A 576,716-nucleotide genomic window follows, 5' to 3' on the forward strand; every position below is an offset into this window, starting at 1 on the left:
GTGCAAACGATCGACAAGCGCCAGACAGACTGAACCACAGATTAACTGGATGGCTGCTTTATACGCAATTCTCGACTTCACGAATGATAGATTGTACATCAGATGACGAGTAACCTTTCGATGTGCACAGATGCAATTATTAAAATTGAGTTGGATCTTTCTGGCGAGTTTAATAAGGCAAAATTCGGAACTAAAGTATCAGAAGCACAGAACGTATACAGGGTAGGTGTATGTCGGGTAGATTTCGCTTAGTGTAAGTGCGAGCAGTGCGCACGCATAAGTTATTATTATTATCGTTAATCTCTGGTTCAGTCTGTCTGGCGCTTGTCGATCGTTTGCACCGCATCGTTTTTTATATTATATTTAATCAGGCACAACACTAGTTATGCATAAAAATGCGAAATAAAATCAAATGCAATTACACACTACATCAGCAGGAATAAATTCAATTACTTGATTAATTTCTTTAATAACTAATATTGCAACGGATTTTCTTTGTTCGTATCATTAACGATTATCTTAATATATTATTTCTTTGAAGTGCATAGATAAATCTTCAGGAAACGGTGCACTTTGAAGTTAGCCTCTGAGTAACAAAGGGCAATTTGCTAATCTTCGAATTATAGCACTTACATATATGATATCGCTATTTATCGTATCGAATCTGATACTCAAAACACCGGAAACGATATCTCTGAAAGTTTATTGTTTTGGATGTATGATTTATTTTCGATTGTAGAAGTGGTGTACGTAAACATATTACTCGGAAACGTAATTACAGAGGATTTGCAGATAAAATTTAATCCCACTGAAGAACAGATAAGAACATTAGAGGGCAACATATCATACTCAAAACAAAATACATATATCATGTATAATATAAATTTTGCACTATTCATAGTGTTTGAAAATGGCAAGCTTCAAGAGAAGGTTTTTCTCATGGGGAATTACTGTCGTTAGGAAAAATGTTAAGTTATAATTGATTTGAGCAAATCGTCTTAGTAATAGTTTCACTTAAGTATTTTTCGGTGAAAATTTAATAAAAAAATATCAACGAGATACATCTTAATTGGTTTAGTGTTTGTTAATAGTTTACAACAAGATATAATTAGTTTTTATCACCTGCGAGAATTTCATCATTAGAAATTCCATAACGTCATAAAAATCCCAAATATATTTCAATCTTATTAATTAATTAACATTTGTCATAAGAAGACAAAACAAAGGAATATAAATTAATAAGCTAACCTTTGTTAAATATTTGTTATTAAATATAATCATTTATTTAAATTTTAATTAGATTAATTTCCAAATTAATGGGTCATTCGGAATAAATAGTTACTGGATAATTTTGAGTACTCAGGAGTTGAGTAAGAATTGATGTGTTTGAATGTCTATAGGAATTGTTTTTTCTATGGTAGTTTTTTTTTATGTTTTCTGGAAAAAATATATAGGAAGATAATTTATGTGGGTAAAATTGATGTTTTGGTATGGAAAAATCTCAAATACAGTGTTGAGAAGATTGATCTAAATTTAATAAATAATTTCAATCAAATTTACAATAGTAAATAGTGAATATATATTAATAACATCGAGCAACAAAAAAATCACGTTTTTGAATTAGATTAGCAATCTTTACTAAGTTTCACCCATTGAATCCAAATGTGATAATGATTTTTGTTATAATATACTAGCTGAACCCGGCATGCGTTGCAATACCATAATAACGCATGCAATTCCCGTTCCCATTTGTCGTAAAAACGCAGACAGGGAACACATTTGAAATTATTGCGTTGCAATGACACTCATTCCCGTTTTTCACGCTTCTATTTTTACAGATTTTTTACTTTTACGGTCTTTAACTCAAAATCTAGTACTGCTGTGCTCAAAACGAGTATTGGAATCAATAGTCAGATTTATTTCTATTGATTTAGATTTTTTATTGGTTTAAGATTACACTGAGCAAAAAAATTACCAGAGCGGAGACTAATCAATCTTTACTAAGTTTGGCCCACTAAATTCGAATATGATAATGATTTTTGTTGGTTCGCTCTAGCTTACGAGATATGAGCGTTTAAAAAAGTGCACAATTTTTACAGTTTTTTAACTTTTGCGGTCTTTAACTCAAAATCTAGTATTGCTGTGCTCAAAGTGAGTATTGGAATCCATAGTCAGATATTTTTCCTATTGATTGTGATATTTCATTGCGTTAAAATACTTATAATTAATTATCTAGCGAATTTTAAAAGATTGATTAGTCCCCGCTCTGGTGTTTTCTTTTTTGTTACTCAGTGTGATTGATTTGATTAATACTGTGCAAAATTTTAAAAATGATTATCAATAATAGAATTTAAAAGGCAATTATATGTATACCTATGTATAGTATAAATTTGGTATGAAAGTAAATGAAGACAAAGTTTGAAAGGACATTAGAAAAAGTTTTGACCTTCTAGTCGCCTTGAATTGTTTATTATGATTATTATTAACGACAAACATTTACTTATGATTCCAACCATGACCAATCAAACCCAAACTTTCGTTCTAACAAAATTTTTGTATAAATTATGCATAATACTCCACAGTAAGAAATACGGATTGGATTTCAAAACCATTTTCAATATGTAAGTAAGGAGGCAGGTGAAAGAAAGATTGGAAACTTAAGCATATGCTTATGATAGTGTATCAAGAAAAGGAAGAAAATAGATGATATATTATCAGTGTGATGAGAGTCGATCACGGCCAACGACTATGTAGGTTGTCTGGCCAACGATCGGTCTACTTTCTAACGCGGAACACACTAGCGATTACGACACCCACCCACAACAACAACTACCGGTTTTAAATAAACATTTGCCACGACTACTGTCGCCTTATCTTTCATCGGCATAATGAAGCCTTAACTTCAAGAGAAGACACATGCACATTTACATACAACTCTGCAACATCATATGCATATTAACGTCTCTGAGACGCTGCAAGATCTATTTTAGTATGAAAAACAGCATTAAGATACTGTGTACACAGTGCCGGCCTTACACCCAATGGCGCCCCCGGGCAATTTTTTCTAAACACCCTTAGAAAAAAATTTCGCCTTTAAATCTAAAATTTTGTATGGCTTTTGGCGCTCTAATTTTAAAATTTAAAGCGCCTTTGACGCATCGAGCGGCGCCCTAACTTATTTGGCGCCCTCGGGCGCCGCCCGACCCAGCCCCCCCCTAAAACCGGCACTGTGTGTACACCATAATAGATTTTAACATATATGAATTGAATCGACATCACATTAGTAAAGTAAATGTGTAAACTAATGAGATAATTAAAAATTTGTTAACTGCCTCATTTATTCATATGTACATATGTAGGTTGCGAAAGTAACAAAGTAAGTTTTGATTGGTATTCATATTATATACATATTTTAAATTGTGTAAAAATCAATTACATAATAAATTGAACTGAAAAATATAATACAAATCATATTATGATTTAAAACCATGTCGCCGATGTATATACATACATATTGTTACGTACGCCGCGGATTGAGCGAATTGCACTTAGACCAACGGATATCTGTTATCGGATTAACTAAGTGCATGCACTTACTTCCAAGGATTATATCTGGACTCTAAGTGCATTTAGGCTAAACAATGACCGTTATTAGTTATTTCTCAGAATCGGCACGGGGAGACCCAATGTCGTGGAAATACATATCCGAATACGTGACTATACAACAGGTAAACATATTAGGCGTCCTGAGAGATCTACCCTTTATAAGGTGGTACGTAGGCGATATCAGGGCATTCTGGACTTAGCAGTGACACTGCGTGTATCTCCTTAATCATCAATAAATGCTGTGAAACGACTGTTGGCCTTTTACTTGGATCCTCCACCCACCCCTACGCAACAATATGTATGTCACAGTGAAATTATATATCAAGTGCAAATGGGTTTGGTGCAAACAATCGACAAGCGCCAGACAGACTGAACCACAGATTAACTGGATGGCTGCTTTAAGCCCAATTCTCGACTTCACGAATGATAGATTGCACATCAGATGACGAGAAACTTTTCGATGTGTACAGATGCAATTATTAAAATGGTAATTATTAACATTCTGGCGAGTTTAATAAGGCAAAATTTGGAACTACAGTATCAGAAGCACAGAACGTATACAGGGTAGATATGTCGGGACTTCGGGTATATTTCGCTTAGTGTAAGTGCGAGCAGTGCGCACGCATTAGGTACACGTACAGTTAATCTGTGGTTCAGTCTGTCTGGTGCTTGTCGATCGTTTGCACCGCAACGAGTGCAAATATATTTTCAGTGACGTTTCAGTTAAGTCATAACCAGCTAAATTTTCAGGGTTGGTTTTATTCATTTAAGATTAGATTGTTAGGGTTGGTATTATTTAAGGGTTAGGATAGGTTAAGATCAGTAGGGGTTGGTTCTATTCATTGAAGATTGGGTTGTTAGGGTTAAATTTATACAGTTAAACGTTGTAAATTCATTGTTCGATACATTTTCACTTGAAATATGCTTTCACTGTAACATATACATACATAATCACACGTTTTAAAGGACATGGAATAAAAATACTTTCAATTGTATACGTCTGTACCCAAGAGATTTATAGGTCTGTTTCTATTTTAGAAACCTTGCAAGAAATATAAAAACAATTATAAAAATGTTTTATTAGTTTATTACATTATTTTAAAAGACTTGTATACCTTATTTTAAGCCTATTCTATGTTTTTATAACCAGAAGATTGTAATAATTGAGATAGTAATCATAATAGTAGTATATTTTTTAAATCAACTTGCTTAACTTAACACCGAGAGGCGCCGGGTTCGATCCCATGAGCTGAACTCAATTGAAAAGAATTTTTCTGAGTACATCTGTAGTGCTGCTGGTCAGACTTGGATATTTGTGCTCCTGGTCGATCGTTTTCTATCAAAGTTTGCCAATTTTCTCTGATTTCATTGTTGAAACGGTTCCCGTTTAAAAATTGGCTAAAAATCCTTCCTACCTACTATGTCACCACTATTTGAGTATGATTAATGTACAATAAAATTTATGTACAATTCATAGATGTCTCGTTAATTTGCGAGTTTTTCAGTGTCTCGTAATTCAACGACTTGTAATAAAAATGCTGCATTGTAATTGTAATTTTAATTTGTAATTGGCCAGGAAGGCGCATTGGGGTTTGTTTACCTGTAAGGCTTTCCTGGTATATATGTAAAATAAATAAATAAATTAGAGAGTCTAAACACACCTTTACAAAACTCGAAATCCTCGGCGGTAGTTATCTAGAGTAGTGATCTAGGGTTTGTTTGGATTAGCTACAGTTTTTATACCTGCTTTCTATTGGATTTCTAAATAATTCTAGTTTGAAATGTTGGCGAAATTTTTAGCGTGGCGGGCTTTCAACAGAAAAGACATCAGCACTCAAAGGGTTAAGATATACATACATACATATTATATGCGTATAGAATATAATGTTATTTTATTTTCAATAGATCTTAAGATTTCAAGCGGAATCTTAATCTATTGAAAATATTATCAGGATGTACTTATTCCAGAATTTCCATTCATTAACTCCAAAAACGTCCAGAGATGATGCTGAAGAAAATGATATATTATGTTGTCTGATGACAATGCGTTTGCTTTTTGTTGATGTAAATCTGATTTTAGTAATACTGTCTTCGAAAACGTACCATTTAATATACTAATACCTTATTAATTTGATTTCATTTAGTATGTTAATATCTATTTTCAAAACAAAGCTTGTTTTCAAGTTACCAATCAGCTAATTATTTCCAAACCCATTTTGTATATTAAAACTTAGTCATTCAGAAATCGTGACTAATCCATAGACATACAATATGTCTGAGTTGAAATGCAATACATAAAACCTTTAATAAACACTTATTATTTAGGTTGTGGCTATTTGCAGGTACTATATCTATATATTATTGGCTATTTGCAAGTACTATATCTGCGAATTATTGGCTATTTGCAGGTACTATATCTGCGACAGGCACAAAGTCTTCTGCGCATGAGCGAGAACTGTCACTTTCAGCGTGTTTACTGTTAAAATTTTGTTTTAAACCTCTTAAAATTAGTTCGAACTCGTAAAGTGACGTAGAGTAAAAAATATAATCCAAATTAGTTAATATTATTAATTGTTAGAAAATTATTATCATATACAACGTATAATACCTACATACAAGTACAAGCCGCGAACTAGCTAAATGATATAAATCTATTACAATAACGTGCGAAATTTATTTGCCTCATGTATAATAAACGATTGATTAAACAAATCTAGCATACATTAAATGTAAGAAATTATAATCGGAATATAAGAAATTATAAGTTCACGCGCATGCGCAGAAGGCTTTGCGCCTGTCCCATATATAGTACCTGCAAATAGCCACAACCTATTATTTATAGTCATATCTTCGTCTATGTGAGAAGTTGATGAAACAATTTTGTCATATGTACATAAATAATGATCGAACGAATCGTTTGCTTGTTCAGTTGGGCACGTTTTGAAAATAATAATCACACAAGTCGGATCTCTGGGATTATTTGTGACGGCGATGATTAATTTTACCAGTGGGCGATTTTCATCAGTTAGAACCGTGCATTTATCGATTGAAGCGGACATTACATACGATTAATTCGACGATATCAATTGATTACGATAATTCTCGATTCGTACATTCACAACATGACACGCTGTGCGAAAATTGTCGACTCGTATCGTTATGGACATATGTACATAGATGTACGCAGAAGCGTATGAGATATTTCATCATGATGATGAATGCAGTCATCGCTGCCATAATCTGAGAGCTAATCTATCGTAATATGGGATTATTTGATTTGATTCATACTGGAATATTTTTATTGAATCGAACGGAAAAACACTAATGAGGTGCCACGAACGCCACATGTGCTATGTACAACACTTTTAATCTATTACGGAAATACATTGTATTTGCTATCAAATTTATTGCTTTTTTTTCCCAAAATTGTACAAGTTTAAATACAGTAAATACTGCTTTGGTTAAAGCTGATAGTGAGACAAATTCTATTGTAACTTTAACTGAAAATGTATATTATATATTATAATATTTTGTTTAAAATTTTTAGATCTATTCAGTGGTGTCGTCCCAATTTCGGAACAACGGGTTTCCGATATATATAATATGGTTGCGTAGGGGTGGGTGGAGGATCCAAGTAAAAGGCCAAAGTCGTTTCACAGCATTTATTGGTGATTAAGGAGATACACTCACTGGCAGTGCTCCGTCCAGAATGTCTTGATATCGCCTAAGCACCGCCATATAATGGATCGGTCGCTCTATTCCCTATTTTTCAGGCATGTACTCGGATATGTATTCCCACGACACTCAGTCCCACGGTATCGGTCACTTCTGAGAAGGGACTAATAGCGGCCAATTTGGTGGCCTACATGCACTTAGTCTAGAGATAATCCTTGAAACCAATTATAACGGTCACACAGTCTCTGGGATGCTACTCGGCCTAATCCGATTGCACTTACTCGGCGGTGTACGTAACAATATATTAGAATTAAATTAAGTCAGAAAATGAACAAACTAATTCGAGAGTTACCATCAAAAGAGTTGTCGAGTTTTCGGGTTCCTTTGGATATTTCAAGTTTTAGGCAATAAAGTTTGTGACTATTTATTTACTCAGAAGGATTTCGAGTGCAGCTGTGCATATTGAATGGCTAACAGTTAATTTTGCTGGTGCATAACGGAAAAGAAGGTCCTTCCTTATATCTGCTATGTATTCGACTTACGAATAAAACAATATTTTCGAAGTTTTTTAAATATTTGTATCATTTTCAACAAAAATGACATGGATTTTTGATTCCAAGCAACGGTTTCCGGAAACCTGTTGTTCAAAATCAATAGAATGACACCACTGGATCTATTGAAAGATAAGTACTTGCTAAGTGAGTTGGTAATAGAGAAACAAACTGTTATTATAAATCACATTTCATTTGGAGGTACGCATATAAATATATTATAATTAACATTTGGAGTTAAAACCGTCTGATAAATGTTTTTTAAGAGGTAATAAAATAATAATTATTAGTAAATATTTTAATAATTGTTTTTTTGGTTTCCTGTAGTTATTAAATGGAAATATGTAGATCTTTCAGATACAAATAGATATGTATCTATATACATACATATGATCTTAGCAATGTATTTATTAACACCTGGGCGACGCCGAGTATTACTTTTTAATACAAACTTTTTCACTGCATATCAAATTCATCTCATCTGAGATTCGCGAAGAGCTACGTCTGGAAATTGTTACTACATGGATGTGAAACGTGGACTGTGAAGACCAGGATTATCAGCCGCATCGAAGCTTTTGAGATGTGGTTCTACAGGCGTATACTGAAGATCCCGTGGACCAGAAAAAAATCAAATGAAGCTGTCCTCGGCATGATAGGGAGAGGCAGAGAACTTGTTTCCGTCATCAAGCGGAAAAAGATGGAGTACCTCGGACACATGATACGGGGTCCAAAATACGAATTTCTCCGTTTGATAACCAAGGGCATTGAGAAGAAGAAGATCAAATTCAGTTTTGTTTGTACTTTTACAATGTTTGAATGTGTATGAGGTTTATATTACCATCCTTTTCCATTTAACACACTCTATTTGGTTTGTGCATCTTGTCTAAGGCCTGTCTGTACAATAACGTTATTCTATATATGTATATGGTTTATACTGACCTTTTAGACTCATATACAAGAATAGTCGAAATATGATTTTTCTAAGTGGAATTTTATTTAGTTCTCATGTAAAGACAATTTAATATATTATACCCATTAATTCAATTCAGATTCGTGTAAATACGGGTAAATACTAGTACGAGCTTTTAGCTCGAAATTTTACCGATTTAAAATTCAGCACACTTCCAATTAACCCTTTTAAACGAAAACAAAAAATAGTGTGGCCAGAACACTATCCCAATAAACATGTTTCAATAGAAAATACTCAATATAAAATAGTATTAACAGTGGGAAAAAATCCCAAGTGAAAATACGTACTTTTGACTTTTGATTTGAACTGGACGACTACTTAAGAGAGATTTGAAAGCTGAAAAGTACTAAAAATGAAAGATAAAATACCCGACTATAGATTCAAATATTGATTTTGAACAGGAAATTGTCAGTCATTTCTCGTCTCTGAACCATTTTTCGTGTCGAACAGTGTTATTAAAGTCTATCTATCATTTCTAATAATTGGGGAGAGGTGTGTCGTATGTTTTTCTTAGTTGTTTAATATTGACGTCTATTGCACATTACCAACGTCTTTTGACTTGTAACGGTAATGTTACGCAAACGATAACTGGTTTGGCATCGCTGAAACTGTGACATCAATAGCGCCCAAACAAGAGAAAGTGAACAATAGGCAACGGTGAATTCTCACATACGTCGTACATATGTTTTAGGTGGATTGAAAAAGACTTAATTACATTTTATATCAAAAATTTATTTATATTTTTTGATTATAGAGCCAACAGCGAATCACAAAATCAGTGGGTAAACAACATACATCGGAAAGGTTCGACTATGTACAAAAATAAAAATAAAAACATTGCAACACTGAACGAATGTTCTTATAAAAAGATTTCTTACAAAATATATGTAGAATTTCAAACAACTGTTGAAATATTAAAGGTAAACATTTTTTTCTAATATTCAAACACTCTCCGATGTACGAAAAAAGTAAAATTTAGCACATAAACTATTAAAAATAAAAGTAACAAATACTTAAAAATTTTGTCTATACATTTCCAATAAATAAAATTAAAAAAAAAAAAATTAACCACCGTAGGATTGTCAATTAATTACATAAACATTGTCGTACAAAAACGTTGCAAAATTTTAAACTCGTTAGTTGTGTACAAAGTTGATAACATTGCAAATATATAAAATAGATAGGACAAATGACCCCCGCAACATTTAAAGCGGCACATATCAAGTACAGGTTGCGAAATCAATTCGGAACACATAATAATAGACAGACGATTAAGACTTATTTCAAAAGTGTCCACTTTTGCACACAAACAGACAATGCGTTATTGCGGAATGCTAAAAACACAAATTGCAACTCAAATCTTGGTCAAAAGTTCACACGTACGGCTCTTTATCTGAAATTCGTCAACTTAACAACACTAATGTATAGAAAATAATATGTAAGAAATATATATGTATATAAAATCGAATGTTACACAAAAAATAGCTTATCTGCAGTTTAGTACTGACTTTAAAATTTTTGATAGATTGCGAGGAAAACGAATCAGTGAATATTTACATTTTTCCTCTTGATGATATTGTGTTTTTGAAGTTTGGTAATGCACAACAAAGCGATCGTATAAATTTTGAGAAGATAATATAATATATTCACAGCGCGAGTGCAATTTTGAAGAAAAAAAAATAGATATACACTGTCTATCACACATTCACGTTCAAAACTATTGTGATCAGATATAAGGTACAGCTCGGTAATTTATTGTCTCTCTTTTTACTAAATATATATATTAAATATTATATATATACTTTCTTTTTATACATATAAAATATAAAATGATGTAACACTAAATAAATATTACATACAATCCCAGAAAAATGTAGGCAAACCTGTAACGATATATATTTTTTATTATAATTTGTTTTATATACATTTTTTTTGTATAATGTAAAACTATAATGAAGAAGTTTACAATGTTTGAGTAGTCGTAATGAATAAGCATGTTATTTCAACTGATAATATAGTCTAGATGATAGATATAATAGAATACATAATGGATTACAAAAAAAAAAAATGAAAAACTAATCAATATAATGTTGTATGTGATTGTATGTAAAACAATTTACAATTTCACATGGTAAAATGTACAGGTTGCTTAAATTTTTTTAAATGATTATATATATTACATAAATTTTTATTTAATTTTCAATTCAAAATAATTGTAATACACTACCGAGTATTTTGGACAGGTGATTAGAACAGTATTTAAGTAACTATCTTCTTTACGTCGTCCTCCCAAATATCACTAATCCGGAACAAAAGCGAAAAGCATAATTTTCCCGACCCTACTCATCGACGATTCATCATTCGACGGTGACGGACTTGGCGAGGTTTCTCGGACAGTCGACGTTGCAGCCACGGAGCACGGCCAAATGGTACGACAGCAGCTGCATCGGGATGACTGTCAGGATTCCCTGGAGACAGTCGACGGTGCGCGGAACTTCCAAAGTCTTGCATGACATCTCGCTAGTTTCCTTATCGTCCTTCTCGCATATCACGATAGGTCTTCCCTGACGGGCTACGACTTGCTGCAGTGCGTTCATGCACTTTGAGTATACAGGATCGCGCATTATGATCATCATCACTGGCATGGAATCGTCGACGAGAGCCAACGGTCCGTGCTTCAACTCACCAGCCATAATGCCTTCGCTGTGCATGTACGTCAATTCCTTGACTTTCAACGCACCTTCTAGACACGTTGCGAAGTTGTAGCCGCGGCCCATTATAAGCAAAGATTTCTGCTGGTACAGATCTTGAGCTAGCACTTTGACTTCTTCGTCCAATGCGAGCACTTCTTTGATCTGATCGGCTAGATTTTTCAAAGCTTCTATGATATCGTGACGGCGTTTCTGGAATGATATACGATCCTCGCTCAGGACGAGGGCGAACATTACTAAAGATATGAACTGAGACGTGTAGGCTTTCGTCGATGCGACACCGATTTCCGGACCGGCGTTGATGTGGATTCCGCAATGTGATTCTCTGCAGATGGAACTTCCGACTGTGTTGGTGACGCCGACGATCAGAGCGCCGTGTTGTTTACAATAGCGGAGAGCCATCAGAGTATCGGCCGTCTCTCCCGATTGGGAAATGAAGAAGCACACGTCGTCTCTGAACACGGGAGTATTTCTGTCGAGGAAGTCCGAAGCTAATTCTACCATCACGGGCAGCTCGGTAAGTTCTTCTAGCAGTTGTCTTGTAGCTACAGCGCTATGGTAACTAGTACCGCATCCGATTAACATGAGTCGACGGCACCGTTTGATCTCTGGAATGTAATCTTTGATACCTCCTAGTGTCACAGTGTGGTTTTGGAAATTGAGACGACCTCTCATCGTGTTGACAACGGACTCGGGTTGTTCGAAAATTTCCTTTTGCATGAAATATTTATAGTTGCCTTTCATGATTTGCTGAATTTCCATCTTGAGCGTGGTGATTTCACGAGCGTGAGGGTCGTTGGAGCTGCACGATAAGCGATGAATGCTCAGGGTACCATTCTTGACGGCGGCAACGTCGTCGTCTTCAAAATACAATACTTTGTTAGTATGTTCGATGACGGCGGAAGCGTCCGATGCGAAGAAATATTCAATCTCTTTATCTTCTTCGGGTTGGAATTCGGAGTGGCTTTCAGAACGAGGCAAAGACGGCAGTACAGTGCGGGCTGCTTTGTTGTTATTGTACATGATAGGAATATGATCGACTGAAAGATGATTCTTGGTCTTGATTCCGACCAATAAGGGAGATCCTCGACGGGCGGCTACACACTCTCCGGGGAAGTGGCGCGATTTGAAGCACAAAGCGAACGCTCCTTCCAATTGTTGGATGGCTTGTTCGACCAACTCCTGGAAAGAATAGGTCGGGTGTTGGTTGTATAAGTGGTGTACGAGTTTGACGATGATTTCAGTGTCGGTCTGGGATTCGAAATGGTATCCTTTCTTTTCCAGGAACATTTTCAATTCCTTGTAGTTGGTAATGATGCCGTTGTGGATGACGACGAACGCGTGGCTCTCGTCCGAGCGTTGGGGATGAGAATTGGTGGCGTTGGGCTCTCCGTGGGTTGCCCAACGGGTATGTGCAATTCCACAATGGTTTGAAACGATTTCGTCTACTTTGAGCTCGTCGTTCTTCAGGGTGATCTCGTCTTCGAGGGCTTGGACTTTGCCACTCTTCTTGACGATGTTCATGTCCTTGCCGTCGGGAGAGTCGATAGCCACCCCGGCGGAATCATATCCGCGGTATTCGAGTCGCTTCAAGCCATTGACGAGGAAGGCGAGGATCTCCTTGCGCGCCTTAGGCGTCAGGTGGTTGATGTAGGCGAAAATGCCACACATGATTGCGAAGACGTGAGACGAGAGACGAGAGACGAGAGACGCGAGCCGCGAGCCGCGATCGACGAGAGACGATGAGAGCAGGTGGAGATGTGATGCTGCCTCCACGTCCACACACTGACTGACTGACTGCCGAGTGTTAGTGTTATGTGCTGAGTGTCGGGTGTGTTGTGTCGAATGTCGAGTGCGAAGCCGTCACACCGACATTACGATAAAGCATGCCAAACAGCGGCGCTGAACCCAAACTGGTTTACTTTCACTTCCCGTTCGGCACACGTCACCATGTTCTGTTATCTCGCGATACTCCCGTCGGAGGCGAGGCGGGGGCGCGAACAGGTGAGGGGGCGAAGCCCTACCGCTAAACCCACCTGTCCTGGCTGCAAACTGTGGGAGCGTAGGGTTCAACGGCTTTCGGTGACACGCGGCGCCGCTCCCCTCTGTCACATTTGACAGATATTTCGTGCGCTCTGTGCGACAGACTTCACACTCTAGTGCTATCTCTTTTACTCGCATTGAACTGCGCCAAAGAAAAAACGAAACGACACTATAGTGTCATCGCACTAGTAAAATATTATATTGTTTGAAAATTGCGCGAAAATCTGAAACCCATCGAAAAAATGAAAAATAACAATCGTTTTTATGACCACTGTTTTTTTTTTTTCTATAATACTGACAACTTTGATATTTAACTAAAAATTATAATAATACTAGCTGAACCCCGGCATGCGTTGCAATGCCATAATAACGCAAGCAATTCCCGTTCCCGTTCCCGTTCCCATTTGTCGTAAAAACGCAGGAAGTGAACACATTTTAAATTATTGCGTTGCAATGACACTCATTCCTGTTTTTTTTTTCACAGTAATCTTCCCGGACATGCATACAACAAATCCTGAAAGTTCCATCGTAATCGCTTCTGTGGCTTAGGAGCCTATTCGAGACACACAAAGAGATTCATTTTTATATATATACATAGATTAAGAGACTGTTAAATTATTATAATATTTAAAACAGAGATGTAAACTGTATTTGAACCGAACCAAAATAAAATCTTAATAAATATATATAAAATTAAAAGGTTGCTTTTTTGAATTATTTTAATCGATAAAGATTCTAAGATTACATACATATGCCGCAATAAAATATAATAAGCAGTTTCTAGACATCTAGCGATTTTTAATGAATAAAATGTTGCTGTTTAAAACTGGTATATTGTATTATTAACCACTAGCATCGTAGACTAGTGGTTAGCATGGTAATTGGATTATTAGTCACATTGCGATCGCCCAAAAGACAATTTTTGCCATGAAAATCACGAATACGGAATATTTTGCACTCGAGTTCTCGTTAGTATGATAGTTATCGTTAGTATGATAGACTTTTCGGCTGTCAGATGTTCCGTTATAGAGATTTTGGTGACTTTTGGGCGAATAATCACCGAACCGGTTAGCATATATGCTTTTCAAATAGAGTGGTCACGGATTCGAGTCCCACTGGTCGCTGTTGTCCAGAGCTTGGTTTGTGTCTCCAGGTCGATCGTTTCCTATCAGAGTTTGTCAATTTATCTGATTTTCATTGAAACGATTCCAACAAATTGGCAACCTTTGCCCATTTCTCGCAATTTTCGAGTTTTCGGCATCTCGAATATAAGTTTATCGAAAATTTATCCATAAATGTTTCTATATATGATCCTTTGTTAAAATTATTCTAAAAATTGTATATCGATGTTTGTAATTGGCCAGGAAGGCACATTGGGGTGGACCTGTTAGGCCTTTCTTGTATATATGTATGTAAAAATACATAAATTAAATAAATTAGACAGGCCATAGAAATGAATAAATATAACTAATAGCAAGATTTATTAATTTTTAAGTCAATATATTCTAGATTGAATTATTCAGTCCCTTTCTTAATTTATGTATCATATTTATGCTGCCTGTTATGGTTTATCTGTAGTTTACAGATAATCAATTTTCCTTTGTTAGCTGAAATATTGCACATTTGATAAAGTTCCTGAATGTTCGATACATTTACAACACCGTACATACGTACTAATAAATTCATTTAAACTGATAATATCAATCACGATTTCGCCTTTTATTGCCGTATATATATATATATATGTACATTATCATTATTGTTAAAATTATCTATCATCTACCGCGCGAGTGATTAGAAATTTCAAGGTAGTTCACATTCGGTTAACGGAATCGATTTAGTAATATACACTATAAAGATTTTAGCTTCATATGTATGATATATTAGCGTTGTACAATCTTCCATTGTGCGATCATATTCACGTTTAACGTGTTTCACAATGTCCATTGCATTCACAGTATCAAATTTGCATTGGATTGCAGATTCCGTTCACCTTAAGAACCATACCTTTGCAATTCAAGGTTGCATTCTAACAATCTAACTGGAAATATACTTTGGAGAAAGTTAAATTTAATAATAAGGCCCCATTAAAAACCAACAGAATAGCTAGTGATTAGCATATAATGCTTTGAATAAAGTAGTCACGGGTTCTAATCCCACTGGTTTCTGCTGGCCAGACCTTGAATTTGTGACTCCAGGTCGATCGTTTCTTATCAGAATTTGCCAATTTATCCGATTTTCATTGAAACGGTTCCAAAAAATTAGAAAAATGACCTATTTTCTTGCAAATTTCAAGTTTTCAGCAATCTAGAATTTCGCTGAATTATATAAAATGCTGCAAATTTACAAATTTGACTATAGATATATCTGTGGATGTTAATTGATATGTATTTACTTTGTATTATAATACTTGTATCAAATGTACATTCTTTCTGGCCAGGAAGGCGCATTAGAGCCACCTGTTAGGCCTTCCTGGTATAAATAAAAAATATGAAAATATGGGTGGGTGAAGGATCCAAGTAAAAGTCCAAAGGCGTGTCACAGCATTTATTGATGATTAAGGAGATACACGCACTGGCAGTGCTCCGTCCAGAATGTCTTGATATCGCCTAAGTACCGCCTTATATCGAGTCGGTCGCTCAAGGCATTCGGTTACTTCCCTATTGTTTAGGCATGTACCCGGATATGTATTCCCACGACACCCAGTCCCACGGTATCACGGTATCGGTCACTTCTGAGAAGGGACCAATAACGGCCAACTCGGTGGCCATTGTTTAGCTTACTTGCATTTAGTTTGCAGATAATCCTCGAAACCAATTATAACGGTCGCACAGTGTCAGGGATGCGCCTCGGCCTAATCCGATTGCACTTAACCGGCGGCTCTTTTTAGTATACGTAACAATATTATATTTAAATCAGAGTGAAAGTTGTATAATATAATGGAAAAAATCTAATTATTTTTAATGTGATATCTGTTTCATACATAGTTGAATGAACAAAGAAAAAACAAAGTAGTAGTTATGGATTTAATATCGAAATAATTGATGGTTTTTAACAATTATAATTTAGATTCATTTCGGACTATCTTTAGGTAACATTTTGAGAACAATTTGTAATATTCCTCCACAATGTCCAAAAGCACAGTAAAGTAAAATCTCACATATCTGAACGATGAAAGAGGTAGCGGAGATTGATGTCAAAGTATTTACATCTGCCATTGAGGTAGGAACTCTATAATCATACAAAAATCGTATAAAAAATATATCAAGGCTAAATATTTGTAAATAAAATGAATTGCTTACACGTGTTGAACATGTTTGAAATAAAATTGATATAGTTTTGTGTCGCATACGTAATTTGCCGGTATCAAAGCGAAAGCAAAACACAAAGTCAAATGTACAAAATCTTCTTGCTCTTGAAACACTTCCAGTAGACCTTTTATGCTATTTTGTTCAGTGCCGTTGCAGGTTGCCTGGAATTTCACAGTAATCATATATTGTTGTGTTTTAAAATGTCTTACTTCGAATTAAAAATAAAATCTGACCATTTTCAACATTTGTTTGATTGTCCATTTGAGAACTTTAATGCTAAAAAGCCAAGTTCTTACAGTGAAAATGAAAAGTCCTAATAAAAGCAGCATCTATGAAATAGTTTTAGTTTTTAATCATACAATTTTAAATGTTAATAAAATATGTGTGTATTACAAATACTTGTAAAAACTGTTGTTGACTGTCTTCAAAAGAATTTTGATATCCATCTTTATAAAGTATCGCCCCGATAGATGTCATGAAGATTACCGTTGGAAGAAGACCCAAAATATCATCGTTACAACTGAAATATTGCAATCTCTGAAAAGAATAATATGTATATCCTCTTTTTTTACATACATATACATATTAGTAATTCGAAAAAGTTCATGGAATACTACTTTATAAATAGAGTCCCAAGTGCTTTCAAATTTTTCTGGAAATGTCATTTTTATTTATCTGTCGTAATTTACTATCTTCATGAAAATTTTAGATACATTTAACAGTTTTTACAAAAATTTTGAATTTCTGTAAAAATATTAGCCCATTACTAGTAATTTTCTTTGAAGATTTTCACTAAAATAAATGAATTTATTTTTATTTAATATTTAAACATTATATTGAGAATATTGTTTAATTTAATAAGATAATATATTTTTTGTTATTAATCAGTCGACATTGTGTGTATGTATTTGATACCATTTTTTAATAATACTCAAATAATTAAAAATAAAATATGTAGGCATGTTTAATATATATGTATATATTGAAATCTTTATTTGTAAATATTAAAAATATATATAAATATAATAATATAATATAAGTATAAAAAGTTGTTAATGAAAGTCTTCATTTTTATATTAATAAGTATCAAAATTGGTAGAGATAAACATAAATGAATTTTGTCACTGTGGATGCGTTATTTATAAATTTTTAAATGTTGCACTTTGTTTCCAACACTTGTTTTCCTCATTGAAGAATACTTTTGGTACGGCTTGCTCTGACATTAGAGATGTTTCAGCTGAAGTGAAAGCAATGGACATGCATACATCCTCTTTCAATCCTTTGAGCATTGAATATATGAAACCACCGGCTAAACAATCGCCAGCTCCTGATACATTTTTAACATTTACTTCACGTGGTATCGGATACAGTCTCCGATTTAAGTCATCGTTTGAACATACACCATAAACTAATTTATTATTATTTAAAGAAAAAAATGGATTTTTGATATTATTTTTTGTGACTATCAATACGCCACTTTTCCCAAGTGTGATTAATAAATTATCTATATGGTTGGCTACATAGGATGACAACTCTAAAGCGAGTTGCATGTTGTCTTTGGATAAATGATTTTTATTGTATCCTAGTGAAAATGCAATAGCTTTCAATTCGTTCATATTAGGCGTTGCAAATTTTACTGCTTTCCAATGTTCAGTTTTGAATGGTTTAATGGCTTTACGTTGATCCGTCGGTTCGAAGAACACTGAAACAATTAAACAATTTGAGATTTAGTATTTTTCAAGCATATTTTTATTTATTTATTTATTTATTTATTTAATATACTTGGGGGAGGCGGCAAAGCCGATAGGCCCAAGGGGTTTGAATAAACATTATTTTACAAATTATACATATATGCAATAAAAAAATGAGAAAAATTAAAATACATTAAAAAAAAAACAATATTAAAATAAAATAAAATAAGAGAAGAAAAAAAAATATAAAATAAATAAACAAAAAAAGATAAAAATACAGAAATATGATTATGGGAAAGAAGAATCACAAAAATCCTTTGGTTTTAAAAAAAGTATCAAGTTTATTCTTAAAAATATTAATATTAATAGAGGTTACTAAATCGTTGGGAAGACTATTCCAAACTGAAACCACTCTGTTAGAAAAGAATGTATCTCTGATCAATTTATTAGATTTATCTTTTTGGAGTCTAAGCGTGTGACCTCTGAGGTGAGTGTTTATGTTGAATGAAATAACATTAGACATATGACAATTATAGTGATTATTAAGAATTTTATAGACTTCGATTAAGTCACCTCTAGATCTTCTCGTCTCCAATGTAGTGAGATTCATTATTTTCAATCTTTCATTATAAGAAAGTGATTTGAGTTCAGAAGGAATCTTTGAAATTCTCCTTTGAACCCTTTCAATACATGTAATATCCTTTTTAAAATGAGGATTCCATATGCAAAAAGCGTATTCAAGTCTAGGTCTGATGAAAGTTTTATATATTTTTGTTAAAATAGTTAAATTTAGAAAATTGAATACCCGCTTTATAACATACAAAAATGAGTAAGTTTTGTTGACAATATGATTTATAATATATATTTACACTAAAAATTATAAACACATTACATAAGTATACAAATATAATATTAATAAGATAAATTTTACACCTTCTAGCCGATGGAAAGTTATTAGCTGTTTGAATTAAAATGCTAATAACAAAATAATACATAGTTAGGTTTCTAATAAGCAGGGCATCATTGAAAATATAAGTAAAAGATTCTCAATAATATTACAGAATTATTATTTTAAAACTTTTCATTAATTACAAGTGGTAAATGAAAATATTCTAACCAACAGCTATAGTGTTTTCCCCTAACTAGATTCTAACTTGAATCTATTTATGCAAAATATTTGTTTTTGCTTTTGGCGTGAAGTGAATAATAATAATTTAATCTATGATTATTAATATTATCAGTAATAATGTACTTTTAAAGGATATTTAGTACTGCTGTTGAATATTCTTCGTCCTAATGCGTTTCCCGCATCTGAACGTTGGCGACCATGCGCCGATTATTTGCAAATATCCGCATCGGTCTTCAGCGGTTCGGTGATTATTGGTCAAAAAGCGCTCGCCCAAAAGTCACTAAAATCTCTATAACGGATCATACTAACAATAACTATCATACTAACGAGAACTCGAGTGGCAAATATTCCGTATTGTATGTATATGCAAATAATGTCTTTTGGGCAATCGTGATGTGACTAATAATCCAATTGCCTTCGGAACAGCTTTTCCCAAATTTATGATTAATGATTCATAACTATTAAAAATTATAAATCTTCTAAATTTATTTTTAGTAATTCATAACTACATATTCAAATTAGAATATAAGATAATAAAATAAAAACCATAAAACTATATGGCTGTCACTTTTAAACTGCTAATGTAAATAATATTTGAATTTTATTCGCTGAAATAAGCGCATACAATAAATTGGTAATTGGACTATTCGTCACATTGCGGTGATCACAAAGACAATTTTTGCCATGAAAATCGCGAATACACAATATTTGACACTCAAGTTCTCGTTAGTATGATATTTATCGGTAGTATGATGGACTTTTCGGTTGCCAGATGTTCCGTTATAGAGATTTTAGTGACTTTGTGACCAGTAATCACCGAACCCAATAAATTAAATTGCAAGACAATACATGGTCGGGTATTGCGGTGTTATGAAAGAGGCGTGCCGTGTTTGACAGTTGGGCGTGCGTCAGTGTGACAGTGTTTAGTGTTTTTTCGTAATAAATATGGCTAGCCGATCGTTAACGGTTCGATGGGCCGCGGGACTCCTAACTCTTGGTTTCCTGCTGGTGCTGGTGGCCTTTGTCGCCCCCACGTGGCTGGTCACAGATGGACGCCTACGCAATCCCACCTTCATAAGACTAGGTATGCATCATTCATGTATGAAAAACTAATATAACATCAACAATGTCATACTTAAATTATCCTATTTCAGGACTGTGGGAAGTATGCTTTCAAGAGTTCAAACATCCGAGGCATTGGTACGACACAGTATTCAGCAATTGCTGGTGGATCTTTGAAGAAGAATACTATATCATTCATGACATATTGTTGCCGGGATTTTTCGTAGCCACTCAGTTCTTTTTCACCGTTGCCTTCACTCTGTGCCTTATCGCTATCATTCTAATAATTCTATTCTTCAAAGTCAAGAAAAATGATGATAAATATATCATGTTATTACTTACACTCGGTACTCTAATCGTAGGAGCAGGTATAATTTATATTTAAATTTATTTCATAAAAATTCTTAATTTATTTTATGTATATAGTATAATTCTAATTGTTTGTTTTTAGGTTTTAGCGGATTGATATCTGTTATTACGTTTGGTGCGAGGGGAGATGGAAGAGATTGGATGCCGAATTGGGAACACAATGATCACGGTTGGGGTTTCGCTCTCGGCGTTATCGGTGTTTTATTGCTCTTCCCCTCGGGTATTCTGTTCCTCGTCGAAGCGAGGGTTAATAGGTATAAGAAGCTGAACGAAATTCATAGCCGGGAACAGTCAGCTTACACTTTGGAAGAGAGGAAAGTTCATTATGTCAGCGGTCACACTGAAATATAGGTGTAGAGTCATAGAATTATACGTTCTCTGTTATGTAGAGATGATTTTTTTTATATGTTACTTGACTATACATAGTATTGACTGTATTTTGAAATGTACAAATTGCTTTTATTGATTATTTTATATAATGCGTGTACGTATTTCAATGTTTCTGTAATGTTTTAATTCGAATTTTGCGTAAAAATGTTGAATCTCTTATTGATGATATTATATTATTTAGTCATATCATTAACGAATATGTGAGAAAATAATCATTGCCTTGATATTTATATTCTTCCGTCCAGAGAAATACATATAAATATATATTTTATACATGTAAGTATATTATATTATTGTATTGATGTTAATGATGTTTATATGCTTATGTATTTTATATTACTTGGAAGAATTTACTATCCATAATGAATTTGATACCTTTTGGATTATATTTGTCATATAAGAATAAAAACGATTATTTTATTGAGGCATTGAAGTCCCGATTATATTGCGAGTGAATTTAGGGGTGGCTTTCATGTAAAAAATTGATATATTATAGTATTTTAGGATTAAGTTTCTCATATTTGATTTTGTCACATTTATTTTTCTCCGTCCATTTTTATATTTGTATGTTTTTAACCATATAATAAACTATTGTTTATAATCTAATCTATTTCAATTTCTGTCTTATTTACATATATCCAAAGAGGAATCATTTTGGATAGTATCTAATGCTGCCTCTTGACGTGATCCGAGTCGCGACAGAAGATCATCACAAATATATACATAGGTGGTGTGCATCTTTCTTCCATGCACGCAATTATACTGCCTCTACTAACGCATCTGTATTTATACTTCATTTCAGATAACATGGTAGTAGGGAGAAAACTCTGATATTCTGATCTAGTCGCGCATTTGGAGGTTTATGAATAAATTTGTCAATCAATAAGAATCGAGATTCAGAATTTTCTTATATCTAGCTTAAGTTTATTTGAGCGAGTCATACATAGTTTCGTGTTTCATGAGTAAACGGGTCGCCTTTTCCATGCTCTTCACATCGATCGTGACGAAAAATCTTGCTCTCACGCAATCTAGCTCCCACATATGCATTTATTTTCCGAGAAATGAGACTAACGTAACATTTTTTTCAAATTGAAAACCAAGACATGCCTCCACTTCAGTGGCGGCTCGTGAGAATTCATAGGGGCGGGCTGCAGAGATTAATCGGGCTCTAGTAGCTCGTTGACCATACCGGTGATCAAATGTAAACAAAAATAGCATGCATGTGTTCTATACTGGGAGGTCTGCAGCCTATATGGACGGCAAAAATAACATGCATTTCTGTTATCCTGGGAGGACTGTTGCCCTGGAGCCATATAGACGAGCCGCCACTGCTCCAATTGCTCCCCGACACAAATTTAGCTCAACGTTAAAAGAAGGCACACAGGGAAATGGGTAATTGGATTATTAGTCACATTGCGGTTGTTACAAAGACAATTTTTGCTATGAAAACCGCGAATGCGGAATATTTGGAACTCGAGTTTTCGTTAGTATGATAGTTGTCGTTAGTATGATGGACTTTTCGGCTGCCAGATTGGAGATTTTAGTGACTTTTGTGACCAATGATCACCGAACCAGGGAAATGCTACTGCTTTGAAAATTTTCCCATTTTCAAAGCTGTAGTATTCCCCTACCTCCACATTCCCATTTATCATATTTAATCTAACAATGGGATAATTCTAACTTAATATTCGCTCATCACGCAAGTCTAAGGTAACCATTCGTACTGTTTTATCCAGTACTGGTTTTTTGAGTATATGTTCTTGTAAGTCGTAAAATAAAACCAGTACACTTTTTTTATCTCATAGATGAATTTAAGGTAAATGGATTATATACGTACATATGTAGTCCGCTTACCAAAAATATGAATGCAGTAATATGCGTACCACCTACATACATTTTTGCGATGCGGATTTTTATTGTAGCGACTCGGTCAATGAATAAATAAAGCATAGAGGTCTGACCGCACTATACGACAACCGAACGATCCTTCACTTCACAATAGTACGCGACTTAATATTGTTTGTATGAAATTGTATGAGACATATCGCACTGCATGACGTAGAACGATACCTTGCGTCAAAGTTGACTTTTCGACCAACTTTGACGCAGGTGTCGTTGAGTGGGGGGGGTTTCCTTGCGACAATTATTCTCCTTCATATGGTGACTTTGAAATAGCATGTAGCCATAATCTTTTGGGTTTTCTCGATTGTTCTTCTTCCTCGCATATCAAAGATACTATAATAACATCCGTTTCGTCCATTTTGCTGAATGATTGACATAATCTGTCGTTCAAGTGCGGTTTACCTAATATTGTCGCACACTGTTGTGAAGTGAAGGATCGTTCGGTTGTCGTATAGTGCGGTCAGACCTTAAAGCCCGTTCTTCACGCCAAGACAAAAACTTTGTACATAAAAATATTTTATTTTATTTTATTTTTACAACATCAATTAATCAAGCACATTCGTCTTAACAGATTTCTCCAAAGCAACGAGTGTGCTAAAAATATTAAGAAGTACAAAAGGAAAAAATACAAGTTAAATAAACAAATTATATATACAAATATACAAATTAAATAAAGAATAGATAACTAAATAAAACATGAAATCATAATTAAATACATTAACTCAACCATTCTAAATGGTCGCGACCTCCATAACTTAGGAAGTGGTGCAGAGAATGAAGAGAGACGTGACAAATGTCAATGGCACCATCCAGTGAATTTAAGAAACGGAGGCCGCGAGGAATGGGGGAATAACTGAATGCCACAGTTCTAGCCAAAGGAGTGTGAAAAAGGGGACGATGGCGGGTCCATATCACACTCTATGGAGCATGAAGGCCCAACTCAGTCAGGATAAACGGACAGGAGATATAGCCTCTAAATATGGAAAACAAGGACTTGATGAGGGCAACACTCCTCCTGTGGTCAAGAGAAGTGTAGCCGACCATACCCATGACGAATTTTGAAGGAAATAAGTATGGGTAAATCCCATATTGCTCCTTATAAAGCAGTCTGAGAAATCGTCTTTAGATAAGTTCAAGTTTCATAGATAGAGATTTTGTGTAAGGATTCCAGATCATAGAGGAGTATTCCAAGATACTCCTAACTAGAGCATTGTACAGCAATCTCAAAACAGCGGGATTATGGTAGTGTCGAAAATTACGAAAGACAAACCCAAGCATTCGTGAGGCAGAGCAACACACAGAGTCGATATGAACAGAGAAATTTAGGTCACTCTGGAATGCAACCCCAAGATCAACAGTTGAATCGATCCAGTTCAATAAAGAGTTAATATGCACGTGTAAGAGCAGGATGCGCACCACTTATATATTTACGACGGAGGTTTTTTATTATCACGACACGGCCAACGTGAAAAAGAGGCATAAGAATATGGAACGGATTGTAAAAACACATGCACATGCTGGCAGCCATGGTGAGTTGTTTGGCACGTGAGTTGGCAGCAGTGAGTGGGCGTTGGTGTACCGATGACAGACCGAGACGCTGTCGCATCGTTGCAGTTGCCCGATCGTTTGCGTAGGTGAGTGTCGCTCTCTTTCCACACATGTCTCTCGATCACTCCATCATTCAACACTCCTCATCGCGACTCTTCGTCCTGTCATCGTTCTCCAAATCGTGGCGAGCAACGCCCCATTCGACCCAACGGTCACACGGCATGATTCATCATTGTCAAACGTTCGCCCACAACACTCCCATTTTTACGTCAAATTCACACTACACTTCGTTCGAATGTCATATGCAAAACTTCGCCATGTTGAGTCGTGGTTTAAACTTTGCGTATTTCGTTTCAACTGACTAGTGCGTACAAAATTTAACTTGCAGTAAACAAAGTGTTTATTTAGCCTTATTATTTTTTTAGTCGGTTGTTACGATCGAAATGCATATGAGTGTATATATGTAGTCAGTGTGTCCATATGGCAATTGGCTCTTTTTCAGATTTTAAACTTCAAAATTAGCATTGCTATGAGCCTAATGCCCATGCTGTAATTTCTTCAAATTTGAGTGGTCACATTTTAATTATTATCCATTAGTTGAATCTGTATCTAAATATTGAATTGTATGTATGCTGCTTGAAGAAAAACGCAAAAAGCACAAAATTTTAATTCAATATGAAGTTTTATTAAAGACTCAACGTTTCAATCAAAAAGTTAATGAAATCTGTTAATCATTTTGTATGATCAATTAAACTGTAGATCCACAAATTATAATATATATTCATAATTTCTATGTACTATTACAATTTTAAGTATTTTTCTTAAAATTAAAACCGATCTTTTCACTCATAGTATAAAAGTATTGTAAAAAGATCACAATTTTAATATAATACCGATCGCATGACTACCGTTCATGAATTCATGTTTTATTTTCATCATACAAATTACACATTTCTCTATATTATTGTACAATTGTGGCAATTTCGAAATCGGTGTATACTTAAATTTTTTGTTGTTTTCTTCACAGCTAATATGTAGCATTTTTTTCTTTCAAATTACAAACTAAAACCTAATCGTCGCACCAATTTGAATCACCGGCTACAAATTGTAATAATTAAAAAGAAATACCTGATGTTTTAAATCACATCTGGTAAGATTCTAATAAGAAATACATATATATTTGATAATAGAATAATCTATTGACTAATTTCCACTATTGAAATTATCTATGCAAATTCTAACTGGTAGTCGAAACTATTCCATTATCACTTGTACCACTTTTCCTTATCTTTCACTCGGCGAATACAATTAAACTCTACAATACATAGTCGACGGTGAATCGTATTCATTTCAATAAGAAAAATGTGCAATTCTCACATGCGTTCTATCGCATGATTGTGTCAAATGCATTGTTTGCATCTATTGTGGGAACGTACATTAGATCTGCATACGATCTAATACTTCGAAGGTTACTCGGGTATTAGAAGATATCAGCAGTCGTGACGGAAATTACTATAATTGTATCATATATGTAATTGACTATGTAATGGATGAATCAGTTGAATTGTTATTACACGATTATTTAACCACAATGTGGATCATGATGATAGTTCTAGAGTGAGTCAGTCGTTCATGAATGTACTAGACGTAGTAAACGGATGAGTGTTGACTTTTTGCGGTTCAAATTGAACCGCAAAACTCGAAACGCTCGGTTAGGAATTAATATGTCGCATAGTGAATAGTCGTATTGTTAGTTTACTTGGAGATTTTCTCGACAACGCACCGACCGAGTCAAGGTTGGATAATTGCTGGGAAAGCGTCGTTGTTTCGTATGTATGTATGTAGTGATAATAACAACGTTGACCGTTGTTGAGTAATCTCAGCTTTACCCGTAAATGACAACCATTATTGGTCCCGAGGGCCTTTGTGTGTGGGTGTGTGACGAGTTGCGTTTTTTTACTTGAAAATGAAAACAATGGTGTTTTTTGTCCGTCGTGTGTGTATTAAAAATTTTCCCTTTCGTTTTCGCTTTTGTGATGTTTGTAATGATTGTGTTGAAAAATCACAGTTTACGTGTTGCTTGGATTAGCGTTGAGGTGTTAGTAGTTTAGTTCCCGATAGTATATACATATATTGTGAATTAGTTCATTGACTTTTTTAATTACAAAAAATGAATAAGAGATTGCATATTGAAGAGTTTACTTTGATTAAATGGTTTTTGTTTTAAAGTTTCTCATATTGAATATGTATATTTATTTATTTACATATTATCCACAGTGACGCTACATTTATAATTGTTAAAAACAATTATTGGTGTTGTTCAACAACCACTCAACCAGACTAGCATAGTATATATTGAAGAAGTCAATTTCACCAGCAATCTGGTTGAGCAGGTTTATCGCCCTATACAGTCGCGGTTTCGGAAACCGGAACACCATAGAAAAATGTGATTTTGCGTGAAATTTCAGTGATCTTAAATAAAATAAACACCCAAAGTCATTAAAATGGTAGATTATATCATGGTGCTTGATTTTAACGACAATCGTTAAGAAAAGGAACAACAAAAAAAAAGGTAGAGAGAATTTTAGTCCGAGCCGGATTTTATGACCAAACGCAGTCTCCACAGTTGAATGAAATTTTGAATGAAAAAACATAGTTGAGTGTAAACTTTTAATTTTATTAGACACATGGTATTATTTACAAATTATAAAAACTTAATTAATATTTTGTTGCGGCTTTTTTTGCATTTATGACGGCTTTAATACGGCTAGACATAGAATCTATTAAGTTTCTTAAAATGTCGATGGGGAAGTCTTCATACCATACTTTTTCAATGGTCTCTTTTAATGATTAATGGCTAGACAAATTTGTTTTACTAATCCTATATTTAATAGCCATCCATAAATTTTCAATTGGGTTTAAATCTGGACTATTCCCAGGCCATGTTAATGTCTTTACACCCAATTCCTGCAAATAAACCTGAACCTAAAAAAAAGTAACAAAAATATTTCAGTTTTTTGATCGAAATATTATTAATTACATTCAATACCATTAAATAAAATTAATACTCACTAATTTAACTGTATTCGACCAATTCCATAATACGAAAAACATCCCCAAACCATGTGGATTGGGGGATGCTTCACTGTCTTCAGGGTACACTTTTGGTCGAATCTTTCTCCAACTTTTCTTCGAACATACGGAAAACCATCGGAGCTGAAGAGGTTGAATTTCGACTCATCAGAAAATATCACTTATCGCCAATCCGATGTCGTCCAATTTTTGTGATATTTCGACCACTCTAATCGGTTTTTCATCATTTTCTTCGTAAGTAATGGTTTTTTCGCAGGTTTACGAGCGAACAGTCTAGCTTCTCTGAGTCGTATTCTTAAGGTTACATCACTAATTTCAATTGAAAATTGATCCGAGATCTCTTTTCTTATCTCTACAGCAGTTTTGAACCGTGTCTGTAAAGATAATTGAGTTATCAGGCGATCTTGTCTCTCGGATGTGCATCTTTTCGGTCCCTTCCCCTTCTTACGGCAAAAGTTCCAGAATCCTTCTTATTTTTCATTATTCTTGACACAGTAGATACAGAACGTCCCATTTGTTGAGAAATTCATCGCAATAAATGTCCAGAGTCTGCCAAAGCCGCGATCTTTATATTCTCCTCTAATGATAGTTGAGTGTATTTTTGCATGATATTTTTATTTTCAACGATTTCGATCCTTAAACCTCGACAGCTCACACTAAACTGAGCTCAAATCGTAGAAAACAATCATATTTAAAAGACCCGATCGTTAAAAACCACACACCTAAAGGGACAATATTTTTATTGCCCAAAAATCGTAAAATCACAAGTGTTCCGGTTTCCGAAACCGCGACGGTATATAGGAGCCGTTGCGATTATATTTGTGCGAGCCACAGGAGGAACAAACAAACGACGATTCCTCAGGTCCCTGAATTTACTTAAATTTATTAAGAACCTGAGGATTGTGTATTATCCCATTGAACAGCTTAAAAAAGTGCCTTCCCAGTAACATTTGCCGACGAGACTCCAATGAGTTGAAACCCAATGCCCCTAATAGAAATGCACTAGGATATAGCCAAGGATAATAACCATACCGTTTCATATAAAGATATGTATCTGAGAAACCGTTTTTGGATTCTCTCAATCTTCAATGAATGAGTTTTCTATATGAATATATTTATGTACATGTATGCATGTATAAAAAAACGCAACCTATATTACTAAATACAAACTAGACAAACTTTTTAGTCGGAAAATTCATCCCCCCTCCTATTTCTGAACAAAAAATTCTAATGAAATGGATTTCGGTTTAAAAAAAACTCAAATCAGTTGGTGAAATTACCTAATTTATCATTCATAGGGTTGTTCGATTTCTTGCAAGTCAAACCAGAACCCCCGCCCCCCCCCCCCAAAAAACCAACACGAGAATACATCTAGATATTGTAGATTAGAAAGACTTTTTGCCAAAAAGTTCTAATGAAATAGGTCTCGGCTTTAAGAAAATTCAATCAGGAGGTGAAATTACCCAATTCATCATTCATAGGGTTGTTACATTTCTTTAAAAAGTCAAACCAGAACCTCCCCCTCGCCCCCCCCCCTAAAAAATCAACACGAGAATACATCTAGATATAGTCTAGAAAGACTTTTGCGAATAAATTCTAATGAAATGGGTCTCGGCTTTAAGAAAAATCAAATCAGGAGGTGAAATTACCCAATTCATCATTCACACCAAAAAAAAAATTCAACAATATTGGACCACTTATATTTTTAATTTGTTTTAAAAAATCAAATTGGCAAACCTCAAGACGGCGGATAACTTGAGATTAGCACGAGAGTTAGGAAAGGAGATGCCAGTTTACAGGAACCGCTCCAAGGCAAATTCTGATAAGAAATGATCGACCTGGAGTCATAAACCAAGGTTTGGCCAGCAACGGGACTCTAGTGGGACTCGAACCCATGACCATCTGCTCGAAAGCATAATATGCCAACCACTAGTACAGGCCACAATTGATGCCCAGTGCATACTTTTTGTCCTAATAAGTTGTAAACTGGGACTTTGGGGCGTCCCGAAAGTTTTGTTTGGGCACTGGGACACGAGACTGAAACGCGGTGACAATCCCGATCGACACTATGGTGGCCGCTGACTCATATTTGTAACATGTTGGGTGCACAACGCTAACTGGCCGCTGATACATATATGATTCACGACTGCGCGAACTGTTTCAGTCCGCTGATATATTTTTGTATCACGTTTTCGTCAATCGTTCGTGGCCGATGATATATGTATCAGCGGCCAGTAAGCGTTGTGCAACCAACACGATACAAGTATGAGTCAGCGGCCACCATAGTGCTAATCAGGACATCCGATTCAATCAGTCTTCCAGATATTCTTCGATAGTTTGCATATAAACTATCCCATTATTTTCGAATCAACCGTGAAAATCTCTGTCAATACTTATTGTATTCGATTGTTTGTTTCAGAACTGACGTCATTATGAAGAAAAGAAGCCTTGCCGGGAATTGCGCTATAGGCGTGTTCGTGATAGCTCTGGTAACCGTATGCTTGGCGTTTGCCACGCCGAGTTGGCTCGTCAGCGATTACAGAATCACGGGAGCTAAGCTCGACAGGTATTTTGATATGTTGGATGTGTGTATTGAAGCATTATGAAGAGTAATACTAAACGGAGCTTGCATTACAGGTTAGGATTGTGGACGCATTGCTTCCGATCTTTACCCGATCCACTCGACGTGTACCAGGGGAGGTTCTTCGTCGGCTGCAGATGGGTCTACGATCCCTTCACGGCCGGATATGATAGGATTAGAGGATTTTTATTGCCTCGTATGTATATTTCAATCGTACTTTTCAATGTTTCTAATTGAAATTTTGTTAATGTTTTCATTAGCCAGCAGTATAGCTCGGTCGTTAAGCTTCTGCCTAACACGGAGAGGCGCCGGGTTCGATCCCATGAGCTGACCTCGATTGAAAAGAATTTTTCTGAGTATATATGTAGTGCTGCTGGTCAGAGCTGGATATTTGTGACTCCAGGTTGATCGTTTCCTATCAGACATTGCCAATTTTCTCTGATTTCATTGTTGAAACGGTTCCCGATTAAAAATCTACTATGTCACCACTATTTGAGTATGATTAATGTACAATAAAATTTATGTATAATTCATAGATGTCTCGTTACTTTGCGAACTTTCAGTGTCTCGTAATTCAGCGACTTGTATAATAAAAATGCTGTATTGTTTGTAATTGGCCAGGAAGGCGCATTGGGGTTAACCTGTAAAGCCTTCCTGGTATAAAATGTATGTAATAAAATAAAAATAAAAATTTTATTATGCTTGCTTTTCAGCGTTCATGATCGCCACTCAATTTTTCTTCACGCTGTGTACAATAGGTGTCGTCATTTCGGGTATTCTCGTTTTGCTCTTCTTCTTATGTTGCGGCCCCGATCAAGAGAAATTCATTCTGTTGATTAAATCCATCGGATTCATCCTAGTCGGAGCTGGTTCGTTTCGTATACGATGTTTATTTTAAATGTGTGCTTTTATTTGAATTGATTTTATTTGTTAATTTTTTTTTATTGCAGGAGGATGTGGAGGTCTCGCTGTTATTATTTTTGCATTCTTCGGAAACTCCGACGGCTGGATGCCCGATCATGCCAATAATTATTTAGGTATTTGAGTGTTTTGATTGCTTTATAAAGAAATTCAGATGTGACCAACCAATGACTTTATCTATGTATTTGAGGAATATAAGAAGGTCACAAAATAAAATTCGATAATTAAACATATATGTATACACGTTCACACATAACGGTTATGAGAGCATTTTCGTTACAAAATGTAGGGAGACTTACACAAGACAAAAGTTCTACTTCCGGTTGTCGGAATTTCGGAATTTTTTTTATTACTTAAAATCAATATAATTATTATACACATTAAATATCAAGAAAATAAAAATAATTTAAAAGGTCAAAATAAAATAATGAAATATGGTTAAAAAAAAAAATACTACTTCCGGTTTACGAATTTTGACCAAAACCTTATCAGATCTAAGTTAGTACATAAAGAATACAAATTAAATTTTCAGTTTGATACGTTCAGGGGTGTGGAATGAATAGGGGTCACAAAATTTTTGACCTTTCTAAGAGGGAAAAATCCCACTTTGGGTTTATTAAATTTAGTGATTATTTGTTATTTTCATCACATTGATACAAGATTTGTACTTGAATTTTTTCGTGAAGAGCACACACGTTTATGGGGTCGAAAAAAATAGTGGAAGAAAAATCGAACAAGAGTAAACTGCCACTTTCGGTCGACGGATGCTTTCCAAATTTTATACATAACTTGGTATTAAGCTTAAACTTCTAGATGTGAAATTTCAGTTCAATAAACAAAAAGCTTTCTGGGAAAAACATAAAAACCCTCGATTCCCTGGGGTAAAAGTACTACTTCCGGTTCAGGTAATAATATTAAAAAAATATTAGGGTATGAAATTTATAATTTCTATTACATGTAAAACAAATTCAGTCTGATTCGGTTAGAAGTTTGGGAGATAATTGAATTCAAAAACTTAAAAAAGAGGACACCTATAAGGGGAGGTATCATTTCCGGACAACTTAAAAATTTACGTCGTATTGATAAGAATTTCAGTAACCGATACTAAGGTTCAGTTCAATAGGACTAACGGTGTTCAAAATATCCCCAAAATACACAGACACACACATTTTTTCTAGATCTTGATTACGTGATCAGTCAAAATCTCGAGTTCGAATTTTCGCATGATCGCAAAACTTTATCTATTGTTACTACGTGCATAGATAAAGTAAAAATGTACAACTTTAGAGTGAAATAATCAATGTTTTGCAGGTTGGTCGTTTGGTCTCGGAGTGGTCGGAGCTGCTACGTGTATCATAGCTTCAATCCTCTTCTTGACTGAGGCAAATATTCAACAGAAGAAACGGGAGAGACTGAAGGAGTCTCAGACGAGGTTCGAACTGGCGCAAGAGACCAAGGCGTAATATAAATATATATAGCCTTATATACCGATTACCGTATTTCTATGCAAAAGTGCATTCCGTATCACGTTATATATGGATATATTATATAATACTTTTGAGTACCGAGCTTTTCAAAGTGCCTAATCACTCGTATGTGGGTTTTTTATATACATAAATGAATTTAAATTAAGATACCCGTCGGTTTATATTGTATTGTAAACGACTGATTTTTTATATTTGTTTTTGAAGCCATAAAATAATCTATGGGTTGATCGTTAGAATATTTCATTCGTAAGGTTTGATGATTATATTTGATGGATATTATTGCCGAAAGGAAACGTTACAGTATAATAATTAGACTAGTCTTGTTTATTTTAATATGTCGGTTATTATATTTGTGTGAATGTGACAGTCGAGTGTGTTTTATCGATAGGTTTTAAATTGTAAGTGTTGCCTATGGTGCAGTCTATTACAATGAAATTAATTTTAAAATACTAAATAAGTATTAATTTACTTGTTTAAATTTTTTTTCGTATTCATGTATGAAAGCCCTTCAATCGCTTGCTAAATTGACATTCGAAATACAGTACAATATTCCGATTTTTATAGCAAAAATATACATAGATATTTTCATATACTATCACAACATATTTTTCAAACGTGTGCCTTTTCTATTTAATAGTGAATAAATAAATAAAAAATAATGTGAATTAGTCTACAATTACCTGATATTGTATGTATATTGTTAAAAAAAAAAAAAATGTATACATATTGTGTTCATATATCTTTAATGTATTATTGAACAGAATCTCAAATTGACGCACTTTCTACAATATATTATTATTGTATACCAATTGTTAGCGAATTTGTATTATTATTATTATTGAATATTAAAAATGTATTGACGAGGATATAAAAAATCATTCCATTGTTAATGTGACACTTAGTTGTAGTTCAAAATATCATTACTTATACATAAACATACATGGAAGTGTTTTTTATTTTATAATTTTAATACGACATTGTACAAGTTAGTTATATACATATATATATTTCCGTCCATTTTCTTATTTTTATTGTATTATTTTTGATAAGTCTGTCTACTTATAAATTTTTAATCTGACATTATTATTTTTTAAATACATATATGTATTCCGTCCATTTATTATTATGAATTATATATTATATAATAAGTTTATTTTATTGATTTTTCTTTTTTTTGTATGTAATTATTCTGTTCATTTTTAGAATTCATGTATAAATTTTTTGCTTTGTATGAGACAATATTTTTCATATATACATATGTTACTGAAATGATCTGCACAAATTTATCATATTGAATAAAAAACTTTTTATGAAGAACTTTTGTATCATTTTTGACTTAATTCCAATATAATTATTCAAAATGTTGTAAGAGGAAACAATTCGTCAAATACCTAGAAATTTTTCTTTAGGGTAGACGAACAATTTCATACATGGCGATCTCATACACAACAATCGTCACCACGAAAATTACGAATACGGAATATTTAGCACTCCAATTCTCTTGAGTGTGATAGTTCGCGTTGATCACTCTCGATGGGTGGAAGTTTTGAGTACTAGATGTCCCATGATCGATATTTTAGTGACCGTGTGCGAGATCGCCATGTGCGAAATAGTCACCGAACTCATTTTTGACTTAATTCCAATACAATCATTTAAAATGTAAGAGGACATAATTATTTGTAGTCAAATACTTCGTTTTTTTCTTTAGAAACAGTTAAAAAAATTGTTTACTTAAAACAAATGTGTGGTTTTAATTCTGATTGAATTTACATCTCATACTCGTAATCAAATTTGCCAAAATATGAATGAAACATTACAATAATTGTACAGTAATAAGACCCATGATATATTGCTAAGCACATTTTACACCTTCGATGATGCTCCAGTTCATTATTGACAAATTTGTCGTTCACTATCGACTTCTATTATGGCTAATTAGCGTTAGTGCATTGTTTTAATCGAGTGGTCAATAAATTGTATCACTCTTTACTTCAATTATTTTGTATTAAGAACCTCAATTATTAAAGTATGGCTAAATAAACAAAGAAATCTTCAGTGTGGGTTACAAACCAATCACTATACATGTCTGTTACTGAAAGTTGGCGCGTTCTCATACTCACACAGAAGCGCCCGAAAGGGACAGAGCGTCTTTTAATATTGAATGCAGTATGACAGCATGCTATATACCTTTTCACCGAAACAACACAAGCGCATTTGTTCGCGCCAACTCTCGGTAACATACCTGTAGCTATTCCATCAAATATAATACTATCACCTGGCCGTAAAGTAAACAATTGAAGCTAATAAACTTATGAAAAGTACTTAACGACAGATTTTTAATGGATTTAATTATTATTAATGTGCATGAGCTATTGCCACGATATCACTCTGCTACGAATTTGAAGGTTCGGTGATTACTGGTCACAAAGTCACTAAAATCTCTATAACGGAACATCTAGCAGCCGAAAAGCCCATCATACTAACGAGAACTTGATTGCCAAATATTGCGTATTCGCGATTTTCATGGCAAAAAATGGGGTTTGCTGCAAATGATTGCAAACCACCCGGCTGCATGTACATTTCGATTGCATTTTAACTGTTTGAATTTCAGCATGTACGAAAGACGAGATATTATTGGCAATCATAGAAGTAGAATGCATAGAATGGCTCTCAGCCTCCAAAAATATTGCTACAAAAACTCTGCGCGGCAGAGTTTGTTCATTGTTTGCTAAACTTCGTCTCTCTCTCTCTTCTGACTTTCCGTCTCTCTCTCTTCGATGGCTCGCTTTTAGACGGTACTTTTGTTAACAATGACCATTCTATGCATTCTACTTCTATGTTGGCAATTCTTAAAATTGAGTTGGATCTTTCTGGAAAGTTTAAAATGGCAAAAGCCGAGACAAAAGTATGAAATGAGCATGCACCCGCTTGGTTTGCAATCGTTTGCAGCGCAGGGCAAAAAATGTCTTTGTGCCCACCGCAATGTGACTAATAATCCAATTACCGAATTTGAATGTTTGGAAAATCAAATATCACAGTTTAGACTATTTTTAAGACTGGCAACACTTACAAGGTGTGTCACAAAGTGCTGCAAGCGGAGCGGCACTGAAACTGTCAGATTTGAGGGGCGTTGGTTGACAGTTTCGGGGGCGAGAAAGTACTCCAGCTCCAGCATCAGCTCCGTTGCAGCCATGTCGGCCACCGACAACGAATATCCTCGAGCCACCAGTTAGTATTCGTCATTCACCGTTTCCATGTTGACACACCAGACACGCCCATAATCCTCAACCGACAAACGTGACAACTTAAGCAAAATGGACCTTATGCACGACGCCATACGGCTCATTTTCGACTGGCACACATTCACCCCAAATAGAGAAATGCATTTCACATTGTTATTTGTGTTCGATTTCAGATGCTACCGTCATCGGGGCTATATTGACTTATATAGCCGGATTGTTTTTGTTGATGTCATTCGCCAGTCCGTACTGGATAGAGTCCTATCCTGAGATGTTCTCGTCATTCAAGCACATGGGATTGTGGGAGTATTGCTTCGATCAGTTCCGCTACCCCTACTATCAATTCCCGAAGCTGTTCAACGGATGTCACTATATATTCAGTCAGGTATTAAAATCAATTTTTAACTCATATTACTTGAATATTGTATCTATTTATTAGAACATTTGAATTGTTTACTTATTGGATTCTAATAGGTTATATGTATATACATTGAGTGTGGGATTTTCCTTTTCCCATGTTTAAGCCGAAATTTGACGAAACATTCATGTATATTAGTTTGTATGCTAGTTTACATGCTGGTTGAATTTACAGGAATACTATGTGATAAGAGAGTGGCTGCTTCCCGGTTGGATGATGGTCGTTCAAGCCCTGGTGACATTGGCTCTGATGCTCTCACTCTTCGCTCAGATCATCCTGGCTTTAGTGTGCATACGTTGGCCCCTCCAATCGATACTTCGCTACGAATGGATGTGCACGGGAATCAGCTTCATTGCTACGGCTTGTGCCAGTGAGTTTTAACGGACACCGCTTACATTATATGCTGACTGTCTCATGTCTCAACTGATATTGCAATATTTTTGTAGGTTTCTTCTTGTTTTTGGCCGTAGCTGTGTTCGGTGGAAATTGTTATCGTCGCGATTGGCTCTTGTACCCGTCTTTCAACGTTTTGTCTTGGTCGTACGCTTTCGCCGTCATAGCGTTCATGATCTTCGGTGAGTTTGGTTGTACCTATATGTAGAGCTGATTGAATTTGATGTTATGTGTTAATGTTGTTTTGTTTGTTGTAGGTATGGCTTCGTTGTTGTTGTACTTGGAGACGAAACGGTCGTATCAAAGTCGGCGAGAGGCTAAAAATCTAGTTATGCAGATGCAGCTGCAAGAAGCTCAACCGCCGCCGCTAGGATTCAACATTCCTCAACGTTCCGGCTACATATAAAATACATACGAATGATCCAATATACGTATATCACTCTCGTGCAATCAAAGATTTTTCATTATTAGACGTATTTGCAGTACGGTTTCGAGATTTTTTTTAGGTCTCGAAACTGTTGCACTCTTTCTATACACCATTTTTCACTGTCGTCGTAAGTTATTTGTATTCAATGTTAATTGTTAGGTGAAAAAAGTTTATTTTCTATTGTGATGAGTATACATATGTATGTACGTAGTACGTATATAGTGTCGATTGTGCCTGAAATTAACTCTGACAATGTATCGATCTGATTGATTTGATCTTAATCGACATGGTAATGTACAAATGATTGTTGTTATGAATGAACTCCGTGTCGATTTCGAAGCCGAAATGTAAATACGGCGTAATTAATTTTCGATTACTATCGTTCAGGCTGTATTATGTAGATGGAAATTTTGATGAAAAAAATTGATACTTGCGTGTTTTTATAGATAGCTTCGTATTCGACACGGGTTAGTTGTGAATGTTGAGAAATATTGTTGCGTTGAATTGTAAATGTTGGAATCCTTTTAATGAAATTGTCAAAACAAGCTCAGTTCGTGAACGGTGCAAGCTATTTGCTTTGTTCGTTCATTAACTAAGTATTTTTTTTTGTGTTTTTAATGAAATGACTGTAACATACATATTTATGTATGAATTGTTTAGTATTTAAGTTGTTTTATTATTTTTATTACTATTGTATCACGAAATATTCTAAATGTCACGCATTTAATATCTCTATACTTAAACGTAACGTCAGGGCCGCGTCTATTATACGTACAAATGTGTGTTTTTAAAATGCGTCTTGTTGTATACTTGTGAACCCGAACTATAATTCGGAGAAATAACGGGATAGCAGGTATAGCTTTGGTCCTTCTTTTAACTTCTAGGCGCGGCCCTGCCTAATGTAACATGAATTTATTCATGGAAAATGCACTCAAGCTGTAATGTGTCAAATTCAGTAATATTTTTATAGTATTGTTTTACTATCGGATGTATTTATATATACATATTTGAACCGCAGATATTATTCATGAATACTCGTTGTCGAAAATTTGACGTATACATATATTGGTTTTACATTCCGTCCATATTTTAGACTAAGTGTTGTAAAATGTGTCCGTCCTTATTTTTGAAATCATGCACAGGGTCTCTTTGCGCCTCTGCTTGTTATTATCGCTGAAAAAATATTTATAGTAATATGATTACTATTTAATGTGTATGTATGTATGTTCACTTTTGCACACTGATGAGTCGGTTCCGAATCGGTTATTCTCCGGATGAAAGTGCTGACTGCAGCGGCGAGTCTTCGTTGAAAAAGTGCCATTGGTTGCCTTTCCTTGTTATCGGTGTATCTTTCTGTTCAAATTTACACTTTTCTCTAGTAATTGGCACTTTAGAATGTGTTAATGTTTAAATTATATTTATAAGTTTGACAATTTATAAACTCTCCATTATTTTTATATGTAAATATATGAGACTGGTTTATTTTTTTATTATTGTAATCTCAGTATTTTATTCTTATATTATGACATTGTGCCTTTTTTGTACAATATTTCAATCGAAATAAAACGCATACACTTAATTTTTATGACTTCTTATTATCTGCTGTATATCTAAATTTAAACGTATATTTGTCTGCTATGTAAATCTGCATTTTAAATTTGGAAATACCAAATATTGTATACTATTTCAAATTAGATCTGGCTTAAAAATAGTTTCGGCCTATTGAGTACGAATAAAGGTCTATTCATACTAGCACAGCACATAACCAGCAAGTATTCTCTGGTACATTTTATATGGGTACATTAATATCTAACATGGCGTAGATGTAACAGCAGTAGCTGACAAAATCTACTCATGCTATACAGCAGTACATGTCATCGTAACGTATCAAGAAAAACTAGTTTTCTTTAGCCAATGTGGAAATATTCACGCACGAAGTGCACGTACATATGAATATTTTCGGACACGTCATATTGTGACAATATTGACTCGATCGCAAGCAATATTGCACCATATCGCCGCGCTCTATGATGTATATTTAAGCCGATTTTGCCTTGCACTCGGCCAAAAATTGTCTGAAAGTGCCGATACGTGCGTTTCTGTATAGTATGAATAGAAGCTGTGGTTTACGTGAGCTGTTGTGCTGTCACTCCTGCTACGCGTCTCATCCGATTGGATTCTATTATATATTTTTGGGACGCGGGAAGGTGTGTTGACCAGTGTCCCGGAATTTTTAAGAGGATTGTTTACATATTATTGTATAAGTTAATTAAGTATAGAATATTCGCGGGGAAGTGGACTAGCTGCCTACTTCAGCGGAAGGGTTGGCTGAACTGTCATATGAGTCTGCTGCTACGGATTATATACTGGTTGAGTGATGTCATCTGGATTTCGGGAGCTTGAGGTTATCCTTTGTCTCTGGGTGACGAGATCATACTTCTGGAAGTTTCCACGGGTAAGGAGGTCGGGTCAGTGTGCAGCTGTGCTTCAGGGTTTCTCAGTGTACGATCGAGTGATGAAACCATCCTTCTGGAAGCTTTCACGGGCTCGCGATTGGAATTATAAAGCGAGTCGATTTGGGTTGAAGTAGCGAAGATAATTCCAGGCGAGGTTAGCTCTGCGTGTTTGTACAGGAGCACGATGATGGCATCGTACGACTCGTGCATTGTTGTGAAATAGATGAGATCACTGATTTTGATTCGGGATAGCACAAGTTGTGCTATATTCCTACATATTTATTTTACATCATTTTATATACATACATCCTCGAATATCCAATAATATATGTGAGTTTTACATAAAATTAAATTTGAAATGTATTCTTAGAATAGCGATAAGCTGTCGAAAGTGGAGAAAATAGGTGAGGTGCGACAAAATTTCGGACGTAACGATGTGAGTGACGTGAGTGCCTGTGAGTTTTTGTCTTAAACGTTCGAATGGTACCCAAGTGAATGTAGAAGAGAGCAGAAGCCTTCATAAATAAGAGTTAGTAAAAGGTTTATCTAAATCTGCAAATTTATCGACTTGGATACTTATCGTTAGGATAGATAGTGCAGCGGGTACGAGGCGTTTGTACAACCATTCAAATACGTGTGTGGGTTTTCGAGATTGATGCGAATTTTGAACCAGACAACATGCAATGGCTAGATTATAAAGTCAGCCATCGGTGCCAAGTCACGCGAATCGCATACCTACTATAGAAATGCAAGGTATTATTATATGTACATACATAGATATGCATTGTATTATAGTCGATACAAAAGTCTATTGTCTGCAGGTGACCGTTTGCCATTTCATTTCGAATACACTCTCCTATTACACGCTTCGTTGAACCCAAATATGTATTAAACTGCCATCATAGAAACTGAAACATCGTATTCGAAGATGCCTACGACAGCGATTCGCAACTTTTTCAAGTTAGACGATTTCATTTAATTTTCAATAGATAAAAAAGGACGATAAGGGCGAAAACACACAGCGATGCACGTGGCACGTGGTTTTTTTTTTAGATACTTTAAAACATGTGAAAAAAATGGGCCGTGCCTTGCACATATTCATGGAACGCCCAGCACACCCCGCCCCAAAATGACACCCTGGAGTGTTTTCGATAAAGTTGTATCCTTGTATTTATCCTTACTTGGCTGTGATCGATAACGGTGTATCTCATATTTGAAGAAATGTAGGAGAACTTGCAGTGGCGTAACTACCGCGCCCGCAGACCCCGCAATGCGGGGGGACGCCGATGCTTGGGGGGCGCCGCAAAGCGGCGTGCCTTTTTTGCAGATTTTTTAATTTGTTCTTTTATTTCTTTGCAATAATTTTTTTAAAAACCTGAGTTATTTTTTAACCTATTTGCATCTCGTTTTATTGTATTTACATATAGCTGACAATTCTCTCTTATTATTGTATATATTTTTGTTAAAACAACGTGTTAAAACAATAAAATAAAATTATATGAGGCGTAAAAACGTAAAAATTTATAAATTTATAAATTTTTAGCTGTCAACATTAACAGGTGGGAAGTTTTTAAGGAAAATTCATCATCAGTTACTTTAAACAGATTATGCACTGCTTGTTGGTCGTCCAGATTAGACTCTATTAATGCACTTCGATATATATGTAGGTACATATATGTATATATGTACAGATGTTTTAAAATTTCTTACAGAAATAATTTTAAAAAGTAAAAGAAATGATGAACAATCAAAAGAAAATTGACTAAAAAAGAAAATGGAATGTTTCGAATTTATTCTCCTACTCGTGCTTCTTGAAAAATTCTTCGGTTTCTCAACTTTGTTTCAAAGTTCCTTCAATCAAAAAACGCTGATGATATCAGTGCTCAGTCTATGATTAGACTGAGCACTGATGCATATTGAGAGATCAGTAATTTTAGAAATAAATTTGAAGGATTCGTAACAATTTCAACAATATTAGGGTTGAAGCCAAAATTGAATCTAAAAGCATTTCGATGAACTTAGTCATCAGTCATGATATACGATTCCAGGATCCATTAAAAGAAATTTTGAACAATTTTTAATGCGGCACTAAACGTAACCTAAGTGCAAATGAAGGTTCGTATCACGTTATTTAAACATTGTTTCAAAGTTCGCATTCCTGCAAAACAATTATCAGATGACGATTTACATATATGTATGCAGTGGCGGACTGGCCATACAAGCGAACATGCCCGATGGCATGTGGGCCCCACTATCTGTTAGAAAATATGGGCCCTCAGTAAAATTAAACAACTTTTTAACTATTTCACGTGTGTAAAAATTTATAGGATATTGCACTTTGGGGCCTAAAATTTTGGCTATTTCAACAAAAAAAAATTTTTTACGATATACACAAACAACTAATACCTGCTTTAACAGCCTAAGGATCGATTAACTTTTTTTATTAGGCTCGAAATGTAAGTTTCAACATTTGCGTGGGCCCTTTTGCTGGGCCGATTTCTAACCTCAATATTATGTATATACCAATATCTATGTAACAACTACCTACTGAAATAAAAATGGGAATATTAAACTGAATTGCTTAAAACAATTTTGATAGGACGATTCATCATCAACCAGCGATTTAAATTTACTTCATACTTTCAAAATAACATTTGATTATACTTCGACGATATAGTAAGATTTAAATACACAATTTTAAAGTTTCCGAATATAAAATCTATTCGTAATCTAGACACATCCATGTATATAGAAATATAGGATAGGGGCCCCCTCCCCAAAATCCTGATTTTCGCATGATCACAAAACTTTATCTATTGTTATTACGTACATATGTATGTATGTATGTATATACATAGATAAAGTGTCGGTAGAAATTAAGTTAATTGATAGTTTTTTTAGTGACTCAGTTTGATGGTCGATTTTTGTTGACCATGTGAAGATGTTTAGAAAAAAAATTTCGCCTGCGGCGCTTTTTTCGCTTTTTTCATAATATTTTTTTAAAATTCTTTTATCAAAAATAAGCTTATTTTTTTCATATTTTATAACTCAATAAGGTGTATGCAAAGAATATTTTCCATTTTTATTCCGATATAAAAAAGATTTTTTGAAAAAAAAACAATTTGACCAATCTTTGCCTGCGCCCCTCAAGAAAAAGCTGAAATGACGTCCCTGATTGTTTTCTACCGAAAGTAAAAGCCGCTTTTATGTCGCATTCTTTTATGATGCATTCTATTTACCTAGGACAAGGGTTAAAAAGAAATATACAATGTAATTTATGGATCTATTTTGCTTTTGCCATTTTTCTTGTACTTAAATTTGTTTATTCCCATTTTAGAAATTTTTTTTTTTACCCTTGATTTTTAGCGTGATGGAAAGAAGAAAATTTTGTTATATGGGGGGGGGGGGGACAAATTTTTTTAACCCTGGGTGGGCCCCCTTTGACTCCTGGCATGCACTAATTTCAGTCCCAGTCCGCCACTGTATGTATGTACATACATATGTATATCATGAAGCTATGTCTCTACCCAACTAATATGTCAATGATTTTGACAAATCATTGCCTGATCAGATACTTGATTTCCGTTCGTGCTTAAAAGAAAATAAACCTTTATAAATAAATAAAAATAAAAAAGATTAACGTGTTCATAATTTGGCAAAGCCCTTCATTTGTAATTTTTATAATTTAAATTCGTCATTTAAATCATCTTTTCCTCACGCTTCCGGTAACTGTAGCCACTACGGAGCGCTCGTTCACAAGTTGAAACTTATTAAAAATTACTTAAGGTCAACTATGTCACAACATCGTATTAAAATATTAGCAATGATTAGTATTAAATTTTAACAAAATAGTCGTGTTTGCCAATGAGTCCAGAAAAAAGTTTTTCTACGTAAAAAAGGTATGAATTATTAATTTGGAAAGTTATTTTGCTGTAAGGAAATAATATGAATATATGGGGGGGGGGGGGGGGGGCGCCTTAAAATATTTTGCGGGGTGTGCCTGGAATTCACGCTACGCCACTGAGAACTTGTCGACGTTCCACGTGCTACGTTCCGTGCTGTGTGTTTTCACCCTAAAGCTCACGAAATTCAGTCATGGCTTAATCAGATCATAGTAGTATATTTGATCAGTTCTGAAAATGAGAGCAGTAGGTAGAATGGTTTTATTCTTAACCAGCAGCATATATCAATGGTTAGTGTGTAATGCTTTAAATTGTGTGGTCACGGACTCAATCCCTGGTTGACTCCAGGTCGATCGTTTCTTATCAGAGTTTGCCAAATTATCTGATTTCATTGAAACAGTTCCTAAAAATTGGCATCCCTGTCCTATTTTTACGCCAAATTTAAGTTTTCCTACTTTGACCAGGAATGTTGCAGAGAGTCTTGAGAGGCTGGTAGTCACCGGACAGTCTCCCAAGAGATGGTCAGACCAAATCAAAGAACTGAAGGGATCGTTCGTTAACGCTGGCTTCAATTTGGCACCGGGACGAGTCCATCTAATTCCAGACTACATCAATGATCACGACGCTCAACATTGAGCAAAAGAGGAAGAAGAAGAATATAAATATATACATATAAATTTAAGACAGGTTAAAAATATCACTTATGTGAGGAAAATTTTTACCAGACGCGAACCGTCCATAGAATGTGCGGTACTGCAGCACCTCAACCAAATATATTTTTTAAAATAAAAACTGTATTGTTGCGTAGGGGTGAGTTTAAGGATCCAAATTATAGGCCAAAGTAACATTTATTTAGTCTAGACGGAACCATTGCTCGCTCGAGAATATCCCTCCTTTTAAAAGCAGGTAGCTAGGCAGTCGAGTATTCGTACACGCAGTAGTCCGAACAGCCCCGAAATTCCTTATTAATATTTAAACGTTATTTTCCACACATGATGTCCCCTACAAACTCAGAATTCTCCACTTTACATTGTCCTGGAATGCCTACGTTACAGTATACATAAATGGGCATATGCACTAGGTACTCGCCAAAAATTTTTTTAATGAGATGCTAATGACTTTAAACCCAATTTGGGTAAGATTTTTGTGACGAAAGTAAAGTATCAGATTTTATGCTGAAATAATTAGTCAATCCTGTTAGCATAGTATATCTTATTATGACCATAAGTTGGGTTGGTTTTCATTAGAAGCGAACTATATATTATATTACGATGTTTTTAGTTTGAATGTTGGCTTCTACGTAATAGTATGCTAGTTTATTTTAAATGTTCTTTCTATCCATACATTGATTTTCAAAAATATATTCCACAAAACTTTAATGCTTTAAGGATGTATGCACATATATATTATATTAAGAATCGAAACTGCACATACTAAATAAAGTTGTAGAACATTGAAGTTGCAGGACATTAAAGTTGCAAGATACGAAAACTGCACCGACACTAGTTGCAAGACACCAAGTTTACAGGACATTGAGGTTATCAGACAGTTCTGGAAATCTTCTGGAAAATCTTACCTGGTATATTGAGCTCGCAAGCCAACTCCAACACACAGGACATAGTCTGAATAGGAACGTTGCCATCGAGCACAATGAGAGGTGCTTTTTCTATGACATCACGATTTTGCAAAATCTAAAACATTTAAAAATGAGTCATGAGAATTGATTTCCTCGCATATTGTAAAAGTAAAAATACACCTGGCGAAATTTTCCAAATGAAACTATGCAGAGATTTTTCGTTGATATTAATGCATGATTTACACGCTATATTTTGCATGATATACACACACACACACGCGTGCAAATGAAGGTTTTCAAAACTTGAACGATAAAATTTAAATGCTATCGTTTTGCGGCACCCTGGGAAACCGCACAGAAATACAACTCGCAGTAGTAAATTGATCTAAATCGCAGTTTCTAAGTATTTCTGCATACTATGTGGCATGACACACAACAGTAAATAATACGAGTCGATAATTAACGTAATAAATAACGTATTTGATGAAATTTATTACGAAAAAACACGAGACTTTAAAATTACGCGACTTTCAAATATGAGGATTGCGGAATCATTTGCAAAAAATAGTACATATGTAGTAGTAAATGCGGAGTGAATAGTATTTAAAAATATTACAACTCTTTTTCTTTCATATTTGTTAAACATATTCATGTTAAACAATCAGTGGAATATTTTGTTACAAAAAATAAAAAATATATAGTTCAAATGTCAAATGTCTATATGTATGTACATATTGTATAGGCTCTTAAACCACTCAATCGATTACGATGGAACTTTCAGGATTTGTTGTATGCATGTCCAGGAAGCGTACTGTGAAAAAAAAACTTCTTAATAATAATATTCGTGATTACTATTTTACCGACGCGAAATTTTGAAGCGCCATCGTGTAGTCAAGGAAATGTGTTCGTTGGTAACTACGTTACCAGTTGTTTTATGACGACAAGGCTTTGAAGAGACAAGAGTTGAGCTCCAACCATCACTTAAAACGGAAACGGGAATTTTATGCCTTATTCTGGCATTGCAACACATGTCGGGTTCAGCTAGTATATTTATAAAATTAAAAATATTGTTTAAGAAAATATTTTATATTACAAAATAATAATTTTTTTTAGAGACATCTATGGACAAATTCGATACTACTTACTATTATTTCGAGAAATACATACATTTTACAGAGTGGGTAGCATATTTTTTTATCAGCGAATTCAAGATGCTATAAATTCGAATTTTATGAGAGACAGGAAAGGTTGCCAATTTGGCGGAACCCTCTAATTGAAATCAGATAAATTAGCAAACTCTGATTGGAAACGATCGACCTGAAACCACATATCCATGATCTGGCCAGCAACACAGGCCAACACCGACAGGGATTGAACCTACCACTTAGTTGAAAGCACTGAGCTACATATAATGTACATAAATATTTCGCTGGTTATAAATTTTAATAAACTTATTTGATTCTTCGGTTTATAATGTGTTTTTAAATTTAATCTTGTTATGATTTTCTCAAGAATCAAGTCTTTCAAATAGCGAAGGCCTCGGGAAAATGTCCATATTTTCCCCTCCCCTTCTCATCCGTCTTTAATCGAACATTTTTCCTGATAAAACAATGATAGCTGGGACTATAAAAATACACGTACAAATCAATACATTGCAACATTCATTCATTATTTTCGTTCGATTTTGCCAAACATTGCACGTGACGGCTTCCTATACTTGTTTTATGATTTCTTAAAATCTTTCTCCATTAACCCTTTGAATGCTGACCAACGCCGATCGGAATTTGACCAACAAGTCAACGGAACTGAAAAACGCCGATAGGCGTACAACGCCTTGTACATTTTGAGCATGTACAAAGTAAACAAGAATACTACCCGCTAAGCCTTTCCAGGTAGCATTGAAAAAAAAATGCATTGAACATATGTTGTGTAATGCGTGTCATTAATTTGTCAACGTTTATTAAGACTGGTCTACACCGGAATTTCTGAATTTATAATCATAGCAGAATTTTCCGATGGAAATCCCTAACGGTTGAGTATTTTAGATTGTGGCTTGACGTTTAGATTGTGAGCATTGCATTTTAACAACAATAAAGAAGATGAAACTAGTTTTGTAAAAATACGTTCATTAAGAGGGCTGGACAGCAGTGCCTTGTCCATACAAACGTACTATACTTCTCCCTTCCTCAATTATGGCACTAGAGAAATTATTTTTTAATATGCTATGGATATCCACCATTGGGGTGCATCTATCGTTTTATTTTTTTTGATTAGTTATTTTTTATAGGAGCTAGGAGCCGCCAAACATCTATAAAATCGCCTCTTTTTTACACCCACGAAACGAGTCCAGCGTGCTTATTTAACGGTCGATTTAAAAAAAAAATACGCCAATAGATGCACAGAAAGTATCTTTCTCATACCGATGATGATTTTTTTTTAAAAATTGGTCCAGTTTTGGAGGAGAAAATAGGAGAATACGAAACCTCGATTTTGTCAATTTAAAATACGTTTAATCTGGTCGAAGCGCAACTGTCGCATTCACTCAATATATATATTGATATATATTGTCGCATTCACTCAATATATACATACACTCAATATATATATCGAAGAAAGTAACGGTAATAAAATTAAGGTTTCGGGTGTACAGCCCTCTTAATAGACTTCCATTGTTTATTTTCGGTCTCCGTGACGAGCTAGAATGTTAAATTACAGAAAACGCAAATATCGGAAGGCAAAGATCGAAAAAAAAGGTGCATGGTAAACGGTAGATACTCACTTAATTTGCGCGAGCAGGATACAACAGGAACAAGAGGAACAGGCTTTTCCTCCCGTATTAATGTGCGCGCGCAGTGTACCATGCACCATTTTTTTATCTTTTGACTTAAGATCTTTCGATTTTCGATCTTTGCCTTCCGATATTTGTGTTTTCTGTAATATAACATTCTGGCTCGCCACGTACACCCGTTTATTTTATATCGTTGCAAGATATATTTGAGGGTCTAAACACATCTTTACAAAACTCGAAATCCTCGGCGGTAGTTATCTAGGGTTTGTTTGAATTAGCTACAATTTTTATACCTGCTTTCTATTGGATTTCTAAATAATAATTCTAGTTGGACATGTTGGCGAAATTTTCAGCGTGGCAGGTTTTTAACCGAAAATACGTCAGCACTCAAAGGGTTAAAGGAAAAATACATTAAATTTATTTATAAAACGCTATTAAAAAAGTTCTGGAACCACTGCAGTATAATATATATAATTTCGAAGATGTATGGTCTTAGTTTATATGTATGTATGTATGTACATACCCACTGTGGAGTTATGGTATCGTGAATGGCCATATCCCCAAAGCCGATCAGGCACTCTCCTCGATTGTCCAAGACGGCCGTATAGTTTGCCGTATTAGACCCTACTTCGGGTTTAGGGCTTCTGCATTCGAAGTCGTAAAGTCCCACCTGGAGACTATCCTCGCCCAAAGCCGTGAGCAAGACGGGTCTTCCTCCAAGTCCATGAAGGCAGTCTGCAATATTCCTGGCAACCCCACCCCAACTCTTGACCACGTTACATCGATGCGTGGATCCGTCGAGCTGGGGAAGAAAAAAAAATTGTGAAAATATTGTTAAGTTGGGTTTAATGACTTTGTGGCGGGTTGTCGTTGCATGGCGAATGCACGCGATATCGCGTGCTTAGGCCACAAAGGCAACAACTCAACAATTAGCTTATTACTTCAAACTTATTTGCCAACGTAAGTTGAAACCATTACAATTAATAGACAGATTTGTTTTATACAATAAAATGTCATTTAGCTTAGTTTAAAAAAAAAATCACAACCACTTTGCCCGATTCTTGAACCGAATGAGCTTTTGCGTATTTCATGAAATCGGCAGTTATTTTTGTCAAATTCATGAAATGAGCAATTTCACAAATCTTTAAAACATATTACTCAACAATTAGGTTTTGGCAAGTTAACACCTTTGCTCTCTAAAGGCGAAATATGTCGGCAATAAAACACGGTAGAGGCTGACATTAATTTCATGGGGTGGTGATGATGGGGTTGGCGTGACGTTAAAAGAGAACACGCCAAGCTGCAAATGCGGTGGGGTAAAGTTTCGCTAACTTTTTAAGCTAAATTCGAATGGGACTTATGTACATGCATACTAAGTTTTGGTCTTTAAAGATATATATACATATATATATATATATATATATATATATATATATATATATATATATATATATATATATATATATATATATATATATATAGCTATTCGTGTATTCAAGCTTTTCTGGTGGCGATTACTTTAGATATAATGTGTACATCCAAACACTTTATATAATGTAGGGATACATATATTTACAAATCGCAAACATACGTATGTATATATTGGATGGTACTCATAAAATTGAACACATTTTTCGATTTCACCGGGATTTTAACCCAAGACCTATCTACTAGTAAACAATTGTTTAGCGTCACTAAGACTCACTGGTAAAAGCTAAATAGGGTAAATCTAAAAGACTAAATTAGACGTCAAACAACCCGAAAAATCGTAAACTTGGGACGCGTTGTATACGATATTTTATCTCCAACGTAATGGCAGACAATACATCAACGTATATTGATGACCAAAATGAGCAATATGGCAAAGTATGAAAACGATCGGATAAGAGATAAGAGATATAAAACATGACTACTTAAACGAAAACCATGTGAAACGTATAAGAGGTTAGTAAAAAAGAGGCACACTGTTCGTAAACGAGAAGAGTGGTTTTCAGGTCGAAGTGATACTAGTAAGTGATTTATTAGTTAAGTTTTATCCAGTAAGTAGCAGTTTATTATTTACATCACGGGTAGACTTTTAAATTCAACGGAGTAAATAAATGCTGCTTATTGGCTGTTGAGCGCTGCTCGCTCATAGGCCGATGTGTCCCGCTCGCTGATTGGACGATGAGAGATGTTCGCCCATTGGTCGACGTCTGATCTTCACATTAGAGCTGCGTTACAATCGTCACATCTTTTCAGGTATTATCACATTTAATTTATATAATATACACGCTGCTTTAGACCATCGACTTTAGAGAGTCTTTAGTTAATATTATGTATAAGATGTATTATGAGTATTTATATAAATTTTCAATAGGTTTTTGAGCTCTTTTTCCTATTATGCTGTACATTAACATTAGAATAATTTAATACTATAATTAGAATAAAATCGAAAATAGATATAAGATGCATTTAAGTAATAATAAAAAGCATTTAAAAATCAAAATATATTATAGATACATACATATATAGTGAAGCGGTCTCCGTGACGAGACAGAATGTTAAATGACAGAAAACGTAAATATCGGAAGGCAAAGATCAAAAATCGAAAGATCTTAAGTCGAAAGATCAAAAAAAAAATGGTGCATGGTAAACGGTACATACTCATGTACATACTCACTTAATTTGCGCGAGCAGGATACAACAGGAACAAGAGGAACAGGCTTTTCCTCCCGTATTAATGTGCGCGCGCAGAATACGGGAGGAAAAGCATGTTCCTCTTGTTTCTGTTGTATCCTGCTCGCGCAAATTAAATGAGTATGTACCGTTTACCATGCACCATTTTTTGTTGATCTTTCGACTTAAGATCTTTCGATTTTCGATCTTTGCCTTCCGATATTTGTGTTTTCTGTAATTTAACATTCTGTCTCGTCACGTAGACCCATAGTGAAGACCTTAAGTTCATCAAATTTAAACTCATTTTATAACTTTCAAAGTTAATTTGAACCCAAACCCAATTTTTGTATCTAAATTCAAAAATCACACTGAACTTTTCACCACTTGAATGAATGTCTCAATTACAATATAACGAAACATCTAATGTAGCTTTCGTAATAATACATACTATCGATTAGTAGCAAACGAATTTTAATCCAAACAGAGCTAGATACTCGGCCGTATCTAATTTTATACTATGTAGGTGTCATTTTCATTTGAAGCTTTTCACAAACTCAACGAAAGTCTCAATTAATAAACGCACGAAGCAAATTGAGAAGTTTGACCTAAATTCGACGGCCATATTGTGCCTTCAAGTGGCGTCAATAGCCAATCAGCTTTTGTCTCCATTCGCAAGATTATCTTTTGAAACTTTTGGCAATTTTTGAAGGAAAAAACCCAATTATGTACTATAAGCGAACCATCCAGAAGTGGAGAGCATCTGGCATAGATGGCCACAGTTTGATAAGTACATGTGTATGAATCGAGTGTGGTTGTGTAATCTTGGCAAATTCGAAACGTTTACCAAGATGAGGGTAGGGCTAAGGTCTGTTTATCCACGATAACGCGAGATCTGATGATATAATAAAGATGGAGTCGATATGATAAGTGCGCTTGGCAAACATCGCCGACTTGGTAATGGAGGATGAAAGGAGTTTTGGATCGCTAACCTGCCATTTCAACATCCCTCTTCCCCATGAGGAGGCTCAGACAAGCAGTTATGCCTATCTAGATTACGTATATGTTAATTCGACTCGGCTTAATGTAGTCTCGAATACGAAGTGTGTATGTTATATTATGTGCATGTATACTTCGAAACGATTGATGTTATTTGTATTCAGATATGTGTTTATATGCAGTGATGTTATCCAGTTTCAGTAACAATGGGTTTTCAGCTAAAAATCCAATACATTCAAACGAATTATAATACTATTTAAAGATCCCTGGTAACTTGATATTTTAAGGATGATGCTTGTCAGGTTTCTCATTGGATCCAATTTATCTATGGAAATAATCATTTTAAATGAAGGGTTTGTATGTATGTGTATATGTGTGTATGAAGTGGTGTGTGATGATTTTTTAAATATTAAAATAAAAACGATATTAGAACTTATGTACATAGTTATAATTGTAAGATATCAAATGTATTGTATAACATCAGCCAAAATCAGTAGAAGCGAAAATTTTGAATTTATTATAGACATTTTTTTATTTATTTATTTTTAATCTATACCAGGAAGGTCTAACAGGTAACCCCAATGCGCTTTCCTGGCCAAAAACATTGTACATTTTATACAAGTATTATTACAAGAAATTCGGTAAATACATATCAATTAACATCCACAGAGACATTTATCGTCAAATTTGTAAATTTGCAGCATTTTATGTGGAAGCAGCTGAAAACTCGAGATTTTGCGTGAAAATCAGGGCTGTGGAGTCGTTAAAAAAAATCACGACTCCGACTCCGACTCCGATTTCGATATTTACCAACAACACGACTCCAACTCCGACTCCGACTCCGACTCAAAAATGTTAAATTTTATCAGGTTGTTTTCCTATCTTTGCAAATATTTTTAATGTTATAGGCATAAAAATAAATCAAACAAACTTTATTAATTATTTATTTGAATTTATTCTTAAAAACAACATTGCTTCTAATAAATCTGTATTTATAGAAGCTCTCAAATCAGAATTAAGGATTTTAAGAGCGGAAAACAACCGCTCTACGGACACGGCAATGTTCTAACGATCAACGCTGATTTTTTTTATGATTTCTGGATACTGCTGTATTGCCATTTTAACATTTAAATTATTAGCTCGGTCAATTTTTTCCACCATTTTCAATGCATCGTAAAATTCATTTTTAAATTTTGAAATGGAGTCTTCTTTATTTGCTATAATATAGCAAACAAAGTTTGGTCGGAGTCGCTCATTTTTCACGACTCCGACTCCAACTCTGACTCTGGCCAAAACAGCGCGACTCCACGACTCTGACTCCGACTCCACAGCCCTGGTGAAAGTGGGTTAGGTTGCCAATTTTTTGGAACTGTTTCAATGAAAATCAGATAAATTGACAAATTTTAAATAGGAAATGATCGACTTGGAGTCACAAATCCAAGGTCTGGCCAGTAGAAACCAGTGAGATTTGAACCCGTAACCACTCTGTTCTAAACATTATATGCTAACCACTAGACTAATCTGCTGGTTATATATTCGAATATCGAATAATGTAAGTTTGCAGTATTTTATACAATTCAGCGAAATTTGAGATTGATGAAAACTCGAGATTTGCGAGAAAATGGGTAAGGTTACCAATTTGTTGGAACCGTTTCAATGAAAATCAGATAAATTGGTAAACCCTGATAGGAAATGATCGACCTGGAGTCACAAATCCAAGGTCTGGCCAGCAGAAACTATTGGGATTTGAACCCGTGACCGCTCTGTTCAAAGCATTATATGCTAACTACTAGTCTATACTGCTGGTATTAATTATAAAAAAATAAATTACTACAATACAAAATCTTATATATAAAATCGAAACGATTATGATTGGCTGTCGTCAAAGTCGCTTCTGATTGGCTGGATTGGTCAAAGACGCTTGTGATTGGTCCGTTGTTAAATAATATTATTTTTTTCGATGCAAATAATAAATTTAATATAAAAACAAATTAAGGTTTTTTTCACAGTTCAACGGTATTCTTACACTGCATTTCAATTTCAAGTTACAATTATTATATCCGTACTAAAACGGAAGACATCGTCAAAATTGGAATCGAGCGAAGCTGGGTAGCACCACTAGTTATTTATAAAAATATTTTATTAATATCACAAAACCACAAGCCATATCTATCAGTCTGTGTCCAATAAATCATAAAAGATAAATTTTTTTTTTGAATTTACCGTTTTAAGTGAATTTTGTGAGTAAACTGCAATTTATGATACATTTTATATTGGTTTATGCATACAAATTTTAAAGAGGTTTGCGATAAATACGCAATAAATCAAAAGAATGTTTTCACTTGATTAAATTAAGTTATTTTTATGAAGCAATAACAATTGAAAGCGTTCAACGAATTTTCGGCATCGTTCATATATATTATGCCTACATATAATATTAGCTGCGGAAAAAATAATGTAAGAAGTTGGCGAAATCGTATAACTTTCGAAGGCTTTCATTCATTAAATGTACAAATATACGTATATTTGTATGTATATATGTATATGAAACTGTAAAAGTCAGGGTCAAATTGGACGCCCAGTCATAAAAAAAAAACATGTTTTACGATTATCATTCGTAATGCACGATAGTAATAAATAAATCTGAACTTTCGCAGATATTTATAGAAGGAAAAGATAAACATTGTACATTACAGTTACATTTGTATTTTTAGCATTCCATTTAATTTATTTTCAAAAGTAGATATTATCATAAGTCTTGGACTTTTCTTCGAAATGGAATTATTATGTTTGTCGACGAAAATAACAAAGAAACATTTTGATTTCGTTTTATTTATGAATTCACTGATAAATCTATGGATGTATCTACTGATGAATCTTTTGAAAATACACAAACACTTCGTACTAATATAATTATACGTCACCATTATTAAATATATGTGCAAGGAGGAAATGGATCTAAGAAGACTAGGATAATGAAATCGATAAAAACTTGGCTAACAAAAGGCAGTTAGTTGTTAATTATCAACATTCTTTCCTTTTTCATGCACGTATAATCGAGAGTGTGCTTTATTTTGAGATATACAAACGGCATAAATGTATTTTTACCAAAGGATGCAATAAAATAGATTTTGATGAAAATAGCAGATTCTGATAGAAAACGATCGACTTGGAGTCACGAATATCCAAGTATGACCAGCAGAATCTAAGGTTATACTCGGAATAAATTCTTTTCAATCAAGGTCAGCTCACGGGATCGAACTCAATGGCTCTCGGTGCTTAGTATTAACAAACCACCGAGCCATGCTACTGGCTAAGCATTTATACAAATTGTGAATTCATACAAAAATCCACAGTGACATCTATGGAGAAATTATTTCAGCGTTTTTATTATCAAATTGGCGAACCTCAATAATAGCTTGAGATTAGCAAGAGAGATGCCAAAGGGAATGCCAATTTTGGTAATTGGATTATTCGTCACATTGCGGTGGTCACAAAGACAATTTTTGCCATGAAAATCGCTAATAAACAATAATTGGAACTCAAGTTCTCGTTAGTATGATGGACTTTTCGGCTGCCAGATGTTCCGTTATAGAGATATTAGTGACTTTGTGACGAGTCCTTTGTGACCAGTAATCACCGAGCCCCAACTTTACAGGAAACGTTTCAATGAAAATCAGAAAAATTATTATTTTGAATAAAATACCAATAATTTTATTTTACTACCGCCATCTATGTATAAAACTAAAGACTACATAGTCGTCACCCAGATTTCAAATTTGCAAACTTCAAACGCGTCTTAAACGATATTTCATCTTTATCGTAATGGCGGAGGATCCATTTACTTATATTGATGACCAAAATGAGCAATATGGCAAAGTATGAAAATGATCGGATAAGAGGTAAATTGTTCTCTGAATTGTAATTGTAAGTGAAACGTAAAGGAGGTTTGTAAAAAAATTGGCAAACTCTGTTAAGAAACGATCGAACTGGAGTCAAAAACCAAGGTCTGACCAGCAACGGGACTCTAGTGGTGTTAGAACCTGTAACCACTATGTTCGAACTACTATTCCACGCTGCTGATTTCAATATGGATCAGAATAAATTCATAAAGATTTTGTAGTGGACATATGTATGTATTTATATCACTGTCAAACTTCTCGAATGTATGTATGTATGTTCCTTATATTTGAGAGTATTATAATATCACTATGGTGCACCAAATAAACTTGCATACACAATGGTGAAGGTACAGAAAGTACAGCACAGCAGAAAACTTGCACGTGTTTAGCATTCGCCGCAGCAAAAGGAGTGTCAGAGATAACATTTGCATGCGAATCGTAGCAATTGCACTTGGCGGGAAGATTTTTCAAAAACGGTCCAATTTTACGACCTCGGTCAAATCTCGGCAACTGCTCGTGTCGGGGCTTTTATTGCGATACCATCGAAGAGGCCTTCAATTCGGACACTCGTGTCGATATCGGAATTGGGGGGTGGGAGGGTTGGGAGATGGAAGGGTCGTCTCGTAATTGACTATCGATTTCAAAGTGACATTCGAGGGTGAGACGACAATGAAACAGTTCGCAAGGTAAACACGAGAGGGGCGTGAGGGGGGGGGGGAGTGAAAGGGGCGCAGCCCCGATGGCGCCCCTTTTGCGGCCCAGTTGCCTATTATTTCGTTTTCCCTTTTCTTTATTATTATTTTTTGGCTTTGGCTGTTTTTTTCTTCGCTTTCTTGTCATGGTGTGGTTTGGAATGGCAGCCATGGCAATTGTGACGATATCTTTAGATCAGGGGCTCTTAAACAGTGGTCCTAGGACCCTATTGGGGTTCGAGAGTTCTTTGTCATAGTTTTGTGATCATTTTTTTACTAATATAAACTATTGATAACTAGTGTTCTGCCCGTTGATTTCAACGGGTGGTTTCGGAAAGGAATTGATACACGAATTAAAATAAAGTTATATGTTATATTATAAATATTTAGTACGGTAATTTATAGGCACGCGGGCGCACAAAATATTATTTATTTATTTATTTTTTACATATATGTATACCAGGAAGGCCTTACGGGTAACCCCAATGCGCCTTCCTGGCCAATTACAAATATTGCATCATTTTTTTATTATACATACAAGTCGCTGAATTACGAGACACTGAAAAACCCGCAAATTAACGAGACATCTATGAATTGTACACAGATTTTATTGTTCATAAATCAATCTCAAATAGTGGTGACGTAGTAGGCAGGAAGGATATTTAGCCGATTTTACTGGGAACCGTTTCAACAATGACATCAGAGAAAATTGGCAAACTCTGATAGGAAACAATCGACCTGGAGTCACAATTATCCAGATCTGACCAGCAGCACTACAGATATACTCAGAAAAATTCTTTTCAATCGAGATCAGCTCATGGGATTGAACCCGGCGTCACTCGACGCTTAGCAGAAACTTAACGACCGAGCTATGCTGCTGGCTATATTAATCGTAATAAAAAGTGTGTGTGTATGTGTCACCGGTGACTCGGCCCAACGTCGCACATGCCTGTTGTCAAATGTCAAATGACGCTCCACACCCCCCTGTCCCCCACTTCCCCGGTACCACGCTCCCTCGCGTCTTGAATACTTTGCTCTGATTGGGTGTGTCCACGCGTCTGCCACACACATAGTGACATATCTACATCAGTCAAGTCTCTTTTTATATATAGTATTATTATTATACATATAATTGAAGATATTGACCTAATCAAGTATGAATACATTTATTTTAGAACTTATCTTAGACGTATTGCAATTGGAGTTTAGCTCGGAGTTTATATTAATGTTTGAGCAAAAGAAGTTTGGATTCCGTTTGCAACAATACGTCTTTTGAACCAGGATTTTCAGAACAAAACGTCTAAATCGATTAGATTAGAATATGTCGCATTGTTGGCTTGTCGAATACTTCACTACAGTTTAATGTTCTGTTTGGTTTTTTAGATGTTTCTTGAAGAGGGAAAAGGGTGCTTTTATAAATTTGTGTACTTTATCTAAATTTATAACATTATTATAAATTTGAAATGGTATTCAAATAATAGTGACACATGAGGATAGGTTGCCAATTTTTATGGAACCATTTCTACAATGACATCAGATAAATGGGCAAACTTTGATAGAAAACGATCAACCTTTAGTCACATACATATAATATATATATAAAGTAGGGCTTGCAACCAGGCCAGGGATTGAACCCATTACTAAATGAAAAGCATTATATGCTAACTACTGAGCTATGTTGTTGGTTATATAGGTATATGTATATTTTTATCTTCATTTCAAAAGTCCTGGATTCCATCGTATGTAATTTTATTTTATTTCATTAAAAATGTTTCAGTGGCTTATATCTGACAGACAAATAAGTCTACATATATAAGAAATGAAAATATATTATCTGTATAATAAAAAAAAGGCTTAGAAACCCTGCTTTAGGTGAAAAATACGAATTTATTTTTATTCGAAAAGAGAGCGGCACTTAGATTTCGCTTTGGTAAACATAATTTCTTGAGAAATTTGTGAACACAATGAAATAAAAATTGATGCTGTTATAGTTCTCAAGACGCTGTTCGGCGATTAAAGGTTTATTTACCCTTTAGAATGATGAATATGACTTTTGTGTGCATTTATTTCTTGGGTTGAAGATAGTTAATCATTATTGGCAGCAATTACAGCTGTTCATCATTCATTGTTGGATGAAAGCCTCTCCAATGCGCTCCTGTTCCAAGCAAAATTCATCCATCTATGTCAGCAGCAACTTTTTTCAAATCAAAGACTGGAATTTATGTGATTAGTTTAATTGCACTTTAAGCCATCATTCGTAAATAATCTTATACATATGTAGACTAAGCATACATATTTTCAAAATGCATTGCACTATTTTACCTTTTAGGATATAAAAATGTGTCCCAAAGAGCAAAAGTTGATCAAAAAGAATTTTTCTACCTATAAAGTACTGTAGTTTTAGCTGTTACAAAGGACGAACCGGAAAATGCATTAAAAAATGAATGGGAAAAATTTCCAACAATTTTTTTTTACCATTTTTATCCCTTTTCAGATAAAATTCAATATTAATTACAATAAAATACAACGGAAATAATTCATTTTTATTGTTAACATCAAAGGCAATGTTCTGATGGATGCTCGTGATTAAATGAGCCCAGAAAGCCATTCTGGAGATTTTGAAAGGCTTTGCTCTTGTAGCTTTGACAGTCGTCCTTTGAGAGCTTAACAAATTGACAACGTCATATTGTTTTATACTACATACATACAATACGCTAATTAATGACACCCAATAGATATGATCCTTCTTATAATATTATATTATACTGTTTTCGCATGAACAGTTCCATCGAAATTGAATACATATTAATATTTATTTTTATTTATACGGAAAAAATATATGAACGAGGATTTATACCAGCGTATTAGTATTATTTAGCCGAAAAAAAAAGAAATGGAAGTGTATTCACACCCGAGGAAATCCACTGTGATGAATATTAATGGTTGGGTTGGTTTTGTACTGACGGGTGCGTTTATTAATGTTAGCGAGTTTCTAATAAGAAAATTATCTTGGATTATTTGTAGGATTGATTTGTATTATTAATCGAAATAGTTTTTTCAGAAAAAGTGTATTAAAAACCGTTGCGTAAGAATCATCAGTTGAATTTTTCGTGAATTTCTGATTTTATTTTAGATTGCGAAAATACTATTCCTATTATATTTATGATATTCTTCTGTGGTGGGAATGTTGTAAAGTTTCCTCGGAGTGGTTCGAGTTTTATAATTTGATTTTTCTCTTATATAAAAGCGTCACTCTGCTAGAATACTTTTACTGCAATACATTATTGGTTTAGTAGTTGGAGATCGAAACAGCGGATGATGTAAATATAGATACTTTCTATAATGAAGCTACTTATGGACAACGGTTGCTCGGTCGTAGAGGTGTATCTATGATAATTTTATTATTAGTAAATTCAAAATTGAAGAATTGCCTGTCATACATGTTCAATACAATCCCTAATGTATAAACACTAGGGATTGTAATTCATCGTCGTATCTCCCATTACCTGTTTACTGTTTTTTACCAGTAATTAAAAAAATAACGTGGATAAGCTGTATATGGTAACTTTTCCTGAAAAAGTTAAACTACATATATACAATAAATAAAATACTAAATAATAAAAAATGGTTTGCAGGTACTATATCTGCGAATTATTGGCTATTTGCAGGTACTGTATCTGCGACAGGCGAAAAGCCTTCTGCGCATGCGCGTGAACTTATAATCCGATTATAATTTCTTACATTTAATGTATGCTAGACTTTTTTAATCAATCGTTCATTATACATGAGGCAAATAAATTTCGCACGTTATTATAATAGATTTATATCATTTAGCTAGTTCGCGGCATGTACTCGTATGTAGGTATTATACGTTGTATATGATAATAATTTTCTAACAATTAATAATATTAACTAATTCGGATTATATTTTTTACTCTACGTCACTTTACGAGTTCGAACTAAATTTTAAGAGGTTTAAAACAACAGTTCACGCGCATGCGCAGAAGGCTTTGCGCCTGTCGCAGATATAGTAGCTGCAAATAGCCACAACCATAAAAATAAATCTCAGTTAAATAATTTCATATAAATACATAAAGTTCATTCTTAAGAATAAATAATCATAATTGAAACAACCACCTTGTTCAGACTAATTGTCTGATGGTCGGTTTTCGTGGCGTTACGACCCACGAAAGAATTTTTTTTGTCCTGTTGCCGGTCTCCTTGAACGAGATCGTTTTTGTTCGTTCCGCACTCCTGAGCCAGCATCAGTTCGAACTTGATGGTGTAGCCGATACTTGGAGACGAGCTCCAGTATTCGCCGGGTACAAAATGTACAAAGCCTGGTCTTTCTCCGTCTTGAAGTTAGACCACGTAACCATGTGTTTGGGTGAGGTTATTTACATAACCTCAACCATAAGGCTCCTCTATTTTCGCCCCATCACGTCCCGTCTGTATAAATCCCCCGTCTTTATTTTCTCTCTATATAAACCGACGTAAATATAATCATAAATAGACGAGCAGCCTTTGTTATTGTATGCATAACTTTCCCGCCATACACAATACGCATATACACGCACACACACGCTGCATTGGAGAGAGATGCGAGCATCATCATCATCAGAGACCATCGAAGACGACGATCAGAAGGCACCTTGAGGGAATTCCATATTGTAGCCTTCTACCTCTGAGGTTCGAGGGCGCCTGGCGTTCGTACACATCTTATCACATTTATTACGACTTGGTTGGTCTGTGTTGCCACACTTAAGCATGCATCAGTGTAGCCACTCTTACGAATGCATCAAAAGAACTGTCAAATTGACGGAAAGCTCGCTAATCACCACAACCTATTACAATGAGTTATTATTACTATGTTACCACTGTTCAAAACTTTGAGACCTATAAAAAAAGAAAAATATGATGAGTTTACTGTCTTGTATACCTCCTGTTCATCCAGCTCAAAATTTTATTAAAATAAATAAATTAGAGACTATAAATCGGTATTTCAGTCCCTAGTATACACGTGTCATCGGAACAATATGACTTTACACATTCGTCCGAATTTAGCACCACGTAAAAAATGACAGGGGTATTAAAATAACACGTTGTTCGACATGTGTGTCCACTTTGTGTCGCACAATTACCGTTCGGTATCGATGGCTATATTTTCCCTGGTTGTTTTCGTTTTCACGCTTTGGAAAATTCGGTTTGTTCGTTAATTGACGCGGGGAAAAAAAAGAAAACAGGCGTGTCGGTCTGTTATGCGCGCGAAAATTTCCACCGGGAAAATCATTTGGAGGGAAAACAGAGTGACGATCTGCAGCCGAAAGTGGGAGTGCAGTGGTGTGGGGTGCTATTTTTGGTCTCGAATGTATTTTCCTTTCGCGTTAGTATCGTTTAGATTGTGGGTCGATGCTTTGTGCCGTAGCCGTAGCTGTCAATGTACGACGCCTGCTTTTTTTCGGCATTCGAGGCGAATAAATATCGAAACGAAAATAGCCCTTATGTATTATTTTATCTGCGTACGTAGAACTGTGCTTTTTAATCTGGCACTGAATTGCATCCCTCAATAAAATATAGTTTTAAAAAGTCGACTCGATTCATTATTCTATTATGGTCATAGTTGTTGGCCAGCGCAGGTACACTTATTGGCCACTTGGGTTTCGAATTAATAGTCAAGTGTATATAAGTGTATCAAATAGCATGACAAAAAGTGTAAAATGGAATGCGTGTACATTACCTTCGAAGAATGTAAATTCATAAAATTTTCCATGTAACGTTCACCTACCTACCTATGTACATATATACATATGTAACTGTAATTGACACATGTTATAGTAATAGCCAGCAGCAATGCTCGGTGGTTGCGTTGATACTAAGCACCTAGTGGTCACCGGGTTCGATTTCGTGAGCTGACCTCGATTGAAAATAATTTATTCCGAGTATAATCTTAATGCTGCTGGTCAGACTCGGATATTTGTGACTCCAATTCGATCGTTTCCTATCAGAGTTTTCCAATTTATCTGATGTCATTGTTGAAGCGGTGCCTTCATCAAATTGACAAAAATCATCCTACCCACTATGTCACCACTATTTAAATATTTTCAAAAAATTATTATCTATAACAGATGCTTCGTTAATTTTCTTAAATATATGTATGTGTAGTATATGTGTTCTGCTTATTTGTCTGGTCACAGTGACGCGTATTCTATAATAAGTCACTGTGACCAATATTTATTTTATTTTTACACACCAGAAAGGCCTGATATTTGAACAGAAAGGCAGAATTTTTATTACATAAATCACTGTATTTCTAGAGACTGAAAAACACGAAATTAATTAATTAATTAATCCGTTGAGACATCTATGGATTTCAACTTATACATAATTGTTTACATATTGTACATAAATCAAATTTAGATATTTGTGACAGCAGATAGGATGATTTTTGCCAATTTGAGGAACTGTTTCCACAATGCAAATGAGACAAATTGGCAAACTCTGATAAGAAACGATCGACTTGGATCACAAATATCTAAGTCTAACCAGCAGTATTAAAGATTAGCATCGGATCGAACCTAGTAATCTCTTGGTGTTAAGCATAAACGCAACCACCGAACCATACTGCTGGCTAATATGTTAATAAAATAAAAAATAAAATGTGCTTTTTGCGTCCTTCAATTAAACTTAAATTAGAAAATTAGATTATTGTCCATCTGGTGTAGATGTTTAATGTACAATCTTCTATTGTCTGCACGAAATGCTATGAAATGCTGCACAGGTGGTGAAAAAGATAGCATGTACATTATAAGTATAAGTAAGGGCGAAAACACACAGCGATGCACGTGGTTTTTTTAGATACTTGTTTTTTTAAACATGTGAATTACACGAAAACCATGTGAAATGCATAAGACAAAAATGGACCGTGCCTTGAACATATTCAGGGAATGCCCAGCACGCCCCACCCCAAAATGATTCTCGGGAGTGTTTTTGGTTAAATTTTATCCTTGTATTTATCATTGCTTGATAGTGATCGATAACGGTGTATCCCATATTTGAAAAAATGTAGGAGACCACCCACAGCGGGGAGTGATGCACACGAAGTGCCATTGATCGCTGTGTGTTTTCGGGTAATTGGACTATTCGTCACATTGCGGTGGTCACAAAGACAATTTTTGGCATTAAAATCGCGAATACACAATATTTGGCACTCAAGTTCTCGTTAGTATGATAGTTATCGTTAGTATGATGGACTTTTCGGCTGCCAGATGTTCCGTTATAGAGATTTTAGTGACTTTGTGACGAGTAAAGGTCTGTTCATACCTAGTCAGCACGTACCGACTTCAGCAGGTATCCGGCCGTACGAAAAGTATTCTTTGGTACATTTTGTATGGGTATATTCATACCAACCGTCTCGTTTACGCCACGGCAGGCTTACAGCAGTACCCGACATTTCCTGTTCATACCTTACAGGAACATCCGTCAACGCATCGTATCCGTTTTTTTGGCCATCGTGGAAATATACACGCGAATTACGTGCCATGAGTCTGCCGCTTTACTGTTTTGGACCAATTATCGATAGTGACGGTTGACAGCTGTTCAATCTTTCGACATGGTTTTGGCGCAAATATTAAAACAAAATTAAAATTTTTTACGGAAATATTTAAAAAAAATTTGTCCATCATCCACAAGCTCCTTATACAGTGTCCAAAACTCTCCTTCGGTTTTTCTATTTTTTAACATGGGATGCACATCAAAACGCCTCCGTGCTTTTTTATTGCCTTCTTGAGCTTCTTCTTCCAACAAAAACGCGATTATACATAATTTTTCGTTCGATTAACGCCGAAGCATTTTTGCTGACTTGTATTCTGACGCGTAGCTACGAATGCACGTGTATGCATTCATATTGTTAGTACTCGACAATACGACGTAAGCAATATTGCGCCGTATCGTCATGGCCAGTAATGTATAAGTAAGCCGATTTTGCCTTGCACTCGGCCAAATTGCTGTAAGCGTGACGTGACCGCGACGTGTAGGTAGATATGAATAGAAATGTAATAAAATGACATATTTGAAACGCAGTCGTGCAGTGCTGAAGCCGTGCAGTGCTGTTAGATATGAACAGACATTAATTTGTGACTAATAATCACCGAACCGTGTTTTCGCCCTAAGCCGTTGGAATATATTTCATGTTCACCACTGAAGGCACAAAAGGTTCCTAATAACATCAAAAGATTGTTATTTTAATTTGAACTTTAAGATCCAAGTAGTTAATGAGTGCACGCCGGCCAACAAATGTGTCGTGTTTCTCATGTAATGACACTTACAAAGTCGGTGCAAGTGTCGACAAGTGGCGCGTTACGGCCAAAACAGTAGCGTTGCACAAACCGCTGGCGCGTTGTCAAAACGAACTGAACGCACCATTTAATTGATCGATGACCACCGTACGAATCAAAACATTGTAGTGCGAGGCACCTGGAACGAGGCGACAACCCTGAACTACATATTTAACCATATTGACGCAGAACACGTGAGTGATTTCATTTGAATCTTCCGTTTCCTTCCAGATAATGTTGGCTGTTTTGTGACGTCACACTTGACTGATTTTATTTTTACTTATTGTATATGGACTGTTTGCTATTGAATTACATACGCATTTTAACTGTTTTCTCTTGTTATATTTCTTGTGCGATAGATAATCTATAACACGGTAAATACATAGTTGATCTGCTATAACAGGGGTTCCTAAATTTTTTTTACTCGTGTATAGGGCTGCCAGATTTATTGATATCCAAACCGGGACATTTCCTATTGCTACCCTACCCCCCCCAGGCACAGATATTACAAGCGTTAACTTTTTTTTAAATTACATTTAAAACCTTCCTTTTATAAACTAGTATTTCCTTTATTTTTTCCAGTTTATTTAGTTATTTTAATATTAAATGAAATTAATTAATTACATATTGCCAAAGAAATTGAAAAAAAATGTCTCAATCTCGCTTTTCTTGCTTTTTAAGACTCCCTGACCGAAGTGGAGTATGCAAGTGCTCCAATTTTTACGTTTTTCGTAATAGCCATGTAGTTTTCAAAGCTATACACCCTATATATCTTGTATTCCTAGAATGAACTACAAGAAATTTATTTTAATAGATTTTGTATGATTTAGAAAAGGGGTACATCGTAAAAAAAAAAAACATTTATACATTTCTACGTTCCAAAGTATGATTTAAAGGTGGTAGCGATTCATTATGTTTTTGACTGTTCGCTTGCATATTCTTGTTGATCGATGAATCAATGCGAGAGAAAGAGACAGATATATTTTCGTAATATATCGTTTTCGTCGCTTTTGGTGCATGGCTATTGAGTCAAGCAGTCGCCTGTTGGCCTTACCTATGTGCGTTTGCGTGTTGATGCTTGTTTTTTGACAAAAATAGTCAAAAACATGCTATAGGACTAAAACTTTTTATGTTGATGTATAAAATGATTAAAAAGACATATATTGAACCCATTTGTATTGAGAAAAGCTGTATTTTTATTAAAAGATACTGGGGTCTTTCTCGACCCCGGTTCGGGACAAACTTCAAAAGTTAATGAAAACACATAACTGCAAAGTACATATGTATAATATATTTTTTATTCTTAATTAAATCTCCGTACGAAATAAATTTAATGAGATCCTAGTGCTTGTTTCGGAGAACATTAAAGTATATAGTATAAGGGGGAGATATACCCTTAAGTCCTATGCATCTAATTAATTTCTATATTGGTCTTATATAAAAAATATATGAAGAGAAAGTACTCTCAACCAGTTCAGTGCTTAAGGTTTTTAGGAACCCGTAGTTTTTAATAATTCAAGTGTTTAGAAATATTTTTTATTAAAAAAGTAATAACCTAAAAACATGTAAAATGGTCACCTTACTACATATAATGGCCAACGATTGAAGGACGCGAAACTGGCGCCATCTTGCGTGTTTTAAAGTGCAATACTTATAATGTAATTGTTACAACAATTGAATGGGACAGCGTTTTTAAAACGTCTATAAAATTTTTACCTACTAGGAAAAATACGAGCTGCCGATAAAAGCATTTTAATGGAAAACTGTAAAACAACAGAACGTATTACACGTAACATTTGTATGTACATACATGTTTATATACACGTGTGCATACACGCACAATCTCTAGATATACAATTTTATATTGAAAATGTTATTTTCTGAAACTTCCTAAGTTGAAAATAGTTAAATAGATTTTTAATACAGTCTTCCTTCCAAATTTCAAAGCTTTAAAACTTGTCCGTATATATTTTTCCAGTTGAGTGGCATTATTAAAACATAATTAGAGGAGGGGGGGGGGGCAGGTTATGGTATTTTTTTAAAATTAAGTATATAATAAAACACCACTAAAATTAACCGAACTTTATAAGCAATGCCAAGCTTTATTTATTTCCTAATTTGACAAGCTTTATTTATTTCATAATTATTATTATTTTATTAAGGTAAGCCTGGGTGGGTACGGATTAAAAACATATTTTTTAATTTGTAATTTATTTATTATAAATACGGTCTTGGAACAAAATCCGTTCATAATTTATGGCTGATAAAGCAATGCCGTTTCCTACCTTGTCGCGTCGTATCGGTTCACTATACACGCTGCAGTTAGAAAGCAATGCAAGCAAAATGCAATTCTCAACTAACACAAAGCTTTTCAGTGATTGCGTTTATAAAATAAATGAGGGATTTCAATTCAATAAATCGAATGTCAAATTTCATAAATCGGTAAACGGTTAATGATTTTTTTTACCGGTATACCGGTTTTTACCGGTAAATGAAAAAATAAGTTTTTTTCGTTGATGAGATAACTGTATGTGGTTACTTTTACTAAAAACGCTAATTTATATTGAATCGTAAATAATTAATAATAAATTTCAGCTGAATAATGTCATATATAAATGAATTTAAGTAAATTCGTAACAATAAATAAATTTTATTTTTTTATTTTTAACCAATCATATTTATAAAGTTTGGAATTATATTCTTTGGATTTTGAATTACATATAAAGTTTGGTTATATTTTAAAGTTTCGATCATAATTTATCGCGATATTTTATCATAATTTATCGCGTATTTATTACGATTTGGTTGTTTTGTGTGCCAGTGAACTTATCAATTTAAAATTGTCAATTTTAATACTGAAAATGAACAAATTCTAGACAACCTAATCCACAATAAACCACTTGAATCGATATCTAATGTAATATGTACCTAATTTGCGACAAAATAGTTTCCGGCAATTGCCGGTTAATTTCAAAATTTACCGGTATTTACCGTCGCTGAAAGTTTGACGAATTACCGGTAAACCGGTATACCGGTATTGCAATCCCTCACATACATACATAGATATGTACATACATACATACACATGTACATATGTACATCAAAGATGTAAATAAAAATCTGGACGTGTGTGTGAGACCGCGCATGATAAAAGTGAAACTTCTATGTATTATTTAGTATGGTTTTTTCGAAAGCAGTGTTTGAATTTGAGGTAGGTTAAGCTTCTCGTTGTGAAATAGGCCCGGGAAAAGCTCGGTATGATTGCTAGTGTGATAGTATGAACAGGTGTTGTTCAGATTAATCGTGATTCGATCGGTGCATTCGCTTTGGCATACGTTGCATTAATTATGTTGGCCAGGTCGATGGCGATGTTTACGTCCGTTTTAAACTGCAGACACATCGGACGGATTATTCTTGGCAACAATCTCGTCCAATGTGTGTGTATGTAATTCGCCGGGCGAACGAACGTCCGTTGGTTTGTTTGTTCGAAAAGTTACGACCCCCCCCCTTTCCCCCCACTACAACCACGCCTTGGATGGCTTTTGTGCAGATACTTTTGGATTCAAGTCGGGACGAATAATATTTACTTTGAACGGTGTCAGCAAATTGCATTTAATCCGATTTGATTGTGTATTTTTCAATTTTTGACTTGGGAAGAGCTGGGCTCTTTGAGAAAAATTGTGTCAAAAATTGATCAAATAATTTTACTTCCTGGGAAAACGTTTGTGGAAAAATTTGTTTATATGGCGAGAATTGGAATTTCTACACAGGAAATTAAAAGAATTGACTGTTTTGGAGAATATAATAAAAAATATTATCATACTCAAGTTCAGCAATAAAAAATGTATATTTAAGTATTTAGGTACAGCATAAACCGGCAACTGCACTTAAACAGCTGTATGATAAATATGTTTTAGTACATTATACATATATATATATATATATATATATATATATATATATATATATATATATATATATATATATATATATATATATAAACACATTCATATGTTCCGCAATATGTAAACGAAACACCAGTAACCAACACAACCTATTCGTATTATACAGCAGTACATGTCACCGTAACATATCCGTAACAAAACCGGTTTCCTTTGGCCACTGTGGAAATATTCACGCCTGATGTTACGTCATAATAGCGAGTGCACACGTACTAATGAAAGTGCGAATGCGCATATGCATATGAATTTTGTGACAATATTGACTCAACTATTTGACGCAAGCAATATTGCGCTGTATCGTCTCGCCCTGTTATGTATATGTAAGCTGATTTTGCTTTGCACTCGGCCAAAACAAGTCTGAACGTGCTGAAACGTACGCTGCTATATAGTTTTAATATAAGTAGTATTTTAAGTGCATTGCTGTGCCGATCTGTTGCCATGTAATGCTGGATATTGTAAATAGACCTTTATGTTTGTTTACTTTGACTCAAACAAAATTAATTAAATATTTTTATTGTTTAGGGTTTATTGAACGTAAGTAATTTTATTGGAAAAAACATTATGAGAAAATTTATATATTGATGTTAGTATGTTAAATATTTATTTATTTGAATATAACTGAAACAAAATATATAAAAAATAAAATTAATTATTTTTTTTTATTATTTATTTATTTAATTAATAGTTTTGGACCATTGTGGCATTTCAGGAAGAACCTAATGTGCCACAATGGCCTACATTTGAAAAATATATAAAAACATGATATAAAAACAAGTAAACTGTAAATAAAGGAAAAAAGCAAAAGCAGAAAACATTATTTTGGGCCCATTGAGAATGAATTCCATATTTCTATACGATTTACGTCCACTGAGTTTGAACTTTGTAGTCCTTGTCAACGGACAATGCTTGTCAAAGAAAATCTTACAGAAATGATTTATAGAAAATGCACTCCAATTTTCCAGCTCGCCGCACAGAAAATCGACTTTCATACACGAGTGAAAAACCAAAGAAGTTTCCTAGCTACATTGTATTTGACCGACGATTTTTCAATTTGCGACTTTACGAGCTCTAAAGGGTAAGCGATAATCGAAATTTTATACAATAAACAATCCGCTTCGATCCTTGAAATTTCATTTGGTCGCGAAGCGAACACAAACGACCATAACGCAATTAGGCCGTCTCGGATAATCTCCGCTCGTGCGCGGCTTTTCAGGATCAGACGAAACATATTTCCAGATTATATCATATCATATCATACCATATAGATATACATATACTGTCGCAGAAGCAGTCATTTCTGATATTTTGATTTGAAAGTCTGGATAATACATTCTTTGACCTTGAACTGTGCCATTTAAATGTGGCCAAATTAATTGGTGCAAGCCACCTCCCCCTCCCACCCTTGGTCGAAGGGCTGACCTTTTGCGCCATCATTTTATCGCATGAGTACCCACTGACCTATACGTTGAAAAGCCCTGCATCGGCCTATTTTTACGCGGTGTTATATGGGCGCCCTTTGACTTTTAGCGTGAAATTCGGTTAGCGTTTAATTTATATCTTTCTCTCTCTCCGTCTATTCCCAACGTTTCGGGTTTGCTCAAATTTAATTCTAATTACGAATTTAATTTTGAAGAAGGGGTTGGTAGTGGAGAGAGTGGGTGAGAAACGTGATTCAAGATGGCGGATGTCCATAATTGTGGTTAAAATTTTGATGAAAGTGCAGTAGGGCTCGATTGACAATGTTGTTGCGTGGGGGTGGGTTCAGAATCATCCAAATGAAAAGTCAAAGTCGCTTCACAGCATTTATTCAATAATTCGGGAGGTCCACACGAAACCACCGATAGCTCCAGAATAATCTGATCCACCGCGTGTACCACTTTATATGGAACTAGTTGTACACCACAGCTTCCCCGATCCATTTATGTATCTATTATCTTGGCACGTAGAGGTCAATTGTGGTGAGTCTATTGTTTTATTTTTATTTTATTTTATTTTATTAATTGAAAAATCAACAGACAGGATGTACAGAGATAGGTATAAAAAACACAAAAAGTAAATAAATAATATATGTAACACCCGAGTCCAATAATAGATTTTTACAAAAATGAAAAAGATAAATATAAGGAAAACAAATTAAAAAGTAAAGAATAAAGGCATGACAAAATATGTAGTACATTGCATAATTAAACTATAGTATTAAAATATTTGGAAAAGGTTATAAGATAGAATATATTGTTCTGTGAGAACTCCAGCGTATCCTTTTTTCGGGCACTTAGTGAGTCCCGTTCGCCTAATCCGGGGTATATTACTAGACGGTGGATATTCTCTGTCTCTCTCTCATTTATTTATTTTTAATCAATACCAGGAAGGCCTAACAGGTAACCCCAATGCGCTTTCCTGGCCAAAAACAATGTACATTTGAAACAAGTATTATACAAAGTTAATACATATCAATTAACACCCACCGAGACATCTACGGTCAAATTTGTAAATTTCCAACATTTTTAAACAATTCAGCGAAATTCAGTAAATACATATCAATTAACATTCACAAATACATCTATGGTCAAATTTGTCAATTTGCAGCATTTTATACAATTTAGCGAAATTTGAGTAAGGTTGCCAATTTGTTGGAACCGTTTCAATGAAAATCAGATAAATTGGTAAACTCTGAAATGAAACGATCGACCTGGAGTCACAAATCCAAGGTCTGGCCAGCAGAAACCAGTGGGATTTGAGCCCGTGACTACTCTCTTCAAAAGATTATATGCTAACCACTATTTCACTCTAACCTCTATTCTGCTGGTTTATTCAATGATTCGGGAGGTCCACACAAAACCACCGTTAACTCCAGAATAATCTAAAAAAATCTACCGTGTGTACCTCCTTGTAAATGACAATTTGTACATCACAGCTTCCCCGATCCAGTTATGTATATATGTATGCGGTGAGTGTATTGTTCTGTGAGAACTTCAGCGTATCCTTTGTTCGGGCACCTACTGAGTCCCATTAGCTCTATTGTTCAACCACGAATGCACTCAGACAGTGGATACTCTCTCTCATGTTCCCACGTAACATTATTTCATCAACGTTGCATTTAAAATGTCATGAAATACATATTTACTTTATCTGTATACGTAGTAACAATAGATGAAGTTTTGTGATCATACGAAAATTTGAACTCGATATTTTTACTGATTCGAACTCAGAATCGATCTCTCATCACGTTTTCATGATGTATGTAGAAAAAATGTGTGTGTATTGTGTGTCTGTGTATTTTGGGTATTTGAACACCGTTTTAGTCCTATCGTACTGAAACTTAGTATCGGTTACTGAAATTCTTATCAATACGACGTTTATTTTTTTTTAATTTTTAATTTGACCGGAAATGGTACCTCCCCTTATAGGTGTCCTCTTTTTTTTTAAGTTTTTGAATTCAATTACGTATCTTCCAAGCCGCTTACTGAGTCGGACGGAATTTTTTTTACATGTAATAGAAATTATAAATTTTATAATTTAATATTTTTTTAATTTTTGTACATGAACCGGAAGTAGTACATTTACTCTAGAGAATTGAGGTTTTTTATGTTTTTCTCAGTAACCTTTTGGTTTAATGAACTGAAATTTCATATCTAAAAGTTTAAGCTTAATACGCAGTTATTTATTTATTTATTTTATTCTAAACAGACCATTGTGGCATAACAGGAATTCCTAAAGCGCCACAATGGTCAAAAACATAACACAAAAAAAAACAAAATAACAATTAAACACAAATCAATACACAACGAAAATAATACACCCATCAATTATACATAAAAAAAATACATTTGAACATAAACATAAATACATCCATACATAACATAAAAAACAGCATTTAATAATAACAGATAAAGTAAAAATATCAAATAAAAAAAAAAAATATAGCATAAGGAATGCCTTGCACCTACAGGCAGTTTCAATAAATATGTAAGAAACAACTACAAATACAAAACATCCCTGTAAGTTATGTAAGCATCTGTCAACCGGAAGTGGCAGTTTACTCCTGTTCAATTTTTCTTCCACTATTTTTTTCGACCCCTTTAACATGTGTGCTGTTCACAAAAAAATCAAGTGTTATTCTTGTATCAATGTGATGAAAATGAAAAAAAATCACTAAATTTTATAAACCGGAAGTGGGATTTTTTCCTCTTAGAAAGGTCAAAAATGTTTTGACCACGATTCTGTCCACACCCCTGAAAGTAACAAGCTGAAAATTTATATTTGAATTATTTATGTACTAACTTTTTTTTTAAAACAACATTTGATTTTTAGAGCTTGCAAAAATCTGATGTTATAGCTGTTGGGCATTTGAACTAAAACAATGCTCAGACGCTATCCATTGCTGATGCACAATATGTCACAGGGTTTATATTTTTTTTAGTGGCCAATAACTGTAGCGTTGCTCGTGCAGTCTTTGGCGTGCACTGTAGTGTGTAATGCGGGGTCGACTGTAAACAAAGATCCTCGACAAGATTGCACACGATCCGATTTAGCCGGACGGTTTTAATACCGACTGCGAAAAACCTTCGAGTGTGACATTATTGCCAACCCGATTTATGGTCGGGAAACGAGACGGGAAGTGTCCCGAAATTTGTGAAATTTGCGCGTCGAACTCGACGCATATAAATCGTCGCGTCGTTAACACATCCAAGGCGGGCGGGTCACAATCGGTGAACTTTCCATGTTCGACGCCAATTAATAGCGAAAATGTTTGGTCACCGCAATTTGTCTTGGGGCCATGGCCGGCTGCGCGACGTTTCGTTGTCTGTCCTCACTCAACGCTAATTTATGGCGAACGGAGCCGCACACGGACGCATATAAGTAAGCGGTCTCCCTTTAATAAACTCAACGGATCAAGGTCGTCGTCCAAAATGGCTATTTTTCACGGCCGCCTCGCTGAAAGATGGCTTTTCGATCACACGACGGCCTAAAGTCGAAAGCGATTTTTGAGCTTTTTCGCAACGTCAAAACCGCACACGTCAAAAACCGTACACGTCAAAACCACACGCAAGTAAGTTGAACAAAAAAAAAAACAACAGAAAATGTACCACACAAAAAATTGCATAAGCAAAAGCATAAGCCAAGTTCAGATCTGAAAATCCCCTCTGGAGAAAGTCTGAAATGGCAGTCAGTAATAAAATATTTAGGAGTAACGTTTGATAAAAGAATGAGATGGGCACCTCACATTGAGGCAGCGAAATGCAAGGCGATGCGGGGTATATCCTCAATATATCCAATATTTAATCGCCATAGTTCTTTATCAACGCTAAATAAAATAAAATTATATCGCGCGCTCATATTACCATTATTAACCTATGCTTCACCTGTATAGAATAACGCCTCGAATACTAACCTTTCTAAGCTCCAAGTAATACAAAATAAATCCCTAAAAATAATTTATAATACACCCATATATACTAACCTGAAAAAACTGCATGCCATATATAATATTCCGTTTGTTACAGACATTACTAACAAACTAACCAGTAGATTCTATGACAGAATCACTAACAACCATACTAATACACTTGTGAAGAGTCTCGGTGATTTCAACAAAATGTCTATACCCTTCAGGTATAACACACAGATTACCTAAACACAATCTGCTTTAGGTCATCGACTTTAGAGAGTCTTTAATTAATATTATGTATTATGAACATTTATAAGGATTGTAAATAGGTTTTTGAGCTCTTTTTCCTATTATGCTTTAGATTAACATTAGAATAATATAATACTGTGATTACTAACCAAATTAAATTAAATTGTAAAATAGAAAATGATCAGTAGATCAGTAGCTATTAAAATAGATATAAGATGTATTGTGAACATAATTTCGTAATAATAAAAAGCATTTAAAAATCAAAAAATTTGCAAAGCGCATTGAAAACCGTACACCTAAAGTGGACACATGAAAAACAGCAATCAAAATGCGTAAACGGATAACGACTAGATTGAAAACGTTTGCATGAAAAAGCGCACATTGAATAACATTAAAAAATTACCAGAGCGGAGACTAATCAATCTATACTAAGTTTGACCCACTGAATTCGAATATGATAGTGATTTTTGTTGGTTCACGATCGTTTAAGAGATATGAGCGTTTAAAAAATGCGCAGTTATTACAATTTTTTGGCTTTTGCGGTCTTTAACTCAAAATCTAGTATTGCTATGCTCAAAGTGAGTATTAGAATCAATAGTAAGATGTTTTTTCTATTGATTGTGATTTTTTATTATTTTAAAATACTTACAATTAGTTTTCTAGCGAATTTTAAAAGTAAAAAATATATATTATTTTATGGATTTTTTCTCCGTGCTATTTTGCGCTTATTTAGCCAGTTTTTTATTTCACCACGTTTATAAGGATTGGTTTTCTATGCCAATATTTTTTTTTATCTAAACGTACTAACTCAAGTGGTAATTGCGTTAGAAATACTTTCGTTGTCTACACATACACATTGTGACGCTGATAGCGTTGGTGCAAGCGAGATGGCATGTAGTCCACCGGGACACGGTCGATTGGGCGCCCAGGACGATTGGGCGATCAGTGTTACTCGCCACTGCGACAATTGGACGACGAGACTGGCGGACACTGCGTCAATTGGGCCCTGCGTCAATTGGGCGCCCATCGCACTGGGCGATCATCGACTGGCCGACGGCGACCGGGCGACCAGGGCGCGTGGGCGACCACCGACACGGCCCGCTGGTGAAGTGGTCGCCAAGCTTACGTAAACTCTGCGTTTTGCAAGGAACGACCGCGAACGGAGCGTTATAGGAATTTCCGATGCACTGACAAATATTCTACCTACATACATATGCTTTATACCGCTTTATTTTTCGTTTCAGTTTTACCAATTTTTCGTAACAACACGAATCATACTATTAATTTTTTTCGCTATATTATATTACATTTGCTGGAATTTTATATTAAACGTACTTTTATAAATACATGTGTAGCACCTTTTCACAAAAAATAATTGTAAGATGACAAATCATATGTACCTACATATTCTCCAAAATAATATAAAAGAAAAATGATCGATTGAATCTTTCGCGCAGTGCTTTTAGTTTTTTTTCAAATGGACACACTTTTTTTTCTTTTAAATGTTATATTTCAGTTTTATCAATTGGATAAATTCACACTCTATTCTCAATTTTCTCAACACTGTATTAGTTATACATAATAACAAAATATTTTCTAATAGCGATTCTCAAAGTTTTCAAGATTATATTTTTTTTCAATGATGAAATACGTTTACGAAAAAAAAGCGCATACTTAAATTCGTTCGCGGAGCTCGAATAATTTTTTTCGGCTTTTCCCATAATTAAATTATTACATCGTTTACGATTCGCAGAGGCAATTCTCGAAAAAAATAGCTTTTTAAAGTAATTTTAAACATCTCCCGTTCTATGGTTATTGTTGAAAATTACATTGAGCCACAAAAAATCACGTTTTTTAGTTACCAGAGCGGAGACTAACCAATCTTTACTAACTTTGACCCACTGAATTCGAATATGATATTGATTTTTGCTGGTTGGTGATCGTTTACGTGATATGAGCGTTTAAAAAAATGCGCGATTTTTACAGTTTTTTGGCTTTTGCGGTCTTTAACTCAAAACCTAGTATTGCTGTGCTCAAAGTGAGTATTGGAATCAATAGTCAGATGTTTTTCCTATTGATTGTGATATTGCATTGCTTTAAAATACTTATAAATAATTGTCTAGCGAATTTTAAAAGTCAAAAAAATATTTTTTTTACGGATTTTTTCTCCGCGCTATTTTGCATTTATTTGGCAATTTTTTTATTTCACCTCGTTTATAAGGATTGGTTTTCTATTTCAATATTTTTTATTTTTATCTAAACGTACTAACTCGAGCGGTAATTGCAATTTAAATGCTTTCGTTTTTGTTGCTCAGTGTTATTATAGTCACATTAAAATCTATATGATAGTTTATAGTAATTAAGGCTCATTTCGTTTATCAATAATTTAATAAGGTTTATTTTTACTAATTAATATCTTTCGCTTTTGTAAATTCGAAACATACATACATATGTATAACGAATTATGTTTACATCTATAACTGTCATCCAGCGCTCATCTGTTCATCTAATGTATAATTTCTTTAATAATATTTTATGCGTATAAAATATTACAAAGACCTTACAAGAAATTATATATTTTCAAATATTTGGACCGAATGAACGAACTCATTCAAAACGTTTTTTTTTACTATGAGTTCGTTTTGATAAAAGAGTTCTCAAAACGACTTTTGACAACTGTTTCTCGAACTACTTTTTTTCTTGATTGTTTTACATGACATGTTATACATACATATGTAAGGTTTTTCAACGGGTTTTTGCGGTATCATAAATTCATGGCCCTCAAATTTGGTTTAAAATAATGCAATGACGTAAATGATTTTATACCCTTTATCCTTTTATTAAATTCAAATTATTCTGAAATGGTTTTCATCGTTTTTTCAAAACCTCTCCGATAAAATAAACGTTTTTTATTCCAAAAAAAATGGCAAAGTTTCAAAGCGATCGGAAAAGTTTTAGGAGGTTTTTCCAAAACTTAGATAAACCTTGTAATTTTCAAATGTTATAATTAGCATGGAAATAATTTTTTCAATGTATGTATGTGTTGTATGAATGCATGTACATACATACATATGTACATATGTTATTTTGAAAATTTTCAATTTAATATTTATTTTCATTATTCATCAATGAAAAGTAAATCAAAAAACTTTATTAATACTATGATTTGATGAATATACTAAATACTGGCGATTCTAGAATTGATTTAATGTTGAGAGTTACAAATTTTACAAGTTTTTGATTTTCGTAAGATTAAAAATAAGCACCAATCACACGGTTGATCCCATATTTTTTAAGATCATCGAAAGCCGATGCAATTCGCGCTATTATATAAGTATTTATATTTTTATTTTTGAACATTTAATTTGTACGAATATTTTTTACGTAAATTTGTACGAATATCGACACAAATTAAAAATCATGCGATATTTCTTCTATTTGAATTTCATCATTGAATATCAAAGAAAAATACTACTTATAGATATATATACAAAACGTGTTATTGTCTAGCATTCAGGAGTTTTTTATAACTTTCTATTGTAGGAGATATTTCGAGTCTTAAATGGTCAGTCTATTGTTCCGAAAACCGAGCGAGAATGAATCTGACCCAGGTACCTACCCTTTTTCATCCTACATCCAAAAATTATTTTAATTTGATTGATATTTCTTCTATTTGTATTTCATCATTGAATGGGAATGACATGAATAATATTATATCCTCTATTTTTGAAAAATCTTTAAATCTATCAAACACATTTCGTAACTTATTAGCATATTGATCATATTCATGTGAGCTTCTATCGTAGATATGGCAGCCATATTTTCGAATTTGCATATTTGAGCTGGGCTCGTAAAAACTGACTTTCGACATTGTATTTTTGGTGATCAATTTAATATTCTCTATTTCTTCACCTTAATTTTTTCATTATAATCATCTGCTTCCTTTTTTTACCATTCATTTGACTAAAAAAATAACTGAACTTAAATAAATTATACAGTTAACATTAAAAAAGGAAAATATATACAAAACGTGTTTAAAGTATTGTCTAACATTCGAGAGTTTTTTTTTATAACTTTCTATTGTAGGGAGATATTTTCGTATCACATTTGAGCATTGAAGTAGATACTTCAATGAATTTGAGTCTTAAATGGTCAGTTTATTGTTCTCAAAAACATACCCAACTAACACCAAACATTCGAGCGAGAATTAACCTACGTAATTATTTTTTTCCTGTATAACTGTAATCAATTCGGCTGCGATTTGTGTTTTTTAATTATTATTTAGTCGATCAATAGAGCGACTATCATCGGTTTGTTTGTTAAAAAATGTGGATCAACCGTAATAAATGCTTATTCCTAATCTTACGAAATTCCAAAATATGTAAAATTTGTATTCAAAGACATTTATTTATTTACATTAAATTAATTTTAGAATTGCTGGTATGTAGTCAATTCTAGAAACTCATAAATCGACCCGTTTTATTCGACCTTTTTTAATTTATTCCAATATTATTTTTTCAATATCGTATTCAAATTATTATTAATATTATTAATATATCACTGATCAAGTGATTTACTTTTACAATTTCTTGCTGGAAATTTGAAATCTGAACCGCTGTATTAGATAAACAGATGAGTGCTGGATGACCGTTATACATATGTACATATGTAGATGTAAACATGATTCGTTATACACGTACATATGTACATATGTATGTATGTATGTTGCTACTTTACAAAAGCAATAGATATTAAAAACCATGTGAACTGTATAATAGGTAAGTAAATACGAAATGAGCCTTAAATAATTTTGCAATCAATCCGTCGATTTTCATTCAGTATTTTTTTTTCTTCTCGAAGCAGGTTTTACGATTACCTACCAAAACAATGAAATAAATGGTCGGTCCCAAAATTGCAAACATTTTTCAAATGGACACACTTTTTTCTCTTTTAAATGTTATATTTCAGTTTTATCAATTGGATAAATTCACACCCTATTCTCAATTTTGTACTACACTGTAATAGTTATACATAATTACAAAATATTTTCTAACAGTGATTCATTCAACATTAGATGATATTTTGGACCGATCCCTTCAGGTACCGATCCCTTCGACAAAAAAAAGGGGAAGAACATAATATTTGATATTTTTACGATACAATCGTCTTAATGCAATACAATGCCTCTTTGGCCCTTCTGCGAACAAATTCTCTCATTGCCCCGAAAATATAAAAATCGATATTCGTACAAATTTACGTAAAAAATATTCGTACAAATTAAATGTTCAAAAATAAAAATATAAATACTTATATAATAGCGCGAATTGCATCGGCTTTCGATGATCATAAAAAATATGGGATCAACCGTGTGATTGGTGCTTATTTTTAATCTTACGAAAATCCAAAACGTGTAAAATTTGTAACTCTCAACATTAGATCAATTCTAGAATCGCCAGTATTTAGTATATTCATCAAATCATAGTATTAATAAAGTTTTTTGATTTACTTTTCATTGATGAATAATGAAAATAAATATTAAATTGAAAATTTTCAAAATAACATATGTACATATGTATGTACATTCATTCAACACACACATACATACATTGAAAAAATTATTTCCATGCTAATTATAACATTTGAAAATTACAAGGTTTATCTTAGTTTTGGACAAACCTCCTAAAACTTTTCCGATCGCTTTGAAACTTTGCCATTTTTTTTGGAATAAAAAACGTTTATTTTATCGGAGAGGTTTTGAAAAAACGATGAAAACCATTTCAGAATAATTTGAATTTAATAAAAGGATAAAGGGTATAAAATCATTTACGTCATTGCATTATTTTAAACCAAATTTGAGGGCCATGAATTTATGATACCGCAAAAACCCGTTGAAAAACCTTACATATGTATGTATGTATAACATGTCATGTAAAACAATCAAGAAAAAAAGTAGTTCGAGAAACAGTTGTCAAAAGTCGTTTTGAGAACTCTTTTATCAAAATGACTTGCAGAGCATCTCTAGCCTAGCCTATGAGACGCGGTATTATTTATCTTTAGGCAATAAAACTGCCACTCATAGTAAAAAAAAAACGTTTTGAATGAGTTCGTTCATTCGGTCCAAATATTTGAAAATATATAATTTCTTGTAAGGTCTTTGTAATATTTTATACGCATAAAATATTATTAAAGAAATTATACATTAGATGAACAGATGAGCGCTGGATGACAGTTATAGATGTAAACATAATTCGTTATACATATGTATGTATGTTTCGAATTTACAAAAGCGAAAGATATTAATTAGTAAAAATATACCTTATTAAATTATTGATAAAGGAAATGAGCCTTAATTACTATAAACTATCATATAGATTTTAATGTGACTATAATAACACTGAGCAACAAAAACGAAAGCATTTAAATTGCAATTACCGCTCGAGTAAGTACGTTTAGATAAAAATAAAAAATATTGAAATAGAAAACCAATCCTTATAAACGAGGTGAAATAAAAAAATTGCCAAATAAATGCAAAATAGCGCGGAGAAAAAATCCGTAAAAAAAATATTTTTTTGACTTTTAAAATTCGCTAGACAATTATTTATAAGTATTTTAAAGCAATGCAATATCACAATCAATAGAAAAAACATCTGACTATTGATTCCAATACTCACTTTGAGCACAGCAATACTAGGTTTTGAGTTAAAGACCGCAAAAGCCAAAAAACTGTAAAAATCGCGCATTTTTTTAAACGCTCATATCACGTAAACGATCACCAACCAGCAAAAATCAATATCATATTCGAATTCAGTGGGTCAAAGTTAGTAAAGATTGGTTAGTCTCCGCTCTGGTAACTAAAAAACGTGATTTTTTGTGGCTCAATGTAATTTTCAACAATAACCATAGAACGGGAGATGTTTAAAATTACTTTAAAAAGCTATTTTTTTCGAGAATTGCCTCTGCGAATCGTAAACGATGTAATAATTTAATTATGGGAAAAGCCGAAAAAAATTATTCGAGCTCCGCGAACGAATTTAAGTATGCGCTTTTTTTTCGTAAACGTATTTCATCATTGAAAAAAAATATAATCTTGAAAACTTTGAGAATCGCTATTAGAAAATATTTTGTTATTATGTATAACTAATACAGTGTTGAGAAAATTGAGAATAGAGTGTGAATTTATCCAATTGATAAAACTGAAATATAACATTTAAAAGAAAAAAAAGTGTGTCCATTTGAAAAAAAACTAAAAGCACTGCGCGAAAGATTCAATCGATCATTTTTCTTTTATATTATTTTGGAGAATATGTAGGTACATATGATTTGTCATCTTACAATTATTTTTTGTGAAAAGGTGCTACACATGTATTTATAAAAGTACGTTTAATATAAAATTCCAGCAAATGTAATATAATATAGCGAAAAAAATTAATAGTATGATTCGTGTTGTTACGAAAAATTGGTAAAACTGAAACGAAAAATAAAGCGGTATAAAGCATATGTATGTAGGTAGAATATTTGTCAGTGCATCGGAAATTCCTATAACGCTCCGTTCGCGGTCGTTCCTTGCAAAACGCAGAGTTTACGTAAGCTTGGCGACCACTTCACCAGCGGGCCGTGTCGGTGGTCGCCCACGCGCCCTGGTCGCCCGGTCGCCGTCGGCCAGTCGATGATCGCCCAGTGCGATGGGCGCCCAATTGACGCAGGGCCCAATTGACGCAGTGTCCGCCAGTCTCGTCGTCCAATTGTCGCAGTGGCGAGTAACACTGATCGCCCAATCGTCCTGGGCGCCCAATCGTCACGTACCGAGTCCACCTCACAGCGTGGACTAGTAACTTGGTAAAGATCGATGTCTCCGCTCTGGTAACTCAAAAACGTGATTTTTTGTTGCTCAGTGTAAATCAAACACCGAAAATTACTGTATTAAAAATCCGCACATGATTTTTTTTTATTTATATCAAACGGGTAACCCCAATGCGCCTTCCTGGCCAGAAACATTGTACATTTGATATATATGAGTATTATTATACAAAGTAAATGCATATAAATTACATCCATAGAGATTTCTATGGTCAAATATGTAAATTTCCAGTAAATACATATCAATTAACATCCGCAGAAACATTTATGGTTATATTTGTAAATTAACGCTAACTGATAACGAGAACATTAATAACCGTACACCTAAAATAGGCACATAGAAAAACCACAAATAAAAAACCGTACATGGAAAGTGACTGCATTGAAAACGTATGGATGAAAATGCGCACATTAAAAAGCCGCATATGACCGTACACCAAAAACTATTACAGTAAAATCCGGACATGAAAATGAGCACGTTAATAACCGTACACCGGAAATGTACAAATTGAAAAATTGCACATAATAGCCGTACACGGATAGTGACTGCATTGAAAAATGCGCACATTTAAAAGCCGCATATAACCGTACACTAACAATGATTATAATAAAAATCCGAACATGAAAATGAGAAATTAAAAACCGTAAACCAGAAATAGATACATTGAAAAATCACACATAAAAAACCGTACACGGGTAGTGACTGCATTGACATCATATGCGAAAAAATGCGCACATTGAAAAAACGCATATATGTATGTATGTAACTGTACACCGATAATTATTACAGCAAAAATCGGCATACGAAAATGAGCACATAAATAAGCGTACACTGGAAATTTACACATTGAAAAATTGCACATAAAAAACCGTACACGTACTGCATTGAAAATATGTGCACGAAAATGGGCACATTGAAAAAACCACATAAAACCGTACACCGATAATTATTACATTAAAAATCCGCACATTGGAAAACCACCGATAGAAATGCGCATATTTAATGCTGCATGGCAAAATGCACACAAGACAGAAGAAAATTGAAAAACCGTACCCCAAAAATGGGCAAATTGAAAAAAGCATGCACTTAATTATTGCGCACACAAAAATATGCACATTGAAAAACCCTACATAGAAATGTGACTTTTTAAACACGGAAAAATACAAAAATTAAAGAAGCACACATCAAAATTATGCGAATAAAAACGCACACTGAATACCTATAGAGAAAACTGTTTATATACATATAAAATTTTATTCTGTTTTTTATCACAATTTTTAGTTTCGTGCAATATTTCAGCGTTGCAAATTATGGTGACACATCAAACCGTTTAAAAAATAGTTACCATACTTTCTTAAAGATGTTTTAATTTAAGTTTAAATGATATAAATAAAATTTACAAATGATAATTGATATAAATAACATTTACAAAATTACAAGAAATATGTCGTCGGTTATGTGTTCGATTTTTTTCAAATACCTTTTAAATATATTTAATTTAATTTTTTAGTATGATTAAAACACCGATAGAAGAATTAATTAATTATTTAAATTAATTTTCAATAGATAAATAAAATAAATTCTCTGCCAAGCGGAAACATTAGTAGCGATCAGTATATATAGAAGTTTTTTTCTGTTTTTAACGTATTCTATATTTTTAACGTATATACTTTTTGGCAGTGGTTTAGCTGTAACGTACATATGTATGTCGAATCGAAACAACTATTATAGTACGGCGAGCGTTATATCAGACAGACACACAGACGGAATACCGATATTATATATAATATATATATTATACATGTTGATACATTTTTAAAATCGAAAAAAAAACTAACAAAACGGAAAGAGCAAGTAGTTTCCGATTGAAACGTGCCCGTATCTGCGACATCTTGTTTTGTACCACTCGTGGAGTCCACGAAAGTTTCCCGAAACGTTATCCAATTTGGCAACTTACGAAACGGATCGCTTTTGACCGGATTTTACAATATAAAGTCGTCCAATCAAATTCCGCACAGAATTATAAAAGTTGTTTCCCCGTTTCTTGTAATTTTTATACATACATATATGTGATTATGAGAGGCGAGATCGATTGTTCCAGTAATTTGAATGGGCTTTTGTAACGAGGGCGTTCATATTATATAAAATGAAATAATATTATATAACGAGGCGTCTTCATTTATTCGTTTAAAAACATTAATGTGTCGAGATGAAGAATGTCGCTTTGATAAATCCGATGATTAATAATTTTCATTATGTCTGCACTCATTCATAATTCTTGTCTGTTTTTGATTCATTATTTTAGTCACAAGATATTTATATATATAATACATAGTTTGGATTTGATGTAATAGTAAATTCTGTACAAAATTCGTTTTAGCACATTTTTATCATTTTTTTTTTCATTTTATGTATTTACATATGCAAAGGTAAATTCAAATATATGTATATGTTTAATTCGTAATAAGTCGAAAATAATCCTTTGCTTTTTTTTTGTATATTGTATATTACTTTTTTTTAAATAAAAATAAATACAGTAAACACGTCACATTTCATCGTTTAATAAATTTCAGCCAATAATCGATGTATTATATTTATTAGGTGGGCTGAAAAGTTCATAGGCTGACACATAGATAGCGCTACTAGTATTAAATCCATATGATTTTTGGTTAGCCCTAATCATAAAAAGACACGTGTATAAATTTGACAGCTGTCGTACTATTAGTTTGTGAGTTATAGCATTTTGAGTGAAGCAACTTTTATTAGTTTGAAAAAATGGATAAAAAGGAATTTCGTGTGTTAATAAAGCATTGTTTTTCGGCGAAAAAAAATACTATTGAAGCCAAGGTTTGGCTTGATAAACATTATTCGGACCTTGCACCAGGAAAAAAAACCGTTGAGAAGTGGTTTGCTAAGTTTAAACGAGGCGAAATGAGAACCGAGGACGATGCACGCAGTGGACGCCCCAAAGAGGCTGTTACCGACGAAAACTCCACAAAATAATTTTGGATAACCGTAAAGTGAAATTGATTGAGATAGCTGAGACCCTAAAGATATCAAAGGAACGTGTTGGACATATCGTGAATGAATATTTGGGTATGCGAAAGCTCTGTTCAAAGTGGGTGCCGCGCGAGCTCACAATCGACCAAAAACAACAACGAATTGATGATTCTGAGCAGTGTTTGGAGCAGTTCAATTGTAATAAACCCGAATTTTTGCGTCGATATGAGACAATGGATGAAACATGGCTCCATCATTTCACACCGGAGTCCAATCGACAGTCAGCCGAGTGGACTGCACGTGATGAAGTGACTCCAAAGCGTGGAAAGACGCAAAAGTCGGCTGGCAAGGTTATGGCATCAGTATTTTGGGATGCGCATGGTATAATATTCATCGACTATCTTAAAAAGGGAAAAACCATAAACAGCGACTATTACGTAGCGTTATTGGAGCGTTTGAAGGACGAAATCGTGGAAAAACGGCCCCATTTGAAGAAGAAGAAAGTGCTGTTTCATCAAGACAATGCACCGTGTCACAAATCAATGAAAACGATGGCAAAATTGCATGAATTGGGCTTCGAATTGCTTCTGCATCCACCGTATTCTCCAGATCTGGGTCCCAGCGACTTTTTCCTGTTCTCAGACCTCAAGAGAATGCTCGCTGGACAGAAATTTTGCGCCGATGAAGAGGTAATCGCCGAAACTGAAGCCTATTTTGAGGCTAAAGACAAATCGTACTATAAAAATGGTATCGAAAAATTGTATGACCGTTATAATCGTTGTATCGCCCTCGAAGGCAACTATATTGAATAATAAAATCAAATTCTAACAAAAAAAATATTTTTTCTATGCTAGCCTACGAACTTTTCAGCCCAACTGTTATGTATGTATAGTCCAAAATTTAGCGAGTTCTAAATTTTATGTTTAGAATTTTATTTATTTTTAGAATTTCGCATAGTGAAGTGTCAAAAGACTGAAAGATTCATGTAAAAGAATTTTCCAACATCAGTCATTTATTTAAATATTTTTACATGAAAAAGTGAATCATGAAAAATTGTACAGAAAAATTTGAACATGTAAAACTGCAAACTAAAATTGCACTCAAAAACCGGATAATAATTTTCGGATTTTTCTACACGGCTTTTTCGTGTACGCTTTCATTAAATGTGGAACCGATTCTTTTTGGTTTTTAAAATATATATTTACCATAGTTTCATATAGGATTGCCTCCAAGGCGACACATATGGCCAACTTTGTACATACATACATATGTATTACATATAAATTATAATATTATTATATTAATTTGAATTTAAATTCAAATAATGGTAACAAATGAGGAAAGGTGGTCCATTTGGTAGGAACCGTTTCAACAATTAAATCAGATAAATTTGAAATATTTGATAGGAAACGATCGACATATGTATATCCAAGGTCTTACCAGCAACAGCAGGGATCGAACTCGTGACCCCTCAGTTGTTAGCATTATACGCTAACCACTGAGCTATGTTGCTGGTTACAAACATATGTACATATTTATTTACGTCCATGGAGTAAAATTACGGTATATATCAAATATATTTAAAATAAAAATAAAAAAATGTGAAAGATTCAAAATCATAAAAGAGTATTTTATTTTACTTCATGTAATTAATTAGTCCAAAATTATTCCCTCCCCCCACCATAAAACAAAAAATATTATAAATTATTAAAGCCATCACCGTAAGAGACGACATAATTTAAGCGACATAACACAGACATAACGAGGAGAAAATTTCGTCACAAAAATATATTACACGTCAGTTCAGTATAATTTGCAAATTTATTTAACCCTTTGCGGCCTACACTCGCAGTAAAAATATTACATTACATACCAACTGAATTTATCTTTTACATATGTACGTGTACGCTGTACGTGTTACATTTATCACATATGTAAGTGGGTAGATACAGATACGTATAGAACATACATACAGGGGAGAATTCCGCGCAACGTGTAGGGCCTACTTTATTAGACACCCTCGTCTAATTTATGTGTGTACGGGGTGCACGCCATTTGCCGTTTTCGTAGGTCAGCCACTTTGCACACGGAAAAGGGGGAAATTTTAAATTTTCTCTCGATTCCGACCGATTTTCCGGATCTGTCCGATTTTCCGCGTAAGGTTGGATTAAAATTTCAACCTTGAAATTGCATGCTTTTGTTCAAATATTTATTTCACAACGCTCTACTTCTTGTATACATATACATATGTATGTATGTCTTTTAATATATGTAAATTTCGCACAAATATGTTTGAAACTTTATATGCTCGGTATAATGAAGAGGAATAGGGAAGAGAATACATAAGTGTGAAGTACGACCTAGTGGAGAGAATAAAAAGATTAAAAAAGTAATTAGTAATAGAGTAGATAGTGACATACTCCTTATTAAACTCGCCAAATTTGGATTCACGAAGAGTATTCTATCGCTATTTGAGTCTTATGTTGACGTTAGAAGTCAGTATGTAGGTATTGAGGGACATGAATCAACATATTTCACAACAAACTCTGGTGTACCCCAAGGATCCAACCTTGGTCCTTTATTATTAAACATATTTATTAATGACATTGCATCTGTTGTGAAAAACTCCCAAATACTTCTTTTTGCAGATGACATAAAAATATATAAGGAAATCATATCCTATGATGATCATTTTTCCTTCCAAAAATTGGGATGCCTTTTTACAGTGGTCACAAAACAATCGCATTTCATTTTCCTTAAGCAAATGTAAAGCAATCATTTTCACTAGATCGCAAAACTTCTCAAGTTTCCAATATTCAATGGACGAGATTTTTCTGAATCGAGTGTATATGATTCGCGATCTTGGTGTACCTTTTGACAGTAATTTGACATTTAATAACCATATTTTAAATTTTGTCAATAAGTCTAACCAATCATTAGCCTTTTGTAATCAGACAATCTTATTTGTTGTCTAACTCCAATTCTATGATTTGCCTCTGAAATTCTTTTGTCAGGTCTATTTTGGAGTTTAACTGCATAATTTGGTCACCCAACAAAAAAATGTATATTAATTTATTAGAAAAAGTTCACAAAAATTCTGTCGGTTTATCTATTATAAAATGTATGGATACTACCTTTGGTTATATCTCAGCAAATTTATTTTGGGACTGACGAGCTTAGTCCGTCTTGAATCTCGTCGTCGTATTTTATTATTACGACACATGTCCATTGTTCTACGTGGAGATATTTATAATCCACCAATTCTTAGCGAATTCACTTTATATGCACCAGAAAATTATTTTAGAATACGCAAACGTGTTCTGTTTTCGCCAATTATAGCCAATTATAGAACTAACATTCTTTTAAATACTACTATATGCACAGCCATCTATGGCTTTTTAACCATTTAGCTGATTAGACGGACATTGACATATTTAGTATTACTTTTGGTCAGTTTATAGGATCCATTCAGAATATTGTTTTGCTTTAATTTTTACTATCTATTCTGATTTTCTTTTATTGTTTATTTTATATTATAAGATTCCATTATGTAGTTTACTTAAATGGGTTTTTACCTGTATAAATCAATAAATAAATATATAAATTGATGGGTCGGTAAGTTAGCTAGATGAATAGACGAAATAAGTGCTTAAATAGACTTACTTAATCAAGAATAAATATTGAACAAATATAGGTAAATATAAGCATTTACATATGAATACTAAACTCAATATGCATTCATGGGAGTAGTTTTACTATGATGTATGTAGTACTAAACAGAAAAAAAACAAATATGTAGTACAAAGTGAAGTCACGTCAGTACATTACTGTTGAAACGTTCTGGGAATACTAATATCGCGGTGTGGCTACAAGAGTGACATCTGTCTGTCTGTCTGTCTGTCTGTCTATCTGTATGTCTGTCCGTCGTTAGAAACCGGGTAAGACTCCAAAGCCGCACATTAGGGGTGGATTTGAGCCACGAATTTGCATGACAATATCATTGCTCTCTCCTAATGAAGCCTAATCAACATTATTATACACCGATTTACGTAACGGCATATAACGAAAATACAATTAATAACATTGGAGGATACAAATAATTATTTAAAATTAACCCTATGAAATCGTGGATACGATTTTTGAATGCAATATAATCAATTGGGAAGAAAAAGGTTGATTTTTCAGACTGCACGTTGTATGCCTAGAAATCTGCCTGTCGTTAAGTTTTCGTATGGGAGTCCTTTAATTCAGAACTCTTCTTCGGAGTCCTTTGAAAACCGGTCTGGAATCTAAGATTATACCTTAGATAAAACCGATAATTATGGCTGTGCATATGCATAGACACATCCATATTTTATATATATATATACCAGGAAGGCCTAACAGGTAAACCCCAATGCGCCTTCCTGGTCAATTACAAATATTGCAGCATTTTTTTTTATTATTATACAAGTCGCTGAATTACGAAACAGTTAAAAACTCGCAAATTAACGAGACATCTATGAATTGTAAATAAATTTTATTGTAATATAATCAATCTCTAATAGTGGTGATATAGTAGGTAGGAAGGATATTTAGCCAATTTTACCGGGAACCGTTTCAACAATTAAATCAGAAAAAATTGGCAAATTCTGATAGGAAACGATTGACCTGGAGTCACAAATATCCAGGTCTGACCAGCAGCACTACAGATATACTCGGAAAAATTCTTTTCAATCGAGGTCTGCTCATGGGATCGAACCCGGCGCCTCTCGATGCTAAGCAGAAGGTTAACGACCGATCTATGTATGCTGCTGGCATAAATAATAATAATGCATGTAAAAAATGCAAAGCTACTCATATTTTTATGTATTTTATTATTTTGTCTAGGTTTAATTAAGTTAAGATCTGATTTTCGATAAATCCACAACGCCAATTGCATACATTTCAAATGGACGATTTGCGAATTGACTATATCACATACATAGACCCTTTTTTTTCATTATGCAAGAAATGCATCAACTGTATCATCAAAACAGTGTTCGAGCGTCGGCTGAAGAAAACACATCTACATTGTTTTAACGCGAAATCAATTGCCGATTTTAGTGATTTTATATCACTCAGTGTTGTCTTTGAATATTTCTGGTGCGTTAAATTTATTTTATCAAATTTCTCATTCTGTGTTTATTAAATAAAAAATCGATTTTCAAGAAAAAATGTGTGGTTCAGATATCTCAGATGATAAAAAAGCGGCCATTAAGGGACTTTTGGATTCTGGGAAGCTATCCAAACGAGAAATTTCTCAAATAATTGGAGTATTCGTCAATTTTGTGAGGCGAATAGCGAAAAAAGTTGCATTTATGGCACCTCTTGAATCAAGAAGGGTCAAAAAATGTGGCCGCAAAAGAAAAACAACCCCCAGAATTTATCGTCAAATTGTAGCTGAGGTTCGGGAGGATAGGAAAACAACCACTAACAAAATTAAAAAAAAAAATTGTGACCGGGAGTCGACATATCTGGACATATCGACAATGCACGTTTGTGCGAGCGTATTTTAAATTGACAAAATCGAGGTTTCGTTTTCTCCTATTTTCTTCTCCAAAACTGGACCAATTTTTAAAAAAATTTCATCATCGGTATGAGAAAGATACTTTCTGTGCATCTATCGGCGTATTTTTTTTTAAATCGACCGTTAAATAAGCACGCTGGACTCGTTTCGTGGGTGTAAAAAAGAGGCGATTTTATAGATGTTTGGCGGCTCCTAGCTCCTATAGAAAATAATTAATCAAAAAAAATAAAACGATAGATGCACCCCAATGGTGAATATCCATAGCATATTAAAAAATAATTTCTCTAGTGCCATAATTGAGGAAGGGAGAAGTATAGTACGTTTGTATGGACAAGGCGCTGCTGTCCAGCCCTCTTAAGTACACGTGTCGTTTTGGAGCGATCTGTAAAAACCTCTGTACATGTACGATTGAAATAAAATAAAATATATGGGAGTTGGTTTTCTAGCCAAGAAGAATGCATGTATGAATGATTACGTTAAAGAACGATTAAAATTGCTGAACGAGTATTGCTTTCTGTACCACCTGTGTCTCTTGAATACCAGATCCTACATTTTGGGAGCTCGTCTGGGATTGAAAGTGCAAGGATCAAATCGATCAAAAAATAAATTAATAAAAAAAAAGTTTTTTAAAATCATACCTCTTCTATATTTTAAATAAAAATACCAATAATTTTATTTTACTACCACCATGTATGTTTAAAACTAAAAACTGGATAAACGTCAAGCACTTTTCAGAAATTCTAAATTCCAAAGCGTCTAAAACGATATTTTTTCTCGATCGCAATGGCGGAGGATACATTTACTTATATTGATGACCAAAATGTGCAATATGGCAAAGAATGGAAACGATCGGATAAGAGGTAAATTTTTTCCTGAATTATAATCGTAAGTGAAACGTAAAGGAGGTTTGTAAAAATTGGCCCATTTTCTCGCAAATCTTGAGTTTTCAGGTATATAGCATATACATAATGCTGTGACTAGCATATATGTATGTATATAATGCTTTGAACAAAGTGGTCAAGGATTCAAATCCCACTGGTATAAAAGAGGTATGTAAAAAAAAGACATGGAGGTTCATAAAAGAGTTCATTCATTTCAAAGTTCGTAAAAAAAAAATGACACATAAATAATGATTAAATAAAATCAATCATCACACAGTTCAAGGGTTGAGCTGTTAACCTTCTACACTCGACTCGGCCACCAACAATTGAATTACACTTCGAGCTTACGTTCGAAATCCAAAAGGTTAATCGAATATACGATCTCGATCCAGATATGTGCCCATATGCAATATATCGTGGATATATCTGAGTCGTACTTATACTAAAAGCCGAACGACCTAACCTAACCCAACCACGGACGATTAAACCCCCTTCCCCCCCCTCCTGCTGGTAGTTTCGGTCTAATTAAATTAAGTCCACACGTGGCATTGTCCACCGGCTCATATCCATTACTGGGGTGGACACTCTCTGGCCTCGATTTGGACGCATGCGATACTAATTGTATCTGTTGCTCGTTAGCAAAAGGTTAAAAATTAATGGTTTCCATTTGAAATTATGAAACCCGTGCTTTAATAATGTAATTCAAGGAAAGCTCGGCGTGTCTATTCCCTGTTGTAATCTAAATGTATATATAATAAAGAACAGTATACGTATAATCGGCCGGCATGCGTCAAAACTGCTGCATGCATCATGCATGGAACATTCATTTTGTATTATGGCTAAGCGTATATTATTATATTTGTCCGGAAATATTGTCTATTATATCCGCATACTTTGATATCATGGTTTTAGCATATCATGCATTTACATATGTATACTGTAGAATTATGTGATTATATTAAAGGCTTAGTTGTATAATACTAGTGGCACGCGATTATTGCGATACCTACCTGTATATATTTACGGTACTCAATCACACCTGTAGTGTATTAGTTAGATTATGATTATGTACATATACATATAAATGATTCTGTATTTACAGGTTTGATATTTAAATTCAAAATGCGTATTAATACATAAATAATAGATACATGCACTTTATCAATGCAAAAGTTTTCATCAATAAAGCGTTTTAAAAGTTTGTGAATATATAAAATGACTAATAAAGAATTAAAAATAAGTTATTTGGAATAATTTTACGAATATGTATGTATTTGCATTTTTTCAGATACTGTGTATTTATACTTAAACTTTGGTTCAAAAAAGAAAAAAATATGTAAACAGTTAATTATCCAAAATTATCATATACTTTAGCATTAATGTTCCCAGCCAAATCAGGTAGTTGCCACAGTTTGTTCCCTTCTCTTGTGGCACGTACCAATATGATGGCTTGGAAATACAGTGATTTATGTAATAAATGCTGCAATGTTTGTAAATAATTGTCTAGGAAGGTGCATTGAGGTTTACCTGTTAGGCCTTCCTGGTATATACATACATATATGTAAAATAAATAAATAAAAAAAAAACCGATTTAGATGCGAAATCGGAATTGGAGTCGCTCGATTTTTAAACAATTAATCGCCATAATCGCACCGGTGCGCGCTCCTTCATATTTAAGGCTATGACTCGAAATTAATTTTCCTTTTCAGTAACATCTAAAAATATCCTGTGATACTAATGAAATTGAAAAAAGTCAATATTTTTCGTTAGTTTGTCATATATTTGTAGGTAGTGTCAAGGGTTGGCACTTAACACATATAATAAAATAATTGAATCAGTTTCTAAAAACGCCTGGTGATTAATTGATTAACGACTCTAATTACGACTTCGATCAAAAAGTCAAAATTCCCTAGCCATAATTTTTGACGTGCCATCGTAACATTGGTTGAAATCCAGAAATTACTTTACTGGGCAACGCCGGCTATTTTATTATGTTTCTTATGCCCTTCGATCTTCCAGTTATTTGAAAACTCAAACGCGTAATTTTCCCTTTGTCCATTTTGCATATAAAATAAAATATGAAGTTTGTCTTTGTCAGAGAGAAAAAGAGCAGTGTATGCACATTCTGTGAAATGATAGTCCTTTTGTGTGTGCGATTTTTGCGCGAAAATTCAAAAGTGAAAAGTCACACACGTATTGCATTCAGTATGTCGTGTCGTGTGTGAAAAAGTGGAGCCATGTCTGAAAACTAGAGCTCAGTTGTAAAAGCGTTGTCATGGTGAAGTTTCCATTGGCCTGATTTTCATATTCGCACTCGTTTCAGAGACGACAGAATTCATGGAAAATGGTCTCATAAACCGACCAAAATACTGAGACTTCGTTGGAATTACATCGTTCTATTTATAAAGAAAAATCAATAGAATATACTCCGTATAATATGTGTGCTACAATATTCAAAAGAGCAATTTTCGTTCATATCTTTTACTGTATCAAGATTAATGATTGTTTGTATACTATGAAAATTTTCAATTTTTAATTTACGCATACAAAATTTGTCATAATATCTAATCGTATTATGACTTTTTCATTATATAATATAACTTTTGTTGTGTCCGTTAATATTTAGACCGGTGGTTTTGGAAAGGAATTGATGCATAGCCAGCAGCGTGGCTCGCCGGTTGCGGTAATACTAAGCACCGAGAGGCCGTCGGGTTCTATCCCGTGAGCTGACCGCGATTGAAAAGCATTTATTCCGAGTATAATCTCTAATGCTGCTGGTCAGACTTGGATATTTATGACACCAAGTCGATCGTTTCCTATCAGAGTTTGCCGTTTTATCTGATTTCATTGTTGAAGCGCCTCCTCTTCTACACCCCTTTCGTTCTTATTTACTTACTAGTGTTGGGCCCGTTGATTTCAACGGGTGGTTTCGAAAAGGAATTGAAACTCGAATAAAAATAATGTTAAAGATATTGAATCGACTGGTTTCAAATTACGAATTACGTTTTGCACATCGAATTACGAATTACGTTTTGCGCATCGCCGACGCCCCAACGCCTTTGCCCCCAGCACCCCCGATACCTTCGGCACCCCGGGACCTTCGCCCCCGGCACTTCCGACGCTCCGGGGCCTTCGCCCCCAGCACCGCCGACGCCTCCGGCGCCCTTAGCGCCCCGGATGCCTTCGACACCCCGGGGCCTTCGCCCCCGGCGCCGCTGGCTGCGTGGTGTTTATTTTAAGTACATTTTTACGATGTGCCTCATATAATTATTTCCTCTTAGCCCGTATTTTCTAAGGTTTGTTACACCCTCTTCCCAGGCTTAACTCAAAAGTTTCACTTCGACCAATATTATTCAAAAGAGCCGATCTAGCAAAAAAATTCGACCAATTGGAAAGCAGAACATTTGCACGCAAATAATTAATTTTTTCAAAATGTTTGCAAAAGATATGGTAATAAAAATTTCACACTTTTACGACAAGCCAAAAAGAGTAATAAAAAGAAAACACGAATCGAAAGGTTCAGAAGTGCATAGCAGGGACCGTAAAAAGTGTAGACGTATAATAAAATAAAAGGTATCTTATACTCGGTCATAAAGATAACGAAAAATTATGAACCCGAGTTCGAATTGGATGCTTAGACACAATAAATCAGACATTCCCAACTGTGTGTGAATTTGACAGTGAATGAGTCGATAAGATCTGAGGCGAACGCACTAAGCCGAGTCCACACGAACCGAAATTTCATTTAATTGAAAATTAAAATTTACCATTTGGCGTGCATCACTCGAAGGGTTATCGTTTTATTTTATTGTGCGCCACGGATCGCTTAGCATTATGCAATAATACGCCGGAAGTCGTATAAATGATGGAAAACGTGTGAAAATCGGATCGATACATCGACAGATGAAAGGAAAAGCACGTACTGCCTAGTAACGCTTATGATATGATATATATGTATTGATGTAATACTATCTCGATTATATTGCGACTTGCATTTTATACAAAATAAAGTGATTGTGGTGATTTATATTGAGAACTTGCTGGAAACCAGTTGGAAAAGGGGCTGCAAAGAGCTTTTCCAAAACCGGTCTAATTTAAGATAGCGTAGGTAGTACAATACGGAGACAGAAATAAAAAGTTTACGAACATCCTTTCCAGGAAAAACAAACAGCACGTACTTTTAGTTACCACTTCCGTAACGTTTTTGCTCAGAAGTGGGCTCAAAGCAGCTTGGGCTTTAATAATATTTCGTTTATTTTACCAATAGGCACTTTCGTTCATTTATTTTTGTACTTTTAATTGGCTATTGATTGCAATACCGGCTTACCGGTAAATCGACAAAATTTTGATGTTGGTAAATTTTAAAATCTACCAGTAATTACCGGAAACCATTTTATCGCTAATTGAATACATATATAGGCATAATATTACCTTAAAATCAGTGCAAATGGCGTATTATCTATTGGGTTGTCCGGCATTTGTTTATTTTCAGTATTAAATGTGGCAATTTTAAATTGATAAATTCACTGGCAACACATTTCAACCAAATTAATTAAATAATAATTGCGATTAGACGGTTGTTTCAATTACTATTGAAATTTACAAATGTTCCAAACTTTAAATAAATAAATATGAAGTTAAAAATAAAAAAAATAATTTAACTTAAAGAATTTATGTACTTTAATGCATTTATATGGCATTATTCATCTGAGATTAATTTTTAATTATTTACGATTTAATCTAGGTTAACATATTTAGAAAAAGTAACCAAATACCGTTATCTAAGTCACAAAAAAAACTTTTTTCATTTACCGGTAAATACCGGTATACTGCTAGTTGGAAAAATGATTTACCTTTTACCGATTTATGAAATTTGACGGTGGTTAATTGCAATCCCTAATTTGGACTGATACTGGTGGGTCACAATTTCAAAACAATAGTTTGGTATTATAAACAAATATATTTTGTTTGTGTTAAATATAATATTAATTCGGTTTTCAACAAAATAAGCCCATAAGGCATATATGTACCTATATGTATGTATATACCAAAATGCTAAGAAACAAAATAAGCAGTATGAATCCGGTCAAATTGAAATGCACATGCTCGATGAAAAGAAAACTTATAGTAACCCTATTATTATTGAGTGGGGTATAAATAAGAGGAGAGTTTCAGCGGTGAAATAGTGCTTGAATACTAATTTCATCGAAGAAAATGTAGAGTAAGCGTTCGGTTTCCGAGCGGTTGGTTAACCCTCTGAAGTCCGTCAACATTCTGGTAAATATTTATACCGAATTGGCCGCTTCTGGACGGACGCCTATCAATCCTAATCAACATTAAGTTCGGTGTACAGTTTTAGATATGCGGATGTTTTGTTGAATGTTGGAAGAAATTAGCAGGCATTCTGTTTAGAGTCGATTTTAATTTATCGAGTTGAAAACATCGGTGGGGTATTTTTAAACTTTTCGCATTTGATCATTTATACATGTGTAGAAAATATCTATAGCACATCTATAATATAAGTAAATGTATATATTTTTAAAAGAAGAGAATGAAATGAAAAGGAGAGAATTCATAACAGATCAGAATGGTTTATTTGAAACGAATTGTACGTATTCATAGAAAGATCTCGGTAAATCATGCAAGAACAGTTCGTGGAAAACTTTGATTTTTCCGAACTGAGAGTTGTCAGAATTGAATGTCGTTTATTTTAGAGTTTATTTCTATATGTGAGTGCAAAAAAAAATCACCGTTACTCGTTGTTTGTTTTTTTTCTAGATTTTATTGGTTTTCCACTATAAATAAATTTTAGTCATTTTAAATATCTCATGTTTTCTTATTTTATGTTCACATTCGAGACGCAGTGTCTTTTTTATCATTATTCACATTAGATTGATTTAGAAAGTGTTAAGAAACCATTTAATGAAAGTGATGAAGTAATTGGCCTGACAAGTAGAAGTAAGAATCGTGGTATTCTTTAACGATTTTTGCGGTATTCGCGGTAACAATTAATATGTTTTTTTTCCACGAATGTAATAAATATGTAGATATTGATACTATATAAGTTTAATTAAAAGTTAATAATTTACACCGGCTCACTTTATGAATTAGTTCGTAAAAAATTAGCCCAAAATTACTTCAATGGATATTCTGATTGACGTTCTAACACGAAAAACACTAATGAAAATAGACTTAAAAAAATGTAAAGATATACAATAGGTTTTGGTACTATAATTAGCCTATTTTGTATTACGGATAAAACCGGAATAATCAGTATCGGTAGTACCGGTATTGGAATCTCTGGAAAATCTACGGAAATTTTTGAAAGTATCGCTTGAAGATTTTATCAGTAATTCGAAATAAACTACCGAAAGTACCGATAAACCCGGTATCGGTACTATCACTATTGGAATATCTATGTACAATTTCTCTGTGGATATTTCCGCAAGAAGATATGTACCGTAGAGAGCTTTCGAAGGCTTAATGGGTACTATCGGGAGTTTGAAATAGACTACCGACAATACCGATAAAACCGGTATTGGAATATTTATATTCAATTTAATTGGGAATTTTCTATGGGGCTATGTAGGTATGGACCGTTGGAAGCTTTGGAAAGTTTAATCGGTTCTATTAGTACCACAAGGTGGACTATCGGATGTATCGGTATTGGAATAAGATCAGGAAAATTTCAATGGAGGAGAAAATGGGGATTTCCTTGTAAGACTTTGTATCGTTGGAAGATTCTGAAGTTTTCTTTCAAGAAGACGTCTGGAAAACGCGAAAGCACATCTTCGACGATCGTTCGACACGTTCAGCGCGCACGTGCCTCCAATTAGGTGAAAAATTTCCGTGTTTTTTTATTAAGCAAAAGGAAAAACTCTGGAAAATCCATATATAGGCGACGAGGAGTTGTTGCCGAGGAAGGGGCGCACTGAGGGGGTGAAGAGGGGCTAGGAGGGGAGAGCAGGGAGGGATGAAGGGCGGCTCGCGGGGAGGGGATGAAAGGGTGGTCTTGGAGGGGATAGTGAGGGTGGGAGAGCCGTCGTAGGCCGACAGTGGCCCGTCGGGCATCAGCGGGTGTGGACGTCGTGCTTCGGTATGTTTCCGGCCCGAGCCGGTACAACACCGCCGGTGCACCCTGTACCGCGCTAAGCGGGACGCGCGCTAATTGGATTGTCGCTAGGTATACACACACACACACACATACACAATCACTCACATGGTAAATTGCACTGAGGCTCTATATACATATGAACATACATATGTATGTTCATATGTGGCCTGTGTCCCTCGCATACACACACCTGTGGATAATGATAAATATGCGTGGTTGTTCGAAATCTTCAACCGGTTTTTGGAACTCGCACGTGCGGTGGATCTTCGCGCAGCGTGGAAATCCGTCAGGGGAAAATCTCCGGGAAATTTTCTATTGAATGGTCGTGTCTTGGGTGTCAAATGGGAGATAATGCAATTCTTTTTGTAGGTGATTTGGGTTGGTAAATTTTTTTCTAGGTTAAGGATTCGACCTTGAGAATTTGAGTATGGTTTTTTTAACGATTATCTATTTGGGAAATGTTTTCTAAATGACTTTTTTTATTGTATTTGTGATAACTTGAGATCTTATTTTGTGTTGTTGTATAGATACAAATCTTCGAAAATTTTAAAATTTGTTCATGCAAGTGAGCAAATATGAAAAAAAAAAATTGAAAAATTCATGTTAGTGTATGAATATGTATATAAATTATAAAATTAAAAATCATTCAAATATATATTAATTTTAAAATATAATAAAATTTTCAAATCTTTTTGATTTATTTTATGAAGAAATAATTTTATAATGATACTATTTCAAAACTTTTATTTGATATTATCAACTATTGAATAACTATGAAACTACTAAAATAGTTTATTTCTATATAAAACAGTTTTTTATATTATTTTCCAATATAAATACATAGTATGTTTGAAAAACGTTGCTGTAATTTTCTGTGAGTATTTTTGGATTTGATTAGTAACAGAAATAAATTTCTAACGTTCAATTTCAAATATATCAATAGTTTGAAAATAAGCTTAACCATTTAAAAAATAATTATATTCCGATTGAATATTGTATTTGAATATGCATACGAACAACAAAACATAAAGATAATACTTCAACTGCTCTAAATAGTCCGTTTATCTGTTTTTGAAATGACGCATCTTCAATTCATTATTGTTATTAATTGCAGATGACAGATTTTACTTCAATTAAAATCTAAGCGAATACCATTTGAATAGTTTGGATATATATTCAGAAATTTAACAATTGAATTGGAAACTAAAGCGTTGCCAAGTGAATACAAATTTTCCAAAGCGCTCAATTTCATTTAAATACATTTCATTCTTAAATAATTTATATATAAATTTTACTATATATATTTACCAGCTCAAAGATTTCGGCATATTTTTACGAAAAATATTCAACCGGAAGTGACAGATTCTTCGACTTTGCACAAGCTTCATAATATTCAATTTAAATTCAAATCATCCTTATTATACCTTACGTAATAGATTTTTTTCATAGCCTAGTCAACATTTTTCGTATAAATTACAATACATTTGAATTTTCCAATCAAATCGAATTACAGCACACACACGAGGATCCACCGCAAATATTTATTTATTATTTTGCACTTGTATGAATAAAAAATAAGTAATAATACGCTTTTAATCAAACAGCAATCGTGCACAAGCTGTGCGCGCAAATGGCGATTTAATAATTTTCGCAAATTTAAGCTTTGCAAACTGATCGAATTAGAGCCTTTTATATTAGACTATAGTACATTTTATGTATATATAAATTGTTATGTATTTATCTTACGCACAATGAAACTCGCACACAAACAGTAAGCGGCTTATGTAGAATTCTGGCCGAAATTTCCAGTTAATAAATACACAGTGTAAATATCGTGCTCGATGTTCAAACACAGCTCGGTCTGCGATTATTGTTGTGGTGAAACTTTGTGTCGACGATAGTTTGATTCTTAGTATTGACTCATTGTACTCGAGCCGTTTTCAATAAATTGATTAATCTGACTGACGAACGCGTCCTATATTAGCCTTCGTGCCAAGTCATGTGAAAGGAGCTATATACGTATGTATTTTGCTACAATACACCCAATCAATTTCGATTGACTTTGCGTGTCTAGTTAAGGCCCGAAAAATAGCCCTTAAATATGATATTGAAGTCCTCCTTGACATGTCGACATATAAATCCTTAATTCTACATTTTATTATTATTTATGTATATCCCAATTTTAGTAACAATACATCTACAAATGATCGATTGATTGCCTAAGCTGGAAAACAGGTCATTCAATAATTACACTGTTCTACACGAAAAATGGTTCAGAGACAAGATATGACTTTTCATATAGATCTAGGCCCAGTGAACACGAATCTGGTAATAAAAAATTTTGATAAGCTCGAGATTCGGAGATATATGTGTTTTTTAAATCGCGCGATTTTTCTATATCTTGGTGTTGTTCGGTCGATGTCTCAAAATCTGTCAATTTCCTGTTCAAAATGAATATTGGAATCTATAGTCGGGTATTTTATCTTTCATTTGTAGTACTTTTCAGCTTTCAAATCTCTCCAAGTAGTTGTCCAGTTCAAATCAAAAGTCAAAAATACGTATTTTCACTTGAGATTTTTTCCCAATGTTAATACTATTTTATATTGAGTATTTTGTATTGAAACATGTTTATTGGGATAGTGTTCTGGCCACACTATTTTTTTGTTTTTGTTTAAAAGGGTTAATTGGAAGTGTGCCAAATTTTAAATCGGTAAAATTGCAAGCTAAAAGCTCGTACTAGTATTTACTCGTATTTACACGAATCTGAATTGAATCAATAGGGATAATATATTAAATTGTCTTTATATGAGAATTAAAGACAATTTAAATTTGCCAACAAGCCAAATATACAATTTGCATTATATTCAAATGCAATATATAGATATATTGGGGAGAAATTTTGATTTAATAGTAAAATTGCGATCCAAAACAATGTAAATATGTGAAATATTTTAAAAATAGGACACGTTCATGGAAAATAGCATTTACATGGAATTAAAATTAATATTGCTAAAAATTTAATTAAAAATTTCAATATGAATGACGCAATGAAGTCAACGCATGATTGTCATGTTGGAAAATTCTGTGGAAAACTGCAATTTTTCCAATCGATGAGTAATAAAATTGAAATGTTTAATAATGATTTTTCTTTTAAAGCATATATAACTACATATAAACCTCAAAAAAAGTTGTTCATGCAGCTTAGGGGTGATCAGTTATATTTCGAAACGGGTCACAAATTTTCAACGATTAATATCGAATGAAGTCAACGAACAAAAATACAGCTATGTATATTAATATTTGTGGTTATTCGTTTGAAAATTTGATTTAAATTTGAAGTAGTGTTATTACATAAATTGAATTGAAGTGGCCGTAATAAATTGGCCATTTAAATATCGAGTCACTGATTTATATAACAGATAATAGAGTGTGATTATGAGTCCAGCTTTTTGCGGTGAAATTTATATATTAAAAATAACACACAGGTATAGGTAGAGTGGTATTTTTGCGGTGAGATCAAAGTCATACACACATTGGTATGACACACAATGAACAATATCTATATATGTAATATAATAGGGTAGAATAACCTATCGGGAATACGTATTCCGAAATCAGAATAGGCCATCGCGTATAAATAGATAAAATTTGAGTGGATTTACGTAACGGAACGAAGGGGTCACAAACCAGACGCTAATAAGTCACGAACCGTTCCCGTGGGATGATCGGATAAGGGATAGAAGCTCTCCCGTTACTGTTTATTCATTATTACTTTTGTCGATTATTATTACGCTTTTATCTAATCGTGTGCTGTATGTATTGGAAAAACTTTGTGTGTGTGAATTTGGGTCTTTTTATTATAAAAAGTGGGAGAAATATTACAGTAACAGTAAAAAATTAAGTGTTTGAGTATGGTAGGAGTGAAATTACTTGTGATAGAAAGAGAAACAAGTCGACGTGTTGAAAGAAACGAAATGGAAATGTTGTTTGATGAAATTGCCCATTATTTTTCGTCAAAGTTTTATAACGAATTGTTTCCAAAAAAGTTTTCATTCAAAAATGTCCTATTATAGAATCCTGTGACATTCCTGACTATTCATAGAATATTGAATGAGACAAAAAAATCAGTCTTATTAGATTTATTGATTAACGATTCTTGAAACATTAAATGGTTTAGTTATCTATGTAGTTTATAAAATTATTAAGCAATATTAAGTTTTAAGGTTCCATGAAAACTGAAAGCATTATAAGAGAACACAAGACTATTGAAGTCACAACCAGCAGCATGGACTTACATATTATGCTTTCGAGTGGTAAGCATATTATGCTTTCACGGGTTCGAGTTCCATTAGAGTTTCGCTGCTGGCGAGACCTTGGTTTGTGAATACAGGTCGATAGTTTCTTAGCAGAGTTTGCCAATTTTTTTGATTTTCATTGAAATGGTTACTGTGAAAATTGGCATCTCCTTTCCTAACTCTCTTGCTAAGCTCAGTTAGTTATTCAGCGTCTTGAGGTTCGCCAATTTGATTATAAAAATGCTGCAAAAATTTCTCCATAGATGTCACCGTGAATGTTTCTTTGAATTCGCAATGTATTAAATTCTAATAAAAATTGTATTGTATATGTATGAGTGCCCTCATCGCTTTGGAGCGATCTTTAATGGCGAGTGTTCATGTTATATGAAATAAAAGGATAAAAAGACTGAATAGATGACTGTTAAAGACGGCGACAAAATCACACAGTGATATGTGAACTTTATGAATAAAAAATTGAAATATTAATACAAATTAAATCAATTATAAAATAATTTATAAAATACTTAAGTCTTGTATGTTAGTAGCCTTAAGTGTATGAGCGACAAATCATCGCGATAAATTTTACAACAAACACTTTTTTTCAAAGAGGGAAAAACTAGTAAAATGTTAGACTTTCGGGTCATTTCAACTTTTATAAACGTCAAACTTTCCACTGTAAATTGTAAATTCTCATTCTAAAAATGGCCCAACTGTTTAAATGTGATTTCAAATTTTCAATTGGCGATAGAATCTTTTGTCAAAAATAAATTTTCCGCAACAAATGGTCCAACTGAAGTTGGACGATTTGTCTTCCGATTTAGGGTATTATTAGCACTACAAATATGGTCGACAGTGACCTCTACAATCGACAAATAGCACAGACTGTAGGTTTCTGATAATATTGTAAAAAATAAGCACGTCTATTGATCCTCTGAAACCTTTTTAAATGGATTTTCCGAATGAGAGTCCCTGTCCCACGAACCAATCTAGGCTGCGTGAAACGTATTGTATGTCTCAATCAAATACGTGACAATATAAATCTATATATACATATTATACATACACGTTAAGTCAACAACAAAGTCCATGTTATGGCATATTTATTCCCACGGAATCGATATTGTGGTAACAATCGAAACGATCGTGTTGTAAAATGTTGCTTTGATCAGCGGTGTAAATTTTTTATGGTGAAATGTTCGCCTCTTGTAATTTGTTTCGTCACGAAACGTATTATATTATATGATATTTCGTATCAAATTAAGGATGTGTATATACGATATTAAATTTTTGTTTTACTTAACTTTTATGGCATCACATGTAGTGCGTTACAAGATACACGATTGCTTATTATGAGACATTACATTTTTGGAGATAATATTTCAGCCCTTTTTTAAAAACATTTCGTATGAATTCTACTTAAATCTCATATATGTATGTATATTGATTTTATAACTACTATAACAAATTTAATTTAATAATGATATATTAATAATCTAATATATGTACATATGTATGTATACATCGAACAATAACACGCATATCTTTACATTTCAACACACCCAAAACTATTTAAAATTAAACCTCCAACGTGTTATTGTTTTCAGACAAATTGTATAAATGTTTAGACTCCAAACATTAGAAGAACAGATATTTTAATAGTATATGTTAGCATATTTTGTAAGATTTATAATAATTAACGCTAAAATTTACCGTAAAACTTCATAAATTGGTAAACGGTAAATGATTTTTCCTACTACCAGTATACCGGTTTTTACCGGTAAGTTAAAAAAGTTTTTTTTTTCGTGAATTTAGATAACTGTATGTGGTGTCTTTTCTTAAAAACATTAACCGAGATTGAATCGTAAATAATTAAAAATGAATCTCAGGTGAATAATGTTATATAGGAAAAATTTTACTACTGGTATATCGGTTTTTACCGGTAAGTGAAAAAAGGTTTTTTTTTCGTGAATTTAGATAACTGTATGTGGTATCTTTTCCTAAAAAACATTAACCGAGATTGAATCATAAATAATTAAAAATAAATATCAGGTGAATATTGTCATATAATGTAAATGCATTAAGTAAATTCGTAACAATAATTAAATTTATTTTTTTATTTTTAACCAATCATATTTATTTACTAAAAGTTTAGAACATTTGAAAGTTTCAATCATAATTTATCGCATTTATTACGATTTGGTTGTTCTGTATTGCCAGTGATTTTATTTATCAATTGAAAATTTCCACATTTAATACTGAAAATAAACAAATTACACACAACCTAATAATCCACAATATGTCATTTGAATCCATTTTTAATGTAATTATATGCCTGTCAATGTATACTTAATTCGCAATAAAATAGTTTCCGGTAAATTTTAAAACTTACCGGTAAATTTTAAAACTTACCGGTAAATTTTAAAACTTACCGGTATAATCACAATTTAATCAGGGTCATCACATATTCACTATAGAAATTAAAGTTTTATTTTAATATAGATTTATTTTTAATTTGAGTATATGGTGGTGTTCGGCATGAGTGGCAAATCCGTTTCTTTTCTCAGTTGGCGGAATATTTTTATTCACTTTTTTGAATTTGTCTGTCCTTGGAAACTCTTAAATTAACATGTAATATATAGTTTCAACAAAAACATGTTTAATATAAAATGAACGATGCTTATATTATTTAAACTTAAATAATTGGTTATTAATGTAATTGAGTATTCGGCACCACCAAGAGAAATGTTTTTACATTAATTTAAAAATAATTTTTACATTTCTATGGTGCCATCCCTGAAATTTTATGTAGAATGCGGGCGATCGCCATGACACTTTTAAAAACTGTCAAACTACGATGCTAATTGAATAATATGTTACTTAAATTATCAATTCACTTATAAAAATGCATCTAATGTTGTTTATTGTGTGTTTTTTAATGCATTGTGCAATTTTTAACGTTGCACTTGCCCATTGCCCTTGTCCTTGTCCTTGAGAAGTTTTTTTCGGACATATGTCGACCACCAAGCATCAAATACTACTGATGCTGAAATTATTTAAAAATGTTTGTGGAAACTCCGAGTATGTACCGTTTACCATGCATCCTTTTTTTTTTGATCTTTCGACTTAAGATCTTTCGATTTTCGATCTTTGCCTTCCGATATTTGCATTTTCGGGCGTTTCACATTCGGGCCCGTGAGGTAGACCCATTTATTTCACATAAAAAATTATGCCACTAGTTATAACAAAAATTCAACGTTACCCAGACTTCATAAACTGGGAAACGAATTTAGCCAAATTGATTTTTTAAATATTAGTAAACATAGTATAAAAAAATTGTTGCATCATCATTTTTCCGATTTATACAAATGCTAAATGCATTTTATTTTATTGTTTTAATTCATTCATTTACTTATTCAATTAGTTTGAAAACTCATATTTTTCTTTTCTTTTCTTATATTAATATTGTGGTTTTTTTTTGTTCTATTTATAATATTATTGTTCAATGGTCCTTGCGGCCGTACATGTAAAGTAAATAAATAAATAACATTTCTCTGTGTATGTATGTATGTAGGTGGAAAATTAAAATGAAACGGACCGCGTGTTGAGGTTCGTAAACAGAGCCTCGTTACAGTGTGGGTAGTTAACTTTTAAAAATTAATTAAAAACATTTCAAACAACGCGACGGCCAAATAAATGTAAATTTAAATGAACGTGTCGGAACATCTCCGGCGGCCGAGCAAAGGGTTAAAATGCGAGTCGTGTCATCGCGCAGTGTATGATCGTTAAAGAAAATTACGCATTCATTCGGTGTCGTGATTCTGGGGTCGTCGTGATGATGGATTCGGGTCCAGGGACGGCCCGTCGCGCCACTTTATTCACCAACGAAATATTCAAAAATATTCAAATGCCCTCTCAGTGGCGTGCCGTGCCGAAGACCCACGGACGATTTGCGGCCATTCGCCAATTATGCTGATTTTATTACTGCGAAAAGTTTTCCGAACGAACTCGTGATGCACTGGAATATCACGGAGTGACAGTGACAGCCAAGACAGGCCCGCTCCGAGAGACGTCACTTTTCGAAACATATGGCTAATTGGACTCAATTTTTCAGATTGATATACCGAACTTGCAAGTTAGCATACTGTATTATGGATGAGAACGAAATACCATTCACTTTCAAACACGCTATAGGGCCATGACAGGTCAAACTAAAGTCAAAGGTACAAAGTACGTATGTTGTACAGTGTAGGTATACAGATTTCATTTTATTTCAATTGAACATTTACATTCGCCTTTACAGATCGCTCCAAAGCAACGAGTGCACGAATACAAATACAACACAATAAATACAAGCATTTTATATAATGCGAATTCATACAAACATCTTCCACAGTGACATTTTTGCAGCATTTTTACTGTGGAGATTGAGATTGGAAAGGAAATGCCAATTCACAAGAAATGTTTCAATGAAAATTGGAAAACTCTGAAAGGAAACGATTGACCTGGAGTCACAAACCAAGGTCTGGCCAACAGCTACTAGTGGGAATCGAACCGTAACCACTCCGATCAGAAGCATATTATGCTAACCACTAGTCAACGCTGCTTGTTAATATATCTATGAAAAGATTCAGTTCGTGAATGGACACGTGGTAAAAATTGGCTAACTGAAACGATTGACCTTTACAAACATCCGCAGTGACATCTATGGAAAAAATTTTCAGCATTTTTCTATAATTAATTTGGCGAACCTCAAGACGCTGAATAACTTGAGATTAGCAAGAAGGGTAGGAAAGGAGATGCCAATTTTATATGTTTCAATGAAAAGCAGAAAATTTGGCAAACTCCGATAAGAAACGATCGACCTGGAGTCACAAACTAAGGTCTGACCAACAGCGTAACCTAGTGGGAATAGAACCGTGATCACTTTGCTCGACAGCATAATATGCTTAACACTAGTCCACGCTGCTGGTTAAAAATTAATTATTGATTTTAATTTTAAACTGCAAGCATATGTACGCTTGCAACCATTAATAAATATGGACTAGCTGAATTTGCAAAAGATGGGAGGGGTTTCAATTTTATTTGAACCGTCACAATAATTGTCTAATAAAAAAAATCTTTATTTAAATTAATAACTTGTTAACTTAATGTTTCTTGAGTATATTCAAGTTTTTTTTATTAAATATATATTTATTTTAAATTTGTCATAGCGCCAAGACAGACAGTATGGTTAATTTTATTTGAAATAATACGTACTATAGGTTATTCCAAATCCATTATAAAATAAAAGTAACTAATTAAAATAAATAATAAATAAATAATAGCAATCGAAAGCATAATACGCCGACCGCTAATCCACGCTGCTGGTTTTTTTTAATTATATTTATTTCATCATTTGTTTTTATCTATATATTGTTTAAATGACGATAGGGATTGCACTTTTCTCCCTATCATCTGAAAGAAAAATTATTATTACTAATTTTTAACTCACTGTGTACTAATACAGACATACTATTATTAAATAAAGGTATATATATGTCAATTAAAAAACGCAATTACATAAACTATTCCAAATTTTATGTAATCAAGAAAGGGAAGGCGTGTTAAATTTATTGAACCGTCACAAAAATTTAGTTAGATAAATTGGCAAACTCTAATAGAAGACGGTCCATCAAGCTAGCAATGAAAAACATTTGTATTTATAGGTATAATCATCGAAAAAATCAAATAGTTCTTTTGATTCTGGCCAGGATTTGAACCCATGAGACGTCTCTACTGGTAAACAATCGTTTGACCAATATATATCTATAAAACTATAAAGTTTGCAGACGTGCCATATTGGAATTTCACAAGTTCAATGTCTATGGGCTAGTTTTGATATAACTTATACGAATGCACCTACAGAAAGTGCTTGAAGGATATTTTCCGTATATAAATGAACCTTTATACAAAATTCATCAACGCGTACACATACAGATACATATTTGTTGAATTAAGACTCAATTTATTTTCAACTTTAGACTTTATATAACGAAACCGAACCACAAAGATATACCCAATTTTGACTTTCAAAACCCCTTCCGGAGAGTTTCGAGAGTTCGCCTCAAAGTTGCAAAATCCTTACGCTTCCTCGGATGACGTCATAACTCTTCAACTGTCGAATAATCCAAAATAAAATAATCACAGAACTTCCCACCCCAAAACTCACCTTATGAAATATGTATATGTTATATAGTATATGTACATATGTACGTATAAAATACATACATATTTATGAATTAAACTAGGCGTAAAGGTTAATTGGAACTACGAATTCGAAACCTCATTTTGCATATTTGTTTAAGTCATCTTTAAATATAGATCCACGTTTGTAGGTACATATGTATATTATATTGTATAATGGATGATCCAACGAATTTGTTAGAAGCAGAAATGTAGCTCACTGGTTAAGCGATTTTTTATTTTTAGGACAGGAAGAACCCAATGCGCCTTCCTTACAAAAAATGCAGCATTTTATTATTACATAAATCACTGTGTTTCCAGAAGTTGAAGAATCATTGATTTACTTTTTAATTAACTTGAACCATATTGAAGACCGATCTTGTTTCTGGAAATTGTACATCGGGCACAATAAAGCGATTGTTTGATGACTTTTTTTTTGTTTTTATTGAAACATTTTTGCCACAGTGATAAACAGAATACTCTAACACGTCACTGTGACCAGTCATATAAGCATAATACAAATACTATTTATAAGAATTAGCGAGACATCTATGTTATAGAAAATAAATTTTTGAAATCATATTCAAATAGTGGTGACATAGGGGTAGGATGGTTTTTACCAATTTGATGGAGGAACCGCTTCAACAATGAAATCAGACAAAATGGCAAACTCTGATAGGAAACGATTGACTGGGTGTCACAAATGTCCAAGTCTGAGCAGCATCATTAAAGATTACACTCAGAATAAATGCTTTTCAATCGCGGTCAGCTTACGGGATAGAACCCTACGCCCTCTCGGTGCTTAGTATTAACGCAACTGTCGAGTCATGCTGCTGCTGGCTATGCATCATTTCCTTTCCAAAACCACCGGTCTAAATAATACATAAATCACTGTATTTCGAGAAGCTGAATTGAGACATCTATCGATTTAGACATGTCCATACATTTTTACATATTTTACATAAATTAAATTCAGATATATGTGACATAGTGGGTAGGATGCTTTTTTCCCAATTTGATGGTGGAACCGCTTCAACAATGAAATCAGTTAAATTGGCAAACTCCAATAAGAAACTATCAACTAGGAGTCACAAATATCCGAGACTGACCGGCAGCATTTAAGATTACACTCAGAATAAATGCTTTTCAATCGCGGTCAGCTTACGGGATAGAACCCTACGCCCTGTCAGTGCTTAGTATTAACGCAACTGTCGAGTCATGCTGCTGCTGGCTATGCATCATTTCCTTTCCAAAACCACCGGTCTAAATAATACATAAATCACTGTATTTCGAGAAGCTGAATTGAGACATCTATCGATTTAGACATGTCCATACATTTTTACATATTTTACATAAATTAAATTCAGATATATGTGACATAGTGGGTAGGATGCTTTTTTCCCAATTTGATGGAGGAACCGCTTCAACAATGAAATCAGTTAAATTGGCAAACTCCAATAAGAAACTATCAACTAGGAGTCACAAATATCCAAGACTGACCGGCAGCTTTTAAGATTATACTCGGAATAAATGCTTTTCAATCGCGGTCAGCTCACGGAATAGAACCCGATGACCTCTCGCTGCTTAGTATTAACGCAACTGTCGAGTCATGCTGCTGCTGGCTATGCCTCAATTCCTTTCCAAAACTACCAGTCTAAATATTACATATATCACTGTATTTCGAGAAGCTGAATTGAGACATCTATCGATTTAGACATGTCCATACATTTTTACATATTTTACATAAATTAAATTCAGATATATGTGACATAGTGGGTAGGATGCTTTTTTCCCAATTTGATGGAGGAACCGCTTCAACAATGAAATCAGTTAAATTGGCAAACTCCAATAAGAAACTATCAACTAGGAGTCACAAATATCCAAGACTGACCGGCAGCTTTTAAGATTATACTCGGAATAAATGCTTTTCAATCGCGGTCAGCTCACGGAATAGAACCCGATGACCTCTCGCTGCTTAGTATTAACGCAACTGTCGAGTCATGCTGCTGCTGGCTATGCCTCAATTCCTTTCCAAAACTACCAGTCTAAATATTACATATATCACTGTATTTCGAGAAGCTGAATTGAGACATCTATCGATTTAGACATGTCCATACATTTTTACATATTTTACATAAATTAAATTCAGATATATGTGACATAGTGGGTAGGATGCTTTTTTCCCAATTTGATGGTGGAACCGCTTCAACAATGAAATCAGTTAAATTGGCAAACTCCAATAAGAAACTATCAACTAGGAGTCACAAATATCCAAGACTGACCGGCAGCATTTAAGATTATACTCGGAATAAATGCTTTTCAATCGCGGTCAGCTCACGGGATAGAACCCGATGACCTCTCGCTGCTTAGTATTAACGCAACTGTCGAGTCATGCTGCTGCTGGCTATGCATCATTTCCTTTCCAAAACCACCGGTCTAAATAATACATAAATCACTGTATTTCGAGAAGCTGAATTGAGACATCTATCGATTTAGACATGTCCATACATTTTTACATATTTTACATAAATTAAATTCAGATATATGTGACATAGTGGGTAGGATGCTTTTTTCCCAATTTGATGGAGGAACCGCTTCAACAATGAAATCAGTTAAATTGGCAAACTCCAATAAGAAACTATCAACTAGGAGTCACAAATATCCAAGACTGACCGGCAGCATTTAAGATTACACTCAGAATAAATGCTTTTCAATCGCGGTCAGCTTACGGGATAGAACCCTACGCCCTCTCAGTGCTTAGTATTAACGCAACTGTCGAGTCATGCTGCTGCTGGCTATGCATCATTTCCATTCCAATACCACCGGTCTAAATAATACATAAATCACTGTATTTCGAGAAGCTGAATTGAGACATCTATCGATTTAGACATGTCCATACATTTTTACATATTTTACATAAATTAAATTCAGATATATGTGACATAGTGGGTAGGATGCTTTTTTCCCAATTTGATGGTGGAACCGCTTCAACAATGAAATCAGTTAAATTGGCAAACTCCAATAAGAAACTATCAACTAGGAGTCACAAATATCCAAGACTGACCGGCAGCATTTAATATTATACTCGGAATAAATGCTTTTCAATCGCGGTCAGCTCACGGGATAGAACCCGATGACCTCTCGCTGCTTAGTATTAACGCAACTGTCGAGTCATGCTGCTGCTGGCTATGCCTCAATTCCTTTCCAAAACTACCAGTCTAAATATTACATAAATCACTGTATTTCGAGAGGCTGAATTGAGACATCTATCGATTTAGACATGTCCATACATTTTTACATATTGTACATAAATTAAATTCAGATATTTGTGACATAGTGGGTAGGATGTTTTTTTATCAATTTGACGGAGGAACCGCTTCAACAATGAAATCAGATAAATTGGCAAACTCCAATAAGAAACTATCAACTAGGAGTCACAAATATCCAAGTCTGACCAGCAGCATTTAAGATTCCATTCAAAATAAATTCATTTTAATCGAGGTCAGCTCACGGGATCGAACCCGACGTCCTCTCGGTGCTTAATATCAACCCAACTACCGAGCCACGCTGCTGGATTATTTGAATCAGTAAAATGATTGAATTGAATTCGTCGTGATCTTCCGTTTTGGATCACCCGCTATATGTATGTATTGAATAATCAAGTGCGTGTAAACATTTCAGATATTCTGAAATGACTAGTTAAACACTGACGACTATACCTGTGCAAGCGTTTGGGCGTACGCACGTGTACGAGTGTGTAATCCTGGTTATAATGTGTAGTTTGTCGTATTTATACGGGGGATTCGGGAAATCGCGTAAATCCCTTCTCTTTGTGTGTTGGGATGTAAATGTACATATAAACGGGATTTAAATTTCATCCAGTCGGTGATCCCGTGAGCCAATTCCCACGTCTGCCGTTGACAGTAGTCACGATTGTTCCCCGATAACTTGATCCTTTCAATTTACTTGTGTAATCATACTTCACTGCACTCTATTCAAATGGCTCAGTGTGGCAATCCCAGCCCGTTCAATATCCACAGGGAGATCGCCAGTGTAATCCAGTGATTTTGCAAAAAAATATGTGTATTTTGCTCAAGTGGTACCCAGAACTATTTGAGACTAGTTTTGTGCCCAAATGTGATTTCAACGGGTAGTTTCGAAAAGGAATTGATACACGAATTAAAAATAGTTATGTATATATATGTACATAATTGAATGTGAGACATCTACATATGTATGTTATAGATAATACATTTTTAAATCATATTCAAATAGTGGTGACATAGTAGGTAGGATGGTTTTTAGATAATTTGACCGCTTCACTAATTAAATCAGATAAATTGTCAAACTCTGATAGGAAACGATCGACTTAAAGTCACAAAAATCCAAGTATGACCGGCAGTATTAAAGATTATACTCGGAATAAATTATTTTCAATCGCGGTTAGCTCTCGGTGCCTTCTCGGTGCTTAGTATCAACGCAGCTACCGAGCCACGCTGCTAGCCAATGTATATAAAAATGAATATCTGTTTGTTTGTCTGTCTGTCTTGTATAGGCTCCTAAACCTCTCAACCGATTACGATGGAACTTTCAGGATTTGTTGTATGCATGTCCGGGAAGCTTACTGTGAAAAAAGGGAAAACCCTCTTAATATTAATATTCGTAATTATGATTTTACAGACGCAAAAGTTTGAAGCGCCATTGTGTAGTTAAGGAAATGTGTTCGTTGGTAACCACGTTACCGGTTGGTTTATGACGACACGGCTTTGAAGAGACACGAGTTGAACTCCAACCATCACTTGAAATGGGAACACAACGGGAACGGGAATGGGAATTGCATGCGTTATTCTGGCATTGCAACACCTGCCGGGTTCATCTATATAAATAATATAAAACAGCAATAGATTAATTAATTTAAATTAAATTATATTAATTTAAATTATATTATATTAAATTTAAATTAAATTAAATTAAATTAAATTAATTAATTAAAATTAAATTAATTAATTAAAATAAATTAATTAATTAAAATTAAATTAAATTAAATAATTAAAATTAAATAAAATTAATTGATTAAAATTAAATAGATTTATTAAAATTAAATTAATTTTCAATAGATGACGCTGCTCATGTATTTTCCAAGAGGAAATGTCGATAATATACAACACATATACAGGTTTTGATTCTACTACCCAAACCTTACATTTAACCTTACACAGTCTAACCTTAAAAATTATATATTAGATATACTGGTATACTTCTGGCATTCTAAAATTAGTTTTTTTGAAATCTCTATATTTGTCGACGCATCCGCCACATACATACCCACACACCCATATTCATACCAACATACTCACATACAAACATACATCGCGTCCGTTTTTATATATATTACATATATGTTATTTTTGATTTATAAGTGGGCGGCTGGGCAAGCGCGCAAAATAAAAAAATGAATCATAATAATTTACAATACCAGGGGTACAATTTATCACAATATAAAAAAAAACAAGCATCGGCCATATTGAATTATCTATCAAAATTTTAATGTAATCGTGAAATGAACCGGATGTGACGATTAACAAATTTCGAAAATCGTTAAAACATTAGTTACGCCATTGTATTATAATATACACGCACCGTATTCTATATTTTCACAAGAAAATAAAAACACAAAATATTAGCCAAACCAGCCGGAAGCGGAAAAATAAACGCACATAAAAGCATTAGGTACATACATTTAATATTTTTGTTTTTGCACAAAAAGAAAACATTCACAATTTTAAAACCACTGAGCGATTTTATTACATTGCCGTAGTTAAAATCCAAATTTCAAGCTTTTATTTTAATTAAACCGGAAATTGCAACATACCGTCATAAAGCCTCCATTTTATTATTATGAGCATGTGTAAAAATCTACATTAAAATCGTACATAAATACCACGTTCTATGTACATACATACATATTTTTTCATTTCTACCAGGAAGGCCTAACAGGTAACCCAAATGTGCCTTCCTATCCAGTAACATTGGACATTTGATACGAGTATTATAAGTATTATACAAAGTAAATATATATATATATATATATATATATATATATATATATATATATGTATATATATATATATATATATATATATATATATATATATATATATATATATATATATATATATATATATATATATATATATATATTTCATTAATTGATATTTCGTTAATTGATATAATATATATATATATATATATATATATATATATATATATATATATATATATATATATATATATATATATATATATATATATATATATATATATATATATATATATATATATATATATATATTATATCAATTAACATCCACAGAGTCATCTATGGTCAAGTTTGTAAATTTACAGCATTTTATACAATTAGGCGAAATTCGAGATAGCTGAAAACTCAAGATTTGCGAGAAAATGGGTAAGGTTGCCAATTTTTTGGAACCGTTTCAATGAAAATTGGATAAATTGGCATACTCTAATAGGAAACGATCGACTTGGAGTCACAAATCCAAAGTCTAGCCAGCAGGATTTGAACCAGTGACCACTTTGTTCAAATCCCACTGTAAATAATAATAAATTGTAATAATAATAAATGTAAATAATAATAAATGTAAATAATAATAAATTGTAATAATAATAAATGTAATTAATAATAAATTTAAATAATAATAAATTCAAATCCCACTGTAAATAATAAATAATCAATAATAATAATTTAAAATATACAAAACTTCAAAATCAATTGTATTTTAATCCCTTTTTCTTTTCCTTTTCTCGATTTTACAAATTCCATCATGGATAGTCTAAAAATATTTAAAATATAATAATAATATTATAACATTAATATATACTTCTATTAAAATTTACTTTCAATACCACAGAACGCAAACGCTAACTCGTGACTAAAAGTCTTTTAAATTGATATTTATTTTATTTACAACAATAAATTGAAATTAAATATCTAATCTATAATTTGGAAAGAGACTTTGTATGTAAATATCCTTGGTCGTCGTCGTCGTCGTCTTCGTCGTCGTCGTCCGTAGATCGGTGACGTCATCGAACACGTGATTCGATTTTTTTTTTTTTTTCGATTCATGGGCGCCGATTTGTTTTTTTCGATTCAATGGATTCACCCCCGCGGGGGCGCAAAGCGAGTAGTTTCATGGGGCCCCGCCAGGGGCGCCACAAGGGGCGCAGCCCCGTGGGGCTCAAAAGGGGGCGCCACAAGGGGCGCAGCCCAGTGGGGCCCCGAAGGGGGCCCGGGGGGCCCAGCCTCATGGGGCGCAGCCCCATGGGGCTCAAAAGGGGGCGCCACAAGGGGCGCAGCCCCGTGGGGCCCCGAAGGGGGCCCGGGGGGCCCAGCCTCATGGGGCGCAGCCCCATGGGGCTCAAAAGGGGGCGCCACAAGGGGCACAGCCCCGTGGGGCCCCGAAGGGGGCCCGGGAGGCCCAGCCTCATGGGGCGCAGCCCCATGAGGCTCAAAAGGGGGCGCCACAAGGGGCGCAGCCCCGTGGGGCCCCGAAGGGGGCCCGGGGGGCCCAGCCTCATGGGGCGCAGCCCCATGGGGCTCAAAAGGGGGCGCCACAAGGGGCGCAGCCCCGTGGGGCCCCGAAGGGGGCCCGGGGGGCCCAGCCTCATGGGGCGCAGCCCCATGGGGCTCAAAAGGGGGTGCCACAAGGGGCGCAGCCCCGTGAAGCCCCGAAGGGGGCGCGGGGGGCCCAGCCTCATGGGGCGCAGCCCCATGGGGCTCAAAAGGGGGCGCCACAAGGGGCGCAGCCCCGTGGGGCCCCGAAGGGGGCCCGGGGGGCCCAGCCTCATGGGGCGCAGCCCCATGGGGCTCAAAAGGGGGCGCCACAAGGGGCGCAGCCCCGTGGGGCCCCGAAGGGGGCCCGGGGGGCCCAGCCTCATGGGGCGCAAGCCCTAATAGGCATTAACTAAGGGGGGCGAAGCCCTAGACGGCAATTAATCATGGGGGCGCGGAGGGGCGAAGCCCTAAAAGGCAACTGATCATGGGGGCGAAGCCTTAGACGGCATTTAATCATGGGGGCGCGGAGGGGCGAAGCCCTAAAAGGCATTAACTAAGGGGGGCGAAGCCCTAAACGGCAATTAATCTTGGGGGCGCGGGGGGCGAAGCCCTAAAAGGCAACTGATCATGGGGGCGAAGCCTTAGACGGCATTTAATCATGGGGGCGCGGAGGGGCGAAGCCCTAAAAGGCATTAACTAAGGGGGGCGAAGCCCTAAACGGCAATTAATCTTGGGGGCGCGGGGGGCGAAGCCCTAAAAGGCAACTGATCATGGGGGCGCGGAGGGGCGAAGCCCTAAAAGGCATTAACTAAGGGGGGCGAAGCCCTAAACGGCAATTAATCTTGGGGGCGCGGGGGGCGAAGCCCTAAAAGGCAACTGATCATGGGGGCGAAGCCTTAGACGGCATTTAATCATGGGGGCGCGGAGGGGCGAAGCCCTAAAAGGCATTAACTAAGGGGGGCGAAGCCCGAAACGGCAATTAATCTTGGGGGCGCGGGGGGCGAAGCCCTAAAAGGCATTAACTAAGGGGGGCGAAGCCCTAGACGGCTTTGAATCATGGGGGCGCGGAGGGGCGAAGCCCTAAAAGGCAACTGATCATGGGGGCGAAGCCCTAAACGGCAATTGCTCATGGAGCGTGGAGGGGCGAAGCCCTAGAAGGCAAAGGCTCAGGGGGGTGCCGAGGGCGAAGCCCTAGAAGGCAAAAAAAAAAAAAGATTTTTTTTTTTTATTTTTTTAAATTTTTTTTTTGATTTTTTTTTTATTTTTTTTTTTGATTTTTTTTTTATTTTTTTTTAATTTTTTTTTTTTTTTTTTTTTTTAATTTTTTAATTTTTTTTTTTTTTTTAATTAAATTAGCTTAGTCATGTTTAAGCGGTTTATATTATAAACACTGAGCGAAGCCGGGTAATACAGCTAGTTGTATATAAATTGAAATTCAATATGCTCTACCACACTTAATTTATTCTTATTTATTACTTTACTTTATTATTAACTAGTGGTTTTACCCGGCTTCGCTCGGTATTTGTAATATAAACCGCTTAAACATGACAAATCTTACAGTAAACATTTTATTAAATTTATTTGAATAGTTTTATTTTATACAAAATTTATTTTAATACTCATTTGTTTTATTTTTATTAAATTGACTGTCACGAACAAACAAACATATATACTAATTCTCTTTCGAAATTATATGTATACCAGAATCCGGCGCCTACACCCCCGGGGACTTCGAATCCTATGAATCGAAAAATAAATAAATCGAATGTGTTGTCTACGAACCAACCAACCAAGGTTACATATATGCAAAGTCTTTTTCGAAATTATATATTAGATTATTAATTATTTATTACTATTTTTAAACAACTTTTATCTATGACTAGGGTTATTTGCACGGGGGGTTAATGTCCAGGGGGTTTTTGGCCAAGGGTAAGTGTCCGAGGGGTATGTGTCCAAGGGGTACATATCCAGATACCCCTACGAACACACATACATATGTAAATTGTCTAAAATATTTTATAATGTGACCAGAAATCAATATTGAGTATATAGAAGTCAAAATTATTTATTTTTATAATAATTTTCAACATGACACAACTAACGTTGCTCAAATTATCCTCGAAAAATATACGAAAATTTTTATAAAAACCTTTAAAACAAGATCAAACTCGGATTTTCACACGAGCACATTATCTATAGACACTATATATACATATATGTATGTATTTATTTATTCACCAATTTGCAATAGTGACTTTAAAGATCAACTCCAAGTCGACACTATGGTTATATAAAAAGGAAATTAATTATTATTATATTATAATAATATTATATATTAATTAAAAGAAAAATATGAATAAAACAAATATAAAAATACAAAATTGTAAAAACATGAAATATAAAAATACGAAATTGTAAAAACATAAAATATAAAAATATAAATTGTAAAAATAAAAATATAAAATATAAAATTGTAAATACATGAAATATAAAAATATAAAAAACATGAGAAATAAAATTATAATGAAAAATAATAATATGAAAGATAAATATATAAAAATATGAAACATAAAATATAAAAATGTAAAAATATGAATATAAAAATGCAATATGTTACAAGTTGCTACGATCTCAAACAAAACAGTACCTCAACCAGATCAGTATATTTTAGATTAAACAGATCCAATCCAATAGAAATCTGGTTGAGGAGCTTGATGCCTCTGGCGACAGGGGACGAAAGCATTAAATTGGTACGTGCCTCAGGTGGGAAGAACAATTCGCGGTATCTAGTAGCTCTGAACTTGCTATGTATGTATGTACATAAATAAAGAAAAATACACACATTGAAACGTCAAATCCAAACACTGTCCTGTCATTAGCACGGGTCGGTCTCATTTATCTGTGCTACAGCTGCCAATTTAATTCGAACGCACTATACTCGATACATACGCACGGAATTTCCCCGGCTCTTATAGCCGTATCCTTTGAAGTGCCGAAATACCGGTTCAAGAATCCCTTTGTCTGTTATTAAATACATTCATACATATATATTATAACCAGGGCAGAAGTAACGTCGCCAGGGTCGCCTTCGAAAATGTATTGTTATTATTAATTAATAATGAACGCTTAATTGGCGTCGGGATCGATAATCAACCGCCGCGATAATCCGTGTGCCATCTTAAGACGACTCAAAGGTCGAAATAGTGGGAAAATAGGCGTAGGCGGTGCTATTTCTAGATACTGTCAGGGTTGCAAGGGCGAAACAAAGGGAAGGCTGCCCCGCCACTCATACATATTAAAGAGGGACCGGTATCCGGTTCCGTTCTGTTCAATCATTTCACATTCAATACTACGTCAAATATTTCATCCTCGGGATTTTCAATTCCGATGTGCTCACGGATAATATAGTGGAAGAAACTCACTTTGACGTAGAACTAAGCCACTCTCTGACTAGCAGTCGGAATCGAAAAATTGTATCGATTTTCTCGATCATTACGAGTATGTCTATATGTAGATGCTGGCAAGATTTGGATAGTTGTTAAATCAAAATCGGTCGTCTACTGTTAGATTTTGCCAATTTATCTAACAATATAGATTTTAACCCTCCCTCACCGAAGTGTATGTATGTAAGTGCCCCAAATTTTACGTTTAATAACTATGTGATTTCCAATGCTATACACCCTATATTTCTTGTATTCCTAGAATGAACTACAAAAAATTTATCTTAATAGATTTTGTATGATTTAGAAACGTCTAGAAAATCCACGTTCCAAAGTATGATTTAAAGGCGGTAACGATAAGTCATGTTTTTGACTGTTTGCTTGCATATTCTTGTTGATCGATGAATCAATGCGAGAGAAAGAGACAGCTATATTTTCGTAAGCTATTGTTTTCGTCGCTTTTGGCGCGTGGCTGTTGATTCATGCAGTCGCCTTTTGGCCTTACATATGTGCGTTTGCATGTCGATGGTTGTCGTTATTTTTTAATACAAAAATAGTCAAAAACATGCTATAGGACTAAAACTTTTTTATGTTGATGTATAAAATGATTAATAAGATATATATTGAACCCATTTGTATTGAGAAAAGCTGTATTTTGAAAAGCTGTAACCTTCAAAGGTTAAAAACAGTAGCATGGCTCGGTGGGTATATACCCCCTGGATACATACCCCCGGCCAAAAACCCCTGGACATTAGCCCCCCGTGCAAATAACCCCCGCGATGGATACAAACTGTTTAAAAATATAAATAAATAATTAATAATTAATAATAAAGTAAATTAATAAATAAGAATAAATTAAGTGTGGTAGAGCATATTGAATTTCAATTTTTATACAATATTTAATTTCAATTTTATTGTTGTAAATAGAATATACATATATCAATTTATAAGGCTTTTAGTCACCAGTTAGCATTTGTGTTCTGTGGTATTGAAAGTAAATTTTAATAGAAGTATATATTATTGTTATATTATTATTATTTTGTTTTAAATATTTTTAGTCTATCCATGATGGAATTTGTAAAATCGAGAAAAGGAAAAGAAAAAGAGAATAAAATACAATTGATTTTGGAGTTTTGTATATTTTAAATTATTATCATTGATTACTGATTTTTTATTATTGATTATTGATTATTTATTAAGAATCTGACGTATGTATTATTAATATCTGTAATTTTCTGGCTGAAATAAATTACCATTGATACTGACTTTTTTTCAAATGATATTGTCAATTTTTACAAAATATTTTTATCCTTGACGGGGGGAGGGGTTAATGTCCAGGGGGTTTTTGACCGGGGGTATGTGTCCGGGGGGTAAGTGTACCAGAACTGTACGTAGGTATGTTGGTTTGTGTATTTTGGGAATAATTAGAACAGCTTTAGTCGTATTATATTGAAAATTGATATTTAAATATTTAATTTTGAGTATTATGTACTCCACTGGTCGCCACTACAGTGGGATTTGAACAAAGTGGTCACTGGTTCAAATCCTGCTGGCCAGATTTTGGATTTGTGACTCCAAGTCGATGAGTGTGCCAATTTATCCAATTTTCATTGAAATGGTTCCAAAAAATTGGCAACCTTACCCATTTTCTCGCAAATCTTGAGTTTTCAGCTATCTCGAATTTCGCTTAATTTTTACAATAAAATGCTTCGATTAATTAAATCGATTGACAGACTTTTTATTAATGGTTATTTGCACGGAGGTTTAATGTTCAGGGGGTTTTTGACCGGGGGTATGCGTCCGGGGGGGGGTATATGTCCAGGGGGTAAGTGTCTTATAACCGGCTTGGTGGTTGCGTTTATGCTAGGAACCGAGAAGTCACCGGGTTCGATCCCGTGAGCTGACCTTGATTGAAAAGAATTTACTATGAGTAGAATATTTAGTGCTGCTGGTCAGATTTGGATATTTGTGACACCAAGTCGATCGTTTCCTATCAGAGTTTGATCGTTTCCTATCTGATTTCATTGTTGAAACGGTTTCTCCATCAAATTGGCTAAAAACCACCCTACCCAATATATCACTACTATTTGAATATGATTTATTTATAATTAAATTTATGTACAAGTTGAAATCCATAGATGTCACGTTTATGTCATAAAATATGCTGCAATGTTTATAATTGGCCAGAAAGGCACATTGGGGTTGACTTCTTAGGCCTTCCTGGTATACATATATGTATGTAAAATAAAATAAAATAAATTGAATTCAAAACGATTCACTGCCATTTTTCATCTTCAGGCAACTATTTTTGGCTGCGGGTCAAAATCAACCAAAATATGAAAATTAAGATGTATTTTTTATTAAAGTTTTAAAACCTTTTAAAATTTTGAAACCTTTTTGTGAATAATGAGATGAATTTTATATAGACAAAAACGCTTCCATTTAATGTACATTTTTAAAATTGTGTAGTTATTTCCTTGGAGTCATTATAATGGTTCATTATTTTCTTAAGAATAAAGGACTTAAAAACTATGATTCCATAAATAAATATTTGCATGTCGTCAAAACACTCTATAAGTCTACATATTAAGAACTTTGCCTTCACTAAGCCATCGTATTTCGACATGTAACAAAAAATCTGCTGGCCAGGCCATGGTTTGTGACTTCAGATCGATCGTTTCTTATCAGTTTGCCAATTTTTCTGATTTTCATTGAAACAGTTCCTGTAAATTGACATTTACTTTCCTGTCTCTCTCTTGGTAAACTCGAGTTATTCAGCGTCTTGAGGTTCACCAATTTGATTATAAATGCTGCAAAAATTTCTCCATAGATGTCACTGTCGATGTTTGTATGAATTCTCATTGTATAAAATGTATACTGATTGTATTGCAACTGTATAAGTGCTTTGGAGCGATCTGTCAAGGCGAGTGTTCATGTTCTATGAAATAAAATAAAATAAATTTGCATATTTACTGAAATCAAAAAATATTTTCACATTTGTATATTCAAAAATATATACTCTGCTAAAATATAGCTCTGTTATACGGTCCAAGACATGGAACTTATACAGCTTAATTTTTAATAAGAAGAGGACATGCATGTGTATGTGGATTAGATAATTGGAAAATTGAAGATCGAAGTACTCACACATTTCGAGCCGACCTCGCACGTAGGAGATACAATTCTAAAGAGGTCTAAAATATTCAACAAGGTCGACCACGACCGTATTGTGTGTAATATAATAAAATAACTCGCGGATGACGATGGCATCGATTCGGCCTTTAAAAAATAAAAACCGGTACATATTATGAAAGAGATATAATAAGCTTAAATTATTCAGTATAATGAGGGCGGCTCTATTGTACGAAAACAAAATGGCGCCTCGAAAGAAAATTCATTTTAATATACAATATATGTATATGTCTACGACACGAAATAATAATAATACAAAAATAGGCAAGAGAGTTTCAGTTGCCAGTGCGACGCCATCAGAGCGGAACTTCAAAATGGCCGCCAGCGAATTTTGCCGCTCAAACGCGACCGCCATTACGTGCTTGCATATGGACGTGTGTTATTGTCGTATTCTACGTTTAATTTCTAGTCTGTCTTTTGAGGCACACAACGAACTCTGAACGCGTACAGTTTGAAGCTTTGCGACGACCTTGATACGACCTAGGATGCTACTTTTAATCAAAACAAATAAAACAAGGGTTTCAAAATGGCCGCCATTCAAATTCACATACGAGTGTGTTTGTGAATTTGATTCTAATGTATTAAGATGTGACGTAATGACTTTTGGACGCTTTAATAAATGTTTTTAGATATTTAGCTTTTTTATATTTGATCTGTTCAAACTTTATGTGGTCCTTATATATTTTATAATTAATTATTTTTTATTTTATTTTATTTTTATTTTACATATACTAGGAAGGCTTGACAGGAAGACCCCAATGCGCCTTCCTGGACAATTAATTACAAACAATGCAGCATTTTATTATTACATAAATCACTGTATTTCCAGAAGTTGAAGAACACGAAATAACAATTAATTAATTAATTAATTACAGAATTAGTCCATTGAGACATCTATGGATTTAAATTTTGTACATAATTTTTACAAAATGTACATACAATAAATACAGAAGATTTGTGGCAACAGGAAATATGATTTTTTGCCAATTTTAAGGAACCGTTTCAACAATGATCAGATAAAATTGGCAAACTCTGATAAAAAAAACCCCAAATCTAACCAGCAGTATGATCACTTGGTAATAAACATATACGCTACCGTTAAATCATACTGCTGGCTTATATATGTATGTAGGATTTAGATTTCTAACCCATAGGAGTGCGTGTATAAATTATTATACGTCTGTACCACGTGTCCATTCACGAACTGAATCTTACATATGTTCATAGATATATTAACCAGCAGCGTTGACTAGTGGTTAGCATAATATGTTTTAGATCGAAGTGGTGACGGTTCAATTCCCACTAGTAGCTGTTGGCCAAACCTTGGTTTGTGACTCCAGGCCGATCCTTTCAGAGTTTGCCAATTTTCATTGAACGGTTCCTGTGAATTGGTATGTCCTTTCCAATATTTCTTGCTAATCTCAAGTTATTCAGCGTCTTGAGGTCCAAATTTCTATAATAAAATACTGCGAAAATTTCTCCATAGATGTCACTGTGGATATTTACATGAATTCACATTGCATATAAATGCTTGTATTAATTGTATCATTGTATTGTATCCGTATTAGAAAACTCGTCGCTGTGTACATGTATGTACATACATGTTCGATTGAACGAATAAAATAAAATATATATTATTAAACTTTTGGCCTTTGGGTTTGACATGTTCTACATATCATTATTACTATCTAAATAATACATACATAAGGATTGCGAATTAGAAAGTAAAACCTATTTTATCAGTTTGAAGATCAACTCAAAATTACAGATACCACTAAATGGTAAATAACCAGTATAATTTAGTTTTTAATATATCCAGTATATATAAAATGAATTTTCATAAGAAAATATATTCCAATATTCATAGTTTTGCTAAAAGGATCTGACCTACTTGAGTAACCATGCAATTTCGTTCAACGTAAAAACAAATTGCTTAATATTGTTGATAATACAACTTACATATGTATGTCTGATTTCAGTTAACTTGGCAGGAAATCAAAGGTATATTAATAGTCAGATAAAATGTTTTAAACAGACATAAGAAGAATTATCTCCATATAAATACTTTAAATAATTTTAAAATCTTATGTTGCTATTATTCAATCTTATGTTTTTACTATTCTAAGAACTATTTATACATCTGAAATCGGAATCTTTGGTTTACTTACTGCCTAGTTAACTGGAATGAGACATAAGCAACATTATAAGTATTTGAAACATTCCAGATGTATTGAATCGTGGATAAACAAAAAAAAAAAGGAATTCAGTGGATAAACAAAAAAAAATCATCTAAAAATGAATATTTTTGTTTATCCACTATGGAAATCTGCAGTTTTCAAATCATAACTATCATACTATCATAACTACACTACTATATTTTCTAAAAACGTTTAATTTTTTCCACCGCAACATTGTCGTTTGACGTGCGCTATACCTTTCAAGCTAATATGATAAATACGTAGCAATGAATATTTACGATCAATAACAGAAATGTAAATGCAGACGATATTTTATATGCACGTTCGTGCTCTCGAAGGCAATATAAATAAAACCTTAATTCGCATTTTATACGTTACGCTTTTTTTCCGCGGCAACCTGTGTTTTTACATATTTATGTCCGTCATAACTCACGACAACTTAACGTGAACGTATGAATTTAGATTTACAACTCCAAACATATACATATATAAAGGTGACTTATTGAGAGATGTCTTCGCTGGGGAAAGATAGAGTCTTCGACGCGTCGGTGGAAAACTGCAAAACGGTCTCGTTTAAATTTTCCCGCCAAACCGGAAGCGAAGCAACGCCATCTTTATCGGCGAACGTCGAAGCGACCGGAAAGCGAATTCCGTTCTCGGTTAGCGCCAAAATAACATGGAGTCGAAACCCCATCGAAAAGGATCCAAAACAGTGAAGAATCCTCGCACAAAAAAACACCTATAGAGGTTTTGTGTGTAAGCTTTGTGAATTATCGTCGTAATTAGCGGAAGTGGCTGAAAAATTCAGACGTTTTCCCAGTGCGTCACCGGCAGGGAGGAAAAGCTTCGCTGAAAACGCGGTGAGTTTTTCTTTATTACATACGCTTTTCTTAGAATTATTTTCTGCAGTGAAATTATTGCGGACGTCGTAAAATTTTATGTTTGTTATTACTACTGTGTTTCTGTATACATACATTATATATATATGTTTGCGTTGTAAATACGTATTACGAATTTGTATCGTTGTTTGAGTGTTTGTATTATATAATGTGTATTTACTGCTTATAATTTATTAACAAAAGTACACAGCACTGTTCAGGTAAATATTTGTATAATAAATTATAAAATAAATCCATTTTTATTGATTAAACTGAGCAACAAACTAAGCATACTGATTCAAGCGGAAAATGAATTTAAATTGAGTCGAAAAATGAATTTAAATTGAGTCGAAAAATGCTATTGTTGATGACCGTATGCCTGATGCAAGAGTGAGATAAAAAATGGAGAATTCGCGTCCTAAAACATCTCATAAAGTAATTAAAAATCATTTACCGCTCAAGTTATTACATTTAGTTAAAATAAATGTTAGGAAATATTGAGATAGAAAACCAATCATTGTTAACGTCTTGAAAAAGAAAACTGGCCCAATAAATATACATACATATAATAGCAAGTTGAATAAATGTGTAAAAAATATATTTTTGACGATTAAAACACGTTAGATAAGTAATTATAGGTATTTTAAAACAATAAAAAATCACAATTGATATGAAAAAAATATCTGTCAATTGATTCTGATACCCACTTTTGACATGGCAATTCTAAATTTTGAGGTTAAGACTGCAAAAGCCAAAAAAATTGTAAAAATTTCGCATAATATTATAAACAATGATAAACGAAAGCAAACCAACAAAAATCATCGTCATATTTGTTGCTCAGTGTTATAATTACATAAATGAATTGCTATCAGGATTTCATTGCTCTTAATGATACCATTTCACTTCCGGTCATTATATATGTACATACATATGTATAGATATGTAACATGTGTTCATAAATATATGTAGTCCATATAACAAATAAATTTTCGGAGTAACGCCGCTTAATTCTATTATCTGTATATATGAATAATTTGTACATAAAAAATAATGTTTGTATGTTTATGTGGTGTCCTATATATTAATTCACAGTTTTAAAATTTTGTATACTATGCATGGTTAGTATGATACATAGACGGCTTTTAAAAGTATTTTATTTTCCAAGATTTGTCTACCTGAGCAACGCCTGTTAGTCAATTCTATTATTCGATGTGTTTGTTTGTTCGTTCACTTTGCAAAGACTTAAAATCAGACCCTTCAAATTTTGGCTACTATCCCAAAATGGACATATATGTCACACAGATTAAGTTTGATTTTGGAATGAAAAATCCTTTTTGAACCTTCCTCACTGAATACATTTATACATTTCTACTTTCCAAAGTATAATTTAAAGGCGGTAACGATAAGTCATGGTTTTGACTGTTCGTTTGCATATTCTTGTTGATCGATGTATCAATGCGAGAGAAAGAGACAGCTATATTTTCGTAAGCTATTGTTTTCGTCGCTTTTGGCGCGTGGCTATCGAGTCATGCAGTCGCCTGTTGGCCTTACCTACATATGTGCGTTTGCGTGTTGATGCTTGATGATTTAATACAAAAATAATCAAAAACATGCTATAGGACTAAAACTTTTTTATGTTGATGTATAAAATGATTAATAAAATATATATTGAACCCATTTGTATTGAGAAAAGCTGTGTTTTGATTAAAAAATACTGGGGTCTTACTCGACCCCGGTTCGGGACACTCTTTCGATCTCGACGCTCCGTCCTTTAAAGGTTAAATGGTATATGAAAGTACGAAATATAAAAGTACATAATATAATTAAAAAATAAATAATGTGACAAAGGAAAGTTGCGGAAAATATTCACTACATGATTATATTCTCGGAAATTCTGAATGAATGAACTGACGTTTGACTTTCCCAATTTTTCTCATGCTGTCAATATTTATTGTATCAGTTTTTCTCTTTACTATACGTGTTTTATGATTGAATCGATAGTTCGCGAATTTTAACCTTTATTGGCACCGCCTTGACATTTTCCCCGGTTTATTTTTATTTGGCACTTTGTCAGATTGAGGAAAAGTGTTTTGACGGGACAGGGGACAACGACGAACAACCTGCTAATGGTTCGTTTATTTTATTAAGCGTGTTTAATGGAAAAATCTACCCAACCCAGCAACGCAGTCCAGTGATTCACTGGAAAAAACTAACTAACTATGTATTTTCTTCTTTATTAGCAATTTTGTTTTCCACTATCCTTCTTTGTAAAATTTATGTCAAGTGCTTATATTATAATCTTGCTTTTGTTCCAAAGGAAAATCGATTGTGAAAATTTCATAAAAGTATTTGTTAAAGTTTCCCAATTTGTATGTATGTATGTAGGTATATTTTTATGCTAACTTTTATACAAATATTTATAGAAAAATACATCGTTTCATTTATGAAATATTCAAACAGTTCAACCCTTTTCATATTTTTAGCGTTTTCGAACATTTTCTGAACCAAATAGAAAAAATTCAATTAATAAAGCTGTCAGTGAAGCTGATGCGAAACTTTATCACTGCAAAAGACCATTTGTTAAGCCAAAATTGCCTGTCACGGTAGCAGACCAATCACGTGGTTCAGATTTGCCTATATATCTATAAAGCATGTGTGTAAAACATTAAAAAAACTTATATATTATAAAACGCTCCCTACATTAATTTATATTGATTTTTAATTATACTAAAATAATTAAAATATTATACGAGCAGCGCGTAACGAAATGCTTCATAACTCTTAGCTTTAAATCATTCTAGTGGTTTTACCCGGCTTCGCTCGGTATTTGTAATATAAACGGCTTAAACATGGTTAATCTAATAGCAAACATTAAATTTATTTGAATCTGGAATTGAAATAGGATTCCGAAACTGGAACTGAAACAGGAATCCGCATCCGGAACTGAAAAAGGAATCCGGATCCGAAACTGAAAAAGAATCGAAATCGTAATTGAAAATCGGAACTGAAATTGGAATCGACATCTGAATCGAAAGCTGAATCGAATTCGATAACGTCACGAATTTTACGAACCAAAACTTACATATAAAGTCTCTTTCGAAATTATATATTAGATAAAGCCAGCATTATAGATCGGTGATTGCGTTGATGCTAACCACCTAGAGGTTCCCGGGTTCAAGCCCTGGGATGACGTCAATTAAAAAAAAATATTTTGAAGTATTTCCGTATAGATGCTAGTCAGGCTTGTATATTTATTTATTTATTTATTAATAGTTTTGGACCATTTTGGCATTACAGGAAGCACCTAATGCGCCACAATGGCCTACATTTGAAAAAGATATTAAAACATGATATAAAAACAAGTTAACTGTAAATAAAGGAAAAAAGCAAAAGCAGAAAACATGGTAAAATAAAATATACAAAGGAGAAAGAAAAAGTAAAATAAATCAAACAAAATATGAATAAAAAATAAAATCACAGCGAGGCCCAAATGGTAGAGAGTAGATTAAGATTCCACTCATACATCACATTCAAATGAAGAAAGTAATGATGAGCGCAGGTTACCAGATAAATATGTTAAAATAACATCCGATAATCTACGCTCCCCAAGGTGGAAGATATCACATTCAGGGACGGCAGCAACGATTTCATTGAGAAGTCGAATAGCTCTTGGAATAGGAGCCATTCGAAAAAGAACTGTGCGAGCAGAAGGTACAACCATCAAATGATGATGTCTACCACGCACATAATTATTAGGGACATAAAGTCCCAACTGTTCCAGCAACAACGGGCATGACGTATTACCACGCAATAGCTGGAGAACAAAACGAATTAACGAGAAGTTTCTCCGAAGTTCAAGGCAATTGTACCCAAGCATGCCCAAAAGGAAAGGAGTAGGATAGAGATATGGGTAGTACCCATACTCTTTCTTATAAAGAAAACGAAGAAATGCTTTTTGCACTTTTTCGATAATAAGATAGTAGTTTGCTTCATGCGGATTCCACACAATCGCATTATACTCTAGCTTACTTCTAACAAGCGAGTTGAAAAGCAAGCGAGAAGACAAGGGGTTGGAGAATAATCTAGCATATCTCAAGACAAATCCAAGTCGATGAAAGGAAACGTCAGCGACTGTCTTGATGTGGTTGTGAAAGGTGAATTGAGGATCAAAAGTGATAGCCAAGTCGACCATTGATTCCACGCGCTTCAACAATACGGATCCAATGGAATATCCGTGACAATAGAGCGAATTCGCACGTCCATAGCTCATTTATAAATCCAAGTCTGACTTTATAGGTTTATTATCAGAGTTTTCCAATTTATTTGATTTTATAACGGTTCCTCATCACATTGGCAAAACCATCCAACCCACTATGTCACCACTGTTGGAATGATTTCGAATTTTAATATATAAATGTATATATAATACGTAGAAACACACATATAAATGAAAGTTTCAAAATATTTGAAATTTTGAACGCGCTAACCACCCACTTTCTAATAAAAAACTTTATAAAAGATTCAATAAACAAAAAGCAATATCCGCGAAATATAGACTGAAATCCGTCTTAATACAGGATGCACTATTTCCGTATTGCAATATTGCACAATTGAGTGCGATATTGCACTTCGCAAATCACACAAGGGCAATATCTGCATTACGTCTACGTATGTTCGGTTGAACAATTCAATTTCTCATATCCTTCTCGAGAGATTCATATATAAAACATGTACTCACATACACGTAATAAATACGTTTTGAAATATATACATATGTATATATATATATATACATATATATATGTATGTAATAAATACGTATTGAAAGCTTCAAACTTCTAACTAACGCTACATACATACATACAATACTTACATACATATATTATGTATATTATATAATACTTCATCTCAACACATATGTGTGTAATATTCACATTGTCGGAACGCTTTGTCGGGAAAATCTCATCATTGAAATTCATCTTATATCTAAATATATGCATAATATAAACAAAATTAGAGTTTAATCCTCAGAATTCTGCGCAGTTTGAAGCGAAAACGCAAGATCCCTTTTAACACTTTTTGAAGGTATTATCGCATCATCCATTGTTTGTTCCATTCAATGCTACTTATGGAGCACTATTTCATATATAATATAATATTATCCAGTTGTGTTTGGAGTATAATAGATAACAATTGGAAATTAAATTTCATATCGCTCTCTTTATTGCATTATGAGGTAGCATTTCCTATATACTCAGACCAAACTCAAGGTCTCAGAAAATTCAATTAAATGGTCTTATGATGCTTTCAACTGAGGGTTTATGGATTCATTCCCTGAGCCGGTGTTGCTGACTAGACCTTGAATATATGTATGTGACTACAGTTCAAGCGTTTCCTTTCACAGTTTGCCAATTTATATGATTTCATTGTTGAAACGGTTCCACCAAATTGGCGACCTATCCCAGTTTCTTGCAAATTCAAATTTGCTATTTATTATAAATATGCTACCCATCTACATACTCTCTAAAAATGTATGTAACTCTCACAAAAATTTGCCCTATATCGTATTTGTCCATAGATGCCTCTATGATATTACAAAAAAATACATAATATTGCTTTTGTAACATAAAAATTGGTTTATATGTAATAAACAAAAAAAAATTAGATATTGAGATATTTGCATTGATTTTATAAAATATAGTGTAAAAATTAAATTAATTAAATCGTAAAAATAATACGTACAAATATATGAACTAGTTTGAATGAAATTCGAATAAGTTTTCATTTATTTTTTATTAGAAAACAGCTCATCCAATTTCAATCCAACTATATTTCTGCTAATAAGCTCGCAATTCGCTGTCGTCCTTCGAACAACAAACACCACTCCTGATGAAATAACTTTTAACGAACGTCGTGTTTTTCCTAGCCGTTTTTCCGCAACCGGTGACAGCTAGCCATTCCGTTTTTATTCCATTTTTTGTTTAATCCATTTTCATTTCCTTGATTTTATTTCTGTAGAGCAGGGCGCTGAGGAGACTCCTCGAAAAAACTTTAATTAAAAATTCATTCTTTATATACACATATAAAATGAAAGAAAAAAAAACACAACGAACCCGGAAATGAAAATCTTAATGAAAATCTGTTTCGCGTCATAGATCAATTTTTTTTTAATATGCAAAAAAGTATTCAATATGAAAAGGTCAAATGCGATACACTGGTACGTGATTTATTGATACGATCAGAAATCATAGTCCGTTCGCGTGCACCGTGTCGACGATAGTAAATCGTCATGACATGAACAAACTATACATGTACATATTTTACGTGTACGTGAAGCCTGCGGGGAAATTTTCAAAAACAATATTGTAATTATGAATGTTAATATGTTAGGTGAAAAATAAACTTTTTCGCAAGAAAGTTACACTTTCGTACACTTCTTGTACGCATAATATAATGTATAACATCATTATATAATATTCATATATACATATATACAATATATGTTTCCAAAGGACCACTTTCAGATTCATGGTGGAAAACTTTTCCATGAAGAGCGTTGAACTTGCTTTTCCTCTTGAATTAATTACATAAAGGAGTTAAAAAAATATGCTGTACGTTAAAATACAGCGTCTATTATGTACATATGTATGCGTATAATATTATTTTATAATCTAAAGATACACTTGAGCGTCGCTCAACACAATTTTTCGGTAGCAAAATCATCTGGAAATATATATTTTTATCTTTGCTTCTACATATTTTAAACAAATAACTGCTAATGTGATCAATTATTTCTTAGTTATAATAAATACCGATCAATTTAATAAATTAGATTAGGAACAGATAGGTTTGTTAAAAATTAATAATAACTATTATTATTATTCACCGTGCATACATATGTATATAAACACTAATAAAATAGTACTCACATCTCTTATTGAATGTGTTTTATTGAATAAGTTTTTCCATGAAACTAGATTGCATATTGAATATGTTTTTATAAAATTTATCATTAAATGTGTTATGTATTTTTTTGGCTCTTTTGAGATACAATTTTAGAAAGAAAAAAACTGTTTATTCAACATTTGATGATGAATTTTAATAAAATTAAATTTAACCATGAATTCTTCGCTAAAAAGAATTCTCCTCAAAATAAAAATAAAATATATTAAATTTACGACCAGTCTAATGTGTATACATACTTTAAATGTATCTGTAACGAATTAATAACGACGTCATAAAACCAATATCCGGGATAATTGAATGTTTTCCATCTATATATATGTATGTAAGTGTGCAAAGTCTAATCTGAATATGTTAAATTTAATCTTACTATTTTTAATTTTTCAACCCCTCTAATTCCCACATAAAATTTTTCCAATATTTCTTGGTATTATGGATATCTATGTAGAATTATCAACATACAAATTAATAAGAAATAAGCATATTTACCAAACATTAAATATATAATCATTGTGCTGATAGAAACTTGATAGTGTACTTATCTATAAGTGAAAGAAGATAAATTGTACGTCAGAATATAAAAGAAGGACGCTTTAAATCAAACACACTACTCGTAGAAGAGATATATCGATCGAAATTCTACGAAAATTTCCTACCAAGCTGCCAGACGTTTTTTCTTTTATAAGACACAAAAACTAGACAAACTAAACCAAACAAAAAAAATTAACTTTGACAGTTTTGTGTAGCATTTTAGTGGAATACTTTGCTCGAAAGACCCCAAAAAGATCCTACATTAGTCGAATTAATTTGAGTACGTACATATATGTGAAAAGAAAATGTGTATATTTTGTTCCACTCATGGATTAAATCCGACTTGAATACTCAGAAATGTTTATAAACTAATATAATAATGATATATTAGGTACTAGTTTCATAATGTAAGATATGGAATTTTCCGACTTGCAAGTTCTAGTAGAAAATCGCTGAGGCAAATAGGTGTGTAAAATTTACACAGACGATATCGTTCATGGGAACATGGAAGCTCATGATGGGCACAATACTACTACTGCTAAACGTTGAACGAAAACGTTCACCCTGAAATAGGGTACGGAGTGAGGAAAATCTCGAGAGAGAAATTTTCCAAGAGGAAAAACTCACCGGCAATACAATATTCGGACGGGCAGGTGCAATCTCCTTCCTTTTTCGTACAGTAAAAGTTCACGTACTGGAACATTCTCGTATATATGTATATACATATACGTATAGGTTTATGGAATGGATAGAGGAACTGTGGAAAATGTGTAATACTTTCGATCAACTGGGTTCGGATTGACCGGGAAGCTAACATGTCGATGTGGAAACGTTTTCGATTTTCCGACATTTTTATCCTTTTTTAATCTTATTTATAGAGTTGTGTTATTACGTGATAATTTTTTTGATTGGACGAAAGCTATTTTCCTACAAAAAGTGAATTAGTACTATATTACATAGTCGAATGGAAATAATGTCAAAGAGATTTTAAATAAAGTGTTTTTTTTAATCTTGTTGAGTTGAGTTGAAGTTTCCTTTGATTTTTAGATAAGAGCTTCCGCGGAAAAGTGCATACAAGATCACTAGCGATTTACTTAAAAATTACGGATTTTTTATGACGACTCGTTAGTTTCTTGTTAGCCTTGTTTTCAAGAAAAATTTAAATTTCGTTTTGAAATATGTCAGCTTACGATTCATTTCGAAAGTTTATTTAATACTTCTGTTGTAAGTCTGAAATATTTTATATAACATCTATTAATAAATTATATTCAAATTCATTATCTTCATTCGCTATACAGATGTATAGTTTTCAAATCAGAACCACAAAATATGGTATACCATTTTGTGGTACCTCTGATTTAATGATTCTATTTTAGAAAGGCTTAAAGCCCGGAAATTCTCTAGTGATTGAATTGTCGTAGGTGGGTGCAGCGGAAAATCGAAAGAGCCCATTTGAAAGAGGTGTTCGACGAGGGATTTTCCACCTCATTTCCTCGTCACGTTGTCGGTCGTTATGCAACATGTTTCATTCTGCAAGTGCAGTTTGCGCTTTTGTGCAATCATTTCGCTCGCAGAGTGTTCTAAAAGTTTTGCAAGGTCGCCAAGTAAACGGTCAACTACCTCGACTCGCCTCCGTGCAACTTTTCCCAATTTCACATTCAACTTTTCAAATTTTCCGACCGTTTGAAACGATAGCGGTTCACTTTTAAGATATTCCAGTGTTTATTCGGAGACGAATTTTCCGCTTCGTTTCATATAAATATTTCACTAGTACTAAATTACTGAAACAAATATAAACACGGTTAAATGCACCATGCACTTACGTCAAATGATTCACTCAGAAAAATTATTTCATTATTATATCGTATAGTATAAATAACACTGAGCAACAAAAAATCACGTTTTTGAGTGAAAGATGACATAGAAAACCAATCCTTATAAACGTGGTGTAATAAAAAACTGGCCAAATTAATGCAAAATAGCACGGAGAAAAAATCCGTAAATAAATATATTATTTTGACTTTTAAAATTCGCTAGACCATTAATTATAAGTATTTTAAAGCAATGAAATATCACAATCAATAGGAAAAACCTCTGACTATTGATTCCAATACTGAATTTGAGCACAGCAATACTAGATTTTGAGTTAAAATTTGTTATTTTTACTTACCTCTTTTTACTTTCACTTATTATTAAATTGGCTGTCAGGAACAAACAAACATATACTGTCTTTTTCAAATTATATGTATACCAGAATCCGGCTCCTGTGCCCCCGGAGCCTTTGCCCCCTAGGGCTACGCCCTCGCGTCTGCGCCCCCAAAGATTTCGCCCCCGGGGTCTTCGAATCTTTTGAATCGAAATAATTCGAATCGGCGCCTAAGAATCGAAAAAAAAACTGAATTTGTCTACGAACTTCGAACCAACGAACGAAGGTTACATACATACAAAGTCTCTTTCCAAATTATATATTGGATAATTTTTGTTTACTTTTATATTTATTAAATGTATGTACATACGCATTTATGTACTAAGGAAAAACTAAAAATACAGGACTCACATATAATTATTTGGAAAACGAAAAAAAAAAGGTTTTCAGCAAAATGAGGACCACTTTAATGTAAATATTCAGATATTTAGGTATTAATGAGAATATCAAAAATTCAATACGAAGTTATGATTAATCTATTTAATGTATCATACGTTGATTACTTTGACTTACACAATATCGTCTGGCACGAATGGTCGACAAAGTTGAAAGTGACCTATACCACTATTTCGTCGACCATCAATCATAAAAAAATAATAAAAACACAAAAGTGAAATAACACTTTTATTACATACCATTCTAGACATAAATTACCGCACACGTAAGTTGAAGTAATGTTCTGACTTTTAATTTAATTACACTGTATATTAGTTTGGAATTTTTCCACTAACGCAAGCGATAAAAAAAGAAAAAAAACTAAAAGCAAATAGATTTCATTGTTACGTTTCCAGAAAATATTGTTGTTTTATTCAGTTTCAAAACGATTTAAATATATTAGTATCTAGTGATATGAGCACGGAAATTCGATGAATTATTCATGCGCCATATTGTTTTCGGCAAATTTTAATATAATCCTGCGATATATTATATTTGCCTCTTGACATAATTATTCAAACCGAAATTTACTTGAACGGTTCCGTTCTTATTTTATTCCACTTGATATTCATTTCTATAATTTATAATATGGATAAAAATAAAAATAGTATCGAAATAATAAATCTCAATACAAAACCAGACCTTTCCACAAATTGAAGAATCGATTGAACAACCACTGTTGCTACGAGCATATATTATGTATGTATGTAGTCTATAAATAAAAAATCCAGCCATTTCATTGGAAATCGCTCGCAAATTACTAGCCGCGTCCAATCCATGCAAAATCGATATTCTGGGAACTTTGTAATCGCATTCACGTGCCTGTATGCAATTTCAACGGTGGCTCGCGCTGCAGAATCTGCTACAGCGCAACATCACTACACATATTATACCCATCCTGGACAGTGAAAACTGTGGGACGATAGGAAGAGGAGGAGGAGAGGGTGGTGGTGGTTGGAATGATGGAGAATAAGGGGGGAAAACTCACCACCGCGACCCCCCAGTTTGACAAACGGCCCTTGCAAGTGGTAATGAAAAGTTCTGCACCGGCGCGTCTGCGAACCTTGCACTCGTGGGAAAACGTGCTAGATTTGAGCTCGTTTTTCAACCGGGGAAAAATCTCCGGTCTAATAAATGAGCGCCTTTTAGACCGCGGTGAATAATTGGACCAATATTTTTAATATATAAATTAATTTTTGCAGATACATCTACAGTTAGGTATACTATATATCACGGTCCTTTAAATTAGATTAGGCGATTAAAATGGGTTCGATTTCAAGGGATCGCTATACAAAAGCCCTAGAAATTCCGGTGAATTAGTTTCTCCGCTATGTAAATCCGCAGTTTTCAATTAATTACACTGAGCAACAAAAAATCACGTTTTTGAGTTACCAAAGCGGATACTAATCAATTTTTACTAAGTTTGACCCACTGAATTCGAATATGATAATGATTTTCCGCGATCGTTTACGAGATGTAAGCGTTTAAAAAAAGTGCGCAATTTTTACAGTCACAAATCTGTATTCAACGATAGCTTTTCTATCGCAATTACCGATCGAGTTAGTACGTTTAGATAAAAAAAAATATATTGAGATAGAAATCCAATCCTTATAAACGTGGTGAAATAATAAAACTGGCCAAATAAACGCAAAATAGCACGGAGAAAAAATCCGTAAAAAAATATATATTTTTGACTTTTCAAATTCGCTAGACAATTAATTGTAAGTATTTTAAAATATTAAAAATATCACAATCAATAGAAAAAACATCTGATTATTGATTCCAATACTCAAATTGTGCACAGCAATACTAGATTTTGAGTTAAAGACCGTAAAAGCCAAAAAACTGTAAAAATTGCACATTTTTTTAAACGCCCATATCTCGTAAACGATCGCAAACTTACAAAAATCATTATCATATTCAAATTCAGTGGGTCAAACTTAGTAACGATTGATTAGTTTCCGCTCTGGTGTTTTTTTTTTGTTGAATTTGGTGTAGCATGATATATATTATAATATATCTTCCAGTATTCGAACTTTGACCGTAGACGGTTTGTAGAAGGAGTTGGAGACAGAAATCAACTCGTTGCAACACAAAAAAAACCCGAGCAACGCCGAGTATTTTTTTGCCCACTATAATAATATACAGTTTTCAATTAAGAGTCGTCGAATTTGGTATATGAAATATATTTTGCAGTACTCTAGCTTAAACTATAGAAAGAATTGAAGACCGAAATCAACGAGTTTCAACACAAAAAAAAACCAGAGTAACGCCGAGTATTTTTTCCTGCTATAAACATCTACAGTTTTCAATAAAGAGTCGTCGAATTTGGTATATATGTCACGGTATTCTAGCTTAAACTATAGAAGAAGTTGGAGACCGAAATAAATGAGTTCCTATAAAAATAACGCCCGAGAAACGCCGAGTAATCTGTTTGTCTGTTATGAAAACCTACAGTTTTAAATTTAAATCCGTCAAGTTTTGTACAAATACTACATCATATGATAGCTCAATATACTGTAGGCGGTTTTGGAATGAGTTCAAAAGGTCAAGAAGCCGAGAAACGTCCGAGAAATTCCGGTCACTTTGTTTCAATCCACTAAACAAATCTACGGTTTTCATTTTAAAACCATGGAATTTGGTAAACTTCAACTTAAGACGGTTTTTGGAAGTAGATGAAGTCTGGAGTCGAGGGCTGTGAGACGATAGAAGTGAGAGGAGGAAGGGGTGGCTGTAAGACAATAGAAGGAGAAAGGGGTAATGGTGGGATGGGGATGGGAATCTCTCCCAGTTTGACAAACGGTCCCTGCAAGTGGTGATAAAATTTTTAGAAAAACACTATAAAGGCGTTCGAATAGCGCGGGGCAATTTGTCAGTCCATTATGCAATTTAAAAATCCCCTGTATATAAAACTTGGAATTATGTGCATATATATATAACATAACCAGCACCACAGATTAGTGGTTAGCGTGTAATGCTTTCAACTGAGAAGTCACGGGTTCAATCCCTGGCCAGGTGCTGCTGGCCAGACCTAGCAAATGTGACTCCAAATCGATCGTTTCCTTTCAGAGTTTGCCAGTTTGTATGACTTTATTGAAACTTTTCCAACAACCTAGTCCTACTTTACGCAAAATTCGAGTTTTCAGCATATCGATTGCTGCAAAAAAAAATTTTATTTATCCATAGACATCTCTATAATACTACGTAAAAGTTGCTCTATAATTTTTTTTATATATATATGCTTAAAATTGGCCAGGAAGGCGTATTGGGATTTACCTGTAAGGCCTTCTCGGTTTGAAACTTTGCCATTTTGCGCGGTTTAGTCACTGATAGAAATTTCAATCAATTCTGATAGTTCTGTGGTGAAAAATAGTCGTAATAAGCACTTCTAAGATTGCGAATTTTTTGAAGACGTTGACGTTTGGTAGCTAGTACCCTTATATGTTTGACTTTCCGCCACCCACTCTTTTTGTCAGACTTTAATATTGCTTAAATGCCAATAACTTTATATTTTTCACACTATCTATTAAAATATATATAAAAATGAATGTCTGTTTGTCTCGTATAGGCTCTTAAACCACACAACTGATTACGATGGAACTTTCAGGATTTGTTGTATATATGTTCACGAAGCTTAAGATAAAAAAAAACTGCCCAAAAACGGGAATGAGTGGCTTTGCAACGCAACAGTTTCAAATGTTTTCACGTCGCCACCTGCGTTGTTAGGGTAAAATAAACAAACAATTTAATAATTTCAAATGTGTTCGCTGCATTTTTCTGACAAATGGGATCGGGAACGGGAACGGGAACTGGAACGTAAAAGGCAACGGGAACACAACGGGAGCGGGAACGGGAATTTCATGCGTTATTGTGGCATTACAACGCATACCGGATTCAGCTAGTATCTTATAAAATTTGCATTATACGTGTCATTATCTCTCATATATATTTTTACTTCACTAATAGGTTATATTTTCGTTTCATATGAAATATGCACATTCACCAAATTGACAAACATTCAGTTAGTATTGCCTACGTTCAAGTGAGATTGTTTTTTTGTAATGCTAATATCATAATCACTCGTGACAATACTCGCGAACGACAGCTCACTTTCAAATATGAAAGGGGACTAGTTCAAGGTCAAACTTTAAGGTTTCCCATATTCCAAAATGTATGTATGTATTTTGGACGTAGCCGTGCATTTGAGGCTTACAAACTGAGGTATAATATATTAGACGATCGTTTATCTTGAACGTACGTAAATGTTAACACTGTGCGCTCGACGTGTTGACACTACAATAAATAATAATGTAGAAAAAGTAATTCTCGCTCGTACGGCGTGATTAATTAACTCGTTTTCGGTGAAAAATGATGCTCGTTCGACAATACACCGTCATTTATTAAAAATCCATTACAATATATAATGTTATAGAACATAGTTACATCGCCCCACTTATAAAAGGCCTTATAAAATTATTTATACTTATACTTTGCATACGCAAAGTATGTAAACTGTCAGCTTGATCAAGTGCACTAATCAGAAAGACGAGCTGCGAATACACATTCCAGTTACTTGCCACAAGCATGCAAGTAATACGATGCACTCTACGTTCATAGATACAAAGTATAATATATATTCTAATAGCATGAACATTAACTTGACAACTTAAGCACCTCTTTTTTTTCATCCTTAACTAGGGTGACTGTATTTCCCAAGTTTCAAAGTGAGACGCTCCGCAAAAAGATTATCTCTCCTCTATATAAAAAAATTCTGATGTGACAAACCCACGGCTTTATCTATGTATTTGAGCAATATCAGAAGTTTGCAAAACAAAATACGATAATTAAAAATATGTACATATCGGATATGAGAGCATTTTTGATACTAATTGAGCGCAAACGTAGGGAATCTTTAACAAGCCGAAAGTTCTATTTCCGGTTGTCTGATTTTGTTAAATTACTTAAAATCACTATAAATATTATACACATTAAATATCAAGAAGATAAAAATAATTTAAAAGGTCACAATAAAATAATGAAATATTGTTTAAAAAAATACTACTTCCGGTTTACGAATTCTGACCAAAAAGTTAGTACATAAAAAATAAAAATAAAATTTTTACCATGATATGTTCAGGGGTGTGGAAAGAATCGTGGTCACAGCATATTTGGCTTTTCAAAGAGGAAAAATTCCCACTTCCAGTTTTTTAAATTTATTGATTTTTTTATTTTCATTGATACAATAGTTTTTTCGTAAAGAGCACACATGTTTAAGCGGTGGAAAAAAGTTGTGGAAGAAAAATCGAACAAGAGTAAACTGCCACTTCCGGCTAACGGATGTTAGTAAATTTTATATATAACTTGATATTAAGCTTAAATTTCTAAATATATCATTTTAGTTTAATAAATAAAAAGGTTTCCGAGTAAAAAGTAAAAATCCTCGATTTTCTAGACTAAAAGTACTACTTCCGGTTGAGGTAAAAATATTTTAAGAATATTAAGGCTTAAAATTTATTATTTATGTTATATATTTATAAATTTCAGTCTAATTCAGTTAGCGGCTTGGAAGATAATTGAATTTAAAAACTTAAAAATAATAAAACACCTATAAAGGGAGGTACCATTTCCGGTCAACTTAAAAATTCTAAATAATAAGAATTTGAACCAATCAACATTTTTTATTACCAGATTCGTGTTTACTGGGCATATATCTATAAGAAAAGTCATATCTCGTCTCTGAACCATTTTTCGTGTCGAACAGTGTACTTAATGGGTACACCATTTTCCTAACCATTTTCCGACGTATCTTCAGTATAGTCATTTAATTATTTTTTATATCATATATTGGGTGAAAGGCTATACTTACATACGATTCGTTCGTGCGCATTGGCCACGGAATTGTAAATTTCCATCGGTTAACCCTATAATTGCTGGGATTCCAGTCGAAGACCGCAAAGGCTCGGGGGGCGTGTTTGCTTTCGTTTTCGTAGACCCTCGCCTCTGGGGTTTGATTGCATCTGCCAGACAATTACTGTATCCGTCCATTAGCGACAGTCTCAATCAATAGATTGTGCCATCACCACCCCCATGCCCCATTCTCTCCGACGCCATTGTCTTTTAAATTCGCTCCGAATCCATTTTCGGCAATTTGGAAATGCTTTTATTTAAGCGACGCTGAAATTCGCCCGGCAAGAGGGCGCATTTCGGTGAAATTATCGCTTCAGAGAATGTATGTGTATGTATAAAGTATGGCAATCGATAGAGTTATGGGTAGTAAGTTAGTTAGCTATTGATAGGTTTTGTACCGGAAATTATATGAATTGTTGAAATTTAATGGTAAGTTTTGATTTTGTGAACGTTTCGCGTATAGTATGCGCAAACACAACAGTAAATATGTATGCATGTACCTTGTTAGTACATGTAATATAGCCGATTTTAATCTTTGATGTTTCTCTATCACGAATATGTTTAATTAAGTATTCAGGGAAATATATTGATTGAGTGGTTTACTCTTACTTTTAAACTACATATGTATGTAGATATGTAAAAATATATAATTGACGGTCCTTCTACATTATTTTATTTTATTTTATTTATTTATTTTTAATTTTTTTATTTAATTTACACCAAGAAGGCCTAACAGGTAAACCCAATGCGCCTTCCTGGCCAAAGAAAATTATATAAACATCATTCATATATACACAAATACTTCCACGTATACACAAATACACATTCATACATACATAAATATAAAAATACACATATATACATATACATACATACACACCTACACATATACATACATATACATATATATATATATATATATATATATATATATATATATATATATATATATATATATATACATATACACATACACATACAATACATACATCCATATACATACAAACATTATACATGCATATACACATAAACACATAAATCATTACAATTAGTTATTGAGTTCAATTGACTCATATTAAATAGTTCTGACATAAAAATTAATTCATTAGGAACAAAATTCAAACTCCTAGGATTAAAATCACCCAAGATCATGACTTTCCTGCCAGCGAAAACATTAAAATTATTTTGCAAATTTGAAAAAAATGAATTTATAATTCGGAGGAGATTCATTCGGAGGAAAATACAGTACACATATTAAAATAGAAAAATTCTTTAAGCGAATTTAAAATTTTTTAAAATTATATATGTATACTAGCTGAGCCCAGCATGCGTTCCCGTTCTCGTTCCCGTTCCCGTTCCACATACATTTAATTTTATATATAGGTATAGATATATTTGTTGACGTGGGTCATCTGCTGTATGTTTGTGGTACAGCCCTGAATGGTTAGTACATTCGAGTGCGAGGTAGGCGTGGCGCGATTATTGTCACTTTCGCGTTAGTAAATCGTAATTACGAATATTATTATTAGTTTTCCCCTTTTTTTTCACAATAATCTTCCCGGACATGCATACAACATATTCAAAAAGTTCCATCATAATCGGTTCAGTGGTTTAGGATATAGAAGATTAGAAGATTATAGAAGATTACTAGTGTTTTTACCCGGCATCGCTCGGTTTTTGTAATATAAACAGTATATACATGGCGAAACTAATAGTAAATATTCATTTGTTTTTTTATTAAATTTATTTGAATCAAAAATAATATACATATATTCAACCATATATCGATATCGTCGACATAGTAACATTGATTTGTTGTCGATGCTCCCATTAAACCTTATATTAAACCTATATATTATCCAAAGTCTCTTTCGAAGTTATATATTAGATTATTATTTAATTTTTATTTCAATCGAATATGCATAGATCGGTCCAAAGCTATTATTTATAATTCATTTAATATATGTCGTATAATTTTAAGCATAGGGTTAAAGCAATAAAAAAACCTGACGTTTTGTATGTAGGTAGACATATTTATATTCTTTAAAATGTTTTTTGAAATTTTTCCAATCTGGACCAATTAATCAATTTAACCAATCTGAATTACAATCTATCTATAATCAATGGAGTTAATAGCCCTTGAGTAATTATAGGGTTTAATCAATAAAGGGGATGAGAATGATTATTTAAATCGGGCTAAGAGCAGTAAAGATACATTTAAACAAAATTATATAAAGTTTTATTTAACTTGGGGTAGATATCAAGGGTTGTAGGGTCAAAACAATCTATCATAGAAAGGTAAATATTATAATATAGACAAGTTTAAATATTCGCCTAAAAATATTCTGAAAAATATTATATGTATGTATTGTTTGTATATCGTATAGGTAGATTTTTTAATAATAGATGGTAATTGAAAGCTTTTTCCAAAAAAAATAATAAGAGCGGTTCAAAATAAAGCAATTACTTAAAAAAAATAGAAAATAATCGAAAGGTGCATTCTTGTAGTAAGTATTTCAGTGTGATTTAATATGTAAAATAATGTATATTAATTTAAGTGATGCGCGGGGAAAAAGAGGGGAACAGGCGAAAAAAGGGATTCGAGTAAGTTTTCCTATATTTTAAGACCACCGAGATTGGAAAAGCGAGAGCTTTTAGCAAAATCAAAGATGAACTCTTTGATTTCCTTAGGCGAAGTAATTTCCTCTTGTCAAGTGTCTCGCAAAGCTCCTATCGAGTCGGCGGTGAAATAAATTTCCCTCAGCGTCGAAGAAACGCAAATTGCTTGAATCTTGTCTCGGGGAAAATCTCCGGAAAATGTTCATTGAAAAGCGGCGCGTATTGAATCGAACACGCGTGGAAAAGCGGTGTGAATGCATTCGAAGAGAGTGCGATTAATACCGATCAGAGGTCGAGATTACGTCTACAAATCGGGGCCCATTTTTCCCGACACCTGGCCCCATTGTGCCCGGTTGTTCCCGGGGTGAAATATTGCCGTCATCCGTCAACGTTCGAATAAAGCTTAGGCCTGGGGTCTCGATTCAGCCTTCAGGTTCATTTTGATACGACAAATTTGTCTCTACCACCTGCCTCCTTCTCCCAAGGCGCTTGTTCGTCTTTATACTTTATTTTTATGCCACGTAAAAGTTTTGAAAATATGTCTCATGTAAAATTTTCAAAGCGTAAACTTCTACGAATAAGATTTGGCATTAGTTACGAAAAGTGTTACGGAAGTTATAACGAAATGGCTTGGAAGTTTCACATCTACCGTGCTTGTAATTTAACATATTTTTTAAGTTTAATGTTTATTTAATTTAATGTTTATTTCAATTTAAAGTTTATTTATACATAATACGAATTTAATACGCCAACTAATTACAATACTAGTTGTACCCGATGACATATGTATGTAATCAATAGTTTATATAGAGTTTTTTCTTTTTTTATTGTATTTGTTTTGACAGTGGTTTAGCTGTGACGTACATATGAACATATGTCGAATCGCAACAACTATTATAGTACGGCAAGCATTATCTCAAACACACAAACAGAATAGCGATATTATATATATGATGCAAAACTTATCTTCAATTATGACATACAAAATAATAATGCATACATAATTACTCGAGTTGTTTTTTTTTTTTTTTGAGTAACTGTATCAAAATTTAGATGGACTGTACTATCGTTTTCCGATTTTTACATTAAATTAGAATCAATACTGTGAAAATTCTTTAAGTTGAATAGTTATCAATTTCTGGTGGAATAGTTTAGCGTTAGTTTAACGGAGGTGGAAATCGCGTGGAAAACTTCGATTTTTCCGAATAACAAGTTATATAATTAAAATTTTTAGTTGGACAAATACGACGATAGATTTTAGAGCAGAGTTTCCCAAATTATGTTCTATAGATAAGCTGCCATAAAATGGATAAAAAACATTAAATATAAAAATTCATCTATTTCAAGCGTTGATACTTTTGCGAAGAAATTTAATCTTTTCCCATGCATTGAAATATTACTATGGATTATTTTCTATTTATATATATTTTTAGAATTCTTATGAATGCAATAACAATTTTCTTGCACTTAAATTTTATTTTTGATATTTAAAATTACTATTTCAGTCACTATTCAAAATATCATATTGTACACATGTATTATATTTTTATTTTATATTAATCGAACATGTATGTACACTTGATTGATATGAAAATCTTGTAAACTAGCATACTGTATTATGGATGAGAATGAAATACCATTTACATACTTTGATACACGCTATAGGGCCATGACAGGTCAAACTAATTCGACACTATGGCTGACTCTGTACAAAGGTACAATGTTGTAAAGTGTAGGTATACAGATTTAATTTTATTTCAATCTAGCATGTACATTTGCCTTTAAAGATCGCTCCAAAGCGACGAGTGTACTAATATAGATACAATACAATAGTACGATCAATACAAGCATTATATACAATGCGAATTCATACATCATCCATAGTGATATTTATGTAGAAATTTTTGCAGTATTTTATTATATAAATTGGTGTACCTCAAGTTGATGAACCGCAAGAGAGATTGGAAAGGAGATGTCAATTACTGGAACCGTTTCAATGAAAATCAGAAAAATTGGCAAACTCTAATAAGAATGGAGTCACAAACCAAGGTCTGGCCAACAGCTTCTACTGGGAATCTAACCGTGACAACTCTGCTTAAAAGTATAATATGCTAACTTCTAGTCCACGCTGCTGGTTATATAAGTATATATGTATGTCACAGTGAAATTATATTTCAAGTGAAAATATATTTTCACTGACGTTTCTATGAAATCATAACCAGTTATGTATTTACATTTTAAGAGTTGGTTTTATTCATTTATAGTTGGATTACATTGTTGTTATTTAAGGATTAGGATAGGTTAGGTTAAGTAAGGGTTGGCCCTATTCATTTAAGATTGGTTTGTTAGGGTTAAATTTAGAAACGTTTTAAATTCATTTTCACTGCTTGAATTGGTGAAAATATCTTTTCAATGGTGAAAATATATTTTCACTTGAAATATGCTTTCACTGTAACATGTACATAATTTGTTCTTTTCCTGCTTTGATTTTCAATGAAATTTAAATGTATTTAATGCCTTTATTTGATTATTCAATGTAAACAAACCTCTTGGTTTAATAAACTACACACATGTAAAGTCTAAATCATTATTTTATATAAAAGTGAGTATTTAACGAAATTTTTCATTATTTTCAGCTAAAAATTGCTTTTCACAAATCGCTCTTACAATCGGTATACCAGCGCAAATAACTTGCTCTTTGGGAATCTGTTTACATAGACTTTCCGAAATTCGTTCGTTCCTCAACATGAAAATTTACATCGTATTTTTGCACGGATCATTGAATGGATAGTCGAAAATAGAGGGTCGGAAAAGCGCTCGCTCGTAGCTGTAGGCGGCCGTTTCGGCAAACTCGAAACAGCACAAAACACATTAGAATTTGAAGTGAAGTTAAACAACATAGCATCGAGAGGGCGCCGAGTTTAGTATTAAAACGAATAAATTTAACCGGTCGGTTATATTAAACGCGTTCCGTGTTTATCGTCGGCCTTGATGTAAAGCGAAAACGGTGCGTTTTATTGTCTCGGAGAGTTTTGCTCTCTTTATTCCCCCGCAAAAGGAAAAAGTGGACTAAATCAGCAGTGGCAAGCTCATAGTACGCGTGCCAAGTCTGACATGAGAGAATAGTTCGTTTAAATCATTCATGGAAAACGAAAAATTTTCTTTTTTTGGCCCGATGCTGTTGGCCTGACCTCGAACCCGTGACCACTTTGTTCGAAAGCATAGTCCACGCTGCTGGTTAATGATAGGTATAGGAAGCAGTGGCTTTTTAAATTTAAATTTTAGATATAGTCATACGAGTTGAAAAAGGTTCACCGTCGCTCAGCTAAAGGAAAATAGGAATGGTTATTTTTATTTTTATTTTCACACAGCTATAAACAGAAAAAAAACTCAAACATATACCTCTGCGTGGTTTCAAGTCTTTTTCCGCGCGCTCTGGGATGAAATATTTGTTGGTTTTTCCTTTTTTTTTTTTTTGTAAGGGTGCTCTTGGTTTCTGGAACGCATTCGTTTTCGCGCACAACAAAAATAAAGTATAATTTCTCTCGGTCGGTGATGAGTCGGCGTTTTGATTCTTATTCGCTTATTGTTGACGATGAGTAATGACATTACGGATCGAAAATATGGAAAATATTGTGTGGGCGTTGGCGCGTGTGCCGCGAAGAAAGGGTCAAAAGTCAAAACCGCGAACGTTATTTACGACGAATACGTATGACGAATGTGCCCTCGTTTATTTTCGACATTTTTATTTGTGTGTTATATTATATATATCACTGTACTTCGATGAAAGTACATACAAACTTTTTCGCTAAATTTTGACTGAATTCGAAAGACGTTTTCAAACTGACCAAGAGTTTTATAAAAGAAAAACACCAAATTACAAAATTTTTAAAGTGAAATAAACATATTTTATTTTATTCAATTTGAACATGAACAGATCGCTCTAAAGCGACGAGTATATTAATACACATACAATCTATACCTAAATATATGCATATATAAAATTGAATGTCTATTCGTTTGTCTGTCTGTCTCGTATAGGCTCCTAAACCACTCAACCGATCATGATGGAACTTTCAGGATTTTTTGTATGCAAGTCCAGGAAGCTTAATGTGATAAAAAACCTCTTAATTATAATATTCGTAATTACGATTTTACCGACGTGAAAGTTTGAAGCGCCATTGTGCAGTCAAAGAAATGTGTTCGTTGGTAACCACGTTACCAGTTGGTTTATAACGACACGGCTTTGAAGAGACGTTAGTTGAGCTCCAGCTATCACTTGAAACGGGAACGGGAACGCAACGGGAACGGGAATGGGAACGGGAACAGGAACGGGCATGCCTTATTCTGGCAATGCAACGCATGCCGGGTTCACCTAGTACAATAATACAATTAATACAAGCATTTTATAAAATGCAAATTCATACAAACATCATCCACAGTGACATCTATAGAGAAATTTATTATAGAAATGACGAACCTCAAGATGCTGAATAGTGTGAGATTTGCAAGAGAGATTGGAAAAGAAATGCCAATTTACAGGAACTATTTCAATGAAAATCAGAAAAACTGGCAAAATCTGATAGAAAACGATCGACCTGGAGTCACAAACCAAGGTTTGGCTAACAGCTACTAGTGGGAATCGAACCGTGACCACTCCGGTCGGAAGCATAATATGCTAACCATTAGTCCACGCTGCTGGTTATGTGTATACAAATATATGTCTACTCGTACAGTGTGCGGAGATGGTTCTAAAGTGAATTCAATATACATAAGTTGTACAACTAGTTGAAATGCTAATGTATGAGATTTAAATCTAGTATCTACTCTTTACAAAGAATTTTGAGAAAAAATGTAATTTAATAATGAAATAATGAGATATGAGTAGTTTGTGTAATATATTTCAATTAAAGGAAATTCTTTAGAAGAAATTATAAATTTACTATTGCGAAGAATTCTGCAATATTGTATGTATTTTAAATAATGAAAACACCATTTGGAAGAAATTGATTAACTTGAGATTTGTAAGAGGGATTGGTACGGAAATGCCAATTTATAGGAACCGTTTCAATGAAAATCAGAAAAATTGGTAAAATATGATAGAAAACGATCGACAACCAAACAAAACAAGGTTTGGCTAACAGCTACTAGTGGGAATCGAACCGTTAAAACTCCGCTCGAAAGCATAATATTCTAACCATTATTCCACGCTGCTGGTTAATATTTAATGTAAATCTTGTACTTTGTATAAATGTTAATAGAAAGCAGGCATTTCGAAAGCTTTCCACGAAATTCTCTTCAACGATAAGTGAGCTCTTGATGTTCAATTTAAAATAAACGATCTATTTCGCGGAAAATTACATTACATTCAACTAAAAAGAGTACTAAATACAGCCAAACGTTCTTAAGACCCATCCGCAGTCAGAATCAAATACGCAGAATCCTGGGCAAAATAGAATTTTGATGTGGAATTTCCGGGAATTTCCTCGGTATTATTCAAAGCTCATAAGCAAAATTTTCTTAACGTATACATATGTTCGTATATTTTTTCGCTAGTGTAAAACCAGGTCAAAAAATCAATCCAGACCACATAACAACACGCTCCATTTAATATTATACGTTGTATTATTTTGAGAAAAATATCACCAATACCGGAGTACATTCACTCGCTATGTTATATCTACATAGAACTACGTATAGCCCAGCTTAGAATTTATATTTTGTATTTAAGTGAAGAAAATTATTAATTAAAATTATTATTATTTGTATTTAAGTGAAGAAGATCAGGTCGTTGAATCGAGTCACCTTACATAATTTTTTTTTGTTATTACTAATTATGTTCACAATACATCTTATATCTATTTTAATAGCTACTGATGTACTGATCATTTTCTATTTTACAATTTTAATTTAAATTTGTTAGTAATCATAGTATTATATTATTCTAATGTTAATGTATAGCATAATAGGAAAAATAGCTCAAAAACCTATTTACAATTCGTATAAATGCTCATAATACATCTAATACATAGTATTAATGAAATACTCTCTAAGTAAGAAAAAAAAAATGCCATTTCAGAATTTCTCCAAAGGGAATTTTCAGGCCTGAACTTGGCTTATGCTTTCTAACACTAAAGAATATCGCGTCTTTTTTGGTTTGATTCATTTAAATTCACCATTTAGAAAAGTGTGCCGTCATTGTTTTAATTGCAAATTCAAGTTTTTTACGAATAGTCTCTGGTATTTTGCTACTTGTGAAGCAAGCAGTATCATCTGCATATAGAGCTATGTGACAGTTTTTTGGAATAGGTATGTCATTTATATATGTATGTATATGGAGAATAAGAGTGGGCCAAGCAAGCTCCCCTGCGGAACACCAGCTGCGATTATTTTCGGAGACGATAATTCATTATTAACGCTAACCACTAGCTTTCTACGAGTTAAGTATGATTTGATGATGAGAATTGGGTAGTTTGGTATTTTGTTAATAAGGAGCTACCTTACATACATATGTATGTACATAGCAAATTAGAAATGTATTGTAAAAATCATTTAATACGAATCTATATAACCTTATCTAACAAAACACAAAGCGAGGAATAAGCACTTAAAAGGGAAGTGCCTAGCCTTAGCGTGATTCGAATGAAAGTCGTTAATTTCAACCTCTGGAGTGAGCGTTCCCGTTTCGAATGCACGTAAAGTGTATGCATGTAGTCGGTGGCATTTTCCACCGTTTTCCGAGTGCATTTCACACAGACTAAAGAGACAAAAGCCTCCATTGTGTAACTAAAGGCACTTGCCGTTCTCTAGTGGGCGAAAAACCCTCACTGTGCAGAACCTTCTTCAGTACTATCAAATTAAACCTAACGAGAGAGAGAGTGTTGCACTGACACGGCAACTTTTTCATACCCTGCTCCAGAACATGTTCCATTTCATTTTTTTTTTTTAATGAATACACAACCTTTGTATAGTCACGAATTGCTGTAGAACTATGTTTATTGGTGGCACGAGTGAATATATTTAATTTAATTTCATAGAACATGAACACTCGCCTTTACAGATCGCTCCAAAGCAACGAGTGGATTTATAAATATATACAATACAATCAATATACAGACACTAGTGTTGTACCTGATGACATATCATCGCATGGGTGTTGGCATATTAAATTATTAAATAAAAAAAATTAAAATAAATATGTCTTTTGAGAAATCACCTCCAAAGAGGGGACTTACAGTTATGTAGTTCACAATATTATGAATGAAATTTTATATTTCAAAAGAAATTCCTATTTTAATTATCTATTTGTAGCATTAATTTTCTTTCAATTACCTTTTTAAAGGTTTTGCCGGCCAGGGCAGTGCTTGAATTTGCCGCCACGATTTTATTTATTTTTTTAAGAATACTTCAGAAAGGCATCATAGTCGATAGACAATAGAAGGGTTTGTTAATACAAAAAATAAAATAAAATCAAAAACAATCAAAATTAAATATAAAGCAGAAATAGCAAAAATAAAACTCAAATTGAAGGAAAATAAAAATTTAAAAAAAAAAAAAACTTTTACTGAAAAAGGAAGAAATACAAAAATCTATTAAATTTAAGGAAGTCATTAAGTTTATTTTAAAAAAGTTTTGGTTTCTAGAAGTAAACAATTCATTTTCAACCAGCAGAATAGCTTAAGTTATCACTAGCCCGGACCCAGAGGGTGCCGCGTATTGTTCAAATGTTGTAAATGCATTGTTAAAGGTTTGCCGAACCTTTTTTACAAAGGATTTACAACAATGGAACAATGAGCGGCACCTTGGCTATCCTACCACTAGTGATAAGTATAATATATAAAGCTTTGAACAAAGTGGTCACGGGTTCAAATCCCCCTGGTTTCTGCTGGCCAGACATTGGATTTGCGGCTCCATGTCGATCATTTCCTACCGGAGTTTGTCAATTTATCTGATTTTCATTGAAACGGTTCCAACAAATTGGCAACCTTACCCATTTTCTCGCGTTTCTTTGAATTGTACAAAATTCTGCAAATTTACAAATTTAATCTGAAATTGTTAATGTGTTATATACATAGTTACATATATGTAACACAGCAACAAAAATTAGTATTTAGTGTGCAATGCTTTCAACTGAGCGGTGATGGGTTTATTCCTTGGCCCGATGTTGCTGGCCAGACCTAGGATATATCTGACACCAGGTCGATCGTTTCCTACCCATTTCATTAAAACGGTTCCAACCAGTGGGACTCGAACCCGTGACCACTAAGCATATATGCTAACCACTATTCTACAATGCTGGTTTAGTGACAAATGGTTTTTGTGCTAAAATATTAAGGCGAATACATATTTCGTGTCCAAATCTGACCATCAGCACCGCAATATAAAACCAATGCACGTTTATAAATAATCTAATATATAAAACAAAACTATTCAAATAAATTGTTTTCTATGATGTTTATGCGGTTTATATTACAAATACCGAGCAAAGCTGGGTAAAACCACTAGTAATACTAAAAAAACAAAGTATTTATTGGATTTTGAAACTATGTATGTGAGAATTTATTTATTTATTTATTTTACATACATATTTTTACATACATACATATATACAAATATACCAGGAAGGCTTAACTGGTAAACCCCAAATGCGCCTTGCTGGTCTACATAATTATTACATAGATACATGTAAATCTAAGCAATATCTGACATCTATCGTCAGATATTACAAATATCGTATTAATACGATAACTAACGATGAATAACTTTCATATAACAATACGAATTTTATATTCGATAAACAACCACAGAGACATCTATGGTGAGCAATATGGCGAAACCTAAGATATAACAATGACTAATGGTTCGCAACAGAAAATTGGGAAGGAAACGCCAATTTTACAGGAATCGTTTCAATGAAAATCAGAAAAATTGGCAAATTCTGATAAGAAACGATCGACCTTAACAAATCAAGGTCTGGCCAATAGCGAGACTTAGCGGGAATCGAACTCGTAACATCAAGTACGAGATAATTCAACATTCACCACTAGACCACGCTACTGGTTAATTAACTCATACTATTCATTTTATTTTTTTCGAGTACACTCAAACCGAATGGTTGTTTCATATGAAAACCGAAGTGTGTTTTCATATGAAACAACCATTTTGTGAAACTCTGTTTGCGATTGCGGAAAATCCCAAAGCGCGCAACATAACGTTGAAATCGTCATAAATAAGTGCTCTCAGTGGTTATTTTTTTTTTTTCATTTTTATTTTCATCCTTATTTCACCCTCTCTAGTGCTATCTCTGGCACGCGTTCCGGATAAACGGAACGTACGTTCCGGTGGGGGTAAAGAGGAGGCCCACCGGGGACCCGGAATCGGTCCCGTCTCATGCAAATCGCATTAACCCTGCTCTAGCCGGCACTAACGACCCCGAACCCCGGCTGTGAAATTCCCCAGAACTCAGATTTATACCCAGGCCGAGCGTTTATCAATTTTAATTAGATAGGACTAAAAAGTACCCGTACTATTATATCACATAAGGGGAAGTTGCTACGTAAGTTATGGTCCGGCAATGACCGAATCGTTAGTCTCCCAACTAATCCAAAGGTATTCCTGTATATCCCTCAATATTGACTAGTGTAACGAACGGTTTTACGCGCGCTTAGACTGATCTCGCGGTGGGAGATCCAGAGGGCGGATAACGTCGTCGCTCTTCCAGGGTCGTGTTATAGGGAAACGTGAACTAACCTTGGGTTGCTTTAATTAGCCAGGGAGGTTCCTGACTGCAAACTCGTCTCGTTGATAACAGCTTTCCTGCGTGGGCGGAAACAGCTGGCTCTGCGATCCTGGCCGGTCCACTCACGTCTGACGTTTCTCCAGAAACGGCGTGAGCAATACGAGGACGTTGGCTTTAACTCTTGGGAGGGAGTGATGCTGCACTCGACTTCACAGCGGTTCTTCAGCAAGATGGCGGATCTCTGGACCCCGTCTCCCCGTGGAGACGTGCACAGGAGAGATCCTTTCTCGGCGATGGTTGGCGGGTAAGAGACTCACTCTCGATGCGCACGCGCATATATCGCGCGCTTTTCTGTGTTGCCACTCGAAATAAAGGGCGAGTGTTGCCCTATGGGACTACAGGGAGAACGTCGCGTTACACTAGACTAATGACACTGTGTACGCATTCATGCAAGTGATGACAAACTGTCAATTGATAAAAGCAATGTATGCGCTATTATGTACCTCGCTTATCAATTTAGTTCTCACAATCTCACAATAACAAATTGAGTTCACATAATGCACGAAAAAATTCAACACTCATTACTAGACCACGCTTTTGGTTTATTTATAGGAAGACGTGCCCTAATCAGATCACACCGTTTTTTTGGGCTGAAAGGGCTGAACACCTTTTCTATACAAACGTATTACATTTCTCCCTTCCTCAATTATGGCACTAGAGAAATTATTTTTTTAATATGCTATGTATATCCACCATAGGCATGTTTCTATTTTATTTTTATTTTTTATAGGAGCTAGGAGCCACCAAACATCTATAAAATCGCCTCGTTTTTACACCCACGAAAAGAATCCAGCGTGCTTATTTAACGGTTGATTTAAAAAAAATACGAAGACTCAAACATCTTTCTCATATCGATGATGAATTTTTTTTTCTAAAGTGATCCAGTTTCGGAGGAGAAAACTGGAGAATACGAAACCTCAATTTTTTCGATTTAAAATAGGTATTACCTGGTCGAGGCGCAACTGTCGCTCAAATTCACTCAATATATATATATTGATATATTATATATTGTCGCATTCACTTAATATATATGTACATTCACTCAATATTCGTTCTCCAGCTACTACGTGGTAATACGTCATGCCCGTTGTTGCTGGAACAGTTGAGACTTTATGTACCTAATAATTATGTGCGTGGTAGATATCATCATTTAATGGTTGTACCTCCAGCTCGCACAGTTCTTTTTCGAATGGCTCCTATACCAAGAGCTATTCGACTTCTCTATGAAATCGTTGCTGACGCCCCTGAATGCGATATTTTCCACCTCGGTGAGCGTAGATTATCGGATATTATTTTAAAATATTTATCTGGTACTCTGGTAATTACTTTCTTAATTTTAATGTGATGTATGAGTGGAATCTAAATCTACTCTCTTCCAAATTTGGGCCTCGCTGTGATTTTATTTTTTATTTATATTTTGTTTTATTTTATTTTACTTTTTCTTTCTCCATTGTACATTTTTATGTACTATTTTAATTTTGTTCAATGTAAACAAAGAATGTGATTTTTGGATTTTATTTTTGATTTTTACACTTTTGTTCATTTTATTTTACCATGTTTTCTGCTTTTTACTAATTTTACTTGTTAACGAAATAAGTCCATACTGAAAAAATATATAAAATAATTTGAAAAAATTCTTACAAAACTTGAAAATACTACGCAACATTAACTCTAAAATTTAATTTAAATATCGCTCACATAATATTCTTAAATTTTTAACTTTCCTCGGAAGAAAGCCGACCCTTTTTGGCGAAAAAAAAAGTGTAAATTCACCAAAATAATACCATAGGCGACGCGAGCTTAAAGCGACGCTTCTCCAACATCGTCGACGTCCGGAACCAATCTCATTAGCAGCATTCGGTACATAGCAAAAAAAAATAAAAAAATAAATTCAGCCATTGAGAACAATGTCGAGGCGAATCCTATGCAAATTTGTCTAACTGCGAGACGCTCGTTAATGCCCATCGCAATGATATTCCACCGAGATTGTCAAACTTCATTTAATACGCAACACATAAAAAAAACCGCCAACTCAATTTAGAACGAATAATTTTATAGCACGAAATAAATTCTCGCATTTATTAAATTGCGTAAAATAAATAAAAAAAGCAAAAAAAAAAAAACGCTTGAGAATCTTCGTATGGTTGCGAAAACAGACAAATTTCATAATAGAGAAAACGGTGTATAAATCTGTTAATTATTCAAATTTATTTACGGGGTCAAATGAAACGGCTGAAAAATTGGAGTAAATGCCAGGCGCCGCCCTGTTTTCGTCTCATTTATTACATAATATATTTCCGGCTAATTTGCACCGTTGAAATTATTTGCCCGCTTATTGACGTTTCCGAGCCCAATCAAATATTGTATATCAATTTAATTCAAAGCTATTGGTTTTGTTTGTTTTCGATACGAACAAAATAGCCACGCTACTACGTTCGTTGCTTAGTTTTCCGATCGGAACGATTTTCCCCCGGCCAAAATGAAAATGTACGCTCGATATTATTATACTAGCGATAGGAAAATTGCAGAATTCATATGTACACTTTTACGTATATTGGCAAAACGGAATATATTATAAATATAAATGTAAAATATATGAATATTTTATGTATGTACATTTAGAACTATGACGAGTTTAAATGGAGAAACTTCAAGGACGGGTAGAAATGTTTTGGATAATAAAAAAAAATCGACCTCACGTCCTCTACGTGTCCCTGAAGTGAATTTTTTATTATAGTTATTTGTATATTCATTTATGTATGTATGTATGTACATATATAGTTAGCCCGGGATATAAAGGTTTTTTTTATTTTGTCCTTATGCGCATCCTGTATCATATATTAATATCATGATATATGTACATATATGATATATGTATGTAGTATATTTACATATATGTACGTATATATAAAGTCGAAAACTGTGAGCTTTTCAATTAATCATGTTTGAAAATTGCTTTTAGAATTTATATTTTATTTTTAACCTTGCGTTGTATAATATATCCATGTGGATTTTTGAAATCCACTTTATATCATACTTGGAATTAATCAAATGTTTATTTAAATTAAATATATAGCACATATTTCTAGGCTATAATAAATGTTTTTTACAAATGATAATTAGTGTTAGGTATTTATTATTCGAATTCATTTTTATGTCAAAATTTTCATAGACATCTTAACTTAATTTATTTTAGTATTTATTTTTATGATATAATATTATCACAGCTCATTTTATTTTACAAGACATCAATTAATTAAGCACACTCATCTAACAGATTGTTCCAAAGCGATGAGTATGCTAAAAATATTTATATTATGTACTTGAAATACAAGTAAAATAAATAGAAGAAAAGAAAAAAAAAAGAAAAATAAAACTACAGAATCGTAATGTTTATAAAATATTAATAAATAATTGATATCATATTACAAATAGTATACCTACTCGTTGATACTCAAAATACGTTTTTGATAATAATAAAATTAAAATTTTAAATATTATCATTATTATTTAATATATTTTTAGTGACTAAAGATTGTTTTTTCTAACCCTCATTTGTTGAATAATTCATATTTTTGCGAAATTTATTGGAAAATAATATATTTTACTCTATTTTTATGGACTAAATAAAATGAAATATATTTTTTTTACTCAATTAATGAAAAAACATGAATGTTTTTTCAATTTGAAATTCAATGAATGAAAAAACAGCAAGGAACATATTTTTCAAACTTATCTCGATCTCTTATCATTCATTGAATTGGAATAACAAAAAAATATGGTTTTCATTTCATTGAGCCACTAAAAAAACGTGTTGAATTTTGTTTCCAATTAATGCCAATTAATGCACAAATTTGAAATTACTATACATATATACATATGTAGATATTCTCAAATTTGCGTTTTTGTAGGGCAAATTTTTGTTTTGTAAAAACGATTAGGTAAATGAAATTTCATAATTCAATAAATACTATGAACTTCAAGTCTTGAAATTGTAAAAACAATGAAAAAATCTACAATATTAAAAAAAAATCGTTATAGTTTACATTTATAAAAGACTAGCTGAACTCGGCATGCGTTGCAATGCCAGAATAATGCATGCAATTCCCGTTCCCGTTTCAAGTGATGGTTGAGGCTCAACTTACATCTCTTCAATTCCGTGTCGTCATAAATCAACTGGTAACATGGTTACCAATGAACACATTTCCTTGACTACATTTCGAACGCGCTTTAAACTTTCGCGTCGGTGAAATCGTAATTACAAATATTATATTCAGAGGTTTTTTCCCGTTTTTTTTTACAGTAATCTTCCCAGACATGCATACAACAAATCCTGAAAGTTCCATCGTAATCGGTTTAGTGGTTTAGGAGCCTATACGAGACAAACAGACATTCAATTTTATATATACAGATTTCAAACAACAACTACAGACAGTACACAATTAATTATCCATACATTTAATTTTTATTCTTAAAATCTAAGCATTAATCTACGCTTTAGACATTAATCAGAGAGCTATTTAAGCCAAACCTCAGTCTAAAACAAAGCAAACGAAAATTTAGTTTAATCCGATATTTTCCAGTTTTTCCACCCCGCAATTAAATTATATACCAAATCCCATTAACTTCGGCAAAACACGACACAGCCGAAGCTAATTCGATCGGTAAATTTGAAAGAGCCAAACCGCACTCGAAATTGCACATACAATGGAATAATACAAACATAACTGCAAACTACATTTATTGCGGAAAAGTACATACATATATACAGTGGCAGCGGGACGTATCAAATGAAAATCCGCCAAAGAAGTGCGCGCGTTTGTTTTCCACGGGGTGGCAATAAAGAAAAGGTCAACAGTTTCCTGTCCTGCGGGAATTTGCGAGAAATCGGGAAAACTCCACACTCCGAAAATAGGTAGTCGAATTCGAGCGCGCAAAAGGTTAACGGTCAGAACGTGATCGTGTACAGTGACCGTCAATCGTGATGACGAGAAAATGGACATTAAACCAAAGCGAAAAATCAAATTTTGGATTTCCTACGATAGACCTGAAAAACTTACATCGTATCAAGTGAATGTTAATTTAAAAAAAATCTATTTTAAACCAATTTTAAAACCTCAAACGAATCCATAGCCTCGACATTTTATTAATTATATTTATGTTGTTTATTTTTAATTTATACCAGGAAGGCTTTACAGGTAACCCCAATGCACCTTCCTGGTCAGAAACATTGTACATTTGATACTTTGTATTATTATACAAAGTAAATACATATCAATTAACATTTATGGTCAAATTTGTAAATTTGCAGCATTTCATACAATGCAGCCAAATTTTAAATTGCTGAAAACTCGAGATTTTCCGAAAAAATGGGTAAGGTTGCCAATTTGTTGGAGCCGTTTCAATGAAAATCAGATAAATTGGCAAACTCTGATAGGAAACGATCGACCTGGAGTCACAAATCCAAGGTCTGGCCAGCAGACACCAGTGGGATTTGAACCCGTGACCACTCTGTTCAATGCATTATATGCTAACCACTATCCTATTCTGCTGGTTGAATAAAAAAAAACATTTTAATTGTGTTTAATTATGATAAGTTTTGACTGATTGATGAGAATTTAAAGTGCCCTTTTTATCAGAAACTCCCATACAAAGCGCGTCACGCTCGCAACAGCCATTTTTATGTTGACATGGTATTTTTATAAAATTATAATTTTTCTTATGTTTTGAATATTAAAAATTTTGAAAGCTTCTTTGGGTATCTATCTTTATCTTTAATACAAAATATGCCGAGAAAATATATGCATTTTATGAAATACTAGTGTTACGTACGCCGCGGATTAAGCGAATAGAATCCCAGAGACTGTGTGACCGTTCAAGGATTACCTGTTAACGGATCAACTAAGTACATACCGTGCGACCGGTATAAGTGGTTTCAAGGATTAGCGACAGGCTAAGTGCAAGTAAGCTAAACAATGATTGCACTTCTCATACCGTGGGAATACATATCCGAATACGTGACTATACAGTAGGTAAACAGATTAACGTCCTGAGAGATCTACCCCTTATAAGGCGGTACGTAGACGATATCAGGTCATTCTGGACTGAGCACTGCCAGTGCGTGTATCTCCTTAATCATCAATAAATGCTGTGAAACGACTGTTGGCCTTTTACTTGGATCCTCCACCCACCCCTACGCAACACTAGTATTATACCCGATGAAATATCACCACATAGATGTTGGCATATTAAGTTATTTAATAAATAAAAAAATAAAATAAATGTGTTGGTCCTGTGTTCGATCTGCACGCGGTTAAATTTTTTTCAAATACCTTTTAAATATATTTAATTTAATATTTATATTTAATTGTTTAATATGAAAAAAATGGTAAAAACTACCTACATACATATAAACAATATAAAACACCAATAGAAAAATTAATCAATTTGATAATTAAAACGATTGGATGGGACACGTGGCGGGTGTAAAGGAACGAGACTCGTCAGTTAACGACTTATCTCATCAGTAAAGAGCGGACCAACTTTGCGCCGTTTATTGTTCATTGTTCGTCGTGCATTATTCATTTTTATGATGAACCTTTTTTTATGCTCTCCAGGTTTGTAGTTTCCTGGAAAATAGACCCAAAACTGTTTCCTGGAAAAATCACGCTTCCGGTCCTACCTTAACTCATCAATTTCGTTTTGAAAATCATAGTAAAAAGCTATAAACGTGAAATAATGTGATTATATTGTACAATAAAAATGCAATCGGTTCCGCGTAGATAATGCCGTATGAAATTTTACGGTTTTTGAAATCCAACTGTTCCGAGTCATTAAATTGAAATATTATGTCGTCATAAATCCGAGTTCTTTTATGTCGAAATCCTCGCCCAGTCCGCTCGGTACAATCGGTACAATGGGAAAACGGCTTCGGTTCGGGAAACTTTAATCAGTTTTTCCGTCGCATACGTAGGAAAAGCCGAAGAAAACTTTTCAACCCGTCAGACTGCTTAGACCAGAACCGACACGTTGATTTATGATATTTTTATTTATTTCATTCCAATTCAATCCTTGTATTGACATTGAAACAATGCTTTTTTAATTATATATTATTATATTATTTTTATTTTTTTCATAAAACATGGACAATCGCATTTACAGGTCGCTCTAAAGCGACGAGTGGACTTATACAGATACAATACAATCAATATACTTATAAGCATTTTATAAAATGCGAATTCATACAAACATCCATCTATGGAGAAATTTGTATAATCAAATCGGCGAACTTCAAGACGCTGAATAATTGAAGATTTGCAAGTGAGATTGGAAAGGAGTTGCCAATTTACAGAAACCGTTTCAATGAAAATCAGAAAAATTGGCATACACTGATAAGAAACGACCGACCTGGAGTCATAAACCAAGGTCTGGCCAGCAGCGGGACTCTAGTGGGACTCGAACTCGTGACCACTCTGCTCGCATATTATATATTAAGCATATTATGCTAACCACTAGTCGTTGTTATATTGGAAATATGTATGTTTGTAATAAAAATCCTCAAATACCTAATAAACAATCTAATGTTATTGTTGAAGCGGTTCCTCCATCAATTGACAAAAAAAATCCTACCCACTTTGTCACCACTATTTTAATATGATTTCAAAAAGTTATTATCTATAACATATGTACATGTCTCGCTGATTCTTATATACAGTACTAGTGGTTTTACCCGGCTTCGCTCGGTATTTGTATTATAAACCACTTAAACATGACTTATCTAATAGTAAACATTGTATTAAATTTATTTGAATAGTTTTATTTTATATAAATTTGTTTGAATACTCGTTTGTTTTTTTTTATTAAATTGACTGTCACGAACAAACAAACATGTATAAAGTCTCTTTCGAAATTATGTGTATACAAGAATCTGGCGCCCCCCAGCGCCTTCACCTCCGGAAGCTTCGACCCCGGCACCTGCGCCCCCTAGGGCTTTGATCTCGGCGCCTGCGCCCCCGGTGGCGCCTTTGCCCCCGGGGACTTCTTTTGAATTATTTTGAATTATTTTGAATGAAAATAACAATAATTTCATTTTACTACCGCCATCTATGTATAAATCTAAAGACTACATAGACGTCACCCAAATTTAAAATTTGCAAACTTCAAACACGTCTTTAACGATATTTTATCTCTATCGTAATGGAGGAAGACCTATTTACTTATATTGATGACCAAAATGAGCAATATGGCAAAGTATGAAAACGATCGGATAAGAGGCAAATTTTTTCCTGAATTGTAATTGTAAGTGAAAGGAGGTTTGTAATAAAAATTGAATCATTTGTTCGATGACGTCACGGATTTACGAACGAACCAACCATTGTTGCATACAAAGTCTCTTTCCAAATTATATATTAGATTTTTATTATGCTTATATGTATGTAAGTCTGGTCACAGTGACCTATTTTCAATGTGGCAAAAATATGTAAACAAATAAATTTATAATTTAAAAACAAATTCCCGGTCAACATTCATTCAAATTCAGCACTCAACGATGTCAAAATTGAATTTGCGATTTATAAGCGTCAAAACTAAACAGGCCAGGGCTCGTCATCGGAGCGCGTAATAATTTATCAGCGGCCATAATAAAATGCGTTGTTTTCCGGTTTTCGGTTTCGAAAAACCCGACCGGTTTCCCGCGACCCGCCAGGTGAAAAATTACCGTTTGCAAATAAACCTGACGCGATTGTTTATTTTCGCGTGCGTGTCATTGTACGTTGCGCACGGGCTAAAACGCCCAACTTCCGAATCGGTTTTTAATTAATTGCGTACGAAATTTCAACCCCTTGTGTTTGTAAACATGGCGTTTTTTGCGGTGTTTGTTTACGATGTATTTGAAATGAACCTTGTTTTTTTAACACTGTATAGAGTTGTGTTTTCAGTGCCGGTTTTTTCAATTTAAATATGTTATATAATACTAGTGAAACGCGCAATGCAATATCATCGGGTGCATTGTTAGAAAAACATTTTAAAACTTGAATCGGAAAATGAAAAGTTTAATACCATATGTAAAACTCATGGGCACCCGTAATAGCATATCGGTAAAATATATAATTTTTAATATTAATATGTATATAAGAAAACTTGGAAAATTTCATTATACTTCAGACATATTAGATCGAATTGAAAAATAACGTTCTAAAATAATGAGTTTTCCGGAAAATATTTTCTGAAATGCTGCGAACGTATAAACAACTACTTCCTTTCAACGAAAATTATACGGAAACATTTTTAGAAACTATAAAATATTTGAACAAATAAAGAAACTTATCCAAATAAAATACCACTTTCATCCGTTGGAAAATTTATTGTGACCGTAATAACTTTTCCGCTCGCAATGAAATGTTTAAATTCAATCAAATCACACTCCACACGAATAAGCAAAATTTTCTGAATCGATCCTAACTAAATGTTTGCCAAAGCTAACTCAATGCAAAAGACGTATATATATCGAGAAAAACTCTGTGTTTTCAATCTTTAATTTTCAACCGTGACAAAAAAAAATACATTTATGTATGAAAGCTTTTCCAAAATACGTCTACGATTTAATTTAAGGTACCACAAGTTAGTATTCCAAATTCTATATTGAAAGATGTCGTATTGCATGACGGACAAACAACTTGCCCAGCGTTGCCCAGGAGTTTTTTAATGGACGGGCTTTGATCTCGAGCTCCAAAACCCAATGAAATTTAGTAAAAAGTGGTTTTGCATAGTGGTCATACATACATATTAACATTAATTTTTATATTTATGTTGATTAATAATGCGCATATGAGAAATTAAAAAAGGCTCGCGTGTCGACCACACCCTCGGATTCATAATAATGTAATTTTATAATGGAAAAGTTTTAATTGTGTCCCCATTTGGGTGGCATTCCCAGATTGGGAAACGCAGATAGGCGAAAGTTTCGACTGCTGGTGAATTTTTCCGAGTGTGCTTTCTTATCGTAATGCCTCTCTTATTACTCCATATTATTTTTATTGCTTTAAAACTGGGTCGAGTCCGGAATAAGTAGCCTTGATTCGAATGTCCCTCGTGGACTATTTTGGAATACATATGTATTTATGAATGTATGCAATAAAATGAATATTTAAATTGCGCTGGATTTTTCAGGACTTCGTGCCAAAATGAAAGCTTCGAAAAGCATTTTAAGAATTTCACATTGAATATCTTTTAGTCACATTTTTACATTTTTGACCATTCTGATACTTGTAATCTATGTATTAAAAAGCTATTACATTTTTTTGTTAACAGAGCTATAGTATAAATATCACTGAATTCTTCTCACTTTTTCTGAATTATATAAAGAATAAGTGATAATCGAATCATTTATCAAATACAATTGTGTAAGATAAATATAAAAAAATGGATCTGACCAAACAAATGACCTTATCTATGTATTTGAGGAATATCAGGAGGATACAAATGAAAAATTCCATAATTAAACATACATACACGTTCACACATACCGACCATGAGAGCATTTTCGATACAAGTTGAGCGCAAATGTAGGGAAACTTACTCAAGACAAAAGTATTACTTCCGGTTGTCAGACTTTGTTCAATTTTTTTTTTATTACTTAAAATCATGATAAATATTATACACATTAAATATCAAGAAGATATACATAATTTAAAAGGTATACATAAATTAAATAATTATATATTGTTTTAAAAATAATTACTACTTCCAGTTTATAAAATCCAAAACCATATCAACTATAAACGTTTTCAATACGAATACAGAATACAAATAAAAAATTTCACCCTCGAAACGTTCAGTAGTGTGGAAAAAATCGTGAGATAATAACATTTTTGACTTTTGAAGAGGAAAATATCCCACTTCCGGTTCATAAAATTTAATGATTTTTTTTTATTTTCATAAAATTTATACAAGAATTAAACCTGATTTTTCTCTTTAAGAGTACACATATTTAAATGTTCGAAAAAAATAGTCGAAAAAAAATTGAACAAGAATAAATCAGTCAAAATATCGACTTAGAATCTTCGCATGATCGATAGATAAAGTAAAAATGTAATTGAAAAGTTCAAAATCATTTTATTTGATCAGAAATATTACAAATTATTATATAATAATATCAACAATACTATCGAAAGCATCAAAAAAGTCTTAACCATTCATATATAAGACCGTATAAAAATAAATATGACGTATAACGTATTTAAAATAATATTATATTTCTTATTAAGTGTATTGTTATTTAGAAATACTATTAAAATGTACTAATATATTTCAAAAAGACTTATATATTAATATAGTAAAATTAAGAATTAGCTCAACACTGATATTTTATTTTTATTTTTACATTTTATTTATTTTTCTTTCTTTTTTTCTTTTATAAGACATTCCCTTCTTTGTTGTTTTTTATAATTTGTAATTATTATTATTATTAGTTGTTTGTGTATATATATGTTTTGTTTTTGTTATGTCTAATTTCTTTAGTTATTATTTTGTTTCTTTTCTTTTCTGTTATATTTTTGACCATTGTGGCGCATTAGGAAGTCCTGTAATGCAAAAATGGTCCAAACTTTAAATAAATTACGAAGAAATATCTATCTAATATGTTTGTATTTCCATAGTTTTGACTACGTAATATCTGAGTTTGAATATATTTTAGACAAAAAAACGCTTTATGAACATGTTTATTGTTTCGTTGCACTTTCCTATCAATCCCTTTTGAGAGTAAATATAATATAAAATTTAATTTAAAAAATGCGACCTCTTAAAACCAAATAATTGAGTTACATTTAACTCATTAGTCGAACACTTCGAACCGACCGAATATAGAAAGAAAACACATTAAAACCACCCACACAATTTCAAAGCAAACAAAAACCCAAAATCGATACCAGAAACACGCATATCTTACTAATAATATATAGAGTTTATTTACAACTTTTCCCAGTATATATGTAATTAATATACATATATATGTATGAATGTTTTTTCAGCAACGTTTAAACGAAAACGGACACCAACTTTGCCCCATATAGATTAAATTTATACGCACAACTCCGGATAAAAGTGTGGCAGGAACAAAAAAAAAGAGGAGGGGGGGGCAGAAAAAAAATTACACACACAAACAAAAGGAACAGTTTTTATTACAGTTCTCAGAGTCGTAAATAAAAGCGCCCACGTTTAGGCCGCCCACGGCGAAAGCCTTTCGACTCGGAAGACACAGGGCGAAAAAAAGTCCCGATTATAAAGGGGTCACGCCGCGAAGCCCGTGCCACCGCTCTAGGCACGAACTCTACCAAAGACTTGGCATTATATTATATAAGTATTCGGTGGATAGTCGCTCCGTATTACCGTTATGAGTAATGCCATTGGGATTTGTCCAATTCAATTAGGCGGATGAGTGGCCAACCAAAGGAACGCGAGCGCAGTCTACTATTACAGTTTGTGGGGAAATATATACATATGTATGTACATATCAATGGCGTGCGATGACTTTTCAACCAGAGGATGTTGTCCAAATCACGATCAGTTTATTTTTTTTTATTCTTCCAAACATTTTCATATTTATATTTATTAAAATGTCTTTGATATGTTTTCGTTTTTGAATGAATATTCAATATTGGTGTAGGTTTTGGGCTCTTAATAATAATTCATTATATGGTAGAGAAGCAAATGTCCTTTTTAGTACATTTTTATTAACAACGGCGATAAATCCACTTGCATTGCTACTTTGGCTATTTATATTAAGGGCCATAATAAATAATAATTTAGGAAATTACAATAAAATAATAAAATACAATAGCTTAGGACGTAACGTACGAAATATCAAGCAACTAATCAAGCGAAAGTCCATACATAAAAAGCGCATCAATTCCATACATACGCAAAAGGCGATTTTGCTTTCAGAGCAAGTGTCGCGCGAGCGAGACGACTGTAGAGTCGTCTCACTCATGCACATGCGCAAGAGTGACAGCTCACTTGTGCGCATGCGCAAAAGATTTGTAGAGAACTTCAGCATCCATGGTAATACAAGCTTGATGGGAAACAAGCACCGGTCGCGCAGACGGCTACGGCCTCTCAACGGGGATGCTTTCAACGGCCTTTCAACGGGGATGCTCAATTTTGGATCACACAAAAGATCGTATATATCATAATAACGTAATCGAAAATAAATGAAAGAGAAATAAAACTAAGAAATTCAGAAAACAAACGATATGAAAATATTTTTGACGTAAATTAAGGGATACATCCATGGACAGCACGCCACTAGTACATACATACATATGTACCTATATATAAATGATGATTTAACGAAACGCGCGAACGTTGATTGTCATTGTGTGATTTGTAATATTTGATCGTAAATTGAATGGAATTGATCCGGGGACAAAGAACAGTTGTTATGTATTTGTCAGGTGTCAGGAGCAATCTGGGTATTTCCCAAATTCTAGGAAGAAAGAGCTATAAGTATGGAGATGGATTCTCGGTAGTATTATAAAGCGAAAGAAAAATAAAAAAAATTCTGATGTGACCAACCCATGGCTTTGTCTATGTATTTGAGGAATATAAGAAAGACAAAAAGCAAAATTCGATAATCAAACATACACACACGTTCACACATACCGACTATGAAAGCATTTCCAATAAAAAATTGAGCGCAAATGTAGGGAAACTTACACGAGACAAAAGTTCTATTTCCGGTTGTCTGATTATGTTCTATTTTTTTTTATTACTTAAAATCACTATAAATATTATACACAATGAATATCAAGAAGATAAAAATAATTTAATAGGTCGAAATAAAATAATGAAATGTTGTTTTAAAAAAAATTACTACTTCCGGTTTACGAATTCTGACCAAAACCTTTTCAGCGCTAAGTTAGTACATAAAGAATACAAATATAAACTTTCAGCTCGATACGTTCAGGGGTGTGGAAATAATCGTGGTCACAACATTTTTGACTTTTCTAAGAGGAAAAAATGCCACTTCCCGTTTATTGAATTTATTGATTTATTTTTATTTTCATCACATTGATACAAGAATTATACTTGAATTTTTTCGTGAAGAACACACATGTTTAAGGGGTTGAAAAAAATAGTGGATAAAAATCGAACAAGAGTAAACTGTCACTTTCGGTTGACGGATGCTTGTCAAATTTTATACATAACTTGGTATTAAGCTTAAAATTCTACATATGAAATTTCAGTTCAATAAATTAAAGGGTCTTTTGAGACAAACATAAAAAACCTCGATTCTTTATCATTTTTTTTATCCTCCCCCCCTAGAAAAAATCCTAAATCCGGAATTGGCTCTGATTTCAACAAGGCCCTGCCAAATCCCATGCAAATCATCTAACAATCGCTTCTTTGCGATAGAAATTATATCATGATTATATTTTCCATAAAAAAACTTGCATTTTATAAGAAAAACTTCCACACTAACAGTTGAATCACCCTTAACGTACTTTCATCTATTCGCAATATAGATATATTTATACATAGATGGTATGCTTGTGGGAATTTCACAATTTCAATTTACTCGTCTTTAATTAATTTAATTGCATCGCATGCATTCGTATCCTGTCGCTCGAATGCACACAGAAGGGAGTCTGCTTTTCAGATTGGAAAATTTTCATCAATGTTGTAATCGTTCGTATATTAAACATTCTTGTTATGTTGGCTTCTTTGATGTCGAGATAAATTTGGGTTGGTTTATGGAAGGATTATCGAGATGGATGGTTTTTTCTGGAACCTTATGTAGGGTGTGTGTTCGAATTTTGAATGAAATAAGCTGTGGGGTTTATAACTTTGAGGTTTGAAAATAATGGCCGAATCATTGTTTAATAAAATGTGTGAAATAAAAAGCGACAAAATTTTGTATAGCGTATAGTGTATAATACTTGATGTGTATAAATATATCATAATAGTAACATAACTTTCAATAGAACTTTAATTTAAAAAATGGCTTTTGAATATATTATACAAATGTATGTATGTAGATAAAGTAATAAAAATTTTGTATAAAATTTTTCATTGTTAAATGCAGTACACGTTATATTCAATACCCTGCATTTTTCAATTTATGTATGTTGCGTTTATTTAAATGAACAAAGTCGACACATCTATTATATTCTTTTCATCATTTTTCAGTATATATTTTTGTTGTTGCTTTGTTTGAAAATATATTGTTTTATTTTAAAAACTCTTCATTTATTTTACCATAGTCTTTTAAATTTTTAATCTCATTCATTACGGCCTTTCACGCATTTTTCACATAACTTTGACGCAACATTGCGAATTAACTGTAAGTCACCGGATCAACTAGTTATAAATTTCATAAAGTATCATTTCTGTGCTATACAACGATATAAATATATTTTCAAATTGAGAAATAATTTCGGATTTATCGCAATAACTACTTACATATAATACGTATGTATGGAGCTTCGTTCATAACTTTATTACATCAAATTTTCGCGTAACTTTGACGCATCACTGACAACTAACTTTATGTCACCAGACCAAATAATTGCGATTATTACAAAGCCTTATATTAGTTCTATTCAACGATATGAGTATTATTTCTGAACAAGAGAATCACGGATTTATAGCAACTAATATACACACACATAAATAGTTTCGTTGATTACTATGTATCTTTCATCATTTTTTTATATATAACTCTGACGCAAAATTGTAAGCTACCAGATTAATTATCATTTCTAAATAACCTTATTTCAATTATGTATTTTTTCTTACCAGACGAGAGATATATACATATATCTCCACAGTGCAATTATAACCAATTATAATCAATTATAGGTATAGTTCAGTGAAATCATATCCAATTACATTTTCACTACCCCCTTTTAGTGAAATTATAATTTTTGACAGTTGGATGATAGTGCGTCGCCTATACGAATCGTGCCACCCCACTCTTTTCATGGTCAACTATCTGTTTTTATTTGGCTTTTTTTGATTCCGCATGTGTGGTACTAGATGCGGAAGCAAACACATCATAATATATTAGCAGCCAACACTTATTTATTTAAGGTTAGGTTAGGTTAAGTTAGGGTTGGTTTTATTTATTTAATTATTAAGGTTAGTAATATGTCGTAATTCGAATTACATATTCAGTGACATTGATAAGTGAATTTGTAATTATAATATATCGTTATATCCGCACGCACTGCTTAAGTCAGTGAAATTATATGTAATCTAATTTGTGAAATTATAATTTCTCTGACGGTAAAAATTTCACTTTAACATACAAATAATAAACGTACATGGTGTCATTAATTACAGTCTATGATGCAACACTGCGAATTAACTATAAGTCACCAAGTTCAAGGCTGCTCAAAATTGGCAAAAAATCATCTTTACTGGTATCACAAATTTTCTGTATTTATTGTGTGTATAATTTGTACAAAATCTAAATCCATAGATGTCTCAATGAATTAATTATGTAATTAATTGTTATTTCGTGTTCTTCACCTTCTGGAAATACATATTAAACTAATTAACATTATTACAAATTTTCAATCCTTTAATATTCAACGGTATAAGTTCTATTTCCAAATAATAAATAATCCCCGTTTATTATCAATTCATACGTAAAGGTGTGTGGTTTCATATTTTGCGTGACTTTTACGCAACACTGCGAATTAACTTTAAGTAACCCAGTCAAAATATTATTATTATTATAAAGCCTCATTTCCATTCTATCTAAATATATAAGTATTATTTCTAAATAGTGAATAGTTTTCGGTTTAAGCCGATTTGAAAGCAACCGCTAGTTCCGAGTACAAATAATTAAATTCAAAATGAAACAAAAGAGTCGTTTCATTATTTTTTTCAGTGAGGAAAAATTTTCAACGCCTTTTTTCTTCATCATTAATCAGTCAGCAATTAGCGACTGCGACAAATGAAAGCCAGAGCAAAACGACTCCAATTAACGCCTTCCGAGGAAATTTTAATATTTATAATTGCCACCAACCAGCTGGGTAATAAATAACAGAAGCGAGACTACATCAGGATCAGATTAGGCGAGGTTAGTGTCACACACACACATACACAAACGATTACCCAAAACACGTCCGAACGAAAAATACATGAATAGAAGAGTGGAGAAAAAAACTTGGGATGTAGCAACGATATTCATTAGGGCACACCCGTTGCCACATTTGCATAGGTCGCGGATTGAGCGAGGTTGAGATGCTGAAATAGGAGATGCTCGAGGGGTCGGGAGGCTTCGGAAGGGGGGGGGTGGTTTGGGGGTGGGATGGGGTTGGGGTTGGGGTGGGAAACCCACTCGATCGATAGCCGACGATTCGCCACCGCTGTACCGGCAGCCACAATAAAAATCATACACGACCATTAACCGACCTCTCAGGCTCTTCATTTGCAAACCAACTGGGTCACGAAAAGTTTCCACTGAATTGTGGATGGTCGTTGTATTTTTTTTTTTTTTTTATTATTTCTCTTGCGATACTTTTTTATTGTGATTTAATATCTCAATTTCCATTTAGCCACTCGATCCAAATGGGTTTAGCGATTTTCACTATGCAAAAATGAAAAAGTTAGTTGAAGTGGTTCCATATAAAGTAGAGGACACTGATCCAAGTTTGTTTCTATTATTTCCAGAAAAAATTTTAAAAGAATATTCCTCACTGAAAATACTTCATAAAAGACGTTTGGCTGATTGATTTATTATTACTTCTTATTTTTCAGTCTGGTGTCTGGAGAAATTCTTCGAAATGGTGTTTTCATTATTTTAAATATAGCAGAATTCTTCGCAATCATAAAATTATAATTTCTTCTAAAGGATATCCTTCAATTAAAATACAATATGACGTACTTATCTTATTATAGGGTTTTACGAAAGCATGATAGCTTGTTGCCAATTAGGGCTAAAACAAACATGCTCATGAACTCCCCCCCTCTCGAAAGCTGTTCGACTCTTTAACTTACTGCCAAATTCCTTGTATCTCTTGAATGCCAGTTATGTTGAGTTGGTCGAACACGTTCTACATAGCACGATATACTCACATAATTATCATTATTATTTATTTGTTTTTTACCATGCATATTTCTTACTCTCTTTTTATTTTATTATTATTTTTGTTTTTCTTGTTTTATGTAAACTTATATTTATATTATAACCAGAGTGACACTTTGTGGCTACTTGTCAAGTCTCTGTAGTAGTATTGATTTTTTTAAATGAAATAAAATATATACACACAAATAGTGGTTAGCATATTATGCTTTCTAGTAGAGTAGTCACGGTTCGATTCCCACTAGTGGCTGTTGGCCATACCTTGGTTTGTGACTCCAGGTCGATCGTTTCCTTTCAGAGTTTGCCAAATTTGTCTAATTTTGATTGAAATGGTTCCTATAACTTGGCATTTCCTTTCCAATCTCTCTTGCAAATCTCAAGCTATTCAGCGTCTTGAGGTTCGCCATTTCTATAATAAAATGCTGCAAAAATTTCTCCATAGATGTCACTTATGAATGATGTCTGTATGAATTCGCATTGTATAAAAATGCTTGTATTAATTGTATTATTGTATTGTATCTGTATTAGTACAATCGTCACTTTGGACCGATCTGTAACGGCGAGTGTATGTACATGTTCGATTGAAATAAAAAAAAACATATATTATAGTAATATAAAATAAGAAATCAGATCTTTTTAATTAATACAGCCAACAAATTTTGACAATTTTAGATATTTTTTCTATATAACCTTAAAAATATTGTTCGATTTATCTTTCGATGCAATTACTAGCTAGAAGACGTGTAGACGAGTTTACGAGATCGGAGTGAAAGATGCAGCGAGTAGTAATAGAGGTAGATAATTTAGTGTTCTTGATCCGCCAACCAGCCAGCTCCGAATGCGACAACGAATATTTAAATATGGCGTGTACTTTCAACACAGAGAGGTCATTGGTCGATGGATCGCGAGACCTTATTGGCTGTTGTATACAGCTTGTTCATACGTCGAGCCCTTTTTGGCGCGAATGCGCGATCAGGAGATTGGTGATGGTAAACCAGTGGTCTACGAGCGTTAATTACCTAATATCTACGTTAAAATATAGTATCATAATATGCTAATCTCTAAATTAAATAATAACGAACTCTTCAATCGATAAATTGTTCGATTTGATATTCTATGTGATAACATTTCTCCTATTCAATAGTATGCTTCAATATATTGGGTATAAAATATATGTATTGTGTAAATATATTATTTGACATGCAGTTTTCTATATTGAGTAATTCATTTAAGTCTACAAAAGCCGTTAATCATACAATATAAAAAAACTTTCAAAATGTATTAAAACTTTCACGTCGCAATTCGATTCCAATTTTTTAAATAATTTTAATTTTAAATAATTAAAAAAAAAGCGTATAAAACCGACTTTTCCGGTTGAAATATATCGAGCATTTCCAATTCGAATCGTTCGCTCATTCAATTAGCCGGATTAATTCGATTACACGGATAATCGGGAGTCAATTTATGTGCATCGATTTGTATCTCTCGTAATGTTTCGGGTCCATTTCAGTCTCCGAATCCACGTGTAATATTATATTTACATATCGCGATTCTCATTTTCGATCAAATTTCAACGCGTCAACTTGAACCTCGCTTCGTTATTGAATTTCGTATTTTTTTCCTCCACTTTATTATTATTTATATAAATAAATTCGTGGCATTAATCTTGAAGCTTTGATCTTTCAAATGTAATGTCACATAATTATAAGGGAGGTCTATCAAACTGAACTCAATTACTCTATCTAACGTAGGTACATAATATGTACGTACATTACGACGTACGAATAAAATCTACGAGCGCATAAACTCCATTGTGGCCCAGTACGAGTATATATACATACATATTTATATATTATATGTATATATTATATGTACATACATACATGTACATAATATACGCGAAGAAAACGTTTATCTCCACAATACACGCATATAATAGTATATTACACCATATTATGTACCGTTCACGAGCATCCTATACCACATATCTACATATGTGTGTATCTGAAGCGAGCAATTCTCGTATGTTTGTCAATTGTTATCATAAAATTGGTGATATTATTTTTTAGTCTGATTACCGAAAATAAATATGTACAGTGACGTCACTATACGACGTGATAATCTATTTATTTTGTTACTTTTTTCATTTACATATAAGTCAATTTTCAAAATACATATTAATGTTTCAGTATTCTGGATTTGGGTAAATTGTTCGAAATCAATTGCTCGAAAGACGAGTTTCTCAAATATCGTTAGAAATGATATTACGTGGGGCTGACGCCATTAATCGCAGCGACGATTAATGGCATTAGTGCAACGTCGAAGCTTTTATTTTACTCGCGCGGTTAAACTGTTTTTCTCGCACCTTAATTCGTTCGGTGTAACGACGGTTATCCCTTAAGGTTTCCGTCTCCTATTTCAGAGCCCATTTTCCGCCCGAGTCTGTTTCCCGAATTTTTTCCGGCCCTTACTAAATCTCCGGTGATATTTAGTAAGGGCCGTTTTTAGTATTATGTACATCTACAAACATACATATGTATGTAAATATATAAAGCCAGCAGTATGGCTCAATGGTAGCGAGTATGTTTAGCACCAAGTGATCAGTGGGTTCGATCCGCCATACTGCTGGTTAGATTTGGGGTATTTGTGACTCGAAATCGATCGCTTCTTATCAGCTTTTTCCAATTTTATCTGATCATTGTTGAAATGGTTCCTCAAAATTGGCAAAAAATCATCTTTCCTGTTGTCACAAGTGTTCTATGATGAATACATTGTATACATAATTTGTAAAAATTATGTACAAATCTAAATCCATAGATGTCTCAATGGATCAATTATTTACTTAATTAATTAATTTATTGTTATTTCATGTTCTTCAGTTTCTCGAAATACAGTGATTTATGATGGAAAGGACATTGAATATTGATAAAGTCAATGATTTTTTAAAAATTCAATGTAAGAAAGGACATTTGAAATTTGTTTGCAAGTTTATTTTATTTTCGTAACAAAAGTTAACAAACAACCATTTTCGTTTTTTTCAACGTGGGCCCAAGTCTTTTGGTTATGTGTTGGATATTATACTTGGCTTCATAAATGGAATTGTCTACAGAGTTAGCAGAAAAAGATCTTTAATTGTCAAGTTAGATGATCTATCTCAACAATCTGTTCATTATGATTCTAAGCCCGCTTTAAAGGTCAAGGAATTTGACGCTAAAAGCCCTCAACATGAGGCCACCCCCCCCCCCCCCCCCCCCCAACGAATACAGTCTAAGAGACCCTTTCGTCGACGGTTGTTCATGAATATCGCACAAGAACAACCGTACATCACTGTTCTAATAAAAAAAAAACCACACTGTACATAACCAAGTACAAAATAAACAAAAACGCATGAACACATAAAGCGCGCATGCGTTAGGAAATAATACCTGAAATGTGCCGTGCGAATTCACGCACACACATACACACACCTAAACAGCTAAACACACCTAAAACCTAAACAGTTCATTAAAAATTAGACTAAACTAAGTAGAAGATATGAAAAACTGTATGACTTTGGAAGATACTCTTCTTCGAACAGTGACCCGTTGATTTCATATTCATACTCTATTTTACATATCTGATATATGTATGTTTTTAAATTTAAGCCCCCCCCCCTGCATTAAACTAATACAAGGGCACCCCTTAGTATTGTATGTCTTAATTAATATCTTATTTTTGCTTAATATTATACTGAAATTTTGCTTAATATTAAATACTAAAATTTTGCTTATTATTAAATTGAAAAAAAAAATACTATATAGAGCGTCAAATTTTTTCTTTTACCTTAGGTGACAAAATGTCTAACCACGTGTTACACGATAATGTACATATATAACTATATAATATACATTTATAAAACATTATACATACTGTAATAAGTTCGTTCGGAATTTTACCCCCGATCGTTATATTCCTATTTGTGTTATACAATATTCTGAGCAAATTTTGATGTGTCAAACACGTTGAAACAAATGTTAAAAAATAAAGGTAAAAAAACCTGTATTGAAATGTAGCCACGTATTTTTTTTTTACCTTTTATTCAATTTATTCTTGCTTTCGAATTGAAATTCAACACTATTTTTATATCAGTTATACTTTTTGTCCGACCTTTTCAAATATCACACTTTCACAAAATGATATTAAAACGTTCGCTATGTATAGATTTTCGCTTTTACCATAATACTTTTACGGTGGGAATTATTTTCGCCAAAATAATTCCCACCGTAAAAGTATTATGGTTTGGAAGCCAAAAAAGTTCATATTTATAGATTTTTTCGATGAAAGGTGTTTCGAATCAATAAGGTTTCCGACGGTCAAAAATGGAGTTTTATTTTTGTACCTGTATTAACATTTAAAAATAATTATTTTTATTAAAATTGTGACACGAAAAATCTCATCTTAAAAAAACACAATTTAGTTAGATTAAATTTGTTTTGATTTTGATTTTTAAATGCTTTTTATTATTACTAAATTAAATTATGTATGTTCACAGTACATCTTATATCTGTTTTAATAGCTACTGATCTATTAATTTAATCTCGTAATTACAACAAAGTGTCTATACCCTTCAGGTATAAACACAGATTACCCATACACAATCTGGTTTAGATCGTCGAGACTCTTTAATTAATATTATGTATTAGATGTATTATGAGTATTTATAAGAATTTTAAATATGTTTTTGAGCTCTTTTTCCTATTACGCTGTACATATTAACATTATAATAATATAATACTATGATTACTAACAAAATTAATTTAAAATTGTAAAATAGAAAATGATCAGTAGATCAGTAGCTATTAAAATATATATATAAGATGTATTGTGAACATAATATAGTAATAATAAAATGCATTTAAAAATCAAAAAAAAAATCTAATTCGGAACAACACGTGTTGTTGCAGGTCACGAAAAAAGTTTCGTTAAAATCGCCAATATATCATTGTACGAAGTCGCCAATAAAGTTGGCTAAATAAATCTGAGCCGCCATTGTACTTACATATGTACATAGTGTGTACGCGAAAGTCGAACCGGAATTATTATTATCGCACGAGCGCGCTGCCAAAGTGACCGCGAACGTAGTATTGTTTTGGTAAAAGTTCGGCACACAAACTCCAACGTTATATATATATATATATATATATATATATATATATATATATATATATATATATATATATATATATATATATATATATATATATATATATATATATATATATATATATATATATATATATATATATATATATATATATATATATATAAATATATATATATATATATATATATCATCATCATCATCATTTACAGCCATTCGCCATCCACTGCTGGATGAAGGCCTCTCCAACACGCTTCCACTCGTCTCTGTTTTGCGCAACACTCATCCATCTCATTCCGCACATTTTCCTAATTTCGTTCACCCATCTTCCTTGCGGTCTTCCTTTTACTCTTTTGCCTTCTCTCGGGTACCATTCAAGCACTTCTTTTGTCCACCTTTCGTCCATCCTCCTAGCTACGTGACCCGCCCATTGCCATTTCAATCTCTTCACTCTATCCACTATGTCCACTACCCTTGTCATATTTCTCACCCACGTGTTCCGCTTCCTGTCTTTCCTCGTTATGCCAAGCATACAGCGTTCCATACTTCTTTGAGTGCATTGGATTTTATTTTGCATCTTGGCGTTCAGTGTCCAAGTTTCACATCCATACGTCATCACTGGCAAAACGCATTGATCAAAGATCCTTTTCTTCAGGCAGAGTGGCATTTTTGATTTAAAAACAGCATTCATCCGTCCAAATGCACTCCACCCCAATTTCATACGTCTCTTTATCTCTTCATTTTTACTACCAGACATGTCAATTATTTGACCTAAATATAAATAATTATTTACTACTTCTACTGGTTTATCATCTAAGGGGATGCTATCAGGCATGCAATAACTATTGAACATTAGTTTAGTCTTATCTACGTTAATTTTTAATCCTACTTTTCTACTTTCCCTGTCCAGCTGTGTTAGTCTGATAAGTAGGTCAGCTGAATCACGAGCTACTAAAACTATATCGTCTGCGAACCGAAGGTGACTCAAAAAGCGACCATTGATGCTTACTCCGGCTGTATCCCAATCCAATTTCCTGAAAACTCCCTCAAGCACCGCATTGAATAACTTGGGCGAGATTGTATCTCCTTGTCTTACTCCTTTTCCTATGCTAAATCTATCTGTACCTGAAAAAATTTTAACTGAAGCTGTGGCATTCTTATATATTGTAGCTAACAGTCCCACATAGGGTTCCGGCACTCCCTGTGTTTTTAGAGCGTTAAGTACTGCATTATGACTAACTGTATCGAAGGCTTTCTCATAATCGACGAAACCTAGGCACAGTGGCCGTTGATATTCGTTGGCGCGCTCGATTAGTTCGCCAACTACTTGGAGGTGGTCCATTGTGCTGAAATTTGCCCTAAACCCTGCCTGCTCTATAGGTTGGTTCTCGTCGAGGATATTCTTCAGCCTTTCTGTAATAACCTTCGTGAAGAGCTTGTAGACCGCTGAAAGTAGACTAATGGGTCGGTAGTTCTTGATATCGCTTTTGTCGCCTTTTTTGTGTATTAAAATGATAGTTGCGTTATTCCATCCTTCTGGTATAGCTTGGTTCTGGATGCATTTGCTGAAAAGCCTAGCTAAGATATTAATTAGGGGGGGGCCGCCACATTTTAGTAAGTCGATGGGAATATTATCTTCCCCTGGGGTTTTACCATTCTTTGCAGTTTTTAGCGCGGCCTCTACTTCGCTAGGCAATACTGCAGGAACCCTTTGGCCGTGTGTCGATTCCAGAGTGGGGAATTGGCCGTTGTCGTTCTCGTATAGTTTTGCATAGAACGTGTAAACTCTGTCTATGATTTCTTCTCTATTCCTAATTATTACTCCGCTCTCTGATCTGATTGCGATCATTTGGTTTTTGCCTAAGAAAAGATCCTGTTTGCACTTTTTCAGGCTACGGTTATTCTTAATGGTATTTTCTATTAGCTTGCTGTTAAAATCCCTGACATCCCTGACTATTCTCTTCTTAATTTCCTTATTTACTAGATTGTATTCTTGCTTATTATTATCCCTATCTAAATTCCTTTTATGCTTAATTAGGTTTTTTGTTTCCGCTGAAATTTTGCTTAATTTAATCTGTTTCCTGAAACCACCTAATTTCTTACCTGTTGAGGTTAGAACCGAACTAATTACAGTGTTCAATTCCTCGATGTCTGCTTCTGGGTTTAATTTCCCGTATCGATTTCCAAGTTCGAGTTCGAATTCCTTTTTCCTAGACCTTAGTTGAGCGAAATCTGGAGAGTTACTGCATCCTTTTATTAATTTCCTACGTTCGCAATTTATATTAATGGCCATCTTGGCACGGACTAATCTGTGATCGCTGCCTATATCTACTTTACTTAAAACACTAACGTCTTTAACGGAGTGCAGGGCATTTGTTAGGATGAAATCGATCTCGTTTCTGTCTCCTTTAGGACTCTCCCAAGTCCACTTATTGTTGGTGTTTTTCCTGAAAAATGAATTAGTGATGAAGAGCCTGTTGTGTTCTGCGAATTCTATGAGGCGATCGCCTCTGTCGTTTCTTTGGCCGGTACCAAAATTGCCTACTGCTCTTTCTGTGTTTGCCTTTTGTCCTATTTTTGCGTTAAAGTCGCCCATGATTATTTTAAAGTGGTGGCGGCTATTATCGTATGCGCCCTGTAGTTTTTCGTAGAAGTCTTCTATTTCCTCGTCTGGGTGGCTAGATGTGGGGGCGTACACTTGGAAGATTTGACAAGTGTACCTGCTCGAGATTCTTAATACTACATAGCATATACGTTCCGATATGTCGTTTATTTCTATAATATTTCTTTCTATTCTCTTATTGATAAGAAACCCTACTCCTCCTATTCTACCATTTGGTAGCCCTCTCCAGTAGAGACAGTTACCACTTTTTAGGATTATTTGGTTTTCCTGTTTTCGTCTTACTTCGCTAAGTCCTACTAAATCCCATTTGATACTTTCTAGTTCATTCTCTAATGCAAGCACACTTCCTTCACTCGATAACGTTCTTACATTGTACGTGGCTAAATACAGGTTTCTATTAGCTAAGCTATCATCCATCGTCACTCTTACCTTGTTGGAGGTTTGGATATTATTTTTCTCGCATTTATCCAAGATGTGTTGAGAAAAAGGCGGTACTTGAGAGAGATTTCCATTCAAGGAGTGAGTTCTTACCGCCATAAACTCTTCTCTGTGGTCAGCTTTGACATATAGTCATCCTAGGTATCACTTGGATCACTTATGAGTTATTACATGCCATTTAACAGGGTTACTTTGTAAGTGAAAGTAGTTAGTTATGATAATAATAGATTAGCAATTGTTATACTACTTTTTTACAGATCTTTATCGTGAGACGCCTCTTTGGAGACAACGGATTTATATATGTGAGTGCGGTTTGCAATTTAATATTTTAATAATAACTTTAGTAAAGTATATAAAATTACACGAATTACTTTAATATAATTTAAATATGAAAAAGAACTGATAGACAGTTGGGAAACACCGTTTCTGTTTGCTATTATTCTATTAAGTAAAGTTCGTTAAAGATTTTTGGCTGGAAGCAATTATGTGGAAGATTTATTGCTTCTGTGGGACCGACTTGGCTGGCGAAGGACCCTTTTTTTGTATTCAGGTAGGGAGATGTATCTCGTTTGACACCGATTTGACACAAAAATTAGCACAAAATTTTTCGAAATAACTGATATAAAACCGCTTTTTACGACCGATTTGCTGTTTATTTTTACACTTAAATTATACTAGGATGCAATTAGTAAAATAAGTGATTAGATGGTTAAGTTAAATTTCGTGCAATAGCCGGGTTTAAGCGAGTAATAGCGGGAGGAACGCAGAAGCACGTCCTCCTCACATGACACGAAAGACCGAACTCATATATATATATATATATATATATATATATATATATATATATATATATATATATATATATATATATATATATATATATATATATATATATATATATATATATATATATATATATATATATATATATATATATATCTATACTATATATAAAAACGGACTGTCGCTAAATATATTTGTATATTTGTATATTTGTATATTTGTATATTTGTATATTTGTATATTTGTATATTTGTATGTGACGGACGATCAACCATCAACCAGTATGGGGAACAAATTTTTTTTTTTTTTCATATTTTTCAGTTTTTTAATTTTTTTCATTTTTTCAGTTTTTTCATTTTTTTCATTTTTTCAGTTTTTTCATTTTTTTCATTTTTTCAGTTTTTTCATTTTTTTCATTTTTTTCATTTTTTCAGTTTTTTCATTTTTTTCATTTTTTCAGTTTTTTCATTTTTTTCATTTTTTTCATTTTTTCAGTTTTTTCATTTTTTTCATTTTTTCAGTTTTTTCATTTTTTTCATTTTTTTCATTTTTTCAGTTTTTTCATTTTTTTCATTTTTTCAGTTTTTTCATTTTTTTCATTTTTTCAGTTTTTTCATTTTTTTCATTTTTTTCATTTTTTCAGTTTTTTCATTTTTTTCATTTTTTCAGTTTTTCATTTTTTTCATTTTTTTCATTTTTTCAGTTTTTTCATTGCCGGGGGCGCTGGCGGCGCTGGGGGCGAAGCCCCCGGGGTGCCAAAGGCATCGGGGCGCTGGGGGCGCCGGAGGCGTCGGCGGCGCTGGGGGCGAAGCCCACGGGATGCCGAAGGCATCGGGGACGCTGGGGGCGACGGGATGCCGAAGGCATCGGGGACGCTGGGGGCGAAGCCCCCGGGGTGCCGAAGGCATCGGGGGGGCTGGGGGCGCCGGAGGCGTCGGCGGCGCTGGGGGCGAAGCCCCCGGGGTGCCGAAGGCATCGGGGGTGCTGGGGGCGCCGGAGGCGTCGGCGGCGCTGGGGGCGAAGCCCCCGGGGTGCCGAAGGCGTCGGGGGCGCCGGAGGCGTCGGCGGCGCTGGGGCCGAAGGCCCCGGAGCGACGGAGGCATCGGGGGCAAAGGCGTCAGGAGGTCGGCGATGCACAAAACGTAGTTCGTAATTCGTAATCACTTCGTAATTCGTGCATCAATTTCTTTCCGAAACCAGTCGATTCAATATCTTTAACTTTATTTTTATTCGAGTTTCAATTCCTTTTCGAAACCACCCGTTGAAATCAACGGGTCCAACACTAGTAAAACATATTTGTTGTTGAACCGGAAATTCAATATGGCGTGAACGTGTTCGTTATTGGCGAGTTAGCGCCGACTAATTCCCAATATTGAATATCTGCAATGAATAAACAATGGAAAGTTTACACCGGCCGACAACTTACAATACACACAACGGCCGAGGCTATTAAATTAAACGGAACCAATTAAACGACGATCTGTGTTACTTATTGCTTCCTCATTGAACGGCTACTAAGTTTTCATTGGAGGCGGGGGTGGGGTTGGCGGGGGGAGGGGGGGTATTCCCAATTAACTGTTATCAAATTTGAGGGGAGGGGTGGGAGAGACGAAGAAAAGGACGATGGGGGTCTGAGGGAAGGGCGGGAGGTTTGAGAATTTCTTCACGGGATTGAATTGAATTAAGGGGGCCTCTCCTTATTCGGAGCAAAGTTATTCTTCACGCTTGAAAAGTTGCTCTTCACTGTTTTAATTACAAAATACATCGACTTATAAATCGTTGCGTAATTGGACGATGGTGTTGCGGTGTAATTTCCAAGGATACGGCGCATCTATGGTGTTATCCCACTTCTGACACCAGCGTGAGGAGATCTATAATTTGGTGGCAGAAATTGGGTGTATTGAGTGTGTGCGTGTTTGGAATGAGTTTTAAGGCAGAAGCTCAGTATGTATGTATGTATGTAGCTTGTCAACACTGTACCAACACACGTGGATGACCATGGACATAATTATCATCAATTCACCCAGCAACATATATCAGTGGTTAGCATGCAATGCTTTCGATTGTGTGGTCACGGGTTCTATTTCTGGCTTTGCTTCTGGTCAGACTTTGGATATGTGACTCCAAGGTCGATCGATTCCATTCACAGTTTGATTTCATAGGAAACGGTTCCAAAAAATTGGCAATCCTGTCCTATTTTTCCTAAAATTTGAGTTTACTTCATTTAATAATTTGTTGATATTTAAAAATGGATCTTACGCGCCAAAATTTTCAAAAAAAATTAAATTTTTATTTTTCCTTTTCTACTTACACTTCACCGAACAATGATGAATAGTTCGGGTTTTATAATATTGTTGCGTAGGGGTGGGTTGAGGATCCAAGTAAAAGGCCAACAGTCGTGTCACAGCATTTATTGATGATTAAGGAGATACACGCACTGGCAGTGCTCAGTCCAGAATGACATGATATCGCCTACGTACCGCATTATAAGCGGTAGATCTCTCAGGACGTCTAATCTGTTTACCTACTGTATAGTCACGTATTCGGATATGTATTCCCACGGTATGAAAAGTGCAATAATTGTTTAGCTTACTTGCACTTAGCCTGTCGCTAATCCTTGAAACCACTTATACCAGTCGCACGGTATGCACTCAGTTAATCCGTTAACAGATATTCGTTAAACAGATAATCCTTGAACGGTCACACAGTCTCTGGGATTCTATTCGCTTAATCCGCGGCGTACGTAACAATATTTTACATTTTGGGTCAAATTTAACATGTCTCTATAACAAAAGGATTACTTATATAATTACATAAATATCCTAACAACATATTTTCAAGTCATTGACGTCATAATATTATTTCGTTTTGTTAGCACGTATTAGCAAGTGTTAACAAAAAAAGGTTATTTTTCGTTTTCTTTGTATGAAAATCAGTAAATCTAATGTGTTCATTATTTTTAATTGTTTCAGATAAAACAAAAAAATGGATTACGGGCGTGAAAGCTGAAAAACCAAACTGAATAAGGTAAGAAGCTATGTAACTTGTAGTGAACATATGTAACATAACACGCGCATGTAACATTTTATTTACTTTTTTCGGGCGCAGTATTTGATTTTCAATTAGTTTTGATTTAATCTGATTTTCGGCTAAGCACTTCAGCACGAAATCGGTGTAAAAGCGGGTGAAGGTTTTTTCCCTCCTTTCTTTTCATTAAACTAATTTTGTAGATTAGTTAGATTAACACGTACCCGTCGTCGTCTAGCAGACGTTATCGCGGGCCCTAATTAGCCGTTAATAATTAAATTGAAATACGTTCAAATATACATACATCCAAATAAACGTCGAAATCCAACTTCGAACACCTTCTAATGTATCTCGACATTTTCTAAATTGAGTTTTTTACTTGAAAATCGATAACAATTTAATCACGGCGACAGCTCAGCCGATACAGCGCCTGCCTTATTACTGAAGGGTCATGGATTTTATCCTCGATAGATTATAATTAATTAAATAGAGAGGTGAATGAGGAGAGTGATTTAATGTCAACATTCAAAATGCTAGGACTGAAGTCCCACAGCCGAGTTTTATGGTCTTAAGACTGTGGACGTGGCTTGCGTCATGCATCCTGCTCGCGTTTTAAATGCACTTGATATTGAAATGGTTCCAATTACGACGGTAATTAAAGCCCCCACCAGAACCCCAATTTCAACGATGAAACTCATTTTTTTCGATATTTTAGGCACGAAATAGTGTGAATGAAAAGTTTCGTCCAAAACGCAATAAATTCTCCGACAAGCCACTTTTAGTACGCCAGTCAATAAGTTCACAATTTCCGATGTACTTATTAGTATTGTTACGTACGCCGCGGATTGAGCGAATTGTACTTAGACCAACGGATATCTGTTATCGGTTAACTAAATGCATGCACTTACTTCCAAAGATTATATCTGGACTCTAAGTGCGTTTAGGCTAAACAATGACCGTTATTAGTTATTTCTCAGAATCGGTATGGGAAGACCCAATGTCTTGGAAATACATATCCGAATACGTGACTATACAACGGGTAAACAGATTAGGCGTCCTGAGAGATCTACCCTTTATAAGGCGGTACGTAGGCGATATCATGTCATTCTGGACGGAGCAGTGACAGTGCGTGTAACTCCTGAATCATCAATAAATGCTGTGAAACGACTGTTGGCTTTTACTTGGATCCTCCACCCACCCTTACGCAACAGTATTTTCATAAATTATTTCAAAATGTTCGTTGACATTAATGAGCATTTCTTCTGGTTTTTCGAAACAACGTTCACGTTATGTCGAAATTATCACGCAATAGAATGTTTCACCGACAAAACGTTCACACGTCCAAATTTTAGATTACAGAAATTTCTTATTCGTGTACATTTTATTTTATTTTATGCATAGGTACATATATTATAAACAATCTATAGATTAATTTTACAAAGCATCATATGTCATATTTATAGATAAATTTTATATATTTTGCATTATTTTATAAATCAGCGAAATCGAAATACTGAAAACTAGAATTTTGCGACAAGGTTGCCAATTTTCTGAAACCGTTTCAATGAAATCAGATAAATAGACCTGGAGTCACATATCCAAATACTGTCTGGCTAGTAGCACTGGGCGAGGGATTGAACCCGTGACCACTTAGTTGAAAGCATCACATGCCAACCAACCACCGATGTATGCTACCATGTACATTACTTTAAGTTATTATAATTAGCTACATAAAAGTCACATATCCAAATACCGTCTGGCTAGTAGCACTGGGCGAGGGATTGAACCCGTGACTACTTAGTTGAAAGCATCACATGCCAACCAACCACTGATGTATGCTATCATGTGCATTAACTTAAGTTATTATAATTAGCTACATAAAAGTCACATATCCAAATACCGTCTGGCTAGTAGCACTGGGCGAGGGATTGAACCCGTGACCACTTAGTTGAGAGCATCACATGCTAACCAATCACCGATATATGCTACCATGTAAATAAACTTAAGTTATTATAATTAGCTACATAAAAGTCACATATCCAAATACCGTCTGGCTAGTAGCACTGGGCGAGGGATTGAACCCGTGACCACTTAGTTGAAAGCATCACATGCTAAACAATTACCGATGTATGCTACCATGTACATAAACTTAAGTTATTATAATTAGCTACCTAAAAGTCACATATCCAAATACCGTCTGGCTAGTAGCACTGGGCGAGGGATTGAACCCGTGACCACTTAGTTGAAAGCATCACATGCTAAACAATTACCGATGTATGCTACCATGTACATAAACTTAAGTTATTATAATTAGCTACCTAAAAGTCACATATCCAAATACCGTCTGGCTAGTAGCACTGGGCGAGGGATTGAACCCGTGACCACTTAGTTGAAAGCATCACATGCCAACCAACCACTGATGTTTGCTATAATGTACACAAACTAAAGTTATTATAATTAGCTACATAAATGTAGGCTAAGTTTTAAGAATAATATTAAAAGTCTACTTTGAACACACTCTACAGCTCACGTCTAAAAGGCATATGTATGGTGGATATAGATTTGTGTGTGGGTCTCTGATTTTTTATTAATATTTTCAAGCTTCTCCACACTTAAAGTCTCCGTATCTAAAATGATATGCACAAACATATGTACATAGGTATTGCATTGTTATGTTTGGGATAAGTGTAAATTGTAAGGGTACGTGAAAATTCAGTGACAGGGTGTATTATAATACAATATAATACACAATGCACAAGAGTCGGTGCTGCAGGCAATTTGTCGTCGGTAGCAACCATGTTTCGTGTCGACACTGCATGTGTACTTTAAGTATACATATGTATGTACATATGTATGAACTAGTCAGCTAGCATGTTTGAAAACGTGTTGGGTGCAGCGGTCGTGAACAAGGTGCCACACGTGCCAAACAAAAACTTAAGATGCTGCCAATATGCTCACACACATTCCTCATATATCCCATTTTATGTATGCACGACCTTATGTACACGGTGTGTTTTGGTTTGGGAAATTTCAACACGTGTATTGCATCATTCAATACATACCGTGCTCGCAGTGCGGATTTATGAATTATTATTTCAGTTTATATATTTGATTTTTATATATGTACATACATTAGCCAGCAGCGTGGCTCGGTGACTGCGTTGATAAGCACCGAAAACCAAGAACTCGTTACTAACAAACTAACCAGTAGATTCTATGACAGAATCACTAATAATCATACTAACACACTTGTGAAGAATCTATGTAGGTGATTACGACTATAAACACAGATTACCTAAACGCAATCTGCTTTAGATCGTCGACTTTGGAGAGTATTTAATTAATATTATGTATTAGATGTATTATGAGCATTTATAGGTTTTTGAGCTCTTTTTCCTATTATGCTGTACATTAACATAAGAATAATATAATAATATGATTACTAACAAAATTAAATTGAAATTGTAAAATATAAAATGATCAGTAGATCAGTAGCTATATCAGATCAAAATCAAAAAACTCTATTATAATAATGTTCAATTAAACGTAACACTATTATATATATGTATGTGCAACTTAATGATTACAATATGCCTCGGTTCATTCAGCGTTCGACACTAAAACCTTTTTCTATGTAATACATAATGGCGGTGTTCTTTCTATTACATATAATTCGACGGATGTTTTATATCCCTTAGAAAAAAGTTCCATCAATGTACCCAATCTACATATGAGATGTTTAACATTCCTATACATTTAAAACTTGTGGATAGCGTAAATAATGAATTATCGTCTCCAAAAATAATCGCAGCTGGCGTTCCGCAGGGGAGCTTGCTTGGCCCACTCTTGTTCTCCATATACATATAAAAGACATCCCTATTCCAAAAAAACTGTCACATAGCTCTATATGCAGATGATACCGCTTGCTTCACAAGTAGCAAAAAACCAGACACTATTCTTAAAAATCTTGAATTTGCAATTAAAACAATGACTGAACACTTCACTAAGTGGAAAATTCAAATTAATCAAACCAAAACAGACGCCATATTCTTTAGTGTTAGAAAGCATAAGCCAAGTTCAGATCTGAAGATCCCCTCTGGAGAAAGTCTTGAAATGGCAGGCAGTAATAAAATATTTAGGAGTAACGTTCGATAAAAGAATGAGATGGGCACCTCACATTGAGGGAGCGAAATGCAAGGCGATGCAGGGTATATCCTCAATATATCCAATATTTAATCGTCATAGTTCTTAATCAACTCAAAATAAAATAAATAATATATTACAATTAGAATAATATAATACTATGATTACTAACCAAATTAAATTAAATTGTAAAATAGAAAATGATCAGTAGATCAGTAGCTATTAAAAAAGATTTCGTACAAAATTTCGTAATAATAAAAAGCATTTAAAAATCAAATCAAAACTTGTCCAATAGATTGAGTATTATAAAACCTCTTCGTGAGGTTCAAATGCCGTACGTCAAATAATTGATATACAATATAAACAACCTCCAAGCAGACGACGCTGTAGGAGTGGCTGTTTGTTTTATTTTTATTTTTAATATTTATTTTGAATCGAGTGATTCTGAAAATGTGGTCCGCGGATCTGGTGGCTGATCTGGGATACTAAGCAGTTTGTTATGCTTATATCTCTGGTCACAGTGACGCGTTTGAGAATTCCGTATGTCACTGTGGCTAATAAACTAGTGTTGTACCTGATGACATAGGATCGCATGAGTGATGGCATATTTAAGTTATTAAATAAAAAAAACTGAAAGAAATGTGTCGTCGGTCATGTGTTCGATCACCACGCGTTCGACTTTTTTCAAACACCTTTTAAATATACGTATTTTATTTAATATTTATATTTAATTGTTTAATATCATGGTAAAAACTACCTACCTACCTACCTACATATAAACAATATAAATCACCGATAGAAAAAATAATTAATTAATCAAATTTTAAATAGATGTCGGTAAATTCTCTGCCAAGCGGAAACATTAGTAGCGATCAGTATATATGCAAGATTTTTCTTTTCTTATTGTATTCGTATATACGTTTTGGCAGTGGTTTAGCTGTAAACGTACATATGTATGTCGAATCGAAACGACTATTATAGTACGGCGATCGTTATCTCAGACAGACACACAGACGGAATAGCGATATTATATATGTATGTATATGATATGATGATGATTGATAAAATAAAATAAAATGTATATGTACATACATATATATATACACATGGTAGCATATCTATGTACGTATGTTCCTACATATATCGACCCTCTCGTGTTAGAGTCTGCTTATTTAGATTTTTCTCCGAGACATATGGCATCCTTTAACCAAGTCCATTGTGGAAAAGCTAAAATTTTCATTTTTCATGTATATACATATGTACACATATACATTTGTACAGTTTCAATCCGGCGGACAGGTCTAAAATTGAGTCCGGGAAATGCCCGACACTTAAACGAGCAGCTCACATTATCAAACTTTCCATCTCTACACGAATCGTGTAAACCGAGTAAATTAGACGCTAAATAATCGCCGCCATGTTTCCCCTGTTAATACAAACTTCAGACGCTCTGGGACGAGAATGGCCTGAAGTTTATCCGGCCGTTATCGGCGTCCAAAATTATACATACAGGTATTTATGTATGTACATTATACGTATATTTTATATTATAAAATATATATGTATTTGTATTTACGGGGGGAGGGAGGGTTTGAAAAATTTCCGGGAAAATGTAAATAAAAACATTGTTTTCTGTTGATATGCCTGAAGTTTTTGATATCATTTGATCTGTTAGGGAGAGGATGATTTATTTACTTGATGTTTTTGCTTAAAGTTATATGGCCGAATTTTGTAGGTTTAAGGCCATGAATTCTTGTGTTGACGTGGGCCTGGCTTTCATCCTGTATCCTTCTCGCACACACACACCAGTAAAGCACAAATTATATCGAAAATTCATTAGCTAAAAATGTAATTTAGTCCCGATATTTACAGCCGAACCACACCATGTGACTTTGTTACCCAAGCGTAGTTGCTTGTGGTACACTCTTGGTCACCAGAAGTGACAAAGAATACGCTCACCTACAAGAATTTTGACAGTCACACGTGTTCATAGTTTTCTTCTATGTAATCACCAAATGTGTTATCCCTCATTACAACGCTTAACATTTTGAGAAATCGCAATGGTTGCCCATGAAATAAAATCACCGTGACCAGACCCAACGCCGGCAATTGGTCTTGCTGGTTGAGTGGTTTCACGACTTGGGCAACCAGTGAGTTGTTTGGTGTGGCATGCTCCATACAACTGCACACATTTGATCTGGTCGCGCAACAAAGTCACCCACCGAGTTGCCCGCAAGTCAGTCGGCGTGGGCAGGCTCTATATGGTTTCAAGTTTGGGTCACATTTCATTAGATGTTTTTGGTCAGAAATAGGGGAAATTAAAATAGGGAAAGTTTCTGCAAAATCATCGAGACGAAATTGACAAAGATATATACATATCTTTGTCAATTTGTCAAAGATATATACATATCTTTGTCAACTGTATATATGTACAGTGGCGTAGATATCTCATTGCAAAGTTATGCAAATCATGAGGGCTCAGCTTGACAGGGGATCCAAATTTATATAAAAATACGCACACTCAATATAATTTAACATTCTAAGAAAAATTACCCGAGTCATACATTTGTATATATAAAATATTATTTTGCTTCACCTTTATTTTACGATACAAAAATGTGAAAAGGTCACGAAGAACATAGTGTTGCACACCATAAAAGGCTTTTGGGTTCAAGTGGAATAATTAAACACGTAACGCCATTATTAAGAGAAAAATACCATATTAGAAATACTCAATCCACAATAACCCATAAGACTCATTGCAAAATTTTGCAAGCCTTAAATCGAGAAAGACAAATTTTTAAAATCGGTCAGCTAAGCTAAATTTAATATTTTGTAGAATTATAATAATAATAGTCCTGTGCAAATATGTATCAACAAATCATGTCATATTTTTAAAAATCACGTTATGGGGGGGTGGGGTAGGGGGGCTCTTGGTTAAATTTAGCATGAGGGCCCGAAAATCCTAGCTATGCCACTGTACATACATACATAAGATTAGTTCATTAAATGCACATATGTATTATATGTGTAATATAAGTCGTGTCGAAATTTAAGATTTATTATCTCAAGCACACACACTGACAGTTGATTTGCGAAAACGGAACGTACATATGTAGACCGAACGCAATTACCGGACGAGAAACCGATATTGAATTAATATTCTACAGTTCGATATGTGTGTGTTCGTATTATATGTATCGAGGCAGTGCTTCTTAAGCTAAGGGTCGCGACCCGAAATTGGGTCGTAGAGCTTCTGACGGGACTTCGTGTCTGCGACAAAATTGATTTTGCATCGATGAAATAAAATAAATTCGTCTACATACATATGTACATGCATGTGAAGAATACGAAACGACGTTTCACGATTGTTTACACGATAGAACAATGGATTCGAAAGAATTTCAGGAAATGGTGGCTTCACGTGAGGGGCTTGAAACGTTCGCTGTGGATATTTGGTCTCCTATTAGAGTTTTCCGTTTTTATTTTTACCTTATCTATGGATAATATGTATTTATGTATTATCATGTGGCTTGTCTGTAGTTTCTGATTTTTTCACACACATTATAAATGTATGCAGAGAAATGTTATAATAATAGAAGCGCCTTTACGAATAAATAAATTGTTTCAATATTACGCGGTGCGTCTTCATAACTATGTACATACGTTAAAACGCACGGAATTCAATCAGGGTCATCACATATACACTACAGAAATTAAAGTTTTATTTTGATATAGATTTATTTATATATTGAGTATATGGTGGTGTTGGGCGTTGGTGGCCAATCCGTTTCTTTTCTCAGTTGGCTGATTATTTTATCCACTTTTTTTGTCTTTGTCTGTCCTTGGGAACTCTCAAATTAACGTGTAATGTATAGTTTCAACAAAAATATGTATAATATAAAATGAACGATGTTTATATTAATTAAACTTAAATAATTGGTTATTGATATAATTGAGTATTCGGTGCCATGTTTTTACATTTCTTTAAAAATAATTTTTACATTTCTCTGATGCCACCCCTGAAATGTTATGTAGAATGCGGGCAATCGTCATGACACTTTTAAAAACTGTCAAACTACGATGTTATTTGAATAATATGTTACTTAAATGATCAATTTACTTATAAAAATGCATCTAATGTTGTTTATTGTGTGTTTTTTAATGCATTGTGCAATTTTTAACGATGTACTTGCCCATTGCCCTTGTTCAGAGAAGTTTTTATCGGACATATTTTTATTTTTATTTTACATATATACCAGGAAGGCCTTACAGGTAAATCCCAATGCGCCTTCCTGGCCAATTACAAATACAAATACAGCATTTTTATTATAAGTCGTTGAATTGCGAGACACTGAAAAAACTCGCAAATTAACGAGACATCTATGAATTGTACGTAAATTTTTATTGTACATCAATCAAATTTTTCAAATAGTGGTGACATAGTAGGTAGGAAGGATTTTTTTTAGCCAATTTTATTTTCCGGGAACCGTTCCAACAATGAAATCAGAGAAAATTGGCAAACTCTGATAGGAAACGATCAACCTGGAGTCACAAATCCAGGTCTGACCAACAGCATATTCTGAAAAATTCATTTTCATTCAGGGATAGAACCCGGCACCTTCTTGACGGTAAGCAGAAGCTTAACGTTCGAGCTATGCTGCTGGCTATGTATGTCGACCACCAAGCATCAAATACTACTGATGCTGAAATTATTTAAAAATGTTTGTGGAAACTCGTCACTTGACGACAATATATGGCCTAAAGCCAATTCTATTATTATTACATTTCTCTGTATTGATTTTGATTTTTAAATGCTTTTTATTATTACGAAATTATGTTCACAATACATCTTATATCTATTTTAATAGCTACTGATCTACTGATCATTTTCTATTTTACAATTTATTTTAATTTGGTTAGTAATTATAGTATTATATTATTCTAATGTTAATCTACAGCATAATAGGAAAAAGAGCTCAAAAACCTATTTACAATCCTTTTTTCTCTGTATGTATGTGAATAATGTTGTGTTTTTATCGCATAGCGTTCATGCTGTTGTAGCAAAAATTGTAATACAGAGCAGTTTGGTTAGAAGCCATAAGAAATACAATAAGAAATTGCATTATTAATTTAAATTTAGGCGTAGAAGAGTTATATAAATGCCATGTTCACTGCAATACTGGTTAGTAGTACATAAAGGGTATTGTCCATAATCCACCATAACGAACCGGATTATTGAAACTTTGAAACATAATTACAATGAGGTTTACCAATTGTTCAATGATAAACCTCTTTGTGTTTAACAATAACACTCATCTAATAGTGTTTAATAATAACATTCATAATCGCATTATGTTTAACAATAACATTCATAATCGCATTATGTTTAACAATAGCACTCATGCACAGGGATCTGTTGGCTATAGTTCCCTATCTTGTCGGAGGGATATGCTTAATGTCTGCCATTTCTTCAAAATATTATGTGATATTTGCAACCCAACTATATTAGAAGAAATGAAATTATAGGTTCCTTCTCACCTAATTGATTTCACTGTTCGACAAATGACGACTTTTTTTTGGTTCAGAGACAAGATATGATTTTTCTTATAGATCTATGCTCAGTAAACATGAATCTGGTAATAAAAAATGTTGATTGGCTCGAGATTCGGAGAAACATGTGTTTTTTAAATCGCGTGATTTTTCTATATCTTCATCTTGTTCGGTCGATGTCTCAAAATCTGTCAATTTCCTGTTCAAAATAAATACTGTAATCTATAGTCGGGTATTTTATCTTTCATTTGTAGTACTTTTTAGCTTTCAAATCTCTCCAAGTAGTCGTCCAGTTCAAATCATAAGTCAAAAGTACGTATTTTCATTTGGGATTTTTTCCCACTGTTAATGCTATTTTATATTGAGTATTTTCTATTGAAAAATGTTTATTGGGATAATGTTCGGGCTACACTATTTTTTGTTTTCATTTAAAAGGGTTAATTGGAAGTGTGTTGAATTTTAAATCGGTAAAATTTTGAGCTAAAAGCTCGTACTTAAATTATTACTTATTGAATACTAATTACATTAAAGACATTCTTAAGTCAACGGTCTAAAGCAGATTGTGTTTAGGTAATTTGTGTTTATACATGAAGGATATTTGTTTATTTTATATAATTTTTATTGTATTTTCTGGCCACAGTGTCATATTGGGATAACATGTGAAGACACTGTGGTATATTTTAAAACAATCAAACAAATACATAGGTTATACTGTCAAACTCCTAAAATATATTAACTTCAAAATAATTAGAGAATATTTCTTCTCAAATAGATAAGTTAAAATTTTGAATAGTCTATTCAATGTATTAGTAAATTCGAGTAACTTAAATCATTTTAAAAATAAGCTTGACGATTTCCTTAAAATAAAAGGGTTTTCGTACGGAGTTTTTCCTTTTTTTAAGTAAGGTTTATCTTTTGTATTTTCTCTTGTTTATTTTATTTTCGTCTATTTTGAGTCGTCAATATTTTCGATTTTTTTTCGTTTTATTTTGTTATTTTATTTGATATTTGTATATCTCTACTACTGTTTGTAAATATTATCAAACCCGTTGAATCCATCTAGGGATTGCAATACCGGTAAATCGGTTTATCGGTATACCGGTTTGCCGATAAATTTACAAATCTTTGATGTCGGTAAATTTTAAAATTTACCGGCAATTGGCGGAAACTATTTTATCGAAAATTAAATATATAGGCATATACATAATTGCTAAAAAAATTACGTTAAATATAGATGCAAATGACATATTGGATTAGGCTGTCTGGAATTTATTAATTTTCAGTATAAAATGTGGTTATTTCAAATTGATAAATTAACTGGCAACACAGACCAAGCAAATCGTAATTAATGCGATTAGACGATTGTTTCAATTATGATTGAAACTTCCAAATGGTCCAAACTTTAAATGAATATATTACATATATTTGATTTGATATAGGCTAACATTTTTAGAAAAAGTAACCACCTACAGTAATCTAATCCAGAAAAAAACTCTTACGATTTTTGTGATATTTGACCGTAAATTGCAATCCCTAGGTACATCGGCTTTGCCGCCTTTTTCTTCGATAATAAATAAATAAATAATTAACGTATACTTCAACGTATAAAAAGCGACATAAGACCTTTTGGGATCAATACGCGAATATGTAAATACACTCATGTACTTACCGCGGATTGACTCGTTAATTTATTCATTAATTTCCGAGGGTAGTTAACTCGTCCGAAATTGACCCTTTTAAACTGTCAAATGTGCGGCGTCGTAATTTTATGCGTTTTAACCCCATAATCACGACCAAAATTACACTTTCGTGTTTGATTTTTATTGAACTCGTGTACGCGCAATATTTATGTTTGTTTATATTACATATGAATGTGTACACAATTAATTGATGAAACGTTGTGTCGACGCCGCTGATAAATATCTCTCGGTTCAGGGGCGCTCAACTATAAATCAAGTCGTAGTCGTCGTCGTCGTCTGGAGAACTTGCAATCTTATTCATTATGGAAATTCGAAACCCCCTAATCGACGAAATGACCGTTCTAATGTTCGCTCCTCGGGTGAAATTCGATTTTCAGCTGATCTTCAGTCACGATATCGCCGTTTCTCAAACGGTGTCTCGGAGCAAGTTTGGTTGATATTATAGTTTGTACTTTGTATGTGGGTTGTACTATAATTATGGCTTTTAATTAGTAGCTGAACTGAACTGAACAGGTGGACTGGTTGGAAAAAACGAACACTATACAAAATTTGGTGTATATGTATATTTTGCTCCAAAGCGACTAGGTGTACTAATACAGATACAATACAATATTACAAACTTTTTTGCAGTATTTTTATTGTAGAAATGGCGAACCTCAAGACGGTGAATAGCTTGAGATTTGCAAGAGAGATTGGAAAGGAGATGCTAATTTACAGGGAACGTTTCAATTAAAATCAGAAAAATTGGCAAACTCTGATGCGATCGACCTGGAGTCACAAACAAAAGTCTGATCAGCAGCTACTAGTGGGAATCGGACCGTGGCCATTTTGCGCGAAAGCATAATATGCTAACAACTAGTCCACGCTGTTGGTTATATGTAATATACGTATGTATGTAGGTACATACATAAATTGAAAACTGTAGATTTATTGGCATACTAACAAAAAATCATCATATCTACATATATGTATGTACATACATATGTATTATCGTAGAAGGAATGATTATTTGATGTAGTTTTATTTATTTTATTTTATTGCATTTTTATACCAGGAAGGCCTTACAGGTAAACCCCAATGCACCTTCCTGGCCAATTACAAACAATGCAGCATTTTTATTAGATAAGTCGCTGTATTATAAGACACTGAAAACTCGCAAATTAACGAGACATCTATGAATTGTACATAAATTTTATTGTACATTAATCATACTCAAATAGTGGTGACATAGTAGGTAAGAAGGTTTTTAGCCAATTTTAATCGGGAACCGTTACAACAATGAAATCAGAGAAATTGGCAAACTCTGATAGGAAACGATCGACTTGGAGTCACAAATATACAAGTCTGACCAGCAGCACTACAGATATACTCAGAAAAATTCTTTTCAATCGAGGTCAGCTCATGGGATCGAACCCGGGGTCTCTCGGTGTTAGGCAGAAGCTTAACAACCAAGCTATGCTGCTGGCTAATGATTTATTTAAATCAAAAATTGAATGTATGTCCATATGTACAACCAGCAGAGTGGCGTAGTAGTTAGCATATTATGCTTTCCTGTGTCACGGGTTCGATTCCCACTAGAATCGTTATTGGGCGGACCATGGTTTGTCGAGGACGATCGTTTCTTATCAGAATTTTCCAATTTGTCTGATTTTCATTGAAACGGTTCCTGTAAAAATTGACATTCCCTCCCCAATGTCTATCGCAAACCGTGAATTGTTCAGTGTCTCATGGTTCGCCGATTGTATAAAAAAATGCTGTTTGCTTTTTGTTTTCTGCGACTTAATTACATAATTGATGCGTTTTAATTTTAAAAAAGCTATTAAAATACTTTCGATATAAACAGCACTTGTCAATTTGAAAAACATCGATTTAGACATAAAACAAACGTTTTCTTCGGGGAGAAAAATTGAATTTTTACGATACGATCTAAAAAAAAAACCAAACAAGAAACGGCACACGGCGTCTTAAAAATTTAACGACGTCTCTCGTAAAAACCTTTCCCAACTACGAAAACGATTTTATGAAAGCTCGGATTTTTAGCATTCTATAAATTTTAGATGAATCCATATTTCATATCGGATTGCCTGGCGTTACTCGAGTGCACAAAGGTTGGAAGAAACCGTTCAAACGTTTCAGACTTTAAATTAAAACCCACGAAATCAAATCACGACAAAACACATCCGACACGATCGTGAAAGTAAACTTTGGCTCTTTTACCTACATATGTACGTGCATATTTTATTTTACATATACATATAAATATATATATATATATATATATATATATATATATATATATATATATATATATATATATATATATATATATATATATATATATATATATATATATATACCAGGAAGACCCCAATGCGCCTTCCTGGAAAATTAATTACAAACAATGCAGCATTTTATTATTCACGAAATAACAATTAATTACAGAATTAATCCATCGAGACATCTATTTATTTAGATTTGGTATATCATTTTTACATACCTCCTTTGCATTTCACATGGCTTTTGTGTTAGTGGTCATTTTTATCTCTTATCCGATCGTTTTCATACTTTGCCATATTGCTCATTTTGGTCATCAATACACGTTAATGTATCGTCTGCCATTACGTTGGAGATAAAATATCGTATACAACGCGTTTTAAAAACGGGGCACGTAGACCTTCCTGACGTTTAACAAGCGTTCGTGCCGTGTGTTCCAACCTTTTCGCCTTGATATGGCCATATCAGATTTTAATTGTTTAAACGCCTACAATTCAGTCTTTACTTTATAAAATTTGCTCTATAGGTTCTCGTTATCTCTAATATATAAATATTTATAGTTTTAACTCTCATATGTATATATAAATTTCAAATTTGGCGTGTAGCTTCTTGTAAAGTAATACACGATATATATTGATTTTTGGCCAAATATGACATTTCACGACTAAAAGTAAATCTCTTCACTGGGTTTTATCTGCGAGATAAGTATTCAATAAGAAGTTATGTTGTATCTAATTGTTAATATGATTTACAATAAGCTTACATACATTTAGTTTTTTACAATAAGCTTATTACAAATTATACACACAATAAATACAGAAGATTTTTAACAACAGGAAAGATGATTTTTTGCCAATTTTGAGGAAGCGTTTCAATAATTTCCAGATAAATCGGCAAACTCTGATAAGAAACGATCGATTTTGAGTCACAAATTCCCTCAAATCTAACCAGCAGTGTGGCGGATCGAACCCACTGATCACTTTGTGCTAAACATACAAGCGCTACCATTGTATTAGTATTCATATGTAAATTTTAGCCGTTTCGCGTATTTTAATTTCGCTCTATTTAAGCGTGGACGCTTTTCCGAACGCGCCCTTATGTTTCGCTCGCATACCCACATCACGATTCCTTTGTATCCGTCAGACATGCAGATTTTCCGGAGAAGGAGTATCTCCTCTTAATAATACCCCATCGGCAATAGAAAGATAGTCCCATAAACGTACGTATGTACATACGTAGGTACGTATGAATGAATAGACCATTTAACCCTTTCACTCGAGTTGTGATCGGTTCGGATGTTGTACGAGCCTGCATCGGCACCTAATACGGGCTTATAAGGGCTATTTGATGGAGAACTCGAGATATTATTCCACATATGTATTGTATGTACATACAGACTGCTTCGAATGTATTAGATCGATAGCTCTATTAAGACGACTGCGCATTTCCATTGTGCAATGTTGTGTTTAGTTTCAGTAGGTATACACATATGTATATAAGAGCAAGTATATCATTAAACTATTCAAGTGTGGCGTTACCATTCTGCTAAGTTTTTTTCGACTGTCTAGTAGATTTTTGATATAATAAAATGTTAATGGTAAAGATGGAGAGATGTGTGGATAGATAATTGTCTCGTAGGGTCTCACATTTTTACCATAGGGCCATGATTGCCCTAAATTGACACTGGCTAATACGTGTATATGTGTTTGTATGCACAATCAAATCATAATCAGACAATATACGTAATTGGATATGTTTCCAAACTTTATAGGAAAAAAATACGGATGTCACAATTATGCATATAGGGCCGGCAGCATCACAGAGATATTTCAAATCATACATCGTATGATTTTTTATTTCAATTGACGTGTGATCTGGTCTTTCCCCTAAGCGACAACTATGATTAAAAATTTGAAATCATATTCATGTAGTGGTGATATATTAGGCTTTGCCAATTTTATTTTATTTTAAATAGATATATAGCAGGAAGGCTTGATAGGAAGACTCCAATGCGCCTTCCTGGACAATTAGTTACAAACAATGCAGCATTTTATTATTACATAAATGTATTTTGAGAAGCTGAAGAACACGACATAACAATTAATTAATTAATTAATTACAGAATAAATCCATTGAGACATCTATGGATTTAGATTTCTACGTAATTTTTACAAATTGTACATACCATAAATACAGAAGATTTTTTTGATTTTTTTGTCAATTTTAAGGAACCTTTTCAACAATGATCAGATAAAATTGGCGTACTGTGATAAGAAACGATCGATTTGGAGTCACAAATACCCCCAAATCTAACCAGCAGTATAGGGGATCGAACCCACTGATCACTTGGTGCTAAACATATACGCTACCATTGAGCCATACTGCTAGCAATTTAATATGAACTGTCTCGATAATTAAATCACATAAATTGGCAAGCTCTGATAGGAAACGATTGACTTTTTTGAAGTCCAAATTTACAAATTTGACCATAGATATGTACATGTGTATATCTATGGGTGTTAATTGATATTTATTTACTTTGTATAATACTAATAATACTTATTTCTGGTCAGGAAAGCCCATTGATGTTGTCTGTTTGGCATTCCTGGTATAAATTAAATATAAAAGAAATAAAAACACTTGTTTGTTGGCTTACTAGAGATGACATGCAAATTTTTAGAGACTTGTCTACAGATGAATCTTTACATGAAAGATCACTTTTAGGTAGAAATTTAATTGTGAATAGTATTAATTTTTATGTAAATTAATTGACTTCATCTTTATTTTATGAAATGTATATTTTGTTAATAATAATAACTCACTCTCTCTCTATCTCAGTCAGAGATGACATATTTTAATACGAACATAAACCTTATTAGAATGTTAAAAGATATATTCATCAATTCTTGTTTGATTATTTATCTTCGTCGTCACAAACGTTCCATCCTTAATATTTTCTCCAGACTAATTCAAATATGGTGATCGTTTGAAAAGTTTCTCTTTTTAATTTAATCTGTCGATAAGGTCGTGCAAGAACTGTTTTCAGTTACCGATTTTTGCAGTGAGTGACATAAGTCAGTCGAAGCAATTTCGAAATACGAATATTCTAAATTTAATCAATATGTGCGTATAATGAACCTAACCTTACCTTACTGTACATATGTATGTATTGGTAACTTAATTATCGTGTAAACTGTTTGCATGATTAAATTTCATAAACCTTGTATGTATTCTTTGATTCACGAAAATTCTATTTAGTAAAAATGAATTTTAATACTATACAAACTATTTATATAATATTATAGTAAAAAAAAAAATATATAACTAAGCTCATTCCGGCATCCTTCTCTTTATAATACATTGTGTATAAAATTTTATACTTCACTACCCATAGTAAACTTGGCTTATCTGAAACTATCAAGTATATTATAGTAAGTGTACGACGTTAGTTGAAAATGTTTTCAAAGCTTTCACACTAGCACGTCAATAGCAAAACCCTCCCCCATCCCCCATTTCCCCTCGCTCGTTACTCACACAGTTTTCAGAGATATTGTAAAATTCCTAGACGACGTGCATTATGACCTGCTCGGCTGCAAAAATTCTATAAAGTGCAACGTGAAACGTGAAAAGCCAACCGGGAGAGACAAAGGACGCGGGAAAATCCGTTGAACCCCTCTGATGCCGGAAAATATGTATGTATCCATCGGAAAATTTATAAGTGTTCGACGGGTTGTAATATTGTAATTCGCGTTCGTTTTCTTAGTAAATATCGCGATATACATAGCTGGTAATTCGGATAATTTGCATAAATTAATGCGAAGAGTGGTGTTCCGGCCATCGAATGGATATTAATAATCATGAATTATTCAAGCGGAAATCGACGTTTAACCCCTTCAAAGCGAGCGCGGAATGTAGACGAGACGCGACGAAATTAATTTTCATACGAGGCTTACTTCTCGAGTCGACCCGTGTCGAAAACGGTTAATCTCTGCGAAATAGTAGCGATATCTTTCTATTACGGCAAACCCGTCAAATTTGACGAAGCTCGTATTTTATTCTTATGGATGTACGTATGTATGTAATATGCGAAGTTTCGACTGTGGAATCAATCCTCTTTGAGTAATCGTATTGATTTCCAAAATTTCATGAACCTTTCTTGCATATTGCAATAAAAAGATGATAATAAAATCAAATTAATTTATTCAATTATAGTTTTGGAACGTTGTGGCATTACAGGAAGAACCTAATGCGCCACAATGGCTTACATTTGAAAAAGAGAAGAACACAAAAATAAAATACAATAACATGTGTAGCATATGCAAAAAGGAGCCGCCGTTATAATGTTTACTTGAGGCACACCTCGTATGAATATGAAATCAACGGGTCACTGTTCGAAGAAGAGTATCTTCCAAAGTCATAAAGTTTTTCATATCTTCTACTTAGTTGTATTTTTAAAATATCTATCATTCCTTTCATTCTTACTGTGAATAAAAATGCATTATCATAATGAACTGTTTAGGTTTTAGGTGTGTTTAGCTGTTTAGGTGTGTGTATGTATTTGTGGTTTTTGTGTGTGTGTGCGTGCATTCGCACGGCACATTTCAGGTATTATTTCCTAACGCATACGCGCTTTATGTGTTCATGCGTTGTTGTTTATTTTGTACTTGGTTATGTATAGTGTGGTTTTTTTTATTAGAACAGTGATGTACGGTTGTTCTTGTGCGATATTCATTAACAACCGCCTCGTTCTCCGACGAAAGGGTCTCTGAGACTGTATTCGTTGGGGGGGGGGGGGTGGTCTCATGTTGAGGGCTTTAAGGGTCAAATTCCTTGATCTTTAAAGCAGGCTTAGTATAATTGGTTTTCGAGGATTATCTCCAGGTTTCAGTGCTATTGGTATACAATGGAGACCCCCCCCCCCCCCGAATGGGCTTAGTGGTCGACAACGGCACCCAGCCACTTTCCGCTAGAGTTTTCAGAACTGACAGCGCGAAAGCGTGGGACTGCCTGCCAAGACCGTAGGACTGCATATCTAATACGTGACTATAACAATAGGTAAACAAACGCGTCAAGGAAGATGCAGTGAGCGACCTGCCCTTTATAAGCAGAGATACTTAGGCCATATCAAGGCATTCTGGACGGAGCACTGGCAGTGCGTGGGTCTCCTTAATCATCCAATAAAGTGAAGCGACTTTGGCCTTTTATTTGGATCCTCCACCCACCCCTACGCTATGGATTAATTAATTGTTAATTTCGTGTCCTTCAGCTTCTCGAAATACAATGATTTATGTAATAAAAATGCTACATAGTTTGTAATTGTCTAGGAAGGCGCATTGGCATCTTCCTGTCAAGCCTTCCTGGTATATCTATGTAAAAAAAAAAATAATAATTGTGGACATCAGTGTCCAAATTTAGTGGAAATATGTAGGTTGGTACTTTGGTAGATATTATTACGCATTACATTAAAAAAATCATATTCTTCTTCTAAAGTACATTGTTATCATTGTATGTATGTGTGTTTTAAAACTCGAGCCGAACCACAGATGTACAATAGCTGTGCGAAACAATGCGACCGCGAACCCTCAAACTTCACGAATGTGTCTGTTATATCAGTGGGTAATTACGAACGATTCTTATTGTATAATATACGTACAAGGTACTAGGCATTTTCATCGTTTCCTAGGTGTGTACATGGGTCGGAGGGGTGGGTCTGGTGGTGGGGCAGGGGTTATTTTTGGGTCAGATGTTGGATGTTTATTGCCATTATTATGTATGGGGGAGTCGCCCACTTGTCTGGCCGACAAGGTTATTTACTTCCATAATTTTCGTTTTGTGTCAACACATTTCTATTATGTTATTATTTAAATTATATCGCATTACCATTCGGTAGCGAAAACATCGCGACGCGACGCCCCTAGTGATAAATTGACAAACAAAATGGCCATCCAACCGTCTTCCGTCGGTATATCGCTTTAAGGTGGCCATTTTTTATTGTAATGTAATGTTGTAGTTATGATGGTTGTTACAATTTTGAAGAATTTTCATCATAGTTTGTAATATGTATAATATTTTTGGATTTGTTAACTTGGTTAATGATAACTGTTTTCGGAAACAGGTTCGAAATTCTTGTAATGTGATTAAAATATATACGAAACTTACGATTATTTAAAATATATTGTGTATTTTTGGTACTATTATACGTACATATCTTTTTAACATGCCCATTTCAATATAACATGTCCATGCAAATGTTCTGTATATTATTGTATGTATAATTTGTTCTCCATTGCCACAAATTAGCTAGCAGTATGGTAGCGTGTATGTTTAGCACCAAGTGATCAGTGGGTTCGATCCGCTATACTGCTGGTTAGATTTGGGGGTATTTGTGACTTCAAATCGATCGTTTCTTATCAGAGTTTGCCAATTTGATCTGATCATTGTTTAAACGGTTCCTCAAAATTAGCAAAAAATCATCTTTCCTGCTGTCACAAATCTTCTTTATTTATTGTGTGTTTAAATTGTAAAATTTATGTACAAAATCTAAATCCGTAGATGTCTCAAAGGATTAATTCTGTAATTAATTAATTAATTAATTGTTATTTCGTGTTCTTCAGCTTCTGGAAATACAGTGATTTGTGTAATAATAAAATGCTGCATTGTTTGTTATTAATTGTCCAGGAAGGCGCATTGGGGTCTTCCCGTCAAGCCTTCCTTGTATATATTTATGTTAAAAAAATTAATAATAATAATTGTGGACATCAGTGCGATACATATTTCCTACATATTTCCAAATTTACTGGAAATATGTAGGTTGGTAATTTGGTAGATATTATTACGCATTACATTAAAAAAAATCATATTCTTCTTCTAAAGTACATTATTATCATTGTATGTATGTATAAAAAATAAAATAAAATAAAATTTATAACCATAAAATACTTAATATCTCAAAATAACATTTCATTAGTCGTAGATCTCATTAGCAAGGTAACCAGGCGATTCCATGAAGGAATCACTTACAATCATAGTAATAAAATTGTGAAGAATCCTGGTGATTATAGAAGTACATAACTCTTCAGGCATAAACGCAAATGACCAAAATACAATTTGCTTTAAGTAGACGACTGTAGAGAGTCTTTAGTGAAAAAAAATATATAAATATATAATATGTATAAAATATATAACGAATATTTGTGAAAATTCTATTTTTTCGTATTATGCTGTCTACATTGTATTTATATAAGATAATATACTATGTACTAATGTGTAGATAACGATCACTGGATTTGAATCCATTAGAATAGACTTAAATTGTACTGTTAACATTATATATTAATAATAAAAAGTTTTCAAATATCAAAATCAGATATATATATAAATATATATATATATATATATATATATATATATATATATATATATATATATATATATATATATATAAATATATATATATATATATATATATATATATATATATATATATATATATATATATATATATATATATATATATATATGTATATATATATATAAATAATCTTAGGAAATAAGCGATGGGATATTTTTTCTATATAATTAGTTTTTGTTCTAGTTTTGCGTCTATAGTTATATTTGAAAATCGATCGTGCAAGTTTTTATGTGGAAAATTTTGAGTTTTCCACGAGTTTTTTTCTGTGGTATACAATCGTTATTAGTACTTGTGCAATGTCGAGAAGGCTTTCGAGTGTTACTTATTGAAATAATGATGGCTTTCAAAAGTACATATGTACATACATATGTATGAATGTATGTAGCTTCAATAACATAAAACAACCTTTTTAAAATACCTATATTATAGCATTAATATATATAATATATTTATAGTTATAAATATTTTATATACCTATATATTATAGCGTTATATTATAACTATTATAAAAAACATATTTTATATCATTGAATTAAATTTAACATTTTATCAAATAATATATTTAGTTGTTATCTGAAACAAAATTGTATTTAATATTATTCAAATTCAATCATTGAAATTTGAACGGGCGATTTATTGCGAAAATGAAATATTTATGTTGATTAATGCTCATTGCCCTAATTTGCAATTTCAGCTGCGTGCATAAATAAGCAATATTTATAAAAAATTTAAATCAATCCACGTTAAATTGTATAGCGTACCATAAATTTAAATTTAATTTAAATTTATAAATTTCCATTCGAATCATTGAATTTGAAAGTGTGGATATAAATTTCTCGTAATATTATACGATTTGAAAGAGAGACACGACATAATTCAGAGAGTGGTTTTTGTGATTGTCGTTTGTGATTATTTATATATTAAATTAGCCAAAACAGATTATTTGATTCAACCACTTTCGAGCAGGTCTAATTGCCGACAAAAAATAGCAACTCACGACGCAATCAGTTTGGCTAAATATTATTTATACACAATGGAAGTTTGCGATTTGCGGCCTCCGGTAGACCTTTTTGCTCTCTGGCCAGATTAATTTTCCCCTAGGAAATTAATATAGTTAAAGTGACCGCACGCCCCTGCGAGAGCTCGACCGAAACAATGACTTTCGCTAATAAAAATATTAACACTAAACTGGCCGCATTTGTTTGATATGTTTTTCGACAAACTTAACCTAAAATATGTTTTTTTAATATTTAACATAATTTCAAAGCTTAAAAATGCACGTGGAAGAATTTGAGAAAGGCGTCAAAGGGAATGAATGACCTTTTTACAAAAAGAAATTTACGAAATTATAATGAAAATAAAAAAAAATACTACTTCCGGCTTACGAATTCTGACCACAACATTTTTAACCTTTCTAAGAGGTAAAAATCCCACTTTCAGTTTATTAAATTTAGTGATTTTTTTCATTTTTATCACATTGATACAAGAATTATACTTGATTTTTTTCGTGAAGAACACACATGTTTAAGGGGTCGAAAAAAATAGTGGAAGTAAAATCGAACAAGAGTAAACTGCTACTTCCGGTTGACGAATGTTTACAAAATTTTTTACATATCTTGATATTAAACTTAAACTTGTAGATATGAAATTTCAGTTCAATAAACCAAAAGATTTCTGAGAAAAACATAAAAACCTTGATTCTCTAGAGTTAAAGTAATACTTCCGGTTCAGATAAAAATATTTAAAAAATATAAGGTTATATAAATAATTATTTCTATTACAAGTAAAGAAATTCCAGTCCGATTCAGTTAACGGTTTGGGAGATAATTGATTTCAAAAACTTAAAAAAAGAGGACAACTATAAGGGGAGGTACCATTTCCGGTCAACTTAAAAATTTGAAAACAATTTACGTCGTATCGATAAAAATTTCAGTAACCGAAACTAAGTTTCAGTTCGATAGGACTAACGGTGAATCATGAATATAAAGAGTCATGAAAACGTGATCAGTGATCGATTCCGAGTTCGAATCAGTCAAAATCTTGAGTTCGAATTTTAGCAAGATCACAAAACTTCATCTATTGTTACTATGTAGATAGATAAAGTATAAAGTAATTTGGGTCAATATTGACACAATTATCAGTAAATGGTTAATGTGCTCATTATTTTTATTTTTATTTTATTTTATTTTTATTTTACATATATACCAGGAAGGCCTTACAGGTAAATCCCAATGCGCCTTCCTGGCCAATTACAAATACAAATACAGCATTTTTATTATAAGTCGTTGAATTGCGAGACACTGAAAAAACTCGCAAATTAACGAGACATCTATGAATTGTACATAAATTTTTATTGTACATCAATCAAATTTTTCAAATAGTGGTGACATAGTAGGTAGGAAGGATTTTTAGCGAATTTTTTTTTCCGGGAACCGTTTCAACAATGAAATCAGAGAAAATTGGCAAACTCTGATAGGAAACGATCAACCTGTAGTCACAAATCCAGGTCTGACCAACAGCATACTCTGAAAAATTCATTTTCATTCAGGGATAGAACCCGGCACCTTCTTGACGGTAAGCAGAAGCTTAACGTCCGAGCTTATTATAAACACATACATACATATATACTTATGTATATACGTATAATTGAATATAAATCTGATTTGATAATTAACAGTCCTCGATACGACCACTCAAACGGTAATTGTTCGATCAATCAAAAAAAAAAACGAGGGGTGTAAAAAAATGACAGTGTCAAGGAGTTTTGACAGGGGAGTATCTTCCATTAGGGACTTCATCCCCCGATAAGCTCGCTGTAGCATAAAGCCTTCGAAATTATGCGCCCTCACGCTCTGTCGCCCTCCCCCCCCCCCCCACTCCCCATCTAAATTGACATAAAAAATATCCAATGGCTTTCTCATTTATCATTTTTAAAATTACACAACTTTAACGCCAATCATCGCACTAATGAACGTTTCATTATATCAAAGGGAATCGTAAGAATTTCAGGTGTTTTTGTTATGGGTTTTTTCGAGCTTTCGTTAATGATGAATCGATGGATTATTAATTGGAAATTTATTTTGGTCCAATTAGTGTGAGAAGCGTTGATTGAATGGGTGGATTTTTTGCGATGACGAGTGATTGTCAATATTTGTATTGAAAAATATCATTTTTTTAAATCACGATTGATTGTACATACATATATATGTACGTATGAATATATGTAACATACATATGTAGTCTAGCAGTGTGGTAAATCTATAAATCAGTAATGATTAGACACCGGATAGTCACAGTGCTATCCATTGTTCCATTGTTGTAAATCCTTTGTAAAAAAAGATTCGGCAAACCTTTAACAATGCATTTACAACCTTTGAACAATACGCGGCACCTTCGGGGTCCGGTGACTAGTAATGATAAATGTGGTTAATTTGTTTAAAACGAACGCAGTAATGATGAGGAAATTATTTATTACAATCAATTTGGTTAGGTTAGGTTAAGTTAGGTTCAAAAAGTTTGTATTATAATATTTGAAATAAATATTATACTTATTATGAAATGTTTTGTAGTTTATATAATTGATAAAAAAGACAGCTACCAAATACTCAGACCTATTAGAAAGAAACAAGATGTCAAAATTCTGCTTACATATATTATATAATATATATTTATTTATATAATATATATTTATTTATATAATATATATTTATTTATATAATATATATATATTTATATAATATGTATTTATTTATATAATATATATTTATTTATATAATACATATATTTATTTATATAATATATATTTATCTATATAATATATATATATATATATATATATATATATATATATATATATATATATATATATATATATATATATATATATATATTTATTTATATTTGATTTATTATTATAATAAATAAAGGATATAATAAAAATAACAAAATAATGACCAATGTGACCTAACAAGTTGCCCCAATGCGTCACACCAGTCTTACAAAATAAAAAAAGGACAATAAAAATTGACAATCATTCATCTCATTCAAATAGACTCGCGTTGAATCTCATGAAACTGATCAGTTCATCAGTATGACAATCAAACAGGTCCAAATGTTCATCTTTCACGGAGACGAGTTATTGAAAGAAAACGTTTTCGCAGCAATAGGTTTGAAAAGTAAACGATGACCCAAAGCTCTACCGCATTCAGGCGCCCAAAATTTAAGTTCCGATAAGAAAACTGCGTCCAAATCGGGATACAGAGCGCACGCGAAGGCACAAGACGCGAACATTCGCAAGGCAAACATCACGATGAAATCATCACTGGTGTGCGTCTTGTGTTTACGTGTGCGTCTCGTGTCATAATTTGAACTTAGTATTTATATTAATAAATACGGGACTTGAAGTAATAAATCGGTACAATTCTAACGATCGCTACCGTTTGTAATAGTCGTAGACCGCAATCAATAAAACATGCTTTTTTATCGCTTCATACTATAAAAAACTTACTAACGAATGAATTATTATATATGTATAATAGCCTTATTCCGTCGGTTTGTTTGTTTGTTTATTTGTAGTAGGTCTATTAGATACATAATATATGACATGCGATATGAAAAAGCAGAGAAAAAAGTTTTGCCCTGGGTGGGTCTCGAACCCGTGAGCCTCCTACTGATAACTCGGACGCGTTACTGTTTATCTTATCGGGGATTTTAATTGCGGCTTTGAATTTATAATATTTATATTATGCTATTTGTACATATTAGTGAAACATTTTTTTAATTAAAGTTGTTTGTTAATACGAATATAAATGTAAAAATTTTATTCTAAAAATGCATCCGTGGATATTTCAGTATGAAACGTGTGTGTTTTATGTGCATAATTTATAACACGTTCACTAAAATCTCCCTACGGGACCGTTGCACCGTTCATTGAGTTTCGCTTGTGTCGGGCGATTCTGCGCCCCCTCGGTGAAAATGCGCCCTGGGGCACGTGCCTCGGCTAATTATATCCTAATTACGTGCCTGTTTCCACCGCGACGTGTTTACATCAGAAAGTAAACAATGTTCTCAACCGAGTGCGTTAATTACACTCTTGGTAATATGTTGTTCAATCTCGGCATTTTTAACGTTAACCCTCGTCATTCGTAGAGTTGCCCGGCGTTGCTCGGCTTAAAACCCTCACGTAAGAAAGCATATCAAATTTGACGATCCCACATTGGGGATTGTGAAATTACATAGACGACAAACATCAAATGGCTAAGGATGTAGAAACCTAACTTGAGGTTGTATTGATGGGTTATGTCGGCTTATGATGGCTGTATTAACAGCTTATTCATTTTTAGAATTTGGTTATATTCTATATACATAGATTTTATTAAATAAAATAAAAATAATTATGAAAGGCGGGTGGGGCATGTAGATTTGTGAAGCATTTAGTAGAGCATAGCACAAAAGGGGTTAAAAAATACTTTACTAGACTTTGGTACATATGTATGTAAGAATTGGGTACGATTTAACGATGCATTGCGAAAAATGATTTTGCTCCTTAGACCGAATTATTTTCGCATTAGAATAAAAGAAATTGCGCATTAATAATAACTTTTTTATTCCAGACGATAGGGAGAATAGTGCAATCCCCATCGTCCATATAAATAATATATAGATCATAAAAACAATAGTATTGAATAATAATAATAAATGAATAAATAATAATAATAATAAATATTAATAATAAAAATTAGTAATAATAATAAGAATAATTAATTATATAATCAATTTAAATCATTATATTTCGAGATGCGCATAAAGAATGCGTTAATGCGCATTTCATTCATTTTAGGTTGCTTTGTATTTTTCGGTTGTAAAAGTAACTTATCAGATTTGATAGTACATACATATATACAAATATACCAGGAAGGCTTAACAGGTAAACCCCAAATGCGCCTTCCTGGTCCACATAATTATTACATAGATACGTGTAAATCTAAACAATATCTGACATCTATCGTCAGATATTACAAATATCGTATTAATACGATAAATAACGATGAATAACTTTCATGTAACAATACGAATTTTATATTCGATAAACAACCACAGAGACATCTATGGTGAGCAATATGGCGAAACCTAAGATATAACAATGACTAATGGTTCGCAACAGAAAATTGGGAAGGAAACGCCAATTTTACAGGAATCGTTTCGATGAAAATCAGAAAAATTGGCAAATTCTGATAAGAAACGATCTCGGTCTGGCCAATAACGAGACTTAGCGGGAATCGAACTCGTAACATCAAGTACGAGATAATTCAACATTCACCACTAGACCACGCTACTGGTTAAATAATAAAATTCTGACCTAATTACAACAATGGATTTGTAGTTTTTTATTTATTTATTAAAGGGTTTTAGTCTTTTTTTCTTATTTTATTTTTTAAGTGTACAAATACTATACTGAAGAAACATAATTTTAATGCGTTATTTTATTTTATTAAATCATATATTTTTTCTATTGCTGTTTTTTTCTTTAGTATATTAGAAAATATTATTAAATTGAGAATTTATATTCTTAAATGATATAATATATTTTTTTTAATTCACGCTAATTTTATGAAATGCTTGCGATAAATGCGCATTTAAATTGTCCAAGTAAAAAAAATCTCCTTGAACAATAGGAATCTAAACTAAATAAAAATCAATCATCTTCAATAAAATTAATTACAAATGAAAGAAGAATCCACTTCTCGATCTATGAATTTACCCTTAATTTATAAACATTTCAACGTCGGCTTAAAATTAAATTGTATTACAATAATTAATTACACCGAGTGCAGAGGTTTGGCCCGGCGAGTTATTTGCCCCCTATTGATATCGACTTAATGTCGAATTCCGCACAATCTCAACGAGATCCACTCAAATAGACGCGACTAATCCTGATAATTTCCCAAATATTAGTCTTAAGCACTTCTCAAACATTCCTCTCCTCCCCCCCACCCCCATCCCGCCCCACCCGTTCCGGTTTGACGTAGCTCGTATAAATTTTACATTAACACAAACCAAACAGCTTCCATTATCCGATATAAGTACACTGGGTACACATGTAGTGGGAAAACGAGTCGGTTGGATAAATAGAGTAGGACGTTCTAATCTGGTGTGTATGGTGACACACTCCAACAGAAGAAGGGTGTTTGATCGATGAGGGGGTAGGGCTTCTCATACGGCGTTCTAGTACCTACTTCTAGGTATTTTCACTTCTGATCTTATTAAAGAAGTCAGACAGTGATGGCTTTTTTTGAGTATTTCTCTCCACTCGGAAAGAAATATATCGGGAGTTTCACTTCTACCATGAATGGCCTCTTTTTTGTTTAAAATTTCTATTTTTTTTATTCTATTCCGAAAATACCTGTATGTGTGTATATAATTGAAGTATAATACATATGAAAAAGCTGTATACTATATATTTATTTATTTATATATATTTGTATTTTTTTGTATAAATACATTTAAAAATGTGTTTGTATTATTTTATGAAGTATGGATGGAGGGGGGGGAGGAACCAAGATTAGATTTTTTATCAAAAGGGAAGCTTAATAGCAATAAGCCTGGAAACCACCGTCTTTCTCAGTATTCAGATTTAAATTTGTACATGTATATATAATAAATCGATTAAATCTCACATATCAATGGGACAATTCACAAACTTCATGAATAGAATTTTAAAATTTGCCAAACATGCGAACATTTTTCATTCATCGATGGATTCTGAATTCAAATCAATAACACACTCAAGGTCGAACTTTCTCATGATCTTCATGATCACAAGCTTCATTTATTGTAACTAAATGAAAGGAAATCGTATATTTTCACGGTTGATTTTTGATTTTTATATGCTTTTTATTATTACGAAATTATAAGTTCACAATACATCTTATATCTATTTTAATAGCTACTGATCTACTGATAATTTTCTATTTTACAATTTTAATTTAATTTGGTTAGTAATCATAGTATTATATTATTCTAATGTTAATTTACAGCATAATAGGAGAAAGAGCTCAAAAACCTATTTTAAATTCTTATAAATGCTCATAATACATCTAATACATAATATGAATTAAAGACTCTCTAAAGTCGATGGCCAAAAGCAGATTGTGTTTAGATAATCTGTGTTTATACCTGAAGGGTATAAACATTTTGTTGTAATCACCGAGACTCTTCACAAGTGTGTTAGTATGGTTATTAGTGATTCTGTCATAAAATCTACTGGTTAGTTTGTTAGTAATGTCTGTAACAAACGGAATATTATATATGGCATGCAGTTTTTTCAAGTTAGTATATATGAGTGTAATATAAATTATTTTTAGGGTTTTATTTTGTATTACTTGGAGCTTGGAAAGGTTAGTATTCGAGGCGTTATTCCATACAAGTGAAGCATATAGATTTTTATTTTCAATCACGGTTGAAGTGTATCTTTCAACTCACTGAAAATCGCGCCTGCAGAAGTTCTCACTTCAAACACTTTTTGTTTTTAATGGATAGGTCACTTTATAAAGTCGAAAGTTGACACTTTTCAAAGTTGAAAAATCGCTAAATCCGTCAGCTTCTGAAACGGGCTGATCGCGTCTGAAGTGATTCGTCCCTGGTTTTAGAGCTCTCCGCGCGCGGCTCTAACAAATTACATCTCAAATTCCCGTCGAGTTTTCGAGAGCATAAAACAAGTATCGATTCAAGCATCGTATGCGACCCTGCCGAAAGCGATATTTCGCAGAAATTTCAGAATCGTGGGTCTCAAGTGTGGGGGTGGGGAATTGGGGGGTAGTGAGATGGGGGGGGAGAGGATCGGTGGAAAAAATTGGGGGCGCGGGTCGAACGGCCCTAACCATTTATTTGTTCCCGGAGATCTGGCCCGGAGCCAGAGATTCGCGAACGAGAGGGTGGAGAGAGAGTGAGGGACTGGGACTGGGGCAAGAATTACAGCCCCAACCCCTAGCCTAGTCTACTCTCGCTGTGACCAAAAATAGATCCTTACGCAACTCTCACAATCCGACATGTATAAATACACGAATCAGCTGATCCGGCACCCCACTAGTTGAACGACACTACTCGACCACTAAACTCCCCCTCACTTACAAAATATGCATGTAAATATGTATATATATACATACATATATTAATAAAAAAATATTATTTTTTAATATTATATTTCTTACATTATTGATATATCTTGAAATTAATTGTTTTTCTTTTCAAAAGACATAGATCCATGACAGTTCATCATAATATTTATTTATTTATTTAAATTGGCACACATCTAATATTTATTTATTTATTTTACATACATATATAAAAATATACCAGGAAGGCTTAACAGGTAAACCCCAAATGCGCCTTCCTGGTCCACATAATTATTACATAGATACATGTAAATCTAAGCAATATCTGACATCTATCGTCAGATATTACAAATATCGTATTAATACGATAAATAACGATGAATAACTTTCATGTAACAATACGAATTTTATATTCGATAAACAACCACAGAGACATCTATGGTGAGCAATATGGCGAAACCTAAGATATAACAATGACTAATGGTTCGCAACAGAAAATTGGGAAGGAAACGCCAATTTTAAAGGAATCGTTTCAATGAAAATCAGAAAAATTGGCAAATTCTGATAAGAAACGATCTACCTTGACAAATCAAGGTCTGGCCAATAGCGAGACTTAGCGGGAATCGAACTCGTAACATCAAGTACGAGATAATTCAACATTCACCACTAGACCACGCTACTGGTTATATATAAATTGGAAAGAGACTTTGTATATATTTAATCTTCGTTTGTTGGTTCGTAGAAGAAAAATTCTGGATATATCGAATTAAAATAAGTGATAACAATTTGTGAATTAAATAGTGTTTTTGGAACAAAAAATTGAACTTCCGCCACTTTCAAATATAACAGCTCATATATACATACATATATTAATTACAAATCGCAAGCATATGTATGCTGGCAACAAACAACAAAACTGTATTAGCCGAATCGACGAGAGAGGAGGGGAGGGAGGGTTCGTCAAAACAATCAAGATAGATAAATCAGTCGACCTGAATTTCAATAACAATCCAAATCAGCAGCAATAGACCTACTCGTAATCAATCCAACCCGGCCGGGATTTGAATCCACAGCCTGTCTACTGATAAGCAATTACTCAATCGGTGAGCTACGCTGTAGCTCATGTGCATTATGTGATTTTTTTTTATATTTTTGTAGTCTTAGCTTTGAGCTTAAAACTGCATTCCAATTAGGGTACAACGCGCGCACAAAGACGCATAGCACGCACGGACACACAAGATAAGCACCTTGTGTTAAGACAACCGGACTAGCTTCTCGTGTCTTTGTGCATACTTCGTTTCAAGTTCAAGGCGCAAATTTTTGCAAAAATATAAAAAAAATGAAAATGTGAGTATTTTTAATGTATTCTGGTAAATACACCACTTTCACTAGTGAAAATCGGGAGATAAACACTAATATTTTCATTTTAGACTTTCAGCATAGACCATTTTTCTCTTCCGAACTGCGATATTTTACGAACTTTTTATCATACCAGATTTTATAAGCCATTTTCATCCCACATCGTTTTTGTCATCCCACAGTCGAAGATTACAGCTGTCAAAACTTCGTTGTCGAAATAGTGAAATAGGAAATATAAAGTGCATCCACACATATTGTAATAAATATTGCGAGGTATATATGTACGAAAAAATGCCATCCAAATCAAGTATTGTGTCATCGATTTCGTTTGACAGTCATCGGCAAATACATATGTATAGACATAACCTCAAATTTGTAAATCGATCTGTTTCTACAGTTTCTGATTGCTTTGACCAGTTTTTATTTTCTCCAGCATATTTACATGCTGGGTTGTTCCAGAAGTTAGTTTCAATATTAAAATATTTTTAGTATTATGTACAGTTAAAAAACTAATAAAATTTATATTAGTTTTTTTAGGTAAGAATCGTGTGTTTTAGAATGCATCCTGGTCTGTAGTGGTGTCAATTAGTATTCGGGTATCTGTGAAGCAATTTTTCATGATTGGTTCGCAAATTTAGGTTAAAATTTGCGTTATTTGTGTTCGTTGATGTATCCTCGTGTAATACTCGTGAGAATAACGGACAGGCTTTATTATGCAGATTTTCCCGGGAAAAACAAGAGAGATAGTAGATAGAGATAGATAATAAGAGACCGAAGCATAATACGTTCGTCTGCCTCTTGATAAATTTCCAAAAAGCAACTTCCATTTTTCTCGCACCGTCAAAGCAAACACACTTCCGCTTTTAGCCGACCCAAGTTTCACCAGATTGTTTTCGCATCGTGGACCATTAGTGTGCCACCCCCCTACCCCCAGTTTTCCCTCACCACTGCTACACATCTCCAACTATATGTTATGCAGCATTTTTGCACTGTCGAACGATTGTATATGAAAAAAGTGCTCGCTTATACATATGTACATTCATACATAGAGAGGTAAAAAAAAAAACGAGTGACGTGACGCTTTTCCGTACAGACAGGCTTGAGTATTTGAGTATTTGCATAAAGGTATGGATTTTCCCGATGCGAAAGAGAGTGGAAGACGTAACAGTCAATTTATGTAAATATTTACCAGAGTCTCGTCGTTGTGTATGACAAAAAATGTCGGTATCACATCTGAATGTGGCGAATTTTACATTATAAGCGGGAGTTATATTAAAATTTTAATAACACTGGTTTTTCTTCGTTTTTCATGTAAAATATTGTATATTGTACGTGAATATTTTTTATTTTATTTTTATATAGATATATACCGGGAAGGCTTGACAGGAAGACTCCAATGCGCCTTCCTGGACAATTAATTATAAACAAAGCAGCATTTTATTATTACATAAATCACTGTATTTCCAGAAGTTATGAAGAATATGATTCTTACTTTATTTTTAATGTAATGCGTATTAATATCTACCAAAGTACCAACCTACATATTTCCAGTAAATTTGGACACTGATGTCCACAGTTATTTTTTTTTTTTTTACATATATATACCAGGAAGGTTTGACAGAAAGACACCAATGCGCCTTCCTAGACAATTACAAACAATATAGCATTTTTATTACATAAATCATTGTATATTGAGAAGCTGAAGAACACGAAATAACAATTAATTAATTAATTAATCACAGAATTAATCCATTGAGACACCTATGAATTTAGATTTTTTACATAATTTTTACAAATTAGACATAATAAATACAGAAGATTAGTGACAACAAGAAAAAGATGATTTTTTTGACAATTTTGAGGAACCGTTACAACAATGATCAAATAAAATTGGCAAACTCTGATAAGAAACGATCGATTTAGAGTCAAAAATACCTCCAAATCTAACCAGCAGTATGGCGGATCGAACCCACTGATCACTTGGTGCTAAACATACACGCTTAAGCCATATGTATGGGAATGAATATGTAATATATATACGTACATAAATAGTTCTTAACAGGATTTTTTTTTATCATTCGTTCTGTTTTGTAAAATTAATTAGCTGTTTGTTTGTTTGTTTACCAATGGAGAGGTCGTGGATTCAAATCCTGGCATGATTACAAGTTCGAAATAATTCATCCTCATAATTGTAACAACTGTCTGATCGTATGTATTACGACTTGGTTGGTCTGTGTTGCCACTCTTACGAATGCATCAGTGAAGCCACCGTTACGAATGCTTCAGTGGTGCTACAAGAGGACTGCCAAACTGACAAACTGCTCGCTACAACTTATAAAAACTATGTAAATAAGTTACTATTACCATGTTAGCACTGTACAAAACTTCGAGAACTACAAATAACAAAAGAGAAATATGATGAGTTTGCTCCCTTGTAAACCTCATATTCATCCCACTCATTTAAAGTCAAGTCATTTTGAACATTTAGTAGTAAAATAAACAAATTCCAGACTTCCCAATCCACAATACGCCATTTGCAGCGATTTTTAATGCGATAATACGCCTGTATATTCACTTAATTTGCGATAAAAATAATTGCCGGCAGTTGGCGATGGCGAAATTTAGGCGATTTACCGGTAAATCGGTAAACCAATAATGCAATCCCTAGCACGCAGCCATTCCATGCGTTGACCCATGCAAACACAAACCGCGCCTAGTGCCGATTATCTCAGTACACGTAATTATTATTTTGAATAAAAGGAGGTTAGTATTTAAAAAAGTTTTTTTTACCAGGGTTTTTATTTTAAAATTTTTATTTTACTAGTTATATAACCGGAGTAGAACTTTTAAATCAGCTGATAACTAATAACTAAAAATAAAACTATCACTGTTTGATCTGTGTACATATATTAAGCCTGTATTGGTTAGAAAGTTTGTTTTGATTTGAGGTTATGGTTTAAACGTCATTCTGTCAGACTCACCGAACAGTGTTGCCACCCTGCATAAAGGCCGGTGTGGCAACACCCAAGACCGTTGGCTCAGCAAGCCTCCACAAAACCATAAATATTTATATATTAGAGATAACGAGAACCTATAAAGCAAATTTTATAAAATATAGAGTGAAAAAAGAAAAAGTTATAGGCGTTTAAATAATTAAAATTTGACAGCGAGATGACAGGGTGAAAAGTAATGAAACTACCGATGTGAATGATGAATGTGACAGATAAACGTCACCGTGTAATACGATGCAGTATTTTCAAACGTGTCTAATACGACATTTTTTCACCATCGTAATTGCGGATGATACTTTAACTTATATTGATGACCAAAATGAGCAATATGACAAAGTAGGAAAACGATCGGATAAGAGATAAGGGAAATAAAAAACGACCGCTTACACGAAAACCATGTGAAACGTATAAGAGGTTAGTAATAAAAATACCAATAATTTTGTTTTACTACCGCCATCTATGTAAAAAACTAAAGACTACATAGACGTCACCCAGATTTCAAATTTGCAAACTTCAAACGCGTCTTAAACGATATTTTATTTCTATCGTAATGGCGGAAGATCCATTTACTTATATTGATAACCAAAATGAGAAATATGGCAAATTATGAAAACGATCGGATAAGAGGCAAATTTTTTCCTGAATAGTAATCGTAAGTGAAACGTAAAGGAGGTTTGTAAAAAGTAGTATATGTTCAGTGATGCAACACTTCGTTACACGGTCAGTCCCATAAACCCAACTAACATTCATAAATTTATTTATTTCGGATAACGTACGATCAGTCTTGTAAAATTATGCGAACCCTGTCGTAAAACTAGGCATGTACATATGTTCGCTTCTAAAAATGGAGAATAATATATAAAATATTTATGGATACCAATTTGAGATTCGTGTGCTCGTCGTAATTGGAGTTTTATTGCGCGTAATGACCGCAGCAATCAATATTTCATTTTGAAGCACGTTGTATACGTATCCGTACAATGTCTGTAATGAATATATCGATAAGTTATATAATGCATGTTCAAAAAGCGATCGCCATTTTCAATCTCATGTATAAATCGATGTTTGTATATGTATATGTATGTAAGCATAGTAAACCAATATTTGACTCGTCTTCATTGTGTGAATATTTCATTGAGGTCGCGTACTAAGTGGCGCGACGCGACGCTATGCAACGCGGCATGATAAGAGTTATTTCTTCAATTATCGATACTCTATATGCGACAGTTTGAAACGAATTTGAAATTCGGTGTCTTGTTACCTCGTAACACTATATACCCCCCTCCCCCTGAAATATCCTGTATATATCACTTAAACATCCATTGCATCACTACATATAACGATGTCCCAACAAAACCGCACGGGACAAAATAGCGAGGACAAAATCGCTCGACCGAAACAGCGCAACAACAAAATTGCGCAAACCAAAATAGTGCGGCGACAAAATCGCGCAAACCAAAATAGCGTAGCGACAAAATCGCGCAACGAATATATTAACAAATATAGGCAAGAAAATGAATACAAAAACAAGTAATATAAATGTGGTAGAGAATCCTGACAGGTGACACTGTTCTGGACCACGGTTGGGATGTGGCGGTTGAGGTGAAGACCAAACACGTGCGTTTTCAGTCATGTTGTTTATTAAGATGATTCGTGCGGAGGCTTAGCGACCAACCGCGCGGAGCACAGGTCCAACTGCGACTAACCGTTATATCTCTGCCCCTTTTCACCCCCTTTTCACAATCAGTCGTAACATTCTAATAATCTTTCTCAGCCATAGCCCATACATCAGCCTTTCGTTCAATTCCAACTCTATATAAATATTAAAACCAGGTCTAATACAAAAAAAATATGACGAAACACAGTAATGATAAAATAAGAAGCGTTTATTAATTTTAAAAGTGTACTTTTGAATTTGTGCCGATTTTTCGGTATTTTGATTTAAATTTAGGACAAATAATTATGTTTGATATGTCTATTCTTTTTATTCAAGTTTCAATAAAGTGTGAGTAAATTCAAAGTTACACTTTCAAAATTAATAAACGATTCTTATTATTACATAACTGTGTTCTATCGGATTTTTCTTATACTTTAAACCTGTTTTTACTTACCTCTTCTTAGCTTGCAAAGGATTTGGTCGTGTGACGAAGTTTGGATTCCTATCCGATCGTTTTCAAACTTTGCCATTTTGCTTGGTTTGGTCATCAATATACATACATAAGTGGAAATGATGTCCACCATTACCTTGGTGAAAATACTGCATCTTCTTCACGGTGACGTCTATCGTCCACACTGTCCCATTTTTCCACACATTTCTGACTCGCTATGGCAGATTGAGCACTTTGCCATACTCATGATCAAAGTTTACGGAGAGAATTGGTGATTTCTTAATTAGGCTTTTTGTTTATAATACTTAATTTGTATTTATTTTCTTGTTCATATTTGTTTATATATGCGTTGCGCGATTTTGTCGCCGCGCTATTTTGTCGCTACGCGGTTTTTTTCAAGCGATTTTGTCCCGCGCGATTTTGTGACCGCACCTCATAAAACTTCAATCGTTCAGTTGACCTTCATTTGAGTTGTTTAAGACTGATTTAAGGTACGTTTTGAACAGTTGCGACAGCGTATGCTATTCATATGATGCCACACGTTCTCAACCATATGTGTACTTGACTTTCCACGCAAATTCACTCACACTGCAGTCAGCATTACAACGGCGATAAAGAAAAACCTGTCGCATTACCCGTCATCCATAATTAAAACATAATCCAGAGAGTTGACCCGCAGGTCTGCCTTAGGGCTCGTAAATTTTTTTTCCTAAAAAAAAAACGAACTCTCTCATAAATTTTCCCGGTCATATTGTGCGGTCCTCTCATAAAAAGAAATTTATCGGTCGACGTCTAGGAGGGGGGAGGGGATGGAGACCGCAGGCATCAAATCCCTCAGGGCTTAAATATTCAGCGAGGGATGATAGCCTACCCCAGAGCTGAAGCAATCGCTCGCATTATGTGTCGTTGTTTCATTTTTACAACCCCTCCCTCCCCTATGCCCTCATTTTCATTAAACTCTCCCCTGTCGTCAATTATTTAATTAACAGCTATTTCAAGTGCGTGAAGTGTTTCGATTAACCCTCAGCGGTCGCGAGACGCATCTGGCTCGATGGTGGTGTGAGGCGGCACTGCTTTTGAGGCTACGCATATGCGCCGTTTCGTTTATCGGTATATAAAAGAAAATTTCAGCAATTTTTTATGTAATGTTTGACTTAAAATCATTTGTTAATTAAAAAACCTTGTATTTTCAAATGATTTTTTATATGCCTATGTAGAAAATATATCAATATACATAAATGTGAGCCTTACTGAAGATAAATAAAATAAAAATACTATAAAATTTCATTAAATATTCTACAGAAGTGCTACTCAAACTATGGTCCGCGGCCCAGTACTGGTCCGTGTACCGGCGGTGGCCGGTCCGTGCACAAAGAAGTAAATAAAAAATTAAAACAATAGCTTATTATTACGTATGTATATATTAATTAATTTGGAAGATAAAATAATTGATCTGACTACAAATGAAGAATTAAAAAAGTGTTTTGAAATCACAACTTCACTTGCGTCCTTTTAGATCAAAATGAAAGCAGAATTCTTCCCAGATATTTAAAAATATGCACTGAAACTCTTTTACCTTTACGAGACTGGTTTCTCAACCATTAGTTTAATAACGACAAAATATCGTAATAGTGTAAATATTCATGATCCATTACGTGTGGAATTAATTGTCTTCGATAAAACCATGACTGGGTAAGTTATCTAATAGAATAACAAACAAGCTCATGTCTCATTAGTTTTTTTTTTTTTCATTTTCATTTTTCATCTTTGTCTAAGAACATATATGATATATAGATATTTTACTTCTTTGAATTCAACAAAATAAATTTTACTACTTATATTTAATATTATTTTTATTTGTTATATGAACAAATTTTCATTCACATTCATATGTAACTTTTTTATTTAAAAATATGATGCTGGTCCGTGAGAATTACTGAAAAATATATGCTGGTCCGCCAACTGAAAAAGTTTGAGTAGCACTGTTCTACAGGCAACGATACACATGATTTATACAATACAGAAGACTCATAAATAACATAAGTAAAATGAATAAAATAATAAATATGGTTGTATGCAGTGGCGGCTCGCGTTTTCAACTTGCATTTAGATTTTTGACATATTCATTAATAATTAGTAGATGAGATGACAAATCATTTTTATTTTAATTATATTCACAAATAATATACAAAACGTGGTTTTTTCGTAATTTTACTGGTGCTGCAGCGCCGCAGCTCGTATGCACGAGCCGCCAATGGTTTTATGTATGACTATCATGTGTATATTATTATACTTATAGTTCTAGGTTTTATAAATAAACTGGCTTATAAATATTTTTACTTTTTTAGGTACATTTTGGTTTTTGTAAATAGTGAAATGATGCAATATTTCTGGACAATCTTTTCGTTCTCCGACAAAAGGCTCTCTAAGACTGTATTTTCTGGGGGGTGTTGGCCTCATATTGAGAGATTAAAGGGTCAAATTTGTTGGCTTTTAAAGCGGGATTTTTAAATATACTGGCAGCTTAAAAAGGCTAAATCTTTATACCGATTACGATGGAACTTTCAGGATTTGTCGTATGCATGTCCGGGAAGCTTACTGTGAACAAAAAAGCCTCTTAATAATAATATTCGTAATTACGATTTTACTGACGCGAAAGTTAAGTAATCATCCCGCCTTCAACGCATCACGCCACGAGTGTGACAATAATTGCGCCGCGCCTACCTCGCACTTAAATGTACTGACCATTCAGGGCTGTACCACAAACACACAGCGGATGGCCCACGTCAACAAATATATCTATACCTAGATATAAAATTGAATGTGTGTGGAACGAGAGCGGGAACGGGAACAAGTGCAAGAACGGGAACGGGAATTGCATAAGTGGAGACACATTGCGGTTGTAATCGCTATGTGTCTCCAATTAATCACTTTTCGTGCGACATGAGGCCCATGCGTTTGTCGGACGTAGTGGATGCGCAAAAGAAACTTATCAAAACCTAGTAATAACAATAAAATATTAAGTGTCTTCGGTTATATTATTGTAAAGAGAAAACAAAGACAGTAAACAAAAAGAGTGGCGCTGACACTAATGAAACATTTCAATTTTCAGTCAACGGTATTGAACAAGTGTGGACGGTTGATTGATTGCATGCGTTACGCATACGCCGTAAAGGATCTTGACGAAGACGAAAACGAATAGGTTTAGGCATCGCTATAGATATATGAGGGAGTTCATTATTCATAACAGATGATTTCAGAAAAATTTACATATAAATTTGTAAAAAAAAAAACAGGTTATCTTGAGCGACATGTTTGTTTGAATGACTTGAGAATCGCTGACCGTTTTTGTATCGAAAGCCAACCTCATTTTGAATAACCGTTTTATACTGATAGTCGGAAAATATGAAGAAAGGGTTAAAATCATTTGAAGGTCGCTCGCTGAACTTTTTTTTATCCACCTCTGAATATTTGCAAAAGTTACACGTTCCCGGTGTGTGTGTGTGTGTGTTTTTCTCCCGCGCAAAACGTATTGTGCAAACGTGCGATGGTTTGCCAAACGCTCGGATTTGTGTCAAATTCGGCAATATTCCAAAGTTGTGCCGGTTATATTTATTTTTAATGTTTGTATTTATGCGAATCTTCGAGTAAATCTTGAGAGTCCGTAGCGTACAGCGTGCGCCAAAAATTCTGGCAATAAAAACGAGGCCATTCTAAAGCCATTCATAAGCAAATAACTAGGACGATAGTTCTATTGTTGTTGTTTTTTTTTCCAATGCTCTACTTTCCGTTTTTCGTCGATTACTTTATATGTAAATCCAACGATTCTCTTGGGAATATTCCATTTTTTAATTAGTTGAGAGTCACATCCGATACTTAAAAAGGCTTGAATTTTTAAGTCGAACTTCATATTAAACGAACTGATATAATAAAAACATTTAAATTTGTTGGGACGTAACTATTAATTGAAACACAGCACGTCACGCGCCAATATGCAGGGCAAAAAATACAGCAAATGCCTATTCTCGAAAATGGCCTGTGATGGTCAGAGAAATCACTAGACGTAGAACAGGGTGAAGGGAAAAATCAAAGTATTGTGTTTTTCACGAATGCTCCATAAAATTTGTGACAAAACTTGATTTATCCGACAATAAATTCGTTAAGAATTTATTTTGAGTATAATCTTTAATGCTGCTGGTCAGACTTGGAGTTTTGTGACTCCAAGTCGATCGGTTCCTATCAGAGTTAGCCAATTTATCTGATTTCATTGTTGAAGCAGTTCCTCTATCAAACTGGTAAAAACCATCATATACACTATGTCACCACTATTTTAATATGATTTCTAAAATTTATTTTCTATAACATAGATGTCTCGCTATATTTTACATACATAATACAAAAGATTTGTGACAACAGGTAGGAAGATTTTTTTGGAACCGTTTCAACAATGATCAGATAAAATTGGCAAACTCTGATAGAAACGATCGACTTGGACTCACAAGCATCCAAGTCTAACCCACAGTATATTAAAGATTAGTCCGGGATTGATAAAGATTAAGATAAAGATAAAGATTAGCCCGGGATTAATTTTAACATAGTTCGTTACGAAAATCGTTCTATAACGAGTAAGGACTCGTCGGCTGGGGAAGTTCCACTTTTACCATGCGTCACCTTACACTTTATCTTCCGTAGATATATCGTAATTATGATTTGTATATTATGTCTACGATTTTATGCGCTTTTTAGTGGCAATTCAGGGGTAAGAAAGACGGGCTCGCGTTACGGCCAAGTGAAGATTGTTTTATAAGCGAGTCGGATAACGACAGCCAACTCGCAAATTGGCGAACGTTAACGGAATTTAACGGTCCGATATATACGTATATACCTACAAAACGAGGCGTTAAAAGAAACACGATACGCTTAGCGATGAGCGCTGTGTCCACGTGTCAATATAATTTACCTTGAATGTACGTATTACTGTAGATATTTATATCTATGTACATTGTATATATATCGTTGCTGCCGAGACTGAATGTGATATTTTCCACCTTAGTGAGCGTAAATTGTCGGATATTACTCCAACCCATATATCTGGTAGTCTGCGCTCATCATTGTTTTCATGATTGATTGTGATTTATGAGTGGAATTTTGATTTACTTTCTTCCGTTTGGGCCTCACAGGGATGTTTTGTATTTGCAGTTGGTTCTTATTTATTGGAACTGGCTCTAGGTGCAAGGCATTATTTATGTTATATTTTATATTTGATATTTTTATGTATCTGTTATTATAATTGCTATTGTTTTTACTAACCTCTTATACGTTTCACATGGTTTTCGTGTAAGCGGTCATTTTTTATATCCCTTATCTCTTATCCGATCGTTTTCATACTTTGCCATATTGCTCATTTTGTTCATCAATATAAGTTAAGGTATCATCCGCAATTACGATGGTGAAAAAATATCGTATTATGCTGCGTACGGACCAAACCAACGACGATTTTGGTCCAACGTTTTAACCAGCAGGATAAAACCAGTAGCGTACAAAATATCGAAATAAAAATTAAATTTAAAAATTGAAATTAAATATAAAAATTAAAAGTATTATTATTATATTAAAATTAAATTCAAATATCAAAATAAAATTATAATCAATATATTAAATTTAAAATAAAATATTGAAAGTTAAAACAGAACATGCCCAATTTAAATAAATTTTCGAGATTGACCTAAAATTAAATCATCAACAATCACATACAGGTAATCTTCGACTTTTGTTTGTCGAAGATGTTTTGACTTACGAAGATACGCACTAAGATCGAAAAAAAAATCAAAGAATTATTATTTTTACTTCCCCGTAATGCGCAGTTACTGAGAATATATCATGTGTTAGTATGGGTGACCGAGCGATGGTCCCAACCCGGTACGTAGTCGGTTTATCAAACGAAATTTTTTTAGTCTTCAATTGTTTCTCTCGTCGAAATAAATCAATTAATTAAATCATTTCAGAGGTAAATTTTATCGGATAATGTGTGATTATTAATTTTATTTCGACGAAAGAAAAAAAACCCTTTAACAAATCACCGACATCCGACACCGCGTTTTTTTATGAATTGTTTTTTTTTATCGATCGTCGACGGTAGAAATACAGTAACATCTCGTGACGACTTTAACAATATTTTTTTTCGCTTGTAAGCAGAGAAATTATAATATTTCTCTGGTTTTAAATGCGTATCGTCGTAATTCAAAACATTTTTGGAATTCAAAACATCAACGATGATCTAGTTTTAGCTCAATCTCGCTCTTTAGCTTGATTTTGATATTTAATTTCAATTTTAAAATTTAATTTTTATTTCGATATTTTGTACTGCTGGTTAAAAAGTTGGCCCAAAATCGTCGTTGGTTTAGTTCGTAAGCACCATTAGACAGGTTTGAAAATACTGCATCGTATTACACGGTGACGTTTATCTGTTACATTCATCATTCACATCGGTAGTTTCATTCGTTTTCGCCCTGCAAATTTTAATTATTTAAACGCCTATAACTTTTTCTTTTTTTGCTCTATATTTTATAAAATTTGCTTTATTGGTTCTCGTTATCTCTAATATATAAATATTAATACGGTGTGGCAACACACAACGGTCTTGGGTGTTGCCACACCGGCCTTTATGCAGGGTGGCAACACTGTTCAGTGAATCTGAATGACGTTTAACCCATAACCTCAAATCAAAACAAACTTTCTAACCAATACAGGCTTAATATATATACACAGATCAAACAGTGATAGTTTTATTTTTAGTTATTAGTTATCAGCTGTTTTAAAAGTTATATAACTAGTAAACTAAAAATTTTAAAATAAAAACCCTGGTAAAAAAAACTTTTTTAAATACTAACCTTTTAGTTTTGTTTTATCATTATATATAAATTTATTATTGTCTGTGTATATATAAAAAAAAACCTCTTAGTAATAATATTCGTTAGTTGAGCTCCAACCATCACTTGAAACGGGAACGGGAAATACAACGGGAACGCAACGGGAACGGGAACGGGAATTGCATGCCTTATTCTGGCATTGCAACGCATACCGGGTTCAGCTAGTATTATACATATGTATATATAGGTATAAAAATTCTGAACTTGAACAGTCTTAAATGAATTCAAGAACATTAACCTTTGTCACAATTTGGACAGAACATACAAAAAAAAAGTAAAAAAACAATGAGATTGAAACCGAAAACGTTTCTCCGTCACAACTACGATATACATTGACCGACCGAAATAAAAAAAGGCAAAACAAAATGGAAAAATCAACCGAATGAAAACAACGCGAAAAGCGGAGTGGCCCTTGATGCTACTGTCGACCCGGAAAAACGTAATTTTCCGGGATTCGCTCCCGGAGGGCTTTCATTTTCAATTCACACACAAACACACGACTACGTGCATGAAAGCGTCGAAGGCTTTCAGGATTTAACCCCGTTAACGCGGCTCACAGTCTGCGCTATTACACGTTAACCGAAAAGAAGCCATTGGTCCCCTTTTTTATGGGCAGGGGGGAGGTTGGGGGGGGAGGGGCGATTCCCGTGCGACGCTTATCGGATCTCGATTACCACCCCATTGATGACCGGAAATCGTGTTTGTTCAAACATAAAGGCAAACACTAAAACCGAATTTATCTCCCGTAAGCCGAGGCGGTTTAAAGGCGTTATCGTACCCTTGTAAATAAATATTTTATTAAAAATTAATAAACCCGAACTTGTATCGACTATAAACGGATAGCGCTTGCTTTACCGCTACGCAAATGGGAAATAATTTTTAATTTTCTGATATAAACTTCTACGAGCACTATTCGGCACTAAATCGTTACGGAAGTGGTAACAAAAACTGTGTGCTACCTCCAAGCTACCTATCTCTTTCGAGTTCGTTGTAAAAGTCTGCATGCACGACTGTGAACCGATGCTGTCATAATATGGCCTTATTAGTTCACGTCATCCCCCGCCCCTCTCTTCTGCAGATTCGCCATGTAGGGCTTTTCCCGGGTCTAGTATAAGGTGACCATTCGTACTGGTTTTAACAGTTCAGTACTGGTTTTTTTGATATCTGTCCTGGCGGAATCCTTGGGATGTGCCTGTTCATAAACATTGATTTTTTTTTCATAAATGTGCATTCATGATTTTATAATAATCATTGGCATTTTTAATAATTTAAAAAAAAGTCCTGGTTTTGTCACATAACCTAAAATTGAATGTAAAACGGTCACCTTAGTCTACATAGTATAATTTTCTCTTTATAATACATGTACTAAATATATCTTTAAGCGTGATCTTTTTAACTGTTGAACTTCATATATGTATGTATGAACATTATGACCTGTTTCTCTTTTCATATTATAATGATAAACATATGAACAATTTTCAGTTCCAAAAACGCTATTTCTGTTTGACTTAATTCACAAATTGATATCACTTATTTCAATTCGATGTGATATTTTCCAGAATATAGGAAAAGTAGAATAAACGTATTATACAACAGCAGTATTTTTAAATATTGTTAAACGGTTTGAGAGTTATGCCACTTTCAACTATAACGGCTCATATATATGTAGGTTAAGAGATTGCAATAGCAATGGGCGTGCCACGTGGCTTGAAGAATGGACGAAAGGTGGACAAAAGAAGTGCTAGAACGGTACCCGAGAGAATGCAAAACAGTAAAAGGAAGGCCGCAGGGAAGATGGGTAGACAAAAGTGAGAGATGGAGGAGAGTTGCGCAAAATAGAGACGAGTAGAAGCGTGTTGGAGAGGCCTTAATCCAGCAGTGGATGGTGAGTGGCTGTAAATAATGATACATATGTAGATTATTAAAAACATTTGATAATTTTCAAATATTGGCCGAAAACCGATATTTGGTTATTTATTTATCGATTTCGTTCATATATTTTTCCGTGTATAATACTCGATTCCGAGTGTTATACATATACATTACCCGATTACCGTGTCAATTTTTTGTACTATTTATCATGTAGTAAATTTTATTTAAGATTATTAAGGTTTACCGTTGTCCTCTTTCGGTCGTATCAATTTTGTATAAATAATAATGAAATTTAATAATAATATTCTTTATCTGGCCGAATAAAATTCTTATTTAAGTCAATGAGGAAAAAATATAGAGTGAAAAAATAAAAAGTTATAGGCGTTTAAACAATTCAAATCTGTGGAAGAGTATGGATAAATACGGCTATGTGGATAATACACGTCACCGAGAACGATAATGGATTATTTTCAAACGTGTCTATTACGATTATTTTTCACCATGGTAATGGCGGATTCTATTTCCACATATATTGATGACCAACCCGAGCAAAATGGCAAAGTTCGAAAATGATCGGAAGAGTGTGGATAAGAACCCAAATTTCGTCAGACGAAAAAATCGAAAGCGAGCTAATAAGAGGCTAGTAATAAAAAATGTAAAGCAATAAAAAAAATAGGCTCAAATCCATTTTTACAAACCTCTTCTATGTTTCACTTACGATTACAATTCTGAAAAAAATTTGCCTCTTATCCGATCGTTTTCATACTTTGCCATAATGCTCATTTTGTTCATCAATAAAAGTAAAAGGAACCTCCACCATTACTATGGTGCAAAATTATCGTGTTAGACGCGTTTGAAAATTCCTCCACGAATAAGTGCCTGACGTTAATCGCCCAAAATGTTCGGTGACATTGTTCGCCTACTGTGCTCGCTTCAGCGTTTTCTTGGTGAATATCCGTTTTTGCCGTCATCTAGCTTTAATTGCTTTTTTTCACTCTATTTTTTATAAAATGTATTTAGGTAACTTATATTGCTGTAAATGTTGATCGTGATATAAGCAAAAGTAAGAAGATGTTGGTAGTCCTTTAGGTTGTTAGGACCTACAAGGCTTGTTTGACACTTGACACGCGCCCAGTCGTTCTTATTCGCTGATTACACAAGAATAGTCGAAATATTATTTTTCTAAGTGGAATTTTATTTAATTATCATATAAAGACAATTTAATTAATAACAAAAATTCGTTTATTTTATCGAGGTAAGCCAGTAATCAATAGAATTTTTGAAGAATAGTCTAAATATGATTTTTCTATTTGGAATTTTATTTAATTCTCATATAAATACAATTTAATATATTATCCCTATTAGTTCAATTGAGATTAGTGTAAATACGAGTAAATACTAGTACGAGCTTTTAGCTCGCAATTTTACCGATTTAAAATTCAGCACACTTCCAATTAACCCTTTTAAACAAAAACAAAAATAGTGTTGCCAGAACATTATCCCAATAAACATGTTTCAATAGAAAATACTCAATATAAAATAGTATTAATAGTGGGAAAAAATCCCACGTGAAAATACGTACTTTTGACTTTTGATTTAAACTGGACGACTACTTAGAGATATTTAAAAGCTGAAATGTACTACAAATGAAAGATAAAATACCTGACTATAGAATCCAATATTCATTTTGAACAGGAAATTGACAGATTTTGAGACATCGACCGAACAACACCAAAATATAGAAAAATCGTGTGATTTAAAAAACACATATATCTCCAAATCTCGAGCTAATCAACATTTTTTATTACTAGTTTCATGTTTACTAGGCATAGATCTATAAGAAAAGTCATATCTCGTCTCTGAACCATTTTTCGTGTCGAACAGTGTTATCGCTTTTAAATCCGAATCTGACCGTTCCGCAAGGAGTTAATTGGACTAAATTATTTAACAATGTCAAAAATAGAAAATAAATTATTTATCATTGCACTTAATTTTATAAGTAAAATGTTTTATAAAATTAGATTTAGGGGAATAAGAGAAAAAAATTAGAGAATTTATTCAACTATTTTTAAACCGTTTTTCGATATTTTATTATACATACTAATTTTTTTATCAGATGATTGAAAAGTTCATTTTATTCAAAGAATTTATGGTCCAGTAGCGCCGTTTTTGCGGAATTCGCGCGCAAACGTTAAATCACGCGAAAGTTTGAAAAGGTACGTAGTAATGAAACTAATATCAAAAATAAAAATCGTTAGAGAACACTTTGAGAAGCCTTTTAACGCGGGTCAGGTGCTAGCACGCCGAACTTGGCAAATTCCATCAAAGTTTAACGGCGTCAGATGACGGGGAGGCTGCTCGGGGAGAGGGAGGCTTACCTACCACTAGTCTAACAAGATGATATTTCATTTACTTGACACATTATATGAAGCGCTGAAAGTAGCTGAAGGAAAAGATTTTCATCATATATGAATGTACATACATACATATAGTATAAACTTATGTATATGTAATGCTAAAAAGAACCTTCACTCTGCTGAAGAACTACCTCACAAACTAAATATGTTTCTTAGCTTTCTCTTCTGTAAGGTACATATAGTTTACTTTTGGTAGCTTAAACTTTTATAACACTATGCGAATAGAAAAATGTTTACGAAAATGGTGTAACGAAAATTAGAATACACGGGTGTGGGCTATTTATTTTTATTTTATTTTATTTTATTTTACAAATATACCAGGAAGGCTTAACAGGTAAACCCCAAATGCGCCTTCCTGGTCCACATAATTATTACATAGATACATGTAAATCTAAACAATATCTGACATCTATGGTCAGTATATATGTATTACAAACATCGTATTAATACGATAAATAACTTTCATGTAACAATACGAATTTTATATTCGATGAACAACCACAGAGACATCTATGGTGAGCAATATGGCGAAACCTAAGATATAACAATAACTAAAGGTTCGCAACAGAAAATTGGGAAGGAAACGCCAATTTCTACATGAATCGTTTTAATGAAAATCAGAAAAAATTGGCAAATTCTGATAAGAAACGATCGACCTAGACAAACCAAGGTCTGGCCAACAGCGAGACTTAGCGGGAATCGAACTCGTAACATCAAGTACGAAATAACTCAACATTCACCCCTAGACCACGCTGCTGGTTCAGTTATAGGCTATAATCAGTTCACACCCCCTCCCTCCCACTCACACCTCTACCCCTCCCATTTTCCCTGCACCGTTGTTACCTACCCTTCTGCAATCTCGTTTCCTTCAACTTAAAAAAAAAATATATATATATATATATATATTTATATGTATATATATATATATATATATATATATATATATATATATATATATATATATACATGTATACATATATACAATTTACTACTAAACCAGAAGTGGGATTTTCTCCACATCGAAAGGTCAAAAATGTTGTGACCACGATTCTGTCCACATCCCTCAACTTATCAAGCTGAAAATTTATATTTGTATAAATGACCTTTAAAATTATTTTGAAGAAAAAAAGAACAATTTCCTATTAAAAAAAAAACTTTCGAAATAAATCCGACAACCGGAAGAAGAACTTTTGTCTTATGTAAGTTTCCCTACATTTGCTCTCAATTTGTGTCGAAAATGCATGTAGCCATATATATATATTAGCCAGCAGCATAGCTCGTACGTTAAGCTTATGCTTAGTGTCAAGAAGGTACCGGGTTCAATCCCCGAATGAAAATGAATTGAGTATGCTGTTGGTCAGACCTGGATATTTGTGACACCAGGTTGATCGTTTCCTATCAGAGTTTGCCAATTTTCTCTGATTTCATTGTTGAAACGGTTCCCGGAAAAAAAATTGGCTAAAAATCCTTCCTACCTACTATGTCACCACTATTTGAAGTTTGATTGATGTACAAAAAAAATTATGTACAATTCATAGATGTCTCGTTAATTTGCTTAAGTTTTTCAGTGTCTCGCAATTCAACGACTTATAATAAAAATGCTGCATTTGTATTTGTAATTGGCCAGGAAGGCGCATTGGGATTTACCTGTAAGGCCTTCCTGGTATATATGTAAATAAATAAATAAATGTGTGAACGTGTATGTACATATGTTTAATTATCGAATTTTGTGACCTTCTTATATTCCTCAAATACATACATACATAGATAAAGTTGGGGGTTGGTCACAATTTTTTTTCTGTGTATATGTATATGTATATTTATTTATTTAACATACTTGGGAGAGGCGGCAAAGCCGATAGACCAAGGGGTTTGATTATATGTACACATTATATAAATTTATAGATATTTTTATTTTTCTCATCTTTCTGTATTTTTTCGACCTTTCTGTATTGCAGTGCATTAGTGACTCCTGTAATGCCACATTGATTCAAACTTAAACTTAAATTAATAAATATAAATCTGCTCATACATATTATTTATTTATTTTTTTTTTTAAGTTTGGACCGTTGTAGCATTACAGGAATTCCTAATGCGCCACAATGGTCAAAAATATAACAGAAAAGACAAGAAACAAAATAATAAATTAGACATAACAAAAACAAAACATATATATACACAAACAACTAAAAATAATAATTATTATTGTTATATATCGTTTATCGTCTTGAATTCATTCTATGTTTACAAGGTTTTTGTATTTCGTAATATTCTTTCTCGATTATGATTTTCAAGTTATGAATTCTATAAGTCCTCACCAGATAGAGTTTCAAAATTTGTCATCCGGACTGACCGAAACCAATCACGACAAGCAAATAATACACCACCACCACGTCGATCTACTCTATCGCGACGATGCAGCCTCCAGGAAGAATCAAAAAGTTCAGCATCAAAAAATGATGAAGTCAACCATGTTTCCGTTAGTGCTACCATATCATCACAAATATGTAGTAGAAACGGCTGAATTAAACGCAGCCAGCTTTGTCCTGAGACCTCGTGCATTTTGGTAATAAATTACCAATTTTCGGTCTCCCAGTTTGGCGCGTGACTTTCTTTGGGACAAGAAATGGCAGTTTTGATTGAGCCAACGGAGGTTGAGCCAATGGAGACGAAACGGAAGAGGAAGCAGAAGAAGAAGCCAACACAGTCACAACAGAATCACGACTATCAGGACCATTTGAGCAGGCAGATGTAGGAGAAGAGGCAAACATCGACGTCACTGCGACCGTTTCCATAGAAGATTCACTAATACTTGCAGACGTAGTTTTAATATCAGGCTTCAAACATCTAGCAGCTCCCGTACAAACATCAGCAAATGAAACACTTGGGCGCAGCTCTAATGATGAAACAACGTCAGTGGACTATATATATATATATATATATATATATATATATATATATATATATATATATATATATATATATATATATATATATATATATATATATATATATATAGTCATTTATATATAGTGGACTATATATATATATATATAGTTGAATGTATGGGTCAGTATATACCCATACATTCAAATATTATACAATTGAATAGCCTTTGGCTTCAGCAAGGTGTTATTATGTGCTCCGAAAATGATTATGGTGTTTAATATTTACCAACAGTCATATACTAATTTCCTTTCTTTTCTGGAGAGTTCTCTGGTTTTCTCTGGAGAAATTCGGGAAGGGTGCGTTGTAAAAAATGACATAATTAGAAAAGGTCTTACTCGACTAGAACCGCCACAATGGAAGTCCTGGTCGGCAAGTGTCGGGAAGAATTCCCACATTTTATTTATCACGCGGTGGCTAAGCACATTCATTATTCGTCACAAAAGGACTTAACTCACCACTCGGATCTGATATGACCGCGACAAAAAAAAAGGGATCCTTTACTTTTTGTGCGAGATTCACTTTAACGACGGCGAATTTAAGCGCAGAATTTTCCACGGAAACGAGATCATTCGCTTCGATAAAGAGAGAGAGAGAGAGAGAGGAAGAGCTAAGCATATATGTATGTGTAAATGAACTAGAAAGTTCTCGGCGAAAAAATCTTAAGCTAACTATAACATCCTCTAGGGAATTTTGGCCCTCTAATTTAAACATTTCGTTTCTAATTCCAACAAAGGTATCAAAAGATATCAAAGGCAGCCAAAATAAGTGTCTCTTCAATGACTACGGAAATCTAGTTTTCCCATCTTCAATTATTTTTACATACCTCTTATACAGTTCACATGGTTTACGTATTAGTGGTAATTTTTTATATCTCTTATCTCTTATTCGATCGTTTTCATACTTTGCCATATTGCTGATTTTGGTCATCAATATACGCTAATGTATCGTCTGGAGATAAAATATAGTATACAATGCGTATCACATATCTACAATTTGGGGTACGATGACGTTTTGATCTTCTAGCAAGCTACTATAACCTATCTTTCAACCTGTTCGCCATGATATGGCCATATCAGATTTTAATTGTTTAAACGCCTATAATTCACTCTATATTTTATAAAATTTGCTATATAGGTTCTCGTTATCTCTAATATATAAATATTTATAGTTTTAACTCTCACATGTATATATAAATTTTAAATTCGGCGTTTAGCTTCTTGTAAGGTAATACACGATATATATTGATTTTTGGCCAAATATGTCAGATCTGACATTTCACTGCTAAAAGTACTTCTCTTCAATGAGCGTTATCTGCGAGATAAGTATTTAATAGGAAGTTATGTTGTATCTAATTGTTAATATGATTTACAATAAGTTTTTCACCAACTAAAAATCAAGGCCACATTTTTTATAGTGTGGTTCCAGCATTGATGGGTATACATAACTCATAACCTCAAATTTCATTGTTTATTCCTCCAAAACAAACTTTCTAGCCAATACAAGCTTAATATATGTACACAGATCAAATAGTGATAGTTTTTTTTTAGTTATCAGCTGATTTAATTATTTCATACTAGCTGAACCCGGCATGCGTTGCAATGCCACAATAACGCGTGCAATTCCCGTTCCCGTTCTCGTTCCCGTTCTCATTCCCCTTCCACAGACATTCAATTTTACATATAGGTATAGATATATTTGTTGAAGTGGGCCATCCGCTGTGTGTACAGTACATTCAAGTGCGAGGTAGGCGTGGCGCGATTATTGTCACACTCGCGGCGTGATGCGTTGAAGGCGGGATAGCTTTACTTTCGCGTCAGTAAAATCGTAATTACGAATATTATTATAAAAAGGCTTTTCCCCATTTTTTTTTCACAATAATCTTCCCGGACATGCATACAACAAATCCTGAGAGTTCCGTCGTAATCGGTTCAGTGGTTTAGGAGCCTATACGAGACACACACACAGACATTTAATTTTATATATATTTTCATATATACATGACACATTACCATGACAGATTACTTTACATCGATACGGTGGTTATACCAGGAAGGCCTTACAGGTAACTTCAATGCGCCTTACTGGCCAATTACAAACATTTCAGCATTTTTTTTATCAGCTCTTGTATTGAATTTATTATTTTTTTATTCAAACCGTTCGTCTGCAATTCTTTATTCCAGCAACGATGGCCGCATTCGTAATCATCGAGAAAATTCAATAAATTTATCGATTCCGACCGGAAATGGAACTCACTACCTATCTACTGGTAAACAGTTGCTTATAACCCAGAGAAATGCTATCATTATAACATTTCTCTATTATAACCTATAAACGTCAAACGTCATTAAGTATATTTCCTTCAAAATTACAAAGAAAAATAATTTAGATTACCTACTAAGTGTTTATGTATTAACACAAGTTTGGCTACGATGAAATTTGTTATGTAATCGGTAATTTAATCTAAGCATTTTAAGAAGCTGAACATTCATTTTGATTCAAGATTCAAAAATGGGCCAAATTTTCTTTGTTGTTGTCAAATTATGGCTCGAAAGCTGTAATACTAAAATTTTTAACTACGCCATTCTAACCCTTCCTTTTTAGTAACTTTCCCCTTTTCCACCACTAAATTTTCTTTATTGTTGTCTCTCTCATTAAAACTTCGTACCTTTTGTATATGGGTACAATTATCGAAATGAAGTACGAAGTAAACAGCGCGTTTTTTATATAATAAACGGGTTATATTATACATAGATATATTTTAATCATATCAATTTCAAAACAAGTAATAATCGTAAGTGAAACGTAAAAGAGGTTTGTAATATGTGAATTTTCATCAATCAAAAAGTCTCAATGATGTAATGATGGACTTTTTCATTAATTGCACCATAATACGATATATACATATAAATCGTTGCTGCTGAGCCTGAATGTGATATTTTCCACCTTAGTGAGGGTAAATTGTCGGATATTATTCTAACCTATTTGTCTGGTAGTCTGCGATCATCATTGTTTTCATGATTGATTGTGATTTATGACTCAAATTTTGATTTACTCTCTTCTATTTGGGCCTCACAGGGATGCTTTGTATTTGCAGTTGGTTCTTATTTATTGGAACTGGCTGTAAGTGCAAGACATTCCTTATGTTATTTTTTTTATATTTTTACGTATCTGCTATTATAATTGCTATTGTTTTTACTAACCTCTTATACGTTTCACATGGTTTTCGTGTAAGCGGTCATTTTTATGATTATGTATAAATGTATTAATGTCTGTGTACAATATACATACATATGTTTATATTTATTTTTCTATTATAAGAAATTCCCTTCTTTGTTTTTTATAATTTGTAATTATTATTACTATCCACTATTTTATAACTTATTATTTTTTTTTATGATTATTTTAAATGTGTTGTTTGTTTATATATATATATATATATATATATATATATATATATATATATATATATATATATATATATATATATATATATATATATATATATATATATATATATATATATATATATATATATATATTGATTTATATTTATTTAATTTATTACTTATAATAATAATAACAATAAAGTGTGACCTCACAGGTTGCCCCAAAGCGTCACACTAGTTTTACAAAACAAAAGGAAGAAAATAACAAAATAAAAACAATAAAAACTCCAATCATTCATCTCATTCAAATAGTCTCCTGTTAAATCTCAAGAACCTAACCAGCTCATCAACATGACAATTGAAAAGGTCCAAATGCTCATCAATCACATTAAGGAACCAGATAGCCTTTGCAAGAGACGAGTTATTGAAAGCAGAAGTTTTCGCAGGAATAGGTTGGAAAAGTAAATGATGACGCAAAGCTCTACCACATTCAGGCACCGAAAATTTAAATTCAAATAAAATCGAAAGGTTGTCTATTTTTCCCTTTAATACTCCAAAGAAATATTTGAAAATGGCAATAATTCTTCTCAAAGATAGTGAGTCAAAGCCTAGCATACCTTGTAAAAAGGTAGTGGGAAATAAATAGGGGTAATATATGTAGGTGTTATATGTTTTGTTTTTGTCATGTCTAATTTCTATAGTTATTATTTTGTTTCTTTTCTGTTACATTTTTTACCATTGTGGCACATTAGGAATTCATGTTATCCTAAAATGGTCCAAACTTTAAATAAATAAATTATAAAAATAAGATAAGATAGTGGTATTTAAAAAATGCAAACTTGAATTACATGCGACATTGAAAATTAAATATGCAATTTTATCTTATCATATAGCATTATTACTGATAAATTGTAATAAAAAAATAATCCGTGACCGACAAAACAATGATTATTTCCGATAAGTTGACACATATGTAGTAGCAACGACCTACATCCATATTATGTATGTATGTAGATATAAATAGAAAAAATCGACACGTGACATTTGATATTATTCAGAAAATGTCTTTCAGTGTGTGCGAAAGTTTGCGTGGCCTAATGTGCCATTAGTCAATTTGGCCCATTAGCCTAATGAAATATACACGTTTATAATTTCTAAGAGGGGGGTTGAGCCACTACAACTAGGTACAATGGACATACATATGTATATTTGTACTTATACTAGACAACATATACATATGTATATTTGTACTTATACTATATTTGTACGTATTATACTAGACAACATTTTAACCATTTTCTCGAGACTTTACGAGTTTCTAAAGTGTAATATTTTAGGATCAGAATTTGTACAGCCTATACAACCGCCTCAGCTTAAACCTTACCCCAACCTTATAATTATTTATATATTAGGTTATAGGCTAGTAAGAGCAGATATATATAGATATAAAATATGTATTATGTATTTAAAGAGATTTGATGATTTTTTAACAAAATATGCGTTGTTTTTACGTACGCAAATATGTACATATGTATGTATATATTCATGTATATAACGAAAACAGCCAGTTGGAAAATACGTTGGAAAAAAGCTCCGTTTTAGTAGTTTATTTTTTTTAATTCATTTAATCTTCAAAACCCACCGGATCCGGGTATTTAAAATTTCGAGTATTAACGTAAAAATTCAAAATGATTTTCAGTCGTCGATACATTGAAAATATCCAAATATGTATGTGTTATTTATAGATTCTGCGTGTACATGTATGACCTTATTTTTTTCGAGAACTTGATTTTACGACTTATAAGTCCTGAGAAAACTGCGAACAATGGAACGGATTTTTCAAATACTGAAAACAATACGGCGTAATGAAATTTGGCTAAATTTAGAATTTCGCCCATACATGTAAAGTGTACATATCAAACCAATTTCACCAACGATTTTCAAGAATTTATGGGAGTGGAACGAAACGACGGAGTGTTGTACATACGACTGTTTATTATGACGGTTGGGAAGGATGAAGGATAAGTAGCGAGCAACATGGCCGAATTGGTCTCAGCTCGCAGGATGGTGACCGAAACTCGACCATGTCGTAGAACCGCTACAAATCTATATTTAAAATCAAGATTTTTATTTTGGACCCGGGTCCGACCGGGATCCGTCGGGTTTTCAAAATATTGGACCCGGATCCGTCGGTTTTTGAAAACCCGGGTTTTCAGAAACCCTAATTGGGGTCTACCTGTGAAGCCCTCCTGGTATATATGTATCTATGTATGTGAAAAAATAATATTTTATTACATTTTATACCAGGAAGACCTTACAGGTAAACCCCAATGTGCCTTCCTGGCCAATTACAAACAATACAGCATTTGTATTACACAAGTTGCTGAATTACGAGACACTGAAAACTCGGAAATTAGCGAGACATTTATGAATTGTACATTAATCATACTGAAATAGTGGTGACATAGTAGGTAGGAAGGTTTTTAGCCAATGTTTAATCGAATAAAGCATTTTTATTACACAAGTCGTTGAATTACGAGACACTGAAAACTTGCAAGTTAACGAGACATCTATGAATTGTACATAAATTTTATAGTACATTAATCATACTCAAATAGTGGTGACAGTAGATAGAAAGATTTTTAGCCAATTTTAATCGGGAACCGTTCCAACAATGAAATCAGAGAAAATTGGCAAACTCTGATAGGAAACGATCAACCTGGAGTCACAAATATCCAAGTCTGACCAGCAGCACTACAGATATACTCGGAAAATTTCTTTTCAATCGAGGTCAACTCATGGAATCGAGCCCGGCACCTCTCGACGCTAAGCAGAAGCTTAACAACCGAGCTATGCTGCTGGCCATATTAGATATATTAGATGTATTATATATTATACCAGAATCCGGCGCCCCCGTCCACCGTCCCCATGTCTCATGGGATCGAACCCAGAGCCTCTCGGTATTAGGCATAAGCTTAACGACCGTGCTATGATGCTGGCTAATAATTTATTTAAATCAAAAATTGAATGTATGTACATATGAACAACCAGCAGATTGGCCTAGTGGTTAGCATCTTATGCTTTCGTGCAGAGTGTCACGGGTTCGATTCCCACTAGAGTCGTTGTTGGGCAGACCATGGTTTGTTTGTCACAAATATCCAGGTCTAACCAGCTCATAGGATCGAACCCGGCGCCACTCGGTGCTAGGCAGAAGCTAACGACCGAGCTATACTGCTGGCTAATGTGGCTAATATGTACAAACTGTAACAATATGTATGTTGTTACAGTTTGCCAATTTATCTTAGTTAATTGATGTGACGGTTCCTAAACAATTGGCATCCCCTTCCTGACTTGCAAATTCGGTTAGCCCGGATTTGTTGAATGTTGCAATCAATATTTGTATATCTATGTATAGTTTTTAGACACACAGAGTAGCCGTAGAGTAGTCACGTTTGCCCATTAATTGCATTCATTTTTCGCTCGAACAGAATTTGCAATTTTATTGGAAGATGTGCTTTATCTACAAGGCCACTTTACGACCGGGTTTTATTATATCACGCCTCTCGTTCACCACCGGTGATATATTTGTTCGGCCAAAGCCTTCGACGTGAAGGCCCCTCCAGAGGCCATCGTTACTGCCGGGACCTATGACGATATCGTTTTTATTTTTCGTATTTTTTTCCCCCAAGACATAACCATATATGTTTTTTCCGCCTCCACAGAGAACTTTCAGATTCTGCAAGCGGGCGTCTTTATTGACGTCATTTCACCCCTTTGTGCGTTTCGGTTTGTCGATACGTTTTCGACATTCCTTTTCGGCGAGCCGTCAAACGAGACAAAAAAATATTTAGCCGTATATGTATGTATGTATATTATAATATTAAGGCTTATTTCTAAGGCCTCCATCCTTTGATGTATTGTTCGCTATATTCGTTATACGAACCAATCTCGTATAATACGTATTAGTATGCGGTGTGAGCGAAAGCACTGCTCTTTGTATATACATATAATATCTACTAGCGAACAATTCTAACTCTTCATGGCATAAAATCGTATATGGTAAATATGATTGAGGCTAGGTGAAGTTATAATATAGTATGCCGTGTGATTGAAAGGCACTGCTTGAGTTAAAAGATTTGTATGATAAATAATACTAACGAACTGGCATAGCATCGTATGTCTATGGTGAATATAATTGGGGTTAGTGATGATTATAATACGAATTAGTATATACATACATACGTAGTTGTTGTGATTAAGGTTAGGTTAGGTTAGATTGGGAGTTACTCGGGTTCAAAACTTTGTATTATACAAACGAACAGGAAATTCCTGGCTCCTCGTGGCGTGAAATTATATTATTTATAGTCATTACGATTGAGTTAAGGTTGAAAATTGTCTGAGTTTGAAACTATAAATTATAAGTGAATGGGTCCAGCTCCGCAGGGCTTATAATCATATATAGTAATTAGTATGATTGAGGTTAGATTGCATACTGTACATATTTATTTATTTATATATTAGCCACAGTGACATAAAAGAACACTCTAACGCGTCATTGTGAAACGCGTCAGAAATATAAGCAAAATACAAATATATAAAAAAATTAGCGAGACATCTATGTTATAGAAAATAAATTTTTGAAATCATATTCAAATAGTGGTGACATAGTAGGATAGTTTTTGCCAATTTGATGGAAGAACTGCTTCGACGATGAAATCAGATAAATTTACAAACTCTGATAGGAAACTTTCGACTTGGAGTCACATATGTATAAACAGCAGCATGGAATGATGGTTATCATGTCTTGTGTCATATAACCATGGAATCATGGTTATATGGTCAGTGTGGATGTGAGTTCGAGTCACACTGGTTGCTGTTGGCCAGACCTTGGTTTGTAACCAGGTCGGTTGTTTCTTATCAGAGTTTTCCAATTTTTCTGATTTTCATTGAAATGATTCCTGCAAAATTGGCTTTCCCTCTCCATTTCTCACGCTAAATCTTGAGTTATTGTGTTATATCTCAGGTTTCGCCAGATTTCTCTCCATATGTTATCTCTGTGGATGTTTATTGTATATGTTACAGTAAAAGCATATTTCAAGTGAAAATATATTTTCACCAATTCAAGCAGTGAAAATTATTACAACGTTTAACTCTATACATTTAGCCCTAACAACCCAATCTTTAATGAATAGGCCCAACCTTTACTTAACCTTACCTATCCTAACACTTAAATAATACCAACCCTAACAATCTAATCTTAAATGAATAAAACCAACCCTGAAAATGTAACTATTTATGATTTCACTGAAAATATATTTTCACTTGAAATATAATTTCACTGTGACTATTGACGTATTGTATACGATGTTTATTGATCGTATTGTATACGATTTTTGCCATATCTGACCATAGATTTCATGTATGGTTTTGATTTATGTAATAATTATGTATTAAAAAAATGCATGATTAATTGATAAAAAATAAATAGAAATAATATATTCAAGTTTGACCAGTAGCATTAAAGATTATATTCACAATAAATTCTTTTCAGTTGCGGTCAGCTCTCGGGATCAAACCCAGCGACCTCTCGGTGCTTAGTATCAACGCAACCACCGAGCCACGCTGCTGGCTAATGATATAAACGTATGTATTAGTGTAATTCGAAACTCTTTAATATACTAAACGAATTGGTTCAACTTTGCACGGCATAAAATGCTTACATATAAACAAATATTTAATATGATTAAGGTTAGGTCACACATATCATAAAGCTGTTAACAACAAACCGCTCGAGATGAATATTATTTGGCGCACTATTGGCAATGATGACACGTATAATATTGAATATAATTTGAGAATTTACGAGCAAAAGCTTCCGTGCAAAAAATTGCCACGATTCGCTCAATTTTCCGACCGCGATAAAAAGTTTTCACGGGTCACTTCTTGATATACCATAGTTTTTCCGCGGATAATACTCTTTTATTCACCGTACGCATTTATTTATATCGCACGCAATTTTTAATATTACATTTCTAACGAGCGATAAACAAACAGGGCTGTGCAAATCTCGGCAAATTTTTTTCCCAGCGTCGTCAATTAATTAAATTAAATTTCAGACACGCCGATTAATTATTTTTTATAATCAAGCCATTGCTTTTTTCACTTACTACCAAGTTTTCATTAATTTCTTATGCAAAATTTTCACATCCACTACCCTTTTTCCGGTTTTCAACTGCTGAAATTTATCGTTTGTATCGTTATCTCGAGTCGTATATACTACAATATAATAGTAGTGTATCAATAGTGTGTTGTATATGAGGCATATCGTATTTCTACGCATTAGTAGAGACGTTCTGTATATGTATGATATAATAATAGATAGAAGGGTGATTGTTTTGATACTCGGTGTAGTATACAACTCGACAGTATCGTAAACACGATATAGATATCCTTCAATAACAGTTTTCGATGCTATTCTATTATATTATATGTATTTTTACATTTCGATAAACAAGATTGTAAGTGGTGGTATTCTACAAGTATATGATTGATACATACGTACAGTATATGTAAATCTTATGGTAATGTGAAATTTAAAAAAATATATACATATGTTTTCATGACTTATGAAACAACAGTTGTAAAGTTAGCAAAATGTTAGAAGAATATATGAAATTTAATTTTATTTTATTTCAATCGAACATGTACTTTAGAGATCGCTCGAAAGCGACGAGTGTACTAATTCAGATGCAATACAATTAATACAAGCATTTAAAACAATGCGAATTCATACGAGTATCATCCAAAGTGACATCTATGGAGAAACTTTCGCAGCATTTTACTATAGTAATTGGCTAATTTCAAGACTCTGAATAGCTTGAGATTTTCAAGAGAGATTAGAGAGGAAATGCGAATTTACAGGAACCGTTTCAATGAAAATCAGAAAAATTGACAAACTCTGAAAGGAAACGATCGAACTGGAGTCACAAACCAAGGTTTGGCTAACAGTTACTAGTGGGAATCAAAACGTGGCCACTCTGCTCGAAAGCATAATATGCCAACCACTAGTCCAAGCTGTTGGATAAATTTCCTTAATGTTTGGAACCGTTTCAAAAATGAAACGGTATAAATATTGAAATCATATTCAAATAGTGATGACATAGTGGGTAGAATGGTTTTTGTGCAATTTGATGACGAATCATTTCAAAAATGAAATCAGATTAATTGGTAAATTTTGACAATCGACCTAGAGTCACATACATACATACATATATCCAAAGTCTGGCCAGCAACACTGGGCCAGGGATTGAATCCAAAACCCCGCATTTGAAAGCATTCTACGCTAGCCACTTAGTAATTTTGCTTGTAATAAATATAAACCATATGATAAATAATCCATTTTAATATAAATTTAATACTCGAGCCATTACTTATTCGAGTATTAAATTTATATTAAATTAAAGTTATTATCGAAAATGACCACAAAATAAATATATTCTTGTTATATATACAAATTTATTTATTTATTTACAATTTTGCCATAGTGATATTACAGATTAACTCCAAGTCATCACTATGGCCATCACGTGGCAATATGTATATTATGTGATTATATTAAGAATATCTCGTTCGTTACAGTTTGAGAAACAACGAAAAATGTATTCAAATGAAATACTTCTCGCTCGTTACAGTTTGAGCCCAAACTAAACTCCAAACAATGTATTCGAAATTAAATACTTTTCGACAGCATATTTGAAATTCAGTATATACATACATACGTATATATATATATATATATATATATATATATATATATATATATATATATATATATATATATATATATATATATATATATATATATATATATATATATATATATATATATATATATATATATATATATATATATATATATATATATATATATATATATATATATATATATATATATGTATGTATATGTACATATAATTCAATTCTGATAACATTAGAAATTCTAATTCGCTAACTTATATAGGTACGACTATGATACGTTCACGCACGACGTGCTCGGAAAATGGCCGTCGGAAAATCGTGAATTTTCATTAAGCACTCCGTATACGTGTGCAAAATGTGCGTGTGTGTGTGTGTGCGTTCACGAATAAATAAAGACTTGTACGCTTTAATAAAATCTTATAACTTTCCATACGTTGTGAAATTTTCCCCGAGCAATGCAATATTCCGGAAAATCCTTGAATACTTTTCGCAAGGTCGAATTTCCCGCCCCGCGTAAGACAAAACCACGCCTTTCGACCTCGATAACGCATTCGAATGAGCCTAATATCGAATTACGTGTTGGATTCCAAAGGGTTAACCGGTTCATATTGAACTTTTCCACATGAAAAAAATGTATCAAAAAACAAAAACCGACTATATGAGCCACGCATGATAAAAGTAGACTTCATTTTATTTAAAAAATACTATATAAATATATATTGTAGATTTGATCAATTATTTATACATCTTTTTACATATACTAGAGGCCTAGTGCACGAATTCGTGTACTGGTGAAAATTGAACACCATCATTTTGACGTCTGTAAAAACAATCAGTAATAATTTTAGTTGCGATTTATTGCCATTTATTAGAGCATATCACATATAGCATTATGAAGTGAAAATAGAATAATATACAGCATATACATAATGCTTTGACTAGCATATATGTATGTATAATATATAATGCTTTGAACAAAGTGGTCAAGGATTCAAATCCCACTGGTTTCTGCTAGCCAGACCTTAGATTTTTGACTCCAGGTAGATCGTTTCCTATCAAAGTTTGCCATGTTATTTTCATGTGATTTTCATTAAAACAGTTTATTAGCAAAAAATTAGCAACCTTACCCATTTTCTCGCAAATTTCAGGTTTTCAGCAATCTCGAATCGTATAAAATGCTGCAAATTTACAAATTTGACCATAGATGTCTCAATGGATGTTAATTGATATGTATTTACTTTGCAATACTAATAATACTTGCATCAAATGAACAATGTTTATGGACAGGAAGGCCCATTGGGGTTACCTGTTAGGCCTTCCTGATTTATATTAAAAACATTTTTTTTGTTTTTGAAAGGTGTATTTATACATGTTCGGGTCTTTGAAATCGGGAATTGTGTTTTAGACATACTTAAAGTTCAAATTAGCTAAACTTCTCTCACACTCTACCTGTATGTACATGTATATGTAACGATCCTTCCATTACGTCGTGGCACACTTCAATCTCGCCGAGCTAATTCTCCAAATGAGCCAAACCCACCTATCTGATTAAACGCTTCCTAGGTAACTCTAATGGCTCTGTTTACACCGTCCGATTCCCAGAATTGCTCATCGCATTAGATTTAATCAATAGGACACTCTGTTGCTAAACACAGACCAAAAGAACTGAAAGGAATTTATATACATTTTTAACCATGCGCCGCAAATATTTTTTCCCCTATTTTATGTATAGAGACAATTTCAATAAAAAATAATGTAGTACTTATAATGCTGATAGAATAATGCTATAGCACTAATGTACATATATACTCGATGTTTATTGAACGTATTGTACCTATATACGATGTTTATTGGTCGTATAATATTTACAATCTCTGGCCATAAATGTCATGTATGCTTTTGATTTATGTAATAATTATGTATAAAAAAATGTATATAATTTTTTGAGTCTTAATCTATTTGGCACACTCGTCACTATGAAGCAATCTGTTGGGCGAGTTTGAATGATTAATTGATGTAATAAAAAATAAATAAAAATAACATATCCAAGTCTGACCAGCAGCATTAAAGATTATACTTAGAATAAATTATTTTTAATCGCGGTCAGTTCACGGGATCGAACTCGGTGCTTAGTATCAACGCAGCCACCGAGCCACGCTGCTTTATTAATTATTTCTTATTATAATAACACTGTTCGACACGAAAAATGGTTCAGAGACGAGATATGACTTTTCTTATAGATCTATGCCCAGTGAACACGAATCTGGTAATAAAAAGTGTTGATTGGCTCGAGATTCGGAGTTATATGTGTTTTTTAAATCGCGCGATTTTTCTATATCTTAGCTACTGGACCATAAATTCTTTGAATAAAATGAACTTTTCAATCATCTGATAAAAAAATTAGTATGTATAATAAAATATCGAAAAACGGTTTAAAAATAGTTGAATAAATTCTCTAATTTTTTTCTCTTATTCCCCTAAATCTAATTTTATAAAACATTTTACTTATAAAATTAAGTGCAATGATAAATAATTTATTTTCTATTTTTGACATTGTTAAATAATTTAGTCCAATTAACTCCTTGCGGAACGGTCAGATTCGGATTTAAAAGCGATAACACTGTTCGACACGAAAAATGGTTCAGAGACGAGATATGACTTTTCTTATAGATCTATGCCCAGTGAACACGAATCTGGTAATAAAAAGTGTTGATTGGCTCGAGATTCGGAGTTATATGTGTTTTTTAAATCGCGCGATTTTTCTATATCTTAGTATTGTTCGGTCGATTTCTCAAAAATTTTTAATTTGCTGTTCAAAATGAATATTGGAATCTATAGTCGGGTATTTTATCTTTCATTTGTAGTACTTTTCAGCTTTCAAATCTCTCTAAGTAGTCGTCCAGTTCAAATCAAAAGTCAAAATTACGTATTTTCACTTGGGATTTTTTCCCACTGTTAATACTATATTATATTGAGTATTTTGTATTGAAACATGTTTATTAGGATAGTGTTCTGGCAACACTATTTTTGTTTTCGTTTAAAACGGTTAATTGGATGTATGCTGAATTTTAAATCGGTGAAATTGCGAGCAAAAAATTCGTATTATTAGAGCACGGATGTGTGTTTTGTGCGCTGCATTGTACGCATCGGTTACGTCGTCATTTGTCGAACAGTTTAATTAATAAACACACCAACTTAAATACAAATAAATTTATTTAAAATTATTTAATATGTATGCATGCATGTGTGGAACTTATTAAATTCGTTAATTCGAATAACGAGAAAACGTAGAAAGAGAAACGCTTGGATAAAAAAAAATTCAAAAACAGGTCAATTTAGCGCTCTTATTATTTTTTTGATATTGTCCAGAATTGATCCTCGACAACTATGTATGTATATTTACTGGTAAAATTCGTTTGACCAATGCACTTTGATGTGGTTTTTATATTTTACATAACGATGACAATTGTAATGAAAGGTGCAAATATTTATAGAACTCTATACATACGTCCATATGTAGTATACGAATTGACATAAAAGGTAATTTCCTCATGTAAGGCCAGAATGAAAACTGGCGATCGGTTGATGACCGGAAAGCTTTTGATCGGAGTAATGCTCTTGTCGTCATTAATTTTCACGCGTCGAATTTCCCGACCCATAACTTCCGTTTCCGTCTCGCTCGGACGCTGGGGCGGGAAAGCGAGACGCGTAGACGTTTTCCATTCTGTCGCCAGGAGGCTTTGGGTGTGTCCTTGAAAAATATTTAACATCGAGCGGGAGGCTTGCGAACGCCTCGTCCTTCGTAATTCCTTTTGTAACAAACGGAACGGAAACAGCGTGCCTCTCGTACACGTTCGCAATCGCATCCTAATTACTACTTATCTTATATTACGACAGTGTCTCGCTAACTGTGGCGCGTGTACTATAGGCTAGTGTTATCAACTGTAGATTTATTATTGCATATTTTATTGTATATTTTATTACAGTATTTTTAACAGTAGGCAGCGGGTTCAAATCCCGGTCAAATACGTTTTCAAATTTGATTTCAGAAAATAATTGATACACGAATTAAAATAAAGTTATATGTAAATATAACGTAAGGTAATTTATAGGCGCGCGCGTGCACGTATTAATAGAAAAAAATGAGTGCGCGCATTACACGCTCGTCGATCCAACCGTTCATCCGCGCACGTATTAGTGTATATGTGTACGCTCCCGTGCAGCGCGTCTGACGCAGACGTCAACCGTCGCTCAGCCTGGCGTCGCTCGGCGCTCAATATCAGGAGCAGGAGCATATAATAAAGCAGCGTAGCTCGGTGGCTGCGTTGATGCTAAGCACCGAGAGGTCACCGAGTTCGATCCCTTGAGCTGACCGCGATTGAAAAGAATTTATTCTAAGTATAATATTTAATGCTATTGGTCAGACTTGGATAAGTGTGCTCCAAGTCGACCGTTTCCTACCAGAGTTACAAATTTATCTGATTTCACTGTCGAAGCGGTTCCTCTATAAAATTGGAAAAAACCATCCTACCCACTATGTCACCACTATTTGAATATGATTTAAAAAAATTATTATCTATAACATAGATGTCTCGCTAATTTACTTTTATATAGTAGTTGTATTATGCTTATATTTCTGGTCACAGTGACGCGTTAGACTTTTCTGTAATTTCACTGTGGCTTATATGTAAATAAATAATAGGTTTCGCTTATAAGCGAAAAATCAGTTTAATGAATCCTCATCAATTGAGTATATGCTAATTTTATTCCACATCTGAGAATTTTTGTTGGTGTCATTTCGATCGTTGTAATAATATTCAACGAGAAATAAATAATTCGGTGCGGTATCTCATAAATATATAGTGTGTATCGGATGCATTAGCATAACAGTTAAATTTAACGCAGTCGAGAACTTCTTTTTTTTTTCGCTTTAGACCTGTCACAGTCTTAAAACGTATTGAAATTATGTTCAAGCGCTCGGACTCTACTTTTTTCTCTTCGATATTTTTTTTCCTTATTTTTCATTAGAAAAAAAGTTATCGAAAAGTTGTATTAAATTTTTAAATTAAAAATAATGGCGTCCAACTTTCAGTGAAATTATCGGAAAGTCTATTAAGCTATACTCACTTAATTTTTCTCGCACAAGGCTTTTATACGTACATTTACATGTAGGTATGTAGTACATATGTATTTTGAATTTATACCAAGAAGGCCTAACAGGTAACCCCAATGTGACTAGACACATTGTACATTTGATAAAAGTATTATGAGTGTAACACAAAGTAAATACATATCCACAGAGACATTTATTGTGAAATTTTGTAAATTTGCAGCATTTTATACAATTCAACGAAATTTGAGATTGCTGAAAATTCGAGATATGCGAGAAAATGGATAAGGTTGCCAATTTCTTGGAACCGTTTCAATGAAAATCTGATAAATTGGCAAACTGATCGACTTGGAGTCACAAATTCAAGGTCTGGCCAGCAGAAACTAGTGGGATTTGAGCCCATGACCACTTTGTTTAAAGCATTATATGCTAACTACTAGTCTATTCTGCTGGTTAGCATATAATATACATATATGTATTTTATTTTATATGCATCTCTGTCTGTATGTCTATCTGGAACTTGTCACTATCTTTAGTAGTGGTGACGACATACAGATAGAAAAATAAAAATAGTGATTTGGATATGTCAATCGTGTATAAAAAAAAAACCACGAAATAAAAGCGGGAAATTGCCATATTTAAATAAATTAATTTGACCTAAGTTTATTTCTGACTAGTGGTTTACCCGGCTTCGCTCGGTATTTGTAATATAAACCGCTTTGAATCCTTTGAATCGAAAAAAATCGAATCGGCGCCTTTGAATCGAAAAAAAATCGAACGGTCGTCTACGACCCAACGAACGAAGGTTATATACATACATACATATATTCAAAGTAAATATATAAGATTATCATAAATCGATTCCGTAAGAAAATAAAAAAGAAAATGATAAAAATCGTTTCATAAAATAACAAAGCGATGTTTCGAGTCAAAACAGGGACGGGGAGGGGGTTTGTAAAACATTTCCCGAGTTTGCAATGATTACACGATGTAGCAACCAATCGGTAAAATAGAAACCGTATTTAAATCCTTAATGTTTTATATCGTGTAAAAAATCCTTGATGTTTTATACCGTGTAAAATAATCCCCCCTTATTATTTATTTATATATTTATATTTGTTTTATTATTAAAGTAAATACATTATATAAATGGATAGATAATAATAATAACAAAATAATGACTAATTTAACCTAATATGTGTCATACCAGTTTTACAAAAATAAAGAAAAATTACAAATTGGCAATCATTCATTTCATTCAACTAGACTCGTGTTGAATCTCATGAAACTGACCAGTTCAATATCATGACAATCAAACAGGTCCACATGTGCATCTATCACATCAAGGAACCGGATAGCCTTTACAAGAGACGAGTTATTGAAAGCAGATGTTATCGCAGCAATAGTTTGTAAAAGTAAACGATGACGCAAAGCTCTACCGCATTCAGGCGCCCAAAATTTAAATTCCGATAAAATCAAAGGTTTGTCAATACTTCCCTTTAATACTCCAAAGAACTATTTAGACATGGCAATAATCAAAGTAAGTCAAAGACTTGAACACCCTGTAAAAAGGCAGTGGGAAATAAATAGAATTTTTTTTAAACTCTTTCTATCAAGAGAGAAAATTTAATTTCAGTGCGACTTAAAATTACAAACCCAAACGCTAACATGCTCCGAACAAGCGAACAATAAATCAACACCATTAAACTTGGATTTTGGAAGTAGTGAGCATTGCGCAAAACAAATGCAAACATTTTGGTAGCCCTACAGCATATGTATATGTATATCTAAAATAGATATGTTTAAAATAAATATGAAGTCACTCCTAAACATGTATATAACCTCACTAATTAATATGTGTACATATACGTGTACATATTGAAAATAAATACAAACAATAGTTGACCCGTATAAAGATTAAATGAGAATTAAAAATAAATTGGCAACACAAGGGAGTGTCACGACATTTATAATTAAGTCGAAAAGTATATGTATACATCTGTATAATACTATGCATTATTCATCCGATGGGGTCGAGCACGCCACTGCGCGAATATATTAAATTTTAATTCACGTTTTAATATTTTATTTGATGTAAATATACTTGAACAAATCCGAACCCTTTATTAAACGAGTACATATTTGCGTTGCTAAGAACTGGGTCATGCATGCAGGGTAAGCGAGGCCGCACACACCCCATACGATGCAATGAACGTGTCAAGCATTAACCTTATGTATCACACGTGCATATATGTAATACGTTATACAGATGTGACACAGCCTTCTTCCCCTTATTCCTCTTCTTCCTCATCCTTAATATGCGTACATAAAACGCATGCATACCGCCTAGGTATACGAAAATAATTATAACTAAAAAAAACACAACATTAATATAAAGGTTAAGAAAAATCTTTGAAGTTTGGTTAAAGATAATCAATATTATGAATGACCACAGGTTAGACTTCAGACGTCAGATATATCAGTTTCACTCTGAAGAAACTTAACGAAACTATACACACCGGTGCGATATGTAAGATGTATTTGAAATAGTTTTAGTCACATTTATCAATCGGACCACACAGTAGTTATTTACAACTTAACTGACCTACATTTGAAAAGACGTCAAATGCCAAATGCCATGACAGCCAGCAGCATAGCTCGGTCGTTAAGCTTCTGCCTATCACCGAGAGGCGCAGGGTTCGATTCCATGAGTTGACCTCGATTGAAAAGATTTTTTCTGAGTATATCTGTAGTGCTGCTGGTCAGACTTAGATATTTGTGACTCCAGGTCGATCGTTTCCTATTGGAGTTTGCCAATTTTTCTAATTTCATTGTTGAACCGGTTCCGGATTAAAATTGACTAAAAAAACCTTCCTACCTACTATGTCACCACTATTTTGTTCAATAAAATGTTCAATCAAATGTCACGATGTTCAATAAAATATATGTACAATTCATAGATGTCTCGTTAATTTGCGAGTTTTCAGTGTCTCGTAATTCAACGACTTAATAAAAGTGTAATAAAAATGCTGCATAGTTTGTAATTGGCCAGAAAGGCGCATTGGGGTTTACTTGTAAGGCCTCATATATATATACATGTAAAAAATAAATAAATAAATAACACAACATTTAAGGTCTATTCATACCTAGTCGGCACGTACCGACTTCAGCAGGTATCCGGCCGTACGAAAAGTATTCTTTGGTACATTTTGTATGGGTATATTCATTTCAACCGTCACGTTTACGCCACGGCAGTATTACAGCAGCACCCGACATTTCCTGTTCATACTTTAGAGCAACATCCGTCAACGTATCGTATCCGTCTTTTTGGCCATCGTGGAGATATACACGCGAATTACGTGCCATGAGTCTGCCGCTTTGGTGTTTTGGACCAATTATCGATAGTGACAGTTGACAGCTGTTCAATCTTTCGACATGGTTTTGGCGCTGACAATGACTTTTTGACAATGCTTCCTTAAATTTTGTAGATTTTTTGGTGATTTGTGTTTTTATTTTATCCAGAATTGTTTCAAATTGGTATCGATTCATACGAAAATATTTTTAAAAAATTGTCCATCATCCACAAGCTCCTTATACAGTGTCAAAAACTCTCCTCCGGTTTTTCTATTTTTTAACATGGGATGCCCATCAAAACGCCTCCGTGCTTTTTTATTGCCTTCTTAAGCTTCTTCTTCCAACAACAACGTTATACAACGTTATACATAAAAATATTATACATAATTGTTCGTTCGATAAACGCCGAAACATTTTTGCTGACTTGTATTCTGACGCGTAGCTACGAATGCACGTGTATGCATTCATATTATAAGTACTCGAAAATACGACGTAAGCAATATTGCACCGTATCGGCATGGCCTGTAATGTATAAGTAAGCCGATTTTGCCTTGCACTCGGCCAAAGTGCTGTAAACATGACGTGACCGCGACGTGTAGATAGATATGAATAGAAATGTAATAAAATGACATATTTGAAACGGAGTCGTGCAGTGCTGAAGCCGTGCAGTGCTGTAAAGTATGAACAGACCTTTAGAGGTTATATACGACGCGAGGTTATATACGCGAATCACAATATATATGAGAGATAAATCTAAAAATTTATATACATATGTATATTAGACATAATGACAACCTATAAAGCAAATTTTATAAAATATAGAGTGAAAAAAGAAAAAGTTATAGGCATTTAAACAATTAAAATTCTAACAAAGCGAGATGGTGGCGAAAAGGGATATAAAGTAATAAGATGCTAGTAACGATCAATGTAAATGAACAATGTGAACGATAGACGTCATAGAGAAATATGACGGAGTATTTTCAAACGTGTCTATTACGATTATTTTTCACCATCGTAATGGAGGACGTCATTTCCACATATATTTATGACCAAACCGAGCAAAATGGCAAAGTTTGAAAACGAAGTGAAAGTAAGAAGAGGCTAGTAAAAAAATCATAGTAGAAGTTTAAAAAATCTTTTAAGGTGCAAGGTGCGTTAAATAATTCAATCGGGTATAATCCCAAATGTATTAATCATTTTAATTTCAATAATTGAACCTTTCTGGTGAATTTTCTCAACCCGTTTCCGCATATCGGACAATGGTGAAAACGTCGAATCACGTTCGCCATTCTGCGTTCACGTGAAAACTAACTTTACAACAATCAATCAAGTTAACGACTGTCGAGCACGAGGTGTATGAAACCTTTTGTTGATGTTGTTCTTGTTGTTGTTGTTGTTGTGTTGTTTATGTTTGCGTTGATGTATTCCCGAAGCAGTTTATGAAATATTTACACGCTCATAATAATTACTGTGTATGACTGAAGTGAGTTCGAACAATCGGTCCCGATTCCGCTCGATCCATTTAACCCGCTTTGTTATATGCGTAACACGTGTTTCACGTGTTGGCGGTGTTAACGTTGAATTTTCATGCATAAGATAAATTTTAAATCAGCAGTATAGCTAAATGGTAGCATGTAAGTTTAGCACCAAGTGATCAGTGGGTTCGATCCGCCATACTGCTGGTTAGATTTGGGGGTATTTGTGACTCCAAATTGATCATTTCTTATCAGAGTTTGCCAATTTTATCGGATCATTGTTGAAACGGTTCCTCAAAATTGGCAAAAAATCATCTTTCCTGTTGTCACAAATCTTCTGTATTTATCGTGTGTATAATTTGTAAAAATTATCTACAAAATCTAAATCCATAGATGTCCGACAAACGGGAACGAGAACGGGAAGGAGAACGGGAATGGGAACGGGAATGGGAATTGCATGCGTTATTGTGGCATTGCAACATATGCCGGGTTCAGCTAGTTATAAATAAATTGGGTAGCGATTATAAAATAAAAAATATTACACATAATTGAAATGAAATAAGCGGAAACACGCCCTAATATCTCTTTGTACGTATAGTAAAATAACATCGAAAATTAAAACAAAAAGGTGTTCACATTCTCATAATAATGATAAATGTGCTGTTATATTATTGTATTACTCTGGAAACGCTTATAGGAAAACAGAGGGAAATTAAATTTTAATGAAGTTCGCAAAACGGATAGCAAAATGAAAAGTGCGCGTTATTTTAGGACCTCGACACACATACGTATGTACTTACATGTATGTACATATGTACACGCACACAATACGATATCCAGTGAACATAAAACTACGACCTGGGTCTCCAGTGTGGGCCTTTGGGACTTAAGGGCTTTGTACTGGTCGTTAAAGGGGCGTTTACACCCATGTGGATTAGTCATTTCCTTATTACGAGTAACTCTAGCACGTTGACGTTGAAACAAAACACGTATGTTTATGTACATTTGTATTTATGTATGTTTTTTTCATATTATATTTTATTTTGTATACATCTACGATATACCAGGTAGGCCTAATAGATAAACTAATTACAAACATCGATAAACAATTTTATTTATACAGTGTCATAGAGACATCTATGGATAAAATTCGAATCACAGGAAGCGATTCTCTTTTTATTAAATTTTGAAATTAAAAATAATGGCGTCCAACTTTCAGTGAAATTATCGGAAAATCTATTAAGCTATACTCACATCATTTTTCTCTCACGAGGCTTTTATATATACATTTACATGTAGGTATGTAGTACATATGTATTTTTATTTTATACCAGGAAGACCTAACAGGTAACTCCAATGTGACTAGAAACATTGTACATTTGATAAAAGTATTATGAGTGTAACACAAAGTAAATACATATCCACAGAGACATTTATTGTGAAATTTTGTAAATTTGCAGCATTTTATACAATTCAACGAAATTTGAGATTGCTGAAAATTCGAGATATGCGAGAAAATGGATAATGTTGCCAATTTCTTGGAACCGTTTCAATGAAAATCTGATAAATTTGCAAATTGATAGGAAAAAATCGACCTGGAGTCACAAATTCAAGTTCTGGCCAGCAGAAACCAGTGGGATTTGAATCCTTGACCACTTTGTTCAAAGCATTATATACATACATATATGCTAGTCAAAGCATTATGTATATGCTATATACATACCTGAAAACTCAAGATTTGCGAGAAAATGGGCCAATTTTTACAAACCTCCTTAACGTTTCACTTACGATTACAATTCAGGAAAAAATTTGCCTCTTATCCGATCGTTTTCATACTTTGCTATATTGCTCATTTTGGTCGTCAATATAAGTAAATGGATCCTCCGCCATTGCGATAGAGATAAAATATCGTTTAAGACGCGTTTGAAGTTTGCAAATTTGAAATCTGGATGACGTCAATGTATTCTTTAGTTTTATACATAGATGGCCGTAGTAAAATAAAATTATTGGTATTTTTATTCAGAATAATAGTTTTTATATCTTAATTTGAGCTATTTTAATAAATATCAGATAAGTTGGTAAACTCTGATAAGAAAAGATCGACCTGTCACAAATCCAAGGTCTGGCCAGCAGAAACCAGTGGGATTTGAACCCGCGACCACTTTGTTCAAAGCATTATATGCCAACCACTAGTCTATAACCCATGACGTAAATAATCGCTAAACCACTGAGCTACGGTGTGACTTATGTGCTGTGAATTATGCATGACATATTTTAATTTTTAGCGTAAGGTTGCGTCAAAACTGGGACACAAATCGCGCGCAACGACGAATATATTACACATGTTCGTCGTTGTATATAATTATATATGTAAGTTTGAGTTTATGCCACTACTTTACTCACATATGTGCATATATTGTATATGTGGATAAGATCATATATACTTAAGAGTATATATTACGTATAAATTTTGAAATACGTAGAAGAGAATCCGTTCATACATACATATTGAAAATAAATAAAGCGAGGAGAGGATAAAATTTACCGAGAGCTCGACTAGCAAGTCCCTCGAACGCGAATCTCGTGTATAAATAATGTCGTTGCAGGATATGCCGGATGAGAAAATGCAGGTGTTTTTCCGGGATTTTCCGGCCCGGCAGTGTCTACTGCCTATAAATTCTCTCCGCATACTGGAAACTTCCTCATACATACAAACCAACAATCAAATAAAAGTCGACTTGAAAAATCACCTAAAGCTTGAGTGCACTTGTATTTGGATAATACATATATATTCGTAGATAATATACCTACATATATAAAAGCACAAAAACATTCTGAATATTTAATATATGTATGTACAGAAATAAATATTTGTTTGCAAATCTACAATTTTGATATATATGTAGGTACATACTTTTTCACTGCAAAATTTCCTTTTTACAAGCTATTTATTATTTGGTTCATTTATCAAATTTTATAAACTAATTTTGAACCATTTCCACTATTCATATGGCTTTGGTGTTATTTATTTATTTATTTTTTACATATATACCAGGAAGGCCTTACAAGTAACCCCAATGCGCATTCCTGGCCAATTACAAACATTGCAGCTTTTTTTTTTATTATACAAGTAGCTAAATTACGAGACACTGAAAAACTCGCATATTAACGAGACATCTATGAATTGTACATAAATTTTATTGTACATAAACCAATCTCAAATAGTGGTGACATAGTAGGTAGGAAGGATATTTAGCCAATTTTACTGGGAACCGTTTCAACAATGAAATCAGAGAAAATTGGCAAACTCTGATAGGAAACGATCGACCTGGAGTCACAAATATCCAGATCTATCCAGCAGCACTACAGATATACTCAGAAAAAATCATTTCAATCGAGGTCAACTCATGGGATCGAGCCCGGCACCTCTCGACGCTAAGCAGAAGCTTTAACGACCGAGCTATGCTGCTGGCTATATTAGATATATTAGATGTATTATATATTATACCAGAATCCGGCGCCCCCGTCCACCGTCCCCATGTCATCATGGAAATTTTGACTTGTTTTCGAAGTTCCCAACCAAATCCCACTCAAAATACTAACAAAGTCTCTTTCGAAATTATGTATATATATTAGATATAATGAGCGTCGAGAGGGTTAACGTTGGATTAATCGCGTAATGGAATCGATCGCATCGAACGGTCGTTATCAGTGCGATTTGTACACACGGACCGTGCTTTGATGGGACTTTGACATGTCACGGTTTATTTCTGACCCCTTCCCACCCAACCGATACGTGTTTTAACCCCCCCCCCGATACGACCGAAAATAGCTCGAACAAATGAGCCGATGCCGTGCCATGAAACACTTGGTCAAGCGTGGGAGAGAAAAACCTTTTAACCCTACCCCCATAACAACCCCCCCCCCCCCCTCGACCTTCGCTATCTGTTAGAATTCAAATTTTAATTAAGATATCATCAATCCACCATGCGTTTATATGGATTCATTATAAACACTCTGAAGTGATATGTAAAGACCGTAAAATTGTAATTTAATAAGTTTAAATGTGTTTCTAGTGGTTACTACTATACATATATCCAAATACATCTTACATATAAAACACTAAAGTTTGTTTATTCGTATGTATGTACCTACGTATTTTTCTTCAACAGTCTATTTTTTTGACGTCATCGAACAAATAATTTGCTTTTTTCCGATTCAAAGGATTCGAAGTTCCTGGGGGCGCAGGCGCCGAGGTCGAAGCCCTGGGGTTTCGCCCCCTAAGGGTCGCAGACGCCGAGGGCGGAGCTATAGGGGGCGCAGACCCCGGGGGTGTACATATATTTTTTTATAAGAGACTTACTATATATGTTTGTTTGTTCGTGACAATCAATTTAATAAAAAAAAAACAAATGAGTATTGTAACGCGACGTTCTCCCCGTACTCCCATAGGGCAACACTCGCCCTTTATTTCGAGTGGCAACACAGAAAAGCGCGCGATATATGCGCGTGCGCATCGAGAGCGACTCTCTTACCCGCCAACCACCGCCGAGGAAGGATCTCTCCTGTGCACGTCTCCCGGACAGACGGGGCCCAGAGATCCGCCATCTTGCTGAAGAACCGCTGTGAGGTCGAGTGCAGCATCACTCCCTCCCAAGAGTTCCAGCCAACGTCCTCGTATTGCTCACGCCGTTTCCGGAGAAACGTCAGACGTGAGTCCTGACGCTGGCTCTGATCGCAGATCCAGCTGTTTCCGCCCACGCAGAAAAGCTGTTATCAACGAGACGATTTGCAGTCAGGAACCTCCCCGACTATTTACAAACTATCCCAAGATTAGTTTACGTTTCCCTATAACCCGACCCTGGAAGAGCGACGACGTATCCGCCCTCTGGATCTCCCACCGCGAGATCAGTCTAAGCGCGCGTAAAACCGTTCGTTACAGTATTCAAATAAATTTAATAAATTGTTTACTATTAGATAAGTCATGTTTAAACGGTATATATTATAAATACCGAGCGAAGCCGAGTAATAAAGCTAATTTTATATAAACCATGAAGGTATCCATACAAAGGGTATTTTTTAGAGGTATAGAATTTTCAAATGAAATAAAACAAATTTGTTTCGCTGAATTCGCGACAAACGGAGGGTATGCCAATTTCATGGCAACTGTCACAAAAATCAAGCAAGATAAATTGACAAACTCTAACGGCAGACGGTTTGATTCGGATTTTATAACCATCTGGATTTTGTCAGCAGCAATAAACGTACTCACAATCATTGAGCAAATTGTATATGTTTTGATTCCAGCGGGGATCTGAACCCACGACCTCTCTGCTGGTAAGTGGCTGTGGCTGTGTTTACATATTGAGATATGTCTATTCTCAATATGTCTATTCTCAATGGGCCGTCGATCGGTGTAAACGTGCCTTTATCTGTGAGAATCTTGCATGAGAGTGCAATAAATCCGAATCGAAGGAGAGGCAGAAATCGACGATAGGCAGACCCGTTTCGCTTGAAATTACGCCTCTGAGGAGTCGTAGCGGTCGAAACGTTGCTCTAAATACAAATTTAAAACCGGAAGTGTGGCATGGGAGGGGTAGAGAGAAGGAAAACCAAAAGAAAATGGCGTTAAAAATTGGGCTCGTCTTATCTGAGCGCGTTGCGGGCCGTGCTCCAACGTACATATCTTTGTTGTTGCAAACTTTCTTGGCAAGCTTGTTTTTCACGATATAGCTGTAGTCTTTGATAGCATTATAATAATACAACATAATATATAAAATATGGTTTGGCTTCGGGAAAACGATTCGGGTTAGAATTTTCATAAAATGGTCGAATTTTCTCCCCACTAAATCATAAAAGTACCTAATCGGTAAAATATTTACAATTATTGATAGAATTACATGTGTTCATACATTTAACCAGCACCATAGCTTGGTATTTGCGTTAATTCTATCTACTGAGAGGTTGCCAGGTTTGATCCCGTGGCTTAATCTCATTTGAAAAGTTTAATTCCGAGTGTAACCTGTAGTGCTGCTGGTCAGACTTGGATATTTATGACGCCATGTCGATCGTTTCCCATCAGAATTCGCCGATTTATCTGATTTTATTGTTAAAACAGCTCCTCATCAAATTGGAAAAAAAACATAATACGCAATATATCACCACTTTGATTTCAATATGATTTCAAAATTTATAATATATAAAATGTATATGTACATGCTTAGTACCATATATATCGCTCAGGGGCAACTTAATAAAGGCATTATGGGAAAAATATAAAACTGGGTCCATCGGCTATGCCACATTTCCCAAAGTATAAATAAATTGTAATAATAATATATGCGTAAAATTGAAAATATTTTCATTATACAATATATAAAAAAACTAGCATAATAAATAGTTTTAGTGAATGACAAACTGAACTGAAAGTAATGAATGAGGGTTATAGCTATTTTTAACAGACAGGTGTACATATGTATATTTACCCAATAGTATAATACTATTCATAAAATAAAATATCTGACGATGATTAATCATACAAAGCGACTCGTTGAAAACGTGGAGTAATATACAAGTTATTGTTTGCAATCATAAATAGAACAAAGACACACCCTAGCTGCATTTTGATGCATAATAAAATTGCATTCGTAAATAAAACAGACAAGGCTGGACGCCGATATGGCATTGAAGAATTTCCACTGTGAAATATTCATAGGAGTCAACCGGGCCGAGTGGGTAGGAGTGCAAGTGCACATATAAATAAAGAACGGTGTGGGTGGAGGATCCAAATAAAAGGCCAAACTCACTTCACAGCATTTATTGGGTGATTAAGGAGATCCACGCACAGCCAGTGCTCCGTCCATACTATTGGTATGGCTTAAGTACCTGCTTATAAAGGGCAGGTCGCTCAGTGCATCTTCCTTGGCACGTTTGTTTACCCATTGTTATAGGCACGTACCAGATATGCAGTCCCACGTTTTCGCGCTGTCAGTTCTGAGAACTCTAGCGGGAAGTGGCTGGGTTCCGTTACCGACCACTAAGTCCATTCGGGTGGTCTCCATTGTTAGCCGACAGCACTTAAGCCTGGAGATAATCCTCGAAAACTAATTATATCGGCGGCTCGTTTTAGAATATGCTACAGAACTAATGTCTCACTGATATTCATTAGTGTAGATGATGTGGAAAAATGAAGCGGGAAGCTATGGAAACACGAGATTTGAAAAAAATGTATTAAATGAAAACCCAGAGATATAATAAAATTTAATAATAGTGATAGTACTTAATAGATGGCGAGTCAGCGGAATTCGCTTAATTAAGTTGTTATTATATTTTCCTTTATGAATTTCTGCGAGGCAGCTGGAGTATGGTGTTTTTAACGCGAGTCTGGCCCCTTTGTCTCGTCACATTGTTTTTATTGCAAGGCCGAATGGTAGAGAGAGCACGTTTTTAATTAATTATTACGCTGTCAGCGAGTTTAAAGACTATTTGCGCGACCCTCGGGGGCGAGAAAATTAACTAAATTGAAAATATGAACTCGTTTCGGCAAGAACAGATTTATTCCATTGAAAATATATTGTGTTGCGTCACAGTTCCTCAAACTTTTTCAGCTTTTCAAAGATTATTTGTATCTCTGCCCACTTCCATATGAAAACAGTCGTTAGTTACATGATTAGTAGTGGTAAGTCACTTGGATTGATAACACCGAGTACTAGCGGAGACTAATCAATCTTTACTAAATTTGGCCCACTTAATTCAAATATGACAATTATTTTTGTTGGCTTCTTCTCGTTGGAGATATAAGCCAGCAGTATGGCTTAATGGTAGCGTGTATGTTTAGCATCAAGTGATCAGTGGGTTTGATCCGCCATGCTGCTGGTTAGATTTGGGGGTATTTGTGACTCTAAATCGATCGTTCCTTATCAGAGTTTGCCAATTTTATCTGATCATTGTTGAAACGGTTCCTCAAAATTGAAAAAAAATCATCTTTCTTGTTGTCAAAAATCTTTTGTATTTATTGTGTATTTGTAAAAATTATGTACAAAATCTAGATCCATAGATGTCTCAATAGATTAATTTTGTAATTAATTAATTAATTAATTGTTATTTCGTGTTCTTCAGCTTCTGTAAATACAGTGATTTATGTAATAATGAAATGCTGCATTGTTTGTAATTAATAGTCCAGGAAGGCGCATTGGGAATAGAGGGCTATGGGCAGTTAGCTTTAGCTTTGTATAGCTGTTATCAGCTCATACTAGTTCAGTGATGTGACCAGTTGCACTGCGCCACACGACCGGCAGTCCCTCTTCAACCTTAAGCCGTAATAAAGGAAAGTAAACCAAAAGGAAAGAAATATTATTAATCATTGCCACTTACATATTTCTCCAGCAATTTTTACCGATTTTTGACTTTCACAGTCTTTAACCTAAAATTTAGTATTGCTGTGTTGAATTGGAATCAATAGTCAGATGTTTTTTCTATTGATTATAATTTTTTATTGCTTTAAAATACTTGTAGTACATAGTAATACTATGAGCCAATTCGCTAATTTTTCAAGAAAAAAATGTGGTATAAAAATAAAAATAAATTAAAATTTAATGTTAATATTATTAGACTTTTTTAATGCTTTAAAATATTTATAATTAATTATCTAGCGAATTTTAAACAAATTTATTTTGTTCTCGAGCTATCATGAATTTATTGGACCCGTTCTATATTTCACTACGTTTGCAAGGGTTGGTTTTAAATCTCTTTGCATTCTCATTTCTCAGTAAAAACTTATCAGAATTGACCCAAATAAACTTCATTAGATAAATATTTAGTGCTTATTTTTTTTAAATATTAAAAATTGAAACATTTCTGGAAAAAGATCTATGTATAATATACATATGTATGAAACTATTTTGAAATTTTTGTCAAAAAAAATCGATTGTTTAGAGACACAGGACATTGTTAAAAATTAATGATTTGTTTTATTAATTTAACGTTCCCTTGATACGATGAAAGTTTTCTACTAGGTCCATCGATTAAAATCTAAAATTCACGATTTTCGCAGCGGCCTAATGTGGATTGTCAGTGTAACGTCTGTACATATAAACTGTAGATATTTTGAATATTATAAAATTAAAAAAAATATATATTCACATTCACATTAGTTTCAATGACTCATTTTTTCGTTTTCAGTTTTATCATTTAACCTAAATTAGTATTATTAACTTAATATATGTACATATTATATTATAGATTGCTTCTAACAATTCAATACTGAAGTAGCGGGTTTAAAGACAGAAACGTATAGTTAGTTCAAAACCTGTTGAATATGTTTTTAGCTACTCATCATTAGAGGTAGGACCGGAAGCGTGCCGTTTATTGTTCAATTGTAGTAAATGCTTTGTAAAAAAGGTTCGGCAAACCTTTAACAATGCATTTACAACATTTGAACAATAAATGGCCCCTCAGGGTACGGGCTTTACTCATCATTGATTGGTGGAATTGAACGGAAAAGAAACAAATAACCAACTCATTGAACCATTCAAATATATTATCTGAAAAAAACCATCAGAAATCACAATCATTCACTAATCCAACTTGAACGTTTCACCATCTATATACATACATATATGTATATTCATCTTTCGTCGGGACATAGTATTTTGTACAGCATCAGGTAGTCGATCAATGGGGCTCTTAAAACGGTGGGGCGCGCCCCCATTAACAATTCAATGCTTTGATTAATAGTCCAATGAGAGAAAGAGACCGAGTCGAAATAAGAAGAAGGGAGTCGTAACCGTGTAACAAGCTCGTAATTGACTAGAGAAATAAAACGGGCTAAGGGCGAGGTCGCTCCCTTAATGAAATTAATACAACCGAAGGCGGCTAATGGCCAAGAACGGATGCATAATTCATCCCCTCGCGGAAGTGGTCGATGGTAGTAAACGGGGTGGGGTAAACCACCCCCTGAAAAAAAATTAGTTCAATTCATCGCCTCGACGAACGTAATTGCACGAAGAATATTAATTGTCTTTTGATTGCTCGACACCCAGACCATAGCGTACTAACCCCCCCCCCCCTTCCCAAATCCCTGTATTTATCTATATATATAAAATTGAATGTCTGTTTGTCTGCCTGTCTGTCTGTCTCGTATAGGCTCCTAACCTAAGGGCCGGGCCGCACCGTGCAACTTTGTCGGCCAACTTGTTGCGCGACACGAAAAAATGTATGGAAATGTGTGCGACAAACAAATTGACGAGTGTGGCATGTCCCATCTACCTGCATGCATTAGTCTGGTCGCCCTCTACCAAGTTGTTCGCGAGTTGAGCGGTGCGGCCCGGCCCTAAGCCACTTAACCGATTATAATGGAACTTTCAGGATTTGTTGTTTTAATTTACCGTCATCTATTGAAAATTTATTAAATTAATAAATTAATTCATTCATTTTTCTATCGGTGTTTTATATTGTTTATATGTAGGTAGGTGGGTAGTTTTTACAAACCTCTTTTATGTTTCACTTACGATTACAATTCAGGAAAAAATTTCCCTCTTATCCGATCGTTTTCATACTTTGCCATATTGCTCATTTTGGTCATCAATATAAGTAAATGGATCCTCCGCCATTACGATGGTGCAAAAATATCGTGTAAGACGCGTTTGAAAACTCTCCCACGAAAAAGTGCCTGACGTTTATCCAGCGTTTGTTTAGACTCTTCTCACTTTTCGCCATGTCAGATTTCAATTATTTAAACCCCTTTAACTTTTTTTATTTGTTTACCATTTTAAACAATCTATACATATGTATATAGGTATATAAAATTGGATGTCTGTTTGTATCATATAGACTTCTAAACCACTCAACCGATTACGATGGAACTTTCAGGATATGTTGTATACATGTCCTGGAAGCCGTGAAAAAAAACTGGAAAAAACCTCTTAATAATAATATTCGTAATTACGATTTTACCGACGCGAAAGTTTGAAGCGCCATTGTTTAGTCTAGGAAATGTGTTCGTTGGTAACCACGTTACCAGTTGGTTTATGACGACACGGCTTTGAAGAGAGACGAGTTGAGCTCCAACCATCACTTGAAACGGGAACGATAATTGCATGCGTTATTGTGGCATTGCAACGTTCAGCTATTGTAAAATAAAACATTATATTATGTATGCCCATGGATATAAATTTTGTCTTTCAAGTCGACAAAGAGATTTATTTGCAGACAAATTCGCAATGTATCTGCCAAACCAGTTTCTCAGTGATCAATAGCTAGTCTGCCAACAGATATGGCTTTTGTTGACAACACAATACAGACGTTCGGGTGATTTTGACTGATATTATTTTCTAACAATGGATTCTTTAAAGCTTTTACTTTTAACGAGTAACAAAAAGTGTTCCATTGAAACGGTACCAACAAATCGGCAACCTTACCCATCTTCATTTGTAAATACAACTCTTGCAACTTAATTTTTAAATTTTAATTTAAAAAATACTATATAAATATATATTGTAGGCTTGATCAATAATTTAATTATCTTTATAAATATAATAGAGGCCTAGTGTATGAATTCGTGCACTGTATAAAAAGTGAACACCGTTTGAAAAACTGCACATTGACATTTTGACGTCTGTACAAACAATCAGTATTATTTTAGTTGCGCATGCGCACTGTCTGCATAGCCATTTATTAGATCATATCACAGGTCATTGCTCATGAAGTGAAAATAGAATAATATATAGTTTATACATAATGCTTTGACTAGCATATATGTATGTATATAATGCTTTGAGCAAAGTGGTCAAGGATTCAAATCCCACTAGTTTCTGCTAGCTAGACCTTAGATTTGTGACTCCAGGTCGATCGTTTCCTATCAAAGTTTGCCAATTTATCTGATTTTCATTGAAACGGTTCCAAAAAATTAGCAACCTTGTCCATTTTCTCGCAAATCTCGAGTTTTCAGCAATCTCAAATTTTTCTGAATTTTTTAGAAAGTCTGCAAATTTACAAATTTAACCATAGATGTCTCTGTGGATGTTAATTAGACCGGTGTGACGCTTTGGGGCAACCTGTAAGGTCACACTGGTCATTTTATTGTTGTTATTATTTTAAAATAATAATAAATTAAATAAATAATTAATATGTATTTACTTTTTTATAATACTAATAATACTTGCATCAAATGTACAATGTTTCTGAACAGGAAGGCCCATTGGAGTTATTGGCCTTCCTGGTATATATTAAGTAAATAAATACAAATAATAAAAGTTCAAACTGAAGTTTTTGTTTAAAAAGGAATTGATTATATTTATGAAGCGACATTTTATTTCTTTTATTGTATAAATAAAGCTCACTATTTTTAGTCAATGCTGTATAAACATCCCCCACATTCTGAATCCACACAATAGTACTCGTTCGAATGAATAAAACGGTATTTGTAAAACATAACCACATATGTAGTCAAAGGTCACTGTCATTTCGATCATAAAGTGATAATACGAAGGTCACACTTGACCCTCGATATTTTTATGACCCCCCCCCCCCCCCCCTACACAATATTTCTGTCCCCTAATGACGCAAGACGAAAATTAATGTCAATTTTGGCGTCTATTTTCAGACGTATTATCCATTTTCTTCCGCCCCTCTGCCTCCCCATCTACTTCAATTAATAATTCAAACGAACGCGCGCAATATTGACGGGGATGATTTAAAATATAACGTTTCACTTTGTTGCATTTAACGCGATTAATGTCCGGTGAATTGGGCTAGAGTGAATCGGGGGGAAGGGAGAGAGAGAGAGAGATGTTTGGCTCTATTGAAAATTTGTTTGAGACGCGAGCACTCACTGAAAATTATGGAAAATTGAGTATTCTGAAGAGGGTCTGTTCAGGAAATGGGATAAAGCCCTTCAAATAAGGGATTTCCCCGAAAGCGGCCGGGAAATTTGCCAAGTTTAGTGTATGTACGACGAACGTCTCGACTTTTGTAAGTTTTCGTTTTTGAATTCTTAAACAATATTTCATCCATTTCCAAAACGTTGATTAAAATTCTTCGTACTTTTTGAATTTCCAATAAACTCAAATCGGTCAATATTACATACGTATAAGAGAATATAAACAAATCATATAAATCAACTACATAGCTTTCAATAAACTGCTGAAGAAGATGTTCCCGCAAATGACAAACATGTATAATACCAGCCAACCTACATATCAGGCATTGCTTAAGATGTGTGAAAGTTGAAAAAAAAATGATCTTGTGTTTCACTATTAGCAGTGCCGACCTTACACGCGATGGTGCCCTCGGCGCTCTAATCTAAAATTTTGTATGCCTTTTGGCGCTCTAATTTCAAATTTCAAAGCGCCTTTGGCGCATCGTTCGGCGCCCTAACTTATTTGGCGCTTTCGGGCACCGCCCAACCCAGCCCCCCCCTAAAACCGGCACTGACTATAAGCTAAATAGAAGTCAAAATTCCTTGCTCAATAGTATTAGTAGAGGGGAAATTGTGACTAATCTAAAACAATGGTCTCATATATCATTTTAGTTTCATTAAATGCTATACTGTCTGTAAATAAGTTCAAAAAAGAAGTGTCAAAAATAAATCGTATTGAAACCTTTTGATCCCAATTTCCAACCACGTCTAAAATCGTTTATGATCTATCTTCAAGGTGACGATGCAAATCATCGTCATGACTTAATCTTCAATAGTTTTTCCGCTTACCTTTCCTTAGATACATATACATATGTATGTATATATGATAACATAAATTGAGAATCCCACTAAGAATACGTACCCGTCAAAGCTGACGGGAAAAAACACATCACTCTGAGAGAAAATCGCAATTATACGAATGCGGTAACTTGCAAATGGGGTCCATAATGGTGCGGTCACATTGTCGCAAGTTTCAATGGCACACAATAAGCATTGTAGGCGAACTTTCAAACTAAAATCGCACATCGTAATGGCGATTTAAACCTGCACCCCGGGATGCACGCCAAACTAAACTTTTGAAATATACTATGTAACATATGTAGCCCGGGGCAATAGAGAACGTTATGCTGAAAGGCTGTTATTTGAATTGTATAAATGTACTACTATTATATCACTACAAAGGCGTGTTTCCAAATCTCATATTTATTCATTTTCCAGACCTTTTTTGCATTGCAATCATTTTGATCACAATTAAACTTCTCAGTTGATCACTGACTGTAAATGCAAACATTTTGACTATATCTACCTACAGTTCCTGCTCATCGAAGTTTGAATTTTGTATACCTGCTCCCGTTATGAATGACATTTTGGGTTCATTTCTTTTGTAAACAATGCGGAGTATCCTATTGTGTTTATCTCCAAAGTATTTGGTGCAGTATTGTTCATACAAATATTTTAACACCCAATTGAGTGCAGAAGCACACTTTTTTTTATAAACCTCCTTAACGTTTCACATTAAGACGTAATTTTTTACATATCTTATCTCTTATCCGATCGTTTTCATACTTTGCCATATTGCTCATTTTGTTCATCAATATACGTTTATGTATCGTCTGCCATTACGTTGGAGATAATTTGAAATCACGTCAGTATAGACACTTGTTTCCTTCCGAAAATTGAAACGAAAATATTTTTTATCTTGCATTTCTACAATATCTTTCAAGGAAGCTTAAGTGTTTATACTTTTAAAATACGTGTAACCAAACATTTTTTGATTGAAAACGCGACTAGATAGAATGGAGTCCCACCCGCAGAAGAGAGCTGTTTAGGGCATTGTGAGTTGAAAGAAGCAAGATGCTGAAAAATAGGGGAAGGTTCATTGAAACCAAATACAAAATACTTTCAATAACTTTCTTATTTGTCAAGTTCCTAAAATTCAGTCGTATCCCCGGCAGATTTTTTGGAGATTGACGTCACTGTCCATTTTTTACACGCATGTAATGAAGTTTTAAGATGCGTGATAGTATTCGCTTGTGGAATAATGTCCCATATATAAAATAATGAAGCATTTTATTGCTTTCGTAAATTCTTCTAAGTAATAATACCAAATTCTATTAACATTACCAAATTCTAATAACAAACGGAATTAAGTCGGAAAGGAAAAGTGCAGAAAAATTACAGTTGAATAAAAAAAATGTAGTCGGTTTTATTTTCGCAGTGAAATGACTTTATTTAATTCCGGCGAGGGTAGGCGCAATCAAAGAGCAATCGTTGCCAAAACGCCCCGCGTTCCGGAAAAGTTTCCGGAAAATTCTTTAGCATACTAATCGACCCGACCGTCGAACATGTTTGGAATGAACTCATGGAAATCCACTTCTATAAAATTTTATGCATAGTATTTGGTACGACCAACACTAAACTTTATACAAATTTTATCATATAAAGCAATTTTGAAATATTACGAAAACAAACATAAAATTTACGACAAGGAATTTGTAGAGAAACAACAACAAATACAATTGGAAAGTAAATGAAAATAATAAGAAGGATAGTATCAATGTGTATGTTAAAAAACCAATGTACATTTTACAATAGAGAAATGCAACATCCATACACAAAATCAAAATTTTGTATTAAGTAGCAATGGACAGTAGCCCATTATAAAACTGCAAACCAGAGGTAGCATAATGAAAAATCTCACCAGGCACTTCACAAACGGTGCAAACTAGCATTTATACAAAAACTGACTTTTTTTAACAACAATGAAGAAGATAGAACTAGTTTTGGAAAAATAAATTCATTAATAGACTTTATATTGTTGCAAACTATATTACAGAGTCTAAGCACACCTTTACAAAACTTGAAATCCTCGGCGGTAGTTAGCTAGGGAAGTGGTCTAGGATTTGTTTGAATTAGCTACAATTTTTATACCTAATTTCTATTAGATTTCTAAATAATTCTAGTTGGAAATGTTGGCGAAATTTTCAGCGTGGCGGGCTTTCAACCAAAAATTCGAAAGCACTAAAAGGATTAAGAACAACTTTATTTACATTTGAGATTACATGTCAAAAACCACCTCACGGCTTCTCAAATGAATCATTTATGTTTTGTTTTAACAAGGTATATTTATATAGAAACAAAATAATAAACAAACCGGTTTTCGAATGTTACAAAGTTATTCAATACAACCGGGTTTTTGAAAACCAACAATCCCTAGTGCAGACAAAAGATGACATGATTTTTAATTTGTAAATAACACACCCCCTCAAACATAAAAATATCCAAAGATACAAATTATTTACATATAATACTAGCTGTATTACCCAGCTTCGCTCAGTATTTGTAATATGAATCGCGTAAACATGACTAATATAATAGTAAACATTTGTTTGAATAGTTTTATTTTATATAAATTTATTTGAATACTCATTTGTTTTGTTTTTATTAAATTGACTTTCACGAACAAACGAACATACATATGAATATAGTAAGTCTCTTTCGAAATTATATGTATACCAGAATCCGGCGCCTGCGCCCCCGGCGCGAAGGCGGCTTCGCCCTCGGCGCCTTTGCCCCCAACCAACGAACCAAAGAACGAAGGTTACATACATACATGTATACAAAATCTCTTTCCAAATTATTTATTAGATTAAATTTTGTATGGAATTATTTTTACATGGAAATCAAAAAGAAAAAAAAGAGCAACTAGAATGAGACAAAAAAAATCTGAGATATAATATTATTGGCAACATTAATAAAATTTACACTGCATTGCGTTTCTTCATATAAGTATGTATGTACATATAAGGTATATAAAATAAAATTGTATATGGCAGCTGAAGGGTTATCAGGTCACATCGTTAACCTACATACGAGCGCACGAACCGTCGAGAAATGTAATTATTTGTTGTTGCAAACGACGGCAGTGACATTTTGCAACAAAAATCAACGTCGCGTCGGCCACTTCCTATATTTGCGGGTTTCCTTCACTGACGTTTACAAACTGCACTTTCGTGCAACACGGAAATGCACACTTGCATGTAACAACCCCTCAACCCATAAACCGCCATCCGATTGCGATGCGCAATACGTCACCTCAGATCTCTTACTTAGTTAACGTTTTATAGTACCTACATATATTTGTATATGCAGTTCATTAATTCAAACCTAATCTAATCATTATGTAAAATGTAGCCAGCAGCGTGGCTTGGTGGTTACGTTTATATTAAGCACCGAGAGGATACCGGATTCGATCCCGTGAGATGACCTCGATTGAAAATAATTCGGGGAATTCTTATCTCGAATCCCAGGAATAGGATTCATATCCTATAAAATATCCAACATTTTCTCGACTGCACGAAAGGAAATAATAAATCAATTACACAAAGAATCGTAAAATGTTCTCAAAAGTTTGTTGTTTAGCAGAAAGTATAGCGCATTCTCTGAACGTGGAAGTTTTATAAGCATTGGTTCTGTGCGTTTGGCCAAAATCGTTTCTTGTAATTCTATTTTTGGAAAATCTCAATACTGAAGGACTTGACCTTATGATGAATAATTCCGAGAATTGAAAATTAAAATCGAAGAAAGAAGAAGCCTAAAACTGTTTTTTTTAACACAAATTTTCAAATAATTATAATTTTATACCGAATAAAACATTTTTTAAATGTTGTAATAAAAGTGAATGTACAATGTATATCCTACGGTGAAACTACATATTATGAAGCGAGTATATTCTTCTTGTATTGATGATTCCACAATGGAAGAAACTCTTTTATATTCGAATGAAGATGAAACAATTGTTTGTTCGACGATGGATGAATAATTAAATAAGCAGTTATTTAAGACAAATATACAAAATAACTTAAATAAAAATAGCCTCGACTTAAAAAAGAAATTAAGATATACATGCTGACAGGAGAATTAGATACAACAAAAAATAAAACTATCACTGTTTGATCTGTTATGAAGGAATAAACAATGAAATTTGAGGTTATGAGTTGCTGCCGGCAATATGTATACTCACTTATGCCGGGAACCTTACAGTTTATAGTAATAGTTTATTAATAACCTTACAGTAATAGTTTATTAATACTAAGATTACTTTAAGAATAGTTTATCAATGTATGATTGTCCATAAATGAGTTTATGTATTTACAGAAATGAACTTTTCAATCATCAGATAAATTAAATCAGCTGATAACTAAAAATAATTGTATGTGATGTATGTATGTAAGCTTATTGTAAAAAACTAAATGTATGTAAGCTTATTGTAAATCATATTAACAATTAGATACAACATAACTTATTATTGAAAACTTACCTCGCAGATAAAACTCCGCAAAGAGATATACTTTAAGCCGTGAAATGTCAGATTTGACACATTTGGCCATAAATCAATATATTTCGTGTATTACCCTACAAGAAGCTACACGCCAAATTTGAAATTTACATATATACATATGAGAGTTAAAACTATAAATATTTATATATTACAGATAACGAGAACCAATAGAGCAAATTTCATAAAATATAGAGTGAATTATAGGCGTTTAAACAATTAAAATCTTATATCGCCATATCAAAGCGAACAGGTTGGAAGATACGGGACGAACGCTTATTAAACGTCAGGGAGATTTACTTTCCGCGTTTTTAAAACGCGTTGTATACGATATTTTATCTCCAACGTAATGGCAGACGATACATTAACGTGTATTGATGACGAAAATGAGCAATATGGCAAAGTATGAAAACGATCGGATAAGAGATAAAAATGACCACTGACACGAAAGCCATGTGAAACGTAAAGGAGGTATGTAATAAAAAACCGATAATTTAAAAAATATGCACGTGCAATATAAACATTGGGCATAATATGCATTGCCCTCACTCACATGGATCGTACACATAATCATCCATTACAGATATACCTTTCGAACCAATAGTATTTTTCTGCTGACTGTGTATGTATCAGAAATGGTGTGTATTTTGAGGTACGTACAAGAACACGCGTTGGGGTTGTTTAAAAGTTAAGCACTTTTATCCACGTTGTAAGGGTCAGCGGAAAATGCGTTGGTCAAGGAAGGAAGCATCCCACATTTATAATTTACGGTTTATTATACGGTGGGGAATTCCGGAAAGGCAAGAATAATGGAAGTAGAATGAGGCGGTCATATTTTATCGGAAAGGATAGAGATCGTTATTCGGTAGACGTGTTTTCACATACTTTCCGAACACCGAGGCCTTTTCATCATCCATTGAAAAACATGCAGTTTCATACAAAATGTTTTTCCATTCATTTTCTTTTTTTTACGGTTTCCTTTACACGCTTTTCTATTATAATACTGTGTATAATAATATATATCGCTCATTTTTAACGCGATGACTTGTGTTTATTTAGTCAGGATTTATAATAAACTACACAGTATTGTGCCCGTTGATATTATGTACAACGAGTGGTTTTGAAAGGAAACCGCAATAAACATAAATAAAACAACATATTTTAACGAAACGAAACAACATATTTTACCTCCACGTGATTTCTCCACGTGAAGTTAAAATTCTTACTTCAGCACATTCTGATATGCAAAGCGGAAATTGTCAAACTTTTCAAAATCAGTTTCGATAAATGTTTCGTAACCAGCACGATGGACTGGTGTTTAGCATATATGTAAATATGCTAAAGCTTTCAAACATAGTGGTCATGGGATCGAGTCCCACTGGTTGCTGCTGGCCAGATCTTAGTTTGTGACTCCAGGTCGATCGTTTCCTATGAGAGTTTGCCAATTTGTCTGATTTCCATTGAAACGGTTCCAACAAATTGGCAAGCTTTACAATTTAATTTTCAGCACTAAAAATGCTGCAAATTTGTCTATAAATGTCTCGAAAATTACGATTTTTCCAGCATTTCAAAATTTGACGATTTACCTGAATAAAAATGATTTTAAATGTAATTTTATTAAAAATTTAACCAGTCTCTATGATGCTTTGTTAAAATTATTTTAAAAATTGTATATTATTGTTTGTAAAATTGCCAATAAAGGTGCATTGGGGTTTACCTATTAGGCCTTCCTGGTATATATGTATGTATGTAAATAAATAAAGTATCGTATAGGTTATACGGTTTCGTGATACATTTTCTGTATAAATTTGCTAACCTTAACTAAAGACACTTATGTATGTACACTTTAAAAATGATCGTAATTGATGATTAAATAATCAAATCATAGACATATACAAATGTACACGTAAATGTCAAGTCGTGTATGTTAGGTTTATAAGTTTGGTTTTTTATTGGATTCAGTATTTAAATTCAAAATTAATATTAAAGCTTCAGAAGATATTTTCGATCAAATAATAGCTAGATGTTTCTAAATATAGCATTAATACACGTTACAGTTTTCCTCTCGTCAATGGGTTCATTTGAGTTTTTTTTTTAAATAAAATGAGTTTGTTCCATTTATCTTTTGCTCTACGTAATCCAATTTGGTTGTAATTGAGACTGATAAGATAGGAATAGATAATTTGGCAAACGTCCCTAAAGTTAATTATGCAACGGCGGGCCAGGTGTTAATTTATATTCAGCCACCCCGCAGACAGCTTTAATGAAAAAAAAATACGAAACGAAACCAACCCTTACGTAAGGAAAGACTGTTTGGGGGTTAGCCGTAATGTAAAAAAAACATATGTATTTAAAACAAATCTCATTATATACAAATAAACTTTACAACTAGTACTCACCACATTTCTGTTGAGCTGATATCAGATTCTCAACATTCCAAATAGGATAGTAAGGACTTTTAGTGTAGTTTAAGTTAGTTTAAGGACTGTGCAATTTCAAGGGCAATTTTTAATCAATGCAATAACAATATTAAAAGTAGCCAGAAGTGACCACAGAAGCAACAAGTGTGTCTCATACTTCTGTTGCTTGTCATCGAAAAACTATACCCACGACAGCTAAATGTTCTTTTTAATATTAAAGTACATTGTATTTAGAACAGATTTAATCGACATAAATTAAAAAAAACCCATCTCTGAACAATGCACTTTCATAAAAGCATTCAACTTGCAACACAATTGCCGAAATATCCACGTGTTATTTGAAACACGTGAAATGTGATCGAGCGAACAAATCATCCACAGGTGTGGTCACAAACGGTGAAACTATTTTTTTTCTTTTCAATATACTGAAGGTCACGCAACTGAAAATATAATCAATACTGAAGATATTATTACAGTGAACGATCGCCTTTCGTAATCGCAGACTTGCAATCAAATTATATACAATATGTATATCCAGTGTTTCCAAACATACCATGCCTTTTGCCAGAAATATTTATAAACAACTAGCTGAACCCGGCATGCGTTGCAATGGCACAATAACGCATGCAATTCCCGTTCCCGTTTCTCGATGTGATTCGATAAGTGAATGTTTCAATTCCAAATGAATACTTAAGAGGACTGGACAGCAGCGCCTTGTCCATACAAACGTACTATACTTCTCCCTTCCTCAATTATGGCACTAGATAAATTATTTTTTAATATGCTATGGATATCCACCATTGGGGTGCATCTATCGTTTTATTTTTTTGATTAATTATTTTTTATATGAGCTAGGAGCCGCCAAACATCTATAAAATCGCCTCTTTTTTACATCCACGAAACGATTCCAGCGTGCTTATTTAACGGTCGATTTAAAAAAAAATACGCCGATAGATGCACAGAAAGTATCTTTCTCATACCGATGATGAAATTTTTTTAAAATTGGTCCAGTTTTGGAGGAGAAAATAGTAGAATACGAAACCTCGATTTTGTCAATTTAAAATACGCTTTATCTGGTCGAAGCGCAACTGTCGCATTCACTCAATATATACATACACTCAATATATACATATATCGAAGAAAGGAACGGTAACCAAATTAAGGTTTCAGGTGTACAGCCCTCTTAAGAGGTTAAATTACAGTAATGATAACACTGTTCGACACGAAAAATGGCTCAGAGATGAGATATGACTTTTCTTATAGATCTATGCCCAGTAAACAAGAATCTGGTAATAAAAAATGTTGATTGGCTCGAGATTCGGAGATATGTATGTGTTTTTTAAATCGCGCGAATTTTCTATATCTTGGTGTTGTTCGGTCGATTTCTCAAAATTTCCAGTTCAAAATGAATATTGGAATCTATAGTTGGGTATTTTATCTTTCATTTGTAGTACTTTTCAGCTTTCAAATCTCTCTAAGTAGTCGTCCAGTTCAAATCAAAAGTCAAAATTACGTATTTTCACTTGGAGTTTTTTCCCACTGTTAATACTATATTATATTGAGTTTTTTCTATTGAAACATGTTTATTGGGATAGTTTTCTGGCCACACTATTTTTTGTTTTCGTTTAAAAGGGTTAATTGGAAGTGTGCTAAATTTTAAGTCGGTAAAATTTCGAGCTAAAAGCTCGTACTAGTATTTACTCGTATTTACACGCATCTGAATTGAATTAATAGGGATAATATATTAAATTTTCTTTATATGAGAATTAAATAAAACTCCACTTAGAAAAATCATATGTCGATTATTCTTGTGGATTAATAACAAAAATTCTATTGATAACTGGCTTACCTCGATGAAATAAACGAAAATAAACTGACCGACAGCTACTAGTGGGAATCGAACCGTGACCACTAGTGTGCCTACTACTTGTCCACGCCGCTGGTTATATATTATATTTTTATACATACATATATGTATAATCTTCGACTTCAAATAACACGATGATTTCAAAGATCCGTGTAAAAATGTAAAAAAAAACGTAGACCTACTGACTTATGTAGGTTCTCAGTAACATAACAACATTTGCATGCATACGAAGATTTGGAATATATGTAAATCCGCATACGTACATATATACATATGTATGTATAACGTTAACATGAAATACAAATGAAATACGAGTGCGACTAACCGTTTTCGAGTGTCGCGTGTTTCTCCAACATATTTCACATATAGGGGGACAATGATTTATAGCACAAACATGTTTTACGGTCTCCGGCGTGTCTACGTGGCTAATTTTACAGAACAAACCCTTCCTGAAAGACTTAAGGAAGCCTAAAACATACACACACACACACACACACATACACAGGTACATAGAAAATCAGCGATCGCCAACCGATCGTTTTGGGGTACTCGAAAAAAAGATACGGATATTAAGAGGGCTGGATACCCGAAACCTTAATTTTGTTGCCGTTCCTTTCTTCGATATATATATTGACTGAATGCGACAATATGTATCAATATACATATATATTGAGTGAATGCGACAGTTGCGCCTCGACCAGATAATACCTATTTTAAATCAACAAAATCGAGCTTTCGTATTCTCCAGTTTTCTCCGCCGAAACTGGACCAATTTAAAAAAAAATTTCATCATCGGTATGAAAAAGATATTTTCTATGTTTGTGTTTTCTTATTTTTTAAAAAATCAACCGTTAAATTAGCTCTTTTCGTGGGTGTAAAAACGAGGCGATTTTATAGATGTTTGGTGGCTCCTAGCTCCTATAAAAAATAACTAATCAAAAAAATAAAAACATAGAAACATGGTGGATATCCATGGCATATTAAAAAATAATTTCTCTAGTGCCATAATTGAGGAAGGGAGAAGTGTAATACATTTGTATGGACAAGGCGCTAGTGTCCAGTCCTCTTAACACACCATTATTTTATTCATGGGATGAATAACTAAGCCTACTCATTTTATAACATTTTTTAACTCATACTCATTTTTCCACCAGCAGCGTGGTCTAGGGGTGTGTTGAATTCTTTCGTGAATTATGTCACGGGTTCGATTCCCACTAGAGTCGTTGTTGGCCAGACCTTGGTTTGTCGAGGTTGGCCGTTTCTTATCAGAATTTGCCTGAATTTTCTGATTTTCATTGAAACGGTTCCTGTAAAATTGGCTTTTCCTTCTCAATTTTCCGTTGAAAAACCTTGAGTTATTGTTATATCTCAGGCTTCGCCTAATGTATCTGTGGTTGTTTATTGAATGTACAAATTCGTATTGTGATATGAAAAATGTTATTGAACGTATTTATACGATGTTTGTAATATCTGACAATATATGTCAGCCATTGTTTCGATTTACATGTGTATGTAATTGGCCAGGAAGGCACATTGGGGTTTACCTGTCAGGCCTTCCTGTTATAATATAAATATAAATAAAAATAACATTCTCCATTCCATGTTAAAGTAAAAATTGATTTTGATTTTTAAATGCTTATTATTATTACTTAACTATTTTCACAATAGATGTTATATCTATTTTAATAGCTACTGATCTACTGATCATTTTCTATTTTACAATTTTAATTTAATTTTGTTAGTATTATATTAAGTTGTGGCTATTTGAAGGTATTATATCTGCGAATTATTGGCTATTTGCAGGTACTATATCTGCAACAGACGCAAAGCCTTATGCGCATAAAGTCGTCGATGTAAAACAGATTGTGTCTAGGTAATCTGTGTTTATACCTGAAGGGTATAGACATTTTGTTATAATCACCGAGATACTTTATACTTCCACTGTACTTCCATACTTTATAGTTCCACTATGCTATTGTTCAAGTTAATCTATTGCTATTATTATTTTGAATCTCTGCCATTATTATTTTGAAACTTTGCCATTTTGCGCGGTTTGGTCAACAATATACATCCATACACATATTCAAATCAAATCCGCCAGTACGATGGGGAAAAGTTTAAAAAATTTTGACCTTCTTGACGTCTACTGGTAATTTTCCATATTTACCATGATGAAAGTTTACGTCCACTATTTGGCTAATTTCACACCCCAGCATTATTAGCAGTTGGTCACGGGCGAGTTCAATTCCCTAAATCCATTTAATATTTGAATAAGGCGATTTTTTTTTCTTTTATTTTATTCAATTTTATGATATCGGTGTGTTTATATTGATTTTATTTTATTATTTTTTTAACTCTCGTTTTGTCAGATTTTAATTGTTTAAACGCCTGGTGCTTTTTCACACTATGTCTTATATAATTTGCATTGTAAGCTCTCATTATCTCTCATATATATTTTTACTTCAATCTTAGTGTTATTTTTCGAATACATGTACATAAGTGATAAAACTGTGGAAATGGACTGCCAAGAGGTACGCGGTTCAAAAAAGGCTTGAAACCACTCAAGTAGATATGGAATTGCGCAATTTAGTTATACAGTGCTAAACCCGGGTCAACGTGTCGACCATTCGAGCCGGTCAAGTCAGTTCACACGGTTAATGTAAACGTGTCGCATTCGAGCAGTTCTCGTTTGTCTCAGAGTGGTTCCAGGTTGTCTCGGAGTGCTTCCCAATTCAAAAGCTTTCGTATATCTAAAATAAACAATCAAAATTTTGCTCCATCTCTGAACTGTTTGTTAGCATAAATCAAACGTGCTTTAGCTCATATATTTTGTTAAATTTTTCATTATTTAAAATTTTCATATATAAAAGTTCCTAGTATATGTTATATAGGGTACGAAAACTTTTCTAGAAAAGTCACGTATATTTATTCAGTATTTTTTTACTTTTGGTTGTGTATTTTATTTATAATTATTTTAATTATTTTTTTATATATAATTAATTATCCCATTCCTCGTGGCCTCCGTTTCTTAAATTCACTGGATGGTGCCATTTGTCACATCTCTCGTCAGTTTCTGCACCATTTCCTAAGTTTTCTCTATTTCTTTTCTTCCATGTATGTATTTTTACTTGTATTTTCATGTACTTTTTTCCATTCTTAATCTGTTTAGCACACTCGTCGCTTTGGAGCAATTTGTTAGACGAGTGTGCTTGATTAATTGATGTATAGTAAAATTAAATAAAATAACTAGCTGAACCCGGCATGCGTTGCAATGCCACAATAATGCATGCAACTCCCGTTCCCGTTGCGTTCCCGTTCCCGTTCTCGTTTCCATTCCCGTTCCTGATCTCGTCCTCGTTCCCGTTTCTATTTGTCGGAAAACTGCAGTATATACATATATTAGATATATCCAGTGTTTCCAAAAATACCATACCGTTTGCCAGAAATATTTATAAACTACTAGCTGAACCCGGCATGCGTTGAAATGCCACAATAACGCATGCAATTCCCATTTCCGTTCCCGTTTCTAGATGTGATTCGATGAATTATTCAGTTTCAAATTAATACTTAATAATCAAATTAAATTACATCAATGATAATTTGTCGTAACAACGCAGGCGGGGAACACGTTTGAAATTATTCAATTGTTTGTTTATTTTACTCTAACAACGCAGGTCGCGACGCGAAAACATTTGAAATTATTGCGTTGCAATGCCACTCATTCCCATGTTTTCCGTTTCCGTTCCCGTTTTTGGGCGATTTTTTTTACAGTAAGCTTCCTGGACATGCATACAACAAATCCTGAAAGTTCCATCGTAATCGGTTGAGTGGTTTAGGAGCCTATATGAGACAGACATTCATTTTATATATATATATATATATATATATATATATATATATATATATATATATATATATATATATATATATAGGTATATAAGATTCGTCTGCAATATACATACTCGTACATATCCACTTGTAAAAACGTTCGATAAACGTCAGTCACTTATTCGTGGGAGAATTTTCAAACGCGTCTAAATACGATATTTTTCACCATCGTAATGGCGGGGGATACATTTACTTATATTGATGACCAAAATGGGCAATATGGCAAAGTATGAAAACGATCGGATAACAGGCAAATTTTTTTCAGAATTATAATCGTAAGTGAAACTAAAAAAAATGCCAAACTTTGATAGAAGTCGATCGACCTGGAGTCACAAATATCTAAGTCTGACCAGCAGCATTACAGAAAATACTAAGAATAAATTATTTTCAATCGAGGTCGATCGCGATCAAACCTTGCGTCCTCTCGGTGCTAAGAATAAGCCCAACCACCGAGCCATACTGCTGGCTATTATATAATATAATATGTGTTCGGATATGTAAACTTGTCAATTTACGGTGACATGACACTATATTTTATCAATGAAGAAAAAATTGTCATGACATTGTGGTATATCAATGAAGAAGAAAAAAATTAATATAAAAATTAAATTGGATCGTGACCCAAAAAAAAAAAAAGAATGATAAAAAATAATACGCGTTCTACATAAAAGAGACCCGAGCATATTGACTCAAAACGTCATGTAAAAATCCAAAGAGAGAATTCTTTCCATTTAATATTAAATAAAAGCACATTCATTTCAAAAACATAAAAATGAATACACTTTTATATTTACGTCGATTAAATATTTAATAATTTTTCAGACGAGAAATAAAACGGCGCGGAATTAATATTTCAAGATTCCTCCACCCCAGTCTCCGAGCGGGCGGGGTGGGTTTTTTTTGGATGTGACAACCACCCCGAACAATCCCACGAAAAGTGTACGCGCCTCAAGTTGGCGACATTGTTAAATGCCTTTTAAAAATTCAAGCAGATTTAAGCTACCTGTCTGGACCACGACTCCTCCCAAAAACGTTATTGTTCACCTTTTTCAACTTCCTCTCACCGACTCTTAATCATCATGTCGGATAGGAACAAGACTTTATAAGTTGACACGTGACATTTTGTCCGGACCGCACAATATTATTATATTATGGTGCAGTTTCCTGATTTACGCCATATGCTTAAGAACATTATAAATGAGTTCATCTCGTACGAAATGTTACCCTCTCAACACTATCACGTGACTTGATACACAATGTACATACACACGGTTCCCGGAAAGATGCACTAAATTGCACTGAATATTAGCGCAGTATCGAGAAGTCCTAATTTTCAAAGGCGTTAAAAAAGAATTTCACAAAAAAAGGTTAGCACCCTCGGATAACATATGTACAACTACACCTTGATGCTTTTTGTGGAATTCTATTGCGTTAGTTCTCCTTGAGCATTTTTGAAAGTTTGGATGTCTCGAGAGTGCAACTATCTCGAGTGCATTTTTCCGGTCACCAATACACACATGTATCGTATCATCCTTTATATAATATCGCTATTCTGTATTTGTGTATGTGTGTATCTGCAATAACGCTCGCCGTACTATAATAGTCGTTTCAATTCGACATACATATGTACGTCACAGCTAAAACACTGCCAAAAAAATGTACGAATATCAAAACGAAAGAAAAAAACTTCTGTATATAAACATATATACTCTTTGCTACCAATTTTTCCTCTAGGCAAGTCTCCGAGCATTTAGCGCCATCTATTTAAAATTTATATAATTAATTAATTTTTCTATTGGTGTTTTATATACTTTATATGTAGGTTTTTGTATAGGTAGTTTTTACCATTTTGTTTTCATATTAAACAATTAAATATAAATATTAAATTAAATATATTTAAATGGTATTTGAAAAAAATCCACCGCGTGGGGATCGATTTTAATTTTTTTTATTTAATAACTTGCCAACACCCATGCGATGATATGTTATCGGGTATAACACTAGCTATATTATAGTGGGTGACCGGAAAAATGCACTCGAGATAGTTGCACTCTAGAGACAACCAAACATTCAAAGATGCTCAAGGAGAACTAACGCAATAGAATTCCACAAAAAAAGCTTCAAGGGGTATTTGTATGTTATCCGAGGGCGCAAACCTTTTAATGTGGAATTCTATTGCGTAGGTTCTTTTTGAGCGCCTTTGAAAATTAGGACTTCTCGAAACTGCGCTACTATTCAGTGCAATTTAGTGCATTTTTCCAGGAACCATTATAATGGCTAGTTCCACCGTTGTTTGTTTAAACGGAGACAGTGTCGTGCCGAACTGAACCTTTGCGTATTCAATAGTAGGAAGTACTTGTTAACACGCAAATGTCAGGGACGTGTCGTATCTGCATGTACGATCTATATTATATGTACTCTATATCGGTGATTCTGAAATGCAGCTACTATATTTTGCTGCCCTTGAAACTTGTTAGAATGAGAATTGACTGTATGTACATACATATGTACTTAAAAGAAGTCAATATATTATATAAATAAGTTAATATAAAAAATATATGCAAGCTAATTTTTATTCATAATTCGTCTGCAACATACATACGGTGACCGGAAAAATGCACTCTCGAGACATCCAAACTTTCAAAGATGCTTAAGGAGAATATTTACACAATAGAGAATTTCACAAAAAACTGTCAAAGAGTATTTGCAAGTTATTCGAGGGTGCCAACCTTTTTTGTGGCATTCTATTGCGTAAGCTCTTTTTTTGCGCCTTTGAAAGTTGGGACTTCTCAAAACTGCGCCACTACTCAGTGCAATTTAGTGCATTTTTCGGTGAACCCATATATCCATATATCCACTTGTATATATACAACCCATATATCCACTTTTGAATAGAATTTTTTTATAATTAAAATTTGAGAACAGATTAACCTTTTAACCTTAACCTTATTTAACCTTTTATAAAAAAAAAAGTTGAGAAGGGATGTATTATTTAACCACACAATTTATCCGGTAATACCGCTCATATAATAAACATATATTATATTTCATTAGTGGTTTTACCCGGCTTCACTCGGTATTTATAATATAAACCGCTTAAACATGACTAATCTTAATAGTAAACATTTTATTAAATTTATTTGAATAGTTTTACTTTATATAAATTTATTTGAATACTCATTTGTTTTTTTTTATTAAATTGACTGTCACGAAAAAACAAACATATGTATATACTAAGTCTCTTTCGAAATTATATGTAAACCAGAATCCGGCGCCTGCGCCCTCTGCGCCTTCACCCCCCTGAGCCTTTGCCCCCGGAGTCTACGCTCCCTAGGGCTTCACCCCCGGCGCCGTTGCCCCCGGGGACTTTGAATCCTTTGAATCGAAAAAAATCGAATCAGCGCCTATGAATCGAAAAAAAATAAATCGAATGTGTTGTCTACGAACCGAAAGTCTCTTTTGAAATTATATATTAGACTATAAAAATATCGAGAAAATCTAGCAGTATAAACCGCTTAGCTACCATGACTGCCGCTCTACTCATTCGGTTTTGATTTGAAAAGGTTTGAAATTTTGCGTGGGAAAATCATTAAATGTCGTATTCCACAACTGTGTTTATTATATGATGTTCTTTTGTGAAATTTAAAAACCGACGATGCAAACGACGCAAATGAACGCCCGTCGTGACAAACAACTCATCCCCTCTTTTGTTTCACTTATCATTCTGGTGATGGAGAAGATGGGGTGTGAGTTGAGAGGGGGGGTTGTTGATGGTGGACGTTTTACTAATGTCTTCCAACACACTGCACGTCGTTCATTGTCTCGTCGCGCTCTTTTGATACAGAGTGATGAAAAATGACGAGTCACCAAAAGATCCTAAGCAGATGTGTGACGTCACATAGGAATTTTATCGTTTAAGGTAGTTTTGAACTGTTTGAAGTGTTATATAATTAGCAAACAAGTATATGCATTTGTTTTGCTATACATTTATTTACTTGTTTAACACTTGCCTCACTGTACTAGAAAAAATTCACTAGTCACGGTACTGGACGCCAAGCGTCCAGTTAACCAGCGGCGTAGAAGTGGTTAGCATATTATGCTTTCGAGCATAGTATGCTAACCACTTATAGGTCACGGATTCAAGTTCCACTAGAGTCACGCTGCTGGCCAGAGCTTGGTTTGTGACTCCAGGTCGTATCAGAGTTTACCAATTTTTCTGATTTTCATTGAAACGGTTGCTGTAAAATCTCCTTTCCTATCTCTCTTGCTAACCTCAAGTTATTCAGCGTCTTGAGGTTCGCCAATTGATTATAAAATGCTGCAAAAATTTCTCCATAGATGTCACTATGGATGTTTCTATGAATTCGCATTGTATAAAATGATTATGTATATTGATTGATTGTATTGCATCTATATAAGTGCCCTCATCGCTTTGAAGCGATCTCTAAAAGGCGAGTGTTCTGTCTATTAAAATAAAAATAAATATTTGTTTTAAAATCTTCAGGCTTATCATTGTAATTAGCTTTAAAAAATATTTTATCACGTATTAAACATCGAATAATATAAAATATATGTAAGTGAAAGGAATGAAAATATAACGGCTAAAGCAAAGCCGTCATTCCAAGGCGGATATCATTCTCAAAGTGACCGTTGAGCGCTGCGTACTGAATTCCCCATTTCTCTTACATACATCAAATGTATGTACATACAAGGGCTTCACGCAAAAATAATGATTTCTGTTGATATTGATCAACGTTTTTAATTCGTAATGACAATTCAAATCATATAGGTTTTGATAAGGAATACATAAAATATGAAAACCCTGCATTCAGTATATTCGGAGAAATAAAATAAAATAAATAAATAAAGGCCTGGTTAATCGCCATCCATCACAGGGTGTTAATCTAAAAATGGTTACGAAGAGATGTAAAGCAAGCTCTTCGCAACCCCCCCCCCCCCCCCCCCACTTTCCTACCCACTCCGTGGATAAGATTCTGTTCTATATAGTAACGTTTCAAATTTCAACTTTATTTTTCTGAATTTACAACTCAAAATTTTTGACTTCTAAAGTAAGTTAAGGTACGGTAGAAATGGGGGGAGGGGGGGGGTAGCGTTGCAGGGCGTGCGTTCATCTGATATGAATTCCATGACGGCAATATCTACATATGTATACTTGACTAAATACAGCGAAATGGAAGCGTTTGTATTATTGAATTTAAAATGAACATTTTTTCCAGTCACACGCCATTTTACGACCGAGTATTTATTTTGTATATTTTAATTTTTCTGTCTAAGGTATCGCCTTTTTCAGCGTCGATTTAAGATAAGCAAGAAAAAGCTCTTTTCTTATATAATGTGAAAATATTCACCATTTGTACCAATCTAAAACTGGTAATCACTTTTATTTCGGTTTTATGTTTTATATAATATTTATATAGAATAATGACTCCGTTTCAAAATGGCTACGTTAAATAAGAGCGATGTGTTATATATTTACATAATTACATGGATGTTTTTATGTTCGTTTGATAAGTTAAATCTGAGAATTTTCCCCGGGAAATTCTCATTACGAGCGACACACTGTCGCTTCGAATTCGCACCTGACACTGTAATTAAACTCCAGCAGCTTCTTTTCACACGGTTTTGTGTAAGTTGCGCTCTCCAGACAATATCGCACAAAAAGATTCGGAAAATACGATGGAAAATTATTATTAGATGGAACTGCATTTTCTTATTAAATTCGAATCAAATTCACACGCAAAATTTATAAAATTATAAAATTACTCACACATGTAGTCGAGAGAAAGACATCTTTCCCATTTTCTCACTTAAGTTTCATGCAATGTTTCAGCATTTAGTTTCATTCAGCTTCAACATTAGTTAACCAGCAACACAGTGCAGTTATTAGCGTGTAATAAGTGATCATAGGTTCATCCCCCTGGTCTGGTCCGGTGTTGCTAGCCAGACCTTAAATATATGTCACTCCAGATCGACCAGAGTTTGCTAATTTATCTGATTTCGTTGGTTCCAACAAATTAGCAAAAAATCTTTCTCGCAAATTCGATTGTATAGCATCTCGAGTTTGCTGATATCATAAATATGCTACCCACTCTGTGAACAAAATTATGTATTTCTCGAAATATTAGTATTATCGAATCTGCCCATAGATGTCACTATGATACTGTATTAACATAATTTATTGTTTATCGATGTTTGTAATATGTGTACTTATACATACAATACTTATGTATAATGTTTGACCATAGATGTAAAAATAAAAATGGGTGTCCCGACAAAACCGCGCGGGACAAAATCACTTGGACAAAATTTATAAACAAATATAATGTATAAACAAATATATATGTATAAACAAATATAAGTAAAAAAATAATTATGAAAACAAATAATATGAATATTAAAAACAGGTCTAATGTATAAGAAAAATCTGATAGAACACAGTAATGATGAAATAAGAATCTTTTATTAATTTTGAAAGTGTACTTTTGGTTATCTCTACGCGCGGTAGTGTTGCTATGTGTCAAAATAATTCCATTGTTGAATTATCATATTTAATATTTGTTAATGGCAACATTATGAAACATTTATTCAGTGCGTTAAAAAGCTGGCAGAGGTAGACGGAAAATAAAAATATATTCGAAGTGGAGCACTACAAAATTTTACGTGCTCCACTGCGCTCCTGCTCCGGGCAAAATCTCATCGCTCCACTGCTCCGTGCTCGTGCTTCGCTCCAATTCTCTGGTTTATATATTTATTTTCTTATTTATATTTGTCTATACATATGCATATGCACAGCCATAGGGCTTTTTAACCACTTTAAAGTAACATATTTAATGTTACTTTTGGTCGGTTTATAGGATTCATTCACAATATTGTGTTTCCTTAATTTTTACTATCTTTTTTCTTTTATTGTTAATTTTATATTACAAGATTTCATTTATATGTTTTTATTATGCAATTTACTTAAATCGATTTTTACTGATTTTCTTTTTTCTTTTATTGTTAATTTTATATTATAAGATTTAATTACATGTTTTTATTATGTAATTTGCTTAAATAGGTTTTTACTGTAGTGCTGCTGGTTAGACCTGGATATTTGTGACTCCAGGTCAATCGTTTCCTACCAGAGTTTGCCAATTTTCTCTGATTTCATTGTTAAAACGGTTCCCGGTAAAATTGGCTAAATATCCTTCCTACCTACTATGTCACCACTATTTGAGATTTGTTCATAGATGTCTCGTTAATTTGCGACTTTTTCGGTGTCTCGTAATTCAGCGACTTGTATAATAAAAAAAAATGCTGCAATGTTTGTAATTGGCCAGGAAGGCGTATTGGGGTTACCTGTAAGGCCTTCCTGGTATATGTATATGTAAAAATAAATAAATATGCGTTGTGCGATTTTGTCACTGCGCTATTTTGGTTTGCGCATTTTGTCACTGCGCGGTTTCGTCCAAGCGGTTTTGTCCCACGTGGTTTTGTGCCAGAGACATAAAAATGGGTGTATACCAGTATAAATAAATATTAAAAAAAAGTTTTCGGGGTAGGTTCAAAATAAAGTAATTCACTATACGGTCCGTAAAGAAGTTTTACTTAAAAAACATGAAAATATGTTCATATATAATTTGACTAATCGAGCAGGCATCCTTCGGTTGGTGAGATCAGCTAACAGTCAGTACAATATTATTTAGTTGTAATGTGTTGTAGAGTGTAATAAGTTTCACCTGGCAGTAGTTGCCAGGCAACGACACTAAATTCGACCCATAAAATCGCTCTTGTAAGGCAACACTCATTAATCCCCCGTATGTCGAGTCATAAAACTATCCCAACAGCCTTTTTTCCCACTAAAAAAAAAGAAAACTTTTACTACCGGTTACATTTTACGATCGCATTTTCCGGGGTTGGTGAGCGCACGCGCGTGAATTCGGACGTTTAAATTCGCGAAATATTCGTCAATGCTTTATTTCGGGTATTTTCACTGTTTTTTCTTATCCTTCTGGCCGACTTGTTTATTCTTCTAAATCCGAGCCCGCACTTTTAGCAAGGGCCGGTGTGCCTTTATCAGTCCAGTGTCAGCCTACGTTGATTTATTTCCGTCATAAATATAAAAAGAAGAATACCAGAGAGGATTTTGTAAGTTCAATGTCTGCTCGTAGTGTACATATGTACGTACGTACGCATCGCGGTGAGGATTTACGTTAAATGCCATTGATTTTTGGACTCTTTAGAGATTTGTGATTGTTTTACAAATTTTTAAATTTCCTTCGATATATGTACATATATTCAAACGCAAGTGTAACCATACTAACACACTTGTAAAGAGTATCGGTGATTAAAACGAAATGTCTATACCCTTCAGGTATAAACACAGATTACCTAAACACAATCTGCTTTAGGTCATCGAGTCTTTAATTAATATTATATATAAGATGTATTGTGAGCATTTATAATTGTTATTCCTTTCATTTTACTGCTTAAAGTGGAAGAGGGACTACCGGTCGTGTAGCGCAGTGCAACTGGTCACATGATTGAACTAGTAATGAGCTGATAACAGCTATACAAAGCTAAAGCTAAATGACCATAGCCCTCTATTTATCCATATAATATAATAAATTAAAGTAGGGAGTGGCCATATCAATATGAAGATTGTTCAAATGGTATAATGAAACGTTGGAAAATGCTCCCTATCTTCCACCCCCCTTCTTTTTCGTTAAGAATTATCTCAAAAACCTGACGTCTTCCTTACATACGTACATTTCGTGTTAAATTTTAATTTTAATAAAAAAATATCAAAATATTTATATTTGAATTTAATTTCTATCAAAAAATGATAAATTTATTAATATATACATATGCAAGTATTTATTTATATTGATACAGATATACATACCTGTGTACACGTCGATAACATTTATTTTTTTCTCTTTTCAGATCATCAATCAATCGCATCACGCCCGGAAAATCTTCCGCACGGCTGGGAAAACCATCGAATATAAACGTCATCGAGGAAAAATCAAATTTATGACGACGTACTTTTTTCCTCGAAGAATACGAGTGGGGGAAAAAACATATGAATGAATTACATTGCGTGCATCAATTTTCATACCGTGGAAATTGAGTAAAATTATTATTATTGCTATTGTAGACCGTGTCTACAGGAACAGACTATACCGGTGAAAACAGTAAGAGAAAAAAAAATATATTGTAACAAAGCAAAATTGAAAATAATTGCTTAACTAACATACATACAGATTCGTGCTTGTATCGTATTCATCATAAGTTGATTAAAACAAGGAACAAATCGCGCTTTTTAACCAATTACGTGCCCTTTACTCATATAATTAAAACATTTTGATTCATTAATTTTGTAACAAATTAACACGCTTCGCGCGTAAACAAACCGTTGTTTTAAATTAATTTATTTCGTACCATTTAATCGTATGGGTAGATTAAAAATCGAGATTACAGTTTGCTAAACAAATGCATAGTTATAATAGTGTTTTGTGAGACTTTAATTATACAGGCTGTCTCGCATAAGCTATTGCGTTCAACTTTAAGGTTGAATGTCATGATAAAGGTGGTTTATTAGAAATAAAATATACATAAATAAACACCGAAATCTACGTATCGTACATTATCGAAGAAATTTATCAGGAAAATAAATAATGATAATATATAAATAACAGATTTATTTTTCACCATTTATATCTCGTCGGGATTCTGTCTCATTAAAAAAAATTGTATATTCTTATATTTTCTATTACATTTTTCAATCGTTTCAATGTAAATAAGTTTTTATGATAGTCTTATAGTAAAAATACACTGTTATCGTACGACATGGGCGTGCTCGTCGTTTCCAGCTGTGATGGGCGTCCTACATATCTACACATACTTATATAGGACTTTGTTTTCAAACCCAGAAGTGTGTATACGTTTTGAGTTGGCATTCTTAGGAAAATTAAAATTGAACGACAGTTCGTTTTGGCGCGTCCAATAATAAATGGTTTGAAGCGCGAAGAGTCTTATTGACGCCTGAAAAGGCACAGTTTACTAGTAGAGAGGTCGTTTATTGTTCAATTCCGACCTGAATCGAAAATTTTATTCGATTTACTCTATGATTACGTCGACAGTTGCCCATATCGACCGTCTCTTGTCAAAGTTTGCCAATTTATCTAACTTAATTGTTGTAACGGTTCCAAAAAAAATCAAAATCCCCTCTTTTTTTGTGCAAATTCAGACAGTCTAAACATGTTAATTGACAGTTTTGTCGCCGCGCTGTTTTATCTCCCACAGTTTTGACGCCTCGCGGTTATGTCGAGGCGGTTACGTCGGGACGCTTTTGTACCGAACGATTTTGACTGGACACCGAATCGTACACCATACTCGTCCTCGTAGCATCCAGCTGGGAAAGCGTTCTTTCAGATCATTGTTAATTCAATGATAAGTTTCTGCTACATTTCTTCAAATATGGGAATCTGAGTTATCGATCACTGCCAAACCTATGTCAATAAAAGGATAAAATATCACCGAAAACACCTTGAGTTTTGCCTTGGATCACGATAGTATAGATAAGGCTCGCTAGAATTTTTTTACATGTGCATAACGATCTAAAAAAAAAACACGTGCCATACTTAAGCATTGTCAGAATTTTAAACAGGCAAGATTTCCTCTTTCGGGAATTTATCTGAATTCTCATACATATATGTACGTATAGTATTGTAACGCTGAGATTATGTGATTGGTGCTCGTCAACTGCTGGTTTACTAACGCTGATCACCTGATATCGCGTTCGCGCCAAAAATGCCTCGACGTATGAACAAGCTGTATACAACAGCCAATAAGATCTCGAGACCCATCGACCAATGATCTCTCTGTGCGGAGAGTACCCGATGAGTATAAATATCAGGCGGCTTTGGTCCGTGCTTCATTCGAATCTGGCAGGCCGACAGATCAAGAACAATAAACTATCTCTACCACAACTGGCGCATCTTTCACTCCGATCTCGGAAACCCCTCTACACGTCTACGCTACAGTACGCTATCGGTAATAAATATTGAATAAAATAAATCTTAATCTAGAGGCCGAATGGAACAAAACTTCACTTATTGATATTTCTTATATACAAGAATATGTAGGTAGTTAAAATTAAGGCTTTCTAAGAGGTGATTAATCAAATTAGTCTGTAAATAAGTACTTTGTTGATTGCATAGGCAACAGTGAATAATATCGTATGAGAGTGAAATATGTTGAAAAAATGAATGGATTCCATTTGAATTTTCCGGTCAGAATTAGGAAAGATGAGAAATTTCAACAAAACCGTTAGTCTTACTAGTTTTCGATAACATATTGACGTATTTATAATATGTCTCAAGCTTACTCTATAGCTTAAACGTAAAGTCACTTTTTGATTAAATCAAATAGCTTCAAGACACTCCGTACGAAAAAACAAAAGAAAAAAACATCGTAATCGCCAGTGCACCCTTGCGGGGTCAACTCTTCTTTATCTACCTCTACACGAGGGCAATAAAAGTGAAACGCCTTAATGAAGATAAAATGAGATTTTTTACAACCGCGCGCGCACACGCAAGACACGCAGTTTTCCCCGGAAAATTTTATTGTTTTGAACCAAAAGTACTCGCACAGCTACCTAAAAACAAAGTAAAACCGCGGATAATATAATATAGTGAATTAAATTATCGCGTCTTTGTTTCGAGCTCCGAATTTGCACATCCCGCGAGAATACCGCGATTGCAAAACGTGATTCGATTATGCGAAATCGGATTGTTTGAATTGCGTCGCTGAACGCGAGAAGCCCAACCTCGAAAAAGCTTTTAATGCGCCAGCCTCTTTAAAGCATCGTGTATTAAGCCCTCATATGAGGCCGTCGTTGTGGGGTAGCCTGTTTTTTTTAATTTAATTTTTTTTTCAATAATTCTGTTGCGGTTTTGTCGCCGAGCGCTTTTTTCTGGGACGGTCTCTTGCGGTTTTTGTCGCTGCGCGGTTATGTCGGGGTGGTTATGTCAGGGCACTTTTGTCTGTCGCGCAAAAGTCGGGGTACCCCCAGCTATAGTCCCGTACTACTCGGAAATTTTACTTCTACCATGCATTGCCTCGTCTTTTTTTCAATTTTTTTAAAAAAAGCAAATAATATCAATCATTTGTATATTACTAAAATAAATAAAATCGAAAGTGTAATTGTATAGAAGTGAAATTTTTCCCCAAAACCTGTATATTCTTCGTAAGATTAGGGTAGTGAGGTTTTAAAATCAGCTGAATAGACTCGTGGTTAGCATATAATGCTTCGAACAGAGTGGTCACGGGTTCAAGTCCCACTGGTTTCTGCTGACCAGACCTTGGATGTGTGACTCCAGGTCGATCGTTTCCTATCAGAGTTTACCAATTTATCTGCTTTTCATTGAAACGGTTCCAACAAATTGGGAACCTTGCCCATTTTCTCGCAAATCTCGAGTTTTCAGCAATTTCGAATTTCGCTGAATTGTATAAAATGCAACAAATATACAAATCTGACTATTAATGTATCTGTGAATGTTAATTGATATGTATTTACTGAATTTCGCTGAATTGTTTAAAAATGCTGCAAATTTACAAATTTGACCATAGATGTCTGTGTGGAAGTTAATTGATATGTATTTACTTTGTTTGAAAATTAACAGTTTATTAAATTACATAAATTGATAAAAAAAAAAGTATTTTAAGAAAAACCATTAAGAATTTTCGCATATACATACTTGTATCAAATGTACAATAGTTTTAGCCAGGAAGGCGCATTGAGTTTACCCGTTTGGCTTTCCTGGTATAGATTAAAAAATAAAATAAAAAAATGAGAGGGTGTGGAGTAGGGGGAGGGAAAGCCATCACTCTTTTGCTCAATGACCGATAATAGAAGCAGTGTTAATGCACACCCCTAGGTTGACCTCGATTGAAAAATTTATTCGTATTTCTGCATTTCCTATATTTTTGGTTGCCAATATATTTGATTTTATTTTTGAAGCGGTTCCTCATCAAGTTCCTATCCAATATATCACCACTATTTGAATATGATTTCAAATTTATGATCAATAAATTTATATACAGAGGTAAAAGCTATAATGGCAACATGATAAAATATAAATTTTAAGAGACTTATTTTGAAACTTTAAAATTTAAATTTTCAGGTACTTATATTCTTCAAATTTTACGCAATTTTTTCTTTATTTATGACTTTTTTTTTTGAAAATGGATTCTACATACATATATGTATCTAAATATGTATATGTGAGAAATTTATAGCTCGGTTTCTCAAAATATGTGAGTGGATTTTCGTTGTTTGACAACGTCATTCTCAATTATATATACAATAAGCTCTATTATGATTGTATGTAGGTTAGTTTTTTTTTTCCTTCAAAAGTCAATTATTTTATATTCAAGAGGAACCGCGGGAAGCCCACTGAATCCTAAACTGTGTTATAAATAAGGAAATATAGAGGGAAAAAATAAGTTTTTCGATATGTAATAATGCGCGACGCTAGGCTTTGAATCCGCAATAAATTGGCCATAAGACTCGGCGTTTATCCACGAGCGCGTTTATTTTTTTTGCGTTTCTCAGAATGGAAAGAGGGCGGGTAAAAAACCGGAAAAAATCCCCAAACCGGATAGAGAAAGCTATTTACACGGGAGGGGGTTGAAACGAAGGAAAATAATAGGATTAACAGATTAGTGAAAAGCAATTTAGCTTTGTTTTTATGCATTCTATATTTTTATTTAAAAAAACGTGACAATTGCATTATCTTTATATCTACATATGTACATATAGCAAATAAACTTTTCTAGGAGTTTTTTTTATTAATTTTAATTATTCTAACTTCTGTTACCTATTTGTATTTGAAAACTGTTGGTGCTGTGTGTCACCCGTGACTTGTCCAAACGTCACACATGCCTGTATTCAAATGAAGCTCCACATCCCCCCCCTCCCCCACTTCCCCGCGTCTCGAATACTTTGCTCTAATTGGGTGTGTGTCCAATCGTTTGCCACATACCCACATATTCACATAGTCACATACTCACACACGTCACGTCTCTTTTTATATACACACATATATGTATGTATTATAATTTCATATAAAGTAATATATTATTTTATTTTTACTGGTATATACATAAATGTACATATGTACATTTATGTATATACCAGGAAGGCCTAAGAGGTAAGCCCCAATGCGCCCTCCTGGTAAATTACAAAAATCAATACACAATTTTTAGAATTATTTTAACAAAGCATCATAGAGACATCAGTGGATAAATTTTTGTAAAACCTTACATTTGCGAAGCATTTTTTATATAAATCGACAACTTTCGGGATACTGATAAACTCTAAATTTTCGAGACGTTTATGCACAACGCCGGGTATTTCTTCTGATATAAAATAAAACAATTTGCAGAACGATACAAATTGTGAAAATAAATAAAATTGTGGCTAAATTCTGCAGTGTGTGAAAAATTTAAATTTAGTTGGCCACAGGTGAAGCGTTCCAGGTATTATAATATATCTAGCATAAAAAGGGTATATTATGGTGGAAAAGCCGAGAAAATTTTGTTATCAAATCACAAATATATGTATTAAGTGCTTACGCGTCACCTGTGCCCCAATTTGCACATAGCTTTTCTGCAAGATGAAAAATAGGGGAATATCGAAAAATTTACGCAAACGCAAAAAACTTAATTGAATCTAAAAATATAGAGCGAATTACATAGCTCATATTATATAAAAAATTTCAAACCAATCTAAACACATTTTATACATATAACATAGTACATCCAATCATTATTCACATTTACCATGGCTCACATATGTACATTTTTGGACATCATGCATGATTCATTGGACTGACTTGGTGTTGCGCAACAATAGAATTATTTAAATATCTATATTATATAAAATATCTGAACAACATTTCTTTGACACATTTACAACTAGTATCCAAAAGTAAGTAGGGAGGTTGAGCAGGATTTCCCAAACTCTTCTACGATGGAGCACTTAACAAATCTTGGAATTTTGACAGGACTTGGTTATTTGGCTATAAAAAAATCTAAGCAAAAAACATTTATTTTCAAGTGTTAGTCATATAAAAGAGGCCTATTTAAACTTTTTATATCACTAGGCGACAGCATATTTTTCTAGGGGTGGGGGGGTTAATACTTATTTAAAGGGGGGTCGACTTATAAGTAGTGGACGGCTTCTAGCAGATGCTTTTGCAAATAGCAATAGAACGCTCTATTGGTGTTCAAAGTAAGAGAGTAAAAAATATTTTTTTAAAGGTTTTATATTAATTTCACTTTGTTCACAAATGAGGCGTTCCTTCGTTAACTCTTCCAAAAAAAAAAACATTATAACTTTTCCAACTTCCTAGATTTGGCCCCCGATAGAAATTTTAATTGTTTTCGCTAAATTGTTAGAGATATTCAATCGTCATAGATATTTATTTATTTATTTATTTACTTTACATATACGGCCGCAAAGACCATTGAACAATAATATTATAAATAGAACAATAAAACAAACAAAAAACACAATATTAATATAAGAAAAGAAAAGAAAAAATATGAGTTTTAAAACTAATTGAATAAATAAATGAATGAATCTGTATAAATCAGAAAAATGATGATGCAACAATTTTTTTAAACTATGTTTTAAATATGTTCAAAGATCCAGAATTTTTCGAGATCGTAACAGCCGACGTGAACCCATTTGCAATAGCCCACTTTTTTTACTACAGTTTTTCCATAAGCAATTAACAATAGTGAAACATTTTTAACACTGCATTTAGCCTAAGTCTGCTTATAATTACTTTAAAATTAGTCATACTTTTAAGATAAAAATATAATACTACTACATACATAATTCAATTAGGTTCAAATATATATATGTATGTCAACATTTGACATTTAATTTGTAACTTTTTGTCAAGACATGAAAAAAACGAAAAATTTAAGAACCACAGTTTGGGAAAACCTGAGGTAGAGTAATAATTTTTCAATTTTCTAAACATAGCGATGGATATATACAGAAGGGGAGACCTTGATATTGTAATTTGCCTAGCCCACAGTAGTTGACTGTTTGCAGACTAAAATTTGTGGGTTTTTTATACATATGTACATATATATGTATTTACATTTGTTTTTGATTTTTTCAGATACGCTTCAAAATCTGCAAGCGGTGATTGAACTGTCGAGTATACAATGAACGAATGGATCGCCCGAGTGCGGCGAAGCTAAGCGGTGATAAGCGACGGACACTTGGTTGTACGAGTTGTATGAGTGCTTTGACTCCCGTGAGGGATACAATTAGTGATTGGTGCGCGATGTGTTACGACATGGCGACGATGGGAGTGAGAGTGCGCGGGTGAGGCGGAGGGCGGGGGTCGGGGGGCGGACGGGGGAGGGGGGTTTCGGCGTGTGATGACGGTGATGCTGGTGCGGCAGGCTCGCTCCAGCGGCACTTCGGCCGGCTGGACCCCCAAGGCATGCGTCCCCGCAGATATCGGCACGCTGCTAGCAAACTGCAACGCAGCCAAGGCTATGCGCTACTACCGACTATGGATATACACATGCAACGGCGCACTGCTGCTGGCGGTGCTGGTCTTCTGCGCCGTTGCCGGACGCACGCTCGTCGGAGACTATCGTCGCAGGCTGGTGCCTGGATTTGCGCTGCATCAGCCGAGTCTGCTATGCGCTGGCGCAGCCCTCTTGGCGCAAGCCGGATTTCTGCAAGCGGTCGGATGTGCGGGAGCGCTTCGGCTAAACGAACGATTACTAAACGCCTATTGGTTGATGATGCTAGCGTTGCTGCTAGGCGACGTGGCGGTCGGCGTGTTCTGGGTGTTTCGCTTGGAGCAGCTGTGTCGCGAGCTGAAGCCTGGATTGAGGATGCGGCTGTCTCGCGACTACGGAACGGAGCCGGAGTTCACCGCGCTGTGGGATCGCTTTCAACGCGAGGCAAGATGCTGCGGCGTCCAGGGTGTGCGCGATTTCGGACCGCCACACGCTTGGGCCCGGGACGCAGTGTTAAACGCCACCTTTTCGGCATGGCCGCCAAGCTGCTGCGGAGGACGTACCCCACCGCCTTGCCCAGGATGCGACGAACGCCTGCTAGCTTGGGTGCGCCACACGGCGGACGTGCTGTTCGTGTTGGGGTACTGCGTCATAGCTTTTTTAAAGTTGTGCTTCTTGGGGATCCTGCGGTACGAGATACGCGAGATGATCCAGAAGATCAAGATGCTGCAAAACGAGGTGACAGATGGGGCGGCCGGTGGAGAAGGAGGGTGCGGACAGCCGATTGCCGTAGCAGTAAACGCAAACGGTACGGTGCGAGGCGGGGAGAGGGAAGCGCTGCTTGGAGGTGCAGCGAGGCGCGACTCGGATGCAACGAGCGGATGCGCGCTGCTTGGAGAGGAAGCCTTGGAGCTACGCGAGATGGGCCGCGGTCGGCGGTTGCTGCCAGCGCCTCCGGTAGCCACCAGCATCTGACTAACATACTACCTGGAGCAGCTGTTCGGCAGGCGGTGGCGCGGGCCTGCATCTCCGGAGGGCAGCACCGCCTGAGGGCGGCGCCGTCGGGAGCGTCCCGCCGAGCTGACGTATCTGTAGCGGCCAGCCCGCTCTCGCTTCGTTCAAGGACTGCTTCCTCGTCGTGCTACTAAGCCGACGTATCGTTGTTGTTTCGCAGCAGGGACGCCGAGGCGTGCTGCGCGCGCAAGTACCATGCGAATGCGCTTAGCTGCATGGAGAATGTTCTATGATTTCACACCCAGGAGGCACTACGTTTGACGCGGCGCTTCATTAGCGCAGTTTTCTATCATATATTACACATAAAGCAAACTACAATGGATACCATCATTTATCTAGTATCAAGGCTAAATTCATTTTCTCATATTCTAAATACCAATTTTTTGAAGAAAAAAAAACAAATATTAAAAGGTTTGTTGATAATCTATTCAACAAAAAAAGTATATTTACAATAAAGTACCAGAATTTTTCAAATTTAACCTTCAGCGGGATATCTCAATCCCTTAAAATAAAATGTTCACAGCAAGTTATTATATTATATTGGTTGAGGGCGTTAAACGAATACCTACATAAATATAAATCTCATTGGCATAAATTAAAATAAAAACCAAAAAATTGAACGATTTTTTATAAACATGTATGTATGTACATATATATGTACATATGTACATATTTGAAAATTATAAAACTAAAAATTTATCAAGAAGTCACCCTCTCCCTACCTTTATAAAAAAAAAAAATTGAAAACTGTAAAATTTGAAAACTGTTATGACCTTGAAATCATACGGGTAACCCATATCAACATCACGCGATTTGGGAGACCGCACACTCCATTGGAAATGCAAAGCTAGAAATATCACCGCTGTAGTATACATACATATATAATAGATCAAGTCCAGACGTTTAACTGGATTGAAACGAAATAAGGAAGAAAAAATAATAAAAAAAAGAAAAAAAAGAAAAGAAAACAGTATATCGTATTATATTTAAAAAAATATCGACCTTAATTTATTTTGAATGTTTTTCATATTTAATACGGATATATTAATTGAATTTCGAATTTAAAAAATATGCTTTGCTATGATTTTTTAAAAATATACATATATATAACAGTAAAATTTTTAACAAAAGCACTATACTATATATTTTATACTTACCAATAATAAAAAAAACATATATGCAGACCGAAAAAACGAATACAAATAAGAATTGAAAACGAAAAAAAAACAGCACATGCCCGAGATTGGGTTAGCCTGAAACAGAAGCACGTACGCAGTACATAAATAAATTAATACAATATTATCCCCACAGAATTTACCCGCTTTATTCGAATTTGAAACCATGTTAAATTGTATTATACATACATACATTATATATATAGAAAACTGCGCTATTCGAACTGCGTCAAAAAATATAAATAAAACAATTCACAATCCAAGCATTCTCATGTGTGCACGCATCGTGTGGACTCGGCATTACGCTACTCATAAAATTCGCCACATACTCGTCATGCAATCAGCGAAATTTAAAAAAAAATTATAGTAAATAATAAAAAAAATAAAGCAAAAAATGTGTCAAGGTATAATAAAATATTTAATATATAATTCAAAATATCAATCGGTATCTCATTATTTTTCAAAAAAAATTTTAAATCGATCAAATCGTAGTTCAATGTATTTTTTGATATATTAAATTAAAAATCGTGAATGTGCAATGTTTCAAATATTGTATAAATTTAATATTTTTTTCGTGTTTTAAGTAAAAGTAATTAAAAATTTCAAAAATGAAAATAATCGAAAATTTATTTGTATAGGAGATTAAAACGCGAGAGTTTGACGTTTTCAAAATTAATTATATTTCAATTTAAAAATTATATATATGTAGTCGATTCTCGATGTAATTATAAATGATCATATATTTTATTTTCAAAAAATATTTACATATATAAATATATAAACCTTGAATTTCACATGTATCTAAAAAGTCGTTATCGCATACCTCCCGAACAATGTGTCAGCTAATTTTTTTTCTATTTTTTTTTTTTTTCAATAAACGAGAGCTTTTATCTGAGAATTTTTCCGAAAAACATTGCCCATAAATCTCAACCGCTATCGAGACGCATTCACAACGACGCACACGAACACGTCCCTGTAAACGAGCCTTTATTTTTCAAACGCATGCACAAAAATATAAGGAAAAAACCCATACAAAAAAAATATTTGATTTTTTTTTAACTTTTAACACCACATTTACATACGTAGAACTTTTTTATATTTAAATATATACTTAAAAGTGTTGCGTGAAGTGGTCGCCATATATCGATTATATCAAAAACGTATTCTCGATTTGATTTTAATAAAAAAATATCAGCGCCACATTCTAATTTTGCGATCAGCTCACGCAGCAATAGTTATTGTTAATATATTAAATATGTATACATAAATAAACAGTGTTTCTAACGGATAATCCAACAGTTATGTTTGATTTTTTTCTTAAATAAGACGCATTTATGAATTAACAAAAGTTGAAAGTTTGATTTAGTACAATTGCACATACAACATATTATAATATGTTCATTTTATGTTAAATCATCCGATTTAATCATTTTTATGGCCTAAATTGAATGAAAACGATGTAAATCATGTTTGGTTTCAACAATATGGCATTGAATCCCATATAAGTCGTCAAACAATCGCTTGTTTACGCTTGAATTTCAATGATTTCAAGATAACTTTTCTATTAAAAGTATTACCAATAATCCCAAAAGCGACATTCAAATCTTCGAATACTCATAAAGTATGTTTCATTTGAGAAAAATATCAAACACAACCAGTAGATCAGCCTTTAGATGAAAAAATTTAGTTCGAATATGTTATCTAACAGTTATACATATACATACATATATTTATTAGAATGGTATTAGAAAGATGGTAATTCGAAATCCAAAAAGAAACACTAACATAAACACATGTTTGCAAAACTTTAGTCAAAAAAAAAATACATAATAAAAAGGTAGGGACGGACATTGCGGGTAGTGACAATATATATTGACAATTAATTAGCATTTAATAGAATTCGATATACATACATAAATATATATTTGACATTTAATAATCACAAATTATGCATACGTATATACATATAGTCACTATCAGTCATACTCAACTATGTAATTGTTAGATTTTAAGTCATTTTATTTTTTTTGACTCATCTCGAGTCAAAAAAAAAACAACAAAAAAAAACACCACGAATCATTATTTAACTTATGCCTTGTTTACATTTGTGTACTTCTTCATAAAACTCGTATAATTTGTAACCTCGCGATATTTTGAGGTGTTTGATTCAACTAATATATCGACGTGTTAGCTGATAACTGTTAAGCCAATTAGTTCATAATAATGACGTGTATTAAAACAAGTGTTTTTCTATTATTATTATTATTATATATTATATATATACTGTGGCATAAAAAGGCTTTATTACCATGAACAGGCAGAGGATTATAACGGCATGAAAATGAGCTTAAAAATGTAGTGCCTAAATGATAAGAAAAAAAACAATTAAAGGAATAGTGGATACTCAACGACCATTGTCTATGTCTAACATATAAACTAGTTTACGTTTTGAATGTATATAAAATAATAAATTAAATTAAATATTCAACGCCTATCTCCCCCACCCCCTCCTCCCTTCCTCGTTTCCTTCCCATCCCTTTTCCCTACCCTTTAACTACCGTTGCTTATCAAAAGATATTATTATCCGTGGAAAATCTCGTTTTACGAGGTGGGAGTGTTTTATGTCACGTGCGAGAGTGAAAATAGATGTTCTCCTTTTTTCTCGAGAGTTTCCTTTTTTCACTATACTTTTATGATGCTTAACGCTACCGTGCCTCAGACCAAAATGGCGACTTTGTCTACATTTAAAGTGTTAATCTTGTGTGCCGTTCACAAGACAAACATTCAGCACATGTAAACCCACACAAAACCCATTCCTTTTATTTCAACAGCTTTTTACAGATGTTTCAAAACTATAAGGCGCGCGAGAGTGAAATTGTCTAAATACATATGTATGGAGTGCTAGCTACTGATTTGAGTGAATATTTATATCCAATTTCCAACCCAATTATCAGTCAGTAAAAGAATTAAAGAATTGAATCACCTTTTTGTTCTATGAACTCTTTTTTTATATAAGTCCTTTTTAAAAATATTTCAAAAATTCATAAAAAAAATTACATTGTATTGAAGTTTGTTAAAATCAAAAAGAAATTTGAAAGAAAAATAAATGTAGAGTGATGTTCGACAAGCAGTGCTGGTTTTAGGAGGGGGGCTGGGTCGGGCGGCGCCCGAGGACGCCAAATAAGTTAGGGCGCCGCTCGATGCGCCAAAGGCGCTTTAAAATTAAAATTAGAGCGTCAAAAGCCATACGAAATTTTAGATTAGAGCGCCAAAGGCGAAATTTTTTTCTAAAGGTATTTAGAAAAAATTTCCCAAGGGCGCCTTTGGGTGTAAGGCCGGCACAAAGCAACACGCATGTGATATTGGACATAACATTTTGCTCCAAGCTCCATTTTGACTTACTTTTTTGTTGCAAAATCATCCTTGATTTGGGCAGCATCTTAGATACAGTTCATATGACAGTAAAATACGTAGTAGAGGTTTTGAAATATGATCTCTTGGTAATCAATATTGCACCTATGTATGTAATTACACACAAAAGTGCGTTTAACCACTTAATCGCCACGCTTTTTGTAGAAACCGATTCGATTATTTTATTATATGTGTTTGTTTAGTGGCAACCTTTGACACTATCTCTTGAATATATAACAAACTAGCGAAAAATATTGACTTTTTTCAATTTCATTAGTATTACAGGATATTTTTAGATGTCGCTGTGAAGAAACCAAAATTAATTTCGAGCCATAAACTTATATAAGCTTATGGCGATGAAGTGGTTAACTTACAACCGCCACAGTGGCACTGTTTAGCAGAACATCCATCGTACACTCAAATCTGCCAATAAATGTGTAATTTCGTAACAACTGTAACATACAATACAGTGTCTATTTTGCCTGTCTTATATCTCACTAACCTGGGTTGATTTTGAACGACTAGCATCATTTTATCACTTATTTGCATTAGAGTTTTGAAACTTCTGTATGTACTTATTATTGAATTAATATTATTCCTTGTTAAATAAAAATTAAAATCGTTTGATTGTAATAATTTTAAAATATACTATGTATAGCTATTTTATTAATTTAACACTCTTTGGTCTTGTTTTTTCGTTTTTGACATCTTATGTATAGTATGGAATCAAAACGAAAAGAATACCAATGTCCAAGCAAGTGTGAACGCCCCATGGCAATTTGGCGTATTTTCAATGATGTTCAGAGTCATTTTTCTGCGCGGGTGTTTCGAAGACCAAAAAATAAGTTTAAAAAACGCGCATTCGAGATGCAAAAAGACTCTCACCAATGCTAAAATTAAATAAATAAAATAAACACCAGTGCAGACCATATATTATATAAAATATTTATATAATTATAAAAATATATTTATTAATAATACGTAGACCAAATATATTGTAAGCACAATTACATTTAGATATACAAATTGATTAATTTGTTGAATCGATGGTTCTTGAAAGATCCTACACCAGCTGGATCTATTATGTAATATGTAATATCTTTAAATGTTAACGTATGCAATTTTTAGAACTGTTTCAAAGTACTCTGAGAGCCGTCGTTTAGGTTGGAAATGCATCAATGTTTCAATAATAATATATTAATTGTAATTGTATTGTGAATTCACCTTTACCCCGACTATTTAAGAATGTACTTAAAATATTTTCAAGTGAAAGTTCGATTCGGTCAATTTCGATGTTGTATTTCCAATCTAAATTATATTATTATAATATTTATAAATATATATGTATGTATTAATCATTGTATATACCTCTATAAATTTTGTATATATCTACATTCGTTAACCCCTAAGAAATATCTGATTGAAAAGCTTTAAATTATCGTAGTAAATAAAAAAAAAACCCATAGTCCAACATTGGACTATCACTGGTTCATTAGTGTGAATGAATAAATGAATGAATACAACTTATATTTATAATTTATTTATATTAAAAAAAAATAATACAAATTAACTATCGAGAGCGTGAACGGTAAGGTGCAAAAAAAAGTAAATAAATAAAACGAATATTTTTTAAACGAACATTGAACATAAATTTTGCACCAATTTTGAACGTTTTAAAAAAAATATTATAATTATTACTCACTGCGTATTTGTTTGAATATTATATATATATATTTATTATTATTACTAGATGAAAAAAAAAGTTTGTATAGAGATGTAAAAAAATATATAACTGTTCATATAATTATTATAATGTATGTGTATTTTAGAGATAATACTTTGTACGCAATATACACTATGCGGAAATATATATTTTATATTAGTATTAAAAAAAAATACTCAATAAAAATGTATATTTGTTCTAAGAGTATATTGTATTTATATAAATAAATATATATATATATATATATATATATATATATATATATATATATATATATATATATATATATATATATATATATATATATATATGTATATGTATGTATGTATGTATAAATATATAATATATATATTATATTGTATCGCTATCATTAGAAAAGTATCTGTTGTATTATAGCTTCATGATTACATTGTAATAATGAATATTATATATTAAATTAAATTATAATTTAAAAAATATTATCGAATTATGTATTAATTGAGTGAAGAATGGAAATAATAATAATAAAAAAATAAATGATCATTTTTGTCTTTGATTTCATTCGATTATTATTATTTAATAAATTCTTATATATAATTTGATACAAAATGAGAATCTAAAAAAATAAAATTTACAATAATAAATTACATATAAATCATACATACATATATCATTACTACAAACAGTTCTGAGAATCGACAAAATCGGCAATTAAGTGGAAATTTACATACTTTAATACACATATAAAACAATTAATGTATCAGTTAATTATATGTAACATACATACGTTTTCATTTTATTACACTATTTTATACATGGATGTGTTCCTTCAAAAAATTACAACTTTTCTTCTAAATTTTAACCCACTTAATACAAATAACACATTAAAAAATAAAAGTATCTAAATACACTGTCATATAAAAATTGCGAACCAATTTGGGTATACAGATATTGACCACAAACTGCAAGCATATGTATTGCTTGCAACAATCAACAAATTCGAGCTTGCGAGAAGGGAAGGGGATTCCAATTTTATTGGAACGTCACAACAATTAAGTTAGATAAATCGGTAAACAGGAGACGGTCAATCTGCATTTAATAGCTATACGGATCTTGCCAGCAGCTCTGGACATATTCGTAATCATCGAGTATATTGATTTTTTTTTTAATTTAGGCTAGAATTTGAACCCAAGACGTCTCTGTGGCAAAAAATTGCCTAACCAGTGAGCTACGCTGTGGCTATGCTTATATTTGATGTGCGTAATTATTTTTTTTAATAAAAATGTTCCAAATACAACCTAGACTACGCAAAAGGTATATATTGAAATATTTTTTAGATATCATATTCATATTCAATGTAAAAGTATAAAGGAGCACACACATAAAAAAAAGGTTTCAAATTGGAAAAAAATTCAAACAAAATTTGTAGAATATTATTATCTACTTATGTACATATGTATTATTATGCAATATATAATTAATGACTTACTTTGACTTCCGGTTCCAGAATTTTAATCGTAGAATCCATATTAGACCCTCCAATAACGACCGGAGGTGCTCCAAGTGGCTCACTCTTGGCACTTCCGGTACTTGGCTCTCCTTGGGTATTTCTCATATTCATGAAAGTTCCTCTGCCCTGAGGACTTTCAGCATCCAGGTTTGACTTCAGCTCGCTGTAGCTGACAGCTATTTGAGCACCGACTTTCGCGTTGTTCTTGATCAAAGCAACATCTTAACGCGGTTAAATATAAGGAAAATACACACACAAACACGCTATAAAATACTTAAGTTTTAACAAAATTAATTATTGACTTTTTGAAATTTATTGCCACACTCCTTCAATAAAATTCCTATACTAGAATCAGTGGCGGCTCATTATATAGTGTATAATTTCTTCATACAAAAACAGATGTGGATGGGATGCAACAGTACCGCAGCACCCATAAACTGAAATGGGGGTAAAATGCCTAATCTATTTAAATCAGTTTCATCATATTATCAGTGTTATTTGAACCCATGACCCATAAACTTTACACAAAATTCAGAATAAAAGATATTTTTCAATCGTTTTCGTCAATTCGTAATACGTTGCATATGATAAGTAGGGATTGCAAAAATATCGAAATTTCCGATATCGATATTATCGAAAGAAAAAAAGAACGATTCCGATATCACCTGCATTTGAATGTTTGTATTGAATCAATATTCATCGATTCAATACAAATATTCAAATGTAGGATATCCGGGTACAAAATGTGAAGTAGGTACGTCCCAGGTATAAAGGATTATAACATTTCGTAGAAATTAGTTTTTTTTTTTTGCAATTCCGACTTAAGCTTATCAAATATCCATACATGGCTCATTGGAAATGCAAGAGTGGAATAAATTATGAAAAAAGATGCATATCGGCTTTATTTAAAAATTAAAAGTGAAAAATTGCAAATTTAAATACAGATAGTGTCTCTATTTTAATTAATAAAACACATGATAATTTTGACAAATTTGCACGAGGCGGATTTTACACTCGTTATTGGCATACTTATATAAAAGTTAAATCGTTTAGAATTTTTCTAGGAAAAGCGTAATCCGCAATCCTACCAATACGAGTAGGCAAAACAATTGCACGGATTACACGACCCATGTTCAATGCGTTTTTTTCAATGCTACCTGGAAAAGTTTCGCTAGTAGTATTCTTGTTTACTTTGTACATGTTCAATATATGTACAACGCCTATCGGCGTTTTTCAGGCATATGAACGCCAATCGGCGTTGGTCAGCATTCAAAGGGTTAAGAAAGTTTCACTAAAGTTTTCTTTTCTTACTGGATACGCACCTTTCCTACAAAGCCTATTTTCATTTGACACTTCGGCTTACTAGTTAGGTTTTGCAAATGAGTAACTTACACGTGTCATATTAATTTTAACGGTGTAGGATCGATATTGGGTCCAGTGGGCCGCCATGTAACATGCTGCGGCGACAAAGTGAAAAATGTTCCCTTAGTTATGACGTCAAATGGTAAAAGTTTAGTTCGAGCTTATATAATATAAAATAATAATGATGTAAGGGAAGGGCATTTTAATTGGCGCGAAAAGGATACTGGCTTCTAACGACTTTCCACCGGTGACGCGAGCGACAGCTGACAGAATGAAAGGGGTGACCTCTTTCCCTTTTATCCCACGACGATCTGCGTCACACAGGGCCCCCCAGATCGCCTTTTCCATCTCCAGCTCTGTCGAATATAAAAAAAACGTGAAAAAAGAAGAGGGAATATCGCCATTACGTTGAGCGAACGACGACGCGTGCGAATGACAGGCGATATAGTCTCAACGGTTCACTATTGTAAAATTCACTAAAAATACATGTATGTATACACAAACGTGTGTGTGTGTGTTTTTTTATGTTGAGATACGCTGATTAAAATGTTAGATTCTCAAGCTAGAACTTTATATGTAGCTATTTACGATCTGCAGAAAATGTTTTATACATAGCTGGTGTTCAAATACATATGTACATACATATATGTACATATATAATTCAGTGGCGTGCCGTCCATGGATGCTGTGCATCCCTTAAAATTTACGTCGAAAATATTTTCATACCGTTTGTTTTCTGAATTTATTAATTTTATTTATCTTTCATTTATTACGTGATTATGATATATACGATCTTTTGTCTGATCCAAAATTGACATAAACGAGCATCCCCGTTGAAAGACCGTAGCCGTCTGCGCGACCGGTGCTTGTTTCCCATCAAGCTTGTATTGCCATGGATGCTGAAGTTCTCTAAAAATATTTTGCGCATGCGCACAAATGAGCTGTCACTATTGCGTATGCGCATGAGTGAGACGACTCTACAGTCGTCTCGCTCACGCGACACTTGCTCTGGAAGCAAAATCTCCTTGATTCGTTGATTGATATTTCGTACGTTACGTCCTAAGTTATTTGATTTTATTATTTTATTGTAATTTATTACGTCCTAAATTATTATTTATTATGGGCCTAAATATAAATAGCCAAAGTAACAATGCAAGTGGATTTATCGCCGTTGTTAATAATAATTCCAATTGTTTAATTAAAAATGTACTAAAAAAGGGACATTTGCTTCTCCATATAATGAAAAATAGATTATTGTCAAAGAGCCAAAAAACCCCCACCAATATTGAATATTCATTCAAAAACGAACACATATCAAAGACATTTTAATAAATATAAATATGAAAATGTTTGGAAGAATAAAATGAAATTTAAAAAAATAAACTGATCGTGTTTTGGACAGCATCCTCTGGTTGAAAAATCACCGCACGCCACTGATATATGTACATATAAAATAAAAAAATAAAATACGTATGTTCAAAGGTTCAGTTCCACTTTGAACGACAGCGACTGAAAGCATGAAGCCAATATTTGTACTTTGATAGTTTTTATCATTAAAAATGCGAGAGTGTGACGTTTCGATTCAATGGCATTTCATTTTGTATTTTTTTCTGGAATGTTGATAAAATCTTCTTTGAAAATTTAATTTGTTTTTTCTAGATTTCATCAATTCAATTTTTTTTAAATTTAAGACTTTCTTTAAAGGCAATGAGATTGACCTTAAAATTTTCAACATGAGACCGTCAAAGCTTCAATAAAATTAAATAATTTTCTTTTAACATTGCATGTACATACATATATAGGTATATGTATGCACTATTGCACTTGAAATTTGAAATTTTTGCATATGAAACATCACGTACATCATACAACGTTTTTGTGACATACCTGTATATTTATTAATTTAAGTTTGAACTATATATTGTGGAATTACAGGAGTACCTAATGCGTCGCGATTATCGAAAATATACATAGATGATAAAAATAAAAATATATACATATATACATTTATACATAATAATAAAAAAAACAATAGCATTTTAATAAAGTAAAATATCAAATAATAAAATACAATGTAGGGAATGTCTTGAGTCTACAGCTATCACCAATATCTAAGAACCAGCCGCAAATTCAAAACATCCCTTCGGGGCCCAAATGGAAATGATAAGTTCAAAATTCCACTCATACATCACATTCAATTATGAAAATAATTATGAGCGCCGGCTACCAGACAAATAGATCAAAATAATCTCCGATAACCTACGCTCATTGAGATGCAAAGTATCACATTCAATCGCAGCAGCAATGTTTTCATTTAGAAGTCGGATAACTCTTTGAATATGAGGCATTCGATAAAGAACTGTGCGAGCAGGAGTTATAGATATGAAATGATGATGTATACCATGCACATAATTATTAGGGACATAAAGTCACAACTGTCCCAGAAAGGACGGGCATGACGTATTACTACGTAGAAGCTGAAGAACAAGACGAATTAAAGAGAAGTTTCTCCGAAGTTCGAGGGAATTATACCCAAGCATAACCAAAATTAAGGAGTAGGGTATAGGGTTAGACGAGTATAATACATATATTAACTCATATTTCAATCTTTTCAATACATATGTATGTATGTACATACATACGTATTTACTTAGAAACTTGTGGTAACTTAAACCATTTTTAAAATAAAATTGATAATTTCTTTGATATAAATGTTTTTTGTATTCTTCCTTTTTTACTAGTTACTAGCCTCTTCTTACTTCACTTTCGATCTTTTGTCTGAAGAAATTTGGGTTCTTATCCGATCGTTTTCAAATTTTGCCATTTTGCTCGGTTTGGTCATTTCCATTTACCTTTTGAATATTTTCTTCTTTTTCATAATTGTTTATTTTATTTTCTATTTTGAGTTCGTTGTATTTTTTTTCGGTTTTCTTTGCTATTTATCTTATTTTATACGACTTTATGTGTTAACAAATCCTTTAGGTCCATCAGCTATGTCGCATTGTATATAGAATATTCCAAGTATTCTCAAATATATATGTAAATATGTGTTAATGATGAGACTTTTCTGGAAAAAAATGGAACATTGACCTGTCTTCACCAAAGATCAATACGCATACCCATATTATAATACAATTGTGAAAATGTATACATATGTATGTTCATATGTACATAAATAGTAGAAGCAAAAAATCCGTCGATAAAAAGACCAGACACTGGAGAACACTGACCCAGAAGGTGACGTGAGCACTTTGTAAAAGGGCAATAATCCAATCGAACTGGAGCCTCCTTCCAGTGACGATTTCGATTTACACAACACCCATTATTGTATGTCGTTACATTCAAATAATGGGGGACGGTTTCAGGAAATACGTCAGGCAGTTACATTGTCAACCACACAATAATGTATGTATTATATGAACACATTTGACGCAATCGGTCCTTCACAGTCGCAACTCCATCACAATGCAATGACGCAAATTATCTCCATCAATATTACAGTTACATATTGTACGAGGAACACTCAAAAGTTCCTGTAAAACGTTAATGAAAAGATTCAACGCATTAAATATTATTTATTTAAGTTCAATCATTTTTCGATGCAGTATTCTAAATCTAGAAATCTTCATCACAAAAGTCAAAAGGACGTACATATTTTCACATGGGATTTTTTTCCACTGTTAATAGTATTTTATATTGAATATTTTCTATTGAAACATGTTTATTGGGATAGTGTTCTGGCCACACTATTTTTTATTTTCGTTTAAAAAGGTTAATTGGAAGTGTGCTGAATTTTAAATCAGTAAAATTGCGAGCTGAAAGCTCGTACTAGTATTTACTCGTATTTACACGAATCTGAATTGAATTAATAGGGATAATATATTAAATTGTCTTTATATGAGAATTAAATGAAATTCCACTTAAAAAAATCATATTTCGACTATTATTGTAGATTAATAACAAAAAATCGTTTATTTTATCGAGTTAAGCCAATTATCAATAGAATTTTTTGTTATTCTTCTTCTTGTTAATGCCTTGTCCGCATCCGGACGTTGGCGACCACCTCGTCGATTATTTGAATATATCCGCATCGGTCTTCGGCGGCTCGGAACAGCTCTTCGGCGCTCATATCGGTCCACATGCGCATGTTTCGAAGCCAAGATAACTTTTTCCTGCCAATCCATTTTTTTCCTTATATTTTCCCCATGGTTATTAAACGGAGAAATTCGTATTTTGGACCCCGTATCATGTGTCCGAGGTACTCCATCTTTCTCCGCTTGATGACAGAAACAAGTTCCCTGCCTCTCCCCATCATGCCGAGGACAGCTTCGTTTGATATCTTTTTGGTCCACGGAATCTTCAGCATACGCCTATAGACCCACATCTCAAAAGCTTCAATGCGGCTGATCATCTTGGTTTTCAGAGTCCACGTCTCACATCCGTGTAGTAATACTGTCCAGACGTAGCTATTCGCGAATCTCAACCGCGTATGAAGATTGAGATGCTTGTTTGTAAGCGTCGCCTTCATTTTTACAAATGCTGTTCTAGCCATCTCGATGCGGATTCTTTTTGTTATTAATCCATAAGAATAGTCGCAATATGATTTTTCTAAGTAGAATTTCCGCCACTTTCTAATATAACGGCTCATATGTTGAAAAACAACAGTTTGATGAGTTTCTTGTTGATTAGTCCGTGTATGAACCATCTTTTGAATCTACGTACATGTACAAATCACTTTTTACTACACCATGGCTATTTTCTAACGAAACTTAAATTGACGGTATCCACTGCGATTTTCACCTACCTGATAAAATAAGTGTTCTGTTTAAGAATAATAAAATGTTTCCTGGCACTTTTCTCCATCAATACGTGAAAACAAAAGCTTTTATTCGAATCGCATTTACGGGAGAGTGCGGGGGGTTAGATAAATAAACGTTTGTTAACCATTCATGGCGTGTTCTTCTGGGATGGGCACGGCGATGAGCAAGCCTGAGTTCAGCTCCAGATCGATAGTCGCCTTCAACATCCTGGCCGCCTCTTGAGGAGAGCTGGTCCGGCACGGGGACTGGAAACCGGAACTACGCGTATAAAATGCCGGAAACTCGCTGGTGGGACCGTACGTGGCCACGCACACGCCTTGGGTCTCCTAAAAAAAGAATCGTGCATATTTAATACGACGGAACAAAGGTACAGTATCGTTGCTACGAAGTACTATTCTAGGAAGAAAGGGAGGAAGGGAAACTATGAACTTTATGAGGACCGTTTTGAGCAAACGACAGGGACAGGTTTTCTTTGCATGCGCAGTTGAAATACAGAATTTATAAACTCGGTGGTTCGGATTGAAGTGTCGAAGTTTAGAATCCCAATCCCAAAAGTCAAGTCATCCTAATACAATGTCAGAAGCTCGGAGTCCAAAAGCTTGTCCCTAATCTGAAAATTGCTAAATTAGCAACTCCAAAAACATTCATTCGTACATTAATTTAAAAAAGCTTTGATTCTACAAAGTTATTATTTCCAATTACATTGCATTTGATAGATTCTCGGTCACAATACTAATCAATTCCAAACAAAACTTGCATTAAAAAGCTTCTTCCAAAATATCTTCCAAAGCCCTTTGAGCTCCCAATTACAAAAATCCCAATAATTTCAAAAGCTCACAATTTCAAAAGCTCTCAATTTTAAAAGCTCCCAGCTTCAAAAACTCCCCATTACTAAAGCTACTAATAACAAAAGGTTCTAATTAGAAAAACTCTCAACTACAAACCTCCCAATTTCAAAAGCTTCCAATTACAAAAGCTTACAATTGCAAAAGCTCCCAGTTACAAAAGCTTCTAATTCCAAAAGTTGCCAATTTCAAAAGCTCTGAATTTCAAAATCTCTAATTTATAAATACAGGGGCTCTCAATAATTGCAAAAACTTGACATTTCTAAATTTCTATATCGCAAAAGTTCCCCAAAGCTTTGCATTTCAAAATTTCAAATTACCAACTCAATAATGCAAATTAGTCTTAGCACCATCAATTGTAAAATTCTAATATTTTTAAATAACAAAAAATATCTCATGAAATTCAGAAATATTTTAACGCCAAACAGTCACAATCAATCCTGGAGGATTAGAGCTTCAATTATTCCCAAATTTACATAATAATCCAAATAAATTGGAGTGCGTTGCTAAATGTATACAAACTCACACAGCCATTAGCTTCAGACGTGTACATACATACATATAAACTTTCATTTCAAAAATTACAGACAAATTAAATCGTACATAAAAGTTATAGCTAAAAATAAAACTAAGATAAGTTAAACCAAGCCCACACACACACACACTATCAACAAAAAAAATAGTGACACCGATATAAATTCCAGATTTGTAGCAAACAACAAAGTTATAAATTATGCGACATAGCCCACGACTCCTCGTCCTAAATATTTTGATAGATTGGCACGCCGTTTGATAAATAAAATTCGAATTTCCCGGAAGTGGCCGTATAGCACAGCGTGGACCGGTACAGAGAGAGGCTGCGGTTCGGCGTGTCCGAAGTGGCTTAATGAGTTTTCCGTGTTAGAAACGAGCGAGGGATGACGGGGATGAGAGTGGGGGTGGGGGGGTGGTGGGTGGAATCGATAGTGGGAATTTCGATTTTACCAAGAACTCCAGGGTTCTGCCGATGTCCAAAATTGACTTGACCCCACTAGACACGACACAAATTGGAGTTCTGCCAAGCTCAACCAGATCCGCTGACACGTCCATCGTCTCCTGGCCGCCCCTATGGACACCCCCTGTTGACAAAATTAAGTAAACACTAATAAAACAATGTATGTTTCAAATTGATGTATTCAATAGAAAATAATAGTCATGAAAATCATTCGACTGCGGCACATGTATCGAGTCGAGTACAATATTTTTGGCTCTTACGAGTCTTCGGCTGCAAAATTATAAAATAAATATCGAGAAACAAATTTCTCGACTTCGTTGTTGACAATAAAAAAATATTTGATTAAACGTGAATCATTTTATTCCAATAAATGATTGAAAAAACACTAGCATATTCTAATATGCAAAGCGGAAGTTTTCAATACAACCTCAAGGCGACTCGATAGGCGTTTTTATCACTTATCATGATTTGACTTATGCTAATTCCAGTTTATTTTCGCACAAAAAATGGATCACTATTGTTAAATTCTTTGATAAACCATGCTTTTTTTGAACACTAATAATTTGTTTCAAATACATTTGTCGATTTTTTCTTGATTCGTTATTAGCCAGCAGCATAGCTCGGACGTTAAGCTTCTGCTTACCGCCAAGAAGGTGCCGGGTTCAATCCCTGAATGAAAATGAATTTTTCAGAGTATGCTGTTGGTCAGACCTGGATTTGTGACTTCAGGTTGATCGTTTCCTATCAGAGTTTGCCAATTTTCTCTGATTTCATTGTTGAAACGGTTCCCGGGAAAAAAAATTGGCTAAAAATCCTTCCTACCTACTATGTCACCACTATTTGAAATTTGATTGATGTACAATAAAATTTATGTACAATTCATAGATGTTAATTTGCGAGTTTTTTCAGTGTCTCGCAATTCAACGACTTGTAATAAAAATGCTACATTTGTATTTGTAATTGGCCAGGAAGGCACATTGGGATTTACCTGTAAGGCCTTCCTGGTATATACATATGTAAAAATAAAAATAAAATAAAATATTCTTACATTATGTTGGCAGTGTTTTAACTGTGACGTACATATATCGAATCTAAACGATTATTATACTACGGATTGCGTTACTTACACACACACACACACACACAGACAGACAGACAGACAGACAGATTGAGGCGATTTTATAATAAACTAGTAGTTTTCCCCGGCTTCGCTCGGTATTTGTAATATAAGCCGCTAAAACATGGTTAATCTAATAGTAATGGCTAATCGAATAATCATTTGTTTTTTATTAAATTTATTTGAATCGAAAAAAAATTTAACGACAGCCAATCAGAAATGAATTACACACACACACAACTGGAACTGAAAAAATAATCCTGATGAAAAAGGAGTCCGGATGCGGAACTGAAACAGGAACTGTAGAAGGGATCGAGATCCGGAAATTAATAAAGAATCGGCATCCGGAACTGAAACAGGAATCGGAATCCGGAACTGAAAAATGAATCAGGATCCGGAACTGATCGAATATAGAAACAAAATTGATATCGATATCTTCGTCATCGAAATTTTTTTTTTCGATAACGCCATAGATTCTACGAACCAAAACTTACAAAGTCTCTTTTGAAATTATATATTTTTAGTATCTGAAACGTAATGTAGGTAGGCAGGTAGATAGTCAAGCTACGACAGAGTCATGTCTGCAAATGAATAGTAAATTCTTTCCAATGATTATATGTATGTATGTATGTATGTATGTATGTAGGATTGGGTGCTTCTATAAAAGGAAGAAAATTCAATATTTGAAATCGTGTACCTGAAAATTAGGTGTCAAAGTGATATTTTTCTTTTGAAAATTATGATTATTATAATAAATCTCATATATATGTATTACAAATATCACACACTTTGACAAGCTGTATAATCAATCACGCGAGACGCAATATCGACACGTTCGCTACTCGTTTCAACGGAAAGCGCTTGGTAGTCAAATTTAGTACAGTAACGTAAAACACACCCTGAAGTAGCAGAAAATAATATAATCAGAAAAATCCGCCTAAATTGAGGGAGAGCTTTATATATGTACATATATGTAGATACATAATTTATTATGACTCTCCCCCAGTATTTGAAAAGAGTGCGCAAAATCAACAGTCAATATTCAGTCGTAGTGTACACATTAGCACACAGCAGCATGGCTCGGTAGTAGCGTTGATACGAGAGGTCACCGGGTTCGATCCTGTGAGCTGACCGCGATTGAAAATAATTTATTCTGAGTATAATCTTTAATGCTGTTGGTCAGACTTGGATATTTGTGACTCCAAGTCGATCGTTTCCTATCAGAGTTTGCCAATTTATCCGATTTCATTGTTGAAGCGATTCCTCCATCAAATTGGCAAAAACCATCCTACCCACTATGTCACCACTATTTGAATATGATTTCAAAAATTTATATATGGTATTTGTATTATGCTTATAAGTTTAGTCACATTAACGCGTTACAGTATTCTGTAATGTCACTGAGGCTAATATGTAAATAAATAAATAGATTAATCACTTAATATAATATATATAAAAACGGATGTGATGTATGTATGTACATGGGTATGTGGCGTGACGCTCAATCGGATAAGAAGGGGGGTGTGGAGCGTCTGACATTTGCTCCTGATATTGTGAGTTGGAACGGGTGGGATCAGCGTCAAATGTGCGGCAGCGTTCACACATACACACATTCATTCATCATTTCAACGCGGGCGAATATACTATATTTTTATATAACATATAACTATATTTTAATTCGTGTATCGATTACTTTCCGAAGCCACCATTTGAAATCAACGGACAAAACACTAGTTATGTATAATAACTAGACTGCGGATAGAGACAGTGCTTTTTCCAGGAATCGGGGCGGTTTGACTCTAATTACAAAGCTAGAGTACAAAAAAAAGGTTGGGCGAACCTTTTACAACAATTGAACAATATGATTTACAACAATTGAGCAATAAACGGCGCGCTGTGGATCCGGCCACTAATAATAACCATATCATTTACATATCTACCATACAATTTACGTAAATCGTAACGCTCAAAGACACGAGGCAAAAGTTGATTTCACACGGAGGCATATTCAAGAGCGGACGCGTTTAGCAGCTGCTTACCCTTGGGGTAAGATCGGATCCTATGTGTACATATGTATAATGATCCTTAGAGCCTATATTGATCCTATAACGATCCGCGCAATCGACACGCAGTCCTCGACCCAAACAAACAACCGCGCAAAGCTGAAATTTAATAAAGCGTAGCTTAAAACGGTCGTTTGGAGCGCGCTCCGTAATGATATTTCCTCTTTTTTTCTTTCACAGTCGCTTATCCCAGAGCATCTCTCTCTCGCCCCAGAGAAAAAATTCTCCACAATGAGGAGGGAAAAAAATGAAAAAATAAAATAAAAAAACGAAGCAATCAAAGTGTTACAGTTCTTATTCATATCGCGAGGAGCGTTTCCACGTAGACGCGAGAGAGAGAGTGTATGAATGGGTGCCCGTTAGGCGCGGAATAACTCACCGCTACTATGTACTGTCATTACCATGTATTTTACATATGAAAGGAGCGGGGAATCCCCGACATTCCCTTTCCCTCATTCCCGAAAACCGAGGGAATAATCCTCGCAAATAATCGAAAAGACGTGAAATCGAAAATAATCGAAAAGAGTGTGCCTCTGCATCTCCGCGTCTCTCACTCTCTCTCTATTTCTCTCTCCATCTCCAGTGCGAAATTCCTCTGAAAAATTGAAGCTTTACTTTGACAAATGACGGTGTATCTTCGAGGTCCTTTTTGGAAACCAAGTTTGACGTGATTTCGCGTCGTGATCCAATCCTGCTGAGCTGGATGTGTCGAGCTATCTATCTGCCATTAGAGTATTGATGATAGTGTACATATGTATGTACATACATACATTCCAGTGGCGTGCCGTCGATGGATGCTGTGCATCCATTAATATTTACGTCAAAAATATTTTCGAAATTAATTTCTTAGTTTTATTTCTTTCATTTATTTTTGATTACGTGATTATTATATACTAGTGAATAGCCCGATGAAATATCATCGCATGGGTATAAAATTATTATATACCCGTATAAAACTAAAAAAAAATCTGGAACCGGAACCGTTATTTTCGTAGACTCTCATAGATAGTTTTCAATTCTTTATTTGTAATAATTTTCAATTCTTAAAGTTAACGTTAACAAAATGTAATATTTTCCGATTATACACAAACGGTCATTGACCTCGTAACGTTGAATATTATTATTACACATAACAAATTACGTGCATATACATATGATGTGTATTTACAACACGAGGATATGGCGTGCGGCGCGGGCTCGTGAGGACATTGCGTTTGGATCGGAGGGTCCGAGGTTCGATTCCCGGCACCCGCGGTGAATGAAATCAATTTTTTTCTCGAATATCGTCAAAATATAAATAATTTAAATTATAATTATAATTTAATTGAAAATAAATACATAAAAAATGGTTTAAAACCTCGCTAAATGGAATTATTAAAATTACGTATTTTTATATGGCGAGAAGGAATATTTCAATTAATGTTTAAAAAAAAAGGCGAAATGAAAAATTGGATTTGGCGTGATGTCCGAGACCATTAGCTCAATTTAGACCTATATTCAGGCTATTGGGGTGATCGGTTCGAGTCGCGACAAAGTCGTCTCGTCGAAAAATGAATTTATCGATTTTTATCGATTCATTCATTATGTTCGGCGAGAGTTAGGACACACACACACACACACAGATTACCGTATTTATATATATGATACGATCTTTTGTCTGATCCAAAATTGACATAAACGAGCATCCTCGTTAAAGGCCGTGGCCGTCTGCGCGACCGGTGCTTGTTTCCCATCAAGCTTGTATTGCCATGGATGCTGAAGTTCTCTACAAATATTTTGCGCATGCGCACAAGTAAGATGTCACTCTTGCGTATGCGCATGAGTGAGACGACTCTACAGTCGACTCGCTCACGCGACACTTGCTCTGGAAGCAAAATCTCCTTGATTCGTTGATTGATATTTCGTACGTTACATCCTAAGTTATTTACTTTTATTATTTTTTTTTACTAAATTATTATTTAATATGGCCCTAAATATAGATTGCCAAAGTAATAATGCAAGTGGATTTATCGCTGTTGTTAATAATAATTGCAATTGTTTAATTAAAAATGTACTAAAAAGGACATTTGCTTCTCTACCATATAATGAAAAATAGATTATTGTTAAGAGCTCAAAACCACACCAATATTGAATATTCATTCAAAAACGAAAATTTTAATAAATATAAATATAGAATAAAAATAAATAGAAATATAAATAATAAAATGTAATGGAAGAATAAAATAAGATTTAAAAAAATAAACGTTAAAACGTTAAAAAAAACTGATCGTTTTTTGGACAGCATCCTTTGGTTTAAAAGTCACCGCACGCCACTGATTTATACATACACATATACCTATGTATGTATATATAGAGACATGTTTTGCTGCAAATATTATTCTATACATATATGTACATATGTATAATATTTCATCAGCATTTGAAGGTTTCCAATTCGCAATCGGACCTAGGTCGTTCCAATAAATTTCCATTCTACAATATGCATATGTGTAACTCAGTGGTTCTCATATTAAATTTTAATTATAATTGGCATCAGCAACTCTACGTTTCTCATATTTCTTTTTTATTACAAAGTTTTTATTAGTTTCATTTCGTCAATCGGTTTGACAATATTTCCTACATTCTTCCGATCGCTTTGAAACTTTGCCATTTTGCAAGGTTTGGCTACCAACAGAGATTTCAATTGCTTCCGCTAATTCAATAGTGAAATATAATCGTAATAAACACGTTTAATAATCCAACAATTTTGGAGACGGTGACAGCTCATTCACTGTCAATAGCCAGTAGCCTTGTTTGTTTTGGATTTTGAAATGCTTTTTATTATTACTAAATTATGTTCACAATACATCTACTGATCATTTTCTTTTATTATAATGTTAATGTTCAGCAAAATAAAAAAAATAGCTCAAAAACCTATTCACAATTATTATAAATGCACATAAAACATTTAATACGTAATATTAATTAAAGATTCTCTAAAGTCGACGATCGAAAGCAGATTGTGTTTATGTAATCAGTGTTTATACCTGAAGGGTATTCAGGGGGGGTTTTCAGCAATCTCGAATTTGGTTGAATTCTATAAAATGCTACAAATTTACAAAATTGACCATAGATGTATCTGTCAGTGTTAATTGATATGTATTTTATTTGTATAATACTAATAATACTTGTTTCAAACGTACCATGTTTCTGGCCAGGAATACGCATTGGGGTTACCTGATAGGCCTTCCTGGTATAAATTAAAAATAAAATGAAACGTGATAGAGGTGCTGAAATGTGACGTATAACTTTTTAATTTATAGTTGATCTTATGTACTGAAATCAAATACAACCTTAAACGAGGGAAATCTATCTCCAGCTATAATGGGCTTCAAATGGATCCAATTTAACAATAAAACATGGAACATATATAACGTACATACATATGTAGATGAATATGTATGCATGTACATATGTACATGCACATGTGTATGTATATTATAAAATTCATAATTTGAAACGGGCAAAATCAGCGTCGACGTTAAATTAAACGTCGACTGCAGGAACGACCAGAAACAAAAGGGGTACCACTGAACCCCCACCACCCCCTTTTCACCTGAGATATATTTAGAGAGCCACAGAAGCGACTTACTTCCCAGTTTTCGCTGAATTATCCGCGAGGCGAAACTTGCGTTGGTCATTAAAAACTTTCACGGACGGAGAAGGAAGTCTTCCTTGGAAATCGAATTACTACCGGGAAAGTAAAACTCTTTTTTTTTCAAAAAAAAAAATTACAACAAAACAAAGTTAAATATTTGCTTTAATAAGATACAATATATAATAAGCAACTAATAGTTTGTATAAAGAAAAAAGACAAAGCTGCAGGAATTTTATCATATAGCTAACTATTATATGTTTCAACAATTAAGAGGGCTGGATACCTGAAACCTTAATTTTGTTGCCATTCCTTTCTTCGATATATATATTAAGTGAATGTATATATCGAGTGAATGCGACAATATATAATATATCAATATACATATATGTATATATATATACATATATTTAGTGAATGCGACAGTTGCGCCTCGACCAGATAATACCTATTTGAAATCGACAAAATCGAGGTTTCGTATTCTCCAGTTTTCTCCTCCGAAACTGGACCAATTTAAAAAAAAAAATCATCATCGGTATGAGAAAGAAATTTTCTATGTTTGTGTTTTCGTATTTTTTTTTAATCAACCGTTAAATTAGCACACTGGACTCTTTTCGTGGGTGTAAAAACGAGGCGATTTTATAAATGTTTGGTGGCTCCTAAGCTCCTATAAAAAATAACTCATCTAAAAAATAAAAAGATAGAAACATGCCTATGGTGGATATCCATAGGATATTAAAAAATAATTTCTCTAATGCCATAATTGAAGAAGGTAGAAGTGTAATACGTTTGTATGGACAAGGCGCTGGTGTCCAGCCCTCTTGAATCAGATATATCGGCAAACTCTGAGTCACAAATATCCAAGTCTGACCAGCAGCAGTAAAGATTAGACTGAGAATAAATAATTTTCAATCGCGGTCAGCTCACGGAATCGAATCCGACAACCTATCGGTGCTTAGTATCAACGCAACAACCGAGCCATGCTGCTGGCTAATTGAATTAAATTAACTACCCACCAGAATCAACGGTTCGGTGATTACTGGTCACAAATTACTCGTCACAAAGTCACTAAAATCTCTATAACGGAACATCTGGCAGCCGAAAAGTTCATCATACTAACGATAACTATCATAGTAACGAGAACTTGAGTGCCAAATATTGTGTATTCGCGATTTTCATGGCAAAAATTGTCTTTGTGACCACCCCAATGTGACGAATAGTCCAATTACCAGAATCAACATAGAAGTCGGTCACTCGTATTTTTTTCACATACAAATACAGCTGCGTACAAAATTAGATACAGAATCTAAAATCATACATGCCGGTTTCCCTTCACGGGATACTACATTGCTTAGAAAGCCATAAAAACGACAAAAAAAAACACGTATAATTTAATATTATGTCCGCAGATCTCGATTCGTAAATACGGTATTCGATTTTTGTACGTTATATATTATACAACAAATAAATGTAACATTACATCGAGTAATAGATTCAATTTGGTTATTATATACCATATAACTGTTTCCTGTTTATGTTTACGGACGATTTATCTGCAATGTATGCGTATTATTAATGTAGGAATCACGCAAATAAATCTCTCTCGGGTATACGCTTATATACATATGTATGTATGTATGTATATTTATATGGGTTTTGTTTTAAAGGAAAAAAATTCAAAGCCCAATCTTTTTTACATCTACTCAAAAAAAAATCACTGAAAAGTGTAACAAGATAAAAAATAAAGGAAAAATAATTAATGAATGAAAGTAACCCAGAACTACACATGCAAGTTCACTACAGGGCCGGCTCAAAGGTACGGCAGACTATGCACATGCCTAGGGCACCATAGACAAGGGGCGCTACAAGGCCCCCCCATTTTTTTTTTTTGATTATTAAATTGAAAAAATTCTAAAAACAATTTGGCTTTCTTTGAACTTATAGAACATTCTATATTCAACTTAATTTTTCTACTCTAAGTAATAATACTGATTGTGAAACATAATTTACGAGGAACGCAGGAAGTTAACTGTTAAATATCAACGACTCACGAATAAAACTTGTAAAACAGCAAACTATCATCGGTACAAATGATAATTTGGAACTGTATTTTATATACAACTAGCTGAACCCGGCATGCGTTGCAATGCCACAATAACTCATGCAATTCCCGTTCCCGTTCCTATTTGTCGGAAAAACGCAGGCAGCGAACACATTTGAAATTATTGCGTTGCAATGACACTCATTCCCCTTTTTCCCGTTTCTTCTTCGAAATCTTCCCGGACATGAACTGAAAGTTTCATCGTAATCGGTTCAGTGGTTTAGGAGCATATTCGAGACACACAGATAGACATTCATTTTTATATATAAATATGTATATAAATACAACTGAAACATATGTATGTACATATATATCAGGGATGGATTTGCTTAACGAAATTAAATATCTTAATCAATCATATTCGAAACAAGAAATGTCACTCTATAAAATTATTCAATTCATTGTTGAATATAAATTAATGTCTTTATTTCCGAATTTATTCATAGTTACCCGTATTTTATTCATTTTTACTAGCCTCTTACTACAATTTCGATTTTTTCGTCTGACGAAATTTGGGTTCTTATTAGGGATCCCAATCGAATATTCGAATATTCGAGTATTCGAATTATTCGTCTAATTTTTCAGCCATTCGTTATTCGAATATTTCATCAACTATTCGAATATTACTCGTGTATATATTTTTTTATAAACTAAATACACAAAATCAACATGAAAAGAGTGATGAAGAAGAAGCCGACGATTATGAAGAAAATGAAATACATATGTATATGTATAATGGGGATAATTGTGATAAAAATGAAGATAATGAAGAAGATTTTTATTAATTACATAAATACGGAAATGTTTGAAAAAAATCACTTTTAGATCGATAATAATCTCTACGAAATTTTAGAAAACATCAGAAAAATAATACGAATATTTAAGAAGTCACCGGCGAAATATACATTTTTACAAGAAATCATAATGAAAAAAGAAAATAAAAAATTGAAATTATTATTGGCTATAAAAACTAGTTGGAATTCAATGGCAACTATGATAAGACGATTCATTAAAATTTATGCTTGGTTTATATGGAATTACCTTTTTTTTAATTTTCGAATATATTCGAATATTCGAATAGCTCTTGATTTACTATTCGATATTCAAATAGTTGAAGTCGACGAATATTTGGGATCCCTAGTTCTTATCCGATCAGTTAGTAAACCAGTGGTTGACGAACACCAATTACCTAATCTATACGTTACAATATTATATAGGTATATGTCGAGGTCCAGGTCGCGATTTGTATGGAACGTGCTGCTAAACATACAAAAGTGAACCCAATAAACAATAATTAAATATTTTAATGCAAAAATACATACCTATACCACCAGTGACAAAAACACGAATGCCAGCTCTATCTGCTATGATCATAGTTCCAGCCACAGTGGTGCCACCATCTAATTTAGCAGCCAAAACCTGTGGAAAATCCCTTCTGGATACCTTGATAGGACCACCAGGTTTCGAAGCCTTCTCGGCCAAGGCTCTCAAATCTTCTTCACTTACACCCACGTGTATTTTTCCAGCTAGTATCGCTATCGTAGCAGGCACTGCTCCCTGAAACATAAAAAATCCAAATATTCCACATCAAAAATCAAAGACTTTAGATTAAGTTTCAAACCACTCCACTTACGTGGTCTCTGACGACACGCTCCACTTGCATAGCAGTTTCCAAGTTTCTAGGAAACGGCATACCATGAGTGATGATGGTCGATTCCAGAGCCACGACTGGTTTGGCTTCGGCTAAACTTTGCAACACTTCTTCGGAAACTTTCACGCAATCCTTCCGATGGAAGGGTGTCTTCAGATCAGAACGACGAAACGCAGTGGTGGAAAATCTTCGAAGAAAATTCATCTTGTCGATCTGAAAATTTGTACGTTGCGTCAAAATGACAAATGGAAGACTTGAAATGTCCTACATTCACGTTCTTAAGGATGGGTCCCTCAATTTGCTATGTAAATTCCTTGAGATCTTACACTGTTTACTGTCTCGTTACAAGACACCCAGTTAATTGACAAACTACATACATATACTTGAATTATAGTTGCAATATACCGAGACGCAGTAGAAATAATGCTAATAAAATAAGTCCTTTCAATGAAATTTTAAAGATTTTCAAATAAAAACTATTCTAATTAATCACAAGACTAATACTATAATTTAACAAAGAAATATTAAGGACATTTCATAGCAAAATTTAAAAATACTTCCTACTATTGTTACGTACGCCGCGGATTAAGCGAATAGAATCCCAGAGACTATGTGACCGTTCAAGGGTTATCTGTTATCGGATTAACTAGGTGCTTGCACTTACTTCCAGGATTATATCTGGACTCTAAGTGCATTTAGGCTAAACAATGACCGTTATTAGTCCTTTCTCAGAATCGGTACGGGGAGACCCAATGTCGTGGGAATACATATCCGAATACGTGACTATACAATAGGTAAACAGATTAGACGTCCTGAGAGATCTACCCTTTATAAGACGGTACGTAGGCGATATCATTCTGGACTGAGCACTGCCAGTGCGTGTATCTCCTTAATCACCAATAAATGCGGTGAAACGACTTTGGCCTTGGATCCTCCACCCACCCCTACGCAACACTATTATAACATTCAAAATTTTTTACAGATTTTAACAGTATTTTATTTTATTTTACATAGATATATAACAAGAAGGCTTGACAGGAAGACCTCAATGTGCCTTCCTGGACAATTCATTACAAACAAAGCAGCTTTTTCTTATTACATAAATCACTGCATTTCGAGAAGCTGAAGAACACGAAATAACAAATAATTTATTAATTAAAGAATTTATCCATTGAGACATCTATGGATTTAGATTTGTACATAATTTTTACAAATTGTACATACAATAAATACAGAAGATTTGTGATAACAGGAAAGATGATTTTGAGGAGCCCTTTCAACAATGATGAGATAAAATTGGAAAACTCTGATAAATAACGATCAATTTGTAGTCACAAATATCCCCAGATCTAACCAGCGTATATATAGCGGATCGAACCCATTGATCAGTCAGAAAGTGCTTATTAGTGCTAAAGTGCTTATACAGGTTTACAACAAAATAGGAATCGGAATAGAAGTTTTTCGACTGCCAAGATGATTGGAATTAAATATAATTGAGCTTTATCCATAGTTATGACCGGTTTGAGTATATTATTAGTTTCTGCCTGAGCAGATGTATATATGTACATTGTCAGCAACATAGCATAGCTAAGCACAATCATAGGTTCAATCCCTAGCCCGGTGTTGCTGGCCAAACCTTGGAAATATGAAACTCCAGGTCGATCGTTTCCTATCACAGTTTGTAATTTTATCTGATTTCATTGTTGAAACGGTTCTGTTCCAATGAAATCGGCAACCTATGCAAATTTGAGTTTCTAGCATCGCGTCCGATTCGATAAATGTGATTCGTCCATTAAATTGTACAACTTATCGAGACGATTTATTTTAGATTTCGTTCAATCGTAGACATGATTCGAGCATAATATTAGCATTAGGTATAATATTATGTAACAAGAACTAAAAATATTGTTAAAGACTAGCAGTTTATTGACTCTGAGGAAATTTACAATACTATTTTGCACATATCATTAACCAGCAACGTGGTCTAGTGTGGTGAGTATTTAATTATTTCGTGCTTGATGTCACGGGTTCGATTCCCACTAAAAGTCTCGTTATTGGCCAGAACTTCGACAGAAGAGGTCGATCGTTTCTTATCAGAATTTGTCAATTTTTCTGATTTTCATTGAAACGGTTCCTGTAAAATAATTTTTTCCTTCCCAATTTTCTCTTGCAAACCTTGATTCATTGTTATATCTCACTTTTCGCCAGATTTCTCACCATATATGTATGTATGTCTCTGAGTTGTTTATCGAATATAAAAATTCGTATTGTTACAGGAAAATGTTATTAATCGTATTTATACGATGTTTGCAATATCCAACCATAGATGTCAGTTATTGTTTCGATTTACATGTGTATTTATGTAATAATTATGTATTCAGATATCTCGTTAATCATGAGTTTTCAATGTCTTGTAATACATTAGCCATAGTGACGACCTGGAGCCAATCTGTAATATCACTATGGCGAAATTGTAAAAAATAAATAAATAATATCAGATGGGAATTACGAAAAAAAGAAATATTACATTGAATGATTTAGTTTAAAAATTTTGAACGTACATATCTACATTTTGAGATACCATCTGCTAAGCCTCGATAAAAAGTATGCTTTGAAGATTTCACCATATGATAAAAATATATGTTCATAAAAATCTTGATGGGCAGCGAAATTGAATTAATATATATATATATATATATATATATATATATATATATATATATATATATATATATATATATTGATTTTCAGCAATAAATGCGCCCACTGTGCCTTGAAGCGAAATAAATCCAAAAATAAACCACAAGGAAATAGCGTAGATGAAAGTACCCCTATCTAGTAGAACTATCACTAACATAGCACCCTGTATATCAAATTCAGATGGTAAGTGTATGTATGTATGTGGGCCCTCAGTATAAAAAACGCATTACGTTCCCGTTCTCATATTTTCGTCCAACTTGTGACGTTCTCGACATATTTTTCCACGTCGTCGTACATTTTCCACGCAGTGTATAAAATGTATAGGTGCGTCTTCAAAATATGCCCCCCGTAGGAAACTTAATGCGAATTAATTTATTTCGAAGTTTAAGTTAGTCGTTAAGAATTGGGCCCATTGAGTTTGAAAATCGTAATGAAATTTGTATTATGTACATAATATCTATGTATATTTCAGGTTTCCAGCTAAAACCACTTGGTACATAAGCGCCCCGTGATTACCGCGCGGCAACAAAGTCGCGCACCGACAAACCGCCCCAGCAAATAGCGCTCGGCGACAAATAACGCCACGCTATAATATATGTATATAAAATTTAAATTTAAATTTTTAATTCGAAGTTTTCAATTTAATTAATATAACTGAAGCATAATCCATTAGTGACTTCTCGCTTTGACCGTTCAACGCTTTCAACGACAGAAATAGAAAAAGTTCAACCGTACTTATGTTATTGTAGAAATATAATACATACATACATACACATATAATATGAATAATATTATAATTTTTTCAATTTTAATTTAACAAAAAAAAATCACGTAAAATTTATGGAATCAATGGTTCTAGGACACTTACCCCCTGGACACATACCCCCGGTCAAAAATCTCCTAGACATTAACCCTCGTGCAAAAAACCCTGGCTAAAAGTATTTTAAATTGATATTTATTCTATTTACAACAATAATTTAAATTAATTAATTATTGTACATATGTAAATTGAAATTCAATATGCTCTACCACACTCAATTTATTATTATTTATTATTTTACTTTATTATTAATTTTTAATTCTTTATTACTATTTTTAACAATTTTTATCGGATACAGGGTATGTGTCTTGGGGGTACGTGTCCAGGGGGTACATGTCCGGAATCAATGTATATATATGTACGTTAAGGGCGATTATTCCTTCAGACAGATTTTATTTTGAACATTCCTTTGAAACGCAAAGTCGATATTGATATTTTAATATTATCATTAATTATGCGCTTTTTACAGGGCGGTTTTGTCAGCGCGCGGTAATGTCGGGGTGGTTATGTCGGGGCGCTTTTGTCTGTCACGCCAAATCTTAACGCCATATTTCAAAACAAAAAAAATATCGGGTGAACGTAGCCGAAGTGAAACTTCTGAATTGCAGGTGAAAGCACAAATGCAATGTTATGCAAGCAAGGGGTCGTGTTTTGTCCAAAGTGTATTAGACAATAAGTAAAATCTTTCATTTTTTTTCTTATTTAGGTATACACACATTTTAGACAAATATTAAATGAACCTTATGAGAAGTAAAACTTATTTGGGGGAAAAGCAATTACTATTCTTCTTCTTCTTGTTAATGCCTTGTCCGCATCCGGACGTTGGCGACCACCTCGTCGATTATTTGAAGATATCCGCATCGGTCTTCAGCGGCTCGGAACAGCTCTTCGGCGCTCATATCGGTCCACATGCGCATGTTTCGAAGCCAAGATAACTTTTTCCTGCCAATCCATTTTTTTCCTTATATTTTCCCCATGGTTATTAAACGGAGAAATTCGTATTTTGGACCCCGTATCATGTGTCCGAGGTACTCCATCTTTCTCCGCTTGATGACAGAAACAAGTTCCCTGCCTCTCCCCATCATGCCGAGGACAGCTTCGTTTGATATCTTTTTGGTCCACGGAATCTTCAGCATACGCCTATAGAACCACATCTCAAAAGCTTCAATGCGGCTGATCATCTTGGTTTTCAGAGTCCAAGTCTCACATCCGTGTAGTAATACTGTCCAGACGTAGCTCTTCGCGAATCTCAACCGCGTATGAAGATTGAGATGCTTGTTTGTAAGCGCCGCCTTCATTTTTACAAATGCTGTTCTAACCATCTCGATGCGGATTCTTTTTGTTATTAATCCATAAGAATAGTCATAATAAATATGTTAATAATCCATAAGCCAGGTACCCAGGTATTTGAATCTTTTTACTCTTTCTATCACCTCTCCATCCAAGGTTAGATTCCCGGTGTCTGTTTGCATTCTATCTACTATCATAAATTTTGTCTTCTTTAGATTTATGCGCAGACCTCTTCGATTGCTTTCTTGATGTACACGGTCTAGAGATCTTTGCAGGTCTGCTAAATTTTCAGCGACTAGTGCCGTGTCATCAGCATATCTTATATTGGTGATCGTCTCGCCGCCCACCTTGATGCCCTCCGCCTCTTGGAGAGCATCGTGGAAGATGGATTCGGTGTATGTAGGTGTTAAAAAGAGTAGGTGATAGGATGCATCATTGCCTGACGCCCCGTTCTATAGGAATCTCATCAGTGAATTGATCATCGACACGTACTACTGCAGTCTGATTCCAATAAATATTTCGTAGCAATCTGACATCTCTGTCATCCAGGCCAATATTTTTTAATGTTTCCATCAGGCGAGCGTGTTGGTCACGGTCAAAGGCCTTTTCAAAGTCTTTAAAGCAAATGTACACAGGTTTACGGACTTCTCTGCATCTTTGGAATAGTGTTTTCATACAGAAAAGGGCCTCTCGGGTACCCAAGCCTTGTCTGAATCCAAACTGCTCTCCAATTACTATTGCATACATTTAAATTCTCAATTCAAATGCGGAGTAAAAGTTACTGCTACATATATGTATGTATGTATATATATATTTTAAAAATAAACCACAAAGTATTGGAGTGTCTATCGAGATACAATGACATCTACATATGTATGATAAAGTTGAAGCTCTCCTTAAAATATATATATATACATACATAAATATGTGTAGTTGTCGGGAACTCGACACTTTCGACAACCCTAAGGGCCGTGCCTTTTACGCAAAATTTCCCGAAACGAAAGGGAATAAATATATCTGAGAAAAAAGGACGCCTTTCCCGAAAAACTTGACCCCCAAGACACGATGAAAGCTTTCGACTTTGTAGCCGCGAGGGTGGAAAGTCTCAAAAGTGAGCCTCTCTCTGGAAATAATAAAAAGCAAAAGCATAAAAAGAGGCAAATATCAAGTGCTACGTTTTATATGTACGTTATATGGGACTAGTCTAGTATATAAAATACATGATTTTAAGCGGTTTTTCTTAACACAATATCGTCCGCATTATAATGCTGATTATATTTTTCATTGGAAGCGGAACAAGCACTTCAATGCCGGAGCAAAGCAAGCCAAAGCCGCGCAAAGGAGTAGAGGTGCAACGTTTCGTAACACATTCAATTTGCTCTGCTAATTTAATCTACTGTACGTAAAGAAGCTTTCACATTGAAAAAAAATAATTGCATAAAATGCATCCGGTAAAATTCTAAAAATTCAAATTCCGACAAATATGCATACTTGCCGGAAAAGCGCTGAAAATCACAATAACACTTACGCAAGCAGAAATCGAAATACATTTTGCAAACGGGACGAAACCGACCGAAAAACGTAAAAATAAATCGCTGACCTTCCACCGCATACTACGTATTTGGGTTTTGTCCGCAATTGAAAAGCATCGGTAAATTATTATCGTCCCGATGTGGCAACATTACCGGAGAGAGGGAGGGGGTCGGTCTGATAATGGCTACGAACCCTCAGGATATCCGCGGGACATCGGCCACATTTGCACGACGAGCACGTAGTCCAGATAAAATATTCCATTGTCCGGTGACGAATAAAGAGAATAAAAAAAGTACCGGAGAAAAAAATATAAAAAAAATCGAGGACGAGCGAAATTGAACAGCGACGATTCAATCGTGCGAACCTAAATTATTAACGCGTCCTATATCCACACAATGCGTAGTGTTGTTGATTATACGTTTCGACCCCAAAAAATGGTTAAAATAAACACTGTTAAGCTATCAGAGGTACGCAGCCTTCGGTCAAATATTAGGAATATGGAAAAATAATTTTAAAAATTACCTGCAGCGCATTTTCATTGTTATTGGAAACATATTATGTACGAAAGACGGGTGCAATCACAAAACCGCGCGGGACAAAATCACTTGGACGAAACCGCACAAAATTGCGCAAACCAAAATAGAGCGGCGACAAAATCGCGCAATGCATAAATAAACAAGTAATATAAAATTAACCACCAGCATAGCTCGGTCGTTAAGCTTCTGGCTGGCACCGAGAGGCGCCGGGTTCGATCCCGTGAGCTGACCTCGATTGAAAATAAATTATTCTGACCATCTAATATATAATTTGGAAAGAGACTTTGTATATATATATATATGTATGTACATATGTATGTATCCTTGGTTGTTCGGTGTTCATTCGTAGATCCGTGACGTCATCGAACAAATGATTGAATTTTTTAAAGGGCAAAGGCTCAGGAGGGTGCCGAGGGCGAAGCCCTAGAAGGCAAAGGCTCAGGGGGTGGCGCCGAGGGTAAAGCCCTAGACGGCAAATGGCTCAGGGGGCGCTGAGGGCAAAGCCCTAGAAGGCAAAAAATAAATAAAAAAAAACAAAAAATATATTTATTTTTTTTAATAAAATCTTAACTATTATATTAGTCATGTCTAAACGGTTTATATTACAAATACCGAGCGAAACCGGGTAATACAGCTAGTAATCTATAATACTGTTGGTCAGATTTGGATATTCGTGACTCCAAGTCAATCGTTTCAGAAAACCATCCTACCCACTATGTCACCACTATTTGGATATGATGTATTTAAAAATTTATTTACATGTTTAAATCCATATACATATATGTACATATGTATGTCGTGTTAATTCCGAGTTTTTCAGTATATCTAAATTCAGCGATTTATGCAATAAAAAATGCTGCAATGTACATATAGGAAGGCGTATTGGGATTTTACCTTTTTTCTGGCCTTCCTGGTATATGTATATGTATGTATTTATGTATGTAATTTTTTTTTTTTAAAAACGCATAGAATAGTAATGAATTGAAGAAATAAATCTAAAGTATATAATCATGGTACGAATATTATATATGTAAGTGTACACGGTTTAAAAGACTTTATGATCGTAGATGCAAATTTGGATTTTCAACCGCACGATATCAGTAGAGTTTCGCCATTAGATGGTTTTAAATCGCAAAATTTCACCATAATGACCCGCCGAAGCGCAACAATAAAAATGATATATAAGCTATTGAATTGTTTGCAAGGGAAAATAAACTTTCAGCGTTTCATTCTTCAGTGAAAAAGTAATAAAATATATTTGAAAACTTAGCGTGAAACCTTGCTTGACGTAAGTATCATATATCACCCTCCAAATTCTCCAAACTCGTTTAAAACCCATCTACGGTCTAAGTTATACCAGATTTGATGATTTTGAATTGAATTCGAATGGCCGACAAACAGCCATATCGTGGATTCAAATTCCTTTGATCAAACCCAGAAGTGTGCATATGTAAATTATTGAGTTCTTGGGAAAGTTTAAGTTGAACGACAGTTCGTTTCAGCGCGTCGAGTGATAAATATAGTTAAAAGCGCCAATGAGTCTTATTGACCACCTGTACCACGTGTCTTCTCAAAAACTAGCACAGTATAGCTCACTGGCTAAGCGATTGTTTACTAGTAGAAAGGTCGTGTGTTCAAATTCAGACCGTTATCGAAAATTTTATTCGATTTTCTCTATGATTACGAGTATGTCGACAGCTGCTGGTATCGATCGATCGTCTCTTGTTATAGTTTGCCAATTAATCTGACTTAATTGTTATAAAATCCCCTCTCTTTTTTGGAAATCCAGCAAATGTTTACTTTTTAATTGGCGGTTTTGTCTCCCGGGTTTTTGACACCTCGCGGTTATGTCGGGGCGATTACGCCGGGGCACTTTTGTACCGAGCGCTTTTGACTGGACACCGAATCGTACACCATGCACGTCTTTGTGGCTTTATTGTTAATCCATAAGATCTTATTATTTCGATAAATTTCTCGTATACTTCTTTTTTTCATGTTGATTTTTTTCTTCTCTTTTATTTTATTATTATCTTGAATATTTTATTTATATATTTTTAATAATGTATGTAAATAATAAATAGAATAATATTTCTTCAAACATGGGAATCATTGTCAATGTCTATGCAAGGAAAATATATTATCGAACACACTCCAGGTGTTGATTTTGGCCTAGCATAGATCAGGCGTGCTAACGTATTTTTTACTAGTGCAAAACTATTGTAACGTACGCCACCGGTTAAGTGAGCGTGAGACGGCGCGTTCCTGAGACCCTGCGACCGTTTCACATAATTGGTTTTGAGGATTATCTCCAGGCTTAAGTGCAAGTCGGCTAACAATGGAGACCCCCAAATTGACTTAGCGGTCGGGAAATGGTTCTCGCTAGAGTTCTCAGGAAAGCGTGGGATGCCGTGCCGAGACCGTGGGACTGCATATCTGGTACGTGACTATAACAATAGGTAAACAAACGCGTCACCAAAGATGCAGTGAGCGACCTGTCCTTTATAAGCAAGTACTTAGGCCATATGAAGGCATTCTGGATGGAGCACGGGGCAGTGCGTGGATCTCCTTAATCACCCAATACATGTTGTGAAGCGACTTTGGCCTTTTATTTGGATCCTCCACTCACACGTACGCATCACTATCTAAAAAAACCGTGTTTGCACCCTTAGGGTGACTGACATGACACTATGGCAAGTATGAAAAATAAAAAAAAATGTCATTGCATACATATGTAGTCTAGTTTTAATCAACAGAGTCAACTGACATCACACTGATTGTTCGTACAGACGAGTCACTATGACAAAGCGCACTTTTCAGCGAGTGCACGAATTCGTGCACGGATGCGTGCAAATCGCTTTGAGTAAATACAAACGCGATTTTATAAGGAAACCCCATGAAAGCACTGACGTCACAGCAACGCTGAAATTTCACCCAATCACTCAATACACAATAAACGTTTTAAATTATATGTAATATGCATACACGGCGAGTGTATATTTTATCGGCGGATACATCCGTTCGCAGGCCGGCGAGCGAATCAGATAAACCTCGAATAAAATAGCGTAAACAACAAACGGGGAAATATATATTTATTCAGGTGATTTATATTACTGGAATGTGTATATTACACGTGCGCGTATGTGTTTGGTATACATGCGTATGTGGAACCGCATTAAAATTTTAAATAGCTGATCGGTATCCGCGAAAGGGAAAACCGACCCTATCGCGAGCCCCGTATAAAAGTCCGATCGCTATCTATTTCGTTTTATTAAAGCCTTCGCGGGAAAAGAAACCTTATAAAGCTTTGGCTTTATCATACCGACTGGATTTTGCCTAAATCCAATAAATTAAATCATTTTATTACGTGATCCCTTTTTTGTCCTTGCTCCGTTCAATATGTTTATTTCAATTGGTACACGCTGCATGCACGAAGGTTCTGCTTTTTTCACACGACTCACTTTGCATATGATTTGATAGTACGTCTACGTGTATTGCGCAAGTATTTAAGGCGCATATGTGTCAAACCATAACGTTGTAAGTGCCACATACGCTCAAATGCGTTTTATTCCTGATTTTCAGTGTAAGTGCCGGCTTTTATTTTCACCTTTAATATAATTTTGAAATGCCGCCTCCTAAGGGTAGAACCTAGTAGCAAATCATAACGTTGTAAGTATTAGTTGCATTGTCAGTATAGTACAGATGGGTATATGTAAATATTATATATATAAAAACGGACTGTCGCTAAATATATTTGTATATTTGTATATTTGTATATTTGTATATTTGTATATTTGTATATTTGTATATTTGTATGTGACGGACGATCAACCATCAACCAGTATGGGGAACAAAATTTTTTTTTTTCATATTTTTCATTTTTTTCATATTTTTCATTTTTTTCATTTTTTCAGTTTTTTCATTTTTTTCATTTTTTCAGTTTTTTCATTTTTTTCAGTTTTTCAGTTTTTTCATTTTTTTCATTTTTTTCATTTTTTTTTTTTTTTTTCAGTTTTTTCATTTTTTCAGTTTTTTCATTTTTTTTATTTTTTCAGTTTTTTCATTTTTTTCATTTTTTTCATTTTTTCAGTTTTTTCAATTTTTTCATTTTTTCAGTTTTTTCATTTTTTTCATTTTTTCAGTTTTTTCATTTTTTTCATTTTTTCAGTTTTTTCATTTTTTTCATTTTTTCAGTTTTTTCATTTTTTTCATTTTTGCATCGGGGCGCTGGGGGCGAAGCCCTCGGGATGCCGAAGGCATCGGGGGCGCTGGGGGCAAAGCCCCCAGGGTGCCGAAGGCATCCGGGGTGCTGGGGGCGCCGGAGGCGTCGGCGGCGCTGGGGGCGAAGCCCCCGGGGTGCCGAAGGCATCGGGGGCGCTGGGGGCGCTGGGGGCGCCGGAGGCGTCGGCGGCGCTGGGGGCGAAGCCCCCGGGGTGCCGAAGGCATCGGGGGCGCTGGGGGCGCTGGGGGCGCCGGAGGCGTCGGCGGCGCTGGGGGCGAAGCCCCCGGGGTGCCGAAGGCATCGGGGCGCTGGGGGCGAAGCCCCCGGGGTGCCGAAGGCATCGGGGACGCTGGGGGCGAAGCCCCCGGGGTGCCGAAGGCATCGGGGGGGCTGGGGGCACCGGAGGCGTCGGCGGCGCTGGGGGCGAAGCCCCCGGGGTGCCGAAGGCATCGGGGGTGCTGGGGGCGCCGGAGGCGTCGGCGGCGCTGGGGGCGAAGCCCCCGGGGTGCCGAAGGCGTCGGGGGCGAAGCCCCCGGGGTGCCGAAGGCGTCGGGGGCGCCGGAGGCGCCGGCGGCGCTGGGGCCGAAGGCCCCGGAGCGACGGAGGCATCGGGGGCAAAGGCGTCAGGAGGTCGGCGATGCACAAAACGTAGTTCGTAATTCGTAATCACTTCGTAATTCGTGCATCAATTTCTTTCCGAAACCAGTCGATTCAATATCTTTAACTTTATTTTTATTCGAGTTTCAATTCCTTTTCGAAACCACCCGTTGAAATCAACGGGTCCAACACTAGTATCAGTATATTAAGTGATCTATACGACATTCTTTAACTGGATGATTATTGCTATAAAGATAATTAGCACCAAAAAGCTGATGATACTGTAGCATATGCTAAAAGGAGCCGCCGTTATAATTGGTTTTCGAGGATTATCTCCAGGCTAAGTGCAAGTCGGCTAAACAATGGATGGACTTAGCGGTCGGTGCCGGCACCCAGCCACTATCCGCTAGAATTCTCAGAACTGACTGCGCGAGATCGTGAGACCACATATCTGGTACGTGACTATAGCAATAGGTAAAAAAACGTGTCGAGGAAGATGCCCTGAGCGACCTGTCCTTTATAAGGAGGTACTTAGACCATATCAAGACATTCTGGACGGAGCACTGCCAGTGCGTGTATCTCCTTAATCACCAATAAATGCTGTGAAGCGACTTTGGCCTTTCACTTGGATCATCTACCCACCACTACGCAACAATATCTTCAGCCACCATATTTAGGATTACAACTGAGAATTGAGAGAGACGGTGCTATAAAATTTGTCAATTTATGATTATGAAAGTGGCACATACAACGTTTTTATGGCACTCGGTGATGACACTTATGATGGCACTTAAAACGTTTTGTTCCTTTGATTTTTTTTCTAATGATATCTAAGATGTACTGATAACTCATTGATGAATGATTGTAATAAATCGCAAAACTACTATAATTTATTAATAAATGTTGCGAGAATGAATTTATGACTATCCTGAAAACTTAATTTTCTGTTACATGAAACGTTATGGTTTGGCACCCCTTATATATATATTTTTTTTCATTTATACCAGGAAGACCTAACAGGTAAACCCAATGCGCTTTCCTGGGCAGAAATATTATACATATGATACAAGTATTGTTAATATTATACAAAGTAAATACATAATATGGTCTGATATGTAAATTTTGCAGCATTTTTAAACAAGTCGGCGAAATTCATTAACATTCACAGAGACGTTAAGGGTCAAATTTTTTAAATTTACAGCATTTTATACAATTCAGTGAAATTCGAAAATGGTGAAAACTCGAGATTGGCGGGAAAACGGGTAAGGATGCTAATTTGTTGGAACCGTTTCAATTAAAATCAGATAACTATGATAGGAAACGATCGACTTGGGGGCACAAATCCAAGGTCTGACCAGCAGAAACCAGTGGGATTTGAACCCGTGAGCACTTTGTTCAAAGCGTTATTTGCTAACCACTAGTCTATTCGCAATGCGCAATATGCCCAATGTACACAATGAACATGCATCATGCGTATACATACATATATAGATTTACACACTATTTCTAGGATTGCCACTTGTTGTATGACCTACGCTCATGTTAATAGATTTTAGGTTATTATATAATGATTTTTTATGATTTTATAAAAGAAATGATTTGTAATCATAATAATAATACATAATGATACATAATGACAATGTAAATATGTTTGATATATTATCATCGACGGACATGAGACGAATGTAAAATTTCATATGAAAAATGTATTCTAAATCAAAAAAAAAAAGTTTGGGAATATTTCTCAATTTATTCACCGCGACATGGAAAAAGACAAAAAATCGGATGTTATACAAAAAAGAAAACTCTCAAAGTCGAGATTTATTTTTACGGTGCATATTGGAAAACATCGTATAGTAAACGTGTAGTGGTAATACGTAAAAAAGAACAACATATAAAAAGGGGAAAAACATGAATAACGTCAATACATCGAACACACATTTGCGACCTCTTTTTCACACAACATAAAACTACAAAACAAAAGTAATAAAACAGCCAAAAACCGATACCAATATTTACGAAAAATAACGCCAATGCTAAAAGCCATATTACGCCATTGATTTTTTTTTATTCAAACCATGAAATTACACTCCAAAATCAGGAGCTCACGAGCGAACATGGACACGCAAAGCGCTAACCGACGAACACGGACGCACTATGAGCGTCTTTGCGATTGCCTTACACTTGCTTTAAAATTTACCTTAAAACCTCAATTCTAACTAGTCAAATCATCTAGCTGAACAAAAGCAATCGCGTATTATTTTACCGCCAGCAAATAGCACATTATTTGACGTACATTTATTTACAATATGTTACAATTACTTGGACTGTATTCGTCGGGGGGGTGGTGGCCTCATGTTGAGGGCTTTAAGGGTCAAATTCCGTGACCTTTAAAGCGGGCTTAGTATGTTACAATTAATACAAATAGACATAGCGTAGTGCACTGGTAGAGCTATTGCACAACAGTAGAGAGGTCGTGAGTTCAAGTGCTGGCGAGATCTTGTGGTTATTAAAAACCACAGATCGATCGTATTCAGCTAGAGGTTTTCCGATTTTTCCAACTTATTTGTTGTGACATTTCCAATAAATCAGTATCCTCCCAAATTTAAGTTAAAAGCACCTCGATTTTGTTGAATCTTATAAATGCTACTTACAAAATGTATTTCTTGCAAATTTTTCGTGTATCAAAATATTTTTTGATTATACATACGTGTCTATTGTATCATATGTACTGTTAAGTTTGAAAAATTGTTATTACTTAAATACATATGCACAGAAATAATATAACCATATGTGTCATCTTGGGGTAATTCCTGTCAACATTCGTTGGGAACTTTGTAAACAAAGGGAACGAAGACCCGGGGCGCCCGCTCGGGGGCGAAGCCCTTGGGCGCGCCGGAGGCGAAGGCCCAAGGGGGGGCGCCGGGGATGAAGGCCCAAGGGGGCGCTGGAGGTGAAGGCCCGGGGCACCCGCCGGGGGTGAAGGCCCAAAGGGGTGCCGAGGGCGAAGGCCCGGGGCGCACCGGGGGCGAAGGCCAGGGGCGAAGGCCTGGGGCGCGCCAGGGGCGAAGGCCTGGGGCGCGCCAGGGGCGAAGGCCTGGGGCGCGCCAGGGGCGAAGGCCTGGGGCGCGCCGGGAGCGAAGGCCCAAGAGGGCGCTGCAGGCGAAGACCCGGGGCACCCGCTCGGGGGCGAAGCCCTTGGGCGCGCCGGAGGCGAAGGCCCAAGGGGGGGCGCCGGGGATGAAGGCCCAAGGGGGCGCTGGAGGTGAAGGCCCGGGGCACCCGCCGGGGGTGAAGGCCCAAAGGGGTGCCGAGGGCGAAGGCCCGGGGCGCACCGGGGGCGAAGGCCTGGGGCGCGCCAGGGGCGAAGGCCTGGGGCGCGCCAGGGGCGAAGGCCTGGGGCGCGCCAGGGGCGAAGGCCTGGGGCGCGCCAGGGGCGAAGGCCTGGGGCGCGCCGGGAGCGAAGGCCCAAGAGGGCGCTGCAGGCGAAGACCCGGGGCACCCGCTGGGGGGTGAAGCCCTGGGGCGCGCCGGGGGCGAAGGCCTTGGGCGCGCCAGGGGCGAAGGCCTGGGGCGCGCCGGGAGCGAAGGCCCAAGGGGGCGCTGCAGGCGAAGACCCGGGGCACCCGCTGGGGGGTGAAGCCCTGGGGCGCGCCGGGGGCGAAGGCCCAGGGGGAGCGCCGGGGATGAAGGCCTAAGGGGGCGCTGGAGGTGAAGGCCCGGGGCACCCGCCGGGGGCAAAGGCCCGAAGGGGTGCCGGGGGCGAAGGCCCGGGGCGCACCGATGGCGAAGGCCCGGGGCGCACCGGGGGCGAAGGCCCGGGGCGCACCGGGGGCGAAGGCCCGGGGCGCACCGGGGGCGAAGGCTCGCGCCAGGGGCGAAGGCCTGGGGCGCGCCGGGGGCGATGGCCTGAGATACTATGAGATTGGCCATTATTAAGCGTTTTATATTACAAATACCGAGCAATGCCGGGTAAAACCACTGGTATGTAATAAAAATAATAAAATAAAATTTGTATGTATAGTTGAAAATAGTGACGTATGGCAGGATACTTGTAACAAAATTGTACTTCGTTAAAATATATTAAAATCGTTTCTTGAATTTATATGCGCGATCAATTTTCCGGAATTGATTAGCGCATAAGACATTCAAACTGAATATATTAATCAATATACATAATACAACCTTGAATAAAAAAAGTCCTAAAAGATTTTCATATTCAGGAAAATATTTGTGACGCTATTCATACCAATACAATATACTCAATTATCCGGCATATGAACATACGTATACATATACATACATAAATGTACATATATTTAATTTTCTCATCACGTTTTCGCCAAATTGACGAAGAGTCGTCGTATTTTCTCTCACCATCTCCTTCTATCCCCTTCAATCCCTCATTCCTTCCAGTGATTTGGCAAGATGGGGGGAGAAAAATCACGAATTTTCCGTCAGTTTTTCCGCGAGTCCGAGATACCTGACAATTGCGAAAACATCACGTCGACTATCACGGTTAGCGTTTAACGTTTTTCCGATACGCCGTTAGCCCGACAACACCCTCCTTTCCCGATTTTAACGGACGACCGGCAAGGAAAAACGCTTCAGGACATTTTCCCGAAAAGAAACGAACACTCTCTCTCGAATATCGCATGTCGTACGGAAATGTTAAATGAGTTGAAAATAATTTATTTGATACTTTTTCACGGATCTGTACATCATATAGCTAGTACAACGGACGATATGAAATTTTCTCGGGGGTCGAAAGAAAGCGATAGTCGTAGAGGTCAGTTTGGCTTAATTTGATACCAACCCTAGCTGTGCTATCAAGCGATAAATCGACGCAACAAATTTTCAGTAGAACGAGTATTACGACTATTGGACGCTACAACACAAAAAACACAATATATTTTAACAATTTCGGACCTTAAAGCTGGATTACGAACACAAAAAAAATATGTGAAACTTCATAGCTGCTTATTGATAGCGAGTTTGCACGAATAACAAGGAACATTTTACGTGTATGCAGAGTAGCGGTGCGAGGTGTACGGGGGTAGCGGTGCGAAGTTTGCAGGGGGGGAGGCGTTGTGAGACAATTCAAGTATATATCGAGTGTAAAATAGCATTGCGTTCTCCAGTGGATTATTATTGCCTTCTAAATCTGGATATATGCAGTAGCGTCGCTAGGCCCGTGCGGGGAGTGCGGTCTGCACCGGGTGACACCATTTTTGGGGTGACACCAAATTGTTCACATTGAAAAACGCTAATTCGACATATTCGTTGTATGACGGTCCTCAAGCGACTACATGACTCATTGCGATTTCTGTATATATACAGCTTTCTGTATTTATACAGCTACCGCAAAATCCGTCTGGTGCAGCTATACCTATATATAGCAGCAAATATGAGCCATAATTAACTTTTTTTCGAATTCCTAATAAATCAGTGTATGTACCTAATGATGACGAAGACGCAATCCAGAAACAACGAGTCAACTTAGCTTCTCTCTCGTAAGTCATAACAATTAACAAATATTAATAATTAATAAAAAAAAATATTAAGTGACACCACCATGCACCAGGGGACACCGCCCCTAGTGACGCCACTGGATATATGTATTTTATTTTTATTTTTTATATGTTATATCATAAGTTATAAGCAATTGTAGACGCACCTCAACTATTGATAAAATCGAATAACAATTTGGAATAAAACAATACAAGCCATCATATAGAGAACACGTATATGACAATAAATTGTCGACCGTTTTTGTCGACTTTTGTCGGTTAGAGTGGGAGTTTTTGTTCGGCGAAAACTCAAGGGGCGCAAAACGTTAATCTTTCCCGACCGAAAGTTCGCAGCTAGTTTCAGCCTTTCTTTTGTGCGGTAAAAATAATAAAAAGCTGATCTCTGCCGTCAGGTATGTGTCACACGTCTAGGATTACAGAAGATTGATGATGTCGTGAATGTGACGAGTCATAAATAGATAAGATGAAAATTATGGAATTAATACTTAGACCAGTACTAATAAATTATATAAAAACGGACGCGATGTATGTATGTATGTGGGTGTATATGTATGTACATATGTATGTGGCGAAGGCGTCGACAAGTATGGAGATTAAAAAAAAACAAATTTTAAAATGCCAGGAGTATATGTTGTGCCTAGAGATATTTAATAAAATAAATAAACGCGAACGAGACGCACAACCAATCAGGTGAAGTGGACTAAAACGTTTTATCAATTAGAGCAACGACGATACATTCTGACCAATGAGTGCATTTTAAGCATCCGCTATAGTTAAAATTTAATAATTTGTGTGAAAATTTATTTATGCACGGTACGGCAAATTCTATTTATGTCGATGAACATGAAACTAATCGTTGCACTTCTCCCCTTCTCTTCAACTTTGAGATAGAGTTGGGCATTCAGAAGCAATTCCTATTTCTTACTCAGTGTGTATTTTAGATTTTTAAATTCTTTTTATTATTATGAAATTATTTTCACAATACATCTTATATTTGTTTTAATACCTACTGATCTACTGATCATTCTCTATTTTACAATTTTAATTTAATTTTGTTAGTAATCATAGTTATTATATTATTCTAATGTTAATGTACAACAAAATAGGAAAAAGAGCTCAAAAACCTATTTAGAATACTCAGTGTGTATGCATGAATACGTAGGCTCTACTTCTGTACCTTATGACCTTATGATATATGTATGTATGTATGTATGTACATATGTACGACCTCATCAACGTGTTACATATATTTAATATTGTATATGGAAATATACAATTTGGCGATATGTGTACATATTATATATATATACACATTTCAGTTAGATTTACTATTTTCAGACAGGTTCGTTCTGCGTCTCATAATCGACAGTTTGAATATTTCTTCAATAGGCCGTATTTCATTTTTAATGAGCCGTAGAAATACATTTGAGAACGTCGATGTCTATATTTATGGACAGAATTTGATAAATCGTTCGTTTTGATAATGTTTTAGCAATATTTTGCGTTGTAGCGATTCGTGAAATTTGATCCCGTCTATTCACGGTAGAATGGATCTGGGGAATATCTGTATTTAAATTCAATTTTGTTTTGAAAATCCTTTATTAAAATGATGCGATTGATTGGGACGCGTGTTTACGACAGCGAATCTGTTTCAGGGACTGTCAAACTATTTCAGCAAAGAGCCAATTTTTAAGAGCAATTATTTTACCGTGACGTAATTTACATCACAGCTAGCATACATATCGATGACCTGGTGTACAGTTATTGTATGTCCATTTTTGAATTTTAAGTTTGTAGATGCTGAAATAATTCCGGTTTTCCTTTCAAGGTAGCTAATGTGGTACACATAAATTACCTTGAAAGGTAATTTATGTATACCATAAAAAAAATTTTACATTTTTATAATTTGCGTGATTTGTCACGAAAACGCTAAATTAAATGGTAACGAAAGTGTTTTCTGTCTCTTTGGAGATGTCCGTGAACGTGTCTTTATTTAGAAAACTTATCGTGCCTCTAATATTTTTTTATGTAGACACAGATGGTTGTATTTGTTTTTATTTTATTGGATAAACATTAGAAAAACAAAAAAATTATATTTTACTAACATACCACTTTTAACTTGGGCAGCATTAGCAATTAACTGAGAGATATTGGTGTATTTTCTAAATATCTTAAAAAATTAAATAAAAAAAAGACTTTGTACTGAGGTATGTGTAGCTTAAAATGTTCTAAATGATATCCTCAATTACGGCACTAGAGAAATTATTTTTTAATATGCTATGGATATCCACCATTGGGGTGCATCTATCGTTTTATTTTTTTGATTAATTATTTTTTATAGGAGCTAGGAGCCGCCAAACATCTATAAAATCGCCTCTTTTTTGCACCCACGAAACGAGTCCAGTGTGCTTGTTTAACGGTCGATTTAAAAAAAAAAACGCCGATAGATGCACAGAAAGTATCTTTCTCATACCGATGATGATTTTTTTTTTTTAAATTGGTCCAGTTTTGGAGAAGAAAATAGTAGAATACGAAACCGCGATTTTGTCAATTTAAAATACGTTTTATCTGGTCGAAGCGCAACTGTCGCATTCACTCAATATATATATTGATATATATTCTCACATTCACTAAATATATACATACACTCAATATAAATTTCGAAGAAAGGAACGGTAACAAAATTAAGGTTTCGGGTGTACAGCCCTCTTAAGGGCTTGTACTTATGTAGCTTCATAACACCCTGTACTATATACATATACATACATATGTAGAATTGAATTGAATATTAATAATAATTGAATATTACATATGTAAATAGAATTGAACGTGCAGAGCGTGTGGTTGGCGAGCGTGCATAGTGCATAATGTGTATGGGCAGAGTGTTTGAGAACTATGATGTGACTGCACATATGTATGTGGGGCACTTGCCTTTTGGCAGGTCTAACGTTCAGACGCATAATAAACGCCGTATGATATTGTAAAGTGGGGACATTATAGGGATTATCTGCCGCCTAAAGTGCGTTCGGGGGCTAATAATGGAGACCCCCGAATTGGCCTAGCGGAACTCTAAGTAGTCGGTAGAATTCCTAAAACCCTGAAAGCGTGAGACCGCGAAAGCGTGAGACTCACTTAAAACTGTACGTGCCTAGACAATGGAGAAACAAACGGATCGGGGAAGCTGTAGTGAGCGACCTTTTCTTTTTTAAGGAGGTGCTTAGGCCATATCAGATCATTCTGGAACGAGCGCTGGCTGCGCGTAAGCCTCCTGAATCAGTAAATAAATGCTGTGAAGCGATTTTGGCCTTTCATTTGCATCCTTCACCCACCCCTACGCAACAATATAAATCGGGCCATATCATTTAGAATCACTGGCCCGATTAATAAATAATTACTCAATAAAATTCAATACAAAGCATCAACTAGTTTGACATCTCGAAGATCGCCGATCAACTGACTGGGAGACTTCAAAAAACCATTTAAATTTTTTTCTGAAATTAAAAATAATATCCCCCTCTCGTCTGTCAGTCAGATAACTGGCAAGCCGCACGATTTAACTACGCTCTATATTAAAGATAAGATCAATCATTTTAGTATTTATTTTTACTAAATGTTTTTATTTATTTAATTAGTAGCCCCCGTGCACGAATTTCATGTACCGGACATGTTTTTTGCCGTACACAAAACACGACCGACTGCGCTCACGATTTTTATACACGATATTATTAACCAGCAGCGTGCTCTAGTGGTGAGTGTTGTATTCTTTCGTGCAAGGTGTCAAGGGTTCGATTCCCACTAGAGTCTCATCATTGGCCAGACCTTAGTTAGTCGAGATAAATTAAAAATTCGTATTGTTACATGAAAAATGTTATTAATCGTATTTTTTACGATATTCGTAATGTCTGACCATAGATGTCAGCTATTGTTTCGATTTACATGTGTATCAGTGGCGTGCGGTGACTTTTCAAACAAGGGATGCTGTCTCTTGTTTGAAAAAAAAAACCGACCAATTTATTTTTTAAAATTTTATTTTATTCTTCGTTCCTTTTTACAAAATTCATCGATAACCGCATCATAGAATTTTTTATTGTTTTTTAAATTTGACATTATTTTCTTTTCGATTGCAATTTTAGTAAGACCAGAGAGTCTTTCTTCACTTTGACTACTTCTGGTGAACGTTTTAATTCTTTTCATAGTCGAAAATGATCGTTCAGCCGATGCGCTCGTGGAAGGTATCGTACAAATTAATTGTATTAAACTAAATACTTGTTCCAAAACTTCTATTAGATCATCTTTCACAATTAATTCCTTTACGTCATTTATAGATTTCAAATGAAAATCTTGCGTTGAGTACATGTAAATTAATTCGCTTTTTAATTTCATCAAATCAAATTATTTTCCATAAGTTAGGTGGAGTGATTTAAATAGGATATCTGGAAAATTATTTTCATATTCTTTAAATTTTTTGACGTTAAAAAAAATTAAAAGAAATTTTAAATTTTCGATATCTCGAAATCGATTGGTTGTATTTACTGAAAGAGTTTCTAAAATTTCAGAATAGTGAAGTTTATACGTTGTTTTCACATCTTCTTCACATTCAGCATATTTTCTTTTTCTATTAAAATTTTTAGTTATTACTTTGTTCCACAATGAATCAAAATCGTCTTTTTTGTTATCTAAATATTTTACAAATTTTTTAATTTCACTTACGCAATACGATATGTCAAAGATTTTTTTTTGTAAAATTTCAAATAAAAAATCTGCCGAATTAAATATTGCAGAAAATAAATGCAAATTGAAATTGAATTCAAACTCTTTTAAATAACGATGAAGGACTTCAGCATTTATGACAGCATCAGTATCCCATTCGTCTTCATCATTAATTATTTGATTAAATATTTCCATTAATTCTGTTTGATATTCTAATACCATATTTAAAATTTTGCTATTGTAGTTCCATCGTGTAGGGGCAGCAGTGGGAAATCGTTTTTTTTATTTGACAATCGAGAAGGGAAATTCTTCTTGAAGACTTACAAAAAAAAGTTGAAAATGACAACATACGGCTGAAAAAACGTTTGCATCCGGATATATGGTTAACAGATTGCGACAAAACTAAATTCAATCTCTGAGCGTAACAATGGACAAATAAAGAATTAGGACAAATATCTCGAATTTTTCGTTGCACTCCATTATGCTCCCCGGACATTACAGCCGCTCCATCATACGTTTGTGCAATTAATTTGTCCAAACAACCAAATTCTTCCAAGGTCTCACGTATGTGCTGAAAAAGAGAATTAGCTGTTCTATTGGGACTAACATCGACAAATCCAACTAATCTCTCCTGAATTTCATTGTTTTCATCTACATATCTAAAAATAGTAGATAGCTGAGCTTTGCGACTGATATCTGTAGATTCGTCCACAATTATGGAAACAAATTTTGATGCACGTATTTCAGTTTTAATCTCATCTAGCAAGACTTTTGATATTGCGGATACCAAGTCATTTTGTATATGGTTCGATAATCCAGTAAACACCGTAGAGTTATCTAAATGAGTTTTCAATTTTATGTCTGATTCACTCAACAGATACAGCAATTCAATATAATTCCCTCTATTTTACGATTCCTGGTGTTCAAAATGTCCTCGTAAAGGTTGTTCTTGTTTTGCTAAAAAACAGATCGCGCTTATTAATTTCGACAAAATGTATCTATTTGCAGTAACTTCTTTGTTGTGCATTTCAATATTTGCTTTAAATTGAGCACTTAAAAAATTTTCTATACGAGGTCCCTTTCCAAATTTTTTAAATTGAGCAGCAGAACATATGTGAGCTTGAGAACATTCATGTCTCTTGCGCGATTTACTTAAATTGTTTAGGTCAGAAAATCCAAATTTACTCCAGACATTCACTTCTTGAGAAAATAAAATACATGGCCAACAGAATAATTTCGTTAAGTGAGCACATCCACAAATCCATGAAATTTTTTCGTATGTTTCTGTGTTAAAATACCTTTTAAATGTTTTTGTTTTAGACTGAATATTTAATATTGGTGTGGGTTTGGGGCTCTTAACAATAATCTCCTTTTCATTAAATGGGAGAGAAGCAAATCTTCTTTTCAGCACATTTTCAATTAAACAATTGCAATTATTATTGATCTCGACGACAAGTCCACTCTCATTGTTATTTTCGATATCCATATTAAAGGCAATAATGAAAACTCGTAAGTAGTGGAACAGTAAACTAAAAATAAAGTTAGACGAAACTAATTAAAATGAAAACTTAATTCAAAAGTAAAAAATAACCAACTTACAGTATAAATGATTAACTTCGTCTAAAGAAATGAATCGGCTAGCTTTTTGATAAATAACTTGGGGCGTAGCGTGCGGAAATATCGATCAACAGCGGCTTCCAAGTGAAACTCAATAGATAAGCAAACAGAGAAACCGAATCCACCGTAGAGGTTAAACAAGTGTCAACGCGTCCGCGCGAATAAGACAGCCTCATAGTGCGCATGCGCAAATGGGATCGGTATCGACTCCGAATCCATGACGCGGGCGCACTTCAGTCAGCGTCTACTCGCCAGCGTCACTCGCCTGTGGCCGGCCGGCCGCCCGCCCGCCTATGCGAATCCTTAATAAAAATTATCAAAAGATCCTATATAATGCATCATGTAACAAAAAACACGTGATATGTGAAATATATATATATATATATACTCATAAACTACATCATAATCACGTACATCACTAAGAATACATCGAAGCGAAATTCAAATATTTATTAAAAATACTCTTGGCTTTTTAAAGTTATAGGGGATGCGCCGCATCCACCGCATCCATGGACCGCACGCCACTGATGTGTATATATGTAATAATTATGTATTTAATATATGTAATATATAATTTCTCGAGTCATAATCTGTTTATCACACTCGCCGCTTTGGAGAAGTCTGTTATGCGAGTGTGCATGATTAATTGAAAAATTAAAATTATTTTTTTTTTTTTTTTCATTTTGCGACTTAAACTGTATTAATCGTTGTCAATAATGTAACAATAAGTTACTTTCTTTACTTCTAAACGGCCACTGATTGGACAATGCCAACAGCCGTAACGTTTCTCCTACAGTTGGTTCCATATTTTTCCACTCCAAATTTAAGCCACCTGATTAAAATTGAGAAATCCCACGACAACAACCTTACCTACGTCATACTACGTGTAAAATTTTAATTAATACACGCCGTCACCGACTTTGATACCTCCGGAGTCAAAGTGACGCGACGAAGGTCGGGCTTATAATAATATCCCGGGCAGGTCTGGTGTACGTACATATGTATGTATTATATATGTACATACATACATATGCATAATAGTTAATTCGTAGGTACGCATATAAGGGCTTTATCATCAGAGATGCCCTTTGAACGAGCTGGGTTCCCGCTTCTAGGACGAGGCGACCGTAAATTAGTATTAGAGGGTAGGTCGCAAACTGCGCTACCTATTCAATATTTCAGCCCTCGGTACGTAACAATCGAATGCGATTGCATAGTTCTCTGTTTGTTTAGTGTTAGTATTTAAGGATCGGCTTTTTTTCTACGTTCCTAACTAACTGCGACAAAAGACGAATCGTCGAATATCGTGTGCTATGTTTAGTCTAACTGCAAAGTCGACCTAGGTAAGTGCAATGAGGTGCACAGGTACAGAGCCCAGAGCGAAAGAAAACCAAGTTTTATTCAAAAAATTATTAACCATTAAAAAACATGTTAAATTTGTCCAAACATTCCAAAGTTTTTATATTAATTATGAGATATGTAAGCCTAAAATTGTAAAGCTAGTTAAAGTTAAAATTCTTTAGTGGTTTTCCATAGTATCTGAAGAATACAATAAAAAGTTGGAAGAATAATTTTTTGACACATTTAGTCCAGGAATTACATGCTCTAATATACATATATGTAGGAATGATTTTTAAACGAGCCGAGCCGTATGTGTGGTTGGTCAAACTGAGACCGGATGCGTGTTGTTATGGTCACTTGTTGGAGAACGAGCCCGAAGATAACATGTACAATAAATAGTCTGACACTTAATCTGTGCGTTTCGCTTGGAATCCTTCACATCCGGATCCTATATATATGTATTTATTTAAGTTTAAGTTTGCACCATTCTGCCACAATGGTCGAAAAAACACAGAGATGAGAAAAATAAAAGTATATATACATGTAGATATATACACAGACAAAAAAAAACATTTATACACAATCATAAACGATAGCATTATAATAAGATCAAATAATAAAGTACAAAGTAGCGAATGTCTTGCATCTACAGCCAGCACCAATATTTACCAAATGGAAGATGGAAGATCAAAATTCCACTCATATATCACATTCAATTATGAAAATAATTATGAGCGCAGGCTACCAGACAAATAGGTTAAAATAATTACCGATAACCTACGCTCACTGAGGTGGAAAATATCACATTCAGGATCAGCAGCAACGATTTCATTGTGAAGTCGAATAGCTCTTGGAATAGGAGCCATTCGATAAAGAACTGTGCGGGCAGGAGGTAAAACCAACAAATGATGATGTCTACCACGCCGGTGACCGTCACCGCATCGAAAAGTCGAAAAATCGAAAATGTTCATTTACCATGAATACATATGAAAATTGGGTGGTATATATATATATATATATATATATATATATATATATATATATATATATATATATATATATATATATCAGTGGCATGCGGTAAAACTCTCTCTCCCCCCGTCGTACAGCCTCGCTTAATTTGCGCGAGCAGGATACAAGAGCAGGATAAGAGAGATAGGATAAGAGAGCAGGATAAGAGAAACAAGAGGAACAGGCTTTTCCTCGCGTATCCTGCCCGCGCACATTAAGCAAGGCTGTACGACAAAAAGAGAGATAATTTCACCGCGTGCCAATGATATATATTATATATATACATAGTACCGTTTACCATGCATACATTATTTTCGATCTTTCGACTTAAGATCTTTCGATTTTCGATCTTTGCTTTCCGATATTTGCTTTTTCGATATTTCGACTTTTGATGCCGTGATGTAGACCCCTACCACGCACATACTTATTAGGAACATAAAGTCCCAACTGTTCCACCAACGACGGGCATTACGTATTACCACGTAAAAGCTGGAGAACAAAACGAATTAATGAGAAGTTTCCCCGGAGTTCAAGGGAATTATACCCAAGCATGCCCATACATATTTATTTATTCATACTTGGGAAACACGTCATAGTCGATAGACTCAATTTAATATTTTTCCCAAAATGCCATTACCGGGTTGCCTCTGAGAGACATACATATGTATATGGTATTAAACTAAATATATATGTACACTACATATGTATATACTTATAAATATATGCACGTATAGATCAGAATTTTTTAAATAATACTCAAATAGTGGTTACATAGTGGGTACGATGGTTTTGTCAATTTGATGAAGAACCATTTCAACAATGAAATAAATTGTTAAATTGGCAAACTCTGATAGGAAACGATCGACTTGGAGCCACATACATATATCCACCCAGCAGCACTACAGATGATACTCGGAATAAATTATTTTTAATCGAGGTCAACCCACGGGATTGAACCCGGCAACCTCTGGGTGGTAGGGATTCATGCAACCACCAAGCCGTGCTACTGGCTTATTTGAAATTAAAATTAAAATCGAATATATTTATACACAGTGAAAAAGCTACAGAGATTGGATCGACTAATGGTACACTACAAGACAACATTACATTACTTAACAACAACTAAAACAACACTACCGTACCCAAGGCAATGTATACTGATTTCATACTATGTATGTATGTTCTCATCATAGACTTCACAAAGGTGTAAGTAGATACAAAAATGGAAAATTTCAAACCGGCTTTAAGTCGGTTCTCCTGGGCAATATTGTAAAGCTCTTTACGTCCGGAAGTCGCCACGTCTGACGTAACATCCGGACTTGGAGTTGTCCGGATTTTCGTCACGTCACAAGACTCAGCCTCGCAAAATATATCGCCCTCTACGGAGGCCCAAAGTAGCTTTTGATAAAACTACAATGTAGCCATATTAATTCTATATAATATCAACACATGTATTTGTTAAATTTATCCTTTCATTAAAATCCTTGCTTGTACACCATCTGTATATCTAGTACATGTGTACACTTGTCAAACCACCTGTGCTTGCTATTCGGAATTATAAACATAAATAATGTACAAGTCATATACAATTATGTATTACATTCAAAGAGCACTTTAATTTGAATTTGAGGTTAGAAATGCGGCTTATATGTATTGTAGATTTTTTTGACATACATATGTACATATAAGTAGCGTAGCGTGTAACCAGTAACCAGTAGCGTGGTCTAGTGGTGAATGTTGAATTATCTCGTACTTGATGTTACGAGTTCGATTCCCGCTAAGTCTCGCTATTGGCCAGACCTTGGTTTGTCAAGGTCGATCGTTTCTTATCAGAATTTGCCAATTTTTCTGATTTTCATTGAAACGATTCCTGTAAAATTGGCGTTTCCTTCCCAATTTTCTGTTGCGAACCTTTAGTTATTGTTATATCTTAGGTTTCGCCATATTGCTCACCATATGTAGATGTCTCTGTGGTTGTTCATCGAATATAAAATTCGTATTGTTACATGAAAGTTATTCATCGTTATTTATCGTATTAATACGATGTTTGTAATATCTGACCATAGATGTCAGATATTGTTTAGATTTACATGTATCTATGTAATAATTATGTGGACCAGGAAGGCGAAGGTTTACCTGTTAAGCCTTCCTGGTATACTTGTATATATGTATGTAAATAAATAAATAAATAAGCCGCTTTCTTAATTGTTCCAGTCGAATTGACTTATATAGTTATGCCTAATTTTTTACATTGTAATTATATTCGTACATTTTGTACGGCGAGCGTTATCGCAGATACACAGACAGAATAGCGATATTATATATGTGGGTCTACGTGACGAGACAGACTGTTAAATTACAGAAAACACAAATATCGGAAGGCAAAGATCGAAAATCGAAAGATCTTAAATCGAAAGATCAAAAAAACTTTTTCAAAAGATCAAAAAAGGCTTTTGACCATCTTTCAAAAAACCGAAAACCAGCTTTTTTGGCTCGATCAACCAGCTTTTTAAGATTTTCTTTAATTAATGTTTTTTTTTTCAAATTTCTATGAAAGATCAAAAAAAATGTTTATATACTTTCATTGAAAAACAAAAAAGGTATGGCACTTACCGGTGGCTTTGAGCGGTCTCCGTGACGAGACAGAATGTTAAATGACAGAAAACGCAAATATCGGAAGGCAAAGATCGAAAATCGAAAGATAAAAAAAATGGTGCATGGTAAACGGTACATACTCACTTAATTTGCGCGAGCAGGATACAACAGGAACAAGAGGAACATGCTTTTCCTCCCGTATTCTGCGCGCGCACATTAATACGGGAGGAAAAGCCTGTTCCTCTTTTTCCTGTTGTATCCTACTCGCGCAAATTAAGTGAGTATGTACCGTTTACCATGCACCATTTTTTTTTTTTGATTTTTCGACTTAAGATCTTTCGATTTTCGATCTTTGCCTTCCGATATTTATATTTTTATATTTTTTATATTATTTTATATTTGCATTTTCTGTCATTTAACATTCTGTCTCGTCACGGAGACCGTATATATGTATACGATGTGTACATCCGTTACGTACCTATGAAAGCCCCGTATATAATTTTTTTAATATTGCAATTAATCTGAGGAATCTTTCATGAAGGAATCATACATGGAAGAATATATATATATATATACCCGGCGTCACCCAGGCGGAAATTATATAGGCGGGTTACTATCAATAATAAGTCTAGGAGGCTTTGTGTACGGGAATCATTAACGTCATTACCCAAAACTAAAGTCCAAAGCGCAAGACTATAGTTTGCAACTATAATAACGACTCTCTTTGACAAATCGCGGTTGTCTCGCCTTAGAATTCCGTTTGCCACCGACTTGCAAGAATTTACGAGGGTGGGATGGAGGCGAGGAAACACTGGAGGCTCTGCCCCTTTTGTGTCCGAATTGCCAGCGAAGAGTCTGCCCTTACTTGGTACCCCCTCCTCTTTTCCCACCCCGCCCCTGAAGAAGAAATCCTGAGGATAATGTAGATACGGCCCGAGGATTTGGCCGCGTTCAATAATAAATCATCAGGGCGCATCCGAAATAGGCGCGCGCTCTCATGCCTTATTCAGGCCCGCAGCCGAAGGGTTAATGGGGTTGATTTATACTCGACCTTACTCGCGTGGCAGACTGAACATAGTGCGTTTCAAACTGCGACATTTCAAAATATGCACGATCCATCTCCAATTCGAGGGACTGCTTTCTTAAAAGGACGATTTGTATCAATGCGACTGCGGCGTAGAATGTTGACAGTGCAGCTAGACTAGAACTCTGGTGACAATTTAGCAAAAAAGTAACCGAGCGAATTTTCAATGCTTTAGTTCTTATACAAGAATGAAATATATTCTTTTAACACTGAACCCTTATGATATATTTTAAAAGATACACTTTTAAGTATCACTTTAGTCGATTCGATGTAACTTACATAGACTTACAAGAACCGAGATGCTGTCGCATTCGTGCAATGTGTTGTAGCATTAACCCTTTGAGTGCTGACCATTGATGTATAATACACTAGATCCGCCCTCACGCTTTAAACTGGTCTCCCTTTTGGCGCATGCAAAATACATGGCGCATGCACAGTTTCTCTCAGTAGGTACCGCTGCGTCGTAGGGAAAGAAACCTTTTTTTTCCAACTTCCCCGCTAGTTAAACCCCCCGCACCCCTCAGTTATTGAAGACAAGATCTCCGACCAAAATCACACGTCAGGGCCCATCTATGTGTATTATGTATCTATGGTGCTGACGTATTTTCTGTTGAAAGCCCGCCAAGCTGAAAATTTCGACAAAATTTCTACCTAGAATTATTTAGAAATCCAATAGAAAGCAGGTATAAAATAGATAACTAGCACCGAGGATTTAGAGTTTTGTAAAGGTGTGTTTAGACTCTCTAATATATCTTGCATCAATATAAAATAAACAAAAGAAGTCTATTAATGAATGTATTTTTCCAAAACCAAAACCATTTTTCCAGTTCCATCTTCTTCATAGCCAAGCCACAATATAAAAAAATACTCAGCAGTTAGGCATTTCCATCGGGAAATTCTGCTATGGTTATAAATTCAGAAATCCCGGTGTAAACCAGTCTTTATAAACGTTGACAAATGAATGACACAGATAACACGACCCATGTTCAATGCTACCTGGAAAGGTTTAACGGGTAGTATTATTGTTTAGTTTGTACATGCTGAAAATACAACGCCTATCGGCGTTTTTCAGGCCCATGGACTTGTTGGAAAAACGCCGATCGGCGTTGGTCATCATTCATAGGGTTAAAAGGACGTAAAATTATTTCTTATTTAATTATATAATTTAATAACATGTCGTTGACAGTTACTTTTATCGTATAATATAAATTTCCGTAAAAATATAAATTTCTATTCATGTAAAATATATACGTATTCCATAAATTAATTAATTATATAAACGACGTATTTTATATTAAAATTTAATTAATGTTAATATTTGAAAATACAAAACACGAACTCAAAACTAACAAAAAATAAAATTATAATATTACCGACCGCTATACGCAAGAACTAATGTTGAACTGAAACGAAATGTAATTGCTATCGCGGGTCGAATGGGGGTTGAATGCCATAACATGTAAATTTTACGTTTATACGTCTCGTGCTATATCGGTTCCATCGGATAGTATATTCGAAGAGCACTTTAATTCGAATTTGAGGTTAGAACGATGAACTTGAGAGACGCGTAAAGCTGTTTATTATTTACCGCACTGGTTGACTTGGTCTGATGTTCTGACTACTCGCATAATCGGATTAAGCTATAAATGTGTGATTAACTATACAATACTTCTTCCGAAAATCCAATTGTTATAACACACAATTAGAGCACGACCCAAAGAAAAGGAAAAAGCAATACGAATCCAGAGATGAATAAGTAAATAGATCATTCCGTGATTGGCCGGCACGTGTACTAATTCCACAGCTCAATTACGCGCATAATTGAGTCAGCGGTCGACAATGGCGACTCGAGCACGCTCCAATATCTCACAAGAATATCCACCAGGAGGCGCTGCGGCGGCGCGCCGCCATTATTTTATGGACGCTTTCAGATTAGCCATATTGTCGGATTAATTGAGCGACCGTTGCAGCAAAGTGCACTTCCACAATAGAATTAAGTTCATCGGCGTCCCGAATTAAATTATAATATTACATTGCTAGAAAAATAATTGCGAATAAATGAAAACTTAATAAATATCTACATTTTTTTTAATTATAAACGTTTTTTTTGATTTTCGAAAATTTCGTTACATTCTCATTTATTTTGTTTCTCACTTTAACATTACAACTCTGTCAACTTATTAATAAATTAACTTAATAGTCTGTCAACTGGCAACACACAGATTTTTACTGCAGACGTGTCACTTGCGTGTACTCACTTTTTACAAACCTCCTTTACGTTTCACTTACAATTACAATTCAGGAAAAAATTTGCCTCTTATCCGATCGTTTTCATACTTTGCCATATTGCTCATTTTGGTCATCAATATAAGTAAATGGATCCTCCACCATTACGATACAGATAAAATATCGTTTAAGACGCGTTTGAAGTTTGCAAATTTGAAATCTGGGTGACGTCTATGTAGTCTTTAGTTTTATACATAGATGGCGGTGGTAAAATAAAATTATTGGTATTTTTATTCAAAATAATAATTTTTATCAACGAATACGTGCATCTACATATGTAATTACTAGTTACGGTCTATTTATACTATCCAGCAGTTCATGGCTACAGCACAGCGCAGCAGCTCACGCAAACGACAGTTTCTATCCATACTATACAGCACCTCACTGTTTCGGCACGCTCAGACAATTTTTGACAGAGTACAAGGCAAAATCGGCTTACGTATACAATACGGAACGCGACGATACGGCGTAATATTGCTCGAGACAATATAACATATCCGAAAATATTCAATGCGCATGCGCACTTTCGTTGCTATACGTGCGTGAATATTTCTAGAGTGGCCAAAGAAAGACAGTTTTACTTGATACGTTACGGTAACATGTATGAATAGATTTTTCCGGCTATTGCTGTTACTTGCTGTTTCGTCTACGCCACGTTAGACATGAATTTGTCCATATAAATTGTACCAAAGTGCCGGTACGTGCTGTGCTAGTACAGATAGACCTTCAATAATAACATCAACTTTATTTATTGCCAGCAGCATAGCTCGATCGTTAAGTTTCTGCCTAGCACCAAGAGGCGCTGGGTTCGATCCCATGAGCTGACCTCGATTGAAAAGAATTTTTCCGAGTATATCTGTAGTGCTGCTGGTCAGACTTTTGTCATTTTTTCTGATTTCATTGTTGAAACGGTTCCCGATTAAATTGGCTAAAATCCTTCCTACCTACTATGTCACCACTATTTGAGTATGATTAATGTACAATACAATTTATAGATGTCTCGTTAATTTGTGACTTTTCAGTGTCTCGTAATTCAGCGACTTGTTTAATAAAAATGCCGCATTGTTTGTAATTGGCCAGGAAGGCACGTTGGAGTTTACCTGTAAGGCCTTCCTGGTGTAAAAATGTAATAAAAAATTCAATTCTACCAAAATACAAACCAAAAATACACATAATATTTACATGAACACGATGAAATGATCTTGATTAAGTATTTATAACTATAATACCTAACGATAATAGAAACCTAATAAGTATTTATAACTATAATTATATACATACATATATAAAGAAATAAAATGTTCCATAAATGAAAATACCACAGAGTAGAACAGGATGATTTTGTAATCAAATTAAAATTTCGTAGTATAATTTATTATTAAATTCGCTAACGCGACGACTCTGCCCGTAAATGGGCTAGTTCCAGCTGCGCCATCTATATATAATATTATATACAACGTAGTAGCGTGGATTATTGAGTGGTTTTATCGCAATAAGGCAACATTAAATTGGATTGTGAAGTGCATTATGTTGAATATTAATGGTAAATCGTTAGCTGAAAGTTCACAGTTCGATGTACCTGGAAAAAAATTATATTAAAACATTGATTATATCCAAATGTCATCTAACTCGATATTTCATTTCATTTGTGTACATTTTTTAAATACGTCGATTTATTTTATTTTTATTTAACCAGCAGCGTGGCCTAGTGCTTAGCATATTATGCTTTCGAGCAGAGTGGTCACTGGTTCGAGTCACACTAGAGTCCTACTGCTGGCCAGACCTTGGTTTGTGACTCCAGACCAATCATTTCTTATTAGAGTTTGCCAATTTTTCTGATTTTCATTGAAACGGTTTTGAACGGTTGAAACATATTACAACTTTCACTGATTCGTATAAAAATGCAAAGATTTTCACCATCTCAAAATTTGATGACTTACATATATTATAAAGATGATCTGAAAATGTATGATTCTGTTTCATTGAAACGGTTATTGTAAAATTGGTATCTCCTTTCCTATCTCTCTTGCTAATTTCAAGTTATTCGGCGTTTTGAGGTTCGCCAATTTGATTATAAAATGCTGCAAAAATGTCTCCATAGAAGTCACTGTAGATTTTTGTATGAATTCGCATTGTTTAAATAACATATTTATTATATTGATTGATTGTATTGTATCTGTATAAGTGCACTCGTCGCTTTGAATCGATTTGTAAAGGCGAGTGAGTGTTCATGTTCTATGAAATAGAATAAAAATAAAAAATAATTTTAGGTTTAAAACCAGGTACTTATATCTGTTACATAAACTGGTAATTGGATTATTAGTCACATTACGATCGCCTAAAAAGACAATTTTTGCCGTAAAAATTTCGAATACGGAATATTTAGCACTCGAGTTCTCGTTAGTATGATACTGTAGCGTGTGCTAAAAGGAGCCGCCGGTATAATTGGTTTCGAGGATTATCTCCAAGCTTAAGTGCGAGTCGGCTAACAATGAGAGACCCCCGAATGCACTTAGCGGCGGTAACAGCACTCGGTCGCTTTCCCGTGGAGTTCTTAGAACTGACAACGCGATAGCATGGGACTGGATATCCGAGTACGTGACTAAACAATAGGGAAGTAACCGGACGACAAAGATGCCCTGAGCGACCTGTCCTTTATAAGGAGGTACTCAGACCATATCAAGACATTCTGGATGGAGTGCGTGTATCTCCTTAATCATCAATAAATGCTGTGAAACGACTTTGGCCTTTTACTTGGATCCTCCACCCACCCGTACGCAACAATACTTATCGTTAGTATTGTTACGTACGCCGCGGATTGAGCGAATTGCACTTAGACCAACGGATATCTGTTATCGGGTTAATTAATTGCATGCACTTACTTCCAAGGATTATATCTGGAAGTGCATTTAGGCTAAACAATGACCGTTATTAGTTATTTCTCAGAATCGGTACGGGGAGACCCAATGTCGTGGAAATACATATCCGAATACGTGACTATACAACAGGTAAACAGATTAGGCGTCCTGAGAGATGTACCCTTTATAAGGCGGTACGTAGGCGATATCATGTAATTCTGGACTTAGCAGTGACACTGCGTGTATCTCCTTAATCATCAATATATGCTGTGAAACGACTGTTGGCCTTTTACTTGGATCCTCCACCCACCCCTACGCAACAGTATGTATGATGGACTTTTCGGTTGCCACATGTTCCGTTATAGAGATTTTAGTGAATTTTGAGCGAGCGTTTTGTGACCAATAATCACCGAACCACCTAATCTAGCCTAACCTTATATGAAGATTATTGATAGACTTTTTTCGTGGGGAGAAAACACTCCCCACGAAAAATGCGAACCGTGAAGTAAAATACGCCGTCGTAAGATACAAGCAGTGTAACCGAAATTAAATTAAATTTTGCATAAAATCTTATGAAACAATTCAAACAACTGAAATACAAATTCCGAAAAAGGTATTGTTGACCTTTGCAACAAAATCAAGGGTCTATTCAAATACGTATACACATACATGCATACATATGTACACACAATTTCTGGGTAATGGTCGAATTTCGGCCGACAAAGGCCAACGCGATAAAATCACACTGGCCACAATGAGAGCGACAACAATGAGAGGCAGATACAGATAGCGAGCGGGCATCATAAGGGTTAAATCCGACCGGACGGCATTATAGGCTCTGCGGCGCCGTTAACCCGTTAACGACCCAGTTGCATCCATTATTATTGGCGGTGGGGAGTCCCTCGTTAATTCGACGTTACGCACTGTTCGTTCGACGTGTAACGTCGTCGATTGATTTATAGCGTCTATGAATCACGTCGAACTGTCGCCACACGAAAAAGCCGTGCAAATGTCAATTTAAATTTTAAATCGAAACGTTACAACTTTCAAAAGGTTATAGTAAAATTATAATTTTCCTAATTCGAATACTAACCTTTCCAAGCTCCAAATAACACGAAATAAATCCCTTAAAATAATTTATAATACACCCATATATACTAACTTGAAAAAACTGCATGCCATAAATAATATTCCGTTTATTGCAGCTTTTTGACAATTTTTCAAAAAACCGAAAACCGGATTTTTAAGGTTTCTTTAATTAATGTTTTTTCCTCAAAATTGACAATTATGAATTTAAATTTTCTATGAAAGATCAAAATAAATGTGTATATCTAAATTCTCTTAGGTAATAGGCGTATATTTCTTTGAACAACAAAAAAAAGTTAGAGCACGGATGATACGTTAGTTTATATTGTTGCGTAGGGGTGGGTGGAGGATCCGAGTAAAAGGCCAACAGTCGTTTCACAGCATTTATTGATGATTAAGGAGATACACGCAGTGTCACGGCTAAGTCCAGAATGACATGATATCGCCTACGTACCCCCTTATAAAGGGTAGATCTCTCAGGGCGCCTAATCTGTTTACCTGTTGTATAGTCACGTATTCGGATATGTATTTCCACGTCATTGGGTCTTCCCGTACCGATTCTGAGAAATAACTAATAACGGTCATTGTTTAGCCTAAATGCACTTAGAGTCCAGATATAATCCTGGAAGTAAGTGCAAGCTCTTACATAGTTAATCCGATAACAGATAACCCTTGAACGGTCACATAGTCTCTGGGATTCTATTCGCTTAATCCGCGGCGTACGTAACAATATTGTAGGTGATGATGTGCAAGTTATGACTCATAACTTGCACATCATCACCTACAATTTAACAATGCATTTACAACCTTTGAACAATACACGGCCCCCTCAGGCTCCGGTGACTAGTTATGAGTGATATTTTATCTACATAGGTTATGTGAGAATAAACTGAAAGTGAACTTAAGTAAGACTAAGATGATGTGGATGAATAATAAAAAAGTTGTGAGTGATGTGATTATGAATGGGAGAATGGTAGAAGTAGTAGATTAAGTATTTGGGCATTTATTTGGATTGTAAATTAAGTTTTAAGGTGCACGCAGATTATATTATTAAAAAAATGGCAAAAAAAGTTGGGTTTAGAAACTTATTAAGTATAAAAAGTAAAATATTGATATATAATTGTATTGTACGGCCTCATACTGCGCTACAATCCTCAATCTATTTAGTGGTTTGTGTATTGATAAACTGCAGAAAGTGCAGAATAGAGCAACGCGTGCAATTTTGAATGTGAGGAAACATAAGAATGTAAGAAGTATGTTAGATGAATTGAAATGGTTGGACATTAGAAATAGTCTTAAAGTAAGCACTTTAAAGTTTATATATAAACTAGATAAGAATCTATTACCCAAATATTTTAATAATCATATACATAGTTAGGAATAGAGATATACATACTTATAAAACGAGAAATAGGAATAAATTAATTATATGTAGAGCTAAGAAAGCTAAAACTGCAGGCGGTGTTTTTCACAGAAGTGTTCAAATGTATAATGCCCTTCCTGAAGGCATTAGAAGTTCTAATAACATTGCTGCTTTCTTGAAGGGTGTTAATGGATACCTTTGTGGAAGATGATTTATAATTTTTTGTTGTTATTTTGTTATTTTGTATTATATGTATTAGCAGTTTTGCTATTTGAATAAATAAATAAACTTAGCGGTTTCTTTGAGATTTAGTAATGTACGAAGACCAGGTCATAAACCGATAAAATATTATTGAAAGTATCTAGTTTCAATGACTAGACTGCGGATAGAGAGCTTGCCGTTAATTGTTAAATTGTTGTAAATGCTAAACCGCCCCGATTCCTGGAAAAAGCACGCTCTCTATCCGCAGTATATCAATAACCTACCCAACTTCAGGTATAGAAAACATTATCCTTCAACCAGATCAGCACATTTTAGATTGAACAAAAATCTGGTTGAGGAGTTTGATGCCTCTAGCGACAGGCGAAGAAACCATCAAATTGGTACGTACCCCAGAAGAAGAGCTGTGAAGTGAGCTTCAATTTCTTGCGGAATTGATCGCTCAATTCCGCAATAATTTGAGAATTGCTCACCAAACCAACCAGTAATTTATAGAAAATTTTCCCCAAATATACTCTACGTCGTGACTCAAGGGAATTATAACCTAGTGCTCCCAGCAGGTAAGCACTAGGATAGAGTCAAGGTTAGTGACCGTAATCTATAATGTAAATATATCTGAGAAACCTCATCTGTACTATATCCATTCTCAAGCAATTGACCCTATCACTAGGGCTCCATATAATTAGAGGTAGGATAGTCACAGTGCTATCCATTGTTCCATTGTTGTAAATCCTTTGTAAAAAAAGTTCGACAAACCTTTAACAATGCGTTTACAACCTTTGAACAATACGCGGCACCTTCTGGGTCCGGTGACTACATATAATAGAATAAGACTCAAGAATGCTTCATACTAGCGAAGTACTAGTACACTATGGAAAGGTTTACTTGCACGCAGTATGAAACCCAACATTTTTGCAGTTCTTGAGCAAATATCATCAATATCGTAATTAAATATAATACATAAGAATTGACTTTTGTCCTGCGCGGCTATGTCAGCGCAGAACTTTCGTGCGTGGTTTTGTCGGCGCGGCATTGTCGTGCGTGGTTTTGTCAGCGCGGATTTATCGGGGTGCCGTACGGCAAATGTAATAAAAAATAAAAATTGAATTATATTTAGATAGTAGAATAGATATGTATATAGATGTAGATATAGATAGATAGATGAATGATAAAGTCCTCTTCGTCAGAACAGAGAGCTTGCAAAAAGTTGGAGTACTGCGGTTTCAAACATAGTCGGAGTATTAAATCAGCAGAGAATTCCAACATTTTCTAAACTGCGCACACAATTTTATCATAACAATTTCATTAACGATCTCGCATTCAAAGAATTTTATTAACGTCGAACACGAAACGGTCGAAACTGCGATTAGCAACGAAACGAATGAAAATAATCGCCAAATAAAACCTATTTAAAAAAAAAAATCTAAATTATACACTAAGAGTTAATTTCAATTAAATTTGCCCGCCGTTGTTGCGAACGATTTAATACAATCAATTTATGAAATCTACTAAAATGCGATTTTTTTCAGTACGCAAACATAATACAAGGGAAATTAATACTCTTGCGCTAATGAAAGGTTTTAATCAACTAACAGTCGGTAGACTGCACGGGAAAATGTTTGAATAAAATCCGACCACTTTGCGGATGCTGAATTTGCATACCAGAGGCACTATATGCAGATGTTGCGGTGAATGTCGATGGTAATATTTGCACACACACACACACTCTTGAAAATAGCCCCATGGGTCGGCTCAAATGAACCATAATCCGACGCAAACTAGTGATAAAGTCTACTCAAGATTAGAAATACATAATTCGCATGTACACACACCTTTGTGTGTCTATATTTTATATCGTATATAATAATAATTGTCTAATGTCGTGCAAAGAGACGGAGCATGGTGAGTGTGTGAAATACTCACTCACCATGCTCCGTCTCTTTCTATCCTTGGAATCGTATATCGTGGAGAGAGACGCGGCATAGTGTGGGCTTTGCGCATGTCACTTCGAGCAGTGGGTATCGTATATAATACAAATATATAGTTAAAACGGCGATTTCCGTTGATCCGAATCGCGAACGGAGTGCACAAGTTTGTGCACACAGACCACTAGTATTTTATAATTCGAAATACGCTTTAAAACCGGCCACGTTACAGGCCGAGTACTGATAAAATTGTCTAGCGATAACCTGAAAATTTATAAATAAAAAATTGACGGAAAAAAACCAAAGAAGAAATTTTGACCCTGGGTGACCCTTTTCCCACTGATAACTCAAACTCGTTGCAATTGAGATAATCACCGATTTTTAATTTAGCTTTAAAATAATAATATACTCTTTTCGTACGTTTTTTTAATTTTCAATTCAAGTTTTAAGTTGTTTTAATTTTATTCTTAATAGGCACCCGACGATATTTAATAGGACCTATAGTCTATACATATTATTGCGTAGGGGTGGGTGGAGGATCCAAGTAAAAGGCCAAAATCGTTTCACAGCATTTATTGATGATTAAGGAGATACACGCACTGCCAGTGCTCAGTCCAGAATGACATGATATCGCCTACGTACCGCCTTATACGGGGTAGTTCTCTCAGGACATCTAATCTGTTTACCTATTGTTTATTTATTATTTATTAATAGTTTTGGACCATTGTGGCATTACAGGAAGAACCTAATGCGCCACAATGACCTACATTTAACAAAGATAATACAAGTAAAAAAAACAGAAAAATTGTATAGTCACATATTCGAATATGTCTTCCGACGGTATGGGTCAGTTCTGCGAAGGGATTAATAACGGTCATTGTTTAGCCTATATGCACTTAGAGTCTAGATATAATCCTTGAAACCAATTATCCCGGTCGCACGGTATGCTAACGCCTCTAAGCGCAAGCACTTAGTTAATCCGTTAACAGATAATCCTTGAACGGTCACACAGTCTCTGGGATTCTATTCGCTTAATCCGCGGTGTACGTAACAATATAAACATTGCGTAGCGGGAATTTAGCGGGGAATTAAACCATTTAGTTGGATTTTTTTCAATAAATGTTTTTTTCATATTAGCCAGCAGTTTAGCTCGGTAGTTGCGTTAATGTTAACCATAGAAAGGTTGCCGGGTTCTATCTCATGGGTTGACCTCAATTGAATTTATATTTATTTATTTTAATATACAAGTATACCACAGCGTCTTTACAGGTCACCCCAATATACATATGTAAGAGTTAAATACCATAGATGTCACTTAGAGGCAACCCAAAATGGCATCATGGGAAAATATATAATAGGGTCCATCAGCTATGCAGTCTTTCCCTTGTATTAAAATTATTATATTACTAAAGAGGCGTTATATTAACTGCATTAATTTTTCGAATAAAGTTTTAAGAAGTGTTTGACTATAAGAATATTGACTCCATGGTCACTTTTCTTGTCCTCATCAATTGAGGTATAATATATTTATAATAATAAATTATCTAAAGCGAAACGAGTCAAATTGTACGGTAGATATAAAATACAAAATATAATAATATACATATGTACATAAGATTTTTCCGTTTTACAATAATGAATACTATCGCCGTTGGCGGCTTTTGTTCGCAGCAGTTCTTCTTGCATTTAATAGAGAGGATTCCTCATGATTTATGGTTTTCTTCTTGGACAATGTCCAATGAGATAAAAACGGGGTATGAAACCCGCCGGAGCAGTGACTGCCGAAGAACGACTAACGACATGAGCTGGAATTGAAACGTCAGCTACCCTCAGAACGTTCCATTAATCAGAGGTTTAAGCAATCGTAATGCGCCTTCATCGACTGGAAGGGTTGAAAATTCAATTTAAACGCTAGTCTTCCCTTACCGAACAAAAAGTATACACCCTGTACATACATACATGTTCAAAATTCACGCTTGCACTTAACACCGTTTCCGTGGAAGTTTGGAATTAGCGGATATTATAGTCTTCCAGTCGAGTGAGCTGTTGTCAGCTCAAAGTTGAAGGATCGGAAACTTTCATAGTTTACTATTATCCTTATGAATATGTATATGAGCGTGTCTTTCAAATCTGACATGAAAAGAGGATACGTTTATGAAAATGCGCTACATTTTTTTATAACTAATAATAGTGTACTGTGGAGATCGGACGATCAGTGCTCGTCGACCAATGGGTGACCAACACTCATCGTCCAATCAGCGATCGGAACCCAACGGCCTATAAGCGAGCATCGCTCTACAGCCAATGAGGTATTGCGACTAATCGACCTATAGCTCTCACTGCGTTGACAATAAAAACTGACGGAATGCCCCATTTGGTTATTCACAACTGGCTGTCTGAAACATTAAAAATAAACTACTTTTATGTGCTGGAAACCCCTGTTGACGTTTAATAAAAGCCATCAGCTAGGAGTATGGCTCGGTGAATGCGTCGATACTAAGCACCGAGAGGTCGCCGGGCTCGATCCCATGAGCTGACCACGGTTGAAAAGAATTTATTCCGGTTATAATATTTAATGCTGCTGGTCAGACTTGGATATTTATGACTCCAAGTCGATCGTTTCCTGTCAGAGTTTGCCAATTTATCTGATTTTATTATTGAAGCGGTTCCTCCATCAAATTGGCAAAAAAACCATCCTACCAACAATGTCACCACTATTTGAATATGATTTAAAATATTTTATTATCTACATATCTACATAGATGTCTTGCTAGTTTTCTTATATATAGTATTTATATTATGCTTATATGTGCAGTCACAATGACGCGTTAGAGTATTCTGTAATGTCACTGTGACTAATATGTAAATAAATAAATAAAATAAAAGTAACAGAATTACAATTTATGTAATTATACATTAATTAACAAAATTTTCATTACTTAACGAAGTCGTGTAACAGATATTTATTGATCACGGATCACTTTACTGATCATAATTTTTTTTTGCAGAATGTATTTTTTTTTTTATCAAATTTATAAACCATTTAACAACTTTGTTTTATATATGTATATATATCGTGAATTGAGAAGCAATTACAGTCAAAACTCTTATAGTTTAGTTTAGCGAAAGCACCGCAAAATGGCAAAGTTTCAAAACTATCGGAAGAATGTAGGATATAATATACATATGTATGTTGTCAAACCAATGAGCGAAGTGAAATATAGAGGCTTGTAAAAAGGCCTCGCCTGTGAGCGAATAAATTATCGAGTGAACAAGTGATGATACTAATTTTAAAACTTAATCTAAAAAAGTGTACGACTCGTAACCCTAGTATATGCTATCTAGTGCACAATGTGCGTCATTTTTGAGTAAAGGGAAGGGGGGGATGAATTTTACGACTGGTGATAAATTTTATTTGAGCGCGCACAAAACTTTATAATGTGATTTATGTTAAGAAAGCGTTTTTGTTTACGTCGAAAAATTAACGGCGTAACTGAGCCCCATGGATAAAGGTGAAACATACAAAGGCCAATGGAGAAAACATGGTCTTTCGTCCCGGAGCGGATTCACCTCGCCGATATAAAAAGAAAATAACAAGTTTCATTTCAAAACTTATCCGGCGAATTATTTCGGCCTCTCGCGTATACTTGCGATGATAAAAGTTGAGGGTCACGACTCGAAACTCCGCGAAATTCGTAATAATAAATTTATTTATAGATGTGTGTGTGTATAAACCTTTGTTCGAACTGTTTAATTTATTTTACCCTTTTCCCTTTGTGGTGCTGGCTGAAAATGCATATTTGAGATAGAACAGTTGGCAACACCGCTCAGAAACACGAATGCGTACACACTATTTATATTCAAATTTACTCAATACAGAAAGGGTTAAAAAAACATTTCCACGTACAATCATTCTTATATGTACATATCATATACATATATAATATCGCTACTCTGTGTGTCTGTGTAAGATAACGCTCGCCGTACTATAATAGGCGTTTCGATTCGACGGGTTTGGTGCATCCGCTCTAAAATCGCCAGACAAACGAACGACAGATTAACAGAACGCCAGCTTTAAACGTAATTCCCGTCATCTGATGTGCAATCTATCATTCGAGAAGACGAGAATTGCATTTAAAGCAGCCGTCCGTTAATCTGTCGTTCAATTTGTCTGGCGATTTTAGAGCGGATGCACCGCATCCCGATTCGACATATGTACATACGTCACAATTGAAACACTTCCAACAAAACAGAGAATTGTTATAATAATAGAAATGGCTTTAGGCGTTATGTTGTTGCCAAGTGAAGATTGTCCTCAGACATTCCTAAATAATTTCAGCATCAGTAGTAGTTGATGCTTGGTGGTCGACGTACATATGTATGTCCGATAAAACTTCTCTGTGCAAGTGCATCGTTAAGAATTGCACGATGCATTCAAAAACACACAATAAACAACATGGGATACATTTTTATAAGTAAATTGATCATTTAAGTAACATATTATTCAATTAACATCGTATATGAAAGCGTCATAGCGACAGCTAGCATTCGGCAATAGCATACGTATACGCGTACAATATTGTGTAGAAACGGTACGCGTGTTATTGAAACAAGAAATGTATTCGAAAGGGCGCTTCTATTATTATAACATTTCTCTGCAACAAAACGTACGGATACAATACGAACATAATAACAGGTAAACAAAAAACTTATATATACGTATATACTGTTTGCTACCAATGTTTCCTTTGGGCAAATTAGTCTCTGAGCATTTAGTAAATTTAATTAATTAATAATTAACTATTAAAATTTTATTTAATTAATAAATTTTTCTATTAATGTTTTATATTGTTTATATGTAGGTAGTTTTTACAAACCTCCTTTACGTTTTTACCTTTTTTTTCATACTAAATAAAATATAACAATCTAATATATGATTTCGAAAGAGACTTTGTAACTACATACATATGTATGTATGTATGGAAGGTTTGTTGGGAACATCGAAAACAAATCAGAGTTTCTCTGACGACGATATCGATATCGTTGAATATTATTTTTTTTTCGATTCAAATTAATATAATAAAAAAACAAATTAATATTTACTATTAGATTGTTTTGCCATGTTTAAGCTGTTTATATTACAAATACCGAGCGAAGCCGGGTAAAACCAGTATTGTTTTTTATACGAGTATTTATTTAAATGAATTAAATACAAACACGTATTTTACTGATAACAAAAAATTTAAGTTGATTTGACTAAACTTTTTAAAACAATTATTATATTTTTTTTAACATATTAAATCGATATACATATATCTATGTACATATAAAGCCCGATCAAAATCATTTATTTTCATTTTAATTAATTAATTAATATAAAAAAAATATCAATTTAATAAAGAATTGCTGCACCACGCTTTTGAAACGTATCATTTGCCAAAATTTAAATAAAACCGATCGACTTAAAAGGATTATAAAAAAAAAATGTCTGAACCAATAAAGCATGTTGGTAAGAATTACATATTCTGTTTTTGTATCGTTAATTTGGTCATACTGTGATTATTGTTCTATAATTTTGATATGTTCATCTTCAGATGTGATATAATTCAAGTATTTTCTGAATTAAATCAAATGATTATGTAAAAAAGAACGTAAAAGCTCACCGGGTGTAGAGGTTATGTCAAAACTGGACAACTGTCAAATTCATTCAGATAAACTGTAAACAACTTATATATGCATGTCGTAATTGTCTTTTATACGAGCATTATCAAACTATTTATAAGTTGTGCAAATCAATTTGATAAAATACCTATAATCATCCTATTATATTTATATTTATAATTTTATTCCATTTTTAATAGATATTTTTATGAAAACACTATTAGAATTCATTTTACATGAATGCATATTTGGATTTAAAAATTATAAAAAGGGAAACGCTGCCGTTGTTGACCATTGCATTTGTTATTATCAGTCATGTGAACTAAAACAATATACATACTAACGCCAATTAATGACAAAAATAATTTCTTACTATCGGTTACTAGTAAACTGAAGCACCATCGAAAGCCCTGAAAAGTCTCATTAATATCACAGTTCATTTTAAATCTTCTTTGGTGCTATTCTTTAACCAGCCTTATTCATAAATCATCACTCCAAGAGAAAAAGTCAAAAATTAAATATAATATTTTATATAAACGATTTATCTACAATCAATTTATATAAAGTTATAGAAAATAACTTCAATTTGAATTAAAAATAAAAAAAATACAAGAAAACAATTAAATGCATCAAATTTTATTTATAGCAAAATACCACAATAAAATTATAATAAATACAAGTAATACTAAAACATGGAAAACGAACTGCAATTTAAACGAAATTAAAATTCACTCGGTTAAATTACACATATTATCCATAGCAAAAAAATAAAACACTCAAAGCAAGAAACATAAAGTAAAAACAGTATCTTTGGTGAACAGGTAAGAAATGAAAATAACACTTTATCATTATACACATAAGAATTAAACATCTTTTAAGTTTTTAATGTAAATTTCCGTATAAAAAAGTGATGGAATGATTTATTCGTCGATTGATTCAAGAGTTTAACACTTCTAGGATACACAATATAACATTATATACATATACATTATGTTCAAATAGAACATCTTACACCGTCTACATACATACATACGTACAATAAATAAATCGGACAAACGATATACATATATAATTGTCTCGTGAAACATTCATGTAAAATAAATAATCACAACGCCGATGACGAAGAGCGTTAATAATATTCCAGCGATTAAAATAAGCTTATCCTGTCGGGCACGTTTTTCAATGAGACTTATCGTGGCGTTGGATAAACCGAGAGTATTGGCAATGTCTATAATTCTTCTATGCGCTCCTTTCAGCGTATCTCGTTGATTTCGCAAATTACTCAACACGTTGGAGCCTGAAAACATTACATCATAAAATTTTACCATAAGGAATAAACACATGCATATATTTTTAATATCAAATGCAATACCGGTCATGAGCATATCGTCTATTCCACGATGGGCATTTTGCAAGGAAGCATGATGAGTAGTGCTTGCATCCACTTCAATGGAAGTGTGCTCTGGTGCATCGTTGTAGGTGAACCTTCTGTTTAGAAGTTGTTCCCGTTGTTCTTTCTCAAGTATGGCACGATTTCTTCTATCCCGGTAATTACTCAATGCTGCCTTCAAGGATATGTATGTAAGCATATACGAAATGTTAATCATAAATTACACATAATACAATCATGGTAAAAGGAAAGTGTTGAACCTGCATGTGGCGACTGTCATATTTCAATTGATCACAGCGCATTTTTGCTATTTGTCTCTGGGTTACGGGAGCTTTGAATATCAGGATATCTAGCCGCTCACAATTTCTGCACAAATCATCATCGTCAGCTTTGGGTACGAGTCAAATAATTGAAATTAGAGGCGTAAGAATGAAATTCGACTTACGAATTGATGGAACCGATTTTGGATTGGATTTGATTTTCAATTTCTTCGACATTTGGGGGCTTTCTTTCTAATTCTTGGAAATATTGTTGTGTTTCATGTACGAGACGACTTGTCTGATGGTACAGAGCCTCCATGGTGAGAGTTTGACAGCTGTCTAATTGACGGGACACGTGTCCCCTTCAGCCGCTTTATTTTGGTCTAAACACTGCTTTGCATATAAGACCGTAATTAGATTAAATTTATTTTTACAAGCCTCATTAACTCCTTCTTTGGATAGAAAAGAATTAGCTAGTATCGTTTATGTGCCTCTATGTTTTCTCATATGTATGCAGTACCCATTTTAATCTCAAATCAATCCTTTTCAAACTTTATAGGTGAACACACAATTATTGTGTGTAACAAACGTATTTTACGCGGGAATACAACTTTCTCGATGGGCATACAGGAATACGTTATCGTTCTTCCAGGTGCGTTTGTTCCGTGGTGGGGGTCAAAGGTAACAGATTGACTGACCTGGGATGTCGTGTATTTGTCGTAAGGTTCCTGGTCAGGAAGTCCTCGTCGTCTATAGACGTGCAGCTGTTATGAAGCTGGCTATCAAGTCACCGGGTCTGTCTTCCAGCGGCTGATGCTTCTAGTAACCCGCACGTGGGTAGGAAGCTGCGTGGAAGATACAGGAGACGAACTCGTTGGAACTCAGGGGAGGGAGTGATGATAAACTCTACCGTCTCACGGTTCTACAACAAGTTGGATGCCGATCTCTGGATGCGTCTGCGATGGAGACGGCTCGGGAGAGATAGGAGGGGGGGGGGGCACGCCTGTACCGTCGTATGAATGTCGCGCTCGTCTGCTTTTCGCGGTAAAATCTCTCGGCCTGGGTGTTGCCACCCTAAATATTGATACTGCTACCAACTGACGGGACGATTGGAAGGACGTCACGTTACATGTGTAATATTATTGTGACATTGCCGAGTATTTTTTGTGCCCTCGATAATTTTTCCGTTCACTACTGTATTATTACAATACACACGAACATCTCCATTCTCAAAGAGCTAGCAGTCTCAGAGAGACTCTCAATATATATAGAAAAAGAGTTATTTGATACTTTGGCCATATGGCCAGGAAGAATGTAGAGAGTCTAGAGAGGCTAGTAGTCACCGAAATGCAGGAGGGAAGACGAACGAGTGGGCGGTCTCCCAAATCAAGGAACTGGTGGAATCATCTCTTAACGTTACTTTTAGCTTGGCTCAGAACTGGGAGTGGAGGAACCTGTATAAACTTCTAGGTGGATGATCTCGTTACCCGGACACAAAGGATAACTTTGACTCCGTAGAAACTCCGAAAGCAGAATGACATCACTCAACCAGAATATAATCCAGAGCAGCAGACTTCCCTTTCGACCATTCCAGAAGAAAGAGTTCATCGCTCGATCGTAAAACGAACGAAACCCAACAGTGATGTCATCAGACAACCGCGACAAATGTCCTGAAAAGTTGAAAAGTGTCCCTAAAACACGTGTCTTGAAGAAGGAGACAAAGCATCTGCACACGGCATGCTTCAAGCCAGAACGTATATAAAGCGTCGCACCAGCTCCCAACACCAGAAGCTCATTCTCCGAAGCTCAACCTCTTCGTACATACAATAACCATTGTAACAATTGAACAAAAATAAACGATCCTCTTACAAACTACACAACATTTTATTTATTTTTTATTTTTACATATGTACATATATACAAATATACCAGGAAGGCTTAACAGGTAAACCCCAAATGCGCCTTCCTGGTCCACATAATTATTACATAGATACATGTAAATCTAAACAATACCTGACATCTATCGTCAGATATTACAAATATCGTATTAATACGATAAATATCGATGAATAACTATCATGTCACAATACGAATTTTATATTCGATAAACAACCACAGAGACATCTATGGTGAGCAATATGGCGAAACCTAAGATATAACAATAACTAAAGGTTAGCAACAGAAAATTGAGAAGGAAACGCCATGTTTACAGGAATCGTTTCACAATTGAAATTAGAAAAATTGGCAAATTCTGATAAGAAACGATCGACCTTGACAAATCAAGGTCTGGCCAATAGCGAGACTTAGCGGGAATCGAACTCGTAACATCAAGTACGAGATAATTCAACATTCACCACTAGACCACGCTACTGGTTTAACATGTGTTTCGTTAGGACGGGATACGGTCACCATGCCTTCCCTGCCTTACAGGTACATAAGTATAATAGTTGTGCACTGTTTTCACACAACAGCCAATGACAGCGGCCAGTGGGTCGCTACCAGCGGCAAGCGAGCCGAGAAGGTCCGCCTCGTCCTTAAACTCGGCTTTTACCCAAAAATTGTCTTTTGGGCGATCTCAATGTGACTAATAATCCAATTACCCCCTAAAGAATTATCCAAAACTGATTTGTACACTTATTGAAATTAATAAAAATACTAGCCATTTAATTTGATTGCCTATATGAATAATGCACAACTAGGAAAATAACAAACTGAAAATAGGAGTGCGAAATATGAATTGAACAGAACCGAACGAAACAGCGTGTGGTGTGTGGTGTGTGGTGTGTGGTGCGTGGTGCGTGTGTAGTGGTAGTGGTGGGTTCAGTTGACAGTTGTTAGAGCAGAGCAGCGTCAATGGCCGTGGAAGCGGCGAGTGAAGGGCGAGAGCGCGAGATCAGCTGTGAGTGGCGGTGGTGATGCCGGCGCGGCGCGGCAGGCGCTCGGGGGCTTCCGGGGGGTCGGGGTCGGGGGCGGGGGTAGAGGGGGGGGCTCCGCAGTGCTCCGAGCAGTGGCGGCCGACGGAGGCGCGCGAAGCGGAGTGCGCGGTGTGCGGAGGCCTGCTGGTGGAGCCGGCGCGCCTGCCCTGCGGCCACCGCTTCTGCCTGGAGTGCGTGCGCTCCGCCGTGCTCGGGGGCGCCGGCGCCGGCTGCTGCCCGCTCTGCCGCAAGCGCTGCGCCGGCTGGCTCCGCCGAGCCACGCTGCAGCAGCGCCTGGTGGACGAGCCGCTCTGGCTGCACATCCAGGCCACTTTCCCCCGACACCTGGCCGCCCGCCTCGTCGACTCACACCCCCACCCACACCCCAACGCTGACTCCAACGCCGACTCCTCGCAACCCCTCGGTTCGACTCCATTCATTGCACAATTGCCCTTTCGAATACGATAGCACACTTTGCAGTGTCGAACTGAGCGCACGCACACACGACACCACACTCTTTAATATCCTAATTTCTTCTTCTGCACCTGTAAAACGTCATACATAAGACCTCAGTCAACATTTTGCAAAAAATACTTGTGCAAACTGTTCATTTCATGCAATACTAGTGATGCTACCCGGCTTCCCTCCGTAAATGGAAATTAAATGCAAACCACGAAACTTCATTTGTTTTTTTATTAAATTTATTATTTGAATCGAAAAAATGCATGTTATTTAAAGACCGACCAATCACAAGCGTCTTTGATCAATCCGACCAATCAGAAACGACTGACAATAGCCAATCAGAAACGAATTATAGACGCGATAGTGAATCTTTCTATACTCGTAAGATCTGACTTTTCTTTATTTGTATGAGTGACTGTCGAAGGTCCAAAAATCTACCCTGTACTATTTAAATAAGCCTTCTTTTGCCATTAACTTCTTTCAGCTGTCCTAAAAGCAAAATAGACACATATAAGATAGTCTCACTCAATTATTACGAGACTCTAGGGTTTGGCAATAATAACTTCTAATCATTGAAGTAGAATGGGTAGAAACGCTCTCAGCTTCCAAAAATGTTGCTACAAAAACTCCGTGCAGACGGAGATTTCAGTTGTTTGTTAAGCTCTGTAACAGTAGGATCTCTTTGAAATAGGCTCTACTAGTGAAATTGTGTGGTAGTATTAGTTCGACAAAGTCCGAACATCTGTATGTGCACGTGCTAGATGTTCGGACCAGCCTCACTCATTGAAAAACAGTTATTATTACTTTATCTACATTGAAGTAGTATGCATAGAATTGCTCTCAGCCCCTAAAAATGTTGCCACAAAAATCCGTGTGCCCGGAGATGTCAGCTGTTTTGTCCAGTTATTGTAAGGGACGATCACTTCCACGAATTTTTTTTCCTCACTCTTTTGTCTCTCTTCTGACTTTCCGTCTCTCTCTTCGATGGCTCGCTTTTAAGCGATACTTTTGTTAGGAATGACTATTCTATACATTATACTTCAATGCTTCTAATCGTTTAAATCTCCAAATCTGTCTGTTGAATACCCACATTTAATTATTGTCAATATAATTGTATTGACAGCGGTGCATTATATTACTAGTGGTGCTACCCGTCTCCGTTCAATAAATGTAAATGAAATGAAAACCTTCATTTGTTTGTTTCTTTATTAAATTTATTTGAATATAAAAAAAATTATATTATTTAACGACCGACCAATCAGAACCGACTTTGACGACAGCCAATCAGAAACGACTTTGACGACAACCAATCAAAGGAATTACAGACTCGTTTGTTTTTTTATTAAATTTATTTGAATAGAAAAGAAATTATATTATTTAACGACCGACCAATCACAAACATCTTTGACCAATTCAGCCAATTAAAAACAAATTACAGACGCTGTTTCGGTTTTATATATGACATTGAAAAAGAATTTTATATGATTTTACAAGAATATTTCTAAATACTTGAATTATTATAAAAGTCAATGAACATTGGAAAATCATTGATGCATGATGATAAAAATACAAAAATCGATTTCAATATTTATAAACAGGCTCAACCCAACGATTCTGCCAAGACAGATAACCACAAAACCAGTACTGTACTGGTAAAACAAGTATGAATGGTCACTTTACTCTAATTTGATGTCTCTAAACAAGAAAATCAACCCAAAAGAAGTGTGTGAAATACGAATTATAATAGAACAGAATAGTGTGTGTGGTGTCATAGTGGTGCGATCAGTTGACAGTTATTACATGATAAAAAATAAAAATTGTGTCTAACGTAAACAAATCCAATTACATATATCTTGTTCTAATTTCATGGTATTATATTTCAGAAGTCGTACATCGAAAGTTGAGTGCACCCGGTGAAATCAGAAGCGAATATGAAGCCGAATTGCAAAGGATTAGAATCGAGCAGCATTTAATCGAACAGAAGCATTCTATAGAGAACGAAAAAATCATTAGGTACGTATTTTTGCTGTAAGTCTGCGAAAAGAATCCGAGATGGTGAATTGTATTGTATATGTTTACTTTTGTAGAGAACTGCAAGAGCAGGAAAGGCTCGAATTGTTAACCCATGCGACGAAGCTGGAGCACGATGAGAAGTTTGCACGTGAACTTTCGGTGACCTTGAACAGCCCCGCGGCAGCCTCGCAGTCATCCTCGGTCAAGGACACGCCGAACAAGACCGTCCCCACCAAAGAGTTTTACAACCACCTGGGAAAAACTATCAACGGATGCAAATCGAAAACGCTCGATAGTTATATATTGAGGTCTAAGGAGAAAGTTGTGAAGTAAGAATTCGAAGCTCTGTATGATTTTGATGCAATGCAATCAGAATTATTTGAGATTGAATTGTTTTCACAGTAGGAATAGTAGCCCTCCGATGACTGCAACGTCTCCCGAGCTCGTATCCACAGCCGGTCGGTGCGGTAGATTCCTGAAGAATTTCCTCAACAAGAAACTCTGGGGGTTCGGCGTCGATGCGACGGATTCTTCTCATATCGGCTCGTCGTCCAAAATTGAACCCAAAGTAAACGTCTCGCCATTGCATTATAATAATAACACTAACGTTTTTTTTTTTTTCGCTTACCGGAGCTAACGCTTAGCTTAAGTTTAACCCACTAAATTCGAATATTACAATGATTTTTGTTGGTTTCTTCTCGTTTATGAGATGAGCGTTTAAAAAATTCTTTAACTCAAATTAGTCCGATGTTTTTTCTATTGATTGTAATATTTTATTGCTTTAAAATACTTTTAATTCAATATCTAACAAATTTTAAATGTAAAAAATATGTTTTTTTTATTTCTATGCCGTTTTTGGCATTGACTTTTTAACATTTTGAGTGCTGACGTCTTTTCTATTGAAAGCCCGCCATGCTGAAAATTTCGCCAACATTTCCAACTGGAATTATTTAGAAATCCAATAGAAAGCAGGTATAAAAATTGTAGCTAAACCAAACAAACCCTAGATAACTACCGCCGAGGATTTCGAGTTTTGTAAAGGTGTGTTTAGACTCTAATATATCGTGCAACAATATAAAATAAACAAAAGTCTATTAATGAATGTATTTTTCCAAAACTAGTTCCATCTTCTTCTTTGTTGTTAAAATGTAATGCTCACAATCTAAATGCCAAGCCACAATCTAAAATACTTAGCAGTTAGGGATTTCCATCGGGCAATTTTGCTATGGTTATAAATTCAGAAATTCCGGTGTAAACCAGTCTTTATGAACATTGACATGGACTACACGACCCATCTTCAATGCATTTTTTTTTTCAATGCTACCTTTAAAGGCTTAGCAGTTAGTATTCTTGTTTACTTTGTACATGCTCAATATACAACGCCTATCGGCGTTTTGCTGGCCCGTCAGCAAAATGCCAATTTGCGTTGGTCAGCAATCAAAGGTTTAAAAACTTAGTTGAAACTGCAAAAAACTGAAAATTGCGAATTTTTTTAATGCTAAAACCTCTTAAACGAGAGAAAACCAATTACACAATCTTCATAGTGCTATGGCCACTCCCCACCTAAACTTGTAATATTTCATGTATAGAGGGCTACCAGCAATTAACATTGATAATTATGATAACTATGATAATTTTATTGTGACAATCACTCAACCCAACCTGTGCCAGTCAAATCGGCAGTTCCTCTTCAACTTATTCATATATAGGAAAGTAATTATACCCAAAATGAAAGGAAGGATTTTATTTATTATCCGTTTCGGCATTTTCCACCAGTAAAAATCATTGTCATATTAGAATTCAGCAGGTCTAACTTAGTAACTATTAATTAGTTACAGTGCAATCATTTTGATAGCTCATTATTTTATTTTTTTACTTTTAGGTATGGGAGCCGGAAAGAATTTGCCAGAATAGTGACCATGAACTGTCGGTCAATGCCGGAATAGTGATCCATAGGAATACATCGTTGCCGAAAGGAGTTCCTATTAAAAAGATTATAAGCAAAGACGTTGTTCAACATAAACTCGATTCTGATATCGATAGTGAAGATTCTATATCGCAAGAGCTCCGTTATTTTAAACCCATTCAACCAAATCCGATTTCAAGGTTGTTTTTTTTTGTGATAATTTTCATTTATTTTTATCATGTTACTGTTTGTTTTTTTTTAATTATAATGTTGGTTTTTTTTTTTTCAGATTCAATGGAAGATTGGTTAAATGTTTAGCTGTCAAAAAATACATCAACAATAATGTGTCCGTTTTAGATAATACGTAAGAAAATTTCCATTATTGTCCGTTTCAGTTATTGGCCACATGATGTAAAGTTCCGAAAACTCTTTTTGCCCTCAACAGTGCTCTCGTGCAACTACTATAACTACTAGCAGTATAGCTCAGTGGTTTTCGTGTGCTGCTACCGGCTGATAAATCCCAGATTCAAACTCTGGAATTTGGAAAATGAAAGATTTAAAGTATTTCATATCTAATTTATTGCCGAAACTTGAAAATTTACTCGTACCCATTATTATCACCATTGTATATCTATGATTTATATTTAAATTGTGTATTTAACTCATTGTGAACTGCTCGAATTTTCAGAAAATACTGAGAGTCCGCGTATTTTTCGCAAAGTAACGCAATAATAATATGTTTTGTAAATTAAACATAGCTTTTAAATCTTTTTACTAGCCTCTTCTTACTTCGTTTCCGATTTTTACGCCTGATTTCGTTTGTTATCAATTAAGTTGAAATTTGAAATACAGCTTTTTTACAATTGTCGTATACATTATCAGATCAGCGTTTCTCAAACTGTGGCGATTGCTGTATTCAATTTTGTATTATATAAAATATGTGTACATTTCAATATATTTTCTTAGATCATTGTGCTATCCATTTGAATGAAAGGTTCAATGTAAAATGAATGATATGCGAACAAAAACCAGTCAATTTCGATATCTAGGGATTTGTTCTGAATATTATCGATAACTTCCTTGGAAAGAAGTCAAGCTTTAAACCATACAATTTTTTTTTTATTATTGATATTTTGAATAAAGATGCTATATCATTGATTGAAAATTCGAAAATAAATCTTTAAAATATCAAAATAAAATTTGTATGAAGTTTGGAGGATTTAAAAACACACGCTGTGTTAATGGCCTTTTAATGGAATTTTACTTAAAACACACCGTATGTGTTAATGGCTCATAGTGAGTTAATATATGGTTCATGTTTGACCATGGTGTCAATTTGGGGCAACCTGTCATGACACTATGGTATAAAATTCAATTTAAAAAAACTGTTAGCAATAAATTATATTATTTTGTTGTTAACTTGTGCTATTATATTGTTTCAACTCACATGGCCAATGACTTTAAACCATACACCTTGAGTATTTCCCTTTATATGAATGTTTAAATATCGTTGTTGTTGTTTTATTACAGTGTTCTTGATAAATTGTTATCTACGAGTGCTCTTGAAAAGCTTAGAGGTGCTAAAATTTCGAATTTGGGTTTTCAATCTGCGTTTGTTTGTCTTTTAACAGTTCCCAAATCGCATATTAAGGTCAGTTATTGCCACCGTAATAATATATGTACTGAGCCCAATTTAAATCAATTAATAATCTTTTATGTTAAATGTTTCAGACGTATGAAGTTAAATCTGTTCAACCGACACCGTCGAAAACTCCCGAGAAGAAATGCAAACTCAACGTCAGCACGAATATAAAGTATTTGCATTTGTCAAACAACAACAAAAATGGCGATTATTCCAAAAACGACAGCTCCTATTCGAAAACATGCTCAAAAAGTAACACTAACGGTAAAAAGAACGGCTTGAAGTGCAATAATTCAACCCCAAAGAAAACTAGTCCGATGAGAACGCGCAGCAAACAAGTGTCTCAATCGTGTGTGAAAGAGGACAAGAGTGTCAATTTGAGATGTCGAGTCTCGACCAGGTTAAAACGGAGCGTTTCGTTTGGGGACGTCGCTCTCGGCACTGGCGAGACGACCCCGCCGAACAACCACCGAGTTTTGCGCAGCAACGGCCACTCGGCCGAAAAATGCAACGGCTCTGACAAAATCAGAACCAACGGCCTAAACGGATCCAAGGTGAACGGCAAGGTGTGCAACGGCGACGACGTCAACTTCCGAATCGACGATCCCTCGCTGGTGGAGGAGCAGAGGCGGATCGAGGAACTGCTCGCGCAGGAGAAGAGAGACCTTGCCCTGGCGAAGAAACTGCAGCGTCAGCTTGGCAGACAGGTGATCAACACCGGATATACGCTCAGGACGGCAGCTAAAAGACAAGCCACACTCACCGAACTACTTCCTCCCGCTAAGAATATGAGAATTTAAATTAAATTTTGTATTGTAGATTAAATTATAAGCTGCGCTTTCAATGATAGTATTACTGACTGTTTACGACATTCAGGTAATTTGGAAATCTGGCAACTAGTAGGGCTTCAATATGGAAATGATTGGAAATGAGGACTTCCGAATAGAAACCCATACCCATTTTTACAAGGCTCTTCTAAGGTTTACTTCGCTAACGATTCAGTATCTTTTCCTACAGTCCTCCGATCGTTTTGAAACTTTGCTATTTTGGGCGGTTTGGTCAAAGATGGAAATTTAAATCGATTATGATGGTTCGATGGTGAAAAATAATCGATAGCTTATATGTTTGACTTTCCGCCACCCACTCGTCTTGTCAGATTTTATTTGCTTAAACGCCTATAACTTTATCGTTTTCACACTATATCTTATAAAATTTGCATTATACGCTTTCATTATTACTTTATCTATGTACGTAGAAACAATAGATGGAGTTTTGTTATCATGCTAAAATTCGAACTCAGAATCAATCATTGATCACGTTTTCATGATTTTAATGAAGCTTTCATGCACATTTTGAATAATTAATTATGGTAATTTATGTTCGCTAAATTGTTTACAAGTTTTATATTTTCACAAGTTCAAAACGAAAGTTTTATATTTTGGCATTTTATATAAACACAATTTTTGAGCGAAATCTCAATGAATATGTGGGTTATAGATCAATCTCATATACGTATGCACATTTTGAAAAACTCATCTAGATTGAAATTCCAATCAAAAAAAAAAAAGAAAAACCAACCAGAAAGCCCTACTAGCATTTCAAATATATCAGATTACGATTAGATTTAGAGTCAAAACGTCTTGAATACTGTCTGAATGCGCACTGTTACTTCACGAATTTTACAAATACGCTTTCGTCCGATTGACAGAAGGAAAACATTGCAAGGAGTTGCCGAACGATGCAATTTTCAAATTCTCTATTTTGTATCTGTGTGTAGTTTTCCAGTAGCAATAATAAATCGACGCGTGAAAATTTTCATCTCGCTTCGATCACGTCGTCGTCTCTTATCTACATGTATATGTATATGTCCAGTAATATACGGCTTAAATGTTTACATAGAAAATATATTACAATATATAAAAATAAAATTTAGAAAAAAAAACGAAAATGGTGCTGAAATGCAAAAGTTGATGTGTTAGTTAATTGCTTTTGATAGCGAAATTGATATTTTGAAACTTTCATATGCTAATTTTATACGTATTAACAATACCTCTTTATAGGACAAGGCCTGAAAGGTTGATGGATTTTGTCTTGAGACGGATGTTGATTTAACTCTCACCTTGTATTAAATATTATATATCAAAGTCTTCAGAACACAAAAGTGACTCGTCGGTGAAAGTAACTTTCTAACAGGAGCGGTTTTGATGTTTGGGTTCGTCGTAAATCGAGTGAATACAAAATACAATGTGGTAAAACTATATATTTTTTAAAATTATTTTATCATTGTGACCTATTTAGATTATTTATAAAATAAGTTTTCATTCCTTTCTGCAACATTAAAATCGATTAAATCCTGGTTACAATTTCAACACAAAAACAGCACTTTATCTATTGATATTTTAAAAAGTAACATGATTCAGAAATTCAGAATAATTCGAAACAAATTTTGATTTAAGAAGCGTTATTTATGATAATGTAAAGAAATATTTAAGAATTTATTAAAAGCTTTTTATTAGCACTCTACTAATTCCATAACATTTTTGCCTGTCAAAAATTTTTGATCTGATTTTGAAACACTTCCATTCTTTAGATCGATTTGATATTTTACCGGCATTTGATTAAAGTAAGCTAATGTCTAATCATTAAAAATTACATCGCAATCTTGTGTCAGATCGAAGCGATGACAGCTAACTATCCAAACGCGGCTTTTTACCGCCCCTTCACAACCCACGTTTAATTTGCATTCAAAATGGCTTCATTTAATTTTCATTCAAAATGGCCTCCGAAATCTCGGAAACTTTACTAGATTATGAAATTTCATCGTCATATATGGACTCAATGGGTCCAAAAAACGTTTTTTTACTATCAATAGAAGAAGTATTGTGATTATGAGAATATTTGACCTTGTTTGTCAACTTTTCTGTTCTAAAGATTAGATATTTTCTTTGTATTGTGTATTTTTGGCCAAAAGAAAGTGAGCCGTGCTCTACTATATCCAAAAGAATGATAAGACTTGGAACAATCAAAAACTTTAGTAGCAAAATTGTCTTAATTTTTTGATTGATTAGAAAATTTTTAACATTTTGAAATGTAATCTGTTTAATCGACTTACTTGTTTTTATCGCATAATGCGATAAGTCTTGTGTGAAATATTATTACTACAACTGTGCGAATAACTCGACGTGAATAACAATCACTATTTTTGTAAACATATTTTTAGACGCTATATTATTATATAATGAAATAATTGTCATTCATGTTTTCAACATTCCCAGTATTACAATTTTCATGGTTCAAAATATGTAGAATTAATACGTATACTTATTATTAATGTTATTATGTATATGTACACGTTTAAGTTCTGTCGTGTGGTTTTAGTTTTTTTTTTTTGTCACGAGGCGGAAGCGGAAACGGAGATGACATAAAAATGTTACTCTGGCATGGTCTTCCATCAACGGTATGTGGTTGTGAATGTATCTAATCATAACATGATTTTTCTGTAGCTTTATATTTTTATACTTAAACATAGATAAAGTAATAAGCGCATAACTGATAAGTTTTGCACGGCAACTGTGTACAATGTAACCGTGGTTGTCGATCAAAAATCATCAAATAATATACGTGTGTACAATGGCGGACTGGCACGGATGCTTTTCAGCATTATAGAATATGTACTTGTTATTCTTTCGTCGATTTGCATCAATTCGGATATTTTATTCACATTAACCATGTACTTCAAAATTAAACAATAATAATAATATATATAAAAACGGACGCGGTGTGTATGTGGGTACGTATGTGGCGGACGCGCGGACAAGTATGGGGTTTAAAAAAAAACAAATTTTAGAATATCAGGATTATATGTTGTGAAACTGAAATATATTTGATGTTTGTGATCGACAACCGCTTTACTTCTACTGTGAATCTTTTCTGGAAAAACGTTGTCTTTCTAAAGACAACGCTTTCAATTTGCTAGTCATAGCAGTGTACATTTGATGCTATGTAAATATGATATAATGATGTAATTTTTATTTTTAAAGTCCACTTAAATACATTCATGTCTGCAGTTCGATGGGTCGGTGTGTGAAGCTAAGACAGGCCTGCTCCTGCTCCTGACTCGGACCTCCAGCTGATTGGTTTTTAGATTGTTAGCCATACGCACACTCATAGCTCGGCGTATATGTCTCACAATCAGCTGTAATTCGAGTCTGATTCACCACTTGCTCAGGATCGGGAATGAACTGTCACTCGTAACAGCCTGGTTTCACTTGCAATGAGGCTCGGTACTGTGAACGATAGTGACCCATCAAGTTTTGGTCCTACAGATGGTGCGATTTAGCCTTCCAAATTAATTTTACAACTTATCAAGGAAGAAATTCCTAATACATAGATAGTAAGTTTTTTAGAACTTTTAGCTATATGGTAAATAGTGTATATGTATATTCGTTTTTCTTATGCTTCTTTTTGTATCCAGGCAACGAGCGGTATTGTCATTACCTTTTTTGTACTTGTGGATTCTCCCGTCATTTCCCGTAGCCAGGTTGTCTGGAGTTCAATCACCTGTTGCTGCTACGGAATATTAAACTCTGCACTCACTTGGTCTGATCCTGTAAAATCCTCTTGGTCAGGTTCGCCTTGGTGTAAGCTGCACTATTCAAAGTCTTCCAGATTGTCCACTGCTGGTCTCTTTTAGGTGCGAGGCTTTTCTTCACCCAGCTGAAGAACTTTGCTCCATTCACGGACTCGAGGCTACTCTGGGCTACAGTCCTGTGTAGTCCTGGTGGTCGTACTATTCCTCAATTTCATTCTTCTATTCGGCTACATGTTTCCGTGGTGTTTCATACATCATTCTCCTATCTTGTTCTTGGCAGTCGCATTTCTTCATATATTTGTGGAGACGGTATGTCAAATGTATCTACAGCCATTAGTAGATGAACTCTTCCATTCCTCATTGTTCTGAGCAACGTTCATATGTCTTGGCATATTTTTACAATATCTTGGTTACCGTTTTACTCCCCTGGATGATATTTCGTCGTACTTTTCACGCATGTTTCCTTTGCTCGACGTTCTGTCGAGCATATTTATTTGATTTATTATTATAATACATACATTATAAATGGAGATAGATAATAACAATAACAAATTAATGACCAATGTGACCTAACAGGTTGCCCCAATCTTATAATTCCAGTCTTATATGTTGCTCTTTGTTTCTTTGAGTACATTGAGTACTTTGCGTACGATAAGAGTACTTTTTCCTTAATACTACACCACTTATGTACGTATATTCCATATATCATTTATGACGAAACAAGTTGATCTAAAACTTTCTTCGTCGGGCAAAGTGGCCTTTTTTTTTTTTAAACAGCATAACATTCTTTCACCCTGATTTCATTTATGGGGTTTTACCTTTGTTGGGTTATCGCCCCGTCTGTGGTACCCAAAGCTGACTTTAAGTCAAGATCCATAAACAACCCGCAGATATTGAAATGTCGAACGAGATGTGAATGTTTCGTCGTCCTTCCAACGCATGTTTCTTTTGCTCAACGTTCTGCCGAGCATATCTCGCTCTTTACTTTGAGTACACTTCATTGCAATCTGGCATTCAATGCTAGATATATTCCATATATCGTTTCGGACGAAACACATTGATCAAAAACTTTCTTCTTCGGGCAAAGTGGCCTTTTTTTATTCAAAAACCGCATACATTCGCTCATCCTGATTTTATTTATGCATTTTTGTCTTAGTTCTATTATCGCCCTGTCTGTTGTCCCCAGAGCTGACTTTAAATCAAAATCCAAAACCAAGCCGCAGATATTGAAATGCCGCTCCGTCGAACGGGACGTGAATGTTTACTTATTATTAGTTTATATTATTAATGATTATTATGTGCTTACATGTGGATATATCAAGTTTGGTACAAAATTGTTGTGTGTACGTTTATGTCATTCCTATAGTGCCATCGAGTGAGGGCTTTTGACCTTGAATATACGATAAAACACCTTAGTGTTTAACTGAAATGAGTATATATATGGATATTGTATATGTATATATGATATATTAATGAAAAATTTGAAACGTCTCAATATTATAGTTAAAATCCATTGTACAAACTGTGTGTAGATTGTCGAAAGAAATGATCTCAATGGTGTAAATATGATGTAAATATGTACTAGGTTTTCTAATATAAAACATAATTAAAATGATGAAAGAAAAAAATGAAACATAATACAATATTTAAGAATAATAATATATTTGAATATGTATATCAATCGATAGGAAACAAAGCTTTTTTTTTTCTATAATACAAAATTATTATATGATGTTTTCTTATTGTATGCATTATACATACATATATGTATATACAGTCTGAAGATCCGTCTCCAAATTCAAGACATCGTCGATTTTGTGTGTTTGTGTGTGTTAAAAATATTGAACGTGTTGAATTATATTAATTTGTGCATGATAACGTTCATTTTTGTGTTTGTGTGTAAGTTTTGGGCGGGTTTTAAGCGAATTTGAAACAAATTGCCAAACTTGTTCTGACTGTTTGATGAAATTAATTATGTATAATTGAAATTGAAAAGGCATAGCACAATATGTTGTTGAAAATGTGGTAGCTCGGTTTATTTTATATAGCTTTATCATAGTTTAGGTGCAAATTATTACATTTGAATGCAGTGAAAAGCGTAATCATATTTTGATTTATTGATTATGCATTGTGATAAAATTTCCAGATTGCGAAATGCTTCTAATAATTTAATGTATAAATGAATATAACAATATTTTTCAATTTAATTCAATAATAATTAAATATTTTATTCTAAATCAAGTTCCTCCCATACTATGAAATAAAAGAAATAGCTCATTTTTTTTAAATTGTCTAATAATAAATTTAATTTCCTTTTTTTTATTCATTATTTGTAAATATTCGATTTTATATATATTTTTCCTAATGTGTATCCTGTTATTTTTTTATATAATTATTATTATAATAATGTAATTATAAATATTTCATCTATTTCAGTTTTTCAGTAGTACAAAAACAACCTACCATTTTTCCTTTTCTGTTTAACCCTTTGAGTGCTGAGGTCCTTTATGTTGAAAGCCCGTCATGCTGAAAATTTCGCCAACATTTCCGACTAGAGTTATTTAGAAATTAAATAGAAATCATGTATAAAAATTGTAGCTAATCCAAACAAACCCTAGATAACTACCGTCGAGGATTTCGAGTTTTGTAAAGGTGTGTTTAGACTATAATACATATATCTTGCAACAATATAAAATAAACAAGTCTATTAATGAATGTATTTTTCCAAAACTAGTTCCATCTTCTTCATTGTTGTTAAAATGTAATGCTCACAATCTAAATGCCAAGCCACAATCTAAAATATTCAGCAATTAGGGATTTCCATCTAGAAATTCTGCTATGGTTATAAATTCAGAAATTCCGGTGTAAACTAGTCTTTATAAATATTGACACGGATTACACGACCCATGTTCAATGCTACCTTTAAAGGCTTAGCAGGTAGTATTCTTGTTTACTTTGTACATGCTCAATATACAACGGCTATCGGCGTTTTTCAGGGCCATGGACTTGTTGACGAAACGCCAATCGGCGTTGGTCAGCATTTAAAGGGTTAGACTGTAATTTAAAAGTAATAACACTTACATAAACAATCCATATAGATTTATTTGGTGTATAAAAAATTCCATACATAATATATAAGTAAGAGAACATATTGTATTATAGTTATTAGCCTGGCCGTACATAGTAATTGGCCACTTGAATTTTAAAATTAAAAATTGCATTATTATTTAGTCATAATGGTGCCCTTGTTCACTACTAATCAATAGTAGTACATGGCTAGTTACAGCATCCAAGTGGTTGACTATTTATGTATGTAAGTCTCTCCCCATTGCTTATCTCTATGTATAATCGATATGATTGATCGTATCTAAAAAAATTCTATAACGTTATTGTACTAAAATATTGACTAGAAATCATTTATATTTACAATATTGTCTTTTTATTACTTCGAAGAAGCATCAAGTGATTTCAGTCTTTCGTTTGTGACGGATCATTTATTCTCTCGTATGTTCTTGTAAATGCCTCGCAGCAGTGTAAAGTGACACGAGTGCAATAAGACGCTGGAAAATACGGTGCTAGGATACGTGTTCCAGCTGAATTCGATCAGGGCTAATAGTAAAAATTTAATCATGACCGAATACGGAGTCGACCATATCAAATATGGAAGAGTGTGAAAGTACCAAGAGTAGAACTGATAGTGAAGACTCCTGGAGCAGAAGATGCCGATGAAGTTCGCAAGGAACATCGGCAGGATGAACAGTTGATTAGTCCTATCGAAGTTTACCGAATAGAGCTGCTCTTCCTCTTCCGTCTCCGTGATAGGTGGTTGATTTTTATCGCCGCTCTTCTTCAAAGTGTTCTCGAACGACTTTAAAAAGTCTTCCTGTTCCGAAGACAGTTTGTCCCCTGCAGGCGTTTTCCTCCGCTTCAAATTCTTCACCTTCTGCTTCATCTTTCTCTCGCGGTTCTTAGCGTCGATTTGCGGCTGCATTTGAGCCTGCACGCACTTCAACCTGGCGAAGCTCTCGAAGTACCGTTTAGCCATCGGATAAAACACACCGAGCAAGATCAAATGGAGACAGAGCAAAGCGATGTGGAAGAATTTGCATTCGAAGACTTCCGCGTCTAAAAAGCGATAGTTGACAGTCCATGTGTGATTAAACACGCGTCCGATATCAAAACTTCCCTTCATATACGATACAGGATTCCCGTATAGGAACGGAGCACCCAAGAAGAGCTGAATTCCAGCACATATGCTTAATTGTTTCAACGTATCCTTAAGACCGAGATTAGTCAAGTAAAACAGCAATAGAGCTGGTGCGTATAATAATATATTCATCTTAACGGAGACGGCCAAACTATAGAATATACTTCCAGCTGTCCAATGCAAGTCTATAAAAAGATTCAAAGCTACGAATAAAAGCAATACGGCTATCGGATCGTTGAAAAGTCGGAGTACGTATATAGAATGAATCCTGTATGAAGTCAATATGCTTATGATTAAAACATACGGTGGTACTTTGAGCGTCTTTTTGTAAAGCCTAAAGACTAGTCCGATTTGAATCAAATATATGGCTATGAATATGTATTGGCCTATCTTTATATACTCTCCGTGGTTTGTTAAGTAGTAGAATATTGAGTATATGTAGACGAATCCGGCAGGATACACCAACGGTCCCGTGTCGCCTTTTAATTCTGCATAGTCCAAAGTGCCGTTGAGGAATCCTTCACATTCTTGCATGTAAGCCTTCCAATCTATCTCCGTGTACGGGACTCTCTCTATGACGAGTACGTTGATGAACAGCTCTAGTATGAGGATGACAACGGCTACGAACGTCAGATACGTAGGATCTAGGAACAGGCTCTTGAATTTCTCCCATTTCAGGTACTTTCTTATGAAGTGGTCGATTGTTTGAAATTTGGAATTTCGCGCCATTTGTGCAATCGCTGTCGACGAACTGAAATGCAGAAATTTAGTCGGCTGTCAAGTTATGTACGGATTATTAGATATGTAAGTATGGTGCGAAAGTGCAATCGCGAATGGAAACCTTTTTAATTGATCAAAACTGGATTTTAGCAAGCATGGAAATAAATATAGAGTTGTCCGGGCGCACGACTATTTCGAGCCAACTTGACATTTTCAACTCGTTGGCCGTAACGGTGATATTGTGTTGCATACACGTGTACATAAATATTTTTTGATTTTTAAATGCTTCTTATTATTACTGAATTATGTTCGCAATAAATCTTATATATATTTTAATATCTATTGATCTACTGATCATTTTCTATTTTACAACAATTTCTTAGCAAAAAAAAAAAAAACATTTTTTCTAAGAAAATGACAATAGTAAATCATTTTTTGTGCGGAAAGCATCCATCGATATTTTTTCAAAGATCCCATCATAATCTTTTATCATTTTGTGTATGTATGTTTGGAGATAGATCAATAAAATTGTACTTATGGTTCACTTTGAATGTGTATAAAATCCATCCGTTGAACAAAGAATGACTTCAATCTTATACGCAGCATTTACAGGAATCCAAGGATGACTTCAAATGCTCCCATTGAGATAATGGAACGGCTCGATGATTACATCGTAACCAATCAACACGCTTCAGCTAGCAATCCACACCAGGCTCCAGTCTCATATATCAGAAGAACGGACTTATTTTTCAGTTCACCCAACTACTCAACGGCGGATCAAATAAATGGGAAACCCCAGGCGCTTTTGAAATTTTAAGCCCCCACTTTAGTTTAAAAAAATGCTTTCATTGTTTTTTACAACGTTTTTCATCAGAATTTTACAAAACCAGTTTTTATTTATTTATTTACTATATGTTCTTGAAACACTAACAATTTTTGGAATAAAATAGATGCTATTTAAAATAGGTATTAATTTGATTTATTTTTGGCTTACGAACGTATTGTGGACAGTGATAATAATTTGTTAGTTGTAAATTTTGGTAGCAAAGCTCCATTTCGGGGCTTCCAAGATTTGGGGGACCTTAAGTGGCTGCAACTACTCCAAGAAGTTGAACCACAGCTAGTCACATCCACGACAACTAGTCACGAATTGCTCAATCACTGAGACCCCTGCGCTACAAACGATTGCAAACCAAGCGGGCGCATTCTCATTTCATACTTTTGTCTCAGTTTTTGCCATTTTAAACTTGCCAGAAAGATCTGTAATGATCGCCAATTTAGTAGTCGGCGGTCACCAGTGTAATGATTGCCAATTTAGTAGTCGGCGGTCACCAGTGTAAGACAGGGAAGGTATGTTGACCGTATCCCGGTCTAACGAAACACATGTTGTGTAGTTTGAAAGAGGATCGTTTATTTTCGTTCAATTAGTACAATGGTTATTGTATGTACGAAGAGGTTTCTTCGGAGAAGTGATCTGTATGAACTCCAGAGGTTCACTCTGTCAGTGGAGGTTGCTGCGTTGGTTTATAAACGTTTTGAGTTGGAGTGTGTCGTGTGCACTATCCTTTGTTCTTGGTACTCGCGCTGACCTATTTATGCTGCGAGCGTGGTTTTATGGGTTCATACGCCTGGACGTAGTTCGTGGTTTTATGGGTTCAGTGTGTTCTTCCTTTGTTTCCAAGACACGTGTATAGAAACACGTGGCGACCTTTTTACGAGGCGAGCGTGTGCCATGCGTCAATGACTTTCCTGGATATGTGTCGCAGTGACCTGATGAGATCATTTATGTTGTACTATATGCCTACATATCCAACTCAATTTTAAGAATCGTCAATCATCAATGTACATCGAAATTTCATCTGCGCAACCCCATGAATATCTCGTCTTTCGTACATTCAAACAATTAAAATTCAATCGAAATGAGCATGCAGCCGGGTGGTTTGCAATCATTTGCAGCAAACCTTACTGAGACATCTATGTTTAAGCTTATAATTCTAAAATATGAAAATAAAGGACTTTTAAAACGGTAATTGGATTATTAGTCACATCACGATCTCCCAAAAGACAATTTTTGCCATGAAAATCGCGAATACGGAATATTTGGCAGTCGAGTTATCGTTAGTATGATGGACTTTTCGGCTGCCAGATGTTCCGTTATAGAGATTTTAGTGACTTTTGGGCGAGCACTTTATGACCAATAATCACCGAACCTGTTAAAACTCTATCGAGTTTTTGTAAACACCGAAACCCTGCCAATACACATCAGTATTTTTCCTGCCTACAACTGGCAATAAGATATTTTTTAAGCAAATACTTCATCGTATTATACATAATTGAACGGCAGACATATTTAATATGGGAGGATTTAAAAAAGAGGAGGGAAGAAATAAAAAAACAATTTGACACGGAGTTGTGGGGTGAGTGGGGGCGTGCGGGCGATGGCCGCAGTTTGATCCTTTTAGGGTCGGCGTGCGTCGCCTCCGGTCTCCGGTCCCCCCGTTGTCAACGGAGCCCCCGTCGCCCCCGACATGGCGGTGCCGGACATCGCGAGTAAGTCCTTCAACTATTCACCTGTTCCACTGCGCACTCCGTACTCCGTACTCCGGACGAGGACTACGGAGTGCGTGGTGAAACGCCGGTACCGGCACAGGCACAGGTTAGGTTATGTTTCGAATCACGTGTTTCAGTTCGGAGCAGCAGCGGAGTGCAGCTGGTGGAGGGGCCGGAGTCCTACAAGGAGAGGCGCGTCCCTCGAGATGCCTCCAACACCTGCCGAGCGATGGCCTTCAGCCACAAGGGCAACTTCTTCGCCTGGACCAACGCCACCAGGTTCACCTTTCCTACATTCCTATACTAAATATATAACATTGCATTGACTTCATCAAATTTCATCTTTTATTATTACTAGATACTAGATACATATGTACACATTGTATTGTACAATTCTTTTTTCAGTTTTTTTCTAATATATATCACACATATGTTATATGCTTCTTTAGAGGGCTGGACACCAGCTGCTTGTCCATACAAACGTATTAGGCTTCTCCCTTCCTCAATTATGGCACTAGAGAAATTATTTTTTAATATGCTATGGATATCCACCATTGGGATGCATCTATCGTTTTATTTTTTGATTAGTTATTTTTTATAGGAGCTAGGAGCCGCCAAACATCTATAAAATCGCCTCTATTTTACACCCACGAAAAGAGTCCAGTGTGCTTACTTAACGGTCGATTTAAAAAAAAATACGCTCATAGTTGCACAGAAAATATCTTTCTCATATCGATGATGAAATTTTTTTAAAAATTGGTCAAGTTTTGGAAGAAAAAATAGTAGAATACGAAACTTCGATTTTGTCGATTTAAAATACGTCTGGTCGAAGCGAAACTTTCGCATTCACTCAATATATATATCGAAGAAAGGAACGGCAACAAAATTAAGATTTCAGGTGTACAGCCCTCTTAACATTGTATTTAAACTTTTTATTTGGATACTGAATTATTGATTTTTTTTTAAGTATATCGCAAAATTAAAATAACAAACCTAAATAACGTAAAATCATGTATTTATTTTTTAAAAATTATTTCTTATTCAACTACAGTAGAACCTCGATTATCCGTACTAATTGGGGATAAAGGTAGTCGGGATAATCGAAAAAATCACAATTGACAGGAAAAGACGTGTACATTCAGTATGAATAATTTTTATTTGTCTACATTTACGTATATATGTAATAGCATGAAGATCAATATTAAATTATTCTATGTTAAGAAATTCAATTATGGGCTTTTGCTTAAAGTTAGCTGTTCTTTTTGAAACTGCCAAATCGCGAATACTTTTCATACAATAATAGACCAGATATTGGCTGTCCAGACGATCGTCTTTAAATGAACTACATAAAAATACACTCTTCGACTTCTTCATTTCCTGATTTTTTAATAATCTTATGCTCTGAGTTTCCATCTTATGACATTAAAGAATCAATAAACTTCATGTTTTCACTTTGTTTTTTTATATCGGAGATAGTTGATATTCCAACACCATATTTATTTGACAAAAAATGTCCTAAGACTTTTTAAAGCATTGATTATATCTAATTTGCCTTTTAATGATAATACAACACGTTTTCTTTACATATTGGTAATATTTAAATCGCTATCAAATATTCAAGAAACAATCGTTTTTGATTATTGAATTTTGAAGACAACTAACTCATTTCTTCGTTTAACTTTCGAATTTTTATGTTGTGCATTTCAAAGCAGCAAAATCGTAAAATTTGTGTTTGTTTTTAACAATCTGGGTAATCTAGCGTAGGGGTGGGTTCAGGATCCAAATAAAAAAGGCCAAAGTCGTCGGTTCACATCATTTATTCAACGATTCCAGAGGTCCACACGAAACTGTCGCTCACTCTGGAGTAATCTGATCTACCGTGTGTACCTCCTTACAAAGGACAAGTTGCACACCACAGCTTCCCCATTCCGTTTATTTGTCTAGGCATGTAAAGGTCTATTGTGTGTGATACTGAGACTGAATAATACCGACCCTAACAACCTAATCTTAAATTAATAGGGCCAACCTCAACTTAACCTAACCAATCCTGACCCTTAAATAAACAGGTATCGGCTGCTAAGATATCTTTCTTTTAAGTTTTATTTCAATAATATTTTCACAAAAAAAAACATCTTAGCAGCCACACCTGTTTATTTAAGGGTCAGGATAGGTTAGGTTAAGTTAAGGTAATATTTCAAAATACGGAACACAAACTCAAAATTAACAAAAAATGCAATGCGAAACTGAAACGAAATGTAATGGGCCATTGCGGGTCGAGTAAGGGTTAATGCAATGTCATGTATATTTTACGTAAATCTCAAGCTACATTGATATGCTCGACTATAACAATGCAATTTTAATTTAAAATTTTCAGCGTTGAAATAGTTCGGAGCGACGGCAAAGAATGGAAACCCATCACAAGCATTCCTCGTGGTAAAACGCTCGAATTGCAATTCTCACCTACAGGCAAATACTTAGTATGCTGGGAATTGTACAATACGGCCAACGGAGAAGAGGTTAACTTAACACTTTAAACATTTTTTAAAACTGAAAATTTATATATAATATATACTCTAAATATTCATCGGTTTTCAGGGTACGCAGAACATGACGCTGTACAACGTCGAGACGGGAGCACTCATTCACTCGTTTTCTCAATTGAAACAAAGCTCATGGTTAGATGAAATAGTTGAATCACTTCAGTAATATACATACATAATTTGTTTTGTATTAAACTTTTTTTTTAAATATCATCACAGGCAACCTGCTTGGTCTTTGGATGAGAAACTATTCGGTCGATTGATCAATACTGAAGTGGTCATCTACGAGAATTTGGACTTTAGCAAGCCTGCTGCTGTTGTCAACTGTTCGAAGGTCGCCGCTTACAGTATGTCTCCGTCGCCGTCCCAACGTAGCTACATCGCCTGCTATATGCCGGGCTCGGCAGGACAACCGTCGTTCCAAAAACTGTTCCAGTATCCCAAGTTTGAAATGAGTCAGGCCGTAGCTAGCAAGACGTTCTTCCAGGGAGAGTCGGTGCAATTTTACTGGAACGATCGAGGAACCAGCGTCTTGTCGATGACCTCGACCGAGTCCGACAAGACGGGCACCACTTACTACGGCAGACAGTCGTTGCATTACGCCAACACTAAGGGCGACACGAGCATGGTGCAATTGGGCAAAGAGGGTCCGATCTACGACGTCGCCTGGAGTCCTAAAGGGTTGGAGTTCTGCGTGGTATATGGAGTGATGCCTGCCAAAGCGACGTTGTACAATTTGAAGTGTGATGCCATTTACGAGTTCGGAACTGCGCCGAGGAACAGCATCTACTACAGTCCTAATGGAAATCATATCCTTTTTCAAACAAAAAATCATCCAATATATTATGATAAGCGTGGATTTTTCTTGTTTATACTTTGGAAAAGGCGGCATAGCCGATGGACCCAATTTTATATTTTCTCATTATCGAGTTGCCCTTGAGCGACATCTATAATATTGTTGCATAGGGGTGGGTCCAGGATCCAAATCAAAGGCCAAAATTGCTTCACAGCATTTATTCAACGATTCGGGAACTGCAGATCATTCCAGAATAATCTGATTTACTACCTTATAAAGAACAAGTTGCTCAGCATAACTTCCCCGATCCATTAATGTGTCTATTGTCTAGGCACTTAAAAGTCTATCCTGGTGAGTATTGTTTACGCCCGGGTGAGAGAATTCCAGCGTATCCTTTGTTCGGGCACTTACTGAGTCCCGTTAGCCTAATCCAGGGTATCTATTGTTCATCCACGAATGCACTTAGACAGTGGATACTCTCTTATGTCCCCACGTTACAATATTAAACTTACGCATATATACATTTTGAAATCATATTCAAATACTGGGTAGAATGGTTTTTTTTTGCTAATTTGATGAACCGTTTCAGCAATAAAATCAGATAAATTGGTAAACTCTAATAAGAAACGATCGAATTACAGCAAAATCACACGAGGAAGAACGGCACGTCGTGTGCTTGGCTCCCCGCTGTGAGGGGTCCTACATTTCTTCAAATGTGGAATACATCATTATCGATATAAATACAAGGATACAATTTTACCGAAAACACTCCTGGGGGTGATTTTGGGTGTGCCATGAATTGCAAGGCACGCCACATTTTTTTCGTACGTTTAAAACTATCTAAAAACAAACCACGTTTATCAAATAAATTGGCAAACTCTGATAGGAAACGATCGACTTGGAGTCACAAATATTCAAGTCTGACCAGCAGAACTACAGATACTACTCGGAAAAAATTATTTTCAATTGAGGTTAACTTACGTAATCGAACCCGGAAACCTTTCAGTGGTTAGCATTAACAGAACCGTCAAGCTATGCTGCTGGCTATATATTTTATTACGCATCGACAATTATAATTTTTTTATCATAAGATTTATCCTTAACGATATGCTCACGTCTGTTGCTCGGTGGATTCGGTAATCTGCCTGGTCGTCTCGAAGTCTGGGACATGGAGACGAAGAAGCAAGTCGCCACGTGCGACGCCCCCAACACCACCGGAATCATATGGGATCCGCGATCTGAATCTTTCCTCAGCTTCACGACTGCACCGAGACTGAGGACCGATAATGGGTACTGATCAAAAAAAACCCCCCCCTAACACAATATACATAAAACGACAGACATACTAACGTCGACTGATTTGTAATTTTAGATACAAAGTATGGCACAGTAGCGGAGCCCTGATCCACGAGCATGAGTGGAAGACAGGAGAGTTGCTGGAACTTCAATGGCAACCCGGAACGTTCCCAGCGAGCGCCCTGGCTAATAAAAAACCCAAAGCGATCGCTCCGTCTAAGCCACCTCTAAGTAAAAAGGCTTACAGGTATACTAAATTCTATTTGTATCTATGTATACAGTTGATGTTTGTTTTATTTTAAAATTGTTTTTTTTTTATAGACCTCCGATGGCTCAAGGAGTGGAATCGTCTTTCAAAGTACATGACGAAGACGAGAAACCACATATGCCCGGTCAGATGAACAGTGATGGTATTTATTTTATATTCTATAAGTCTTTTTGATAGACGATAAAATGGTAGAAGTAGTCGATAGTAAAGAAGAAGAAATAAAGAGAGGTATGAAATTTGGATGGAGTGCATTTGGACGAATGAATGCAGTTTTTAAATCAAAAATGCCACTTTGTCCGAAGAAAAAGATCTTCGATCAATGTATTTTGCCAGTGATGACGTATGGATGTGAAACTAGGACATTGAACGCCAAGTTGCTACACAATGTCCAATGTGCTCAGAGAATTATGGAACGTTGTATGCTTGGCATAACGAATGATCTGCTGAATTTCTGCCGAACCCCTGAGATTGACTCACCGAACCCCTGGGGTTCGATCGAACCCAGGTTAAGCACCACTGTTATAGTGGGTGGACCACGTGGCTAGAAGAATGGATGAAAGGTGGACAAAAGAAGTGCTAGAATGGTACCCAAGAGAACGCAAAAGGGTAAAAGTCAGACTGTAGGGAAGATGGGTAGACGAAATTGGGAGAATGTGTAAGGTGAGATGGATAAGAGTTGCAGAAACAAGCGAGTGGAAGCTTCATCCAGCAGTGCATGGTGAATGGCTGTAGATGGTGATGATGAAGTCTTATTGATTCTTATGTTTGATTATATTGAACTTTTATATATGTAGGACCTTCAAAGGCTGCGTTGAAGCAAAAGAAGAAACGTGACGCTCGTAAGGCTAAGAAGGCCGAACAGGTGGTGAGTGCTCCTCCGACTGCCGGTAACGGAACTCCACCAGAGGCTGATGGAAGTGACGATGACAGCATTAAAAGACCATCCGGAGGACGGACTTACGAGCAGAGGATGCGTGCACCGGTCACCAATGACCCGGACAAGGACAAGAAAATCAAAAACATCATTAAGGTATGAAATCATACAGAATTCGATTTAATCTTTAGAATGGACAGTCAATTTATGCCGTTTATGTTTTTGTTCATTTGATGTTATCTTTGCAGAAACTCGAGGCTATCGCCAAGTTGAAGAGCGACATAGCGTCGGGTAAGACGTTGGATCTCAATCAGACTGCCAAAATTGCAAAGGAGAACGACTTGCTGAAGGAGCTCGGCGAACTTAACTTATGATAATTTCACACGTTGCGTGTTTTTATTATTTATATACATATTATAAGTTCCGAAACAACAACGAGGAAGAAACTCTCGATGTAAGCAAAATATTTCTAAAATGACACCGCTGAAATATTTTGCAATTCCGAATGCATATTTATAAATGCACTTTCATTTATTAATAAATGGATCTTCATTCGCAAACTCATAACGTTTGGCTCGTTTGTGTTCCTATACTTTCATCTCATATATATATATATATATATATATTTTTTTTTTTTGTAACGTTGCCTTTTATTTATTTATTTTTCATAACATAACGGTGAATATATATCTACCCAAAAATATATTTATATATATATGTATATTTAAAATTAACATTTTATACATTTAGAATATGTAGAAAATTGATGGGTTATTCACAAGGTCGATTATGATGTTCATGACTTTTTGAAACACGTAAGAAATGTATACGTATGGCTTCACACATTCCGTTACAGTATTTTTTTAAGTACGTCGACGTATTGATCTTTAGTGCCATATGATATTGTCTTTTGTCCGATTGCTGAAATCGTCGCATTGTATTAATTATGATTCAGCAATATGTATAATGAATAATACACATATAAACTGTGCAATAAACGAGTGCCTGTTCAACATTAATCTTCCATCACACTTCCGAGGATATTTTTGGAGGATTTAATTGTACAATTACTTACCCGCATTTTCCGTTTCTATTTATAAATCCAACATATTACCTTAATAAATTTTGCTTCATTCAAATAAGTCATCTTTTTTTTAATCAAAGTAAAAAAACCTGTATTACATTTTTTTTAAAGGTCAATGTTGATAATTAATTGGCTAATTTTGAAGCAAATGGCTGCTTTCTAAACATCGTTCCTTCATTATCACATAAAGTGAGGCGCTATTTATGTACTTTGTAAATCGAGGTTTTATATAGCAGTTGATTTTGCTTATTCTAATTCTGCTCTGGCTACGAATAGTACTCTATATATTTAATTAAATAGGTTTTTATAGTTTATCTGCTTCTAGTGTTGTAAATTTTCTAATCATCATTTCAGTTTCTGCTTATTTTAAAATAATTTCAAGATATTTTATAAAGGTAAGTTTGCCATTTGAAATGCAACAACTAGTTGATTACGATAAATGGTAGATCCATCTATTTTAACTCGTTATAAGCGAAGTATTCTTATTAAAAATACTATTCACTATAACCGGAAAATAGTTTGACAATTGTTAGCCAAGTGACCAACAACTAAGACTTTTTCAATAAGCAAAAATCCACTTAAATTTTCAGTATATAATAATAACAAATACCGAGCGAAGCCGGGTAAAAAAAAGTTTTTTAAAAACATGCCTCTTCTATGATTGTATATAAAATTATTATTTTGAATAAAAATACCAATAATTTTATTTTACTACCGCCATCTATGTTTAAAACTAATAAACAAACGGTGGATAAACGTCAGCGACTATCTCGCCGGGCAGATTTCAAACGCGTCTTGCACGATATTTTTGCACCATCGTAATGGCGGAGGATCCATTTACTTACTATCGAATACTAAATACTAAAATGAGCAATATGGCAAAGCATGAAAACGATCGGATAAGAGGCAAACTTTTTCCTGAATTGTAATCGTAAGTGAAACGTAAAGGAGGTATGTAATATGTAAAAAGCAAGATAGCAACGGTTCGGTGATTATTCCGCACATTTCACTAAAATGTCGATTACGGATCGACCGGCACTCGAAAATTCCATCCATCGAGATCTACATACGCGAACTATCATACTAACAAGAACGTGAGTGCCAGATATTCCGTATTCGCGATTTTCATGACGATAATTATCGTTTGCGCGATCAGAATGTGCGGAATAATCCGTTTTCCGATATAGTAACACAATGTTTGTTTTAGGATTAACGTAAAACTCATTTTATTGAAATGAAAGTAGAAATCGATAGTTGCAACTCATTCCAGTCAACTTATAAAAAAAACACGATGCATACTGGGTCAATAGTGGAAGAATGCACTCAATAGTGACGCATTCTCGAGAAATCCTGATTTTCGAAGGCGCTGAAGAGAAACTCACGCAATATAATTCCATAATACAAAAGGGTCAACACCCTCGGATAACATACAAATAACCACATTAGTTCTTCTTGAGCACCTTTGAAAGCTTGGATGTTTCGAGAGTGCGTTACTCTTGGGTGCATTTATCCGATCACCATTCATACCAGTGCACGCAAACCCCGAGACGATGATTTCACCACATAGCTACGCACCAACCAAACCTTGAGACACAGCTACACAAGGGATAACCTCGACCCCGTAGGAATCTTCCAGAACATGATCTCGCCAGCCAAGCTACACGTTGCACAATCAACCAGTATATAAGCCCACTTTAGAGGTCAATGAAGTCAACCTCTACATGAGGCCACTACTCCCTCAACGAATACAGTCTGAGAGACCCTTTCGTCGGAGAATGAAACAGTTGTCCGACAATAGCACTAGAGCAACCGCACATCAATGTTCTATTAAAAAAAGGAAACACCGCAGTATAACTATATAAACATACATAAATTTAAATCAACCAGTATATAATTTTAAATTTAAATCGACAGCAGCATAGCTCGATCGTTGAGCTTCTGCTTAGCACCGAGAGGCGCCGGGTTCAATCCCATGGACTGACCTCGATTGAAAATAATTTTTCCGAGTATATCTGTAGTGCTGTTGGTCAGACCTGGATATTTGTGACTCCGGGCCGATCGTTTCCTATCAGAGTTTGCCAATTTTCTCTGATTTCATTGTTGAAACGGTTCCCGATTAAAAATTGGCTAAAATCCTTCCTACCTACTATGTCATCACTATTTGAGTATGATTAATCTATATACATATATAAAAATGAATGTCTGTGTGTGTGTGTGTGTCTCGAATAGGCTCCTAAACCACTGAACCGATTTATATGATTGAGAAAGTGCAAAAATCATGTCTTCGTTTCCTATATAGGAAAGAATATGGGTATTACCCATATCTCTATCCTACTCCTTTCCTTTTGGGCATGCTTGGGTATAATTCCCTTGAACTTCGGAGAAACTTCTCGTTAATTCGTTTCGTTCTCCAGCTATTGCGTGGTAATACGTCATGCCCGTTGTTGCTGGAGCAGTTGGGACTTTATGTCCCTAATAATTATGTGCGTGGTAGACATCATCATTTGATGGTTGTACCTGCTGCTCGCACAGTTCTTTTTCGAATGGCTCCTATTCCAAGAGCTATTCGACTTCTCAATGAAATCGTTGCTGCTGTCCCTGAATGTGATATTTTCCACCTTGGGGAGCGTAGATTATCGGATATTATCTTAACATATTTATCTGGTAACCTGCGCTCATCATTACTTTCTTAATTTGAATGTGATGAAAGAGTGGAATCTTAATCTACTCTCTTCCATTTGGGCCTCGCTGTGATTTTATTTTTTATTCATATTTTGTTTTATTTTATTTTACTTTTTCTTTCTCCTTTGTATATTTTTATATACTATTTTAATTTTGTTCAGTGTAAACAAAGTATGGGATTTATGGATTTTATTTTTAATTTTTACACTTTTGTTATTTTTTTTTTCTCTCTGAATGATGTATTATTTTCCTTTTGTTACTTTTTTTTATTATTTTATTTTACCATGTTTTCTGCTTTTGCTTTTTTCCTTTATTTACAGTTTACTTGTTTTTTATATCATGTTTTTATATCTTTTTCAAATGTAGGCCATTGTGGCGCATTAGGTTCTTCCTGTAATGCCACAATGGTCCAAAACTATTAAATAAATAAATATGGATTTTAGGATTTGTTGTATGCATGTCCGGAAAGATTACGGTGAAAAAAAAACGGGGAACGGAAACGGGAAAAACGAGAATGGGTGTCATTGCAACGCTATAATTTCAAATATTTTCGCGACAAATGGGAACGGGAACGGGAATTGCATGCGTTATTGTGGCGTTGCAACGCATGCCGGGTTCAGCTAGTGTACAATAAAATTAATGTACAATTCATAGATGTCTCGTTAATTTGCGAGTTTTTAGTGTCTCGTAATTCAGCGACTTGTATAATAAAAAAAATGCTGTATTGTTTGTAATTGGCCAGGAAGGCGCATTGGGGTTTACCTGTAAGGCCTTTCTGGTAAAGTATAAAAAATGTAATAAATAAAATAAACCAGCGCATCATCCCCAGATTGCCAGTGAGCTTCAGGAGTGCAGCCTGCTCACTCCTCTGAAGCCAGCAACTGCATATCTCCTTCGCCGTATAACTGAACAATAAATATCCTCTTCCAAACACACGTGTTTCTATAGGCCGGGACACGGTCAGCATACCATCCCTGCCTACGAATACTTTCAGTACATATTGTGCTAGTGTGAATAGATTAGACCTAAAATGGGATACATGATAATACATAAATACCACTAAACGTCTGTTCATACTTAACAGCACTGCAAGACTTCAGCACTGCACGACTCCGTTTAAAATATATAATTTTATTACATTTCTATTCATATCTACCTACACGTCGCGGTCACGTCACGCTTACAGCAATTTGGCCGAGTGCAAGGCAAAATCGGCTTACTTATACATTAGAGGCCATGACGATACGGCGCAATATTGCTTACGTCGTATTGTCGAGTAGTTACAATATGAATGGATACACGTGCATTCGTAGCTACGCGTCAGAATACAAGTCAGCAAAAATGTTTCAGCGTTTATCGAACGAAAAATTATGTATAATCGCGTTTTTGTTAGAAGAAGCTCAAGAAGGCAATAAAAAAGCACGGAGGCGTTTTGATGTGCATCCCCTGTTAAAAAATAGAAAAACCGAAGGAGAGTTTTGGACACTGTATAAGGAGATTGTGGATGATGGACAAAAATTTTTTAAATATATTTTTTTTTAATATTTGCGCCAAAACCATGTGGAAAGATTGAACAGCTGTCAACTGTCACTATCGATAGTTGGTCCAAAACAGCAAAGCGGCAGACTCATGGCACGTAAACGTGTATATTTCCACGATGGCCAAAAAACGGATACGATACGTTGACGGATTTTTGCTGTAAGGTATGAACAGGAAATGTCGGGTACTGCTGTAAGCCTGCTGTGGCGTAAACGTGACGGTTGGTATGAATATACCCATACAAAATGTACCATAGAATACTTTTCGGACGGCCGGATACCTGCTGAAGTCGGTACGTGCTGACTAGGTATGAACAGACCTTAACTTTTAAATCCCCTATTTAACAATAAATGGAAATATCGATCTACTACTATTTGGTGTGAATATTGAAACACTGGTCTTTTGATATGCAAAAGTGAGCCAAAATTTCAGTCAATGAACATTTGGCAAATTTTCAAATGGGATCGCGCGCCACAGTTGAACAATCCCCGCTTCTCAAACTGCTAACCTGTGTATCGCTGCGCAAGACTCAGTTCGCAGTTAGCTTCGGCGTCGAACGACCCTCCATTCTTGTACCGGTCAATAATAATTTCCCGGTGTTTTTACGTTACATAACAAATACACGGTGATACATTTTCAGAAAAGCACTGCGATATCACTGACAGGTATGTGAACATTTCTGCCATTGCACATTTAAAGATTCGCATCAAATAATTGACAATTTCTGTCGATTTCGGACACCAGATGTACCGGCACTATGTCGGTTTCATTCGATAAATTCAATTAGATAAAATTTAATTCGGCATAAATATGTGTGATAATCGTTTTATTAAATAATATTAATAAATTTGATTATACATAAATTCACATGCTACTATCGATTAGTGTGGAGTTATAGCACCAAAATGGTGCAAACTTTCAGCTGAAACATGAGATTTCAGCAATATCGATTCGTTGAGGATTTTAAATTGAATACTAACGATTAGTACTGAGCTATAGCATCATTGTGGACACTCGATGGTACACTCTTTTAACTAAAATCTTATTAGTTTAGTATCTAATCTGTAGATAATTTTAACTTTTTTCAACCGTATTGAATTGTTTACATGTTATGATGGTGATTTGATATTTGAAAGGTGAATGCACTGTTTTTTATTCCCATCAGACAATACTATTGTCGTTCAGATATAATCAACAAAGATAAACTCATAGCTCGTCTATGATTTTAATTTCCATACTTAAGAATTGTATATATCTTGATAAATATCTATTGGTTTATCTTGCAGGAAGTATCTCATTTGTTAATTTTTTTTAATACTGCTGAAACTATTCTTCAAACTTATTTAACTTGACCAAAGTTTATTACATACCTCCTTTATTTATTAATTTATTTTAACGATTACATAATAATATAATATAGTATCACAAAGACAAGTGTTTACCGCATTGGCCATTTATTGTATTGATTAAATTCTCAAGGACACACTTAATATTATATAAAAATATGCCAGAGATTATTACAGATACATTCATACTTTATTTTATATCTCTTTCTTCATAGATAATAGACGTAAAAATACTACTATCTATGTACAGTATATCGCTATAATTGTAAGCCAGGATGTGATTCCAATGACTAATACAACACATTTGACTACAAAATAATAAAAGCCTTTAAAACCTAATGGCCAATAAGGGCGAAATCACACAGAGCGGAACGTTGCACGCGTTTTTTTTTAGATATGTACTATTAAACATGTGAAATAAATATTAAATATAATAAATATTAAACATGTAAAATGCAGCATCTCTAGCACATGGCACGTAGTCCCAAAAATCACCCCCTGGAGTGTTTTTGGTTATATTTTTTCCTTGTATTGATGTAAGCTTGATAGTGATTGATAACGGTTAGTCCCATATTTGGAGAAATGTAAGAGAAACTTGTCGAAATAATAAGATCGTTCCAATTTTCAATGAACTGGGAACGCCCTTTCTTGACTGGAAATCACGAAGATATGCCGTGCTGATCATCTCTGTGTGATTTCGCCCTTAGAATTTGCTGGCCAACAGCTGTAACGTTTCATCTGCCTATCGTAGAAACAAGTTATAATTTATGTAAATGATATGTAGTTACAAAGGCTTGCTATTTTACATATAAACGTACATATTATATTATAATGTGTACATTTACATAAAGGAAAACGCAACTTATGTCAGTAGTAGTGCTAGTTTATGTTTCTCGCTTCAAATACCAGATTAAAAACATTCATTCGGTTTTTAGGGTGGCCAAAAACTAGATTCACAATAAGGGTCGCAGTAATTTCTAAAATGTTATCAAAAACTGAATCCTTCTTAATAAAAAGGGTTACAACAGCAAATAAATGCATTGTTAATTGTATGATTATACAACACTTGCTTCTCGAGACAATAAAAGTGTGCTTTTATTGCTTTACTATAATAGTCGTTTCGATTCGACATATGTACATATGTACGTCACAGCTAAAACAATGCCAACAAATCGTACGAATATAACACTAATTTTATTTTTATTTTACATATATACCAGGAAGGCCTTACAGGTAAACACCAATGCGCCTTCCTGGCCAATAACAAATTTACAAATTACAATTCAGCATTTTTATATAAATCACTCAATTACGAGACACTGTAAAACTCGTAAATCAATGAGACATCTATCAATTTGTACACAAACTTATTTATTGTACATTAATTAATAACAAATTATAGGTGACATATCGTATAGGAGGGATTTTTAGCCAATTTTTTTCCGGGAACCGTTTCAACAATGGAATCAGAAAAAATTGGCAAATTCTGATAGGGAACGATCAACCTGAAGTCACAAATCCAGGTCTAACCAACAGCATACTCTGAAAAATTCATTTTCATTCGAGGCCCGGACCCAGGGATCGAACCCGGCGCCTCTCGACGCTAAGCAGAAGCTTAACGACCGAGCTATGCTGCTGACTATATATAATATAATAAAAGAAAAAAACTTCTATATATACTGTTTGCTACCAATGTTTATCAATGCGCTAAGTCTCTGAGCATTTAGAGCCATCTATTGAAAATTTATTTCATTAATTGTTTAATTAATTTTTCTATTTGTTTTTATATTGTTTATATGTAGGTAGGTAGGTATTTTTTTTTTTGCCTTTTTCTTGCTTTTTACTTTAGGGTACAAGTATCATAGTAATAGTGTTAATTTCAAAAGCCTATTAATAAATTAATCGAAGTACATATAGGCATTTTAAGGGTTAACCCAATTAATATCTATCTTTGAAGTACGGTTGCAAATTATATATGTATCTAATATTTATATCGCTTAAGTTCAAGATAATAAATTAAAACAATTTACAACACTACTATCGCAATGACATTCTACACGTGATCGTGACTAAAGCATGGCAATGATCTAACTACATATATATATATTTATAAATAATATAATATTAGTCATAGTTACACAGTAAAAAATACTGTTTTGGTAGATTTGTTCAATTAAATCTATACTGAATATCAAATTTAATACTGACAGAAAAATTACAAATGTAAAAATTATTGCGCAACAAATGTATTATGCGTTGCGATTTCGTTTTGTTTTCGATTTATTTCAATGATTTCGCATTTTTAATTAGTCCGAGGCCTTGATTGCGAGAAAACTGCATAGCTTTTATTATAAATATAGTCACCCTGGGTCACGTGACCTTTATTGATGTGCACTTTGAAGTGCACTCTCCAATCGCTTCTAAAACTGTGAGAACGAGAATGGAAACACACATGTATATTATGACTCAAATGTACATATGCCAGTTTCTTTATATGTATGTATATGTATATTGTTTCGACGAATAAGAGTGTAAATGATTCATAATAAAACTATCGTAATTTGAGGCTTTGGTATTTGAATCCCAATTTAATTATGACACATCAAATCAAAGCACACTTTAAACCTCCAAAGTCCGCATTTTTGTACCCAATTGTTCGTCACCAGATTCAATTCCTTGCTTGAGATTGATAGATTTAAATATAGCCAGTAGCATAGCTTGGTCGTTTAGCTTCTGCTTAACACCGAGAGGCGCCGGGTTCGATCCCATGAGTCGCTGAGCAACTTGAGATTAGCAAGAGAGATTGGAAAGCAGGTGCCAATTTTACAGGAACAATTTCAATTTAAACCAGAAAAACTGCCAAAATCTGATAAGAAACGATCGATCTGGACTCAAACCCGTGACCACTCTGCTCGAAAGCATAATATTCTAACCACTAGTCCACGCCGCTGCTATAATAATATACAGGATTATGGGGAACTATATTATATCTATTAGCCAGCAGCATAGTTCGGTCATTAAGCTTCTGCTTAACACCGAGAGGCGCCGGGTTCGATCCCATGAGCTGACCTCGATTGGAAAATAATACATCTGTAGTGCTGCTGGTCATACATAGATATTGTGACTACAGGTCGATCGGTTCCTATCTGAGTTTACCAATTTTCTCTGATTTCATTGTTGAAACGGTTCCCGTTTAAAAATTGGCTATAAATCCTTCCTACCTACCATGTCAACACTATTTGAACGATGCGGTGCAAGCGATCGACAAGCGCCAGATAGACTGAACCACAGATTAACGACACGTGTACCTTATGCGTGCGCACTGCTCGCACTTACACTAAGCGAAATCTACCCGAAGTCCCGACATACACCTACCCTGTATACGTTCTGTGCTTCTGATACTTTGGTTCCGAATTTTGCCTTATTAAACTCGCCAGAAAGATCCAACTCAATTTTAATAATTGCATCTGTGCACATCGAAAGGTTACTCGTCATCTGATGTGCAATCTATCATTCGTGAAGTCGAGAATTGCGTTTAAAGCAGCCATCCAGTTAATCTGTGATTCAGTCTGTCTGGCGCTTGTCGATCGTTTGCACCAAACCCCTATTTGAAGTATGATTAATGTACAATAAAATGTATGTGCAATTCATAGATGTTTCGTTAATTTGCGAGTTTTTCAGTGTCTCGTAATTCAACGACTTGTAATAAAAATGCTGCATTGTAATTGTAATTGTAATTTGTAATTGACCAGGAAGGCGCATTGGGGTTTGCCCGTAAGGCCTTCCTGGTATATATGTAAAAAATAAATAAGTGACCAAATATTTTTCGTTGCAATACGGGACGCGTGTCTAAAAGAAACTAGATACAACATAAATAGGTTCGGTGATATTCGGTCACAAAACGCTCGCCCTAAAGTCACAAATCTATATAACGTCACATATGGCAGCTGAAAAGTCCATCATATTAACGATAACTATCATACTAACGAGAACTCGAGTGCCAAATATTCCGTATTCGCGATTTTCATGGCAAAAATTGTCTTTTGGGCGATCGCAATGTGACTAATAGTCCAATTACCCATAAATACATCTCTCTTCTAGCAACTTTGGTGATCCGACAATACAAACAGAATTTGTTTTTGGTTTTATTCGATTTCGCAGGACTGCTCATTTACTAGAGCTTTGTCGGATTTTAACCCATTTGAACCCACGCGGTCAGTTATGAACTTACACGATGTATGCCAGCGCGGTCATTCACGGCATTTTACAATTTTGCGTCGTAAAATAAAGGAATCACTCAGGCCGGCCGTAAAACCTTTCGTTACGCTTGGTTAGATGTTGGAGATGAATTTTAAGAAAGTCACGCGAAATTAAATCAGTTCCTTTTGGAGTTTTGAGGGAATAACATCGAGCGCTTTTCGACTTGCAGATATGTCGAAGAGAAAACATACGTAAGTTTTTTATTTTTTACATATTTTTTATTTATCTTTATGTTTCTAATACAGTAGGACTTATTGTGTAATATGCATAAGAGAAATTGCGTTTATATATCTCATATTCCTGAAAAAAAAAAAATCAAAAGTCGACGGAGTCGTATATGACTCCTTGGGATAATGACACATATATTTTTCCAGAGAATGCAATTTTACTACTGCAGAGATACGGGAAGAAATTGATAATTGGGACGAGTCTCAACTTCCGAATTCCACATACATACATATTACCACCCCTGGAAACTGATATTCAGTTAAAGAAAAAAGTAGGGTGGAAATCAATCAACCATTTAGTATAAATATGTATAATAAATATATGGGTAGGGTTGATCAAATGGATAACCATATTTCTAACTATAACATAAGTATTAGAGGGAAAAAATGGTACATGCCTATTCTGTTTTGGAACATCGATGTAGCTGTGAATAACGCTTGGATTCTAAGCAAAAGTTTTGGTTGTAAATTTGATAAATTAGGATTTATCAGACAGGTAACAGAGACGTTGTGCAAGTGTTAGGGTCAAAAACGAAAACAATTGGTCCCATTCAGACCCGGCAAAGTTAATCGAAATCAAAAGGAAGTTGGAAGACATTTGATATTGGTCAAACAGAAAAGGAGAAATTGTGGACACTGTAAAAATAAAACGTTTTCCGCTTATGATAACTGTGAAATTCCATTGCATGACAAATGTTTTGTACCGTATCATAATAATTAATTATTTTGTCTTCATGTATTTTATTTTTACGACTTTTGAACCCAAATTCTCGTTTATGACATTTCTTCTTTTAAAAGGGTGCACCCTTTTTTTTGTTGACGATGTGTATATGTCACAATATATGTACCTACGTGTGTTATGTTATGCGATTTGAAAATATCATTTTATCGAAGAGATGCGTGTTTGTTATTTTTAAAATTAATTTTATAAATTTCTTAACAATAAAATTACAAATAACCAGTGAGAAAGTATTATAACTGATTATGTGACTCCATTGTGATTTTTGTTTTATTTTAAAAAACATGTTTCATTAGCCCCAAAGGTCGTTCACGACACCACCTTGAAAAAAATTAAAAATGTTGAAAAATCAATTAATTATCCATCCCTATCCTATAAAAGATATTTCCCATGATATAACTCAAAGATTTTTGAAAATAAACGAAAAAATAGTCCTGGGCACATGGGACATGGGACATGATGTCTGGTCACTTCATTCTACATACATACATATGTATGTAATTATTCATAGATTCAAATCAAATCCTTTTTGTTGAAATCTAAACCTTGAATTTTAAAAAACACTAGTTTTTAAATTAGATTTTTTTAGATTAAATTGAATATTAATACTTTTGACTTTATGGTCGCTGTGAAAAATATCTAAAATGAAACTTGCTATTGGAATGCTTTAAACATTGAATAACAACCATAAAAATTCACTGGAATCTTAGCACTGAACTTCACAGCTGGAATGTGCGGTTTTGTAAAACGGCTTACATAATTTATATTGATCTGGTTATCACCCGATACTTTGTCAAAGGCTTCACCACTAGTTAATTAACAATATATTATATTTTAAAACTTACATGATTTAATCAGATCTGAAATAAGATGAAAGTTTTATCTTTTTTACAAGGCTTTTCTATGTTTTACTTCGCAAACATAGAAGTAGAATGCATAGAATCGCTCTCAGCCTCCAAAAATGTTGCTACAAAAACTCTGCACGGCAGAGTTTTTTGTAGCATTTTTTGTTCGTTGTTTGTTCATTCGGTTTGTTCATTGTTTGCTAAACTTCGTATCTCTCTCTCTCTTCGACGGCTCGCTTTTAGACGATACTTTTGTTAACAATGACCATTTTATGCATTCTGCGATTGAGCTAAAACTCCTACAGTCTTTCGATCGTTTTGAAACTTTGCCATTTTGCGCGGTATCGTCAACTAAATTTGTATAAGTTTTGGAGACGGTGACGTTTGATAGCTAGTAGTCTTATTATGTTTGACTTTCCGCCACCCTCTCGTTTTGTCAGATTTTAATTGTTTAAACGCCCATAACTTTATCTTTTTCATAATATATCTTTAAAAAATTGCTTATAGACTCTCATTATCTCTCATATATATATTTTTACTTCACTAATAGGTTATTAGAGACTAATAAATAAGAAAATATTGGATCGATTATTATTGAACGTTATATAAGATTTGATAATATATTATATATATGTATATTTAACATTTACTTTTCAAATTAAACCTTATACAAATTTACATACAAACAATTTATGTATTTCAAGTTTTAATAACACGCTCTTGACACAAAACCACTTATTTGCATTATTAATTTTTATACATTCATAATATTGAATCGAGTTTATCCCTTGATAACTTTATTCATCACTGCTGAATCATGAATGATATACAGCTAATAAACAACTACCATGTTGAATTTTATGTAACAATATCTAATTCATTTTTAAATTATATGAATTTATACGAGTGCTAAAAATTTGCAGCTGAGTAAAATAAATACATCACTCTATGTACTGATTGCGTTGCTTATCTTATCATTACAACTTTATAATGAATACGTGAGAGTTTTAGAACTTCTATATTCACAGAACAGACCGTCATTTGTGAAGGATAAGGATCAATTAATTATCAGACTAAAATTTAGTGTAATCGAGGCTGAATTGTTGAGATTCCTTGATTACTTAACCCAACCTTTACAAAATTAAACCACATTATATATGTACAGTGATAGATTAAAATCTATGTAAATATTTCATTCTTTATTTTTTCTTCTTTTCAGTGAATAAGCAGATGTGAATTAATTGTTAAGTGAATTAAAAATTAAGACGATTATAGTTAAATATGGTAAACAAGAAAAAATATTAATTTAATAAAAATTAACAAATAAAATTTAATAATCTGTGATATTAAAAAGGCGTGTTTAAAATGTCGTCCCCAAATATAGATAATTCTAATAAAAATAGTTCAATTAAAAATGAAATCGAAGAAGAGTGTAATTCAACATCAAGCAACATATCTACAGATTCAAAGACTGTAAATAATAATAAAGATACGGCTTCCAATGAAGAAATATTGTATGATCCAAAGAGCGGAGACATCGCCGAACAGCCTGTCAAAAGACAAAGTAGAAAAACCAAAAATTCTCCAATCAAGAAACAATCAATTGCACCGATACTTGAAGCAGATATTCAAGAATTTCCTGAGGATGATTGCCCGTCACAAAATCTCATCGATGAAGAGTCACAAGCTAATTTAAATAAAATCTTCAGTGAACGTGTAATTAGTGAAGTGGGCGATGAAGAAGATATTGATAGTAAGCCCAAAGAAGCCACAGCTTCTTGTAACGTAGCGACTACTTCAGATATTAGGCATAGGAAAAATGCTAGGAGCAGAAGCTGGGGTGGACCTAGAATTGGTGATGATAATGGAATCGACGTACGGCTGCTAAGAGAACGGTATATATATGTATATATTCACAAATTATGAATTTCACATATATTTTCAGTTTACATTGACATGTGTAAATGTTGTGATGTTTTGATTTCAGATTGCTGAGGACTCAACCTCTTCCCCAGCCAGCGGCTATTAAAAATTTCACCAGGTCTCAGAAACTGACGTTGTTATCGTTGGCAATCGTCGACTTTATGAGTTTCTGTTCAATGTCCATCATGGCTCCTTTCTTTCCCCGAGAAGCTAAAGAAAAGGGAATGACCGAAGCCGTGTCCGGATTTGTCTTCAGCTTCTATGCACTCGTCATGTTCCTCACATCACCAATATTTGGCAAAATTGTATGTTCTATGGAAAAATTATGTGTATAATATAAAATATAATGGTTGTGGCTATTTGCAGGTACTACATCTGCGAATTATTGGCTATTTGTAGGTACTATATCTACGACAGGCGCAAAACCTTCTGCGCATGCGCGTGAACTTATAATCCGATTATAATTTCTTACATTTAATGTATGCTAGACTTGTTTAATCAATCGTTCATTATACATGAGGCAAATAAATTTCGCAAGTTATTATAATAGATTTATATCATTTAACTAGTTCGCGGCTTGTCCTTGTATGTAGGTATTATACATTGTATATGATAATAATTTTCTAACAATTAATAATATTAACTAATTTGGATTATATCTTTTACTCTACGTCACTTTACGAGTTCGAACTAAATTTTAAGAGGTTTAAAACAAAATTTTAACAGTAAACACGCTGACAGTGACAGTTCACGCGCATGCGCAGAAGGCTTTGCGCCTGTCGCAGATATAGTACCTGCAAATAGCCAATAATTCGCAGATATAGTACCTGCAAATACCCAATAATTTTCAGATATAGTACCTGCAAATAGCCACAACCAAATATAATTGCAAATACTGTAAAAGTATACAGTAAACAAAAAAAATTTAAATTTTCAGATACCAAGCGTTGGCACTAAGTTTCTCTTCTTGACCGGAGTATTCGTGGCTGGTTCTTGTAATTTACTCTTCGGGTAAGCAATATATTATATATACCTAATATTCTATTCAATGAATGATAAAGATAACTTTAATACTATTTACAGTGTTCTCGAATATATACATGACTATGAACGCTTCACCATCTTTTGCTTCTTGATCCGAGGCTTTGAAGCTCTCGGTGCCAGCGCATACTCCACTGCGAGTTATGTATTCGTCGTCCATCTATTCCCCAACAATATAAGTTCAGTGCTCGGCATACTGGAGACGTTCGTCGGACTAGGAATGTCTGTTGGACCAGCTATCGGAGGGCTTCTATATTCCGTGAGTGGCATATGTTCATTTAGACATTGAATGACTTTTGATTATAAACTTGGTACCTGAAATGAGTTATGTTCAGGAAGGTAGGGGGCTTTGGATTACCATTCTACGTGCTTGGAATTGCTATGATCGCCATCATACCTATAAATCTATATCTGTTGCCAGCTCAAGAAGGTAAAGGCTCACTTTAATATTACAATTCATGTGTTCATATAATGTTGTAACTTCTGATTTTCACTCATTTTTTTGTTTAGATTGTGCCATAGAAACCAAAAGTGGATCTTTGCTTGAACTAATTAAAGTACCTGCTGTCGTCATCACCGGCTTGGTTATCGTAGTCGTTTCTAATACGTGGGCTTTCTTGGATCCAACGCTCGAACCTCATCTCAGACAATTCGACCTGTCTCCAGAGCAAGTTGGACTAGTGTTTCTGTTGTTCTCGGCTCTCTATGGAATCTTCAGTCCAATATGGGGATGGCTCGCCGACAAGTAATATAATTTATTTCATATATATCAAATGCAATATTTTAAATATTATAAATTGAAAGTGTAATGAGTAGTTTGAACTCTTATTGTTTGCAAATACCTCATAATTCATAGCCAAAAACAATGTCATATAAGTATTCTTAAGCTATGTTCTGTCGGCTCAAAGCATTTGGCAAATATGTAATGGATATTTGGCACTATATCAGTGAATCTATCAACAAATACATATTACTATTTGAAATGTCAGTGAAGCTTACTGAACTGATTGAATTAACAAATTGTTTGTGATATACAAAATGTATAACCACAACATAGTCAGATATTGATCACCCATCAAAACCTATTTAATTATTATCATTATATGTTTTCAGAATCAATCATCACTGGTGCATGATGGTTTGGGGTCTAGTTTTTTGCTCATTTGGACTTTTACTTCTCGGACCATCGCCATTCTTACCATTCCTCGAAAAGTACAACAAATTCCATTTTCTTAAAATACAATAGTGGAAGATGTTCTTTAAATATATACTTAACCTTTCACTTTTAGTTCTTTGACTTTAAACATCATCGGCCTGTCTATTATCGGCATATCTGTAGCTCTTACGTTGTTGCCGACGTTCCAAGGAGTTCTCACCAGCTCGATGTAAGTATATTTATGCAAAAATTGAACTCAGATATAGTCGGACCAATTAAAATGTAATTGATTTCAGAGAGGAAGGCGGATGCAGAGATAATATAGCAACTTACAGCGTGGTAGCTGGAGTTTGGAGTTGTATGTATTCCCTCGGAGAAGTCATCGGTCCATCTTTAGGAGGAATCCTCCTGAAAAACTATGGCTTTCCCATATGTTCAACAGTCATGGCCTGCTTAACGTTCTTCTTAGTAAGATGACAACAATAACGAAGCAGTTCATTAACATTTCAATTTTATTAAAGACTTCATACTTTTCAGGCTATAGTCACCTTCGTATTCTTTGGCTTCAGATCGTCCCCAAAACTGGCCAGTCAATCGGACAGTATAAGCGACACTAATGGAACAACGGATAATCTTACATTTTCGAATGACGCTTATACGTCCGACGGGATGAATCCAAACAGTGATGAGTACGAGTCGGAAGCGAATGAAGATCGTCCGCTGCTGAACTACGCTAAGGGGACTGTGAAAGGAAAACGCCAAATCTCCAGACAAAGCTACGGAGGATTCGGTAATGGCAGTGAATTTTATGTATTTATATTTTAATGTAATTGTGGTGATACGTTTATATTATACTAAACTTTTGTTTTTAGATAATTCAAAAAATACTCACTGTGCCAAAAACCCAATAGATAATACAAACGGCGTGTTCAAATCGAAACCGACGTATAACATGGAAGGAGTCGATGAGAGATTTGTCAACATCGGTAAATTGGAATCTCTGCTGCACATCCAATCGGAGACGTCTGTCGCTGATGAGCGAGGAAATTCAACGCAGATTCAATTCAAGAAGAACAGAACCGGTCTAACGGCGAAGCTTCAGAACGGATTTGCTCAAAATTTCAATGATTTTTTGAAATACAACTTGGATAAAGTTAGATATTACAATCAAAGTCGAAAGGATGATTCTATTGTGAGTTTAATTTCATTGATCTATCGAAAGTAATTTCAGTCTTTGTCGGAAGACGACATACAATTCCGGTATCGGTATTGTTGATATTTCTATCTGATATCGAATGCGTCATTTGACAGTCAATCTTGGATATTGCATAGTTCATTCTAATAATTTTGACTAATATAGCAAACCTCAATTAATTGAAATCTTAGAATTTGTAATTCTTCTATATAAGATTCTTCGTATAAGACTATCATGTACGTACAATAGCTTTGTGGATGGTTGTGGTTTCCTTCCAGGGTTGCCAGACGTCCCTATTTGAGCGGGACTGTCCCAAGTTCAACAGACAAATCCCGAGTCCCGCATTGCCTCTGAAAATCCCAACTTCATTTATTTATTTATATAGCAAACTGCTAATGAATATATCACAAAATAACAACTAAAATTATAAATCATCTTCCACAAAGGTATACATTAATTAACACCCTTCAAGAAAGCACCAATGTTATTAGCACTTCTAATGCTCTGAGGAAGGGCATTATAGATTTGAACACCTCTGTGAAAAACACCTCTTGCAGTTTTAGCTTTCTTAACTCTACTTGTAATTAATTTATTATGTATATCTCTATTCCTAACTATACGATAATTAAAATATTTGGGTAATAGATTCTTATCTAGCTTATATATAAATTTTAAAGTGCTTAATTTAACTACTATTTCTAATATCCAACCATTTCAATTCATCTAACATACTTCTTACATTCTTACGTTTCCTCACATTCAAAATTGCAAGCATTGATCTATTTTAACTACCAAAAATTGTTCGACTTCAAAAGTAACAAATTTCAATCATAAGTTTTGTCCTTAAAACCAAATATGAAAATCGAAAACAATTACTTGAGATATGACCTTCTATACGTATAACATAATTTTATTAAAATTATGTGTTTTTTCTTAATTTCTTCCATAATTCTTTAACTTTTTTTTAATCGATCGAAATAAAGAATGTCCCGATCTGTGATTTTGGAAATCTGGTAACCCTGTTTCCTTCAGACAGAATTTTGCCAAATTTTGGTTTATGACTTGAAAGATATCATTAAGATATAATTACCTGAAGGCAAGCAACGAATATGAAGACTTGAAATTAGAAAGAGGTAGCACGTTAAGCCAGCCAGACTCGAGCAAAGCTATATACGTATGACCGTTACTTACCAATGAAAAAAATTAATTATTTTCCTACCAACCCAACATTATCTCGTATATGTAATGTAATGTTTCATATTTGTAATTTTTCAGGAACATACATTAGACACAGACGAAGTCACCGATGTGAGAGGAACCGTCAATTTAACTAGCGGCGGGGCATGCGAAGTTTAAAACCCTTATACAAAAATCTTACAGAAGATTTACACAATGTTTTTGAAACTTACATACTTACTTATCAATATAAAATAAATATATTCTCAACATTTCTTATTATTCTCTTGAAACAATGCACGCATAAAAAGTCTTCGACACAGATATAGAATATACATAGATATGCCTTTACATACAAATTTCGTTGGAGATCTTGTCGCCATTAACTGAGGGGTGCGGGGGGTTTAACTAGCGGGGAAGTGGTGAAAAAAAAGTTCGACGCAGCGGTCGGCAGTGGTCAGCAACCAGTTTATGTACATACGTACATGCACTGAAGTTTTATTTTATTTATAACTTTATTTTATTGAACACTCCGCGTGACAGTAAACCAAACTAATAAAGCCATATTAAGAAAAAAATATTTAGCTATACACACTATATTAAACCACAAATGTATGTTACTATAATAAAACCATCATTAACTATTAAAATATTTAAATATTAGTAACTTCCACAAGGATCAATTTTAAAGCTGACACTTTAATATTTAGTTCATTGTTTGTAGTTTTAAACTTAATGTCGATTTCTGAATTTCCTTCAGTGCCAACAAGATCGACCGCTCTTCAATCACTGCATACGACACTACATACATCGCGCCGATATTTCATTATATGTTAAAATACGATATGTGATGCCATCCGTCTTTTTATGTTTTCTTGAGTAATTGTAACACAATTTCACTGAATACGTTGGCATTTTCGAAAAACGTCAATCGATCTTCCGACTTAGAAGCTAACTAGCTACTGAGAGAGAGTGTGCATGATCTGTAATTTTTTTTGTTTGTGCATGGTCCAACAGGGTGATCGGCTTAGAGCGTAAGGGCGTATCTATGGTATTCTATATCCATGGTCTTCGATAAATATAACATTTTGAGGTTATGTTGCGTTTCATCCAAACAAATAATTGATGCACATTTCAGCTCGATAATCATTTTATTCTCAAAATTTCCTATTACTCTCTTCTAATAATGCATGCATAGAAAATCTTTGATAAATATACTACATAGAAACGCAGCATGTTGCGTTTCACTCGGACAAACAATTGATGCACACTTTGGTTCGAAAAATCAACAAATGTGTATTTGATAATAATAAAAAATTCATATATTTCGTATAATAATTATACAGCATTGTTAGCGATACATTTAAAAATTTACACCAAAAACACAATAATAATAATACCATTTCAACAGTAGACAAGACCAAGCAAGCGATCCGCAAAGTATATCATCAACATTTATGTATGTATATTCATTACAGATAATTAATTGTATAACAACTCCTAACGAGAACACATCTAATGGCGCATTTACACTTCAGAGCGTCAACGTTACTTCTATCGGGGGTTTGGGTTTACATTCTCGTCCATGTAAATGCACCTTTGCGGATCGCTTGCGTTGTTTTATTTTGCATACGTTTCAAAACATGTGTGACTGTGATAGTATATATATATATATATATATATATATATATATATATATATATATATATATATATATATATATATATATATATATATATATATATATATATATCAATAAATGTATATATAATAATACATTAACAAAGTATTTTTGAAAATTTGCAATCAACATGACTTAATTATTTAGTTTAACATATTCATAATGGATATAACGATCAAAATTCCGACGAAATTTCCACCAACGACTAACTAATATGTTTAAAATTTTATTTATAGTATATATGTAATAAAACTGCATATTATAAGGCATTGTTTCATGTGTTCACATTTGCCTAACAACATACACTAGTGACCGTAGAGGTGAATTTTAAAAAACTTTTAAAAATCTTTGCTAGAAAGATAAAATTGAAATAAATATACATAGATATACTATGTGTGTATACATAAATATTTTCAATTCAAATGAATAAACTGTCTTACGTTTAGCTTAATTAAGATTCATTATTAGATCATATATGTATATGTATTGGATTCAATATGCTTAACAGCTGCTTGTAATCTTTTTTTTATGGTGACAAAAATGTTAAAATTTAATTATAAAGTTCAAAAATAAATCAAAAATAAATCATCAACCTATTTGGAATTAAAAATATATTTTTTAATTAAAAAAAAAATGGTTACCTCTCGTATCAAATACAACAATTTCCCTTTTAATACGATTTCCTACACACGTTTCATATGGGTTTGGTGCAAACGATCGACAAGCGCCAGACAGACTGAACCACAGATTAACTAGATGGCTGCTTTAAACGCAATTCTCGACTTCTCGAATGATAGATTGCACATCAGATGACGAGAAACCTTTCGATCGGTGCACAGATGCAATTATTAAAATTGAGTTGGATCTTTCTGGCGAGTTTAATAAGGCAAAATTCGGAACTTAAGTATCAGAAGCACAGAACGTATACAGGGTAGGTGTATGTCGGGACTTTGGGTAGATTTCGCTTAGTGTAAGTGCGAGCAGTGCGCACGCATAAGGTACACGTGTCGTTAATCTGTGGTTCAGTATGTCTGGTGCTTGTCGATCATTTGCACCGCATCGGTTTCATATATAAAACATTCGATTTTGATTAATTGATAAAGGATAGCCCCAAACTATGTGTGTAGCCTCCCCTATAACACATTTTCCATTTTATAAGGGAGGTGATAATTGTATTTTATAAAAAATAGTAACAAAATTCAACCTGCCTACCTTTGAAAATAATTTTTCGTTAATGTATAAAAAAAATATATGACTTTTTTTCCATATACATATGTATATGTATGGCTTCAAAAAAATATTCTTTCATTTGATATATAAACACTAAAAATGAAGTAATAAAAAAAGCATTTAGACCAAAGAAAAAAGGCAAAACTGTTAATGTTTTATGTTAAATGAAATAAAACGGCTGAAAGCGGCCATTAACTGTAAAAGCATCAGTTTCACGAGCGAGAACGCAATTCTTTCAAAGAATTATAAATATAATTGACCATTATACTCATATATATGAGGCTATCAATCCGCTTAATGAACTTTCCATCAGATCCAAAAGACTGCCACGGAAGAACGTATCGGCAAAGACGATAAAAAATAACCATTATAACATGTAAATGAATTCTCACTCGTTATTAAAAACTGGTAAAGTCTATTGAAATATATGAAAAAAATACAAAATCAAATTCATGCATTCGTACAATACAAGCGGCGGATGATATTTTATTTATTATATTTCATTTAAATACTCCAAAAATTTTTTTTTATTAAATTCATTCACTTACTGACACATAAACGAGCGTAAATTTGATTTAAAAATTTCAAAGAACACAAAAATTTCATTAAAAAAGATACTATGACTATACAATATTATATTATTATCCATTGTAGAATCAATGAAATGACCGTGTAGAAATTCTGACTAGCTTTCGAATGACTATCACTGAATGTGAACTACATGCATACACTGCGGCCAAAGTTAGGTTATGTTAATTCCAAATCAGACATCTAATGATATGACAATAACCGGACGAGATTCGATAAAATACTCGAAATATTCGATATAACCTATAAATATATATAAATATTCGATAATAACCTCACCTTTACTTTAGTGAAAATCTCTTCAAAACACTAAGAAACCTATCAAACCATATTTGAAACGCTAGTTATCGGCCATTTTGTTTTCAAGGTTAACAAAACGAATCCCATGACATTGTGTGCCCTTGATAGTGCTCCTGCACACTACTAGTCAATAGCAATATACTTTTTCCATACCCTGGCCAATAATAGTAATATTTTAGGTTGTGGTGGCTATTTGCAGACACTACATCTGGGAATTATTGGCTATTTGCAGGTACTAAATCTGCGACAGGCGCAAAGCCTTCTGCGCATGCGCGTGAACTTATAATCCGATTAAAATTTCTTACATTTAATGTATGCTAGACTTGTTTAATCAATCGTTCATTATTCACGAGGCAAATAAATTTCACACGTTATTATAATAGATTTATATCATTTAGCTAGTTCGCGGCTTGTACTTGTATGTAGGTATTATACGTTGTATATGATAATATTTTTCTAACAATTAATAATATAAACTAATTTGGATTATATTTTTCACTCTACGTCACTTTACGAGTTCGAACTAAATTTTAAGAGGTTTAAAACAAAATTTTACCAGTAAACACGCTGATAGTGACAGTTCACGCGCATGCGCAGAAGGCTTTGCGCCTGTCGCAGATATAGTACCTACAAATAGCCAATAATTTGCATATATAGTACCTGCAAATAGCCACAACCCATATTTTATGCGCCCAGCTCTCAAATAGTCGAATATATACTACTTTCACCGCAATGAATGCATATAAATTAAGAAAAATTTCACCATTGAAGAATAATATACTATTTCTTTCGTATCATATATTTATAGTCACATTGTATTTGATCGTGTGGAATGACATCATCAAAATACGTCAACGTTTATAGTAGGTAATTTGCAGAGTAACAATCTCACTTAAAAACATATATATGTTAAAAACGGTTCAATGGAACTAAACAATTTTATCTAACTATTATATTATATATTATATAAAATAATAAATCTAAAATAGGTCAAAAGTACAAAAAAATTCATGCATTATCGATTATAATAATACATTCAAGACGGATCATCCATCGGACTCTTTAGGCCAACTTTATATACAACAGTACGACGACTAAAAAGTCCGTAATCCCAATACGACACTATATGATAATAATAATATTTAAACAGACATTTATTATTTATATGAAAATAAATTATTGAATGATTCATCCGTGACGTGGGTTTTCGGGAATCTACCATGTATAAATAATAGGAGACTTTTCTGCACGGCGGCCGTCAATCGGAACGGCAAGTGACACGTATATAGATCATGATGATTGACGACGGCTGTACGCGACTCGTCATTGTTATAATTAAAATGTAGGATATATTCTATTGACTGTAGTTTTACGTGTACTTTAAGCCACCTCCTGAAAAGATAAAAAAAATCAACGATATAACTAAAATAAAATTGGACACGATGGTTTGAAATAAATTATATATATACATATATATGTGAGAATGATTAGTGAGACCCGTCTGCACTGATAAATGTGAACTCTTTATTATTGTTTGTGCAAACGAGTTGTTTGAAATTGAATTACGGCTACAATGAAGTCTACGAATGTTGTATGTAATCTCAAAAGTCAACTTTACAATAGACGGGTGCTCATTTTTAAAATAAATTGAATGGCAAAAGAAATAAGTCACAAATGATCTACAAAACGAAAATTACAGTGTCTAAAATTTTATTGCAAGGATGGAAATATTTAGTATGCTGTCTACCTTCATATATCTACTTTAGTATGCGATCTACCTTCACATTTTTACTTTAAGAGGGCTGGACAGCAGCGCCTTGTCCATACAAACGTACTATACTTCTCCCTTCCTCAATTATGGCACTAGAGAAATTATTTTTTAATATGCTATGGATATCCACCATTGGGGTGCATCTATCGTTTTATTTTTTTTGATTAATTATTTTTTATAGGAGCTAGGAGCCGCCAAACATCTATAAAATCGCCTCTTTTTTACACCCACGAAACGAGTCCAGTGTGCTTATTTAACGGTCGATTTAAAAAAAAATACGCCGATAGATGCACAGAATGTATCTTTCTCATACCGATGATGAAATTTTTTTAAAAATTGGTCCAGTTTTGGAGGAGAAAATAGGAGAATACGAAACCTCGATTTTGTCAATTTAAAATACGTTTTATCTGGTCGAAGCGCAACTGTCGCATTCACTCAATATATATATTGTCGCATTTACTCAATATATACATACACTCAATATATACATATCGAAGAAAGGAACGTTAACAAAATTAAGGTTTCGGGTGTACAGCCCTCTTAATATGCAGTCTCACTGTCTCAGTTCTCGTGTGTGACCCTTAAATAAACGGGTGTTGGCTGTTAAGATATGTTTTTCTTGTGAAAATATTGATGAAATAAAACTTAAAAATAAAACATATCTTAGCAGCCAACATCTATTTATTTAAGGGTCAGGTTAGGTTAGATTAAGTTAGGGTTGGCCCTATTCATTTAAGGTTAGGGTCGGTATTTTCTTCGCTGCTGACGATATTTTGATAGAAATGCTACGAAAATATTATAGGGCGGCAGGAAAAAACAAAAATTGTAATAACGTTGCTACAATACAAAAAAAAAAAAAAATAGTCGACTGCGATTCAAAGGTAGACCGCATACTAAAGTAGCACCAAATATACTATGTATGTATAGGTAAAACTGGTTTTTAAAATTGTTACGTCATTTAAAAAAGTAATTTGACAATATTTTTATACTCGGGTAAAGTGGATCTAAAGTAATTCACAGAATTGAAGACTAATGGCAGCCATGACAGGTAAGCGCGACAATAGCGACAGTAATTCTCTAGATACGGTGGAATATATATGTAGCAACGAAATTCAAACTAGCTTTCTCCTCAGATTCTTTTACTGGATACATACAATCCCTCTGCTGACACCAAATTCTGACAAATTTTTGAGCTCTGACAGCTGGAGAAGGCCTTGTATGCAGAGTCGTAACTAAGGTAGTTTGCGCCCAGTGGCAAACATACTACTAGCCCCCCCGCCCCCCTATTATTTATTTATCTATTTTTTTACTCACAATTTTTTAATTTAAATATTCAAAATATTAAAAGCACTGTTTCATTTAATACGAGTAATTCAATTAATTGGAAAACATTGTCATTTTCATCAATATATAGGGCCCCGTCTTAATTTAATTCATTATTAAATTTCAGATAATAATCAACATTTTAAAAATCATATCAAAACATCCCCAATATTTTTAATCGCAATCTTGCACCCGGGGTCATCTGCCCCCCCCCCCCCAAACTACGGCCCTACTGATTTTTCAGCAAGGAAAATTTTACTAACCACCAACTGAAATAATACTGATTTTCAGAAAGCATTCCTAAAGGCGAAATCACACTGAACCAAACTACACGGGCACGTTATTGGCCTCCTGTTGTGAAAAATCCGCATGGGTTCATTTTTCGACAAGTTTCTCCTAGATTTCTTCAATTGTGAATCATCAACGTCATACCTTATGTCAATACAAGGATTTAAGCTTGGGTGCCCATAGCATAGGTTATGCAAACTAGTGTCTTTTTTCTACATGTGCAAAACTTTCTAAAAACAAACACGTGCCGCGTGCCTCTATGTGTATGCGCCCTAAAAAAAATAGTTATTTGGTTACAGCTAGGTCTGTTATTTGGCTTTCGGTATTCTGATTCTAATAAAATGCATTTTAAATTTTGAAAAAAAAAAAAAACAAAGCCCCCCTGAAAAATCATTATTACTATTAATTTCTATCATTTTAAAAATCTGGGAAGAACTTTGCAGCATTTGAAAGTTGCTAATCTACATATGACTTGGTGCACATATATTGTATGTCCATTTTTAAATTTGTATTGAATTTTAAGTTCGTAGATGCTGGAAAAATTCAGGTTTTTCCTTTCAAGGTAATTTATATTTACCTTGAAATGAAAAGCCTGAATTATTCCAGCATCTACACATATTGTATGTCCATTTTCGAATTTGTATAAGTTTGTAGATATGCTGGAATAATTCAGGTTTTTCCTTTTTATGTGGTAAATTATGTGGTAAAAAAAGACAGCAGAACTTTTCCAGCATCCATAAACTTAAAATTCAAAAATGGACATACAATATCTGTGCACCGAGCCATCGATCTAAAATTAATAGTATATATATATATATATATATATATATATATATATATATATATATATATATGTATATACTATTAATTTTAGATTTTTTAAATATCCTCACTTTACATTTACCATCCTTGAAATCGACACAATTCATAACCGACTGATTGGTAAAAATAAAAACATGCAGACAGTACAAATATTGATAAGAAAATCTGAACAAACTGCATTGAATTAAAAAAATAAATATAAATATATATATTAAAAATATAGTAATAATAAAACGGCTCACTTTGGCAATAGTACAATTCAGAGAAGATTTTTTTTTATATATGTATATTTTTAGTTTTTTAAGATATTAAATATTCCGTGATCTTACTTTATAAATATCCTCATGCTCGACCTACAACAAAAAAATGACGTGATCAATGATATAAATAATGGCGAGAGAAAGATATGTAGAGACAGATGGATGAATGTAAGAGTTTGAAGCATCGTTCAGTTGAAAAAAAAAAACAAAAAGCGTATGAACAATAAAAATAAACAATAATAATTATACAAAAAAAATAAACTTCACAATTGAAGGAAAGAGTGCTATCATCTAAAATTCAACAGACGTCAAAAGGGATAACACAATGCTTTATTTCTGCTAATAATTTCAATATAACACATTGTACATACATACATCACATGTCAATTAACAATATTGGATATAATAATCACAAAAATTTTCATCGTAAATCTAAACATTGATTACACACATTTCAATAAATAACGTTAAACTTAAATATCTGTGATTAACATTTATATATTATATTATATTATATAATAAATATATTATACGAAGTGGAAGAGTTTTGAAAACCATAAGCATTTGAATATTTAAAGTAGATTAAATTACTAATTAATGTTTTTTTTTCTTCGTTTAAATATTGTCAAACTTCATCATATATATATATATATGTATATTTATACCATATGTATATGACTATAACGGTTCCGCGACAACTGGCTCACGGATCTTTCCCTCAACTGCTTTACGTGCACGAAATTTCACTCACGCGACAACTGGCTGACAACAGTTATTTTGACAATTTATTATTTTGACTTTGGTAGTTCCAAAGGCTTGTTTTCGGACAAAAATACTGATACCACCAGTATCGGTACTTTCAGTAATGCCCGTGAGCCAGTTGTCGCGTGAGTGAAATTTCGTTCGCGTTGAGTGAAAGCGTCGTGAGCCAGTTGTCGTGACACCGACCATATGTGAGAAATTTCATAGTATTGTGATACACATGTTGAGTTTTAAAAAGGCTTTTGGTTCAATAGATTAGAAAAATATTGATTATATTCATGTTAAAAATTCGAATATATTGAATTTCAAACGTCGACGACTGAAAATATAACATTTCTTCACTCGTTTACTATTTATTTAATTAATTCAAAAATTTATACCTTTCCACACGGCGATGATCTTACGGCAAAATAATACAACGAAAGCACAAAAAAAAAAAACCCACTAAGAATACAATCAAGTGCAACTTATATATGTACGTATTAATCAAAAATCTATACATATATTCAAAATAGATATCTTAATTACATAATATATTTAATTATAAAAAAAAAAACTGCATTTAATCAGCTTACGATTCATCTGTTTGTTTTTGTCGCTTATATGTATGTGCGCGTTGATTAATTATTCAATACTTAGAACCTATAATTAATATATATAATATTAGAAATAAAAGGTCTTATTCCGTAGAATATGTCAATATAATAGTACATATAATCCCGCTAGACTTGACCTCGTGGATGTGCAACGTTTATTAGGCCTGTTCTTAGACTCGTCAGATCATAAAACGTACAACAAATCGGACTCAAACCACCAGTCGATTGCCGAGCATACATTACTGGACAGCTGGAAGTTTCAGTCCAACTTAACATACACTTGATATATATGTATAGCTTTAGTTTATAAAACATGATAAATCAAAACCAAACACGCGTATTATCAGTTGAAATTTGAGTCTGATTTTCCATACGACTACATTTTTGGGCCTGATATTGAATACATATCAGAATTTTGGACAATGATAACTCACTTTTAAATGTATATTCATACTACCCAGCACTTCAAGGTAACAACTCAGCACAGCAGTGCACGGAAATACTTCCACAGTGGCTGAAGAAAGCCGGTTTTGCTTGATGCGTTGCGGTGACATGCCCTGTTGTATAATATGAATAGATTCCGTCAGCTGCTGCTGTTACATCTACGCCACATACACATTACGGAAAATGTGAATGTACCAAAGACTTTTCTAACCAGTACTGTGTACTAGTTAGTGCTGTGCCAGTATGAATACACATTAACACTATGACGGCCGCTGACTCATATTTGTATCATGTTGGGTGCACAACGCTTACTGGCCGCCGACATATATGTGATTCACGACTGCGCGAACTGTTTCAGTCCGCTGATATGTTTTTGTATCACGTTTTCGTCATAAACGAACAAACACATATCAGCAGACTGAAACAGTAGGCGCGGTCGTGAATCGTATATGTATTAGCGGCCAGTAAGCGTTGTGCACCCAACATGATACAAATACGAGTCAGCGGCCGTCATAGTGTAAAAGTTTCAATTTATAATGATAAATAGGACTCAAACCTCCGGCAGAATGCCGATCACATTTCGGAAATTCGATAATAATATTCAAACGTTACACTTAATACCTTTTAAATACGTAATTGTGTAAGTTTTGGTTTCATTTCGAAATGGAGGTGAAGAGTTTGAAATAATAATAAAAAAAAATTGAATAATAGTGTAATTAAATTAAAATACAAAAGTAAACACTTATCGATACAAGACTGATTCATAATAATACTAATAATAAATATAAATTAATTAAAATACCGATTAAATCACTGACATATCTAGTAAGTACATATCTACAATTTATTGTGTAAATAAAAATACAATATTCACTACTGCACACACACACACACACAGACAGGAAATCAACTTCTTTATTTAAACATTCATATTATTATTTTAATATATTATACATAGAAATAGAGAACAAATGTACGTATAATATTTAAATCAATATTTTCCCATTGAATTGACGCATTTATTTAATAATAATGTCCAATAATAATATAACAACGAAAATAGTAATTTTAATCGTTTGTACGAGTTTAACTTTCGATTGAGGACAACATCTTCGGCCACGTTAATATCTCATCACAGGACCTGCTAATAAAAAAAAAAACCAAAAAAAAAAAAAAAAAAGATAAATAAATTATTAATTTCAACAACTGCATACATAAGATCACTTTTTCAAATGTGTGTGTGTGTGTGTGTGGGGGGGTGTTTTTATTTTTTTGTGAAACGGAACACAAACAAACAATAATAACGGAACAAATCACACCCAACGTGACTTTACAAACCACAAAATCAACACACGTATGTGAACGGACCTTTACAAAAAAAAATCAAAGATCAATCAAAAGCTACAGAAGATAAACATTCGCGCCGATTGAAATGACTATACGACATGTAAATAGCGATATGATTCAAGATATCTATTATATTATATATAATATAGGATTACATTGCAAAAGTGTCAAATTCTTAAAATGCAAAGTAAGGAAAAAATTGTCAAAACATCTACTATATATGTATGTACGTAGATAAGATTGCCGAAATTCACATGACTAATGTATGGTGAAGAATAAACATGACTGTTTAAATTTGCCCTAAATGTTTGCATTGCACCGATAAAAAGATAAAAACAAGTGTGAATGCATTATGACTCTTCGATGTGGTGAATGATCGGCATTGTACGAGGCAGTAGCAATAAAATGACGTCAGCAGCTGAGAAATACCTGCTCCGAGAACTGTCAACTTGTACAGTACATATATTTAGGGTTGCCGGATTTCTTTTAAGTGAAAGCGGGACAAATCAAACCTTCCCTCACCGAAGTGGGGTATGCAAGTGCCCAAATTTTTACGTTTTTCGTAATAACTATATGGTTTTCAAAGCTATATTTCTTGTATTACTAGAATGAACTACAAGAAATTTATTTTAATAGATTTTGTATGATTCAATAAAGGGGTACATCGTTTAATTAAATACATTTCTACGTTCCAAAGTATGATTTAAAGGCGGTAGTGATGTTTTTGACTGTTCGCTTGCATATTCTTATTGATCGATGAATCAATGCGAGAGAAAGAGACAGCTATATTTTCGTCGCTTTTGGCGCGTGGCTATTGAGTCAAGCAGTCGCCTGTTGGCCTTACTTTATGCGTTTTGCATGTTGATGCTTGTCGTTATTTTTTAATATAAAAATAGTCAAAAACATGCTATAGGACTAAAACTTTTTTATGTTGATGTATAAAATGATATTAAGATATATATTGAATCCATTTGTATTGAGAAAAGCCGTATTTTGATTAAAAAATACTGGGGTCTTACTCGACCCCGGTTCGATCTTGACCCTCCGTCCTTCAAAGGTTAACGAGAATATTCGAGAATACAATTTAACTACCCATTTTTCTACAGCTATTTTTCCTTTCCAATTTGGAGATTGTAATTTTCTTTTTTGTTAAAATATTTTTTAATGCAGCAAATTGACTGAACAAATATGTATCATGTTATAATATTTTTCGTATTTAGCTGTTTTTTCAATATCTAATACCATTTTGGTTTTTTTTTAAGCTCACCCAGGATTGTCCATTGTTTCAAATAATCTGTCAATGTTTCATAAAACTTTACTACTTCTTTATTTATTAATCCATCAATTTGAAATTGCTTTAAAAGTATGCATAATAGAAAAATTTAAACAGTGGGACTTTTGGGCGTCCCGAAAGGTTCTTTCGGGACACGAGGCTTAAAACCGGTGACAATTCCAATTAATCGGGACGCCTGGCAACCCTAAGTACACATATATTGGACTCGAGTCTCCAACTTGCCGATTAACAACGCCACTGAGGCGGTTTTAAGTTACACACTACGACTCTTTGGCTCTGATTACATACGTTTCAAAGATCATCTATGAATATCTTGAATACTTGAGACGGACCTGCTCTGAGAAATGTCGGCTTGAAAAATATGGACTTAAACTGCGGGCTGATTTCCGACTAGGCAATATTTATATCTGATTGCACTACTTCAAGTAGATGAAAAGCCCTACGGCTGCGATTATGATTATAACACGTCTGTTTCATACATTTTCATCATGGAGCAGACCTAGTTTTGAAAATGAACTGAAGCTAAAGCTTTTTAGTAAATCGGACTCAATCTGACTAGCGACGTTTATATCCTATGACTTCCGATTCTTAACACATATATACACAGCTATTAAATGGGTTAGTACACAATCCTCACGTTCTTATTGAAATTAAGTTTTATACACCTAGTAAGTTCAGGAACCTGAAGAATCGCGATTTGTTTGCTCCTCCTGTGGCTTGCACAAATATGTTGGCAACGTCTCCAATATCTAGAGCGGTATATCTGCTCAACCGGGTTGCTGGTGGAACGCCCGAGGGTTTGATATTTCAGATAAATCGTAAATAATCACAATTAATACGATTTCATTCATAAGTACAGGTGAAATTGACAAAAATGCCGATATCATTCTAAGCTTCAGATACCTTTATTATAATATTATATGACAACGGTTGAAAATAAATAACATACATACATATATATATATTTCATTGATAGGCTTCAAAAGAATCAACCGAATAATAAATAAGATAACAGAGCCAAGAAAAGGTGAGGCTCATTCCGATTGGTAATGCATTTTAAAAATTCATGTTCAAACCATCAATTCTGTTACCGAGCGGACAAATATCATCAAAAATTACACCCGACACACCGCTGACCAGAATAATACCGATATAAAAAATAAAACAGAAGAACATAAACTAAGATAGCACACAAGTACATTACAAGAAATAACAATAACATGAGACATCGTACGAGATTCCCGCAAAAGGAGTACGTTGAATCACCGTCATGATTAGTCAACGTTCTAATTCAGAACGTATAGACAATTGAACCAAATTTACATCAGATCCTATGGATTTTTCTTAGCACCGGTAAAATTCCCACAGAAAAAATTCATTTTAAATTTGTATCAATTTCGGCAAGTAATCAATAAATTATACACATATATAATTCGAGTCTAGAACTGATCGATCGATGAAATAACACTTAATTACGTCTCAACCCATACATTTTCATATATATATATATATATATATATATATAATGATAAGATTAAACAAAGCAAATCATCATTGCATACAAATTGATACAAAAATCAATGCAAAATTCGCACGAGAACTTTCCGGATGAGATGCATCAGATTGAATAACAACTTTGACGGTTCATAGCCAGATCCTAAACAAAAACATATGGTAAATCCGAGTCAAAACGTCTGATGATTGTAGGCGACATAACCACCTGTTAATTTGACTCACATTTCATACACTTTTTCAAAACGGAACAAACGGTTCTGTTGATTCTTTAAATCCGTAAAGATATACCATATGTTATCGCTTAGAATTAGACTCGGGTCAATTACGAGTTGCCTTTCTTCAATATACGTAGTAACAATAGTTTTGTAATCATATTTCTAATCTGCAACGAATACAAATGCCACGCACTGTAATCAGCTGTGTTTATTAATGTGACGAATAATTACATCACCAGTTTAGTATACATAATATTCGAGGAAAATATTTAAATGCATCAATTATGTATATTATATTATAGTAGGGGGGGGGGGTAATAGTTTTGCTTATTATTTAGTTAAATTTAGGAATTAATTTAAAAAATCTATTCTAACTATACTATTAATATAATATCATAATAAATTCACTTTGAAATTGTGTTACGACTATTCATTCATTGTTCATCATCATAAATATAATATAATTCATACGCAGACACATATGTGTTATATATTATATGTAATAATATAAATCAACTCTTTGGTGAGTTTGTCGCGCCGCGTACATTTAATTCCACTCGACGAGAGCTCGTGTGGAATTCGAAGCATTTCACTTATCTATAGACCAAAAAAAAAAACGATACTGATTACACGAAAATTTGTCTCAAGAATGTGAATAATGTTAATTGATTGATAATTTTTCAAAATCAAATAATTTTATGGTCAAGATTTAGATTGTAGAACATTCCAGATATTGATATTAAACATTCAATGTAGAAATTTCATATGAAATACGTTTTACCCTTACTAATCCTGACATGTCTGGTTGGAATTTATACTATATATATATTCTTTTACTAGCAACAAAAGCGATACGAGTAAATTAGTCAGAAGATGAGCTCAATCTGTGAAAGGTTGATAATAAGACGCTCCAAAATTAACAAAAGTTGTTCCAAAAGCAGCTGAAGATGACCCGGATGTTGCAAAAGACAGATGAGCTCAATCTGTGAATGATTGCGACACCAGCGAACCAAAAGCAGTTGAGAATGACCCAGAAGGTGTAGCAAAAACAAATGAGCTCAATCTGTGAAAGTATGAGAATAAGAGGCTCTAAAATCAACAACTAAAGATATTCCAAAAGCAGCTGAAGATGAACCAGAAGGTGTAGCAAAAACAAATGAGCTCAATCTGTGAAAGGATGTGAATAAGAGGCTCCAAAATCAACAACTTAAGATGTTCCAAAAGGTTGAGACTCCAAAATCAACAACTAAAGATGTTCCAAAAGGTTGAGACTCCAAAAGCAGCTGAAGATGAACCAGAAGGTGTAACAAAAACAAATGAGCTCAATCTGTGAAAGGATGTGAATAAGAGGCTCCAAAATCAACAACTTAAGATGTTCCAAAAGGTTGAGACTCCAAAATCAACAACTAAAGATGTTCCAAAAGGTTGAGACTCCAAAAGCAGCTGAAGATGAACCAGAAGGTGTAACAAAAACAAATGAGCTCAATCTGTGAAAGGATGTGAATAAGAGGCTCCAAAATCAACAACTAAAGATGTTCCAAAAGGTTGAGACTCCAAAAGCAGCTGAAGATGAACCAGAAGGTGTAGCAAAAACAAATGAGCTCAATCTGTGAAAGGATGAGAATAAGAGGCTCTAAAATCAACAACTAAAGATGTTCCAAAAGGTCGAGACTCCAATGTGAGGTTCCAAAAGCAGCTACAGATGCCCTGGATGTTGCAAAAGACAGATGAGCTCAATCTGTGAATGATTGCATTTTTTTCAGCAGCAGAAGGCGTTGCAAACATCAGATGAGCTTGATTCGTGAATGATTGTGACTCCAGCGGAAGATTCAAAAAGCAGCTGAACGTGATCCAGAAGGTTTTGTAAAAAGCATATGAGCTCAATCTTTGAAAGGATGTGAATGTCAGGTTACAAAATCGACAGAAGACCTTTCAAAAGGTTGCGAGTTCGGTGAGAGATTCCGAAGATGACCCAGAAGGTATAGCAAAAAAAAAAAATAGATGAGCTCAATCTGTGAAAGGACGAGAATAAGAGGCTCCGAAACCAACAATTAAAAACGTTTCAAAAGGTTGCGTGAGTCCAGTGAGAGATTTCAAAACCAGCAGACGATGACCTAGAAGGCGATGCAAAAAACAGACGAGCTCAATCGGCAAAAGGTGTCCCGGATGTTGTAAAAAACATATTGAAAGGATAAGAATGAGGTTTCGAAACGGACAGAAGATACAAAAGCTCGGGACGTTGGTGAAAGATTTTAAAGAAAGCAGATGTTGCAAAAAAAAAACAGATGAGCTCAATGTAAATACCAATAAACAACGGGCATGAACTCAGACAAGTGAATCAAACGCAAGTCCATCAGCTTGTTCACCGAGTAGGGTTCACTTAATTGTACAACAACCTTAAGATTATATAACGGCAACAAGCACTTGGATATGTCTATTAAAATATGCACGTATAGCTTTGTAAGCAAAATTTCCAATTAAACGTTCGACTAGTAAGGGTTGAATTGAATTTCTAGAATGTTATAGAAATTATAATTATATATCTATTTATAATTAATTCCACTTATGTATATATGTATGGCCGATTGAATTTAGTCAGATCAATGAGAATTGACGGCATTTTTTTTTATAATTACTATATATATATATATATATATAAATATATTTCAACATCATTTTAGATAACATTGATGAAAATAAATCAATCATTTTATTTGCAGCATAAATATTGCATAATAAATAATGCGGAATAAATTAACACACTTTTGTAGGGTGAAAATTAAAAATTAGCTTTCGTAGGTTAAGACGCAACAAAAGTCGCTCAAGACTATTGATTATTTTTTTAATGAATTTTTCCATATAAATTATAACAATTCCTGAAAATATACACAAAAAATACAGAACAAGCGAATACAAAAATTTACATACAACATATTGCAACATACAAAAATGAAAAATAAAATACACCAACTCGGACTCACCAAAGTGTCGAATGGCCGAATTTCGAATACATTCTCCCTACGTCTATCTACTTATGTATATATATATATTAAATATATAAATGTATGTACATTACAAACGTACTCGGTGTGTGTGGGTGTGTGTGTGTGGGGTGTGTATACATATATAATGTGTGTGTGTGTGTGGAGAATTAATTAGAGATGCCGTAGTTGACCCCACCTGTGTAGAGGCCGGTGCTCTCGGAGGCGGGGGCGGGTACGGGGATGGCGGCGGGGTGGGGCTGAGCGCCGGTCGGGGGCGCGGGCATTGCCATGGGGGGCCTCTGGTCGGGGGAGGCCGCGGGCTGCGAGGTGACCGGAGCCACCCCGTCCGAGTCGTCCCGGTTGAGGGTGTGGTAGTCGCCCGAGTCCTCGGGGGTGCGCGGCTTGCACTTGCCGCAGCAGCAGTTGAAGCAGCAGCAGAGGCAGCAGCAGAAGTAGCAGCCGGTGAAGATGCCGCAGCAGATGAAGAGCGCCTTGCACCAGGTGGAGGTGACGACGAAGTACGCGTTGACGTTCTCCTCGCCGAACTGCTCGGCGATGTAGAGGCCGAGCGAGCCGTAGTTGTCGTAGATGTTGCGCTTGGTGGGGTCGATGAGGATCGAGTGCGCGCGGTTCACCTCCTTGAACTTGTCCGACGCCTCGGGGTTGTTGGGGTTTTTGTCCGGGTGGAACTTCAGCGCCAGCTTCCGGTACGTCTTCTTCACGTCTTCGGGCGCGGCCGTCTTCGGCAGCGCCAGGATCTCGTACAGGCTGTTGCCGGCCGTCGACAGTTTCCGTCGGTCCATCTTGCGGGCGGCTTTGCGAGAGGGGCGAACGGGGCGAAAGGGGCGAAAGGAGCGAAAGGAGCGAACGGGGCGGAGCCGCTGGCGGGCGCTGACGCAGCTGTCAACGAGTGCCGCACTGAGCCACTCCCACGGCTGCCAACCCACTCTGTCTCGCACACACCGATTCACCGGGACTCGCCAGCTTGCCAACTTACCGACTTGCCGTATATCGATTGCTGCTTTTTATGCACTTTTTTACTTTTTGTTCTTCAGCTGTCAACGTGCGCAACGTATTGTGTGTGTTTAATTGCAAGTTTTATTATAAAAATAAATTCGACATTTTGTATAAAGTCTAAAGTCTATTTTATTTAAGTTTTATTTGCAAGACTGGGCGTCGGGTCAGTGGACCGTCCTGGTTAAATTTAGTGATATATTCAGCCATATTGAGGCGCACTGTAAAGGTCTGTTCATACTTAACAGCACTGCACGGCTTCAGGACTGCACGACTCCGTTTCAAATATGTTTCCAAATATGTTTCCGTTTCCAGCTACACGACACTAATATACTGTCCATAACTAAAAGTGGTTTAGTGCACGGCCTGAGTGAAAAAGCGTGCAGCGGAGCGTTCAGCGTTGCGAGCAAGCAGCGTTCGCGCAGTGTCCTCAGTGCAACGCTGAACGCTCCACGCTTTTTCACAGCGTTCGTGTGAGCTGGTCACTGTTTTCGTAAATCACAAACCGGTTTGAAGTTGCACGCGACGCCCCGCTACACGCCCCGTTCATCGCAAACACGCATGTTGTTGCCGCCGCGCCGCTGGCCTGCCACTCAGGACGCTCGCATCTGTTTATATGTGTTTGACACGAACGCTGCACGTTCCGCCCCGCCCGACGCTCAAGTCGAGCGTGCACTAAGTCATATTATTAGAGGTAGGATAGTCACAGTGCTATCCATTGTTCGATTGTTGTAAATCCTTTGTAAAAAAGGTTCGGCAAACCTTTAACAATGCATTTACAACCTTTGAACAATACGCGGCACCTTCTGGGTCCGGTGACTACATATTATTCTAAGCCCGCTTTAAAGGTCACGGATTTTGACCCTTAAAGCCCTCAACATGAGGCCACCACCCCCCCGACGAATACAGTCCGAGAGACCCTTTCGTCGGAGAACGAGACGGTTGTTCATAAATATCGCACAAGAACAACCGCACATCACTGTTCTAATAAAAAAAACCACACTGTCCATAACCAAGTACAAAATTAACAACAACGCATGAACACATAAAGCGCGCATGCGTTAGGAAACAAAACCTGAAATGTGCAGTGCGAATGCACGCACACCTCAAGTAAACATACATGTACGCATGATTATGCGTGCATAAGCACGCACACACACACGCACGCACACACACACACACACACACACAAACACACACACATACACACACACACATACACACACACACATAAACCACAAATACATACACTCACCTAAACAGCAAACGCACACTCACACACACACATTCACAGAATATAATATAAAAAAAAACTACATATTATAGGGCGGGTTAAGGTCTGTTCAAACCTATCCAGCACGACCCGTATCCTGCATGTATCATGGAAGTGCGGATAGTATCAGTGCCGGCCTTACACCCAATGGCGCCCTCGGGCAATTTTTTCTAAACACCCTTTGAAAAAAATTATAAAAAACTGGATTACCATCCTCCTTTTTCCCGGCCTTGGGACCTTGCTACAGTTTCAGGCAGTGTCAGCAAAAGCATAGAAACACAAATGTTTGGATATATATTGCTGTCGGTTCCCTCATCACTGAGGATCGTGACTATGATGTCCGGTCAACCAGCTGCCTCCATTCAGTTATAAATTCGGCCAGGCGAAGACTTGCTACCGTGGAAGCGCCCGTCGCTGCAGATACTTGGTCAGTCCAGCGTGCGAGGGATCTGCCTCTGGCTCTTCTGCCTTCGACGCTACCAACCACAACCAACCGCTCCAGGCTCTCCTCACCTCTTCGTGCAATGTGGCCGAAGAACCGCAATATACGTTTCAGGCATATTGTTGACAGTCTATCCTTGATTTTTAATTCTTCAAGAATAGACACATTCGTGCGTTCGTCGGTCCAAGGCACGCACAGTAGCCGTCTCCAGGACCACATCTCGAAGGCATCGATTCTCCGTCTATCCGCCGCCTTCATGGTCCACGTCTCGACACCATAAAGGCAGACAGAAAAAACGAGACTATTCACGAGACGGATTTTGACAGCAGTTGTAATGGCTCTATTCTTTCAAATCTTCGTTAGTTGTGACATTGCCGATTTTGCTAATGTTTTTTGCTAATGTTTGGATGTAATTCTTGTAAATTGTGCTGTTTTATAAAATTGAAAGTGAGTCAAAGGCTTTTAAATTGATAAGTTCATTGCTAATAATATCAAATTTTGAATTGGCGGTGAGCTTAATTTGAAGATTGGCTTTTTCCAGTAGATTGTTTGAATAGCATATGCCGAGTACAAATGTAGGGCCTTTGGCACTCTAATTTTAATTTTAAAGTGCTTTTGGAGCATCGAGCGGCACCCTAACTTATTATTCATCCCATGGAGCGAATTGTTAGAAAGTTCCGCCTTACTTTATTTTATCTCAGAAACATGTGTAACGTATATTTTTCCGAAAGTTCGTATTTATTGTTGGTTTTCAAGAAAGGTTTTAAATTGATATTTTAGTGATTCGGTTCAATAACAACTAATTTTATTTCTCATATTTTTATTTGCCGACGTCCAATATTCACGTGTAACGAATTCGGTTCAAAAAAAGTTTTAGCTATTTAATAAAATTGCGTTCTGATCAAAACCTTATCAACTTAAGTTGTTAGTACATAAAGAATAAAAATATAAATTTTCAGCTTGATACGTTCAGGGATGTGGTAACAGCATTTTTGACCTTTCTAAGAGGAAAAAATCCCACTAATTATTAATTAATTAAATTTAATGATTTTTTTTTATTTCATCACATTGATACAAGAATTATTCCTGAATTTTGTCGTGAAGAGTACACATATTTAAAGGGTCGATAAAAATAGTGGAAGAACAATCGAACAGGAGTAAACTACTACTTCCGGCTAACGGGTATTCACGTAATTTTATAATTCTAGATATGAAATGTCGAAAAGTTTCCGAGCAAAACATAAAAAACCTCGATCTTATAAATTAGTTGTAGTACTTTAACTATATAGAGTAAAATTACTACTTCCGGTTGAGGTAAAAATAATTTTATATACATACAAATATAAAACGTAACGTTAAGATAGTTGGTAGAAATTAATTTTGATTGATAGTTTTTTAGTGATACAGTTTGATTGAAAATTTTTGGAAAAATATTTTCGTCTGTGGCGCCTTTTTTATATTTTATAACTCAATTAAATAAAAGCAAACGATAATAATATTTGGCAGTCTTTATTACTTAATAGATTATTTTAACAAATAATAAAAGATACATACATACATATATAATCGATTTAAACATACATAAGTAGGTATGTACACATTGACACATTTTATACAACACGATAGGGATAGCTGCAATAAAATCATGCTGACTCTGATGTACATAGATATTATTCTATGTATATACTTGGCAATTTATCGTGATTGTACATAAATTTATAACACTTAGGAAATAACATTAAATTAAACTCTTAAGTTAGGATTTGTGTAGCGGACGTATTTCAACAAGGCGTCATTCTCTTCGCATAAAATCGGCTTGCGGTGATGACAAGCAACGTCATGCCAATTGACACCATCGTTGTAGAACTGGTTCAAAACGGCGAGACAGTTTTCAGGAGCTCCTCCTTGCAGCAATTCCTGAAATGGAAAATGACAACATCGTTAAAATGGCCGATTGATAAACGTGTCGCCACCTAGTGGTATGAAATGAACGTGATTGGCCGCTTGAACTAGTTATTGGCCGATTGAACTAAAAATAATAAGCGGCGAAATAATATATTGCTATAGGTTGGTAGTGTGCAGGAGCACCGTCGAGGTTTATGGCAATGGCAAAGTAAAGATCAAAAAGTGTAGACACACGGCCAACAACTATAACAACATTGATAATTTTATTTGATTATAAAATTTACCCTGTTATCAGGTTGAGGTTGGCCGATTCCGCCATTTTCAGACCAGTCGTTTTGTTGTCTGTTGGTGGTGGGAGCCAACTTTTGGAGTTCCGCAGTCCAGAACCATCCGTTCACTCGGGCAGGCTGCAAATCAGTCCTGTCGCAACCTTTGAAGTCGCAAATACGACCGGAAGTCCAGATGTATTTAACCTGAAACATGATTTATATTAATAGACATATTTCAAAATTAAAAACTTTATTATCTCGTTAATGCTCCTCTTACATTCTCTCTGACTAATCTGCTCTTTATCCATTCGTTCTCATCTTGAGTCTCAATTGACACCAAGTCCATGCACCTTTGTCGGCAGTAGTTACGACCTCCCAACCAGTCCTCCTCAACATTTCTAGTGGCTGGCTCCCTCCATGAGAAGAAGTATCCTTTTCCTGAAATGAAAAATATGTCAAATTTTAAACATCTATTTTAGTTTTGTTTATGTCTATACATATAACCAGCGGTGTGGACTAGAAGTTAGCATATTATGCTTTCGAGTAGAGTGATCACGAGTTTGAGTCCCACTAGAGTCCGGCTGTTGGCCAGACTTTGGTTTGTGACTCCAGGTCAATCGTTTCTTATCAGAGTTTGCCAATTTTTCTGATTTTCGTTGAAACGGTTCTAACAAATTGGCAACCCATTTTCTCACAATTTTCGAGTTTTCAGCATCTCGAATTTCACTGATTGGTATGAAAATGCTTCAAATTTGTACATAAATATCTCGAAAATTTTCGAAATAAGAGTTTTTCAACATACGGTATAAAAATGATCTGAAAATGTATGATTCTGATTTGCATTGAAACGGTTCCTGTAAAATTGGCATCTCCTTTCCTATCTCTCTTGCTAGTCTCAAGGTATTCAGCGTCTTGAGGTTCGCCAATTTGATTACAAAATGCTGCAAAAATTTCTCCATAGATGTCACTGTGGACGTTTATATTGATTCGCATTGTATAAAATGCTTATGTACATCTATTGATTGTATTGTATCTGAATAAGTACACTCGTCGCATTGGAGCGATCTGTAAAGGCGATTGTAAATGTTGTATGAAATAAAATGTATGTATATATAAATACATTCAGCTAAGATGAGGCTACTTAAGATATCCCAAGAGATATGTATCAGTGGCGTGCGCTGAAATTCTCTCTCTTTTTGTCGTACAGCCTTATTTAATGTGCACGAGCAGGATACAAGAGGAACAAGTAAGGCTGTACGACAAAAAGAGAGAGAATTTCAGCGCACGCCACTGATATGTATATTATCATCATGATAACATCAGATATATTATCATCATGACTTCGTTATCTGTCATACCTCGTAATGTAATGTTGATTCAGATGTAGCTATGTATAATCGAAAGTTAGTTGTGTCTCGTCAATATTCCCGCAGCTACTTCTAACTACATATAGTGGCTAACCACCTCCAACGACCAATTTGCCATTAGGCTACCGTGAAGTACTTCGATTATGAATATTTATCGTAAATTTAATCTCGTCGCGATTTCACATACGCCTAGTTATGCTCGTGGAATGTGTCGCTTGTGAATCAAGCGATCATCGCCTAAAACGATGTGACATCATGCTGTGCATTATAAATCAATTTGCATGAAGTAATGAAAAGTGCAACTTTCTCGTCACATTTGCCGGTCGAGCACGAATAAATGTTTAAAATTACAGGGTGTGGTGAACAATGGTCGTGATGATGATGGGAAAGTGAAACCTCGCCTTTTTAATATCCACTTAATAACAATAACAATGCATAAATGCGACAAGATCAGATTTGGATCGAGAAGAGATGATCCGGCTCGTTACTCACGGCCGTAATTTACTATTTTCGAATTCATACGTTCAATATCGATGTACATATGTACATCTGTATGTGACTTTATATGAATATGAAAGAAAAATATTGAAATTTGGTCGGTAGTATAAACACCTCACGATGTTCTGATGTCTGGATTACCACAAAATTAGGCTTATGTAGAGTGAATGAGAAGCCGTGACAAAGATCACGAATATTTTTAAATCCTGCATAAGTGAGAAAGTGAGAAAGAAAACTTTAAATAATTATTGTTAGAAAATTTTATATATTATGAAATAAAATAAGAAAAAACTACATATGTATTCTCTGCTAGCTTAAGATATTTGATGGAGACGTGCTCTATCAGTGAATATATCGCAAACACTCGTATTTGAAGTGCCAGTGGAGCTTGCTCGGCCAATTTACTGGAGGGTCATCAGTTGATTGATTCGTTAAAGCACTACTAGCTGTACTATTTACTAGATACATAGTATCTTCTATGAATAAGGATGGACGGACAAGTAGCTAGACGGATAAAAAAAATGGTTCACTATTGTCAACCACTTTTTTGCTCTCCCCCTTTCTCGGACAATGGAGAAGTCTATTGCTATTTTATGACGGCAACTCGACCGCCTATCTCTAGTTATGACCAGACTTAGGCGGCCAGGATGCTTTAACCAATATTCTTTGACAATAGTGAACCGTTTTTTGTTGGTTAAAGCATCCTGGCCACCTAATTTTAGTTATGACTAGTCTTCGACGTTGGTTGGGTGCTCGTAAAATAACAATAGACCATTAAAAAGCGAGAGAGCAAAATGCATGGTTGACAATAGTAGTAGACAGTAGTGAACCAAAGCATCGTCCCAACGCCGATCTTTGGTTATGACATCGAAAACTACAATGCATATGAATGTTTATAAGCCGCCTGAAAGCCTATTCACATTCGGCTCAATTTACATTGGCCTATTTATTATAAAATTCGCATGCATTGTCTTCGTCATGTCTACACGAAGAAAGAGTTTGAGATACGAAAGCGTCTTTGGAACAAAAACCAAGCATGAAAGTGGACTATGTTGTTCCACGCGACCCCATTTTTTGAATATCCAGATGTCGCCAACCCAGTTCCGCGAAAGCGACATAAAAAGAGAACACTGATGTACATATGTATGCTTATTCTCAAGAACGATCCGAAATGGTAATCAGGTCGTTTCATTGTCTGGGCACGCACCAGTAAGAGACATTGACGTTTTGCAACTCTCCACGATACAATTTAGTCTTTGAATAGAGAGCATGAGAGACCCCAACTGGGATGTCCCCAAGGTCGCAGGATTTTTCCGAGGTCGCACGTCCATCTGATAATAATTGCTCGTAAAGGATGTTGCATAATTGTGTAGCAGTGGGTCACAAAGTGCCCTGTTGGAATACTAATTATGAATCTATACACTGGACTAATAAGGACGTTGAACTTAAATATTACAATATCCAGCCTTGGTCCAAAGTTGAGCAGGTGACGTGGTAATTGGCCAGTATAAAATATACCACTTGGGTTGCCACTTGGGCTTTGAAAAAATCGGTTCAATTTCATCCATTCAGTAAGGGCCAAGGTAAGGTTGCGGCCAACATTTGAACCAATATTTGGCCACCGTATAAAAATGAGTTTTCATGATACTTGTGAATAAAATGATGAAATAGGGACCTAGTGATTGGCCTGTATATAATAGTTGATAATTTGTATTTTGTAGCTAGAAATACATAGCATTTATGAAAATCGTATATGTATATAATTATTTAAGTTTAAGTTTGGACCATTGTGGCATAACAAGAGTCCCTAATGCACCACAATGGTCGAAAAAATACAGGGGGATAAGAAATATATATATATATATATATATATATATATATATATATATATATATATATATATATATATATATATATATATATACATAATCATAAAAAACAATAGCATTATATAAATAGAAGATTAAGTAAAAATATAAAAAAACAGTAGTGAATGTCTTGCACCTATAGCCAGTACCAATATATATGTAAGAACCAACCGCAAATACAAAACATCCCTACGAGGCTCAAATGGAAGAGAGGAAATCAAAATTCCACTCATACATCACATTCAATTATGAAAATAATGATGAGTGCAGGCTACCAGACAAATAGGTTAAAATTATCTCTGATAACCTACGCTCACTGAGGTGGAAAATATCACATTCAGGCTCAGGTTTCAGGTTTCATTGAGAAGTTATACTCATGTCTATTATAAATTTTTATTTCTAACTTTAGAATCTGAATGACCTACATATTGTTACAGACCGGCTAATTTTTTCATACAAATACTAGATTCAAAGTGTTGAAAGTCCCAGTGTTTGGCCCCTTACGTCTAAAACTAAACTGGCCAAGCACACGTCATAAAGCTGGCCAATAGCTGTGTATCTCCCAAATTTGAATAAATTGAAAGCAAAGCCTTTGATTTTAGAATCTATATATGTATGGCCAATTACTGTAATTTCTGCCCTATTATTAAAACCCACATGCCAAGTTTGCTTAAAAGTCATATAATTGTTGTAAATGGAAAACAAAATCAATTGAAACAATTGAATGGCACCGATCGGTGAAAGTACATAACCTACTAACTTAAATTCGTTAAAAGAAAAAAAAAAAACATAATTATCGTACTCAAGATGGTAAATTACGCACAAAGCGATCGACAACGCGTGTTCCAAATTTGGTACGAGTTGTCAAAAAAGAGAAGAAAAAAACCGCCACACTGTCAATAAAAACAACAATGGCAAATTCAAAAGTGTCGTTCTACAATTAGACGTTTACTTGTTTGATTGTTTCTTGAAAAGTATGCGGCCCACCTTTTCCTTTCTTCGCTAAACTCGTTTGGTAAACGAACGGGCGTTTGTCCTTTTTTGTCGATATTAATTTACCAGTTTTTACCGCGTGCATTATTAATATTTTCCGTACTGCTCACGTACTGCTTAAATTAACATTAATAAGCTTTCTATTCATTCAATTAAACGCAGACAAATTGAATTGACGCCGATCAAACGAAAGAAAGTTTATCCGAATGGCTAATCCTATATAAAAAAAGACGTTGTGATTGTGATCAAAATCGTTCACTGACGAAAAGTGTTCTGCGATCGCTTTTACAAATCGATTGGTACGTCTGCTGCTCTCCTATTGGTCCATTTGCATTACTGAATTTCATACATGAAAATTTGAAACAACGTGATATCTATATTATGTATAAAAAGCTCAAAAGTGATACTAAAAAAGACGCCTATAATATTTTGTAAAATGTGATATCTAGCATTAAAATTTGTCATCAATTTAATGTGAGAAATTAAAGAGAAATAAAAAGCTTAATTAGAGGCTTCATTCTCAAGCAGATAAAATATCAAAGTAAATATAATATTAATTTAACTTAATCTCATTATTAGGCATTTGTACTGTGCATTTGCATTTGTAAAATGTATTTGCATTTGTAGGCATTTATTATGTACTAAAATCGTATATAATAATTGTCTATTGCGTGCGTGCGTATCGAGTGCGTGTGAATGTTCGTTAACATGCTCCGTCTCTCTTTCTCCCCTTGGAATCGTATATCGTGGAAAGAGACGCGGCATATTACTTCATTCACATGATCGGCCGACAAAAACAAAACGATGTTTTTTTAAAATAATTAATTGAATTTTAAATTATTATTTCCGTTGATCGGAATTGTGATATTTTACCGAGTGCACAATTATATGCACGAAGGCTACTATTAAAATGTAAAAGCACAAGTTTTTGTATCCAAACAAATACAATTAATATAAAAACGATGATTTAACAAATATATACAATTGAAGTTTCACCAAAAAAATTTAATTACAAATAAACTGAATAGTTATGCTAATAATTGTAATTAAAAACGTATTTCAATTATTGAAATTTACATTTTTTTCACCAAACATTCAAATGTTACTTTCGCGAATTGCACAATCATTTTCTCAATTAAACGCGTCTCGAGTTTCTAGCCGACTAATTGACGAATTTTTACCAATTATATACCGGGCGGCTTCACAAAGCTTCGCCCCCCCCCCCTTTTTTATAAACACACATACTATTACACTATCAGAAAAAATTTAAACATTTTAATATGGAATTATGTAGGTCTTACCGTCTGGCCTCCTCTCGTGGATGACCCTTTGGGCGCATAGTTCAGGCACTGGAGGCTCCAAAATTCGACCGTTGGCGAATTGGGCTTGTGCCGTAGCGCAAACTACTGCCAGGACTACCAACCCAGCGAGCACCTTCATTTTTCAATCTAAAAACACAGTTAAAACAAGTTAATTCGAATCCAATTCAAATGATGTTCAGTGTCAATGTCAACAAGTCTGATTTAATATAATCCGTTATAATTTTATATTAATTTAATAGTTGCTAGTTTACCGGTTAAGATGCTATTTTAGATCAATATAATATATTTGAGATTAACATTGATTGAATTTATAAATCTTAACAGTACAAATGATTTATTATAAATATGCATCATAAACATTTTTGTGCATGGATAAGAATACTCATTTTTATTATAAAAGATTTTGAGCAGTAAAACGATAAATAATTTCAAACAGTAAAGTAAGCAGTAAAACGATAAATAATTTAAATATCATCAATTAGTACAATAAATAACGGGGCTTTAATTGAGACGCTCATTCACTTTTTTGCAAGCTTTTTCATTCGTATTCAAAAGTATGTTTCGAACTATTTTTTTAGTATTGTATTTCATTTCGCGACTGTTTGCAGTGAGGAGATTTTGATTTTGATTTTTAAATGATTTTTATTATTAATAAATTATGTTCACAATACATCTATACCGAATTTAATAGCTACTGATCTACTGATCATTTTCTATTTTACAATTTATTTATTTTTTGTTAGTAATTATAGCATTATATTATTTTAATGTTAATATACAGCATAATCGGAAAAAATAACTCAAAACGTATTTACAACAGTGGGGAGAAAAATACGCGATTCTTAAGAGGGCTGTACATCAGAAACCTTAATTTTTTTGCCGTTCCTTTCTTCGATATATATATTGAGTGAATGTATATATTGAGTGAATGCGACAATATATATATTGAGTGAATGCGACAGTTGCGCTTCGACCAGATAATATGTATTTTAAATCGACAAAATCGAGGTTTTGTATTCTCCAATTTTCTCCTCCGAAAATGGACCAATTTTTAAAAAAATTTCATCATCGGTATGAGAAAGATATTTTCTGTGCAACTATGTGCGTATTTTTTTTTAAATCAACCGTTAAATAAGCACGCTGGACTCTTTTCGTGGGTGTAAAAAAGAGGCGATTTTATAGATGTTTGGCGGCTTCTAGCTCCTATAAAAAATAGCTAATCAAAAAAGTAAAAGCACAGATGCATCCAAATGGTAGATATCCATAGCATATTAAAAAATAATTTCTCTAGTGCCATAATTGAGGAAGGGAGAAGTGTAATACGTTTGTATGGACAAGGCGCTGGTGTCCAGCCCTCTTAATTCATCAGCTTAGATATTTATGAAAAGCTATTCAACCAAATTTAAAATTCGCCTATTGTCGAGAGTGAATCTGGGCCCTAGGAAAAAAATAATTCTATTCCTTTTTTAATGGTGGGGGGGGGTTAATTTTAGAATTTTGAAAAAAAATATTGCTCTTTTTCGTTGTGTTGTATAATTATGATAGAAAAAGCATACTCTGCAGGTAAAAAACTTTTTTTTGGCACTCACTTTAATGAATGTATCTTTAAGTTGCATCCTCAGGCAACCGGTTTTAAATAAAGTATACTTTTTGATTCAAAACCTTTTCTATCATATAAAATGTGGGATACCCAGAGAGTTTAGATTCGTTATTTACAGTGTATGTTAATATATCTTTGTTATGAATCAGGGCCCTTTTAATAACACCCCCTCTCTCGCCAGCCTTGAAAATTTTGAATTAATGTACAGTATACCCCAAAAAATTAGCATTGACCCTCTTAAAAGTCAGTTATTTATATTTTCATTTTCACCGAAAATACAAATAACTTTCAATTTCTATAGACGAAACGTCATTTGCTCATTATTCTATTATTACCAAAAAAAAAAAAGACAACATCTCTTGTAATTTATTCATTTCGAGAAAAATTAGCACAAAGTTCAAACGAAGGCCATCGTCTTGCATTCTTTCAGTTTGTTTATTTAATTTTTTCTTCGAATGCGCGTAAAATCGCATCACAAATTACGCAACCTTTGCTATTTTTACATTGTATTTCATTTTGCATATTTTTTTCACGACTTTTAACATTCAGAAAGCATTCAATGTACCGCTAACTCGTTAAAAATGTATCCATGACGACATTTCAAAACAACAAAAACAAACAAATAATTAAATAATTTAAAAAAAGATTCCTAGACAGAACAAAATCCACTTGCATAATGAATAACTTCAACCGATTGATTCGATCGTCTGACACATCGTACAATCATCAATTCACGATACAATTCATCTCAATTAATTAGCAATGCTCAGAAGAGCACTGTTGCCCCTATTAGCCTGAATAAACGGGCCATTAGAATCGTATTGTAATTCAATCGGTAAACACGACCCCATTTTCAGTGCGAAACTCAAACAATTTCACTCGGACACGTACATATTGGAAAATCGTTTCGGCAAATAAATACATAAAATCAATTTTATTTCTCGTAACCGAGAGTGACACATTTCTACATTGTTTTCGCACGCATATTCTAAACATAATATTTCAGCGCGAAAATTCATATCATTGCACAATTGCAGTGCGTTGCGTAATGCATATTAATTCACACAGTAATATAATATAATGCGGCCGAGAGAAAAGTCTTTTATATTTGAATTAAATTAAAATTCATGACACGCGTGTTCGCATCGTGAAAGTGCAGCCGTTGACAGTGTAAATCTGCCATAATGTTATTTATTTGTTGTCGGTTACACATTTGTAATACGGAAAATCGATACGCACTAGGAATAGACTCTCGTTTACACACAATGAAAATTTCTCACGTATTAATTAATCACGTACATAAATATCCCCACTCGGCGAGAACAATAGATGTTTTTTTATAATTATAACTGACGGAAAAAGAGCATTTCCCTGCTCAAGAGAGTTGTAGAGCAGTATATCTGGGAAGAGGAACGTTCGCATGCACGTGATGTGGAAAATAAACGAAATTTTGGAAAATCGTATTCAAGTGCTATTTCTACTGTATCAATTTTTATGAAAATTTTAACACGTGTTAACCAGTATATTGTTATGACTATTATCGAATAAAAACTTGTTATAATTTTGCAGGTTTTTATATTTTTAAATTACAAATTTACTGTAGCCATTATGGTGCAATGTTTTTAGTCGTAGGCAAAGTGTTAGATTAAAATTAATTATGATTATTAAAAACTGTCTTGTTTGTACGAATTTTAAATTATTTAATTGATTGAATCATACATTGTAATGTAAATTTGACCACTAAAAAAAGTATCTGTATATTTTTTAAAAATAAAATCAAGTTGTTAATTAGCGTATTAGTTAGACTATAAGGCGAAGTTATTATTGAAAATAAGAGGCTAGTAAAAAACGACATGAAAATAGGAGGGGGGGGGGGGGTTGTTCGCCTTATATTTGAAAATTATAGTTTTTTCCAAAAAGCAGATTAAAACTGGGGAGGTCGCCTTATCGTCAGGCTAATGCGGTGAATATTATTTTTTTTAATAATAAAATGTATCTAATATATAATTTCGAAACGTATGTTTATTTGGTTCGTAAAATCCGTGATGTCATCGGACAAATTAATATTCAAATAAATTTAATAAAATGTTTACTGTTAGATTATCCATGTTTAAGCGGTTTATATTACAAATATTGATTTATATTTGTATTATTGGTTTATATTACAAATATTGATAGAGCGGGTTGAGCGAGCTCGGTGCGGACGTGTGTTTGTGTGTTGTTCCCGATAAGTATGTAGAATTTTGTGTTAAATTGGAGCTAAAGAGGAGGTGCTGGGATGAGTATGTAGCTCTTCTGGCGCCTCGCAAGTTAGTACATATTCAGAATCATTACCTATGCTTGATTTCATATTTTTTAAATGGAATTTAAATTTATAATATTTTCATATTTACATAATTACCCACATAATTTCGATCACATTTCTTTTGATAATAATTTACTATTAACGTCGATTGATTTATTAATGATAGTATTGATAATATTTAACGTTGAATTATTTCATATTTAATATTGAGTGAATGGTTTGATATTTAATGTTGAATTATTTCATAATTGATTATTTAATGTTGAGTGTTGAATTATTTCATAATTGATTATTTAATATTGAGTGTTGAATTGTTTAATATTTAGTTTTGATAATTTAATATTTGATATTGGATACTTGTACTCAACGTTAACGTTAATGTTTGGTACTAATTTAATAAATATTATGATTGTGAATAAACTGTCAATATATGTAAATATATCATAAATGGAAACACACGTCCGTCCGCACACAGTAATTATTAAGCTCAGAGCAGAGCTCCATGCAACCGCTCAGGTCCCCAAGTTGCAGATAGGGGAACGACTCTTGTAGTCAACTGCCATGGCGACATGGTGGTCCTGGACAAGGAGCGCTGAGATAAGAGTGGTGATGAGTGAATCCGTGGTAATTTTCACTCTATAAAATGTCACACAACACTATGACGGTCTCAGGTCAGCGGCGAGTAAGTGCCGCCGCTTAACAAAAGCACAACCCGGTTTTCAAAGGTACCGTATCATCTTTGACAGAGAAGGAAACTCTATAATAAATCCCTGGTAGTGGGCAGCAGCTCTGCCAGTATAAGATGTCAAAACATTTACTGCGCTGTAGAAGGAAGTGGGAATCCACTGCAGTATTCTCCCAAGATAACTATGATGTACAAAAATAAAAGTGTGAAGAAGTCTGACTCTCCGGCTGACACCCGGCGCCTTCGAGGTTCCAGGTCTCACGGTGTGAAATTGGCTACTGGCCACATGCATGTGACTCACCAGGCATCATGTGGAAAATATGCGACTGGAGAAACTTTACGGAACAAATCCAAAATAGGTACTTGGAACGTTAGAGGACTCCTGAATCCTGGGAAAACACTGGTTGTTGAGAAAGAGATGTACAGTCATGGGCTAGATATACTCGGAATCTCGGAAACGCACTGGAAGAACAACGGCCATTATAAAACTTCAAATGGAAATACGATATATTTTTCTGGTAACCAAGATTCGTCACATAGCGGTGTCGCGGTGATCTTAGCATCTAAATTAACCAGTGCACTAATTGGCTACAACCCCATAAGTGACAGACTTATACACTTAAAACTCAACACGCATCCGTATAAACTAAACATCCTTCAAATATATGCTCCTACTGCAGATGCCGAAGATATTAAAATAAATGCGTTCTATGCTTCACTACTCGATACATTGTCAAATATCTCAAACAAAGAAATGACCATCATTCTTGGTGATTTTAATGCCAAAGTCGGTAATAATAGCAACATTGATAACATAGTAGGTAAATATGGATTGGGTATTCAAAATGAGAGAGGAGAGAAACTTATAAGTTTCTGCATTGAAAATAAAATGTCCATTATGAATACTTGGTTTCAACATCATCCTAGGCGATTGTACACTTGGATATCTCCTGGGGATCGTCACCGCAACCAAATCGATTATGTATTAATAAATTCTAGATGGAAATCATCGATACATAACGTCAAAACATATCCAGGTGCAGATTGCGGATCGGACCATAACTTACTTGTTGCTAAATTTCGACTGAAATTGAAAATGATTAAAAGACATCAAAATAAAGCAATTAAACTCACCAATGATGATGTAATTAATTTTGGCAATGTAATCAGAGAAAAAGATGCAGAATTCCAAATAAATCCTAATGTAGATGTAGAAGAGTCTTGGAAAATTTTTAAAGATCTCATAATTCGGTATGCCAGAAAACATCAAACACCGCAAAATGAACATCGCAAGTCTTTTATCTCTGATTCAACTTGGGTTAAGATAAAAGAACGTAAAAGACTTAAACAAACTGGCATAACATCGACAGAATATCTTGAAAGGTATGCAATATTACATAAAGATATTCAAAGGAGTTGTAGGCGGGATAAAGCTAAATATATAAATGACATATGTGAGGAGATAGAAAAACACGCATTAAAGAATCAGGCAAGGGATATTTTTCACAAAGTAAAAATCGTCACTCAAAAATTTTCACCCAAAACTTGGACAATAGATGATCAATTTGGAAACACGCTTACAGATATTGATGTGATACTCAACCGATGGAAAGAATACTGTTCGGAATTGTACAGTGGTAGTTCGTCGACCTCAATTGTTTCCCTAATTGATGATGTCAGGGAGCCTGACATCTTGACATCTGAAGTTGTAAATGCCATAAAGAAACTGAAATGTAAAAAGTCTCCTGGCAGCGATGGTATACAAGCTGAACTTCTGAAAGAGCTTGGTGAAACTGCGATAAAGGCGCTATGTAATATGTGCAACAAGATCTGGGTAAACGGAGTATGGCCGAAAGATTGGGTCAATTCAATATTCATTCCCTTACACAAGAAAGGATCTACAAAAAAATGCGAGAATTACAGGACCTTAGCCTTAATATCGCACTCTAGTAAAGTATTGCTGTATATAATTAAAGATCGTTTGAGCAGTTACCTTGGATGGCAAATACCGAACGAACAAGCAGGGTTTGTAAAAGGCAAAGGGACGAGGGAACAAATACTGAATATACGTCAACTCATTGAAAAATGTCGGGAGTTTCAAACTCCAGCCGTTCTTTGTTTTATAGACTATAAAAAAGCTTTTGACTTTGTGAACTGGGACTATCTGTGGAAAGTTCTACTGGACATGGGAGTCCCCATGCATCTTGTAAAAATAATACATAACTTGTATAATGATAACAATGCAGTAGTTCGAATCAATTCGCTAAACTCGACAAATTTTCGAGTACAACGTGGAGTAAGGCAAGGGTGTATATTATCTCCAGACCTATTTAATATATATGGAGAGTATATAATGCGTAGAGCACTGGATGGTTGGAAGGGTGGAGTGTCCATTGGTGGAAAAAAACTATCCAATCTTCGGTATGCGGATGACACAACGCTCATAGCTAATAATCATGAAGAAATGGCCGAACTGATCCGTCGTGTTGAGACAGAGAGTAATGTGCTTGGCCTCCAGATAAACCGCCCCAAAACAAAAATTATGATAATTGACCGTCACCAACAGCTGCAAAACAACAACTCAGCTTTAAACGGTATAGATGTGGTTGATAATTTTGTCTATCTGGGGTCACTCATATCTAACAACGGCGGCAGCGAATTGGAAATACGGCGCCGGATTACATTAGCAAAATCGGCAATGTCACAACTAACGAAGATTTGGAAGAATAGAGCCATTACAACTGCTGTCAAAATCCGTCTCGTGAAGAGTCTCGTTTTTTCTGTCTGCCTTTATGGTGTCGAGACGTGGACCATGAAGGCGGCGGATAGACGGAGAATCGATGCCTTCGAGATGTGGTCCTGGAGACGGCTACTGTGCGTGCCTTGGACCGACAAACGCACGAATGTGTCTATTCTTGAAGAATTGAAAATCAAGGATAGATTGTCAACAATATGCCTGAAACGTATATTGCAGTTCTTCGGCCACATTGCACGAAGAGGTGAGGAGAGCCTGGAGCGGTTGGTTGTGGTTGGTAGCGTCGAAGGCAGAAGAGCCAGAGGCAGATCCCCCGCACGCTGGACTGACCAAGTATCTGCAGCGACGGGCGCTTCCACGGTAGCAAGTCTTCGCCTGGCCGAATTTAGAACTGAATGGAGGCAGCTGGTTGACCGCACATCATAGTCACGATCCTCAGTGATGAGGGAACCGACAGCAATATATTACAAATATTAAGCGAAGCCGGGTAAAACTACTAGTTTACTATAAAAGATGCACCAAAAATTTACTTTTTTATAAAATAAATATATATGTATATATACAGCTATGCATATATGTATATTTAAAAATTTTGATTATATATTTAAAAATAATAATGAGGATTAAAAAAATAGATTCAGAAGAAGGCTTTAAATAGATATGTAGATATGTTTAAACATTATGAAAAAATTTACTTATTAATATGTATGCACACTGAAAGGATTAAAAGAAACTCAATATTGAAATATCCTAAATCAAACGAAAGCTTACAAAAAATATATAAATAAATATTTAGGTATATGGAGAGTTTTATATCGTTGGAAAATACACTATTCAATTCTACATTAGATACAATTTTATACATACATATATACATATGTATGTACATAGCTTCACATACATAAACATATACATATGTACATACATTATTTAAATATATGTATATATTATATATTTAAAAATAATATAATAAGGAGAATTAAAAAATATATATTCAGATATAGATAGATACAATATGAAAAAATATACTTATCAATATGTACATATGTACACTGAAAGTCATACTAAACACTGAAAGGATTTAAAGAAACTCAATATTGAAATATCCTACATCAAACGAAAGCTTACAAAAAAACATATAAAGGTATATGGAGATTTTTATATCGGAAAATACACTATTCAATTCTACATTAGATAATTTTATACATACATATATACATAGCTTTACATATGTACATACATTATTTAAATTTAAAATAATAATAAGGAGGATTGAAAAAAATATATTCAGATAGAAGGCTTTAAATAGATCGATATATTTAAACAATATGAAAAAATATACTTATCGATATGTACATATGTACACTGAAAGTCATACTAAACACTGAAAGGATTAAAAGAAACTCAATATTAAAATATCCTACATACAAACGAAATCCTATATACTATTTATTCAATTCTACATTAAGATACATACGTATATGTATGTATGCTTTCAGGTATGTTTCAACGAATTGTTCACAACTAGGGCTACCAAATATTCGAATCATTCTAATAGTAAGCTATAAAATATTTAGAAAGGCTAAAATTTGAGCAGAATCCTAGCCTGGAATCATATTTTCATATGTAGGTCGAAAAAAGTTTGTGTAAAAGATATTCGAATACACGGATACTCGAGTCGTAACTTACGCCACGGCGAGTACGTGACCCCAGAGATAGTATGATACATACAATGACTTCAGTATGGGTGTAACAGGTGATGTTTACCTGTGTCAGGTGAAACGGACGTACGTACAGCTCCACAAAACAACAATAACTGGTAGGTGTTTGGTAACGCACCCCTATATATAGCTGACGATGAAACGGACGCCTCGCGGGTCCTAAGACAGGGGTGAACAACCGTGGGCTCGAGACCTCACAAATTCATCTGGCACAGGTATCCGAAATCTGACGGCCATATTTGCTCAAGGGATTTCTCTCGTGTGCTTAAAATGGTCGGGTCTGTGTGAAGATCGATCTTTACAACGTGTTAAAACTCAGGTGTGACCGAGAAAAATGTTTATTCGTGTGATCGAAATATTAAAATCAGTCTCGAGAATCGTTTGGTGTATTTGGTTATTCAAGTATTTTAAGTTGAGTACAATTTAAAATAGTATGGTGCGGTATGTGCCCAACCGGTCGCCGTGACGAGACAATGTTTAATGACAGAAAATGCAAATATCGGAAAGCAAATATCGAAAATCGAAAGATCTTAAGTCGAAAGATCAAAAAAAAAAATGGTGCATGGTAAACGGTACATACTCACTTAATTTGCGCGAGCAGGATACAACAGGAACAAGAGGAACAGGCTTTTCCTCCCGTATTAATGTGCGCGCGCAAAATACGGGAGGAAAAGCCTGTTCCTCTTGTTCCTGTTGTATCCTGCTCGCGCAAATTAAGTGAGTATGTACGTGAGTATGTACCGTTTACCATGCACCATTTTTTTTTGATCTTTGATTTTCGATCTTTGCCTTCCGATATTTGCGTTTTCTGTCATTTAACATTCTGTCTCGTCACGTAGACCCGTGCTCAACATAAAGAGGAGAGATATAAAACGAAATATATTTTTGATTTTTACATGCTTTTTATTATTACGAAATTATGTTGACAATACATCTTACATCTATTTTAATAGCTACTGATCAACTGATCATTTTATATTTTACAGTTTTAATTTAATTTGGTTAGTAATCATAGTATTATATTATTCTAATGTTAATGTACAGCATAGTGGGAAAAAGAGCTCAAAAACCTATTTACAATTCTTATAAATGCTTATAATACATCTAATACATAATAGTATTTAAAGACTCTCTAAAGTGGATGATCTAAAGCAGATTTTGTTTAGGTAATCTGTGTTTATACCTGAAGGGTGTAGACATTTTGTTGTAATCACCGAGACTCTTCACAAGTGTGTTAGTATGGTTACTACTGTTATTAGTGATTCTGTCATAGAATCTACTGATTAGTTTGTTAGTAATGTCTGAACGAAATATATACCTGGGTGTGAAGACATGGGTAGGTTATTATTTTATTGTTATTTATTTTTACATAGATATATACCAGGAAGGCTTGACAGGGAGACCCCAATGCGCCTTCCTGGACGATTAATTACAAATAATGCAGCATTTTATTATTACATAAATCACTGTATTTCGAAAAGCTGAAGAACACGACATAATTAATCCAGAATTAAGACTTTGTACATAACTTTTACAAATTATACACACAATAAATACAGAAGATTTGTGACAGCAGGTAGGATGACTTTTTTGCCAATTTTGAGGAACCGTTTCAACAATGATCAGATAAAATTGGCAAACTCTGATAAGAAACGATCGATTTGGAGTTACAAATACTCTCAAATCTAACCAGCAGTATGGCGGATCGAACCCACTGATCACTTGGTGCTAAACATACACGCTACCATTAAGCCATACTGCTGGCTAATACCCGTTGCAATTCCCGTTCCCGTTCCCGGTCCTGTTTCTCGATGTGTTTCGAAAAGTGAATGTTTCAGTTTCAAATTAATACTTAATAATCAAATTAAATTACAGTAATGATTAAAGAGCGGAACCAGAGCGCGCTGTTCATTGTTCACATGTTGTAAATGCATTGTTAAAGGTTTGCCGAACCTTTTTTACAAAGCATTTACAATAATGGAACAATAGACGGCGCGCTTCCGGTCCTACCTCTTGTAATGATAATTTGTCGAAAGAACGCAGGCGGCGAACACATTTGAAATTATTCAATTGTTTGTTTATTTTACCCTAATAACGCAGGTGGCGATGCGAACACATTCGAAATTATTGCATTACAATGCTACTCATTCCTGTTTTCCGTTCCCGGTCCCGTTTTTAGTCGATTTTTATTTGCAGAAACCGCGGGCATGCACATAATAACTCATGTAAGTTTCATCGCAATCGGTTGAATGGTATAGGAACGCATACGTGAGAGACAGACAAACATTGATTTTTATATACGTATATATAGATAAGTTAAAAATAATCAAATCAATTAACAATTTAAAAAATATAAAATTTTCCCGTCAATTATAGTGGATATAAAAAAGGTTTGTAAAGCAAAAATGAAGAAAATACGAAATTTTAACATTAAAATCAAAAGAGAAAAAAAAATTCCGTCAAATCTAACGGGACCAATACCATCTGAAGATTTTAAAGCACACTTAAATATGTACATAAATCTGTTAATATTCATATTAATTTAGTTATATTCGGCTAAACTCTAGCAACTTTTCAATTTAAGTACATACATTTATAGAGAGGCAATTTATTAATATAATAATAAAGCTTTTAAAGTAGGTACATTTATAAAGGTATTATTTTATGTCCGAGTCTTCATTCAATCAAATTTTAGTGCCACATTTTATAAATTGAAAACCTTTGTATCATGAAAAATCATAAATTTTAAGTTATGCCACTGTTGTCCCAATTGGCAATTGTGCCCTTTGGACGACGGGTGCAAAACGGTTGATGATCGCTTCGGACGTGTTTATTTTTGGAAAAGGCTCACGAATGTTTGACAAAGGTGGATACGCCCAAATAACACTGATTTCCATTGTCGTACACACACATATCTACATTCCTCGGTCGAAACTAGCTTTTAAAATCGCTTCTTAGGCAAGAAAATAATATGTAATAAATATTACCGGTATGAATAAAAATGCTGGCTAGCAAAGCTACCTTGACCCGACAATACGTATGTATATTCACATATCAGCGATGGGTCTCTGAAATTCGAATGCAAAACGCTGAACACATCACGCGTCACGAATATTAAATAATATTCGACGAGTACTGCTGTGCGATGCTTTATTTTTACTATTTATTTATTTATTTCGACGATTATACATTCACTTCATATTGCTTCTTTTTTTATTACTATCTACATAAGTATGATTTTTTTATCATTGTATTAAATCGCTCGTCTCTCGTTAGACGGGTTTCGCGCTCACCCGTTCGTCGGAGTCATTCGTAAAACAAGCAAAACTTTACGGAAAATTGTGTAGAAAAAATCTAATTTGCATACAAATGTTCGTTTTAAATTAAAGATAACTGATCACAAGTCCTTTACCGTATAAACGACTGAATTTATGCACCCGGCTACGCCTAGGTTATTTCATTTTGAATTAAATTGCTTAATGTTCGTAGAAAGTTTTTGAAAGGTATTACATACATATTGTACATGTGTTATGATTTTGTTTAACCGAACAAAATTATAAAAATGAGTTTCGTAATTAATTAATCACATTTTAAATAAAATAAAAACAAACAATCGTCGTTACGTTCTCTATATAGAATAATTTGAATGGAAATCATTATATCTTCAAGTGAAAATATTAAATGTTGATACATACACTCAACTGGAGTCAAAAAAGATATGCAGATTTGGTAGATACAATGAAAAACAGACTGGACTACCGGGAAGACAAGATTTCCCTGCTGAAAATTTAAATCTTCATTACAAAAAAAAAAAATGATTAATTGCATGCAAAGTTTTATGTCATGTCAATTAATAAAATCAAATTCCTAATATATAAAACCGTTCCTGGAAAATATATTATATGTATTAACCATAGATATATTCTATATCTATGGTATTAACTGATATCAATTTCGTATGATGTATGAATAAATTAAATTTGAACTCTCTCAATGATTAATCAAATTAGGTTTTCAATTTCCGACGGAGAAAACGATGCTGGCAATTATAGAGACTTCATCTCGAAAGTCATGGAGAAAATCGGATAATAATTTCGACCTTTAGCGGGGTTTAAATCAATCGCATGGTAATTTTTGTTCTGCAAACTTCAGCTTTATTTGACAGGATGTAAATAAACAACATTTTTTTGTATTGGCAAATTTATTATGCCTATTAAGGTAATACGTGCCTGTTTTACAATAAATATCACAAGCTGGGGTTAATTTACAACGGGTAAAACCCTATGTCAAAACCTGATCTAAAGAAACTTTTCTTTGTCAATTAGCGCACAAAACCGGTCGTAGATGGTTTGCCAATTTCGGCAATTTTTCGTCGGTCACGTTCACAAGCGAAGGTCATCAAAAGCATATGAAAATTGTATTAGACGTTACATAGGTAAGTAGTACTTAAAATATTACTCATACACAAGTATTTATATCCTGCTTCGATGTACTGTGTGACTCTTTTCAATCGCCGGAAAGTCAAAATGCATATTAAATAAAAATTGTCGCTCGTAAAATTAACAACCCGTAAATCGGGGACTTCCACTCTTGGGGACTTCCTCACACGAAGGTCACACGCATTGCAGAATTACGCAATTTACAAATTTCCAATTGAATACGTATTAATTCACAACGAAAAGTTTGAGTGTCGTTGAACTTGAGAAACCAGAAATCTAATCACGCTAATCCATACGGTAACGAACATTCCTGCGAAATGTTTTTAAGCCATTTATCGATTTCCAAGAATTTGCAGAATTTTATCTATTCGTTTCTATATATGTATGTAGATATGTATGCGCAAATTTGTTTTTAAATCCAAAATACCGCGAGAACATCTTATAAGTAAGTAGATAAGTATACTAGTATACACTTTAGGAAATGTGATACACCTACGATTTATGCACTTTTTATGGGTTTTATGATTAATGAAATTTTTATATACATATAATATCCCATAAAAGTAATGGATTTTATTTTTAATCTTGTCCATCTTAAACTATTCAAAGTTCCAACGGTCAAAAGTTCTTCTAAATGTAATTTCTCAGCATTGGTTTTAGACAATATGGAAATATAAATGGATACATATTTCCACATTGAAAGGTATACATAATTAACATCATATTATAATTGTTCATGCTGGATGAAAACCTCTCCAAGATGTTTCCTCTCTTCTCTGTTCTGAACAACAGTCATATAGCCATTAGCAACAGTCATTAGCCAGCAGTTTGGCTAAGTGGTAGCGTATATATGTATTTAGCACCACTGAGGTCAAAGGTTCGAGTCCGCGCCATCTGCTGGTTAGATTTGGGGGTTTTGTGACTCCAAATCGATCGTTTCTCTATCAGAGTTTGCCAATTTTATCTGATCATTGCTGAAACGGTTCCTGAAAATTGGTATTAGATCTAATCCTGTTGTCACAATATCTGCCTGTGTATAATTTGTAATGATTATACACAGTAATCTGAAATCTATAGATGTCTCTATAGACATATCTATAATTTTGTATTTATTATATGTATAAAAATTGTATACAAAAAAAATTTAAAAAAAATAATCCATAGATGTCTCTATGATTATTATTTCTGATTAATTGTTATATGCTATATATTCTGATTGTATATGTATGTATTACTGTATTTCTGATTTCTGATTGTTAATGTATTCTGTATTTCGTTAACGTACACCCGTCGCATTGGAGCAAATCTGTAATGGCGAGTGTATATTGATTTGTAACAATAAAATAAAATAAAATAAAATATTTAATAGACATCGGATAGTCATTAGGGTAATTATACCTCTTGCATTCAATACTGTCCCCTTTGCCCTAATGATCATCTGATTTTTGGACTCATCTAAATCTAAATCTAAATCCAAACATTTTCTTTAAATCATCCACTCATCTAACTTATTTTATTTTTACATAGATATATGTATGTATACCAGGAAGGCCTAAAAAGTAGACCCCGATTATTTTATGTATCTTTCTCACTATGTCAACTTACCTTCTAATATTTCTTAACCATGTGTTTTGAGCTTTTTATCTCCTCATAATACCTGGCTTATAAGTAGTCACCGGACCCAGAAGGTGCCGCGTATTGTTCAAAGGTTGTAAATGCATTGTTAAAGGTTTGCCAAACCTTTTTTACAAAGGATTTACAACAATGGATAGCACTGTGACTATCCTACCTCTACTTATAAGCAAATATCGGCGTTGGGACGACGATTTCGGCACAAAAAATGATTCGCTATTTGCAACCATGCTTTTTTATCTCTCTTGCTTTGTATACTAATGGAGTGGTCTGTTGTTATTTGACAAACACCCAGCCAACGCTGAAAACTACTTACAAATAAATAGTCTTTGGCAGTCGATGGATACTTTTCACACATAAAATGATTCACTATAGTCAATTTCTTAGAAAAACCATGGTTTTTTGCTCTTTTGCTTTGAACACTAATGGATCGGTCTATTTTATTTGAAAAGCATCCTTCCAACACCGATATTTGCTTATAAATTATAAGTTATAACATTCCATATATCCTGGAATGCTTTATGTGACATTTAATGCCCAAGTTTGACATCAATTAAGCAATTGTAGACTTGGTAATTGTGGTTAAGAACTCTTAGAATTGTGCTAAAAATAGTCAATATCATGCCATAAATATACTTATTCTCAAATTGAAAGTTCAAGTTGGGTTTAATCATAGGAGGTTAAGAGGAAATAAATAAAGCCAAATTAAAATCATACAAGCACATCCATTCTATCTCACGGTTATTACGTTTCATTTCATGTGAACACGTCTATAAACACACCTGTAGAAATGATGTATCATTTCTTCTAGACGTCATAAAACTTAGTCATCGTCTGATTGGATCACTTTCGATTCTTCAACCACCTTTCTTCGTCCTTAACGATGGTGCAAATTCCCGACGCTGACGCGACATCCGCTTTCGCCGTTTTTTGAGGAAAACGCGTAAATAGAGCGCGATTGCGAAACCGGCAACGAAAGTGTTAAGTGCTGCGAAAAAAACACGAAAGTATTCTACGGCAAAAATATGTATACCTACACTAGAGCATCAAGTAAAAAGAAGTCGCGTATGTAAACCATTGTTCACAGATTAAACATACGATTGCGAACGCTCAACTTCTTACATAACATGTGTGTTTCATATTTTCTAGCGTTTCCCAATATGTTTCCCTAAGTGACAAGACGTGTCAATGATGTTGCACAACATGTTCAACATTTTCAAGTTCACTTTGATCATATTTGATATATTATATGTATATCGGGCGCCGACTCGAGACTTCTACTCTGAATCCACACACACTATATATTTTTTCCTTTGTGACTAATCGATAACTGAAATAATATCTATATATTATATTATGTCAATGCTCCCTTACGGGATACTAAAATATGTTGTATAAGGGATTTTTCGATTCCGATTTCCATATATTCCTATTGCGACTTTTAATATTGAAAAATCATAGTTTTCCATAAAATGATACTGCTAAATAAGTGCTACTTACATATCTATTATTATTAAATAGCAAATTGCTAATGAATTATTTCACAATTAAAAATTTTAAACTAAAACTAACAATTATAATATAACATAGTTAACAAAATTAACAAAACTATAATTAGTAAACCTAAAATAATATAATATAATTCCAAACATAGCGTTTTATTAAACTTACGTACCTATATAATTGCTTCATATTCTACAGAGGTATATATTAACAACCCTCAAGAAAGCACCAATGTTACTGGCACCTCTAATGCTTCCAGGAAGGGTATTGTTTATTTGAACACCTCTGTGGAAAACACCCCCTGCAGTTTTTGCTTTCTTAACTCTACCTATAATTAATTTATTCCTATTTCTAGTTTTATAATTATGTATATCTCTATTCATAACTACATATATATGTATATATAATACTAAAAATCCACTTACGATTTTTAGCTCATTACTGGCAACACTGCCTTTTAAAATCTGGTTGAAACACTGCTCGTTTAAGCGTATAATATGTATGTACATACATTGGGGTACATTGAAAACAGCGAATTTTAGAATTTGTTAACACTTCGAGTTAGGAAAGACGTTCTGAATAATGGAAAATCTGTACAAAACGTCTTTTCCAACTGAAAGTGTTTCCAAATTGCAAAATTCGCTGTTTTCAATGTACTCTACAGTTTATTATACAAATGTACATTAATATGTGAGACAATGTGCCTTTAAACACCACCAAAGATTATATAAAAAAAACTCCAAAATCTAACAGAAAATAAGAAAACAAAAAAAAGTCAGTAGCGTGGCTTGGTGGTTGCGTTGATATTAAGTACCGAGAAGTCACCAGGTTCAATCCCGTGAGCTGATCTCGATTGAAAAGAATTTATTCTAAATATAATCTTCAATGCTGCTGGTCGTGCTTGGATATTTGTGCTCCAAGTCGATCATTTCCTATCAGACTTTGCCAATTTATCTAATTTCATTGTTGAATAGGTTCCTCCTTCAAATTGGCAAAAAAAAACATCCTACCCACTATGTCACCACTATTTGAATATAATTTCAAAAAATTATTATCTATAACATAGATGTCTCTCTAATTCTTATATGTATATAGTATTGGCATTATGCTTATTGTATGTCCGTATTCTTATACATATATAGTATTTGTATTATGTTTATATGTCTGATCACAGTGAAGCGTTAGAATATTCTGTTGTCACTGTAGCAAAAATGTGTAAATAAATACCATAAAGGCACAAACATATGGAGCTAGAAGTAAAAGAACTCCAGCTGTGAAGGGCAAATCCTCACACCATGGGGGGTTGACTAGAGAAAGACACTATCCAAGTCGGTCAGAGTGCACGTATACGTGCAAATATGAGACTAACATCTCACCGGTAACCATTACTCTCATCAATTTGTCAACGAGATTGTAAAATATCACGTAAAGATAAAGAGAAACGCAGCAAAAGCCATCGACGCTCTATAATGTCTAACGATGTCAAAGATTTTTTTATTTAAAAAAGAATATTGATATTATTGACCACTGTCTTTTTGTGTTCTAAAGACTAAAAAATACGGACAGTGGTTTTTGCCAAGGACAGAAAAAAATATACCCTGAAAACTTATACGTCACTGGAAACACTGCTATCCAAAAGCACTTAACATATGTAGATAGCAAATATAATATATTGCAACGCGTCTTTATTTATGGCTCATTAGATTTTCGCTCTACTCCAGGTCCAGATAAAAAACTTACACATTTCTGGGGCGAAGTAAAAAAATCGAGAAAACAACAATTGCAATTGCCTCCGATTTAAATAAAGCACTTGTCAATCGATGAGGCCTTCGAGCAACCAGGTTTGAATACTAATGGCTGTCCACCTAAACTGAAGGTACGTTTCGAGAAAAATAACATCACACTCTCCATAATATAAATACTATTTATGTTTACCTTCTATAGGACAAGGACTATTTGACGTCATATTGTAAAGCTGTATTCAATAGGAGCATATATCACGTCACTTAGGCCTTGTGACAGAAGGTGTTGATTTGATGGCACTTGTCAATTGCAGACAATAAATATAATATCATAACTTCTCACTCTATGTCAAGTTTATTTTAAATAATGAACAAATACTACAATTTGTACTATGGAATGAACTCTTATTTAATGAACATCAGGAATCTTATTTGTAAATATATGTTAACTAAGCTATATAATGAATTGATGTTATATACCCTTTTAAAAAAGTTCAATATAAAATCCGGAACGAAATCGAATCAATCCAAGACCAAAGAAGACTTTTGTAGACATGAAGATATCATGAACTATCTATATATGTAAGTCACATGACGTAACGGTTCAAATATTGTTGAACTCGATTTATCATAATAGTCAAATTAACGTCTATAAAACTAGACCTAACAACGACCCCAATTTACATTGATTAGCCATAAATTTTCTTGCTCGTGATTTTTGTTTTATGAATACATCTGTGATTTGATTTTAAGTTAGTTTTTCGTTGGTTAAAATTGACAGTGTGTATATTTCAAAATTAAGTTGGCTGCATTGATTTTCAAGTTCGAACGGTGCGATATGATTGGTTGACTCATTTGGCCATTGTCCAATAGAAGACAGTCTTTAAGACGCCGCACCCTTTTCAGCCAGTGCAGCTTTTTAAAAAACGAAGCGCCCACGTAAAGGGACAGTGAGAGTTTTTTGTGATTGAATCAAGCGTTCTAGTGCAACTTTCTCGATTAGAATACGGACGACCTTGTCGACGGAAACCCGTCCGACATTGTGTCGTTCAACTTTGTTGAAATTTGAAGGGCGTCTTCAATTACAGGTTGCGCAACGCGACCTTGAAACGAGAGTTAAGTTCATTTTCACTCGGACCGCATAACGATTGCGTCACAATTAATAAAATTTCCCCACGGCGACACATCCCGAGTACATACTTGCGTGCCGATAATACTCAAACGAGTCGATTAGTTTTCAAGTACACTTTTAAGTGACCTGGGCGTATCTCGGTTTCGCCGCGGTTGACACCAGGTGAAAGTTATGCGTGTGACACACATACGAAGCCGGTCACACAATGGACGCATATTTGCCCCCTCCTTCTTTCTTCCTACCAATTCTCAACCGGAGGTGCTTTCTCCCGGCTCAAGGTTAAACTTATACCGAGATGCGTCTCTCCACTGAGACCGTGACCCCGGTGTAAATTATCTTAGACCGGGTAACGCGTTGCATTATAAAGATCGGAGAAATTGGCTTGCCGGGGAATCTCACCGGAAATCCCACTGCTGACACCAAAATTTTTTCACGGCTTTTGCATTTTGCGTTGCATACACCAAACCTTCTCCTCCTTTCAATTGCAATGAAAAATCTATCAAAAGGAATCATCAATGTATATCTAATTTCCTAAATCCATTTTTATTTTGTATGCACTTCTTTCGGGTTCGCAATTTTCTGTGCGAAATTCATGTGTACGGTTTTATCATAGAACTTTTTAATATATGTAGTCTGGTTTTTGTCTTTGTATATTATTAGCAAATCTTACTATCCTAATGGCTCATACCAGCTAGTTTACTGCCTAATGAAAATGTGCTGTTTCAACTTCTAACTGTTCATTTAAGAATTACTTTTATATACATATGTATCTCAATCTTCTAGCTACATATCTTTTTCACTACCGTTTCCGTATTTTCATTATATCATATTTGCCACATTAATCCACGCTTTCATCAACGTGCCTCTATCAATATTTCATTCACGTCAATTGCTCAATCGATCGCAATCATTTTTAAGAAGAATAGCGAATTATTTCTTGCTAATATATGTATGTACTCGTACATACATACATTTACAGGTGCAACTTTATTGCACAAGGATGATGTGCATGATTTACGCATAAAAACAGTACCATTTTCCACGCACCTCAAACAATGCGTACATTGTCCAACGTGACAAATCATACGACCTTCACATTTTAGAAGTGCCTGTTGCAATAGAACCAATTAAGAAGAACAGACGTGCAAGCGTTTCGTCCTCGAGCAATTTTCCGACGCGACAATGGTGAACCAAAACGCATACAATATGATGACCTGGGAATTTCAGAATGGCGACTTCTTTTGAAGACGCTGGAAATCGGGCTAAACTATTATGCGATTCTCAGATGACATCACTCGCATACGTATTGTTGCAAAAATTTTCGATAAATATTTATGTATCTATTGCCAAATTTGCATGCGAAAAGCGTTTTGGAAGTTGTAAATCAGTCGAACGGATTAACCCGTTCTGCCTATATGTACATATATGACAGTAAACGATGATTAGTTAATAATTGCATTGTGTATTGCAAATAACGAGTTGCATTTTCGATGACTTAATCTGTTTTAAATTTTAATTGACTGATTTGTAATGAAAATTTATTTATTATTAATTTCGTCATTACGATTCCATTTCTAGGTTCGGTGATTACTAGTCAAATTTGAACCGGTAACAGGATAACCGGTCGCTCTAGATCGGTCATATCACACTAAAACTGGTCGCAAGAAAACTGGTCACACCTAAAAATTGGTCACGAGAAAACTGGTCAAAAATGCGACCAATTTTTAATTTTTGGGTGTGACCAGTTTTCTCGTTACTAATTTTTAGGTGTTACCAGTTTTAGTGTGACGGATGACGACGTGTGACCGATCTAGAGTGACGGGTTATCCTGTTACCGGTTCACATATGACTAGTAGTCCGTTTACCCATTTCTATAGTAACAGGTAATATCCAATTCCAGACCTCAACTTACACTAAAAGTTGATTTTTAGCCAGTAAATGTACACACATTTGACTAGTTAGCAACAGTTCAGATGAATGAAGGCAAAAAAAACATTTCTCCAATTTCAATTTGATTTAATTGAAAATTTTGTTTGAGTTATTGCATTTCTAACTGGAATATGAAATGTAAACAATTCAGAAAGCGGCGTTCTATGGAAATCTTTCTGTTTTTATCGCACAGTCTTACTTACGTGTGCGCGAGCAGGATACATGCTGACTAGGTGACGTCATACCGAGCAAGTAAGGCCGTGCGATAAAAAACCGGGAGATTTCTACGGCACGCCAATGAATTCAGACAATGTAGAGAGAACGATTCAGTTGTTGGTCATTGTATATATGTATAGGTATATAGTTGATCGTAAAATAATAAATTGCTATCAATTAGAAGTGATACAAAACATGGATAACATGGATACAAAAGATGATTTAACTTTTAACTTTAAAATCCAAGTGGTCAATAACACTATACAATAATTGTAGCGTTTCCAATAGTTTATTTTGCGGTGAATTTTTAGTTTTCCATGTCAATTTCTCGCATGATTAGGTGAGGCAGTGAAAATAGATACATATGTATTTACAAAATTTTGAACCCATCATAATTTGATTGGTTCCGAGTTCGGTCACATCAAATGTTTTGGCCACATATACATATGAATGTAATCAGGGGTGTCATTTCAGCTTTTCCCAGGGGGGGGACAAAATTTTTGACCAGTAAGGAATGACTTTCAAGGGGGGGGGGGGGGTATTATATTAAAAAAATTATATGAATTTTAACTGTTTCTTTTAATAATTTTTTTTATTTATATATTTTAATCAATAAAATTAATAGTAAAATAATTTTAAAGGATAAACGAGTTTTACAAATATCTTTCAAAGCAAGACAAACAAAAAAACAAAATATATTTGCGAGTTAACATTTTTTTCTGGGAAAAATCGACGTGTTTATACCTGATAGTGTTCTAAAGAATTTCAATATTCTATTTTTGTTGGTTGAGTATTTTAATTCAAATTCATAATAATACATTAAACAACGTGGATAGCCCCGTTCAAATCTAGGTGGTGGAGGGGCGGCTGCCCACCCCATCCCCCCCAAATGACGCCCCTGTGTGCAGTGGCGGATTATCGAACAGCAAAATTGGGACATATCTGTGGCCTCTAAATTTAAGGGGCCTCCAAATCGTTCTGAGAAAAATTATAATTCGGAAAATTCCTATGCATTTTGCCGTAAAATTTGGAGTTTACGACTACTTTTTTATGTAAAGTACAAAACTTTGCACCGTAGTCGATTGTTTGGCCTTTCTAGATAAATTTCACTGCTACAAAAGAATTACGCTAACTAATTACATTAAAAATGGCAGAATATCGGAACAACTTGAAAAACAGTCTTCTGAAAGAACTGAAGAGCAGCTCCCTGAAAGGAACGAAGATCAACCACTGGAAAGGATCGAAAAGCAGTCCTGTAGAAGAACTGATGAAGATCTCTTTGGAAAAATTAATGAGCAGCATCCTACAACGTCTGAAGAACAGACTCCTGAAAGGACTGAAAAACAGTTTTCTGAAAAAGAAAATGAGGAAGAAAGTAAAGGTGAAAATGATACTATAATGGCTCCGAATGTTTATCCTATGGATTAAGCATTGTGGCCAGACTACCAATTTAAAATGTAATGAAAATTACCGATTTAAAATGTTCTCCTTTTTTTCTTGATTGTTTGTATAAGTTTGTAAATAGATGTTTGTTTATATAATTCTATAATAAGTTTTTTTATAATGTACAAACCTACAATTCACAATTGGAAAAAAAGTCACTTTATGGTTAAGGGGGGGGGGGGCTGTGGCCTCCAAAATGTTTAATCCGCCACTGCCTGTGTGTAATATACAAAGTTCTAGTCAAAATGGTTGACGATCTCTCTACTTAAAATCAGTTATCGAAGAGTGTCATTCCATAATATTCAACATGGGGATGTTAAATTTATCTACAGTAACTAAATTAACTAAACTATAAAACAAGATTGTATAGTAGACAAACTTGTCGATTATTTTATTATATAGAATCCCAAGTTCGTCGATCAATACTGGTTTACTTCGAAACTACTTTCAAATTAGCCACACCGACCGTACAAACTTTAAATAAATATATACATACATACATATGCTCATATGTACGTACATATGTACATATATATATATATATAAAATATTTTTCCTTTTTTGTAATAAGTACCGGTTTGTCGCAAAGCAAACACATCATTCTCATCTTGAATAAACGCTACAGTCAAACGCTTAAATATTTGCCGATCCACTTCAACGTATTGAACAATGAAAAATTCCAGTCAAAAAAATTGATATAATTTTAAACACTTGTATTCGTGTAAATTGCATTTATCAATTTCAATGTAAATGAAGTTTCATAATCGTTGATGCATTTTCACGTGTTTATTGCAGTGAGAGACGACATAGTTGACATCATTTAAACGATTAAAAATCGATTATAATCGTATATCTTATTGACATCGAACGATGTGTGAAGGAAATATGATATTAGATAGAACTATTTGCCTTCAAGCGCTCATTTCGCAATTTCAAATTGTCATTTTCCCGCTAAATTGATGCGTAACAAAGCGTGACTCGTCCGAAATTGTACGCAAATTTCCCAAAAATTATTACACTATCAATTTGTTTGTCATGCGTGAAAATATTGGCAAAACCTATTTGCATATTTACGCGCTCGGTTGGGGACATGACCGCGTTTAAGAACTATTCAAATGCAAACGTAAAAATGTCACCCATCTATTTAAATAGTCTTCATTACAATCTTTGAAAAATGCGAACACATAAAATATCTATTTGACTGAGAAATCGTGTTACGTTTTGTATTCGCTGGGAAAAATTCCTCGTATGGGTTAAAAATGTGGCCATAATCTTATCTTTTAATACAATACATATGTAGATGAAACAAAATGTTAGCTTTCGTTTAGCTGTCGTATTCTCGGAGATAGTCGTAATCGCATAAAAGTTGACTAATCCTTAAATCAATAATGTGTTGCCTTTGTTCAAATAGATTGGTCCTGTTCAGTCGGTGTTAAGATGGTAATGAAAACACTGCAGTTATCAATCAGGAGTTGGACTCTCACTGGTCTTTTGAAGTTGAAAAATTCTATTCCACGACATAATAATATATATTACTATTGTTTAATAGTGAATAAAAACACCATAGAGGGCATGAAATATTCTCATTAATGCCACACGCTCTTATTTTTAAACTTTAAAAACCTACTGACCAATAATTCGGCAATAGCCAATAAACATGTTTCTCCTACTGAGCCGTGTTCATGTAAAATAAAATATGTGCCAGTCGATATTCTTCGTATTTTTTTTTACACTGAATAGTGACAACAAATTATTATTTTGAATAAAAATACACAATAATTTTATTTTACTACCGCCATCTATGTATAAAACTAAAGACTACATAGACGCCACCCAGATTTAAAATTTGCAAACACCAAACGCGTCTTAAACGATATTTTATCTCTATCGTAATGGCGGAGGATCCATTTACTTATATTGATGACCAAAATGAGCAATATGGTAAAGTATGAAAACGATCGGATAAGAGGCAATTTTTTTCCTGAATTGTAATCTTAAGTGAAACGTAAAGGAGGTTTGTAAAAAAAGAACAGATAAATCAAAGAAATCAGCCTAGTTTATAACAATTGGGCGTTTGGATTAGTTTGTCTCACTGGTTTCTCCGGTTGATAATTAAATTACTAGTTACATATATAGTACTATACACAATGGATAGTGTTAGGAGGGTAAACGGATTATTCCGCACAAAGTGATCTCGCGCAAGTCACTCAAATCTCGATCACGGAACATCTGGCTCTCGAGTTCTCGTTAGTACAATATTTCGCGTGTGTAGCTTTCGATTGATGGAGTTTTTCGTAACTTTTTGAAGAATAATCGCCGAATCGTTAGGAGTGAATTAGGAGGATCGTCTAAAAATTTTATGATTAAAATTAAAATGTACCTCTAATATTTATGTGTTTCAAGTGCGTGTGTGTTTGAAATATATACACAAACGAGCTGGAGAGGCACCTATCAAAATTTCACATGTTTATTGCAGTGAGATTCTATCAAAACTTTAAGTAAATTTAAAGTTATTGTCCATTTGGATGATTACATTATTTACCTTTTGAATCTAGTGAAATTATAAAATTAAACTAAATTATTATTATTAAAGAATCTAATGAAATTATTAAAAAGTATTATTACTTGTATTACTGTATTCGGGGGTGGTGGCCAGAGAAATGTTATATTAATAGAAGTGGCTTTAGGCGTCATATTGTTGTGAAGTGACGATTGTCCACAGACAATCCTAAATAATCAGTCATATTTGATGCTTGGTGCTCGACGTATGTCCAATAAAAACTTCTCTGTTTGTTTATATTATTCGCAAGATGGGCAAGCATCGGTAAAAATTGTACAATGCATTCAAAAACACACAATAAACAACATGGGATACATTTTTATAAGTAAATTGATCCGATTGTATTCCGTGCGATGTAGCGTATTTATAGAGACGTACCGCGTAATATTGACAACAATTGTTTATTCGTAAGGGCCCTTTTATTATTATTAAATTTCTCTGGTGGTGGCCTCATGTTGAGGGCTTTACCTTGAACTTTAAAGCGGGTTAAAAAAACTTGTAGTAAACAGAGCATCATAAAGAACACAAAAGGTTCCCATTTATGTCTAGCTAGCCAAAAACTACTTTTGAGGGAAATTCTCTGAAGAAACCCCAAAAGAAGGAACGTAAATTCTATATTTTTTTCAAAATACTCATTTGTGCATGCCCTTAATATGATAATTACCAAAAAGCACCACTTTATATTATTTGTAACATATTGTGGATTAAATAGTGACAAAACTCGTTACTGACAATAAATCAATTTATATTTCGTAATAACGAGGTAAAAATTTCAATTTAGTGAGGTATTCGCGTGTGGGTAATTTCCCATTGCCGTTGTTTTGGAATCGTTTGACATTTGATGAGCGAACGAACCGTTAAGTTGTGTGTCGTGACGGTGACGAAGGCTGCTGTCAAACCTAGCGATTGAGGTTAGGTTGCGGGGCGGCGGCTCAACCGGGGGCTCCCGCGACATGTTCTGCTGCCTACGAGGATGTCTCACGGGGCTCAGACTAACCCCGGCTCCGCCCCCGAGGCCCCCCGATAATCCTATCCAGCTGGACACCTCACACATGGGTACAGCTCAACAATCAACCCTACCCACTCACACCATAAAAAAATATACATATTATACTGATTAATAGTAACGTTCCACCTGAACGATTACTACATATCTGTTTCCATATGTCTATATGTAGAGCCGTTGTTTTGTATGCTAAATTGTTTTCATTCTGTTCAGGTCATGAGGTTGTGATAGTCAAAGGTGGTCAACGAGTGTGCGGCTCGGGATGTGCCCTCGGTAACGCCCCGCTAGTTCAATCCAAATCCTACTTTGAGGTGAAGCTGCAGCAGGGTGGAGTCTGGGCGATCGGACTAGCTACAAGAAATACTGATCTAGATAGAGTACACGGTATGTTGTGCAATGATTTTACAGAAAGTGTCCTTTTTTTGAGGCTTCATTTATGATCTAACGTAGTTAATGTATGTAAATTACATTTCAAAAAAATTGTTTTATATCATCCTTTTAGGTCATCTTATTAACTTGATTGATGAATGTAATTAAATGAGGAAAATTAATGTGTACTATGGTAATTGGCGATTTTTAAATTAAAAAAAATAATAGTGGGAACCTCGTTGGCCTAAAATGGAGCTCTTGTTCATTCCTACTCAATAGCAGTTTTTAAAATGAAATATCTACCCATGTACAGTAATTGGCCCCTCATTTATATGTATGAAATACGGATTCACGATGAAACGCCGAACGATACAATGTCCCCGACTGATGATAATACCACATAATGTCTACGGACAAAACGATAACGCGACATAATGTTTACGGACAAAATGATAACGCGACATAATATCTATGGACAAAATGATAACGCGTCATAAGGTCTACGGACAATGATAGAGGTTGATATTTACGATTAACTTTCGAATAGATTGGCTTATCTAATATTCATTTATTAATATGTCTAAGGACGTGTATAGATATTTTTATTATTTTTTAAAAGTGTGAATGTCATATTATGTCGCGTTATCATTTTGTCCGTAGACATTATGTCGCGTTATCATTTTGTCCATAGACATTATATTACGTTATCATTTTGTCCATAGACATTATGTCGCGTTATCATTTTGTTGGGGACGTTTCGCCGCGAAACCATGAAATACACCTAATTTAAAACCGATTGACTTCTAACTTTAAAATCTGAGTAGCCACTTAGTATAGACTGGCCAATTACTGAAATTACACTTAATTGACAAACACATCAACCATTTCCTCTTTGCATGAGACGATCACGATGTATTTAATAGATTAAAATCTAGATGTTTTGAGCTATGTTTTCCATCTTTTCTTTACGAATAAAATTAAAACCGTTTCTCTACTGTAATTAAAAATAATATCATACAAGACACTTTTCCATTTACATATATTATTCGAGACATCAATCTGAATAATCATCAGCTCGAACGTTCACCGTCATCGTTGTCATGGTCACGCGTTCATACACCTAAAACCGTCGCCGCACGAGCCGAATAATAATTCTCAAGAACGTTGCACTCGGCCAAGTCGTTTCGCAACGCATGCCCCAATTTTCCTACAGTTGCAGCCTGCATACATATTTATCGGTGTTGTGACTGTTTCAGGCGGCATGGACAAGGAGTCGTGGTGTTTGAACAGCGACGGTACGGTCAGACACAACAACCTGGAGCTGTACAGACTGACTTCGGACAGGCCGAAGTCGCCGGCCGATCTCGTAACAACCGACCTGCTCGGCACGTCGCCTCCGTCACCGAGTAACCACACAGTCACTAGTCAGGTGGCCGATCCAAGGACAATGCCGTGCGAAGGCGACACGATAGGTATCGCCTTCGATCACATTGAGCTGAACTTCTTCCTGAACGGGAGGAATATGGAAGTGCCCATACCGAATATCAAAGGAGCCGTTTATCCAGCACTATACGGTAATATTTCATTTCTACCATAGTATTGTTGCGTAGGGGTGGGTGGAGGATCCAAATAAAAGGCCAAAGTCGTTTCACAGCATGTATTGGTGATTCAGGAGATACACGCACCGCCAGTGCTCCGTCCAGAATGCCTTGATATCGCCTAAGTACTCGTTTATAAAGGACAGGTCACTCCCTGCATCTTCGACGTCCGGTTACTTCCCTATTGCTTAGGCATGTACCCGGATATGGATTCCCACGCTATCGCTGTCAGTTCTGAGAAGGGACCGGGTGCCATTACTAAGCCAATCGGTGGTCATTGTTTAGCCTACTTGCACTTAGCCTGGAGATAATCCTCGAAAACCAATTATAACGGCGGCTCCTTTTAGCATATGCTACAGTATCATGATAGGTTTCCCCAAATCATAATGAGACAATCGTGACAATAATGGGAAAGTATGGGACACTTTCTGAGGAACCGTTTCAGACATTAAATCAGATAAAACTACGATAGAAATACTTCAAATTATATGTCGTATTATTTTTTCAACCAGGTCATTCTGATCGGAGTTCGAATCCAAGACCTCTCAGTCAATAGTAGCACACGCTCACCACTAAGCAATATTGCTAATAAATTCTTATATGTATAAATACATTCAAATGTTTCGAGCAAATTATACATAACCCCAAAATTTAGAAAATAAGACGGAAAAAATTGCCAGAACACAGCTAAGGCAAGCTTGCTCGTAGAGCTGTCAGTTTAGAAAGCTAACCGGACTCTAATCAGTTTCATGTGATGCTATTATACGTTATTACAAGTAGTGAGCGTATACTCACAGCGCCACTGTGGCGGTTTGTAAATCATCTTTTGAATAATTACATCAACTGGTGGTTTGAGAAGAATTTAACAAGTGTATATTTTCGTCTACAATCAGTCTTGGCATTACAGTTGAAATATCACTTTCAATAACCTGATCGATTTGACAGCTAATATAGGCATGCTCCCAAAATGATCAGCTATCGGGCGACCTATCATGGTACTACACTAAAAATGTAGGTACTTGTTCACTAGTTAGGCTCACGTTTCACGCTCAAAAACCATTTATTACGTTGTCGTTGTCAACAGATGTCTCAAGTTGATATTTATATATTTGCTTATAGGCTTCGGAACTATCAGTTATCGCGAACTGACTCAACTGTGGATCTTGGCATACTGTTTAGGAGTGACTTAAAATCTTCCACTCATATTTCAGATATGTGCTGTAGGGCTACCAAAATGCTTGGATTTTTTCAATGAAGATCCAAGTATAATGCGCAATGCTTCATGTCTCTTGTTTGCAGACGACGTTAAATTATTCTTTGCTGTTAAGGATGAGAGGCAAGCCTCTCTCCTTCAAGCGGATATTAACGCTGTTTTAGAGTTCAGTTCCAGTTTAGGGCTTGAACTGAATACTAGTAAATGTGCCATTATGAGTTATGGACGTGCGAATTCGCTCTATTGTCACGGATATTCCATTGGATCCGTATTGTTGAAGCGTGTGGAATCTATGGTCGACTTGGGTATCACTTTTGATCCTCAATTCACCTTTCACAACCACATCAAGACAGTCGCTGACGTTTCCTTTCGTCGACTTGGATTTGTCTTGAGATATGCTAGATTATTATCCAACCCCTTGTCTTCTCGCTTGCTTTTCAACTCGCTTGTTAGAAGTAAGCTAGTGTATAATGAAATTGTGTGGAATCCGCATGAAGCAAACTACTCGCTTATTATCGAAAAAGTGCAAAAAGCATTTCTTCGTTTTCTTTATAAGAAAGAGTATGGGTACTACCCATATCTCTATCCTACTCCTTTCCGTTTGGGCATGCTTGGGTATAATTCCCTTGAACTTCGGAGAAACTTCTCGTTAATTCGTTTCGTTCTCCAGCTATTGCGTGGTAATACGTCATGCCCGTTGTTGCTGGAACAGTTGGTCCTAATAATTATGTGCGTGGTAGACATCATCATTTGATGGTTGTACCTGCTGCTCGTACAGTTCTTTTTCGAATGGCTCCTATTCCAAGAGCTATTCGACTTCTCAATGAAATCGTTGCTGCTGTCCCTGAATGTGATATTTTCCACCTTGGGGAGCGTAGATTATCGGATATTATTTTAACATATTTATCTGGTAACCTGCGCTCATCATTACTTTCTTAATTTGAATGTGATGTATGAGTGGAATCTTAATCTACTCTCTTCCATTTGGGCCTCGCTGTGATTTTATTTTTTATTCATATTTTGTTTTACTTTTTCTTTCTCCTTTGTACATTTTTATATACTATTTTAATTTTGTTCAGTGTAAACAAAGAATGGGATTTATGGATTTTATTTTTGATTTTTACACTTTTGTTATTTTTTTTTTCCTCTCTAAATGATGTATTATTTTCCTTATGTTACTTTTTTTATTATTATTTTATTTTACCATGTTTTCTGCTTTTGCTTTTTTCCTTTATTTACAGTTTACTTGTTTTTATATATTTTTCAATTGTAAACCATTGTGGCGCATTAGGTTCTTCTTGTAATGCCACAATGGTCCAAAACTATAAATAAATAATGGTGTTGCTTTATTGTTCGCTGGTCCGGAGCATATTAGATTTTGGGTCTGTAATTTAGAGTACCACTGAAATTAAATTCTCTTTATAGAAATAGTTCAAAAAAAGTTGCTTCGATACCTTTCTATGAGGAAATATAAATATTACCCCTATTTATTTCCCACTGCCTTTTTACAAGATATTCTAGACTTTGACTCACTATCTTCGAGAAGAATTATTGCCATTTCCAAATATTTCTTTGGAGTATTAAAGGGAAGTATTGACAACCCTTCGATTTTAACGGATCTTAAATTTCAGGCGCCTGACTGCGATAGAGCTTTTCGTCTTCGTTTACTTTTCCAACCTATTGCTGCGAAAACGTCTGCTTTCAATAACTCGTCTCTTGTAAAGGCTATCCGGTTCCTTAAAATGATATATGAACATTTGGACCTGTTTGATTGTTATGTTGATGAACTGGTCAGTTTCATGAGATTCAACAAGAGTCTATTTGAATGAGATGAATGATTGCCAATTTTTATTGTTCTTTTTTTTGTAAGACTGGTGTGACGCATTAGGGAAACTTATCACATTGGTCATTATTTTGTTATTATTATTATAATTAAAATCAATATTTTTGCGCGTTTATGACATGAGCCCAACTATTGAACAAGTCCTTTAAATTTATTAAAAAATAAATATATAAGGTGATATTAAAATGAAAATTTGCTATTTTCAGTTGACGATGGTGCTATTTTGGATCTCATCTTAGAAAACTTCCACTATCCTCCACCGTCAGGCTTTGAAAGAATCATGTTGGAGCAGTCACTGCTGTAATAAATGACGACGGAACGAAACGGCCGGCACAAACCGGCATAATGACAAAGCTTTAAAATGTTTGCATTTGTATTATATCTATAGGTATATAAAAAAAAAAAAACCATCCATTTATATGAAGGCCGTCACGATGTATAAAATTTTCATTACATATTATTATATACATGTATATCTGTATTGTGTGTGAATATCAAAAACAAAGAAAAAAAAACAAAAAATATTTATTATTATTATTTTTAAATTATATAAAAGCTGTACGTAGTTTAAGGCTAACGTTTAATATCTTGAATACGATCCCCGTCCTAAATTTTGATTATTGTAATGTCTGCGTTTGAATCATGTGTTGTTGATTGTTGTTTCTGACTTTTTCGTATCGATGTTAAAATACATACATATATTAAGCTTAACATTCAAACCAAAATCAAACGTCTAATTCTAAACTATTCCTACTAAGTGCACTTCACTATAAAAAATATCATTAAATTCATTTGACCAATATAAAGAGCATTTAATGCATATTTAAATCATCAATGGGAATATTTCACTCTAATGAATTGTTTAATTTATTGTAAGCGTAACGAGCAATTAAATCTTATGTTTTTTTTTTTTTAGCTTAGCAATTAATTTTAAGTTTATTTTTATATTTTTTACTAAAGAACAAACGAAAAATAAAATCTACAATGTGATAATTGAGTAAGGTTTTGTTGCAATGCTTTTTTTTTTGTTGGTATTTTTAATACGTAACAATGGTTTTATTTTATTAATAAGTTTGTGAAATTCTGCTGACTTAATTCTGAAATAAAGCCGTCGTGATTATTTCATACAAGTTCAATATTTGCTAGTTTATCCGACTGACAATAATTTCACTGTAGTCCAAAATTTTAACGCCCCCCAAATCCTCCTTAATTTATTTATTATGAAATGATAAACATTATACAAACATATATCTATAATACACTTACGATGTATAGATTTAAATATGAAAATATCAAATTTATATACATGATAAGAATAAATAATAAAAATATTTAACATTTATGTACATACATACATAATTCGTTTTTTTTTTTACAAAGGTGCCATTACAGGTTTCCCCAAGGCGACATCTATGGCTAAAGTTCTACAGCAATATGGTTCGTTTGTTGCGTTTATGTTTAGCACCGAGAGGTTACCGGGTTCAATCCTGTGCTAATCTTAAATGCTGGTGGTTAGACTTGGACATTTGTGACTCCAGTCGATCGTTTCCTATGAGAGTTTGCCAATTTATCTGAATTGTTGAAACGGCACCTCCATCAAATTGGCAAAAACCATCCTACCAACTGTCACCAATATCTGAATTTGATTTATGTATAATATGCAAAAATGTATGTAGAAGTCTAAATTCATAGATGTCTATCGATTAAATAATTAATAGTTAATTTCGTGTTCTTCAGTATCAGCAGGGATAAACCAAAATGCTGCAATGTTTGTAATTCGCTAGGAAGGCGCATTAGGGTTTACCTGTTAGGCCTTCCTGATATATATATATATATATTATAGAAGTGACAAATTGGGGGTAGGTGGCCAATTCGGTGAGGAACCGTTTCAACAATGAAATCAGATAAATTGACACACTCTGATCGACCTGGAGTCACGTATGCGAGTCATGTGATCTGGAGTCGCAGCTCGGAACTGTGACCCCTCGATTGTTGGTATTGAGGTCTGTTCATACTGGCAAACAGCAGTACAAAAAGTATGTACTCTTTGGTACATTCATATATTCCGTAATGTAGACGTGACAACAGTAGCCGAAAAAATCTATTCTTACCATACAGCAGTACATGTCACCGTAGCGTATGAAGCTCACAGTTCTTCCAAATGACTTATTAGTGTAATTACACTGAGCAACAAAAAAAATTACCAGAGCGGAGACTAACCAATCTTTACTAAGTTTGACCCACTGAATTCGACTATGATAATGATTTTTGTTGGTTGGTGATCGTTTACGAGATATGAGCGTTTAAAAAAACGCGCGATTTTTATAGTAGGAATCCAGTAGAGAGAAGCGTTGGTCGTTGTCGGTTCGTATTTTGGTCATTGTAATACACATTTAAGTAGCAAAAATTTGTTTCGATGATCAAAGCAAAGTTTCTAATCCAATCTGTATCCGTCATTTAGAACTGCACACAATTTTTTTGTAATGTACAGACCCTTTTTTTTAACCCTCCCTGCAAATGCCCCAATTTTTACGTTTTTCATAACTATGTGGTTTTCAAAGCTATATTTCTTGCATTCTTGGAATGAACTACAAGAAATTTATTTTAATAGATTTTGTATGATTTGGAAAAGGGGTACATCGTAAAAAATACATTTATACATTTCTACGTTCCAAAGTATGATTTAAAGGCGGTAGCGATGTTTTTGACTGTTCGCTTGCATATGTACGTAGATAAGATTGCCGAAATTCACATGACTAATGTATGGTGAAGAATAAACATGACTGTTTAAATTTGCTTTAAATGTTTGCATTGCACCGATAAAAAGATAAAAACAAGTGTGAATGCATTGTGACTCTTCGATGTGGTGAATTATCGGCATTGTACGAGGCTGTAGCAATAAAATGACGTCAGCAGCTGAGAAATACCTGCTCCGAGAACTGTCAACTTGTACAGTACATATATTTAGGGTTGCCAGATTTCTTTTAAGTGAAAGCGGGACAAATCAAACCTTCCCTCGCCGAAGTGGGGTATGCAAGTGCCCAAATTTTTACGTTTTTCGTAGTAATAACTATATGGTTTTCAAAGCTATATTTCTTGTATTCCTAGAATAAACTACAAGAAATTTATTTTAATAGATTTTGTATGATTCAGAAAAGGGGTACATCGTTTAATTAAATACATTTATACATTTCTACGTTCCAAAGTATGATTTAAAGGCGGTAGTGATAAGCCATGTTTTTGACTGTTCGCTTGCATATTCTTGTTGATCGATGAATCGATGCGAGAGAATGAGACAGCTATTGTTTTCGTCGCTTTTGGCGCGTGGCTATTGAGTCATGCAGTCGCCTGTTGGCCTTACCTATGTGCGTTTACATGTCGATGGTTGTCGTTATTTTTTAATACAAAAACAGTCAAAAGCATTTTTATGTTGATGTTTAAATTGATCAATAAGATATATAATGAACCCTTTGTATTGAGAAAAGCTGTATTTTGATTAAAAAATAGTGGGGGTCTTACTCGACTCCCGTTTGGGACACTCGTTCGATCTCGACGCTCTGTCCTTCAAAGGTTAATGTACAAATTTGCTTTTTTAAATGCACATTTATTTTATAAAATGGACGTTTAAATTGTTCCCTTATTATAATCTCTCTGTAATAAAATCACTAATTTGAAATAGGATATCAAAAATGTACACAAAAACGTTTTGTTATCTTTATTCAATAAAAAAATCATATTTGTTCTTTTTCAATATATGGCTTATAAAACTAGAATTTTAAGAGCTAAAAATCACCTTTAAAATATGCAGATCTATTTACTTACACATTTAAAACGTACTTTTATTTATTTTTTTAATATTAAATTCACTCTGTTCACACGCAATTTATGTACATACATATGTATACATAGAGCACATTCACTAAACGAATCTGCAACATTTGATTTCATTCAATTCATATTATCAAGATTTATTTGGACAACCAAAGGAAAACATCTTTTCTACGCACTAATAATAATATAGAAAAATGCGTGTAAATCGAACGACCGATCGCCGACTATATCTTTGCGTGCCGTAATAACATGTGCCGTTCAGCAGCATCGATAAGGTATGCTTTCACAAAGTCGGTGAATGTACAAAGTAATTCATTTTATTCAAACAAACATAACAATACGTATAAAGGTCGAGAAGCACAATACATATAAATGTATCACAACACCGAACACGCCTCTTAAACTAAAATAAAACATTATGTATATATTTAAAAGCTGCTTTCTACGGTGCTGAATTCATTCGGAGCCGCTGACTATAATTCACTCCTACGATCATCACCGTCTAGTGTCATTCGCAATATGGTCAAAATTTATACTCATAAATGGTCAATACATAAACAATTCAATTATGACAATTGTACAGATGCTACATTGAAAAAAAACCGATAACTTCCATTTGACTGGTGGTCATTTTCAAATGAAGTATCAACTGACTTTTGGCCAAAAATAGCACAATGACTAAATACAGTCAATGTTTATGGGTAAGATGGTCAGTATGGTGGTCAGATGGTCAGTACTCTTCTAGATATTCTATCAATTATTGAATGTAATCTAATTGTTTTGATTTTGTATGCTACATTGAAAATGACGTGTGGTAATTTTCAATTGAATTAATTGACTTGCGGTCAAAATGACCTGTAGGTGCTAAAAGCGCCCTCTAGATATTTTCTTCAGTCATTGTACCTAATCGATACAGCATCATAATAGGATAGCTTTTAAATGCTACACCGCTGTAATTTTCAAATGAATTAATTGACTTGCGGTCAAACCAATGCAGTGACCGAATATAGCCAAAATTTATGCATCCTTTTAAATGCTCAATGCGTCTTCTAGATAGTTTTTCAATCGTTGTACCTAATCGGTATAGCATCATAATACAATAAATAGCGTTTGGATGCCACATTAAAAGTGACCAACTGACTGTTGGTCATTTTTAATTTCTCCAAATAATTATATCAAAACAAATCGTAAACGATTAGATAAAAAATGAATCTACTGGTTTCATCACCCAGACCAGGGGTCGCTAAACTGCTGCTCGCAAGCCAAATGCGGCTCTTTTATTGCCAAAATCCCCACTTTTGTAATAACTTTTGCAAAATTCAAAATTTTGACTTTTGTATACTATTAATATACAATGACGTTATCATGGGGGATATACATACTACCCCTTACGGTGTACATTTGGAGCACCAAATTTGTAGGTCTTGCCACTGAAATTGAAAATTCAGAGATAAAACAGCAACTTAATTTCCTAAAATGAATGGAGCGGTCTAAAAGATTACAGAAGGTATATACTATGATTTTTAATACTTTGAATAGCCTTCCGAAGTTATATATTATATATAACCGAAGATTTATATAGCTTTCCAAAGTTATAGAAAAAATGTTCATTTGGTATTCTTAGTATATGAATGACCATTTTCAAACATGAACCATAAATAAGTAATGAAAATTCGGCAAAAAATTATAAACGTTTTTCCTACTCATATTTGACTCTTTTGATCCAAGAGTTTGGCGACCCCTGACCTAGACAATCGGATAATATGCATAGAAAACAAACGAAAGATTCTCTGTACAACAAGTTGTACTGTCTGTAATTCCTTTTAAGTATATATTTAAATCAAAGATACAAGTATAAATTCACCCATTGCGAATAACATATAAATACATATATTAATACTTAAAAAATTAGAACAAAGAATTGGTAACGAACTCGTGTGTGTGTGTGTGTGTGTGTGTGTGTCAGAGATTGTAAATAAGAACTCGTTACAAAATATAACTTCACAGTACATTTAAACACTTCATAAATCAGTCTCAAATATATCATCGTAACAATACAAAATAAAATAATCAAACGTACATATTATACTTTATACAAAAAACAAAAAAGAAAAATATCAAATGGTAAAATAATCTTTGGTAAACGGTTACACGCATCACCAACTAACTGATATGAGAAATATAGCACTGGTTTCGTCATCACACCACAAAATACATTACAAAACCGCAAATTCAATTGATAATGATCTCACACAAATGGCACGTCTATCCAGATATGTCTCGAATCGTTTCCGACTCAAATGTGTAAAAAAATCGTACATTTATTATATGCATATAGGCCTGATACAAATGATTAATACCTACAATACTTGATTTTGATCGAGATGTGATATGACAGCTTTCACATGTTGATTTTTCCAATTCAAAACGTACACATATGCAAACAATCATATTAGCAAAACGTCTCAAATCACAAATTAAAACCCTAAAAATCTAACAACCCTCCGTCGACGTACGAAACCTTCATTCGAACGCTTCGTACGCGTATACAACACTAAGCACACATATGTGATATTTACAATTCAACAATTTATATAATATTACATATATATGTATATATAATATATTACGTCATACCGTTCAACTGCAAAACATAGTGAAGAAGCGTCATATGTACAGAAACAGATGCAGAAACCTTTTGTAATAAAATTTAAAACATGCAAATTCATTTGACAAACACTAACGTTGCTATAAACACAGCGACCGTACAATCGTAATATAATTTTTATATTTTTTTTCTCTCTAAACCCTGTGACGAGTATTGTCCACCCATTCTACATCTAAGAGAGTGCTCCGCGAATGAATACACGACGATGACGAGAGAGACACCGACTAATTTTATCAAAACGTTAGAAAAAAATATATATAATTGCACACACAAATAATTCTCTAAAATATATATATATATATATTACACATGGCACGTAATCTATCAGGTAATTTTTATTAAAAGAAATAAAATAAAATAAAAAAAAGCGATAGCTAACATTCAATCGATAAAACTGAGCAACAAAAAAAAATACCAGAGCGGAGACTAACCAATCATTACAAAGTTTAACCCACTGAATTCGAATATGATAATGATTTTTGTAGTTTGGGTCTCCATTACGAGATATGAGGGTTTAAAAAAATGCGCAATTTTTACAGTTTCTTTTGGCTTTTGCGGTCTTGAATTCAAAATCTAGTATTGCTGTGCTCAAATTGAGTATTGGAATCAATAGTCAGATGTTTTTTCTATTGATTGTGATTTTTTATTGTTTTAAAATACTTATAATTAATTTTATAGCGAATTTTAAAAGTCAAAAATATTTATATTTTTTTACAGATTTTTTATCTGTGCTATTTTGCATTTGTTTGGTCAGTTTTTTATTTCATCACGTTCATAAGGATTGGTTTTCTATCTCCATGTTTTTTTTATTTTTATCTAAACGTACTAACTCGAGCGGTAATTGCTAAGAAAGACTTTCGTTCAGTTTCCGTGAGCGTACACTAGAAACGTTGGTGCAAGCGAGATGGCAAGTCCGCCACTTACGCGCTTAAGTGGCGGACTCTAGCTTGCCGTCCCACTTGCACTGCAAACATTGCGCATTTTTTTAAACCCTCATATCTCGTAAAGGAGACCCAAACAACAAAAATCATTATCATAATCGAATTCAGTGGGTCAAACTTAGTAAAGATTGATTAGTCTCCACTATGGTAATTTTTTTTGTTGCTCAGTGTAATAAAAAATGACTATATTATTTTTAAAAAAAAATTAAAAACAGATACTACAGTAAGTTTTTTCTTTCTTTCTATCTTTGTACAGGAAAAAAACCCAAAACCGTATTTATATAATCGTGTTTGTATAGTATGTAAAATTTTTACACAAATGTACAATATAGTGCAGTGCGAATATCAAATATAAGGTGCTAAAGAATCGTCGATGCCTAAAATGTCCAATTTTAGAATTGCCGTAGTAATAATATAATTATAATAAAAATTACTTTTCATAGCCTTAACGAGAATCTAAGGCCTAATCGTTAGAATCCAAACATTATTATATATTATTATATACATACAAAATTTGATCTTAATATTTGTTCAATAAAAGATTAAAATTTTTTTCGTGAATATAGATAGATAAATGTAAATGGATACGAACGAGATTATATCATAATAAAGTTCGATAAAAATTACGTGCGGTAAATCAACAGGGTTCTTCTTATACAGAATGTTCCAACTAATGAATAATCCTCGACCATATTGACATCTGAAACAGGCCTGCTCTTAAAGCTATCAGTTACATAACAGATTGGACTCATTCGAGCCAATCGCTGATTTAACACACACTCGCCATCTACATTTGTATGAATGTATCGCTTTGAGGAATGTAAGTTTAGACGATATATATATCAGACTCAGTGCCGGCCTTACACCTGATGGCGCCATTGGGCAATTTTTTCTAAACATCCCTAGAAAGAACTTTCGCCTTCGGCGCTCTAATCTAAAATTTTGAATGGCTTTTGGCGCTCTAATTTTAAATTTTAAAGCGCCTTTGGCGCATCGTTCGGCGCCCTAACTTATTTGGCGCTCTCGGGCGCCGCCCGACCTAGCCCTCCCCCTAAAACCAGCACTGATCAGACTCAAACTGCCAGCTGATTATTAATATGTAACGGCAAGACATCAACTTGCACCACAAATCAACTAGAGGTTTGAGTCAGATTTAATACAAGCTTATTTTATTTAATATAAGATATATTGAAACGGTATCATATAAAGAAGAGTAGTCAGGCTAAAACAACATACAGTATATCGGGTTCAAACCTCAAGTTGTTTTTAGGCCCGCTTTAAATGTCAAAAGAATTTGATCCTTAAAGCCCTCAACATGAGGCCACCCCCCCCCCCCCCCAACGAATACAGTCAAGCTGTTTGACGATGTTTCATTAAACCTAAGACGAGTTAAGAAAAACAGTGACATTGTGGCAGTTGTAGATCACAAAACACTTTTACACGTGTGTGATTTCAATTTGACTGATTCAGGAGCAGGCCTGGTGTATTCGAGAAGAACGTTATCGCATAACATGACTTATTAATTTATTGCAAGTTACAGTTAATACTGTTGAGTGTATCTTGTGAAACATTCTGAATACTCTATAAACGAGTCAAATGCACGTCAAAATAGAAACTTATCTATAGTCAGTCAACATCGGGAACGTTTTGTATTGAAAAAAACGTCAAAACGAAACGACAGCCGTTAGTCAGTGTTGATATATAAAAACTAGTACGAAAAGGAATGATATGTGGGCATCCGACGTACAAAATAAACGGAGAGAATAAAAACACTAGAGAGACGATAAAACAAGTCTCGTTTACAATTGATATGGGTAATGCGACCAGTCGAAAGTTTTTTTTTTTTTTGTAAAATTGTCGAGATCAAAAATGTTTTTCCAACGTCAAAAGCGATCGGATCAAATATACAATAAAAAAATTTGATTACAAGTAGTAAAGAGGATAGCACGTGAGTGAGTCACGGACAGCGTGATCGAAACATTACTAGGAGTTAAGGCCGTTGTTCAATCAAACGATAGCAACAATCCTGAAAAATAATCCACTTCGTATTGTTTTTGCACGTTTACAAGTGTCTTTCCGTCGTGTTGTCTTCGACATTGTTGTCCCAATCGAACTCGGTGACGCCGTTCCTCGACGCGACCTCACCGAGATGGGCGAACCTCCTCACAAAGTCCGAATCCCTCTTCTTGAGCCCTTCAAACCTAAAAAATAACAACAACATTGAGTACACACACACACACACACTGCATTAACAATACATAATACAAAAAAAAATCATTCATAAATGTTACCGTTGAAACATTAAGCGTTTTGCAAACGCATATAATTCAACGTCTAAATTGTTGATTCTTCTGATTGCCTCCGTCTCCTGGTGAGACAGACTGTTGAGCGTTGAACTGGACACGGTGATGTTGTGTTGCGAAAACGGCAGTGCGAAACGTAAATTGAACGTTTCCTCGAATACGTATTGAGCCACCTAGAAATAAACATATTGTATAAAAGTAAGTGAAAAGTGTACCCAAGCTTTACTGCTCTACTATATTAATTCATTTTAATACTGAATAGGGGCTTCAAAACATGATTTTGTTTTTTTTTTTATTGAACCTATTATAATACACTAGTATTGTGCCCGATGGAATATCATCGCATGGGTTATGGCTAGAAACACGTATTTTGGGCATCTATTTTTGTCAATTTTAGCATTTTCATTTTAGGGCATTAAAAATGTTCATTTTACCATCTATTTTTATGAAGTTTAATTTTAAATAATAAAAAATTTCGATGAATTTTAATAAAATTTATATACATATACATATGTATATACAATTTAAAGACAACACAACAATTAAAAAATAATTGAAAAATTCTAAAATGTTTTGGAATTAAAATTACAATGAAAAAAACATGAATATAAAAATAGAAAGACAAAAAATATGAATATAAAAATATAGTACCAATTAAAATTTATTAAAACTTAACATGGAGCATATTTCTACAGATAATTTTTTGAGACTCGTGCGACGATCGTTAACAATTATATTGTATTTACTGAAATACCTTTCAGCATCCACACTATTGACGGGACACCAAATAGATTTTAGAGCGGCACAACCAAACTCCTCATATTTAATTTTTGTCGCCATCAATAATAGCAATATATCCGGCGTGGATTAACTTTTTATATTCTCTATTAATTGTCTAAAAAGTGACGATATCCTTCCAAACATTCAGCCTCTGTTAATACATTAAACAATGGCAGGTTTCTAAAAACCAAAACTGTTTCTTTAACATTGATATTAGATTTTGAACGTGCCACAGATGGATTGAATAGTTTACTCAATGTTCGGAGGAATAGATTTGTCTCATTTAGTCTTGAGTGCAAGTCTAGTTTTTGAGTATAATTTTATGCAAATTTCACTTTTGTTTGTTATTTTAGCATCTATTCGCATATTTTACGAATTTAGCATCTATTCCGAATTTTAGCATCAATTAAGCATTAATAGCAAAGTGCCCAAAATAGGTGTCTCTAGTGATGAGTCGGTGTTTTTCAAATTAATCATTACTGATTTATTGATACGTCGGCCAAATTTAAATTCTCATCAGAGAGATATGCAAGACTGAGCGATTTTTAAATTTACCAAAAGGTATGGAAATATTGGATGTTTTACGAGAGGGAGCGCTACGTTTTTGGATTTCACGAAAGTGAAATAATAAAAAAAATCTCCCATCCATTTCGAGCACTGCTGAATAGTAAAAAGGTTGACGAATGACTCACAGTGAACTGATTTACAGCCTTAGTTTTAAGTCAAAACAAGTAGTAATTAAACACGTTGGACTGCGATCTACAATAAATCAAAGCTGCCCAAAAGGCGCCCAAAGGCTTTTCGATATTTTTAATGTATTGACGATGTTCAATTTCATGGGATACTAAATATATAATGAACATAATACATCGAAGTGATTTACAGCTTATAAGTAATAAATCGTTTTAACTTGATTATGATTCACTCGCGTGACATAACGTATACAGCTGTCTTAAGGCCAAGTCTAAATGATCCACATCCTAATTTAAATTAATGAATAAAACTTTTCATTTTACAATTTTAATGGTTGATGCACAACTAAGATATGTACACAATTCACCCTTTATATCATACATAGCTATGAGTATGAGTGAACTGACCGTGAACAGAGACTAATCCTATGTGTGTATATCATCGACCTTTACAAAAGAATCTCAAATTTTAAAAACGTCTACAAAAATCATAAACGGTAGAAATACATTTCTAGAATGTCTGAAAAAATGTAGAATATGGCCTAGGCCAGTCATTCTAGTACTTAAAATATTCTTATTTTTATTCCCATCCTAGAAAATTTGAAGACATCAGATCTTAAGAGTTTCAAGGCACCTCACAGAGTGTGTTATTGTGGTTTTTTTTATTAGAACAGTGATGTGCGGTTGTTCCTGTGCGATATTCATGAACAACCGTCTCGTTCTCCGAAGGGTCTCTTAGATTGTATTCGTTGGGGGGGGGTGGCCTCATGTTGAGGGCTTTAAGGGTCAAATTCCTTGACCTTTAAAGCGGGCTTAAAAACCTCACAGAGTTCAGCGGTCGGACTACATGCCATCTCGCTTGCACCAACGCTAGCCACGTTACGACTATCTACACAACGAAAGCATTTCTATTGCAATTACCGCTCGAGTTAGTATGTATAGATAAAAAAAAATATTGAGATATAAAACCAATCCTTATAAACGTGGTGAAATAAAAAAAACTGTCGAAATAAACGCAACATAGCACGAAAAAAATCCGTAAAAAAAAATTTTAACTTTTAAAATTTGCTAGACAATTAATTATAAGTATTTTAAAGCAATGAAATATCACAATCAATAGGAAAAACATCTGACTATTGATTCCAATACTCACTTTGAGCACAGCAATACTAGATTTTTAGTGAAAGACCGCAAAAGCCAAAAAACTGTAAAAATCGCGTATTTTTTTAAACGCTCATATCTCGCAAACGATCACTAACCAACAAAAATCATTATCATATTCGAATTCAGTGGGTCAAACTTAGTAAAGATTGGTTAGTCTCCACTCTGGTATTTTTTTTTTTTGTTGCTCAGTGCTATTACTATACGTATTGTATCAATTTTTTTCCGAAACGACCGTTGAAATTTCAACGGGCAAAACTTAAGTTAAATATAAATATTAAATTGAATATATTTAAAAGGTATTTGAAAAAAATTCAACCGTGTGCGGATCGGACACATGACCGACGATATATTTCTTTTCATTTTTATTTTATTTAATAACTTGACACAGAGCATCGTAACCTGTGGATATTCGCGGCACAAATTGTTTACAACTCGTAGAGTTTGTCAGCTACGTACATACATATGTACTTCATCAGCAGTCGCTAGTTATTCCGTATATGCATAGGGAAAAAATACTAACTAGCATCGGTTTTCTCTCTCGCACGCGATCTCACTCGCACGCATTAGGCCGAAATGCTGTTCGGAGAACACATATTACCCCGGTGCACAGGTTACGATGCTCTGACTTAATATGCCAACACCCATGGGATGATATGTCATCGAGTACAACACTAGTATAAAATATTAATGTTAATTTGTGTAGCATGTGTTAATAAAAAAAAGGAGGGGGGGGGGGGGGGGGGGGCAAATTTTTGTTTTTGATTCATACCCAGGCTTTTGAATCATAATCAGGCCCTGATTCATACCCAAACCAAATTGCCAATGAAACAACATGTACCTTTTGATATTCGGTCAACCCGAAGAAAGCCATGGCGGCTAGATTCCTCTTAGCCGAAGCGAGCATTATGGCATCAGTCTGCGGATTCGGTCGCGACGTCGAATTATAACATCCGACCAGAGCCAGATCAGCGAGCATACGAGTCTGCCTATTAGCGGCCAAATTCGACTGACAGCCTGTGAATTCGGCCAGCGTGACTCCCCTCCACGACTCTCCAGAATAGCACGCCGGCACCTCTGAAGCTGAAACACAACAAAAAACAAACACCTTCAAACACAATCCATCTGAAAACGCATCACAAACATGCATCATCAAACTCACCCGTAGCGGTTCGACCTTGACACCAATGACGAGCCCCTTTCCACGTGGCTCCTCGCTTAACATGACGATACTCCGACAGATACCTGATGCATAAATCGTTCTATTACACACGAATTCTCTTCATAATTAACGTCTTTTTTATTCTTAATACACTACCTAGAAACAGGCTCTCTCAACAGTGTTATGTAAAAGTAGCGTCTCTGCGCCATACGCCCTTCGTGACGGTCAAGTTCACCGTCAACACACGATGTTAACTCGGTGAAATCTGCATGCAGACCACATCTGAAGGATATAAACAAATTAACAATAGGTTTAACTATTAAATAAAAAAAAAGTGAGACTTCCATTCGATAATACCTATATAACAATGGAATAATAAAATTAGATGCCCGTGCGCCAACTGAATACGTAATTTAAGCGTTTATATAGTACGTATATATATTTATATATACCCGGAGACGTGTCGAGCATTGTATATATGTATTATACTAAATGGATCCTGCACGTTTATGCTTTGCGACTGTTAACTAAGAGAGATGCGCTTCCATTCGATGGTGCTCAAACTTGTTAGAGATCCCGTGCAAAGTGAAGCGCACCACGCGTAATTAGTGTAGTCTTAGTCAGGAACTAACCATTCTATTAACTAGTTAGCGTCGATAACTGAAGACAATTCATCACTTCCTGTCATGTCATATTACAACGCATCTGCAGTCACTTTGGGCTTTATTAAAGAGTTATCAGCATGTTGTGTTGGGTCAAATAATGTCACGCTACCCAGTGTCGGACTTACACCCAATGGCGCCCTCGGTCAATTTTTTCTAAACACCCTTAGAAAAAAATTATGAAAAACTGGATTACCATCCTCCTTTTTCCTGGCCTTGGAACCTTGCTACAGTTTCAGGCAGTGTCAGCATAAACATAGAAACCCAAATGTTTGGATATAATTCTTGTAAATTGTGCTGTTTTATAAAATTTAATACAATGAATGAAAGGCTTTTAAATTGAAGTTCATTGCTAATAATATTTACGGTGAGCTTAATTTGAAGATTGGCTTTTTCCAGTAGATTGTTTGAATAGAATTTTAAATGTAGGGCCTTTGGCGCTCTAATTTTAATTTTAAAGCGCTTTTAGCGCATAGAAAGGCGCCCTAACTTATTTAGCGCCCTCGGGCACCACCCGACCCAGCCCCCCCCCCCCCCTAAAACCGGCAATGCCGGAAACGAACTCTGTAGAGGAATTTCTTATGATTCTTGTCACGTCGCGTCCCTAGCTTGTCTCTTAAGAGGGCTGTACACCCGAAACCTTAATTTTGTTACCGTTCCTTTCTTCGATATATATATTGAGTGTATGTATATATTTAGTGAATGCGAGAATATATATCAATATATATATTGAGTGAATGCGACAGTTGCGCTTCGACCAGATAAAACGTATTTTAAATTGACAAAATCGAGGTTTCGTATTCTACTATTTTCTTCTCCAAAACTGGACCAATTTTTAAAAAAATTTCATCATCGGTATGAGAAAGATACTTTCTGTGCATCTATCGGCGTATTTTTTTTAAATTGACCGTTAAATAAGCACGCTGGACTCGTTTCGTGGGTGTAAAAAAGAAGCGATTTTATAGATGTTTGGCGGCTCCTAGCTCCTATAAAAATAATTAATCAAAAAAATAAAACGATAGATGCACCCCAATGGTGGATATCCATAGCATATTAAAAAATAATTTCTCTAGTGCCGTAATTGAGGAAGGGAGAAGTATAGTACGTTTGTATGGACAAGGCGCTGCTGTCCAGCCCTCTTAAACGGATTACTAACAACGTAAGTAGAGATACCAAGTTGAAAGTGAAAATTCGTATATGTACACGTGTTCAGGAAACCTTACTTAAATCTCTGGCATATATAGAAAATGATCGCTGACATGACTCGAGTGAATGGCTCGCAGACCCATCGCCTTGATTTGACTCATGTTGATACTATATTTTAAGTAAATGCCCTCGTTCAGTGTGTTAGATCTTTTAAGACTGTGGATGCATTCTTGCGAGGTGCGAGGAGACACCTCTGTGAGTTATGTAATTGAGTATATATTTAATTAAAATATGTAGAAGTTGTATTCAATTAGCTAATTATCTAAAATTATATAAATAAGTATTGGTGTCACGACAAAACGTCAAACGAAACAACGTCCACGATAAAATGATAACGCTACTAAGGGCGTAGACACACACACAGTGGTACGCGGCATGTGTTAGATAGTTTTGCACATATAAAAAAAACACGTCTGATCCATGCCAGGCCAAAACTCACCTTCTGGAGTGTTTTCAGTGATATATTTTCATTGTACATAGGTTTGACAGATTCCCATATTGGAAGAAATGTAAGGTGTCAAATAATAAGATCGTACGAATTAACAATGACATGAGACACACCCATTTACAGCTGGAATCCAACTAGGCATGCCGTGCCGTACGATTCTGTGTGTCTACGCCTTAAATGGTTACACGACATAATGCTCACAGACAAAATGATTACGCGACATAATGTTCATACACGTGGTGTATGAACATTATGTCAGGTACTATTTCCTAACGCATGCGCGCTTTATGTGTTCATGCGTTGTTGTTGTTTATTTTGTACTTGGTTATGTAGTGTGGTTTTTTTATTTTACATATATACCAGGAAGGCCTTACAGGTAAATCCCAATGCGCCTTCCTGGCCAATTACAAATACAAATGCAGCATTTTTTTATTATAAGTCGTTGAATTGCGAGACACTGAAAAAACTCGCAAATTAACGAGACATCTATGAATTGTACATAAATTTTTATTGTACATCCATCAAATTTCAAATAGTGGTGACATAGTAGGTAGGAAGGATTTTTAGCCAATTTTTTTTTTCCGGGAACCGTTTCAACAATGAAATCAGAGAAAATTGGCAAACTCTGATAGGAAACGATCAACCTGGAGTCACAAATCCAGGTCTGACCAACAGCATACTCTGAAAAATTCATTTTCATTCAGGGATAGAACCCGGCACCTTCTTACACCTTCCGGCACCTTTTTATGAGAACAGTGATGTGCGGTTGTTCTTGTGCGATATTCATGAACAACCGTCTCGTTCTCCGACGAAAGGGTCTCTCAGACTGTATTCGTTGGGGGGGTGGTGGCCTCATGTTGAGGGCTTTAACCCTTTGCCCTTTAACATGCCCTGTACGCGGCTGCTTTTTTGCGGATTTTGTTATCGCGTTTTCGACTATAAATATAGGTTGTAATATTTTATAAATTATTTTAGCCTATATTGAATTTTTTTTGACTACTGCCATCTATTGAATTTGGTAAAGTATACAATTAGTAATATTTTCAACCAAGTTATAAAATTTTAACACGATAGACGGCTCTTATACAGGTTGGAACTTCCAAGACATCTATGCGTGTCTCACGCGCTGAGGGCATGTTCGCTAGGACATGTATAGTAGTCGTACGCGGTGGAAAGGTTAAGGGTCAAATTCCTTGACCTTTAAAGCGGGCTTAGTATGTTCATACACAAAAAATTCATAATTTCATCATAGCCATTTTGTCTGTGAGCATTATGTCGCGAAAACATTTTGTCCATAACCATTTTGTCGTGCACATTGTGCAGTGGCGACGTATTGTTTTTAGATGTTTTGTCTGTATACGTTTCATCATGGAACCGTAAATAGCTTAATTTTATAGGTCTACTTCCAGCTAAGCTTTAATTTGCATTGTATACAAGCCACTTTAAATCTATAAGAGTACTGTGTCGCATCACTATGCAAACGGTCTAATCTACTGAACACACTTACATACATAGATAATATTATGCGGAGATTGGACGACCTTTTTACAATGTAACTGTCTTATAAGGTTAATAACATTAATAACAATCAATGGCTCTGACCTTGACTGAGTGATATAAGCAATTATTAAAAGCTTTTCATCAGCTTCACTTGTTTAAAAACTGTATTAACATATAAAGACATTTCCATTAGTGTATTTAAAAAAATTATAATTTAAGCTATAATCTAATATATAATTTCGAAAGAGACTTTGTATGTAAGGTTTGTTGGGAGCATCGAAAACAAATCAAAGTTTCTATGACGACGATATCAATATATGGTTGAATGTTGAAGCTGTTTATATTACAATTACCGAGCGAAGCCGAGTAAAACAACTAGTTTACAATACAGTGAAAACAATTCGTTTAATAAACACTACAAATCGCCATGTTTAACCTGTTTATATTACAAATACTGAGAGAAGCCGGGTAAAAACGCTAGTTGATAATATTTCGAAAGAGACTTTGTATGTATGTAAGGTTCGTTTAAACGTTGTCAAAGTTTTTATAACGACGATATCAATATATGGTTGAATATTATTTTTTTTCCATTCAAATCAATGTAATAAACAAGCAAATGAATATTTACTATAACTTTCGCCATGTTTAAGCTGTTTATATTACAAATACCGAGCGAATATTACATTTTATATAATATAGTAAAAACAATTCGTTTTATAAACGCTACAAATTTAATAATACTTCATATCAGTTTAATGTATTAATAATTTATAATACAATTATCATTTAACATTCGCACTTATCGTCGCGAATTTTAATGTTCTGTGACTGGGGCGTCATCCGTTGTCCGACGATAACCATTCAAGCGAGCCAAATTCATACCGTCCTCATTAAACGAGCACTGCTCGTGAAAAAGTTGATCATCGATTCTCGAGACGTATATTACCGGCGATGTTTAAACGTTTAAATTGAAATCGTAAGTGCGTCGGGGGGGGTGTAATTTAGTATTCCAGCGCCGACACTCACTTCCATCCTGTCGAATAGCGAGAAAAGAGCCATATCTCGTTGCTGTGCGGCCTGAAACAATGACATCGTTTGCGAGCTCTCTGGCAGTTGCACGGCCTCTGCAACAGACATCACATCTTAATTATTATACATAATAGCGGTTGGATTGTGCATTAAAACAAACCGTAAGTCAAAAAGTCTGGAAGTTATGTCTCGATGCCCTTTGTATGAATCATAATGGCAATTCCTCCACTTTTCTTAAAAATAATGCATGTATTCTTATGAAGGTACGGTAATTTATAAAATATATAATGCTGAAACATCGCATGAAACTATAATGGAAACAACTGCCGTTTGACAACCTTCATTAACCCTCCCTCGCCAAAGTGGGGTATGCAAGTGCCCATATTTTTACGTTTTTCGTAATAACTATGTGGTTTTCAATGCAATATACCCTATATTTCTTGTATTTCTAGAATGAACTACAAGAAATTTATTTTAATAGATTTTGTATGATTTAGAAAAGGGGTGCATCGTAAAAAAATACATTTATACATTTCTACGTTCTAAAGTATGATTTAAAGGCGGTAGCGATAAGTCATGTTTTTGACTGTTCGCTTGCATATTCTTGTTGATTGATTAATCAATGCGAGAGAAAGAGACAGCTATATTTTCGTAAGCTATTGTTTTCGTCGCTTTTGACGCGTGGCTATTGAGTCATGCAGTCGCCTGTTGGCCTTACCTATGTGCGTTCGCGTGTTGATGCTTGTCGTTATTTTTTAATACAAAAATAGTCAAAAACATGCTATAAGACTTTTTTATGTTGATGTATAAAATTATTAATAAGATATATATTGAAACCATTTGTATTGAGATTTATATTGTATTTTGATTAAAAAATACTGGGGTCTTATTCGACCCCGGTTCGGGCCACTCGATCGATCTCGACGCTCCGTCCTTCAAAGGTTAAGAATTACTTCACAAACTTATAGTCGATACGATGTTAACCGAGCATGCTGTCGCATTCGTGCAATGTGTTAAAATATTGTAAGTACGTAAAATAACTTCTTTATTTTTTTTTAATTATTTCTTATTTAACTATATAATATTATTACGATGTACTTTCATGTATGATGCACTGTATTTTGGTCAAGAAATACAACATTGTTCGTGCGTATAATTTGACTTTTATTTTTTGTTAGTTTTTAATTCGTGTTTCGTATGTAAAAATATTTACATTAATAAAATTTTAATACAAAATACGTAAGTTGTTGCAGTGGCCGTCACTGCATCGAAAGTGACTTGATCGAAAGTCGAAAAATCAAGATTTTTCGCATTTTTTATGACAATATGTGAAATAGTCCGTTTACCATGCATATTTACATATGAAGAGCGGGTAGTAAGAGGGTTGCTCTTTAAGTTTCTGGCCTAATAATGAAAAAATAAATATTTATCATCGAAATCGTTCTCAGAACACTTTTACAGCACTTATTCTTTTGTTTACGAGGACTTGAAAAATTCATAGCTGTCAAAAATGGAATCAAAACGTGAACATTTCCGTGCGATTATTTTTCATAACTTTCGACGTGGACTATCAAGGCAAGAGTGCATCGATGAACTTAGTTCTTTATATGGCGATAAAGCACCATTCTACAGCACTGTGAAAAACTGTTATTTATTTATTTATTTATAGTTTTGAACCATTGTGGCATTACAGGAAGAACCTAATGCACCACAATGGCCTACATAAGAAAACAAAAAAAAAAAAAAAAAAAAAAACGAGTTATAACGAATTCAATCGTGGGCGTAGTTCGCTCCAAGACGAATTTAGTGAAGGTCGTCCAAAATCAGCTGTTCCACCAGAAAATGTTGATTCTGTGCGTGAACTGATAGTTCAAGATCGTCATGTGACATACTGGGAGGTTCAGGCATCATTGACCATTAGTATGACACCAATCAATGGCGCCGTCCACACACACGATATCTACTACCGATATTTCCATATCCAGTTCCTAAATAGCAGCCACAGGTTGCAATATGGGAACTGGATATGGAAATATCGGTAGTAGATATCGTGTGTGGACGGCGACAATGGCTACGTCCACACTACCGATATCTAAACCCGATATTTGCGAATTTTTCCATAACCAGTTCTTAAATAGCAACCACAAGTTGCAATATGGGAACTGGATATGGAAAATTCGAGAATATCGGGTGTAGATATCGGTAGTGTGGAAGTAGCGAATAAGATATTGCATGATCATTTGGCTGTAAAAAAGAGTTGTTCGCGTTGGATCCCGCATAATTTGACAATCGCGCAGAAAGGTCTGTTCATACTTAACAGCACTGCACGACTCCGTTTCAAATATGTCATTTTATTACATTTCTATTCATATCTACCTACACGTCGCGGTCACGTCACGCTTACATCACTTTGGCCGAGTGCAAGGCAAAATCGGCTTACTTATACATGACAGGCCATGACGATACGGCGCAATATTGCTTACTTCGTATTGCCGAGTACTTACAATATGAATGCATACACGTGCATTCGTAGCTACGCGTCAGAATACAAGTCGGCAAAAATGTTTCGGCGTTTATCGAACGAAAAATTATGTATAATCGCGTTTTTGTTGGAAGAAGAAGCTCAAGAAGGCAATAAAAAAGCACGGAGGCGTTTTGATGTGCATCCCATGTTAAAAAATAGAAAAACCGAAGGAGAGTTTTGGACACTGTATAAGGAGCTTGTGGATGATGGACAAATTTTTTTTGAATATTTCCATAAAAAATTTAATTTTTTTAAAATATTTGCGCCAAAACCATGTCGAAAGATTGAACAGCTGTCAACTGTCACTATCGATAATTGGTCCAAAACAGCAAAGCGGCAGACTCATGGCACGTAATTCGCGTGTATATTTCCACGATGGCCAAAAAAACGGATACGATACGTTGACGGATGTTGCTGTAAAGTATGAACAGGAAATGTCGGGTACTGATGTAAGCCTGCCGTGACGTAAACGTGACGGTTGGTATGAATATACCCATACAAAACGTACCAAAGAATACTTTTCGTACGGCCGGATACCTGCTGAAGTCGGTACGTGCTGACTAGGTATAAACAGACCTGAAAGAGGCTCGTGTCGATTGGTGCAAGGAAATGTTGCAAAAATACAATCACGGTGCAACAAATGCTGTGTATAACATCTGCACAGGTGACGAATCATGGATCTATGCATATGAGCCCGAAACAAAACAGCAGTTCACAGTATGGGCCTTCCAAGAAGAATCAAACCCAACAAAAGTTGTTCGCGCACGAAGCAAATGATCGCCTGTTTTTTCGGAAAAACTGGACATTTCACAACCGTACCATTGGTGGAACGTATGTATATAGAACGGTCTACGAATTCTGAATGGTACACAACCATTTGTTTGCCAGAAGTCTTCGGAGAAATAAGGAAAACCAGCCGCCAAAGACGAATCATTCTCCATGATGACAATGCGAGCTCTCACACATCAGCTCAAACAACGCGCCTATTTGAGCACTCAACACATCGAATTGATGGGTCATCCACCGTACAGCCCTGATTTGGCACCCAATGACTTCTTTTAATTCCAGCACATCAAAAATAAATTACGTGGTCAACGATTTTCGACGCCCGAAGAAGCGATTGATGCGTTCAAAACGCTTGTTTTGGAGGTACCTCAATCGGATTGGAAAAAGTGCTTCGAAAATATGTTCCAACGCATGCAAAAGTGTATTAATAATCTTCATGGAGAATATTTCGAAAAACAATAAAACCAATATCGATGATAAATATTTGTTTTTTCATTATTAGGCCAGAAACTTAGAGAGCAACCCTCGTATTACCATACATATGTTACACCGAATCCATGAAATTGTCTATTACAAGCATTCGGCAAGAGAATTGCCGAATGCGTGAAAAATGCAAGCACGTTGCCCAGTTCACGGATTCCGTAAATTCTTTGCCGAATGCGTGAACTGGACAGCGTGTTATATTATAACCAAGTGTCAAAGTGACAGCTGAATAAGGATGTTTAATTTAGTTTAATTTACATATTATTATGTATAATATGACTACATACATATGTTTCACTGTTAAAATATTGATCAAAATGTATAAAAATGACATTAATTTATGTATAAGTCATATGAGATGATCGAAACAAATGTATGTAGTCATATTATACATAATAATATGTAAATTAAACTAAATTAAACATCCTCATTTAGCAGTCACTTTGACACTTGTCCACGCTGTCCAGTTCTAAAAAACAACACCGAAGCGCTGCTGTCTATTTGCCGACTCCATGCTTTGAGCAGACAAATTCTTGCCGAATACACGCATTCGCCAAAAAATTTGCCAAATCTGTGAACTGGGCAACATGCTTGCATTTTTCACGCATTCGGCAATTCTCTTGCCGAATGCGTGTAATAGACAATTTCACGGATTCGGTGTAACACATACATTCTTTTCGATCTTTCGAAGCAGTGACCCAGACCCAAGTTGTTGATATTATTAATTTATATTTATGGAATACGTATACATTTTATATTAATGGAAATTTATATTTTTTTAGACGATAAAAGTAATTGTCAACGTCATGTTATGGCCAGCAAAACTTACAGTAATATTATTAAGCTTTGAAGGATGGGGCGTCAAGATCGAACGAGTGTCCTGAACCGGGGTCGAGTGAGACCCCAGTATTTTTTAATCAAAATACAGCTTTTCCCGATACAAATGGTTTCAATATATATCTTATAAATCATTTTATACATCAACATAAAAAAGTTTTAGTCCTATAGCATGTTTGTGACTATTTTTGTATTAAAAAATAACGACAAGCATCAACACGCAAACGCACATAGGTAAGGCCAACAGACGACTGTATGACTCAATAGCCACGCGTCAAAAGCGACGAAAACAATAGCTTACGTAAATATAGCTGTCTCTTTCCCTCGCATTGATTCATCGATCAACAAGAATATGCAAGCGAACAGTCAAAAACATGACTTATCGCTACCGCCTTTAAATCATACTTTGGAACGTAGAAATGTATAAATGTATTTTTTTACGATGCACCCCTTTTCTAAATCATACAAAATCTATAAAAATAAATTTCTTGTGGTTCATTCTAGGAATACAAGAAATATAGGGTGTATAGCTTTGAAAAACCACATAGTTATTACGAAAAACGTAAAAATAGGGGCACTTGCATACCCCCACTTCGGTGAGGGAGGGTTAGAGACCTTGCATTGAATTATATCGTAATACTATTACATAGTTAAATAAGAAATCATTAAAAAAAAATAAAGATACTATTTTACGTCCTTACAATGCAACAACACATGGCACGAATGCGACAGCATGCTCGGTTCTCGTAAGACTCGCGCCTACATCAGACCAACTATAGTATTAATTTTACTCGCCAAACCAATTACACTGTTCGACACGAAAAATGGTTCAGAGACGAGCTTATTGATAACTAGCTTACCTCGATAAAATAAACGAATTTTTGTTATTAATCCACAAGAATAGTCGAAATATGATTTTTCTAAGTGCAATTTTATTTAATTCTCATATAAAGACAATTTAATATAATTAATACAATTCAGATTCGTGTAAATACGAGTAAATACTAGTACGAGCTTTTAGCTCGCAATTTTACCGATTTAAATTTCAGCACACTTCAAATTAATCCTTTTAAACGAAAACAAAAAATAGTGTGGCCAGAACACCATCCCAATAAACATGTTTCAATAGAAAATACTCAATATAAAATAGTATTAACAGTGGGAAAAAATCCCAAATGAAAATACGTACTTTTGACTTTTGATTTGAACTGGACGACTACTTAGAGATTTGAAAGCTGAAAAGTACTACAAATGAAAGATAAAATACCCGACTATAGATTCCAATATTCATTTTGAACAGGAAATTGACATATTTTGAGACAGCGACCGAACAACACCAAAATATATGTGCAAAAATCGCGCGTTTTAAAATCACATATATCCCCGAATCTCGATCCAATCAACATTTTTTATTACCAGATTCGTGTTCACTGGGCATAGATCTATAAGAAATGTCATATCTCGTCTCTGAACCATTTTTCGTGTCGAACAGTGTTAATCCGGATCCGGATGTTAGCCCGGATAATCAGGGTTGTACTGTAATCTGACACTTGCATACAATTCCTAGACAGAATTCCAGACCTTTTTCACACCCAGCGTGCATCTCCGACTTCTTAACTACCTTCAAATCGAGATCCATGACCAGGTGCTTGCCGAACGACGTCCCTCCAGTCTTCTGTATGTGTAGAAACACCATAACGTCATGCGCATCGATATCGAACTGAAAGTCGTCGTGCAAGACTTCATCGTAGCTCATGCCCGGCTTGGAGAGGCTCGCCGGCAGTGGTCTCCCCAGATTGTCCTGATAGCCGGCTAACGACACGTCGTTAAAGCGATCCCGGCCCGACAGCGCGCAGACCTGTTGAATTGAAAGTGCACGCTCGATTATAAAACATACGAAATTGGCCGTGCGGACACACTCCACTGTGGAAGGATATACACGTAATTACAACGGCGACGATCCTCATAAAGAGGATGTTCACATTGAAATACATATAAATATATATATGTATGTACATATCTGGTATAATTTGCATATGTTGTAATTATGCATTATCGAGGCGTTGAACTTTAGCTGTTGATGGATTATTTTTTGTTGTTGGCGGAATTCGACTTCGCAATTCATATTCGAGCGTATATTATGTGTAATATACGTATGAGTTTTATTTTAGTTTGTTATTATAATGTTTGATGCAAACCATATGTTGATATGGTTAACAGATTGAAATGTTGTATTTTTTTTATCGTATGTTTGTGTCGGTTGTATTTTTAGTCGACTTATCTATTGTATTTATATACATTTATATTATTGTAACTATTAAACAATATAACTGATATGTGTATGTATGGACTAGGCGCCATCCGGCTTAAAATTCCTATATACAATGTATTTGATATTTATAAACAAGCAGCGTGGACTAGAGGTTAGCATATTATGCTTCACGGTTATAACTTTGTTTTGTTTGTGACTCCAGGTCGATCGTTTCCTATCCGAGTTTGCCAATTTTAATAACTTAAATTTAGCCGACGTATCAATAAATCAGTGATGATTAATTTGAAAAACCCTGACTCATGATACACCAAGATGTCAATTTATTATGAATACATATAATATATGTATATATGAAAACTTTTGAAGATACTCTTCTTCGAACAGTGGCCCATCAGCCAGCGGCGTGGACTAGTAGTTAGCATATTATGCTTTCTAGCAGAGTGGTCACGGTTCGATTCCTACTAGTAGCTGCTGGCCAGACCTTGATTTGTGACTCCAGATTGATCGTTTCCTATCAGAGTTTGCTAATTTTAAGAACTAAAATTTAGCCAACGTATCAATAAATTAGTAATGATTAATTTGAAAAACCCTGACTCATCACACACTAAGATGTCAATTTATTATGAATACATATAATATATGTATGTATATATGAAAACTTTTGAAGATACTCTTCTTCGAACAGTGGCCCATCAGCCAGCGGCGTGGGCTAGTAGTTAGAATATTATGCTTTCGAGAAGAGTGGTCACAGTTGCGTTCCCACTAGTAGCTACTGGCCAGACTTTGGTTTGTGACTCCAGGTCGATCGTTTCCTATCCGAGTTTGCCAATTTTAATAACTTAAATTTAGCCGACGTATCAATAAATCAGTAATGATTAATTTGAAAAACCCTGTCTCATCACAAACCAAGATGTCAATTTATTATGAATACATATAATATATGTATGTATATATGAAAACTTTTGAAGATACTCTTCTTCGAACAGTGGCCCATCAGCCAGCGGCGTGGGCTAGTAGTTAGAATATTATGCTTTCGAGCAGAGTGGTCACAGTTGGGTTTCCACTAGTAGCTGCTGGCCAGACTTTGGTTTGTGACTCCAGGTCGATCGTTTCCTATCCGAGTTTGCCAATTTTAATAACTTAAATTTAGCAGACGTATCAATAAATCAGTGATGATTAATTTGAAAAACCCTGAATTATCATACACTAAGATGTCAATTTATTATGAATACATATAATATATGTATGTATATATGAAAACTTTTGAAGATACTCTTCTTCGAACAGTGGCCCATCAGCCAGCGGCGTGGGCTAGTAGTTAGAATATTATGCTTTCGAGCAGAGTGGTCACAGTTGCGTTCCCACTAGTAGCTGCTGGCCAGACTTTGGTTTGTGACTCCAGGTCGATCGTTTCCTATCCGAGTTTGCCAATTTTAATAACTTAAATTTAGCCGACGTATCAATAAATCAGTAATGATTAATTTGAAAAACCCTGTCTCATCACAAACCAAGATGTCAATTTATTATGAATACATATAATATATGTATGTATATATGAAAACTTTTGAAGATACTCTTCTTCGAACAGTGGCCCATCAGCCAGCGGCGTGGGCTAGTAGTTAGAATATTATGCTTTCGAGCAGAGTGGTCACAGTTGGGTTTCCACTAGTAGCTGCTGGCCAGACTTTGGTTTGTGACTCCAGGTCGATCGTTTCCTATCCGAGTTTGCCAATTTTAATAACTTAAATTTAGCCGACGTATCAATAAATCAGTAATGATTAATTTGAAAAACCCTGTCTCATCACAAACCAAGATGTCAATTTATTATGAATACATATAATATATGAAAACTTTTGAAGATACTCTTCTTCGAACAGTGGCCCATCAGCCAGCGGCGTGGGCTAGTAGTTAGAATATTATGCTTTCGAGCAGAGTGGTCACAGTTGGGTTCCCACTAGTGACTGCTGGTCAGACCTTGGTTTGTGACTCCAGGTCGATCGTTTCTTTTTTTTTCAGATTTTTATTGAAATGGTTCCTGTAAAATTGGCATCTCCTTTCCTGAATCTCTTGCTAAACTCAATTTATTCAGCGTCTTGAGGTTCGCCAATTTGATTATAAAATGCTGCAAAAATGTCTCCATGTGGATGTTTGTATGAATTCGCATTGTATAGAATGCTTATGTATATCGATTGTATTGTATCTGTATTAGTACAGTCGTCGCTTTGGAGCGATCTATAAAAGCGAGTGTTCATGTTCTATGAAATAAAATAAATAAAATATCCAATGTCTGGCCAGCAACACCGAGCCAGGGAATGAACCCATGCCCCTACAGTTGAAAGCATTATACACTAACCACTGAGCTATGTATGTATGTTGCTGTTTAGTATATTTATAAATAATTAAGAAACGCCCAGTATTTATTATTTACTATTTTATTTTAGCATTTATTTGTTTACTACTGACTGAGTAGCTCAGGGTGGACAAAAATTGGAGAATTACTTATTCAGAAAATGTTTGTAGTCAAATTCTAAATTAAAAACTGTAAATTTTCGCACTTAATGAACAAACTTTATATACATATGTTACGGTCTATGTATTAAATCCGCTTATTATTGATAACAGCTGCTTAGTGTTGTGAATAATATTATTATTTTTAATTTTTAGTCAAACCTGACCTAACCTAACACTTTCTTAATCTTATTAATCACATTAACATGTTAATATAAATAAATAGGCAGGTTATTACATTTCATGTATCATAAATATACGTATGTATGTATATGAATGAATTTTTGTGTGTTTGTTTAAGTGCTATACAAATCTACAGTTTTTAATCCCTAGCTTAGACCATAGACAGTCCTTTTGAGAATTATTTCAAATTTTATCTACCTGAGCAATGCCCGGCCAGATATTGTCTTATTATTTTATTTTAACTATTTAATTACAAATATATTGAAAATTATCTGTATTTTTTTTTAAGGTAAAGAAAATTTTTATGTACCTACGTATAATTAAACTATTAAATAAATAATAAGAAAAAATAAAATATATATAAACAACGGCATATAGCCCACTATCGAGTAATGAAATTATCATAATTAAATATTCAGTGTTCCGGATATCAAAATGCTTCATTGAATGTACAATGAGTTTATCGGTAAACAATATGTTCGACTTAAAATGAAATTCAAATATGGACACATTTTCAATTCTAGACTTTTATTTACTTTGTTTCGATTACATTATAATTAGCTCAATACTAACAACCATCGTCAATTGAAAATACCAAATTTTCATTTTAATATCACTTTATATAATAATTTTAATAAATTAAGGTACTTGTTCAATAGTTAGGCTCACGTCATAAACGCGCAAGAATATTGATTTTAACCCTTTGAATGCTGACCAACGCCGATCGGCGTTCTGCCGACAAGTCCATGGGCCTGATAAACGCCGATAGGCGTTGTATATTGAGCATGTACCAAGTAAACAAGAATACTACCTGCTAAGCCTTTCCAGATAGCATTGAACATGGGTCGTGTAATCCGTGTCAATGTTCATAAAGACTGGTTTACACCGGAATTTCTGAATTTATAACCATAGCAGAATTTCCCGATGGAAATCCTTAACTGCTGAGTATTTTAGATTGTGGCTTGGCATTTAGATTGTGAGCATTACATTTTAACAACAATGAAGAAGATGGAACTAGTTTTGGAAAAATACATTCATTAATAGACTTGTTTTGTTTATTTCATATTGTTGCAAGATACATTAGAGTCTAAACACGCCTTTGCAAAACGCGAAATCCTCGTCGGTAGTTATCTAGGGTTTGTTTGGATCAGCTAAAATTTTTATACCTGTTTTCTATTGGATTTCTAAGTAATTCTAATTGGAAATGTGGGCGAAATTTTCAACAGAAATCACTCAAAGGGTTAAAGGACTATCGAAATCGAATAGATAAGATTATATTGCGAATTATACCGACACGAATTGCTACCGACTCATGTAATAAAACATGATGTTGTTGGATTAAATTTCAACGACTGCGGTTAACATTATCACAATGAAAAAACACGCTCAAATATAATCCATCTCCAAACAGACGCTCAACTAGCAAATAAATATTTGACTAAAGATCGTAAGTGCGAATTTTTTAATATTTACCGTTCTCAAGCTTCATCTTCTCGGCGTGCACATTTTTTGTATTACATAAACGAACGTTATATTTACGAAATCGCAATTAGATTACACGAGGTAAGTGAAAACTCGCAAAAAATAAAATTGGCATGCCTCGGTGAAAGCATTTAGACGAGAAGAGCTTGCCAATTTTCGCACGTACATATTATAAACAGTTAAATGGCAAACGAAATATAAATTGATTCATATGAGAACCAATTTATATACATCAATGTGAGTGCAGAGCTCGGCCGAGCTGAGATTATTGTTTGATAATGGCTATTTAATCGTATACATACGTATGTATACTGTAGTGTTTGGAAAACGACGAAAATCTAACTGACCGAAGCTATAACGCAAATCTTGTTTTATAATTTAAAGACGTTGTTACAAGTTCAATTGCAATACCGAGTAGTCGTCAATGAAAGTGTTTTGTAAGCATATGTACAATCATTGACCGTGTGAATCATTGTTCTGGGTAAATTAATTATGATTAGGTTGAATCAAAGCCAAATTTGAATTATTTAGTGAAAGAAATCAAGAAATGAGAGGTTTTTTACGTTACTGAAGAAAAAAATAAGAGATGTGTTTAAAAGGTAGAATAAGGGCGAAAACACACTGAGTGGTATGGGACGTCATGTGTCCTTGGCTTCATATCCATATCCTATATGTATTTCTTCAAATATGGGCGCCAGGTTCGATCCCAGGGCCGGAGAAAAAATGAATTTTTCAGAGTATGCTGTTGGTCAGACCTGGATTTGTGACTCCAGGTTGATCGTTTCCTATCAGAGTTTGCCAATTTTCTCTGTTTTCATTGTTGAAATGGTTCCCAGAAAAAATTGGCTAAAATCCTTCCTATACAATATGTCATCTATAATTTGTGATTGATTAATGTGCAATAAATAAGTTTGTGTACAATTTGATAGATGTCTCATTGATTTGCAAGTTTTTCAGTGTCTCGTAATTCAGTGACATATATAAAAATGCTGCATTGTAATTGGTCAGGAAGATGCATTGGGGTTTACCTGTAAAGCCTTCCTGGTATATATGTAAAAAAATGAATAAATAAATAAAAATAAAATAACGGTGACGCTAAGCAGAAACTAAACGACCGAGCTATGCTGCTGGCTTTTTTATATAGATAATATATACCAGGAAGGCCTAACAGGCAGACCCCAATGCACCTTCCTAGACAATTAATTACAAACATTGCAGCATTTTTATTACATAAATCGCTGTATTTCGAGAGGCTGAAGAAAACGAAATTATCAATTAATTAAGCCATAGAGACTACGGACTATGCATTTAGACTTGGACTTGGACTATGAACTATGCATTTAGACTTGCACATAAATTTTTACATATTGTACATAAATAAAATTCGGATATTGGTGACATAGTACTAGGGTAGGATGATTTGATGGAGGAACCGTTTCAAAAATGTTAAATTGATAAATTGAATTAAATTAAATAGATAAATTGGCAAACTCTGTTAAGAAACGATCGATTTGAAATCACAAATACCTAGTCTGACTAGCAGTATTAAAGATAAGCACGGGATCGAACCACGTAACCTCTCTGTGCAAAACATAATCACCAGCAGCTATAAACTCCAGGGGGTGATTTTTGGGACTGTGTATCATGAATATGGGCTAGGAGTGCTGCGTTTTTTTCACGTTTGAAAGTATTTAAAAAAAAACACGTACCACGTCCCGCTCTGTGTATTTTCGGCCTAAAGATTTTTAATTCAAAATGGCCGAATTTAATATATAATTTTTGAAAGAGACTTTGTATGTATGTTTGTGTGTTTGGTTCGTAGAATCCGTGACGTCCAATTTAATAAAAAAACAAATGAATATAAAATGTTTACTATTAGATTGGCCATGTTTAAGCGGTTTATATTACAAATACCGAGCGAAGCTGGGCAAAAATACTAGTGTGCTATAATTTGCATATAACTGATAAGATGTTATTATTAATTCATTTCAATTGTAAATATTATTATATTTTTAACATTAAACAAATATACATATAATAAGAGGTTCCAATTTTTCAAATTAATTTTGAGATAATTTTTATTTGCAAACCAAAAATATATTTTGGAAAATATTATACACATAATAACATTGATAAAAAACAACTATACACATTAGTAACTAAAAGTTTTTATATTTTATTATCTTTTCATACAAAAATTAATAATATAAAAATACTTGATATTTTTATCTTGCAGCTGACTAATATTTTATCATATAATAAAATAAACTTTTTAACATTTTCATATTTCATATTTAACATTTTGATTTTTTTTTTTGGTCATGGTAACAAATTGAGTTTATCTGAGATGTTGTTATGATCTAATATGAAAAATAAAATAAATTATTTGAATGGTAGAAAAATTTCACTAGAAATTTCTTTCGACGATTTTCATGTCTTATAATGTATATAAAAAAATATTCGTGTGGTTTGAATCCATTTTGCAAAGCTTTATGAAATTTTTTTTCATATACTACATATGTATGATAATATTATTTTCATATATGCACTTGTGTAAAATATGAGGTTTGATTGATTAATATGAGCTTTTTCGACCAAATAAATAAATTGAAACAAATGAATGGCATTTGTTTGAAAAAGTTGTTTACATGGGGATTTGACAGATGGGGCTGGGCGTACCTGGTCGGGGCAAAAGTATCCGAAGGCGAAGAAGCCGAAGAGTGCGAGCGAGCAGCAGAGCAGTCCCAGGCGTCTGAGGGCGGCGCGCGGCTCCATGCGAGAGGTGGGGGGGGGCGCGACGGGGGCCGGGGCCGGGGGCGGAGCGCCCAGCAGCGGCTGCTTCGAGTCGCACTCGTAATCGAACTCGTTGGCGTTGGCGCTGCTGGCGGGCGCCCACACGTGCACCTGCACCGACACCGCGCCGCCGACTCCGACTCCGACTCCGACTCCACCGCCTCCCACACAAACCCGCATCACAACACTCCGCTCCTCTCCGCTCCACTCTCCACTCGCCCCTCACCCCTCACCCCTCAACCCCCACCCCCACCCCATCCCTCCGCCACTGCTGCCAACTCGCACTCTGACAGCTCTGCGATTGCGCAACCTGATACTCCCTGAATCCCTCCTGATATCCGCTTCCCCTTATTTAGCTGCCACTGCTGCGTGGGACGATTTTTATTTTGCCTAATGCTAATACAAACGTACTACGTAAACGCTCTTGCATCATCAAACTGCCTACCGCGAACTCGCATGAATGATGTGCTCGTTTACATAATGGTAACGAACAATTCGGCCTGTTGAATTTCATTACCCAGCAGCATAGCTCGGTAGTTAAGCTTCTGCTTAGCATCGAGAGGCACTGGGTTCGATCCCATGAACTGAAATATGAATTTTTCAGAGTAAATCTGTAGTGCTGCTGGCCAAACTTTGGTTTATGACTCCAGGTCGATCGTTTCCTATCAGAGTTTGCCAATTTTCTCTGATTTCATTGTTGAAACGGTTCCCGGTAAAATTGGCTAAATATCCTTCCTACCTACTATGTCACCACTATTTGAGATTGATTAATGTACAATAAAATGTATGTACAATTCATAGATGTCTCGTTAATTTGCGAAATTTTCAGTGTCTCGTAATTCAGCGACTTGTAATTGCTGCAATGTTTGTAATTGGCCAGGAAGGCGCATTGGGGTTACCTGTAAGGCCTTCCTGTAAAAATAAAAATATATATATGTATATATATATATATATATATATATATATATATATATACAGTGGCGGACTGGGACTGAAATCAGTGCATGCCAGGAGTCAAAGGGGGCCCCCCAGGGTTAAAAAATTTGCCCCCCCCCCCCCCTCATATAACAAAATTTTCTTCTTTCCATCACGCTAAAAATCAAGGGAAAAATTTTTTTTTTTCAAAAATGGGAATAAACAAATTTAGGTAAAAGAAAAATGGCAAAAGCAAAATAGATCCATAAATTACATTGTATATTTCGTTTTAACCCTTGTCCTAGGTAAATAGAATGCATCATAAAAGAATCAGGGACTTCATTTCAGCTTTTTCTTGGGCTGGCAAAGATTGGTCAAATTGAATTTTTTTTCAAAAAATCTTTTTATATCGGAATAAAAATGGAAAATATTCTTTGAATACACCTTATTGAGTTATAAAATATGAAAAAAATAAGCTTATATTTGAAAAAATAATTATAAAAAAATATTATGTAAAAATCGAAAAAAGCGCCGCAGGCGAAAATTTTTTTCTAAAAATCTTCACATGGTCAGCAAAAATCGACCATCGAACTGAGTCACTAAAAAACTATCAATTAACTTAATTTCTACCGACTGTCTTTTCACTTTATCTATGTACATACATACATACATATGTACGTAATAACAATAGATAAAGTTTTGTGATCATGCGAAAATCTGGATTTTGGGAAGGGGGCCCCTATCCTATATTTCTATATACATGGATGTGTCTAGATTAGGATTAGATTTTATATTCGGAAACTGTTTACAATTGTATATTTAAATCTTACTATATCGTCGAAGTATAATCAAATGTTATTTTGAAAGTATGAAGTAAATTTAAATAGCTGGTTGATGATGAATCGTCCTATCAAAATTGTTTTAAGCAATTCAGTTTATATTATTCACGGAAATTTGTTTATTACCATTTTTATTTCAGTAGGTAGTTGTAACATAGGTATTGGTATATACATAATATTGACGTTGGAAATGGGCCCGGCAAAAGGGCCCACGTTGAAATGTTGAAACTTACATTTCGAGCCTAATACAAAAAGTTAACCAATCTTTGGGCTGTTAAAGCAGGTATTAGTTGTTTTTGTATATCGTAAGATATTTGTTTTGTTGAAATACCCAAACTTTAGGTCCCAAAGTGCAATATCCTATAAATTTTTACACACGTGAAATAGATAAAAAGTTATTTAATTTTACTGAGGGCCCATATTTTCTAACAGACAGTGGGGCCCACATGCCATCGGGCATGTTCGCTTGTATGGCCAGTCCGCCACTGTATATATATATATATATATATATATATATATATATATACTAATTGATACTGTAGGGCAGAGCATCGTAAGGCGAGTGCCCCGGCATTATTTTTGCCGCGAACAGCACTTCGATCTAACGCGTGCGAGTGAGATCGCGTGTGAGGAAGAAAACCGATGTTAGTTAGCGTTTTGTCACCTATGCATATATACGGAATAATTAGCGACTGCCGATGAACTACATATGTATGTACGTAGCTGACAAACTCTACGAGTTGTAAACAATGTGTGCCGCGAATATCCAGAGGTTGCGTGGCTCTGCTGTAGGGAATCATACTTATCAATTCACATTCACAAGTATCACAAATTGCATGTGTCCGAAATCCACACATGCCATCAGACCATGAAAAATGATCTCATCACACACGTATCCGAGGGTGACCTCGATACAACGGCTCAAAGCTCAAATTATTACCATTCGATTAGTTCCCCAATTAAGACCCCCTCAGATGACGAGGAAAATACGTCATTAATGTTGAAATCTACGCCGGTCCCCCAGGATTTAAATATCCGTAAACAGTGGTGTCGTTAGGGGTGATGTCACCTAAAAAAAATTTTTATTGATTATTAATATTTGTTAATTGTTATAATTTACGAGAGAAGCGCGAGTTAGTTACCCTATAGGTACATACCAGTAGCGGCTCGTGAGAATTCATAGTAGGGGGGACTGCAGAGATTGATCAGGCTGTAGTAGCTCGTTGACCATACCGGTGATCAAAAGAAAACAAAAATAGCATGCACATGTACTATACTAGGAGGCTGCAGCCCCGCAGCCGATGCCGACGACAAAAATAGCATGAATTTGTACTGTACAGGAAGGTCTGCAACCCCGCAGCCCATATGGACGAGCCGCCACTAGTACATACACTGATTTCTCAGGAACTCAAACAAAAGCTCATATTTTATGCTATCAATGGCACCGTTAACACTAGCGATATCTACACCGATATGTACGAAATTTTCCATATCCAGTTCCCATATTCCCATAACCACAGGTTGCAATATGGGAACTGGATATGGAAAATTTCATACATATCGGTGTAGATATCGCTAGTGTTAACGGTGCCAATGGCTCATATTTGATGCTATATAGCTGCACCAGACGGATTTCGCGGTAGCTGTAAAGATACAGAAAGATGTATATATACAGAAATTACAATGAAGCGTGAAGCCACGAGGTTCGTCATACAACGAATATTTCGAATAAGTGTTTTTCAATTTAAACAATTTGGTGTCGCCCCAAATGTGGTGTCACCTGGTGCAGACCGCACTCCCCGCACGGGCTAGGCCCGTGCTAGGCCCGGACGCTACTACCCCTAAAACCAAATTTCTTTCAGAGTTCTGTAGGAATCTCGTCACCGCAATCGAAACATCTATTGCGACGGAGAATACATTTCTCACGCTCAACCATTGACGTCATCTCGAGTCGAGAAACTTCCACCCCAACAAATCAAGCAGAACGACGCGAAGTCGAAGAACACCTGCATCCATTAAAATGCACAAACAACAACTACATTGTAACCCATTGAACAAACATCCAGACTCACAAACAGACCAGACGCCACATATTCGAGAATATTCCACCCTAACAACGAACCACATTCCTCGCACAACTTGCACACGTGTACTTCCAAGAAGCAAACACCACCTGCGGTTCTCAGAAACAAGTCACGTGGACCCCCAAAAACAATATAAAAGGAGATCCAACCCAGACAACTTCACCACCTTGACAAACACGTACACAAACTTGCCGTGAACTACTTCAAGTCTCTCGGCAAGATAGACAACCCTCTTATAAATTCCCTCGGTGAGACCAAACTCACGATCAATCAAAGGCCCATCGACATCTTGAAGATGGGTATAGGCTAAACTAGGATAGATAGAATTAATCTGTAAATATATACTATGACAACAGTAACCATAAGTTAAGTTAACCAAACCACTAACATAATACTATAGCCTCTAAATATAAAACTAACCATACTAACCGTAACAGTATCCCATAGTTAATGCACTAACCTATGCTTAGTGTTCTAGCCATCCAAATCAGCAATGCGAGCAGCCGCCAGCCGCACCACAACATCACCGCGAATCGGATCCCAGATAATTCGCTAGATCGATAGGCATGGAGTAAACTCCATGGAACTATCTATAAAAATATTACCCACTACTAGACAACTTCAGTCAACACACAGCTGCAGACCATGCTACATTGACAACCAGTCAAGCTCCAACAGCCACCACGAGTGAACAACAACCAGTCAGACTTCAGCAACCACCACGGCAGCAGTCGACATCCAGCATCTGACCAGCTACCACTACACTACCCTACAATGGAAGAACGCTTGCAACTCAGCCGGATCCAGAGCAACGACACATTACAGATCCAGCAGCCGCACGACACCAGTCAGCAGCCAATAGCGGCTTCGAGAAACTTCCTCAAATATTCTAATACACTTGTACAATATTTAGGCAAACAATAAAACAACTTAAAACGAGCACAACAGTGTTTCGTTAGGCTGGGATACGGTCAATACTTCCTACTCCGCCTACAGTTCAGATCAACTAACCACCTGGGCGAACCCGCATCACAAGAAATTTATTCAGAATCTTGAAATGAAATATTTTCAGTGTTATCGAACCGTGAACAATTTACATTCTGAGCTTGGATCGAATCACACTGTGAATCTTTCTCACTAATACAACTAATTTATTTTCTCTATTAAGTCGCTCGAAAGTCCATCTACATGTTCGCGCAAAAAACAAACCTGCTCAGGTACACGTTCAAAATCAAGTAATCCACTTTGAGTGGAGACTTTCAAAAAAACGTGTGATAAATATTGTCCCGACCAATTGTCTGATGGCTGGATCTCGTGGTGCTACGATCCACGAAAGCATGTAAATTGTTGTTGTTGTTGTTGTACCGGTTCCTCTGAACGAGACGCGCTTACTCCCGCTTCGATCGCCAGCATTGTAAGCAAGTCTCATGAGTCTCAAGCCATTCAGCCCAGCAGCCATTATGAACCTCTAATATACGCAAACCTTAAAAAAATACGTGATTTCTGTCGGTTAGAACATTAAAAATGAGCAATAGAAGTGCGAGTTTTTCTGCCTAATGCAGTCGTGAAGTGACAGAAATTTCTACAATTGTTGTCAGAGTTCAACAGTTGGTAGCAGTGCTTGTTGTCGATAAATGAATAACGTCAACTGTCACATTGACATTTTACAGCTGAGATTATCATAATGGAATGCCGGCTTTGTTTAGGCTCTGCAGCATCCTTATCGTCCGCCTCCATCTATGATAATCCTGGCGTACTAGTTCATCAAATCTGGAAATGCTGTCAACTACAGGTCAGTTCACCGTCGAATGTTTCTATCACATGACTTGTTAACTGATATATACGGTTATCATATCACAAAATTTCTGTACAGATTCATTTAACTTTAGTTTGAAATTAATTTTTTTTGTCTTTGATATTTTTCAGGTGAAAAACGATGATGGATTGCCCAATACAATATGCGCTTCGTGTGAAACCAACCTGAAGCTTTTCACTAATTTTAAAAACATATGTACTCAAAATGATGAAATTCTTCGACGTAAAAAAACTGAAAGTTTGAATTTAAAACCGAAAGAAATCATACTAGATGCATTAAGATGGGAGGATGAATCCAATTGTTCTATGGAGCCTAGAAGTAATGAAATGTACGTAAAAATAGAAGATAAAAACAATGTAATAATAACCGATCCAAGTTTTACTACAAGCATGAAATCGACAAATACAAATGAGATATTAATGTGTGATAAAGATGGTAGTTCAATGGTAATCATTACAAATTAAATTTAATCATATTATGAATTTAATTTATTTTTAATTATGGCATCGTTTTTGTATTGTAGATAAATGGAACAAAAAATTCCACAGAGAGCATAGCTAGTACTTCTGTTGTTTTCCCAAACCGATTGAGTGTTTCGTCGTCTATAGGTTAGTTTAAACTCTTTTTTTTTATTTGTATACATATAATATTATTTACTGTTTTTTTTTTTACATTATCCAAGAAATATAGATGTTTTGTTGATTATATTTTATTAGTAAATATTAACTCGCCATTTTGTTTTTACTTCAAAATTATTTAAGAGATCAAGATTGGTAAATAATGTAATATAAAATTATATTTGTATAACTTTTTTCAAATGGAATAAACCTTCGAGTGTTGTTACTATTTTTTTTTATTTCTTATTAACTTTTAGTAACCTACGAAGCAAGTATGGAGAATATGTATGACACTGATGTCGAGTATGGAATAGAGAGTGAATACGAAATCGACACCGAATTGGAATCTGATAGCGATAACGACGAAAATGTCGTTTCTTCTAATATTTCTCAAACCGTAATGTCTTCTGTGGTACCTTCAACTTCTTCAAACGGGTCAACCAGTCCACCTTCAACATCAAGAACATGTTCGAATACAGCTGTGCAGCGTCCGGAGATTTCTTTTACGGCGGGACCAGTGATTAAAGTTGCTATTCAGGGAAACGAACCCATAGATTTTTTTAATTTATTATTAGATCAGGAATTTTATAATCTCGTGATCGAACAAAGCAATTTATATGCAGTAGAAATATTAACTAAATCTAGTTGTGAGCATAGCCGTATAGCACGCTGGAAAGATATAACGGTTGACGAATTTAAAATTTGGCTAGGACTTTTGCTGCACATGGGGACCATACGATTGAATCGTCAATGTGATTATTGGAAGAAACATTATTTATTCAATTCGACCATATTCTCGCAATTTATGTCTCGTGATAGATTTTTTTTGATTCAAAAGGCTTTGCATTTCAATAATAACGAAGAAGATGGCACTAGCGTGGGTGAAATAAAGCCACTTATACAATTTTTTAATTCCAAAATGACGGAAATATATGCTCCCAGTGGGGAGTTGACGATTGATGAGTCATTAGTTTTGTGGAGGGGTAGACTTCCCATTCGTCAATACATGAGAGGGAAAGAGGCGAAATTATATATGTTGGGACAATCTAATGGTCTAGCATTAAAAATTTTTGTATCTGGTGGTTCTGCTAAATACCATACCAATAAAGTCGTTCATAAACGAAAAGATAAAGGTAATATTGTAACAAAAGCCAATATGGTAATACAGTACAATAAATGTATGGCGGGAGTCGATTACCATAAGCAGATGTTAGCCTACTACCCGTGTAGAAGAAAAACTTTAAGCTGGTACAAAAAGTTCGGCATACATCTAGTTCAAACAATGTTATTAAATTCTTATTTCATATATAATACGCACAATAGCACGAAAATGTCTCTATACGATTTCAGGCTGCAAATAATAGAAAAATTGGTAGGGCCTCCCCCAAAACAAAACATTAGAATATATCATCTTCCCATTTTTTGTGACAAAGATCACCAGGGAAAAACCAAAAGGAGACGGTGCAACTGGTGCTGGAATGAAAAAAAGGAGAGAAAAGCCACTCTCTTTTACTGTACGCAATGTCTTAATAAGCCGGGTTTGTGTTTGGATCCTTGTTTTCGGGCGTATCACGAAAAACATTTTTAATATATGGTAGAGAATCCTGACAGATGACGCTGTTCAGAACCACCACGGTTGGGATGTGGCGGTTGAGGTGAATGTTGTTTATTAAGACGATACGTGCGGAGGTTTAGCGACCAACCGCGCGGAGCGCAGGTCCAACTGCGACTAACTGTTACATCTCTGCCCCTTTTCATCCCCTTCTTACAATCAGTCGTAACATACTCTTTCTCGGCCATAGCCCATACATCAGCCTTTCGTTCAATTCCAACCCTACATATATGTATATATATATATATATTTTTTTTTTTTTTTTTTTTTGTATTATAAGTAATTTTTCAGTTGTTTAATTTCCTGTGTTTATAATTTTTTTTAAATAATACATATTTTTTAGTATTATTAGCATAGAAGTATAATGCATAGAATCGCTCTCAGCCTCCAAAAATGTTGCTACAAAAACTCTGCGCGGCAGAGTTTGTTCATTGTTTGCTAAACTTCGTCTCTCTCTCTCTCTTGTCTCTCTTCTGACTTTCCGTCTCTCTTCGACGGCTCGCTTTTAGAGGATACTTTTGTTAACAATGACCATTCTATGCATTCTACTTCTATGATTATTAGCTATTTTTCAGCGATGTTTTATTTCTTATTTTTATAATTTTAATTTAATTTAATATATATGTTTTTTTAGTATTTCAAGCTATTTTTTTACAGTAATGTTTAATTTTCTGTTTATAAAAAAAATATATATATATATTTAAAAACATAAATTAAAGTGTTTTATTATTTTTAAATATTGTTATATTATTTGATAATTATACGAACAAAAAAATTCTAGAAGTTCACCTGCAACAATTTTTTTTTTTTTTTGTAAATAATGAATAATTAATTACATGTACAGTATGCAAGCTGCTTTACGCAGGGGCGTAAGATTACAATAAATCATAAAAATGTCTTGACAGCGCACGCAGTCAAAAAATTTGCGGAACCGAGTTATTATATTAACAATAGATTTGGGCTTAGCATTGAATGTGTTAATGAAAAGTTCAGACGGAATTATTATTATAGTACTTCCGAATTTGTATGCGATCATTGCAGAAAAACGTTAAAAAAAGAGAAACCGCACACTTGAGAAACCGCACACTTGAGAAACCTGTTTAAAACCTTTCAGATATAAACTCTTCTGCCAACTCATATGGAGAGTCACACTGTGGAAAGACAGCACAAATGCCAAGTGTGTTCCAAGTCGTTCAAAAATAAATACAATTTAAAGGAAAACGCACCATCAATGCACTAAAATATATTATATATTTTATGGAGGTAAGGCGAATGAAACGACTTGTTAATGCACACAAGTGTTTATTCTGGCAGCTGAGAAAGAAGTGGTATAGCAACTTTTGAACGCGGCCGAGTTGGTCCTAACTCGCAGGATGGTGACCGAAACTTGACCATGTCGTAGAGCCGCCACAATTTCATTTCCGTAGTCTTTTGCAACAAACTTTGAATCTTGATTCTTATTAGTCGAAAATTGTATTATGAACCTATAATATATGCAAACCTTAAAATACGTAATTCCTATATGTAAGCATGTAAATTGTTGTTGTTGTTGTTGTACCGGTCCCTCTGACCGAGACGCGCTTACTCCCGCTTCGATCGCCAGCATTGTAAGCAAGTCTCATGAGTCTCAAGCCATTCAGCTCAGCAGCCCTTATGAACCTCTAATATATGCAAACCTTAAAATACGTTGTGGCGGCTCGCTATACGACATGGTCGAGTTTGGTCACCTTCCTGCGAGTGGGGACCAACTCGATTGTGTTCGAATTTAGCTACTCACTCTGCCTTCAGCTGTCATAAATAAAACACGTGCATCAACAAGCCCATAACGTGATTTCTGTCGGTTAGAACATATTAGATAACCAATAGAAGTGCGTATTTTTCTGCCTAATGCAGTCGTGAATGAAGTGACAGCAATTTCTACAATTGTTGTCAGAGTTTAACCGTTGGTAGCAGTACAATAAATGAATCACATCAACTGTCACATTGACATTTTAAAGCTGAGATTATCATAATGGAATGTCGGCTTTGTTTGTGCTCTGCAGCATCCTTATCGTCCGCCTCCATCTATGATAATCCTGGCGTACTAGTTCATCAAATCTGGAAATGCTGTCAACTACAGGTCAGTTCACCGTCGAATGTTTCTATCACATGACTCGTTAACTGATATATACGGTCATCATATCACAAAATTTCTGTACAGATTCATTTAACTTTAGTTTGAAATTAATTTTTCTTGTCTTTGATATTTTTCAGATGAAAAAAGGCGATGGATTGCCCAATACAATATGCGCTTCGTGTGAAACCAACTTGAAGTTTTTCACTGACTTTAAAACCATATGTATTCAAAATAATGACATGCTTCGACGTAAATTAGCTGAAAGTTTGAATATCAAAACGGAAGAAATCATACTAGACGATTTAAGATGGGAGGATGAATCCAATTTTTCTACAGAATATAGAAGAAATGAAATGCGCGCAAAAATAGAAGATAAAAACAATGTAATAATAACTGATCCAAGCATTAAATCGACAAATACAAATAAGATATTAATGTGTGATAAAGATGGTAGTTCAATGGTAAAATTTTCAGTTTTTTATCTGCTTGTATTGTATTATGAATTCAATTTGTTGTTAATTATTGAAATCGTTTTTGTATTGTAGATAAATGAAAGAAAATATTCCACAGAAAAATTAATGTATGAAATTAATGTTCCTTTGATGAGAAGTTCGGACGAATTCGTATGCGATCATTGCAGAAAAACGTTTTATAGAAAGTCAGAATTACGGTCGCATATTTCGACTCATAACAAACAATCACCATATAAATGTAACGTCTGCGTTAAAGCCTTCAGAACGGGAGTGCGTCTCAGACGGCACATGAATCAACACACTGGGGAGAAACCGCACACTTGCGAAACCTGTTTAAAAACCTTCATATACAAATCTCTCATGCTCACTCACATGAAGAGTCACACTTCGGAAAGACCGCACAAATGCCAAGTGTGCTCGAAGTCGTTCAAAAACAAATACATTCTAAAGGAACATGTGAAAAACCATACTGGACTGAAGTCGTTCAAGTGTGAAGTATGTTTAAAATATTTCACGCATAAACGCTGCTTAAATTCACACTCAAAGACTCACTCTGGGAAAAAACCGTACCAATGTGACATTTGTTCAAAATCTTTCGCGTGCAAACCGTACTTGGTGGTACACATGGACTCTCATGATAGCGAAAAACCGCACAAGTGCGAAACATGTCCAAAGTCGTTTGCCTACAAACATAGATTGATAAGACACATGAAAATTCATTCTGTGGTACAATCTATGTATTTGAGCAATGTAAGAAGTGTAAAAAATCAAATTCTATAATAAAACATACATACACGTTCAGCATTTTCAATACAAATTGAGTGTCTGTGTAAGGGAAACACTCACACAAGACAAAAGTTCTACTTCCGGTTGTCGGATTTTGTCCGAATTTTTTTTTATTACTTAACATCACTAAATAGTATAAACATAAAATATTGTTACGTACACCGCCGAGTAAGTACAATCGGATTAGGCTGAGTAGCATCCCAGAGACTGTGTGACCGTTATAATTGTTTTCAAGGATTATCTCCAGACTAAGTGCAAGTAGGCTAAATAATGGCCATCGAATTGGCCGCTATTAGTCCTTTCTCAGAAGTGACCGATAGCGTGGGACTGAGTGTCGTGGGAATACATATCCGGGTACATGCCTAAATAATAGGGAAGTAACCGGACGTCGAAGATGCCCTGAGCGACCTATCCGTTATAAGGCGGTACTTAGGCGATATCAAGACATTCTGGACGGAGCACTGCCAGTGCGTGTATCTCCTTAATCACCAATAAATGCTGTGAAACGACTTTGGCCTTTTACTTGGATCCTCCACCCACCCCTACGCAACAATATCAAGAAGATTGAAATAATTTAAAAGGTCAAAATAAAATGATGAAATATTGTTTTGAAAAAAATTACTATTTCCGGTTTACGAATTCTAATCAAAACCTTATCAACTCTAAGTTAGTACATAAAGAATACAAATAAAAATTTTCAGCTTGATACGTTTAGTGCTTTGGAAAAAATCGTTTTTGATTTTTTTAAGAGGAAAAATTTCCACTTTCGGTTTATTAAATTTAATGTTTTTAATTTATTTTGATACAAGGATTCATACATCATATTGATACAAGGATTATACTTGAATTTTCTCGTGAAGAGCACACGTGTTTGAGGGTTAGAAAAAAATCAAACAAGAATAAACTGCCACTTTCGGTTGACGGGTGCTCACCAAATTTTATATATAGCTTGGTATTAAGCTTAAACTTCTAGATATGAATTTTTAGTTCAATACACCGATAGGTTTCCGAGGGAAACATAAAAAACCTTATTTCTCTAGAGTAAAAGTAAAAATATTAAAAAAATATATATAAACGTATAAAATTTATCACTTCTATTGCGTGTAATTTGATGGCAACGCGTGTTACTACAATGAAATATCACATTCAGTAGGAAAAACATCTGACTATTGATTCCAATACTCATTTTGAACACATAAATACTAGGTTTTGATTTACTGACCGCAAAAGCCAAAAAAATAGCCTTGTAAAAATTTTTTTTTTAAAAACAAACCTCTTTTTTAGTATTGTATATATAAATTATTATTTTGAATACAAATACCAATAATTTTATTTTACTACCGCCATCTATGTATAAAACTAAAGACTACATAGACGTCACCCAGATTTTAAATTTGCAAACTTCGAACGCGTCTTAAACGATATTTTATCTCTATCGTAATGGCGGAGGATCCATTTAAATTTTTTCCTGAATTATAATCGTAAGTGAAACGTAAAGGTTTGTAAAAATTGAATTTTTTCACATTTTTTAAATCGCTTATATCTCATAAACGGGAGCGAACCAGCAAAAATCATTATCATATTCGACTTCAGTGGGTCAAACTTAAAAAAGATTGATTAGTCTCCGTTCCGATCATTTTTTTTGTTGCTCAGTGCTATTAATGATGTGTCACGATGAGGAAGCAAAGGAAATGAAAGAAAAAAATTCATAACATCTATTCAATGCTTTATTCAGCTATCAACATGTATTTTTTCCCACTAGTCGGATCTGGACCTATGAAAAAAATGAAACCCTCATTACATAGGCCAGAGCAATAAATTCAATATGCGTACCGATCAAACTTCTACAAGTTTACAATATGATAACTCAACCTATGCAAATAACTGTCAAATGTGCCAATTGATTCATTTTCATGTCAATATATGTATGTATGTACCAGAAATTTAACATTTACTTCAAATTCAACAATGAAAATAATACATATAATAATAATAATATAATAAACTGTTAACATTTCAAATCATTTGCTAAATGTATGCATAATATACATATATATTTATACATGTTCAAATTAACGTTGTTCTTTATGCTTCAAGAAGTTATGTATACGTGCAGAAAATTGATGAAAAAATCATATTCTAAGTATTGAAATTGAGTTCAACATACATATTAAAAAAAAATAATATTTGAAGCACACTGTAAACCATCATCGTCTCGTTTTTACTTTATTTTTTATTGTGGGTAAACATTTTTACGCACACCACAAAACTAAGTTCATAATGTGCTTGAAAAAATCATCAAAAATGTTCAGCAATTTGATGGTAGAAAAAAAAAAATCAACATATTAACATTTTACATATAAAAAACTGCGTCAAACCATTACAAGAATATTTCATTTCATCTATTGACAAATCATCTCACTGTGTTTGTAGGGTTTGTGTAGGGAATCATCAGACTTTGAACATAAAGACACTGTTTTAAGGTAACAATTTTTTTTACATCGCGATCTCGCTTAAAACAATCTCCGTGTGTAAAATCTCATCACATTATATATATATTATATATTATACAAAAATGAACAAAAACAAGTCTATTTTACAATTCATACGAAACGGTCAGCGATCAAATAGTAATAAATAGTCGTGCCACAGTCTACGAATGAAACCATATTGATAGTAATACAAACGGCATTATTAGAAAATTTGTATTTTTTTTATTATTTATTCAATATATTTTGTATTAATTTTTTGCCCTATTAATTAAAATCTGTATAAACGTCCAAAGAAAGATGACTTTGTTGACTTTTTATTTTTATTTTTTTGCTAGCGTCCATTGTAAAATTATGAAAAATGTTCATGTATATACAAATGCACATATAAATAAATATATATACCACACCTGATTTAATTATCATTTCCGTTTTAATATACATATATATATATATATATATATATATATATATATATATATATATATATATATATATATATATATATATATATGTAGGAAAGTATTTAACATATATATTTTTTTATTACCAATTTGATTAAGTTCACTGTCGGTGAAAAAACACTCCACGAGACACGCTGACGAAAACAAAGTTCCTGTGTTTTTTTTTGTACACGTATTATGCATGTTATAACACTATTATTTCTGTCTTTTTTATTATTATTCATTTATTTACTTTTTTTCTTTTAAACAGTGATCACCATTCATGATTAATTAATATATTGTTCGGGAAATATTCACAGAATTATTTTTATTTAAACTTGTATAAATAAATTTACCACACTGTCCAACATATTGTTTTTTTTTTTTTATTATTATTTTATTCAATTCAATATTTATTTTTATTAAAAAGTACAGAATCAATATTTAAGAAGTCCACATATGCGAGCGCACATTTAGTTATCACTTTTTATTTAAAAACACAGTTCACCAAAATGCTCTTCTTAGTCAAAAATACTCACGATCCGATCAGTGGGTATTTCTAATTAAACTATAATAATTATTTTATTAGTTTAATTTTTTTTTAAGTTCAGCATACTATTATTGATTATTAACAATATTTTTTTGCATATATGTATATTAAAAAAAAAAAAAACAGATATATATAATTATATATCCACAATCCAGCAGTCGTTACAAGATAATTTTCATGACATAATATTTTGCAATCAAAAACTTCTACAAAAAAATTTGACTTTCGTAAATAGAAAATAGCAACATGCAAATCTGTTAATCGTGAATACCACACTTTGAATTATAATATTATAAGTAATATAATATAATGATTACAGATATGCAAGAAAAGCGACGAAAAAATTATATATAAAAACAAAAAATCTTAACAAGCTAGATTGATTTTTTTTTAATATTATGTTAAGTGCTCAACACCGATAATCCCAACCAGTATAAACAAAAAGTAAGCTGAATATGTGATAAAAATTCAATTTTTTTTTTTAATGCATGAACATTATACGTTTAAAAGTGAAGTGTAACAAATTGAAATTATAAAAACTGATATGTGTTTACAACGGTGTATGTACTAACGTTTATATGTAAAAGTTTTATGATACTGTTGTATTTTTTTTATTTTAAATGGCTATATATAATTAGATTCAAAGGAAACGTTGTCTTTTTTTTTACAAGGTTTTTTTTCATTAAAAAACATTCCACAACACAGCTTTCAATATTTATAAGGAGCGGATAGCTTGCGATGCACACAAATGAAACTTACTAGCTTGCAGCTTTTTGTTTGAAAGAAAAATAAAACGTACACAAAAGTTACTGATAAACTCTAATCAATAACATATATTCATTTTTTTTGTGTTTATATATGTAATTTTTTTTTAAGGTATTAATAAACATTTTTGTTAATTTTTCTTCAATTAAAATCCAATATGATAGTTAAAACCACACAACTTAAGGACATTTACAAATTAATTAGGCCGTCCTCTGCCTCTTCCCCCTCTAGAGGAGCCTTCGCCTCTCTCCTAAAACAAAAAATAAATTCAAAATGAAAAGAATATATATATATTTAAATGGAATACACAACAGAACAGTCACACTGATAATAAAATCGTAATTGAAGTAAGAAGATGCTACTAAAAACTACAATCCATCCACTGTAGTAAAACGCACATGCTGTCCTTTACACACCATCTCAACCAATAGCACTTCGTATAGACTCTATACGAAACGCTATTGGTCGAGAGGCTGTGAAAGAGATAGCATGTACGTTTTACCTAAGAGTCTTCCTACAGGCTACAGCAGATGGATTATGACTAAAGAGCGGACCCAGAGCGCGCTGTTCATTGTTCACATGTTGTAAATGCATTGTTTAAGGTTTGCCGAACCTTTTTTACAAAGCATGTACAATAATGGAACAATAGACAGCACGTTTCCGGTCCTACCTCTAATTATGACATTATAAAACATATATGCTTTATTATTCCGAAATCAATACCAAGTCTTAATAATGTAACATGAGAGAGAGAGAGAGAGAGAGTATCCACTGTCTAAGCGCATTCATGGCTGAACAATAGACCCCAGATTAGGCTAACGGGACTCAGTAAGTGCCCGAACAAAGGATACACTGGAGTTCTCATAGACCTGGGTGAGTGTGTGCGTAAACAATGGACTCACCGGGCGGTACACCTTTATGTGCCTAGACAATAGATACATAAATGGATCAGGGAAGCTGTGTTGTGCAACTTGTCCTTTATAAGGAGGTATACACGGTTGATCAGATTATTCTGGAGTAAGCGGTGGTTTTGTTTGGACCTCCCGAATCGTTGAATAAAAGCAGAATAGACTAGTGGTTAGCATATAATGCATTGAACCAAGTGGTCACGGATTCAAATCTCACTGGTCAGACCTTGGATTTGTGACTCCAGGTCGATCGTTGTCCATCAGAGTTTGCCAATTTATCTGATTTTCATTGAAACGGTTCCAACAAATCGGCAACCTTGCCCATTTTCTCGCAAATCTCGAGTTTTCAGCAATCTCGACTGTATAAAATGCTGCAAATTTACGAATTTGACCATAAATGTACATTGTTTCTGGCCAGGAAGGCGCATTGGGACTACCTACTGAAACGACGTTGGCTTTTCGTTTGAATCCTGAACCCAACAATACTAAAAAGTCCAAGCATAGACATCAAAGATAATTTAATATGTGCATCCCATGCTAAAGATTCCCCTGAGATCAATGAGATGCACTTTAATGACTACACCACAGTATTGAAATCATTCTAATTTTTTTTAACCAACAGATAGACAAGTATATGAAGACTATGGCAGTGAATAAAGTGTTCGAAATATTAAAACAACATATTAGCAGCGTACTTTGATACTATCAGCGTGAGTGTTCTATACGCCGAATCAACTGCATTCTAATAAGTATACCTTCGGCATAGAATGGTGTGAACGATAGCCACCGCCTCCGCCTCCGCCTCCGCCACCGCCACCTCCACCTCCACCTCCAGATTGATCACGATGCTCCCTATAGCCTCCGCCATGTTGGTCGCGATCGCCACCACCACCACCGCCACGGTGACCTTTATAACCGCCACTGTTATTATAGCCGTCTCCGTTTCCATGATCCTTGTTGTAACCTCCGCCCTGCTCTTTTTGGAAGTTGCCGTGGTCCTTATGGAAACCGCCGTGATCTTTCGAATAGTTTCCGTGGTCTCTATTGAATCCACCACCACCGTGATCGCGATTGTAGTGGCCTTTGTTGCCACCACCACCACCGCCGCCGCCGCCACCACCACCGCCGCCGCCACCACCGTTGCCTCCATACGAATCGTGCTTATCATATCCCTGGTGTTTGCCGCCTTCATAGCCACCGCCACCACCTCCACCTCCTTGGTGACCGTGCTGGTGGCTCTCTTTGTATCCTCCTCCGCCACCTCCGCCTCCTTGGCTCGGCCCTCCGGATACTTCGGGAGCCTTCCTCAGATCCTCCTCCTCCTGGCGCTTCTCGTAGTGTATGAAATCGTCGAAGATGGACGTCGAATGGCGGTAGCCGTGCATTAAACGAAGCACTTGCACTCCCCTCACGTGCGGAATCTCCTGAGTGTCTCTAGAATTGGTCACAGGCTTGTTCTCGTTGTTCTCCAATCGGATGTGTCGAAGTTGCATGTTGGGAACATCCTTCACGTAAATCCAACGTACCTTAAACTGTCCTTTCCACTTGTCCTGGGCCCAAACACTCGAGTTGGATTTGTAATCGACGGCGCTCACCATTTGGGCCATTCCGCAGAAGTGGCCGCTACCGTTGACGGAAAAGAAAAGATAAACTACACCCTGACCGTCCTTTGTGCGCTCGCGGTACGCGGTATCCAATCTTTTATTACCGTGTTCCGTACTACACCAGATTTCGTATTTAATACTGCGATGAATGTCATCTTCAGAATATGATTTAATAACGAAAAATCGGGCGTCACGTGCACTTAAATCAAAATCTGTCGGGTTATAATTGTTTTTGGTTCGGAGTTTGTCGAGAACGGGATGTGCGGTGGTCGGGGCCTGCAGCGGGGGCGGCGGCGGAAGAGCTGGCATGGGCACAGTTGGAAGCATTAGTTGAGGCTGCGGCCTCGGCGGTGGTGCTCTAGGAGGAGCAGAGCCTGCCCACGGTGGTTGGGTCACGACGGGGGGTCCCGGAGGAGGCTGCGACGGCATGACGACAGGTTGTTGTACCGGTTGAGGTTTCGGCGGTGGCACCTGAGGTGGAGGTTGAGCCACCGACGGTCCGTTATTCTTGCCAGTCTCCCACGTTCCGATGTCCATGTTATGTTTTCCGGGTATGATCGGTGGTGGAGGCATACCGGGTCCTTTTTTCTTGAGGCCCGAGCTCTGCATGGGCGGCTGGGGCTTTGCCGGCTGGCTTGCAATGGTAGCCCACGTTTTCTTAGGCTGGCCCGCCATCTCCTTCTGTTCATGTTGCGCCGCCTTGAGGTCTTTCTCCAGCTTCGACTCGCTGATGGCGAGACTCTGGACTCCCGCCTCGACGGCTTTGAGACCGTCGGGGACGTACAGTCCATCGGGACGGTAATAATCATCGTACTGCTTGGCTCTGCTGAGCTGACCGCCCCACGTCGAGTAGTCTCCATTCCCGTGGAAGTAGTTGAAGGTCGCTGATGTCGGCTGACCGAACGTTGTGGAGAAAGCTGTTGTTGACGGACCAAATACACCTGTACTCAAAATTTAAATATTTAAAAATATACTATCTTAGATTTGAAAACTTTAAGCGTACAATAAAGTACTTCCAGGGTAAACTTTCATTTATGTGAAAAAAAATACCAAAAATTCGTTTCAAGACCTAGACGTTTCCCCTGAAACTACCTTTATATCATTGTATACTACGAAAATCAGTTAACTGAATAAATAAACATTTATAATTGTTAAATTATGAAAAAATACACTGGATATAACAGTTAATGGATTTACATTGTATGCCAACGATATATTGCATCAACCAAAACAAAGTTTTAAAAACTGAATAATCAAACAATGTCATTCGATAATTGGACGTATGTATGTATAATTTCAAAAAAGATCCAACCCACGAGAGTTAAATTTTGACCACAATAGATTGCACAGTATATACATATATGTAAGCCGAAATATCACTCATATGGATCAAACCTGTTTTTGCGAACTAATTCCATTTAAATTAAACTATAAATACAGCAATACCCCATTTCAAATGAGCTGTTAAAACAGATTAATACTTTTTTTGACATAAATTCGTCTCAATAGCAAATAAAACCTCTATAAACATTCATTATGATCATGTAAACAGGATTTTATTTAATTTCCTACCGTTATTAAGGACACAGTATATGATTTAATATGGCCTGTTAAACAGAGCATTGCTATATTTATTCCAACGAATCACAAATAACCGACGGCGATAACATTCAACATTGTCCGAGTCAAAGTTTCGACCCAATACGACATGTGAAAGCCATCGATAAAAGCATACCGTATGTATCCGGCTGTGCATAGCCCCCGAGGAAAGTCATGGGATCCGTTCCGTTGGTTGACCACGTTCCGTCTCCCACTCCGAAGGCTTGATATTGAAAGGCGGCTGTTCCTGCGGTTCCATAGTAACCTAGAATCGAACGACTCGTCATGCACACAACGTTCCAACGCGGCTCTATACAATATCACGGCAAAATAAATACCGGCTGCACTGTAAGGATCGGCGGCTGAAGAAATGGGAGGGGCGTAGGAGGGAGCTGCCTGCTGCTGATGCCGCCATGACTCGGCAAGCTCCTCACCCGGACTCTCTAACTGTTCTTTTGATACATTTGACACTGAAATAAATACGAAAACATCACAAATGCATTTCAACGTTGGCGCGGGGCGTAAACTGTCGAAACATTTCGATGTTTGCATTCGTTATTTATTATGTACATATGTTGCCGATGTTAAGCAAACATCGTTATTAAAAAAAAAATTGTGACTGTGACTAACGCCATGTGCTTAACGGAAGGATGTAATGAAGATAAGAAATATGAGCTCATTCTCCATCCTCAGATTAATGAGTGTGTCTTTAATTGAAATTTGTAATCAAGTCATTGGATTTATCCACTTAGAGATATGATGAAACTCATTTTAATCAAACTTTTGTTAATCAATTCAACGGAAAATTAAAAAAAATGGAAATTCAGAAAACAGCAGTAGATTTAAGGCGATATTCAAAAACAAATTTTTATAAACAAATCGTGTTTATACAATTTCCAAACTACTGCAAAGATTCGTTTACTATGAATATTGCTAGAACTGGAAGTGTTTGGTAAATTTAAGAATGTAATGTTGTTATTTAGTGATAAATTACATATATGGGATAAAAAAAATAGCGAACTTCTGGTTCAATATAAAATATACCAAATTGAAATACATATTTTGGTACTTGTTGCTTATACGGGTGCATCCAAGTGCCGGGTTTATACATTTACCCTACACATACAAATACACACGGTAGTTACATTAATCACCTTTAGGTGTCGCAAGCAGTTTTAGTAAAGTGACAGTATATGTACATAATTATGATAAAACATCGTGGAATGGCTTGTCAACACACGGAAAGTTATTTTTCCGAGTTTATGTGGTGGTATATAACACAAAACTAATATTTGAGAGATACATATGTGTGTGAAATTTATACATATAATTTTTATTATCACTGCGTACTGTCACTTTACTAACTAGCGAATAACTGTCGTATATTCGCATGTCAGTGTAGGTGTGTTTACCCAATGCTCAAATGCGCCCTTATAACCAATAAGTACCTATATTTTGAATGATAAATGAATAGTTTTACTCGAATTAAGGTAGAAAGCGATAGCAGTATCTTATTTGTGAAGACTTTCTTCTGAATTAACGATCTTGCTGGAATTGAATCTATTACTCGGCAAGTGTAATGAAAACTATTTCATTAGTATGTAGCTAAATCTCAGATAACAAGTACTTAACGGTTGAAAAATATGTTTTACAATTTTAAAATAGCGTTAGGGTGAAAATACACCGAGTGGTATGTGGTATGTGCTTTTTTTTTTTAGATATTTTTAAGCCTATATACATGGTACACAGTTCCAAAAATCACCCCCTGGAGTGTTTTCGTTGATATTTTATCCTTGCTTGCTTGAATTCCATATTTGAAGAAACATATGCAGTTTGCATATGCAACTATAACCGAATTCGATTTGGGAAAATCCACTATCCAGCGTGGAGCCAAGGACGTGACGTTCCATACTATTCAGTGTGTTTTCGCCCTTAGAAACATGTACTGTTGTATATTAGATTGTGACATTTGAAACGAGCTTTATTTCAATGAGAGCTGAAAAACATCTTGCAAGAGACTTAGATTTATAACCAAAACTAATGATCACTTATTTATTACCTCTAAATAATGTGTGGATTACTTATTTTGAGAAATGCACTAATCTTCAATTTGGAATAAAGCTTATTTTTCAACTGACTTCTTATTTCGACTGAAGTCATTATGTTGAAGGTATAATAATCCCTGCGCTGCAAACGATTGCAAACCAAGCGCCCGCATGCTCATTTCATACTTTTGTCTCGGCTTTTGCCATTTAAAATTTGCCAGAGAGATCCAACTCAATTTTAAGATTTGCCAATCATCAATGTACATCGAAATGTCATCTGCGTCTTTCGTACATGCTGAAATTCAAACAGTTAAAATGCAATAGAAAGAGCATGCAGGCTGGTGGCCTATAATAATATAGAGCAATATTTGATGATTGGATCTTTTTGTGGCCAGCATTGTAAGACAATTATAGAAGTGGTTTCAATTATAACTGACAAGTTGACCTACTCGATTGTAGGGCTTCTAAAGAGGACAGAGTGTATGTGAATTAGCCATTACCTTCCAGCAATGGAAGACCGATGTCAGATAAATGCTATTTGCATTATCGAGCATAATGGAATTCGGTATTGTTGGCTGTTGTGCAAAACAGGCAAAAGTTTCTAAAACGTTCTAAAACCTTCTGATAGTGATATAAATATAATACAATAATCTGGAACGCAATTCGTATATTGGTTAAAAATCCGAGAGCCTTATCTATACATCGATCATATGCATTTATGTTTTTATCAGCACCATATATTCTCGGCAATGATCATTATATTACACATTTCTGTATGAAAGTAAATATGTATGAAAGTGTATCAAACGTGACATGAAACAAAAATAAAACAAACGAATTCAAGTATTTTAACTTGTGTGTAAAATATCCCCTGAAGGTGTCTCTAAATTAGTCAAATTTCAAGTTGTCACATCTGCTCAAATGGGCAATGAAATTGGTTGAAACGAGACGAGCATGGTTGGTATTGGTGATATTGCAACCACCTCAACTGTCACTTTGATACATGAGATGAATGAAGTGTAATTTGACATGTAGCGTTCCATATTTAGAGGGAGAGTTTGACGTGTGAGAAGGGGCGGGGTGGAGCGGGGGCTGACGTCGGCGATCGGCCGGCCGGGAAACAAGTGTCGATGAGGTGATGACGTACCTGGAGTCCCTTGTCCCTTCATCCGCTGCGAGCCGGAAGAACACCACATGCAACAGAGAGCAAACGTGAGGGGCGTGTGAGCGGGGGCGGGGGCGGGGGTGGGTGCGGGGGTGAGGGTGGGTGCGGGGGGCTGACCTGGTCTGCGACGCCCGCGGACATTGGCGGGTGCGGGCGCGGGTGCGGGTGGCGGGGATGGGGGGCGAACTCCCCGGCACGGCCGTCTGCTGCTACTGCTAGTGCTAGAGCTACACTTCTCTACTGCTGGTGATGGTATGGTGATGGCGATAGTGTGGTATCGCTATCGGTATGCTCTCGTGCCAGTGTAGTGGTGCGATCCGTGCGCCCCACGGCCACACTTGGCCTAAGCGCGCTGCAACACGGCTCTGCTCGCACGCTGCACCACTCCCTGAACGTGACTTCCGCCGCTCTTCTCGGCTGCTATTTCTCATATTTCGCCAACTATTCTACCTTATAGACGCTGACTTATCTCGACTGTATCGTAATTTCGATTCCAAATCATCGATTGTGTTTTCACGTGTTTGATATACGTAAAAGTTCATATTGTATTTTCCTACTTAAATATATAGGGCGGGTGATAAGTTTGGGCCGTTTCCTGGCGTATGGAATCTCAGTTGTATTTTGAAGAGGATCTTTATTGCTCAATTTATTTATTTATTTAAATAGGCACACATACAGAATAGAATATAAAAAGAAAGTTGTATAGTGAGAAAAAAAATAATAAACACAAATAAAAATATAATATTCCATTTACAGTGAGCACCACATGGTTAATACGAGTGTATTTGTATGTACGGTGAAGTAGGTAGTTGCTTCGCCGGAATATGCCAGGTCGAGCTCTTGAAGCTCACTGGCATCTGGGGACAATGCACTTGCACAATGCAGGTTCATATACATTGTGGCTCGATGTGTACCGTGGGCCGATGTTTTTGTCTTCGGGTCAAGTATCGTAGTTGCATGATGACATCACTGCTGGATTTCGTTCGTTTTACGATCGAACTATGAACTCTTTCTTCTAGAATAGTCAAATGAAACGTTGCCCTCGAGTAGCGAAGATAATTCCAGGCGAGATTAGTTCTGCTGGGTCTTTGCCCTCGAGTAGCGAAGCTAATTCCAGGCGGGATTAGTTCTGCATGTTTGTACATGAGCGATGATGATGCTATGGGAACTAGTCTTATTGTGAAGGTCTTCTTCACCACCAGTCCGCCATGTATTGTAGACAGATTCGTCTGTGTTCGGTATTAATACAACTATATGTTTAATATGGTATTTATTTGGTAGTAACACGTATACACAAGTATGGTTAATTGTTGGTAAAAATATGTCGTTCAGCGGTCTCTGGATATGGTAGAGTGTCGCTGGCTCGGCATTCAGCTATGTTCAGAAGGTCTCTGGATGCGGCAGTGTGTTGCTGGCTCGTTGTTCGGCTATGTTCGGAAGGTCTCTGGATACGGCAGTGTGTTGCTGGCTCGTCCGGCTGGTTGATCTTCCAAGTCCGCGTAGTGTAGTGGTGGCTGGTCAGGAGCTGTATGTCGACGCTTGCTGCTGTGGGTCGACTGGCGTTGTTTGGGTTGTACCTCCTTTTATAGTGTTTCTGGAATCGCCTGACCGATGGTGGTGGTTTGTTGATGCGTAAGAAAGGAATGCACTTTTGTCGAGGCGTAGAATTTTCTGGAACGATTGATGGAAGTGGTTGTTGATGCGTAAGCGCATGTGGTTGTTGATGCGTGAACGAGGAATGCACTTTTGTCGAGGCGTAGAATTTTCTGGAATGATTGGCGCCGTTCCGCTCGATGTGTTTTAATGGTGGCGGCGTGTTTCGACCGTTTTGGTTCCACTCGACTGGTAGGGGCGTTCCGCTTGAGTTTAATATAATGACTGCAGGTGTACGACGTCTGGTTTTCGGGAATGTAGTTTGTTGTTGCGGAATATTCTCGAATGTTTCGATGACGATGACGACGACGAGATTCCTACAATGCCATCGTAAGACTGGTGTATTGTTGTGAAATATATGAGATCTCTGGCTTTGATTCAGAATAGCACACGTTTTGCTATATTCCTACAAATAAACTGCCAAAAAATAAATAAGACTATGACGGTAAGGCGAATGAGACGACTGGCATGTTGATGCACGTATATTTATTATAGCAGCCAAGGAAGAAGTGGTGTAGCACTTTATAACGCGGCCGAGTTGATCCCAACTCGCAGGAAGGTGACCGAAACCCGAATGCGTCATAACAGCCGCCACAAGACTATAAATAGAAACGATAATGTAGGCAGGAAAAGATTGTTGTCTGTCTTTATACACGTGTGTTTGTATGTACGACAAAGGAGGTAGATCCTCGGTTTCGGTGGAGTGAGCAGTCTGTGCTTCTAAAGCTCGCTGGCATCTGGAGATGATGCGCTGGTTTATATTAAAGGGCGTATAGCATGGGTGATAGGTTTCGACCGTTTCCCAACCTATGGAAACTCAGTTGAGTTTTGAAAAGGATCTTTATTGCTCGATTAATGCAGGTGTTATTGTATGTACGGCGAATTAGGTAGTTGCTTCAACGGAGTGGACCAAATCGAGCTCCTGGAGCTCATACTCATTGATTATGCAACGCGCAGCTTGGCTGGTGAGATCACGTCCTGGAAGATTCTTCATTTGTGTGCTGTATTTCGTCACTTGATCAAACACCAAACAATCTTGAGGCACATCTGCATACTGATCTGGCCTCCATGCCCGTGGAAACTTCAAGAAGTATGATCTCGTCACCCAAAAACAAAGGATAACCTCGAGCTCCAGAAATCAGGATGACATCACTCAACCATTATATAACCCAGAGCATCAGACTTAGTTGCTAGTTCAGCCAGCTACACCGAAGTGGGCAACTAGCCCACTTCCCCGCTAATATACTATATTTGTAATAAACTTGTATACTGTACAATAATAAACGATGCTCTTAAAAACTCAACCATTTTCATGTCAGGACACTGGTCAACCCATATTCCCGCGTCCTATAAATTAAATTAAATTAAGTGGTGAAATTTTTTCGGAAGAAGGATTTAATTATAAAAAAAACAAATGTCATTTGGAGTTAAAGTTTTTCCGAGTGGTAAATTATTGGGTTAATTTAATAAAAAGTCATTTAGAAAATTTTCGGTGGACCATCTATTTACAAAAGTATGGAACGAAAATGATTGAAAATTGCAGCAAAGATATCGTTATCAACTCCTTAAGTATCGATAATCTCCATAGGAACTGCGATACTACAGCATTCAATCGGTAAACGGCTTATTACGCACATGACAATTGTTGCTACGAAAATCGCGAATACGAAATATCTGGCACTCGAATTCTCGTTAGTGTGATACTTCGCGTGTCGATGGATGGAATTTTTGAGTGCCAGATATTCTTGCCAAAGATCGCCTTGTGCGAAATAGTCACTGAACCCATTCATATATCCAATATACAATACCCCTAAAAATTTTACAGCAATTATAAAACTTTTTACTTGCGATATGTAAGACTATTGATACTACTTGAAAAAACAGCATCAAAGCGATTGAATAAAAAGACAAAAATTACATATGAAATAAAAAATATAAAGGTTAATTTTTTTAATACATTTATTTTAGTTACATACACTGAATGATAATAAAAAATAAAAAATTATTTTTTCGAAAAAAATGCCGTAATATTTTTGCTTCCTGTAGCGGCTTTCTGTCTCTGTTTTTCTTTAGCTGATAAAACAACAGTTTTAGGTTTCTTATCAGACATACTCTTAAGATTATCGTTGAAATAATCACTTTTCACATAGTCCGCTGTTACTTCACTCTTGCTATCTATTTTAGCTTTTTTAGCCTCAATGGGAGAATCGTCAACACTTTTACGCTTAGAACTATTTGTTTCCACTTCTAAATTCAATTTTTCAAATAATAATTGACAAAAATCTTCATTCAAATATTCACTCACAATACCGAATGCATATTTTAAATAATGATCTGAAAAAAACAGTACACTTTGGTCAATGTTACTTTTTATTTACTTCAAAACATTTCAGTCGGAATAAAAACCTTTGTCTGCGACATCTTCTTCTATGGAACTAATGACAAATGTAGCTGAAACGGAACCCGGCTTCACATGTACCTTTTTCTTTCTCAACACATTGACAACTTTTTGAACTTTGGATTCTAGCCATTGGAGACATTTCTCTTCGTTATATTTGTAAGCATTTAAATTGGACGGACCCTAGATAAAAATATATAGCATGTAAATGTATAGAAAACGCACAATAGTATCAAATTTGAATTACCTTTAGATCTCCCAAAGCATTTATGTCTTTAATTAAACCGAATATCTGGCTTAAATCTCTATCAGCAGAAGATTCCAAAATGTGATCTAATGGCACTGCCCTTTGAGCACAGTGTTCTTTTAGATGAGGTAGTACTGTTAAGACAAACATATTATAACTCCAATATTGAATCAACAATGTACACAATTAAGAACCATAGAACTTACCAATAAATAAAGGATCAATCGGTGTACAAACGTACATATTTCCATCTTTGATAAGAGTCTCATCGATTAGCCAACTTCTACAAGGATTATTGAAAATTTGAATTTCATATAGTTTTTTTGTCGTTTTGTTTATTACAAATTTTGTCTTCTTATTGTGTCCTGGGTGGATTAAACTAATTATTGACGACTGTGAATTTTCCAAATCGTCTGATAGAATATAAAGGAGAATGGAGATAGAATATAAAGATAATTAAGAAAGTAATTTATGAATATGTATGCATAGATGATGCTCACCTTTCGAAAGAAAGATTCTAGAGCTTTCTACATTGACATCCGTCTCATTTGAGGAGCTCTTTGTATCTGACATGATAGCACATATACCAAATGACAAATGTCAACTGTCAATCTGACAATCGATTTGGCGCCAACGCGGTCTTTATTAATAATGATAGAAACTACGACCAAAACCTATGAGTGAATATAAATCTCGGTTCGATGATTATTTCGCAAAAAGCGATCTCACGCACGTCACTAAACTCTAGATCACGGAACATCTGGCACCCAAAAACTTCATCAATCGAAAGCTATTATCCACGCGAAATATTGTACTAACGAGAACTCGAGTGCCAGATATTCCGTATTCGCGATTTTTGTGGTTACGATTGTCGTGCGCGTGATCACAATTTGCGCAATAATCCGTTTACCGTAAATCTCATCATATTGGTTTAAAAAAATCAACTGCATATTACCAAAAATGAAAACTATATTCTGCCAATTTTTATTTCAAAATTTACATTACATTTCAATAACAAATATTTACTTCAACATTTTCATATTGTATATATCAAAAATTCTATTATAATATAATAATACATATAAAAACGGACGTGATGTATGTAAATATGTTAATATAACCGATAACCATGGGGAAAATAGAAGGAAAAAAATGGATTGGCGGGAAAAAGTTATCTTGGCTTCGAAACATGCGCATGTGGACCGATATGAGCGCCGAAGAACTGTTCCGAGTCGCTGAAGACCGATGCGGATATATTCAAATAATCGACGAGGTGGTCGCCAACGTCCGGATGCGGACAAGGCATTAACAAGAAGAAGAAGATCGGAACCGTTTCAATGAAAATCAGATAAATTGGCTAACTCTGATAAGATACGATCGACTCGGAGTCACAGATATCCAAGTCTGACCAGCAGTATTAAAGATTAGCACGGGATCAAACCCGGAACTTCTCGATGCTAAACATAAACGCTACCACCGAGCCATACTGCTGACTATATAACATAATTTTTTTTAATTCGTGTATCAATTCCTTTCCGAAACCACCCATTGAAATCGGTAAACGGACTACTAGTCATATGTGAACCGGTCACAGGACAACCGGTCGCTCTAGATCGGTCACACGTGATCACCCGTCACACTAAAACTGGTCACGAGAAAACTGGTCACACCCTAAAACTGGTCACGAGAAAACTGGTCACACCCGAAAATTGGTCACAAAAAAACTGCTCACACCCAAAAATTAAAAATTGGTCGAATTTTTGGGTTTGACCAGTTTTTTCGTGACTAATTTTCGGATGTGACCAGTTTTCTCGTAACAAGTTTTAGGATGTGACCAGTTTTAGTGTGACGGGTGATCGTGTGTGACCGATCTAGAGCGACCGGTTGTCCTGTGACTGGTCCATATATGACTAGTAGTCCGTTTACCGTTGAAATCAACGGGAACAACACTAGTAATGATATAAAAAGTAACAAAAACATTTAAAAATCACTTAAAAGATTGTTTATGATTACTTCCAAAATACATTTTAAACTTTAAAACGACTAAAATAGTTTATTGTAGTTTTATAAGTGACATGTTTATATGACTGTGAAATTAGTCGTTTAGGTCAGCTGTCAGTTTTGGCGGCATGCACGCTTTCTTGAATAGACCCCCTGGTGGGGCTTCGACGGCGGCTGGAGCCCCCGCGACCTCAGGAGCCTCCGTCAATGGCACCTCTCGACCACCCCACAAGGGTCCCACACCACCATGGGTCGAAAAATAGTCAGTAGAACATTCTCATCCTTCAATTAATACTTACAATGATATACACCCTTGCAATGATAAATTGAATATAAAAAAAAGGATACTCATTATCTAATTTAATTATTTCAGCCGTCCCAAAACAGTCGACGATGTTGTGGAGCAGACCGAAGTCATTCAAGTACTTCGAGAGTGCCTCTCAAGCGGCGATCTTCCTCATCTGCTATTCTACGGTCCGCCCGGTACAGGAAAGACCAGCTCCATTCTAGCAGCAGCCCATCAACTCTTCGGCTCCATATCAAAAGATAGAGTCTTAGAATTGAACGCATCAGATGAACGAGGCATTCAAGTCATCAGAGATAAAGTTAAAACATTCTCTCAATTGACTGCATCGTCTTCCAGACCGGAGTATGTCGCTTTTATTTATATTTAAGTAATACATTTACTCGTATTATAACTATGGTTTATTTTTTTCAGCGGTAAACCTTGTCCTCCGTTCAAATTGGTCATATTGGACGAAGCTGATTCGATGACGAAAGATGCACAGTCGGCTTTGAGGCGTGTTATGGAAAAAGAGACGCGGTCTACTCGGTTTTGTTTAGTTTGTAATTATGTATCCAGAATCATTCCTCCGTTAACCAGTCGTTGTTCTAAATTCCGCTTTAAGCCGCTGTCTAAAAATATGCTCACTGATAGGTTGGATATAAGATTTTCACATGGTTTATTACTGATGTGAGTTTGTTTTAATGTATTGCGTTTTTCAGACTTAAGTTCATATGCGATAAGGAAAATTTGGAGTATGATCTTGACGCTTTAGAATCCACGGTCACATGCAGTGGCGGTGATCTTAGACGAGCCATTACTTGTTTGCAAAGTTGCGCTCGGCTTGGAGGAACTGTAACAAAAGATTCAGTAATCGAGGTATATTGACTATCTATCTAGATTCCAATAAACTATATGTACGAATATATGCTATAATAATACAATTTTATCATTTCAGGTAACTGGCTTAGTTCCTATTAGTATGATTGATGATTATTTGAAACTGACGGACTATTCAGAATTGGAAAAGTTTGTTGACAGGTAAATTCACTTTAAATTCGGTGAAAATTTGTTCCAGTTGGAAATTGGTTTATTTTTTTCTTTTAATGTGCAGATTCACTTTAGATGCTTACTCGGCTGCACAGCTTTTGGAGCAGTTGGTTGAAGTCGTCGTAAACTCATCATCATTAACTAGTAAACAGAAAGGAATGATTTGTGAAAAGTTGGCCATATGCGAGTTCCGTCTCATTGAAGGTGCTTCAGAAAAGATGCAATTAATGGATTTAGGCTGTACAATAATACTAGCACATCAAATGTAATAATGTTTCATATTTAATGATGCTCATCTTCATTACAACAATAAATTATTTTTCTATTTTTATTTATTACTTTTCTTATACCTCATTAACATTTAGTTAATTAATACGATAATATAAATGCTTAGTGGATTGATATTACAATTAACAATATAACTACATACATACTCAATTTCACTTACGAAAGTACTGGAGCTTTATATATGAACATATTCCATACCAACCATTATAAATACTGCATGATTCTTAGGATGAAAGTTTTGGAAGATATATTTTGTAGCAATAAATATTAAATATATACATACGTATAATATAATGAAAGTATTGTTTATTTACGGCATGTTTGAAAGGTAGGCTTTATATATGGACCTATGTATAACGAAAGTGCATTTCTATTGTCTCTCGGTATCTGTCCTGGTAAGTCGTGAGATAAAACAAGTACACTTTTTTTATCTAATAGATGGACAAATATTAAAATTCTTCGGCAAAATTGATGTCTCCTACAAAAATATTGGCAAATTAGTCAAATGTTGTTTCTATTCATCAGGAACAAATGCACTAGCCGAAGGGTTTTTTACTTTGATGAACAATGTATAGTCCAGTGATATTGAATGTCAATGACAGTGACAACAAAATTGAATGTTGAAACCGTAAAATTTTTGCCAATCACTTTATCCAGTAATTTTAAACAGTCTTGTGTAGAATTTTATAAGAGAAAATGAATTATTTTTTTCATAACTGTGGGTCCATGCTTCTTTAATCTTCTTTTTAAATAATTTAAGTATTTGGAAAAAAATGTTCTGATTTTGAATTTGGAAAAAATGGTTACGTTACTTTATAATAAAGATGACTATACGTCCCGTTTTGGCCGGGACAGGCCCGACAGTACCAGTCAGAATTTTATCATACATTTTTTTCCATGTTTTTCCAAATCAATTTGTTTCCCAAAAAACAACTATTAATTTTTCTGATAAAAAATCGCTATTTTTACTAGCCTCTTCTTACTTCCTCTTATCAAATAACTGTAATATAAAATATTGTATTATATTAAATTATTTATCTTGTTTCATTTTCTTATTTTTCTTCATTTCTTCTTTAAAGAAATAATAATAACAATAACTTTTTTATTCCAGACGATAGGGAGAATAGTGCAATCTCCATCTTCCATATAAATAATATATAGATAATAAATACAATATGTATATTGAATAATAATACAAAATAATAAAGTAAAAAAATGTATATATAATATACTAGCTGTATTACCCGGCTTCGCTCAGTGTTTATAATATAAACCGCTTAAACATGACTAAGCTAATTTAATTAAAAAAAAAAAAAAAATTTAAAAATTTAAAAATTTAAAAAAAAAAATTAAAAAAAAATTAAAAAAAAATAAAAAAAAAATCAAAAAAAAAAATTTAAAAAAAAAAATCAATTTTTTTTTTTTGCCTTCTAGGGCTTCGCCCTCGGCACCCCCCTGAGCCTTTGCCTTCTAGGGCTTCGCCCCTCCACGCCCCATGAGCAATTGCCGTTTAGGGCTTCGCCCCCATGATCAGTTGCCTTTTAGGGCTTCGCCCCTCCACGCCCCCATGATTCAAAGCCGTCTAGGGCTTCGCCCCCCTTAGTTAATGCCTTTTAGGGCTTCGCCCCCCGCGCCCCCAAGATTAATTGCCGTTTAGGGCTTCGCCACCCTTAGTTAATGCCTTTTAGGGCTTCGCCCCTCCGCACCCCCATGATTAAATGCCGTCTAGGGCTTCGCCCCCCCTAGTTAATGCCTTTTAGGGCTTCGCCCCCCGCGCCCCCAAGATTAATTGCCGTTTAGGGCTTCGCCCCCCTTAGCTAATGCCTTTTAGGGCTTCGCCCCTCCACGCCCCCATGATTAACTGCCGTTTAGGGCTTCGCCCCCCTTAACTAATGCCTTTTGGGGCTTCGCCCCTCCGCACCCTCATGATTAAATGCCGTCTAGGGCTTCGCCCCCATTATCAGTTGCCTTTTAGGGCTTCGCCCCTCCGCGCCCCCATTATTAAATGCCGTTTAGGGCTTCGCCCCCCTTAGTTAATGCCTTTTAGGGCTTCGCCCCTCCGCGCCCCCATTATTAAATGCCGTTTAGGGCTTCGCCCCCCTTAACTAATGCCTTTTGGGGCTTCGCCCCTCCGCACTCTCATGATTAAATGCCGCCTAGGGCTTCGCCCCCCTTAGTTAATGCCTATTAGGGCTTCGCCCCTCCGCGCCCCCATGATTAAATGCCGTCAAGGGCTTCGCCCCCATGAACAGTTGCCGTTTAGGGCTTCGCCTCATAAGGCTGCGCCCCATGGGGCTTCGCCCCATGAGGCTGCGCCCCCTTCGGGGCCCCATGGGGCTGCGCCCCAGGAGGCTGCGCCCCCTTCGGGGCCCCATGCGGCTAAGCTCCATAAGGCGGCGCCCCATAAGGCGGCGCCCCATAGGGCAGCGCCCCATATGGCGGCGCCCCATAAGGCTGCGCCCCATAAGACAGCGCCCTATAAGGCAGCGCCCCATAAGGCGGCGCCCCATGAGGCTGCGCCCCCCTGCGCCCCCTTCGGGGCCCCATGGGGCTGCGCCCCCTTTGGGGCCCAATGAGGCTGCACCCCCTTCGGGGCCCCATGAGGCTGCGCCCCCTTTGGGGCCCCATGGGGCTGCGCCCCCTTTGGGGCCCCATGGGGCTGCGCCCCATGAGGCTGCGCCCCCTTCGGGGCCGCATGCGGCTAAGCTCCATAAGACTGTGCCCCATAAGACACCATAAGGCTACGCCCCATGAGGCTGCGCCCCCTTCGGGGCCCCATGAGGCTCCGCCCCCCTGCGCCCCCTTCGGGGCCCCATGTGGCTTAGCTCCATAAGGCGGCGCCCCATAAGGTGGCGCCCCATAAGGCGGCGCCCCATAAGACTGCGCCCCTAAGGCTGCGCCCCATAAGACAGCGCCCCATAAGGCTGCGCCCCATAAGACTGCGCCCCATAAGGTTGCGCCCCATAAGGCTGCGGCCGATAAGGCTGTGCCCCATAAAGCTGCGCCCCCTTTTGAGCCCCATGGGGCTGCGCCCCATGAGGCTGCGCCCCATGAGGCTGCGCCCCCCGGGCCCACTTCGGGGCCCCACGGGGCTGCGCCCCTTGTGGCGCCCCTGGCGGGGCCCCATGAAACTACTCGCCTTGCGCCCCCGCGGGGGTGAATCCATTGAAATGAAAAAAAAAATCGGCGCCCATGGATCGAAAAAAAAAAAATCGAATCACGTGTTCGATGACGTCACCGATCTACGGACGATGACGACGACGACGACGACGACGACCAAGGATATTTACATACAAAGTCTCTTTCCAAATTATAGATTAGATAAATAATAATAATAATTATTAATTATTTAATCAATCAAATGTACGTTCTGGTAAAAATTATATTATTTAACAAAAATGAAAATCAAAATTATCAGTTGCACATAAATTTTGAAATTAAAACAATCCAAAAATATGTTTTTGGAAAATTTGTAGTCATTTCTAAAGCCCGTACCCTGAGGGGGCTGTATATTGTTCAAATGTTGTAAATGCATTGTTAAAGGTTTGCCGAACCTTTTTTACAAAGGATTTACAACAATTGAACAATAAACGGCACGCTTCCGGTCCTACCTCTAGTCATTTCATTTGTTAATTTTACATGTTTCAGAAAAAAAACCAGCATGCGGCGCATGAATAAAAAATATAATAATAATTTTTTATCCTGTTTCTATTTTCCTTGTACACAAGAATTGTACATTCTGAAAAAAATATAATTCCTCGACAATATTCATAGTTATTTCAGGGAAAATTACAAAACTTTTGGACTTGCAACATTTTTTATACGGGGGGGGGGGGGGAGGTGACAATTATTTTTGCAGAGCGTTCCGTTTCGAGTCCTAGGAAATATGGTCAGCCCACTTATAAATTATAAGTAGGGTGACCATATTTCCCAGGACTATAATACAATTGAAAGTCAAACGACTGGATCAATTAAACCCATAATCGAAACTTTTCTTTATTAGTGTACATATATACAAAAACATTTGGCTTTATTCATTGATTCACAGCTATAATTCGAATTTGTATGTAATATTGAAGTTTATTTATTGTATACTAGTGTAATATAAACCGCTTAAACATGGCATTTTTTTAAAATCTAATAGTAAACATTTTATTAAATTTATTTTAATATACTCATTTGCTGTTTTTTTTTATTAAATTTAACGTCACGGATTATACCACCCAAACCTTACATAGTTACATACATTAAACCTTACAAAGTTTCTTTCGAAATTATATATTAGATGTAAGTTGGTACACTGTAATGTGATTGTTGAGTTGAAAAAGCAAAAATTGAACGATTTGCATACTAGCGATAGGCAAGGTAGCGTTATTTTCGCGGCAGCCATGTATAAAGCGAATAAATTACATTATGAAGGCAGCCAGAAAAGAGTTCAAAACCGTTATAGAGAGCAACAAAAGCAAATGCGCTACACGACTTCCGGTTTGCGAAGCTTCGCTCGATGTACCTTGTTGAACCTGCAAAACGAATTCGCTCACATCATTGCAAAAACTGGCTCACACAAACCTAAGCAAACATTTGCAAACTATCTCACACACTCGCGTACGATCGTACCCATTGTATTTAATTTTATAATTTTAACAGATGAATTATTTTCGTGTATTATTTCTATGCACGTGTGAATTTCGATGTATAAATTGTCTGTTATACTGTTGCGTGTGCGATTTCGAAAAATGTATGCATTTTGGAAGTTTACGCTTAACAGGATTGCGTCATAAATAATATTAAAAAAGTAATAACTTTTCCTATTCAATATGGAATAAATAAACATTCTTGGAAATGTCACAAAAAACCTTGACCATTAAAACCAAATTAAGATGTGATGCTCGTATACGCTCGATATAATGTCACTTCGTTGCATTTCTATTAAATTTACTTGAATAAATTCAATTGAACTGTGTTGTTTACTAAATATGCGTGTGTGTTTTTTACTTAAAAATAAAGATAAGTTTTTCGAGTGAAATACTTGTTGAGTTCAAATATAAATCTTGTTTTTACAAGCCTCATATAATTTTTATAATATTTGATGGAGATACGTATTTTTCTTAGAATTAATAATATGTACATATGTAAAATATATACATACATAACCAGCTTATATAATACATAACATTAATAATAATAATCATATAAAAAGAAGAAATTAAGTTATAGGCATGCCTATGGTGGATATAAATAGCATATTAAAAAAATAATTTCTCTAGTGCCATAATTTAGAAAGGGAGAAGTCTAATACGTTTGTATGGACAAGGCGCTGGGGTCCAGCCCTCTAAACCAGTGGTTCCCGAATGGTGTTCCGCGGAACCTTGGGGTTCCGTAAGAGGCTCTCAGGGGTTCCATTCAAGATTTCCATATTGTAAATCGTTTCACGTTTGATAATATTTAGGTATTGTAATTTTTTTATAAATGGACGTAATTATTATTCAGTTTCAATGAACTTGTTGCCCAAAAATGTTGTAGTAGGTGAAATTCCGTTTGTAGGTGTAGTAGGCCACGGGTCAGACATAAAACCTGACTTCAATGTTATTTTAAGGAAAACTATGAAAAGATTTCATTCATCACATTAAATAAATATCTTTTTGTTCCAACTACATAAATATTTTTATCTTAAAAAGTCTTTCTTTTAAAGTCAAACTATACTTAGAAGATGCGGACACCAATCCAAAAAGTCTCAGTATGGTGTGATTTTACGTAAAAAAAAAACAATGTTACAGTTAGTTTACTTCTTACTTAAGTTATGGTTCCGCCCAAAAATGGTAAACCAGAAAGGGTTCCGTAACCAAAAAAAATTCGGGAACCGCTGCTCTAAACAACCGAGCTATGCCGCTGGCTAAAATTTGTATGCTTATGTATAGAAGTAAAACCGGAAGCGTGCCGTTTTTTGTTTACTGTTCGTCGTGCATTGTTCATTTTTATGATGAACCTTTTTTTTGCATTCTAGCTTCGTAGTTTGCTCTATTTCCTGGAAAATAGACCCAAAATGCCCTGTTTCCTGGAAAAAGCACGCTTCCCGTCCTACCTCGACTACACAGATGATAACTAAATTTTATACATACATAACGGTTATGTGAGTCGTCTAGTTCCAAAACCCGGTATCTGCATATTTGGTCAAAACTGAGATAAAAATGTATTCCGATTCTAGGAATATTTTCACACAATACTGTATACTTGAATTTATTTTTATTAATATATTTTTTAAATGACTAAAAAAATATATTTAAAATCTTGTTTTGTTCCAAAGAACGGCAAAAATTCTCTCTGTTTATTCGAATTAACGGCAAAACTGCCGACAGCCAATCAGAACACTGCATATGGCAAGATGGCGGCCATTTCGGCCGGTTACCTGGGTGCAACTGTCATTCCACATTTTCTTCGTAATTGCTGTCATTATGGACGATCTGTCTCGAAGTATTGAAAAAACCAAAGATGGAGATACAAGAAAGAAAACAATCCGAAAGAAATCGTGAGAAAAGGAACGAAATCGCCGTGAAAGAACAACTCGGGAACAAACACCGGCAAAATCGTTTTCAAGTCTTAATATTTCATTTAATCTCAAAAATTTTCCAAAAAAACTGAATTGCAAAATAACTTTAAATCGTATATCTTCCATTTAAATTAAACTTTTTAAATGAAATCCACAAAATAAAGTTGTGGCAGAAAAACTGCGTTTACCAACAAATGAGTGAAATGCTTTTACCGGGTTTTGGAACTAGACGACTCATGTATAAAATTTAGTAATGTGGCAATTTATTTTTTTTGCTCTTTAGCTTTGTAGTTTGCCCTCTTTCATTGGGGAAAATAGCCCCAAACTCCAATTTTTTGTTCCAAAAGCACGCTCCACCGCCGAAGACTACAAATAGGTAAACATTGCAGAATGAGTAGGGGCATTGAACGTGTACGGGCGTACTATGTTTTGAAAGAGCGGGAGAGGGGGCAGAGGCGGAGCGAATGAACGTGGAGAGTGGGGGCGTAACGAGATTTGGAGTGCGGCAAAGCAGTGCGAGTGCGGTTCTGTGGCGTCGTACTCGGTACTCGGCACCGGCTCTCGCGGCTCCTCGCTCTATCGCGAGTCGACCGTCGCGGCGGCCGGTCGCTCGCTGCGGCTGGGTGCGGCTCTGGTGCATGTGTTTTACTCATCATGACTAGATCCACACTCATCCACGGCGAAGCGACCACTACTCCATTACGTTACGTCTCATCAGCTCATCAACTCATCAACTCATCAACTCGCCAGCTCCTCGACCGCACCGCACCACGTCTACCTCGGCTGGCCGGCACTTCCGCACCGCACCGCTGCCGTCGCCGCTTCCGGCCGGCCAACCGACCATAACACCACCGAACACAGCCAACACCAACACCAACGCACTTGCATTTGCATTCGAGCACTGACTTTCCGTGATTTTGCATACCCACCACCCACAACCCACGACCCTCCACACGTCAATTTATCGAAAACAAATAATAAAGACCGCTTTCTGCCTTCACACTAACTCACCACAAGTGTGTATACATACATATACGAGAGATCAACAGGTTTCCCTCCCCTTCGAGGCCGCAACGTGTTTGTGTGACCCTTCCGTTGTGTAACGTAGTTCTCCCCGATTTAATTCCTTTTGTGGTGTTTTTTTCTTATTATTATTATTATTCTTCGCAAGTGAAGTGAAAGTTAGCGCCGTTAAATTTCTTGCCCTTGGTTGTTTTTTTTTTTCTTTTGGCGGGATTTTGGCTACGTTGACCGGTTTTTTTTTGTATGCTTTTGATGTATGTTACTCCGTTCTCTAGTTTTGTGAACGCGCTGTAGTGACGCTACAGGTAGTGGGCAGGTTGGGCAGGTACGCGTTCGACCGCTTCGCTCTGTTGGCTCAGGTCAGTTTGCAGCGTCTTGAGGCCGACCGTTTTGGTCGTAATCGTTCGAGATGTTGCCCTCGACTGTAATTAATGCGACGCGCACCTATATTTTTGTTGTATTCAAAATTATCGACTGGCACGTTCGTATTATTAGGATTTTCATTTTGTTTGGTTGATTGTTTCGCTTCTGTGCGAGGTATTATTTTCATATTTGGGCATTGTTTATGCATGCTTGCGTGCTATTATCGCACTTCAATGATATAATTGCTCTCGGCCATAACCAATTGCTAAAACAGCGTTGTCATCAAACGAGTTATATAACTCGACATAGAGTCGAATGGAAAATTAATAAATGCATATTGGTGGTTTGAATTGAGGGCTATGAACGGAAGTTACCTATCGACCCATCATTCTTATCTTCATAAATTTGAAAATATATCACTAATAGACAAAATAACAAAGTTACAGAATTAGTAAGGAACGTAAATTGTTGATCGACTTCATATGAACATGTGTTTATTTTTATTTCGCGTTGGACGAATTATCATATCTTCATTGCTGCAATTAATATTGATGTTTTATCTAATTTGATATCTAAATCGTGGCCATTAAAATTCAAATGGAAAATCCCAGCGATTCAAATTGAAATTGCGTTACGGGCGAGTGCGTGAACGTCGTGTTGGGTTATTGTCCTTTGAAGTTCGAGAAGATGTCGGTCTGATTGAGCGTTCTGGTGCGTCAGTTCGAATCACACAACCGGATCTGGATCATTTCGAGATGAGGCCGTCGTCCCGGGTCTGCGGTGTAAAAAAAATATCCACAAGAAATGAATAATAAAGCTTCTTTTGTTAATCGCGTCGACGAAAACGGTTGACGGCGGGAGATTTGGCAACAAGGCTCTCGTTTGTCTGGACCGGCAGATGGTCAACTCGTAAAGACATGTCCAACATTCTTCTTCATTGTTGCCTAGCGTGCCGAGTTTGCCCACAGGCCCCAAATTTACCTACCTGCGAAAACCGTACTATGACATTCCGAAAGGGGATGCCGAAAGCGCGCCAAAAAATGGCCGACGCCTCAGAGTCGCATTACAGAATTCTTAGAAAGGATGTGACAAAAAAAAAAGTAAAGCCGCAGATCTCAACGGCCGTTAACTTTTCCAACGACTCGCATGTCCGTTCAATTGAAACTGAAATCGATTTGAATACAATTGATTCGTACCGACCCTATTGATGTAATCATCTTTGCAATTCTCTTCGTCGATTGCGTGTGAATATTTTTAAACGGTTTTACACGGGGGGGAAGGGTGCCGAGTGCATTTATTTAAATCTACCCCAAACATCAGAATGAGCTAATTAGAGCTCCCCCTTCTATTCAAGTTTGACAGTGAGTTGTATGCTTAACTACGTACAATTCATATGTATAGGATGCAGGCATCCAATGATTCATCGTATCTTATCGTTATGGTGTCTGTTGGCAGACGTCTCAATTGCATCAATGCAAAGTTCATAAATGTTATCAATATTGGATGGCGCCAAATACCCTCGCTGTCTTACATAATATATCCTAGTTTTGAAATTGGATCAACTGCCTTTTTTAGACGAGTAAAAAAATGAAGCGTCTATAAAAAAAAATATTTTCTACCTGGCTATTTTATAGTCACTCTTCAAGTTCTCCTTTATCGGAATTATTTCATTCGGCTGTAAAAGTCGGTGTGTGTGTGGAAGCGTATTTTGAATTCTCCATTATGTTTTCACGCCCCCTTTTCGTGACTGGGAGGGTTAAATTGCTGCGTACACAGCGAACGAGTTTGTACGTTTCGTGGCGGACAAAAATGGAGAAGATGTGTACATGGCGAGAGCGTTGTATGCGAGAGAGATACTTACGATATTATTCGCTAGTGCGCCGTATAATAAGCCGGGCCGGGTTTTTTTTAACCCCGCGGCCCCAGCGCCGGTTGGAGCGGCCGCTTGGCGCTGATCAATCGGGAAGGAAGAGGTTGTTGACTCACCAGGTCCCGTTTCTTCGGTCTTGTAACTTTCAATGGGTCCTCTTCTCTTCGTATGTACTTGGTAGATATTTTGTAATTAACACAATTCAAATAGGGATAAATGAAGCGGCGGTGTGGCGAAAAGTTAATGAACTCGCAATCTTTGGCCTATTATGAACTGATCAACCGTCAAATATTTTTAAGATATTTTGCACGTCATGGAATATAACGCTAATTTAATATCGCAAATTTGTTTACCAGTAGGTAATGTCGAATTTAATTTGCGGCGTTCACTTGGGTTCTAAAGAAAAACTATTCGATCTGCCTAAAATGTTATATGAATAGACACTTTTGTCATTCCGCTTGACCCCTCGGTTTAAAAAAAGTGAACTTGGAATCGAGTTCATCCGCTTTTGACCTTGTAGTCAATGACAAAACGATCTTAAGATTTGCATCCGATGGTAATTTTTATACACGACGCTTCTTTGTAAAACTGATTTTGAATAAATATTTTTTTTAAAACACTTACATGTTTCATTTTACACATTGCCTGAATTTTTATTCCATGCTTCCCACAATCGTCTCATGAATATACAATAATTTTGAATTAAAAAAACCAGTTATTAATTAATACTTTTATGTATTTTTAATGGGCATAAAATGCCTCTGAGCCACAGATAATAATTATTAAAAAAGAAAAATTAAATGGTAAGTATACGGCGTTGTATAATCACATTTTTATCAATCTCAAACGCGCAATTCAATATCATATAATTTGATAGATAGAAATTACAGCCTGAGAGTAAATCAATGGAATTATTTAAATATTGTTATTAATTTTATTACATTTAACATTATATAATATAAATAATGAATTATGGTGGAACTTTTCCTGTTTCCTTTCCGATATTGCGAATTAGATTTAGTTTTATTAAATAAAAAAAAAACCAACAACCACTTCCCATTAGGTGGTGACATTTAGGGAAACCACAATAATTGGGTTATTTCACATGAAATAGATTATATGTATATGTTAAAATAAAGTCTTGCGTTAAAATAAAAGAATTCGTGTGAAAGTTCAAGTTTATAAAAGCATTTTATTTTATATACAAGTGTATTATAAAATTAGTACCGTTATTACAATACATGATAGTTTCTTCCTAGAAATTATATTATAAAATAGCCAACGCATAAATTTGTATTGTGCATACAAATTTATGCGTTTATTCGTGTGAATATAATTATTATTAATATGGGAATATTGGTAATTGGACGTTGCGTTGTCGCTTTGGACCGAATTAAAAAGCATGCTCGCGCGTGACAACCGCCAAAAATAAAATGCGCGGTTGTCAATGGCGGCTAGAAAAACGGATTTTCTTTGTTAGAAGGCTTTGATTTCAATGTTGCGTAGCGGCAACGACCAAAGTAAAAACAACAAATGACCGCTTTCAACTTCAGAGCGAAACAACAATATATTAAATCCAGAGTTCAAGGGCGATCCGCAGAGTTCTGGGACTTTATTGGTGATATGCCACCAACGGTCAAGAGAAAGTTTGAATTATGAAATTTTGCGAATAAGCGACTGCTTAGATTACTAGATCATTTATAGACAAGACCGAACGATGTTTGTATTTTTTGAGGAGTAGCATATTATGTAGATAAAATTCAAAAAACTGCAGTAGAACCTCGATTATCCGGACTAATTGGGGATGAAGGTAGTCCGAATAATGAAAAATCCGCATAATCGAAAAATCACAATTGACACGGAAGTATGTGTACATTCAGTATGAGTAATTTTTTGAAGATCAATATTTAATTATTCTGTATTAAGAAATGTATTTTTGCTTAAAGTTAACTGTTCTGTTTGAAGCTGCCAAATCGCAAATACTTTCATACAATAATGAACTAGATATTGGCTGTCGAGACGATCATCTTTGAATGAACCACATAAAAATACCCTTCGATTTATTCATTTCTTGATATTTTCATAACCTTACGCTCTGAGCTTCCATCTTCTGACATTAAATAGTCAGTTAACTTTTTCACATTGTTTTTTTATATCTGAGATCGTTGACGTTCCAACACTATATTTATTTGACAAAAAACGCTCTAAGACATCGCTTTTTAAAGCATTGATTTTATCTAATTTGTATTTTAATGATAATACGACACGTATTCATTTTGTTTTCTTTTCCATATTGGTAATAGTAAAAATAAATATTTAAATCCCGGTCAAATTTTCAAGAAACAAACGTCTTTTGAATATTGAATTTTGAAGACAACTGACTCATTTCTCCGTCTTATTTTCGAATTTTTGTGGCATTTCAAAGTGGCAATATCGTAAAATTTGTGTTTGTTTTTAATAATCTTGGTAACTGAAAATCCAGACAATTGAAGTTCTACTGTATAGTAATTACATATTTAATCCAAATTATACATAGCTTATCATTTTGTATAGTAGTTTTAAGCTCCATCAAACCCAGTAGCATTTGTGACACCGTTATAGGGAAATGCATTCTATTACTTGGCGTTGGTTAATGTATACATAGTTATTGAACACTTGCAATAGTTTCTAGTAAATAAAAAGCACTATTGAGGGCACCTAAGGCTCTAAGCAATGTCATAGAATTTTATTTGCTTACTTTAAGTACACTTCTGCCACAAAAGTATCACTTTTGCAATAAATCTACAAAGTTGAAAGAGTGAAAATTTAAATAAGAATTTAATTTGAACGTGTACAAATATATTGGAAACAAAATAAATAAAAGTTTTTATAAATAGAAGCTACGTCCTAGTACAAAGATATAAACAGTGCAACTCACTAGTGGATCGAGGAAGGGGGGGGGGAGACATTCAAATTGAAAAAACAATGTATACAAAAATTTTTTTGCTAAACATTGTAAGGACTTATGTATATGTTGCATAGATAGACCTGGTAGCGTCACGATAAAAATAAATAGCTTGTAACAATCGTCCAATCATGTAAAATTAAAACACTAACTAAATGCAAATAAAAATCTGTTATGAACAATATATTTAAATGTGAAAAATTAAAATATGTATATTGTAATCATTGACTGAAACGTAAAATTTTGAAACCCAAACCCAAAAACTGTTCCCAAGTGTGGAATAAAAATTTCAAACCAGTAATAAAGGCCCTTTGTTGTTATACTACCACGTTGTACAACCTGTGCTACGCTGCCACTATAATTTATATCAAATAAAATAATAATAAGTATACATATACGGGAAAAAATGATTTGCCACTTTAATGTATGAACAGAAGCAGTTTGAAATAAAATATAGTGCACAGCTCACTCATGGTGTAATTATTCTTAGATTTTATTCAATTAAATCAAATCAAGAACAACTCCGAAATTAATTGAACCATACAATTGTTCCAACCCCAATAGCTTGTTACAAATGGCAACACTGATTGGTTTTTCGCCTTGTACTGGATTTAAAGCTTTTTCTCAAACATTATATGTATGTGTAGTATTATTGCCTCGTAGAAGAATTGAAGTAGTCCATCTTCTTGGCTCAATTTGAAGTTCTTTCAGTGAAGTGCGTTGTGCAACTCCGGTGTGATTAGTTTGGTCCCACGAAAAATGGTGCATGTATTTCTTTTTTATTTTTTTTATTTATCTCTTCGTCTTCTTTCAAATTACAACATCGCGTTTTCGAAGCGCTGAACTTCTTCTTTCTATAACAAATTGAACGCGAAGGAACTGGAAACTGTTCTGAATAAGGTCAACAACCTTCGCGAGCACAAAGACAAGATTCGTTCGTAGTAGTTCTCCACCGACCCAGCGTGTACCCTATTGGGTAAGAACCCGAGTACCCGAGGTCCAACCATAGCCAAAGCCAGTTTTTTATCTTTCTTTTTCTTCTTCTTTCAAATGTGGCAATATTCAATCAGTCAATCAATCACAAACAGAACTTCCAAAACATATTCTACACCTATGCAAATTGATACTTTAAATCCAGGAGTGTAACTAGAAAAATTGGGCCTACATGCAAATGTTGGCAAAAGCCCCCCCCCCCCCCCCCCCCGTCCCTTTTAGTAGTTTTTTTTTTATTAAAATTAAATTGATAACTAACACATAATTTAAATGTTCTTTTTCCTCACCTTCGAAGTCGAAAATTATGCAATTACGTACATCTTTCAAAGGCAAGTCAGAAGTTTCTTTATGTTCAATCGATAATATTGCTAATACACTGAGCCTGAGTTTATTTTACTTAATTTTATCTTCAATTTATACCAGGAAGGCCTAAAAGATAACCCCAATGGGCCTTCCTGGCCAGAAACATTGTACATTTGATACAAATATTATTACAAAGTACACAAATACTCATTAATTCATATCCACAGAGACATTTATGGTCAAATTTGTAAATTTGCAGCATTTTATACAATTAGATTTGCGAGAAAATGGATAAGGTTGCCGATTTGTTGGAACCGTTTCAATGAAAATCAGATAAAATGGCAAACTCTGATAGGAAACGATCAACGTGGAGTCACAAATCCAAGGTCTGGCCAGCATAAAACCAGTAGGATTTGAACCCGTGACCACTCTGTTCAAAGCATTATATGCTAACCACTAGTCTATTCTACTGGTTGACTCTTCGAATTCCTTTTATAGTCTTTTATTAATTTTTATTTACTAAAAGTTTGTTCAACACTAGCGACAGTGACCGGCAAAGTGAAAAAAATAACAAAAAGGACGTGTGCACTTCAGCAAATTCACTTTCCGTAGAATTATATTTTGAAATTAACGAATCCGAAAACTGTTTAATAGACATTGTTGCATTAAGATCACTTCTTAACAAAGTTATAGCATGACTTCCAATACTTTCGTTTGAAAAATGTCTAGTATTTTTATTTAGAAACCTAAAAGGCCTGCATGCACCGCATGCCCGTGCTGCATAGTAGTTTAAATCTCAAATACTTACTCATCTACCATAGAAAGCATACATTCATCTAACTTTTTTTCGATTCCTTTCTATTTAGACACCCAGTTGATTCTTAAAAAGTTTTGGCCCCAATGATCAACGATCATTTGGCACTAATGTGACTTGATCTGTTTGCTTTGCAGTGAGTTTCACAGACCGTTGATCTCAAACCCTGCTGGAGTCATGGTCCTCTACCTGTGCTAGTTGATCGCGTCTGATTTTCCGCTTCACCGGCCACCGTTGTTGACCAGTATTGTAAAAAGTGATGAAAAACATCGAACGGAAGTCGATCAAAGAAAACGGTCTTGGAAGATAAGAACTGGATGCGGTGGTAGACCGCGAGCTCAAAGTGCTATATAGGCACAACACATTTTATAGCAAACGACTATAGTAGCTGTGCAATGTCGAACGTGAAGTAAACAATGAAAGATTACATCACATACATAGCTTTACCAGAACAAATATGAAGTGCAATCTATGGTTTTCACAGTTACATATAACATACATAGCAAAACGAATGTTTTCGTTTGATATGTATGTATTTACGTATAATACTACCGTTGTTTATAAAGTTGAACCGTTTTAATGTGTTCCATTCATAAGACTCTTGGTGATGATTCATCACTGATATATATACATTATGCACACATATTCTAACGACACGTTTAGTAATGTCAATAAAGTGCAGTCTATGTAGCGTTTTATTACTACCATATAAAGATATGTTACCATGGTCTGTGACTCAAAAATACATATGTATAAATATTCTAGCATTTCCAGAGTACATATGTACATATATGCATGTACATATATTCTACACTTTGACCATTTTTTCATTATAAACAATCCGTCATCTCCAAAGCATCAAAAATATCACTCCAAACGTAATCAAAGACGCTTTGAAATCCAGTCCCAATCTTATATATATGTACATATTACATTAAAACACTCATTTCATCACACTGACTGTTCGTGCAGATGTCATAGCGACAATTCGTAGTGTTTATAAAAGGTACCAACTTTTATCATGAACAAATGCGTGCACCCGGTTTCTAATGAATTAAAAAGAAAGAGATATTTTTTAGATGACGTCGCCATTTATGTACCAATCAGGTGTGCTGATTCATAAGTTTTTGATTGTAACTTTTCTAATTATGTTCTTAAAAAATATACTAACCAAAAATTCCACCTGTTTTTGACGCACAGCGTTACTTACGTGTGCGCAAGCAGGATACAAGGGGACTTAGGTGACGTCATACCAAGTCCCCTTGTATCCTGCTCGCACACGTAAGTATAGCTAAATAGGGAGATTTTCACCGCACGCCACTGATACTAACGTATATTATTATAACGGAGCGCCACAATGAAGTAATGGTTCACCGCGTTACATGTTACAAGATGACAACTTACCCATTATTCAACTCATGCATGCCAACTTAATCATTCATAGATGCATTTTTTTAGGATTGAACACTAAATCCCACATATATGTACGAGTATATGTACATAAATCTGCCATATTTATTAATGGTATATTATTAAATTACACTAGTGTTGTGCCTGTTGAAATTTCAACGGATTGTATCCGAAACTAATTGATACATTACTTAAAATTAAGTTACAATACGTATAATTCCGATTAATTAATTATAATTAATCGGAATCAGAACTGAAACAGAAATCGGGAATCGGAACTGAAACAGGAATCGAGAATCGGAACTGAAACAGGAATCGGGAATCGGAACTGAAAAAGGAATCCGGATCCGGAACTGAAAAAATAATCGGTATCCGGAACTGAAAAAGTAATAGGTTAATGAAACGGTACCGAAATCGGAATCAAAATCAATATATATATAATAATATTTTTTTTTCAATTTTCCATACTTGTCCACGCACTCACCACTTATGTACATACCCACAAACAAACATCACGTCCGTTTTTATATATATTATTATTATTATATGAGAAACGCTCCAGTTGTTAGCCAGAATGTGTATAATCATTGATCATTGAAATAAAACAACAGACTAACTACAATTGATTGTAAAATAATATATTGTATTCATTTAAAAGTACCATCGAAGGCACCAAGAGTTATTATTTTTCAACATTAAAATCTATTGGTCAAAATTACATACATATATCTACCGGCCAACAACTGTAGCGGTTCTCGGATATTTAAATTGCATTCTATAAATATGACAGCTTATTATAAGAGGTGTCATAGTAGAGGAGAGCGTGTTCAAGTACATATTCTTAAGTCTCGCGTTCAATCAAACGGAGGTTGCTTAACTGCATCCGGGCAGCGCCGGGTGTTTGCAGCTGGCATTATGTATATAAATTCAGCGTTCGTATAATATTGGCGTTGGAATGAAACGGCAGATAAGAACGCCAGTGCGGTTTATTGATGTCAATTGACTGAAATTATCTGTCGACAGTTACTCCGATTCATCGTAAACAAATCATCGCTAGAAATGTGTGTGTATGTAAGTCGACTTTTCAAACAGACCTTAAGCAAATAAACACACGTCTTACTAATTAGTTGCCAGTGTAAATAATTGTGGGCCGGGTTTCATTTCTCAGATACGATACACATCTAACAAATCTGCCGATATTAGAAATGACTCGTCTACAGCATTTCCTTTGTCGTATGTATTTTTAAGTTCAATACAATATAATTGCTCACAAAAGATTTTAGCCTCAGCACAGTAGAGAGGTCAGATGGGTTCAAATCCCGGCAGGAACCGAAAAATTTATTCGATTTTCTCAATGATTACGAGTGCTTCTATCGCTTTGGATGGTTATTAAATCCAAATCGACCGTATACTGTTAGAATTTGCCAACTTAATTGTTGCGACGGTTCCAATAAAATCAGTTTCGCCCCCTTTTATAGCAAATTCGGCTAGCCCGCATTTTTTGATTGCTGTAAGCATATAATATGCTTGCGCTTTATAATAATTAATATACATATGAATCCTTATATTGTGTCTATTATGGCACTATATATACCAACAGTATGGACTAGTTGTTAGTATATGTATATACTTTCGAACATAGTGGTCACGGGTTCGAGTTCCACTGGTTGCTGCAGGCCAGACCTTGCTTTGTGACTCCAGGTTGATCGTTTCCTATCAGAGTTTGCCGATTTGTCTGATTTTCATTGCAAACGGTTCCAACAAATTGGCAACCTTTACTCATTTCTCACAATTTTCGAGTTTTCACCATCTCGAGTTTGTCCATAAATGTCTCGCAATTTTCGATTTTCTAAGCACCTCGAAATTTGACGATTGAAAATAGTCACAGATGTCTCTATGATGCTTTGTTAAAATTATTCTAAAAATTTTATATCGACGTTTGTAATTGGCTAGGAAGGCGCATTTACCTGTTAGGCCTTCCTGGTATGTATATATATGTATATGAAAAAAATTAAAAATATTTATACGGTATTTCAAGGACACTTTCTTAACACTTTTTAAAATTGCAAATTGCATTTGCCAAAAATATTTCATGGACAAATGCTTCTCGTTATGTCAGTTTATCGTAGCATTTCTCGTTACGCCAAATTTGGTGGCCAGGGATTTACTGCATACAATCTTCCAAGACTTTCGTTCGTAGCTAGACTTTACATTTTGTAATAATGGAAGTTGGATTTATGATTTATGAATAATTTTTATTAAGGTGGCTTAAAAATCATGCCGTATTAGTCTTTTTGTTGCAGTAAATACTTGTACTTCTTTTGGAGCCAGGTCGCCGTCCTGGCACTTTGATTGATATAAACATTGTTTTTCGAGTACAATTAAAGAACATTTTGACTAAAATTTCACATAAAATTTTGTATTCCAAATATTGTGAGCATTCTCGTTCTAACACTCGATGATCACAGTTGAATAATAATAATCTGAGCACATTCAAAACTAAAAGGACGTTTAATGAAATTTATTGGGTTTTTAATCTAAAACCACCCAAAACTTCAAAAGAAAACATTCTTTGAACCATTGCCCATACGCACTTGAGGATGGATAAAATGAGGGAACTCAGCTTAAATGAATAGTGATTTCTAAAATCACATGTTAAAATTTGATAGTTTTTTGACATATGTACATACATGATTTTAGCATTGCTAAAGGGAAATGTTGCTGTTAATACAAAATCACGGGTTTTATAAAATCAAACATGTTGAAGAGGATGCATTATGGAAGTTTTTATAAAATATAAGAAAATAACTCATAATTTTCAACAAGTAAGAATATTTTATTTGATTTTGTTTTATAAATATTTGAACTACCAATATTAGGATACAACCTTTTTTTTCGTAAGGAAGAAAGCGGGGGGGGGGGAGGGAGCGTAAATATTAAACACCGACCTGGTTCTTTTTTTATTTAGCACTACACCACTGGGTATAGCAATCGAATTGTGATTTTTCGCTCGATTTAAAATGTACCGGAAGTGCGAGATAAATGCCGCTGTTTTAATGACATAATTAACGTTTGCGATGTTCGTTTTACGACGCCATTAAAAATCATATCGAAGAACACAGTCTGGGAAATCTGGCCGACGATCTGTCCCAGTGATTCTCAAGTGCGAGATGGATTCAAGAGGGACTTGGTGAGAGATCCAAACATCACACTCCAATTGAGGTATGCACACTTCACCGATGCATAGTTTCACTTGAAACTCTCACCATTTTATCTACATATGCAGTGGCGGACTGGCCATACAAGCGACCATGCCCGATGGCATGTGGGCCCCACTATCTGTTAGAAAATATGGGCCCTCAGTAAAATTAAATAACTTTTTAACTATTTCACGTGTGTTAAAATTTATAGGATATTGCACTTTGGGACCTAAAGTTTGGGTATTTCAACAAAACAAATTTCTTACGATATACATCCCACTTCTGGTTAATTAAATTTAATGATTTTTTTTATTATATTTTCATCACATTGATACAAGGAATTATACATAAAATCGTGAAGAGCAGACATAATTAAAGTGGATGTACGTATGTACGTAGATAAAGTGAAAAGAAAGTAGAAAGTCGGCAGAAATTAAGTTAATTGATAGTTTTTTAGTGACTCAGTTTGATGGTCGATTTTTGTTGACCATGTGAAGATTTTTGGAAAAAAATTTTCGCCTGCGGCGCTTTCTTCTCTTTTTACATAATATTTTTTTATAATTATTTTTTCAAAAATAAGCTTATTTTTTTCATATTTTATAACTCCATAAGGTGTATGCAAATAATATTTTCCATTTTTATTCCGATATAAAAAAGATTTTTTGAAAAAAAATTCAGTTTGACCAATCTTTGCCTGACCCCCCCCCCCAAGAAAAATCTGAAATGACGTCCCTTATTGTTTTTTACCGAAAGTAAAAGCCGCTTTTATGCCGCATTATTTAATGATGAATTATATTTACCTAGGACAAGGGTTAAAACGAAATATACAATGTAATTTATGGATCTATTTTGCTTTTGCCATTTTTCTTGTACCTAAATTTGTTTATTCCCATTTTTGAAAATTTTATTTATTTTTTGCCCTTGATTTTTAGCGTGATGGAAAGAAGAAAATTTTGTTATATGGGGGGGGGGGGGACAAATTTTTTTAACCCTGGGTGGGGCCCCCTTTGACTCCTGGCATGCACTGATTTCAGTCCCAGTCCGCCACTGTACATATGTACGTATGTAAATATATATGAATGTATAATATATTCTCTGTATAGAAACGTATATATTATACACGAATATGGGATACACCGTTATCGATCACTGTCAAGCAAGGATACAATTTAACCGAAAATGGTCCAAAGGGTCGTTTTGGTATAGATCACTGTCTAGCAAGGATAAATACTACCATACCATTTCAACCACATAGGTCGAATGTATCGTTTTGAAGGGACTATCCCATGTACGCGTCCCATGAACGCCACAAATTTTCTATATGTTTAAAACTATCTAAAAAAACCCACGTCCCACATTCACTGCTGTCTGATTTCGCCCTATATCCTGCTAGCACACACATAAGCAACGCTATGCGACAAAAACAGGGATAATTGTGACTTGTATTCATATTCCTTATTTCATTTAGTTTGGGAAGACAAATAAAACAATACCCAATTCTTATTAATCACCTGTCGAAATGGGGTTTGGTGCATCCGCTCTATTTCGATTGCATCTGCGCACATCGAAAGGTTACCCGTCATTTGATGTGCAATCTATCATTCGAGAAGACGAGAATTGCATTTAAAGCAGCCGTCCGTCAATCTGTCGTTCAATTGGTCTGACGATTTTAGAGCGGATGCACCGCATCCGCCGAAATGATATAATTTAAATAATGCATTTCAGGCCAATATGCCCAAATATATGTAGAATTTAGTCTTTAAACCAAGTATACAAATATAATCTCACTATAAAGGTCAATGAAGTTGACCAATATAGCCCTCTACATGAGGCTACCCCCCCCCCCCCCACTCACCCAACGAATACAGTCTGAGAGATAGTTGTCCAGCAATATAGCACTAGAACAAGCGCACATCACCTAGTTGAATGGATATACATATAAATGATTTAGTTGCGAGCTTGGGTCGAGCCTATGTTTAAGTTGGTATGCTGCGTAACACCGATACGACAGCCCGTTTTGGCGCACCGAAAACAGAACATTGTTTAAAGCGATGAAAAAGTCCATTTACGAACTGAATTGTACATACATACATACATATACCGAAGAATTGGTTGCAGTGCAAAATATGCTCCATGGACTTGAGAAGATTTTTGGTTTAACATACGACGTCACACCTTACAAGAAAACTGCACAAAAAAAAAACAAAAATTATACGAAAACTGCACATAAAGAAACCGCACAGAAAAAATCTAAATGGTAAAATTTATGTATTATATAAATTAGCCAGCAGTATGACTCGGTGGTTGCGTTTATGTTTATCACCGAGAGATTACTGGGTTCTCTAATGGAACGTGTGGTCTAGCCATCAACAAAAACCCTTTGCTCGATTTCGTTGGCCCGGTGAGTACGCACCATTATAGAATCTTTATATGAATATATGTATTTATATGGTTATAGAATTTTTTCGTATGTGGCCAGAGAAATGTTATAATAACAGAAGTGCCTTTACCAATACATTGCCTGTGTCAAAATATACGTGTACCGTTTCCATAACTACACAAACGCAGGTAATAGAATCAGGGTCATCAGTGATGACCCTGATTAATTGTCTAGCGAATTTTAAAAGTTTTCTGTCGTAAATATGTGATGACTCATCAATAGAAAAAACAATTCGCTAGACAATTAATTATAAGTATTTTAAAACAATAAAAAATCACAATCAATAGAAAAAACATCTGACTATTGATTCAAATACTCACTTTGAGCACATCAATACTAGATTTTGAGTTAAAGACCGCAAAAGTCAAAAAACTATAAAAATCGCGCGTTTTTTTAAACGCTCATATCTCGTAAACAATCACTAACCAACAAAAATCATTATCATATTAGAATTAGAATTAAGTGGGTCAAACTTAGTAAAGATTGGTTGGTCTCCGCTTTGGTAACTAAAAAACGTGATTTTTTGTTGTTCAGTGTTATTGTAAAGGGTCTGACCTTTTCCACCTGACAACAATACGACGCCTAAAGCCACTTCTATTACACTGTTCGACAAATGACGACTTTTTTTTTTGGTTCAGAGACGAGATATGACTTTTCTTATAGATCTATGCCCAGTGAACACGAATCTGGTAATAAAAAATGTTGATTGGCTCGAGATTCGGAGATATACATGTGTTTTTTAAATCGCGCGATATTTCCATATTTTGGTGTTGTTCAGTCACAAAATCTGTCAATTTCCTGTTCAAAATAAATATTGGAATCTATAGTCGGGTATTTTATCTTTCATTTGTAGTACTTTTCAGCTTTCAAATCTCTCTAAGTAGTCGTCCAGTTCAAATCAAAAGTCAAAAGTACGTATTTTCATTTGGGATTTTTTCCCACTGTTAATAATATTTTATATTGAGTATTTTCTATTGAAACATGTTTATTGGGATAGTGTTCTGGCCACACTATTTTTTGTTTTCGTATAAAATGGTTAATTGGAAGTGTGCTGAATTTTAAATCGGTAAAATTGCAAGCTAAAAGCTCGTACTGGTATTTGCTCGTATTTACACGAATCTGAATAGAATTAATAGGGATAATATATTAAATTGTCTTTATATGAGAATTTAATAAATTCCACTTAGAAAAATCATATTTCGACTATTCTTGTGGATAGTCAGAGGTAAGCCAGTTATCAATCTATCTGAGAAACTGAGAGAATCTCGCTCCAGAACTCTATTCCTGCCTATTCGGGCCAGAACTAATGTGCTTGATGACTCACCCCTTTCAAGAGCCATTCGATTATTTAACCTGCGTTCTGGGAGCCTTGATGTTTTTACTGCATCATACAGTTCTGTCAGGCAGCATATTTTAAATGACTTCTAGCTACATACATATTTACACATGTTGTTTTCATTTTGTAATTTTTATTATTTAGCATAATATGTATGTATGTTGGTTTTATCTTTATTTATATATTTATGCTATTTTTTTTATATATATGAGTAATTTATCTTTATATATGTGTTTATGTGTATATGCATGTATAATGTTTGTATGTATATGGATGTATGTATTGTATTTATTTTATTTATTATTTATTTTTTATTTGTATTGTTACAAATCAATATACACTCGCCATTACAGATTTGCTCCAATGCGACGGGTGTACGTTAACGAAATACAGATTACATAAACAATCAGAAATACAGTAATACATACATATACAATCAGAATATATAGCATATAACAATTAATCAGAAATAATAATCATAGAGACATCTATGGATTATTTTTAGATTTTTTTTTTGTGTACAATTTTTGTACATATAATAAATACTAAATTATAGAGATGTCTATAGAGATATCTATAGATTTCAGATTACTGTGTATAATTATTACGAATTATACACAGGCAGATTTTGTGACAGCAGGATTAGATTTAATACCAATTTTCAGGAACCGTTTCAGCAATGATCAGTTAAATTGGCAAACTCTGATATAGAAACGATCGATTTGGAGTCACAAAACCCCCAAATCTAACCAGCAGAGGGCGAGGACTCGAACCTTTGACCTCAGTGGTGCTAAATATATACGCTACCACTAAGCCAAACTGCTGTATATGTATATATATATATATATATATATATATATATATATATATATATATATATATGTGTGTATATGTATGTATATGTGAATATATATATATGTGTAGGTGTGTATGTATGTATATGTATATATGTGTATTTTTATATTTATGTATGTCTGTGTATATGTGTCTTTGGCCAGGAAGGCGCATTGGGTTTACCTGTTAGGCCTTCTCGGTGTAAATTAAATAAAAAATAAAATAATAAATAAGAAAAATCATATCTCGTCTCCATTGAAGTAGAATGGGTAGAAGCGCTCTCAGCTTCCAAAAATGTTGCTACTAAAACTCCGTGCAGACGGAGATTTCGGCTGTTTTGCTCAGTTGTTTGTTAAGCTCTGTAGCAGTAGGATCTCTTTGAAATAGGCTCTACTAGTGAAATTGTGTGGTAGTATTAGTTCGACAAAGTCCGAACATCTGTATGTGCAAATGCTAGATGTTCGGACCAGCCTTACTCATTGAAAAACAGTTATTATTACTTTATCTACATTGAAGTAGTATGCATAGAATTGCTCTCAGCCCCTAAAAATATTGCCACAAAAAATCCGTGTGCCTGGAGATGTCTGCCGTTTTGTCCAGTTGTTGTAAGGGACGATCACTTCCACGAATTTTTTTTCCTCACTCTTTTGTCTCTCTTCTGACTTTCCGTCTCTCTCTTCGATGGCTCGCTTCTAAGCGATACTTTTGTTAGGAATGACTATTCTATACATTATACTTCAATGTATATAACACAAAACTAATATTTGAGAGATACATATGTGTGTGAAATTTATACATATAACTTTTATTATCACTGCGTACTGTCACTTTACTAAAACTGTAGAGGCCATCATCCAACTGTCGTATATTCGCATGTCAGTGTAGGTGTGTATAACCAATGCTCAAATGCGCCCTTATAACCAATAAGTACCTATATTTTGAATGATAAATGGATAGTTTTACTCGAATCAAGGTAGAAAGCGATAGCAGTATCTTATTTGTGAAGACTTTCTTCTGAATTAACGATCTTGCTGGAATTGAATCTATTACTCGGCAAGTGTGTAATGAAAACTATTTCATTAGTATGTAGCTAAATCTCAGATAACGAGTACTTAGCGATTGAAAAATATGTTTTACAATTTTAAAATAGCGTTAGGGTGAAAATACACCGAGTGGTATGTGGTATGTGCTTTTTCTTTAGATATTTTTAAGCCTATATACATACATGATACAAGTTATAATTTGTATAAAATGTTATAATTTATAACATTTCTCTGTATGCAGCTATATACTCGTATAGATTTTCAGTGTTCACTCCAATAGATTAGAAGTTTCAATTAAAGTGGTACCCTGAAGGAGCGAGTCGTTGCAGTGCGTTCGCGTCTCGGTTTTTAATTGTTTCAATTGGCGATTCGAGTCGAGCCGAGGAAGGAACGTATGACGTCTGTCCGTTCGTTCCGTACACAAGCGGTCGGTTGTAATTTTGCGGTTGCAACAGTTCGTAATACGTGGTAGTACACAGTCGTAATTGGCAGGAGGAATTTCCATCGCACGAGATGCTGGATTGGCTGTAATTATGGTCTTGCGTTTTGCCCATGCTTTGCCTCGCCTCGGATGCCTTTTGCCGCGAAACGATTTGTCGAACCGACGCAACGGCCTCCATGAATCGTTCGCTCAGGTTGTCGCCACTGACGATTCAATGGAAAGGTTTCGCGGCGGTCGAATTAAACCGCACACCAAAAATGCGAACACAAAATCAAGGCATACTCGACGAAACGATCTAGCATGGACGTAAAATGTACATGCTAACGCATTCACCCCCCACTCGACTCGCGATGGCCAATTACATTTCGTTTCAGTTTCATATTGCATTTTGGTCAATAAATACAACATTTTTCGTTCATATTAATAGCTTAAGAGGGCTGGACAGCAGCACCTTGTCCATAAAAACGTACTATACTTCTCCCTTCTTCAATTATGGCACTAGAGAAATTATTTTTTAATATGCTATTTATATCCACCATTGGGGTGCATTTATCGTTTTATTTTTTTGATTAATTATTTTTTATAGGAGCTAGGAGCCGCCAAACATCTATAAAATCGCCTCTTTTTTACACCCGCGAAACGAGTCCAGCGTGCTTATTTAAAAAACATGATTAATGAAATTTTTATCAATTACAATCCTATACCTGAGAGGCTAATGGTCCTTATTTTAAAATGAGTTAAAGACATAATTTTCTTTGAAATCTTAAGATCTATTGAAAGGAAAAGAATATTATACGTGTGTTAAGAGGGCTGGACAGCAGCGCCTTGTCCATATAAACGTACTATACTTCTCCCTTCTTCAATTATGGCACTAGAGAAATTATTTTTTAATATGCTATGGATATCCACCATTGGGGTGCATCTATCGTTTTATTTTTTTGATTAATTATTTTTTATAGGAGCTAGGAGCCGCCAAACATCTATAAAATCGCCTCTTTTTTACACCCACGAAACGAGTCCAGCGTGCTTATTTAACGGTCGATTTAAAAAAAAATACGCCGATAGATGCACAGAAAGTATCTTTCTCATACCGATGATGAAATTTTTTTAAAAATTGGTCCAGTTTTGGAGGAGAAAATAGTAGAATACGAAACCTCGATTTTGTCAATTTAAAATACGTTTTATCTGGTAGAAGCGCAACTGTCGCATTCACTCAATATATATATATTGATATATATTGTCGCATTCACTCAATATATACGTACACTCAAGATATATATCGAAGAAAGGAACGGTAACAAAATTAAGGTTTTGGGTGTACAGCCCTCTTAATAGCCAGCAGTATGGCTTAATGGTAGTGTGCAGTAGCGGCTTGTGAAAATTCATAGTGGTGGGGCTGCAGAGATATATCAGGCTGTAGTAGCTCGTTAACCAAACCGGTGATCGAATGAAAACAAAAATAGCATACATATGTACTATACTGGGAGGCTGCAGGCCGCAGCCTATGTAAACGACAAAAATAGCATGCATTTGAGCCGCCACTGGTAGTGTGTATGTTTAGCACCAAGTGATCAATGGGTTCGATCTGCCATACTGCTGGGGGATCGAACCCACTGATCACTTGATCACTGACCAATTTTATCTGATCATTGTTGAAACGGTCCCTGAAAATTGGCAAAACATCTTTCCTGTTGTCACAAATCTTCTGACTTAATGTTTAGCAACAAGTGATCAGTGGGTTCAATCCGCCATACTGCTCGTTAGATTTAGGGGTATTTGTGACACCAAATCGATCGTTTCTTATCAGAGTTTGCCAATTTTATCTGATTACATTACATTCAAAATGCGCACACCAAAAAGCCGCACGTTGAAAATTGCGCATATGAAAAACCGCACCTATATATACATATGTACATTATATTTATATCTACATACATACATACATACAGTGCTATGAACTTTTTCTGTATTTTTCAGTTTTAAAAAATTTTAATATTCATAGTCAATTTGAACAAAATGTAAGAAAAACGATATATGTACATGCTGTGTGTTTTCCTAAAGTGTCTTTCTAAAAATGGATATAGTTCACCAATTCTGAATAAAATCTTAACCATCCTATTTTAAAATTTATGTAAATTGATGATGTAAACAGTCCCAAACAGAACTGTTTTTACATCATATCTTCATTAACTACATTTGAAAAATATTTAATAATATAATTTTGGAAATAAAAATAAATAAGCTATAATAATAATAATCTAATATAAAATTTCGAAAGAGGCTTCGTAAGATTGTATCTTTGGTTGGGAACTTTGAAAACAAAATAAAATTTCCACGACGACAATTCAATTGGTTGAATATTATATTTTTTTCGATTCAAATAAATTTAATAAAAAAAACAAATGAATAGTTACTATAAGATTCACCATGTTTAAGCAGTTTATATTAAAAATACTGAGCGAAGCCGGGTAAAACAACCAGTAAATAATAATTAAGGAAAAAATGGTAGTAATGGATTTAACAAGTAAGTAGATTTTTATTATTTTCATACACATTTTTCTATGTGCAGATATCTCCAAGAGGGCTTCTTTCATATTCCCAATTTTCTGTGTAGTTTTTATCACGGATAATTATAAAAGAAATCGCTTGAAATGAATTAAATATTAAATTACGAATAAAAATAAAATATATAAATTTGATCCCACTGATGAGATAAACAGACCAGTCATCAAATCAAAACAGATAAATATTTTTCAATTCGTATATCCCATCCATACGGGATCGTCACAGTATTGATCGGACCTGCATTATCATCAACTGTGATGTGAAAAAAATTAGGGGTTGCAACCGTGAGATATTTTACCCGCAATTAAAATCCTACATGCGGGTCTGGCACACCCCACGAAGCACGGACAATGGAAAAAAGTGCAACAGTAGACCAAATTTGAACATTCGAAGTACATAGGTAGACAATATTTTAACATTGTATTGTAATTGGTAAGTGCGATGCTTGCGCAATAATATTTGTTGGCGTGCAGTAAACATGGCCGCCAGTGTCGTGTGACACAAATGCATGAATAAGAGTGTACACATAGTTTATTTATTAAATAAATTAACGCTCGTTGTTTTCAGCGAATGCGGGTCGCGTGTCAACGATAAGGGACTGAAATATGAAGTGGGGTAAACACCCGCTCCAACGGGACATAAAAATATAGCCCAATAACGGAAGCACTCATGAAAGATTCATAAGTTCATAAATGAGTTCGGAAATAAATAAAAAAAACCAGTTGTGTCCATTTGCAGTTGAGCTATATCTTCCACTGTTGGGATGTTTCATGATTTAATGGCGACTTTCTAAACTTTGATGATTGTTTTCATCATATTATAATATGTAAAATGTGCATAGCGTAGGTTTCCAATCTAAATTTGCGACTCTGTGTAGGTTAAGGACAAATTCATTATTCAGTCTGCTTCTTGTTTTTGCTTGATAAATGCAACTTTTCATATAACAAACTACATTGCAAACTCGAGCATGCATTCTGAATTTTATTGGAAATACTGGTTATATTCAGGGAAGCAGATGATGGATTTGGTGCAGCTTATTCTATGAGTTCAAGGAAGAACCGCTGATGTCCCATTTCAAGAAATCAAGGAGTCTAATAAGTTATTAGTAAAAACCAGAGATCGGCAGACGAGCATGCCGAAATGGGTTCCTATTGTCAATTTCTATTGTTAACCTTTTTTTGCTCTCTAGAGAGAAAAAAAAGGTTAACAACAGAAATTGACAATAGGAACCCATTTATTTCGAGCTAATAAGTAAGCATCGGCTCGGCCCTGCGCACCATTGTTCATTTTTATGGTGAAACTTTTTTTTTTGGTTCTCTAGCTTTGTAGTTTGCCTTCTTGCCTGGAAAATAGCCCCAAAACTCCCATTTTTTGTCCAAAAAGCACGGTCCTCTAGTTAATTATTAGTAATAGTCCTTAGTTATTCGTAATAACTAAGGACCGACGGACAAGATGCTCATGCATAGTCAATTTCTATTATCAACCATTTTATTTTGCTCTCCTTTTTTCTCGGACAATAGAGAGGTCTATTGTTATTTTATGATGGCAACTCGTCCGCCGATCTCTACTAATAACCAGAAATCGGCGGACAAATTGCTTTTGCCCATAAAAAAATGGTTCACTATTGTCAATTACTATTGTCAACAAGAGCGAAAAAAATGGTTGAAAATAGTATTATCAATTATTATTGTCCTACTAATCAAGAGTGCAACAAAAAAGGTTGACAATAGTAATTTAGAGTAGTGTACCATTTTTTGTGGGCAAAAGCAACTTGTCCGCCGATCTCTGCTAGTTACCTCATCTTTCAGCTTTTTATCATTAAGTTCATATTTTTTTAGTTTAGTCTTGTATGTATTTATTAGTTGGCTACAACCTTTTGCAATCTACTACTGATGCCTTTAAAACCTGTAATGGATAATATCTCATATATCTTTGCTATCTTTTTTTACCTTTAAAAAGTCAATAGAAATTTGAGTATGATATATCTTCTAAGAATATTCATTTAAGCAAACTGTTAAATACAAAAACACACTCCATTAAATCATAGATAGTTTGTGAAATGTTCTTAGATTAAAAAGTGATTTTTTTATGTGGAAGAGAAGTTAATCTAAAAAAGCATATTTATATAATAGATTCCATTGAATTCCCATGTGACAAAAACTAATATGTGTATGTCTAATTTATAGGCACAAATATTTGTCTAAAAAAGTGAAACGAGAGAAAATATAGTGAGTTGATGAAGACTAATATATGTACTTTTATTTTTAAATTTTTTCTAGTTAGTGAAAATTAAGCAGTAATGATGAAATTTGATTAGAGCTCTCTGCCTGTGTCAAAGTTATCTCTGGCTTAAGTACTGGAAAATAATCTTTGAGTTTCACTGATAAATGCTTCACTGCTTCAATTAACTTCGTCATAATCTTCATCATATACCCTTCTCTTTTATAGCGAGTGGCTTCCTTGTCTTTTCGCTCAAATATTGTGCCCTGGAAATTTTTACCTGTTTTTCTAGGATATGGTTAGTTGATTAGTTGATTTGAGGTAAAAAAATATCAAGCGATTCAAACCATCCTTGAACGAAAGCCTCAGGCACCTGCGACTCATAGATTGAAAGCATCTCAAGTGTTTATTACTTCATTACTTCGTTTAAGAGTACCTGCCTACGTATTTTAAGTCAGATAAGCAGTTCAGAAACCTCGATTCTGAGTTCAAGAGACAGTCCTGAGTGCATCGATATAAAAATAAATCTTATTAATTGGTATTTTTTTCAATGATTCGAAGTCTATCGAGAGATAATCCATTTTTTTTTCATTTATAATATAACACGAGACTTATTCGCTCAATATATACGTTGAATCTTACATTTTAGCATTCAAGGTCCATATTTAGTCAGTCATACGTCATTACTGGTAACACATCATGCCCATTGTAAATGCGTGTTCGAGCAGATCACTCAAAATCTCAACTTGTATACATATGTATGAATAATTGTATATAGAAAACTTCTCGCCATTTCAATGCTCGAAATAGGCGCCTCTCAAAAGTTTCCAACTCCGTCTTATCTATGTACTTTTGTACCTAAGAAGCGGTTGTCTTTTTTTTTTTTCTTTTTCTTCGGCACGTCCGGAACAAATACGGCAAAAAGTATCTCTTTCTATTTTATACCTGCCCCGCAAAAGAAAAAGAATGATGGATGGCCGAACGCTTAATTAAGTGAGTATAACTATTTTGTGTAACGAGACCTTTTAGCTGGCTCACAAAGATAAGGCTCGAGTCGTAAATGGACTGGGACACGTTGTTCCGTTGACGCTTTCAAATAAAGTAAATGGGTATTCAATTCCCCAAATCACAATACGGGTTAGTGTTTCTCAACAGCTATTCCAAAGAAACAATTACAATACATACTGGATTCAAACTTTTAGTCAGATCCATAGATCTCCGAGTATGATAGGAGATTGGTTCGCATTGAACACAAAATGTCTGACTTTATATGCATTCATCAATTTCCTTTACTGTGAAATTCTTAGAATTAGATCTTTGAAAATTTTAACTATACATATCTTATTTGAAGAATTTGAAATTCTTGGAAAATGATCCAACTCAAATAAAAAATACATATTTGTTACGTAGATTTATAATTTTGGTATTAAATTATGTTCGAAAAGTTGTGATGTCATATTTGGGCAAATCTTATCGATATCACCGCACACATTTTTCTGATTTCATGCCCTCATCTCCCCTGTGGCCTTACTTGCACCGTTTTACATTCTCTCGGGTACCATTCGAGCACTTCTTTCATCCATCTGTCGTCCGTTATTTTAGCTACGTGATTCGCCTATTACCATTTTAATTTTTTTACTCTCACATCACATCAACCACATTTGTCATAATTACTATACACGTATTCCGTGTTCTATCTCTCCTCGTTATGCCAAGCATACAGCGGTCTATAATTCGAGTGCACTGGATTTTATACAGCATTTAGGCGTTCGATGCCCAAGTTTCGCTTCCACTGGAAATACGCCATCACTCGAAAGACACATTGATAGAAGATCTTTTCCTCCGGACAAAATGGCACTCTGGATTTGAAAACGGCGATCATTCGCCCAAATGCACTCGTCATAATTTCATACGTTTCCCACTCATGGGGATTGAAGAGCTTAAATTGTAGCACAGGATTGAAGGTCTTTTATTATTTAGAAAGCAAACAGAGGACATGACAGATGAAGATTAAGAAAACGAGGTAGGAATAGAACAAAGTTTGAGAAGCTTTCATCCATAAGTGGATGAGCTAAAAATTAAGTAAATAATGTCAAAATTTATTGAATAATATCCATTTAGACAAAAATTCTATTAACAATAATTTGGTTTAACTAAATACTTATTAATTTTTACTCAGACACTCGACGAATATTATTCAAAAACAAGATGAAAAAGTTACAGTATATACAGTCGATGACCATTGTGAATACGGTTATTGTCCACTTTGTTTTTAAAGTTAATGAAAAGCTTACAAGTAAAGCTTGTAAACAGTAATATGTGACACTATTGACGACCGTCTGTAAATACAATGTGCTTTGATTGATGCGCCTGTGTACTAACTTGTCTGTCTGTCTGAGATAACGCTCGCTGTACTATAATACTCGTTTCGATTCGACACACATATGTACGTCAAAGCTAAACCACAACTTCTATATATACTGATCGCTACTATGTTTCCGCTTGGCAGAGAATTTACCGCCAACTATTGAAAATGTATTTAATTAATTTATTAATTTTTCAATTGGTGTTTTATATTGTTTATATGTAGGTAGGTAGGTAGTTTTTACCATTTTTTTTTCATATTAAACAATTGAATTAAATATATTAAAAAGGTATTTGAAAAAAATTCGACCGCCTGCGGATTGAACACAGAACCGACACATTTCTTTTAATTTTTATTTATTTAATAACTTAATATGCCAACATGATAGATATATTATACACATAGATGGGCCCTGACGCGTGATTTTGTTTTAACTAGCGGGGAAGTTGGGAAAAAAAAGGTTTTTTTCCCTACGACGCAGCGGTCGGCGTTTTTTTTCACTTCCCCGCTAGTTAAACCCCCCGCACCCCTCAGTTAGTGACGACAAGATCTCCGCATATATCTATCGACAAGATCTCCGCAATCGACCTTTCCTACTTAGAAGCTAACTACCTACTGAGAGAAAGTGTGCATGCGCCAAAAGGGAGACCAGTATAAAGGGTGAGGGCGGATCTATGTATTATACATCTATGGCCAACACCCATGCGATGATTTACTTCAAGCGGCCAATAACTATAGTATGTACCTTGTAGGCCTTGTAGCATTTCCCTTAATTTTTATACACATTAAAAATAGACGAGCGTAAATTCCCCATCGCTGATTAAACTCG

At 34.7% G+C, this 576,716-nt stretch overlaps 20 protein-coding genes across 28 annotated transcripts; 10 read left to right on the top strand and 10 right to left on the bottom strand.

Annotated features, from left to right (window-relative positions):
- Positions 1 to 10,691: 10,691 nt before the first annotated feature.
- On the bottom strand, positions 10,692 to 13,646 carry LOC143916334 (glutamine--fructose-6-phosphate aminotransferase [isomerizing] 2-like). Its single transcript, XM_077437366.1, has one exon. The coding sequence runs from the start codon at positions 13,182 to 13,184 to the stop codon at positions 11,160 to 11,162; it is 2,025 nt and encodes a 674-aa protein (XP_077293492.1). The 5' UTR covers positions 13,185 to 13,646; the 3' UTR covers positions 10,692 to 11,159.
- Positions 13,647 to 15,516: 1,870 nt separating this feature from the next.
- Positions 15,517 to 372,532, bottom strand: LOC143916882 (uncharacterized). Its single transcript, XM_077438143.1, has 16 exons — positions 372,476 to 372,532; positions 327,474 to 327,704; positions 327,163 to 327,397; positions 316,916 to 317,049; positions 315,211 to 315,412; positions 310,491 to 310,622; positions 308,884 to 309,125; positions 48,763 to 49,041; positions 45,452 to 45,566; positions 18,345 to 18,569; positions 18,044 to 18,275; positions 17,267 to 17,387; positions 17,101 to 17,196; positions 16,859 to 17,028; positions 16,717 to 16,787; positions 15,517 to 15,563 (listed from the first exon to the last, which is right to left on the bottom strand). The coding sequence occupies exons 2-16, from the start codon at positions 327,693 to 327,695 to the stop codon at positions 15,517 to 15,519; spliced, it is 2,523 nt and encodes an 840-aa protein (XP_077294269.1). The 5' UTR covers positions 327,696 to 327,704; positions 372,476 to 372,532.
- Positions 20,552 to 22,122, top strand: kune (claudin). The gene is made up of 3 exons (XM_077437710.1): positions 20,552 to 20,771; positions 20,842 to 21,117; positions 21,201 to 22,122. The coding sequence occupies exons 1-3, from the start codon at positions 20,633 to 20,635 to the stop codon at positions 21,467 to 21,469; spliced, it is 684 nt and encodes a 227-aa protein (XP_077293836.1). The 5' UTR covers positions 20,552 to 20,632; the 3' UTR covers positions 21,470 to 22,122.
- Positions 24,942 to 34,352, top strand: sinu (claudin family member sinuous). Its single transcript, XM_077437707.1, has 6 exons — positions 24,942 to 25,044; positions 30,471 to 30,617; positions 30,689 to 30,828; positions 31,346 to 31,501; positions 31,583 to 31,669; positions 32,865 to 34,352. The coding sequence occupies exons 1-6, from the start codon at positions 24,992 to 24,994 to the stop codon at positions 33,014 to 33,016; spliced, it is 735 nt and encodes a 244-aa protein (XP_077293833.1). The 5' UTR covers positions 24,942 to 24,991; the 3' UTR covers positions 33,017 to 34,352.
- On the top strand, positions 36,081 to 39,100 carry pck (Claudin superfamily protein pickel). The gene is made up of 5 exons (XM_077437708.1): positions 36,081 to 36,268; positions 36,456 to 36,664; positions 36,872 to 37,067; positions 37,144 to 37,272; positions 37,348 to 39,100. The coding sequence occupies exons 1-5, from the start codon at positions 36,232 to 36,234 to the stop codon at positions 37,494 to 37,496; spliced, it is 720 nt and encodes a 239-aa protein (XP_077293834.1). The 5' UTR covers positions 36,081 to 36,231; the 3' UTR covers positions 37,497 to 39,100.
- On the top strand, positions 98,762 to 302,034 carry LOC143916562 (tetraspanin-1-like). The gene is made up of 6 exons (XM_077437706.1): positions 98,762 to 98,890; positions 126,204 to 126,601; positions 185,124 to 185,178; positions 244,955 to 245,046; positions 292,476 to 292,726; positions 299,735 to 302,034. The coding sequence occupies exon 6, from the start codon at positions 300,000 to 300,002 to the stop codon at positions 301,065 to 301,067; it is 1,068 nt and encodes a 355-aa protein (XP_077293832.1). The 5' UTR covers positions 98,762 to 98,890; positions 126,204 to 126,601; positions 185,124 to 185,178; positions 244,955 to 245,046; positions 292,476 to 292,726; positions 299,735 to 299,999; the 3' UTR covers positions 301,068 to 302,034.
- LOC143916973 (uncharacterized) lies at positions 349,716 to 351,223 on the bottom strand. The gene is made up of 2 exons (XM_077438321.1): positions 351,027 to 351,223; positions 349,716 to 350,956 (listed from the first exon to the last, which is right to left on the bottom strand). The coding sequence occupies exon 2, from the start codon at positions 350,911 to 350,913 to the stop codon at positions 350,335 to 350,337; it is 579 nt and encodes a 192-aa protein (XP_077294447.1). The 5' UTR covers positions 350,914 to 350,956; positions 351,027 to 351,223; the 3' UTR covers positions 349,716 to 350,334.
- Positions 372,533 to 373,081: 549 nt separating the features above from the next.
- Positions 373,082 to 375,106, bottom strand: Membrin (golgi SNAP receptor complex member 2). The gene is made up of 4 exons (XM_077437651.1): positions 374,309 to 375,106; positions 374,124 to 374,229; positions 373,846 to 374,038; positions 373,082 to 373,770 (listed from the first exon to the last, which is right to left on the bottom strand). The coding sequence occupies exons 1-4, from the start codon at positions 374,440 to 374,442 to the stop codon at positions 373,562 to 373,564; spliced, it is 642 nt and encodes a 213-aa protein (XP_077293777.1). The 5' UTR covers positions 374,443 to 375,106; the 3' UTR covers positions 373,082 to 373,561.
- A 1,783-nt stretch (positions 375,107 to 376,889) lies between these two features.
- LOC143916555 (uncharacterized) lies at positions 376,890 to 384,973 on the top strand. Its single transcript, XM_077437699.1, has 8 exons — positions 376,890 to 377,462; positions 379,384 to 379,513; positions 379,588 to 379,842; positions 379,916 to 380,081; positions 381,396 to 381,619; positions 381,709 to 381,783; positions 382,950 to 383,070; positions 383,151 to 384,973. Exons 1-8 carry the CDS (start codon positions 377,039 to 377,041, stop codon positions 383,859 to 383,861), a joined length of 2,106 nt encoding a protein of 701 aa, XP_077293825.1. The 5' UTR covers positions 376,890 to 377,038; the 3' UTR covers positions 383,862 to 384,973.
- A 5,526-nt stretch (positions 384,974 to 390,499) lies between these two features.
- On the bottom strand, positions 390,500 to 392,822 carry Alg3 (Alg3, alpha-1,3- mannosyltransferase). 2 transcript variants are annotated; one of them, XM_077437826.1, is made up of 3 exons: positions 392,701 to 392,811; positions 391,099 to 392,610; positions 390,500 to 391,019 (listed from the first exon to the last, which is right to left on the bottom strand). In XM_077437826.1, exon 2 carries the CDS (start codon positions 392,586 to 392,588, stop codon positions 391,143 to 391,145), a length of 1,446 nt encoding a protein of 481 aa, XP_077293952.1. In that variant the 5' UTR covers positions 392,589 to 392,610; positions 392,701 to 392,811; the 3' UTR covers positions 390,500 to 391,019; positions 391,099 to 391,142. The 2 variants fall into 2 exon arrangements, with proteins under 2 accessions (XP_077293952.1, XP_077293951.1); XM_077437825.1 differs by having other exon boundaries at positions 390,500 to 392,610; positions 392,701 to 392,822.
- A 2,153-nt stretch (positions 392,823 to 394,975) lies between these two features.
- Positions 394,976 to 402,039, top strand: eIF2A (eukaryotic translation initiation factor 2A). Its single transcript, XM_077437701.1, has 10 exons — positions 394,976 to 395,129; positions 395,267 to 395,408; positions 397,504 to 397,645; positions 397,725 to 397,804; positions 397,889 to 398,477; positions 399,580 to 399,755; positions 399,838 to 400,008; positions 400,083 to 400,171; positions 400,824 to 401,059; positions 401,152 to 402,039. The coding sequence occupies exons 1-10, from the start codon at positions 395,108 to 395,110 to the stop codon at positions 401,275 to 401,277; spliced, it is 1,773 nt and encodes a 590-aa protein (XP_077293827.1). The 5' UTR covers positions 394,976 to 395,107; the 3' UTR covers positions 401,278 to 402,039.
- Positions 402,040 to 406,739: 4,700 nt separating this feature from the next.
- On the top strand, positions 406,740 to 421,494 carry LOC143916554 (MFS-type transporter SLC18B1-like). Its single transcript, XM_077437698.1, has 13 exons — positions 406,740 to 406,873; positions 414,845 to 415,520; positions 415,613 to 415,853; positions 416,486 to 416,559; positions 416,632 to 416,848; positions 416,929 to 417,019; positions 417,100 to 417,334; positions 417,703 to 417,801; positions 417,879 to 417,974; positions 418,042 to 418,213; positions 418,283 to 418,535; positions 418,618 to 418,937; positions 420,216 to 421,494. The coding sequence occupies exons 2-13, from the start codon at positions 414,991 to 414,993 to the stop codon at positions 420,294 to 420,296; spliced, it is 2,409 nt and encodes an 802-aa protein (XP_077293824.1). The 5' UTR covers positions 406,740 to 406,873; positions 414,845 to 414,990; the 3' UTR covers positions 420,297 to 421,494.
- Csp (Cysteine string protein) lies at positions 418,283 to 438,504 on the bottom strand. Of its 6 annotated transcripts, none has more exons than XM_077437717.1 (3): positions 437,733 to 438,450; positions 428,449 to 428,472; positions 418,569 to 419,290 (listed from the first exon to the last, which is right to left on the bottom strand). In XM_077437717.1, the coding sequence occupies exons 1-2, from the start codon at positions 438,337 to 438,339 to the stop codon at positions 428,462 to 428,464; spliced, it is 618 nt and encodes a 205-aa protein (XP_077293843.1). In that variant the 5' UTR covers positions 438,340 to 438,450; the 3' UTR covers positions 418,569 to 419,290; positions 428,449 to 428,461. The 6 variants fall into 6 exon arrangements, with proteins under 6 accessions (XP_077293838.1, XP_077293843.1, XP_077293844.1 ...); XM_077437718.1 differs by lacking the exon at positions 418,569 to 419,290 and adding an exon at positions 425,200 to 425,307 and having other exon boundaries at positions 437,733 to 438,339; XM_077437712.1 differs by lacking the exon at positions 428,449 to 428,472 and having other exon boundaries at positions 418,283 to 419,290; positions 437,733 to 438,485.
- Positions 438,505 to 441,756: 3,252 nt separating this feature from the next.
- Positions 441,757 to 457,653, bottom strand: LOC143916568 (uncharacterized). The gene is made up of 5 exons (XM_077437711.1): positions 457,600 to 457,653; positions 448,467 to 448,613; positions 442,717 to 442,877; positions 442,455 to 442,643; positions 441,757 to 442,182 (listed from the first exon to the last, which is right to left on the bottom strand). Exons 2-5 carry the CDS (start codon positions 448,603 to 448,605, stop codon positions 442,009 to 442,011), a joined length of 663 nt encoding a protein of 220 aa, XP_077293837.1. The 5' UTR covers positions 448,606 to 448,613; positions 457,600 to 457,653; the 3' UTR covers positions 441,757 to 442,008.
- A 17,167-nt stretch (positions 457,654 to 474,820) lies between these two features.
- LOC143916565 (SPRY domain-containing protein 7) lies at positions 474,821 to 480,674 on the top strand. Its single transcript, XM_077437709.1, has 4 exons — positions 474,821 to 475,205; positions 475,369 to 475,539; positions 476,781 to 477,098; positions 480,385 to 480,674. The coding sequence occupies exons 1-4, from the start codon at positions 475,103 to 475,105 to the stop codon at positions 480,480 to 480,482; spliced, it is 690 nt and encodes a 229-aa protein (XP_077293835.1). The 5' UTR covers positions 474,821 to 475,102; the 3' UTR covers positions 480,483 to 480,674.
- Positions 480,675 to 487,415: 6,741 nt separating this feature from the next.
- On the bottom strand, positions 487,416 to 512,896 carry Hs6st (heparan sulfate 6-O-sulfotransferase). Its single transcript, XM_077437703.1, has 8 exons — positions 512,316 to 512,896; positions 504,813 to 505,049; positions 498,559 to 498,656; positions 493,873 to 493,998; positions 493,717 to 493,799; positions 493,396 to 493,637; positions 489,910 to 490,094; positions 487,416 to 489,819 (listed from the first exon to the last, which is right to left on the bottom strand). Exons 1-8 carry the CDS (start codon positions 512,607 to 512,609, stop codon positions 489,681 to 489,683), a joined length of 1,404 nt encoding a protein of 467 aa, XP_077293829.1. The 5' UTR covers positions 512,610 to 512,896; the 3' UTR covers positions 487,416 to 489,680.
- A 9,167-nt stretch (positions 512,897 to 522,063) lies between these two features.
- LOC143916561 (uncharacterized) lies at positions 522,064 to 524,197 on the top strand. The gene is made up of 3 exons (XM_077437705.1): positions 522,064 to 522,431; positions 522,566 to 522,889; positions 522,974 to 524,197. Exons 1-3 carry the CDS (start codon positions 522,324 to 522,326, stop codon positions 523,679 to 523,681), a joined length of 1,140 nt encoding a protein of 379 aa, XP_077293831.1. The 5' UTR covers positions 522,064 to 522,323; the 3' UTR covers positions 523,682 to 524,197.
- A 1,197-nt stretch (positions 524,198 to 525,394) lies between these two features.
- On the bottom strand, positions 525,395 to 535,622 carry Ythdf (YTH domain-containing family protein). 3 transcript variants are annotated; one of them, XM_077439027.1, is made up of 7 exons: positions 535,373 to 535,622; positions 535,238 to 535,262; positions 532,384 to 532,515; positions 532,182 to 532,310; positions 529,598 to 531,363; positions 528,128 to 528,184; positions 525,395 to 525,461 (listed from the first exon to the last, which is right to left on the bottom strand). In XM_077439027.1, the coding sequence occupies exons 1-6, from the start codon at positions 535,394 to 535,396 to the stop codon at positions 528,131 to 528,133; spliced, it is 2,130 nt and encodes a 709-aa protein (XP_077295153.1). In that variant the 5' UTR covers positions 535,397 to 535,622; the 3' UTR covers positions 525,395 to 525,461; positions 528,128 to 528,130. The 3 variants fall into 3 exon arrangements, with proteins under 3 accessions (XP_077295153.1, XP_077295151.1, XP_077295152.1); XM_077439025.1 differs by having other exon boundaries at positions 529,598 to 531,387; XM_077439026.1 differs by lacking the exon at positions 525,395 to 525,461 and having other exon boundaries at positions 526,807 to 528,184.
- A 3,223-nt stretch (positions 535,623 to 538,845) lies between these two features.
- Positions 538,846 to 540,227, bottom strand: LOC143916745 (ribonuclease H2 subunit B). Its single transcript, XM_077437979.1, has 5 exons — positions 540,054 to 540,227; positions 539,760 to 539,966; positions 539,554 to 539,687; positions 539,315 to 539,489; positions 538,846 to 539,242 (listed from the first exon to the last, which is right to left on the bottom strand). Exons 1-5 carry the CDS (start codon positions 540,124 to 540,126, stop codon positions 538,911 to 538,913), a joined length of 921 nt encoding a protein of 306 aa, XP_077294105.1. The 5' UTR covers positions 540,127 to 540,227; the 3' UTR covers positions 538,846 to 538,910.
- A 1,407-nt stretch (positions 540,228 to 541,634) lies between these two features.
- On the top strand, positions 541,635 to 543,218 carry LOC143916746 (replication factor C subunit 4). The gene is made up of 6 exons (XM_077437980.1): positions 541,635 to 541,816; positions 541,928 to 542,203; positions 542,273 to 542,491; positions 542,560 to 542,716; positions 542,796 to 542,878; positions 542,952 to 543,218. The coding sequence occupies exons 1-6, from the start codon at positions 541,683 to 541,685 to the stop codon at positions 543,154 to 543,156; spliced, it is 1,074 nt and encodes a 357-aa protein (XP_077294106.1). The 5' UTR covers positions 541,635 to 541,682; the 3' UTR covers positions 543,157 to 543,218.
- Positions 543,219 to 576,716: the final 33,498 nt, after the last annotated feature.

This window comes from Arctopsyche grandis, chromosome 9 (genome assembly GCF_051622035.1).
Source record: "Arctopsyche grandis isolate Sample6627 chromosome 9, ASM5162203v2, whole genome shotgun sequence".
Taxonomy (NCBI): domain Eukaryota; kingdom Metazoa; phylum Arthropoda; class Insecta; order Trichoptera; family Hydropsychidae; genus Arctopsyche; species Arctopsyche grandis.

Bases quoted from the DNA above. Each gene is read 5' to 3' on its own strand.
- LOC143916334 (XM_077437366.1), bottom strand. From the start codon at position 13,184: ATGTGTGGCATTTTCGCCTACATCAACCACCTGACGCCTAAGGCGCGC.
- kune (XM_077437710.1), top strand. From the start codon at position 20,633: ATGGCTAGCCGATCGTTAACGGTTCGATGGGCCGCGGGACTCCTAACT. The intron at 20,772-20,841 runs GTATGCATCATT...ATCCTATTTCAG, and splicing joins TCCCACCTTCATAAGACTAG to GACTGTGGGAAGTATGCTTT. The intron at 21,118-21,200 runs GTATAATTTATA...GTTTGTTTTTAG, and splicing joins TACTCTAATCGTAGGAGCAG to GTTTTAGCGGATTGATATCT.
- sinu (XM_077437707.1), top strand. From the start codon at position 24,992: ATGACAGACCGAGACGCTGTCGCATCGTTGCAGTTGCCCGATCGTTTG. The intron at 25,045-30,470 runs GTGAGTGTCGCT...TGTTTGTTTCAG, and splicing joins TTGCCCGATCGTTTGCGTAG to AACTGACGTCATTATGAAGA. The intron at 31,670-32,864 runs GTATTTGAGTGT...AATGTTTTGCAG, and splicing joins TCATGCCAATAATTATTTAG to GTTGGTCGTTTGGTCTCGGA.
- pck (XM_077437708.1), top strand. From the start codon at position 36,232: ATGTCGGCCACCGACAACGAATATCCTCGAGCCACCA. The intron at 36,665-36,871 runs GTATTAAAATCA...TTGAATTTACAG, and splicing joins GTCACTATATATTCAGTCAG to GAATACTATGTGATAAGAGA. The intron at 37,273-37,347 runs GTGAGTTTGGTT...TGTTTGTTGTAG, and splicing joins CATAGCGTTCATGATCTTCG to GTATGGCTTCGTTGTTGTTG.
- LOC143916562 (XM_077437706.1), top strand. From the start codon at position 300,000: ATGACGGTGATGCTGGTGCGGCAGGCTCGCTCCAGCGGCACTTCGGCC.
- LOC143916882 (XM_077438143.1), bottom strand. From the start codon at position 327,695: ATGAATTTTCTTCGAAGATTTTCCACCACTGCGTTTCGTCGTTCTGAT. The intron at 45,567-48,762 runs GTATGTACATAC...TAAATGTTTTAG, and splicing joins ATACCATAACTCCACAGTGG to ATTTTGCAAAATCGTGATGT. The intron at 18,570-45,451 runs GTAAGATTTTCC...TAATTGTTTCAG, and splicing joins TTGCGAGCTCAATATACCAG to TGTTCTTCGAACCGACGGAT.
- LOC143916973 (XM_077438321.1), bottom strand. From the start codon at position 350,913: ATGGATATCGAAAATAACAATGAGAGTGGACTTGTCGTCGAGATCAAT.
- Membrin (XM_077437651.1), bottom strand. From the start codon at position 374,442: ATGGAGGCTCTGTACCATCAGACAAGTCGTCTCGTACATGAAACACAA. The intron at 374,230-374,308 runs GTAAGTCGAATT...TGATTTGTGCAG, and splicing joins AAAATCGGTTCCATCAATTC to AAATTGTGAGCGGCTAGATA. The intron at 374,039-374,123 runs GTTCAACACTTT...ATATCCTTGAAG, and splicing joins ATGACAGTCGCCACATGCAG to GCAGCATTGAGTAATTACCG.
- LOC143916555 (XM_077437699.1), top strand. From the start codon at position 377,039: ATGCCGGCGCGGCGCGGCAGGCGCTCGGGGGCTTCCGGGGGGTCGGGG. The intron at 379,514-379,587 runs GTACGTATTTTT...TTACTTTTGTAG, and splicing joins GAGAACGAAAAAATCATTAG to AGAACTGCAAGAGCAGGAAA. The intron at 380,082-381,395 runs GTAAACGTCTCG...TTTTACTTTTAG, and splicing joins CGTCCAAAATTGAACCCAAA to GTATGGGAGCCGGAAAGAAT.
- Alg3 (XM_077437825.1), bottom strand. From the start codon at position 392,588: ATGGCGCGAAATTCCAAATTTCAAACAATCGACCACTTCATAAGAAAG.
- eIF2A (XM_077437701.1), top strand. From the start codon at position 395,108: ATGGCGGTGCCGGACATCGCGA. The intron at 398,478-399,579 runs CATATCCTTTTT...ACGATATGCTCA, and splicing joins ACTACAGTCCTAATGGAAAT to CGTCTGTTGCTCGGTGGATT. The intron at 400,172-400,823 runs GTATTTATTTTA...TTATATATGTAG, and splicing joins CGGTCAGATGAACAGTGATG to GACCTTCAAAGGCTGCGTTG.
- LOC143916554 (XM_077437698.1), top strand. From the start codon at position 414,991: ATGTCGTCCCCAAATATAGATAATTCTAATAAAAATAGTTCAATTAAA. The intron at 415,521-415,612 runs GTATATATATGT...TTTTGATTTCAG, and splicing joins GTACGGCTGCTAAGAGAACG to ATTGCTGAGGACTCAACCTC. The intron at 417,020-417,099 runs GTAAAGGCTCAC...TTTTTTGTTTAG, and splicing joins TCTGTTGCCAGCTCAAGAAG to ATTGTGCCATAGAAACCAAA.
- Csp (XM_077437712.1), bottom strand. From the start codon at position 438,339: ATGGACCGACGGAAACTGTCGACGGCCGGCAACAGCCTGTACGAGATC. The intron at 419,291-437,732 runs GTGGGGTCAACT...TGGGATTTTCAG, and splicing joins GAGCACCGGCCTCTACACAG to AGGCAATGCGGGACTCGGGA.
- LOC143916568 (XM_077437711.1), bottom strand. From the start codon at position 448,605: ATGAAGGTGCTCGCTGGGTTGGTAGTCCTGGCAGTAGTTTGCGCTACG. The intron at 442,878-448,466 runs GTAAGACCTACA...TTTTCATTTCAG, and splicing joins CCACGAGAGGAGGCCAGACG to GAAAAGGATACTTCTTCTCA. The intron at 442,644-442,716 runs GTAAGAGGAGCA...ATCATGTTTCAG, and splicing joins GCAGATTAGTCAGAGAGAAT to GTTAAATACATCTGGACTTC.
- LOC143916565 (XM_077437709.1), top strand. From the start codon at position 475,103: ATGTTCTGCTGCCTACGAGGATGTCTCACGGGGCTCAGACTAACCCCG. The intron at 475,206-475,368 runs GTACAGCTCAAC...CATTCTGTTCAG, and splicing joins GCTGGACACCTCACACATGG to GTCATGAGGTTGTGATAGTC. The intron at 475,540-476,780 runs GTATGTTGTGCA...TGACTGTTTCAG, and splicing joins TGATCTAGATAGAGTACACG to GCGGCATGGACAAGGAGTCG.
- Hs6st (XM_077437703.1), bottom strand. From the start codon at position 512,609: ATGCGGGTTTGTGTGGGAGGCGGTGGAGTCGGAGTCGGAGTCGGAGTC. The intron at 493,800-493,872 runs GTAGTGTATTAA...TTTATGCATCAG, and splicing joins TTGAGAGAGCCTGTTTCTAG to GTATCTGTCGGAGTATCGTC. The intron at 490,095-493,395 runs GTACATGTTGTT...GTTTATTTCTAG, and splicing joins GGTTGACCGAATATCAAAAG to GTGGCTCAATACGTATTCGA.
- LOC143916561 (XM_077437705.1), top strand. From the start codon at position 522,324: ATGGAATGTCGGCTTTGTTTGTGCTCTGCAGCATCCTTATCGTCCGCC. The intron at 522,432-522,565 runs GTCAGTTCACCG...GATATTTTTCAG, and splicing joins GGAAATGCTGTCAACTACAG to ATGAAAAAAGGCGATGGATT. The intron at 522,890-522,973 runs GTAAAATTTTCA...TTTGTATTGTAG, and splicing joins ATAAAGATGGTAGTTCAATG to ATAAATGAAAGAAAATATTC.
- Ythdf (XM_077439025.1), bottom strand. From the start codon at position 535,396: ATGTCCGCGGGCGTCGCAGACCAG. The intron at 532,516-535,237 runs GTACGTCATCAC...TATTTATTTCAG, and splicing joins GAAGGGACAAGGGACTCCAG to TGTCAAATGTATCAAAAGAA. The intron at 532,311-532,383 runs GTATTTATTTTG...GTTCGATTCTAG, and splicing joins CGATCCTTACAGTGCAGCCG to GTTACTATGGAACCGCAGGA.
- LOC143916745 (XM_077437979.1), bottom strand. From the start codon at position 540,126: ATGTCAGATACAAAGAGCTCCTCAAATGAGACGGATGTCAATGTAGAA. The intron at 539,490-539,553 runs GTAATTCAAATT...ATTTTTATCTAG, and splicing joins ATGCTTTGGGAGATCTAAAG to GGTCCGTCCAATTTAAATGC. The intron at 539,243-539,314 runs GTTTTTATTCCG...TGTTTTTTTCAG, and splicing joins AGAAGATGTCGCAGACAAAG to ATCATTATTTAAAATATGCA.
- LOC143916746 (XM_077437980.1), top strand. From the start codon at position 541,683: ATGCACGCTTTCTTGAATAGACCCCCTGGTGGGGCTTCGACGGCGGCT. The intron at 541,817-541,927 runs GTCAGTAGAACA...TAATTATTTCAG, and splicing joins CCACCATGGGTCGAAAAATA to CCGTCCCAAAACAGTCGACG. The intron at 542,879-542,951 runs GTAAATTCACTT...TTTAATGTGCAG, and splicing joins TTGGAAAAGTTTGTTGACAG to ATTCACTTTAGATGCTTACT.